Below are 576,716 nucleotides of genomic sequence, written 5' to 3'. Positions count from 1 at the left end.
CTGCAAATCGTGCAGTGGGGAGCCACGTTGGAGACAGAAAGGAAGGTCTGGGATAGAGCCAGGCCCTCTATAGAGGGATCCAGAGGTCCGGCTAGTGGCCAGGCAGGACTGAGCAGGCATGGGGGATCCGGAGCCTTTTCCCAAGGTGGAACAATGGAGCTGAGACAGACCCGGGAGGAGCGGCCAGCAGAACTGCAGGCAGAACAAACCAGTGTTAGAAACATGAAAAAAAAAAAACCAGAAGAATGTATCAAAAACATGCAACCATGGCCTAACCACTGACAGGGGAAGAGAGAGAGAAAAGAGAGAGAAGCATAGATAGAAGGAGGGAGAGAAGGAGAAGAAGAGAAGAAAACAGAAAGGGGGACCAGGCAGAGACCCTGACAGGAAGTTTCTCCCTTCCTCTCTCTCTGCAGATGGGTGTGAACGTGGTGTGTGACATTGTGGACAGGTGCTGCCAGTTGTTAATCATGGGCAGGTGAGTAACTGGTGACAGCTACTCTCTTTCACCACATAAGCCGGGCATAGTCACCACTCTTTGCCAGACCTTTGAACAACGCAGTCAGTGTTTGATCTCTGTTCAAGTCTAGCTCCCTGGTAATTTTGTTGTACTAACAGTATTCTCCTGTTTCGCAGTTCTGGATCCCACCTGCCTGCTGTTCCCTCTGCACTACCCGCAATCCGTTCTCCGTCATCTGGCTTGAATGAGCTCTGGATCTTCATTCATCCATTCCACCCGCTGCAGTACCTGTCTCGCTTCTGCCACCACTCCAGCCACATGCCACCTCTGCCACCTGGATTCACTCAACTTCTTCTCAGTCAGTAGCAGTTCCCTGCTCAATATCTGTACCCAGTCCTAGTGTATTCTTGAATATTTACCACTAGGTTAGTTTTCTGTCATGTTGCTGTGTTCATTATTATTGTAGGTAGTGTATTTCTGTGTAGTGTTCTCCAGCTGCTTTAGTTTTCCAGCCTTGTTTGTTCCTCATAATGGGTTTTCTTGTCATTCTAGTTGGGCCATTTTGACGTTTGGGTTCTTTGCATTCTGTAGCATTTCTCCGTAAAACTTTCCTGAATTTGATACTTTGCTTGGGTTAGTTTATTAGTTCTAGCTATTGTTTCAGTCTAGTAGTCTGGCATCTCTGCTGTGACCCTCCAATCCCCAGTTTTCAGGCGGTTTTCCCCTCCATCTGCATTTCCTGTCATCTATACATTCTGTAAAAGAAATCTTTTGTGTTTAAAATTCCTGTTGTCGTGTCTTTGTTGTCTGCACCTGAGTCTCTGTATCGTAATCGAAACACCTCCAGGGAGGAGGCTGCACTGAACGAGCTGCATGATATGATAAAAAAGCATGAGAACTCATATCCAGACAGTGCCTTTATCATTCTGGGAGATTTTAATCACTGTAATCTCAGAAGCATGCCAAAGATACATCAGTTTGTGAACTTTCCCACCATAGAATATAGGATACTGGACCACTGTTACAGCAACAGTAAGAATGCATATATAGCTATACCCAAACCACAGCTTGGAAAATCTAACCACCTAGCAGTACTGCTAAAGTCAACATACATCAAGAGGTTGAAGGCTAAAACAGTCACAGTCGGAACTAGAAAAGCACTCAGAGAGCGTAGTACTGCGCCAAGGCTGTTCAGTTGACATATCATTGCCGACGGATGAAATCTTTAATAAAAAATGACCTTGCGCTGAGCACAGGCATGTGTTATGCATGTGCATGTTATGTATGAATACCAAATTGCGTGTAAATTACTCTGATAAAAGTCTGTTGATCAGTTCATCACTTTTGGCAAACCTTTGTTTTGCTACTGTTAAAATAACTATTCCTTCCATGCTTTTATTTTGAAGACGTATTTTTAATGTTGCGGGCTTTTATTTTGTCACCATTCCAGCAGCACAGGAAGTGATTCTCTACGAAGCGGTTTCTTGACATGACGAAGACACTGCCGAAAAGTCAGAAAATTCAAATAAAGATGAAAGACAACGGTTCCAACTGTTGCTGTCTCGCAAAGGATGTGTCTAAACTTAGAAGCAGCTGCAATGGAGACAAGCTCTTACTGTGAAGAAATGAGTGAAGGACAGAAAGGTGAATTTGTGTTCAAAATAAGGCTGACGGCTGAACTTAACGTGTCTGGCTGGGGTTTGCTACATTGCCTGACCTAAATATGTAGCAGACGGCAGGAATTGATGGGACTCAGAAACAGCCCACAGTTTAATCATTTGTTCCTTGTATGTTTTCCAACTGATAAATCATAATCAATTTGTAGTAGGATCGCAATCATGTGATGGTCAGCAGGTAACTGACACAGTGTTCACATCCTGGTTACAGCGACGCCGTGCCGGCTGCTATATCTCCCAATGGGAAATCTTTAACAAAGCTGTAGATTCAGACTATAAGCCGCATCACTGCCAAAACTCAATCACTTGGTCCTTGTGTCATTTCTGACCTTCTCTGAAAATTTCATCCAAATCTGTTGCTCCGTTTTTCAGTAATGTTTCACACAGACAGACTGACAGACAGATTCACAGATTCACAGACAAACGTACGTCGATCGTTACTCCGCCCGTTCCTTGGCGGAGTAACTATTAACAGCTGGACTGACATGGCACTGGAAAACCTGCAGAGCTGTCTTGAGTCACATACATGGACATCTTCAAAGATGCCACTAAAAACATTGATGACTACACAGAGACTCGTGATTAGCTGGTGTACATCAATCTGTGTCCCCCTCCAGAACTGTACTACTAACTGTCTTCCCAAACCAATGACCCTGGTTTAATGCTGAGGTATGCATGAAAATTAGGAACAAATATGGGACCTTCAAGTTGGGTGACAGGGAGAAGTACAAACACACCTTATATGAGCTATGTAAGTCCATCAGGGCTGCCAAGAGAGCACACTCCCAAAGACTTGAGAACTAATACCTGGAGAACACACACAGTTATATGGCAGGGTACCTAGTCTGTCACAAAGGAAGCAGGAAGAGCACAGACATAGACATTGGTGACACCACACTACCTGATTGCCTCAACACTTTCTATGCCAGGTTTTCTCAAAACAACACAGACACTCCTACAAAAGACCCCAGTCCAGTGACCTCAAGGATGCTGCACTACAGGTGACACACTCACAGGTCCTTAAGGAGCTGAAGCAGGTGAATCCTCGGAAAGCAGCAGGTCCAGATGGCATTTCACTCAGACTCTTAAAGGTCTGAGCAGAACAATTAGCAAGTGTGGACCCTGACATCTTCAACCTGTCCCTAACACAAGCAGTGGTCCCCCGGATTTTCAAGTCCAGCATCATCATTCCAGGCCCCAAGAGACCAAATGCAACCACCTACAATGACTACAGACCAGTGGCACAAACAACAGTGGCCATGAAGTGCCTGGAAAAGTTAGTCCTGGCACACATCAGCAATGTGATCCCCGACACCTTTGACCCCCACAGTTGCCTACCATCCTAACAGATCAGTGAATGATGCGGTGGCCCTGGCCCTCCACCACACTTTACAACACCTGGACTGCAGCGGAAAATACACCAGGATGCTCTTTCTGGACTATAGTTCTGCATTTAACCCTTTAGGCGCCACAGTTTTTTCAATAAAATATTCAGTTTTGATATCACTTTTTCAAAAGGTTGTAACTTGAAAATGATTAGAGATAAAGGTATACTGTAAATGAGTAAAATCATCAGTATGATCCAAAGTTTGTGATAGGAGTAAATTCACTCATCTAATTTGCATATTATGATGTCACCAGGCAGTGGACATATGGATTACATAACTTTTACAGATGTTTATCAACCAAGATGGCATTGCTTGGCTCAGAATTTGTCAGATTCCTGTCTCCACGATACCCAACAGGCTCATCTAAAAGTCTGATCCACTTGTGATACTGTTCCTCATCTCTCAAACAAACCCAGCCATCATGATCGTCATTTACGGTGGGGCCATGAACGCCACTGCGGCCTCTGCCGCTATTATCAATGCATTTTCTCCCGCGTCTGCCACTATTTCCATGGTTTTTTGCATCCCCGCTACCCACCTCACCATTAGCGGTGTTTTGACCACCCCTGCTACAACCACCACGTCCCCTCCTGCCACCCTGGACACGGTGAAGCAAAGCATCGGCTCCAGAATGTGCTGCTTGTGGACTGTCATAGCGCACGGACTCACTGCCGTTACGCACAGAAGCAGCATCACTTTCTGTCTCACTGGACAACTGAACATCTTAATCAGAGGGTGAATATTCCTCTTCAGAATCTGAGTCAGCCATTACTTGATGAAGTACTTTGTCAACGGTGAACAGACCTCTCAGCATGGTGAGTTTTCTCTCGCTGTCATGCGCTCTGCTGCGCTCCGACTGCGACCCTCGTCTCCTCGACCGGGAGGCGGTTTTCAAACTCTATAAACTCCAAAACTTTGAATGAAAACACGCCCACAAATTATGCTCAGATTGAAGTTCCAGATGCCTGCCATCTCCTGGTGTAAAGCAGTAACTACATGAGGCACCATATTTGCAGCTATGGCTTGTTATGTTCAGCAATGTTGCTTGTCGCAATATTGCGACTTTGGCGCTTAAAGGGTTAATACCAACCGCCCAAGAAAGCTGATTGTGAAGCTGAGCAACCTTGGTATCCCGACTGCCGCCTGCAGCTGGATCCGGAACTTTCTTGTTGACGGTCCACAGGTAGCGTGGATAGGAGGAAAGGTCTTGGCTGAGCTCATAGTCAGTACAGGGTCACTGCAGGACTGCTACCTCAGCCCAAAACTGGAGAGCATCCTCACCACCAGCATCACTGTCTGGTATGGAAACACCACCAACGCCAGAGGAAGGCTCTCCAGAGGGTTGTTAAGCCAGGAGTCAGGGCTGACCTTCATTCCATGGACCAATAACACACTGAAAAATGCAAGAAAAAAAGCCAACAACATAATCAAAGACACACATCACCCAGCTCACTCTCTTCTCCAACACAAACACTCTGTTTACAACTTAAGGAAAAAGAGAACAGACAGCCTCCTCAACCACAGAACACATTTCCACTACAGCTTCTTCCCTGCCACAGTCAGACTGATGGCAGATGCAAAATCAGCCACTGGACTCATACAAAAAAAAAAAAAAAAAGAAAGAAAACAATTCTCACAGATTCATGTGTACTGAAACGGACCCATGTGCAGTAAAACTCATAACTTATTTGTATATTAAAACTTATTTGTATATACAGTCAAGCCCAAAATTATTCATACTCCTAGCAAATTTTGACTTAAAGTTACTTTTATTCATCCAGCAAGTTTTTGGGTTTTTTTGGATTGGAAATGACACAGATGTTTCCCAAAAGATAATAAGATGGTGTACAAGACGGACCATTGTGGAAAAAATTATTTCTCAGCTTTTATTTAGATTTAAAGTAACTTTAAGTTAAAATTTGCTAGGGGTATGAATAATTTCGGGCTTGACTGTACATAGACTCCCTCTGCATAACAAATTCTTCAGTACCCAAACTGTGTGTTAGTGTATGCAATAAAGTTCTTGACTGGACTTGACTTGAAAAGATAAGTGTGATTTATTTCAGCCTGGTGGGGCTCCTGTGACTCCCTGTGATCTCTCTCACTTTGCTTCATGAGCCTCTCACAGCTTTCAAAATGAAAATCTTTGCTTATGTTGGAATATGTTTCAAAACCAGTGATATGACACCATTTTGTAGGTTACTGGCTAAATAAGGTAATCTCATTGAGTGCTTTTAAATCTAAACTGCAAATTCTTGAGGCTGTTTCCACAACATACACTTGTTTTTCATAACTTGCTTGCAATTTTTTTCTATTGTTTTGTTTGTATGTTTGTTTGTTTGTTTTTTGTATTCGTATTTTAACTATGTTTTAACTGTGTAATTTTATAACTGTGTGTTGTATTTGCTGCTGCCTATCTTGGCCAGGACTCCAGGGTTAAATAAAAATAAAAATAAAGTAAAATACAATTCCTGCTTTACAAAAATAGACTAAATGAGCTTTCAAGGTATAATTTAAATGTACTTATTGGTCATCAAAAACATTTAACATTAAAATCAAACAGCTACATTAACTTGTGTGCTTCGAGAAAACTGAAAGGACAACATCTAATCCTTTCATTTCTCTGCATACCTGGGTAATAAATTATGAATTCAACACATTTTCCATGTCTTTATTCATCTCCTTTTCAGTACTGAGCTAGAGAGAGATTTGAGAAACGTAGTTTAGTTGAATTAGAGCAATAGAGTTATTATTATTATTATTATTATTATTATTATTATTATTATTATTATTATTATTATTATTATTATTATTATTATTATTATTATTATTACATTTCCAGCAAAGTACATAGTTTTAGTTTATTTAGGAGCACTTTTTAGGGTCCGAGCACCTACCAGTGTGAGAACCCTATTAGAATCCAAGGAATTATTGTTTTTTGTCCAAAACAAAAGCATTTTTGAAGGCTTTAATATGCTCAAAAACTCAGGAAAGTTTGCCCACACATCAGAACTGGCAAAAAATTTTATATTTTATGGGAATTACGATTGTGTGTGTCCAATTGGCTCCACCATCTACCAGTTTTGGTAGGCATATGCAACACATCAGGCTGAACAAAAAAAAATCAGTGGCATCCATATCCCGAACCCAGCAGGAAGTCTGCAATTTTGCATTAACTTTGAGAATCTGATTGATTTTTGCTCATTTTTCTTTCATTAAGTGAGGGGTACCAACAATTTTGTCCACATGTGTACATATTTGCAGCCAGTCTGTGCTGTCATGATGGGGGATGGAGTCATGGTCTAAAGAACCTGGTTCCTGCCTGGGCTGAATGTGAGAAAACAACTCTTGAATTTAGCCCAGCATCAGATTGTGTTGGACTGTTATGTACGCTCACTGTAAGCTAATCGCAGTGTCTCTTTTAATAAACTAAAGAACAACATCAATATATTTTGGTGGTTTTAAACAGGCAGATTTCACCGTGTATTACTGTAACTTAGTGTGCAAATTCCTGCTTACCAGAAGACTGAAACTTGACTCAGAAAATGTGGTTTCTTTTTGGATTGAGTGAGACTGTGACTAGTACCAGCCTCAGCGCATTTGTTTTTACCTTTATTTCTGTGTAGGCTGCATGTATAGCACAGTGTTTTGTGTTTAGTGTGTTTGCCCCAACATCTTTGAATTGTGAGATGCAATGAGTATTACAGCAATGAGCAGTCACTTGCATAATGTTAGACTTGTACTAATTATTAAAATATCTATCATGTTAACCCTTTAACAGAACCTAATCCTCAATCATTAACACTACACTTATGTTTTCATGTGTTTTCCTCTCTTGCAAAGTTTTTGAGAGAAAATTACTGCTGCTTTAAGATGTATTTATTGAGTAAAAGATGCTTTCTGACATATAGCTTTGCCTTAATAAAATCCACATGCTGCTTATATTTCTGTATTACCTCCCTATGCTTTTATCTCAGCTTCCCTGGCAGCTGACTTCAACCAAGGCCCATCTCCCTTCTTCATAGCTTATATTTTTCCCTGACTTCCCACCGTGCTCTTTCAGATGGCAGAGGAAGCTGTCAGCTTCAAAAACATCCAGTCCGACCTGAAAACTCTAAAGCACTCCTTTCATTCGGCAGGATCCCTGCCCTCCCCTGCTCCAGCCTCCCCATCCTACCCATCACCAGTACTAACACTACCACGCCTCCCACCATTCCTGGCTCTCTCTGTGTCTAAAAGCCTCACTCTTCTATTCTGTTTGAGTTTGATTAGAATCACAAGCTGTCTGTGAAGTTCAAAGGTAAGACAAACAAACTTCATAACATTTTTTTTTTAGAAACAAAACCTCTCTGGAAATAATTGTGAATGCAGACCTTCAGTGCACCCCCTGCTTCTTCCTCAAACGCAGTGTACAAAATAGGGAGAAATACAGGCTATAATAGAAACAATAAATACATAATGAGGACAAGATGTTTGAAGTACCCTCTTCAGATCTTACTGCTTAATACATTCGTGAGTGTAGGTGTTGGTGCTGATGGTGTTGCTTCCCCCTCTCTTTGCTCTACCTCTTTTCTCCCCCAGAGCTGTCAGATTTACTTCCAATTAATGTATATCTGTTCCAGTCCACCAACTCAACACAAGCACTGCTACCGCTGCTCCCAGCTATACTTCTCAAACTTTGTGCTGTTGCTATGGTGTCTGTGTTCTTCGTGAGCAGGAGCTGATTGCCTGAATGTTGCTCAGCTCTCTGCTGGCAAATAAAGTCTTTTTCATTTCCAAAATGGGAAAAGTAAACAGTGCAGATCTAAATATTCAGAGTAGCTTTCATCTCATTAGTTTGTAAGTTTACTTAGGGTTGTGATTCTGCTCCTGTATAGGTGTATGGCTGCATACCTAAATTTATATACCATTTAAGTAGCTAGCTATACAAATACAGTAAAACATATTAAGTTAGCGGATGGAAGAAAATGCATGAAAGCAAACGAAAAGACTTAAGGCTCATATTTCAATCCTAACTATGAAATCTTTCTTAACCCTAGCTAAGAAATGTTAGTGTCTAATTTTAACCAAGCTTCTTACATGCAAAAGTGTCTAATAAACCATGATGTTCTCCTAAACCTAACCACATAATTTTTGTGCCAAAATCTAACCATATAGCAAGTGAAAATAGAAGGTCAATAACGACAAAAAATGAAGTTTAATTCTAAAACTGATCTAAAACTGGTACCACATCCATCACAGGATGCAAATCCCGATCGTCTAGTTGAATGTTAAGTTGTTCATTTGTGCTATCATCCATCCCCCCTAACTAATAATGTAGACTTTGTTGCTCTTTAAAGCTGGCCTCCTTTCTCACCACATCACAGGTCACAAATTATGTTAGAGTTTGGTATGTAGGACAGGATTGTCAGGGTTAACAAGCTTGTCCTACTACACCCACCAATGTTTCTCAGGTCAAAAACCCACGTATTGCTTAATTACTATTTACTTACAACAAGTGTATGAATTCAAGTATAATAATGAAGGCAACAGTTCACTCTGTTTCTCTAGCCCACAAACTGCCACTGGGAACCATTCTGAAACTCTATTCTCTGTCTCTTCTTTTTGGATTACGCTATGTATTAATGTTTTTGCTTTTATGGTACAACTTGTTATAACTGCCCCATCAGTTATTAAAGTTAACAAATTAATGTTTTATTTCTTTATTTTTAGGATCAAGTGTTTCTTATATGATCTCTTCATGCCACGAAAATTTGAGGCAAATCAGTGATGGTGGAATAGAAATTGTTCTATAAATTTGATGGTTTAAGATGGAATGACCATAATACTATCATAACAGAATCATCGCACTTTGTTGGGCCTGTATAGCAACATGACATAAAAACACTGCAGCTAAGCAAGACAGATGGCATACACGCTACTTCAGCCACAGACAGAGAAGCAGAATCAAGTGAAAAGAGATTGAAATTATACATTGTGAATCTGGCCACAGCCTTCTGTCTTAAAAAGAAAAGATCTACATGTTAACTTCAGTTTGAAGCCTGAAACTCAAACATATCTCATTCTCTTTCAGTGCTCTGGTGACTCTTGCCAACTGTCATAGTTAGAAATTTTCATTAGAACTTTAGAGAAATGTCAGTGTGTGTCCAGTGATGATGCCGAAATGTTGGCTTTAGAGGACTGGTAAGAAAAAAAGATTTAATCAACAGTCTGGATTGTGTTTCTATAAAGAGCCTAAATATATTTCTTTCTTCAAATGTAACAATGAATTTGACTTATATTCTCTTAATGTCTCTTAGATCTATTATTCTCTGTTGCTTTAGATATTTCTACACACTTGTCAGTTCAGTTAAACTGTAAAGCACATACAATTCTTAAAATTCTGAAAGCTTTTTAAAGAGGTTCTGCTGGTCAAACAACTGAGATACATGGTTTAAGAATCATGTTAATAGTAGCAAACATGATTCTTTTGTCAGAGATGCGGGGGGCAAATGAAGTCAAATCAACTTAGGTTACATACTTTCGACATTTAAAATGTCAAAAACCGTGATCAGGCTTCTGAATCAGTGCTCTAACTCAATGGTAATATACAGTACAGCACTAGCCCAAAGTTCAATCCCAATATGTTTCAAAATTCCAGGCTTTTTGAAGAATCAGAGTGATGGAGTGTTGTATCTGTCTGACTTCCATGGTCATAAAACTTACACCCAACTGACATAGTTTAGATGTTTAGATAGATGAGCTGGAATGAAGAGTGAAAGAAAATCTTAATGAATGGTTTTATAGATATTGATTAGATATACATTAATTTGACACAATGTTTTGTTTGACAGTGCAGAAAATACAAAAAAATGTTGTGACTGTGTCCAAAAAAATTGTACTTTGCGTGGCAGGGAATGTGACATCTGGTTGCGCTGTTGGATAATGTGATGAAATATATCTGTGAGATTATTTAGATCAGAGCAGACGAATGCATTCAAAGTAGAGTTGGCCAAGGCCATGAATCAAGACAAACAGGGTGATAAAGGACAGACAAAAACACAAAGGAAGAGCAAACATAAAGGAAACAAAAGTAAAACAACAATGACAATACAATACTACAAGATAAAAGCTTTTAGGCTATCAGTATGGACATATCATTCTCTTTAGATGCAAACATCCATGTGGTGTTTTAATAAAACAGCACTGTTTTGAAACTAATGCATTTGTTAACTTCAGTCTTGTAATGTAAATGTGATAAGTTTTCAGTCAGTCAGTCAGTTGCATCTGACGGTATTGGTGACATGAATAAAGTTCTTCATCCAGCTCCATCTGTCCAACATTGCAGTCAAAAGTTCTTTACCTTCCAGACCAGTGTCTTCTTCTAGTACCTTCCTCAATGCTGTGCAAAGCCTGCAAACCCTTTTGACAGCATCAGGTTTCCACAGCAGTACTCGACCAGCTGCTTTGCTGTGTCTCACCACATGTCAGGGCTAGTCTCGTCTAGTCTTGCCTAATGATAGTTGACAAGCGTGTATGTGGGCCATATAGCGATGTGTTGGTGAGATACGATTTCCAGGAGATGTTTTCTACCTTCCGTAGCATTCTGGTATAAGTACCATCAATTCTTTTTGAGAGAGTCTTCGTTAGTGACCAGGGGTCCATTTCACAAAGCAGGTTTAGTGAAAACTCTGAGTTTGTTAACCCTGAAATGAGGGAAACTCAGAGTTTTCCGTTTCAAAAAGGGATGTAACTCAAACCAGAGAAAGAGGGGTAACTCTAGCCTGTTTCACAGACAGAGGTAACTGAAGCTCTCTGTCAGTTACTGTAGTAACAGATTCTATGAACCTAACCTGGTCGGAACCAGGTTTATCTCAGTAAACCTCGAGTTTCTCTCTGTCTCTGCTCTCTTTCAGCCACACACTATTTGATTTCCTCATTCATTCATTCAGTCAGCAGGCGAGTTTTGGTGAAGCCTAGTTCTGCCGTCTGTCCAAATGTCATGTCCTTTCATTAATGATCCAGTGGATGAAGGAGCAACATTACTGCGAGGAGAATTAAATATTCGTCGGGAGATTATCAGACTGCACATAGATGTTCTTGCATTTCCGGACAATTATCTTTTTGAGTGGTACCGTTTCACGTCACAGTCCATAATCTACATACAACCTAATCCGTCCTTACATTTACAACATTACCAACCACAGTCATGCTCTCACATCCCAGCAGATATTGTGTGTTGTGCTGCGGTTCTTTGCAAATGGAAGTTTTTTTATATAATGTCGGAGATGCAGAGAACTTAAGTAATGCAACTGTATGCAGGACGGTCAGAAAAGTGTGTCTGGCTCTGAAACGGCTTTTACCATCTTTGTGGTTTTCCCTGGACATAAACCTGTCAGAGTCATCAAGGAGGAGTTCCACAGGATTGCAGGTGAATGATGTAGAGATCTGTTAAATTAATTTTAAATTATATTCTGTTATTGACATTGTGCTGCAACCTCAGACTGGGATTAGTAATTTTAGTAATTAATTAGTATTAATTAATTAATTAATTAGTAATTTTTTAAACTTTTTTTAATTAGTAAATTTAATTTAATTTAATTTAATTTATTTAATTTTCTTTTAGGATTTGCCAGGGAGTGCTTATATATTTCATCTTCAGCTGCTGCCACGTGCACTTCTCCCCCGCAGGATTGCACCTAAATGAAATAACTGAATAGGCTACTATTCAAACAGTTTTCCTGTAATATTATTGTGATTTAAACTTATGCACTGACCCAGGCAGCAATGTTCTCCCACACCGTCTCCTTCTCTGTTGCAGCTGCAGGTGTTGCACTTCTTTCTAAAAACGTGTTCAAACTCACCATATAAGCGCATTAAGATTTCCAATTCAAGTGGGGTGAAAAATGCAGCCCTCCGCTTCCCTGTTGCTATGGTGACTCATTGAATCGTGGCTCCATTGGTACTGGCTTTTTATAGTTGTGGTGCACACGTTTAACTCCAGGTGAAACTACTCTGAGTTGATTTAACCAACTCAAATCAGCTGTTCTGAACCGAAAACTCAGAGTTTCCTGTCTCAGAGTAGATCAACTCAGAGTTCAGGGTTACACTCAGAGTTTGTTGAACCTACTTTGTGAAACGGACCCCAGGAGTCAGATCCATAGAGTAAGATGGATTCCACTGATGCCTTGAATACTCTCATTTTGGTTGTTGCTTTAATTTTGTTTCTATATCTTGTGCTGTGTTGTGTAGCCTCCAAGATATAGGAAACCATCAACCTTTTCGATTTCAGACCGATCTACTGCAATGCAATGTCTCTTCAGATGTTGGATTAAGGTGCATGAATTTCATCTTTCCAGCATTCAGGAAGAGTCCAATCAGTCTTTATTCTCTCTCTACCCGATGCAGAAGGTCTTGTGCTTCACTGAGAGTGTTTTCCAGGAGTGCAATGTTATCTGCAAATCCAAGTTCTGAACGGACTTAAGTTTTAAAAAATGTATTAAAAAAATATCTCCTTCCATTGAAGCAACATTGCTACCAAATTTATATAGTCATTAATGTCATGGGCTTATAAAGCATTAAAAAATGCTGTACTTACTAATTGGTTTCATGCTTAACTCAGCCTTCACTGTAGTATCATCATCAGAAAATTTTACCTATTATTACTGGATTACACACAAATGTGTGCAGTCATAAAGCCAAATCTTTCATGTGCAGATTCAGAATATTTACTGCTTATTTATACTTTCTAGAGGATGACTCTTAGACACCCCATGAGCTTTTTTTCCACAGTCACCAAATATCAAACTCAGTCTATTTAATGCTATGACATGCACAAAGGAGGATATTGTTTTTTTATTTATTTCATTTTTTTATAGCTCAGCTGCTGTTGAGTATGTGTGAGTAAAATAAATCACCAGTCTATTGTTTGTTCTATTCAACAATTTACTATTGTGAATTATTATGAGCATTCTAGTCTTATTTAAATCAGTGGAATAGAATAAAGACTATATGTTGTTAAATATGTTATACAGCAAAACATTCCGAACAACATCAGGGGTTTTTCTTGAAGATATACTACTGGGGAACTGGACCTTTACCACATCGATAATAATGAGGTCCTCTAAGGATGGCAGGCGAATTTAAGAGTCTGTGGTTCAAGATTTGTTTGGATTATAAATGGCACTATTCATTTCAACTGTCACTAACAGAACTAGACTGTGGTTTATGTTGTTTGTAAATGATGTTAAATTAGGATTTTAATGCAAATTTCATTATAATCGTATATACAGTAAATACAAGTGCTCATCCCTGCACTTAAAAGGAAGGAGGATGGATTGTCAGGAAAATGGTTTTGTAATTGCTATTGGTTACAGTGGCTCTTTAAGTACAAAGGAGTCTTTGCAATCACATCTAAGCTAATACATCATTCATTTAAAATGCAAGAGCTTCATTTCAAAATTCTCCTAATATTCCTTTCAGCGCCTATTTTCTATCTCTTATAGTAAAGGGGGAGTGATTTGAATCAATTAAAATTCTAAAATGATAAATTTGATTTTCCTTGCTTATCATAATTAAACATCCCCTTTGTTGATACTGTCCTGCACTCACATTGTGTTAGTCAATTAGCAGTGTTTGGAATTATTATTGAACCCAAATTAATCTTGTGAGATTCCAGTGGATGGCTCAGGCTTTGTATGAAGTGCTCTGAAAGTATTTAATCCTGTTTAATGTAAGTCTCCATCTCCTCTGTGTGGGAGAACAAAAGCGAGTTAAACAGAGGCATGAAATGAAAGGAATTCAAATACATCTGTAGCATATAAATATTATTACCTGTGATGTTTCATTCAATTCAAAATGAAAAAAATACAAACTCAAACATCCATATGCAACATTGCCTCAAAAACTTGTGACAACACTAATTTAGAGGGGAGTTTGACACTTATAGCTAGCTGGGTGACATTATATTAAAACAAAAGTATATATTCTTTATGCATTTTTAAGATAACATTTTTCACAATAAACATCTACATACATACATACAGGGTTCCAGACTGATTTTTTCACCGGTAGCAGCAGTGCAACCAACTTTCTCATTTGGTCACGTTCCCCTCCTGGCCACTGGCAAAACACATTACAGAGGGTCCTCAACTTACGTTGGAGCTCCATTTCTACGGATCGATGTAAGTCAATTTTCGTCGTAAGTCTGAACTCCGGCAAAAACGTAAACAAAGCCATTAAGTGCATCATGTTATGGTAAAATGTAAGCAAAGCCGTTACGTGCATCACAATATCGATCAGTTCTTTGGAATAGTCATGAATACCAATGAGTTTCATGTATGTATAAGTTACTTTACAACAAGACAACAGAATACGTTGCACTGTTTTTACAACTTCAGCGTTTTATTATATCTAATTTCACTTCCATGGAGATGGCTTTCCTTTTCTTCGAAGCACTTACATCAGAAGAGTCTGACATATGCTTCGTAGCCATAATAAAGAGCAAAAAGTTAGCGAATGTAGTACTATCCAAGTTGGCGTACAACCTGTGAGTGTAAACAAAGCTGTCTTATAGCTTTGGCTAATAGCTTTAGCTTGCTGCGTGATGACGTATTCGCCCTCTCTGCTCGCCCACTAGTTCCATGTAACCAGTTCCGATGTAACGACAAAACGGTCAGGGGACGTCATAAACCGAGCACCCCCCGTACTTGTTGAAAATGTTCTTATCGATAGACACTACAATTTACCCTTGTTCCCTAAATGCCCCACATTGTAGGTTGTGATACCTGCTGCGTGGTGGCTGTGGTGCTCAGACAAATGTGTGACCAAAAAGTATTTTGAAAAGATTTAAACTAAGGTATTCTAATGCCAGATTTGTCCCAGATGAAACCAAATGATTTGTTTCTACTTGTGGTCTTTTCTATGAGTGCTCCACACTTAATGAGAAGACCACCTTTTTAAGTCTAAGTACACTGAAGTACTACTTTCCACCACTGTGGTGAACACAGTAGCTGTCTGTGCTGGTCAGAGCAACACAAATGCAGCTTAATGATCATGACGTGCTCGCACAATGCGACCATTTGAAATTTTAACTCGCACACTCAAAAAAAATATTACAAATGTGACCATGTAGGGTCGCAATCTGGAGCCCTGTCATAATACCCCATAACCGTCTGAGTGAACAGTAGTGTATATAATTAGAAATTGTCAGAAATCAGTGAGTAATATGAATAACTAGCAGTACCGCTCAGGAGGACGGCTCGAAGGCAGGTAGAACTGGCAGGACAGGAAGGCCAGGTGGGCGTTGTCTGAGGCGGAACACCTCAGGAAATGGGCAGGTTTGCAAAGGCAGAGCCCCTCTGGAGGTTGGGTAGGACTGATGATTCTGGTGCTGGGGGGACATCTGCAGGTTCTGACTCTGAGACTGGGGCAATGGCTGTAGACTCTGGAGCAGTCTCCTAACCAGGGGAAGTGCTAGCTGACTCTGGAATAGTCTAACCAGGGAAAATATCAGTTGACCATAGTAGAAGCCTGGACTTAGTGTTGGTTGACCCAGGTGCACACTCCAGAACAGATGAGACAGCAGGGACAGAACATTCAACGATTGGACTGGAGCAGTAGTGCCACTGGCGACCCTCGGAGACTCAGGGATTGGAACAGTTGAAGGTATTTTCAGGGACTTTTAAAGGGCGTTATCCTTCAGGAAAGTGGCTCGTGTAGTGTGAGCCTGCATGATGAACATAGACTGGAACCTTGCAATTTGGAGGCATGTTGACTCTGGAGGTGGCTGGAGATTGTCATGATGGTGACTGGGTGACTCACTGGGGACAGCAGAGGACTGATAGTGTGGGGACTGTCCCATCCAAGATCACTGTCTAGCAGATGACAGAGAGCTGGATGAAATGGAGATGGGAGGTGACTGAGAGCCTCTACTATGACAGGGACCTTGCCATTTTTGGGGGACTGGCTTTATGACTGGGTAGGTTCAAGGAGCAGAATGAGACTTCACACCTCGATGGCATGGCAGAGGTGTGAAAAACTAATTCACATCTGTTGATTATGTTCATTTTGTCACTTTCTTTTATTTGATTAGCAATTCTTTTCATCCGACAAAGTCAGAAAGGATGAGTGCTTTTACCTTGCTGACATGTTTTGACTACGTCTGCAGTCTTTCTCAGAGCATAATCTGATGTGTAAGGACATGCCCTTTTTTATCAGGTGACCGGCAGGCAGGGGGCTGGTCTGACAGATCTGTAGATCTGCAGATCTGAACTTTGTCGGATGAAAAGAATTGCTAATCAAGTCATTGGCATCTGGCCTGTCTGTCTAGCATTACTCAGGACACCCAATGGATGAAACGAGACACAAAAACCAAAAAGAAAAAAAAGAAGTGTCATGATTGATTGAGGGATCTGTTGCTATTGATCAACCCCTGGGCCATGAAATCCCCTCACCCACCCACTCCCCCACAGTCACACATAATAATAATAATAATGATTATAATGAAAACTATATATATATATATATATATATATATATATATATATATATATATATATATATATATATATATATATATATATATATATATATATATATATAGAGGGCTGCACAGTGGCGTAGTGGTTAGCACTTTCGCCTTGCAGAAAGAAGGTCCCTGGTTCGCGTCCCGGCTTTCCCGGGATCTTTCTGCATGGAGTTTGCATGTTCTCCCTGTGCATGCGTGGGTTCTCTCCGGGTACTCCGGCTTCCTCCCACAGTCCAAAAATATGCTGAGGTTAATTGATCATTCTAAATTGCCCGTAGGTGTGAATGTGAGAGTGCTTGTTTGTCTTTGTATGTGGCCCTGTGACAGACTGGCGACCTGTCTAGGGTGTCCCCTGCCTTCGCCCGAGTCAGCTGGGATAGACTCCAGCCCCCCCCCACGACCCTAGTGAGGATTAAGCGGTGTATAGATAATGGATGGATATATATATATATATATATATATATATATATATATATATATATATATATATATATATATATATATATATATATATATATAGTTTCAAGGTATCAAAAACAAATATTGGATATTCGGTATTGGATCGGGCTTAAAATGTCTCTTTGCTGCTACTGGGTCATATTTATTTGAGGTCATTCTATCAGACAGTTGAAGTTGTGTTCTTCACATCATCCTCCAACCTTGTCTGTAGGACAGCACACAGGTTGGCTAGCTCCTGGCTACAGACGGATGGAGGCTGCATTATCCACCCACACACCCTGTCAATGCTGCCATCCTCCTCATCTGACATCATGTCAGTGGTGATGTCCCTCCATAACTCCATTTCATCTGGAGCAAGTACTGTCTTCCTGGCATCCAGCAGCTGTGAACACAATCAGTACAGGAAATCAATACCACTCAATCAATACATTTACAAATGTAACAGAAAAATAATGTCATAGGAACCAGCAATACTATTCTAACCACATCTTATGTAAAACACACAAGGGTCAGTCCAGAATTAGAGGACATTTGGGCTTCAAAATTTTTGAAAAATAAACCTATTCTTTTACAATTTTCTGCAACATGTCAGTTTATGTATAACAGGTAAACTATCAAAGACTTGATTAGCTCAACTTACATATCAGTGGCACCATTTTTCTATCATGTTTAATTGTTGTTTGCTAACCCTACTCTAATCACAGTAACAGGGTTACTAATCCATGCTAATGTTAGCTTTTTCTCAGGAGTAGAAGCTAGATATTTAGCTAGCTGTTACTGCTGACAAAGAGGACAAACTTACTGATGAAAAAGTGAATAAAAAAGTAAAAATAAGTTGTTTCATCCTGACAATATGCATAACAGGGTTGCATGAGGTAGAGTGAGACATTCAAACAAGGCTGATAATGTTATGAAAATAAGAAAAATAGAAGAGAGGACATAGCTTTGATCTACCCATTCTTTAGAAAAACTGTTTGATGATGTTAATTCCAGCGTATGATTCACTGTTTATTCCTTCTTCTTCTTCTACCAGCTAAAAATGTTATGCTAACATGTTGTGGCACACTTTCCATGAATAATAATTATTAATTAAAATATTATGTTGATTAAAAAAAAATGTTCCCACAATTACAAGAGATATCAATGGAAAAAAAAATACGCAAAAAAGGAGATTTACAGTTTGGCCATTAGGGGGTGGGACAAGAGAAAAATGGCATTTTAGAGGGAACTCCAGACTTATTTGGTATTTTAAAAAATATGTTCAAACATTCTTTTTTTCTAGTTGTTTTAGATTTGGTCTCAGGCCAAAAAAATTACACAACAACTGCATGTTTTGGTATTTTGTCCATGCATTATTTGAAATTTAAGGGGTGGGATGTAAACTGTCCTTCAATTCTGGAATGACCCAGAATGTAATGAATCAAACTAATATCTCTTACTCTCTTCCTTCCCTGGTTTCAGAAGACTTCATGGCTTTCGCCTGATCTGCCACGCTGGGTGGGCTGTCGGGAAGTTCCTCAAATTATGTTTTACAGGTGGCTGAAAAACAGTTAAATGAAGACGTTATTAGCTTTTTTTTAAAAAAATTAATATTATTTCCTGCTACTTTCAGCTATTGTTAGCTTTTGTTGCTGTTGATGAAATCCGAAAATTTAGAACAATTTAAACAGGATAATTACATAGAAGGGCATCTGTCTCCACATCCTCCAAATCTGGACTTCCGCCAGAATTTTTTTACTAAATATGTAGTGACTGCCTCATTTCAAGGCGAGTCCAGTCTGTGAAAATAAATAAGAATTCATTTACTACTTACAGCAGAATAGCTGCAGAGTATTTTTTGAAGTCATTTAAAACAGTTTTAAAGTAGCAGACACAATTTGAATAAACAGTCTCACCTTTGTTCTGGTTCACGACGTTTCCTTCAGATTTATGAAGTCTACCAACTGTTTCCACAAAATAGAAAAGGCAAAAAATCACGTTTGTGAACAAACATGATATCACTGTTTAACGTTACCAATTCAGAGCAATATGCTATAACTGACTAAAAATATCCTACAAATGGAATACATTCTTATCACAGTTTTGGGACTGTGCTCTCATCTTTTCCACTGAATTCCGTTCCTGTTGGAGAAGCTGTTTAATTTGGCTTCCATGGTGGCCATCCTCTCCTGCAGCCTCTGCTCCCTCACCTCTGACACCAGTCCAGCTTCTGCTCCAGCTGTGCTTTCTGATCAAACTGATAACGCTCAGCAGTTTCTTCTCAGTGTCTGTTGTGGGACTGACTGGAACTAGTCGGTCATGTCCAGGCTGTTCCAGCTGAGGAGGTTGTGGTGAGTCAAACTTGAGATACCGGGCAGCCTTTGTAGAAACTCACGTAACAAAGACGATTTGTTCCTCTGTTCATGTATTGCATGGTTCTCACTGCACACAGCCACCAACTGACTGCACACATTTCTCAAAAACAGGACTCTGCTGTTTAAATTTTGGACACTATTCATGATTTGCACACAGTTTCCAAAACTCTTGCACTCTTTTTGCAAAAGACTGAACACGTTTTTTGCTCATTTGAACACATTTTCACTCATAGCACATATTTTTCAAAAAGTGAACACTAGGAAGCAGAACTGGGACACTGTTCCAACACTGCTGTCACAATTAAGACACAACAGGTCAGAAATGAAAACACTTTAACCAATGAACTGCACACTATAAAACCTGCTGGGAAGCAGAATTAGCTGTTCAGAATGGATGTCAGAGGAGCAAGAGGTCATGTTGGAAGAAGAGGATGTGGACGACCCAGATCATGGCCAGAACCAGAACCAGAACCTGGACCTGCCCATGCACCTGGTCCTGGACCACTTTACATGGTATGTAAATGTTGTTTGTCTCTTCAGTGACATGTCTATACTGGAACAATACAAGCAGTCAGAAATGTTCTGAGAATACTGTAAAAAATCTAATGCATAATTCTGGTTCACAAGTGCTGGTAAAATTACAGAAAGTCTACATGACTGACTTTTTCTGTTGTGGATGAGGCCAAGAGGAGGAGAAGAGGGAGAAACATCATTGAACAATGGGCTATAGTCAACGTTCCAGGTCAGTGTGGGGCAACGTAACCCTCTGTGCTGCAATAAGCAATCATGGAGTAATTGATCGTCATGCAGTTCTGGACCCATAGAACACCCAGCATTTGTTGACTTTCCTAGATGGACTTAGAGGGTCTACTGACACAGATACAGCAGGGCGTTTGGCAAGAATACATGGTTTTTGTTGTTGTCTGGGACAATATTAGTTTTCATAGAGGACTATTGATTCAGGAATGTTTCAATATGAACCCTCAAGTTATTGTGGTTTTTCTGCTGCCATATTCTCCCTTTCTGAATCCTATAGAAGAATTCTTCTCTACATGGAGGTGGAAGGTATAACATGAGCAGCAGCCATACTTTGGGAAAATCTCTATCAATCAGTGGTCTTGGCATGTGGTGATGTTTCTGTTGATGCATGTCAGGGCTGGATCAGACACACTAGGTCTTTCTTTCCAGAGAAAACATAGCTGGTGATGTTGATGAGGTCCTGTGGCCTGACCAGGCTGAAAGAATTGATGCAGACGTGGTGTAAATATTTGTAACCGAAACAAGGACTAGGCAGAAGCCAAGGCTTATTTTGCCTATCCTGTACAATCCATAATATCACCCAGCATATCAGTAATACAAGAAATAAAAGACAAAAAGAAAAAACAAAACAAGATTTTACTCTAAATTGTTCTTCTTAGTCATTTCACATATCAGTCATTTTACATTGTAATCCTTGATTATTTTGCCTTTCAATGCTTTTTTGAAACTAACCACAGATCTACACAGTTTCAACTCATCACTAAGTCCATTCCATAAAATAACCCCCAAATGTGAAACATCTGTATTTAACATTAGTTCTTATATGACCTCTTTCAAAGACACCCAGCCCTCTTAAATTATAATTTTTTTTCTTTTAATTTAAAAAAATTGTTGAATATAGGTGGGAAGACTTTTATTCTTTAGATGAATAGTATTTCTAATATTTTTAAATATACAATATCTAAAAATTTCAAGGTGCAAGACTCTATAAATAGTTTACTAGCAGTTTCACAGTAGGAAGCTTTATTTATTATTCTAATAACTCTTTTCTGGAGTTTAATTATAGGGTCTATATATGTTCTGTATGTATTTCCCCAAACCTCAACACAATATGTCATATATGGCATTAAGTGGGGAATGCAAAATACGCAGATCTTTCTTATTCAAAAAATCCCCAGTTTTGTAAATAATACCAATATTTTTAGATAATTTCTGTTTTTATATATATATATATATATATATATATATATATATATATATATATATATATATATATATATATATATATATATATATATATATATATATATATATATATATATATATATGGCTTCCAACTGAGTTTATAATCTAAAATTACTCCCAAGAATTTGGTTTCATGTACTCTTTCAATTTTAACTACATTTAGGATTAATTGAATTTCACAATTTGCCCTAACACCACCAAATACCATAAATTTGGTTTTATTTTCATTTAATGATAACTTATTGATATCAAACCATTCCTTTAATCTGATCAACTCCTTTTCTACTGTTATCAACAATTCTTTAATGTCCGGTCCTGAACTAAATAAATTTGTATCATGAGCAAATATAATAAATTTCAACTTATTAAGTACTGTACCTATATCATTCAAATAAAGTATAAATAGCTTAGGTCCTAATACTGAGCCCTGTGGAATGCCGCAGGTTACTTTTCTAAAATGTGACACAGTATTGTTAAATTTTACATACTAAAGCCTGTTATTTAAGTAACTTCTTATCCAGTTTAGTGTAACACCTCTTATACCATAACGCTCCAATTTCTGCAGAAGTAAGGAATGATTAATTGTGTCAAATGCTTTACGCAAGTCCACAAAAACTCCTACAGCGTATTGTTTCTTATCAATAGCTGTAGATATATTTTCTACTAATTCCATCACTGCTAAGGATGTTGATCGGTTACTCCTAAACCCATATTGATGGTCACTCAGTAACTCATATTTCTCCATGAAAGCATCCAGTCTATTTACAAACAGTTTCTCAAGTATTTTTGAAAACTGAGGCAGCAAAGACACGGGTCTGTAATTTGATAAAATGTGTTTATCACCATTTTTATAGATTGGTACCACCTTAGCCATTTTCATTCTATCAGGAAAAATACCTGTTTGGAAGGATTTGTTACATATATAAGTAAATGGTTTGAGTACACAGTCCATTACTTCCTTTATAAGTGACATAATAGAATTATCATCTGTAGATTTTTTACTCTTGAACTTCCGGACCACTTCTAATACATCACTTTCACAAACTCCACCAAGGAAAATTGAATGCTTAGTGCTGAGTGCAAACTCATAATTATGGTCTACATCGCTATTTTCCCTTGCTAAATTTGGGCCTACATTAACAAAAAAATCATTAAACTCATTAGCAATTTCCTTATTATTTTCAATCATTGAATTGTCATTATTTACAAAAAATGTTGGAAAATCATTTTGACTTAGATTTTTTATGATACTTTTGAGCACTCCCCAGGTCCCCTTAATATTATTTTTGTTGTAGCAGCAGTTGATCATAATAGTCTTTTTTGTGCAATCTCATAATAGATGTCAATTAGTTTTTATATTTTTTGTACCTCCTTATCCTTTGTTCTCTGTGTGATAAATTCCCTGTAGAGCTTACTTTTCTTTTTACAAGCTTTTTCCAACCCTTCTGTAAACTGTGGTTTTTCCCTTCTTTTTTGGATTTGGTCTATATTCTTTCAATGGGCAATGGTGGTCATAAAAAAACAAAAATGTATCTAAAAAAAGCTTCATATGATTGATTGGTATCTTCCACATAAACTTCTTGCAAGTCGTGATTTACAAGATCTGTCTTGAGTTGATTGCCTCTGGCGATTTTGTTCTAACTAAATTACTAGTTTGCGTACTTGTTCCTACTTTTACCTTTTTCTTCATTTTTAACACAGCAAAGACAGGCAGATGATCACTTACATCAGTCAGTATTAACCCACTAACTATTCTCACATCGATTACATTAGTAAAAATATTATCAATCAATGTTGCAGCATCTTTGGTTATTCTGCTCGGATTTACAATTAATGGATGGAAACTCAAACTAAACATAATATTACCAACTCTGCGGCTTTCATATTATCATTAGATTTTAATAAATCAATGTTGAAGTCACCACAAACCAAAATAGTCTTATCATTATGATCTTCATATAATTCATAAATCTTCCTTTTAAATTGATCAATACATGACCCTAGTGTTCTATAGATACAACTAATTAAAATGTTTTTGGATCGATCAACCTCAATTTCAATGGTTATACATTCCATCAAATTATCAATAACCATGGTCATACCCCTAATAACTTTACATTTAAAAGCAGACATCATGAACAGGGCCACGCCCCCAACCCTTTTATTGCCACTGTTTGGCCAATACGTTTCATATCCTTCTAATCCATCCTGTAGATCTTTTCCATCACTCAACCAAGTCGCTGAAATTGCTATTATAGTAAAACTTGTGTTGAAGCTGTTGAAGGTAATCTTTAATTTTGGTGAGATTACTGTAGAGACTCCTACTATTAAAATGAATCACTGAGAACCCCTCCATCTTCATAACGGAATTAAACTTATCTTCTGAATAATATTCACAGTTCATATCAATGTTTTGGTAGAAGTGGATCTCTGGATCAAAGTCCTTTTCTAACACACAAGGCCTGTGATTTTTAAAGCCAAAACACTTAAAATCAGTGTATTCACTCATTTTTTCCATATTTGTCCCTCACAAGCAATATTTGGCATATATCTATATTTCACAACAAAATAAATACCTGACCTCCCTCCATTATTCCACCTCTCCACCATATGATTCATCAGTTTCATTTGTATCGGTCCAGCTCTTTAATGTCTCTGACTACTATCACTCTAGCCTGTTCTGGTGTGCCATTTAGTCGTATCATTATTTTACAGTTCCTTGTCCAAGGGTCTTGTATCCGCTTTTCCTTTTTCAGGATTCTAGCTTGTCTTGCAATTTCACCATTTCTCTTAGTCAGATGCTCATTGACATATACGCCTGTGCCCTTCAGTTTTTTTGCCTGCTTTAACACCTCCTGTTTATGTTTTCTACTCACAAATTGCATGATGATGTTGGACCTGCTGGGCCTCTTGTCTTGTCTTTGGGGTATGGTGTAGCAAGCAGCTACATTTTGACTGTCTATAGGATTGTCTTTGCTCCTGAAGAAGTTAATGACTTGTAGCTCCAGTGTGCATAATTCATCTCTTGGTACATCCTCACCCTCCTTGTCCCCTGCAGTGGTCCATGCATAGGTACGGTGGGTAGTCTCAGGTCCAGATATCACCAGGTCATCCATCCTGCTATACTGCTCCAGGTCATCTACTCTTCTTTCAAGCGCTTCAATTTTCTTATCCTTTTCTTTGATCACAGCCTTCAGTTGTTTCACTTCTTCAATTAAGTGCATACTGTACTGTGTACAATACAGTGCTGTATTTTTTGTGTAGCATTATTTTTAGTTTGTGTTGTACAGTCAGGCACTGCAATAGCCCCCTCTGATTTATTTATGGGATGCATTTATGTTTAAGTTGTCATTTTTGAGGACTGTATCATTTTTTTACACTTCATGTGAAAACACAGTGAGAGAAGAGTGTTTTGTATTTAGCAGTGCAGTGTCCTACTTTTGCTTTGTGTCTCAATTTTGAAAACAAAGTTCAAATTTTGACAATAAAGCACACTTTTGACACAAGTGTGCAGTGCTTTGTGAATTGTAATCAAATAAAAAAAATAGTGTGTTGTGTGTTGGGAAATGGGTGCTGTTTTTCAGGAACAGTGTCTTATCAATAGAGAAAAACTGTAATCTACAATGTAGATAGGAACACAAATAAATATAAACCATTGAATGAGAAGGTGTATCCAGACTTTTGACTGGTAGTGTGGATGCAATGTTGACAATGCATCATCAGATGCACCCTGAAACTACAGTTAATCGTTTTGCCATTTTATGTAAACTTGTAACATATTTGAATGATGGATCTAGAGCAGAAAGGTCAACATATGTATATACTAGGTGGTGTGTTTTAAGGAACCCGTCCTTGAACCTCTGACAGAACCACGACCAGCCATTATAAAACACTTTATAGCTATTAATATGTCAAAGAGTACAACTTTTAGACATATAATTGTTGGAGATTCCTGGCTTCATCCCTGTCCAGACAGACATTTTTATGGAAAGTCAGAATTTTGGAACTTGAAGGGAACAGACACCTCATATCCACCATCATTTCTCCCTGTTGAGGGCATTGCTGGAAGATGTGTGGTGAACACATCCACTGTACAGTTAAGCAACAAAAGCGAAAAGGTGACTGCAGTCATGCTGCTCTGCATGTTTGAGATTTATGATATTGACAGTGTTGAAAAGTGCCTGTGACATGCTTTGATTTTACTTTTCTAAAAGTTGTATGAACTCTGATTAAAATAAGGTGGAAAATGTAGAATTTTATTTGGGTGTACTTGTTCTATAAAAAAAAAAAAAAAACAATGGTAGGGTCAAAAGTCAATTGGGTTTAATGGACAATAAAGGTCAGGCTATCAGGACAGAAGTTGTCATCATGTCTATAGCAGTGTATCGTCATTGTGTTTTGGTTGTTTTGTTTTCCTTGTTCCCCATTCATATTTTCATTACTGCCTTTCAGTGTGTGGCTGAGGGCATTGCTTGACTCACTGCAGCTGACTGAGCGCACCTGTAAATCATCTCACCTCATCAAGAACTCCAGAAAAAAAAAAATACTTCTCTTGCTTTCCAGTGACATTGTTCTGTGACTATGGTAAATCCACAGCGACTTTCCAGCCATCTTCAGTGAAACAAGCTGTGTAATCTCCACTCCGCTAATTTATGTTCTCATGTGTAGATCTTCCTGTGTGCCTCACGGCCAGCAGCTAATTCTGCTCACATGTGCTCCAGTCTTCTTGGTGTTCAGCCAACTTGCCACCTTCAGACACATCACCTCCTGCAGATCATCCACAGCTAGCCAGCCCTCAGCCACCTTTCTAAAGACTGTTTAATATATCCACCTTGTCTATCACATCTGTATTCTGCTTCCAAGTCAAAACAAGATCCTAAACTTAATAGTGAATATCAATATCGGTCACATATAGATGCAGAAAAGCAGTGAACCCAGGACAAAACCTTGTGTCATGGGCTGTGGCGAACCCAAGCAGAGCAGACAGACACACAGCAGGATCAGGTGAAACAGTCAAGATTTATTTAACACAAATTGCATCAAATAACAGGAGGAACTAAACGGGGATGGAAGAACTAACTAAGGGCTAAATAGCTAAGTAATTAAAGCCAAGAGTAAACTAAGCAGGAGTAGGAAGAATAAACTAACTAAAAACTCACTAATGGGCTGGGCAGGGGGTGGGCAGGCTCCTGGAGACCAGCGGTCCAGAGGCGCTCGCCGCTAGAGTTGACGAGCGGCGGAGAGCGGCTGTGGTGGTCCAGGGAAATGGCCAGCTGAGAGCCGATCCTCCAGGGAGCGAGAGGCAGGGGAACCTGAAGCAAGGCAGTGAGGACAGGGCAGGGGCAGGCAGGATCTGAGACACCTCTTCCAGAGGTGAGTGCAGGAATTTTCAGGCTGGCAGGAATGACCAGGCAGCCCCACGCAGTGCGACCAGTGGAAACTGCAGGGGCAGGAGAACTCCAGCAGAACGGTGCATGAGCCAAACACTAACAGCAGAAGCTGAGGCAACTGTCAAGCAGGGTGTGGAGCTGGCTTTAATTGTAGAGGATGAGGGACAGGTGTGCTGCTGCTGATGAAGCTGATGAGGCTGATTGGTTATTGCAGACAGCTGCCGCAGAGAGTGAGAGCAGAGGGGACCGAGAGAGAAGAAGAACTAAAAGGAGTGTAGAAAAGGATGAATAAAGAAAAGAGGGAGGGGAGGTGAGAAAGGGGGTAAGGTGGGAGCTGAAGCAGGGACTGGCGAGGGAGCCCTCACACCTGGTGTGGCATTACATATTGTAAATATATATATATATATATATACACACACACACACGTGGACAAAATAGTTGGTCCCCCTCGGTCAATGAAAGAAAAACCCACAATGGTCGCAGAAATAATTTGAATCCGACAAAAGTAATAATGAATAAAAATTCTATGAAAATTAACCAATGAAAATCATACATTGCTTTTGAACCGTGGTTCAACAGAATTATTTTAAAAAATAAACTCATGAAACAGGCCTGGACAAAAATGATGGTACCCCTAGAAAAGACTGAAAATAATGTGACCACAGGGACATGTTCAATCAAGGTGTGTCCTCTAATTAGCATCACAGGTGTCTACAAACTTGTAATCAGTCAGTCGGCCTATTTATAGGGTTACAGTAGTCACTGTGCTGTTTGGTGACATGGTGTGTACCACACTAAACATGGACCAGAGGAAGCCAAGGAGAGAGTTGTCTCAGGAGATTAGAAAGAAAATTATAGACCAGCATGTTAAAGGTAAAGGCTAGAAGACCATCTCCAAGCAGCTTGATGTTCCTGTGACTACAGTTGCACATATTATTCAGAAATTTAAGATCCATGGGACTGTAGCCAACCTCCCTGGACGTGGCCACAGGAGGAAAATTGATGACAAATGGAAGAGACGGATAATACGAATGGTAACAAAAGAGCCCAGAACAACCTCTAAAGACATTAAAGGTGAACTCCAAGGTCAAGGTACATCAGTGTCAGATCACACCATCCGTCATTGTTTGAGCCAAAGTGGACTTCATGGGAGACGAACAAGGAGGACACCATTGTTGAAAACAAATCCTAAAAAAGCCAGACTGGAATTTACCAAACTGCATGTTGACAAGCCACAAAGCTTCTGGGAGAATGTCCTATGGACAGACGAGACAAAACTGGAACTTTTTGACACATCAGCTCTATGTTCAAAGATGCAAAAATGAAGCATATCAAGAAAAGAACACTGTCCCTACTGTGGAACATGGAGGAGGTTCTGTTATGTTCTGGGGCTGCTTTGCTGCATCTGGTACAGGGTGTCTTGAATCTGTGCAGGTGCAATGAAATCTCATGACTATCAAGGTATTCTAGAGAGAAATATGCTGCCCAGTGTCAGAAAGCTTGGTCTCAGTCGCAGGTCATGGGTCTTGCAACAGGATAATGAGCCAAAACACACAGCTAGAAACAGCCAAGAATGGCTAAGAGGAAAACATTGGACTATTCTGAAGTGGCCTCTATGAGCCATGATCTAAATCCTATTGAACATCTGTGGAAGGAGCTGAAACATGGTGTCTGGAGAAGGAACCTTCAAACCTGAGACAACTGGAGCAGTCTGCTGATGAGGAGTGGACCAGAATACCTGCTGAGAGGTGCAGAAGTCTCACTGACAGTTACACAAATGGTTTGATTGCAGTGATTGCCTCAAAAGGTTGTGCAACAAAATATTAAGTTAAGGGTACCATCATTTTTGTCCAGGCCTGTTTCATGAGTTTATTTTTTAAAATGATTCTGTTAAACCACAGTTCAAAGCAATGTCTGATTTTCATTGGCTAATTTTCATAGAGTTTTTATTTATTATTACTTTTGTCAGATTCATTAACCGAGGGGTACCAACAATTTTGTCCATGTGTGTATATACACACACACACACACACACACACACACACACACACACACACACACACACACACACACACACACACACACACGTATGTATGTATGTATATATATATATATGTATTATATATATATATACATACATATATATATATATATATATACATACATACATACGTGTGTGTGTGTGTGTGTGTGTGTGTGTGTGTGTGTGTGTGTGTGTGTGTGTGTGTGTGTGTGTGTGTGTGTGTGTGTGTGTGGTTCTCTCCCTGTAGGTGGTGGAGTAATTGTGTCTGATAATCAGCCATTGGCCACACCTGGGCCAGGTGTGTGCCAGGGCCTTTATAAAGCCTTCCTGGTGATCATTCTCCTTCTCTCCCTCTCCTGAGATGGCCACTTGTTTTGCGTTGGTATGATTTGCTTTCTTGCACCGTTCAACACTGCATACACCATCCTTTCACACATGCACTCACCTACACTACTGACTTTACTGATGACCCACCACATGGTTAGTTTAAGTTAATCCTTTGATACTTAATAAAAGTTTGGCTACAATGGTTTTGTGTGCATCTCCCCTTTGTTTGTCATGGCTGTGCAGCCGGTTTATGACAATACACACACATAAGCCTCTGAGGAAACCTCTCCATATTTTCTAACTTACTTATTATTATTATTATTATTGTGCAGTATCATGACATTTTGAGGAAAATTTGAACTTTGTCTCAAAATCGTTTTACACATTGTCAAATTCATTTCAACTTGTACTGCTCCTTATGTGCACTACATTTGCACCGCATGTGCACCGCTTGCCCATTTACAAAGAGACAAATTACTACAGTTTACATGTAAACATGCACATATTAAAAGCTGCATTATTTGGTTTTAGGACAAAAATAATTAACCCTACCTATGACAAGATATTGTTGGGACTCACCCAAAATCAGTTAGACTATCTACAATAAATACAGTAGCTTTCCATGTGTGTGGTACCTGCTCACTCATAAAGGAAACACTGAATAATCCTAAAATAAAGTAATGATAATGTGCATTTAAATTTATTTGAGTTTTACACATCACTGTTTTAGTGTGTTGCGAGACTAAGATGCATGTTGCCACTGCTTCAGCGGTCCGTTTCACGAAGCAGGTTCAACAAACTCCGAGTTTAACCCTGAACTCTGAGTTGATCTACTCTGAGATAGAAAACTCTGAGTTTTCGGTTTCACAACGTCTGATTTGAGTTGGTTTAATCAACTCGGAGTAGTTTCAACCGGAGTTAAGCGCGTGCACCACAACTATAAAAAGCCAGCATCAAACTTAATGCAGTCATATGACGACTTTGAGCACGTTTTTAGAAAGAAGTGCAACACCACTGCAACTGCAAAAGAGAAGGAAACGGCGTGGGAGAACATTGCTGCCCGGGTCAATGCGTAAGTTTAAATGTAGTCCTTTGCAATCACAATAATATTACAGGGGAAAACAGTTTGAATGGTAGCCTATTAAGTTATTTCATTTAGGTGCAATCCCACGGGGGAGAAGCGCACGTGGCAGCAGCTTAAGATGAAATATAAAAACGTTGTTCAAACAGGTAAGACATCGGTATAATCTCATGGAGGTTCCTCATTTTGATCATGTTTTACATTGTGATGTAGCCTAAATATTAAGTTGCTGTTTGACTGTGCAGTTGTTTTATCCTACACATAGCCTAAATGTCTGCATCCATATCATGTTCTGTTAAACAATTAAGCCTATTTAAACTAACACAGACTTCTACTCAGCCAACAGAAAGAAAGCAGATGTCTGTAAAACGGGTGGTGGCCCAGCACTGCCACCTGTAACAGAGGCAGAGGAGCTGGTCCTAAGCCAGAATTTGGGAAGGCCAGTGGCTGAGGGAATCCCTGGAGGGAGCTCATCCTCTGAGACCACCCCCCAAGATACAATTGCTTGTATGTATGTGTGTGTATATATATATATATATACACACACACACACACACACACATATATATATAATTAATTTCGATTAATTAATTAATTACTGCAAATATAACGCGTTAAAAATTTTAATGCAATTAATTGCACCCTTCTCAGTTCCCTCATTTCTGGCACACCAGTAACTCTGATGAACACTCCAGCCCAGTAGGTGGCGGTAATGAACCTAAAGTCTGTTTGTAGCCATGAAGAAGAAGCACAGGAAGCACTGAGTGAAGTCAGGCTCTGGTGAACAGTGAAGGAAGACCAGATTGAGGTTGTTGGACAGAAAGTTTCCTTTTAAAAATCTTCCCGATGGCAGCTTGGATAAAAGCCTGGTTGTGTGCAAATTGTACAACAAAGAGTTTTCTGATCACTGCGTCACTTCAAGCTGACGGTATCACCTCAATGTAAAACATGTTGCTGTTAGCACCAGAGCTAACGTTAGCTACGAGTCATGCTAACAGCTAACGGTGTAGCCATCCCATAATAGACCACTTTTCTAGACAGTGCTTGAGTTTACAGAAAGTCCTAAAATGTTGAATAAAATCGCTATAATTGCACTTAGATTTGCAGTAATCTGTGAATGTAGCAGACAGATGAAAAATGCAGATAAATAGAAATGAAACATTTTTGTGGTTTAAGTTTTTACTCCGTCGAGGCTCTGCCTCCTTGGAGGAGGAATAACCTAAACAACAAAAATATCTCTTTTAATAACTTAATTATAAACTTTTTTTCATAAAAAAATTGCACAAATAAAAATTGATATTCCTGTAAAAAGAACAATCAAAATGACACCATTTATCAGACCCAGAAAAGATGAAAACAGAATGAATCTCTGGATTTTCAACTTTCTGAAGCTCCTTGAACTACTTATGCTGATTTTATGTGCCATACAGTGGAAAAAAACAACTAAATTCAGGCTTTAAGTCATCAAAATCACTTTTTTCTATATGTCCCATTTACCTTTTTTTAAAATACATTTTAAATTACAAACACGTATATGTCTATTCATTGATTCAACTGTCAACCACAATTTTATTTGAATTGAAAAACTTCACTTATTGTGTCAAATATTGCTATTTGACAAAAACGCAATTAACTGATTAAGTACAAAGCCTGTAATTAATTTGATTAATTTTTTAATCAAATTTAATTTTATATATATATATATATATATATATATATATATATATATATATATATATATATATGTAGCCCATGTACATGTGTATATGTAATTTTTTTAAAGCATATTCATACAAATATTTATTTCTCTTTTGGGTCTTTTTTCTTTTGGCCCAACAGATTCTGATGGTACTATCTGCCTGGTGGAGTCCCTTCACACCACAACAGACCTTGTAACTGTAAGTAGGCAATACTCCAAAGATTTTGCCAAATGGTAGTTTAAGTCCACTGAAACATATCACTAATCTAGGATGAAGAGGATGAAACTGTCTGCTGCCTTTACAGAGGGGGATCCAGAAAGGCATACAGAGGTATGTTACTGATAGTTCTCTTCCCATTCACATTTCTTAACATTCTGGTGGAACAGACTGACATTTAGCCTACACTGAAGTATTGCACATTCTCATCCTTTTTAACAGAGCATGGCTGGACAGCAGCAGGATGCTTCCTCAACTTCCACTGCACAGATTCACACAGTGAGATGGATTTTCAGTAAACACCAGAGGTTCAGTCTGTGGAACACGACAGCCGGCCGGGATGCCGGGGTACCAGGGGCACGAAGACTGAGTTGGGATGGCTGGCTCTGCATGGCCGGTGATGAGGGGGTTAGGGTTGGAGTGAGGGTTAGGGTTAGCCCCCCGGAGGGTGGGGAGGGGGCTTAATTGTGGGTGAGCAGGCTGCAAGGGAGAGCCGGTTCGAGCCCCCCCCCCCCCCCCCCCCCCCCCCCCGCGGGGCGGGGGGGGGGGGGGGGGGGGGGGGCAAACAACCCAAGACCCAAGACCAGCAACCCCCCAACCCTGGCCAACCGGCCGGCCTGCCATGAGCGGCGTTTTCCATGCTGCTGAGAGCCGGGCCAGCCCTGGCCGGGTGAAGCTGAAGCGTCGGTGTCCCTTTTTTTGTCTGTGCATCAAAGGGTTAAGTCCAAAAATACTGTAATTAGATGTACATGATTTATCTGGGTGCATTGCTGACAGATAGCTGATTAGAATGACACCAAATATGTGAATGGCAGACAAGCTACAATTATAATGTTGGTACCAGAACAAATGAAACAGAAGATAAAAGAAAAGGCAAGATACAAATTGACCATGATGAGGTTCTTGAAGTCAGAGTTCAATGGTTTCTTTAAATAAGTACATATAAAGAATAGTTAAATCCAGGGTTGTGGTGAAATAGTCTTTCTATGTTGTAATGTGAGTTTAGAGTTTGTAGCAGTGTCAGTGGAATGTCTTTGAAGTCCTTATCAAGATTTTGACCCCTGCTTTCTGAGTCAGTGTGTTGGTAGCCATTTGGTCCCTTGTAGGCCCCAATACACATTGTTTTATTGCTCTTGTCCTGGTCCACTGCTGTTGATGGCTGGTGGATCCGGCACCCTCATACAACCAATATACAAATAACTGTATTCTTGATAACAGCCTGCTTGCATGTGATTTGATTTTTTTAATAAAAATAAATTAATAATAATAATCATATAAATACCTGAAAATACTGAACCTCTTCTGGTTCAACTGGTTCAACTTCAGCAGCCTCTGTTTTGCTTTCCTTGATCCTTCAGATTCATTATTGTTTTCAGAATGTAATAATAAAGATGATAATGGTCGTACCCGAACTTTGTGTTGTGTCTTTCACTGCTGGTTAATGTGTGATTCAGACTTTAATCATGTCATCAGTACTATGCAGCATTCTTGGTTTGCAGGGTTATTGTGCAAATGTGTCTGCTGCCTCCACACTACGCCCTTAGACAGGCTGCATCAGAGCTGTAATTTTCTTTCTACCTCTCCCTCTCAGCCCTCTCCAGCACACAGCGGCTGAAAATTGCAGTTGGAACACAGTGATGTGATGTGACTACTGATGCCAAACAGTTTCCCTGAACCAGTACCGCCTGCCGTTTGTCTAAGATGGACACCATTCATCACTTTCATCTTCAGAAGGCTGCAGATAATGTATTCATGTTTACATTGAGCTTATGTGCAGTAGTCTAATATCAATAACTCACTAATACTTTAATTTTTTAGCATTAGTTTGATTGCTGGACATGAACATGTTGAGATGATGTGCAGAAGATACACTCAGTTTTCAGATTACAATACAATAGAGGTAGGTATGTACTTTGTTTGATAAAGACAATACAGTTTGACATAGTTCCAATATAGAGTTTACAACTGTTGTGCTGCACAGAGAGTTTTTTCACTGTTTCCAATTTGCAGCTCTCGTCCCAAGTCAGGCTTTTATATAGAGCGTCTAATTAAAGCATACAACTTATATTCTCATAAAATCAAAATACACAACAGACAAAAGAACAGTGAAATACTTGTGATGTTTCTCTCAAACACTGAGATCTTCAATACATTGTTAGGGTTTCAGTGAGGCTCAGATGTAGGAATGAGAAAGAGGATGAATGAGTTCACAACAGAGTTTTATTTACAGAATTTTCTGAATACAACAACAAAAACTAGACCGGAAGACTAACACCAGAAATGACGCAGAATACATGTGACCATGAATTTTACCGAACTCAAGAGATCCCCTAGAGGGCTGGCGGGGAACACAACTAACCCACTATAGGTAACACAGCTAACCCACTATAGGTAAAACCTAGGTAGGAAAGTGAAGAACCAGATAATCAAAAATACAACAAAGAAAACTAACGGCCAGGATCGAAAATACCAATCTGACTTAGCGATACCAGACTAAGACAGGTGACAAAGCTAAGCCGAAAAAACCCTTTAGCAAAATGCTATACACAATACTAAACCACAGAAATGGTTAAAAAAAAAAATTGGAAAACCCGGGAATTAACGTAGCGAATACTATATTCAACGACGAATTCAGACATAAAAATTTAGAAAGAACTAGAATTTCACTCGCTAGTCTGGAATGCTCATGCTGTGACTTAGCTGGAATGACACAGAGGTATTAGGGAAGGTGTGGGAGGAAACCAGGTGTACAGTCGGTCCAGGAGGGTGAAGCAGGAGGTGACACAGTGTGTGTGGCTGTTGTTCTGGAGGCTGCTGCCACAGGCTTGGGAGGCTGGGACAGGTGTTCAGAAGATGGAGGGACTGACCAGACAAGTTCCAGGGTGTGCAGATGGAGCAAACGTGGCTGCCAGAGCTTGTGGAGATCCAGGTGAGTCGGGAGCAGGCGGCACCGACAGGTGGATTCCGGACTAGGAGGAGACACAAAAAAAAACAAGTTACCAAGAGTTTCGGAATACGGAGGCTGGAGTGAACAGTGCAGAGACTGACTGTGGATCTTTCACGGTCCGGCACAGAATGATGAGTGGAGTCAGGTTATATTGTAGAAGAGGTGAGTCCTGATTGGCCAGCTCCACCTGCTCCCGCTTCTGGTAATGTTGATTTCTGTTGGCACCACCTGCCGCCACAGTCTCTGTGCCCAGCACACCTGAGAAACAGAAGGGGCGGGGGAAAAAGAGAAGCCTATCTGGAGCCTGCAGGAGCAGGCCTGACATGCATATATGAGTCTATACCAACATGGATGAACTAGATTCATGGAGACATTAAAACCATCCTGCAAAATCTCATGTATTCATCATTCATCAAAGGCTAACTTACTACTACTACTGCTATTTTTTTTTCAAGTTCCAAACAAAACAAGAGGGCACCAGTGATGTGGCAGCCTGTTATGGCAACTCTTTTTTTAAAATTCTATTCTTACTCATAAGTTTCTGTGATCCTAACCGTGACTCTGGCTACCCCAAGTATTCATTGTGAAAACCATGAATGACACATCATTGCTTTTTATTGGACTTTTTAATCATCCATTTATTTACTGCCCTGCTTTACTGTTCCATTTCTCTTTCTGTGAAGTCAGTGTAAATATCACAACAAATAGTGAACTTCTTTTAACTAGTGGTGGAGACATCTTTGGTGCAGAGTGGATTTCAGTGGCAAGAGTTACACATCTATCTTAAAGTGCTGACAAAAGAGGAAAGAAAGGGGTAAACTAGTAACCAAGCTAATTAAGAAAAGTCTTCATCAAGACTGTAGTTTAGGCGTACAGATGAGAAACAATTAACCACCTCTGTAGGTCACCTGCAATGCACCATAAGTGGGATTCATTCTCCTTTTTAGGGTCTTCCTGAGTAGAAAGTCATATCAAACACAGTGACCAATAGAAATATACTGATCACAAAAAACTAGGACAAAAGTATTAATAATCTTTCACTGTCTGTGATGCACCAAAACTATATTTGGGTTAGTCAAACTGTTTGTTATCCCATAGACTTGTTAACTGTTTTACAGGCAAAGCAGCAGCTGTGGGCATTACAGCTAAATCACACTGTTCACTGCAGTTATGGTTCTGTGACCTCTGACTGTGGGATGGAGGATTCACTGACACCAACAGATCGAACTGAGCCTGGCCACAGGAATATCTAATTATCAATATCTAATTGCCAGTTGCACTGCAAAGCTAAGTATGAAAGAAATAAAACAACATATTTTAACAAAAGACACTGTTATACATCACCAAATAAAAAAGGAATTAAAGCCCAAATCTCAAATAATTGTGAAAGCAAATAACGTTAAGTTGCTAATACATAATTGAAAAGAGGCTGTAATATAACCGTCTTATAATAACAGTTCTGTCATACTTACTTCACAAATGCAGTCTGTTTAGAAATGTTTTTCTTGTTTCCTTTTTGTTGTTTACTATGTAGAATGTTAGCATAAATATAGCCATTTTTGGAAATAAAGCACAAAGATTTCACTCCATCTAAAAAGAAGTGAAACTTTCAAATTAATGTTAATAAAACAAGCAAAATACATGTTTGCACTGTGTGGACATTGGTGTATAGTCCACCGTATTTCAGTTTTAAACAGCAGCCCCCTGCACACTGACCTGTATGTGAATCCCACGGGACTGTTGAGGTGGTGAGAGCTGTATTTTTCATGTGGTCTGTTGCTTACTAAGACTGTGTTAATATTGTATGGGCCCATGTGGGGATCTTAAAGTGCTCTCCAGCTGTCACTTAGAGCAAAACTACTTGGGCATTAAATCACTGTAGTGGACTCACCCTGGTCTCAGTTAAATGAAGTGAGTAGTACATGCTCTCAAACGTCCACACTTACACTTCAGTAAGTGCAAAGCTTCTTTTATATTACCCTAGAACTCTTCTAACTGGAGTATCTGTCCTGTTTGACAGCATAGAATATTTTCAATTGAAAGTACAGTTTCTGATGCTGTAAAATATAAGAACTAACATTTTTGGAAATGGCTGATTTTAGGCATTTATTGTTAGTGAATTTTACATGTATAGATTAATGCATTAACTCCAAAATGAAAACCCTTGATAAACACAAACACTATTCCACATCTTCATGTCTCTCTTATTTAAATAAGTCATCTTAACCCTCCTATTATCCTCAGATATTACTAACACATTTTACCTTTGGGGTCAAGCTGACCCCAGGGATATTTGCCTCCAGAAAATAATTTACATAAAATTGTTGACCAATTTTTTGTGTCAGGCACTTTGTTTATTTATTCAATACATAAATAACCCCTTGATAATGAAACTTATCAGTGAGTTGACCTGTCCTCTAGTGCCACCATAAGGTCAAACTTCTAAATTAGAATTGATGTATCTTGAAAAATTCACATACAAATCTTCTCAAATTTACTGACAATATTACTGACCAGAAGTATGAATCCTATTGGTTGTGGTGATGATATGACCATTCCTGTAGTACCTCCATCAGGTCAAACTTTCAATTTTAGAGTTTGTGTATCTTGAAAATCTTCCAGGCAATTTTTTTTTTCTAATTTGGGGTGTGCATCCATGACTCTTGGATTGTAAATAATAGGGTAAACACTGCACCCACTTGTCCCACACATCCCTTGTTGCTATTGCTGCAAGTTTGTCACGTTCTTTTTGGCCCTGCCTTGTCTGTTTGTCAGCAAAGCATATGACAGAGGAGAAAACTCGTAATGTCTCCAAAGACTTGGTGGCTGGAAATATTGCCCTTCCAGTCTCAGCATTTCAAAGGATTGCTGTTGCTTCACCTTTTGATTTGTAAACTCCTGTCAAAATGAGCAAGCCAATGTAGGCTTCCAAGTCAACTGCATCCAAGTCTTTCCAACTGTCCCCATACACGCACTTTCCCTCTAAATTTGTCATCCAAGTACAAAATTTTCAATCGATGGCGTTATGAGGAGCTCTAATGATGACTTGATGTCTTCAACATGGCTGATTGCATATCTGGGGGGCCAGGAACCATTTTGATAACATTAGTAATGCTTAGTCTGCACTGCTGTCGAAGTGGGGAAAGGAACCTTATTATTTTTCCATTTCTGGAGGGGATCGTGTCTACTGGTGGTTGAGAGACAACAGGAGGGGCAACACTTTTATTCTCATCAGATGAGAATGCCTCAAAATCAGGGTCCTTCTCAACACAATCGTCTGTCTCAGAAACATTCTCCTCCATGTCACTTTCACTGTCAAGGTGCTGTTCCAAAGCATTGACAGTAAACTTTTACCTACAGGACATTTTTGAGTAAGAGTGTGCAGATTGCAGTATACACAGAGCATAAAGAGGAATGATTTGGATTGAGGGCTGCCCTGCAAGCTTTTATATGTTTACTTCTCCCTTATTTTGCATGAACTACCAATGTCCTTGCAGGAATACTCCACCCTCCACAGCTCAGGAAATATCAGTTCAACTTTGGCAGGTGTGAATACAGTAGGTCACACATACACAGACACACCTTCATGCCTATGGTGTGGGAAAGCTTTCATAAGAATATTGTTTCACCCTCTCCCATGTCACGTTAGCACCAAAAATGGAAGATTACGGTCCCTCCACTCACTTCAACAACAAGGTAGATGTGCTGCTAAGAGTGTGTTTCACCAGACACACAGTCAGCCATGTTGAAGACATAAGGTCATTATTCGAGCTCTTCATATAACCATCAACAGAAAATATAGTACCTGAGTAGATCATTTTAGAGGGGAGACATGTGTAGTTGGAAAGACTTGAATGCGATCAACTCCAAGCCTACAATGGCTTCCTCATTTTGGCAGGAGTTCACAAGTCAAGTTGTTTCCCACATGCCCACACCACAAAAAGTATCAAAGCTTTTGTGGGAATAGTTGTTTTGCCAAACTCTGGTATCAGCTCTGTACCTGCAGGTGTGGGGATGTTAGGTCACACACACTCAGACAACTTTTACACAGCTTAAACAGCTTGGGGTCAAATTGACCCCTGAGGAACACCAATGCATGCAATATGTGTTCAGCACATTGAAAAAGAATCCTCATGATCATTTTATGCTTAATCAATTGTCCCCATCAAATTAAGAAAAATCATGAAATATGAAGCAAAAAAAGTCAACTATTATTTTTTGAATGATAAACATTGAATGGAGTCAAATTGACCCTAAGGACAATAGGAAGGTTAAATTACGGTGATCACTAAATTCCTATTGCAACACAAGATTCACACCTCCCATTTCTCAAACTTTATTATTACAAAACATACTGCAGGAGACCAAGCAAAGATTTAAAAAAAAAAGGAAAAAAGAATAAAGGTGACACAGTGGAAATGTCCAGATGTGTTTGTGGGATCCTACATGTAGAGTACACCCAGGGCACTTATGCATGTAGAGTAGGGATGGACTGAAGTGCATATGAACAGACCGTCATGCTAACAAAATTGTTCTTAGTGGCGCTAATAAGAAAAAATGATTCATATACAACAAGCTTGCTTTTGGAGAGAAAAAAAAAACTTGTGCCATTGACAAGCATAGTTACATAGTTTTCCTGAGCTTCACGATTTACAGACTAACAAGGAAGAACAGCTGAGTTTGCATCAAAAGTAATTAAAAATGAGAGCAAAACAGAAGATAGTGTACTAAAATATGACAAACTACATTTTAAAAATTATGTGTCCTTTATTTTTTAAAGAAAGACATTTCTCTCTTGCATTTAAGGTAAATACAATCTCTAGTCATTATGTCAAAATGTATTAAATGTTATGCTATATAGAGGAAGCTGACAACTATTTTCTGTCACTATGTACCTGAATGGTTGAAGTTTCATGTAGAAATCATGGCTTCCATTGAAGGGCATTACTACAGGCTTTGACTTTGCTAACACTGCAAATGTTGGCATTTTAAAACATACATCGACAGAAGGACATTATCAACATAGGTATTATAAACACTGCTTTTAGATTAATAAATACTATTGAGAGAATTTTACTTGTTGTCCCCAATTCATTTCACATCACCACACATGGATTTATTCTAAATTTCACAGTTGCCATCACACTTAAATGACTTGAGCTTTTAATAATTCTTGGCATTGATTGCTGAAGCAGCTTTGAATTATGGCTTAATGTTTTGAGGGAAAAACAAGTCATTTGCAAGGCTTATTGATGCCAGGAAAAGTCATTTCACCCAACAGGAAAAAGGAAGCATCTCTGACACATTAAGCAGCAACATACGTTTTCCACTGACTTATAATCCAATTAGCAGAGGAGCATTTATAGTGGATCTCCATATACAGATAAATACGTATAGTCAAGCCCGAAATTATTCATACCCCAAGCAAATCTTAACTTAAAATTACTTAAAATGTAAATAAAAGCAGAGAAATTATTTCTTCCACAATGATCCCTCTTGTACATCATCTTATTATCTTCGGGGAAACACCTGTGTCATTTCCAATCAAAAAAAAAAAAAAAAAACAACTTGCTGAATGAATAAAAGTAACTTTTAGTCAAAATTTGCCAGGGGTATGAATAATTTCGGGCTTGTTAAGCATATTTGATAAAATAGTGGCAAAGTCATGTTAAATAGCCTACGCAGGATGTCATGCTGAATGCGAGTGCCTGCGTGCACCGGGATATACACTATATTGCCAAAAGTATTCGCTCACCCATCCAAATAATCAGAATCAGGTGTTCCAATCACTTCCATGGCCACAAGTGTATAAAATCAAGCACCGAGGCATGCAGACTGCTTTTACAAACATTTGTGAAAGAATGGCTCGCTCTCAGGAGCTCAGTGAATTCCAGCGTGGAGCTGTGATAGGATGCCACCTGTGCAACAAATCCAGTCATGACATTTCCTCACTCCTAAATATTCCACAGTCAACTGTCAGCTGTATTATAAGAAAGTGGAAGTGTGTGGGAACGACAGCAACTCTGCCACCAAGTGGTAGGCCACATAAACTGATGGAGCGGGGTCAGTGGATGCTGAGGTGCATAGTGCATTTTGCACACAACCCTCAGCAAATGTACCTTCAAATCTAGACTTGTGGTCAAGTATACATCTTCTGAGGATCTTCGCTGCTTTAGCAATGATAAGTGCATCTGAAAGATATGTGGATTGAGCAAGCGCTTTGCCTACATCTTCCTGAAATGTAAGTATCACTTCTTTATGATCTTCGCCAGATCTGTGAGCCTCAAGTTCTGGAATTTCAGCCAATAGCTTTTCTTTCAGTCTAGTGGAATTCACATTTGGTGAGTCCACCCCCAGCTGTTCCAGACGCTTTTGGTACATGTGGCATATATCTGGCATGCGAAATGTGACTGGTCCTTCTGAACATAGGTTGCTTTCAACAAGGTATGCAACCAATTCTGAGATCACCATTGGATACACATCTGGTTGTGACTTAGTGTCACGTTTCTCAAGGTTCCTCTGGTGCGCCCTTTCCCTGTTGTAGAGAGCCTGAAGGCAAACATTGTGGTACTTGAACTCCTGTGCAATGACATCACCACCAGTCAATCTTGCAAGAAGCTTACCATCACCAAGCATCTCTGCAATGTCGCGCAGCCTCTTGTCTAGGCCCGTTGTACTGGCCTCTCTGAGGTCTGATGCAGGTGCCACTTTTTCACAGAAAATGCATGTCTGACTGTCATGACTTTTTCGCCGCAGTTTTGACTGACAAGCTCCAGTCTCAGTTTCATTGGTTTGACTACTGGAATGGCGCTTTTGTGCCCGTTGCAATTTAATGTTGTTGAACAACAAGCGACAGCTCACATGGTATTTTGCCATCTTTTTCCTGAGTGTGGCTTCTAGCCATCACCTTCATCCAGCCTCGTTGGATCTATTCTCAATGGCATGTCATTGATTTCACTGAACATGGGAATGTTCCTTGCCAGCATTTTGTATCCATCATGTTCTGGGGCATGATGACTCGGAGTGGATGTCAGGCCCTCACCTCTTTTGTCCTTCTGGCAAAGGCAACACAAGCTCCAATTTGTTTTCCGATTGGCAGATATCACATTTGCTTCTGCCATGATGTCTCTTGATTAAGTCCGAGGGGCTATCCTTTTACCACCCTAATCAAATTGTGCACACATTACTGTATGGGATTCAACTAGGTTCGGTTGCCCTACACCTAGCCCGATCATTCAGCCAGTGCCATTTAAGTCCCGTGTGATCTGTACACCATCTGGGTAAGTACATGAACATTTGGTGAGACATGCATAGCCCCCTTACCCTTGGCTCGGCTCTCCCGCACTGGCACATCCTGTCAATTCAGGTGCGACTCTCTAACAAGTATCTAATAACTAAAAAACTACAGTTTAGTAGCTACATGATATGGGGCTGTTAGAAAGCATTTGGGACACTAAACTATGCATATACTACTACAACTAGTCTAATACTGCAGTGTTAGTAAAGCTAGATCAGTTGACACTGAACCCCATGCCGAGTTACACAGCAGTGATTGACACCAGTGTGCCCTGGTTGTGTGCTGACAATCACTCTTTTGTTTTTTTTTTTTTAATTGCAATCACAGTCACAACTCTAGTTTATAAAAAACGGTTGAATGGGATCTGCACCACACCAGCCAAGATCCACATCCAGAAACGATTGCATGTGTGTGTTAAATATGCTCAATTTACAATGGATAAATCATAATTTTCAAGGAGTAGCAGCCATTTTGGGCACCACATTGAAGGCTAACCTTCTTAAATTTATATCAGAGACAACAAAATCTGTAAAATTAGCATATAAGAGCATAAACATGGTTCACTTGGAAAATTAAATTAAGAAAAGAGGGAAAATAACAAAAAATTGTCACATTCTGGCAGCCATCTTGGAAAATGGCGGCCATCTTGAATTTTTGGCGTGGCCAGGACCCTTTTCTAAAAGAGAGGACATTAAAGCATATTTGTGGAGAATTTCATGCTTGTGTCACCATTTGAAGGATTCTTATGAAATATGCAGTTAACCGCTGCACTATCTGTAGCGATTGACTCAGCAGAAAGTTGGCCACCTCTTGGCACTATGCACCTCAGCATCCACTGATCCCACTCCGTCAGTTTATGTGTCCTACCACTTGGTGGCTGAGTTGCTGTCGTTCCCACACACTTCCACTTTCTTATAATACAGCTGACAGTTGACTGTGGAATATTTAGGAGCCAGGAAATGTCACGACTGGATTTGTTGCACAGGTGGCATCCTATCACAGTTCCACGCTGGAATTCACTGAGCTCCTGAGAGCGAGCCATTCTTTCACAAATGTTTGTAAAAGCAATCTGCAGCCTAGGTGCTTAATTTTATACACCTGTGGCCATGGAAGTGATTGGAACACCTGATACTGATTATTTGGATGGGTGAGCGAATACTTTAGGCAATATAGTGTACCTCTGGAAACTGATGGCGTTTCTGCGCTTACTGCTGTATTGCCCAATGAGCAGAAATAGTATTGTTGCTGTAGAGTTGGGCCTGTTGATGACAGACTTTAAAAATCCCTTTGTGGAGACATATGTTGATTTGCAATCTGCAAAAAGCAGAGGAAGTGACTCATGATGAAGATTCTAGTTAAGGTTGTTGGCTTTGGGCAGCAACTAGCTGGTTCTTTTAACAAATGCCACTAACTCCCTGTTTAAGAGCTAAAGGCATCCCTAGTTCATCCTGAATTACTGCTTCAGGCTTCTGTGCAACCAACTCCAGATGTGATTGATTCTCTTTCCCGCAAGAACAGTTTTATCATGCTGATGAGTGTTTCATCCTAATGGAAAAACCATTAGGGTAAATATATGCAAATGAAGTTCTCCATTCTTTCAACTCTGTTTGTGGCCCAAGGCTTAGAGGAAAAGCTTTAATGTTTTCATGACAATTATTTTACAGAATCTCAGTTTTCAGTTCTCAAAGGTGCTACCAGCAAACACAGACTTTGAGAACGTACCTTTACTTTTCTCTTGATTCTTAATGAGATTATCTCAAGTCATTTGTTGCACAAAAACTATGCTATACATTACATCACATCACATATCCTATTTTCTCAATTTGGATGGGTATTTTATTGTAGAAATTAGCAAGCACCATCACATTTTAAATTGTAAAACTGAAACACCATAATTCACACTTTCTTGCAAAAATATATACTATACTGTTTTCACCGAAAAATATCTACTACTCATACTAGTTTACATTGCTACTTTCCGTTAGGTTGCTGACCTTTTTGATGTTTAAAAATTATTTACTATCCACCCTCTTAAAGATTCTTGTGTAAAAGTTAGATGAATAAAAAATCAATACCCAAGAATTTGTCATTATATTGAAATACCAAGACTTAATCTTGTTTAATCTTGTAAACTAGTTTTCTCTTGGTTCTTTTTTTCTTTAGGCTGAAGGGTGAATAATAAATATTGCAGCAGCACAAAGGTTCCAAAAATGATTTTGCAAGAACTCATTCTTCTTTTCTGTCCAAATGCAAATTCAGTGGATGTTTACAGTACAGTTTTTCTCAATTGATAAGACACTGTTCCTGAAAAAATAGCACACATTTCCCAACACACTGCACACTATTTTCTTTTTTGAACACAATTCACAAAGCACTGCACACTTGTGTCAAAAGTGCATTTTATTGTCAAAATTTGAACTTTGTTTTCAAAATTAAGACACACGAAGCAAAAGTAGGACACTGCACTGCTAAATACAACACACTCTTCTCACTGTGTTTTCACATGAAGCATAAAAAATGATACAGTCCTCAAAAATGAGAACTTAAACCCAAATGCATCCTATAAATGAATCAGACGGGGCCATTGCAGTGCCTGACTGTAAATTTCAAAATAAAAATAATGCTAGACAAAAAATACAGCACTGTATTGTACACAGTACAGTATGCAGATATTTACACCATGTCTGCATCAGTTCTTTCAGCCTGGTCAGACCACAGGACCTCATCAACATCACCAGCTATGTTTTCTCTGGAAAGAAAGACCTAGTGTGTCTGATCCAGCCTGACATGCATCAACAGAAACATCACCACATGCCAAGACCATTGATTGATAGAGATTTTCCCAAAGTATGGCTGCTGCTCATATACTTTCCACCTCCATGTAAAGAAGAATTCTTCTATAGGATTCAGAAAGGGAGAATATGGTGGCAGAAAAACCACAATAACTTGAGGGTTCATATCGAACCATTACCTAATCAATAGTCCTCTATGAAAACTAATATTGTCCCCGACAACAACAAAAACCATGTATTCTTGCCAAAAGCCCTGCTGCAGCTGTGTCAGTCGGTCCTCTAAGTCCATCTAGGAAAGTCAACAAATGCTGGGTGTTCTATGGGCCCAGAACTGCATGACGGTCAATTACTCCATGATTGCTTATTGCAGCACAGAGGGTTACGTTGCCCCACACTGACCTGGAACGTTGACTATAGCCCATTGTTCAATGATGTTTCTCCCTCTTCTCCTCCTCTTGGCCAGGTTGAAACCAGCCTCATCCACATATATGCATTCATGTGTATCATCAGAATCCAACTGAAAAACTCTCTGGAACAAACGCACACCAAACAGAGAAAAAGTCAATCATGTACACTTTCTGTAATTTTACCTGCACTTGTGAACCAGAATTATGCCTTCGATTTTTTCTACAGTATTCTCAGAACATTTCTGACTGCTTGTATTGTTCCAGTATAGACATGTCACTGAAGTGACAAACAACATTTACATACCATGTAAAGTGGTCCGGTATTGGTGCTGTATAGGTGCTCTGCACTAATACAGCAAAAAGAGGTGTAAGGTGCTCCTTCCATCCGATAACCTACAGTTCACCCTTGGGCAAGGTGTAGAACCTGTTTAGCCTCACGACCAGGGTTATGTGAAACCATGACTTGCAGGTGGATGGATGATTGTACAAGCGGATTCAGTTAAAGTGAATATATGGTTGTATAAACAACGCTGGGCAGAGGAATCCCTAGATCAATGGCCAGGGTTACAAGTCCAGTATGGACACGGCAGCTGAAGAAGACAACGGAAGACCACTTCAGTATTTATTCCTAGTACAATCATGAACTCCAGTCAGTGCTGGTTTAAGCTCAGAGATGTGAATGGAGCCTTCAAGGAAGGAGCCTCATCCGGTAGGGAATTCCATGTGCCACAGGTGAACCCCGATCTTAATCCAGCAACTGTAGGCAGACTGAAAGCAAGGAAGACGAAAATCGCAACCTGGAACATACGAACTCTTATGCAACCAGGGAAACTTGATAATATCAAGCAGGAAATGGGAAGACAAAATATCAATGTCTTAGGATTGTGCGAGATGAGATGGAAGGGAGCAGGCAAAATAATATAAGGCAAATACAAAATCATTTATTCAGGAGGAGAGGAACAGGAAAAAAGAGTGGGAATTACAGTGGGGATCGAAAGTTTGGGCACTCCGGGTAAAAATTTGTATTAATGTGCATAAAGAAGCAAAGGAAAGATGGAAAAATCTCCAAAAGGCATCAAATTACAGATAAGACATTCTTATGTCGAAAAAAGTTAGATTTTATTTCAATCATGTACACTTTCAAAATAACAGAAAACACAATAATGGCGTCTGCAAAAGTTTGGGCACCCTGCAGAGTTAATACCTTGTACTGCCCCCTTTAGAGAGTATCACAGCTTGTAAACGCTTTTTGTAGCCAGCTAAGAGTCTTTCAATTCTTGTTTGAGGTATCTTCGCCCATTCTTCCTTACAAAAGTCTTCAAGTTCTTTGAGATTTCTGGGTTATCTGTCACGCACTGCTCATTTAAAGTCTATCCATAGATTTTCAATTATGTTGAGGTCAGGAGATTGTGAAGGCCATGGCAAAACCTTCAATTTACGCCTCTTGATGTAATCCACCGTGGATTTTGAGGTGTGTTTAGGATCATTATCCATTTGTAGAAGCCATCCTGTCTTTAACTTCAGCTTTTTCACAGATGGCATCAAGTTAGCATCCAAAATTTCCTTAAATTTTATTGAATCCATTTTTCTTTCTACTCATGAAATGTTCCCTGTGCCACTGGCTGCAATACAACCCCAAAGCATGATTGATCCACCCCCATGCTTAACAGTTGGACAGAGGTTCTATTTATTAAATTCTGTGCCCTTTCTTCTCCAAACGTACCTTTGCTCATTCTGGCCTAAAAGTTCTATTTTAACCTCATCGGTCCACAGAACTTGTTTTCAAAATGCATCAGGCTTGTCTATATGTTCATTTGCAAACTTCAAACGCTGATTTTTGTGGTGAGGACGTAGAAGAGGTTTTCTTCTGATGACTCTTCCATGAAGACCATATTTGTACAAGTATCTCTTTCTAGTGGAATAGTGTACCACAACTCCAATGTCTGCCAGATCTTTCTGGAGGGATCATACAGTCAAACGTGGGTTTTGACTTGCTTTTCTCACAATCCTGTGAACTGTTCTGTCTGATATTTTTCTTGGTCTTCCAGCTCTTGCTTTAACTTCCACTGTTCCTGATGACTGCCATTTCTTAATTAAATTCCAAACAGAGGATATTGGCATCTGAAAATGCTTTGCTATCTTCTTATAGCCTTCTCCTGCTTTGTGAGCGTCAACTATTTTCAGTTTCAGTGTTCTAGACAACTGCTTAGAAGAACCCATGGTGCTGATTGTTGGGGCAAGGTCAGATGAATCTGGGCACTTAAAACCTTTGAGATTGACATCACCTGGTCTTTCCAGACGATGATTGTGAACAATCCATGACACTGTCAGGTCTCAGCTTTCCAAAGGGGGTGGTGCATGCTATAAATTCTGCAGGGTGCCCAAACTTTTGCAGACGCCATTATTGTGTTTTCTGTTATTTTGAAAGTGTAAATGATGGAAATAAAATCTAACTTTTTTTGACATATTATAAGAATGTATCATCTGTAATTTGATGCCTTTTGGAGATTTTTCCATCTTTCCTTTGCTTCTTTATGCACATTAATACAAATTTTTACCTGGGGTGCCCAAACTTTCGATCCCCACTGTATCCTAGATGAAGAACATGCAAAATCAATAGTAGGATATTGGACAATATCAGAGAGAATGTTACTACTGAAACTACACGTGAAACCATTTGATGTCAACATTATTCAAGTATAAGCACCAACAGTACAAAGCAGTAATGAAGATATCGATGGATTCTATAACGAACTGGAAACGACATTAGCACAATGCAAAGGAACAGAAAATACTATCATACAAGGGGATTTCAATGCTAAAGTTGGGAAGACAATGGAACCTAACAATATTGGGCAATGGACACTGGGAGACAGAAATGAGAGAGGTGAAAGATTAGCAGCCTGGGTAACAGAAAATGATTCCATAATTGGCAACCCAGTTTTCAAGCAGCACCCAAGAAGACTATGGACATGGAAAAGCCCTGGAGATAACATCAGAAATCAGATAGATTATGTACTCATAAAAAGAAGGTATAGGAATGCCCTTAAAATGTGCAAAACTTACCCTGGTGCAGATGCATACAGTGACCATGTGCCAATAATCAGTGCAGTTCACCTAAAACTTAAAAAGCTCAAAAAATCAAAAACACAATTAAAGTTAAATCTGAGGCTTCTAAAAACAAACAGTGACATCAAAAGTAAGTTCCAAGTTGAGGTAAAAAACCGATATGGACTACTGCAAAACATCAGCAATATGGAACAACAATGGGACAACCATTGCATAACAAGAAGATCAGGGATACAAAATAAAGATGTGTTCAATCAGGAATGTTTACATCAAGAGCAGAGTCAATGAACCATGTGACATGGAGAGTTAAATATACACCAGCTCGCTTCTAACCAGATAGCATAACAAAGGCTGCAGAGAAGGTCATCCCCATACAAAAGAGAACAGGAAAAAGGAAATGGATGACAGACGAAATCCTGAACCTCATGGAACAAAGAAGAGAAGTCAAAAATGATAAAGAAGCTTATGAACTACTAAATGCTCAGATTACAACAAAATGCAAAAGAAGCTAAAGAAAGGTGGCTAACAGAAAAATGTAGACTTATCGAAGAATTGCAGAGAAAAGACAACACCAAACGCATTCATGATGAAATCAAAGAGGTAACAAACAGAAAAAAGAGCAAGACAGCAACAGGCTGCATCAAAGGAAAGGATGGAGCTATAATCATAGATAGGAACCTGATAATGAGAAGATGGTCAGAATACATAAGAGAACTATATGAAGACAGAGAACTGGACAGCACTTTCCATGTCAACAGCAATCACGATGGCCCACCAATACTAAAAGCAGAAGTGGAACATGCTATGAAGAACATGCAGAAGGGAAAAGCTCCCGGACCAGATAACATACCAGTGGAAATGTACGAGGCACTTGAGGATTTTGGAATAGAGAAGTTAACAGCTCTTCTAAATATGATGTACAACAGCGGTAAACTTCCAAAAGACCTTGTGAAGTCAGTGTTCATCCCAATCCCAAAGACACCAGGAACAGCAGAATGTGGGCGGTTCAGAACAATCAGCCTCATGAGCCACCTCACAAAATTATTATTAAGAATCATAATGCTCAGAATAAGAAACAAAATTAAACCAGAAATTAGTGAAGAGCAATACGGATTTGTAGAAGGCAAAGGTACATCAAACGCAACATACATTTTAAGAACTATTATGAAACGGTCAATAGAAGTACAACAAGACTTATACATGTGTTTCATTGATTACACCAAAGCTTTCGACACAGTAAAACATCAAGCAGTAATCCAGATGCTAAAGGACATAAACATAGAGTGAAAGGATTTACAAATGATAAAAAAATCTCTATTGGCAACAAAATGCAGCAGTGAAATTAAACAATGAAATTGATAAAGAACAACCAATAAAACAAGGACTCAGACAGGGATGTGTGCTATCACCTGACTTGTTCTCCTTGTACAGTGAAAACATCATAAAGAAAATACAAGACTTATCAGGAGTAATCATTGGAGGTTATAACATAAATAACATACGATATGCAGATGACATAGCGCTGATAGCAAACAGTGCAGAAAACTTAAAAACCATAGTATCCATAATTAATACAGAGAGCCAAAAACTTAGTCTGTCTTTAAACAAAAAGAAAACAGAAGTAATGGTAATTTCAAAGAAAAATTTCATCCCAACCTGTAACATAGAATTAGACTACTAAATACTGAAGCAGATTCATCATTTTAAATATCTCGGTTCATGGATAACATCAGATGGAAGATGCAAAACAGTCAACAAATGTAGAGTAGCAATGGCAAGAACAGCATTTACAAAAATAAAAAATATCTGACAAATAAAAAAATAGCAATTAGCATCCATATGAGGACTCTCAACTGTAACATGCTACCAGTTCTGATGTACGGATGTGAATCTTGGAACTTAAATAATAAAATGTCGAACAAAATCACTGCAGCAGAGATGTGGTTTTACAGATGCATGCTGCTTATATCTTACATGGACAGAATAACTAACGGAGATGTTTTAAAAACACTAAATACAAATTATACACTACTGAACAAAATTAGGAAACAGCAAGCAAAATTTTTTGGACACATCTTAAGGAAGGAGACCCTGGAATGTATTGTCACAACTGGAAAAATGAATGGGAAGAGAGGACGAGGCAGACAGAGAATGAAAATGACAGATGGACTTACATCATGGCTACACATGGAAAAGGCAACAGTCACAATTCAGAGAGCAAAAGATCGGAGGAGCTGGAGAGAAATGATTGCCTACGCTGAATGGCATGGCACTTGATTGATTGACAGTGGTCCAAGACCAGGTGCATGGGCAGGTCCAGGTTCTGGTTCTGGCAATGGTCTGGGTCATCCACATCCTCTTCTTCCAACATGACCTCTTGCTTCTCTGACATCCATTCTGAACAGCTAATTCTGCTTTCCAGCAGGTTTTATAGTGTGCAGTTCATTGGCAAATGTGTTTTCAGTTTTGACCTGTTGTGTCTTAATTGTGACAGCAGTGTTGGAACAGTGTCCCAGTTCTGCTTCCTAGTGTTCATTTTTTGAAAAATGTGTACTATGAGTGAAAAAGGGTGTTCAAATGAGCAAAAAAAAATGCATTCAAGCTTTTGCAAAAAGAGTGCAAGAGTTTTGGAAACTGTGCAAACCATGAATAGTGTCCAAAATTTAAACAGCAGAGTCCTGTTTTTGAGAAATGTGTGCAGTCAGTTAGTGGCTGTGTGCAGTGAATGGAATTTAGTGTCTTATCAATTGAGAAAAACTGTAAAACAGCCATGACCCAAAACTAAGCAGTTTGTACTGGAGTTTTAGACATGTAATACTACAATATTTTTTTTTTTTTTTTTTTTTTTTGCTGTTTTTTGAGTGAGTCCTCATTTTGTTCATTTCATGTACACACAAGTAGGAGATACACTACTAAACATGGTGGTAATATTACAGGCTGGGCTTAGCCCCGCCCCCCTTTCGCCCGTTCCCCTGCCGGTGTGTCGCCAGTCTGTGGGGCTCTCTGCAGCTGCTGATCAGTGGATTGGTCGCAGCTGCGAGAGCCTCACACCTATAGCGCATCTCCATCTGCTACTATAAAGACCGGCTTCACACGGCAGGGGATGTGGGATCGAACTGCCTCAGTTGGTGAACAGGCACGAGACAGACGAGTCCTGCGAAGTCCTACAGGCGCCGGAGCAGCCTGTGTTCTTCTCCTGCCATCCTGAAGTGAAGGACGTGGACCCCTGCCGCCCTAATCGAGAAAGGGTGGACTGGCCAACGGACTGGCTGACAAGAGCCTCCCGGACTGTTGCCCTGGAGCCTGATTCCGTTCCCTCCGTTCAGCGAGTGAGTGCTGGCCATTGTAAATAAATTCTGTACAATAAATTCTGTTTGATCCGACTCCCTTTGTGTGAGCTTACTGGGGTTCCCCAAAATCAACTCATATCGTGACAGGTAACATGCTATGACCAGCAGTGATTGAGAAGACGATGAGGAAGCTTGCAAGCTAGCAAACATGGCCAATTTATAACTGTGTATTGAAGTAACAGATAAACATACCTTGAAATTTTATGTCCTTGACTTACTATATTTAGGCAGAATTTTGTCATGTTTCTCACAATACACAAACAGTATGGCCATTTTAAATTAGTGTGACATTTTCTCTGAAATATTTTATTGGTTGGTTTGGTCTAGAGTGTATTTTCACTTGCAAAGATAATACCAATTGTTCATAAAAACTTTTAAAGGAATATTTTACTTGTCACTTTGATCATGAAGGCAACACTACTCTAAAGAGTATACCAGGCTACAGTGAAATTTCAGAATTTATAGATAATTTCGCAAACAAGCAACAAGGATATGTCTGAAAATGTGTGCTATTTATCTGTCTTCATCTGTTAACACTTGACCAACAGTAAAGCATGCAACTCTGCATGCCGTTGACAGTGTTTCTGAAAATGGACCATTTCATCATCTCAATGTCAAGATGCATCAAATCTCTTTTCCAGTATGATGTCCTAATGAAGAAGAACAAACAAAAATACAACACATTCCTTATACGTGTGACTTTCAGCAACAGATAACCAACTCTGTCCTTAAAACCACACTTCATTGCCTCCTCCATTGGTTTGCTTTAGTCAGCACTATGCAATGACATTGAGTCATCCTGATTATTTATGGCACCGTGGGGCTGCAGTGTTCAGTGTATAAATATGTGGCCATTAAAAACATTTACATTTGTTCTACAAGTAAACAAAAGACCACACAATGTTTTTGACAATTACCACTGAGCATGGGGACTGAGCTGAATTGGTCACAGACTGTGATCAAAGACTCAGGCTGGAGTTGGGTGTTGTGATTGAGAGTGTGGGCTTGACAAATCTGCACTCAGCCACAATGTATTATAGTAGACAGCAAGGCCAACTGTGTGTATATGTAACCGAAATAAATGACTGTGCTCGCTGTTTTACATGCTCACACTCTTTACATGAATTACTGATGGAGAATATGGCAACTCAAACATGTAGAACCATGGTGGCTTAAGACTGCTTTGAAAAGATGAAATACTGCACTGTCCCCATGATAGAAACTGCATGAAAAAACAAACAAGTAAATTGTTGCAATAAAAGCCGTAAGACCTAATAAAAGCAGAAAAACATGCTAATTTTAATAACAACCTCTTTACATATTGTTTTCCTGAAGAAGGTTTTTCCCTGTAGTCAGTTCTTTACTATACAAATTGCTCTCTATTTTGCAACCTCCCATTGTCTTTCAGAATATCTTCTGGGGAATTTAATACTTGATTGCAGTATGTTGATAACCCCCCTCTCATGCAAAGGTTTTTGTAAAAAAAAATGCTAATGAACTCTTATCTTTAATGAATGAGGCCTGTCTGTTTGAGGGGCTTTAGTGCAGCTAATCATCATGCTGCATCGAGTCCAATTATTTTTGTATTTTTTCCAGTGATGAAGGATCTTCTGTTATCAGCCAAGCCTAGAAATCCATCCTTACCTGTTCTCTTAGATTTATATTTAATGCAGTAGCTCATTCCATTTAGCTTGACAGATAAAATAGGTAGTCAGCCGGGGCTTGGGATCTTTCTGCATGGAGTTTGCATGTTCTCACTGTGCTTGTGTGGGTTTTCTCCAGGTTCTCTGGCTTCCTCGAACAGTCCAAAAACATGCAGAGGTTTACTGGTGATTCTAATCTGTCCGTAGGTGTGAACGTGAGTGTGATTGTGTGTTTCTATGTGATAGACAGGCAACTGTCAAGGGTGTCCCCTGCCTTATGACATGTATATATATATATATATATATATATATATATATATATATATATATATATATATATATATATATATATATATATATATATATATATATATATATGTCATATACTGTAACAAGCATGTGTCCGGAGTGGAATAGCTGTGCATCGAGAGAGAAATGTTTAGCTCTCTGTCATCTGTCAAAGACAAATAGATGCATTCAGTATGAGGTCAGCTGCTGCTGTCCTGACAGGTGATTAATGTGAAAGCTGCTGAAGGGGATGATAAATCTACATATATGAGGTGTGGCTATAGTGTACATGTTGCTGCAAGTGGCTCCATCCCCATCACAGATGAGCTTCATAGCTAGTTAGATTCCCCAAGGACAGGACAAATGTTATGCTGATGACAGAGATGTGCCAGGCAGTGTGTATGTACAGTACAGTGTGCATGTATGTACAATAGGGGCTTGTGTTTGCCGTGTTGGATGCATTATCATGGGATAATGAAAAATAGAGGAGCACCTTGCATGTTCTAATGTGCACCTGTCTGCTGAGGGGCTGTTAGGGCTGCAGCTGATCCGTTAGTGAAATGAGTGAACAGCAGCAATAAGTGATCAGTCAGTGGTGATCAAGAAGGAGAATGCACTATGATGGGAGGCAAGCAGCACAGCCCAGGAACTCACCTGATATGCTTTTACACAATGAGAGAAAATTAAGATATGGGTGTGTTTTCTACTAGACCTCCAGTAATCAATATAGGTTATTTGATGTGTTCTAGTCTTGATGCATATTTTCCTTCAATACCAAACAGATGCATTCACCACTTTAATAAAGCTAAAGCAGTCATTTAGAACACATGCTTTGTGGGTTGTTCCTGCAAAATGATGATTGGGACACCACTTGTAACAGTAAAATTTAAGTCTGTCTGCACTGATTCTTTGCATTTGTTACATATTTCTTCACAAAGTCAATCTTGGGTGGCACGGTGCTGTGGTGGTTAGCAATGTCACTTCACAGTTAAAAAGGTTCCTGGTTCACTTCCTGGCCTGAGTTCTTTGAGTGGAGTTTGAATGTTCTTCCTGTGCCTGCTCCATTGCCTCCCCGAATTCCTTCCACATCCGAGTTTTTGCTCCTGCGACTGCCACAGCTGCTGCCCTTTTGGCCCACCGGTACCTGTCGACTGCTTCAGGAGACTCCTGGGCAAGCCAAGCCGGAAAGGCCTCGTTCTTCAGCCTGATGGCTTCCCTTACTGCTGGTGTCCACCAGCGGGTTCTTGAGTTGCCGCCGCGACAGGCACCAGTGACCTTCAGACCACAGCTCCTAATAGCTGCCTCTGCAATGGGGCTTTGAACATGGCCCACTCAGATTCCAGGTCCCCAACCTCCCCCGGGATGCAGGAGAAACTCTTCCGGAGGTGGGAATTGAAACACTCACGGACAGGCTCCCCTGCCAGACGTTCCCAGTTCACCCTCACTACACATTTGGGTTTGCCAGGTCTATCCGACAGCCTTCCCCACCATTGGATCCAACTCACCATCAGGTGGTGATCAGTTGACAGCTCTGCACCTCTTTTCACCCAAGTGTCCAAAACATACAGCCGCAGGTCTGATGATACAACTATGAAGTCGATCATCAATCTTTGACCTAAGGTGCTCTGGTACCAGGTACACTTATGAGCCACCTTATGCTCAAACATGGTGTTTGTTATGGCCAGTCCATGACTAGTACAGAGGTCCAATAACAGAACACCGGTCAGGTTCAGATCAGGCAGGCCGTTCCTCCCAATCAACCCCCTCCAGGTTTCTCTGTCATTGCCCACGTGAGCGTTGAAGTCCCCCAGGAGAACTATGGAGTCCCCAGGTGGTACCCCTTCCAGGACACCACCCAGAGACTCCAAGAATGCAAAGTACTCCGAACTGCTGTTCGGTGCATAAGCACAAACAGCAGTCAGAGGTTTCCCCTCTGCAACACGAAGTCGCAGAGAGGCGACCCTCTTGTTCTCCGGAGAGAGCTCCAACAAAGTGGCACTCAGCCGGGGGCTTGTGACTATCCCCACAACCGCCCGGCATCTCTCACCCTGAGCACCTCCAGAAAAGGAGAGAGTCCAACCCCTGTGCAGGATTCTGGTTCCAAAACCCTTGCTGTGCATGGAGACGAGCCAAACTGTATCTAGCCGGTATCACTCCACCTCCCACACCAGGTCGGGTTCCTTCCCCGCCAGTGAGGTGACGTTCCATGTCTCCGCGGCTAGTCTACGCCACCGGGAGGTGGTGCGCCTAGTCCTGCCTACTGCCTGGTTGGCATAGCACCCGACCCCGATTTCCTGCCCGGTGGGTAGTGGGCCCACCAGGCGGCGATCCCGTGTTACTTTTTCGGGCTGTGCCCACCCGAGCCCCACGGGGCCCCAAGGCTCGGCCACCAGGTGTTCTCTGATGAGCTCCCCCCTCAGACCTGGCTCCAGGGAGAGGCCCTGGTTTCCCTGGTCCGGGCGAGGTAGCGGCTTTCCTCTTGTGTGCTGTCATCAGGGTTTTCTGAATCACTCTTTGTCTGGTCCCTCCCCCAGGACCAATTTGCCTTGGGAGACCCTACCAGGGGCTGTTGCCCCGGACAACATAGCTCCCATGATCACAGGGACACTCAAACCTCTCCACCGCGATAAGGTTGCGATTCATCGGGGGAAGAAACAATAGTATTAAATTTAATCAAAAAGTGAAACTAGCACTTTGCTGACAGCAGTTTGGGGACAGATGTCAGGGGAATGCAGATGGACGGATGTGTGGCATGGCTTGCAGGAATCCAAGGATGGGTGTCTTTGGAGGTACAGCATCCACAGAGAGTGGGTATGATAAAACAGAGACCAGACAGAGGTAGGTATACTGTGTTCCAAAAGTTGGTTCTCCCCACTGAACAGCATGTTTGATTGTTTGTCATCAAAATGAGTTACACCCAGTCAGTCAGGTACCATTTGGTTGTTTGTCTGCTGTTACATTCCTGGAGGCCAGGGGCTGAGGGGGAGTAACTAATATAAAGAAAACCGGGTAAAGAGGCAGGAAAACTGATCATGTGGTGGAAAAATTATTTTATTTACAAAGAAAGGAAACCCAAAACCCAACACAAGCCACGTTTCTCAATTATGAAGCTGATCTGACCGTATCACAGTCCTTGAAGCACAACACTGCCAGGTTTAGGTAAAACACCAGTCACCAACACAGCACTCCAGCAGCTGGTCTGGCCCAAAGGTAATGCTGATCAGGGTGGCTTAGCTATAAACTTTCCCAGCTGATTGTCAAGGAGCCACAGGTGCACCTGGTCACTCCCGCTGGGTGTAATCCAAAAAAAAAAAAAAAAGAGAAAAGAGAAAACACAACCTACCTTACCTACACACACACCTTAGAACATAACATCTGCTCAAACTGTCAGGTCCCAGTACATAAATGTCTTGCTTGACCAAAATGCATTACACACAACCAAACTTTGGAAACGTTACCATGGCTAAGAGTAAGGGTGGAAAATTCCTGTTTCAGAGTCTGAGATTCGTGCACAGGCCATTGCTCTTTGAAATGAATGAGAAACTGGTCAACAGGTAACGCAAGCTCTTGGCAGAAGTATCCACTGGGTGCAGAAGTGGTGGCAAAAATACAACCAAGGAGGATCCTACAAGACTTGCCTCACTCAGGACGTCCATCTGGCCTAACCGCAAGAGCCAAGGATCTAAGGAGAAAGGCTGAGGGTCAAAGACACCAGTCATGCAGGTGACTCAGTCAGAGGCTGAAAAATATTGGAGAAGATGTTTCTACAAGCACTGTGCATCGTTATTTAACAGAAACATTGGGGCTAAAAGCTTACAAGAGGCAACATACCCCATGACTCACCAAACTGCAAAAGGAAAAGAAACCGGCTTTCGCAGAGAAGTACATAACTCTGACTCCAAAAGACTAGGAGAACTGGATTTTCTCTGAGGAAAGCCCTCTGTACTTATTTCTGACACCCAACAGTCCAAACTACCGTATCTATACAGATGATCGTAAAAAAATATCATCTTCTGAGCAAGTGAAATTCAGTACCCACAGTATGGTTTGGGGGGCTATGTCTACTTCAGGTCTCTCAGAACTGCACATTGTGCGTCAAGTTTCCACTGCTAATGCACAATATTCTACCAGCAACACTCTAGAAAAGCTACTACTTCCAGTTTTGGCCAGGAGGAAAAATCAGGGCCTGTGACTGAACAGAAAATGTTTACAGACTTTCCGAATTGGTATTTATGCAAGATGGCACCCCTGCTCTCACTGCCTGTATGACTCACCGATACTGTTCTGAGCCTGGCTTTCTGTGTAAGGAGCATTAGGGACCAAGCAGCAAAGCAGGGACACAAGAGAAAGGATCAAACTTTTAAGGCTTTATTTTGCCAAAGAAAATTGTCCATAGAAAAACCAGGATTGCAAAAGGTTGAAATACATCAGCAAAGAAAAAGTAGCAACAGAAATTCTAACTCTGGGCTCTTTAAATAAACTGAGGTCAAAAAAACAATAATATCAACATAAGTTTGAACTGAACAAACCTGACCTACTGAATGACACAAAAGAAGGGGTATGTACAACCCCTGGCAAAAAATTATGGAATCACCAGTCTTGGAGGATGTTCATTCAGTTGTTTAATTTTGTAGAAAAAAAGCAGATCACAGACATGCCACAAAACTAAAGTCATTTAAAACGGCAACTTTCTGGCTTTAAGAAACACTAAAGGAAATCAAGAAAAAAATTGTGGTAGTCAAAAACAATTGTTTTTGTAGATCAAGCAGAGGGGAAAAAATATGGAATCACTCAATTCTGAGGAAAAAAAATGGGATCATGAAAAACACAAACAAAAAACACTACAACACACCACTACTACTTTGTTGCACCACCTCTGGCTTTTCTAACAGCTTGCAGTCTCTGAGGCATGGACTTTATGAGTGACAAACAGGACTCTTCATCAATCTGGCTCCAACTTTCTCTGATTGCTGTTGCCAGATCAGCTTTGCAGGTTGGAGCCTTGTCATGCACCATTTTATTCAATTTCCACCACAGATTTTCAGTTGGATTGAGATATGGACTATCTGCAGGCCATTAAATTGACCTTATGTGTCTTTAAGGAAAATTTTCAGTTTTTGCTCTATGGCAAGATGCATTATCATCTTGAAAAATTATGTCATCATCCCCAAACATCCTTTCAATTGATGGAATAAGAAAAGTGTCCAAAATGTCAATGTAAACTTGTGCATTTATTGAAGATGTGATGACAGCCATCTCCCCAGTGCCTTCACCTGACATGCAGCCCCATATCATCAATGGCTGGAAATTTGTATGTTTTCTTCAGGCAGTCATCTTCATAAATCCCATTGGAATGGCACCAAACTAAAGTTCCAGCATCATCACCTTGCCCAGAGCAGATTCATCACTGAATACGACTTTCCTCCAGTCATCCACAGTCCACCATTACTTTTCCTTAGCCACTGTAACCTTGTTTTGTTCTGTTTGGGTATTAATGATGACTTTCGTTTAGCTTTTCTGTATTTAATCCCATTTCCTTTAAGTGATTTTTTACAGTTCGGTCACAGACATTACCTCCAGTTTCCGCCCATTTGTTCATTTGTTTTGCTGTGCATTTTCTGTTTTCAAGACATATTGCTTTAAGTTTTCTGTCTTAACGCTTTGATGTCTTCCTTGATCTACCTGTATGCTTGCCTTTTACAACCTTCCCATGTTGTTTGTACTTGGTCCAGATTTTAGACACAATTGACTGTTAACAACCAACATCTTTTGCAACATTCCGTGATGATTTACCTTCTTTAAGAAATTTCATAATCCCCAACTCTGGAGTGGCTGATTCTATGACTACTGAGGCTGGAAGTCAAAGACAAACTCGATTGCCTGCAGTTTGCATACAAAGAACACATTGGAGTGGATGATGCCATCCTCTTCATGCTTCACCATGCCCTGTCTCATCTGGAGGAACCTGGAGTTTATGTGAGAATCATGTTTGATTTTTCAAACGCATTCAACTCCATCCAACCCACCATACTCAAAGACAAGGTCATGGAGTTGTGAATGGATCCTTCCTGTGTTTCTTGGATCATAGATTACCTGACAGGAAAGCCACAGTTTGTCAGGCTGGGGAACTGTGTTTCTGGGACATTAATGAGCAGTACTGGGGCTCCACAAGGAACAGTCCTGGCTCCATTCCTGTTCACACTGTATACATCAGACTTCAAATACAGCACAAAACTTTAGAAGAAGCTAGCTGTCTTGAAAGCTAACTGTCAACTGTTAACTACCAGCTGCTAAATTACTGAAAAGGAGAAAAAGAACAGAATGAGGGAAGCAATGACGGTAAACTAAAATTTTTTTTTAAAAAAACAAAGAAAGAAAAAGCATTGACAGAAAATTCCTCAGGACTTTTTTGGAACATTTTAACTTCAAGAAACACTGGACTTTTAGTGTATCCATATAAAAGCATAGCCAAACAAAGTAAAAACACAGATTTTTTTCACAGTACAACAACCTAAATCATACCCACTACTGAGAACACATGAACAGTGAAGCTGGGAAACATTATGCTGCTCAAAGACCACCCTGAGATGCTCAGAGCAGACTTTAAAAGGCAAAGTGATGAAGTAGTAATAACAGACCAGCTGTTCTTCACATGCAAATTCCTAGTGCACTGAAAATAGTTCCCTCCAATTCCTCTGTCATGAACTTTTGGGTAGTGATGGGATTTATGGCTCTTTGAGGGAATCCGGATCTTGGCGATCCGTTCCTTTCAAAGAGCCGTTCAAAAGAATGGCTCTTTTGGCTCTTTTTAAATTCAGTCAGTTTTGAGAATCCAGCTTGGGGGCATCTCAGTTTATCCTGGAAATAATCACTGGGAGGAATGATGATTTGAGATTTGTAGTCAAATAATTAAAACTCTGAAATTACACACCAATATCTGAGTTTGAGTTTTCTGAAATATTGATTATTACCTCATTTGTCATGTGTGGACTATATTCCCTCTGCTTAGACAGTGACATCACTATTTTGGATTTAGGCTACCTTTAGTACAATGTGAGTGTGTGTATGTGTAAAGCTATGCTGACTTATGTTATTCATACAATACCTACTCACAAATAAACATTAAAAACAAAGCTGGCAGCAATGAATTTCTGTGCAAAACAGCTTTTAGTGCAAAAATGTAGAACAGTATCACAACAAAGAACATTTTGACAGAAAACAAAAAATCAGTCAGTATACTGTAAATAAAATTAGAATAAATAAAATGGAAATGTTTACATACAGTCAACTATTACTACTATTACTACTACTACTATTAACACTGTAAACTGCAAATAGGACATCAGCCCCTTCAAGTTTTAAATGACACAAAATGCTATGTAAATAAATACAAAGCAGTTCCTGACTTTATGGCTTTTTCTGCCTCTCTCTCTTGTCCTTGGGCAAATTTGCATTAAGGAAGACAAGAGCTCTGACCATTTTGGGTTTAAGGCGACTTCTCCTCTCTGAGATTATCTGGCCAGTTTTCGAGAATATTCTCTCAGAGGGAACTGATGTCGCCACAACACAAAGCTTCCTGGCCATCAGCTTGCTAAGCCTGGGGTAAACAGGGGCTCGACTCTCCCACCACTTGAGGGGATCCTCATGTGTTGGAAGAAGAGGCTCCTCCAGGTAGGCTCGCACCTCCATGACAGCATCGGCGGTGGGATTCCTGGCTTCCACTGTTCCAGCCACCTGCTCATAGGGGTGAGAGATATAACAATGGGAGATACCATTTTTGTGAGATTGTGATTAGATTAAATTAGATTCAACTATTGTCATTACAGAGTGTAAGAGAACAGAGTAATGAAATGCAGTTTAGCATTTAATTACAAGTGATAATAGTAGATTTGCATATGTACAGCATGTGCAGTACACAGATTAAATGTGATTTACAGCTAGTGGAAGTTTTAGACTGAGATATTAGACTGATTTCATTCTAGAGATTTTTAGAGAAGAAAATATGAATAATTGTTGCCACCCTTACTTCCTCATGGAAATAGCTCCAGACTATTGATCCAGCACCACTGCCTGCTCCTTCCGGTCCTTCCACAGCTGGTTGCTGCTGGATGGGTGTGCCACTGCTTATTCTTGCTGCTGCAGTTGACAGCCTTTGAAACGTCTCATCTGCTGTTCTGCCATCAGGGAAGGCCATCCTCTTAAAACGAGGGTCAAGTGCAGCAGTATCTGCTAGTATGTGGTTGGCATGAATCTTGTGGAATCGCGTTGACATACTTGCACACAGACTGTTGATCACACCTTGCGCTGCTACTGTTGTAGTGTTTCGCTGGAAATCACCAGTGGCTCTTTGAAGTCCCCTGGCCAGCACTATGACCTTCGAGGCTGTCAAGTAGCTAGTGAGAAAAAAAAAAAAATGTTAGAATTTTAAAACTGAAACAATGATAAATACTACAATGCATTAAACAGATATCTATTATCAAATATCCACAATTTATTATCAGTAAATTGGCATGAAGGCTACAGAAATCTACTGACAATGATATAGACTTCACTGTATTATACAGATATCTATTATGGTATAAAACATTCATAATTTATTATCAGGTAATATGCATGCATGCTAAAGAAATATACTGTAGAGCAGCTGAGCTAGTACATACCTTTCTGCACTGAGTTCCACAGTGACTTCCTCAAATGGTTGCAAGATTGTGCACAATTCTTGCACTGTGGTCCATTCCTCCTGGGACAGGTGGCGGACAGGTGCATTGGTGACGGCCAGGGTGGAGATTATGGCATTTTTACTGGCAATAAAGCTTTTCAACATGTAGTAGGTGGAATTCCATCTTGTAGGGCAATCCTGTTTGGGTCGGAGCTCCTCCATATTCATTTGTAGTTGAGTCTCCTTCAGTTTTTGTGCCCCCATAGTGCTTCTGTGAAAGTATTCCACTGCCTCTTTGACCTTATCAATGATGGGCTTTGGAGCTTTCAGGGCATCTCTGACCACCAGGTTAATGGTATGGGCCAGGCATGGTAGGTGCATCCATCCAATGGTTTGTATTGCCTTTGTAACAATTGACGCATTATCGGTTAGGCAGCACACTACTTTCGTGTCCACCCCCCACTCTGCTGCAACACTAAGTAGCTGTTGTGCAATGTTGTCTGCTGTGTGCCGCTCACTGAATTCAAAACAGTCCAGGACGCAGGAAGCCACACGGAAATCCTCAATAAAATGACAGGTTACAGACATATATGATTCTGTCGTTCTTGAAGTCCAACAGTCTGTGGTTAAACAGACAGCTGGTCCTTTTGACACCCTTCTCTTCAAAGATGCTGTCTCCGTCATACATATCTGTGACCTTCTTGACAAGTGTCTTCCTACTTGGAAGAATGTAGGAGGGGTTGAGCGCCTGTGAATATTTTTTGAATCCTGTGTCCTCCACTATTGAGAAAGGCTGGAAGTCAGTGGCTATCATCTTTGCCAGCTCTTCGTCTATCTTCTCCTGTCTTAATGGGGTCAAGACAGGAGGTAAATACTGACTGATGGATGTCTGCCTTTTTGGTCCTGCCTGGCTAGGCAATGTGGTGGGCCCAGTGGGGTCAGAGGCTGCTGTAGATGCAGATGTGGAGGCAGAGAAGGCAATGGACACATCAGTGTCACTGCTGTTGTCTGAGTCTGGCTCTGCTCTCAAACCTGTGACCTGCACTGTTGGGTGTTGAGTCTTCAAATGCCTGTGTAAATTATTTGTTGACCCAGACTTGAATGAAATGACTTTCTGACAAATGCTGCATTTAGCCTTACTGTTTTCTTCGCGAGAAAAGTGCCCCCAAATGCTGCTCCTTCTCCTCTGACTCATTTTCAGACATGTGTGTGTTTTCTTCGTTCGAACAACCGGCTACTACATTGGCACTGAGACGGAGAGGCACTCGTGCACGTGTGTTTGTTTTTTTAACCATGACAGCAGCGTGCACGAGTCATGGCTCCGCTCCTAACCAATGACAGAGGCACGCAGGGTTTTTTTTCCCCACTGCACTGGAGCACTCACGTGAAGAATGCGTGCACAACACTCCTGCGCGTGCGCCCCTTCCCTCAAGTGTTCTGTCTCTAGCGGAGGGGCAGGGAGCATAGACCCTATGCATAGACCGAAGGAGGAGTTAATTTGTGTGCGTCTGCTTTAAACACGCATAGGGAAAAAAGAACGACGGAAAGAACGGCTCTCCCCCAGCCGCGACTCGGCTCTGATCGTTCATGTTTATGAGCCGTTCAAAAGAATCGGCTCGTTCGCGAACGTCACAACTCTACTTTTGGGTGATAGTAACAACATCATCATCCACACTGGTACAAATAACAAGCACAAACAAATAACAAAAGGTGGTAGAGATCATCATTACAATGGTTCAAACAGCACACAAGGAGTTTCTTTGGGGTAACATCCCCATGCTCACACTGCTGCCACAGACTGACTTCCCCTGGTACCAGATTCACAATATAAACAGGATGATCAGAGTGCACAGAACTAGATAAAGTCAGCATTTCCAGAAGTCCCATTCTGAAATATTTACACCTCAGTGATCATGTCCACACACTGCTGGAACTTGACCGTGACAGCTTACCTTAATATAACTAAAATCATGACCTTCCAAAAGAAACCGAAATCTCAGGAAGCCAAATATCAATTCAAATTAGCCTTACATTGTGATTATGTAGAGTGCAGAATCAGCGCCTCAGGTAACTTTGGTCTGGTATTATATGCACTGAAACAAAAAGCATTTAGAGGGAATTTTCTAAATTTCACAGAATACAGACCAATTAGAATGTAGACTAAAATATTTTAGCAGGGATCATATCAGAGACATTCAGTAAAGAAGGACTTGATAAGCTGGAAGTTTCCTGTGAGTTGATGACATCCCTGCTACTCTACATACTATGTATATACATCTTAAACTCAAATAGTTTTAACCTTTACATATTTAATAGATGCAATGGATACGCTGCAAACAATAAGCATTCCCAAAATGACTTGGTTTTTAGATCTGAGGAAGGCTTTTGTCACCAATTATATTTACAATTAAGTATTTATATTCAAGCATTTTAAGTGAACCACATCAATGGATATCGCAATAACAGAATGCCTTTATTTTTTCTGTAATTTAAACACTAATCCAGCTGAGGCACATGATGCAGGTTTAAAAGATCATTAAGATAAGGGTAATAAATCAGGAATTCTATTGACAAACATTAAGTGTATATATTTTTTTAAAATGACAAATTCTTGTCAACCTAGTATGAGTGAGGAAAAAAGTTTGGAACAAACTGTAGCTATAACATAAGCACTAATATTTTTATCAAGCTTTTTAGCCTCATCAAATGATGCAGCCTCCAGCATTTATGTGGGTCAAAAGGCAAAAATAAGTGCTAGTAGGTGCTGTATCAAGTGTATATTTCAGAAATATAAACTTCAGATTACACTGGAACACAATGTAGAGATTATAAAGTTTTCAGAGTTTGTTTTATTATATCATTGGTAAAGAAACATTGTATTGGTCTCACTAACTGCTGAAGCTAGTTCTCCAATCAGCTAAATAGTCTCAATAATCCCACAGTGTAGAAGGTTCACAGGAATTTTATTGAAATGTTGTGAAACTGAAAACACAGAACAAACAGAATACCACTGTGAGCCACCAGCATTAAACCAAAGCCCAAAATTAGCCCAATAGCATGACGCTAACGGCGCTAGCTTAACCGCGTAATGATTAGCATCATAAAAATATGCATTTACACCACTACAGACAAAAAATATGCAATGGTTAAAGTCAGCATATATTGTAAGTCTAGTATACTCACAGACGTTACTTTAGCAAGAGGCAAATGGACGAACCCATGTAGGATAAGAAGCTAACAATAGCCAACAACAAACATCACGGACTTAGCGGACTTTATACTTCCGGTTCAAACAGGACAAAACAAGAAGTGACCCTACTAACTCGGATACCTGGAGCAAACATACTTGACCACAAGGTGGTGCTGTTGCAAAGGACAATAACCGAAACACAGTGTATTACACTGGGGGCATAACACTCCCCGCCTGGGGTCTTTCGAGAGCCCACATCCTTAACTACTAGCATCAGTCTTTGGAGACAGAAGCAGAACTACTTCTGTAACAGGACATGAGAATGTCTTTTTAGTGCCGTCCTTAATGACAGTTACTTCAATCTTTCGGACAAGTCTATCCCTTCCTGGTAATGTCTTTGTAACGACGGCCATAGGCCATTGGTTCCTTTGGACCTGATTGTCCTTCAAGAGAACAACATCTCCTTCTTGGATGTTTGATCTTTCCTCCTGCCATTTGTGCCGAGACTGCAGTGTTTTCAGGTACTCTCGCCTCCACCTGTTCCAAAAGGTGCCAGCGAGGCTTTGCACTTGTTTCCATTGTCCTTTCAAAAGATCTGCATCTCTAAAGCTGCCTGGTGGAGGAGGTGTGGGGTCAGTTTTAAGAGTCAAGAGCATCGATGGTGTCAAGATGAGAGGTGACTCTGGATCAGATGACACTGGTATGAGAGGCCTAGCGTTCATGACTGCTGCCACCTCAGCCATGAGAGTGACCAGAACCTCACGTGTCAGGTAGCATCCTTTCTGCTGGAGCAGCATACAGTCCAGAATGCGGCGTGCAATGCCAATCATAGGTTCCCACGCACCGCCCATGTGGGATGCGTGAGGGGGGTTGAATACCCAGGTACAACTCTGAGTGTAGAGATATTTTTCCACTTCTTTGAGATCTGTACTGTCCATCCCCAGTTCTTTCGAAGCACCGACAAAGTTTGTACCACAGTCTGATCTTATCCGTTTTGCTGGGCCCCTGGTGGTGAAAAACCTTCGTAAGGCATTGATGAAGCTGCTGGCGCTCATTGACTCGATGAGTTCAATATGGACTGCTCTTGAAGACATGCATGAGAACATCACAGCCCATCTTTTAGAATTGGTGTGTCCTCCTCTCGTGCACCGTGAGATGATGTCCCATGCCCCAAAGACGTCTACACCTACATAAGTGAAGGGAGGTGCTACTTGAAGCCTTTCACCCGGTAGGTCTGCCATCAGCTGGCGTTCAGTCTTTCCCCATAGCTTCCTACAGGTCACACAGTTGAAGAGCTGACTGCGGATACAGCGCTTTGCTCCGACAAGCCAATAACCAGCGGCTCGAATGGCCCCTTCAGTGAAATGTCTCCCCTGTTGTTTGACAGCTTCGTGATGCTGATGGATCAGCATCATTGCCAGATGATGTCGGCCAGGTATAATAATAGGATGAGTTTTGTTTGAACTCAGACTCGACTCTCCTATGCGACCTCCTACTCTCAATAGTCCATCAGAGTCTATCACAGGGTTCAGTTTCCACAGGCAGCTGGATGGTGAGATGTTTGATCCAGCAGCTATGCACTTGAGCTCTTCTGCATAGCGGTCGCTTTGGACGCTTTTCACAGTGCATGCTTTGGCCCTTGCCAACTCTTCGTCCGTAGGATAGCAGACGTGCCAACCATGACACTTACTGGGGACAGAGTGAGAGAATGAATGGGCTAAATGAATAAGACGTGCCACTGCTGTGACGAGAGAGCTGAAACTGGAGAAACGTTTGAAGCGTTGAGGGTGGACCCCACCTCTGGTGACTTGTGCGAGACTTGTTGTTACTTGTGGGCGTATTTCAGAGTCTGTAGTTGGACTAATGAGGTCATAGGTCTCTTGAGGCTCTGATGTGTGCAAAGATGCATCCTGAAGGAAGTTTGGTCCTGTGAGCCATCTTGAGCTGTGTTACGGCTGTGGCCGTAGTTTTGGTAATGTTGTGTTTGTGGTTCTGAAATGTTTTGTTGTCTGGGAGTGGGTTTCTGTGTTTGTTTGTAGATCTTTGTTTTGTCCTTGTGGTTTGTTTCGTCCTGTTGGTTGGTAGTGGGTGTTCTGTCTTTGTGGATCTTTGTGTGCAGGAGCTGATTGGTGGCAAGGCGGACCCAGCGCTGATTGGCTGGAACCTATTTTAAATCTTGGCGGCCGGCAGTGATGAGGGGAGCCTCTCTGACAGCAGCACCCTGTGGATTTTCCCAGACTCCAAACTTTGTGACTTGATACCCGTGTTTTCTGATTAGATTAAGATAGTGGGTTTTTTTTGTGTGTTAGACTTAGGTTTATTTTTGTAGAAGCTGTGGTTTTGTTGGGTAGGATCTTTTGTTTGAGTGCTATAATGCCTCTTTAGTTTGTATCCAATTGTTTTATTTGTTTTCTTTTTTTTTTGCTTGAATGAATAGCCCATGTGGTGGCCTCTTTTATTTTTGTAAATAGTGTAAATAAACCCTTTTGTAATTTTTCTACAAACTGTTCATTGTTTTTTTGGGGACTGGGAAAATATTCCACCTTATTTTTTTAATTTTTAAAACAAACATTATGCTACGCACCTTCCCCTAGACGGGTGCGTAACAGCTGCTTAGGAGAGCTGCTGGTATAAAACTCGATCCGATGTCAGCTGGATTCAGATCCGTATGGACGTATCTCCACTGGTTGGGACGTGATGATTGGTGGATGCATTGGATCCTATTGTGGACATAGATATAGAACCTTCTGGATTGGTTGTATATGTATTCTAGTACAACCTTGCTGTCCGTATAGTACTGAATGTCGTCAAACTTTACATCCATCTCACTGACTACCAGCTCAGCGATCTCTATGGCGAGTACGGCAGCACAGAGCTCCAGCCTAGGGATGGTTAAACTAGGCTGCGGGGCCAACTTTGCCTTTCCAAAGACAAACCCAACTTCAGTTTGTCCATTGTGGTTTGTCGCCCTTATGTAGGCCATGGCTGCAACGGCCTTCACTGATGCATCTGCGAACACACACAGTATCCTTTTTTGTGCACCTGCGGTGGAGAATGATGTGTATGGACGTGGTATCTGGATCCCTTGCAGGTCTCTAAGCGACTCTTTCCATCTGGTCCACTCAATTTCCATGTCTTTGGGAAGTGGCACATCCCAGTCCTCTGCTTGGAAGGTGAATTCTCTGAGAATAAGCCGGCCATGAGCAGAGACTGGTACGACAAACCCGAGAGGGTCATGAAGGCTGTTAACCGTTGACAAGACCCCTCTGCGTGTGAATGGCCTCCCATTGTTTGCAATCTAAAATGTGAAGGTAGCTGTATGAATGTTCCAAGACAGCCCGAGGCTATGTTGGAGAGGCAGGTCATCAGCAAAGGTCCAAATCCTCAATGTCTTTAGAGCGATCTTCGGGTGGAAACGCCTCGATAACCACGGGTCGGTTAGATGCAACCTTATGCAACCTGAGGTTGGATGCTGCAAGCATCTTCTGTGCTCGTTTAAGAACACTGATGGCTTATTCTTCTGTGTCAAAGGACTTCAATGCATCATCGATGTAGAACTCGCGCTCGACCAATGCCCTGGCGTCGCTGCCGTAATCTGCCTCAGCACTTTGAGCTGCTCTCCGTAGGCCATACATGGCCACAGCGGGAGAAGGACTGTTCCCAAAGAGGTGGACTCGCATCCTATATTCCACAATGTCGCAGGTAAGATCATTATTTCTGTACCACAGGAAGCCGAGGAAATCTCTGTGGTCCTCCTTCACCACAAAGCAGTGGAACATGTGTTCGATGTCAGCGGTGATGGCTACCTGTTCCTTTCTGAACCTCATCAACAAGCCTAGCAAACTGTTATTAAGGTCAGGGCCTTTTAGTAGAACGTCACTGAGGGACACACCTGCATGTGGTGCACTTGAGTCGAAGACCACACGTGTCTTGTCTGGCTTTCTGGGATGGTAGACTCCAAACAGGGGTAAGTACCAACACTCTTTTCCAGGCTGCAAAGGTGGTGCAACCTCCGCATGTCCTCGCTGGAGCATGTTCTTCATGAACTCAATGAAATGAGCCTTCATGTGGGGTCGTTTCTCCAGTGTGCGATGGAGCGAGATGAGACGGTCGTGTGCTTGTCTCCTGTTGTTAGGGAGCCGCTGCCTTGGAGAGGGGAAAGGTAAAGGTGCGACCCAGCTGCCAGTGTGGTCTTGGTGGACCTCTGCATCCATGATCTGGAGAAACTGTATGTCTTCCTTCAACGGTGCAAGTTTATGGTCATCTTTGGTTCAACTAAAGATAGTTCGACCCATGTTATCCCCAACTTGCGTCATGCAGGTGTGCGTGGAGATTACTGTTGAATATTGCTGGTGCTTGGGTGCCTGACTAAGCATTTCCTTCACCTTGATCTGACTGTTGCACGGCTGCAGATGACTTGTACGACCGTTCTCTAAGATGAATGTTTTCATGGGGGGATGTCGACATGTCTCCATCCCCACATCTTCAGACAGTTCCACAAGGTATGTAGAACAGTTGGGAGTTTCTTCTGATGCTGTTCCTGATCTCTACACCTTTCCTACTCAAATGGGGCTGAAGTCTTTGGAGCACTTGTCAAACCCAGAACTGATATCTGCCCAAAAGAAAGATCAGAATATTGGACCAGCTATGCAGGCAGTTCAACAGCAAACATGGCCTGAACACACTGACAACCATTCTGAACTCTCTCAACTGAAACGAGAAAAAGACAAACTGTTCATGAAGGAGGATTTGCTTCATCGTGTCAGTAAGCGACCGTCAGGTGAAGAGGTCACACATATAGTTTTGCCAAAAGAGTTTTGTGAAGGTGTGCTTAAGTCTTTGGACGATGACTTAGGACACCTTGGTATCGAAAGAACTACTGATCTGCTGAGAAGTAGATTCTTCTGGCCCAAAATGGCTAAAGATGCTGAGCAGCACATCAAGAACTGTGGAGAGTGCCTTGTGCGCAAGACACCAGGTCAGAGAGCAACTCCATTGCATCAGATCATGAGTAGTGGACCAATGGATCTCGTATGTATACATTTCCTGTCCATGGAACCAGACTCAAAGAGCATCAGCAATGTGTTAGTGGTGACTGATCATTTCACTCGCTATGCACAGGCTTTCCCTACAAAGAATCAGAAGGCTCAGACTGTTGTCAAGGTCCTGTTTGACAAGTTCTTTGTACACTATGGGTTGCCCACCAGAATCCATTCTGATCAGGGAAGGGATTTTGAGAGCAAATTGATCCGAGATCTTTTGAAGATGATGGGAGTCAAGAAGTCGACAACTCTGTATCATCCTCAGCTGGAAAGCTTCAATCGGACCTTGCTCTCTATGCTTTGAACCCTGAGTCAGGAAAATAAATGCCATTGGATACTTGGTTCATGCATACAACAGCACTAAGTGTGAGTCCACTGGGTACTGCCCTTACTTCCTTATGTTTGGAAGGGAAGCCCGACTCCCTGTTGATCTGTGCTTTGGAACGTCATCAGATGAAAAGACAGAAAACCATTCAAAGTATGCACAAAAGTTAAAAGAAAACCTTCAGAAAGCTTACCATCTGGCCTCTGAAGCAGCTAACAAGTCTCATCAAAAGAACAAGAGAGCATATGACAAGAGAATACGTTTCCAGTCCCTTGAAGTTGGTGACAGAGTGTTACTCAAGAATTGGGGATTGAAAGGCAAAAACAAGTTGCAAACTAAATGGAGTTCTGTTCCCTATGTTGCAGTTGGAAGAATGCCTAATCTACCTGTGTTCAAGGTCAGACAGGAAGATGGCAGAGGAGGCCTAAAAACCATTCACAGAAATCATATCTTGCCTATTGGAGAACTTGTGAGACTCCCAAAAGCTGAAATGGAGTGGGAACCACCCATAAGACCAAAGACAAGAACTGGAACATCCAAGGAGAAAGAGAAACCAAAGCTGCAGAGTCAAACAATCATACAAGAGGAGACGCAAGACTCTGCTTCGTCCTCTGATTTTGAGTTTTACAGACCAGCTAGGCTTAACTTCACCTAGTTGAAAGATCTTGTGTACAGAGATACTACAGGGCCTTCAGCTGTTGTACAAGAGGATGACACTATTTCACAGCAGTCAGACCAAAATCCTTAAGTGGATACTTCTGAAGAGGAACCTCTACATGAAGGAGATCAGGACACTGAACAAGAGTCTGCACCAGAATCTGAAAGTGAACCTGAACAAGACTCAGGACCAGATGAAAATCAAACTAGAGAGTCTCAGACACATTTAAAAGAGCCTGATACAGCTAGTGTTTCTGAGAGCAGATTTGAGACACGTCCCAAAAGAACAGTGAAACCAGTTGTTAGGTTAACCTATGATGAACCAGGAAAAGCCAAAGATCAACCTAACACTATTGTACATAGAGGCGTTGTCATAAAGATTAGAAAAGGCTAAAAAGCTAAAAGATACTTCAACACACTTCCCACTTCCTAAAATATTAGGCAGTCTGCTGAGGACATCAGACATTTAGGAGGGGGAGGGTGTAGCCCAGTGAAAAATATTAATAAATATTTTCTCATGCAAAATAGGTAAATAAATAAATAGAGAGTTAAAAAGTGTGTTAAAAAGTGATTAAATACATATTTTTGTTTTGATAAAACTGTGTGTATAAAAGTTCATAAGAATGTTTAAAATGGTTGAATGTATTTTATTTCATTTATTTTGGAAAAGGAAATGCTAGATCTTTCTAGAGAGATGTATGTGTTCACGAATGCGCTTTACTTTAGATTAATTGGTTCACGTGAAGGGCATGCAGTGAGGGCGTGTGCGTGTATAAGGTGTGTGTGTGTGCACATGTGGATGATAGACGAGAGAGAGGAGAGGAGTCTGCAGGAGTGGATCGTCTTAGCGGAGTCTTCCAGAAGTTTTGCACTAAAGTGTAGTAACATGAGTCTACAGATTATTAGTAATGTAATCTGCAAAAAATGGAACTTTTGTACAAAGTTTTGAGGTATAGAACTGTATTGACTGCTCTTTGGACAATTGAGTAGTGATTAACAGACACGGACGTTGCGCTGCAGTTAGCTAGTACAGCTTTTTCGAGTGGCTTCGTCTGGACTGTTTTGGGATTGTTTTCAGCCTGAAAACAAGAAGAAGCTACCAGATAGCGCTCTGAGTCGTCCTGGATGCTCAGAGTTCCTCTGGCAATGCTGGAGACCTGCTGGAGGTCACATCTTCACCTGCTTCCTTCTTCCTGGCTCCCCATCTGATTCTCTTTGGACCACACACTCATGCACATCTGGAAAGGTACAACCTGGATCTTTATTGTTTTCACTTGAGGAGAAGTGAGTACTGATTTCAATGAACTAAAGTGAAACAGGCCTGCAACGGTTCATTTTATTTCGGAGTTATTTATTTTGCCGGCTTAGTATAGAGTGTTGTGTTTATCGTTTAGAAGGTCAAAGTGTGAGGTAAATTGCATACATTTGAAAAGAAAATTGAAAGGAAATTTTTTTTTATTATTTTTATTAACATGAGGAATTATTTCGGTACTTTAATACAGTTTATGTGTGTTATTGTTGTTTATAAAGAACAGTTACAAGGTTTAAAAGTCCTTAGCTGTTTCTAGTGTTGCAAAGCAAAGCAGCAGCAGGACACCTTGGCACAGCCACTGTAGACTGCTGAGATATCCTATTGTCTTTAATAGAGCTTTGAAAGGTAATTTTGTTGCAAACATCTGATCAGTTTGTTACCCAAAACCTGATGCAGATATTCCATTTGGATGAAAGTTTCGGATTAGCTGTCTTCTCAAATGGTGTCCTGCCAAGTTTACAGCTATGGAAAAAAATATCCTTGGATTTTGTTTGTGCTGCTCTGGTATACCTCACACTGTTGTTGTGCTATTTGGAATCCTACAAAAAACAGGACTTGTTTAACATGAGCATGAAAATACTTGTATTTAGTTCAAAGCATGACTGATCCTAATTACAGCCTATGATCCAGTCAACTAGATGACAAATGTCATATTCAGTGGCAAATTATGTTGTCTGGCTGGGATTTTCAACGACGAGACCTTATTACTGTGTAATCAGCCAGTTACTAGACTGCTTGCTTCTTCTTTGTTTTTATTTTGTAATTTGTAGCATTTTGCCCACTCATATTGTTAGAAGTTTAATAGTGCAATGTGAAGAAGAAATCCCTAGCCACTATATGTCTCAATTTGATTCTGAAACAGGTGTGGTGGCATTGGAAGTCAAAAGTAAAGCAAAATAAAATAAATTAAGTTAAATCACCTAACTTGAGTTCAGATATCATTTTATATTCATTAAAGTATTAAGGGAACAAACACATTTTGGTGTCCTTTTTGTGAATTCTTGCAAGAATGTATAATATATTTTTTGAACGCATAAAATGAAGTTTTTGTACTATAATTTTGTAACCGAAATAAAACCATTCATTCATTCATTCATTCAAATAATGAATGGGACTCTGGTCTGGTCATGACATGGTCATGATCTAATGTGGATCAACTATTGACCCAATCTAGACTGAACCAATACCTGGATATCAATTGAAGATGGTCTGAATTGTGCTGCTAATGTTGACCTGCTTTAACTTTCAGAAAGGTAGGAACAATGACCATCCAGTTTGAATATGCTGGCAGTGTTTTGAGAGCTTACAGCCAGTATAACAAAGATGAAACAAGTGTGGTTGGGAGAAGGCACTGGGATGGTGGGGGCTGTAGCTAAAGTAGATTGACACAGCTTCTGGGCCAGAGATATAATTTCCTTCTCAGCAATGGTAACAGTGGATACATGCCAAAGCATGGGAAGACAGGCCTGATAATTATAAAACTGCTTGAATTTTAAAAGCTAGTTTAATCTACAGATCATACAAGGTAAATAATGGACAAATGTAGGACATTTGTTTGTTTTTTTTGTTACAGAGCGGGGGAGTTTGAACCCAAAGTGAGAGCACACAGAGCAGTCCTGAGGCAGATCACAATTAAACCAATTTAACCACTGCCAGAGCTCACAACAGGGAAGGGAGGGGAAAGGTAGGCTCCCGGGAATTGGCAGTTGGGGGGCACATGGTAGGGATACTCCGAATCCTCAAGGTGTCCCAAGCAGTCAGGGGGCGGCTCCAATGCACGCCAGGTTAACAGGTTCAAAAACAAAGTTCCACAGTCCCAGAGGCAGGCAGGCCAGGCAGACTGGGTGATTCTGGGGAACGGCCCAGGGCAAAGTCGGGCAGACGGGACCACTCTGGTGGTTGGGCAGGAGGCCGCCAGAGGCAGGACCATTCCGGCGATCAGGCAGGAGGCTGGTGGCGGAGGTGGGAACGCTTCAGGACTGGCGAGGCAGGGGTCATGCCATTTTTATTTATTTCACTTTTTTGTTTTGGATTTAGTCTACATTTGGCTGTTTTTACTAGAGTTCAGCAGTTAGCTTAAAATGAAAGAACACAAAGGATTCTTTAAGTGTCGATGTATTTCCTATTGAAGGTTAGGCAGTCCCATTACAATTGGTCAAAGTGAAGCAAGTCATAAAAATTTACCTAACTATGCAGCAGAGGTGGGTAGAGTATCCAAAAATTGTACTCAAGTAACAATAATGTTACTTCAAAATAATATCACTCAAATAGAAGTAAAAAGTAGTCATCAAAAAAATTACTCAAGTAAGAGTAAAAAAGTATTTGGTGAAAAGACTACTCTAGTACTGAGTAACTGTTTGATTGTAATGTCCAATTTATTTTTTTGAAATGATGTGATCAGACAGACAAAAAATGTAAAATAATGTGCAAATTCTGATATTTCCAAATGCTATAATAAAAAAAATAGCAAAAATAAATAACATCTTTACAAAATGACAAGGCAAAAGAAACAAATTTCCAAATCTTTTTTCACAACATGAAGCTTTTGAAACAGATACCTGCAGTAAGGTAACGTTTTTATGTTTGAACAGTACAAACTACTTCCAGTGACAAAATATACTGTATTTCACTTCCCTCCAAATGGCACAGGCTCAGTAGATAGAAAATAACATTTATATTTACACTTATAATGACAACTCGGGCTGGACCCGAATATCCGAATGTTCGGTGGTTGTGCCCCCGCCCCCCACTGTATCACACAGACCTACCAAGTCTGACGTCATGCTTCACTTCGCCCATGTTTGTAGCTGTCTTTGGCTTTTGTCTTCTAACAAAAGCCAAAGATGGAGATATTCATGCTAATGCTATGCTAATGTTGTCGGACTCCGAAGCAAGATCAAATTTCTCAAAAATGCCCCCATTTTTTCATTTAATGTCTGCTATGTGTGTAGAGTTTGTGCCGCTATGTCGCCACAGTTCGTATGTGGTCATGTGACCGCAGGGCGACGTCTGGTGAAACGGAGTCACGTGATTATTGTTGCTTCGTCTGATTGGTGAAACACAGTCATGTGGTAGATCCACTGGGGGCATCTCTCCTTCAAAATAAAGCCTATCTAATGTGGGAAATAAAAAAGTAACGAGTTGAGTGTAGTCCAGTGTAACGGAGTAAGACTAGCATTTGTTCTTCACACATCTACTCAAGTAAAAGTAAAAAGTATGGCAGAGTAAAACTACTCTGAAAAGTACTTTTTTTTCGAAAAGTTACTCAAGTAAATGTAATGGAGTACATTTAACTCGTTACTACCCACCTCTGCTTTGCAGGCAAATTTTTAGTCTGTTACTTCTGCTGGTTATTTTCAGGAATACTGTCATCTTCTCTCTCTGTGTGTACATAAAGATTATGGTGACAACTCTGTGTGCATTTACTTCAGCTCTGCCAACTAAATCCACTGATTATAATAATTATAATTAATGGATTTTTAAATTTTTTTTGCTTTAACAAGACTCTGACAGTGGTGAACAGAGGTCAAATAATGGAAGAATTTCATGTTTCCATAACAAAGAATTAATGAGATGATGAATGCAGATGTTTTCTGTTTTTTTTTTTGTTTTTTTTTGCTGCAATCAGAATTCCCACAATAATAACTGAGGCACAAAATTCTTAAAGTATTTAATTAAGAGTATTAGTGCACACTGTTATTTCTCTGTGCTGCAAATAGATGACAATACTCTAATACTGTTCACATGAGAAAAGGAAGTCATTGTTCATCCAGAAACAATCTGTTGCCTATAAGAGCCTGGCATCTGACTTGTGACCCATAAATACAAATGCTACATAATTGCATGATTTTTTTTTTCTCGCACAGCTGAGCCAAATAAATCAGCCTGTTTTCCATCTTCAAGGTTGTGCTCCCCTCTGGAAGAGGGGAAGTGAGTGCTAATGCAGCAGCGCTTCCACCATTAGATCTGTTCCCTCAAATGGCAGTAAAGATCATCTTTGCAGAGAATGCAAACGCTGGGCAAAAAGGTGGAGCCATCAATTTAATGACTGTGTTTAGAGGACAGTTAGTGAATATCAAGATGATGGTTGAAGCTACAGCTCTCCCTAACTGTGGGGTCGAGAGGCCTGCTGCTTGCTGGATGGGGATTAACTTAAATAGGATGCAATCAGCATTCTATCTTTTCTTTCTAGCACTTTATTCTAATTTCCTTTTTTTCACCCTCCTCCCAGCATCCTTCTTCTCATCATTTGATTCATTTAATCTTTTTTGCTTTATTTAACATTTTGACATATTCCTCTTTTTCTTCTTTTCTCCACTGTTCTCCCTCTCATTTCACTCTTTGTACCTCTATGCACTTGTGTTTGTGAAGCTCGTGTTGATGTTTTTGATATTGACTGACAGAGACAGAGTTAGAAAGTGAATTCTCAGAATAGCTTCTTCATGACCTCTGGAGTTGTGTTTGTGTACTTCTATGAATGTACAACACCACACATGATGTGTACAGGTGATGCAACCGGGCAACAGTTTAAAGGAACTTTCAGAATGAGCAGTGTGGGGGATTTCTGGGAACATTGTCATCTCCTGCCAAGTACTTAACCTTATTACTTTGCAGGGTTCATTAGTTTGGCTTACAGTCTGGCTTAAGCGCTAGCCAAACTGCAAGCCAAACCTCAACTATTTTCAGTGGATCAGGTACGGTATCCAGGGTTGGTTTTAGGCATAGATAAGCACAGCAGTCACCAAGCACCTCTCCAACTGAAAGGGTATTAAACATGAAGAGGTGAGACATTTAATCTACTATTGTAAATTAATATATATATTATTATATTGAATAGTGATAGGAGCACTCCCTGTGCAGTGTGAGTTCTCCAACTTCGTCCTAGAGTTCAAAAACATGCTCAGGTTCATTGGTGATTCTAAATTGTCCGTAGGTGTGGATGTGAGTGTGATTGTTTGTCTCTAAGTGTAGTCCTGTCTGACCTTCTCAACCTACCTCTGACACTGAGCTCATGACTATACAGTGGGTAAGGGTTGGATTGTAAACCAACTGATAAATCAAGAGCTTTGCACTTTGGTTCAAATCTCTTTTCACCACCTCAGTCTGGTACAATGCTTGCATTACTGCTGATGCTCCTTCAGTCTTCCTGTCCAACTTACTCTCCATTTTTCCACCACTCTTTACTCTCAATTCAAAAGAGAATCACATTTTTTTTATTGTTGATTTTTTTTTTTTTTTGGCTTCAGACTTGGAGGGGCTGATTATCACGAACACAATCTGCGACAAGGGACAACCCTGGCAGAGGGATGTATCAACTAGAAATGTAGTAGAAACAGGGTTTTTATGTGCATCTTCAAGCAAAATGCTGCTGAAGCATGCACTTCTTAGTACAAGAACAGAAAATTGTCAACAACAAGGGTAGCTGAAGCACACTGCTTAATTTTATTGTGCAAACAGACATGCTTTTCAAAACTGCTGTCTTCAACAGTCACCGGAAATGTATTTGACTTTGTGCCAAGAATACAAACACTGTTCTGGCTTTAGCTTTGGAATGCCCAGATTATTGATAGCACAGCCCCAGTACCCCATACTCCCGCAGTACCCCCAACAGATTTCCACGGCGGACACAGTCAAAGGTCTTCTGCTAATCCACAGAACCAAACCGAAATCACCTGAGGAGGCACATGAACAGGTGGGAGTGATCTCGTCAACTATCTTCTTCTCCATAGAAGCCAGCCTCAGATCACTACTCAACACCGGACCATCAAACAGCCTCAGTTAGTTTTGATCCTTGTTCAGTCTCGCTCCATTCTAAAAAGTGTTATACTCTGTCTTCTTGCCTTCCAGTTCGGGACTCCCTGCCTGCTCGTTGACCTGCACTCTCCCTCACCTGCACGGACTGCACTGACTCCTCCCTGGATCCTTCGCAGCACTCCCTTCTGAGTTTGGGCTGCTTCTTCCCTTCCATGCCAAGCTACGTCACATGCAGCACCTGCTTCTCCGCTATCAGCCTCCACGCCACATGCCACCTCAGCCTGCCACGTCCTACCCAGCTTCCTTTCCCAGTTAAGTTCCCCAATCGATCTCTGAGTCAGCTTCTATATAGTGTTAATCCTGTTTCGAGAGTAGTTTTGGGGTATTCCTTCCAGTCTCCAATCTTGGCCGCGTAACCAAAAATGTATTCTGATGAGTGACTGTTTCCAGTTTGTTCTTTTCTTTTTTGTACAAATTTGATCTCGCTTCCAAACTTTTGGCCTGGAGTGTGGCGCTTCCCCCAAGCCTTCAGACTCTGCACTCGCTGCTGAGGACATGCTGGTCTGGCTTCAGACCTCGTCTAAGTGCTGTTTCCACCTACCGCCAGCTGTCCCCCCTCCCCATCCCACTAGGTGAGCACAGCCTGACAAATTATCAATATTTTTCTTTTTAAATAATTTTTATTATAGCATATTGAATTAAAGTACTAGATGCCATTCATCTTGTGACCTGTAGTTTATCTACCCCACCAATCAATGTAAATAATTTTTGTTGTGCTTTTGTTATTTCCCGTTTTAATTATATTCTTTCAGAAATGCATTGTGGCTTTGTTAGAGCTGTATGTAGTTTTTGTTTATGCTACTTTTTTGTCAACAATACTGAACAGAATTTATCATGCCAACCAATTCTAGGTGTGGTCTTTGTGTTGTATCTCTGTGGACACTGTAGCACTATTGCAAAGTTGCATTTTCCAACATGCACATTTCAGCTACAGTGGAGCCACAGTGAATTTGTAAATAGGCTCCAATGTCATGAATCAAAATCTAGCTTTCAAGGATATTTCATTTTCAACCAACTGTGGCCCTTTAAAGTGCCACAGTTGGTTGAAGACTTTGGTATTTTAATTATTCTGGAGTGCAAGAGAGGCTTACTTATTGCTTTTACAACCTGCCTGATCCACCGTGTTAATTTTGAGGATTTTTCACTTGCAATCAAATACATCTATCACAACCAAAACTCTTCTAATTGGTATGGTATTATTTGACGCTTAACCCTTTAGGCGCCACAGTTTTTTCAATAAAATATTCAGTTTTGATATCACTTATTCAAAAGGTTGTAACTTGAAAATGATTAGAGATAAAGGCAAACTGTAAATGAATAAAATCATCAGTATGATCCAAAGTTTGTGATGGGAGTAAGTTCACTCATCTAATTTGCATATTATGACGTCACCAGGTGGCGGACATATGGATTACATAACTTTTACAGATGTTTATCGATGAAGATGGCATTGCTTGGCTCAGAATTTGTCAGATTCCTGTCTCCACGATACCCAGCAGGCTCATCTGAATGTCTGATCCACTTGTGATACTGTTCCTCATCTCTCAAGCAAACCCAGCCATCATCATCGTCATTTACGGCGGGGCCATGAATGCCACTGCGGCCTCCGCCGCTATTATCAGTGCATTTTCTCCCGCGTCTGCCGCTATTTCCGTGGTTTTTTGCATCCCCGCTACCCACCTCACTATTAGCAGTGTTTTGACCACCCCTGCTACACCCACCACGTCCCCCCCTGCCACCCTGTACATGGTGAAGCAAAGCATCAGCTCCAGTATGTGCTGCTTGTGGACTGTCATGGTGCACGGACTCACTGCCGTTACGCACAGATGCAGCGTTACTTTTTGTCTCACTGGACAACTGAACATCTTCATCAGAGGGTGAATATTCCTCTTCAGAATCTGAGTCAGCCATTACTTGATGAAGTACTTTGTCAACAGTGAACAAACCTCTCGGCATGGTGAGTTTTCTCTTGCTGTCTTGCGCTCTGTTGCGCTCCGACTGCAACCCTCGTCTCCTCGACCGGGAGGCGGTTTTTAAACTCTATAAACTCCAAAACTTTGAATGAAAACACGCACACAAATGATGCTCAGATTGAAGTTTCAGATGTCCGCCATCTCCTGGTGTAAAGTACTAACTACATGAGGCACCATATTTGCAGCTATAGCTTGTTATGTTCAGCAATGTTGCTTGTCGCAATATTGCGACTTTGGCACTTAAAGGGTTAAAAAACAAAACAATCATATTTTAAGCTCTTTGATTCCCAGACAGTCTTATCATTCTGTAAGACAGATTACAGAGTTATTACTATAGTGGATAGCAATTTGGCCCCAAATTACAGTTATTAAGTCTAAGATGAGCCTCTCCATCACAGATCTGACAAACTGCAGGAGAAGACCTAATGCTTGGTGTGATGCATTATGTACAGAGGAACAATATACATCAGAGGAACATGTTCTCAACATTGTTGCCACCTTACAATTATTGCTGTTATTGTGTCAACACATACTGTTATCAGTTTTGTCTGTACATATAAGCAAACAGCAGACCTTTGTTTGATCATAATTATCAACAATAATGTTAATCAGAAATAATTGGAAATTATGCACTGTCACAAATCAGTCACAAATCAAAATCTAGCTTTAATTCCTCAATTCTGTATCTTCCCTCACCACTATCCCCTTTAATGATTTTTCACAGTTTTTGTTAATTAGATAAAGTTTTATTTTGAATTATGATTGTTAGATAGTCGGTTTGGTTTAGTCTTCCCCTCTGTTCGGTTTTCCCTCTTCTGTATTGGTTTAGTTCTTGTTTTGTTTAATACAACCCTATTTTCTGTTTACCACCTCTCTGCCATTTTCGATGCCTGCACCTGGGTTCTCCGACTCCTCCTCATCACAGTTTTGTTCTTTTAAATTCAAAGATTTTGTTGTCAGTAACTAAGTAGTGCAAGCAATCAGTTTGTTCAAATGCACTTTAGTGTGTGCAGCAGTAAGTACATTGATTGTTTGTCTGTATTATGTGCAGTTGTTCATTAACATTATGTTCAGTACAAAACTGTACAAGGCCTATCCAAAGACTGTTTGCAAGGTCAATTGCTCACTATACATATTTTTAAAAAAAATAACTTTATTGTGACTCTTTCTGTGGCTTTATGTTTTTATCAGGAAAGTATTTGAATATACTGTGCCTTCCAGCTAAACTGTATAAGTGTGCTTGCTTGTCATTCTGTCGCTCAACTAAGCTTACAGAGCTTTAGAATAAAATGTTGTACTACATTTTTTTGAGTTACCAGAACATGATTCCAAATAAATGGTAAGTTCAAACGCTGAGATACCAGTGTTCACAACTTGTTTCTGCTGTGTCCTAAGTGGTCAAAACAATCAGGTTTAAGGATTTTAATTTTACTAACCTTTACCAATAGACCATTTCAACAGGAATTCTGACACATCAAGAAGTAATGATACGATTTGATGGGACTTGTGAGACAAATGAAAGATATGCTGAAATATACTACAAATCAGTGTTATGTTAATTGGGAGAGCAAAGGTTACATAGCATCAAGTCCAATCGAATCAAATGAGAAGGTTTAAAAAATTGTTTTCTAGACTTAAAACACAGCATATGTACAATACAACTTGAGATTCACGACATCCAGCAATGATGTTCATGATTCTGTCCTAGATTTTAATTTGCTGTGTACCTGCCTCAGCACTTGTTTTCCAGATTGCTTACCTCTCAGTTTTGTTTTCTGTTTGCTTAATATGTCAGCTGGCACCCTATCACTTTGGAAAGTAGTCCAAATCTGAAAAAAAGAGCTTTCCTTCAAGTTTTGAGCTGTGCTTCTCAACTGATATGAATAATACATCCAGAATTCATAATGTATGATCAAAGTTATGAGAGTTATCCTGCCCTGTCAGAGTTCCTTAATTTTATTTATCTTGTGGCATGAACATGCAACAAGCCTCTGCTTTATTTTAGTTTATATGCTTTACTGACTCAACCCCGAGGTCAAGAAATGACTTCAAAATTGCATCATTATATATGTTGCCTGCTTTATACATTGTAGAGCTACCAACTCCATTTTCACTGATACTTCAACCAGTCAGAAAGTTCTGTCTTTGCTTTGTTTTTTAGTTAGTTTAGTCTCTTTTCTAGAGTGAGGATGTGTTCAACATCATCTTTAAGCTAGTTGGAGTGTAAAATTGAGTTGAGACAACTTTTTGTGTGTGCTTTTTTTTTTGTTGCTGGATCACTGGAGCAGACACTGACCCCACCCCCTTATCCAGCACATCCCACAGGTGTGTGTGTGTGTGTGTGTGTGCGTGTGCGTGTGCGTGCGTGCGTGTGTGCGTGTGTGTGCGTGTGTGTGTGTGTGCGTGCGTGCGTGTGTGCGTGTGTGTGTGTGTGTGTGTGTGTGTCATACCTACGTTTTGCTATGGAATATACCAGTGAGGTGACAGTTATTTAGTGTGTATGTTAACCACTACTTTGACAGGACACTGACCATATTAACATGTTAATACATAGTGTCCGCTACACTTTCTATTTTTGTTATAGACTGTGCAAATTAATGACAAAGAGACAATGCCTGCAAGATGCATCAATGCCAACAATATTTCTTAATTAGGGCATTCATATATTATTGTGTAACACTAAGTGTTCCTTGCCACTCAAATAGCAGTCAATATGTAGCGAACTACCTGGCAGGTTAGGCCATTTCACCTGCCCATACTACTTGTTATTATGGTGTACATTATGCCTCAAGCAACTTCAAGGCACCATCATCTGATTTTACATTCTGCTGAGTCCAGTCAAAATTTGAGTGCAGATTCAGATATTCTTCTTACTTTACGAAACAGCAGACCTAAGCAGTAAATATTGACTTATTGTTATATATAAGGGTATATGACACATTTTGAAAGCAAAGCATTGCATTCTGTTCCTTTATGGGGTTTCACATCTCTGTTTTTTAATAAATTTTGAATTTTTCATTGTTTTCATCTTAACGCCACAAACACCACATTGTTCAATCCTCAACTTTGACAATACTTAATAATGTTAAGTATTGTTATGATCCTGCTCCAGCCCCTGCCCTTCATCCCCCTTCATCCCCCTTCTCCCTCTTTTTCCTTCTTTCTCCCTTGGTTCCTGATCTGTTTATCTGTTTTGACTTGTCTTTTTGGCTCCCTCTGTCTGTCACCTCTCTCTCCTGTCCTCTCTGTTTCACCTGCCTGCATTCTGCTACCTGCTGATTACTGCAATGAGAGTCAGCTGCAGTAATCAGCTCACTCAGGACACCTGTTCACAATTACCTCATGCAATATAAAGGTCAGTTCATTCAGTCACTCCTTGTTGGACCATAGACTCTGTTCCCCCCTTGGATTATGTTCTCCCCACCAAGCCCTGCTTACCCCCTGACTGCTTCAGCTCCATGGACTCTGCCTACCTATCCCCTGTAGCTTAGCTTCCCTGGTTTTGTACGTACTCTGTTTCGTTGCCTGCTTCAGTTTATCCCTGTTTGTTTTTTTTAGATTAGCTGTGGGTTTTTGTAGTTTTAATAGTGTGATTTATTTTAGTATAGATTTGGTTTAGTTTTCCCCTGTTTGGTTTTATTTTTCTGTATTGGTTTAGATCCGGGCTGCACAGTGGTGTAGTGGTTAGCACTTTCGCCTTGCAGCGAGAAGATCCCTGGTTCGCGTCCCGGCTTTCCCGGGATCTTTCTGCATGGAGTTTGCATGTTCTCTCTGTGCATGCGTGGGTTTTCTCCGGGTACTCCGGCTTCCTCCCACAGTCCAAAAATATGCTGAGGTTAATTGATTATTCTGAATTGCCCGTAGGTGTGAATGTGAGAGTGATTGTGTGTCTTTGTATGTAGCCCTGCGACAGACTGGCGACCTGTCTAGGGTGTCCCCTGCCTTCGCCCGAGTCAGCTGGGATAGGCTCCAGCCCCCCCCGCGACCCTAGTGAGGATTAAGCGGTGTATAGATAATGGATGGATGGATGGTTTAGATCCTGTTTTATTTAAATAAAAACTTATTTCCCTTTGACCACGCTCACCGTAACGTCAGACGTCAGCAGGGAGAAACATCCAAGAGCATGCCCTGAAATGGTGCGAGCGATGCATGAGTTAAGAATAAATATCATTACAGTAGATGTCTGTCTCACAATTCGGTGACTAAATTTAAGGAAATAATACCCTCTCTATTTAGTCCAGCACCACTTACTGATATAATGGAAGGGAAATATTATAATTTTACCCCCACAGAAGTGGATTATATTGTTAATAATGCTGCAGCCTCACTGCGTACAACACTTGATAGTGTTGCACCTGTAAAAAAGAAAGTTCTATCTCAGAGAGGACCTGCTCCTTGGTATAATTCCCAGCTGCGGACTTTAAAGCAGGCGTCTCGAAAGCTGGAAAGGAAGTGGTACTCCACTATCTTAGAGGAAGTTTATGTAGCTTGGAAAAAAAGTCTAGTAATTTATAAAAAAGCTCTTCGTAATGCCAGGACAACATATTATTCATCTTTAATAGAGGAAAACAAGAACAACCCCAGGTTTCTCTTCAGCACTGTAGCCAGGCTGACAAAGAGTCAGAGCTCTGTTGAAACTTGTATTCCTTTAGCTTTGAGCAGTAACAACTTCATGAGCTTCTTTACAAATAAAATTATTACGATTGGAGAAAAAATTAATCTGGCCCTTCCTACAAATGTCACAGATGTATCATCGAGTACAGATACTTTAGAATTGGCTGTAAGACCAGATGGATATTTAGAATTTTTCACCCCATACATCTCTCTGAACTCATTTCAATAGTTTCTACATCCAAACCATCAACATGTCTTTTAGATCCTATCCCAACTAGACTGTTCAAGGAGGCTTTACCTTTAATTAATTCCTCAATGTTAGATCTGATTAATCTCTCTCTAGTAACAGGTTATGTACCACAGGCTTTTAAGGTTGCTGTAATCAAACCTTTACTTAAAAAGCCCATTCTAGATCCAGATGTTTTAGCCAACTATAGACCAATTTCCAACCTCCCATTTCTCTCTAAAATTCTGGAAAGAACAGTTGCAAATCAATTATATGAACATTTACAAAGGAATAGCCTGTTTGAAGAGTTTCAGTCAGGCTTCAGAGTGCATCATAGCACAGAAACAGCTCTGGTGAAAGTTACTAATGACCTTCTCATAGCGTCAGATAATGGACTGGTCTCTATACTTATTTTATTGGACCTTAGTGCAGCATTCGATACAATCGACCACAAACTTTTATTACAGCGACTAGAACATTCTATTGGCATTAAAGGGACAGCACTGGACTGGTTTAAATCCTACTTATCAGACAGGTTCCAGTTTGTGCATGTCAACAATGACTCTTCTGAGCATACTAGGGTTAATCATGGAGTTCCTCAGGGTTCTGTCTTAGGACCAATACTGTTCACATTATACATGCTTCCCTTAGGCAACATTATTAGGAAGCACTGTATTAATTTCCATTGTTATGCTGACGACACTCAATTGTATTTATCTATGAAGCCAAATGAAACTAATCAGCTAGCTAGACTGCAAGATTGTCTTAAGGACATAAAGACCTGGATGACCTATAATTTCTTACTACTAAATTCAGACAAGACTGAAGTCATTGTATTTGGCCCCAAACATCTTAGAGAATTGCTTTCAAAGCATATAGTTACTCTGGATGGCATTACATTGGCCTCCAGTACTACTGTGAGGAACCTCGGTGTTATCTTTGACCAGGACATGTCCTTTAACTCGCACATAAAACAAATCTGTAGGACTTCCTTTTTCCACCTGAGAAATATTGTGAAAATCAGGAACATCCTGTCTCAGAGTGATGCAGAAAAACTAGTCCATGCATTTGTTACTTCTAGGCTTGACTACTGTAATTCCTTATTATCAGGTTGTCCCAATAGCTCTCTGAAACATCTACAGCTGATCCAAAACGCTGCAGCCAGAGTACTGACGGGAGTTAGCAAGAGAGATCATATTTCTCCTATATTGGTTTCTCTTCATTGGCTCCCTGTTAAATCTAGAATAGAATTCAAAATCCTTCTTCTGACATATAAAGCTCTTAACAACCAATCTCCATCATATCTTAAAGACCTGATAGTACCATATTACCCTAGCAGAACTCTTCGCTCTCAGACTGCAGGCTTACTTGTTGTTCCTAGAATCTCTAAAAGTAGAATGGGAGGCAGAGCCTTCAGTTATCAGGCGCCTCTCCTGTGGAACCAGCTCCCAGTTTGGGTTCGGGAGGCGGACACCCTCTCTATTTTTAAGACCAGGCTTAAAACCTTCCTTTTTGACAAAGCTTATAGTTAGGGCTGACTGGGTGACCCTGACGGGGTGAGCTGGTGTTTTCATTTGCACAACTGACTTCCCCTCTTGACGTCCCTTTAGTTTGCCCCTAGTTATGCTGCTATAGGCCTAGGCTGCTGGGGAACCTCTCTGGATGCACTGAGCCCTTCTCTAACTACCTATGTATTTACTATATATACCATTATTGCATTACATTCACTCTGTTTCTTTCTGTGTCCTTTCTCCGAGTGTCCCTGGTCCCACCCAGAGCTGGATGCTGGATGCTTCAGATGTGTGGCTGTGTTTTATGGTCCTTGTGTCCCACCCCCCCACCTCTCTATCTCTACCCCTCTATCTGTATCCCTCTATCTCTATCTCTACCCCTCTATCTCTACCTCTCTACCTCTTCTGTCCCTCTCAACCCGCCCGGCCAGCAGGCAGATGGGTTCCCCCACATTAGAGCCGGGTTCTGCTCGAGGTTTTTTTCCCTGTTAAAAGGGTGTTTTCCTTGCCACTGTCGCCTTTTGGCTTGCTCTGGGGGTCAGGCATATGGGTTCTGTAAAGCGTCTCGAGACAATTTGACTGTAATTGGCGCTATATAAATAAAATTGAATTGAATTGAATTGAATTGACCACCTGTCTACCACTATCTGTGCCTGCGCCTGGGTTCTCTGACCCCTCCCGTAACAAGTATTGTCTTGTTAAGTTTTTCCTCTTGAATATAGTTTACAGTATTACGAATGAGGTGTCTTGATGTCTTTGACTTGTTTTCATTTGTCCCACAAAGGCAGACTGAGCTTGGGAGGGGCTGTTTGTGTGATTTTACTGGCCTGATTTATTATTCGGGAGAATTTTGTTTTATGTTTGATGGTGAGGAAATTGAACCAGGTTGAGATGTTATAGGTGAGGATGGATTATGCTACAGTCATTCTAATGATCCCATGATTATTTTGCATGATGTGTAAAGTAACAAATCTCAGCATCTTAAGAATTCACATTTATCAATTTTCTTGACAGTTAGATGAAAGGATTGTTGTATATCTTGGTGTTACTACAATGTGATCTAGGGTGTAGTTAGCCTAGTGATGCGTAAAGACGAGAAGCAATGGGAAACACCCTAACCTGGCTGTATCCAAAGTAATGGAAAAAAATACAGCAACATCAGCAGCTCTGTGATGCTTTGAGCTGTATTCTAATGTTCACAATCTTTGTTTAACGAGTCACCATGCTATCACTGGCCAAACAGTACTCAATACAAAGTACAGTTTTGATGATATTTAGTTACAACAAGATACTGGACAAAATTGCATAGGAATTCAATCAATAAAGTTTATCTTATCGTAAGACAAGCCAAAATATCACCAGTGGCATTAGGATGGGTCATCTGGACACCACTGATATATGGGCACCAAAATTTCCATTCAATAACTTTTAGGATACTTTAGTTTGAACTATATATTGGACTGGACTCTTTTGTCATTCATGAACAAGATCCCAAGCAACAGTCAGCTCTTCAGTCATGCTTCTTCTGACGTTTTTTGGGGGGTTTCAAGTTCAAGCCACACTGTCATTTTAACTGCGTATCTTGGCTTGACCTTCCTTCATCTCCAAAGACCACCTGGTCCATTCACTGAAATGAAGTCAAACAAATTAAGCGGATAGTCCATGCTCATTATGTACTTCAAAGTAGATTTATGCCTAAGCCCTCACAAATCTCTAGTGCACCATATACAAACCAGAAAAATATCAGGCTGCTTTGCCTTCCGACCCTCAGTTTGCCACAGAGTCCAGTCAAGTCACAATCTGATCCGAATTCCTCTTCCACTTTGAGCAAGTCCTGACGGCATCCAGAATCCTTGCATGCTCTCTGGCCACTCCTTCTGTATTAATGCATCTTCCAGTTGAGGCGTTAGGGGCCACCTAATCAAGGCCATGGGCCACAAGTGTATCCACTTTTCACTTGCCCCAACCCTCGAGATGTACATTGCACCCACTCTTAATTTCTTTCTTATGGGAAACTTTTGCAGGTCTGCCAGCCCAGGAGCCACTGCAACTAAGCTTTTCTCCCATATCGCATCAGCTCATGTCAGTCACCCCCCACATAATGATCCTTTACGTCATACGATATTTTGTGGCCCCCTACTTGACATCAAAGTTTAGTGTTAGTGCAGCTAGCATGTTTTTCTCAAATGCACCTTTTTGCTGAGTCATTGCATGTGTCGCGCTTGCCCTGAGCTTTTTTTTTTTTTTTTTTTTTTTTTTATCATTTATGGGCTACTATAGCTCAGGCGTTTGTTGTCAAGTTAGCCAATGTGAATTAGCAATGTTAGTCACTTGAGTGAAACATGATTCTGGAGTGACACCAAGTGGAAGGAAAATATATCCTGTCATCCAGCCCCAGTCATGTCTTTCTCAAAACCTGCCGTGAAGGGAAAGGTTGGTGACAAGCACAGACAATTTCAGGAAAAGTGGGAGATGGGATTTTTTTTGTTGAGCCCAGGGGCGCCTTGGCATGTCTTATACGCACAGAGAAAGTTGCGGTGCACAAGGAATACAACATCAGACTTCATTACTTAACTAGACATGCTGAGGAGTATGCAAAATACCAGGGAGATGAGAGAGAGAGAACTGGGTTGCCAATCTTAAAACATGTCTACTGAGGTGACAAGATTTCTTCAAGATAGCAAGCAAAGAGAATCATGCAGCAGTCGAAGCCAGCTACGTGGTGAGATGATTGCTAAGACAGGAAAGCCATTCAAAGAAGGCGAGTTTGTCAAAAAGTGCATGTTACAGGCTGCAAGTATAGTCCGTCCAGAAAAGAAGGGTCAGTTTAGCAACATCAGCCTTTCAGCTAATGCAGTGGCAGAGCACACTTCTGACCTGTCAGGTAACAATCTCATTGCATGTGAAAGCCAAATGTTTCTGTACAAACTCAGTCGCTCTTGATGAGAAAAAGGAATCATTGACACTGTGCAGTTCGCAATGTGTGCACATGGTGTTGATGACAATTTTGAAGTGATGGAGGAGTTGCTCACAGTGATTCCTATGCATGGCCAGACCACGCTCAGGAGATATTCTGCCAGCTGTGTGATGTCACTGTGGATGCCGGTTTGCCATGGAAGAGGTTTGCTGGAATAGCAACCAACAGAGCACCATCAATGACAAGAAGGAGAAATGGACTGGTGGCATATGTTCAAAGAAAGCTGGAAGAGGAGGATATGGATGAGGCCATTGCTCTGCACTGCATTATCCATCAGCAGGCCCTTTGCAGCGTATGCCTGAAGTTTGACAATATGATGTCTCTCATTGTGAAATGCATCAACCATATCAGATCCAGACGCTTTTAGCATTGGAAGTTCTACACCTTTTTGGAGGAAATTGAGTCAACGTATGAGAATGTGCTCTACTTCACCGAGGTACATTGAAGAGTTTATTTATTTATTTATTTTTTTTAGTTGACAGCAGAAGTGAAAGCCTTCATGGAGAAGGATGGGATGGCTGTCCCTGTCCTAAGTGATCCCAAATGGCTCATGGACTTAGGTTTTCTTGCTGACATCACCCAGGAGCTGAATGTACTGAACAATAAGTTATAAGGCCAGGGGCAGCTTGTCAGTGCTGCCCATGACAGCGTGAGAGCATTCTCCACAAAACCTGTGTTATGGAAAGTCCAGCTTTCTCAGACAAATCTCTGCCATTTCCCAGCATGCAAGGTACTCATGGATGTGGGCACCCCATTCAGTGGTGAGAAGTATGCTGATGCCATTGTGAAGCTACAGGAGCAATTCGATCACAGGTTTGCAGACTTTAAGACACACAGAGCCACTTTTCAAGTTTTTTCTGAAGCTTTCTCCTTCAATGTGCAAGGTGCCCCTGCTGTGCTTCAAATGGAGCTCACTGACCTGCAATGCAATTCTGAACTCAAAGCCAAGTTCAGGAAGATGAGTGGAAAAGCAGACAAGCTTGGATAATTTTTGAGAGAATTCCTTCCCATCTTCCCTGAGTTTTCCAGGATGTTCAATGACCATGTGCCTTTTTGGGAGCACATATCTGTGTGAAAAGTTCTTCTCCACCACGAACTTCAATAAATCAAAGTACAGGTCCAAACTTACTGACGAGCATCTTCAAGCCATGCTAAGGGTATCAACTGCTTCCTCCCTCGAGTCAAATGTGGCTCAGCTGTGTGAGAGAAAGTGCAGTTAGGTCTCTGGCAGCAAGGAGTAGGCAAGGGAAGCCAATGCTCTGAAGAATTGTTCATGCTCTGAAGAAGTGTTCATGCTCTGAAGAACCGCTTATGTTCAGAAGAACCCATTCATGTTCAGAAGAAACATTCATGTTGAAGAACTGTTAATAATAAATAAAGATTGAGAAGATTGGATCAGTTGTTCTTTTTTTAAATACCTGAAACCCTTCTTTTGTGGAATACTTGATGCGGCACAGCCTCATCCAGACTGTACCTCCAGTTCCCCCCAGGTAAGATAAGATAAGATAAGATAAGATAAAGTTCTTTATTTCTCCCCACTCCAGGGGAAATTTACATTGTTACAGCAGCTTTATTTACAATATATACAAGGGTGGCAAAATTTTTTAACAGAAAAAATAAAAATAAAAATAAAGTTTAAAAGTGCAGAGATGTGCAGTGCAAGAATGTCAGTGCAAATTTTATGGTTTGGGGTGGTAATGATGTAGTCCAGTTTATGTTAACATCAGCCAGTGATGCTGATGTTGTAAAGTCTTATAGCAGATGGGATGAAGGACCTGCGATAGCGCTCTTTCTTGCAGGGTGGATGTCTCAGTCTGCTGCTGAAGGAGCTGCTTAAAGACCCCACAGTGTCATGCAGTGGGTGAGAGGGATTGTCCATGATGGATGTGAGCTTTGCCAACATCCTCCTCTCACCCACCTCCTCTATGGAGTCCAGGGAACAGTCCAGGACAGAACCAGCCCTCCTGACCAGTCTGTTTAGTCTCTTTCTGTCCCTTTCACTGCTCCCTGCTCCCCAGCAGACCACTGCATAGAAAATAGCAGACGCTACCACAGAGTCATAAAATGTCCTGAGCAGAGTCCTGCACACTCCAAAGGACCTCAGTCTCCTCAGCAGGTGGAGACGACTTTGGCCCTTCTTGTACAGGACCTCTGTATTGTGTGTCCAGTCCAGTTTATTATTGAGGTGAACACCCAGGTATTTGTATGTGTCCACCAATGTCAATGTCCAAACCCTGGATGTTCACCGGTGCAGTCTGGGGTGTCCTCCTCCTGCGGAAGTCCACGATCATCTCCTTCGTCTTACTGGCGTTGAGCTGCAGATGGTTTCGCTCACACCAGTCCACAAAGTCAGAGATGACCGTCCTGTACTCCCGCTCGTCCCCCTCAGATACACACCCAACAATGGCTGTATCATCGGAGAACTTCTGGAGGTGACAGCTCCCAGAGTTGTAGTGGAAGTCCGATGTGTACAGGGTGAAGAGAAAGGGGGAGAGCACTGTCCCCTGTGGGGCCCCCATGCTGCTGACTACCACATCAGACACACAGTCCTGAAGCCTCACGTACTGTGGTCTGTTGGTGAGGTAGTCGATGGTCCAAGCAGCCAGGTGACAGTCTACTCCCGCTCCTTCAAGCTTCACCCTAAGCAGAGAAGGCTGGATGGTGTTGAAAGCACTGGAGAAGTCAAAGAACATGACCCTCACAGTGCTGCTGGGTTTCTCCAGGTGAGTCAGTGATCTGTGCAGCAGGTAGACCACTGCATCATCCACTCCAATGTTCGGTTGGTAGGCGAACTGCAGTGGATCCAGATACTGGCTCACCTGGGGACGGAGGTTCTTGAGGACGATCCTCTCCATGGTCTTCATCAGGTGAGAAGTGAGGGCCACAGGTCTGAAGTGGTTAGGCTCCCTGGGGTTCCTGGTCTTAGAGACAGGAACCAGGCAGGAAGTCTTCCATAACAGAGGAACCCTCTCCAGACTCAGGCTCAGGTTAAAGATGTGCAGCAGCACCTGACAGAGCTGGTCTGCACAGTCTCTAAGGAGTCTGGAGCTGATTCCATCAGGACCTGCAGCTTTCCTGGTCTTGATCTTTTTAAGTTCACTTCTCACCTGATCAGCTGTTATGGAGAGGCAGGGGGAGGGTGGCAGGGGGAGGGGTGATGGTGGGGGGTGAGACGAGGAGGGGTGATGGGGCTGTATGCGGAGTCCGGAGGTGGTAGAAGACGGGGATGGGAGGAGGGGTGCTGTTGGTGGTGTTGGTGGTAGAGAGCTGAGGTGTGAAGAAGGAGCTGGCTGGTCGGTGCTTTGATGAGAGGGGGGAGGAGTGGGAGCAGAGTCGAATCTGTTAAAGAACAGATTCAGCTCATTGGTCCACTCCTGGTCTCCTGCTGCAGCTCCCCTCTCATGGCCTCTGCTGTAACCAGAGATGGATCTCAGGTCTCTCCAGACCTCCCTTGTATTATTGTCCTGCAGGTGAGATTCCATCTTGGTCCTGTAGCTGGCCTTGTCCGCCTTGATCTTCTTCTTTATCTCCTTCTGCACCCTCCTCAGCTCCTCTTTGTCCCCAGATCCAAAGACCCTCCTCTTCTCCTTCAGCAGGGCCTTCAGTTCCAGGGACACCCAGGGTTTGCTGTTAGAGAAACACCGTACTTTCCTGGTCGGTACGATGTTCTCTGCACAGAAGTTGATATAGTCCGTAACAGTGTCTGTCAGTGCATCAATGTCCTCCCCGTGTGGACCACACAGCACATCCCACTCTGTGGTCTCAAAGCAGTCCTGCAGCGCCTCAGTGGCCTCGTCAGACCACTTCTTCACATACCTGGTGGTGGGGGGTTGTTTCTTCACCATAGGTATGTAAATGGGCTGCAGTCTCACCAGGTTGTGATCTGAGTGGCCCAGCGGGGGGAGGGGTGAGGAGCTGTATGCATCCTTGATGTTTGCATACAGCAGGTCCAGGGTTTTACTGTCTCTGGTATGGCAGGTCACGTACTGGGTGAACGTGGGTTGAGTTTGAGACTCCTGCTTTACATCCAATAAACAATCAAGTCTCAAATCAATTACGTGGTCCTAACTAGTAAAATGGAGATATTTTTTTTTTAGCTGAGGTTCAGGAGCAGGACCATACTGGAATCACCCACCTTCCTGACGTACACCTATATATACCACTCTGCTCATCTTTCATTTTCGCTTCATGTGCCCCACTCACCCTCCCTATATTTCTGTCTCCTTTTCCCGGGGGTCCACTAGCCCAGGAGCCACTGCTGATGTCTAAGTTTTTCCCCCACACCACATCACCTCATCTCAGTCATCACCAATAATGATCCTTTGCATTCAATAAACAGTCAAGTTTCACATCAATTGTATGGTCCTAGCTAATGAAAAAAGACAAATTGCTAACCAGATTTCTGGTTTAAATACTGATTATTGTGACTGTGACAAAAATGTTGATTGTGTTGACAATGACATTTTTCAGTATGTCAGTAGTATATGGCAAAGGCCTGGAATTTCAAATCTCCCAAAATGCAATATTTTACAATTTTAATTCAGTTTTTGAATTCCATATATTTACTGAGGCCTGGAAAGATGTAAAAATATGTACTGTATCCAAATATGAACAAAATGAGATTAATTTGCTTCAGATAATATTTTTAAGTTGCAGTGTATAATTTTATTTTTTGATTAGTGCTTCCCAAATACACATGACTGCTACAAATATTACTCCTCCACTCCATAGGTCCCTGTACCATGGTCAGGCTGTATCTGTTTTTAAAACACAACACGTCACCATTATGAAGGCGGTGCTTTATTTGTTTTTGCTTGTTGTAAGACTGTCATTCAAGTTATGGTTAGAATTAATTTATTTTTAAATTTATTTTTTTTAAATCTTTCTGCGGGGAATCAGATTGAATTTTCACACTTGCATTGGTTTTTTAAGAGAATAAGGACACAAACAAAACTACAGTTTACACTTTGTTTCAATCATTCACATGACATGGTTCATACAGCTTTTATAAAAGTAAAATCAAAGCGCATCACAGACCCTATTCAACACTGTCAATATACTAAATCTCAAACACCATGCAGAGCGGCATGACTACAGTCACCTTTTCTATTATGTTGCTTAAGTGTACAGTTGTACAGTGGATGTGTTCACCACACATCTTCCAGCAATGCCCTCAACAGGGAGAAATGATGATGGATATGAGATGTCTGTTCCCTTCAATTCCAAATTTCTACTGACTTTCCATAAAAATCTCTGTCTGGATGGGGATGAAGCCAGAACACTCCTGCAATTACATGTGTAAATGTAGTACTCTTTGACATGACATAAATAGCTATGACCTGCTTTATAATGGCTGGTTGTGGTTCTGTCAGAGGGTCAAGGACGGGTTCCTTAAAACACACCATCTAGCATATACACATGCTGACCTTTCTGCTCTAGATATGTCATTCAGAAATGTTACAAGTTTGTATGAAATGGCAAAATGGTCAACTGTAGTTGCACAAGCAGGGTGCATCTAATGATACACTGTCATCACTGCATGCACACTACCAGTCAAAAGTTTGAACACACCTTCTCATTCGATGCTTTTTTTTTTTTGTATTATTTTCTACATTGTAGATTAATACTGAAAATGTTAGACACTGAAAATCTGAGAAAATTGGACAAGTATATATATATAAAAAAAACATGAAGAGGGAAAAACTTTAACTAAATAGTTCTTAAATATAGTGTTGGAATTAAAAATGTATTGTATGTCTCTTTTAAATGTTTATATGAGCTAAAATAAAGTTGTTATTGGCTTAACCTGGTTTGTTGACTGTTTTGAATGGATTTACGCAGTACGGGTCAAAATGACCCGCAACATAATCAATGTAATTTTTTTTCAACATAATTCGCAGGGTAAGCAGCTCCTTTAGCAGCAGACTGAGACAACCACACTGCAAGAAGAGGCGCTATTGCAGGTCATTCATTCCATCTGCTGTCAGACTTTAAAACATCAGCATCACTGGCTGATTTATTTTTCAAGCCACTTTATATTGTGTTGTTTACAGTGTGTCAATGCTGTGTTTATTCATTTTCATTTCTCATCCTTGTACATTTGTACATCTGTTTTATTATTATTTTATTATTATTACTATGCTTATTTGCTAAATATGCTTGCTGTAAAAATGAGAATTTCCCCTGGCGTAGGGAGCAATAATGGATTATCTTATCTTAACTAGCTTGTGGTTCTTCCAATTTCTAAAAACCTCAAGTCAAATTTTCAATTAGGAATTATTTATAGACAAAATATTCTCATTCTTAAAGGACATTTTAAATTGATACATATATTGTGACTGAATAACAGCAGGACGATGAAAATTATGACATTATGAGTTTGACTCAATGTTTGCACTGTACATGCTAAGATACTTTTTAGTGTATGAAAATGCAAAGAATGTAGTTTGAGAAAGAGTCTTGTTTTCAGTGCTTTTCAGAACTATAGAATATGTACCTTTATGAGTTTTCCAAGTAAAATACTGTGAATGGATGACGACATTGTCTCTTGTATGATTATTATTTAAAATATGTCAAATCATAGCATATTTTCTTGGATCATTACTATGTACATGAATGTGATGATAAAAAGGTTCCTGACAGCACTATACTTTTTGAAATTCTTCATCTAAAGAAAACACAATATGGTACCTAACTCACAAAAGATCTCTCTCCCTTGGGAACTCATAGGGACCCACAGCTGGATCTTAGACACTGTAATCTGGTGATGCTCCATTAGTCCTGCATGGATTTCCTTCTGTGTAATCTTGTCATGGCTTGCAAATTCTAGGTGGTTCTCCTTCAGTGTAATTTGGGATTATGCCTGTAATGGTCCAGTGGTGGGGATCAGAGGTGGATAAACGCCTGTGACTTTCATTTTTCACCACTCTCCCCTGAACTGCTCAGAACTGTGTTTACTGGACAAATGATCTGCAGTTTTGCCAGAAAAAGAAACACAACATTCAAGTCTCTTTTATTTTTCAACACTGGCTTTTCACCTAAATAGTACACAGAAGAAATGTATTGTCATTTGAATGAGCATCATATTCTGTATGGTGAGACTTTTTTATTTCTCTCTGTATGTGTTTCTTTAATGATGTTTGCTTTAGGTGTTCCATCCATGCCATTTTAAAAAAAAAAGTAATTAATAGGATTGAGGATACATTGTGAATTTTAACTATAATTTAAAACAGCATCGCAGATTCGCAGGATGCATTTCTGTTCCAGCACCTATAACTTCAGCTAAATTCCTCCTACTACAAACAGCAGAATCTAGACTCATCAGTGGGTTGACTTGAGCCTTTCTTAGGACATTAATAAATAAATAAATAAATAATTAAAATAAGTGTTTCTTTTTGCTACCCTAGACAAACAGATAAAATATACTTCATTTGAAAATGTAGTTGTCCGAAATGGATCAGCTATAGCCTCTTATATAGATCTTATATTATATTTTGATGTGAGCCCAGTCTCTTCATTAAACTAGCCCAGAATCAGTTTTCAAAGTCAGTTAGTGGTTAACACTTGTAAAAACCCAAAAGGTTTTAACAGTAACCCTCTTTAAATTAATCAAATAAATTAATTAATTGTCCAGAGAATTACTGGACCAGCTCTCCATCTAACAGGTCCGGTTCCTGCAGAACAGTGGGATTTCTCCCAGGTGGGACCTGAGGAACGTTTAAGCTGGTCAGAGTGAGGAAATTCGCCTAGCTTCTAACTGCCTCCATCCAGACGCCTATCCCACGTCCTCTGATAACTAATCTAACTGAGTAGCCCCTTTTGAGTGGTTAAATTAATTACCAGTCATGTCTGTTAACGGCAGCTTTCCTCTCATAGGTTTGACAGTTGCCAGGTTAAAGTTTAGAGGTTAGGAATAGAAAACCCCTGGGATAGGTTTAAAAAAGGCCACCCTTGGCCCCAACGATTAGTAACCTTACAAACCCTGTTTAGATGTAATGCACACATTAACCTGACTTTTTACAACCAGAGAAGATATTCTTAATTACTTAATCATTGTGACAGGGATAAACTGAATTTCCAATCTGTTAACGTTAATTGCAGGATATTTGTTTATTATAATTTCAGTAAGGGCGTAGCACTAGCTCGTAATCATCAGACAATCAATCCAACATTAATATTCTTCCAATTGCTTAACCTGACTCATAAGTGGAACTATGCTTTCATATAAGAGAAGTAATAATCATCCAGATTACATAATTTGGAGTTGGAGAGCAGTCGGCTTGGCCATCGCCGGCTGCTCACCTGAAGACCGACGAGCCTCCGAGGCTCACCGGCCCCAGGGGGAAGTGGAGGGGGTTCGGTCCAGATTTAGATCTGCTTGTATCCATTGTTGTTTGGGCCAGTAAAAACTTTGTTAATCCATTCTGGTGTTGTTCCTCAAGGAGAAAATAGAGTTCAGTAATGTTCCTTCAGTCAGCGTTATTTTTAGATCACAGTCTTTCGTAATCCTCAAACAGTGCAGAAAGAGCAGTTCTTTAGTCCATAATTCCAGTAGAACAGTTATTCCTTTGCAGATCATGCTGAATCCCCCGTCTGAGCTACGTGGTAAAATCCCCTTTGCTCAGAGCATTTCTGCCCTGGCTTCCAACGAGTGACCACCTCGCAACGACTCCCAACTTGCGTGTAATTTATAGCAAACTGAACCTTTTGCATATGCAATGACAGCAATGACAGCACACTTAATTAACATATGCAATGATCTCATACTAAATTAACTTGAGCAATGATGTCATTCTCCCCAGGCTCTCATCAATCATAAGACCTCTGCACGTTTGAGGAACTAAAACCATCTATTCTGGACTGTCTCGCCGCCGAAGTAAAACTATCTACCCCCCGATCTCTACTGTCTGCAGCTCAGAACAGGCCCCTGATCAGGAAATGGAGAAACAGATGTCAGCATCTAACTGTCTCTGACACCCCACTGTGCAATCTTTTGGACAATGTGTACAGACTTACAAAAATCCCCAAAATCTATTTCTAGTTTAATAACCTTTACCTTGAACACATGACCCTAGTTCACCTTAGCTCTTACTTTCTTATACCTCAGTTCAGGGTAAAAACCTCTTAGTTTAACAGTAATCAAAACTCTTAAAAGCATTTCCATTTCATAAAGCATCACTTCCTCATATTAGTCAGATCTATCAAAAACCCCTGGTAACCAAAAACATCACTGTTCACAGTGAGCTGCTGTTCTGACTTGGTTACTTCTTAAACAAAGATTATATAAAAGTAGGTATTTGAGTTAGCATAAACACATTCACTGGGTTATGGCATAATTTGATCATAAATCACAGGTTATAATATCACAATGTTCCCTTATTTAGCTGTTATTCTGCCAGTGTCTCACCCTTGTGGCTGATTCTGGGATCTCATACCTCCATGTATCTTGACACCCCCTTCTATGAGATCACAGTCAGCCCTCATAAATGACTGATTCTGGGATCCCATATCCCCGTGCTTCACAACACACTACAATCAGGCCTGACCTGCTGAAAAAGACAGTCAGACATAAATATTGTTTTTGAGATGAGACTCTTTGCTTCTATTGCATTCATCATGCCTTGACCATTGCTAAGACAGTGGCCTGTTGCGTTACTTTCAAGTATTACCATTCTATCTTGATCTAAAAATGTTTGCCAGTGTAACTCAATGCAGTCGATTACCACACCAGTCACACCGTGTACAGTGGTGGAAATAAGTTTTCAGACACCCTTTAAATTTGACACAATTTCAAATATTATCATGAAGTATTTGTGGAAGAGCCTTTTTTGTGTTTCAAAAGCTGTGACTGCATGCGACAGATACGAACAACTACAAATGATATTGTTTTGTTTACTGTTTACAAGAAAAACTGACAAAACTAAATTCTTGACAGTTTCATTATGTCAGTTCAGTTCTCAACATTGTTGGAATCAAAGTCAACAAATAACAGAGAATGTATTCAAAACTGAACAAAAAATAAATAAACCATCACATCATCAAATTAATATCTAGCAGTTCTGCCATTAGCACAAAGTAGATCTCTAATCCTGGATGTCAATATATACAGTACCAGTCAAAAGTTTGTACACACCTTCTCATTCAGTGGCTTTTAGTTATTAGAATTATGTTCTACATTGTAGATTAATATTGAAGACATCAAAACTATGAAAGAACACATATGGAATTATGTCGTACACAAAAAGTGTTAAACAAACCAGAAGATGTTTTATATTTTAGATTCTTTAAAGTAGCCCCCTTTTACTTTGATCAAAGATTTGCACACTCATGGCATTCTTTCAGTGAGCTTCATGAGGTAGTAGGAAAACAATAAAAAGAGAGATCCACTTGCTTTCTACTGATGCTAGACTCCCAACGATGAACCTTGAACCAACAGACCGTTTGACATGTTCAACTGACACAAGATAAAACATTTTGTTTCAAGCATATTCTGGCCTTTATTATCACAGTTGCTAAAACTAACTAATGTTTTCTAACCATGAGTTTAGATCTAACCCATTATTCATACATGCAGACTGACAAATTAGTGATGGTTGGCTAGCAACGGCAGCAGCAGCAGCAGCGGTCAAGAGACAGCTGGCGACGGTCTGCAGTTAAAGATGCCATTCTCTGATTAGCTGTGAGGTCAAATAATGGCATGCAGTAGTGTAGCAGTCAGACCATTCTCCCAATGGTTTTTACATATTTTTGCTCCCTTTTTTTGGCCATGAGCATTAAGATGTACAGTAGAGAGGAATTACTCCAGATTGGAATGCGTTATAGTGAGTCGAACTCCAACCGGAGTTTTAACCATACCATTCCACCGGAGATCGCATGACCATCAAGCAGCCCGTGGTTCACTATACCTGGGGCAAAGCAAATGAGGAGGCGGCGCAGGAAGCATGACTGCCAAGCTGGTGCCCATACCTGGCTACGGAAGAACCTGCACAGGCCAGCTTTCCCCAGCATCTTCCTCCCAAACACCAGGTCACTTAACAGCGAGCTAGATGAGCTATCGGTCACCATCGAGGCATAGAAAGCCATGCAGGATAGCTGCATCACCATCGTGACGGAGGCCTGGCTTCACTCAGGGGTAGCAGATGAAGTTATCATGCTAGCAGGCTGCACAGCACACCGAGCCAACTGGACGAGTGACTCGGGGAAAAGCAGAGGAGGACTGGTCATCTACTCAACAGCAGGTGGTGTACCAACACCACAGTGACTGAAAAACACTGTTCCCCTGATGCTGAGTTTAGAACACTCAGATGCTGTCCATTTTATTTGGCCTGAGAGCACAAGGTTGTCTTAGTAATGGCTGTGTACACACCACCAAGTGTTAACGCTAACGTAGCATTAAAGACACTGCTAGCAGCTGTTAGCAAACAACGATCTGCCTACCCGGATGGCATTTTCTTTGTGGCCGGAGACTTTAATCTCATTGACTTAAGAATTGTGCTCCCTAAATTTTACCAGCATGTTACATGTGCAACAAGAGGTTGTAACATGCTGGACAAGGTTTATAGCAACATCAAGGAAGCATATAAAGTCTACCCACACCCCCACCTCGGACAATCAGATCATCTGTCCCTGTTTCTCACCGCAGCATACAGATATCTCATACAAAGAACCATGTCTGAGATGAGACTCACATGGTTTTGGTCTGAAAATGCCATTGCACAGCTCCAGGACTGCTTTCATACAACAAACTGGAACATCTTTGCACAAGAGGATTTAACCGACTGTACATCCACTGCTCTGTTTTATATCAAAACGTGCGTGGATATGGAGAAGAAGGTCGGACATTATCGAAATAAATAGCAAAAAACAGTGAGGTGCAACAGCTGCCGAGGGATCGGGACTCTGATTTAAGGTCTGGAAATATGGAACTATACAGCTCAGCCAGATCCAACTTGAAAAAGGGCCTTAAGCGGTGAAAGCAGCATATGCAAGGGAGATTGAAGGCCACTTCATGGAGGGGAACCCCTGACGTGTTTGGCAGGGCATCCATGATCTTGTCAACATAAACAGCTCCAATGCTCCCACCACCAGCACCAGCATAAACCTAGCAGAGGAGCTAAACCAGTTCTTTACTAGGTTGGAAGTAAGTGAGGAGGAGGATGCCCCCCTACCAGCCGACAACCTGGGCCTAACTGTGAGCACAGAGGAGGTCAGGACAGTGCTGTGGAGTGTGAATCTGTCAAAGGCTGCTGGTCCTGACAGCATCCAGGGGAGGGTACTGAGAAGCTGTGCAGACAGTGGACATCTTGAGGTGTTTTCATGGTTGCCATGCTGGTGCAAAGGTGAAGGCTAGGAAATGGAGATATAAACCCTTTCTTCCATCAGTCATCTTTTGAAATGTCAACTTTCTGTCAAACAAAAGCGATGAGCTGGAGACATTGGTGAAGACTAACAAAACATACTGTGAATGCAGTCTCCTGTGTTTTACTGAAACCTGGTTGAATCAAAACAACCCAGACTCAACTGTGGATCTACCTGGCTTCACTCTCATAAGGTCAGACAGAGATGCTAAAGCTAGTGGAAAGAAGAAAGGAGGGGATCTGGCTTTATTTGTTAACCAGAGATGGTGTAACTCCTCACACATAACTGTTAAGGAGAAAATGTGTTGTCCACAATTGTGTTGTATTGAACTGTTGGCAGTTGCCCTTCGGCCATATTATGTTCCAAGGGAGTTCAGTCATATCATAACAATACTTGTATATATTCCACAAAAAGGCAACTGCCTTGGTTCCGCATGATCTTTTGCATGATACTGTTGCTAGGATAGAGACGCAACATCCTGAGGCACTTGTAACAATATCAGGAGATTTCAATCAAGTCAGCCTCTCCTCTCACCTGACTGGATTTACACAGTTTGTTAACTGCCCTACCAGAGAAAACAAAACCCTAGACCTGCTGTATGCTAATGTCAATGAAGGTTACAGAGTTACTGCCTTACCACCACTGAGCAGGTCAGATCATAACTTGGTTTATCTGCAGACCTGTTACAAACCTTGTGTGCTGAGAAAGCCTGCAACTAAAGTCAAAAGCAGAAGATGGATTTCTTCAGCTAGTGTAGTTTCTCAGACATCGAGGATGTGCAGATGCCAAAGAAAATGTCCGTCGACACTGACTTGCTTAATAATAATAACTTTATTGCAAAGAACACAGCATCTGATCAGGCACCATGGTCTGCCCGATGGAGAATTCAGAGCCAATATGAACCTCCCAGAATGACAATATCCACCCGGTTATATATGTTTGGCCACGTATGAAGTCATAACATATGGTTTCTGTTAAAGGCCAAGGTAGAAAACAAAGAGCCCCATCAATTAACCTCCTAGACATAGAGACCCCTATCTAAACACAGCACTGAGTTACTCCAATCAACCAAGAACAGGCAAAACACATTCCATTCCAATAAGTGACATGTCTCAGGTCAGATACTACACTGGTGAAGCTCTAAGGGACTGCTTTGAATCAACAGACTGCAATGTGCTGCTGGAAACAGATGAGGACAGTATGAACATTGACAGACAGGTTGATTGTTTTACTGAGTACATCAGCTTCTGTCGAGACATAGTCATACCTGCAAAGACTGTTCGCTGTTTCCCCAATAACAAACCCTGGATCACAAGCAACATAAAGGCAATCCTCAACCAGAAAAAGAAAGCTTTTGTCATGGACAGTGTTTGACCCCCCTTTCCTGTGGATGGCTCATCGGCTTCTTCCCCTCTCCCTCTGCTTGGCTGGTGATCAGCACAGAGGGAGAGCAGTTGTGGCAACCCACACCTGTGGTTAATCATTATCACCGTGGCTTTAAAAGCGAGCCCTACACTGCATGCACTGTGGGATTGTACTGTTTGCACTGTTTGCACGGAGTGAGTACTGTTCGCGCTGGGAGTACTGCAAGCGTTTTTTCAGACTGGTCTGCAGAGCTGCCTGTCGGGTCTCCAGCGAAACCTCCAGCCTCCAGACAGAGGTCCTAGACCCCCGCCTAAGTGGTGAATCCGCACGTAGCCTCCAGATAAAGGACGTGCCCCCCCAGACCGCACTGACCAGCGTTGTCCCTGACTGCCAAGCCTCAGAAGCCTGCCTTCCTCCCCCCCTTACCTACTTCAGTGAGTTTCTGGCCATAGTGGGTAATTATTGTTTCAAAATAAAGAAATCTGATTACACCCACCTGTCTACCACTCTGTGAATTCTCACTTGGGTTCTCAAGAATTCCACTCCCCATAACAGCTTTTAGAGACGGTGACAAAGAACGGCTCAAAGAAGTGCAACATGAGTTGAAGAGGAGACTGAAGATGGCAAAGCTAGAATACAAAAAGAAGATAGAGAGGAATTTTCAACACAGCAACATCCGTGATGTGTGGAGAGGAATCAGTACCATCTCTGTACATAACAATAAAAAGAAAAGGGAGCCAATAGTGGGTGATGTGGAAAGAGCTGATGAACTCAACCTGTTCTTCAACAGATTTGACACTGTGGACACACCTACTTCCACTGCTGCTCCTCCTTCTCCTTCTCCGTCTCCTACACGTCTCCACAGCTGCAGCCACTTCCCTTCTAGCACCTGTAACCTTCTCTGTCACAGAGACAGGGCTGATGTTGGAGCTTCAGAGACTTTGCTCTGGGAAGACAGCTGGCCCAGATGGTGTGTGTCCAAGGCTGCTTAAAGACTGTCCTGCACAACTGTGTCAACCTCTCCACAGGACCTTCAATCTGAGTCTACAGCTGGGGAGGGTGCCTGCTCTATGGAAAACACCCTGTATTGTACCGGTACCAAAAATCAAATGTCCAGCTGAACTAAATGACTACAGACCTATTGCCCTTACCTCACACATCATGAAAACTCTGGAGCAGCTGATTCTACACCTACTGAGGCTTGAGGTCAAAGACAAACTTGATTCCCTGCAGTTTGCATACAAAGAACACATTGGAGTGGATGATGCCATCCTCTTCATGCTTCACCGTGCCCTGTCTCATCTGGAGGAACCTGGAGTTTATGTGAGAATCATGTTCTTTGATTTTTCAAACTGATTCAACTCCATCCAACCCACCATACTCAAAGACAAGGTCACGGAGTTGTGAATGGATCCTTCCTGTGTTTCTTGGATCATAGATTACCTGACAGGAAAGCCACAGTTTGTCAGGCTGGGGAACTGTGTTTCTGGGACATTAATGAGCAGTACTGGGGCTCCACAAGGAACAGTCCTGACTCCATTCCTGTTCACACTGTATACATCAGACTTCAAATACAGCACTGAGTCCTGCCACATTCAGAAACACTCTGATGACACTGCCATCGAGGCATGTATCAAAAATGGACATGAAGCTGAATACAGGGATCTGATAAATGCCTTCAGTGACTGGAGTCACAAAAACTGCCTGCTACTCAACACCTCAAAGACAAAGGAAATGATCATAGATTTCTGCAGATCTAAACCCCCTCTTCAGCCAGTGAACACTTGTGGCATGGACATCAAGGTGGTGACATCGTATAAATATTTAGGTGTACACCTGGATAATAAGTTGGACTGGTCTAAAAACGTAGACTTCATCTACAAAAAGGGCCAGAACCACTTCTTTTGCCTCAGAAGACCCCGATCAATAGACATCTGCAGGAAGATGCTGCAGATGTTTTATCGGTCTGTGGTGGCAAGTGTTCTGTTTCATGCTGCAGTCTGCTGGGGAGGCAGTATAAAACACAAGGATGCCAGGTGTCTAAACAAACTGGTTAAAAAAGCTGGCTCTGTGGTTGGAATCAGATTGAACTCATTGGAGGATGAGGTGGAGAGACGGACACTGAGCAAGATGGAGGCCATTCTGAGAAACATGGATCATCCACTTCATATCTGCCTCAATGAGCAAAGAAACATCGGTGGTGGATGGTTCCTATACCTGCGCTGCAGGACAGAAAGATTTAGAAAATCTTTCTTGCCATCAGCAATTATACTATTTAATTTCAATTCAATTCAATTCAATTCAATTTTATTTATATAGCGCCAATTACAGTCAAATTGTCTCGAGACGCTTTACAGAACCCATATGCCTGACCCCCAGAGCAAGCCAAAAGGCGACAGTGGCAAGGAAAACACCCTTTTAACAGGGAAAAAAACCTCGAGCAGAACCCGGCTCTAATGTGGGGGGACCCATCTGCCTGCTGGCCGGGCGGGTTGAGAGGGACAGAAGAAGTAGAGAGGTAGAGATAGAGGGGTAGAGGTAGAGATAGAGGGATACAGATAGAGGGGTAGAGATAGAGAGGTGGGGGGGTGGGACACAAGGACCATAAAACACAGCCACACATCTGAAGCATCCAGCATCCAGCTCTGGGACCAGGGACACTCGGAGAAAGGACACAGAAAGAAACAGAGTGAATGTAATGCAATAATGGTATATATAGTAAATACATAGGTAGTTAGAGAAGGGCTCAGTGCATCAAGAGAGGTTCCCCAGCAGCCTAGGCCTATAGCAGCATAACTAGGGGCAAACTAAAGGGACGTCAAGAGGGGAAGTCAGTTGTGCAAATGAAAACACCAGCTCACCCCGTCAGGGTCACCCAGTCAGCCCTAACTATAAGCTTTGTCGAAAAGGAAGGTTTTAATTCAAAAGTAAACAGATGAGACCCCAGACAATTGAATTTCCCTTTGGGGATTAATAAAGTTATTGTATTGGATTGTATCGTATTGTATTATTTTTATTATAGATCACTTCTATGTGTAATAGATAAATTAACAATCTTCACTTATTTTAGCATCAGCTGGAAAGCAAAAACACACAATTTTTTTAAAAATTTAATTTTAAATAAATTCAGGCATCGAGGGGTTAATAGTGTGAATTGGTTTTCTTTGCCTCAACTTAGTTCAAAAGCAACACAACTAACATCCCATCTGAGTGCACGTGTGTGAAAATGTCAACACAATAATCGAGAGAGTGTTCTGTGACTGTGTTAGTGGAGATGTGTATGTGAGTGAGTGCTGTGTGTTCCTACTGTTCAACTTTTTTTCCAGTGGGGCAAACAAAGACAAGGAGGACATTTGATTTACTTTTCATGGTTTGACCACTTGTAGACTTGTATTTTTTAAATTGATTTATTTATTTTATTATATTTTTCCTGCTGTCAACTTTTGCCAAGAAGAGGACTGCTACACTATATTGCCAAAAATATTCGCTCACCCATCCAAATAATCAGAACCAGGTGTTCCAATCACTTCCATGGCCACAAGTGTATAAAATCAAGCACCGAGGCATGCAGACTGCTTTTACAAACATTTGTGAAAGAATGGCTCACTCTCAGGAGCTCAGTGAATTCCAGCGTGGAGCTGTGATAGGATGCCACCTGTGCAACAAATCCAGTCGTGACATTTCCTGGCTCCTAAATATTCCACAGTCAACTGTCAGCTGTATTATAAGAAAGTGGAAGTGTGTGGGAAAGACAGCAACTCTGCCACCAAGTGGTAGGACACGTAAACTGACAGAGCGGGATCAGTGGATGCTGAGGAGCATAGTGCCAAGAGGTGGCCAACTTTCTGCAGAGTCAATCGCTACAGACCTTCAAACTTCATGTGGCCTTCAGATTAGCTCCAGAACAGTGCTTCAGCAGAGAGCTTCATGGAATGGGTTTCCATGGCCGAGCAGCTGCATCCAAGTCATACATCACCAAGTGCAATGCAAAGCGTGGGATGCAGTGGTGTAAAGCAGCCACCACTGGACTCTAGAGCAGTGGAGACACCTTCTCTGGAGTGACCAATCATGCTTCTCCATCTGGCAATCTGATGGACCAGTCTGGGGTGGAGGTTGCCAGGAGAACCATACTTGTGGGACTGCATTGTACCAAGTGTAAAGTTTGGTGGAGGGGGGATTATGGTGTGGGCTTGTTTTTCAGGAGCTGGGCTTGGCCCCTTAGTTCCAGTGAAAGGAACTCTGAATGCTTCAGCATACCAAGACATTTTGGACAATTCCATGCTCCCAACTTTGTGGGAACAGTTTGGAGCTGGTCCTTCCTCTTCCAACATGACTGTGCACCAGTGCACAAAGCAAGGTCCATAAAGACATGGATGACAGAGTCTGGTGTGGATGAACTTGACTGGCCTGCACAGAATCCTGACCTCAACCCCATAGAACACCTTTGGGATGAATTAGAGCAGAGACTGAGAGCCAGACCTTCTGGTCCAACATCAGTGTGTGACCTCACAAATATGCTTCTGGAAGAATGGTCAAAAATTCCCATAAACACACTCCTAAACCTTGTGGACAGCCTTCCCAGAAGAGTTGAAGCTGTTATAGCTGCAAAGGGTGGACCGACATCATATTGAACCCTATGGATTAGGGATGGGATGTCACTTATGTTCATATGTGAGTCAAGGCAGGTGAGCCAATACTTTTGGCAATATAGTGTACAACTGAGCCTTGTATAGCAGCATGTGTGTGTGTGTACGACAAGTATAATATTTTATTTTTATTTTCTTTTAAGCTGAATCTCAATGCAAAAGCAAGCATAAGCTCTAGGGGAAACAGAAATGGATGGGGACTGCATATGTAGCTGGGCTGAACTTGAGATGCTGAATGCAGCATTAGTGAAATGAATAATTCAGCAGTTGGAATTGGGACGTGTTTCAGTAATGACCAATAGTATGTGTTCTACTCATTTATTTTAAAAGCTGTGATAGAGACCAAACAGTTATTTTTTCATGAAACACCTGACCTTCTGAAATATTTATGAGTTAGAAAGTCGTAATTTTTATTTTTTTTTAAAGTCTCTTGTGTGGGGTCTGTGGCCTAGAAAACTTTGATAACCAAAGACAGTAAATCACTTGAAATTTAGAGGTTATAGTAACAAAATTTTAAAAATAAAAATTCACCTTTGAATGATGCAAATGAGAGAAAAAGTCCTTCTGGTCAATGGAATATGAATAGGAAATTCAAAACCTCCTGTGTGTTTTGCGTGATGGAGCAGCCCTGTTCCCTCACCAACAGTCAAACCATAATATAGAGATCAGTAGGTATGTTAAAATGTAAACACCACAAATATGCACTAATAGAGCTTTAGTTCCAGGGTCACTCTGCTGTCAGACACACATGAAGCCAAAGTCTAAGGTCAGGCATATTAGCTGCAGTCCTGTCCAAACCACCAGGGCAGAACACAAAGTACAAATGTGTTTAATGTAATCTTGGGCTGGATCTCCCCCAGCCAGCTTTCTTTAGGGTCAGGGCAGAGAGGATGGATGATTGAATCAGATTGGTTGACATTGTGCTGAGTCATTGTGGTGAGCTTCTACCAGAATGCTTGACAGAGGTCAGGGATTGGTGATGCAGTGTCCTTGTCAAGTAGTTCAGTCTCTGCTGAGTGAGGTGATTTATTCACTGAACTTCTAACCATGTAACCATTTTTACAATACTGAAAACATGCTTTATGGCAGTGTGAGAAGAGAACTGAGCACACTTGTGCTTTAGGTTTTACAAAATGTACCAAAACAAATTCAACTAAAAACATCCCATAATGCTAGTGTGAGGTGAAAATACGCAGCCAAATTCCAGACAGGACTGAGGCAACTCACAGGACCACTTCTTTTTCTTTTAAAGCTGTTGTGGACAGTTCTTTTTAAGTTTAGTTCCATCCTCAGATTTTTTTTCTTGCATCAGTCTCCAAAATAAGTGAAATGAAACATATATAACACTGGAACGTAAATAACAATTTGCCAAACAGCTGTTAATAGACCCAATGCCTACTGGTATCCATTTTTTTTATGTTAATGACTTTGGTTACAGGTTAATTATTTAAATTTATAGACAACAAAGTGGAAGTGGCACCATGTTAAAGCAGTTAGCCCAATCAGCCTTTATTTCTGCATATACACTATATTTATATTCAGTACGGTGGTTGAACTCAGTACAGATGCTCCTCTGTGTGCTTCACGACCTTGCCAAATGTGATTTTATGAATGTCTTGCTTCCTTTCCATCCTCAAGATAACCCACACATGCGCTTTTAATGACTTTTTACAATTTACACTTTAAAACAATTGAATTCTGACTTTGTTCTTTGAATTCTGAGAATAAAGTTAGAATTCTCAAAGAATAGTCAGAATTCATTTTTTAATTCTATCTTTATTTCACTGTTTTCTTTCGGTCTTTCATTTGTACACTAACATTTAGTAAAGAGACAGAAAAAGTTGTGAATACTTTTTTATTTTTTTTAAACTTGTGCATCAACTTGAAAGGGTAAACTGTGTGCACTGAATTATATTTTCACAACAAATTCAAAATTAGTTAAGTGTTCTTTAATTCTTTTAAATACATCATTTTCCTTTTGAAACCATTTACACACAACGGTTCAGCACTGGACTCTTGCATTCTATCAGCAATAAGGGGTGTAGAATGATAAGCATCATCAACAAGCTTCCTTCCTACCTGTGTGTACAGTATGCATTTGCTGTAACCAGGATTATCACTACTCTCCTTCCATGTGAAGTAAAAATATCTTTCTTTAAATATGATTCCTATACATGATAAAAAATAGTTTATTTATCCCTCTTCCTCAAAACAACATATCACTAATGCTTTGTCAGAATGCAGTGCATCTCTTTTGGAGAGCAGAGTACTAGTTGGTGTGAACCTGCTCCATGGAGGATGGGTGCATCTTGCACTCTTAGGTATGTGTCTCTGTCGGCTCTGTCTAGTTTCTAGGAAAGTGTCCTTACTACAGCCTGGAGTACCACCCCTATGCCAAGGACGACACTCCTTATGGTGTGTTTTGTGTCGATAAAAATCATTACAAAATTTTGATTCTCTTCGTACAAAAACACTTTTTCATAGAAATTGCATTTGCACAAGTAAATGTGGATCTTTGCTGCCAAAAAAGAGGAAAAAAAAGCCACAGAAGTACAAAATGAAACTGGAGACTTGACACTGAGCAAAAAACAAACAGAAACAATAACTGTGTGTATCCATACAGAGTTGAAGTGAGGTGAATTCACTGCAGTTGTGAAAATCCAGTCCATAGATATATAAATAAAGAGTTTCATAAATAAAACAATAAATATTCTTGAATAAATAGAGTTTGTGTGTTGTGTGATTGCTGTGAAGTTATACTTGGTGAGCCATGCCCACATCATTCAAGTTCTTTCTTAGTGGCAGAGATGCTTTGAGACAGTGAGCAGATGCCTCCATTGTTTGTGATGTAAACGTGGCAGCTACTGCTCTCTGTGCTGCTGTCTATGCTGAATACTGTGTGTCCATGGCACCAAGAGACACTACAGAGAAGAAAACAATATGGGAATACATTTTACAGCTACAGAGTCATCTGAATGGCACAATTCTTCACCAGAAGAGAAAGGACAGATCAGCTTCAACTAATTAATCTGGTTATTTGCCGGTAATGTTTACAAAGCAAATTAGAAAAAGTTACAGAATGAGTTTTTTTGTTATCATATTGCTTATTCTATTTTAAACTACAAACCACTCTGTTAGCTGTATGATGAGATTACACTGGGTGGATGTGATGAACAGCAACCTATGTAACAGGATGGTAGGATCCTACAGATGTCTCAGTGAGCAATGATGGCAACCACTCACTGTCTGAAAGCACCGTGCCTCCTTAGAATCCTCTTTGAAACTTTTGGCTGATCTATGGACATTCACAGCACACTATTGTGCCTACTTCTGCTTTCCCTACTCGAACCATATAACTTTTAAAACTTGCCTCCACGCCTCTATTAAAGACTAATGGTGTTAGTACGCTGAAACACAAATAAAATATATCACTTATTGCCTGATGGATGATATACAGTGTTCTCATTTTTGATGTCAGTCAATATATGTGTCTAACTAATGCCTCTTTGTACATTTTGGGAGCACTGAGCTCACCATCATCTTCAGGGTGTGAGTTCAATTTCATCAAGTGCCCATGTGATCATTGTATTCACAACAATTGTAAATAAATAAAAAATCCTTTAATTTTCTCACTATTCATCCAGTTAGCATTGCTATGCTTGTACTCTCTGCCATGCTCTTGGTGCTTAACCATCCTGTTTTGAGCTGTGCAGTGAAAGATTGACTGAGCAAAAGCTACAGATGATAGGCCCACTTCTTTTGCCTTTTTTTTTTTTAAAGGGACCACTTTTGCCCCACTTCAGATTTATTTCCAGACAATCTTTCTTCAACACCTGGGTTCTGAAAACTCTGGCACCTGTAGTTCGCTGCCTCGCCAAGATGATAATGAGGTAACTCACAGAAATCTCACTCAGGTTCAAGTTATTTCCACAGGAAATATTGTTGAATCTCATATCTCAAGCTAATTATAAGGAAACATAAATGACAAGTCATCATTATACTGGTATACTACTAAGTAACTCTGCTCTATCTTCAAATGAACTCAACTGTCAACCATTACAACCCACTGTCCCCCACTCCCCTTACCATTTACCCACACCCTTTTCCCCAGTGTCTTTGCACACTACGTCAGTACAGGAAAGAGGGTGATAAAGGGATTGAGGTTCCCACTTTAGGCCATGGTCTCTTTCCCTGGCAGTCTTCGGTCGTTGAAGGTGTGCATGTTGATGACCTCCTCTGTTTTCACCATGACGGGTGGCTGGGGCTTGTGTTTGAGCCGTCTCTGGCACTTGAGGGAAACCCGCAGTTCGTTCACCATGGCACTGCAGAAAGACCTCTGTAGAGAGAAAGACAAAAAACAAGAAAAATAATTGGTTTCAGACCACGTCCCCTGTCTAAATGTTATGGCCAAGAAACAAGCCTATTCTCCCTGTCGGAAGTCCCTCAATTTAAGCCCCCCACCCAACCACCATCCCATCCAATGTTGGGAAAATGCTGATATATACAGTGTAGCAGGCTGGAAATAGAGTGTATGCTGAATGGGAACAAGGGAAGAAGTATGATGGAGGGAGGTGCAGGCCTATAGGTTGTGTGGTTAAATTAACCACACAGAATTACTCAGCACACTTTCAGACTACACTAGTGGTGGATTTGTGGCTATTGCTTTTCATGCATGGCATTCATGCATACAGTGTGTGATCATTGGCAAATTTTCTGTTTCCATGCTTGTAATTGTAATTTTGACAAGATTATCCATCTTTGATATCAATCTAAGATCTATCAATCTCTGGGTAATACATTTCAGCAATCATTTTTGTACTAAAATGTGTTTAAATAATAAGATATACTTTATCTATCCTGGAGGAAATTAGTTAATCTAAATAAAATATTGTATATTTGTGTATGCATCTTTTTTCAAACTTTCTTGTGTACTGCTATATTAGTCCTTACAAATGCTCAGTATCTGCTGAACATATTTATTTATCAGTGTGTGTGTGTGTGTGTGTGTGTGTGTGTGTGTGTGTGTGTGTGTGTGTGTGTGTCAGTCCTGTCCTTGAAATATTTTATAGCTATCTCCTCATTAAGGTCAGAGCTTTTGGCTCTGGTTTCTATCATTGTTACAATGATAAACAGGACAGTAATAATCATGTGGTTATGTTTGTGGAATGATTGTTTTTAAAGCTTTAATTAGTTTTGTTTTCTTTAAAGTTTATTTGATCTTAAAGGGGAATGAACAATATTCTGTTTTTCAAGTGATTTTTGGCTATCCTTTCACCCCATCCTCCTCTATCTATGGACATATTTCCTTTCTATGGCATGGCAATTAGTGGATTTTGTCCCTTAACAGATGCCAATAAACAGATGTTTTGGGGAATTTGCTGAAATAGCTACTTTTGATGTTCTTGGGAGGGCAGGTTAAAAAAATCAAGCATTATTAAAAGCGCACACAGATTCACATTTTCAGTGCTAGTAAATTGGTTTGTGACAAGCTAAATGACTAATGTCATTAAATGCACATTTCTCTGTATGATGTTTTGACTTTTTGCAATCCACAATACTAGCTACCCCGGCTTCTTCCCACAGTCCAAAAACATGCTGAGGTTAATTAATCATTCTAAATTGTCCATAGGTGTGAATGCAAGTGTGATTGTTTGTCTCTATATGTAGCCCTGCGACAAACTGGTGACCTGTCCAGGTGTCCCCTAACTTCACCTGAGTCAGCTGGATAGACTCCAGCCCCCCATGACCCTAATGAGGATTAAGCAGTGTATAGATGATGGATGGCTGTATTCAAATCCAATGTGAGCCATTATGAAGGTGAAGTGATCCTCAAAAAGATTGCTGTTATCTGTGACGTTAAGACAGTGGGGTTTAAATTCCATTCAAAGCATACTGAAGAAAATTTGAAGCAGATACATCCTATATAATAGATAGTATAATATTGTAAATTACAGTGTATGATTCTTTACAAAGTGTGATCAAAAATTAACAATAAAATAACCGAGCAAACCAAGTACACTGACATGCACAACACCTGCAAGAAGTAACTTTGTTGAGTCGGAATTTCTATGATGTCACACAATCAGCATCGGGACCCATGTTATATGGTTGTTCTGGGCTCTTCCACTGCTAACACCAGTCATTGTCCAAGACTGAACAACACATGTCAGGGCACAAATGCACCATAAGAATGTTCATTGTTTTCTTTGACATCCATTACATTGTGCACCACAAATTCCTCAAAGTTCTATTGTAATGACTTGAGGCATTTGAGAGAGAACATTAAACACAAACCACCTGAACTGAGAATCAATGTCAATTGGGTGCTATGTCATGATAATTTACCTGTTCACAGTTTGTTGAAAATGTTCAATTTTTTTTTGGCCAGACCAACACAATTGTTGCTCCCCACTCACCAGATTTGGTTCCCTGTGACTTCTTCCTTTTTCCCAAAATGAAATTCACATTGAAGGGTTGTTTTTTTCAACACTGCACATCATAGATGGTGCTTGACAAGCTTACAGAACGGGAATTCCAGCGAGCATGCAGACACAGTGACTATAGTGTATTGCTGCACAGGAAAAGTATCTTAAGGGGAAGGGTGGCAAAATTTAAAATTAGGTCCAGTTTTTAATTTTTCGAAGCACAAGCTTGGAACCTTTTGATCACACATCCGATTTTACTGACATATTTTTAAAATGAACTATACAAATCTTTCTGCTAAACGGTTTCTTTTAACTTATGTCCCTTAATATATTTTATATGTAATAAAAAACTCTGCTCTGTTATTTCTGAAGAATTGCTGTCTGGATTTTATCCATTTTCTCTGTTTATGAAGTGCTTTGTTCTTAAATCTATCAGAGGTCATATGTGGTGGAGGTAGGTAGTTGTACATACAAAGTACAGAACAACACAAATCTGGATTCATGTCCTGAGTTACATGTGTGGTTAGGCTGAAGCTGCAGAAACAGTTTTGGTAAGATTGGGGAAAGATCAGTGTTATGATTAAGCGCTGAAACGACACATCTTGTCCTGTGTCGCTGCTGACTCATCACATTTTTCTGAAGCAAGGGTTGAACTTCAAAAAAATATCAATCATGAGACATCATGGTAGGAGGTAAAGCACTAAACATAGACTTCATTGTCCAGCCAGTAGCATCTTGTTGCATGTTATTCTTCACCTCTTCTCTTTGTCATCATTCTACAGTAATCTAATGATAGCATAAAATGCCCCCCAAACTTATATTAAAAATGGTAATCGTGCTTACTTTTTCATTTGAAAACAAATAAATCACACTGTCATTGTTCTGCACGTGTATAAAAATTTTGAAGTTTTTGAATAAGCACTAAGTTTGTAGCAGTAGTAAATCTAAAAAAAAAATTTCAGAGGAAAGGATGTTACTTTTAAAGGCACTGCCACTGAGAAACCAAACATACCATCTGACAAGAACATTGTTCCACTAGCAACAAATTTCTTCCCTCTACAGTTTAGAAATGTTTCAGGTGTGTTTAAGGTTAGGCAGCTAAAACAGTTGATTGAGGTTGAGGATTATGGTACAGATGAAAAACAAAACAAACAAACAGCCAAAACAGTCTGGCTTGTTTGCATATCTGTAAACAAATAACAATCCTCTTGGGTGGAGCTAAGCCCAGGATATAGCGACCCTGCTCATCCAAAATAGTATCTGGGGAACTTTTTCTGGTGGAACATGCTTAGAAAGGAAATCTTTTTACACAACAAAGAGCAAACAAGCAAGAACATCCATGCTAGACAGCAAATTTCATTGTAAAATTTTGTTGTAAACGTATTCTTGCAGAATAAACCTGCAGATCTTTGCAATTGATCTCCATACACAATCATATTTTTTGATAATATCCACCATTTTCAGTGTGTACTTTGTTAGCTCAAATATTGTTGTCATTTTCAGAAATAATAGGCATTTACAAAACAGTAACATGCAGATGGCAGAAGGGATGAACAATGCTGCATGAAATACTTGGCCAATGGTGGGTTTATATCCACAATCTACAGTTGATGAATCAGACTATTAATTTGATGATCCCTCATCCACATGTTTAGCATCAGTCTGTTTACTTCGTTCAACAAGGAATTAAATCACAACACATCCATCCATTATCTATACACCGCTTAATCCTTATTAGGGTCGCGGGGGGGCTGGAGTCTATCCCAGCTGACTTGGGGTGAAGGCAGGGGACACCCTGGACAGGGGACGCCAGTCTGTCACAGGCCTACATATACAAAAAAAAAAACACTCACACTCGCATTCACAACTATGGGTAATTTAGAATAATCAAATAACCTCAGCATATTTTTGGACTGTGGGAAGAAGCTGGAGTACCTGGAGAAAACCCACACATGCACAGGGAGAACATGCAAACTCCATGCAGAAAGATCCTGGGAAAGCCGGGACGCGAACCAGGGATCTTCTAGCTGCAAGGCGAAAGTGCTAACCACTACACCACTGTGCAATGATGATCTATATAGCAACATTCACTCTCACATGTAAGTGTGAAGAGTGAATGTAAGTAAGTACGTAAGAGTCTATCTGGATTACTGAAGTACTGTATGCTACAGAATGGCAAATTGGAATATTGGAGAAATTCAGTCGTACATGTTTGAAACCAATTCTAATGGAGCCCCCAAGTTGATACAACTTGTTCTATAGATTTGTTACCAATGAAACTCTGATTGTCTGAAGCTGCATTTTTGAGACTGTCTTTTGTACACTGCAGTTTCAAGGTGGAAATGCTCAGCCATCCTGTTTGCTAACTGTTTATTTCACTTCTAATACACCATAAAGACATGTTAAAGTTTAAAAAAAAGTCTTAACTTTCATCGTAGGGGTCTTTATCAAAATGACAGTATTGGGTAAACATGTGGGATGGGATGTAGACTACAAGGTTTTGTATTAGTATGGCACGCTTTGAAATTTTGATGACATGCATTTTCACTACAGTTACAAAGCAGTTTACAGCTTAGCTGTAGTGCTGTGTTCCTTCATAGTAAAAGGGCCAACCCAGGTTTTCCTCAATGTGTTTAGCTCTTAGTACTTCTGAAGAATCTACCTGAATCTCATTGCTTCAAAATATACTTTAACTCCTGTTTGTACCTTCAGATAATAGCCTTAAAGGCCTTTCACACAGGACGCGTTATGTGCTGTGCCTGCCGCAGGGTTTTCAAAACTTCCAGCGAGGTAATGTCACCATCCTCTCAAGCAGGAAGCTTCCCATTTGTTGCAAACACCAAAAGCAAAGATCTATTTGTGCCATGCTAAGAAAAAAGTGTTAACACTAGCCTTAGTAGTACAAAGAAGGAGAAGTGTGTCATATTCTGTAAGATGATTACACACTCAACGGCCACTTTTTAGATACACCTATTCAATTTCTTGTTAACAAATAGTTAATCAGCCAATCACATGGCCGCAACTCACTACATGTAGACGTGGTCAAGACATCTTGCTGAAGTTTAAATTGAGCATCAGAATGTGGAAGAAAGAGGATTTAAGTGACTTTGAATGTGGCATGGTTGTTGGTGCCAGATGGGATGGTGTGAGTACTCCAGAAACTGCTGATGTACTGGGATTTTCACCACAACCACCTCTAGGTTTACAGAGAATAGTCTGAAAAATAGAAAATATCCAATAAAATGACTTGTTGATGTGAGAGGTCAGTGGTTGGAGATGATAAAAAGGCAACAGTAACTCAAATAACCACTCGTTGCAACAAAGGAATGCAGAATACCATCTCTGAACCCACCACATCCAACCTTGAAGAAGATGGGCTGCAGCAGCAGAAGACCACACTGGGTGCCACTCATGTCAGCTAAGAACAGGAAACTGAGACTACAATTCACACAGGCTCACCAAAAATGGACAATAGAAGATTGGAAAACCGTTGCTGGGTCTGATAAGTCTCTATTTCAGCTGCAACATTCTGATGGTCAGAATTTGGCGTAAACAACATAAAAGCATGGATCCATCCTGCCTTGTATCAACGGTTCAGGCTGCTGCTGGTGTAATGATGTGGGGGATATTTTCATGGCACACTTTGGCTCCTTTAGTACCAACTGAGCATCATTTAAACACCACAGCCTACCTGAAGTATTGCTGCTAACTATGTCCATCCCTTTATGACCACAGTGGACCACCATCTGATGCTACTTCCAGCAGGATAATGCTCCATGTCACAAAGCTCAAATCATCTCAAACTGGTTTCTAGAACATGACAATGAGTTCACTGTACTCCAGTGGCCTCCACAGTCACCAGATCTCAGTCCAATAGAATCTTTGGGATGTGGTGGAACGGAAGATTAGCCTCATGGATGTGCAGCCAATAAATCTGCAGCAACTGTGTGATGCTGTCATGTCATTATGGACCAAAATCCCTGAGGAATGTTTCCAACACCTCGTTGAAATAATGTCACAAACAATTAAAGCAGTTCTGAAGGCAAAAGGGGGTCCAACCTTTTACTAGCAAGGTGAATCTAATAAAGTGGTCAGTAAATGTATATTTGTGGTGTTGCTGTCCTGTTAACCATATATCTCTAAAAAATAAACTCTGTTAAAACAAACCTGGTATGCCAGCTTTGATGTTTTATATAATTCAGAGTACGCAGACACTCACCATACCAGTGTGGCTGTTCATGGAATGGCTTCCCTCAAGCTTCACCTGTACCAAAAATTGCAGTTGCTTTAAATTGTGTTTTGCAGCTTGCTAGTGATTTGTGATTTAGCAGCTTAGCAGATTTATGATAATAAGCAGAAACACTGTTGTTTGTGGCAGATTTTTACATAAACAAAATCTCAGAAACACAAACTGCTAGCTCACTCTCAGTCTCCCCAGGAAACCCAACAGGCATCTCCACATTGCGTAAACAATATCCATGAGCATGGTGAGTTTTACAAGCCCATAGAATATCATCACTTATTGATGCACATTGTATCTTGACAAACTGCAAGCCTGTGCTGCTGCATGCCCAATTAAACTGTGGCTTCTTCACATTCTCCCCTCTTTTCTTTAAAGGTACTGTGGCATCTGAGTATACCGTGCGAAATAAGACCAGATGCTGGGAGTAGAGCAGTCCAAGGGAAAGCCACTGAGTGTGTTCTCCAAGCTAACAAGAGTTTATTGTTTCAAACAAACTGTTTGGTTTTATTTGAAAGCTATCATTAGCACTATGGCCCATTATATGCATATCCTGGCAAGAAAACAAAGTGAAGGTATGCAAGGGCTTCTGGCTTTTACTGTAATTGCTCAAAGCTTAACACTAGTGTCCATACTTCATGGACTAGCCCTGAACAAAACTATCTGCAACTGGGTCCTTAATTTCCTGACTGACCGTACCCAGACGTCAGGCTGGGAAAATAAACATCCTTCACTTGTACTCTGAACACTGGAATGAAGACTTCACGAAGGAGACTTTAGCGAACTTCAAGAAGAAGAGAACAACCCTGCACAACTCAGTGTATATCAACAGTGAAACAGTGTAGAGTGTATTTGGTTTTAAATTCCTGTGAGTAAATATCACTGAAGACCTCTCCTGGGCCTCACACACTTTCAACATCAGTTGGAAGACACAACAATGTCACTTCTTCCTGAGGAATCTGAGGAGAGACAGTCTGCCACAGAGACTTGTGGTGTGGTGTGGAGAATATCATCATGTACTGCATCAGAGTTTGGTTTTCCAGCTGCACCCAGAAGGAGCAAAGGGCTCTGCAAAGACTAACAGAACAGCACAATGCATCATTGGGAACCAGCTCCTTGTAATTGGGGATATTTTCGAGAGGTCAGGGCTGAAAAACATTATCCGAGACTCCTCACGTTAGGGCTACCATCACTTCCAACTATTTCTGTCTGGTAGATGATACAGAACAATTAAACGACAAGAATGAAAAACAACTTCTTCCCACATGCTGCTATAGTAAAGAACATGACTTGACTCCTGCCCCCAGTCAATCTGGTAACTGTATGCTTTACAGTGCCCAACTGCTTTAAATATTGCTGTCTGATGCATTTACTTTTTTATAATTTTATTTTTAGATTATATTGTTATATTGCACTTTATTTATTTCCAATGCTTTGTCTTAAATTCTTTCTTTTCAAAAATGTCTTAAATGTTAAAAGAAGCACTATCCAAATTTCATTATATTGTGGTCTTACCTCAGAAAAGTGACAATAAAGCTAAAGCTACTACTACATTTAGATGCTTACTTAAAAGTCAGTTTTGCCTTTCCTATTAATCTTGCTTTATGACCATTGATAATGTCATTCATGGACAAAGTTATGTTGAAAGAAATGTCAGCAAAAAATTTAAATATTTTAGACAAATGATTTTGATTCAGAAAAACTAATATGGCATTTCAACACTAGGTAATCTATACCACTTTAACTGTGAAAAATTGAAAACAAAAAAGCATTTTAGGCCAGAATTTCACACTTAACTTTTTCACACAAATTGGCTGAACCATGCCGTTGGTTCTATATTTAGAGTTACACTTGTGACATCACCTGAACTTTAACCAAATGGAAAATAGCATACAATTTTGCATTACAACATTTCAGCTGTCTGAACTTTTTGCACTTAGGCTGAACAAAAACAAAACAAAAAACAATAACCATTGCTTAGGTTTGTTGATTAGCTTCACGAAGCTGCTGCTGTTATTGTTTGCATGCATCAAATAAAATTACAATAATGGTACAAAATACAAAATGAATACAAAAATCTAATAACAGACTAAAATAAAGCAACTACACAAATGCGTGACAACTATTGTATTCCATGACTTAACTTTATGACTTAACTGAAATGCAATAGGTTCAGTCAGTGTTGAACCATCACTCCAGGCTATAACTATACCATGAACACAAAAGAACACTCCAAGCAACTCCATTAATAGGTAACTGAAAAGCATGCATCAGGGGATAGATACAAGAACACTTCCAAGTCCCGAAAATCTCTTGTAGTACAGTTAAATCCATTATTACGAAATGGAAGAAATATGGCACATGGGTAAATCTGCCAAGAGCAGGCCAATATCAAAAACTCTGTGACCATGCAAGAAAGAAACTAGTCGGGAGGCCACCAAGCCAACTATGCATCCTCTAAAGTAGTAACAAGTTCAGCGGCCAAGATGGGAGAAACTGCACATACAACAAATGTTTGCTGGGCTTTTGGAAGAGCGGGAAACAGAAAGACACTGTTGAAAATGGCACATAATAAATGTCAACTAGAGTTGTTCAGAAGGCATGTGGAAAACTTTGAAGTCAACTGAAAGAAGATTTCTTTGCCAGATGAGACTAAAATTTAACTTTTTGGCCATTAGACTAGATACAGTTTTAGATGGACACCAGACACAAATCATCACTAAGACACTATCCCCACTGATGGATGGTGTTGGCAGCATGATGATGTAGGGATGCTTTTCGGTATCAGGCCCAGAGAGACGAGACTATGGTGTACATTTGGAAAACACTATAACAGTAACAATAGCACTGTTGTGAAATTGTGTATGTTGACTTGTTTTATTTATAATGTACAGTTTGGACACACTTTCTTATTTAACGGCTTTTCTTTATTTTGCATGACTATTTACTTTGTAGATTCTCACTGTAGGCATCAACACTATGAATGAACACATATGGAATAATGTAGTGAACAAAAAAGTGTGAAAAAGTCAAAACATGTTTTATATTATAGATTCTTCAAAATTGCCACCCTTTGCTTTGATTACTACTTTGCACACTCTTGACATTCTCTGGATGAGCTTCATGAGGTAGTCACCTGAAATGGTTTTCAGGACAAGGGCCATAAAACGCGCAATTTGATACATGCATGATAAGACAGATGATACATGCAAAGCAAACAGCTGCTAAGAAACCACTACTAAGGGAAAGCAACAAGCAGAAGAGATTTGTTTTGGCCAAGAAACACAAGGAATGGACAATAGACCAGTGGAAATCTGTGCTTTGGTCTGATGAGTCCAAATTTGACATTTTTTGGTTCCCCCCGCCGTGTCTTTGTGCGATACAGAAAAGGTGAAGGGAGGGTCTCTACATGCATGGTTCCCACTGAGAAGCATGGAGGAGGAGGTGTGATGGTGTGGGGGTGCTTTGCTTGTGACACTGTTGGGGATTTATTCAAAATTGAAGGCACACTGAACCAGCATGACTACCACAGTATCCTGCAGCAACATGCTATCCCATCCGGTTTGCATTTAGTTGAACCATCGTATATTATTCAACAGGACAATGACCCAAACACCGCCAGGCTGTGTAAGGGCTATCTGACCAAGAAAGAGAGCGATGGAGTGCTGCATCAGATGACCTGGCCTCCAAAGTCACCTGACCTAAACCCAGTCCAGATGGTTTGGGATGAGATAGACTGCAGAGTGAAAGCAAAAGGGCCAACAAGTTCTCAGAATCTCTGGGAACTCCTTCAAGACTGTTGGAAAACCATTTCAGGTGAATACCTCATGAAGCTCATCCAGAGAATGCCAAGAGTGTGCAAAGCAGTAATCAAAACAAAGGGTGGCTATTTGGAAGAATCTAAAATATAAAACATGTTTTGACTTATTTCACAATTTTATGTTTACTACATAATTCCATATGTGTTCATTCCTAGTTTTGATGCATTCAGTGAGAATCTATGATGTAAATAGTCATAAAAATAAAGGAAAAACATTAAATGAGAAGGTGTGTCCAAACTTTTGACTGGCAGTGTATATCAATAAATCATTGTTAATGCTACATTAACTTGACTGGTTATTTTTTTAAGCATTTCAAAGTTGACAGTTTACCTTTCTATTTATGTCTATTGTGCGATTGATTAGCAGTCTGTCCAGAGTGGAACCCACCTTTTACCCACTGTCAGCTGAAAAAACTCCACCCTCGTGCATGCCTCTAAGGATGACTAGGTATAGCTAATGTTAGAACACTGTAGAGTGGTGCAGTTTGAATGGACACAGAACAATAGCATTCATTTTACACCTGAATTAAATTTACCTATGTTTGGTGAAAGTGGTCTTGTTTTCACCCCATCACAGAGCAAAAAATATATATTTTGGTCAAATCTATGATGTGACCAAATATCTTAAAAAAAAAAAAAAACATTCAAGTGTAATGTCAGACATTGACATTACATGACATACAATGTCTGACACTATTAGTCAGACATTGACATTAGTCAATGTCTGACGTTACACTTGAATGGAATAGTGCCAGCTGTCTGATGTCAACATGTTAAGACACTAAACCTGATGCACAGTGTCACCACTTCACTATTTTGTTCCCGCTTTTCAGTTTTTGAAAATCATGGATTAATGGCAGAAACCAAGGCCCTTTACACAAACAAATGACTTGCTACTGGGTCAGAAAAATCAAAGAGTCAGAAAATCAAACAACAGGAAAGAAGCGATTCCTATTGTGTTCTGTTGTATTCTTCATGACATCTGGGGCTCTCACTTGACAGACTCTTCCCACTTTCACTAAGTTCATGCATTGCTCACATGACCCTGACATGCTATATGCTAATGTTATAGAGGCCTATAGCACCATTGCTCTCCATGTCCTGGGGACCATCAAGACTTTGAGAAAGTTATCTTAGGAGACACATGCTATGACTGGATCAAATTTCTCTCTAAAATTCTGGGAAGAACAGTTGCCAATCAATTATGTGAACATTTACAAAGGAATAGCTTGTTTGAAGAGTTTCAGTCAGGCTTCAGAGTGCATCATAGCACAGAAACAGCTCTGGTGAAAGTTACTAATGACCTTCTCATAGCGTCAGATAATGGACTGGTCTCTATACTTATTTTGTTGGACCTTAGTGCAGCATTCGATACAATCGACCACAAACTTTTATTACAACGACTAGAACATTGTATTGGTATTAAAGGGACAGCACTGGACTGGTTTAAATCCTACTTATCAGACAGGTTCCCGTTTGTGCATGTCAACAATGATTCTTCTGAGCATACTAGGGTTAATCATGGAGTTCCTCAGGGTTCTGTCTTAGGACCAATACTGTTCACATTATACATGCATCCCTTAGGCAATATTATTAGGAAGCACTGTATTAATTTCCATTGTTACGCTGATGACACTCAATTGTATTTATCTATGAAGCCAGATGAAACTAATCAGCTAGCTAGACTGCAAGATTGTCTTAAGGACATAAAGACCTGGATGACCTATAATTTCCTACAACTAAATTCAGACAAGACTGAAGTCATTGTATTTGGCCCCAAACATCTTAGAAAATTGCTTTCAAAGCATATAGTTACTCTGGATGGCATTACATTGGCCTCCAGTACTACTGTGAGGAACCTCGGTGTTATCTTTGACCAGGACATGTCCTTTAACTCACACATAAAACAAATCTGTAGGACTTCCTTTTTCCACCTAAGAAATATTGTAAAAATCAGGAACATCCTGTCTCAGAGTGATGCAGAAAAACTAGTCCATGCATTTGTTACTTCTAGGCTTGACTACTGTAATTCCTTATTATCAGGTTGTCCCAATAGCTCTCTGAAACATCTACAGCTGGTCCAAAATGCTGCAGCCAGAGTACTGATGGGAGTTAGCAAGAGAAATCATATTTCTCCTATACTGGTTTCTCTTCATTGGCTTCCTGTTAAATCTAGAATAGAATTCAAAATCCTTCTTCTGACATATAAAGCTCTTAACAACCAATCTCCATCATATCTTAAAGACCTGATAGTACCATATTATCCTAGCAGAACTCTTCACTCTCAGACTGCAGGCTTACTTGTTGTTCCTAGAATCTCTAAAAGTAGAATGTGAGGCAGAGCCTTCAGTTATCAGCTCCTCTCCTGTGGAACCAGCTCCCAGTTTGGGTTCGGGAGGCGGACATCCTCTCTATTTTTAAGACCAGGCTTAAAACCTTCCTTTTTGACAAAGCTTATAGTTAGGGCTGACTGGGAGACCCTGACGGGGTGAGCTGGTGTCTTCATTTGCACAACTGACTTCCCCTCTCGACGTCCCTTTAGTTCTGCCCCTAGTTATGCTGCTATAGGCCTAGACTGCTGGGGGACCTCTCTTGATGCACTGAGCCCTTTTCTATCTACCTTTGTATTTACTATATATACCATTATTGCATTACACTCACTCTGTTTCTCCCTGTGTCCTTTCTCCCAGTGTCCCTGATCCCAGAGCTGGATGCTTCAGACGTGTGGTTGTTCTCCCACCTCCAGCTGCCCATTTCCACCAATCTACTCTGCATCACCCTCACTATACTTGATTTGCTCATCTTCATATTTTTGAATTCACTACCAGCTATATATGTAGTATATTTAATGCCAGAGCTGTACACCATAGCAGTAAACTATAATCAGTTTCCATGTTAGTTGTACTTTGCATGTATCATCTGTCTTATCATGCATGTATTAAACTGTGTATTTTATGGTCCTTGTGTCCCCCCCACCTCTCTATCTCTACCTCTATCCCTCTACCTCTATCCCTCTATCTCTACCTCTCTACCTCTTCTGTCCCTCTCAACCCGCCCAGCCAGCAGCAGATGGGTCCCCCCACATCAGAGTCGGGTTCTGCTCGAGGTTTTTTTCCCTGTTAAAAGGGTGTTTTCCTTGCCACTGTCGCCTTTTGGCTTGCTCTGGGGGTCAGGCATATGGGTTCTGTAAAGCGTCTCGAGACAATTTGACTGTAATTGACGCTATATAAAAAAAAAATTGAATCATGCATGTATCAGATTGTGTGTTTTATGGTCCTTGTCCAGAATCATGTTCTTTGATTTCTCCACTACCTTTACCACCATTGAGTTTTCACTGCTGGAGAAGAGTATTATATGTCATGCAGTCTGGTGCTCCCCTGGTGTCTGGGTCATGGGCTCCCTTATCAGTTGCCTTCAGTATGTGCACCTTCAAGATGTGTCAGAGTACCAGTAGGTGGTCAGCAGCTTTGTGGACTGATGTGGGCTTAACTATGTGCAGAACAACATCTGAAAAATAAAAGAGCTAGTGATGGACTTCCAGGAGATTCAGGACTTCGGCTACTCTTCTTTTATTGGTGGAAAGATGATCGAAATGATACAAAAGTGCAAATACCTGGGAGTAAATTTGTATATGCAATTAGAGTAGACTAGACAGGAAGAGCCAGGGTTGACTATTTTTCCTGTAGAGGCTCGGGTCATTCAATATATATGAATAACCCCAGCCGATGTTGAGGATGCTGTACAGATCTGTGGTAACCAGCATTACTTTCAAAACTCAGGTTTGCTGAAGCAAAAAGTCTGAGGGTGGATGACACCAAAAGATTCAACAACCTTGAGGTATGGATCTGGACAATCTACATGCAGTACCAGAGAGGAGGAGGTTTTCACAATTCTAAATTTTGGATCTCTCACCCTCTGCAAAATGATGAAATACTTCATTGAACGTCACAGGAGGTAATTTTTTCATGTGAATATCCAGTGTTAATATCCCTCTTTCAGATTAATTGAATATTTTAAATTTAATTTGACTAAAAAATGTAAAAGTTAAAATAATTACATTTGACCAACTATAGCAAAAGAGTTCATCTGCAGGAATTATTAAAGCTTTTATTCCAATTCTCCTAAAGGTCCTCACCTGTGAGAGTGAACTTGTGAACTCCATTTAGCTTCAATGGAAGAGAAACAGAAGTGAAGCCGTGATGCACATGGAATGAGACATGGATGTGCTGTCATCCTCAGGTTACTCTGTTTTTGTGTTTTCTTAGAGGGTTCATCTCATTTGAAGGCTTCTCTGAGCTGTCATTCAAATTTGATGCACTGTAGTCTGCACTCCAGGACTGTGTTCTGATTGTCGTCTTTATGATTTTAATTAAATTCTTGGTGAGCATCTCCAGCTGTGCACACATCATTGCCTTGTTCAAATGAGTCTAAAGAATTCAACAACCAATAAACCCATGAGACATTTAGATTACACTAAAGGCCTTGTCCAAGTCAAACAAATATATCAATATTCCATTTCTCCAACACTCCTGTCATTACTTGATAACAGTGCACATTTTAAGACCTGATTATAATTTAGGTCTTTCACAAAAAAATAAAAAATGAAAAAAAAAACTGTATTAGTTTTTGGTCAAACCATTGGTTCTTGCTAGTCTTAGTCAACAAAAACTGACGACATTTTATATAACAGACTTACATGATTCAGTCTATAATTCTATAATCTAATTGGCTGATGGTGCTCCACTGACTATCTGTCGTTATCCGATTTTTATTTGGTCTCTATAAATGCTGATCTGAAGAGGCAATCGCATGACTTTTTTCATGTACAGGTAAGATGGTTTCGCTAGCTTCTCTGGTTTGGCATTTCTACCAGGTGCCTGAAAAAGGTAATACATTTGCAGTTTGCAAGGTGTGCTCAAAGGGAATCCGTCACCTTCAGGAAATTTGCCAAAAGATTTCAACACCATGAGCATCATCAGATATTTGAAGGTTAGTCAAAAGAAGAAATATAAGTTTTCAAAACTAGCTAGCACTGAAGCAGTGACAGAGAAACAGGGAAACCATTTTGTAACTCAACCCTGCTTTTTGGTTGGCTTTTTTTGGTACTTCCTGTGTACTTTATTGTCTGGATTCTAAATGTAGAGAAAAATTAAAGGCTAGCTGACTTAAGTCAATATTTTGAGTTTATCCTTTGGCTTTTTTGGCAAATCATTTATTATTGTAACTTGCTGTGTTGTGCATATTTAACTTTTATTCAAAATTGTAATGTATAAAATCTTATTTATTACATTACTTCATTTCACAGCAAAACAATATAATAAACTCTAAGCTGTTTCCAATAACAAAGTGAGGGTTGCTATAGTTTAAGTTGTGTCTCTACAAGGGACACGTGGAATATGCACATGTTGCCTGCAGGTAAATAGTTGTTGGTTAACAATATCTTTATGGCTCTTAATTTGAAATATTTAACATAAAGTTCTGTTAAGAGCTGTTAAAAAATAATGCTACATTATAAATAGAAGCTTTTAAATAGACCCTGTGATTGATGATTGGTATTGGCTAACTGCTTCCAGTGATCAGCCCCCACAATCCCAATGGGATCACTCTCAAAAATGTAATAGAGCTGATGCGGAGAATTTCCTGGGCATAGACACAATCACTGTGTTCCAAGGGGGCTTAAAACACATAAGAAGCCAATGTCTTTTTTACACACAGCTACTTTAGTGTGAACTAAGGTATGTCCCATTTCATCTTCTTCACAAGGATGCAAACTAAGATGGTGTGACCTTCACAGTACCAGCAAGTCAGGCTGAACCTGCACTTACCATGAAAAAGTGACGATACACAGGAGATTCACAAAAATTTAAGCCTATGTTTTGTTTTGCCTGCTGTTATCAACTCATAGGAGTTGAGGCTGTTGTTGAATAGATTACTTCTTTTGTGCCTTTTGTGCATTTTTTTTCTTTCTTTCATAGCGGTAGTATAGAGAGACATGACATGTGGGAAAGAAAGTAAGAGAATGGCTTGCAGACAACCAAGATGTATGACCCCAGAATCTTTTTGCTGTGAAGGAACAGTGTAAACCACTACACCACCACATTTGACTCAGGCAAACTGTATTTTAGGTAAATGGTAGTTGACACTCAGTGCACATTTCTCAAGAATAATGCTGCTTTTTGGAAGTACACCCCCACTGAATGATTTACACTTAGCACTCTAAATTCAGAGAAGTTAATCAAAGCCCATTCTGGACTAAAACTATCAAAAAAATTAAAACAGTCTAGAAAGGAAGGGGTGCACATTATTCTTTCTTCATAAAATGTTTTTTTTTTTTTTTTATACAAGTCCAAAAGCATTTAAATTTCAAAACTGAACTGTTGATTTGGTCTAATTTTCTTCAAGGAGAGCTTGGTCAGATTTCAAAGTTGTTTTTTTATGACTTAGTAAATAACAATGTTTTTGCCTTGTTTTTGTTGAGTTAAAAAACTTCAAGCTGCCATATAACTTAGACCACCTATCCAAATAGACTTTTCTTCTGAGTGTAGACGGTTTTTTTTTTATTCCTTTTTGTATACATCTGTGTGTGCAATAATATACATGCAAGTGTGTGTGTGAGTGCTGGGTTGATGAGATGGGTTCCTCACACACAGCTGGTGGTCCCTGCATCCCATGAGTCTGGTTAGTCTGCAGCAGCTTCAGCAGCAGGCAGGAAAAGAGGAAAAAGCAGCAGGAGAAGGAGGAGTGGTAGGAGGAGGAGCGGGAGAAGGAAACAGAGAAGCTGAGGGAGGGAGGAAGAGGACAGAAAAGAAAAGAGCAGGAGGCAGATGAGGAGGAGGAGGAGAGGGAGGAAGGGAACAACCATGGTAATCATGGAAATCTGACAGACTAAAATGGAGATGACAAAGAAATGCTCCACTGAGAGTCTATGAGGCATATGATTTAATGGAAAATTATGTGACCAAAATCATTTTATTGAAAGAATTGACTTTGATTAAAATAGCAGGAATAATAAATCTGAAATATATTTTTACACACACTAACATCTTTGTTGGGGGTAAAAATCTACCATACTGCCTCCTTTACCTGGACTGCACTCTTCTATTAAAGCAGTTATGAGAGCAAAGGTTAATATTTCCTCCTCACCAGAATTCATAGTCAAAACTTTAAAAAGGACACTGGGCACTTAGTCTTCACTAGACACCAACAGTCAGCTGAGGAGACTGATGCAGATTTCAGATGTCAAGGATGTATTAAAAGTAGCTTACCTAACACAAAGGCTACCAGGAGAAAGCTGAGGCTCAAGTTTAGCTCCTTAAAAGGTGGAAATGTACAAATTACAGGAACTCCAATGCTGCTTTAATACATTTCTTGTTTAGTTCAAACCTTCGAATACAGCAAATGAGATGACATAATTGTAGAATCAGTTGTTTTATAAAACACAAAGTCAGAGCAGTATGGATGACTAGCAGCTGAAAGACGAGATGACAAATTTAAAAAAGCTTGTCAACCAGTGTGAGTGAGGAGGATAGCCACAACCACAGCTGCTATTTTATATACACTTACATTTTCTGGGATGCGATGGCCTGGCAGCAGGATGACTGATCCCTTCAATGAGTAGCCTGGTAAGTCTGACAGCTTGGTTACACCCAGTCAAAAAGTATTATCTCAGCAACCTATTTCAGTGTCTCACTTTTAATCTTGCGACATCATTTCATTTGGAAGTTTAACTTTTGTCTCAGTTAAACTCCTTTGTTTGTTGCTAGTGAGATTCATTTTGGCTCTTTTATTAGGTTTATTTTTCATTAGGTAAATGCATATACTCTATGGCCTTGTGATGTTTGATTTAGGCATATTCTAAATGTCACATTACATTACATTACAGTAGATTACAGATGATACCAGTTGTACTGTACTCATAAAATATTTGGTTCAATCACCAAAAGCATCGAGGAACTGAGAAACACTGCAAAACATTTTGTCACTCACCTGCACCAAATAGCTGTTAAATAGTTCTTAAAGCTTCTTTGGGGTTGTTGGAAATGTTTTTTTTTTTTTTTTTTTTTTTGCTAATTGTCCAATTCTGATGGTAGCAGCTGTTTACCTTTACACTTTTGAGTATTGGCACTAAGCTAAGCAAGACAGTTCCAAAAGCTACTTTTGTACTGGGTACAAAGAAAGGAAACTGATCTATGTTCTTATTTGCCTGAGGGTGAACAGGCATATCTATCAAACCTTTGAAGAGTGCCTTTAAAAATGAACAAGCCATCATATAGCAGTGATGATGGAATGTATGAAAGGATGTAAAGAGCATACACACTAGAGACAATTTTTTTTGAAAAAAATCTTATTAGATCCATCCAAATGAATAGCCTATGGAGGTATGTCGTTTGTGAAGTTATCAAATGTTTATTAATATTTTTAAGAATTTTTTAACAAGTGGATATTTTCTTTTCACAATATTCCCATTTTGTGGTATTACAACATGTGTAGTAAATGCAGTAATCTCAAACACACACACACACACACACACACACACACACACACACACACACACACACACACACACACACACACACACATATATATATATATCCCATTATTACAGTTCCTCTGATATATAAGAGGGTGTATGGCTCATCTCATTATATAAATGACTAGCTGCTATTTTTGTACCTTTGTAATATTGCAGAACAGATGTAATTATAAAATGCAAATTGCAGGGTGTGCACTGTCAAGCATGTGAAACACAACAAAAAGGTGAGTAGCACCACATTTTTCAACTTGACACTTTCAGCATCATAGTAAGAAAACAAACCCATAATGTAAAGGTAGGTGGTATTCTACAATGTGAGAAGCTGGGAGCAATGAAACAAAATATATGGCTGATTTTCACAGTGAAGCAAAAGAGATGAATCATTGTCACAGATTAGCCTCTTAATAATTAACACTGGGCCTTTGGATTTTTTTTTAAATAAATAACTTTGACAAAAATAATCAAGCTGAGGTTAGGATTAGTCCAACATAGTGGCATTCAAATACCATCCTTTTTAAATATCTCATATTTCAATTTCATGACTGAAGTTCCTGCCTATTCACAATTAAAAAAGAACTGTTAGCAAATAAACTAAATGTTAGCTTTATTTCTTCAAAATTTATACTTTTATGTTTTATAAAAGATTTATAGGCTTCACCTTCTTGACGTTATCTTTAAATTTTTGTTAGTCATCAGCGTTACTTTTAGGCCTTCAAAGAAAGGTTGCATGTATTTAAAGTCAACAGTACAGTGTCCCTATTATTGTACCCAGCCATGGTGAAGCTGCTTAGTAATGGGTATTTGTGACTAACCTTAAGCATAGCTTAAACATTTGTCATATCCACAGTGTTTCTCTGCTATAACATCCTACGTCTATTTCTGCCTGGTTATATGGTGGCCCCTAAATGCACATACCCAAAGAAATAAAAAACAGACCTCTAAGTGAGAGAGGGGGCAGTTTCATATGAGCAAACAGTGCAATATCAACACATTCTTTTTCCAAATAGATCACAAGATATTAAGATAATTCCTTAGAGTTGGACTAGATACGGAATAGCTGGGAGGCTGTTTAACTCTTGGAAAGCCAATGGATTCCTGAAAATGTTAACTGTGAAGCTGTCTTGGCTATCACTTTATTTCTAGAAAAAAAATAAGACTCATATCATGATTAGATTTTTTTAAGCTGCTCTCTGATGAGTCACAGTTGCATACAAGGGAAGAAGAATTATATCTTTGAAAAACAGAAGAGTCTCCAAAATTTTGACTGTAGGCCACTTAATCAGAAATTAAATTTGTTTTTTTTTTTTAAAAAAAAGTCCATTTGTCATTTTCAGAGAAGAGCTTAAGTTTCCTTATGATGCCCTTCCTGTCTTTGAAGCTATTTAGTCAACAAATATATGATACAAGTATAATACAAGTATATGACCACATACTGCTTCAAAACAGCCTTGAAAAGCCAATTTTAGCTGAATCCTATTTCATTCTAGTCTAGTTATCCAATTTTATCTAAATACTAAATACATCACTATGTGCAGTCCAAAATAAACAAATGACAGTGTGTCAATTATTCTCATGTGCTCCAATCAAGGGCATGCCTATAAAGCAGTCTAGAACACATTGCAGTAGTGACATTTGTGCATGAATGAGAGCAATTCATTGTCAGTACAAGATTTAAAGTCAGGTGGTGTGTTGCAATTTGAATAGAAAAAATGTGAAAAAAAAATGTGTCAGATAAGTCCTCTGAAGGTCCTGTAAGGAGCCTGGTGGGTTTTTTCATCGTATCTGTCTTTCATTGTATCTGTCTGCTCGCTTTGGGCAGATAAATGTCCTTGTTTAGGGATTGATGTTGTGGTGGAGCAGTTCTTTTGTGAAGCTTACACTCACACCATGAATGTCTTATCCTCATGTGTATACTCCACCACAATCCACTGTATTCACTCATTACATTGTTAGATATGCAAGCTAATGAAAACTAGAAAAACAAACTGTAAATGTATCATTTGAATTCAAGTGTTACATACCGCACTATCTGACTAATCTACTAAGAGCAATTTGGGTGATTACTTGTCAGACAATTCAAATTTATATCTAAAGGTAAAAACATATAATGAGAATATGAATGCATCATCCCAGTAAGCATTTTGATTTGGAAAACTTATGCTAACTCAGTTGCCTGCACCAACCTTAGAAATTACCAACAGAAATATGCATATGAAAGTTGATGTTTGCTAAGATTCTTCCTGGTTACATTACCCCTTGAATCCAGATCTCTACATAGGGGAAACCAAACAGCTACTTAACAAGCGTATGGCTCAACACAGAAGAGCCAGTTCCTCAGGACAGGATTCAGCGGTCTTCCTTCACCTCAAGGAAGAGGGACACTGATTTCAGGACAACAATGTTCAGATTTTGGACAGGGAGGACAGATGGTTTGAGAGAGACGTGAAAGAAGCCATCCATGTCAAAGTGGAGAAGCCATCTCTGAACAGGAGGGGTGGTCTGTGACATCATCTTTCACCATTTTACAATCAGGTCCTTTCAAAACTCCCCAAAGGAACTACTCAGCAGAATGGCTCAGGTGAGGTGGCTCATGCTAACGACCACCATTAGCATACGAGGGCTCGGTGAAACTCGCATTTCAACGACCCCCTTTGTCACTCCCTGGCTCCCAACGACCATCGTTGAGGAGCCAGGTGGGCCTTGGCAATAATCGTCGGAATGTGAATAACACTGACCACACCTCACAGGGGTTATAAGCTGAGGCAACATCAACCACCACCAGAACTGAAGAAGCCTCTTGGATGAGAGGTGAAACGTCTTCAAGGAACCTTCTTAAAGTCCAGTTGGATTGATTTAAACAACTTTGGATTACCCCTTGAAAAAAACGTAATCTTACACATGCAAAAGTATGATATACTATACCCATGCACCTAACTGCCTTATTGTTAAGGGTATACTCTGCAGGTCCTGGACCACCGTTTAATGTATCCAGTTACCGTTATTGCCCTGGTTACATAACAACAGCAATAATGCAAAGCTAATATAATTAATTATATTAGCTAATATAAGCCTTATTACATGAGTTACATTATCCACACAACTTCAAACATGAACTGTGTCGCAGGTAATAAGGTAGCAAAATCATCTACACCTGGAGCACCATCCAATGTTCCTCTGGCTGACCTATTGACTGAGTACATCATCTTTGGTCTCTTACTTAAAAGTAGATGGAAATTATGAAGATTTTGATCACTACCATTGTTGTCTGTGGACAGGTTTGTAAAAATTGATTTAGAAAAATGACTGTATTAGCATAGCTTTGATTTCCATACACACATGCATGGACATGTTCAGAATGCATGTAATATACACTATATTGCCAAATGTATTCGCTCACCCATCCAGATAATCAGAACCAGGTGTTCCAATCACTTCCATGTCCACAGGTGTATAAAATCAAGCACCTAGGCATGCAGACTGCTTTTACAAACATTTGTGAAAGAATAGGTCGCTGTCAGGAGCTCAGTGAATTCCAGCATGGAACTGTGATAGGATGCCACCTGTGCAACAAATCCAGTCGTGACATTTCCTGGCTCCTAAATATTCCACAGTCAACTGTCAGCTGTATTATCAGAAAGTGGAAGTGTGTGGGAATGACAGCAACTCAGCCACCAAGTGGTAGGACACGTAAACTGACGGAGCGGGGTCAGTGGATGCTGAGGAGCATAGTGCCAAGAGGTGGCCAACTTTCTGCAGAGTCAATCACTACAGACCTTCAAACTTCATTGTGGCCTTCAGATTAGCTCCAGAACAGTGCTTCAGCAGAGAGCTTCATGGAATGGGTTTCCATGGCCCAGCAGCTGCATCCAAGCCATACATCACCAAGTGCAATGCAAAGCGTGGGATGCAGTGGTGTAAAGCAGCCACCACTGGACTCTAGAGCAGTGGAGACGCCTTCTCTGGAGTGACCAATCACGCTTCTCCATCTGGCAATCTGATGGACCAGTCTGGGTTTGGCGGTTGCCAGGAGAACCATACTTGTCGGACTGCATTGTGCCAAGTGTAAAGTTTGGTGGAGGGGGGATTATGGTGTGGGCTTGTTTTTCAGGAGCTGGGCTTGGACCCTTAGTTCCAGTGAAAGGAACTCTGAATGCTTCAGCATACCAAGACATTTTGGACAATTCCATGCTCCCAACTTTGTGGGAACAGTTTGGAGCTGGTCCTTCCTCTTCCAACATGACTGTGCACCAGTGCACAAAGCAAGGTCCATAAAGACATGGATGACAGAGTCTGGTGTGGATGAACTTGACTGGCCTGCACAGAGTCCTGACAATTAAAAATTTAAAATTTGTGGAAACACAGTGACAGCAGTACTTAGAAGGTATAGAACAAGCCACAGTACCACTATTTCAGATTTACAGTGGCCATTCTCCCAAAATGTCACTAGCAACAGTATGATATTTGTACAATCTGACCCTGAATAACTGATGCTCATCCACCACAATTGTTATAAATGGAAATCAAAATTTCTGCTACAGATCTGTCTGTGAGAAGGACATTGCCTAAAATCAGCCTTTATGGCTAGTGCCCAAGAAAATAGACCCTTGCTTCCTGACCCAGGAAGTCTGACCCATGAAAAGTTGGATCGCAGTAATGGAAAGTATACTTTAGTAGACTTTTGTTGCATTAACTTTCTTCTGTGGGGACTGTATAATTAATATCCTAAATCTAAACTGTTAATGTTTTAAAAATTTGACATAAGTGCAAACACTCAACTGTTCATATTACAAGTAATGCAAGTAAGGTGATACAATTTTAGATAATTTCATTGATTTTGTACATGGGTGTACTCACATCTGTTATGTACCATGTTAGTTCTATCATTTAACCACAAACTAAAATGTAAAAGAAGAAAAAAAAAGTCAGTTCCCTAATATTAACCAGTGGTTTTTTTTTTTAAATATAAAGCAAATTTAAATGTATGTTTATCTTTGCTACTTAACATGACCAAAACCGATTGAAATTAATTTTAAAGTCTGTCCATAGAATTTAAATGTCTTTCAGGCCTAATGTAAATAAAAAGAAGAAGAACAAAAGAGTGTAAAGGTTTTATGATTGTTTGGAGGGAGGATGATTTACTAATATAGCATTGTACGTTTCACTTCTGAAAAGCAGCTTTTTTCATAAGCTGATACTGAAGCTGGTCAGCTACTCAAAATTACCTTTTTAATGTGGCGTTTCATTTGCTTTCACCTGGAAAATGTTTGCACTAATAGAAATGCAAAATAAAAGTTGCCTTAATTATTTTTTTGTCAGAGGAGTTACTTGCATCCTAGTATCAGTAACTGTGTTGTCTATGGTTGTAGTAGAAAGCTGCCTAATGGCTATTGGCTAGTGTTTGCAGCAAGACTGCAGGTCATTGACAGTTTGGCCAGTAAACATTACTGTAAAGAAATAACATTATTAATGTGTGACCTTTACAGTATAAAGTATTATAGTTTCACAGCCTTGTGGTATGTATGTGTTTATGTTGTATACTGCATACATAGTTGTGCATTCATCGTGTGTTGCCATATTTGATGTCCTGAGTGAATTTGTTCAGCTAACTAACACAACAAGGGGTGTCTGACTCATCAATATGAGCTTACTGGGCTAAGCTAAAACATTGTATAATCAATACAATCAAACGCTGAAGGAAACTTATTGGGGATAAGTACTGTACAAGTCCACAAGCAGAATTTATGCTTCTGTCCTGCCATGAGAGCCTATTACTTATTCAGCAAAATAGTATGAGCAGAGAGCTCGCTTAAAAGATTAATGCCATCTCTGCTCATTGAAAGTACTGAGTAATTGTTCATTTGCTAATTGCCCTCAAAGACTTTGGAACATATTTTTAGCTCGATACATCAGCGTAATCAGTACACAGTTCTGACAGTGTGACCTACAAGACAACAGAAAAAGAGCCTTTGAAGATGTCTTGACTAAAATCTACATGAACAGATTCCACAAAGTGTGTGAAAAGTGGTAGTTCAATTATTATCTCAGTATGCAATATCGTAGTAAGAAAACATAAAATTCCGTTTCCATTTTTTTTCTTTTTCTCTAATTTATTTTTTAAACAAAAACATTACCTAAGAATTTACACTTTTGGCATTGTGTGTTTGTCTTTGCTGAAAAGACAGCAGCCTGTTTGTTGTGAACTGCTACAATAACAATGGTGATGAAAAACTGTATCTATGTCTTTCTTATGTATTTGCTATATATACATTTTCTTTTCTACACATCTTTTTTAACTAACTGGCTTCTACAATAAATCTCTCTCGAGTTACTGTCATAGTCATTATTAATTATTATCTATATTATTTGTCATTATTGATCCTGACCAACATGTTTTAGTGTCTGTCTTACAGCAGACTGCTATGTACAAAATAAATAAATAAAAATACTTTTCTTTTCTCTGCTAATTAAAACACAAATCTTACAAGTCCAAATGAGCATATTCTTCATTGTAGTTACATTTATGCCAAATAAAACATACTAATCTATATACAGATTTGTTTATGTCATAACACATCGATTTATCAAAACGCTCTTTCATACAGTTGAAACCTAATGTAGTAGTAGTAGCAGGAAAGCAGCTTAGATATTTTTAGGAATTGGTTAAGTGTGAATATTGACGTCTGTGTAGTTTCTCATTCATCCAGGTCATGGTTATCCAAAGCTGTTTAAATCAATCCAACTGGACTTCAAGAAGGTTCCTTGAAGACGTTTCACCTCTCATCCAAGAGGCTTCTTCAGTTCTGGTGGTGGTTGATGTTGCCTCAGCTTATAACCTCTGTGAGGTGTGGTCAGTGTTATTCACATTCTGACGACTATTGCCAAGGCCCACCTGGCTCCTCAACGATGGTCGTTGGGAGCCAGGGAGTGACAAAGGGGGTCGTTGAAATGCAAGGAACCTTCTTAAAGTCCAGTTGGATTGATTTAAACAATTTTGGATGTGAATATTGACTTTACCCCAGTTTCTATTTAACAGACATCTGCAATATTTTGTATACTATTCTACAACAATTTAGTAAATTGCTCCAGGTTTTCATTCATGACAGAGTTGGGCTTTAAGAAGTCATTACCAATACCATATACATTGGTATTTAGAGAAAGTGCATTATCGAGGAATTTCCCATTCCCAAACCTTTTTCAAGAGGACATGCTGGCATAAGGACTAGCATCACAAAGAAAAATATAAGAAAGGATTAATAATTATACTTTTCTTGTATTTCTCTTAAGCCAAAGCTAACTGCTATTTGAGAGGTACTGTCTCAATATTCCAAAATGAGCATTTACTGCCTTTATGCAACAGTTTTGGTAAAACAGAGGTTGTTGTTGTTTCCCATAGGAAACCATAACATGCAGATAGCGGAAGGAGAAAAAAGCCGGATGACATTAACGGCCAATGGCAGACCTGTAGCTTGTATCTGGGTCAGACTAAGCTGAAAGCAACAGCCGATGCAAAACTGCATCATCACCTATCAGTCTTATGTGATGCAATCTGGAAAAAAAAATATTGTCATAAACTGAGGAATTTAGGACAACATTTGTAATTTTAAGGGATGGTGCACTTTCTTGGAACACCAGTGTATCGATATGTCACTGTTGTGTGACTTATGTTTTATGTACTTTCTATCTGCATTTCACTGATGGTGCAGGCCTTCATATTAGCAACTAGTCAGTCCCAAAATGTTTGCTGGGAAGCTCCAGTGAAACAACACAGTCTTGCATCACTGCACTGTGCATAAGCTAAATGCACCAGATATGAACAGTGAGAATAGCTATAGCATAAACAGAAAGGGAGCTTGCAGAGTGGAAAGGAGCAGTGTGGAGGTGGGTGCTAGTGGATGTGGCTGTTAAAGATGTGGTTCATGCAGCAGAGCAAACCTTCGCAACACATATGCATGTGATCCAATTATGTTTTACTACTAGAACTCTAAATGTTTTATTAAGCTGCTCTTAGTGTTCCCATTCCTTCAGGACTGTCAGAAAAAAATAGCTTGGGGAAATTTTAGATTGTATTAGATTACAATAGAAAAATGGTTCTGGAGTTTTTCTTGAGGTCATTTGAGATGGTGGTTAAAGTCTAGCTTGGATCCATGGTGACAGCAGAATTCCTCACGTTTCTTATCTCGTTGTCGCCATTGGGCCTAAGTGAATAAATGCAAAGAAACCAACCCTTATCTTATTGTATATGATATATTGTCATTATAGTGTGAGTTTTTGCAAACTGACAGATAACTTCTTTAAAATTCTATACTTGAAATGATAAAATAGAAAATAAATATACTTAGCATATATTTTGTTTCATTTTAGCATAGATGTATTTGTTTTTGCCAAGAGACTGCTTTTAATGACACATGTGGTTATCGTAAGAAATTCTGCTATTGTTCTAAATAACGAAGCTAAGATGAATGTGAGAAGTATTACTTACCTTCTCAAGTTGTGCATTCTGTTTGGACTTGTAGAGGAACTCTCCCACTGCCACAAACACGGAGAGAACAAGTCCAGCTGCCAGGACGATGAAGATCCCTCCAATATTTTGCACTCCGAGGGCGCTGGCCTCCTTACTCTCCTCCTCTGGACAACCATTTCCTCTCCACCACTTCTCCTTCATCATGTGTAGCTTCCCTTCTTCCTGAAGCTGTAGGATGGCAATAGTGATCTTATCTCTGTATGGGGAGCCTAAAGGACCAAAATGCATGATGACTTAGTCAGTTCTTTCAGTTTTTCAACTAGTGGAGGACACAGATTTTCATCATTATAATAACAGGTATTTGAAGGCACAACGTCAGTGTGGTGCTCAGAAAACAGGTTGGGATGGACAATATATAAACCCTTTTTGTGTTTGTGTGTGTGTGCAGTTTCTGGCAGTCAATGAGTGTTTTACATAGAGTTGGCTTGTAGTGCTAGACTATATTTGTAACATTGTATTGTTGTATTGCATTGTATTGTGTTGAGTATATAACTATAATTTTGCACTTGACTATATTTGCGATGGAAATTAAGTATTCATCGCACTTTACATCTACTGGCACGAGTATTTCAAATAACACTAAGCATATTTTACATAGACCAACACAAATCACTTTTAAAGACTCTCTTTTCCATTTAGAAATCAATATATCTGTACTAACACTTAAATCTGGGACGACTTGGTTTGTATATTGTGCATCCATTATCTGTTTTAGTTGGTACACAGAGACACTTGTTTGTACAGAATGTGGATACTAGCTCAGTATGTCAAGTATTTTTGCTTTAAATCATGTAATACAACAACAACAACAACAACAACAAAAACCATTATTCTTTCTGACAAAATTTTATTGGACTTTAGATAAATTAATATTGATCATGCAGAGCAAGAAATGTAGCTCATACATTTTCAGTAGTGGGGACTTTGTTATCTTAGTTATCAACTTAAAACAATTGTGTCAACTCTTCCCTGACTAATTTTGTTTTTTACACATAGTAAAGAACTATTTCAGAAACAGCTCATGTAAAGGTGAAGAGCAACCATAAATACATCCTATGATTTACAGTTTATGGTTTAACATACCCAATTCTCTCAAAATTTCAGCTGAAAACATTTGCTCAACTAAATCCTGATTACTTAAGTAAGGTTCACCCAACATGAGAAACAAAATGTATTTTAATGATTTCACTGACAGATCGTCTCATCTAAAATTACAGATATATGGACATTTGTGTCTACCTTTTTCTATATATTTTCCAAACAGCTATGACTTTTATGACCTTGAAAAACAAAACACAAAACCCAGGTTGCTAGGAAAAAGGCAGAATTTATCTGGCATCTCTCTTTCAAAAACAAGACGGGGAACACAAGACTTTTTTTCAGTTGACTTGTTTTGAATTGTGGAATTCTGACCAGAAAGCCTAAGTCTACATTCCATACATCACCAAAGGAGTTTCTACAGACTAGAGCCCATTCCTGATTAGAGCATGGTGACCTAAAGGTCTTCAATCCCACTTATGAAACACATACAGCTGTCACATTACAAATAGCAGTGATCAGTTTTAACCGAAAAACACACAAGAAATTTGTTTCTTGGCACCTAAAAATGACTTGGTTAGGAGTATCATCTTTAGTATCATTAGGATCATGATTCAGTCATAATCCAGCTGTGCAATCCATTTCGATGTAAAGCAGCAAATTGCTGAGTATTTTAGGGTGAAGGTGAGTTTCAGAAATGAAGCTCAAGAATACTTGAAGTTGCAAAGCAAAAATAGCAGGTCAAATATTAACATGGTTTGGTGCAAAAATGCTGTCAATGGTAGAATGACCTGACAGTTGATGTATGCTGGTGTTTCAGCTGCGGACTTTTTTGTAAAGTAAACATAAATGAGCCTGTATGTAAAATAAGAGGCCTTTATTTACTCATTTATTCTTCATTCTCATATCCTTTGGTTATTGGTTAGTGTTGAACAAAACAAAACAAAAGGCAGAGATTATTACATCCCAATGCAATAGCAAAATTATACCAAATCCTTTAATATTACAGACAGTAGCTGGCAGCTGTGCCTTTACTAGCTTTGCTTCTTCACTTACCTGTGCTGTGACTGCCATATTTAATGTAAAATAGTGGATATTTTTGAGAAGACACCATAGAAATTGTTCATGCACAGGCTGTCACAGTGCTCTCATGTGCATAAATAATAATTCTAATAATAAAACGACCAACCGAATGAACTAAGCTATGTCTAAATAGAGCCCAGTGTTGATACTGATGCAAGTACTGTAAATGCCATTTCACAGATTAGCTCTTTTTGGATCCCCATAGCTGTTTTTCAGCCTGCTTTAAAGCTGCTCATACTGCCCAGATTACAAGACTTCCACAGCTGCCAAAAGTTTCTAAGTGGTATTTAGCTTTATTGGCCCATATTTGTCAGCATTCTCAACATTTCTGTGGATAGATATACATAGAATTTAAATTCATTTTAATTGTGAAGCTGTAGGACAGATTATAAAATCACCTACAGTAACAGGATTCTCTCTCTATGGGAGCATGACTGTACACAGAATATAGTTCCTAGATCTAAACAGAGCATGCCCTGGGCAAGAGAAACTAATTAGAAAAAAAGAAAATGTAATGCAAATGTTATGTCACCTTGATCTGTTTCAGTTCTAAAAAATAATATTTAAACTTAGACACAAAACAGTGCTTACATACTAAATGTAACATCTGGCTGCTTCACAAATACTACACAAAACAAATACTGACAGACGAAACCTCTTCGTAAGTCTGTGTTGTCTTCGACGGCATCTTAGATTTACTTTAACTGGACTGAGTCTAAAGAGTACGAATCATTAAAATTTTACCTTGGTTAATGGCCCAACTTTTTTTTTTTTTAAATAACTGATCATGTTTTGTGTGCTAAGTAGCAAATGTCAGCTTGCAAACATGCAAAACTTTGCTGGTGACTGTTAACTGCTAATAACATGCCAGTATTGTCATTGCAAGTTTTTTAAGTGTAACTTTAAACAAAAAATCTTATATGAAAGGTTTTTTTGAAACTTTGGTTTTTAGTTACTTTTGTCTTTTGTTTTATCTTGTTTTTATTAATTGTGATGAATCGATGTTTGCAGCTTTATTTAATTGGTGCTGCTCTTTTAAAATCCCTCTCCTATTGTCAGTGAAGATTCTGTATATTCCATTCTGCTTTCAAGCGTATTTAAATGTACGTTTACTGTTGTAAATTATTAATACTCATGGCTACATTTACCATTTCATTGTCCCCACTGGTTCAACAACGGCAAACTAATAAACCTAAAATACAGCTGTGGGGCTCATATATACATTCATTTTACCTGTATAGCTGCATAATTAAAACCAGTTGCCACAGTTAATCTGTGCTAATGTTTTCCATGCGAGCTGTTTCCTTGCCATAAAAAGTTAACATCCATCAAGCAACCACTGAAATGTTCCCTCCTGTATACATGTCTGATGATGTCTGTGCAGCAGCAAATGAGGTTGTGTTCTCCTCTATTTTCCAAGCAGCCCTGCGCTTCTCCTCTTACTCTAGCGAGGTGAAATCAGCACCTTCCCCAGCTCTCCTGATCAAAAACAGTCACACGTTGAGATCACTGATTAAACCTGAAGGGTGAAGCCTTGAAAAAATAAAAAGAATCCTGCCAGACACCCACTTTCCAAACCGTCCTGTGGTACACTGTAATACTGCAATCAGGATGTTAATGCTGCTTGAATTATTTAAAAAACTAATAACACTTATTATTGCAAACACTTAGAATGAGCACTCCCTTGAGCACAGAGGGAAAAACATGTTTAGATTAGAAAATATTATCAGTTCTCCAGCTGCAGTGGAGTAGAATCACTGTGACTAGTAGATAGTATGCAGAACTAGTTTAGCAACATTATTATGTTGTGGATTCAAAAGACCCTAAACAGTGACAATGATAAGCAGAGTAGAGCTGTGAGCTGTAGCACTCTGCCTCGTGGCAATGTGTCAGCCACAAGGCCATGCTCACACTTTTTAACATCTCTTCTGTCTTTCATCTATGCCCAAGGGTCTGCAGTATCTGATTCTTTATTTCAAAAGCAAGTAGCCAGCATGTTTCAAAACCATCTATCGCCATGGTAATGAAAAAAATGAATCATACTTTCGTCCTTTTTTATTCATAGCTGTCTACAGTGGATACCTTCCCTTCACTCTGGAGTGGAGACAAGAAGTCAACGTGTGTCAGATAAATCACTTGCTACTGAAAAGAAACAGGCATATTTGAAAGTGGGCCAGCTCTGCCCGATCAAAACAAACGGGAAGACCTCAGATGTGATATCATGGTCAGGGTGAACACAAGCACTGTGTCATACAGTCGAAACCTGCGAAGCACTGTGCCAGCTCATTCTTGGCACCTGTCGTAACCCAAATTCTCATAAGCATGAAATGTGTGGAGAATCTAAAGCCTTCTGATCCACTGAGTTGAAAATAGAGCAGCAGTGCTTACTTTGTCAGGGTTTTATATCAGAGTTGAAAATATACTGCACACCATCAGATCTGCCACCATTTTCAGAGGACCAGATGACATTGTGAGGTTGGCTTTGATAACTTCATACTGAACTCTACAACTCAGTCCTGCTCTTTTAACAACATCACTCCCTTCCTACAGAACTTCAGCAGTAGATTCAGTTGAAAGTCATTCACTTTAATCACAAAACTTTCCATAACAAGACCTCTCCCTACTTTCTCCATTACCAGACATCTTCCTTCTGACACCAACCTCCTAATCCCACATATGGGGTTACAGGGCTCTAAATACACCCATGATTGTACCAATCTGCCTATGTTCAGGATGGTACCAACAATTCAGTGTTTTTATTGTTTAATTAGGGCTGTCAAAATTAACGTGTTAATGCGGATTATTCCATCATCATGATTAATCTGATTAACAATTTTCATGCAATTAACCCATCTGCAACGCAGAATGACTCAAAATCTCTGAAGCTAAATTTTTATAATTAATAATTTTGTGGTGTCTTGATTTTAAATTTGTATTTTATGAAACATTTTAGGGACCTAAACTTAATATTTAAATTGGTCAGATAAATTTGTATTCTATATAATATTTTACATCAGTCAGGTAAATTTATACAATATAATTTGTAGGGTGTTATTTTCATTGCTTATTTTCAATATATGTGTATATTATACACATATACCACCACCGCATGTCTCCACCTTCACAGCAGAGTCTTGCACTGTGTTGGTTACTCGCGATTACTAAGATAAACTACAGATAACTATCTTGCTCAGTATCTACTCTTTGATACGTTGGGTTAATACGACATTAATTAGTCACAAGAGTGCGTCGCGTCAAGCGGCCAGGCACCAGGTCGAGAGTCAGAGGAGTTTCATCTTGGAAAATACGGCAGCGACTTACGGGAGAAAAGGTATTAGCTTAAGATAACTCATAATAGATTTTACAAGTTAAATGGACATTCACAAAATATTGATGGTCATTTAACGTTACGTAACATATCGGCAGCTTAAGTTAATCAGGCCGGGTGCCAACTCAGTGTTAATAACGTGAGTAAACTATTTGATAGCATTAAGCTAATATCTACACTCCATGATGTAAATACTGACTGTATTTTCAGATGACCTTGTTCAAATAGTTTTATTTATTTTATTTTTAATTTTTACATTCGGCTGTTAAAAAGCTATTTTCAACTCGCCATATATATATATATATATATATATATATATATATATATATATATATATATATATATATATATATATATATATATATATATATATATATATATATATATATATATTAGTAGTGGGACGTGATTAAAAATAATTAATTAATTACAGACTTTGTAATTAATTAATTGCATTTAATCATACTTTTGTCAAACAGCAATATTTGACACAATAAGTGAAGTTTTTCAATTCAAATAAAATTGTGGTTGACAGTTGAATCAATGAATAGACATATACGTGTTTATAATTTAAAATTTATAAAAAAAATTTAAAAATGGGACATGTAGAAAAAACTGATTTTGATGATTTAAAGCCTGAATTTAGTTGTTTTTTCCACTGTATGGCACATAGATTCAGCATAAGTAGTTAAAGGAGCTTCAGAAAGTTGAAAATCCACAGATTCATTCTGTTTTCATCGTTTGTGGGTCTGATAAATGGTGTCATTTTGATGGTTCTTTTTTTTTAGGAATAAAAATTTTTATTTGTGTAATTTTGTACAAACAAAAAGTTTATAATGAAGTTATTAAAAGACAGATATTTTTGTTGTTTAAATTATTACTCCTCCAAGGAGGCAGAGCCTCCACAGTGTGATAACTGAAACAATAAAATAGTTTCATTTCTATTTATCTGCATTTTTTATCTCTCTCCTACATTCACAGATTACTGCAAACTCAAAGTGCAATTATAGCGATTTTATTCAACATTTTAAGACTTTTTGTAAACTCAAGCACTGTCTTGAAAAGTGATCTATTATGGGATGGCTACACCGTTAGCATGACTGTCGTAGCTAACATTAGCTCTGGTGCTAACAGCAACATGTTTTACATTGAGGATATACCGTCAGCTTGAAGTGATGCAGTGATCAGAAAAGTCTTTGTTGTACAATTTGAAATTTGAAAATTTTCTGACCAGCAAGCTCAATCTCGTCTTCCTTCACTGTTCACCAGTGCGCTGACTTCACTCAGTGTTTCCTGTGCTTCTTCATCGCGGCTACAAACAGTCAAACAATAAATTTAACACGTAATTAATTAATCAAAATTAACGCGTTAAAGTCCCAGCCCTAATATATATAAAACACATTGTATATATATATATATATATATATATATATATATATATATATATATATATATATATATATATACATCCTTCTTTCTTGAATGTGTTTACTCATGCAAAATGAAATGCGATGTTACTGCAGCATGTTTCTTTTTCCTGTTTTGAAAGATTTTTGTTCTGGCATCACGTGAGCATTGCAGCAGTATTCAGGAACTTTGTGGAGATAAGCAGTGTTGTGCGAAACATTTTAGCAAAAACGTAAAGATGTGTATGATTCCGTTTATAAAAGAAATCATCCAATTTCACTTGAGCATGCATATCTATCATCACAATCTACTACTTTTAAGCAACCATCACAAGCACGATTATTTTTTTGTAATCCCCTCACTTGTGTTCCCAGTTTTTTTAGGTCTCCCTTATTTAAAACTGCACAGTCCTCGTGTTGACTGGTCCACCTCCTCCATACTAAGTAAAAATAACTGTATTTTCCACAGTATAGTGAAAAATAACAGTCAGATGAAAATCCTCAGGATTTCATTGAGAGCCCAAACCTAAATAAATTCAATCAGGAACACCACTTTTCTTTTTTAAAAAAAGCTTCTTTTTCCTGCCTTGGGCTCAGCTGGTCAGCTACCCTTTATTTTTAATGAACCAATATAATAGACTATGTAACTCTATGGCTAATTGTGTGGCCCTACTAACCCCAAACAGAGTGTAATGTTGTACAGTGGTCCCTTGCTGTATAGCGGTTCACATTTCGTGGTCTCACCGGATAGGAAATTTTTAAATTGCATTTGGTATCGCAGATGTTTCGCTATATCACGGAATTTTACGGTGTAGATATTTTTCTATATTTATTATTGTAGAGAGCTGCGTTGAATATCTTCTTTTTATGCACTATGCAACTGCCAGTGCCAGATGCTTTTATTTTGACACAGAGACATCAGCAATATTAAAAATGCGGCAGGAAGTCATCAAACACACTTCACACTCACGGTCATGATAACATAACACATAACCAAACTAACTAGGCTGACTAAACTACAAAAACACAATAAAACACAAACACTAATAACACTGTAACACTAACATAAACCACAATAATAACATTTCAACCCCCTACACGCTGAACTCCTATAGTGCATTGCAGCACCACAGTTCAGTCATAGCTACCAGCTCTGTCATCGCTGCCTTATTTTAATTATTTTTGCAGTAAAATAAGCATCTTTCTAGCCTAAAAAAATTTAAAACAATATAAAAAATATGTAAAAAAAATAATAATTAAAGTATATTAAAAGAATATATAATGTAAATAAAATGCATAGTGTACAGCACTGAGCTCTGATTGGCTCAGCGACCATAGCATCAGTCTCCTCTGTCTCCTGTCTATAGCAGCATTCAGCATCTGGCCTTGTCCGTTTCACACAGATGTCTGATCGCTGCGCATAGTGTTGCTCTGCAGTGATGTGTGTTGGGAGGGTTTATAAAACCTTGAAATATATATCAACAAGAAAAGCACTCAGAGAGTGCAGTACTCTGCCAAGACTGTTCATTCCCTGAAGTTGCGCTGAACACAGGCGTGTGTTATGCATGTGTACGTTATGTACGGATATCGACTCGCGTGACCTAAATATGTAGCAGGCGGCGGGAATTGATGGGAGTCAGAAACACCCCCACAGTTTAATCAATTGTTCCTTGTATCATTTCCGATAAGTCAGCAACGGTGGATTTGTAGTAGGATCACAATCATGTGATCGTCAGCAGGGAACTGGCAGCGTTCACTTGTTGCCATGGTTACAGTGACGCCGTACCGGCCGCTATATCTTGCAATGGGAAATCCTTAACAAATCTGTAGATCCAGATTATAAGCCACATGACAGCCAAAATCTAGTCACTTGGTCCTTGTGTAATTTCTGACCTTCCCTGAAAATTTCATCCAAACCCGTCAGTCTATTTTGAGTAATTTTGTAAAGGACAGACAGATTCACAGAGAAGCAAATGCTGATCGTCACATAAGTCCGCCGTGTTCCTTGGCAGTGTATGATTGTGTTCATTTGCATTTTAGTGCTGTCAAGCGATTAAATATTTTTAAAATCAGATTAATCACAGGGTTGCTGTGGATTAATTTAGATTAATCGTGTTTAAATATTTTTCCTTTTTAATCTATATTAATCGTATTTCATTTTGCATGAGGAAACAGATTCAAGAAAGAAGGGAATATATAAGCACTTTACATGTTTATTAAACACCTGTGCTCTGGTGAAAAGAAAACTCGTTCCTGCAGAGTGCACCTATTACTGTAAGTTGGTGACTGTGTGTGTGTGTGTGTGTGTGTGTGTGTGTGTGTGTGTGTGTGTGTGTGTGTGTGTGTGTGTGTGTGTGTGTGTGTGTGTGTGTGAGTGAGGGTGACGTAAGGAGGAGCGCTGCAGCTGTGTGTGTGTTGCAGAGAGGAGTGTGGAAGTGGAGACATACTGAGATGCACCTTGATGATACAACCAGTCATAGAGGGCAAGTGTGAGAAACCAGTGTACCCTGGATGAACTGTAAATGTAAGAAACCAGTGTTCCCTGGATGAACTGTAAATGTGGACAGTTGTTGCAGGTCCAATAAAGTGCCTCGTTCTCCCCCTTCAAAGTTTGTCCGGACTTATATCTGGCGGTTACCATTAACAAACCGCGCTAAGCTAAGCGGGCTAGCGCTACCCGAGGCTGCCCAACTGGTTTGGCGGCAGAATCAGGTCGGCAACACCTGCAACAATTCACTCAACCCATTACATATTTCGGTCACTCGGTATCTGTACTACATAATGTATGCATGCACAACACATACCTGCTCACGCAAGGTAATTTTGTATTTATTTAGTTAGTTTGTGGGTCCATCTACATATATTAAACAGCCAGATTCTATGTTGCCGTGATTTCTGAATACACAAATTGAGGGATGAACAGTCTTGGTGGAGCACTGCACTCTATGAGTGCTTTTCTTGTTTGTCTTTTTGTCCATCCTCCTCTCATTTGTTCCTCACCTATTTTCTGAACTCAGCTGCGATGTTTAGTGGCTGAAATGCAGAGACCAATTCACTGGCTGAGCAGCGTCACATGGGATGGCTGAACTCGTACCTAATTGGTCTGTGTGTTTCCTGAACTGATAAACTAATGCCGTAAACACTGGAAAAGCTGCGCCAGTGAAATAGAAGCGGCCCATCAAATTTAAAATACCCGAAATGCATTGCCAGAGTCTTTTCAGGGATTTTGAGTCATTCTGCACTGCAGATGTGTTAATTGTGTTAAAATTTTTAGTCTGATTAATTATGATGTTGGATTAATCCGCGTTAACGCGCTAATTTTGACATCCCTACTTTGTTTTGTTTATTATTTTGGTGTTTATTTATGTTGGGCCTTGGATCTTATTTTGTTGATTATTGGTCAGATATTTTATTGTTTTGTATTTGCTTATTGCCCTGCTTGGTGTCCCAGATGTTGATTCCGCATTCTTATTGTTTTTGGTACAGCTGATTTAATTGTGGAGAGTCGATAAGAGCGCAGTCCATGTTTGTTGTGCTGAGCCGTGAATAAAACCTGCAGAAAATTGCCCTATCCTGCTGGGGATGTTTAGCATGGAAACCCGCAAAAGATAGTAGCAAAAAAACGCAAGATAATGGCAACCCGCTTGACCCACAGCCCTGGAGACGGGTGAATCGACCAATATTTAATGGTTACATATGGTCGCTATTTCGCAGATTTCGTCTATCGCAGAAGGGTCTGGAACATAACCCCCACAATACACAAGGGACCACTGTATGTCTTCTCCTATTTGGTGCACCCTTTATCAAAGTATTCACATAATATTACTTGATCACCCATCCACCCACCACTGCACCCCACCCCCACTTCCCTTTGGTTTATATAAAATGGGTGTGGTTGCTAAGGCAGATAAAATAGATTTAAAATGCCAAGAGGAATGGGGATTTTTTTTATCTTACCTTTTTTTTGTTTTGTTCACCTTTAATCAAAGATGGCTTGATGCTACTCTCATATATCACACAACAACATGGAATTTCTCACAACTGAAATGCAATGACTGTTTCTTTCAGAAGTACACATAGTATATGCACTTTCTTATACAGTGCATATAAAAAGTATTCAGGACAGCCTGCTCCAGACAGATTTGCACATATGCCATATTTCTTCAATTTCATTTTTATTTATTTTGCGTTGGAAATACGCATCAAGAGGGTGCAGCGGTCACTGCTGGCTAAACCCAAGGACAGTACGGCCCCACCAAGAGCGATCATTGTGCACTTTTTGGATTACAAAGTCAAGGAATATGTGATACAGCAAACCTGGAAACAGAAGACTACATATGAGGGACAAACCATCTACTTTAATCAAGAATACACGATGGAGTTTAGACAGGAGAGGAAACAGATGAGGGATATCATCAAAAAACTGAAGAAGAAAAATGTGTAGGCACAGTCCCCATATCCAGCCCAGCTTAAAGTGTTTTTGGACTCTGGGACAAAGACATTTGCCACATTGATGGAAGTAGCACCTGTGTTAGAGGACATGGGGAAAATTGTGGACAAAGACAGGATGGAGAGGCTACAGAGAATGATGACAGAGCAGCTGGACCACGGAAACAGGACAGAGAGGGAGGAGGAGATGATGGACCCACGTCAGAGAAGAAGACATACATGCCCTCATGGGGTAAAATCAACACTCACTACCTCTACTGAAATCGTAAGAACAAAAAGTAAATACATATAAATACATAAATAAATAAAAATAAATTAAAGAAAGGTGAAATGTAAAAATGAATAGTTAAAAAAAGGGAATTATTTTCATAACTGCCTTCAGTACAAGACCCGGTGAACATGAGAGTAGCTAGTTTAGCCACTACTTGTTAAACCGACAGAAATATTGGTTTTATGAAGAGTGAATTTAAAACTTTGAGTTCTTAACAACCTTAGGTTGTGGTTGCACATAGTGCTTTTTCCCCACAGAGAAAACACCACAACTCTCTGATGATGGGACTTTTGGAAGACACGTGTTCATGTTCCTGTTTTACATTGGTTATGGTTCTGATGGAGATGTACCTTTTTGTTTTCTTCAGTATGCAAGTTCTTGTTTAATTTCTTACTTTTGTTTGAGATGTAGAGCTTATGGACCTTATTTGTAAATAATATGAACAAGCTTAATCTTGTGTCATACAATGTGCATGGTCTGAATCTTTCCATTAAAAGGAAGAACACACTGAACCAACTGAAAAAATTACAATGTTCAATAGCTTTACTACAAGAGACACATCTGACAGACAATGAACATAAAACATTGAAATAGGGTGAACCAGGTATTTTATGCCTCATATGGCAAAATGAGAGGGGTATCTATTTTAATTGGTAAGGGTACACCAATTAAGGTTGAAAAAGACATTAAGGATAACACTGAATTATACATAATGATTGTAGGATCTATAGGAGACATGACTGTTTCACAGTACTGAATGTATAAGAGACATTCTTTAAACAGATACTTAAAGTAATAACCAGTGAAGCAAAGGGGATGTTGTTGATGGGGGGGGGGGTGGGGGGGGGGGTGGGGGGGGGATTTTAATACAATACAAAATGGCAGATTAGACAGATTTCCCCCAGATCAAGGACCAAGCACAAAAAATTCTACAGTATTGAATAACATGACTAAAGAACTAGGTCTCACTGATCCATGGAGGGATAACAATGGGGGTGATCTGAAAAATGATTAATACTTTTAAATGACCCATCTCTATCAATACCAGCCCTATTGAAGAATCTTAGAGAATACAGAAAAATTTCAGGAAATTTGTCTAATGAAAACAAATCGATTGCTGTGACGATCTCAGGTAACTGTCCAGCAGAGTTAAAAGAAAAGGTTGGGTTTAAATGGACCGACAAAGGGCTTAGACATCTGGGTGTTATTATTAATTCGAATGTCTCACAGTTATATGTAGCAAATTATGGAAAACTGATAAAGGAAATTAAAAAAGATTTGGATAGATGAGCAATTTTACCCCTGACTCTCAGTTGGAGGGTAGAAACAATTAGAATGAATATTTTGCAGAGACTATTGTTTCTGTTTCAGTCACTTCCAGTTCTGATTTCTGGCTTCACCTTTAAAATGCTAGACAACAGTTTGTCAAAATTTCTGTGGCAGGACAGAAAAGCAAGAATTAAATATAAGACACTTTTAGCCCCCCTAAAAAAGGGAAGGCTAAATTTATCACATTTAAGGAAGTACTACTGGGCTGCTCAGCTTCGAGCTCTGATATTATGGATAATTAAAGACAAAGATGCAGCATGGGTGGAGATGGAGCAAAGGGCGTGCCCCACTGTGTCTCTGGAATCTCTACCATTTGTAACCTGGTTGGTGCAAAAGAAGCTTAAAATGAAAAATTACGTGATATTAGAAACAATGAAAATATGAATGACAATACAAAAGAAATTAAATATATCAAGTTCTGTAAGTAAAGCTACAAAAATAGCCAAAAACCCAGATTTTGTACTGGGGACTATGAATGCAAGATTTGAGAAATGGACTAACAAGAGGTTAATATATATAGCACAGATTTTTACAGGGTGAATTCTGAAATCATTTGAACAACTCAAACAAGAATTTAATCTACCAAATATTGACTTTTATAAATATTTGCAACTGAGACACTATCTCCAGAAACATAGTGAATGGCAAAAATAAGCAAAGACCCAACCAAGGTTGAAGAACTGCTCATGTCTTCTACAGAGGAAGAATCAAAAAAGGACTAATTTCAAAGATATATAAAGCAATAATAATATGAATCCAATGACAATAACATGGATGTTAAAAAAAAGATGGGAATTGGAAACAAACGTAATAATAACAGATGGTGAATGGGAGGAAACGTTCAGATCTGGAAATAAATTAACAAACAGTGAAAGTAAAAGTGAAGATGTGTTACTTTAACACCAGAGCTCTTTTTTATCTGTTTTTGTTTTTGTTTTGGTTAAAATGTATTTATTTTATTTATATAGGTTGCCTTACCCATACTAGTGAATGTTAGAGAGAAGTCAGAATTCAAGATTGTTGCTGATATCTGTGTAAAATATGTGATCTTGACTTCTGTTTGACTTGTACAGAAAGGAGATATTATATGTATTTATGATTGAAGGTAATGTGATTTGGAAGGAGTGGGTTATAACCTGGCAGTGTGATATTTGCACATCTTCATCTGTTGTATCTATGTGGAATAAATAAAAAGTTTTAAAAAATGAACAAGAAACTGGAGAAAACAAGGGTGGTCTACTAACTTTTTTCCATAACTGTATATGCTAAATGGCCTGGTTATACAGGAATATGGGCTACATGTGGTAAAGAGTATTCAAGGGCTAAGGTTAGTAATTTAAATACCTTGTTCTGACTGCATATGAATGGGTCACTAGGGAGTAATAATGCCAACACCCCTTCCTTCAGCATGGACAATCACTGTGATGCACAAGGTGCCATAGGTAAGCAGTCATTTACATAAAATATGACTACATTCTTCTACTGTTATATAAACAGTCACAGAAACAGTAAACTATATTCAATGCAGGTTACATACCACTATCAAGTATACAGTCACCCATAGGCAAATGCAGACATGCGCATACACACTTACACAAATACACATACACTGTGGCTTTAAAAGCAGCACATCAGTCAGGCAATGCAATCACACAATGCAAATATAGCCTACCTCCACTGTTTTCACGCACAGCTAAACAGTCACTCAAATTGCTTTCTGTGGCTGATCAGCACAGCATTCACAAACAGCAGCACATGACTGTGTCAAACAGTGACAGTCCCACAGGACACTCCCCTGTTTCATCTGGAGAATACAGTTACTGGATATCATTTATCCTCTATAGAGACAAATGTGAAGGGAAATAATCAAGATTTATGGAATAAAGCTACTGATACAGCTGCAGAGTTTTTTTTTTTCTCTCACTGCACTTGTAACAGGATTATGACAATTGTCTGCTGAGCCTTGTAATTGAACGTTGCATCTCCAGACGTGTGCCACAGTTTGTATTCAGGCCTTTATTGTTGTTACATCCCTGCTAAGCATTCCTCCACATGGTTTACCTTCAAGGATGGATTGCAGCATACAATCACAGAGTTTGCACCAATTTCGATTTGCAATAATAGAATAAAGTATAATACATTTTATAGATATATTCATGAGCTAAATTCATTATTTACATCAAGGCAGGATCGTAATTTAACTTCATGCTACTCCTACATTAGTCGTTTTGTTTGGAAACAGTATGACAAAATCATGACAATTGTATATGGTGAAAAACACACAAATAAAGTTTAGAATGGTTGTGATTGTGAAATGAAAAAGAATAATTTTCAGTATTCGGGTTTGGCAACAACACAACTTCTGTAAACTAAACTAAATCCATGTGAATATTGAATTAGTATTTTCACACCTCTACCTTTCACTGCAATATCACAGTGCTACATGTTTCCTTCACACAAAGGCTCTTTATTAAAACTTGATATTCACTCTAATTTTTATGGTATTGCCAGCGTTGCCATACAGTTGTAGTGCCCAGCAGGTCAGTGCAACATGAAAACATATGGAAAACCTAACACAAATAAAAAGAAAATAAATATGTTTAGTATTTTATGGGGATTTTCTGTCATGAAAACTAATATTCCACCCTTAATTAACATTAAATAACACAGCTTTTCTGCAGTAAGTGAAGTAAGTATAAATTCAGGTGTTGCATATTTAGCTTATACTGCATTCACTACATTGATGCTTTTAAGTACTCTTTGTAAGAACAATAAGCAATACACTGCTTATGCATTTTAAACACATGGTACATGCCTCAAAGCAAATACATAGCTAAGGACCAAATGGAAGCACAAGTCAAAGTGAAAGAGAAAAGAAGAAAACAGTTCTTTTCCTGCTGTTGCCGGATACTGTGCAACTCATGGTAATACATGCTACAGCTTGAATATTGAATTTCACTATGTACTAATAATGAGTAGCTCATGGCTTTTGAATACATATGAAGGTTCTATCACAAGTGAAACAGTTGATGTTTGGCCTCGGCAAAACATTGTATATCATTGTACATACATACCCATTGGAGTGCCAACACCGTAGGCTTTGGAATCAATGAGGCCTCCAATTTGTGTGAGGTTGCAGTTGCGCTGTGTGACAAACTCGATAGTGGTGGACTCCATGAGGAATGCGTAGTCTGATGTGAGCACACGGTGAATGCCTTCCTCAACATTCTTCACCATCACTGAGTGCCTCCGACTGCTCATGAATTCCCACATCTTGTCATATGTAGAGATCTTGGTTTTCTGTGTGGAAACATAAAATGGCATTGTGAGCAGGAAAATAAACCCTTATTTAGACACTGAACAATCAAAAATGAAATGATACCATTTACATTTATTCATTATAAAAGCTATAAATGTACTGTTGAATCTGAAGTTCATGATTGTAGATTAATTTAGAATTACATCGTTCTGAGCAAACTACAACAAACAATGACAGCTGTCCATATATGCAGCTCTATCGAGGCCCAGAAACGATCTTTTTTAATTCAATTCCTACCGATTTCATTTCATTGGGAAAACATATCACTTGCTTCAGCAGAACTTTTTGCAGCTCCAAGATCACTGTATGCTTTCTGTCTTCCTCAGTCAATATCACTTATAAAGATGATACAGACTGAAGCAGACAAGCATGTTAAATAGCAGCAGGGGTGTGAATTTGTAGGACCATAATGTACATCTCTGATGTCTATACTGCTGTTATCACCCATAGAGAGAAGCAGTGGTGGCATTGTCAGTAGTTGTGTGCTTCTCAACCTACACCTGTAATCACTGAGAAAAATCCAAGACCTCATTACTCTCCAGGGGGAACATTTGAGGGCATTTTTGAAGCCATTTGAAACCTAATTAAGTCACATCTTCAAGGTCCTGCCCGCCATTATTGTGTGTAATGACTTTCTGTAGCTGGTCGATATTTTAGATCAACTGGGTGATTTACAGAGTGCCTATCAGAATCTTTTGGAGTCACCCTTGACAAATCAGGCGATTGAGCATGCAAGCCTCTGACTGCTGATAAGGTGAGAGCAGTGGCTGTGAATACATGGACAGCCAGATAACCACCTACACTCTAAGCCAGGCAGAGAGCTGAGGTGGGATTCCCAGAGCCTCCACACAGAGACTGAAGGCTGATTACACTGAAAGCATGCAAGAGATCTTGAAAAACACAACCGGTACACACAATGAATGCCAAACCGAAATAATTTAAAAAAAAACAAAAAAAAACCCAAGTCCAAAATAATCCATCCATAGCCTTGCAGACTGTCACATCCTTTTAGTTTAGGAAAACTGAATCAGAATATCCTAGCATGTTCAATAATTAAAAACATCAGGTTCGAATGTTCTCTGCTGTCAGATCCTCTTAAGTCATCACCTGGTTCATAAAGTTTTCATCTGCCTGCCAGGGTTGAAAAATGTTGTTCCTTCTGCTGCAGATGCAAAAATCTGGCTAATCCTCTCATTAAATTGAAGTGCACGTAGATTAATAAATGCTTTCGAATACCCTTTAATATTTAGATCTATGCTGTCAATTTTATTGTACTTTTAGCATTTTGTTTTCTGTCCTTGAAACACAATCAGCGTTTAGGTTCATCTACAGATTCCACCACAAAAGTTGAATGGCTCCCAACTGTGTATTAGATGGCAGTGAGTGGTGTAGGGTGATAAGGACATGGAAGAAGCCAGCCAAAACCACTGTCAGCTTTTGTTTTTGGTTTGCTTTCAGGTTCATTTCAGGTGAATAATAACTTTTCTGTTTCAGACCCCAATGGCAACGTCAGGTGGTGTTGTTATACTAATGCAAGTCATTGTGTCTTTTGGCTTTACATCTTGTCTCAACAGCCAATATCATGTTCTTAACCATAGAAACAATGTATTCCTAATCTTAACCATTAAGTTTTACTTGTGTATGATTTAACCAACATAACTCACAGACATGGCAAATTAGAAAATGAAGTTAAGAGAATGACATTTCTAGCTCTACAGAAAAGCTAATTTTGCCAGCAAGTAGGATGACTTCTCGGTGTTTTATTTAATATTTAGTTGATTTGTTCCCCTGGCCATGGTAGAGATATGTAACCAGGGACATTTGTTTGTCTGTGTGTTTGTCAATCTGTCTGTCTGTTTGTCAACAAGACTACGTAAAAACTGCATTCTACTTACAAAAACATTAGAATTTTAGTGTGAATCCTGCCTTGGTGGGATGCTGTTTGGTGACACCATGTCAGCAAACAGCACAGTGACTACTGTAACCCTATAAATAGGCCGACTGACTGATTACAAGTTTGTAGACACCTGTGATGCTAATTAGAGGACACACCTTGATTGAACATGTCTCTATGGTCACATTATTTTCAGTCTTTTCTAGGGGTACCATCATTTATGTCCAGGCCTGTTTAATGAGTTTATTTTTAAAATAATTCTTTTGAACCACGGTTCAAAAGCAATGTCTGATTTTCATTTTTTAATTTTAATAGAATTTTTATTTATTTTTACTTTTGTCAGATTCAAATTATTTCTGTGACCATTGTGGGTTTTTCTTTCATTAACCGAGAGGTACAAACTATTTTGTCCCCATGTGTAGCTCTTCCCACCGATTATTGTTGTTTGAAATTGTCATTAACCCATCGTTACATATCAATGTAATGCAATAATTTCATAGATATTTGAAAATATATTATTATATATGATATGTAAATATATCTAGTGTACTAAAGAGCAGAACAATAGTTTGTTTCCAGGTGCATTCCAAAGCGAGACACAGAGAATCCAGACACCATGTCTCACAACTTTACATTTGGTGGGAGACCATTTGAGAAGACAGCTAACCCAAAACTCTCATCCAAATGGAACACCTAAGTCGGATGTTTACATCGAAATGACTACTCACAGTCATTTTTGAAACAGCATGAACCTGATAATAATCACAAAGTGTCAATTTTGAGTATAATCACATCTCTAGAGAGGAGATTGTATTCTTCACTGTGACCTCCTGACCTCCCTCTCTTCCTTACCCTCAGAGCTTTCAATACAAGGATGAACTGAACAGGTTTAAAACCTAAAATTAAGGAACTTGAACATCATCAGAGACATGATCCCAACATCTGGTCTTGATATCTGCAATACCAGGACATCAGGAAAGAGTAGAACAGAGAACACATCACATCTGGAGAGTTTGTAGGGGATGCACACACGAGACACAAATACCTCCCTTCTCTCTATCACTGCCATAAAATACACAGAGACTTTTATCCTGAGCATATACAATGCTAAAGTCTTCTTTTTCTCATTCTTGAATGTATATGCTTGTGATCTTCGTCAGAATATAAGTTTTCCCCAAGCATCCTGAAATTCCACAACTTGTATGCACATTTACACTATATCTCTATCTATATCTATATCTATATCCTGAGATAATATATATCTATATTATCTCAGGAACTATATGAGATAAGCATATCATGTCCGAATTAATTTTAATCATGTTTAGAGGTAATTTAGATCCGTAATTGTAGTAGATATTTAACAATTTGATTAGTAGTTTTAACAAATTAATTCAAATTAGGTTCAAAAGGTATATGGTCTGTGACCTCTCACAGACAATGAAGCTCAATACCATCCTTTGGGATGAACACATCCATGATGGTTCGATGTTGATTTCAATTTGGCTTCAAAGAACATCTGCTATAAAAGAAAGTCAATGGAATTCAGTGGGAGCTTTCTGTAAATTTGAACTCGTTTTTCTTTGTTTAACTTAATTTCAGCTTTTCAAAGGGTTCTTTGCTACTGAATTAGATTTTCTTTAGGGGTTTTTACCATGGTTTTCGGAGGTTTTGTTTTTCTTTGTTCTTCTTAAACTTGAGGCTTCTTCAGTTACCTTTTACAGTGCAATGATGCAAATGTTTTCTTTGTTACTATGAGCTTGGACTCTTAGTGTATTTACTTTGGCACAGTTTTAAACTATGCAAAGGTGCCATCCTGTGTCTGTGTTCCTGAACCAACTCAGTCTTCAGATCTTCACAGCAGCACATCCTGCTGTGGCTTTTCTCTCTCCACACTGGACCGTCAGTATGCAAGTATCATTTTCTTTCTGCTAAACAGGTGAATTCAAAGTCTACAACTGGCTTCTCAACTTCAGTGTACAATCATGGTTAATTGCTCAGCTTGTTTGCCTACATTTTTTTATTCACCGCCACCATCATTGTTTGTTATGTCATTATTGTTTTACTCTTTGTCTGTAGCAGTAGTTAATAAATGTTTTGTGATGACACCCAACCTTGCTTTCTCCTTTTACATCACCAATGCTAGCCTACAGCACATCTTGTCTGCTCGCAAGACGCAGTTGTCAAAAGACTGCTACAGATGGCAGCACAACCAAGTTCTGAGGAAGCTGGCAAACGAAGCAAAAACATGCAGGTGAGAAGCAAACAGCCACACCATCCTCAGTCAGACATGCTATTCTGTTTGCTTGGGCTTGAGAGAAAACCAACATCCCCCACCCAAAAGACACAACCAAACTCCTCTCATCTAGACTGGTGTGGAACCTGAGAGTTGATCTTGGGAGACAGCTGGAGTTCCCTCGAGAGAGACAGCGGGAACATCTCTCTGGCCTGACTTCTAATGTAGTCTGTAGCTGGTAGACAGTCCTGCTAGTTAAGCTTACTATCCTGTTGAAGGAAAGATTGAAGGCTGCCCATGAGGGGATCAGGCCAAATACTCTGACCGAGCTGTAGAGTGGAGGAAGGCTGGTAGGAGTCATTACATGCCAAGTGGAAATAGGGTGCATTGGCTCCTCAGTTTCTAGTCGACTCTACAAGATGGGATGTACACAAGCAGGAAATCAGAGAGGTGTCCAGGAGCTGGTTGAGGAGGTGGAAAAGGGTAGTTTCTGATTGCGGCTAAGCCAAAACCACAGGAGTTGGGGCCGAGCAACACCTATGGCATCAGCTGGAGATGGCAGGGAGTAATAATTGCCATTAGTCCACCACCAGGAGATGTACTGGGGTTATAGGAGTAAAACATTGGTGACAAGTGGTTCACAACTGATGCCCCAGCTATGCCCACAGAGGCAGGGCTGTGCAGAGACCTTTGGAGGGGCAGGTGCTCAAAATTCAAAGAGGCATATGGAGCACGAATTTGAAACACCATACAGAAACATACCTTACAATATAACTGGCTGAACTGTAGCAACCTATATTCATGGAGAATGTAACATGGAAGCAGTGGTGCAATGTTTAAGTCTCTGGGCTACGTATCAGAAGGTCAGTGGTTCAAACCCTGATGTGTCCACCATTGCTTTTAAATTTCATACCTTTTCAAGACATATACTGTATCGCTACAGATTTGCTCCATGGCGCTGATCCATAATCTGCCCTTTATTATTCATAGTGCTAATAATAAAGTTTTTTTTAAATGATACAGAAATCATGTATTTAAATGTATTCATGCTTTTATTCAGTTTGACTATCCACTTTGCACGAGACAGCAAAGGTATAAAAGTTGTATATTTTATATTTATGCATATTATGTTTAATTTATGTATACATACAAATGTTATAAACAAGCACTGATATGTTTAAATGACAGGTTGAGAAAACCACAATTCAAATTCTTCTAATTATTATTGTTATTGTATTTATACTGCTATAGTCCAAAATTATGTGAAAATGCATGTACATAGTTTCAGTGAAATAACATAACCTGTGCCTCATTGCCTCCAGAAACACACTGCAACTCACTGACAGTAAAATAATACATCTGTCTGATGCACTTTACCCATGACAAAAGAAACATACAGAAACAAAAAGAAGCCTGGCAGACTTTATCCTTTCAGCACACTGTGTGGTTAACTAGTGGCTCGAACTGATGACAGGTGTGTGTACAGAGTCAGACACACACACAGGATGCTCACTTCACGTCGTCAGTCATCTTGCAAAAATACACCGAGCACAAACAACTACCACTGCAAAACGTCTTCACCGGACCATCAGTTGTTGATGTCCTAGCAGCGCTAGCGCTGAGCTACAAGGCGTCTGCACACCTCAGAGTAGTGAGGGACGTCTATGTAGATCATGTGACCAACCGAGGGTAGATCTGAATTATTATTATTTTTATGCTGGGTTTTATTTATACACTATATTGCCAAAAGTATTTGTTCACCCATCCAAATAATCAGAACCAGGTGTTCCAATCACTTCCATGTCCACAGGTGTATAAAATCAAGCACCTAGGCATGGAGACTGCTTTTACAAACATTTGTGAAAGAATGACTCGCTCTCAGGAGCTCAGTGAATTCCAGCATGGAACTGTGATAGGATGCCACCTGTGCAACAAATCCAGTCGTGACATTTCCTGGCTCCTAAATATTCCACAGTCAACTGTCAGCTGTATTATAAGAAAGTGGAAGTGTGTGGGAACGACAGCAACTCTGCCACCAAGTGGTAGGACACGTAAACTGACGGATGCTGAGGAGCATAGTGCCAAGAGGTGGCCAACTTTCTGCAGAGTCAATCACTACAGACCTTCAAACTTCATGTGGCCTTCAGATTAGCTCCAGAACAGTGCTTCAGCGGAGTGCTTCATGGAATGGGTTTCCATGGCTGAGCAGCTGCATCCAAGCCATACATCACTAAGTGCAATGCAAAGCGTGGGATGCAGTGGTGTAAAGCAGCCACCACTGGACTCTAGAGCAGTGGAGACGCCTTCTCTGGAGTGACCAATCACGCTTCTCCATCTGGCAATCTGATGGACCAGTCTGGGTTTGGCGGGTGTCAGGAGAACCATACTTGTCGGACTGCATTGTGCCAAGTGTAAAGTTTGGTGGAGGGGGGATTATGGTGTGGGCTTGTTTTTCAGGAGCTGGGCTTGGCCCCTTAGTTCCAGTGAAAGGAACTCTGAATGCTTCAGCATACCAAGACATTTTGGACAATTACATGCTCCCAACTTTGTGGGAACAGTTTGGAGCTGGTCCTTCCTCTTCCAACATGACTGTGCACCAGTGCACAAAGCAAGGTCCATAAAGACATGGATGACAGAGTCTGATGTGGATGAACTTGACTGGCCTGCACAGAGTCCTGACCTCAACCCCATAGAACACCTTTGGGATGAATTAGAGCAGAGACTGAGAGCCAGACCTTCTGGTCCAACATCAGTGTGTGACCTCACAAATGCGCTTCTGGAAGAATGGTCAAAAATTCCCATAAACACACTCCTGAACCTTGTGGACAGCCTTCCCAGAAGAGTTGAAGCTGTTCTAGCTGCAAAGGGTGGACCAACGTCATATTGAACCCTATGGATTAGGAATGGGATGTCACTTATGTTCATATGCGAGTGAAGGCAGGTGAGCCAATACTGTTGGCAATATAGTGTATATTATTTTGGGCCTCAAATACTTTAACACACACACACACACACACACACACACACACACACACACACACACACACACACACAAATAAAAAAAACTAAATTAACTAAAATTAAATAAAATCCCCCAGGTGAAGGCCTAATGGAAACACAGCCTGCACACAAAGGCACTGCTAGAGGTGCAACAGGCAGTAATGCCCAGCAGGTAGACATTCAAACTGTACTCAAAGATGAATTCTCTGGCTGTACCCAGTGACTACTGTAAGAGCAATTTGGAAAGACTGGATGATCACAGGAAGTCTTCATCAGGAGTCAGAGGCTAGTCACTTAATCCACTAGTCCTGGAAGGGACACTCTTGACCCAGTGGCCCACCAAGAGGCAGGGTGGAATAAGGGGGAGATGCATTGAGGAGATGCATGTGCAGATAGAAGAAGGTGACCACTTACAAAGGGTTGCAGATCCACCAAGGAAAGAGCAAGTATGTAGACGAAAGCAGTAGCAACATTGCCTTGTAACACCAGGTCAGACAAGAAAAACCCAAAGCTGGGTGGCAAATCACATTGCTAAAAGATTCAATGTCACTGAAGGGCAGGCGGAGGTCACAGGATGGTCAACAGAGATTAATTACTCTGAGGGTGGCACCGAACCAGACATAATCAGAAAACCAACTGGCAATAATATTCAGGAACCAGGCTGGAAATCAGAACAAAAAGAACACAGGCTGAGGCAGTCGATCCAGTGGCCCAAAACAAAGGAGATGGCAGTTTGGGAGCAGCTGCATAATGCTGTGGGTACATGGATTGCCATTCTTTAGCAGAGGACAGCACATTGACAATTTATTTAATCAAATGAAACTTGTTACTCCCTGCTTCAAGGCAAAACAGTGTTTTAATAACACTTTGTTCAATGATTAATGCATTTTTTTCTGTAGTCTGAACACAATGTTGTGTTCAGTACTTAAGCACAGCAGCAGTCTAACATTCAGCTTGTTCACAAATTTGACGCTCTAGTGACCAAGTTTCCATTTTTCTGAAAGAAAGAAAAAAAATCTGTGGTCACAGGATCTATTTTACATGTCTGTCTTAGAATAAACCAAAAAGAAGTTTACTATTAGGCATGTATATGTTTTAATTCTCTATACACATATCAATATTGTAGATATCACAGTGTCTTGGTCAAGCATTTCTGCACATTTTACCTGAATAAAATGAAAGAGTATGCACACCATGGTTTAGCTTTGGGCATACAGTTTTTAGTGTGTGTATAAATGTGTGTGAGTGCAGCCTTGGTTGCTATCAGCAATACACAGTCTGTTGGTATTTGTCTAGAATTGGTGCTCATTACTTGCCGAAGTGTTTTGCATATTTTTCAAAGGGCCCTAATCAAAAGAATCCAGAAAGCTGAAGGTATGGCTCACAATTTTTGTCAGCCCAAACAGCTTTGCTTTTATGAAGTATTCTCTCACACCAGAACTTACACATACTGTTTAATATACACTGTTGACAGTAAACATGAGCGGCTCTAAAAGAAAAAAGAAAAAGTCAGAACTCATATTCACTTTTGTAGCTCTGTCAGCTCAATCTGCAAGAGAACTGACTGTAATGCCAGCTGATCAGACATTAGTATAGCACAGAAAAAGAAATCAGATTGACAGCTATTGTTTTCTTGTTTGTTTGTTTATATGTGGAATGAAACCTTAATTTAGAGAAAAACAAATAAAACAAATAAAATATGCAAAAAGTTAAATGACAGAGCTAATGAAACAAATGTCAAAGCCCACTTGGAAAAATCAGAAAAACATCCATCCATCCATCCATCCATCCATCCATCCATCCATCCATCCATCTATCTCCCCTATCAGGGGAAAGTGCTAACAACCATGCCACTGTGCAATCAGAAAAACAGGTGAGCACAAATCCCTGAAAATATTCTTTTAACCACATGACTGCTAAAATGAAACCACAATTCTATGAAATGCAGCAGTTTACTCAAGTCAAGAACAGTTGTTAAGGAGTGACATCACTCATTAAAGTGGGAGTGCCTCTCAAGCATGAGCATCCAATTGATGTCATGCAAAATTTCCACAGACCAACAAATCTTTAAAAAATCCAGGAAAAATAGGTTATTTATCCCTGTCATCTCAAGAGGGACATACTAATATTTTTATGAGTCAGAGTCCTTTTCAGTATGCCACGAATATTTACTATTGCCTTCTCAAAATGCATGTGACCATTACAAAAATGATTCATGCTGAAATGGGAATTCACAGTGGAGGAAATAACTTGACCAAATCCCAACTCAATTTAAATTCAATAGAATAAAATTGTTGTTGGACAAATATGCTTTATTAATATTATGCATGTATATAGTACACTGCTGAATTTAAACATGTAATTATGAACAGTTTGGATCATGCTACTCTGACCTGAAGGGAGATACCTATTTTTTCTCCTTCCACCACTTCCCTACAATGCCTCCCTCCTCTCTCAGGTATCAAGCACATAATCTGAATAGGCCTTATCTGCTTGATTTAATCACTGTGCAGAAGGTGTTATTCCCATCTGTTGTATGGCTAATGCAAAACAATTCAGGCTTGTATTGCCTGGGGACTTGGAGCTCTGTGCCACACTCATGTAAAGAGCTACTGTTTCTGTTGCAGACTCTGCCAGCCATCACCCCATTATACACACAAAGTGAAAAACCAGCACTGCCTTTAATAAGATGTGATTTCATTAGCTAACAAGCAAGACTCAGCAGCCGTGTGTTTGCTTAATAAATTATTCAGTGTTATTGTAGCAACAGTCCATAGGGAATGTCCCTGCTTGGAAGACATATCAATGCTTCAGAGATTTCCCTTCACAGACATTTACATTATTATCCACCATTAGACGTGTATTTTAGAATAGAAGACAATAATTACCCAAACAATAAGTGTTTTGTCATTCTTTTTCTTCAGCTTAAATAGTTATTGTGATGCATGCACACATCATCTGTGAGTGTGCTGCACTGAATTAACTAAGGCTGATGATAAGCCTGATCAAAACACTCCATCTATCATCACGGCCATGTCCTTTAAACACCTTGGATCAGATGTGTGAATACATTCACCTGGTGAAGGACAAATGTCCCCTGTGTTTCCCCATACTCATTAATACTAAAACATGGAGTAAGAGCAATAGACTACATGGTATAGAAAGAGGCAACCAGTACAGCTCACATCAAAATCCTGTATTGTCTGATGTCTAATATGGGTTTAAGTTCTTTTATTTAGCTTTGTAATACAACTTGTTTTTGGTATTTATGACCAAAGCACAAAGTTTGATTGACCATTACATGTACAATATTTTAAGATACAGAGAGGCTCTAATGTAGTATATATACAGTGGGGCAAAAAAAAAAAGGAGAAGGCCATATTGAAAATGTGTCATTAACTAATCCTAAAATTAGAGGATTCAGTAACATGAATCACATATAGAATCACAAGAAACTGAATCACATTTAGCATGTAAATTCTTTTGTACAAAAGGTCAGATTTTCTTAGGTTGAATCATTCTATTGAAGCAGCATTCAGAGGACACTGGTGAATTTAATTGACTCATCAGAGGCTTGTCCAAGTAAATCTCCTCAGTGTCACATCATGGCAAGACAGAAGATTTCTAAGGGGCCAGTGCATGGTCAGTATCAACTGTATCCAACAAAGGATCAGACAGCCCATATTTGACCACATCACCAGAAGATCGATAGGAGAAACTTTGTTGACAGAGAAATGGAAAAAACATCTCATAACATATACAGAATTTTCTAAATTCAGAACACAGAACTCCAGTTAGCAAAAATTCTGCCAAAGTAAGCCTGTCTATTTGTAGCCTCAGAGGAGGCATAGCATGACTAAAACACTTCTCTGGGGGAAAAACAAGAATGTGTCAAGACATACTGACATTTCACAGTGGATCAATGAAAAAGCCTTATTTAAGTGAACTTGTACCACATGTTGCTACAGCAGTACTTCTCGAGACACAAGGATTTAAGATCAAGAATGCAACATGCAGACTGCACCTCCCCTCCCATGGAGATAAAGGTCAAGAAACCCCAGAGGGATCTTAGTGACTTATCCTAGGTGTAGACGGGTAATGTGAGTGACAGGTTCTGAATGGAAACAAAATGCATCAAGATGTCCATAAATGATGCTCTAGAGACTACATAACAATGATTCATATTTTTTGGCTGCTAGGTTAAAGAGATATGCCAAAAAAGCAGAGGCCAAGAGGATAAACCCCCCTGATGAATCGCCACCTTATTGCGGTGGAGGGGTTTGAGTGTGCCTGTGATCCTGGGAGCTATGCTGTCTGGGGCAATAGCCCCTGGTAGGGTCTCCCAAGGCAAATTGGTTCTGGGGGAGGGACCAGACAAAGAACGATTCAGAAAACCCTGATGACAGCGAATAAAAGGACAGCCGCCACCTCGCCTGGATCAGGAAAACCGGGGCCTCTTCCTGGAGCCTGGCCTGGGGGTGGAACTTGCCAGAGAGCACCTGGTGGCTGAGCCTTGGGGCCCCGTGGGGCTTGGACTGGGAACAGCCCAAAAAAGTAATATGGCATCGCTAACCCTCACCTATGGTCATGAGCTCTGGGTAGTGACCGAAAGAACAAGATCACGGATACAAGTGACTGAAGTGAGCATGTTCTGCAGGGTGGCTGGGCTCAGCTTTAGAGTTAGGTTGAGAAGCTCGGACATTCGGAAGGAGCTCGGAGTTGAGCCGCTGCTCCTTTGCATTGAAAGGAGCCAGTTGAAATGGTTTGGACTGTCTGCTGTCTCCATGACCTGGCCCTGGACAAGTGGAAGAAAATGGATGCATGGATGGAAGAGGACAAATGTCCTGTTCTCTAAAGAGAGTCATGAGGTGTACTCCAGCTGCAAGCGAACAACAACAAAACAAGGGTACACCCATCCAGACCTGTGACTGAGTGAAACTGAAAAAGCATATGGGAGGAAGCAGCTGCACAAAACACCAATGTCAAGTGACTGGTGGACCTAGGACCACAGCAACCTACGAAACTAACAGTTCCCCATTATCACCTCAAACCACAAATTAATTAACTCTGACAATACAGATCGTGAAGTATCCACACAAGGGTATAACACTTTGTATAACACAAACCGAAAATCTGGCTTTCCACAGCATGGAAGAGCAACTCTGATAAACCCCACAACATTAGAGGCAGGAGTCTAGCAAGGCTGAATCCAAGGTGCAGACTGTGCAAAGATGCCCCTGAGACAGTCCATCACATAAAAGGAGGGTGTAAGATGCAAACTATGACAGCAGACTCTGAGAGGCATAATCAAATGGTTGGGATAGTGTACTGAAGCATCTGTGCCATATATAGTTATCAGGTCCTAATGGGACACACCACCGGAAGTAGTGAAGAACAGCATCACTAAGATCCTGTGGGATTCAGACTGACAAGCAGCTACTGGCCTACCAAACCAGACACAGAAGTGGTGGACAAGATGTAGAAGAAGGCAGATCTAATATACAATGCTGCCCCCCTACAGATGTCTTCTATTTTTAGATGTGTCAAAATAAAATGCTTCAGATCATCCAACTAATTTCAATATAAGACAAAGACAACCCAAGAAAAAACAAAATGCAGTTATTAAATGATGATTTCATTTATTTCACCCAGATTGCATCAACATCTCATCAAACAGGTCCCAGTAATTCAGTTAGCTTTATTGAGACTGTGTCTGTCCCCCGACCACCGAAATTCAATAAACAATTCAAAAATAAACAAAAGACATAGTAACCATAAAAATCTCATAAAAATTAATACCACTATTTCAACTGAGCGAAGAAACAGGACAATTAAATGTGGTCTGTTAAATATTAGATCTCTCTCGTCTAAATCTCTGTTAGTAAATGATTTGATAACTGATAACCAGATTGATTTGTTCTGTTTGACTGAAACCTGGTTGCAGCAGGAAGAATATGTTAGTCTAAATCAGTGTTTCTCAAATAGTGGGGCGCGCCCCTCTGGGGGGGCGCAGAGGCATGTCAAGGGGGCCACGGGAGACTGGGAGGAAAAGGTCCTTCAACACGGAACTAGTTAGCTGAACTATTGTTTTAACGTCGGCCTGTTTTTCGCGGCGTACAACAATACTGAAATTGTGCTGGCCCCATAGACTGTATATGCCATAGATAAAAATAATAATAATAATAATGATCTTCTGTATATATCTATGGTATATGCGCTGGCCGTTCAGACTCTGAAGTACAGACTCCTGAGAACAGGAGAACACATCGTTAATGTGCAGTCGGAACACCAGCGTACTCGATCACGTCACGTACTCAGCTCATCTCCTCCGATTACCAGCAATGTCAAACATACGGCCTGTGGGCCAAAACCGGCCCACCAGACGGTCCATTTCGGCCCGCGGGACGACTTTACAAATGATAAAAATTACAACAACATTAACTGTAAATTTGTAAAGCTGTAAATTTAAAATAATTTCAAGAACTTGACAAGTTGTTCTGATCATGAAGTAAAATACTAGATTGTTCAGTTGCAGATACCTGTGACTGAATGTTTTGTGTTTTTGTAGATAAACTGTTATCTGGCAGTTACAATGCATGTGTAAATGATGAATTGAGGCATAATAGGCTACTGTTGAAACTGAACTTGTTTTCCTTAAGAAATTTCAGGTTCATAATATTTTGTAAAAAGATAGTTCATTAAATGTGAATATTTTCAGAATGTACTTTTTTGAACTAAAACAAAGGGGAATAGTTGGAGTTGTGGTTATTTATAGGTTATTATGCTGTGATTTTACTGGTGGGGCCCACTGGAGATCAGATTGGATTTATGTGGTCCCTGGACTAAAATGAGTTTGACACCCCTGATCTTTACTGTGAAAAACAACAAAATGGAATCAGATAAAATAACACAGCCCTGAATATTCATGTTTTCAGTTTCATATATATATATATATATATATATATATATATATATATATATATATATATATATATATATATATATATATATATATATATATATATATATATATATATATATATATACACACATACACACACACACACACACACACACAAAGTTATTGAGGGGGCACGAAAGTTTTTTGTCCTCCAAAGGGGGGCCCGACAGAAAAAATTTGAGAACCACTGGTCTAAATGAATCAACTCCTACTAGTCATACTAACTGTCATGTTCCTCCAATCACAGGCCGAGGAGGAGGAGTGGCAGCAATTTACCTCTCTAGCTTAAAAATGAACCAGAGACCTAAACCTAGTTACAGTTCATTTGAAAATCTTACTCTCAGTCTCTCTCATCCAGATTTAAAAGCTCACAAACCAGTTTTATCTGTTGTTGTATATCGTCCTCCTGCTCCTTACTCTGAGTTTTTATCTCAATTCTCAGACTTTTTATCTGATTTAGTGCTCAGCTCAGATGGAGTGATTATTGTGGGTGACTTTAACATTGATATTGACGTGGACAGTGACAGCCTTACGACTGCTTTTAATTCAATATTAGACTCAATTGGGTTTTCTCAACATGTAAATAAACCAACTCATAGTTTTAATCACACCCTTGACCTCGTTCTGACTTATGGCATAGAAATCAAACAGTTAAAAGTATTTCCCCAGAACCCTCTTCTTTCTGACCATTTTATGATAACATTTCAATTTACAACAATAGATTGTATAGGAGTTAAGAATAAATATCATTACAGTAGATGTCTGTCTCACAATTCGGTGACTAAATTTAAGGAAATAATACCCTTTCTATTTAGTTCAGCACCACTTACTGATATAATGGAAGGGAAATATTATAATTTTACCCCCACAGAAGTGGATTATATTGTTAATAATGCTGCAGCCTCACTGCGTACAACACTTGATAGTGTTGCACCTGTAAAAAAGAAAGTTCTATCTCAGAGAGGACCTGCTCCTTGGTATAATTCCCAGATGCGGACTTTAAAGCAGGCGTCTCGAAAGCTGGAAAGGAAGTGGTACTCCACTAATTTAGAGGAAGTTTATGTAGCTTGGAAAAATAGTCTAGTAATTTATAAAAAAGCTCTTCGTAATGCCAGGACAACATATTATTCATCTTTAATAGAGGAAAACAAGAACAACCCCAGGTTTCTCTTCAGCACTGTAGCCAGGCTGACAAAGAGTCAGAGCTCTGTTAAACCTTGTATTCCTTTAGCTTTGAGCAGTAACAACTTCATGAGCTTCTTTACAAATAAAATTATTACGATTAGAGAAAAAATTAATCTGGCCCTTCCTGCAAATGTCACAGATGTATCATCGAGGACAGATACTTTAGAATTGGCTGTAAGACCAGATGGATATTTAGAATTTTTCACTCCCATACATCTCTCTGAACTCATTTCAATAGTTTCTACATCCAAACCATCAACATGTCTTTTAGATCCTATCCCAACTAGACTGTTCAAGGAGGCTTTACCTTTAATTAATTCCTCAGTGTTAGATCTGATTAATTTCTCTCCAGTAACAGGCTATGTACCACAGGCTTTTAAGGTTGCTGTAATCAAACCTTTACTTAAAAAGCCCACTCTAGATCCAGATGTTTTAGCCAACTATAGACCAATTTCCAACCTCCCATTTCTCTCCAAAATTGTGGAAAGAACAGTTGCAAATCTATTATGTGAACATTTACAAAGGAATAGCTTGTTTGAAGAGTTTCAGTCAGACTTCAGAGTGCATCATAGCACAGAAACAGCTCTGGTGAAAGTTACTAATGACCTTCTCATAGCGTCAGATAATGGACTGGTCTCTATACTTATTTTATTGGACCTTAGTGCAGCATTCGATACAATCGACCACAAACTTTTATTACAGCAACTAGAACATTGTATTGGCATTAAAGGGACAGCACTGGACTGGTTTAAATACTACTTATCAGACAGGTTCCAGTTTGTGCATGTCAACAATGACTCTTCTGAGCATACTAGGGTTAATCATGGAGTTCCTCAGGGTTCCGTCTTAGGACTGATACTGTTCACATTATACATGCTTCCCTTAGGCAATATTATTAGGAAGCACTGTATTAATTTCCATTGTTACACTGATGACACTCAATTGTATTTATCTATGAAGCCAGATGAAACTAATCTGCTAGCCAGACTGCAAGATTGTCTTAAGGACATAAAGACCTGGATGACCTATAATTTCTTACTACTAAATTCAGACAAGACTGAAGTCATTGTATTTGGCCCCAAACATCTTAGAAAATTGCTTTCAAAGCATATAGTTACTCTGGATGGCATTACATTGGCCTCCAGTACTACTGTGAGGAACCTCGGCGTTATCTTTGACCAGGACATGTCCTTTAACTCACACATAAAACAAATCTGTAGGACTTCCTTTTTCCACCTGAGAAATATTGTAAAAATCAGGAACCTCCTGTCTCAGAGTGATGCAGAAAAACTAGTCCATGCATTTGTTACTTCTAGGCTTGACTATTGTAATTCCTTATTATCAGGTTGTCCCAATAGCTCTCTCAGACATCTACAGCTGGTCCAAAATGCTGCAGCCAGAGTACTGACAGGAGTTAGCAAGAGAGATCATATTTCTCCTATATTGGTTTCTCTTCACTGGCTTCCTGTTAAATCTAGAATAGAATTCAAAATCCTTCTTCTGACATATAAAGCTCTTAACAACCAATCTCCATCATATCTTAAAGACCTGATAGTACCATATTATCCCAGCAGAACTGTTCGCTCTCAGACTGCAGGCTTACTTGTTGTTCCTAGAATCTCTAAAAGTAGAATGTGAGGCAGAGCCTTCAGTTATCAGGCGCCTCTCCTGTGGAACCAGCTCCCAGTTTGGGTTCGGGAGGCGGACACCCTCTCTAATTTTAAGACCAGGCTTAAAACCTTCCTTTTTGACAAATCTTATAGTTAGGGCTGACTTGGGTGACCCTGAGGGGTGAGCTGGTGTCTTCATTTACACAACTGACTTCCCCTCTCAACATCCTTTAGTCTGCCCCTAGTTATGCTGCTATAGGCCTAGGCTGCTGGGGGACCTCTCTGGATGCACTGAGCCCTTCTCTAACTACCTATGTATTTACTATATATACCATTATTGCACTACACTCACTCTGTTTCTCCCTGTGTCCTTTCTCTGAGTGTCCCTGGTCCCAGAGCTGGATGCTTCAGATCTGTGGTTGTTCTCCCACCAACTGGCCTAATCTCCATCTGTGGGATGCTGCTGCTGACCTTCCTCCAGTCCACTGCTTCCAGCTGCCCATTCCTATCAATCTACACTGCATTGCCCTCACTATACTTGATTTGCTCATCTACATATTTTTGAATTCACCACAAGCTATATACACTATATTGCCAAAAGTATTTGCTCACCTGCCTTGACTCACATATGAACGTAAATGACATCCCATTCCTAATCCATAGGGTTCAATATGACGTTGGTCCACCCTTTGCAGCTAGAACAGCTTCAACTCTTCTGGGAAGGCTGTCCACAAGGTTCAGGGGTGTGTTTATGGGAATTTTTGACCATTCTTCCAGAAGCGCATTTGTGAGGTCAGACACTGATGTTGGACCAGAAGGCCTGGCTCTCAGTCTCTGCTCTAATTCATCCCAAAGGTGTTCTATGGGGTTGAGGTCAGGACTCTGTGCAGACCAGTCAAGTTCATCCACACCAGACTCTGTCATCCATGTCTTTATGGACCTTGCTTTGTGCACTGGTGCGCAGTCATGTTGGAAGAGGAAGGGGCCAGCTCCAAACTGTTCCCACAAAGTTGGGAGCATGGAATTGTCCAAAATGTCTTGGTATGCTGAAGCATTCAGAGTTCCTTTCACTGGAACTAAGGGTCCAAGCCCAGCTCCTGAAAAACAAGCCCACACCATAATCCCCCCTCCACCAAACTTTACACTTGGCACAATGCAGTCCCACAAGTATGGTTCTCCTGGCAACCACCAAACCCAGACTGGTCCATCAGATTGCCAGATGGAGAAGCGTGATTGGTCACTCCAGAGAAGGCGTCTCCACTGCTCTAGAGTCCAGTGGTGGCTGCTTTACACCACTGCATCCCACGCTTTGCATTGCACTTGGTGATGTATGGCTTGGATGCAGCTGCTCGGTCATGGAAACCCATTCCATGAAGCTCTCTGCTGAAGCACTGTTCTGGAGCTAATCTGAAGGCCACATGAAGTTTGAAGGTCTGTAGAGATTGACTCTGCAGAAAGTTGGCGACCTCTTGGCACTATGCTCCTCAGCATCCACTGATCCCACTCCGTCAGTTTACGTGTCCTACCACTTGGTGGCAGAGTTGCTGTCGTTCCCACACACTTCCACTTTCTTATAATACAGCTGACAGTTGACTGTGGAATATTTAGGAGCGAGGAAATGTCACGACTGGATTTGTTGCACAGGTGGCATCCTATCACAGTTGCATGCTGGAATTCACTGAGCTCCTGAGAGCGAGCCATTCTTTCACAAATGTTTGTAAAAGCAGTCTGCATGCCTAGGTGCTTGATTTTATACACCTGTGGCCATGGAAGTGATTGGAACACCTGGTTCTGATTATTTGGATGGGTGAGCATATATTTTTGGCAATATAGTGTATGTAGTATATTTAATGCCAGAGCCGTACACCATAGCAGTAAATTATAATCTGTTTCCATGTTAGTTGTACTTTCCATGTATCATGTGTCTTATCATGCATGTATCAAACTGTGTGTTTTATAGTTCTTGTTCCCCCCACGTCTGAATGGCTCAGAAAGAACAAAATTAAGGCTTTCTACTGACCGAGTCAAAGTCTGGTCTTGAATCCAATTGAGATGCTATGGCAAGACCTTAGGAGCAGTTCGTGGTCATAAACCATCTAATGTGACTGAAATACAACTATTTTGCAGAGAACAGTTGGCCAACATTCCTCCATGGAGTTGTAAAAGACTGATCACAAGCTATCACAAATGTTTAACTGCAGTTGTTGCTGCCAAGAGTGGCCCTACCTGTTATTAAGTTTAGGGGGGCAATTAGTTTTTCACATGGGTGATATCCATCCACCCATTATCTATACACTGTTTAATCCTCTGTAGGGTCACAGGTTGGCTGGAGACTATCCCAGCCAACTCGGGGGGTAAAGGCAGGGGACACCCTGGACAGGTCTAGTCTATCAAAAGGTCACACAGAGAGAGATACGAGCACACTCACATTGGCACCTACGGACAATTTGGAATCACCAATTATCCTCAGCATGTCTTTGGACTGTGGGAGGAAGCTGGAGTACCCAAAGAAAACCCACAAATGCACAGGGGAACAGGGGTGATACAGAGTATTCAATAAATCTTTAATAAATTGCCATTTAAAAACAGCATTTTGTTTTTATGGGTCATTGCTGAGTAATATTAAATAAATACGAATATTAGTTTGATGATCTGGAACATTTAAGGTTGCAAAATATGCAACAATAGAAGACATCGGGAAAAGGACAAATATTTTTTCACAGCACTATATGTGGAAAGCAAAACCAGAAAGAAGAAGCATGAGAGGATCAAGAAGTACAATGGACTGAAGAACCAACTCAGTCAGATTTGGAAGGAGAAGTCCACAGTGAGTCCAGTGGTAATAGAAACATTAGGGGCTGTGACCCCCAACTAGGGAGTTTGCATGTTCTCCCTATGCATGGTGTTTTCTCTGGGTACTCCAGCTTCTTCCGACAGTCCAAAAACGTGAGGTTAATTGGTGATTTTAGGTTTTAGGTGTAGCACATCAATCAAATTACTTATTCTCCAGTCCAGGGAAAGGGTTGCTTTGACATACAATGCTTAAATGAATCTGTGTGACAGAAAATATTTGAATTTTAGATTCAATATTTTGCCACAGGAGTGGCATAGAAATGATACCACAATGATTAGATCACTGAATATATGGACAACTTTTGATATCGAGCCATAAAATATTTCTTCACAGTGCATATTTTAAACTGGTGCTGCACTTGTATATTAGATTTAGTGGGTAACATCATTGTGATTAAAAAATAGAGGAGAAGCTTCATAAATGTTGTCAAAGGGTGTAAAGCAAACAGTGAGTGAAAATAAAACTCAAATCTGAAAATAATGGTACCACACACAAACAAAAGACATCACCTTGGTGAAATATCCTGTTGCAAACTTATGCTTTCACTTAAGGCAGTCTTTGTGGTTCATTCAAATTGGATATGATTCCCACTACGTCATGGTCTTACATTCCGGGATGTTTTCCCCTCTTTCAAACCATAAATGAGAATGCAGTTCAGTTGTATAGGAACATAATTTCAGTGACACAGGGTTGTACACTTTGTATATACAGTGAGGGAAGTATTTGCTTGCTTGCATATTTCATAAATTTGGCAACATGCAAAAAAAATAACTGTCTATGAGTTTAATAGTAGGTTCATTTTAACTGTAAGAGACACAGTATTAATGAAAATTCAGAAAAACACATTTTCGGATACCTATAGACACCAGTTTTCCAGTTGATCAAGGGAAATAAGTATTTGAACCCCCCAACAAAATATGACATAGTACTTGTTGGAGTAACCCTTGTTCACAACCACAGACATCAGATATTTTTTGTAGTTGATCACCAGGTGTGCACATATCTCAGGAGGTATTTAAGACCACTCCTCTTTGCAGAGTCTCTCCAGATCCTTAATGTTCCAAGGCTGTTGCTTAGAAATGTGAAGCTTCAGCTCCCTCCATAGATTATCTATAGGATTAAATTCTGGAGACTGTCAAGACCCTGACCTTAATGTGCTTCGTCTTGAGGCACGTCTTAGTTGCCTTGACTTATCCTGCTGGAAGACCTACCGATCACTCATTTTAAGTGCTCTGGCTGACTGAAGGAGGCTCTTGCCTAAGGTTTCTCAGTAATGGCCACATTCATTGTTTCCTTGATGCGGTGCTGTCGTCTGGTACCTTTGGCAGAGAAACACCCCCAAACCATATTGTTTCCACTTCCGTGCTCGACTGTGAGGATGGGTGTTCTTAGTCAGCATTCTTCTCTCTCCAAGCATGGCAAGTCAATTGATGCCAGAGAGCTCCATTTTGGTCTCATCTTACCAAATCACATTCTCCTAAGCCTAATGAGTATCATTCAAATGCACATTGGTAAACGGCAGATGGGCCTGTACATGTGCCTTCTTGAGCAGGGGGATCTTTCTGCATTTTCTAAACTCTTGTGATACAATGTGTTACTAATTTTTTTTTTTTTTTTTTTTTTTTTTAGGTGACTGTTCCTCCTGTGTAGTTTTGGGATTATCCTCGATCTTTCTGATGATCACAAGGTGGGATCTTCTTGTTTTTTTTCTTTCTTCCATTTGCAAATGATTGCACCGACAGTTGTCACTCTCTTACTGAGTGCCTGCTGGTGCTCTTGTAGCCCTTTCCCACCTTAAGAAGCTCTACAATCTTGTCTCTTTGGAAAACTCTTGATTATTGATTCAAATATGCAGCAAGATTATGATTAAGATGTTATGTATATCTATGTAGAACCTAATGCTGCCTCTTTTAGAGAAAGAAGTCAAATGCCCTACAGCATTTACTCTACTCTTGCACATGATGGTGAAGTTGAAGATGCAAAATGTGATTCTTTGGACAGGTTTCTTTCACACGTACACAAAACAAGTTCCGATAATCAATTTCTGAAGCAGAATGGGCTCATTCACCAGTGGTTGTTCCACCTTTGCTGCTGGGGTTCCCCCCACAGATTTCTTCACTGTGGATGAGGTGAGGATGGAGCTGAGAAGAGTGCATCCTGGCAAGTGGGCAGATCCTGATGGAATACCACAGAGGCTTCTGAAGGAGAGTACTGTGGAGCTTGCAGTGCCTCTGCACACCCTCTTCAACCGGAGTCTCCATCTGGGGTCAAGGATTACAGACCAGTGGTCCTCATGTCTGTGATCATGAAGACCCTTGAGAGGCTCCTTCTCCGGCTCCTGGGACCACAATTGCAGAGAGCGCTGGATCCCTTACAGTTTGCCTATCAAGAGGGCATGGGTGTGGAGGATGCCATCTTGTACATGCTTCACCAGACCCTATCTTTTCTTGATGGTACTCGGGGGTATATGAGGCTGATGTTTTTTGATTTCTCAAGTGTTTTTAACACCATTCAGCCAATGATGTTGAGAGACAAACTTGAGGAACTGAGTGTGGAGCCTGCTTTCATGAAATGGATTACCAACTACTGGACAGAGAGGCCACAGTACGTAAAGCTGGAGAATATAGTCTCTGGAACTGTGGTGACCAGCATTGGAGCTTCTTCACCCTTTACACATCAGACTTGGCCTATCAGTCATCATCATGTCACATCCAGGAATACTCTGATGATACGGCTGTGGTGGCCTGTGTGAAGGGAGGGGATGAGGGCAAATACAGGAAGGGCATCTCGAACTTCACACACTGGAGCAGGTGCAATAAACTAATGCTAAACACGTCCAAAGTGAAGGAGACGATAGTGGACTTTGGCAGGCAGAAATCGCAGCACCTACCAGTTCGGATTGGCGGTGAGTGTATCGAGGTGGTCACTACCTACAAATATCTGGGTGTCCACCTGGATCACAAATTGGACTGGTCAGTGCATGCTAATGCAGCATACAAAAAGGGTCAGAGCAGACTCTACTTCCTCAGAAGACTGAAATCTTTTGATGTCTGTAATGAGATGCTGTACCTTTTTATCAATCGGTTGTGGCTACTGCTGTAGTTTTTGCTGTGGTGTGCTGGGGAAACTGCATGACAGTTAAAGAGGGGAATCGGCTGGACAAGCTGGTCTGGAAGTGTGTGTTGGTGATGGGGAGGGGGGTGGACTCTGTTGGAGAACTGGTGGAGAACAGAATGAGGAGTATGATGAAGTCCATCCTCAGTAACAGCAGGCATCCCCTGCATGAAACTGTGGCCGCTCAGCAAAACAGCCGCAGTGCACATCTCCTTTCTATGTGCTGCAGAACTGAGAGGTTCAGGAGGTCATTTGTATCGACTGCAATAAGACTGTACAACGGATCTTGCTAATGTGCACTTTATTACTATTGATAGTAGCTTTTAACCTGTTGTTTATCTTTTTTACTATTTATCTTTTTTCTGTGTATGGATGAGTCTGAATGTATGTTGCATACTGTAGGCTGCTGGATACCTGAATTTCCCCTCTGGGGATTAATAAAGTATTTTTATCTTATCTTATTTTATCTTATCTTATCTTATCTTTATCATATGTGTGCCTCTTGGACACATAACCAATTTGTGGGAGCCAAAATTCTTGCTGAGAGGAAGAGAATCTAATACTTATTTCTCTTGATCAACTTGAAATTAATTTTTAACCACAAGATCATGTCTTTTTCTGGATTTTTTCCATATATTTTTCATTGATATTCTGTCTCTTAAAGTTAAAATAAACTACTCTTAAAATTATAGCCTGCTCATTTTTTGTATGTGGCCAAAATCATGAAATACAGGGGATCAAATACTTATTTCCCTCACTGTATACCAGCTTTGAGAATAATGCACAAATGGCTAGAACTAACAGTGTCTGACCTGAATTTGTAAAAACTGGCTGCAGAGGGACCTCAGCATAGGTAGTATGATTAAGAAGCACATATGTTGCTTCTTACACCAAATGTTGTTTTCATTAATTTGTTTGGTAAAATGATAAAGAGACTGCACAACTATCACCACATAAGTTTCCTGATGAAGTGGTGTGAGTATGTTTCAGTGTGAAGACGAGACACAAAAACATATTAATCATAACTGTCTTCCTGTGTGTGAGCAGTACCTGTGAACGCATGTGTCTTATTGCACAGATGGACTAAAATGAGGTGTGAAGAAAAGATAAATCTCAAGTCTTTCCGAGTGCCATCCACTGACTGTAAGAGAAAAAAAGGACAACTAATGGAGGAAAATGTTCAAACTTGGCTGGTCTAACAGAATATCCTTGATATAGAGCACACATTCTATGAGATCCTACACAGATGGAATCATCAAGCAGAGCCTTGGCAGGGAAAGAATTCTTACTGCTGCATGCTTACAAACTATTTCACTGGCAAAATGGTAGAGCAGCATTTGATCATGGTGGCACAGTTGCTTAGTGATGAACAGTGTGACCTCACAGCAAGAAGATCTTGAGTTTGAACTTACTCTTTCTGCCCAGGATTTTCTTCTATGGAGTTTGCAGTGTCAAGGAACGCACGTTAGGTGAAGCAGAAATTGCCTGCTGTTTTAGTCAGTCCAGCGATCATTTAGTGACCATTCTAGTCATAAGTTGTGGATTCTAATGACCCAGAACATAATAAATGGCCATAGAAATAGCCAAGTGGTTAAACATCCTGTGGAAATCTATTTACGGGGTAAAAATTAAATACATAAAAATACATTTTATAAAGCCATCTTGGAAATATACATTTGAGCGCCATATGTTCCCAACTTCCTGAGTGAACAGCTTTCTTATGAAGTCATGTTTATGTGATCACAGGAAACAATTAGGAGTGCTAGTAGTAATAAACTACTTACAGATTACAGATCATTCTTGAAGATCCCCACCAGTGAAAAGCACAGTTTTTTTCTAGGCTAGAAGACACATCATGAGCAAACTAAGCAGTCAAGCTGAAAGCACCACTCACCAGACAAGCCAAGACTTTTCTAACTGAAAATGCATTGTGCAATGGTTGTCTCAACAACATGGATTGAGATTTCCAGGGTTTAATGCATATCAAATATGTCAACATGTGTGATGGGACTTTCCATATCATGATTCTTCCTTTGACTCACTTTGTGGGTCAAACGTGTGGTTGCGTTAGTCCGTTGATACAACTTGTCACTGTGTAATGCAAACTAGTTTTAGTGTTTGAAAAGAGCTGTAGGTGAAGTAGTGTGCTCCAGTCAGACAGAGTGGAGGAGTATTGAGTGGAGATGGAGGCAGGGACTTCATAGATCTGCACATTCCAAAGTTCCTTTAAACAGCTAATCAAACTCGATGGATTCAAGTGCTTTATAAGTTATCCACAATGTGAGCTATGAGAGATTTGATGTCCTCCATTTTTATGAATAGCATAGAATTACACTTAAGACATTAAGGCAGGAAGGGATTATTTTCAGACAAACATACACAGAGATGAGTTTTCAGGGTTTAAATCACGTCCAAGAGAGGGACTGAAAGGAAAGACTCAAATACCAGCTGATCAGAGTAGGCAACAGTTATTAAGCCACAGACATCCAGCAGCCCCAAAGTCCTGCAGCTTAAGTGTCAACTGATTTTTGATACAATCTATTTTTGTCTGAAATTGGCACCTTTTGTTATCAACTCAGCCAGGTGATTCATTATTACTCAATTCTACAGTCCTGTCTTGTAGAGGGACCTGGAATTTTTAAAAAAAAGAACTATACACTACTGTTCAAAAGTTTGGAGTCATTTAGAAATGTCCTTATTTTTGAAAGAAAAGCAGTTTTTTTCAATGAAGATAACATTAAATTAATCAGAAATCCAGTCTAGACATTGTTATTGTGGTAAAAGACTATTCTAGCTGGAAACGGCTGATTTTGAATGGAAGGTGCAGAGGAACATTTCCAGCAACCATCACACGTGTTCTAATGCTACATTATGTTAGCTAATGGTGTTGAAAGGCTCACTGATGATTAGAAAACCTTTGTGCAGTTATGTTAGCACATGAATAAAAGGGGGAGTTTTCATGGAAAACATGGAATTGTCTGGGTGACACCAAACTTTTGAGGGGTAGTCTCACTCTATCTATCTATCTATCTATCTATCTATCTATCTATCTATCTATCTATCTATCTATCTATCTATCTATCTATCTATCTATCTATCTATCTATCTATCTATCTATCTATCTATCTATCTATGACACCATTGTATAACTGACCGAATGACATAATTCTTATGATTCTGTTATTCTATCCATCCTACAAAGAGTCTTAAATGTCTTTGCTAAGCAAGGAAGATATTTAAGTAAGCATTCTGAGCATAATTGACCCATCATTTTAGGGTTAGGGTTAGGGTTATGTGCATGTGTGTGTGTGTGTGAGTGTGTATGTGTGTTTATATATGCATAGATATAAATATCTTTATATAGTCTTTTACATGTATATAATGGAGTTGTTTTTTATTTAGAATATTTTTTTTTTTGTTTTTGTTTTTATCAGTCGAGCTTTTTGCGTCAAAATTTCAGTCATAATATGCACCAACTAATGTAAGATCTGGTTGACAATAAAGTGGCTATTCTATTCTATGTTAAAATATAGTAACACCACTTTATAATACATAAAGTGTTACATTCATGATTTTATTGAAATAACCATACAAAAATATTAGCTAGAACCAAAAGTAAAAGTATTTAAAGTACTGAATGGCTCATTTCAGTATAATGGATTGTACTGGATTATAATTATCAATACCTTATCACTTTGAGATGGTAAAGTTGCTGTAGCAGTTTACCCTATTGATTAAAAAAAATCCTCTGTCACAATAAAAAAATATCCAAATACATGCACAGTTGTGAATACCCATGGGTGAGAGCAGCAGGACACTACAGGAGAAAGACCTGCAGTTGGTTTAATAAAAATCCAGCTTAAACTAACCTTAAAGAAGGTCATGGTGGATCCGTCCTCTACCACTCCATATTCTATCTTCGTCTGCTTGGCCAGATCGTCTGCAGAGTCGATGGGCGACTCCATCCTCTCGACAGTGAGGAAGGCCGCCAGGTTTGCCGTGTAGGAGGAGATGATGATGAGCGTGAAAAACCACCAGATTCCTCCTACAATTCTGGTGGAGAGGGCTTTCGGCATGAGCTCAGATCCTGAACGAGAGGAGCAGAAGATGGCGTGAGGACTGGAACAGGATTAGGCTGGAGTGGGGGCTGTACTGAGGCCAGGCCAGGCATTGCTGGGATGTGTTGCTCTGCATCTGTTGCCTTAATCACACATTCAGACAGTGGACACAGTGGCATGACTGATGTTTAGTCTTACACTGGTGAATCATGCTCCTCATATGCGCTCAACAGCCTGTCTCCCTTCACAGTATTGCCTGGAGAGATTTCCCCATCTATTCCCTTGAAATTCAACATGTGACTGAAAAAAATGACTTTAACTGGAGGAGGTCAGTCCAGCCAGTTATATGCTAGTAAAGCCATAAGCATTAGTGGTATTTAATTCCAAAACAAAACAAACTCTTTGGATGATGTTCATTTTGTCGTTGACTATCATAGGATAACGTTATTTCTTTTACACCGACAAATCCAAGATAAGATGGCTTTACCTTAGCTGACATGTTTCAACTGCAACTGCAGTCTAAGGTAAAACCATCTTATCTTGGATTTGTCGGTGTAAAAGAAATAACATTATCCTACAAAACAAACTCTTTTATCTGTACAGCCTGTGTCTGTTTTCTTATTTTAGCCTACTGATCAGCAGGTTAGGGGATCAAGGCCGAGCACCACCAAGTTGTCCTTGAGCAAGGCCTAACTATTTACTTTATAAAAGGTGCCAAAAGTCCAGCAGAAGTATAATAGCAACAGCTATGCAGCCGTGGTGTCTATGTGTGTGTCGGCAAGGTAGTAAAATCATTGCTTTACAGTGACAGATTGTCATTCAAGTTTTCTGCAGAATGCATGCAGCAGATGGAGGGTATGTCTGCATAAGAGTAGCAATGAAAGTAATGTAGGGATGTTTGTTGTCTGGGTGAGAGGAAGTGGGCCTGGGTTATATCAGGACCATTTTACTCGAGCAGCATAAGAAACTGAAAGTTCGGATTTTGTACATTCACGCAGAGGGAAAGCTGATACAGAGTCAGAGTTATAGGAGGTTAACAACTCTGTGCTCCACTCCCTTTGCAAGAGCCTCAATCTTCAGTCTCACTTCTCATCAAACTTTCTGTCTTTCTCACAGTCCCTTGAGTGAACTGTCTAGTAAAGTGGGAGCATGCCGGGGAAGACATGGCAGCCAGCTGCAGTGTGTGTCTGCTTCTACAGATACAGCAAAGGGCAAAGAATGGCACCCTGGAGCTGGCATATGCCTCCCAGAATTCTCCCCTTACTGTTTCACCCAAGAACACATGAAGGTTTTAGAACATTTTAATTGGTAAACTTACCTGTTAAGTTATAACCAAGATATTGTATGCACAATGGCTGTGTTGGCTGCCAAATGTAATAAAAAACTAAATGTGCAGATAACACAGATTATTTTGCCCTATATTATAGCGCAGTGCCAGGAAAGGTGAGGGAGAAGAGTTTGGAAATGACAAGCAGCATGTTATACATCATGAGTCAGAATGGATTCATTCCACTGCAGTGGGTTCTTTTATCCCCAATTCATGGTTCACCTGCTAAATCAGGTAAACTATCATGACACCTGGTATTCCAGTTTAGAAACTGATAGGACTAGTACAACACTGTATTTTACTCATTGCATACTGAAGTAATGAATAAAGATTCTAGATTTAGATAGAACTGTCACAGAAGAAGCCCTATATCACTCAACCCACAGTAGTTTATATTAATTTTATTCTTAGTATTTTTGAATCTTCATGCTGTGTCCACATGGTCAACTGCAACACATTACTAGACAAGGAAAAACTGTGTGAGTGATTCATGTACACTCCCAATCTGGTCAAGGATAAAGACTACTTTGCAAAAATGATATGGAGGTTCTGAAGGTCCATTCTATGACCTAAATGATCATATTACCTGAAATTATGAACTTGACCAGAAGGTGTACCATATGAATTGTGACATGCAGCAACAAGCAGATTTACATAACTGTATTGAAACCTGTGCTTGTGATGTGCTCCTGCTTTCAGCTGTCAGTCAGTGTAAAATGTTTCTCTTTACCTTTTTTTCAATTCTATTTGTTACACGCCATTCATAACCCACCACTGCATGGTAACATTTTATTCTACAAATGACTGTACAAGTTTGTTTGTTTATTTATGTGGATGGGACAGTGCATATCATTGAACATACAATCTCATTATAGTTTACACAAGGTTGTAGTAAATGCACTGGATTTAGCACAAGGCTAGTTTCCATCCGTTGTCCCACAAGTAGACTTGCTCTGCTAGTTTTGCCTGATATTTAAAGTCATACCAAATGTGTTGAAAAGTGTTAATTCTTTTAATTTTTAATTTATTTCTTCTTTTTTTTTTGCAGATACAGATCTTGCATTAACATCCCTTTTAACAGATAAACACCAATTTCACGATTGAAATGTAGAGGGCTTCCCTAAAGGCTAATCTTGTAATGGCTTCTCTTAAAGCTAGCAGGAAAACAGTGTGACTTTGGCTCAACCATTGCATCAAAATCACCCAGCATTCCCAGTAGTCATCCACTGTCCATTCCTCAAACCATAACCAAAAACAAAATCAAGGTAGCAAGCATTTAAAACAACAACAACAACAAAAAAAAAACATATTCACCAGTATGAATAACAACTGATTCTGCTTGCTCTGTGTAGGGTCCATGAGTAGCTATCAGATACAGGTTTAAAAGTTGAACATGGTACCAGCTGTGAGCTTCTTTTCTTATTTCCCCTCACAAATATGAACAGAAAACAAGGTGGGACCCACTCAGAGAGGCGAGTCAAACCCAAACAGAGCCTGGTTGGGGCTGACTGTCATGTACCCAAGGTAACGTCATGACCAAACAGCACATCCCACGGTTTTCTGGGGGGCGGGGCAGGCCACCTGGCAGGGGAGCCTCTCTACAGTGTAGACCAGCATGGTACCATACAGACACTGTGTTCATCCAGCCTAGTTTCACAGCCTTTGGCCCTCTGCCACATCTTCTCAACTGGTCACCCCTCCAAATGTGTTCCACTGGCCTTTCAAAGAATTATACAGTTCACTAGACTGTGTCTAGCAGCTACAATGGATTATTATGTTGATCAGGTCCTTCACAGTTAAAAGCATTTTTTAAATGCTCAATATGTTAATAATCCTTTTGTGATTTTGATGGGACAAGGTTTCAATTAAACCACTGTTTATGTTTTTATTTCCAAATAATTGACAGAAATTCGACTTGCGTCTTTCAAGTAAAATAAGTAAACTATGATTAGTAGCAATTTTGGGAATGTTAGTAAACATGCTATAGTAAGTCATAGCATGCAATCAGCCAGCAAGAGAAATTAGCTATTAAATGTTTGGAAAGTCTGAGATGTCCACACACACACACACACACACACACACACACACACACACACACACACACACGTATACGTATACGTATACGTATATATATATATATATATATATATATATATATATATATATATATATATATATATATATATATATATATATATATATATATATATGTATACGTATACGTATACATATATATGTATATGTATATGTGTATATATATATATATATATATATATATATATATATACATCCATAGACAGACAGACAGACAGACAGACAGATAGACAGATAGATAGACAGACAGATAGATAGATATACTTTAACATATTTGTGCCCATAGCTGTAGTGGGATCTAGTCATTTAGACTGCGTTTTTTTGGAGAGGTGCACATGCATTTTAGTGGAGCAGCAACAACAGTTTTAGGGAAATGCTGTCATTTGATAGAAAGAAATAATATTATAAGAATACTGGTCAATTTAAACAGAGCTGATGGTTTCCATTTATGCAAAATTCAGACAGTGTTGAGCAATTTAATTGATATACTTCATATGTTCATCTACACACTGCATCTTACTACCAGCTATACATGCAATATATTTAATACCAGAGCCTTACACCATAACAGTGAACTTATGAATCAGTTTCAATGTTGGCTTGTACTTTGTATGTATCATCTATGTTACTTATATCATGCATGCATCCCCATGTGAGACATTTTGAATTTTAATTGGCATTATATAAATCAAATGTAATTGAATTGAAATTGAATTTGCATTTATAAATCAGAATCAGGTCAATATTCTTGTCCTATATGGAATGCTATGCAATTGCTCTATTTTGAAATTGAAAATTGAAATTTTGTAAATTCAGGAAGATATTTTTCCACAGAAAAATATTTTACTGCTATACATTCAGTGTGCTAACTTTCAGTGAAATTAATTAGTTTGTGGTTCACAATAAAGCACTCAGTGAATTATATAATTTGAATTGATTACAGTTATTATATAGCTTCACTTTATCAGCACTATGAGCAGCACCATCTCTTTCACTGTACTGCAGTAAAGGCAGAAACAGATACCAAACCTGATCATACAAATCCAAAACCATCTGCATGACTTCATACCACTAAAGATAAAGGGGGTTTACTCGTCTTCCTTGTATTTTGTGTGAACTAACTGGTGAAAGGGGTTTTCTGTGTGCTCCATTCCACTGTTCTGATGCAAGACATACATATATACCACGCTTTCCAAGGCCTAGTCATTACTACCTGTTTCAGTATGTTGCATGGTGAACTGCTATGAAAGAACTGCTAAATAAAAATGCAATATGTCTCTTATTGTGACATGCACCATAAGGTCAAATGCTACAAAATTATTGAAAGGATGACATTTAATGTCTGCTAAAATGTCATCGTTATTCTCAGCCCAGGGATGCCAACTAGTTGAGAAGATATGGAATTGGTCTGGCAGAAGGAAACAAAACCAGCAGGCAGAGTAAGCTGCTGAGTTCACATTCTCATTCAGTCTCACCCACTTGATTCATCTCAGGTATTCTGGCTGGGTACACTTACCTGTTGAGATGGCTGTGAAAAGGTGGGGAAAGTAAGAGGGAGGGGAAGAATGGGGGGCATGAAGAAGAGAAACATGCAGGAGCACCATCCTCATTCACTGATCACTTCACTCAAATTCCAGTCAATCAATCCTGCTGGACTCTACCTGTGAAGCGTCTGCTTACATGCACAGAGGCCCCCATGCATGTTCACAGGCCTGATTAAATAGCAAAGTTGACCCCCAGCAAAAAAGTGGGACTTGTGCTAGAAAAAGAAGGGCACGCAGAGGCGTCTACCTTGCTGCATGAGAGCTCCAACTCCGAACCAGAAACTATTTAGCAGGGTGAAATTGTTTTCCACTACATCCGAGTCAGGGTTGCAAGGGTGGGGGTTATACCACTCGTAGGGGCTAAACCTGTGACAATTAACAAAGAACACACACACACACATACATATATGTTTACTGCAGTTGCATAATGACACAAGAATACACAATAAATTAGACCTAGTGTAGTTGTCCTGCCTGGGGAGACAAGAGAGAAAAAAAAACAAAGGTTAGGTAGTTGTCCAGAAACATTTTATGAGTCAATAAGCATTGCAATGCCTTTATGCTGTTAATTGGATTAGTAAATTAAAAGTTTATTGCATGAATTACTGTATTGCTGATTAAGATTTTTTTTTACTGAATTTTAAAAAAGGCTGCTCATCTGAATTTCTCTTGTGTGTTTTTTTTTTTTTTTCGATTTTAATAACATACAATGGTTAGGCAGTGGGTTGGAATTAACACCACTCATAATCCAAAAGTGGCTCCTCATGTGGGCGTGCTCATATCAAAGGCATTTCCCTCAGTAATTTAATCGATGGGTTCTGAAAATAACTCCATTGTCAGCCGAGAAAAGAACTAATAATCCTTATAATCTAGGAGGAGCATTAATATTCAGCAGATCAAACGGTTCATTCCCATCATGCCCACGCCAGCTCTGGTACTCCTTCTCACTCAACACACTCCTCAAGCAGAGAGATTTCTCATTTATTCATGTTAAGTAAAAGTGACATTACATTAGTAAAGGTTGATTGGTCTACAATTAAGCATCCTGACCTGATTTGATTTGTGCTGCCATAGATGGGGGAACAGGGCCCTATCTTGACTCAAGTTGTTTAACAGACACTAAGGTTTGATTTATCAAATTGCAATGCATAATGTAGACTTGTCTCAGTGTGGGCCTTTTTCCTGTGCTGAAAGTAAAAAATAATAACCTTAAGCAGATGGAGCATCTGCCTAAAAGTTAATGTAGATGAAACTACAGTGCTATGTGTCAAAATTTTAATCTTTTGTCCTCTAGGTAAAATACAATAGTACCTGGTTGTCTACTGTAATATAAGATTCTACCATAAACATGTAAGACTGCATTGATAAAATCAAAGCATCATAACGGTACCCCGTCACTGACTAATGGATTTTTCCATTATAATGTAGTTATTGGGGCATTCCTTTTCATCTGTACAACACACAGGAGGATACTGTGTCATATAGCTCATGAACCTCTGAATGTGCCCCTGATTTTTGCCTAAAGAGTATCCTTAGCCTTAAATCAATCCCACTGCTCACTCAATTTGTCCCACATTTGCTTGCTTGTCAGTTTGCAATGCCAAATTGAGTTCAGCTGAACTGTGACCTTGCTGTTGCATATGCAACTGTCTGACCCAAAGCCTTGTGCAAAGGTCTCCGAGTGTGTTTCCTCCAATCATGTCGTGAAAAGTCAATTACCGTTCATCATGAGCGTGGATGAGTGAAGTTGTCATCAGCTGGACTGCTGCTGCTGGTTGAGTTAGGGAATGCTACACTGGTGCCATTTACAGGAGACAACACAGCTTAACCCATTTTTCACTATAGCAGTGCTTGACCTGTTTGCTGTCATTTTGATCCAATTACACTGCCCTAACATTATCTCAGGTCATCTGTTCTAGAGAGACAGAAACTTTAAGCAAGGTCAGTACAAAGATAAGCATGAAAAGAAAAGACGGAAATTCTCCAGCAGCACTGAAACAAGGCTTTTATCTTTGTAGGGGGCAGTCATCCCACAGAAAACTCCAATAATGATTCACATGATAACGTCAATGTCAAGGGGAGATGATCAGAATGGTTCTGACATAGGATGGTAGACCTTATGTGTCTTTCAACACACCACTGTCCTCTGCTTAGAAAGCAGTCACCTACTAATTTCCAAACAATTTCCACAGTCAAAATTTAATGCAAGAAAAAAAATATTTGCTATATAGCAAAAAGCTGGAGGAATAAAAACATATACATCACACTTGAATGTGTTGAATTTATTTTTCTTTTCCTTTTTGCCCATGTAATTTGTAGCATAATGTTTATGCTATATTCATTTGCTCCCTGTCCCTTTACTTCTGTGTCCAGGAGACATGCTACACAAATTGAACTTGTCCTTTTGTCCAGTGCTTTCCAGTAACTTCACTAAGAGGAGTACTTCATTGTAAAAACTAGCTGTTGATGTGCAAAACAGGCATAATGCTCAGATGCAAGAATTGCCTTACTTAATGGCCAGGAAGACCTACAGTTTAGTTTCATAATTTTCAATAATGCCACCAGATGGCACTGCTCTTTTTGGGTACCCCCATGAGCAGCAGAGATATAGAGCAACAGCTTCTGGAAAGATCACGTTACAGAAAGCCATTTTGTTTTACCGTAGTGCTAATGTACATGATATACTAGCTGTTTCTTGAAGGTAAATGGTCTGTAACATGTATATTTTGGACTAAATGCCAAGTGACAATCTTTGGATAGTGTCAGATAATGCATTTTATGGGGGTTTTTTCCATATATTGACTATATTTAGTGAGTGCTGACATAAATGTTGAGAATTGTCTAAAGCAGTCTGCTGGAATGTAAACTGGCTTATTTTGTCACCTGACCTTTCAGAATAGTGGTTTGAAATGCCACTTCCATTATATTGATAGGTCTGGGCTGATGTACTATTGTGATATTTAATGGTATTATTAATCAGTTTGAGTGACATATCAGTGTCTTTGCTGTAGTCCTGGTGAGCTGGATCAGCAGGTTGTAACCTGGTAGGTATCAAACATAAGATATTACGCAATCATAATTATCCATATCTGAGATTAACGTATCTTTTGGATTGCATTTAATTGCACATTATATCTTAAGAACAAGTTATTTTAAAGATTAAATGTAATTACAGTTCTGAAATATTCTTATTCATAATAAGTTCTGTTTTTTAGAATCAGATTTTGTTAAAAAAAATAAAGTAAATAAACATAAATAAAATTATATATGCAGGAAAGTAATTGTGTGAGAGTCAGAGGAGAATCCCATGTGTTGGAGGTCATGCCTTTAATATGAGCACATACTAAACAAAAACGTTTGATTCAAAGACTGAGGACAGACACATTACACTTCTGAAGTGAGGAAAAGATGACATTGCACAGAGACAAATAGTTTTTGAAAAACAGGAAATTTCATATGCCAATATCACTTATTTAAAGTATTTAGAGAAAAATGACACTCTGTATAAATGTTTTCATCAATTATGTCACAGCGCTTTGCCTCTGCTCTTCGTTTATCTCAAGAAAATTTGCTTGAGGTGAAGGATGAAGGAATTTTGATTGTCCAAAATGTAGTAAAGTCATAATACACAGGCTTTAGCAGAATACTGTATGTTTCATCACCCGTACCAGAAGCTGCAGCAGTACTAATGTTATCATTTGGGATGACATAAAAGCAATAACAACCGGTAACACTGACAGCAGTAACTGAAGATACCAGGGCAGGTGGTAGTATAAAAGAGTTATCATTCAGCTGTGCATCCATGTGGAACAGGCCTATGGGCAGAAAAGAAACGCTTCTCTAATTCTTGTACTGTGTAAGTCAGTCCTAATATTCAGTCTCTGACAGTCTCACACTCATACAGTCAGTCACACAGTGCAGCATAAACACAAGCATACGTAGATAAAATGTGTAATGTGTACACACACACACACACACACACACACGTATATATATATATATATATATATATATATATATATATATATATATATACATATATATATGTATATATACATATATATATATATATATATACATACATATATATATGTATGTATATATATATATATATATATATATATATATATATATATATATATATATATATATATATGTATATATATATATATATATATATATATATATATATATATATATATATATATATATATATATATATATATATATATATATATATATATATAAATACAAAGCAAAACTAAACTGTAGGTCTTGCCAGTTAGATTCATCCTGTTAAGCCTGTCTGGTCTTACAAACTTTTGTGAAATGACTGTGAAATTTTAACATATAAATCACGTACGTAAGAAACACTTTTACCCACCATGAAAAGACACATTTTTTTTTTAATCAATCTAAAAGAAGTCTGGGTATGTAGAAAACAGCAGATTGTCACAATAAAACATTAATTAATTTGGTTTATGCAGACTAAAAATTATCTACTGACATCTACATTAAATTTTTAAAGGTCAACTATGACTGTGGTAGGTCAAGAGCAAATGCAGAAGTGATGTGATCAGTTTTCTAAACCAGTCAGGGTGGTAGACTTTCTAGCAATGATCAACCTCATGTTTGAAAGAAAACGATCAAGAAAGTCCACCTTTTAACAAGAGCGGTTATGGTTTCACAGCAAAATGAAGCACTCCCAATCTATCATCTTTCTCTGTCGTTAATCAAGAATCTATTAAACCCAATATCTGGTAAACTGAACTGGCCAAGTAGTTCCTTTGTGGCCAAAATAACCATCCTTTTTCCATAGCATTGAAGAAATATATATTTAACTTTGATGTGTAACCCTATTCCTGCCATAGGAACATTGGATCATGAAAAAATACTTATGTTGTTGATGGGAGACTTGGGAGGTAATAAGAGTACAATCAAATTCCCATCCTAGACTGGCAACCTGTGCAGGGTGTCCCCTGCCTTCACCCTCAATCAGCTGGAATAGGCTCCAGCACCGCTGCCACCCTGAGGATCAAACAGTGTATAGATAATGGATGGAAATTCCCATTCTAGCATACACAGCTTTCACATTTAGCTGACCCTATTATTATTACAGATTTTTCCTCACTCACTTGTGGTATCTGGCCATCAGTGTTTTTCTAGCATTTATTTTGGGACATCTCTCTCTAGACCATTCCAGATTCAGGAAGTATCCAAATCTAATAGGCTGTTCCAATAAAAATGTTGAAAGCAAAGCCTCTGGACTTAGAGTAGCTGAATGATTCATTTTGGTAAGATTCTTCCCACTTGCATAGATGTTGGTAGGATGCAGGGAATATGTTACCCTTCAGTATTTACAACAGGTGCATTTGTCCTGTCCTGTAGAAACATGATGACTTTTATTATGAAAAACCATTGTTACCTCACTGAAAAAAGGCATACATTGATTTAAATAATAATGTATAAAATATTAACATTTACCAAAATGCAAGAAAGGAAGTATTTAATACTTAAAATTTCTATCGGGGGGTGAACCCTCAGACACCACATTTAATGTGTTCTCCTTAATCTTATCTACCTCTATTCTGCTGGAGTAAAGTCCATATCTTAGACGCAGACAGCCTAGCCAGTTAAAGCTAAAACCTTTGCTTGCGTACTACAGGATGAGCGAGAAGACTTTTGACATCTACACTACTATGGTGGACGACCTAATGCCTGACAGTACATTATGAATGTATATTATGAACGTTTTTGTTGCATAATTCTGTCATGATGGAGGGATGTAATCTCTGCATTTTCTTTAGCAATATGAAATCTGTCTTTTGCATGTCTCATTTCATGAAATTTTGTGAGACAGTTATTTAATGCACTCAAAAACAGAGAAAAACATGCAACTGTAGCCCAGCATGCATTTGTGTATATCAGGAAAAAGAAGGAAGAAAGTGAGAGGGATTTTTCTAAACTTACCCAAACACTTAATTATTGTGATAATAGATACAGATAGGTGCATATTCTGAGCCAACTTAGATGACAGTTGCTGCTTTTTATTCCCTTGTGTGATCATATCGCCAGTAACATCGAAAAACATATGCGTTAACAGTAAAACTGCCAGGTCATGGCTGCAAGGGAGCCATTGGTGCCCAAAAGTTTTAGAGTTAACATTAACTTTTCTTTTGCTTTTTACTTCACTGTGCTTCAAACATCAGTCACTTGCAAGAGCAACTAGATCAAGAAAGTAAGCCTTCAAAAAGCATTGACCTAGTTTTACACTCTGGCAAATTTGTCCACGCAAAGACGCTAAAAGAAAAGAAAACCGGTACAAATGACCTACTATAGCAGTCTAGATGTTAGCTGCATCTCCAAACTAAACAGTCAAGCAGATGGATGCTAAAGCAAGTATACAGAATTGCTTGTATCCATTATATGTCCAACACGGAGCAATCTATGCAAGATTTTCATCCATCAAGTCTAGAGGTATTTCACATAAAATCTCAAAATAGAACAAAGATGATCTTTTTTCAGTTACGTAAAGCTCAGTTGCTGTATAATACCAATTCCTCCATTTTATCATGCTCTCTTTCTGTAGATGAGTACAATGCCCTAAACCCTCCCATGTGATTTTATCACCTATCATGACAAGATGTCTGAGACCACTCTATGGTCTGAAAAATACACTATGACATTTTTAGACATGTTCACCAAAAAGCATGTTTGGAGCAATCTATTTAACCTCTGCAGACAGCACTCCATCCTTGTGTTGGGTTTTCTCTGAACAAGTGCAATGCATTTTGAACTTGGGTAGTACCAAGTTCCTGCAGTTAGAGGCCTGAACTTTTAGGTTAAGGCTCCACTTATGAGATAATAATCACAGTAATATATATATATATATATATATATATATATATATATATATATATATATATATATATATATATATATATATATATATATATATATATCAGTTGGAAACTCTGGAACAAAACAAGTGGAATAAAAAGTGACAGACCATACTGAGCGATACTTATATTTGAAGCAAAGTGAAGGAAAAGACAGCAGTGAACTCTGAGACAGTGGGGACAGTGAGGGAAAGGTGGGAGAAGGGCAGCAGCCATTCACATTGAGCTTGACATATCCCACACACACTTATGCAGACATATATGAGCGCACAACCTTTCTGTCACTGTAAGGAACATACACACAACCCTAAAACAGCTGACAGACCTACAAAATCTCTATCTAAAGTCTGTGTTCCTGTGCATGTCTATATTTCCTCAGGGCTTTTCTTTGGGCCAGAAAGCCAGAAGTAGCCTAACAGCCATGCCAAGTGCTAATCTGAAACAAGGTATTGTACATGCAGAAATGAAATCTTTAAAAATGTCTAATGGTGGGATTAGGTAAGCCTTTATGTGATTCTGATTTGGTTAAACTGCATTACATTATGCGCTGCTAATGCTGCGTCGCTGCTCTGGTGCGTGTCCACTGTGTCAGTGCAGCCACTAAGTGGTACGCTTTTACTGTATATTTGTCAGAGTGCTCAGGATGTTGTAATTGTCAATATTCACCTGACAAGACTGAGAGATGGCAGCTAAGTATATATCTGTATGAAGCTGCATTCACTGGAAGCGGCATGTTACCTGGCTATGACAAACAGCACACAACTGACACCCAAGTAAGCCAGCAGAATATACATCCAGATATCAGGCGAGAGGGGGTTGAGGAAGGAGAAGACCCCAGGGTTGGTTCCGTTGGGCTTGCGGTACAGTATACTTATACCCAGTGTCATGAATGGCTTGGAAAAGTCGATAACCTTCTCGCGCACATATGTGATGGCGAGGGGAGCCACTGCCAGATCAGCTCTCTGTCAACAGTAAACATAAAAGGCAAGAGGGATAGGCTATAAGTTATGGGCACAGGAAACATTTAGAGGCAATCAAATTAAGAAAACAGGGTCTTTACACACTACAGAGTCTGTCCTAAGGCACTTAGCTAGAAATTTAAAGCCCTCTTTCTCTTTCAACTGATCAAATGCACTCCCACTATTAAATTCACTTTTTTCTCTCTGGACATCTTAGGTTTTGTAAGAGTTCAGGTTAATGTTTTGTTCAGGTGCTGCAGTGTGAATGGGTTTGCTTTTAAATGAATACTTACTGTGAATACATGTAGCTGATTGTGCCATACAGTGTTGTATTCAATGAACATTAACATGGTGTTTCCGACGTTTCCACAATTATATATAATATGGCATGCTTACATGTAAAATATGTGCTTTAAAGATACAGGGAAAGAATTTATCGAGTCTGCCGAGAAAAATCATGTTACCATATCTGGTCTGAGTGTAATAAATCTCAGGCTGCATTGTGACTATAAATGCTAAACATTCACAGCAAGGTCAAATGGTTCATTTCTCAAAGATACATCCTTTTTGTCTTACGAAGGTTGCCATATATCACTTGAGGAGGAATTGACTGAACTCACTGCTCACAGTGATAATACATGAAAAGTCTAGCTGATAACAGGCATATCTGAATCTAGCCAAACTACTCTAAAATAGTACAGGGTTTGTATTTTTATTCCACTTTGAACATTAGACAGACCAAACATAATTTTGCTAAATTCCTAAGACAAGACCTTTCCAACTTGTTTAGCTCAAACCAGCATTTCCTCCACAATCAAACTTCTCTCTGAGTCTGCACTCTGCAGTCTTCTGAGGCTCTGTCTACTGCAATCACCAAATGTTTAAGTCAAGCTCTGTGCAAAAAGTGGGGCAGGCCCACACTGAATACCATCTCGCAGGGGATTGGACCCTTCACCCATGAAAAGACCAGCCTATCTGTCACAACAGCCAATCTCTGCAGTGATCAAGAACAGAAGCAGAAGACAAGTGTGGAGGAGTTAAGGGAGACTTGACCCCTTGTGGATGTTGCTTCTAATGAGGTCACATATTGACTATTGAGCATGCAGCACCTGCTATTTCTCTGTCCGTGCAGTTTGTCCTAACTGGGACTTTGTTGGGTGTAATGATCTACACTGTGAGCAGATTGTGTGTGCTTGTGTGTGTGTTTTAATAAGCTCTGTGGGGGAAACAACTCACGACAGAATCTATACTCTCCTCGCATCACTGTACTCTCAAATTGTGCCAGTTGTTAACTCCTTATTTTCTTTCTTTTCTTCCCTTCCTGGTGTGTGTGTGCAATACTCCTCCACAATATATCTTATTCTTGGTTATTTCCAACCAAACATTTGGTTGGTTATAGATTTTGACATTTACCCTGATGTCTAAAAAAGTTATAAAACTATTACACCAGCATAAAATGAAAACAATAAACCAGAGAATTTTGCATATCTGGACAACTACATATCTGATATTAATAAAATCCAACAAGAGAGACACTTAAAGTGAATAATGTTCTTTTTAATCTCTATCTGCAACAATTATTACCATAAACTATATTTGAAAAATGTTCATCAGTCTAATGACTGCAGTGTATACTCTCATATTTTAAACTACCTCTGTTATCTTTTAAAGTTCCTTTTGCTGTGAAGCTTGTTTTCTGACCAATATATGACATTTAACAAATGACAGTTATCTAATATTTTGGTCATCACTGTTTAGTTGCTTAATGTATGGATTAGAATACATGGTCCAATTTCACTACTACAAAGAACTGTTCAGATGACAGAAAAAGACCTGTTGTTTCTTGTTTTTCATCTGTGGTATGACATTTTAGGTACTATTTATGAAGAAAGCGACCATCACTGAAGAAAATCTAATGCTTAATGCAGTTGTTGACCAATATCTGTTGTAATACACATCAAATTACATGCTTTTTATTAAACCCAAAACCATTCTCCCCAAAATTTTTGAATTTTTATTACTATGCTTTTTAATATCTTGTTCTTCCTCATGCTCCTGTAGATGTTCCTTCTTGATCTATCTACCAGTAATAATAGCATTCCACTGCCAAAATTATATGCTGTTTCAGAAAACAAAACACAAAAAATTCCAAATAAAACAAAACACCAGAACAGTTCCACTAACTGCTTTAACTTTGACCTACTGTGTGCATATACATGCTTCTACATCCATTGTGCATATAAAATGTGTAGAGTATGTAGTTCACTAAAAGTGACACTATTCTGTTTTTACTGTTATCATACAAACATATTTTCATTTATTTAAAACAGGAAATGATACAAATGAGTGCCATCTGACAGCACCTTAGACTCTCATTGTCAATTCCCATTTACAAATGAATGTTTTAAAATCTTTTGGTTTAGTTTATGGAAGTAGTTCTTATTATACTTATTTTAAATGTTTTGCAAGTGTGACTGCCTCTTTTCCCTTATGCACTGTGGGTGGCAGTGTGAATCGCCTGCACACTCCATACTGAAACTTTGAAATTATTATTATTATTATTATTATTTTTATTATCATTATTATTATGTCACTTTTCTACATGCAATAGCATAAGAGAACACTTGTTAACATTTGTGAAATGATAGGTTGGTCATGACAACATCTTAGGTATGCATACTTTATTTTATCGTGTCATATCGTCCTTTCACTTTTACCTCCAAATGAAGTGTTTTAGATAATAGTAGAGTCACTGAAAGTGCTCTATCAACAAAATGTATTAAAGTTGATCTTGTAGGTTCAAGTGCAGGTTTTGTTAGCTGAAATCACATTCACAGTTATTTAATTATGATGTAGAGACTCACGTGGTCCATTAGCTCCTTGACCATGCCATTCCACTGGCCTGTGTTCTCATCCTGAGAACCATATTTTCCATCTTCTACCAGGCGAACCTCATAAGTGAATCCCAGGATGTTGGCCAGCTCTCTCAGCAGATCTATGCAGTAGCCCTCAAAGCGTTCGTTCCCATACAGCGGTTTGTCAGACTTCTTGAACATCACATATGGCTCTTCCTGTTAGGTGAAATAGTGGAGGAGGGATGAGTCTCTGCAGCACTTGGCATTTTTTTTACCTACTGATAAGGCCTATCTGAGAGGATGTCTGATATGTGAGATAGGCTTTTGAGATGCACAAGTCCAAATACACACTGGCTCAGCTAGCGAAGCATGTTGAAAGCTGCTGTGTTTGTGTGTGTGTGTGTGTGTGTGTGTGTGTGTGTGTGTGTGTGTGTGTGTGTGTGTGTGTGTGTGTTGGCCAGCAGTCCCAGTTCTGTCTTGTGAGGTATGGCGGGTGCAAAGTGAGGCATGACCATAATACGAGATAATCCCCCATATCAATGACTCTGTGCTCCTCTCAGGCACAGCAGGCTGGATCTGAGCCCAGGCCCAGCTTTTAGGACACCACACGCTTTGTCAATAAGATAAGAGATGCTGATATAAGGACACAAAAAGAGAAAGCAAGAGCTGGTACATCCCCTCCGTTCACACAAACAGCTGGAGAAATTACTAATGTCTTTTTTCATACTGTTTCCTTTCTGCCTCCCGCCAACTGAGCATCTCCTCTGCCATATCCTTCTCCTCTCTCCCCCCACAATTCAGTCCGTTTCCTCCTCCGCCTGTTTCCTTCCCTTTCTACCTCTGCTCCGAGCACCATCTGTCTTTGTTAGCCTTAGATGCTTGTTCTTGCAGCTCGTCCCTCATTTCTACGATTCCCTTGTCTCTTTCAAACAAATAAATCCCAAAATATATCGCCAAGCAGGTGTTGTTTATCATATAACTATACCACAATTGAAATAAAGATACAAACAAAAATCATTAAAGATCACTAGCAGCTTTTACGCATTTCCCTGACTGGAACTTTCCATGGCAGTCTGAAAAAACAGGCAGTTTTTGAAGTATAGTATAAACATGCCCTGTCATAGTGATTGTAGACAGATGTTAAGCATAATGATTTCAGTGCACAGCATTGTGCTGAGACAAATTATGGTAGAATGATTTTTTTTTAATGGTTTGGCAGTTTTACTGAAATGTGTAATTACAAGCTGAATTCTAAATCATGTCTTGTTGAACCCTTGATCAAATTATCCTTATTTTACAACTGTGAAATTCATGTACAGTATCAAAATCCTGTGTAGAAGTTTTAGGAACCACAACAATGTACAGTGTTGATAAAAAGAAACCCCCCTCCTTGGAAGCCTTTTCAACACTGAAATATGGTCAAATTAACAAAGTAATATCAATTAATTAGAAATGCAAAACACAAAATAAATGATTGCATAAATCTGTGTTCCCTTTTACTCCTTTTTTTGTAAATTCTTGTCAAAAAAGACCATGTTTCAATGTTAAGAGCAAAAAGGGAAAATTTCCATGGGGGAGTGAATACTTTCAATAGGCACTGCAAGTCTTAGCGCTTGTCCTTCATCTTCCCTTGTGCTATTGGCTGATGAATCTGCAGCCAATCGTAATGCATCTGGACATGCATACAGGCTTTGGAACTGCATTTATTGGTGCCTGGTTCTGTGTTTCTGCCTCTTCACAGCCAGATTATTAATATAAGCTATTTGCTCAGGTCAGCTCACGTGAATTTGTTTCTCAGTTAAGGTAAAAAGAAAATTGTGATTTTGAGGTAATTGTGTAATTGTCTTAGGGTGTTATTTCTCCCACTTTTATATTTGAGCTACTACTATATTCTTGACATGGAGGCCTGTAGAGGAGAACTCCCATTACTGTTACAGTCCCTTTCTTTTGTTATTTTCTCTTCACAGGGACTTAGGTTAATGTAATCCTTCTTTTTGGGCAGTAATATATTTGTGATTTTATATATAAAAAAGGTCTCTCCCCTAAGCTACATCCAACGTTATTTATCTGGCATTGAATAGTTGGAATGCTGAGCAAATTGTTATCTTATATTTTTTTAAATTTTGTTTAATGTTACTCCCCTTACCCAAGGACCAACTTGGGGTCACAACATTCATTGTAATGCTGCAGAATAAAATTAGGAAGGATCAGACACTTCCTTGATGGCACTGTGCTATGAATCTAAAAAGAATTTAAACAGATAAATTGCCTAAACCTTTACATAACATGTAAGACATTGTCATATGTAAGTAATAATTTTATAATATTGTGAAATTATCAGTACATCAGAAAACACCCATGCCTAACCCGATTTTTTATATCAAATGCTTTTACTTTCACAGTACATAAAAGTTCCTCAAGTGAAAGCACACAGGAAATCATTGTTTTTCCTACTAGAAATATTATTGAAAAGCCTCTCAGTAAAACAAAATATGAAACTGGTCTTTTTACAGAAGACATTTTACATTCAATACGTGAAATATTTGAAAGAAAAACCTACACATATTGTAATGATTTATTGCATAGAAATTGTTATTTGGTTTAAAATAACATTGGCTGATTGGCTGATTAGCTATTTGTGTTAACAAGCAACTGAGCAGGTTTACCTAATAAAGTTGCCAGTGAGTGTCAGTTGGTCGGGTTTGTTATGTGTGCCAGGCATTTTCTAAGAAGAGTGAAATAAATTCATTTACCATCAGAGGTTTTAAAAACTGTTCCGTAAACAGAATCTGTAAAGCATTTCAGTGGCATTTATGACTAAAATAATGGTAAATTTGGTTGTGGAGTCCAACCAGCAACTAAGCAAGAGTGTTTCTTCTGATATCATCCAGGCTGAAATTGTTACTCCTGTCAGCTCTGTTGCCACCTAGTGGCAGATTCCCCCCCCCCCCCCTTTCTCTTTTTCCCTGGGTGGGTGGTCGCATGGTGTGTGGTATGAGACAGGTGCTGCCAATGGTTATCAGCAGAAGTGGTGGGTGAGCAAGTGGGAGTGACCATCTACCTACACTCTCTGACCATAAAAGACAAAAGCTGTCATCACTCATCGCCAGATCATTTAACTACCTAGTCAGTACTGACCCTAGTTCTCTCCAGCCCCTTTGTGCCATCATGTGACTCATTGATTCCCTTTTGTTCTCAGAATGGATTCCCACCTGCTCACCACTACACCCACATTCCTGCCCCACACCTGGTCTGCCTGGACCACCTCCCAAGACACACGGCGTTGGCTCCCACCAAGCTTCCTGGTTCCATCTGTGGACAGCTAAGTTCCCTGCTTGCCTCTGAGAGCCAGTAAATTAATGTATACATTTTCTAAGGTTGTGCTTCTTGTGTGCTATAGTTCAGCACGTAGCTTAGCCAGTAGCTTCCCAGCCACTGTGTGTTTCCTGGTTTTCAGTTACTAGTTAACTTTTGCCTTGTACCGAGGTGTCCGGCAGTCTACTCTAGCTCATCTACTGTTTTCTGATTTATTTATTTGCCGCGATGTTACTATGTTCTGAGACCTGTTAGTAGAATTCCTTGTTTTGTAAACTGAGTCTGGTTAATGTTTCCACCACCCTGCTAGGAGGCTGAGTTATTCCTGGTGATTCAATTTCCAATCTGCATGACCTGTAGCGAAGTCTCTTCCTATTGTAGTCTTTTGTATTTTATTGTAAATAAATTGTTTTTCAAACTCCTAACCCACCTGCCGTGTCTCCGTTATCCTGCTGTTGAGTCTCTGAGCCCTGGTACCCATAACAGAAATGTAAGTTGAATTCATTAAGTATGAATCAATATGACATAAGACATAACATCAAAACATCAGTGCAGTGTTGGAATCCACCATGTATCTGACCGTAGTTGCAGGAAGGTCTTGTACTTAAATATAGTCCAATGCAAATGTTTGGAAAGGTGTCCATCAGGATGCTTAACACCAAAGTATTTCACACATAGATGAAAAAAGACAGTTTTCCAAGGACACTGCACTGAAGATGATATTTAGAACATTTGCCCAACCAGACAAAGGACTGTATGTGGCCCTTGTTGAGACATTGTTCAAGTTTCAGAATAGTCCACTCTTTAAATCAGCTGTGGTTGGAAAAGCATATGCCATCATGGATTCTCTTTTAGACTACGAGATATTTTTGACTGTGTTGGTGTTCCTGTGCAGCTACACACTGACTTTGCTTTTGTCAAAGTAGCTTAGTCCATTGTGAAGGATCTCTTAGCTGTCCTTTGGATGGTCACAGAAATACACAAGAAACTAAAAAAACTATATCAAAGATGTTGACACTCTAAGATGATCTGTCAAAGTCATCATTGGAAATGTTGACTAGAAAATTCCTGGGTGTGTAAGGTTGGTGTTGCAGGTAGCTGTACTATTCTCCTGCAGTGACTAATAAAACATGCTTCTTTAGAAATGAAAGCATCTCTGCTCTTTGCTCTCTCTAAGACATTACACAGTATATTATCTGCAGCTCCAGCCATTAGCCTAAAGGTACTCCATTTGCACGGCAACATTACGCAAGTGATTTCCAAAGTAGATAAACTGTTGATAGGCCAAGATCTCAACAGTAATTACATCATGTTTTATAGTACATAATCCCTGAGAGAAACTGATGAGAAGCTGGATGAAAGTGTGCATCAATCAAATGTAACAAACCCAATTATTGTCAGCCCTCCCTTCTTTTCCTCGCTACTCACAGCCATCACACATCTCCCCATGACTCAATGCTGATATGGCAATTACAGCTGCGGAGAGTCTTTGCTAATAACTGCAATCCAATCACTTCACAGCATGCACGGAAGGAAAGAAGACCCACGATAAATAATGACAACCCGCAATTTACTTGATATTGTTATTTTTATGCTTGTCTCCTCAATAATAGGATCATACTGGCTTTAATTTAGCTTACTTCTACAAGTTTTCCCAAACCACAGAGCATGTGCCTACTGTTTGTAAGCTTAAAGACATGCATAATGCCAAACATACAAGCACATAGTATATGTAAGCAAGCAAACTGGGTTTGTGGTAGTTCATTTTTTTGATTATACCACATGTACAACTATGGCATATCTATTTATCTATAGAACAATGATACCATTACAGTGGTACAATGATAACATCCAAGAACTCGGTGTAGCTGAGGAAAAGAACATTGGAAACCAACTCCAAGACAACTGCACAAGTCATACACACCTCCAATCAATCAGACCATCACAAAGAGCGCCTATGGATACAAATTCAGAAGTGGAGCAAGCAAAAGCAACATCATGTCTATAGATGACGTCAAACTATATGCCAAGAGTGAAGCAGACATCAGCTCACTGATCCACCTCACCAGGATCTGTGTGTGGCCACATGGTAGCAAAGACAGCGAACGTGTAAAATGGGAGCTGTGATGAGAACACAAAGAGGTCAGCCACAGCATTGTGCCTCCACGGCATAACACAGGTGCTAAGAAGTCAGCTTGATGGGAGGAAAAATATCCAAGCCATCAATGTGTATAGTGTTGTGAAAAAAAATATTTGTCCCGCCTCTTCCTTTTGCATATTTGTGACACTTAAATGTTTCAGATCGTAAAATTTTTTTTATTGTGTGACAAAGATAACCCAAGAAAATACAAAATGTAGTTTTTAAGGATAATGTCATTTATTGAAGAAAAAATGCTGCCCACACCCAATTTGCCCAATGTTGAAAAGAAAGCACCCCCTTAGCTACCAATCTACCAAATGACCACATTCCTTTAGCAGTTGGGTTCAATTTCACCAGTCATATCCAACTATGATTATTCCCAGGCTTGCTGAACTTAAATATCACCTAAATAGAACATGTGTGGCATTTTGAAGTAGATAAAAGGTCTCAAAAAGCAATACATTATGCTATTTCATAAAGAGATTCAAGAACAGATCTGAAACAAAGCAATCAACATTTATATGGAAGGGTTTCAAAGCCATTGCTAAGGCTCTGGGACTCCAGAGAACCACAGTGAGAGACAATGTCCACAAATGGAGAAAACATGGAACAGTGGTGAACCTTTCCAAGAGTGGTCAACCAAACAAAATTTCATCCAGGAAGTCTCTAAAGTACCCTGGCGAACACTTAAAAAAAAAAAAAATCAACTCCTGGCCTCATTTGCCTCAGTTAAGGTCAGTATAAATGATTCCACAATAAGGAAGACAATGGGGAAAATGGCATCCTTTGGAGAGTTGCAAGGTGCAAAACCCTCCTAACCTTAAAGAACATAAAAGCTTGTCTGGCATTTACAAAAAAATATATAAAATAAAAAAATATGAAGATAAGCTCCAAGACTTTTGGGATAACATCCTGTGGACTGATGAGTCAAACGTGGAACTATTTGGAAAACATGGGTTGCATCTGTTTTAAAGCCAATACTGTGTAGTAGACTGAGGAGTCGGACATTCCAAGGCAACATATAGATAGTCCAGAGGCCCTTTCTCGAGCGATAAATTTGGAATTAAACCATTTCAGAAGATAGTTAATCCAAAACTCACATCCAAATGGAACATCCGCAGATTGGAAGTTTACCACTAAAGGACCACTAACAGCTCTCTTGGAGACAACATGATGCCTTCTACCTCCACCAGAATCTGATAAGGGTTATAAGTGTCAACTGTGAGGAAAGCAACACCTCTGAGAAGGGGAGATTGCATTCTTCTTGGTGAACTTCTGATCACCCTACCTAACACAGAGAACTTTCTACACAGGAATGAATTGAACAGTTAACATTAAGGAAATGCATCACCAGATGGATGATCTGGACTCAGTTTCTGATACCAGGGTGATCAGGACTAGTATGGAAGAAGAAAACATCAAATCTGAAGTGTTTAAGGAGTTCACACGAGACACCAACACCCCTCTTCTCTATATCACAGACCACAGCCATAAAGGCAGAGATAGACTTTTTACTTTAAGCATATATATTTTCTAGGTCTTATTTTTCTTATTATTGAATGTATATGCTTATATTTTTAGCTATGTTATAAATGTACTTTCATGTAGCCTAAAGTCTACAATTTATAGGTTTATTTTTCTTTTTACACCTTTTATTATTATTTCAGGAACACTATGAGATAAACATATTATGTTTGGTGTCATTCTAATCCCATATGTAGTGAGATTTTAGATCATTGGTAGTCAAAAATAGAAGAAATGAATTAAAAGCAAGCTCTAGAGGTGTCTGGTCTTTGACCTCTCCTGGACAGTGAAGCTCAACACCACCCCTTGGGAGGAACACATCTGTGATTGGTTAGATGCAGATTTGAATTTGGCTCCAAAATTTTCTGCATACAAGAAAGTCACTGGAATGCAATGATGACTCATCAGAAAAAAGAGGGTGTTTCTGAAGTGGATTAGGACTGAAAACGATGACTTTAACCAGTCTTAAAACTGGGTCCTCTTATGATAGCTTAAAGAAACAAATGGCTTAAACTAGGGCTTTGTTTTCCTGTTTCACTTAAAGTTGGATTTCTTAAGTTAACAGTAATGATACAACAGTGCAACTTTTATTTATTTATTTTTATTTTTTTGTATAACTAGGAGCGTTAGCTCTTTGTGTTTCTACTTCGGCACACTTTTGCAACGCAAACCTGCCAACATGTCTCCTTGTCTCAGCGTTCCTGAACCAACTCATCCAGCAGATCATCACTGCTCCACATCCTGCAGCGGCCTCTATTTCACTACTACAAACGATACGCAAGTATCACTTTCCTTCTGCTAAATGGGTGAATTTGTAATTTTCCGAATCCAGAGTGATTCTAAGTTCATCACCTTTCTACAGTTCATTAGTTTGTCTGCCTTTATTCATCCACTTATGCACTGTCTGTTGTTTTTACGTTATTGTTGTTTATTGTTTGTAGTATTAGTTCATAAATGTTTGTGTATAATTATCACCTGTTCTATCATGTATGTCTTTGTTTGGTTAACTGGAGGTCAGAGAAATCAGAGTTTACAATTTTTGATTATGAGACTGATCGATAAATATATTTTGGTGAATGAATGATTATTACACCTGAACTATTCCTGATTAAGGTCTCTTGGTGGCTTAGGTTAAATACCTAAGTGGTGCCCCTGATAAACGAGTGCAGTGTTAATCATTAAATGTAGTTTCTACAACTATGTGGTGCGACTGCATTAGGCTATAGATTTTTGTTACATATAATTATATTTCCATGTATAAGGCTATTTCCACTACATACAAATGTTATTACAACTGAATTCCACAAGTGTGATGATTTGGAGCTGCTTTGCTTCCACAGCACCTGAACGACTTGTCATAATTGATGGAGCCATGAATTCTGCTCTCTATCAGAAAATAATCCTAGATAATATCTGCCCATTAGTTCATGATGTAAAGCTCAAGCACAAACAATGACAATGACCCAGAGTAAGTCCTTCTCTGAATAGCTCAAAAAGAACAAACGTAAGGTGGCCGAGTCTAATTCCACAAATTAGTTTAGAAATATCTACATTCAGTAGTTTTTAGAGTAATGACTAGAATAAATTATTTAAAATAAATCTTACGTTCCATTGTTAAACACAAACAAAAATAGAACACTTAAAAATTAGCTGTGTATTTTTGAACACTCAAAAAAGACAGCATATGCTACTTGTAAATGTCTAAATTTAACATTTAATTCATTCAGAAATCTTGTAGATGAGATGATTTCCATGGAAGCAATAAAAAACCAGAGGCAATCTTGAGTATTAGTATAAGGTCAGTCAAAGCATGGTTGAATGGGTCAAGTCAGTGCATCTCTGCCAGCTTGTGCTGTTATTTGTTGCCACATTTCACTACAAATTTGCACATGAAAATTATAGTGTGTGAATCACATGATCTTTTGCTCACTTTAGTGGCTAACTCTGTTTACCAAGGCTGGAAATGTGCTTAGTTGCTTGATAACTGAAACATTTTTTTTTCCTGCTTTCCCATTCTGATTAGTAAAGATCAGTCTTTAAAATGACAAATGTGATTGGTGATGCTTATCATCTGTTGCTAATTACCACTAAATCCATGAATAACTTGATGACACGCCAAGATAAACCGGAGCTATTGTTACATTTGTCTCTCCCTGCAGTCTAGCCTGCTAAGGTGTGTTGATGGAGTAAAAGAAGAACCCCGTAACTCTGTTACTTTGTGATGTGCCGCTCAGTGTTTCTGTCTCTGAATGTGTCTTAAATGGTGAGACATTTTCTGAGTGACTGTGCCATGTTACTTTCAGGAATCACAATATTTCTGTTAAATTTCCTTCATTTGTCATGAATAAAAATAATCAATATTTAAATAAATATCAGATCATAATTACCTAATACTGAATGAATTGTAAGTGGCCATGTAAGCGAATAAAGACATCCTTAGAAAGAACTGAAGGTAAGTGAATAAGTATTTTTGCAAAGGTACATATTAGAAAATTTACTGCTTCTCAGAGTTCTGTCTATTGGTTATAATACCACTGGCAAGAGAAACAATGTGCCTGATAAATTGTTCGATACAAAGCAGAGCCGTAAACCTTGAAATCTTATTGGACAATCAGTACGTCAATTTTCCCTGCCTGAAATTACTTTGACCAAATAAGAGTCCTCTACAGTGGTGAAGTCAACTGGCAATTTGGGAGTGCAATGCTTTGGGGTACTCTACTTCAATTGAGTCGGAAAGCAGCATCACCACAAAGTGCTTGAAAAAGAAAGAGCAGCTCAGGCAAAGCACTGAAGGATTTTTCAAGAGGAAAAGCTTAAAAATAATGACATCTTTCGAGGGAGTCTGTTATGGCTGAGAGCCTTTCTAGTCTTCTATAATTGGTCCCACATAAAGCACCATTACAATTTGATTTGGCTATAAACAGACATTTAAAGCTGCTATGTTTAATTTGCACACCATTGGCCCAATTGGCAAGAAGCATCTCTTAGAATTTTGCAGACTTCTTTACTTAGAATTCATCGTAGACAATGTTAGATAATTGCACGAGCTGGGTTTATCTTTAGCAATTGGTCAATGCCCTAATGTTATCAAAAGACCTGACTCAGGTGATATGGACATATTGAGACGAGATGCATTTTGTTTCCTCCTGCATGTTCTCTGACTGTGTTCGGCATAACTGTTATGAATAAAACCAACCAACTTTGTCCAAGACTTTCAAATTCACTGCAAGTTACAATAATAAAACTTTGCTATTTTAAATGGCTTTTGGTTCACAGTAACATCACTACAATAACAGTTGCTTTATGTCACAACTGACTTGTGCACACAGCTAATCTCAGAAAAGGGGGCCTGATAACAAGATTATTGCATTTGGAGAGATCTGTTACTAGTGCATCTTGCAGTTTCTTTGTTTTGGTCTGGTAAAGGTAAACTGTGGTTCAGTCCTTGATTAATCTAATTGCAACAGGATAAACTACACTTTAGGTCCCCAACCCCTGCCATGGTTTCCCACGCTGTGTGCTTTATGTATGCACCAGTATCAGCCAACTATTACATGTTGTCAAGAGCCCCAGCAAATGAGCAACAACAACCAGCTTTTAATTCTGCCAGACTGGAGGTAATGAAGGGGATGATACTGCGTGTTGAATGTCTATTGTACAGTTATTCCAACAAGTGACACGTTGTAAACTGTAAGCAATGTTATTATTGTTCTTATTATTTAAAACCTTCTTTTTAATAAACGTATGATCTTTTTAACTGGTTAACTAGGAATTTTGAGTAACTGAAGTTGTATTTAGCACATTACTTGTGCTACATATTTATATTAGTGGTGGGACGCGCTAAAAAAATGTAATCTAATTAATCACAGGCTGTGTAATTAATTAATCACAATTAATTGCAGTTTTGTGAAATAGCAATATTTGACACAATAAGTGAAGTTTTTCAATTCAAATAAAATTGTGGTTGACAGTTGAATCAATAAATAGACATATACGTGTTTATAATTTAAAATTCATTTTAAGAAAGGAAAATGGGACATATAGAAAAAGTGATTTTGATGACTTAAAGCCTGAATTTAGTTGTTTTTTCCACTGTATGACACATAAAATCAGCATAAGTAGTTCAAGGAGCTTCAGAAAGTTGAAAATCCACAGATTCATTCTGTTTTCATCTTTTCTGGGTCTGATAAATGGTGGCATTTTGATGGTTCTTTTTATAGGAATATCAATTTTTATTTATGTAATTTTTTTTATAAACAAAGATTTTATAATTAAGTTATTAAAAGAGATATTTTTGTTGTTTAGGTTATTCCTCCTCCAAGGAGGCAGAGCCTCAACGGAGTAAAAACTTAAACCACAAAAATGTTTCATTTCTATTTATCTGCATTTTTCATCTGTCTACTACATTCACAGATGTTCTACTCAAGCGGACTCCACAGACAAGCTGCCAACATCAGGAGAGACCCCTCTCACCCTGGTCACCACCTGTTCACCTCCCTCCCCTCAGGCAGACTCAGAACCATCCATACTTGGTCAGACAGACTGAGGAACAGCTTCTTCTCCAGAGCTGTGAAGAGTCTAAAGTCATAATCCATTATAGCACACTTAAAAACATGCAATAATTGCTCAATGGATACTTTATAAATGCACCTTACTGTTCACCACATCTTTGCTGCTACTTGTACACATACTTCCATATTTATTTGATTTTATTTTTATACATATATAATCCTATATTCTGATTTCCAGTGACCACTGCAACATAGTGGTCACTGGAAATCACAATATTATAACTATAACTATATAATTAAGAGACTGCCAGCAGAATTTTGTTGTATTTTCATGTACATTAATAATGAAGGCATCTTATCTTAAAGTTAACCCAGCCACCATGATGCATTACCCATCCTCTAGCAGCCCTCCCTGTCTTGGACAGCCTACTGACTCTGAATAGAAAGTCCCAGACATGTAGCAAGCGTTCAATGTACCCAGAGGGCAATCCACTTATGTCAAAACTCATGCAAATATTCCATATACACTGGGGGACCTCATCTCATGCCGCCATCCCTGCTCAGGTAAGTTACTACCAAGGTGTTGTCTGACTACATGTAACACAGTTGTGGGGCAAAATGGTGCATCCTAGCCAGCTTGGATGTCCTTAAACACCAGACATGAGGTACATATCTTAGGTCCACTGCTTGGCCTTTTTGCAAGGTGTGGAGTTTGTGGACTTTATGAATTGCCTCCATCATTCTATCTGAACTACACAATGCAGAGGGCCCAAAGTAGGCCATGGGTTGGTGGCTGGAGCTATTGCAATAGGAAAGACAGGCCTTGTTTCAGACTGACATCGCCAAAGACTATGCGTCGTGCATTTTCTCTTTAGTTGACTTGCTTGTAGACATATTATACCACTCCAGAGAGTGATAGTAATTTGCCCTTCAGTTCAGCTAAGTGAAAATGGGAGATGGCAGCATCTGCACTCTGGGGTTTTGCAGGGGACTGCAGTGGGTGGTTTGTGAGTGCAAATTCTGTCTCCGGGTGCTGAGGCAAAGCCTTGACAGAGTTAACTAAAAGTTAGCAAAGCCTGTTTGAGGACAGAGCATGTACAAAAAATGATTCCAGCAAGAAATCAGAAAACAAACAAAACATAAAATACCAGTATGGTGGAGACGACCAAGGATCGATTCGACAAGGAATCAGAGACATTTGTAGTCTTCCCCTTCTGGTTGTCTGTCATGTTCAGGCCACTTGGAGGGTCCCAGGTACCAATCTGTGAAACAACATACATTAGTTTAATTGCTTGGTTGTGGCTCCAGAACAGATAAATACATATCTATATCTATATATCTCTATTTATAATCTATAAGATCTATATCTATAAACCTAATAACTGTTTGGGTCACTCTCAGCAACAACAACTCAAATCGAGCGTTTTCTAGAACTGCCAATGAGTCTTTCACATCTCTGTGAAGATGTTTTGGCCCACTGTTCTTTGCAGAATTGTTTTAATTCAGCAACACTGGAGAGTTTTTGAGCATGAATGGCCTTTTTAAGGTCATGCCACAGCATTTCAATCAGATTCATGTCCGGTCTTTGACTAGGCCATTACAAAACCTTCATTATGTATTTTTGAAGCCATTCAGAAGTCAACTTGCTGGTGTATTTTGGATCATTGTCCTGCTGCAGAACCCAAGTGCGTTTTAGCTTGAGGTCATGAACTGATGGCCCGAACATTCTCCTTCAGGATTTTCTGGTAGAGAGCAGAATTCATGGTTCCATCAATCACAGCAAGTCATCCAGGTCCTGAAGCAGCAAAGCAGCCCCAGACCATCAGACTACCACCACCATGTTTCACTGTTAGTATGATGTTCTTTTTCTGAAATGCTGTTACTTTTATGCCAGATGTAACGAGCCACACACCTCCAAAAAAGTTTGACTTTCACCTCATCAATCCATAGAATATTCTCCCAAAAGTCTTGGGGATCATTCAGATGTTTGTTTGCAAAAGTAAGATGAGTCTTTATGTTCTTTTTGGTCAGCAGTGGTTTTCGCCTTGGAACTCTGCCATGGATGGCATTTTTGCCCAGTCTCTTCCTTATTGTTGAGTCATGAACACTGACCTCAACCCCTTGATGCCTGAATTTATTTACAATAAAATTTAAAAAAGAACTTTTGCTTTCCGGCTGATGCTAAAAATAAGTGATTGTTAATTTGTCTATTACACATAGAACAGATACGTAATAATAACAACAGATATATAATGATTAGGTCCCACTCCGACTAGTCCTATAAGAAACTAGTGCTTGCAAAAGGTTCCAAGGTACATAGTGAATATGCACAAGCTGGCACTGGGGGAATGGATGAGCTAGCTCAGCTGCAGTGTGAATGAAAATGGTATGATGTGAATTTGTGACAATAGGTGTCAAGGGGTTAACTGAGGCAAGGGAGGTTCTTTAGATGTTGGTGACCTGGATGAATCGTTGCTGTGCTCTTGGGGTAATTTTGGTCGGCTGGCCACTCCTAGGAAGGTTCACCACTGTTTTATGTTTTCTCCATTTGTGGATAATGGCTCTCGCTGTGGTTCGCTGGACTGCTAAAGCTTTAGAAATGGTTGTGTAACCCTTTCCAGATTGACGGATGTCAATTACTTTATTTCTCATCTGTTCTTGAATTTTGTTGGATTGCATCATTTTGTTCCAAACATAAAAGTACTATAACATGACACAGGCTGTCACAGCAACTCAATGTGTGTGTTGTTATGTAGTGTTAGTGTGAAATTATTTCTGTGTGTATATATATATATATATATATATATATATATATATATATATATATATATATATATATATATATATATATATATATATATATAACCTACCTCTAATTTGCAGCAACAAGAAGTACAAGACAAGATATATTTAATAACTCATTTATAGATTGACTCTTTATTAAGTTATGTAATTTCCCAGAGGTTTAATGCTTTGTTGCATGTTTTTGTACATGAAAATTCCTCTCTGTTGTAAAGTTAAACAAATAGTAAAGGACAAAGCATTCTAAAACAGTAAAATGTTCTACCTGTAATTCATATCTTTGTTGTTCTAAGCATTAATGGACCAAAAAAGAAGCTATTTTATTCATTATATATTTGTAAAATTAATCAGTCGATTTATCAGTTACCAGACTTTTTTCTGCCAAATACTGGAATTGGCATCGGCCTCAAAAAATCCATATCAGTCAGGCCCTAGTAAACAGCACGTTGGCCCTCTCAGTAGGAAATACGAATACAAGAAAACCTCAAGAGGGAACAGCCGACCAACATACAGTAATATGCAGTTTGCAGGAACCAGTTTTCTTTTGACGCAAATATTGCCAGCTAAAAGTACCACATTAACAGGAAGCATGTGTAAGTCGGGGATTCTAACATGAACCTTTAAAGGTTTTTAAGTAACACCTTAAGTGTGTTAAAAGGGATTTAAGTGAGTTATACTCCTACTAGTCATACTAACTGTCATGTTCCTCGAATCACGGGCCAAGGAGGAGGAGTAACAGCAATTTACCTCTCTAGCTTAAAAATGAACCAGAGACCTAAACCTAGTTACAGTTCATTTGAAAATCTTACTCTCAGTCTCTCTCATCCAGATTTAAAAGCTCAGAAACCAGTTTTATTTGTTGTTGTATATCGTCCTCCTGCTCCTTACTCTGAGTTTTTATCTCAATTCTCAGACTTTTTATCTGATTTAGTGCTCAGCTCAGATAAAGTCATTATTGTGGGTGACTTCAACATTCATGCTGACGTGGACAGTGACAGCCTTACGACTGCTTTTAATTCAATATTAGACTCAATAGGGTTTTCTCAACATGTAAATAAACCAACTCATAGTTTTAATCATACCCTTGACCTCGTTCTGACTTATGGCATAGAAATCAAACAGTTAACAGTATTTCCCCGGAACCCTCTTCTTTCTGACCATTTTATGATAACATTTCAATTTACAACAATAGATTGTACAGGAGTTAAGAATAAATATCATTACAGTAGATGTCTGTCTCACAATTCGGTGACTAAATTTAAGGAAATAATACCCTCCCTATTTAGTCCAGCACCACTTACTGATATAATGGAAGGGAAGTATTATAATTTTACCCCCACAGAAGTGGATTATATTGTTAATAATGCTGCAGCCTCACTGCATACAACACTTGATAGTGTTGCACCTGTAAAAAAGAAAGTTCTATCTCAGAGAGGACCTGCTCCTTGGTATAATTCCCAGCTGCGGACTTTAAAGCAGGCGTCCCGAAAGCTGGAAAGGAAGTGGTATTCCACTAATTTAGAGGAAGTTTATGTAGCTTGGAAAAATAGTCTAGTAATTTATAAAAAAGCTCTTCATAATGCCAGGACAACATATTATTCATCTTTAATAGAGGAAAACAAGAACAACCCCAGGTTTCTCTTCAGCACTGTAGCCAGGCTGACAAAGAGTCAGAGCTCTGTTGAACCTTGTATTCCTTTAGCTTTGAGCAGTAACAACTTCATGAGCTTCTTTACAAATAAAATTATTACGATTAGAGAAAAAATTAATCTGGCCCTTCCTACAACTGTCACAGATGTATCATCGAGTACAGATACTTTAGAATTGGCTGTAAGACCTGGTGGATATTTAGAATTTTTCAGTCCCATACATCTCTCTGAACTAATTTCAATAATTTCAACATCCAAACCATCCACGTCTTTTAGATCCTATCCCAACTAGACTGTTCAAGGAGGCTTTACCTTTAATTAATTCCTCAATGTTAGATCTGATTAATCTCTCTCTAGTAACAGGTTATGTACCACAGGCTTTTAAGGTTGCTGTAATCAAACCTTTACTTAAAAAGCCCACTCTAGATCCAGATGTTTTAGCCAACTATGGACCAATTTCCAACCTCCCATTTCGCTCTAAAATTCTGGAAAGAACAGTTGCAAATCAATTGTGTGAACATTTACAAAGGAATAGCTTGTTTGAAGAGTTTCAGTCAGGCTTCAGAGTGCATCATAGCACAGAAACAGCTCTGGTGAAAGTTACTAATGACCTTCTCATAGCGTCAGATAATGGACTGGTCTCTATACTTATTTTGTTGGACCTTAGTGCAGCATTCGATACAATCGACCACAAACTTTTATTACAGCGACTAGAACATTCTATTGGCATTAAAGGGACAGCACTGGACTGGTTTAAATCCTACTTATCAGACAGGTTCCAGTTTGTGCATGTCAACAATGATTCTTCTGAGCATACTAGGGTTAATCATGGAGTTCCTCAGGGTTCTGTCTTAGGACCAATACTGTTCACATTATACATGCTTCTCTTAGGCAATATTATTAGGAAGCACTGTATTAATTTCCATTGTTACGCTGACGACACTCAATTGTATTTATCTATGAAGCCAGATGAAACTAATCAGCTAGCTAGACTGCAAGATTGTCTTAAGGACATAAAGACCTGGATGACCTATAATTTCCTACTACTAAATTCAGACAAGAGTGAAGTCATTGTATTTGGCCCCAAACATCTTAGAGAATTGCTTTCAAAGCATATAGTTACTCTGGATGGCATTACATTGGCCTCCAGTACTACTGTGAGGAACCTCGGAGTTATCTTTGACCAGGACATGTCCTTTAACTCGCACATAAAACAAATCTGTAGGACTTCCTTTTTCCACCTGAGAAATATTGTGAAAATCAGGAACATCCTGTCTCAGAGTGATGCAGAAAAACTAGTCCATGCATTTGTTACTTCTAGGCTTGACTACTGTAATTCCTTATTATCAGGTTGTCCCAATAGCTCTCTGAAACATCTACAGCTGATCCAAAACCCTGCAGCCAGAGTACTGATGGGTGTTAGCAAGAGAGATCATATTTCTCCTGTATTGGTTTCTCTTCATTGGCTTCCTGTTAAATCTAGAATTGAATTCAAAATCCTTCTTCTGACATATAAAGCTCTTAACAACCAATCTCCATCATATCTTAAAGACCTGATAGTACCATATTATCCTAGCAGAACTCTTCGCTCTCAGACTGCAGGCTTACTTGTTGTTCCTAGAATCTCTAAAAGTAGAATGGGAGGCAGAGCCTTCAGTTATCAGCTCCTCTCCTGTGGAACCAGCTCCCAGTTTGGGTTCTGGAGGCAGACACCCTCTCTATTTTTAAGACCAGGCTTAAAACCTTCCTTTTTGACAAAGCTTATAGTTAGGGCTGACTGGGGGACCCTGACAGGGTGAGCTGGTGTCTTCATTTGCACAACTGACTTCCCCTCTTGACGTCCTTTAGTTTTCCCCTAGTTATGCTGCTATAGGCCTAGGCTGCTGGGGAACCTCTCTGGATGCACTGAGCCCTTCTCTAACTACCTGTGTATTTACTATATATACCGTTACTGCATTACACTCACTCTGTTGCTGGATGCTTCAGATCTATGGTGGTTCTCCCACCAACTGGCCTAATCTCCATCTGTGGGATGCTGCTGCTGACCTTCCTCCAGACCACTGCCTCCAGCTGCCCATTTCCACCGATCTACTCTGCATTGCCCTTACTATACTTAATGTTCATCTAGATATTTTTGAATTTACCACCAGCTATATATGTAGTATATTTAATGTCAGAGCCATACACCATAGCAGTAAACTATAATCAGTTTCCATGTTAGCTGTACTTTGCATGTATCATCTGTCTTATCATGCATGTATCAAATTGTGTCTTTCATCGTCCTTGTCTCCTCCCCTCTCTTCCTCTACCTCCACCCCTCTACCTCTAACCCTCTAACTCTACCTCTCTACCTCTTTTGTCCCTCTCAACCCGTCCGGCCAGCAGGCAGATGGGTCCCCCCACATAAAGAGCCGAGTTCTGCTCGAGGTTTTTTTCCGTGTTAAAAGGGTGTTTTCCTTGCCACTGTTGCCTTAGGGCTGCTCTGGGGGTTCAGGCATATGGGTTCTGTAAAGCGTCTTGAGACAATTTGACTGTAATTGGCACTATATAAATAAAATTGAATTGAATTGAATTGAATTGAGTATTTCAAAAACTGTTGATCTTCTAGGATTTTCACGCACAACCATTTCTAGGCTTTATAGAGAGTGGTCCAAAAAAAGAGAAAATATCCACTGAGTGGCAGTTGTATGAATGAAAATGCCTTGTTGATGTGAGAGGTCAGAGGAGAATGGGCAGACTGGTTGAAGATGACAGAAAAGCAACATTAACTCAAATAACCACTTGTTCCAACCAAGGAATGCAGAATACCATCTCTGAATGCACAACACATCAAACTTTGAATGCTGCAGCAGCAGAAGACCACACCAGGTACCACTCCTGTCAGCTAAGAACAGGAAACTGAGGCTACAGTTCACACAGTTTCACTAAAATTGTATCAGAGAAGATTGGAAAACGTTGCCTGGTCTAATTAGTCTCGATATCAGCTGTGACATTCAGATGGTCAGAATTTGGTGTAAACAAGATTCAAGCATGGATCCATCCTGCCTTGTATCAACAGTTCAGGCTGCTGGTGGTGTAATGGTGTGGGGAATATTTTATCAATTAAGCATCATTTAAATGCCACAGCCTACCGAAGCCAAGTACTAACAATTTCTCTTTGAAACTTGCTCACTGTGAGAGAAAAAAGCTCAAAAAGCAGATGATAAAGGCAAAATGTACCTGTCGAGCATTTTGTTTCAGCTTGACATTTAAGAACCAACTTAACAAACTTTGATTAAAATGAAACATGCACCCATGCATGCAAGCACACACACGCAAACACGCACACATGCACATGGTGTGGCACTTTTCTTTTATACATGGACATGTTTGCATTCAACATCAATGCATTTTCAACCAACAAATCACCATTTTTGATACACCACTCTTTCACATGTAGTGAATAATGTGCAGCACTCTGACGACACAGTTGACAGCCATGTAAATCTTAAACACATAAAATCTAGAGTCCCACAGGGAGCCATGCTAGAGATGATCTCAGATCCAGAATAGCCTTGTGGCCTTTAGGAGGGTTGGTGAAGGAGAGCCCACTGAGGTGGTCTGAAATGAGAGGAGTATGATAGGGGAGTTGGGAAATAGACAGGTGCATTCTGAAGAAGCAAGGGTGATAAAGAGGATGGCAAAGCTATCAGTTTATGCTTAATGGCTTCTTTTGGCCTCTCTCAGCTCTCCCTAAGTCTTTACACCCAAGCCTCCCCAACAGCACCCCCACACTCCTTTCACCCCTTCCACCATGAGCATTACTAGACAGGGCCACAAACACTTCAATCCACACAAGTCACACACTCTTCAGGGCATCTCTCATGCCCTGTGCAAGGGCCTCAGATAGGCTTTGTAATTGCAAATCAACTCTTTAATTCAGACCTCATGAGGCTGGAGGGCTTCTGAAGGGGTTTTTATTAATGGAGTAAATTATTCATGGAGGTGCAGGCAAACACAGCAGAGGTCCAGGAGCTTCTGAGAGGTAAGCAGGATGCTGAAGTATAAAGTCTTTGCAGTTGTATGTGAGAATATTATTTATAGTTGCTGTGTTTCTTTCTTCTGATAATCACTTGAATCTAAAGTTGACTGCTGAGCACCAAAAAAGATGCCATTCTGAGAAAAATCAGACACCAATTTATATAAGTACAAACCCAAACTGAGATGTGTACAGTATGCAGTATATGAGTACACTTCATGTGCAATATTATACAATTGAATGTCAAGTAATTCAAAATTCTATCACCTTACACAGCAGTGTTTCTCAATTTTTTCTGCCAGGCCCCCCTTTGGAGGACAAGCTTGTTGTCCTCCAAAGGGGGACACAACATTTAGTCACAGGTATCTGGAACTGAACAATGTAGTAGTTTACTTTATGATCAAAACAACTTGTCAAGGTCTAGAAATTATTTAAAATTTACAGTTTTATAAATTTACAGTTAATGTCTTCTCTGTAATTTTTACCGTTTGTAAAGTTGTCCTGTGGGCCACATGTTTGACACCCCTGGTAGAAATAATCAGAGCAGATGAGACGAGGTGGTGACGTGACCAAGTACGCTGGTGTTCTAATTGCATATTAATGATGCGTTCTCCCATTCTCAAGAGTCCGTATTTGCCAAGTAAGCAAGTACGGACTTGCACAATGGCCAGTGCTGTTTGTGCGCCATGAAAAACAGGTTGACGTTAAAACAATAGTTCACCTAATTAGTTCAGATGATGTTTTTTTTTTTTGTTTTTTTGTTTTTTTAAACTTTTTCTTCTGTAAAAACTCTTATGTGCTTTGGATTGATGTTGCTGGAATACTGGAATATTCCTCTTTTGTCAAGTGTCTGCAGAGTAAGTCAATATTTGGTGTATTCACAGGCATAGTGCCCACTATTATTGTCATGCCCCAATGACTTCTGTCCTAATGCAGTGCCACATCCACCACTGTGGTGTCCTGTCACAACTATGGACTACATCACAGTGGTAGTCCTGACTAGGGTCATGCCAAACATGCTGTACCCCATCTGAGGCAAACAAGATGATCTTAGTTTCATCTGACCAAAGGATGTGCTCCCAGTGTTCATCAGGCATAGTTAATCTTACAATTATAGTATTATAAGTGCCATTTGAAGTACTTGTCCATCTGTTTTTCAAAGCAAGCTTGTGCAAGTAGCATCAAAAAAGCTTTGTCAGTCATGATGTGGTGCACTGTGACACTGAACTTTCTTGTATTTAGCTCTTATGTCACCTCTGATATATTATATATAAATACTTTTTTCCCTTTGCTGTTAGTGCGTGCAGCTTACTTGTCAGTATGTTACTTGAGCAAAAGAAGTCATTAAAAAAAAGTAAATTTGTCTCACTGTGTGTATTGAATCTATGATACCTTAATTGCAAAATAAAGAAAATAATAAAACAGAATTTGGTAAACATGCTTGGTTATCAATATTAAGGTCAGTGTGCACAGGCTTTTGTTTTGGTCGTTGTACAGACACGGCTGACGTTGAATAATTGTCAATTCTGCTTTAGTGGCAACACCATTTTAGTCCTCCTATCTCATCATTACATTATCTCAGATGTGTTCATGCTCGGTTGACTTATAAGTACGGAAACACACACTTATAACAATTAAGACACACAACCTTTTCAAGCCCCTCTTCTTTCAGACTGATGACATCAAGGTCAAAATCTGTTCTCAGGCCATTGGTCCGGTTGAAAGTGATTCTCCCAGTGAGACCATCCCAATGAGCCTAAAGAAAGAGGTACAGAAAGTCAAAATATCAGAGGAGACATTCAGCAAAAATCATCAAGGCTCATTTCCGCTTTCAAATGTGTTCTTATCAGTGTTCCAGGCAAAGCAGTCAGAAAGTGAGAAAACAGACTCTTTTGATTTCTCCCCTTTTTACGCAGTCTTTTTGTTTGTACAGTCTTCCCTCACATCAAGGTGCCTACTCAGACTCCGGGACCGCAATTGTAACAGTGGGGAGGCAATTACCCAATCTTTACAGATATTTAGGGGTGTGATAGAATACAATGGAGCATGAAAGTGGCTCAGAGTAAAGAAGGCTTTTGCTAAGGCACAGCAAATCATCACAGTACTACTCTGGCTGGAAGGGACTTCAGGGCCTATCTTTAGTTCGATGAGTGGGTGTCACAGATCTGGAAGTTATTCACTCAGCTACTCGAAAGCATTTGTCATACTGCCGTGACTCAGGGTCTGAGTACCCCTCCACTGATACTAGTGCTGTTCACAGATACAAAGATAAGTTACTTCAGTGGAGATTATTATGAATTACTTGTACTATGTGAGAATGAGATATGTGTTACTCCAACATGCAGATCAGGCCAAATAAAAAAAAAAAAACAACTTAAAATGCATTTGGACTGGACTATGTCTTCTTCTGTATTGAGAAGATGGCAGGTAATGGATTTTTTCCTTCTCCCTGATCCTTTTCAACTTGTGGAATATGTAGGTAGAGTCGGCAATACTAATCCAGTGGACATTCTAACAAATTCTGTCCATTGTATGTGAATGCATAAGAAAAAATGTGTTCATGCACTGCTCTGGCTCAACTAAATGTGGAAAAAAGCGAATCAGGGAAAGGGAGCAATGAGAGCAAGGGAAATGGCAAATCTGGTCAATTCTAACAAGCGAGCTAGCTACATATCAACAACATACAAATGCTTTGACACAAAGTATAAAAAGGGGAAACTTCATATTTTGTTGGGGGGACCAAATATAAGTCTATTTATATAAGTATAAATATAATTTTTATATATATAATTTTTATATATATATACATATATACATATATATATATATATATATATATATATATATATATATATATATATATATATATATATATATATATATATACACACACATCAGTGTTTCCTCTACATTCATTCAGCAGCGGCGGCCCGCCATTCCTCAATCCTAGCGTCTGCTCCTTCAAATTTCTTTCTTTTTTTTTGTTATTGTCGCAAATACACCGCATGTATGCACAGCAGAGTCTTGCACTGTGCCGGGTCCCCGCGCTTACTAAGGTAAACTACAGATAACTATCTTGCTCAGTATCTACTCTTTGATGTGTTGGGTTAATACAGTGGTTCTCAAATTTTTTCTGTCGGGCCCCCCTTTGGAGGACAAAAAACTTTCGTGCCCCCTCAATAACTTTGTGTGTGTGTGTGTGTGTGTATATATATATATATATATATATATATATATATATATATATATATATATATATATATATAAACTGTGAAAACATGAATATGCAGGGCTGTGTTATTTTATCTGATTCCATTTTGTTGTTTTTCACAGTAAAGATCAGGGGTGTCAAACTCATTTTAGTCCAGGGACCACATAAACCCAATCTGATCTCCAGTGGGCCCCCCCAGTAAAATCACAGCATAATAACCTATAAATAACCACAGCTCCAACTTTTCCCCTTTGTTTTAGTTCAAAAAAGTACATTCTGAAAATCCATCCATCCATCCATCCATCCATCCATCTTCTACCGCTGGTCCGGGTCGGGTCGCGGGGGCAGCAGCTTTAGGAGGGAAGCCCAGACCTCCCTCTCCCCGGCCACATCATCTAGCTCCTCCCGGGGGACCCCAAGGCGTTCCCAGGCCAACTGGGAGACATAGTCTCTCCAGCGTGTCCTGGGTCTCCTCCCAGTGGGACTTGCCCTAAACACCTCACCAGGGAGGCGTCCGGGGGGCATCCTAATTAGATGCCCGAGCCACCTCATCTGGCTCCTCTCTACGCGGAGGAGCAGCGGCTCTACTCTGAGATCCTCCCGGATGGCCGAGCTTCTCACCCTATCTCTAAGGGAGAGCCCAGCCACCCTGCGGAGGAAACTCATTTCAGCCGCTTGTACCCGCGATCTTGTTCTTTCGGTCACTACCCAAAGCTCGTGACCATAGGTGAGGGTAGGAACGTAGATCGACCGGTAAATTGAGAGCTTCGCCTTTCGGCTCAGCTCCCTCTTTACCACGACGGACCTGTACAGCGTCCGCATTACTGCGGAGGCCGTAGCAATCCGCCGGTCGATCTCTCGCTCCATCCTTCCCTCACTCGTGAACAAGACCCTGAGGTACTTAAACTCCTCCACTTGGGGCAGGACCTCATCCCTGACCCGGAGAGTGCACTCCACCCTTTTCCGGCTGAGGACCATGGACTCGGATTTGGAGGTGCTGATCCTCATCCCAACCGCTTCACACTCGGCTGCGAACCGATCCAGTGAGAGTTGGAGGTCCCGGCATGATGAAGCCAACAGGACCACATCATCCGCGAAAAGCAGTGACGGAATCCTGAGGTCACCAAACCGGACCCCCTCAACACCCTGGCTGCGCCTAGATATTCTGTCCATAAAAATTATGAACAGAATCGGTGACAAAGGGCAGCCCTGGCGGAGTCCAACTCTCACTGGAAACGAGTTCGACTTATTGCCAGAGATGCGGACCAAGCTCTGGCACCGGTCATACAGGGAACGGACAGCCTGTATTAGGTGGTCCGTTACCCCGTACTCCCGGAGCACTCCCCAGAGGGTTCCCCGAGGGACACGGTCGAAAGCCTTCTCCAGATCCACAAAACACATGTGGACTGGTTGGGCAAACTCCCATGCACCCTCAAGGACCCTGCTGAGGGTGTAGAGCTGGTCCACAGTTCCACGGCCGGGACGAAAACCACATTGCTCCTCCTGAATCCGAGGTTCGACTATCCGGCGGACCCTCCTCTCCAGTACCCCTGAATAGACCTTCCCGGGGAGGCTGAGGAGTGTGATCCCCCTATAGTTGGAACACACTCTCCGGTCCCCCTTTTTAAAAAGAGGGACCACCACCCCAGTCTGCCAATCCAGAGGCACTGCCCCCGATGTCCACGCGATGTTGCAGAGGCATGTCAACCAGGACAGCCCCACAACATCCAGGGCCTTGAGGAACTCCGGGCGGATCTCATCCACCCCTGGGGCCCTGCCACCAAGGAGCTTTTTAACTACCTCGGCGACTTCGACCCCAGAGATGGGAGGATCCACCCCCGAGACCCCAGGCCCCGCTTCTGAATCAGAAGGCGTGTCGGTGGGATTGAGGAGGTCTTCGAAGTACTCCCTCCACCGATTCACAACGTCCCGAGTTGAGGTCAGCAGTGCACCATCCCCACTATACACAGTGTTGACAGTGCACCGCTTTCCCCCCCTGAGAGAAACAACAGTAAGGAACTGTCCCCCCACCCGAAGGCGAAGGGAGGCCACCCTCTCGTCCACCGGGGTAAACTTCAACACACAGTCACCGAGCCGAGGCGCAATGAGTATTGACACCCCTGCTCGGCGCCTCTCACCATTGGCAACTCCAGAGTGGAAGAGAGTCCAACCCCTCTCGAGAGGGCTGGTTCCAGAGCCCCTGCTGTGTGTCGAGGTGAGGCCGACTATATCAAGTCGGAACTTCTCAGCCTCGCACACCAGCTCAGGCTCCTTCCCCGCCAGAGAGGTGACGTTCCACGTCCCTAGAGCCAGCTTGTGTAGCCGGGGGTCGGTACGCCAGGCTCCCCGCCCCTGGCCGCCACCCAACACACATGGCACCGGACCCCTATGGCCCCTCCTGCGGGTGGTGGGCCTGCTGGAGGGGGGTCCCACGTCTCTTCTTCGGGCTGTGCCCGGCCGGGCCCCGTGGGAAGAAGCCCGTCCACCAGACGCTCTCCATCGAGCCCCACCCCCGGGCCTGGCTCCAGGGGGGGACCCCGGTGACCCGCGTCCGGGCAAGGGACTCGTGGTTCCAAGATTCTTTGTCTTCATTGGGGTCTTCTGGGCTGCTGTTTGTCTGGTCCTTCACCCAGGACCTGTTTGTCATGGGTGACCCTACCAGGGGCATAAAGCCCCCGACAACATAGCTCCTGGGATCATTGGGACACGCAAACCCCTCCACCGCGATAAGGTCGCAGCCCATGGAGGGGCATTCTGAAAATATTCACATTTAATGAACTATCTTTTTTACAAAATATTATGAACCTGAAATTTCTTAAGGAAAACAAGTTCAGTTTCAACAGTAGCCTATTATGCCTCAGTTCATCATTTACACATGCATTGTAACTGCCAAATAACAGTTTATCTACAAAAACACAAAACATTCAGTCACAGGTATCTGCAACTGAACAATCTAGTATTTTAGTTTATGGTCAAAACAACTTGTCAAGTTGTAGAAATTATTTTAAATTTACAGCTTTACAAATTTACAGTTAATGTTGTTGTAATTTTTATCATTTGTAAAGTCGTCCCGCGGGCCGAAATGGACCGTCTGGTGGGCCGGTTTTGGCCCACAGGCCGTATGTTTGACATCGCTGGTAAAAATAATCGGAGGAGATGAGAGGAGTACGTGACGTGATCGAGTACGCTGGTGTTCCGACTGCACATTAACGATGCGTTCTCCCGTTCTCAGGAGTCTGTACTTCAGAGTCTGAACGGCCAGTGCATATACCATAGATATATACAGAAGATCATTATTATTATTATTATTTTTATCTATGGCATATACAGTCTATGGGGTCAGCACAATTTCAGTATTGTTGTACGCCGTGAAAAACAGGCCGACGTTAAAACAATAGTTCAGCTAATTAGTTCCGTGTTGAAGGACCTTTTCCTCCCAGTCGCCCGCGCCCCCCTTGACATGCCTCTGCGCCCCCCCAGGGGGGCGCGCCCCACTATTTGAGAAACACTGTGTTAATACAACATTGATGTTCGAGAGCGCCACCTTGAAAGTGACATCAAGTCAAGCATCCAGGCACCAGGTCAGAGAGTCAGAGGAGTGTCATCTTGGAAAATAGGGCTGCAACTTACCGGAAAAAAGTTATTAGCTTAAGATAACTCCTAATATATTTTACAAGTTAAATAGACATTCACAAAATATTGATGTCCAGCTAATGCTATGTAACATATCGGTAGCTTCAGTTAATTGGGTCCGGTGCCAACCGGAGTAGTGGTAGTGTCGCTAACATGAGTAAACTATTGACAGCATTAAGCTAATATCTACACGCCATGATGTAACGGCTAACTGCATTTTCAGATGAGCTTCTTTAAATATTTATTTTTATTTATTTTTTACATTCAGTCTTTAAAAAGCCATTTTCAACTGGCCATTCAATAAATACGTTGTACAAGTAAAATCTGCAGTCAAATGTCATTTGTTTATGCGTAATGGCTCCCCAGAGAGTCTGCCACCGCTGATGAAAAAAATCCTAGAGGAAACACTGCATATATATATATATATATATATATATATATATGTATATGTATATATATATATATATATATATATATATATATATATATATATATATATATATATATATATATATATATATATATGTATGGCCCTACTACTGTTCAAAAGTTTGGGGTCACTTGGAAATGTCCTTATTTTTGAAAGACAAGCAGTTCTTTTTTCAATGAAGTTAAAATTAAATGTATGATAAATCCAGTCTAAACATTGTTAATGTGGTAAATGACTATTCTAGCTGGAAACAGCTGATTTCAAATGGAATATCTACATAGGGGTACAGAGGAACATTTTTAGCAAAAATCACTCCTGTGTTCTAATGCTATATTGTGGTAGCTAATGGTGTTGAAAGGCTAATTTGTTGTAAATTGTTTAGTTTGAATGTTAAGATTCATGCATTTGTACTGTTAGAGGATTTATTCATTCATGTGTTGGATATAGTGAGAGAGAGATGATTTTATTTTGGTGAGTCAGGAGGTGCATATATTTCCTGAGCTTTTATTTTTTGATATGAACAGGAAGTAGCTAGGCCCGCGAAACGTACATGTTCCAAAGGTCATGTTAGTGTGTTCCTCTGTAAATTCAGCATTTGATGTTCAGTAAAATGAGCAGAGTTCTGAACAGAATCTCTCTGGATTCATTTAAGAAGCTTCCACTTTGCAATATTTTGGTGCCGAAACCCCGGAAAGTAAGACTTTGAACTGACGAAGTTGGAAGCTAACGGTGCTAAAGCTAATGCTAGCTACTGCGGAGAGACAATGGCTGAACGTTATGATTGGATGAGACGAAAGCGAAGGACTATCCGCACCTTGACCACCAAGCTAATGAGCCAAATTGAAGAGGAGGTGAGCAAGGATGAACTGATAAAATCTGCGAAATGCTGTCAGTATTAACAAGCAAACAAGAATGCTTAATGGATTTGGATAAAGGAATTGAGGATGAAATTCAAGTAGAGGACCTAGAAGAGGAGATTGCTAAGACTCAGGAATACCATGACCGTATTCTGACATGGAAAGCGCACGCCAAAAGGCTCATAGAGATGGCGTGGGACTCTGTGAGACCATGGGTGAGTGATACAGCTTCCATAAGATCCATGAATAGCCAGGCTGGTAAACTGCCCAAGCTAATGATCGAGAAATGCAGTGGAGAAATAAGTCGGTGGCAAGAATTGTGGTCACAATATAAAATGGCTATTCACAACAATGATGCTCTGAGTAAGAGCAAGTTTTCATATTTGAAGTCATATTTTAACTGGAGCTGCATCAAGATCTGTTGCAGGACTGACAATGACTGATGATAACTATGATACAATTGTAGGCCTACTTCAGAGCCGTTTTGGAAGAAAAGACATTGTCATCAGTGCACATATGTCCAAATTACTGAACCTGAGCCCTGTGAGAAAATCATCAGATGCTGTAGCTCTAAGAAATCTGCACGACAAATATGAAATACAAGTTCGCAGTCTTGAATCATTGGGGGTTCATAGTGACATATATGGATGCCTGCTGTGCCCAGTACTGCTTCAGCTCATACCAGAGGACATAGCTTTGGCATATACAAGAAAGTCAGACCCCATTGGTAAATGGAAGGTGCTTGAGCTCATCCAGTTCCTACAGAATGAGGTCCAAAGTAGAGAGAGAGAGCACTGCAACTTACAAGACCAGGTCAGACACAAAAGGGCCTTCCACCAAATAACAGAGTTAATAAACCAACACCTCTTTCCAAAAATAAACCACAGAAATGGAATGCTCTCAGCGACTACATTGCACACAGCAAGTATCAACCCCAAGACCTGTGTATATTGCAACAGTGAGAATCATCAACCAGAATCCTGTCCTAATAATTCTGTAGCTACCTGCAAAGACATACTGAGAAAGCAGGGAAAATGCTACGTGTGCCTTGGCCTAAAACACAAGGCAACATTCTGCAGAGTTAAAGGTGTTTCATGTGCATTGTGTGGGCAAAGACATCACCAGTCAGTGTGTGATAAAAATGAGGCTAAGACAAAAGTTGACAGTGGCAATACAGAGGCTGTTGTGTCTTCAGTGTCCAGCACAGTGAAACTGAAAGATACTGCTCTAAATACAGTTCTGCTTCAGACAGTGAAAGCATGGACAGAGAGCCCATCAGGCAGAAAAATAGTACGCTGTCTGTTGGATGGAGGCAGTCAAAGAAGTTTCATTCATTGGAGTGTTGTGAAAACATTGAGACCACCAGTGATAAGACGAGACATTGCATCTACACACCTTTGGATCCACTACTCCTGTAACGACGCAATGAAACATTGGGAAGGTGCTACTGCAGGATGTGTGGAACACCCAGCAATGGCATGAGATTGAAGCTGTGGAAACACCTTAAGTGTGCAGTGCAATGATAAAGGTACCTGGTGAACCCAACCAAGAGGAATTTAAGAGAAAAGGTCTGCAGCTTGCAGATTTTTCTTGTGCAGAAAATGATACTCCAGAACTGTCAGTGTTAATTGGAGCAGACTATTACTGTCAAGTAGTTTCTGGGAAGATCCAGAGGATCACAGAATCACTTGTGACTGTAGAAAGTATATTTGGATGGGCTTTACAGGGGCCAATTTCAACCTCCCGTGTAACAGATGCCGCTTGTATGCACACAAGTTTGGATGAAGACACGGATCTCAAAACAGCTTCATGCATTTGGAAAGTGGAGTCTTTGGGCATTGTGCAGGAGAAAATTCAGAGCCCAGAGGACACAGAGGCTTATCAGAACTTTGAACAGACTGTGAGATTCAAAGATGAGCGCTACCAAGTTGCTTTACCGTGGCGACCAGACAGACAAGACCTCTCCGACAACTTCAGGGTTGCGAAGAAATGATTTGAAACCCTCAAGAGGAGATTTATGATGGATGCAACTCTGTACACAAGATGCAATGATGTCATAGAAGATTACCTGCAACAAGGCATCTGTGAGGATGTGCCTGACAATGCTTCCATAATAGAACAGCAGGAGACTGTAAAGTATTATTTGCCACATCATGCTGTGCTTCGAGAAGACAAGGTAACAACCAAACTAAGAATTGTATTTGATGCATTATCACGTGAAGAAGGTTCCCCTTCACTGAATGACTGTTTACTGACAGGGCCTAACCTGAATCCAAATTTGCTGGATGTGCTAGTCAAATTTAGACTTAACCAGATAGCCTTCACAGCTGACATTACCAAGGCATTTCTGCAAATAGCCTTGGCAGACAAAGATAAAGATGCAGTGAGGTTCCTGTGGCTGCATGGACCCCCAACCAAACCAAAGTGAAAATGAGCTGCACATAATGAGAATGAATAGAACGGTGTTTGGAGCGTCACTGAGCCCATACCTGTTAGCTGCCGCCATAAGAAACCACATTAAGCAGTATCAATCTGAGCAGCCAAGGGCAGTGAAGGCACTAAAAGAGTCTCTCTATGTTGACTATTTTATCTGCAGCTCCCATGATGTTTATGAAGCCCTCACAGTCACTACCCCAGCAAAAGAAATTCTTTCCCATGCTGCCATGAACTTGTGTAAATGGGTGACAAATTCACCAGAGCTGAAAGAAAAGTGGGCACAAGTTGGAATGGAGCACAAAACAGAAACAGACACCTGTGGAAATGTGCTTAAGGTGTTGGGACTAGTGTGGAAATCAGAGAAGAACAATTTTGTGTTTGATCTGAAGGGTCTATTGCAGGGGTAGCGAACATGGTGCCCGCGGGCGCCTGGTTGCCCGCAGAGACCACGTGAGTTGCCCCACACATGTTCTAAAAATAACACTAGTCACCATGAAATTCCTTACAAAAATTATAGTTGCTGTTCTTTTTAAATCAAAAATACTTACATTAATGCAGATTTTAAATTACAATATTTATTATAATTTATTTAAAAAACAAAAATGTCTTTGGTGTAAATGAACTTTCACCTTGTCCGAGTCAGAGTTCACTGCGCATGTCAAACCACCAGGTCACTCTGCTGAAGCATCCGGGCGCAGACACTTTGGGAAGCTAGATGTGGTTTTTACCCCCAAAACATGACAGATAAGTGAAAGACAAAACACCATTTTCGCGATGACTGGGAGGAAGAGTTCTTTTTCGCGACAGTGAAAGATAAATGTATGTGTCCTATTTGCGGGGCGACTATTGCGTCGGCAAAGCGGCACAATGTGGAGAGACGCTACTTTAACCGCCACAAAGCTTCCATGCTAACTAGCCACCTGGTAGCGCACATAGACTGTATGCGCACTACGGACAGGAAAACCCGGGACTTATGGGCAGCTTTGACATCTACTACGCGGCGAAAAGTTTCTTCGTGGAGAAAAATGTACCATTAGAAAAGCTTGTTTTAGTTACGACGGACGGGGCTCCTCCATGACGGGTCGCCATGCAGGCTTCATTGTACGATGCAGAGGTGATCCAGACTTCCCAACATTCCTACATTACCACTGCAGCATTCACCAGCAGGCCAGATGTATGTACAAAAGTGGCCGGATCTGATCATGTGATGACTCGTGTCGTGAAGATCATAAATGGCTCCAAAGCCAAACAACCAGGACATTGAAGGTGCTGCTGGAGGAGCTGTCAGCTGAACATGGTGACCTGTTACTGCACACAGAAACCCCATGGATCAGCAGGGGAACAGTTTTGCAGCGTTTTTTGTCACTGTTGGCTGAAATCAAAGAGTTCATGCAATCCAAAGGGGAGGACATCTTGCTGCTTGAGGACACTGAGTGGATTCTTGCCCTTACATTTTTAACGGACATCACTGGGAAACTGAACCATCTGAACTGTGAGCTTCAAGGTAAAGGTAAGACATGATAAGCTCTGCAATGCCAGGCTTCCCACTAACACACATTTACAGGCAAAGAAAGAGGTAACATATGTTGTCATTCAAAACACCGTGCCATTGCACAAAAATGTGAAAAATAATTAGTTGAAAACATGTAAAGATTTGTTGTTATGATCTGTTAAAAATGTTGCAATGCTGGTGAAAAATGCTGGTGATTAGTACTAATGTGATAGGATTCATTTCAAAATGTGAAAGAGTTGATTTTTTTTCTTACATAACCTTTAATTTGTACAAACATGGGACAGAGTTCATGAATTGTTCAAAAATGTTACAAAGGTAGTGGTTTGCACAAATGAAGCATGATTTGATGACAGTTAATGATTTCCTAAAAATGTTAGAAGTGACAATTGGCACAGAAATCTAACTGGTGTGATTTTGTATAAAATGCTGCAATTACGCTGATTCATACAAAACTGCCAAGAAAGATATTTACCAAAGTTTCAGAGATGGGATACCTCTGACTTTTAAATATTGGAACAGATTCCCATATATATATGTGTGTGTGTGTGTGTGTGTTTTCTACCGTCATTGTTGTGGAAATCGTTGTTAATAATTATTGTAAGGAATAATTAACATAAATGTGATCAGACAGTCTTTTTACATATTATTTTCATTATTATTATTGTTTAAAGATGATGGCGCAAGTTTGCTATTGAGGAAGTTTGTATCAAACAAGGTGCCCTTCGTACTATTCAGTACCCTTGAAGTTGCTCTCAGGTTCAAAAAGGTTGGTGACCCCTGGTCTATTGGATATCCTAAAAGGCAAAGAAAACAGAAAGGGAAGTGTACTCAAGACTTCAGCACACATATTCAACCCCATCGGCTTCCTCACTCCATTTACTGTAAGAATTAAATGCTTATTTCAAGAACCGTGTGAGAGAGGAATTGGTTGGGATGAACAGTTATCTGCAGACTTGGCTGAAAGGTGGGATCAATAGTGTGCAGAACTCCCACAGCTCCATCTACTAGCCATTCCGAGATGGTATCAGATTGAAACTCAACCAAACTCAAAGACAAACAAGCTGCTCATATATTGTGAAGCAAGTGAAAAGGCATACAGTGCTGTTGCCTATCTACAAGAACAGAACAAAGACAGAGAACTTGTGACAAGTTTTGTAAAATCCAAATCGAAAGTAGCTCCCTTAAAAAAGATGACTTTGCCACGCTTAGAGCTCATGAGTGCACTGATTGGAGCATGGCTGGGAAATAACTGTCTTCAGCCACTGAGCATGGAGAGAAATCAACTGCAAATGTGGACAGACTCAACTATGGTTCTGCATTGGATCCACAGCAATGCACAAAGATGGAAGCCATTTGTGGCCAACAGAGTGATGGAGATACAAAGCCTCTCAAATCCTGAACTGTGGTCATGTTGTAGTGACAAAACAAATCCTGCTGATCTACCTTTGAATGAGTGTTGAGAACCTCATTCAAAGCCAGCTTTGGTGGAATGGGCCCCCTTCCCTGTCATTCACTGATGAAACAGAGTGCAGTGGTGAGGATTGTGTTGCACATGAGGTAAATGTTGAGCTCAGGTGCAATTCCAAGGTAGCAATACAATTTGCCAGCACAGATCAAAATGAAAGGCTATTAGATCTAGAGAAGTATAGTGGGCTAAAAACAGCACTTAGAGTAACTGCATGGGTAAAGAGGTTTATAACCAACACCCATTCAAGTCAAAAGATTCAGGGAGAGTTAACTTCTGAGGAGATTACAGCTGCCCAGGTGTATTGGGTGAAAGTGACTCAGGAGAACAGTTTCAGCCAAGAAATCAGTCAGCTGAAATCTGGACAAAACATTAACAGAGACTGCAAAATTAAAGACCTGAAACCATTTCTAGAAGGCTACAGAACTCGGATCTCAGTTTTAGGGAGCAGCACCCATGAGTGCTACCTACAAATCACACATACTGAATTATTGGTTCAGGATTGTCATGAGCGAGTAATGCATTCTGGAGTCAGAGACACATTTGTCGAAATGAGGGAAAGATGCTGGGCTTTAAAGGGGAAACAGCTGGTCAAGCGAGTGCTAACACACTGTTATATTTGTAAGAAGCTGAAAGTGAAACCAGCCCAGCAGATAACAGCTCCATTGCCCAGAGACAAAGTAGCAGAATCACCACCATTTGAAGTTTGTGGGGTAGATTTTGCAGGACCGTTGTATGTGAAGTCAAGTGGTCAGCCTAGGAAAGTTTACATTGCGCTCTTTACTTGTGCTGTAACTAGAGCAGTGCACTTAGAGTTAGTTTCTGATCAGACAACTGAAAGGTTTCTGTTAGTCTTAAAGAGATGTATTACAAGGCAAGGGCTATGTAAGATAATTTATTCAGACAAGGCCAAAACATTCAAAAGAGCAGACCAAGATTTAAGGGAACTTTGGCAGTCAATAAGAGGGTCAGAGTTAACAGAGTTTTTCACAGACAGGGGAATCCATTGGAAGTTTATTGCAGAGAGAGCTGCATGGTGGGGTGGATTCTGGGAAAGACTTGTAAGATCAGTGAAAACATGTTTGAAGGTCTTAGGGAGGACTTCCCTTGGTTTTGAGGGATTAGTTTACAGTGCTCACTGTGGTAGCAGCTGTATTAAATTCCAGACCCCTCCCTTAAGTAAATGATGATGTGTCAGATCCCCAGCAACCTACACCTTCCCATTTCCTGGTGGGAAAAAGACTCACTTCTCTGCCATCAAAGACTTTGTTTGCATCATCCCAGGCAACCAATGCAAGCATAGAGAACATGGGTAGGATGTGGAAGTATTGACAGAAACTTTTAACTTGTTTCTGGAACAGCTGGTGAAATGACTACTTAATTGACTTGAAATCTGCTCACAAGTGTGAGCTTCCTACACCCACCACACTGAAGGTGAGAGATGTTGTCCTGATGGGAAAAGACAATGCACCCAGACAGAGGTGGAAACGGATAAAAGAACTTTTCCCTGGAAGAGATGGACTTATTCGTTCTTGTACTGTTCGTACTTCCACGGGCAGTCTGTTGAGAAGACCTGTTCAGCTGATATATCCTTTAGAAATTGTTTAAAGTGATGTATTAAAATGTGATGAACAGCTGTTCATCAGGTGGGAGGATGTTGTGAATTGTTTAGTTTGAATGTTAAGATTCATGCATTTGTACTATTAGAGGATTTATTCATTCATATGTTTGATGTAGTGAGGGAGAGAGGATTTTATTTTGGTGAGTCAGGAGGTGCATAAATCTCCTGTGCTTTTATTTTTTGATGTAAACAGAAAGTAGTTAGTCCTGTGAAAGGTACATGTTCCAAAGGTCATGTTAGTGTGTTCCTCTGTAACTGCAGCATTTAATGTTCAGTAAAATGAGCAGAGTTCTGAATGGAGTCTCTCTGGATTCATTTAAGAAGCTTCCACTTTGCAATAAATTGATGATTATAAAACCCTTGTGCAATTATGTTAGCACATGAATAAAAATATGAGTTTTTATGTAAAACATGCAATTGCCTGGGTGACCCCAAACTTTTGAATGGTAGTCTGTGTGTGTGTGTGTGTGTGTGTGTGTGTGTGTGTGTGTGTGTGTGTGTGTGTGTGTGTGTGTGTGTGTGTGTGTGTGTGTGTGTGTGTGTGTGTGTGTGTGTGTGTGTGTACACTACCAGTCAAAAGTTTGGACATGCCTTCTCATTCATTGCTTTTTATTTATTTGTATTATTTTCTACACTGTAGATTAATACTGAAGATTAAAAATGTTAAGAAAAGTTAACACATTTACAACATAATTCCATATGTATTCTTTTATTGTTGTCGTCATTGTCTTCAGTATTAATCTACAATATATAAAATAATTAAATAAAAATAATTGAATGGGAAGGTGTCTCCAAACTTTTGACTGGTAGTGTATATATAACATTTTCATGATAATGAACAAAATCCAGAATCCAAAATTCTTGAGTAGATGGCCCTTAAACCACATTTCCACAATCATGCTAGTTTCAAATGGAACTCTTTTACATTTTAACCCTAAGATTCTCTGACTCACATTTGCTTTGTGGTAACTTTACTTTATCACACTCATTTGGGAACATTTAGCAAGTTCCAATAGCAGTAAATACTTTGCCTGGTTGGTGATTCAACCTGGACTGTCATCCCTCAGACAAAATGTGACTTTGTACATATTATATGAAAGCACAAATGAATGGATTTGGCAAAATTTGTTGTTGACATTTAAGGACATTCAAAAGTAAAAAAGCAGCCCCAGAACACGTAACTCCAAATATTCAATCAGTGTGTTCATCTTTGTATGTTGAGTTATGACTATTGCTGCCTCTTGGGCAGTTATCAGTGTATACATTTAGACTGTTAGTTTTGTCTTCAATAAAATCTATATGCTCTGTATCAACTTAATGTCATCACCACTTTATGTTGTGTAGTCAGTGTTTGTCTTTTTTGTGCATGACAGAAAAAAGGACCAAGCTTGAAAGCTGAATTTGGTCAGAAAACATTAAAAAAAATAGTGTCGACTTTTCGCTTGCTCTGGGGGTCAGGCATATGGGTTCTGTAAAGCGTCTTCAGACAATTTGACTGTAATTGGCACTATATAAATAAAATTGAATTGAATTGAATTGAATTAAGTTTGGTCCAGACTGGATCATGTACAGCTGAGATATAAATAATTGAATCTTCATGGCGAAACATCGAAATTCGCCGTGCCGCCACAGACATGCCCTTTGATGATGAGTCACCATTTTCTCAGGGGAATCATCATCAGTGTGTTCAGACTTATGTCACCACATTTGAAGTGAATATGATCAACTTGCTAAGAATGGTACGGAGCATTTTGATAACTTTTTTTCCGGAGCGAGTATTGCATATGCTTGCCCAATTTGAGGTCTGTCGGACTTACCCCCGATGAGTTATTAATCTCAAAAAATTTCACAGCTAATTCAAGATTGCCGACTTCCTGTTTTGTTTACAGTATGGCTGTGATTGACTTTTTTGTGTGTCCTGATGTGCTGCATATGCCTACCAAATATTGTAGCTGTAGATCAAACATCCTGCCAGTTGGCCTAATGACCACATTTTCAATTTTTCAGGGGGCGCTATGGAGCCATTTTGCCACACACATGCGCAACTCCCATAAAATATCAAATTTTTCACCAGTCCTGATGTGTGTGCAACGTTTCATGCGTTTTGGGGTATGATAAGGCCGCTAAAAATGCAATTCATTTCCCGGGAGAAGAGTGAAGAAGAAAAATTCCTTGCACTTCAATAGGGTCTTTGCACCATTGTTGCTCGGACCCTAATAATAAATAATAATAAACCATAGGGTTTCAATAATAATAAAAAATTCCTTGCACTTCAATAGGGTCTTCACACCATTCGGTGCTCGGACCCTAATAATAATAATAATAATAATAATAATAATAATAATAATAATAATAATAATAATAATAATAATAATAAATAATTCCTTGCATTTCAATAGGCTCTTCGCACCTTTGGTGCTCGGACCCTAATAACAAATAATTCCTTGCATTTCAATAGGCTCTTCGCACCATTCGGTGCTCGGACCCTAATAATAATAAACCCATGCATTTCAATAGGGTCTTCACACCATTCAGTGCTCGGACCGTAATAATTCCTTGCATTTCAATAGGGTCTTCGCACTTTTGGTGCTCGGACCCTCATAATAATAAATAATTCCTTGCATTTCAATAGGGTCTTAGCACCATTCGGTGCTCGGACCCTAATAAATAATGCCTTGCATTTCTTTTTTTTTTAAAGTTATTTTTTTTTGGCCTTTTTTCGGCTTTATTGGATAGGCGCAGTCAGAGAGAGACAGGAAACTGGGGAGAAGAGTCGAGGGAAGACATGCAGCAAAGGGCCGCGAGCAGGAATTGAACCCGGGCCAGCTGCGTCGGGGACCAGCCCCTGTACATGGGTCGCCCGCTTAACGCGTTGAGCTATACGGGCGTCCCGCCTTGCATTTCAATAGGGTCTTCGCACCTTTGGTGCTCAGACCCTAATAATTCCTTGCATTTTAAGAGGTTCTTCGCACTGTTGGTTCTCTGACCCTAATAATAAATAATTCCTTGCATTGCAATAGGGTCTTAATAGGGTCCTAATAATAATAATAATAATAATAATAATAAAAAGAATAATAATAATAATAATAATAATAATGATAAACCCAAGGGTTTCAATACAGTCTTTGTACCATTCGGTGCTCAGACCGTCAGAAATAATTCCATGCATTTCAATGGGGTCTTTGCACCTTTGGTGCTCGGACCCTAAATAATAATAATAATGATAAACCCAAGGGTTTCAATAGGGTCTTCGCACCATTTGGTGCTCAGACCCTAATAAACCCTAGGGTTTCAGTAGGGTCTTCGCACCTTTGGTGCTCGGACCCTAATTCCATGGGTTTCAATAGGTTCCTCGCACCACTTCGTGGTGCGAGGACACTAATAACAATAATAAAATAAAAATAAGATAAAAATAGTTACAAAAAAATTCTGTGTGCAAATGCTGGCAATATTGCAATACTGTCATGTGAACAGTCAAAGGATGTGTGCAAAATATTGCTATTTCTAGTTATTGCAGGTGAGCCAGTGATTTAGTAGCCTGATGGCCTGTGAATAGAAACTGTTTTCAGTCTGGTGGTCCTTGCGTTCACACTCATGTAACATCTGCCAAATGGCAGGAGTGTGAAAAGTGTGTGCTGTGGGTCGGTGTGGTCCTTGGCGATGCTGTGGGCTCTCTTTGTGACCAAGGTAATGTAAATGTCCTGTAGTGGGGGAAAGACTGCTCCATAGACGAACTATGCTGTCTTAATGACACACTGGAGAGCCTTCCAGTCCTTAGTGCTGCAGTTTCCATACCATACGGTGATGAAAGTGGTCAGAACACTCTCCACTGTGCATCTGTAAAAGTTGCTGGGGAGTTTGGAGGATAATCCAAATTTCCTCAGCTTCCTGAAGAACAGCCTATGTTGAGCCTTCTTGATAATCTGCTGTGTGTTGTGGGTCCAGGATAGGTCCTCACTGATGTGAGTGCTGAGGAGTTTGAAGGTCCTCACCCTCTCCACTTGAGTCCCGTTGATATGTAATGGGACATGTTGGTCTCTCGTTCTCCTCAGGTCGATAATCATCTCCTTCGTCTTCTCAGAGTTTAAAGATAGATTTTTATCCTCGCACCAGGACACCAGCTGAGCCACCTCTTCCCTGTAGGCTGCCTCCTCTCCACCAGTGATCAGCCCAATGACAGTTATATCGTCAGCAAATTTGATGATGGAGGTGTTGCTCTGGGAGGAGACCCAGTCGTACGTGAAGAGGGTGCACAGAAGTGGGCTGAGCACACAGCCTCGGGGGGTTTCTATGCTCATTATCTTTGTGCTCGATGTCCTGGTGCCAACTCTGACTGTCTGGGGTCTGTCTGTTAAAAATTCCAAGATCCAGTGGCAGAAGGAGGGGTGTTAGTCCGAGGGTGAGGAGCTTTTCAGCCAATCTGCTGGGGATGACAGTGTTGAATGTTGAGCTGTAATCTATAAACAGCATTCAAACATTTGTGTCCTTATTTTTGAGGTGTGAAAGGGCTGTGTGAATGACTGCATTGACGGTGTTGTCTGTGGACCTGTTCTGATGATAGGCAAATTGCAGGAGATCTAATGTGACTGGGATGGTTACTTTCATGTGGGACATGACTAACCTTTCAAAGCATTACATTACTATTGGAGTTACTGCAATGGAGCGATAGTCATTCAGGCAGGTTATGGCGCTTTTCTTGGTGACGGTCTTGAAGCATGAAGCACTGATGACTGGGAGAAAGACAGGTTGAATATTTCAGTAAACACCTCAGTCAGCTCTGAAGAACAGACCTTTAAAGCATGGCCAGGGATGTTGTCAGGGCCAGCTACTTTTCGAGGGTTAGTCCTTTTCAGAACCCTGCACACCTCAATTTAAGTCATGGTTAGTGAAGAGCTCTGTGCTGCCTTTGCTGGTAGAGTCCATCTAGTAGTTGGTGTTGAGGGTGTTGAAGTGAGCGTAGAACTCATCCAGCTCATCTGGAAGTGTGTTGTGGCTAGCTATGACCCTGCTGCTCCCCAGCTGGGTGTCAATGATGTGTTTCAGGCCTGCCACATGGATCGGGAATCTAAGTTGTTGTAGTATTCCTCCAGCTTCAGTCTGTACTGTCTCTTAGCTTCTCTGATGGACGTATGGAGGCCATATCTGGCCTTTTTGTAGCCCTCTACTTCACCAGAGGTAAAAGCAGCAGAGCGCGCATCTAGCTTGGAATGTACATCCCAGTTGAGCTATGGTTTCTGGTTTGGATATATTTGTAGCGCTTGGTGGGGACAGTATTGTCAATGCATGAGCTGATGTAGCCAGTGACTACTGATGCATATTCCTCTAAATCGACAAAACAGTCCTCTCTCAGAGCAGCAGTCTTAAACACAATCCAGTCTGTAGCCTCAACGCAGTCCTGAAGCACCAAATCAGTCTCTTTATTCCATACTTTCATAGTTTTACTTACTGGAGAGGCTTGTCTGAGGAGCTTCCTGTAGGCTGGATAGAGGAACGTGGAGATATGGTCCGATTGTCCAAAATGGGGGCGTTGCACAGCCTTGTATGTGTCCCTCACACTGCTATAGATGTGGTCCAGAATGTTGTAGTTCCTTGTCGGAAAGCTCACGTGTTGATGGAACTTTGGGAGCACAAGTCCTGAGGTTGCAGTGGTTAAAATCCCTGGCAACAACAAACACGGTATCCGGGTGTGCAGTCTGGTGTTTGCTAATGATGTTGTGCAGTAGTTCTAGTGCTGAACAGCACTGAAGAGCTAATACAGTGGACTGCACTTCAGCTAGCAAACTGATCTGAGAGGTCTACGATGGTATGTTGACCTCATTATTAAGATACTGTATTAAATTATTTGTATGTCCAGTTTTGGCTTCTAACAATAATGAAAACATGAAAATCAAGTTACAGCTATCATTGTGCTGCATTGCACTTCACAATGAAATCTCGTGTTGTTTGACCTGTTCAGTGATCATTGTGTGTTCCTGTGCCTCGGGCCCATGATCTGCAACCTGCCAGCCTCACTCAGCTCTTCTCTGCTACCAAGCCATCCCGATCTGCTCTCTACACCACGAGCACAATGCAACTGGCCAGCCACTGTCTGCTCTGTCCACCTCTCCCTGCCTTCCTCAGACTCAGCCTCTGGAAGCTACAACTCACAATACACAAGCATCAAACCCTCATTCCTGGCAATATTTCTGCTGTATCTTACATTTTACAGTAAATCTTGTTAAACACCTCTCTTCCACTGCTTCAAAATCCTGCTTTTGGGTCTACTCTGACTTTATTCCTAACAAAACTGAAATACTCAACAAGCACTATTTGGGAATGTGAGTTTGGATTACACCATTGTGAGATACGTCTTTAACCTTACTGATGTTGTCTTGTTGCAATATTAGTCCTGCTTAGTGCCAGAGAAACTGCAGACTGAGATATTTGGCAAATGTGCTTGGCTGAGATGCCAATGGTGCAAATCTACCTCTGTCGGATTTATAACTGAACACCTCGTCAAAATCCCACCTAGACATTCTTCCCAGATAGCTGATCCTGGTGCCATTTAGAGCTATTCCTGACAGGTGCTACAGCATAGTTAAATAGTCGTCGGCCATCTTCTGTTGCACAATACATGTGTGTGGACAGTTCAAGTTTATAAAGACAAGTTTTTTTCTATTTCTTTTCTTTTTTTCTAAATACAGAAGGTTAAAAATATATCAAAATCACGCTGACATGAGAAATTGTGTTAAATAATTACAATCTCAACACTGACTTCATCATGATTTCTTTTTTTTTTTTTGGCATATTTGAGCAGCCTTAGCATCCACTAAAAACTACTTCTATTAATTGTTGATATGATGTGTTAGTTTTCATGTTTAGAAATATTGCACTTTGGGATATATGAGTAAATTTATTGCAGTGGTTCAGCAAATTAACTGTTCCTACATGGACTGTTTAACTATAGTTGATTAAAATGGTATACTTAGACACTAGGTATACCTGGAGTTAATATAAATATACATTCCATTTCTTACATGATCTAGGAACATTAGCATGTGAAATCTTCTGTACAGTAAAATCATGTGGGAAAGAGCACTATAAGAATGTGTACAGTATCAGTTTGAATTGGAACAAGTGTTGCAATGACCATTCTACACTCCAGCCAATGATCTAAACAGTGTTATCTTCAAAATGTTTGCATCTTCTTGCGTCAATCTATAGACTTAGAGAGCTTAAAGTCAGAGGATGAGAATGGCGGTCAGTGGATGGAAAGAAAATGGAAACAACTGAGAAACTGAGAAGAGGACCAGGGAGCACATCCAAACCTTTGTGGTTCTTCTGAGTTTGTCAACCCTTAACCCACAATTAAATTCTTAGCAGGCTCTCCATGATCTCTAGGAATGAAATGGGACTGGAGAGCTAGAGACCCCTAAATATAGGTTGCCTAATCCCCAGCCTTTCCACAGACAAAAAGCTCTGGATTAACAATCCCAGCCACACAAATTTGTGGGGAACTGTTGGGCAACTAAAAAAAGAAAAAGAAAAAAGAGAGAGAGATGTTGTCATTTTGCTTGGGAATAGGTGATTAATGCTGAAATTCAGAGGGCAGGCTCAAGATGGCTGCCCTCCTCAGGGAAGTATGCATGTACACACACTGGAAAATTATTTCCATATAAATAAATACATAGATAGCTCATTCCTGTTTATTCATATTCACATTCTTCTTGACTACCTCAGCCTTATTTACATTTTGTCTACACTTGAGCATATGTTTTCTGTGTGAAGGTGCTGTGTATGTTGAGGAAGGACAGAATGGGGAGCAGGTAGACAAGTATCTACCTCTTTGATCAGGGCCATGAAGCGATTCCCGAAGCGCCAGGGTTTGTGTCTGTTGCACTGTAATGAGCTGACAGTGATCTGCTGAGACTGCTGCACAGCCACGGCCACCACGTGCACAGCATCATACATCAGTGCAGCGTCCGTCTGTAAACCAAGACAGAGGGGGAGAAATAGAGCGTCATTAACATGGAATACAGCACACAACAGATCACCAGGACCCAGGAGCATGGATCTATTCACAATCAGAGAAATATAAATATCATGATGGCTGGATCAAAGCTGTACATAAACCCTTAGATGTATGGAACTGCATCTTTCATGCTACTGAAATGGCTATGAATTTTTTATTGTATTAATGTCAATGTAATATGCTCTGATAAGAGATTTTATTGAAATTTTAAAAATTGCTTGCAGCAATAATAGTGATAATATTCAGAAGAATCAATAAAGGTATAAGTAGTATAAGAACAAATCCAACATATAAAATAAACTCACCTAAACAAAGTGAAACACTACAACAGTTGTAGGCTTATTTCAACAAGTACTGACAACTGTCAATAGATATTATTTTCAGGCTTCCAGTATGCAAAATGAAATGTCAATGAAACCTATAATAATAATAATGGATTAGATTTATATAGCGCTTTTCTATGAAGGCATACTCAGTGTGTACAATGGATCCATTATTCATTCACTTACACATTCTCACTCTGATGGTGGTAAACTACATTTGTAGCCACAGCTGCCCTGGGGCAGACTGATGGAAGCGTGGCTGCCAATCTGCGCCTACGGCTCCTCCGACCACCACCAACATTCATACGCATTCATACACCAGTGTGAGTAGAAGCACTGGAGGCAAGGTGGGTAAAGTGTCTTGCCCAAGGACACAACACCACATGACTAGGACAGAGCGGGAACCAAACCGTCGACCGTTTGATCATTGGACGACCTGCTCTACCACCTGAGCCACAGCCGCCCTAACCTATAGTCTTCTTCAGCACACAGCAGGTTGCCTGAGCATGGCAATATGTCACATCTACAGACAAAGAACTGGCAAAATACAAAGAATAAAGGTCCCTCTAATATATGAATGATACATTATTCTTTACTTGGATGCAGAATACTTGAAGCAGTTCTTTTAGGGAAATTTTTATGGATGTAGACAGCTGCCAAATTATTGTGTAATTCCTCATCCCCATGGTGGGAATGGTGTGAGTCTCCAAAAATTCAGTTAGACAGGCACCTCAGATATTATACCTTGACCTTGTACCTGCTGGAGCCACTCTCTTGGTTTGGGGGTCACAGCCCAAAATGCCTTTATTACCAGTGGAATCACCTTGGCCTTCATCTTCCATCTCTGTTCCAACTGTGAGTTCAGCATCTGGTACGTCAATCTTTGCATGCTCTTTCCTACTTAAGTTAGTGTCCGCTGGGATTGTCACGTCTACCACAAATGCCCTCTTGTTCTCTTTGTTAGCTGCCACTATGTTAGCTGCAGTTGTGCTTGTCAGTCTGAAACTTTAAGTCCTACAGAATCTTTGTTCCTGTTGATTTGTTGGTCTCAGCCACTTCTGGCACCTGGGGTCTTCTAGTCCGTACTTGGCACAGAAGTTTCTGCACATTATCCCAGCCACTTGAATGTGCCAGCTTGCATCTTGAATCTTGCCATTATGTGCTGGACAGTCTCAGGGTCCTCTTTGTACATCCTGCACTTGGAGTCATGTCTTCTATTGTACACCACTGTGTCTAAGGATCTGGTGCTCAGGGCTGGTTCTTGTGCTGCCACAATCAGAGCCTCTGTGCTGTCATTTCCAGGTACTAGTAGGATTTATTGATGTCAGTCACTACCTCAGTCTGCCGATGGTATATCCCATGGAGAAGTGTGGTTTTTCCATATCTCCTCTTCCTCCTGAGTACCTTTAGTCTTCTGCTGCCTGAGGCTCTCTCTGATATAGGGAAAATATATGCACAAATGGATTAATAAAGGCTTATGAAGAATTTTTACCCAGTCTAACTTTGCATTCGGCCAGTGAGATGATCAAGTAAGATTGTGGTAATAATACTCTATATGAACCTCTATTTGCTGGCCATAAAGAAACGTTTTGAAGTAAACAGGGAAATAATAGAAAGGGGAATGGTAATTATAAAAAGCTAGGGAGCTGCATCTATACAAGTTAGGGACCAAAATGTGAACAACAGTATAGTCAGGCCACTGAACTTAATTTTCTGTTTATGTATTGTTACAAAAATACAATTACTAACCACAACACAAGTATAACACATACTAGGACAAGACAACAGCATAAAACAAACAAAGTTGCAATGTGAATGAGGTTAACAGAAAGGAATGTTCTGAAATTAAATCAAAAATACATTGCACCTGAAAGCAGCTGCTAATTTGGTGGTAGGTTAATTTGGAATTTTGTGGGCATTCAATATGGCAATGAAAAAGAATTTAAAAGGTTGCACCAAGTTGAGCGTGCACTATGGTGCAGTGATACAGGGGGAAACGCTCCTTCATACAATTAGAGTGCAACAGTCTGTCACTGAAGGTGCTGCTTAAAGAGTTCATAGTCTGATGCAGAGTGTGAGAGGTGTTTCCTATGATAGCAGACAGTTAGGCCAGAGCCCTCCTCTCTCCCACCACCTCAACGGGGTCTAGGGGGCAGCCACAGACTGAGCAGGATCTTTTTATCAGTCTGTTGAGATGAAATGGAGACAGATGGTCTTCAGCTCAGGATTGACCTCAAAGCGATGTCTGTACCTTTCATCCACATATTCTGTATCTCCCTAAAGCTTCCGGAGCACACTGTTGCTGGTTTTGAAAATGGTTCATCTCTTTCCTAGCCTCATGGTGCCACCCATCTGCCAGGGGTTGTGTTCTGGCATATCAATCACCACAGGATGCTTTGATTCTGGGTCGAATTCTGTTGAATTGGCATCTGCCCAGCCAAGCACATTCCTGGCATATTCACATACAGCTAGCTGCATTCCAAGACAAACTCTGAGGAAGGTTTTTTTTTCTGTTTTCTGGCCCAGTTAATGGCATGAATCTTTCCTTGAGTTCCCCCCAACCACAGTGTCATAAAAGGTCCTCAGCAGTGTCCTGCTCACACCAAATGACGCTAGCCTCCTCAGCAGGTATAGACGACACTGACCCTTCTTATACAAAGAGACAGTGTTATCTGTCCAGTCCATTTTGTTATTTAGATGAACACCCTGGTACTTGGAGGTTCTCGCTCTCTCAATTTCAAGTCCCGGGATGTTCAGCGATGGAATGTATGATGGTTTCCTGTGGAAATTGATCACCATCTCGTTTGTCTTGCAGGTGTTCATTTGAAGGTGGTTCTGCTCACACCAGTCGACAAAGTCCATGCTGACCTTCCTATACACTTCCGGAGAAGACAACTGTCCGTGGAGTACTGGAAATCTGATGCAGAGGAAAGGTGAGAGTACTGTACCCTGGAGGCTCCTGTGCTGCAGACCACCACATCAGACACACAGTTCTGTAGCCTCACATACTGGGGTCTGTCAGTGAGTTAGTCCATGGTCCATGCAGCCAGCTGGTCACTGACCCCCGCTCTCTCCAGCTTCACCCTAAGCAGTGAAGGTTGAATTGTATCGAAGGCGCTGGAGAAGTCAAAGAATGTGATCCTCACGGTGTTTCCAGTGTCCTCCAGCTGAGACAGGGATTTCTGCAGCAGGTAGGTGATGGTGTCATCTGTCCCCATGTCAGGATGGTACACAAACTGCAGGGGATCGATGTTTGGGCTCACCAGGGGGTGAAGATGGTTCAGGATGATCCTCTCAAGTGCCTTTATCAGGTGAGAGGTTAGGGCCATGGATCTGAAATGGTTGGGCTCCTTGGGGCACAAGGTCTTTGGGACCGGGAGCACACAAGAAGTCTTCCACATGGCAGGAACCCCTAATTGTAGAGTCTCAGGATGTTGGGCTTTCCCTATACCAAAGGACCTCCAGGATTACTGTTACAAGTTAATTTGTTTCAATTATATGGGGCTAGCGAGGAGAACTGTGTCAACATCTGCAAGCAACTCTTCTGATGGGACTTTTTCAGTGAGCTAGGGTATTGTTATCTGAGGTCCACAATCCTCATAGCTGTAGGTGTTATGGCTTATAGTGGGGTGGAATCAGGTTTTTATTACTTCTCTCCTCATCTATTAGGGTCAGCTGTGTATCTAAACATACAGTCATGGAAAAAATGATTAGACCACCTTTGTTTTCTTCAATTTCTTGTTCATTTTAATGCCTGGTGCAAATAAAGGTACATTTGTTTGGACAAATATAACAACAAAAATCGTTCATAAGAGTTTTATAACAGAGCTGACATCAAGCCATTTTCCATGGTTTTCTTGATATTAACCAAAATCACCTAAGTTCTGACATCAATAGCTATGGCATTGTACTGCCAAAAACAGTGCTTTTTGGCATTCCATGTTTTCTTTTCTGTCTGTTTTAGTAACGATACACACAGGAGTTAGCACTTGATTGCATAACCATTGTTTTTGATGCCTGCAGCCACGTGTCTTGACATGCTCTCCACCAGCCTCTGACATTGTTCTGCTGTCACAGCAGCCCATTCCTGTTGCACAAATTCATACAAATACATTTGATGATTTTCCACAGGTTTTCAATTTAATTTAGATCTGGTGATTGAGCAGGCCAAGGCATGATTCCAATGTTCTGGTTCTCCATCCAGGCTTTAACTGATCTTGCCGTGTGGCAAGGGGCATTGCCTTGTTGGAAAAGTCCAATCATTGGAGGCAGGAAAGTCCTTTCTAACTGATGGAAGAAGATTGTTTTCAAAAGTAGCCCTGTCCATGACCTGGTTCATTTGCCCTTCACACAATTGCATTTGCCCTGCTCCACCCATGCTGAAACAACCCCAGATGGTCACTGATCCACCCCCATGTTTTACTGTAGAGGCAAGACAGTCTGGTTTGTAGGCTTCTCCAGGCTTCCTCCTAACCAGTAAGTTGGCTGGAGTGGGCATCAACTGAAAATTGGATTCATCACTGAAGAGAACCTTTATCCCAATCATCAGCAGTCCAATCCTTATGATCCCCAGCAAAGAGTAACCGGGCTTTCCTCTGCCTTTCATTGATGAAGGGCTTCTTTAGTGCCCTGTGTGACTTCAGACCAGCTTCAAGAAGTCGACTTCGAACTGTCCTTGCTGAACAAGTTACATTTCTTTTCCCAGGCTTCATCATTGTATTTGGCTCCAAACATCTTTCAAAGCATATAGTCACTCTGGATGGCATTACATTGGCCTCCGGTACTACTGTGAGGAATGTAAGAGTTATCTTTGACCAGGACATGTCCTTGAACTCGCACATAACACTAACCTGTAGGACTTTCTTTTTTGACCTGAGAAATGTTGGTAAAATCAGGAACATCCTGTCTCAGAGTGATGCAGAAAAACTAGTCCATGCATTTGTTACTTCCAGGCTTGACTATTGCAATTGCTTACTGTCAGGATGTCCCAATAGCTCTCTGAAACACCTACAGTTGATCCAAAATGCTGCAGTGAGAGTACTGACGGGTGTTAGGAAGAGAGATCATATTTCTCCTATACTGGTTTCTTTTCATTGGCTTCCTGTGAAATCTAGAATTGAATTCAAAATCCTTCTTCTGACATATAAAGCTCTTAACGACCAATCTCCATCATATCTTAAAGACCTTGTAGTACTATATCATCCCAGTAGAACTCTTCGCACTCAGACTGCAGGCTTACTTGTTGTTCCTAGAATCTCTAAAAGTAGAATGTGAGGCAGAGCCTTCAGTTATCAGGCACCTCTCCTGTGGAACCAGCTCCCAGTTTGGGTTTGGGAGGCGGACACCCTCTATATTTTTAAGACCAGGCTTAAAATCTTCCTTTTTGACAAAGCTTATAGTTACGGGTGACTCGAGTGACCCTGAGGGGGTCAGTTGGAGTTTGCATGTGGACAACTGACTTCTTCTTTGACGTCCCTTAGTTATGCCCCTAGTTATGCTGCCTAGACTGCTGGGGGACCTCTCTCTTGATGCACTGAGCCCTTCTCTCATTTACTTATGCATTTACTATGTATACCATTATTGCATTCAGTCTGTTTCCCTCTGTGTCCTTTCTCCGAGTGTTCCTGGATGCTTCTGATCTGTGGTTACTGTCCCACCAACTGGCTTCATTTTCATCATGTCCACTGTGGGATGCTGCTGCTGAGCTTCCTCCAGCCCACTGCTTCCAGCTGCCCATTTCCACCAATTTACTCTGCATCGCCCTTATGCAGAGTAGATTGGTGTCAAGAAGTCGATTTTGAACCGTCCTTGCCAAACAAGTCACATTTCTTGACAGTGTCCTCTCATTTTTAAGGTCGCTGAAGGTCTGATGACAATTCTTGACATGAGAACAGATGAGTGCACGGTCATCTCGTGGGTAGAAAGATATTTCCTGCTGTGACCAGCTAGCAATTTGGTAGTATCATGTTGGGCTTGTTTTTTCTTGGTGTTATGAACGGCTGTCTTGGAGATCTTCTCTTATTTCTGCTACCTGTCTCTCAAGCATGTCAATTTCCAGCAGTGCCAAGATGGCTGCCTTTGTGGCTTCACATAATTCTTTTATTTTAGGCATTATGTGAGAACAGACAACTCCTGAGTTCTGCTATGTGCTGAATGTAAGCAGGAAACCACTCTAGGCCTTTGCATGTGCAGTGCTGCTTATGACATGAAACGGCCTCTTATATACCCTGAGAATACAATTAAGCTAAAGCATGTAAAATAGGACATAAAGTGTTATGTGATCAGCTGCATTTTGTGTCATGTTCATTGTATTCTTCAGGTAATATATTTTTAGTTGTACGAGGCATTAAAATGAACAAAAAATTGAAGAAAACAAGGTTGGTCTAATATTTTTTTTCCATGACTGTATATTCCAACTAACTCTCGATTAAATGCAGTATGACTTAAAACATACACGCATACAATGCAAAGGGCGGTAGCCAACTGTTAAAATCCTTGAAAAAGCACATAATGCATGTTAAAATAGGTATACAGTGCATGGTAAAATTAGTGCACAACATAATGAGTGCAATAGTGGTCACGCAATGTTTTGTGTAATCACGTCTGTAATTGCTGATGCTGGTGTGTTTTCAGTCATGATACTGACTAAAGTTCTTTTGTTAGGATTAAAAAGAACATGTTGAAAGACACTGCTGAGACCACTAGATGAAAACACTATCCCCCCCAGTCGGTTAAAGTATGGTGTCACTAATCTTCTTATTTAATGTATTTACAATAGGCCATTGAAGTATAATAAATAAACAACAAAAGGCTCTCAGGCATGATATTTCCCAGACTGTTTGTATGGTGCAGGAATTTACTGCCTCTGTGTGTGTATCTGTATATATGTGTGTGTGTGTGTGTGTGTGTGTGTGTGTGTGTGTGTGTGTGTGTGTGTGTGTGTGTGTGTGTGTGTGTGTATATATGTATGTATTTTTACGCTTGACAGTTAACAGTCAGTCCAAACAGAGGAGTGTTGCTGAAGCTATCAAAGAAGTGCCAGTCATCCACGCTTGATGAAAGAAGGCTATAATTCTGCAGTTCCTCAAAAAAAAAAAAAAAAAATCAAATTAGTGTTTGTCTCGCTTGATTGAAAAGCAATCAAACAGCTCTCCAGAGTTGTTGCATGGAAATCGTGCCCTAGGGTGCTTGGAAAAGCATTGTCCTGCTGGAAAAAACCAGCTCCCAAACCCGTCATTTTTTCCCATTTCAGTCTTGATTGTATATTGGAAGGTTATGGCTTAAGATGCCTGTTTCGCAGCATAGGGTGTGCGTGTGTGTATGTCAAGCTCCATATGCATGGGAAATGTCAAAGACATTTCAAAGTCAATCACAGTCAATGAGCTTGCCTTCTAGAAATTCAAACTGGCTACAGTGTGTGCCCACAGGAGTGTAAGGTATGAATCATCTGCGTTAGAAGAAAGTGTTAAAGCAAAGAGAGAGTGAATACATTTCAGTGTGTCAACTGGAGGCTGATGAGTTTGTTTGAGTTTCTTAGTATGGTGCACTGGAACTGGTACACTGATTGTAGAATTGGTCATGTTGCATGCTGTCAAGCCTCTTTTGTGAAGTGAAACTGCTACTATTCATACAAGAGTAAACATTATTCACATAAAAACTGTGGAAACCCAGCCATTGCATATCTTGTGCATACTGTTATTGATACTTGGGGTGATACAAAGGGAAAGCTTACATTAGAAAATGTGCAAAATGAATAGGATTGAACTTCTGGAGCACAGGAATAGAATGGTTCAAGATGTTATATACGACATTCAGAATTACTGGGTGTTGCTAAATGCAAGCATATCAAACATACCTGTTTGGTATGATATGTTCAATGGAGGTTGACAAGGTTGTGTACACAAGAGCCAGTAAAAACAAAAAAAAGAAAAGAAAAACACTCACAGAGCGCAGTACTCCGCCAAAGCTGCTCAGTCTTTGTATCATTTCCAACGGATGAAATCTTAAAAAATGACCTTGCGCTGAGCACAGGTGTGTGTTGTGCATGTGTACGTTATGCACGGATACCGAATCACGTGACCTAAATACGTACTGGGTGACAGAAATTGATGGAACTTGCAAACCTCCCTACAATTTAATCAGTTGTTCCTAGCATCATTTCTGACAGATAAGTCTCGATAAGTCACAGCAGTGGATTTGTAGTAGGATGACAATCGTGATTGTCATCTGGCAGCTGATGTCGTGTTTGCTTGTTGTCATGGTTACAGTGACGCTGTGCCACTATCTCACTTCCAAGGTGCATATGGAAGTCCTTACCAAATCCATGGATCCAGACTATAAGCTGCATCACTGGCAAAATGTAATGAGGTGGTCCTTGTGTCATTTCTGACCTTTGCTGAAAATTTCATCCAAATCCGTCAGTCCATTTTTGAGTAATGTTGCGCACAGGCAAATTCACTGACAGAAGGAACAATGTACATTGTACGATCGTCTCATTTCATGACTGATGAAAACAGCCTGTGATACCAACATTTAAAAACTTTCTTCAGTCTCATACTGCTTTGAGTGTGAAGGAGTTGAATATGACTGCCAGCTTCAAGACAGGCAGTCTTTCTTTTACTGCTGAGGGCAACAGCTGCAGCTCCCTGATGTTTACACTGTCCTCTATTCTCTCTGTTATAAACCGCATTGGCCTGCAGGGACCCCATATTAATGATGTGACACTCTGTCAGTCAATCACAGAACTGATACTGCAAACAGGAGAAGTTCACAGAATTAAAACTGAATTCTTACCTACAGACCTGGGAGCTGACTGGCATGACTTCAGCTGACGATGATGTGTATTTTGGAGGAACTACTAAAAGGCTAAATTGTCAAAGAGATATTCCAGTTGAAGGATTTTGGTTGATGTAGTGTCAAAGTTCTAAAAAATATTTCATGAATTAAATATGTTGTTAATTAAAATGAGCAGGCAAATGTATTCAGTAGTATGCAGGAGTAAGTAAGGATGAGCGGAGGCTTGCTGGAGGAGTTCTGGCAGCAGAGGTTTGTGTGCCTGTCTGCTTTTCCCCAGTGCGAGCCTCACAAGTACCCGTCAGGCAGACTTGCAAATGATTTAGCAACACCGGCACTTCACTCTATAAACATCTCATTAAAATCAATTATGTCACTCCTGAATGAAATTAAAGCTAAATGCTTTAAAAGCTTCTTTTCCCTTGTGTCAGCCAATATGAGCATTACCCCTGATGCTGTCTATTTTTCCACCTCATTCTCTCTCTCTTTCTCTCACTCTCACACAGAGAGTGAGAGATTTAGTAAATCTCTAAGCTCAGATTGATTTCAACACTTTTAGGAATTGTTAAAATGCCCAGGCCTGACTTGGAGGCTGCAAAGCTGCCTCCCATCCCCAACCCACACCCATCCAAACCAACCAGCTCATCAACATTGCCATGGAAACAAAGTGGCAAGAAATAGCCTTTCACCAGACTGGGACCGGGGTTGTCATTTCCTGATGCTAGTTTACAGCATGATATTGTATCTAGCACAGAAGAGGATGACCTCACTTCAGAATTAGGGCACATGACTAGGTTCTGAAGGCTGATACAATATCCGTAATGTGAATTTTAAATTACCGTGCAATATATTTTTCAAAACTTGAAAATAAGCATTAAACAGAAACTATTTACAGCAGTATCAATAGATGCTTGTATTCACCAGTAATAGCATGTTTTTGTTGAACTCTTTTGTCATCTACATGGGACTTTTGCTGAAATAACGGCTTCCCACTGTGTTTGGGGTCTATAGATGACGGCATATACAATCAGAGCTCCTGCAAAAAATGCCAACAACTGCTTCAATTCAAAGTATTTTAATGATAAATTATAAAGATGTGGATGACCAAAAGTCTCTTTTTCCAGTCTCTCTGCATACTAAGCATCTGTTGTAAGCACCATCTGTTTTCCTGGCACATGCGCAGCCATCATGCTTGTAGTGCGGCCAGTCTACATGGTCACAGGATTAGGACAGCATGTGGACTTGGGTGGATGACAAAATTTATGCAAGGTGCACCCTTGTGGCCAATTCATGTGTACACATACACAGAATTTGCAACAAATGTCCATTCACAACCATGGACAGGTCTATCGGCACTACAATGCCATATTTTACAAAGAAGGGCAAATTAAAATTAAAGAAATACAAAGATTTTAAACACAATTTAAAAAATGAAAGCAACACTGCAGCCAAAGCAGGCGGGAAAGTAAGTAAAAGGCTGCAGGTCATTTGAACATCTAAGTTAAAAGGCTTATTAATATCTGTAACAAATTATTAGGACACAAGTAGATCTAAATATAATTACAAATGTATAGACTATAAATGTGATTGTTAGATGCAGTCTGTTTATCCCTCTACCCCTCTACCTCCACCCCTCTACCTCTATCCCTCTACCTCTACCCCTCTGCCTCTATCCCTCTACCCCTCTGCCTCTACCCCTCTACCTCTACCCCTCTGCCTCTACCCCTCTACCTCTACCCCTCTGCCTCTATCCCTCTACCTCTATCCCTCTACCCCTCTGCCTCTATCCCTCTACCTCTATCCCTCTATCTCTAACCTCTCTACCTCCACCTCTCTACCTCTACCTCTACCGCTGTACCTCTAACCCTCTACCTCTAACCCCTCTACCTCTAACCCTCTACCTCTAACCCCTCTACCTCTAACCCTCTACCTCTAACCCTCTACCTCTAACCCTCTACCTCTACCCCTCTGCCTCTATCCCTCTACCTCTAACCCTCTACCTCTATCCCTCTACCTCTAACCCTCTGCCTCTATCCCTCTACCTCTAACCCTCTACCTCTAACCCCTCTACCTCTAACCCTCTACCTCTAACCCTCTACCTCTAACCCCTCTACCTCTAACCCTCTACCTCTAACCCTCTACCTCTACCCCTCTGCCTCTATCCCTCTACCTCTAACCCTCTACCTCTATCCCTCTACCTCTAACCCTCTGCCTCTATCCCTCTACCTCTATCCCTCTATCTCTAACCTCTCTACCTCAACCTCTCTATCTCTCTACCTCTTCTGTCCCTCTCAACCCGCCCGGCCAGCAGCAGAACGGTCCCCCCACATAAAGAGCCGGGTTCTGCTGTTTTTCTGCATGAGGGTGGCATGATGATTCTGTGGTGATCACTGTTGCCTCACAGCTAGATGGTCCTCAGTTTGAAGCTTTGCCTGGGGTTTCCCTGTGTGGTGTTTGCATGTTTCCTCTTGGTGTACAGATTATGGATGGATGGATGGGTGGATGGACCAACAGGAATACACTAGGACACAGTAATAAGTGAATTCATGCTCATGTACTATCTAGCCTTTCTTAGCATTCCTCTATGCAGATTAGCGATGGATTTATTTTAAAGTTCCTCACAGCAAGCAGAACACAAGGCCAATAGCAAGCTTTGAGAGTCTAGGCTAATAATAGCAGGAAAAAAAGGGGGAAAGGGGATTGGTGAAGTGGCATTTTTATGGTTGATTCCTAAAGCAGTGAAGGATGGTGGCTGCAGCAACAGCTTTGCTAGCCACGCAGAAAGTGGCGGTCACGCTGCTCTGGCTCTTTTGATTGAAACATAAACACCTTGAGAGATGAAGCTGGGCTCGGGAGCAAGTCAGGGAAGGAACGAACTAGGAAGAGTGTGTGTGTGGGGAGAGTAGTAACTGATGACGACCAAAAGTAGCTTAGTATCTTCCCTCCCTCACTGCTACTTGAAGAGATTAAAAATTGAGCATGTTTTGGAATCTTTTGGAATGTCTCAGATGCTTTAGTCATGACTAGGTCATTCACTGCCATCAGCTATTTTTGCTATTCTCAGCACTGCAAACACAAACTGTACTGATATGTCATAAATTATTTTATCCAGAGCATTGTGGCACATTTTCTGATGTCAGGAGGGACAGTGGAACTAAAATTTTGCCAGCTACTTGCTAATATTGCTACTTAAATGCTGATTTACGGAACAACACACTGGGGCTGTAGATATTATCTGTCATTCCGCTGAAAATACTAAACACTAATAATCACACTGCATAGGCCAATGTATCAACTATATATTTTCTTTTTTGTGTTACATTAGCAACATGAGGCAAAGCAAATCAACCCTTCACCCAAGCAACAACAACGAAAAGTGTCCCATGCAAAAGTTAAAAAGCTCCAAAATGTTTGCAAGTTGCTGAAAATAACTACATGAAATGACTGTTTATAGTTTTTTTGGGGGGGGGAATAATAGTAGCGTGATGATGCTGTGTGAAGTATAGCTATGGTGTAAAGATTCATGGTTAAATAAATGAGAATACTGTTATTGTGAAACTTTGATTAAAACACCTACATGAGCCATAGATGCAATATGCACAAAAGTGGTGTAATGCTTTTAAAATTCAGCTGCAGGTCAGAGTTTAACGAGTGTTGGATGTTCCTGTTGGACTGAGTAATATACATTAGTACATTTTGTAAATCTACCACATACCTGACTTTTTGGTTATTTTTAGTTAAAAGCTTTGTTGACGTCACTTAGAAAATGTGCAGGGGCACCTGCCTTGTTTGCAGGTCAGCGCTGTGTTATTCTGTAGTGCATTTCTCTAGCACCATTTATCAAAAGTGTGTCCTGTGCTTTGATGTGATTGGAATGACTGAGTGGTAGTCCAGAGAAATGGATAACTAATATATATGTGAATTATAAAATGAGACAACGACACCATTTGCATTTGTGATTGGCGGTTCAGAACACATGAAAGTCAAACATCCTCATGAGATATGTTCAGTTTTTGACAGAGAAGGAAAAATCATTACAATTACGGTCTTCACTGGCGGAAAAATTTTAGGGAAATTAACATATTTTTCAGTGTGCATCTTACACTTGATGAACCCAGGCTCCGGCTAACAGTCTCTGTCTGTCTGCTCACATTCTAGCTGATTCAGGATTCAAGAGTTTTCATTTGTCACATACACATACAGTATGTGCAATGAAATGCAAAGTGACTGTTCCTCTAGGCTGTGTAATAACAATGACATTATAAAAGAACATTTTTTACAAACAACAAATTTAAAAAAAAGACACATCATAAATAATAGGGAGGTAGAACTGGTGAAAGTGAGTCTGTGTGTGTGTACACAGCAGGCACATCTGTCGTGCCACACTCACAACTCAATAATCTTTACATGTCTATTCATGGTGGTGTTCTTGTGAATTTACTTGCTGCCGTAAAGACTGCTAATGGCTAGCAAAAGACTTGCAAAAAACCCATTGTTTTATGCAGGTGAGAGGATGATGAAATGAGAGAAGAGAGGAAAAAAGTGAGATTTAGGACGTGATTGAGTTAAATAAATGAGCTGCGTATAGAGTTATTATTATGGGGAAACTGACATACAAAATCCAGTGTAATGAAGGGTAACGGTAATAGTCGTCGTTTTCAAATCTCTGCAGGCACTCACTTAAAATATTGTAAACATATTCTAGATTTTGAAGTAGATTTCACTAAAGAGGTGATTACAGCAGAGAAAAAAGCCACAGTCATGTAATTTCTCCTTGTCCTCTCTCATCAATGGCAATGCAGATGTTCACTCTATTTATAGCACATGGAGGTCATTTGCTTTTTAAGAAACTTGCCTTGCTCAGAGTTTATCCTTTTCCTTGTTTTTCCTTTTTTGAATACCATATTGATGATGGAATGTTTCTGTTTGTTTTGCTGAAAAATATACAATGAGCAACTACCACACACGTCACAATCGGCAGCACATCAGCAGTGTTTATCTGCAATACAGTTATTCGGTATAAGAATCTTCTGACGGTTCTTTCACTACTATTACGATTAAAGAAATAGTTCCACATTTTGTTTTCTTGCAGATAAAAAGATCAGCATTAATACCATTTAAGCCACTCACTATCATTTGGGTGCAATGAGGTTATGTCTATCTATTTATTCCTTTTTTAAAGCCAAAACCATTTACGTGGTGAATAGGCCGATTCCAGGCTTTTTATGAAAATGTTTACATTTGATTATTTTTAGGCTACTGAAATAGTAAAATAAAGGATTTAGTATTTGAAGTAACTGCTAGGTCGTCCATGTTGTTAATGATTTATGAAAGTCTGAATTAATTTAGAATTGATGATAAATGAATCCTAGTTTAAATAGTTAGGAACTTGACAGCTTAACACAATTGTTGAATTTGAACGTTGAAAATCTAGGTGGTGTTTGGATCTAACCCATAGTCAGTCTTTGTGGAACCCAATCCTGTTGGAGCTGAAAGTAGTAAAGACTAAAAAACGGGGGAGAAATAGTTACCGTGTCTCTGTGTAAAGTTTAAAAAATGACACTACCCTCCAATAAGAAGTACAGCATCAGCAGCTTCAGCAAGTGTAAGCAGCAAAGTCCACCAGCAGCTGAAGTAATTATGAGGGAATCAAAGGAAGAAGACAGGTAACTTGATGGGTGAAACAAAATATCATAATTTAATGTATTTCAAAAGATTTTTCTTTTTTCTTTCTAATTTGTCTGCACTTATTCTCATTGTTTAACTCCACAAAAGAGGTGTCAACATTATATGAGATTGATGCATATTTCAGTCTTGCAGCCAAATATTTTAATATTTAGTTTATGTGTGACCATCACCAGCCCTCCCTGAAAGCTAAGCAGACATTCTTTATTAGAAATCCCTATTATGAACCAGGGAGGGCAGTGCTACACCTCAGTGATGTGCAGGGAAACAAAGGCTGGACAGGACGAACAGGACGAACAGGGATAGAAACTAACAGGCGGTGCTATTGCAATTAAAGATTGTAAGGTGGTGTGTTATTCCCGACTACTAATTGCCTATGAATAAAACAAAACAAAACAAAACAAAAACAAAAGCAAAAAAAAGAGATTCAACAAATAAATAAATAAACAAACGGTATTGAACACCATAATTGTGGATGTCTTGACAGAATAGAATAGGCCAGAAGAGGATACTAGTGAAAGAGAGAATGAGTTTAGTGTAGAGACTCTGGAGAGATTCTCAGCACATTCTGGTGGGTCCCATCATTTGTGAACAAATGGACTCGGCAGTAGCTGGCGACACCTGATCAAACATGCAAGTGTGAAGGACCCCAAAGCCCAGAACAGCAATCACGGCAAGGCAGGGCCAAGCCAACAGGGCGCCCCTTCCCCCCAGGCTGCAGGAGCCCCAGGGCGGTGCCCCCAGAGAGCCACCGGGGCCACCGTGAACCACGCGGACCCAGAGAACAAGAGCTACCGACACCCCAAGCGTGCCAAGACCGACCCAGGTGGCCCGGGGCACGAGGACCCACCCACCACCCAAACCCCAACCCCGCCCACCCCAGCCCCCCACCAGAATCGCCCACCACCACCAGGAGAACCCTCCCAGGCCACAACCCCCAGGCCCCGGGGACCCCCCAGCCACAGCAACACGGATGATGGTCCACCCCCTCCGCCCCATAGCCATAAGGGGGCCGGGTCCCACCAGCGAGGCCATATTAGTGAAACCCCCCATGACCTCCCTGAGTGTGTAACCCTGAGTGTCATGTGGTGCAATAAAAGTGGGGAGGCTGGGCGAAGCGTCTAGGGGGCAGGCCAAAGGACCACAGAGGATGGCTACTCTGCAGCCTACCCTGACCCAAGTTCCCCGAGCCATCCCAGACCTACCCCCAAGCTGTGAGTGTTTGTGTTGCATTAAAAAAAAAGGAGAGTAGGGGAGGCAAGCAAGTGGGTGATGGGGAAGAGACAGGGCCATAAAGCCCTGCCATCCGCCCCACCACAGAGCCCATCATTCCCGCCCCCACGTGCTCTTGGGGCCCTAACTGTTGTGTCCCTGTATGTGCCTAAGAGTAGCTATATACAGTGAGGTGTTAAGTATGTGAAGTGCACAGTAAGAGGCAGTCTGGTGTGGATCCGGCCCATGAGGACAGAGCAGCGGGGGAGACAGGTAGTAAGACCACCGGTAGTGATGCAGAGGGCCCCCAGAGCCCGGAGGCAAGAGGCCAGGGAGGGTTCACACGAACCAACTGGCCCAGCCAGCACCACAACCCTTAGAAGCCGCAGCGCCAGAGCAGCGTCCCAGCAGACGCCACAGCCCCACCACGGGCCAGCCGCATGCAGCACCCTGCCCCGGAGAGGGGACCAGGCCGCACCACCAGGAAGCAAGGGCCACGAGCCTCCATGCCCACCCCAGAGCCGGCACATCCAGGATGCAGGGCGCCCACCCCGCAGCATCACCGAGACCCCACCCACCCCACTACACCCCAGGACAGCACCAGGCCCGGATAGAAGCCCCCAGCCAGCAGAAACTAATCTCCAGTGGCAGCACACAGGCAAGTACCAAGGCCTGTGCCCAGATGAGCCAGAGCCACCCCCTCAGAGAGACCACCAGGCCCCCATGCCAGACCCCCAGGCAGCGGAGGGCCCCAGGCCCCCCCAGGGGAGGGAGAGGGACGAAGAAGAGTGAGCAGGCAGGAGAGGAGGGAGGAGAAGGGAAGCGGAGCAGGAAGGGACAGGGGAGCGACCGGAAGGCCAACCCACCCCAAACCCCAGGGCCAGCCAGGGCGCCCCAGAAGAGACCAGCCGCCGCCACCCCCAAGGCCCCAGGAGAGTGCACAGACCCAGCAGACCCAGGGCTCAAAGGGAGAGACACCGGGGACACCCACCCCCAGGCAGAGGGGCCCGAGCCACGCCGGCCCCGCAGAGCCAGAGAGCGACCCCAGGAGCAATAGGGAAGGGACACCATTAGTGCATGCACACAGCCTTGAAGTCCATGGTGCCATCATTCTTTAAAAGGTAGAGGGTTAATAAGCTGAAATAAAGCAGAGGAAAGTCTGACCATATGCACAGACAGAATAAGAATCACATTTTAATGAGGGGAGTTGCATACGCCCACATACAAGCGGAAGCTATAGATTAATATTTATTGATTTGAAAAGATTTTTCAAAAGTGATTTTTATTCATGTTTTTAAAAGCACAGCTAGATTATATTGTTCTGTTGACAGGGCCATACAATTAGAAAGTGCATGTATGTGTTCCAGGACAGCATGGACAAAATATATATTTTGTTCATTACTTTGTTGCCTAAAGCTCAATAATAAAGCAAAAATGATCATCAAAAGACTTAGGTATTGCGTACCAAAGACATCCTCAGACTAGGTTCTAACTAGGTTTATTCTCTAATGCTGACATGGCGTTGTAGAGGTAGATCTATGTGATACTACTGTTTGAAAGGGTTCTTTTTATATTTTTTTTCCATTCATTTTTAAATATTGTGTTGCAGTGAACACTGTCGCCTCACAGCTAGCAGGTCCTGGGTTCTCTTCCCCTGATGGGGTCTTTCTGTGTGGAGTTTGCATGTTCTCCTGTGCCTGTGTGGGTTCTCACCACGTGCTGTCTCCCAAAGACATGCTGAGGTTAACTGGTGATTCTAAATTGTCTGTAGATGTGAATGTGAGTGTGCTTAGTTGCCTGTCTCTCTGTGTAGCCCTGCAATAGACTGTTACCTGTGCAGGGTGTCCTTTGCTTTCACCCTCAGTCAGCTGGGATAGACTCCAGCGCCCTGCAACCCTACAGAAGCAATGTGCAGGTAATGGATGGATGGATGATGGTTCCATAGTACAATGTTAGGCCCTATAATATAAAGATTTTGTATATCATTGCAAACTAGTGACTGTAATACGGTTGTAGTGTGCTGCAGTTGGTAGTGTATATACTGTATGTATGAGCAATCTTGACCTATATATCTTATTTATTTATTTGACATTTTTTCCTGGTTCTTGTTAACACCATAAGGCAAGGAAAAACAGCTTCACATCGTTTCTTTAACATCAGAAGCGACATTGGATGACACCGACAGTGAGAGAGAGAGAGAGAGAGAGAGAGAGAGAGAGAAGGAGCATGTCACTTATTCCCTCCATTAGCTTCATTAGTGCAGGAGGATGAGGCAGATTAAGACCGCAGCGGGTTGGATGATGATGCGATTTGGCAGGGTTATCTGTTATTTCAGGCCCGGCCATTTTGGCGCCTCTGTTTGGGCTGGGTTATAATGTGATGTGATGCCCAGGCCCTCTGGGGCCACACTGCTGTTGCTACCAGCCTCTCTGATGAAAATCTGTTCTCACCAGCCAGTCTCATTTTGGATGCCCTCACACTCCCTCCTCATTTCCATCCAGCTTTCACTTCTTATCCCACATCATGTGTTACCGCAGTGCCATGGAGTTAAAGACACCAATTCAGGGCAGACACTGTGTATGTCTACACCTGTATTCTATCCATTGTGCTGAAAAAGGGATATGCTGTAGGAAGTGAGAGGTAAGGATGGAAAAAGACTGCTACAAAAAAAATCAGCTTTCAACGTGTATCTCACAAAGAGGTACAGACCTATCAGCAACAGAATGCACATTATTATTAATTATCAAAAGGAAGGAATGCTACCTGCCAGTGTTACATGAATGATCATTAGCTTGCATGCGATATAATGCTGTTTTACTCAAATACTTTATGAAGCCTCAAATGCTATGGTATTTTCATCTGTTTTGCTTTAACACTTTTTAAGCTTTTTACCAACATGTTTATGAGCACATGATGGGTATTTGTTGTAAACAACAAGAATTCTACATATTCACAGCTAAAAGCACTCTTATGTTAAGCCAATTAACAGGTAAATCTCTTGAATATTACCAGATATATTTTATTAAAAACATATTGTTTGTGTGTAAGCATACACAAATGCATACATTGAAGACTTAGCATAGCAGCTTAGCATCCTTACATTGTTTTAAAATTAGATTTCAGACATCCACATGTAGCATCCACATAACTAACAAGTCAACACACTGCATTCCATTTTTCCGCCACCCATCTTACAGACACACTGTTTTAGGTAATCAGTTGAATTAAGCTGTCTATGCCAGCAATGAAACAGCTTGCAATTTATATGTGGCCTTAACATGTCTTTTAAGGCTAAAATGTTCTTCTGACTACAGATATACTGCAGTGATTATCTATTAGGGTCATGTGGCTGTCAAAACACATCCAGTGTAGACACTGATAGAAATTTGCTGTCTTTCCTACAAAACAGTGTTGACAAGATATTGACTTTTTTTATACTAGTTTTAAAGGAAAACATCAAATATTTTGAGTAACATGCTGTTAAAATAAGATATATCACTGAAATCAACTCTCACTCTGAAATTCTTTGTTAAGTCTAAACAGTCAACATATTAGTAGACTTAATTCACTACTCATAAAAAGCATAAACCCACCTTTGCACTGAGGGCCTAATTTCTGTTTTCATTGTATTATCATACCGAAGCACGCTACTCTGTTAGCCGAAGGCACTTTAATCCACTTCTCATGGCATCTTCACATGTGGTTGGGGATGTGAAAGCTGCAATGTTTTGCTACACTATATTGCCAAAAGTATTCGCTCACCTGCCTTCACTTGCATATGAACATAAGTGACATCCCATTCCTAATCCATAGGGTTCACTATGACGTGGGTCCACCCTTTGCAGCTATAACAGCTTCAACTCTTCTGGGAAGGCTGTCCACAAGGTTTAGGAGTGTGTTTATGGGAATTTCTGACCATTCTTCCAGAAGCTCATTTGTGAGGTCACACACTGATGTTGGACCAGAAGGTCTGGCTCTCAGTCTCTGTTCTAATTCATCCCAAAGGTGTTCTATCAGGTTGAGGTCAGGACTCTGTGCAGACCAGTCAAGCTCATCCACACTAGACTCTGTCATCCATGTCTTTATGGACCTTGCTTTGTGCACTGGTGCACAGTCATGTTGGAAGAGGAAGGACCAGCTCCAAACTGTTCCCACAAAGTTGGGAGCATGGAATTGTCCAAAATGTCTTGGTATGCTGAAGCATTCAGAGTTCCTTTCACTGGAACTAAGGGGCCAAGCCCAGCTCCTGAAAAACAAGCCCACACCATAATCCCCCCTCCACCAAACTTTACACTTGGCACAATGCAGTCCTACAAGTATGGTTCTCCTGGCAACCACCAAACCCAGACTGGTCCATCAGATTGCCAGATGGAGAAGCGTGATTGGTCACTCCAGAGAAGATGTCTCCACTGCTCTAGAGTCCAGTGGTGGCTGCTTTACACCACTGCATCCCACGCTTTGCATTGCACTTGGTGATGTATGGCTTGGATGCAGCTGCTCGGCCATGGAAACCCATTCCATGAAGCTCTCTGCTGAAGCACTGTTCTGGAGCTAATCTGAAGGCCACATGAAGTTTGAAGGTCTGTAGTGATTGACTCTGCAGAAAGTTGGCCACCTCTTTGCACTATGCTCCTCAGCATCCACTGAGCCCACTCCGTCAGTTTACGTGGCCCAAAAGTTGTTTGTAGATTTAAAATTTTAATTTGTAAACCTTGTTTGATTTGTCTTTTGTATTTATCAGTCCGATGGCGAGCTTGATGCATTGGAATTTCAGTCATAATGTGCACCAACTAGTGTATGTTCTGGTTGACAATAAAGTGGCTATTCTATTCTATTCTATTCTATTCTATTCTTCTCTTTTACCAGGTAATTTGTGCTGTTGCATGTCTTGGCCAGGGAACATTTGTAAAAAAAATTTTTCATCTCAGTGTTTTCCTGGTTAAATAAAGGGGGGAAATCCATTTCCTCTTGATTGAAACATGCCAAATCACTTTTCTCGCTTGCTTTCAACAGGGGAACGTTGCTAAAATGTTGATAAAATTTTTTTTCACTGAATTTCTCGAGCAACATTACAATAATTTTATTTCAGTGAACATAATGAAAATTAAGTGACAGAATGAAGTTGAACCTAAAAGTGAAATGTAATGCTGTAGTGTGCTGTAGTGGGACATTTTGTGGGACATTTTTAACATCTTGGTTAACAGATGTTGGTGAATCAATGCAGTTTGAGGACAAAAGAAAATATTTATATTCAGTTGTGGTGAGCTTTGCCTCACTGGTGGTACATTTAAGAATTTTACTGGTAGTAAATGATCTAACACAAACAGTGACTTTTGAAAGCTTCACATAAAAATGATGTATAGATGTAAAGCAACCGTTGTAAAGCACATATTAGTCAAAACTCTTACACTCTATGAACTTGCAAAGCAAGCATAAAACCTTTTAGATATAAAAGTGCAGACTGCGAGACAGGAGCAGCGTGGGCTGCCTCCAGGCTTTTGTTTATTTCTGCAACTCTGCCTGCGGGTAGAACTCCAGATGGGCCTTTCACAGAGATCTTTTTTCTTTTTTAAAAAATTGTCCCATGGCAACCGCTTTTCCCTTTTAACAATGGCACCATTTACCACTTTCTTCTTACAGTTAAAAACAAACTAACAAACATAGTCCTGTTAAATTAAAACAATTCTGCACTGAAGAGCTAAAATTTTGAGTCAAAGAAGAGCTGGAAGTAAGCATGGAAAAAGGAGGTTCCAGAGGGGGACAGTGCTTCACCCTTGATGTTGTAGAATTGTCACAATAATATGCCTCAATAGGAAGAGGAAATTGACTGTGTAAAACTGAATCATTACTATGGTTGACTTTCTTTTGAAATGACAATATGTGTCTCTGCACATTCCATCAGTGTACAAGCCCCTAAAATTATTGCAGGAAATGGGTCCTAAAGATGACTTCTGGCTGCCAATGAGAATGAGACAGAAGACACACAGCGCAGGGCTGAGTATGAGCATCATACTGGGATTGAAACAAAAGGCAAGAACTCAAGGGACCTAAGGAACAGTGGTGAAAATCCCAAACAAGATCATATCAGCTTCTTGTCTGAACACATTACTTTTGAGCATGGGGAATATCCATAGAGTCAGAAAATTGTCCTCAGGTCTGTCTAACAGGTTGAAATATAGTAAATGTATTCATCTCATCTCTAAAACGAGCAATCCTGTTTAGGTCCCACTAATGGGAACAAGTATTTTCCTTGAGACATTTTTTTTTTATGTCAGTATGGTGGTATTGAGTTAAGCAAAAACATATCTCAGTGTCAGGAAGAGGGGCACTGTGGCAACTCAGAGGTTAGGACCCTAACCCTAACCTACATGCAATCACAAACCTCACATTTGTAGTCCAATGCAGCAAGGAATGCATGAACTTGTATATAAGGGAGATTAAACAACAGCTCCACAAATGCATGGTTCTACATAAGAGAGACAGCTCCTCTAGAAAAGACTCAGCTGTCCACCTGCATCGGAAGAATAATGAACAAGCCGGTTTAAGAGACGAGTGAAGAAAATCATCTATGTTAAACTACAACACCCATCTCTAAAGAGAGGAGGGGGTCTATGACATCAATTATAAACCATCTATAAGGCATGCTAAGGCCTAACGGTCTTTAAAGTCTTGAGTCACACCTGACATGACAGTTTCATATCCTTAGTCCTTCTGTTTTGCAAACTTGAAGCTCCACAAACATTGTTGTTATTGCTGGGCTACTTTGTCTTATAGACATTAAGACAATGAGCCATGTTCGTGCTGGGCTGTTAATGGGCCATTAGTCATGGTAGCTGGGGGAGACTATATACACCTGAAATTCCCTATCAGTCATTCAGAACTGCCGTAGCCTTTCAAATGGAGACACTTTGTTGAACGTGTAACTAATCTATCTAAGCTTGTTTGCAGAGAAAAAAAAATTAATACCACCTTATAAGTTATGGAAATGTCTAGCTGCCTTAAGATTTAAAATTACGAATAATAGAGCTAAAAACTTTTTAAAAGACAGTCCAATTGATGAATAAGAATTTCCTTATGTAACGTCTGTTTCTACCATGCAGATGAATGAAGCATGTAAACAACGAAGTAAAACTACTCTCTCTTTTTCTCTCCCACACTGAACATCAAAGCATTCACACAAATGCTGTATATAAAAAAACAATATATGTATATATACACTGATCAGGCATAACATCATGACCGCCTGCCTAATATTGTGTTGGTCCCCTTTGTACTCTGACCCAGTTGTGCATGGACACAAGGCTTCTGGGGATGTCCTGTGGCACCGCAAAAAATAAATAAATAAATAAATTTAAAAAATATAGGAAAAGATATGCATTTTCAAAAAAGAAACATGCTGACCAGTCCAACCAAGGGCTGCATCGGTTTTTCCTCTATTTCCTGTCGCCTCTCCTGCATACAAAGAAGATGTCCCAAGTGTCCAAAGATTACAGCACAAAGAGCTAGTCATCTATACTGGGGATGCTTAAAGCTGACAAAAAACAGTCCAGAAATCCCACTCTGCAACAACATATTCCAGTTCCTCCTGGGGCATTCTGAGGTGAGTGTAAAACATCACCATGGTGCTTTTTGTTTGCTTTCTGGATCCTTAGGTGTTCCTTAGCTGAAAAACTAACTGTATATACAATCTCACCAGCATCTCCTGGACTAACTGAATTGAACGTGCCTTTAAAATCTCCAATATAACGTTATCAGTTCTGTCCAGGAATTCCTCTTGCAGCTCTGCAGTATACCTAGTCAAAGTCAGTAATTATTCTCTTCTGCTGAACTCATTCTGAGCCAAGCTCTACTTCCCTTTTCTGAGTCAGCTGATGAACTGCATCTCTGTGGGTTGTGGACATCATGTCTCCTGCTTTGGGATGCTCTGAAGATTTGTTTAGCAGTCTCTGCTACCATCAGATCCAGCTTGCCATCAGATGGTGTTTAGTTGGCAGCTCTTCTCCTGTTTGTCTCAGAAGTCCAGTGACAGAGACTAAGATTCAGACTTTACAAAATCAGTACAATAATGACACAATAACAAGCTGCACTTAGAGAACATATTTGAGCCCAGTTAAATGATTCAGCTGTAAGCCAATTAATGGACATTTCTAGTAGATAGTATAGTATATCTTCTTTGACTGCGTCTTCACCTCAGAGGAACAGATCTCTCATGCCTTAAATTCATTAGCAATGTCAAAGATTTTTAAAAATGATTCCTTTATTCAGCAGTCTTCATTCATTCCCTTCTGTAAGATTACTACAGCTGGCGATATTCCATTATTCTTTAATCTAGTTTTTGTAAAGCACACAGTGCAAATGGCCCACTATCCACTCCTCAAGCATTTTGTTTTTATTTGTTGTCAGTTTGAAACAAGCGGCTGATTAAACAGAAAGAATGATGCAAGTTTCAACACAGAAACTGGAGATTTCCTAGGGGTAGGGAGATGGAAGACTCCGCTGAGGGAGTATGTTGGGAAAATTGTGCTCTACGAATTTTCTGCAGGCGTATAGAGTCATGTGTTCCAGTGATCTGGGTCGCATTTGTGTGTGTGTGTGTGTGTGTGTGTGTGTGTGCGCGCGCACATACTTAGGCGCAAAATGAGTGTTTTCATAGAAAAAGAAGATATATATGTGCCATGTGCCAAGAAAAGAGCAAATTAAGGGAGATTTTTAGTGCAGGTGGGTATGTGGATGGCTGCCTGTGTGCTCTTGTGAAAATCTAACCAACCCAATTTTTCATTTGCAGTCCTTGAAATGGTGATTTCCTGAGAAGGCGTATCTGTGGGTGACATTAAGGAAGTGCTTTTCTTTCAATGTCAGCACAGCATTTCATCAGGATGAGCCTTTCTTTCAAAGTCAAAGCTGCATTTCATCACACTAACCGATATTCACTTCCTCAGCATGTAATTACAGAGCCTTTTAATTAGAAGTGTGCTGAATGATTGCTAGTTGTCCATCATGTCTGCAGTCCACCACCTCCATGCAGCCACACATAAACAGCACAGAGTTCAATAAACTTGTGTGACGAAGCAAGGAGGAAATGGAAAGACTTGCACAGATTGTAAGGTAAAGTATGACAACATTAAATATTTGTCTTCCTACAAGAAGCCTGCTCTCATGATATTATGTGTAATATCACACCACTGCTATGACATGATTGTGGTGTGATGTTCCACAATTGCTCCACAATTGCTGCCTGCAAAGCGGATATAGCTAACTTGACAATGATACAGTCTCACTGCAGTCTGAAACAGTCTGCCTTGTCTATCCAAATAGTGTAAGTTGCTGCCCTCAAAACAATGTCCATTATCTTTTCCATGCAGGCAGACTGCTGAGTCTTGCTCTGTAAAGCTATCTCTCCTGTGTTGTGCCATGTTAGCCATTTAGTACCCCCTATAAAAGCTCTATAGAAGGCACTGGACCACATTTACAACATTGCTAAGCTTGTATGTGGGTGTTTTATCCCAAGGGTCAACCAGTTATTGTCACAGATTGTTGCTAAGTCAAGAAAGCATTGGGATGTTGTTTTTGCAGGAAATTCTTCAAAGTTTCTCCGACACTCCTGGCAAATAGGGCCAACAATGTTGTTCTGCCCGTTTGTCTTTTATTCTCTGACTGATGTGCTGTTTTGTCTGTCTCCTTTTGCTGAATTCATGAAAATCCAATTGTGATAGCCACAGGTTTGACCGTGGCTGAGGCAGCTAATGCTCCTGTGGGTGCTGGGAGTCAAACTGCAGATATTGACTTCTACATAGGATGACCTCATAAAAGTACGAGTTCAAACATTATCACATCTTATATTCAGCTTTCTTAGCCTAACACATTTTTACAAGTTAAAGTTTAATCTTTTATCATGTGATCACACCAAACTTTCCACAAAACACGTCAACATATTATTGATGATTCAGCAGAAAGGACTCACCTGCAATCGCTACATAGACTGGCTGTTATGGCCCCTGCCAACCCCCCCCTCCATGCTGCAGGTGATCAGCATGGATGGAGAGCAGCTGCAGACCTGCAGCTTATCCCATCATCTGTTCAGCATTAAAACCCAGCTCTGCCCTACATGCATTGTTGGATCATACTGCCTGTTTGACTGCACTAAGCCGACAACAGTGCGACCCCTGAACCGCCAGAGCAGCCTGCCTTCCCCGCCAGGAGTCCTCTGAATAGAGAATCTGGACCCCCTCAGCAAGCCTCCAGATAGAGGACCTGTAAGCCGTCCTCCGGATAGAGGATGTGGACCCCCGGACTGCTCCGCTCCTCGAAGAGGACGCGGCATCGATCCAGGCCAATAGTTGCCATCAGCGACGGCATGTGCCACACCGACTGCAGGTCCCCGGGAGCCTGCCTTACCCCCTCCTTTCCCGTAGTGAGTTGTGGCATTAGTTAAATTGTTTAAATTTTATCATTTGTAAATAAAACCTGTTTGAATACAATCTGCCTCCCGCTGCTGCTCTGGGTGTTTTCACTCTTGGGTTCAAATTCCCCCCGTACCGTGACACCGGCAAAGCAATGTGAGAACTGTATCATCACTAATGACAACTTCATAAGTGTATTTGCATATTAGGATGTTGGGTTTAACTTGCCAAGTAAGCTGCAGAACACGGAGCCAAAAAAAATGCCAAGTTGCAAATCCCCAGCTCAGGGATATATAAGAACACATATTCTTGTGGCTGACCAATAAGATTTTGAGAATATGATGGCTCAGTTAAACAAACAGCACAGCCTAATCTTTGGGTTATCTTTTAAATTGACTGTAACAAAATGAAATACATTCTTAAGAAATGCTGTTAGCACATATTGCATGCATTATGGAGATCATTTTGATTTGTGTCCTCCACACGTAATGTGCTTCCCAGAGTGTGAGCTCATATTCCAAACTGCTGTGATGCTGTTCAGATGACTATAGCACCAGACTCCAAAGGAGAGGGAGCTCACAGCTTCTCCTAAATGAAGCCATTTACCAGAGCTGATGGAACAGCTTCTTTCTGTCACTGCAAACTAAGCAGAAGGCAGAGGGAGGGAGGGGAAGGCAGAGAGAAACAATCAGCCTAGGGATCCTTGGGATCATAAGTAATAATTTGAGTGAAATTAAGTGGCAGGTTTAACAAGCGGGGATAATTTCAATTTTCCATTCTTCCTGGGGGAAATAGTGCCTTTAATTGAGTTGAAACTTTTTCTATGCCAAACACTCCTAAAACTGGCCAAGACTGTCATTTTTGTCTGATTGCTAACACCTAGAATCAGTGTCTGTGCCCAACTATTTACTGCCATCTCTCCATCTGGACTGCTACAGACCTCAGTATTCTCTACTTTCCTCCTCTCACACACCTATTTGGTCAGGTCTGTAGCTACTTTTGAATATTAGTTCAGTCCCATTGTTAATGTTCTAAAAATAAAGACAAGAGTAAGATAAGATCAGATCTTTCTCATGATTGGGCTGAAGTGCTGATTTGCCATCCAGATAAAAACATATGACAGTTTGTTTAGTAAATATGTGTAAAAAAAAAAAAAAAAATAATGTAGACATTTGCAGTAAAGAAATTTTGTGACAATAAATGTCAGCTTTTGAGATATTTCACTAGACAAAGAAATATCATGAGATCCAGTTCCATTACCTAGGCACCATAATATTCTGTACAAAACATCGTGGTAAGCCATCCAACATGGGCTGTGATGTTCTATCTGAACCAGAGATGTGGACTGACTTACAGACATACATTGTCATCCCAAGTACTATGTTAACTTGCCAAAATTGTTGGTAACTCAGTAAATAAGACTGTGAAGTTACTCAATCTTATCTTAATAGTACCCAGAAATAACATCATCTCCTTTATATGATATTATTTCTGAATAACAGTAATATTTAATGACACAGATCACTCAAAAATATTTACTGACAGAACACAAGACCTTGTTGGTCTTATCTTTTACGGTTGGATTTAATACAGGTTTAGATTGCTATATATAGAACATTAAGAAACAATTAATTCTAGTCATGCTTTAACTGATTTTAGGTGGCACTTGTTACTAAATTCTGACTAGCCCAAAGTCACCTTGAGCACAGGAACAGGAATACAGAGAAAAGTCAGATCTCAGATCATCCCCTAATGACCGTTTGAGTGTAATCCAGTTTAAAAATATCTGCAGAGAGTTTGAGGCTGAACAGACACACAATTTCTTCTCACTATCTCTGTCCCTGTGATACTGTTTGTCTGTAATTCTCTCAGTAGAAGTGAGAGACTTACTTTGCTGTCTGATCATTTCCCCCACCAAAAAAAAAAAAAAAAAACATCTGTTGACAATACCTCCCATTGAGTCCATTACTGTACCTACAGAGATGGGTGTCGGTGGTAGATTGTTGTTACCCCCCCCACCCACCCACCCACCCACCCACACACACACACACACACACACACACACACACACACACACACACACACACACACACACACACACACACACACACACACACACACACACACACACACACACACACACACACACACACAACCCCACCTCCCACTCAGAATCCTGCAGGCCCTCTGTGGTGGGTTTATTGAGCAGTCCAGTAGGTGAACAATGGGAGGGATGTGTAGTGGTGTGGTGTGTGTGTGTGTGTGTGTGTGTGTGTGTGTGTGTGTGTGTATGTGTGTGTGTGTGTGTTGTTGTTGTTGTTGTTGTGTGTGGATGGTGATGGTTTGAGGCGTTGTTTTTGTGAAACAGAAGTGGCTCCGTCACAGTGCCAGGCAGGACCCAGGATAACGGCGAACCCAATGGAGTGTTAAATGGGAAATCATCTGTTTTCAGCCACAGATTTAATGTCATTGCTGCTCCCACTCTGCTACGCTCTGCTATTCCATTCACTGTTCTCTCCCCTCCTGAGTCTCTTTTCTTCTGTTCTTTTATTTTGTCCAAATTCCTCCCCTAACTCTTCATGCTAAGATTTCACACTCCCTTCTCTTTGTGGTCTTCTCACACCTATCTTTTTAGCATTTCTTTCCTCTTTCTCTTTTAACCATCCCTCTGTTATGTTTGATGCTTCAACATGGCCCCAGCAGGCCCTTGGGTTATCTCATTCACCGTGGGCAGTTTTCCGCTTCATGTTCACAATGGTCCATTTGGGTTTGCAATGTCAGTCCATGTGCCCCCACATTATCTCTTTCTGTAAAACGCTTGGCGTATCTCTCAGCAGGACATCGCCATTAGCAACTTGACAAAGATGACTGGAGAGAACATTCAAACCTAAGAAGCACCTCACCATCATTTCCACCACCTCTGCCACCATGCAGCCACCCTCCTCCATCTTCCTGCCCAGATTAACTCGTCCATTTATAGCCTCAGTTAATGGCTTAACTCATAAAGAAAGTCATCAAGCATTATGGCTTTAAAAGTGGCTTCAAAAGAGGGAAGACGGTGAGCTGATTGAAAAACATTCCAATCAGATTGTCTATTTCTTTTCTTTTTTTTAACACAATGCTGAATTAGGCAGATAGCTGTTAAGTCATACATTTTCTCCTGCTTGAATGAGTTGTTTTTACTTAGTCAGAGCTGGCAGCAGTATTTATCCTTTTGAAAGAGCTATGAAGGGAATTGAAGGCAAAGAATATCCTGTCACTAAAAAAGTGCTTTTCTTCTCATAAAGAAAAAAAAGACAAACACTTATATCCACTGTTACATGTAATACCGGACTCCAGGAGTAAATTTTTGGTTTTTAAAAGGAGCAGTTGTAGTTTTTCTCTCTTCATTTCAACTTCAGCGAATGACTTGGTTTCTCCGAATGCAGAAATGCATGGAAAGTAGCATCTGTGATATCAACAAAGAAAATGCCATTAACTTTAAATGTAAAACGTTCAGATTTCATAAATATTTTAGGATGCAGGGATATAATTATGCAACACTGACTCATGATAACTACAGTTTCTATCATGTTTTCATAATGGTCTCCTATTACAGGATTCTTCATTTCCAATACGGGATCTAAAATATCCCCAGATGGGATATCATTACACATTTCTGCGCCCAGGTGAAATTTACTGAAATTACATCATGCTTTTTTGTTTGTTTTATTCGTTGTTTGTTTTCCATATAGATTCCTCAGTTTAGCATCTTCTGTTATGCATGCACAGCACTGTAAGAATGTCTTTATAGATCCACATATGACGCCTTTCAGATCAGCCTGACACACCTTAAACTGCAGATGTTACAGATCTTATGTGACACATTTGCAGCTGTCAGAAGACTGGGATGTGAATCAAAAACTCTAAAACACCAGGGAGTAGACTCAGGTTGAGCAAAACCTCTCACTTATATGATGTTTTATATTCTTTTCAGATCATCACAATGTTGCAACTAGCCCATCTCCTTAGAACAAGGCAAATCGTCTGACCTTATTTCATGATACTACTCCAAACCTGAATTGAATATGACTGGAAATGGCTTTCACTGACACTTTTACAGAATTTCGCTAACCCCACATCAGTGTGAGTTGACAGTGTGTTTTGTAGATCTTTAATGCATACTTTGTAACAGTAAAGGGTAATAATATTATCAACTCAGTTAATACAGAATAATTTAAATTAACACGTGGGAATTTCAACTTAGATGTATGTGTTATGTCTCAAACCTTTGCTTACAAGATAATTCTATGTTTCTGAAATTATTCTGGGTTTAACAGGTTTCCTACCCCCTTCTCCCCTTCTGTTCACTTCTGAAGACTCACCAAGAATGAATTCCTGTAGTACAGTCAGAATCAATCAAGGCAGACTGAATAATTATTTAGAAGCTACATAACCGTTCTTCATTTGCTCAGTAGGACAGAATATGCAGAGTGCATTCAGTTGCTACTGCTTCTAAAGACCCCTCTGGTAAAAGTCAAGTTTTGAACCCTGCTTACATGCTCATATAATGTGTTTATATTCCAGAGGACACATCATCAGTGAAATAAGAACAGAACACCATGTCTGACCATTTTCACCTTGATACAAGTTATTTACTGATGACCCTCTAAAAACAGATTCAGAGCATCAGTGTTTCATTATATGTAACAAACTTAAGGAATCAGTCCTGCTAACTTGTATCGCTAAATGACTCCAATATTACAACTTGCCATTGTGTGGTGTACAGTAGTGCTACAGTGTTTCAGCACAGTCATTGGTGAGTTGGCATGCTGAACTCTAGCAAGCTGAGAAGGGGGTTGGAGAAAGAGGTGGAGGCTTCATGGACTGGCACATTTAAAGGGGGCAAAGGTGTAAAGTAACATCTAAGCCAGGGATTATTTTCACACACAAAACAATTAAATTTTTAATTTTGATACTCAGAGATGAGCTGTAAGGTGAGGAATGTTCTTGAAAATTACAGAATTTTCCAGCTCAATTTAAGATATGAATGGTTTCTTCATAACAAGCTCAAGTGAGTCCATAACTGACCGTCTGACACACACATTTTGTTGTTGTGTTAAGTCCATGTCTCAATACTTTGTGATGTCCCTGTCCTGCCTGCAGCATTCTCACTAATTCCTGATGAAGACATATTGTTTCCACATATTCCACACAGATAGTAAAGAAGACAAACTGTGATTATTTTCTGAATGATCTGAATAATCAAAGTCTTACTTAGGTGAAAGCTTTGAGTTTCTAAACATCTTTGAATGATTCAAAACGCAAAATGACCCCTTTCAGAGTATTGTTACTATTTTATTGCTAACATCATCACCCATACAAATACCAGAGAAAATGCAGCAGCGTAGTTAATTTTTTTTTATGCTTTTTTTTTTTTTTTAACTTTTTTGCCTTTATTATAATACACAGTGGAGAGATTGACAGGAAATGTGGAGAGAAGAGTGGAGGAAAGACATGCAGTAAATGGCCATGGGTCGGACACAAACCTATGACTGCTGCGTCTGGGACTATAGCAACTGTTACTAGGTCGCCCACTACACCTGTTGAGCTACAGGGGAGCCCAGCATAGTTAATTTTGATGCAATAAGATGGGTGTAGTACTTTAATGAAAGTCTGTGTTAATTTTATTTATGTACGGAGAAGTTTAAATAATTAAAACAGATCTGCTGGTCCTGATGGCATCCCTGGAGTCGTACTCGGGTCTGTGCTGGGTAGCAGACTGAGCCCGGTTGCACTCACTCTGATCATCAAGAAAGGGCTTCAAGAAGCTGGTCCTGGCTCAAAACTTGTCTGCTTCCCACACTGGACCCCTTCCAATTCACCTAGCACCAGAACAGTAGCAGGGAGATCGTCATCTCCATGGTGACTTCACTCGACTCTCTCCCACCTGGACAACAACAGCACCTGCGTGAGATTGCTGCTCATCGACTTCTGCTCAGCATTCAACACCATCACCGCTTCCAAACTAGTCACCAAACTCAGTGAGCTTGGCATTAACACCTCCCTCTCCTGCTGAGATTGGACTTCCTTACCAACAGACCCCAGTTTGTTAGGTTAGGAGATCACACCTCTTCAACACTAGCTCTGAACACTCATGTTCCACAGGGATGTGTCCTGAGACCTCTGTTCTATTCCCATGGCATGCAGTTCACCTACGACTGCATGCCTGTACATAGTTTGAACACTGTTATCAAGTTTGCAAATGACACATCAGTGGTGGACCTCATCAACAACAACGAGTCAGCCTACAGGGAAGAGGTCCAATATCTGTCAGAGCGATGTGCCAACAACAACCTCAACCTCAATACCACAAGACCAAGGAGCTCATTGTGGACTTCTGCAGGGCCAAAAGGCTATGAACACAACCACATCCATATCAATGCCAGGAGGTTAAGCATGTTCCAATTTTTACATTTCTGGGTGTCCATATCACTGTAGACCTCTCTGGGACCCTTAACACCTCAACCCTCATCAGGAAGGCTCACCAATGCCTCTTTTTCCAGAGAAGACTAAAGAAAATCAACTTGTTTAATATCCTGATGCACTTGTACTGATGCAGCATCAACAGCATGTACATTTATCTACCTTATACTTATAACTTGTGTTCAAATCACTCTGTTCATACTGTTCATTCTATTCATACTGTAATGCATTATGTATAGTCACATTGTGTATAATGCACTTTCCATTTCCTTGTCTTATGCTCTGTGCAATGACAATAAAGCTGAATCTAATCTAATGTAAACTAAACTAGTGTAAACTAATCTAATTCATATAATTATCATATGGATAAGAATATTAAAGTAAAAGGTTAAAATAATTGCTAACTATAGCTATCGAATAAATGCAGTGGACTTAGTATTGTATTTAAGTATAGTACTTAAATACATTCATACTTACTTCTCCATTACTTTATCATTACTATTTTATGTGTGTGCAGTTGTCTGATAGGAAAAAAAAATCCCAGAAGTGGGCTAGTACACACCAGTACACAGTAGCAGCGATTCTACTATCACTCTTCTATGTACTGTGACTTTTTCTTGCACACCAGCACTTCTCAAGAGCTACTGCTTCCCTTTCTGCCCTTTCCTTATCAGGGTCTCTGGATTCTTGATTTTTCACAATGGTCCTGAACAAAATACATTACCCAGGGGGTCTACATAACACTGTTCCAGTTCCCACCTATCTGTTTTCCTTTTTTCTGCTCATACTCTTTTATATATAGTCCATGGTTGGTGGGTTGGTGGACAAGGGATGAAAATCCCGAGATTTTTCCTGCAGAATCGAATAGGTCAGTAAACACATTGTGTAGGGCAAACAACAGTAACAAGTAACAACATACAATAGGTTGATTTGCCAGGTTGCAAAGCATCTCTCTCTAATCTGTCTGTCTCACTAACCTAACTGGGCAGTGCATCTCTCAGTCTGTCTGTGTCTTGCTTCCTTGCAGTGAAATACAACATTTATTATGTTTCATATAGACCAATGGTCAATGGTGTTTAGAAATTGCAGCAAACATATTAATATGCATGTATGCATCCATTTTGTGTGTGTGATGGCAGTGGTCAAATTTTTAAAACAACAAAGTAATTATCTAGCCTCACAAGGTTTAGTTACAGCTCTTGTATAATATTCTGAGGACTGGAATAATCACCTGGCATGTACAACCAAAGCTCAGGGTTATGTTTTTTTTCTTCTACATTTAGATATTCAAGACAGAAAAACAGATTTTTAGAAACCCACCAATCTAACTCTCGATGATTTTACTGTCACTGAACATGCATTCACTTTGACTTCACCACCATCACAGACGTCACCACAGCAACGGCTGCATCACTGGAGAGTTCCCCACTTAAATCAGCTGCAGTATTTTTCAAGAGCCAAGGCAGCAATGCACATGGCTGGATAAAAACGTAAATTAGAAGTGGTGATGGTAGACCATAATAACAGCTCTATTCTGGTTTAAAACTTCACTGTTACCTTATTTATTGTGCATCCAGCAGATAGATGGTCCTCAAGGTCCAGCTACACTTTTTGACTCCACAGATTGTGAAAGTGGCTATTTATCTGTTTAAACAGCCTCTGCAAATCTGTGACGGGGCCCTTTGATACGATTCTTTCACAGTAAAGGAGTGAAAAGCATAAAAATGGAACATATTAGGAGAATACCTTAGGTGCTTGTTGTCTTTCTGATTTTTAGGTAAGAAAGCTGCAGTCCTGGGCCTTTGGTTTGAGCTTCCTTTGTGTTAAATTATATCTAAACACCTTCAGGCCTGAGTCTGACTCACAATAGGGTTTGATCTGTCCCCTGATAATGTACAACAGTGGGTAATAATAAGAGTAGCCTTTGTGGGTACTGATGACTGAGTGGTGAGTATGTTGTTAACTGCATCAGAGTATGAGCTAAACTTTAGTTTTTCTTCTCTGATGTATTCAGAGACCGCATTTACTTGGCTTGTCCTATACACAATCTTCTCAGCAAGGAAAAAGAACAGGACAATTGCACTGGACTACATGACCAAAATACTATTTTGAGTGCAGTGCTAATTAAAGAGTTATCATACAAATGCCAGAAATAGAGTTCATGACTTTTAATTTCATGAATAATATTGGGACCTTGTATTAAGTGATAAAGACTGACTGAATGGTAAAATAAAAAAAATAGAACAATAAATAAATAAATACTAAAAGAAAGAGCATGACACATGTTGTAGCAAATAAATTATTTTTCACTTTAGATTGTCTTGATTGCAAAGTCAGGAAGTATATGTAGAAGGTGCAGTTTTATATGTGGTGAATCTTATAATCGCAGTCTCTCATTTTCACAAATGTGACACTGTAGTGTAACCATATTGTACTTTTGACATCAAAATTGTACAACAAAGCATGGTTGGCCTTAATCTAGTTTCCAAATCAGTTGCAATACACAGTAGATTTTAGTAGATTTAGAGTTCTGTATCACATAAAATAAAATATCATATATTTGATCCTACTATTCCTTCAGTTCTCCTCATTGCTGTAAACATGTAAAATAATCTACAAATAGTCTATAATGTATCCAGCTGCAATGTTCCAAACAACAGTAACAGTGTGTTGAGCATGTATTACACTTGTTTGCCTGCCCTACTGGATTACAGTTTGTGCAAAGATAACACTATAAAACCTGTCTGTACTGTGGAAGTGCACTACTGAAAGCGAAACAACAAAAAATGTTATATTTGATCTTGCTTAAAGCAACACAAATGAGTTTCAAGTCTTTAGGCAGAGCTTTGCTAATTAAAAAGACTCTTACTCTGTCAGGCATACTAATGCTCAGGCCTTGAAAGGACTGCAGACATAACTATGAGCAGAGCTCTGCCATATTGCTTTAGTAGCAGAATCCACTGTCCCGTGACTAAGACACACTGTCAGGAGGACTAATAGTCTTAACACTCAAGTGAATCTGATGAGTTTTTCCCAGCAAGCAGATAATGAACAGAGAAGGGAATTTGCTGTAAGGACCCTCAAAGCACTACTTTGTACTTCTGCAAACTTTTTCTCTGCTGGGGTGGGATTATGATGTTGACAGTGTGTGCATTGTACAATGAGAGCACTTTTGGATTGGCTATAGGCTTTAATGTGACAAACATATTCAAATCTCAACCACAGTGAAAGAATATACTGCAGTGAATGGAGACAATCATATACGCTTCCAACAGTGACCTATAGTAAGGGTTAACACGAGACCGCACGACAGTCATTCATCAATGTCCAAAGCTCCGCAGAAGTAAGACTACAGAATGAAAGTTAGGATCTAATGGGCATGAAAACACTTTGCATCTAATCATGAGATCCCATCAACAATTCATTGAGAATCTAAATGCAGCATGTGATATTTCATTTAATTTGGTCCATTCTTTTAAACATAGGTGAATAACTATTATTGCTCCAATACGACATTTCTACGACATAACGGACCATGAACCACGTACGCACAACAATGCAGGTAAAAGTGTAAACTCAGTTTGCAACCTTTAAATAGACCATACAAGAATCTCTACTCTTTGAGTGCAGAAATTACATTCACATCACCTTCCCAATCACTGTACTTCTACATGCCCCAAAAAAGGACTGCTGCAAAGTAATACTGCAGCTGCTTGTCATTGGCCAATCTACTTATGCAAACAGCAGTTTATCTCCCCATACGTGAGGGTACTTCAAAAAGTTTTCAGCCTCACCAGAAAACATCACAGGAGAAAGATTGTCTTCGTAGTACTTTTTACAAGTCGCTTTAACTTCAATTTCAATGCAATGTTCAAACTTCACTATGCCTTCTCAGAAGAAGGGCACATCTTGAGTCTCCAGATACTCCTCATCTGCATGAATTACTTCATCACCACTCCGAAAATAGCGACAATGCAAATGGAATTTCAGTTTGGGTAACAAATAGATGTCAGACGGTGCCAGGTTGGGTGAGTAAGGTGTATGGGGGCAACAGTTCAAAGCTACATTTGGCTGCTTCTGTCACTGCCATCTGTGTCGTGTGGATGAGCTCAACACAGGTTGACGCTTTCCCCTCCTTTTTTCTGTGATTGCTTTAAACATTTGAACTTTTGTTGACAGTGATATAAGTTTTTATAGCATACAGTCATAACCTGAAATGGGGTTGCACCCCTTGTTTCTGGGCGAGGCCAAGAACTTTGTGAAGTATCCTTGTAAGTTTTCACAATGAAATTAATTTATTGATGCCACAATGCTATTATATCCAGTGTTCTAAAGCTCGAAATAAAAAAATTTTCTTGCATTTTTTTTCTTGGATTGTCAACATGGATACAAGTACAGAGCAGCAACTCACAGACCAGCCAAAACAAGGAGCTGAACTGAATCCTTGTTTGAAAGCTCTCTAATTTGCAGCCCACTTCTGAACCCGTCATGCTGCTGTACAGACTGCAGATATAAATAACCAGATCACATCATTTGAATAAATGTATTTGCAGATAATTGCAGTAGTAGCTGCCTACTGCTTTGAACTGCTAAATGAAACACTGAGTTTGAGGTTGCCTGTAGCCAAATGTGGTGCATGAGCTGCAGTCATTACTGCCAACAGCTTTGTTTTCCTTTTATATAAAAGACTGTATATATATATATATATATATATATATATATATATATATATATATATATATATATATATATATATATATATATACATACATACATACATACATACATACATACATACATACATACATATATATATATATATATATATACACATGTTGTCATTGCTAATCCTGCTGTAGCTGAGTGGTGGGATTTTTGCAAGACTGCATTACCAACCACTGCTGATTTAATAGAACTTCTGGAGCCCAAAAGTTAGAGGCAATGGTTTTGGTATTTGACTGATTGCAAATTTGTTTGGTAATATGCACAATTAAAACACAAATAAAAACTAATGGGCCCTAAATTTTAAACTTTTACATCACTGTACTATATTTTTACTTTTAATCGAGTTGAAAACCTTTAATTTATCATTCGATACTTTCTAGTTCATGATCAAAGTAATATTGTCTTTAGTTTTGCTAATCACAATGAACTTACAGTGCTGTTTGGTGTTCTCTGTGTCTGTGTTTGTTACTTAATTTTATTTCATTCATTGGCAAAAGGAAAAAATATCAATACAACACAAAAACAAAAGTCTCCAAACCTCTGAATAAAAGTGAACAAAAAGTCAAATAAATTTATGTTTTCTGCCCCTTTACAACAAATAATCAGTTTACAATGAGCATTAAAAACAAACAACAACAAAACAAACCCAAAATGACTATAATGTACAGTCTATGTGTCTCTAGTCATAAAAATGTAACGACTTGAGAAGCAGACATGAACTAACCCTCTGGGGGTTTTTATTTACTCACTTTATAAAGCTTGACAGATAATTCCAATGTCATCTGTAATTGCTGAAGAACAAAAAAGTCTTGTGCTACAATACTTTTTCTCATGTGATATGACTTCGAAATTGGACATCATTGAATCAAATGGCAAACAGAATAATCAATAAACAGGAGAAAATAGTTGATGAAATGAACAGGCACAGCACAGAATATGCTATTATAAAAATTCATACTAGTTATTGAAGCCTTTTAACTAACTAACCAACCATAGATACACTTCCACTTGCAGAACCAGTATAAGAGATAATATTGCATCAGTGAATCTATATTGAAATGAATGGGAAGCTGTTTTACCACAACATAAGCAACTGTCCTTGATACACCTCCAGGACATATGAGATACATAAGTATATAGCTATAAATTTGATATCTCTCTTAACTTACTGAAATTACTCTGACAAAAATGGATTGGGTATAACTATTTAGAGGTAATGGCATCAAACTGAAGTATGGATGAAGAATTGGATGATAGTATTTCAGGGATGGCAACATTGTAAATTTCAATCCCCTCAAGTCATTGCAGTGAGATAAATGTCTCCCACAGTCTTCTGGATTAACAAAAACATCAGCAGACACCAAGTGGCTCTCTGGGTGAACTCAGTACTACCAGACTCACTCATCCTCATCCACACCAGTGCTGCCAAGTACCCCCAGCCTCTGTACTACTAATGCCAGCTGTTGGAATAATGTTCCAGCAACATGTCCCAGCCAAATTCTTTCCCCGGCATGTGGACAATACATACCAGAGCCAGGTCCTAGTCTGTGAGGCAGCGAGAAAGACAGAGAGATGGCTCGATGCGCAGAGAGAAGCAGATGGAATAAACTAAGCTGAGAGAAGCCTCATCTCAGAAGCAGATAAGGGCATGGTCCAATGGTGTCATCCCAGCACTCAGTGTGGGGCTCCAGCCAAAACATGGATTGACTAAATATTAGCCTCCCTTTGATGAAAATTCTATCCAATGACTTGAACTCTAGACAAAAGCTTTGGAAGCATTTCGAAGTTACAGAACTGACCTTGCAAAATGCAGCTCAAAAACTATATATCTTAGAAGACAGTGAGACAACAGAGACCCATGAGCATGAGTATGAAACAGCCAGGCCAGGCTGTTTATATTCAGCTGTGAGCTTTGACAGGCCCATAAGTCCCTGCTGCTCCAGACCTGAACTCTGCACAGGGTCAGCGCCCCCAACTCCACTCACCCACAGCACAACAACCTGCAGACCTTCAGATTCACTTGCCCAAAAATCAATCCAGGCCATGTTCTCCACCTCGTTCTATCACTCACTGAGGTCTTCATTGAGACGGCTGGCTAGAGACAAAAAATACAAAGAAACAAAAATAGATCCCTCCACCAGCCTTGTCCAGCGCGCGCGCGCACACACACACACACACACACACACACACACACACACACACACACACACACACACACACACACACACACACACACACACACACACACATACACGCTTTACAATCCAAGAGGGGGCCGTCGTGGTAAACTGGTAATAGTGGCCCAGTGTTTGCAGTTATTTTGCTGAAACAAAAATCATATACAAAATTTTCTTTTAAGGTCTTTTTTCAGAATATAACTAAAAATATGGATTTTTTTATTTTTAAAAAAAATAGCCATGAGGGGACCATCAGCCCTGCCTGACATCTACATATCAAAGAGTGGCCCTCCATAGCCTTCAGTGGAGCTGTAGGCGTTAACACAACAGTTCAGCCTGACCGACATCTACACATCAAAGAGGGGACTTCCATTGCAGGCTCTGGAGGGCCCCTCTTTCATACGTAGATGTCGGTCAGGGCTGCGATGGAACTGTCTGTGTTACACAAATGAATGAGTATTAAGTCTAAGTGTAACTTTAAAGTTATAAATGTTTAAACACATAAAAGTCATTTGACTTAATTGGTTTCTCTTACAAATCCCTGATTTGTTTGGCTTGGTTGCTTGGTTGCATGCACTAACATCATGCTCTTATCAAGAACTGTGACATCAGAAACAATTACTTAAATTTTTTATATGTGCGTCTCTATTCACATATATTCAGAAATACAGTTGAAATTTTTGTAAAGTAATATTTTTGAATGTTTGTCACATTTCCTGACAACAAACATATCTTTGTTTTTCATTTTATATTAGGGGTTCTCACATTTTGCTGTGCTAGTATGAAATAACTTTGAAATGAGATGTGTGAATTTCAAATTGGACCTTTGTATTGCCTCTTTATTATTTCACTCTTGAAGGTAAAACCTTTCATTTGAGGCTCGGATTTAAAAACTTCTGCAACTACAGTTTAATGTGGTCTAATGAACATCTTTTTAGCATCCATTTCAGAGTAAATAATTATTACAACAATGTCACAATAAAAGTTGTAAATGATTCTTTCTCTAATCAGGACTATATTGTAAATACTGAAACGATCTTCTATCCATGTATAAACACTGGGGTGTTAATGTCGCTCTGTGCTATCTAAAAGGGCCCTCGTGTCGTTATGGACTATCTAAAAGAGGACCCCTATCATTCTGTACCACCAAAGTGTGGACCTTATTCTCTGTCAGCCATAAAATCAATCAATTTTGTGAATAAGTTTCCACTTTAATTGAAAATAGATTAATTGAAGGAACTATGATATTATTTAGCATTACACTCACCTTCCTGCAGTAAGTAATATTTTTGAAAATAATTTTAAACATTGCATCTACCTGTAGATTGTGTTCAAAACAAACTGAATGAGGCTTATTTCATTTAAAGTGTTAAACAGAAAAAAGTAAAAAACTACAGTCTCGATGACTGGTGCAGAACAAATGCTGACAGTGACGCTACTATTGGCAGCAATGACAGTTTTGAGAGGTGGTGACCAAATCCTGTGCTGATGTGACTGAGATATTTGGTTGCACCGGTGCTACTATTCAGAAACTTACTTTGGAGCCCTGATCCCAGATGTGTGCACCTGAACATTCCTATAATATGTTTGCTTCTCTTCATCGTGAATGGTGAATTAGCACATACAGACCAGACCTCGACACATGAAGAGTGAAATATCAATTGAAGTGAACTTGGAATGGAATGACAATGACCTGGTTGACAGAGAATCTGCACACACGTGTACAATTCATCCAGCAGATTTACAAGCAGTGAAAAAGGGCCGCAATGGAATTGTGTGTGCCACACAAATGAATTGTTAGTAAGTCTAAGTGCAACTCTAAAGTTTTAAATGTTTAAACACCTCTCCTTTATACAAATATTGTGAAAATCATTTGACTTAATTAGTCTCTCTTACAAATCCCTGATTTGTTTGGCTTGGTTGCTTGGTTGCATGCACTAACATCATGCTCTTATCAAGAACTGTGACATCAGAAACAATTACTTAAATTTTTTATATGTGCGTCTCCATTCACATATATTCAGAAATACAGTTGAAATCTTTGTAAAGTAATATTTTTGAATGTTTGTCACACTTCCTGACAACAAACATGTCTTTGTTTTTCATTTTATATTAGGGGTTCTCACATTTTGCTGTACTAGTATGAAATAACTATGAAATGAGATAAGTGTGAATTTCAAATTGGACCTTTGTATTGCCTCTTTATTATTTCACTCTTGAAGGTAAAACCTTTCATTTGAGGCTCGGATTTAAAAACTTCTGCAACTACAGTTTAATGTGGTCTAATGAACATCTTTTTAGCATCCATTTCAGAGTAAATAATTATTACAACAATGTCACAATAAAAGTTGTAAATGATTCTTTCTCTAATCAGGACTATATTGTAAATACTGAAACGATCTTCTATCCATGTATAAACACTGGGGTGTTAATGTCGCTCTGTGCTATCTAAAAGGGCCCTCGTGTCGTTATGGACTATCTAAAAGAGGACCCCTATCATTCTGTACCACCAAAGTGTGGACCTTATTCTCTGTCAGCCATAAAATCAATCAATTTTGTGAATAAGGTTCCCCTTTAACTGAAAATAGATTAATTGAGGGAACTATGATATTATGTAGCATTACACTCACCTTCCTGCAGTAAGTAATATTTTTGAAAATAATTTTAAACATTGCATCTACCTGTAGATTGTGTTCAAAACAAACTGAATGAGGCTTATTTCATTTAAAGTGTTAAACAGATAAAGTAAAAAACTACATTCAATCACGATGACTGGTGCAGAATAAATGCTGACAGTGAGGCTACTATTGGCAGCAATGACATTTTTGGGAGGTGGTGACCAAATCCTGTGCTGATGTGACTGAGATATTTGGTTGCACCGGTGCTACTATTCAGAAACTTACTTACTTTGATACTAATGTTCATAATGTGGTAACAGACATTTTGGAATAAGTCAAAACATCACCTGTTTTTTAATGCCTTTTTGATTCAACAACTCCAGCTCTATACTAATATGCTTGTGTGGACAGAGGTAAAGCTGATGTTCCTGAAGGTTGATGCCCAACCCCCACACACAATTTACATTTCTATGTTGAGGTGCTACTGGAGACACTCTGCCATGGCAGAAGAGACAAACAGGTTTTTGCTGTAGCACAGCTCAACAGGCTGACTTACATTCAGATCAATGTACCTTGTAGTTATGCATGAATAAATTCTATCAGTTTCAGAAGTTTTATTCACTTTGCAAATCATGATAATCCAGGTATTCACAGAAAACTGAACCATTTAAGTCAAATAAATAAATAATTCTAGTTTCACTTAACAAATGTGCCAGAAATTTCATGTGTCAGTACAACCTCTTGTCATGTGTTGTTTTTTTGTGTTGTTTTGTTTTTAAAGCTAGAAGTATGAGTGTACTTTAAACACTTTAAAGTAGATTTTTCCTGTTTCTGAATATGTTGAGCCTGTCTTTTTCATTATAGCATGAACTGTCATTTGTTACCTTTAACAGCAGCGGAGAATTACATCAGCCTACTACCAGTGAAAAACTGCTCTGTCGCTGCAGGAGTTTTTAACTTCCAAAGGCATGGAAGGCCTCATGAAAATCATCAGCTAAAACACACCTTGACCCGTACTTCAGAATCCATTGCTGAGTGATAACTTACTGTAAGGCTCAGGTTAAACAAGCCAGATTCAGACTTCTCATCTGTTCTAGATAAATCTCTTTACAAGACACAGCAATGACAAAAAAAATCCCTACAAATGGTCCCATCATTCTTTAATTCACAAATCAAGTGTGGGTGTTTTTTGGTTTTAGTTTTATTCCTACTTTCTACAGAAATGCAGAGCAAGACATTCCTTTACAAAAACAAAGTGGATCAATATTTGTTGGACAACAACTTCTCTACAAAGCTAGATTCCTTTTCTGTCACAGCTCTGTTGTGTGTTGTCCAGTCCTTTTATATCTGCTGGACGAACTGAGCAGACATGTGTGTAGATTGTCCTTCAGTCAAGCCCCTGTGTTGCTAGCCCAATTCACATCAATTGAACTCTTCGTGTGTCTACGTCTGGTCTGGCTCCACTGATTCACCATTCATGGGCTGGTGGATCAAACAGGCTGCTGTGATATGGGATTATCAAACGAGCAGCTATTAACACCATGGGTGAAGTCAATGAGAGGAAATAGGCAGCTGTAACTGCAACTCCACATCGCTGTCTGTAAACAGTGGTATTTTTCCTCAAGCTGACATCAGCCATGATGCTAACAGCTATTATGCAACAGACAACCACTTGTCCACTCTGAGACAAGGTAAATGTGGCTTTACATATAATAATCCCAGGCAAGTCTCACATATGCAACCAAAATGGTTGCATATGTAGCTATTTTTCAAGAGTGTCTGAGTTAAAATTTCACGTTGTCAGCAGTGTTTAATGATCATCAGGCTGATTTGGAGACACTCCAGCCATCATGGGCAGCTACCTTGTTAGATATTGTAAGCACAGGTTGCAATTTTTCTTGCTCTTTGGCTCAGTCAGTCTCTCCCTGATGGACATGTAGAACAATCCATTTAGCTGTTGCTGTGTTCCAAAGATGAAATGACGTCTAGCAGATTATCCCAAAATAAATGAATAAATGTGGACAGAGACAGGTTTGACTCTGACACACATGATGATCAGAATGCAGGGGCAGCTAGGGAAAGATGATGGAGTCAGTTAAACAGAAAAAAACTAGAAAACTACATTCAATCACGATGACTGGTGCAGAACAAATGCTGACAGTGACGCTACTATTGGCAGCAATGACAGTTTTGGGAGGTGGTGACCAAATCCTGTGCTGATGTGACTGAGATATTTGGTTGCACTGGTGCTACTATTCAGAAACTTACTTTGGAGCCCTGATGCCAGATGTGCGCACCTGAACATTCCTATAATATGTTTGCTTCTCTTCATTGTGAATGGTGAATTAGCACATACAGACCAGACCTCGACACGTGAAGAGTGAAATATCAATTGAAGTGAACTTGGAATGGAATGACAATGACCTGGTTGACAGAGAATCTGCACACACGTGTACAATTCATCCAGCAGATTTACAAGCAATGAAAAAAAACCTTGCAAACAAAATTAAGACAGAAAGGAAATAATCATTTCAAATGAGTTGTTGTCCAACAAGTATTTAATGCTTTTTTCCTTTTGTAAGGACATTTTCTGCTATGTGTGTCTGCTAAAGGTAACAAATCATTTTTGAGATGCAAAAACCCTTGAAAATTCCCTACATTTAACTAATGTAGTACAACGAGATTGCATTGTTTGCTTCACAGATCAAAACCTCATGCTTTTCTTTACAATTTCGTACTGGTGGATCCTGATGGTGGTAAAAATATGAATGTGAGGATTTCCTTTCCGTCAGAGGTGCGATTTTGATACTAATGTTCATAATGTGGTAACAGACATTTTGGAATAAGTCAAAACGTCACCTGTTTTTTAATGCCTTTTTGATTACAACAACTCCAGCTCTATACTAATATGCTTGTGTGGACAGAGGTAAAGGTGATGTTCCTGAAGGTTGATGCCCAACCCCCACACACAATTTACATTTCTATGTTGAGGTGCTACTGGAGACACTCTGCCATGGCAAAGGAGACAAACAGGTTTTTGCTGTAGCACAGCTCAACAGGCTGACTTACATTCAGATCAATGTACCTTGTAGTTATGCATGAATAAATTCTATCAGTTTCAGAAGTTTTATTCACTTTGCAAATCGTGATAATCCAGGTATTCACAGAAAACTGAACCATTTAAGTCAAATAAATAAATAATTCTAGTTTCACTCAACAAATGTGCCAGAAATTTCATGTGTCAGTACAACCTCTTGTCATGTGTTGTTGTTTTTTTGTGTTGTTTTGTTTTTAAAGCTAGAAGTATGAGTGTACTTTAAACACTTTAAAGTAGATTTTTCCTGTTTCTGAATATGTTGAGCCTGTCTTTTTCATTATAGCATGAACTGTCATTTGTTACCTTTAACAGCAGCGGAGAATTACATCAGCCTACTACCAGTGAAAAACTGCTCTGTCGATGCAGGAGTTTTTAACTTCCAAAGGCATGGAAGGCCTCATGAAAATCATCAGCTAAAACACACCTTGACCCGTACTTCAGAATCCATTGCTGAGTGATAACTTACTGTAAGGCTCAGGTTAAACAAGCCAGATTCAGACTTCTCATCTGTTCTAGATAAATCTCTTTACAAGACACAGCAATGACAAAAAAAAATCCCTACAAATGGTCCCATCATTCCTTAATTCACAGATCAAGTGTGGGTGTTTTTTGGTTTTAGTTTTATTCCTACTTTCTACAGAAATGCAGAGCAAGACATTCCTTTACAAAAACAAAGTGGATCAATATTTGTTGGACAACAACTTCTCTACAAAGCTAGATTCCTTTTCTGTCACAGCTCTGTTGTGTGTTGTCCAGTCCTTTTACATCTGCTGGACGAACTGAGCAGACATGTGTGTAGATTGTCCTTCAGTCAAGCCCCTGTGTTGCTAGCCCAATTCACATCAATTGAACTCTTCGTGTGTCTACGTCTGGTCTGGCTCCACTGATTCACCATTCATGGGCTGGTGGATCAAACAGGCTGCTGTGATATGGGATTATCAAACGAGCAGCTATTAACACCATGGGTGAAGTCAATGAGAGGAAACAGGCAGCTGTAACTGCAACTCCACATCGCTGTCTGTAAACAGTGGTATTTTTCCTCAAGCTGACATCAGCCATGATGCTAACAGCTATTATGCAACAGACAACCACTTGTCCACTCTGAGACAAGGTAAATGTGGATTCTCCTTCATTGTTTTGCCTATCCAATTCACATCAACTGAAACCCTATAACCCTTCATGCATCTCCATCTGGTCTAGCTGCACTGATTCACCATTCAAATCATGGCGACTAACGATCTTTTTCCAAAGACCCAGTCACTGTTCAGATCACTGTGCAGGGTTATATATATATACTGGTCTCCTCACAGAAGTTTCAACTTGTCTTTTCTGTTTTGGGGAGCGACAGGTTTAAAGGACAGAAAGCATTTTCACGTGTTTTTACTTCATTGGAGAATCATCTACCTGAATATTTTATTTGTGCATCTTTCTATCAATATATAAAGATATAATAGTTGTATAGGTAAGTATATTGAAGAGGTACTGCCCTACCATCCTTCAAGTTTTTTTCTTCCTTCAAGCAAAGAAAATGTAAGGTAAGTTGCAGTTCTTTAATTTTCTAAAACCTCTATGTAAATGCTAACAATTTAAAAATGACTTTTTTTCCACTTACAATATAAACAAATTTATTTATTTAATGTAAGTTATTGTATTAATAAACCTAAATAGATGTTGTTTCAATGGTCTTCTTTTTTCAACATATGGAGTGTATTGCACATAAAATATTATTTCATATTTGACAGGAAAATGAGACCCAGAAGAGTTTGTCCTGAAAAGGAAGCTTTGCACTTCATTGCTTCTGGGCAAGATAAAGGCTTGTTTCAGAAAAAAATCATCAATCAGGAGAAAGGTATGGCTGCACATAAAATTCTGTTGTCAATATTGTATGTCTGTTGAAATTGTAATTAATATTCAGTTTAGCACCTAATGTATTTTAATGCAGGAAATTGTGTATTAGAATTATTTGTTCTAGTTATGAAAATGTACCTTCCCAATTTGCCATGTAAGCAGCCTTAAAGTAGTTTAGGCAGATGCAAAATGGGAATTTACTTATTTGCTTTCTTATTTGAAGTTAGATGGGAGGATCTGTTCCACTTAACAAAACACTTGAGAAACAGAATCCCATTATCCATCATGCTAAACTAAATGGGTGTTGTGTCTTATTTAATATTTATGTCTAAATATGTAGGTAGCATTGATATTCTCATAGAACTCACAGCAAGAAAAACCTGAGAAGTTTTGCTGCACTATTATGAAAATGCAGATACTGTAATTCTTCTGCCTCATAGTTAATCTAAATATTTACAGTGACAGGTTTCAAAGTATTGTTGACAGTGTCACTGCTGAGCTGTTTTCTGTTGGGTGTGCCTGGTATGCAGCAACACATGAGCATTTACGAAACTTATATCACACTATTAATGTATTCTTATTTATTTTCTATTAATCAGGTTATGGAGTGTTTGCCACTAAAAACATTGAGCAAGGAGAATTCCTGCTGGAGTATGTTGGAAGACACATCACTGGATCTGAAGGAGAGGCACTGAGCTGACGATGCAGCATTTCTGTACTTCTACTGTTTTCAGGGACAATCTTTCTGGTAAGATTAAATAAATGGATGGCCTAACTAAATAATTGCAGTATTTTGTTAAATGTTTTAAAACTGGAAAAAAATCTTTCATCATACAGTGTCGATGGCAGTAAAGACACAGCAAGACTTGGAAGATTCATAAATGATGATCACATCAAGCCAAACAGCAACATTAAAATAGTACGTATGTCTTTGAATTGTTTCCTCATAATACCTTTACTCATATCATTTGTGCAACCTCAGATAAATGTAACAGTATTTGATGTAATAGAAAATGTATTGTTTGTGTATGTGACCCAAAGATATTGGATGAGCAGAAAAGGCCGCATCTGTGTGCATTTTCAAAGTCAAATATCAGTGCAGGAGAAGAAATTGTGTATGACTGCAGAGACCCTGACTGCCCATGGAGACAGGTATTTCTATTCCTATATTTTTGCCATTCCATCATTTAATTGAGCATGTCTCTAATCCTCACCAAAAATCATTCTTCAAAATTCTGAAAAACATTGTCAGTGATATAGTAAAACATACTTTCAATCACTGACATCATCTTGTTGATGTAATTTGTTTCAGAAAACCATTACCTCCTCATGCAGGGAGCTCCAGGAAAAGGCGGTAAATCAAAGACCGTATGTTTCTTTTTTCTTTTTGCATGCTTTACAAAATTTTAAATGATGACAATGCCTAATGGTTGTTTTTCTGTATTTTCAAGGAATCCCGCTGGAAGAGTTCATTAGAAAACCTTGAATCTCAGCCTGGCGTTACGAAAATTGGGCAACTTGTTTTTAACACAGCAACAAAGGCTGCAAATGGATGCAATGCTGCTGAAATTTTCCCAGGAGGGCTACGAAGTTGCAGTGAAAAGAGTTGCAAAGCATATTTCTGAAAATGAGATTAAAATGGCACATGTCCTATGTTCAGAAAAGTTAAAACCAGAACATCTTTTACAACCAATTGCAGTGTTGGAAGATAGTTACTTTGCCTATTTTGTCTCCCCTCTTTGCGAATACAGTCTGGTGGAGGTAATTGAAAACAAGAACTTTCGTGAGAGAGAAAGTTTGACTGAGGCTCGAAGACTGGGGATCTGCCAGGAGCTACTGCAAGGACTACATTAAGTCCATTCACGCGGGATTTTGCACAGAGACCTGAAGCCTGAAAACATTTTGTTTGGTAAAAAAAATGAATAAATTGTTTAGTCATAGCCATAAATATCTGGTAGAATGTGTTTATTATCCAATTTTTCATTAGACATGATAGTAAAGATGATGTTATTTTGTGGATATTGCATTAAGCAGTACATGTCTAAGGATCATTTTCAATATTCTACAGATATCAGCAACAAACTGTTTATCGCAGATTTTGGAGCAAACAGAAAACTGGATTTGGCACAGCCAACGTTGCTGTCTCAAATGGCTGGATCTTTTTCTTGGTCAAGTTATGAGGATGTTGGAGGCATACAATACAAGTACAAGAAAGAGTCAGATATCCAGGTAAGTTCATGATGGAAATGAGATTGACATTCAACACAATGCTAACAGTGATTAGCCAGGGAGTGTCTGTGATGTAGTGATGGATTCATCTTCTCACACTGAAGATGATATATCTGTCATTGAAATGGTAATTATGGATTAATTTTTTTTGGCCAGGGCTGGTAAATATTGATTTTAACTATGTGCTAAAACTACAAAAAAATGTTGTGAGATAATTTATAGCATTCATTTTCTTACTCTTTTTTTTGTATTTCAGGAAATAGAACCACAGATCTCCCTTTCCCTTGATATGTCAGAGGAAGAAGATGATGATGATGATGAACCAACAGAAGTAGATGATGAAGTAACCAAGAAAGTCATCAGAAAAAAGCAGTTAAGACTGGGATGAAAAAGGATGAAAATGTCCTTGAATGCAGTTTGAAGGGTATCCAAGTGAAAATGTCCTCAAACACCGCACACAAACATGTCTACGACAAGAAAAATTACTGCTTCTATTGTCAGAAGCCTTTCGGAAAAGTTTCAAGACACCTGATGCGAAAACATCAAGATGAAGTTGACGTTGCAAAGGCACTTGCACACAAGCAAGGATCCACAATGCGCAGCCTTCTTCTGAGCAAAATATGGAATGAGGGAAACTACCGAAATAACTGTTCAGGCCTATCCTCTGGTTAAGGACAAATAGTACCAAAAAAACAAACAACCTACATGTCATCAGCAACAGACCATATACCATGCCAGTTTTGTTTGGCTATGGGGGGGGGGGGGGCTCTTTTTGTGAGATTATGAGTTTTTTTCTGTTATAAACTGTCTTGACAGTTTATTATGTAAAAAACCATTAGTTGTGCTTTTTACTGTTTTATATTTGTGACTGTAGGCAGGTGTTATTATGTGACAGCTATTGCTATTACAAGCAGTTAGGTAGAATACAAAACATTAGTGAAATGTAATGCTTTTCTTTTTCCTTAAAAAAATACTTATTCCATCTGCTTCTAAATAGCATTTAAATAGATAAAGTTTGAAAATGGTTGGAATATGCTCTGAAATTGAACCTTAGTATATTATGACAAAAATATTGAATCCAGTTATGTTTGAAGATACTGATTCTGTAAGTAACCCATCAAATATACCATCTCATCTCAAACTATGTTGAAGTTTACATTTTTGATTTCCCTCAAAAAACACCTCAGACTAATGTCAATCAGCCAACTTGCATTTACAGTCGAGAAAGGTTATAAAAACACCATCTTAGGACTTTGTAATGTCCAGGATTATTGAATTGAACATGACTCATCTCTTAGTTGAATCATTGATCAGGCATATATCCTCTTCTGTTCTTACACACACATGCAGGAGTGTGAACATCGCTCCATGCTATCTAAGAGGGAGTCTATGTCATTCTATGCCATCAAAGAGGGGACTCTTATCATTCAGTACCATCCAACAGTGGACTTTTTTTCCTTCTTCATTTAATTCTAACAGACATTTTCAAAAGGTTTTTATGCATTATTTATTTTTTTAATACTTATTGTGTATTGTAAAAAAACTAATTAATTTGCTGTCAGTATCCCCAATTGATTATTTCCGTTTATACGCAGTCGTGGCGAATGCCATGTACTAATATAAAAACACTGCAGCAGTTTCTAGCAATGATGTGATGCTACATGTAAGCTCTGTACCTTTACAACACTTAAGGTTACACATTAGCAGGAAATTAGGTTCAAGCTTTCTGTTCAGTCATGTTAAACTTTGTGTTTGTTAGTTATTATAATCTAATATATTAAATGTAGGGCTGCACAGTGGCGTAGTGGTTAGCACTTTCGCCTTGCAGCAAGAAGGTCCCTGGTTCGCGTCCCGGCTTTCCCGGGATCTTTCTGCATGGAGTTTGCATGTTCTCCCTGTGCATGCGTGGGTTCTCTCCGGGTACTCCGGCTTCCTCCCACAGTCCAAAAATATGCTGAGGTTAATTGATTACTCTAAATTGCCCGTAGGTGTGAATGTGAGAGTGCTTGTTTGTCTGTATATGTAGCCCTGCGACAGACTGGCAACCTGTCTAGGGTGTCCCCTGCCTTCGCCCGAGTCAGCTGGGATAGACTCCAGCCCCCCCCCGCGACCCTAGTGAGGATTAAGCGGTGTATAGATAATGGATGGATGGATATTAAATGTAAATCACAAATGTGTTGATAGTAATGCTATAACATTCATTTGTGATACCCTTAGGTTACTATTTTTACATTTCAAAAATTTCTTTCATACTCATCCATTCTGTAGTGTCCATGCCATGCCATGCCATGCCATGCCATGCTATCTAAGTGGGGCATCTGTGGTTAACTTTTTTCTCCACCATGCATCAACACATGCTTCTATTTACAGACAGAGGACAGAAGTACATTGTAAAATTTGTTAAAACCAGCAGTGAGTGATGCTAGATTCAAGCTTTGCACATTCACGGCACAAATTTGCATTTGTCTTCTTAGAAGAATTTTTATCACACCAGTAGAATGATAGCAGTTAAAATTCTCCCATTCTTTTAAGTTTTGATAATTATTTTTTATGTAATATATAATTTAGTTTATTATTTTTTTATCTGTGTCCATTGTGGAGTGTGAACATCGCTCCATGCTATCTAAGTGGGACCCGTGTCATTCTGTGCCATCAAACAGGGGACTTCTATCATTTTACAAAGTAGTAGTTTCCATCATATGCATCAACACACATTCTCAAACATACTGATTCAGGACACAAGTATATGGTCAAATGAACTTAAATTCTCTTCTTGGGAAAAATGATCAGAGTGTTTTAGGACTGAAAAATTTGAGATGTTTTATAAAAGTCTAACATCTGTATTTTAGTGGTTAATTCAAAATTTAAAGAAATTATCACAATCCTGGAAATTTTATGGTCAATATTGTCCTGGTTTTCTTTCACTACTTTTTTAAAAAAATTGTCTTTTTTCAGGTTTTTTTTGTGATAGTCCTTTATTTTAGTATAATTTAAAGTTTGAAGCTAGTTAAGACTTCTATTAAAGTTTAAATTTCCTTACAAAAAAGAATCAAATCATGTCTAATGAGACTGGTTCCTTCAGTAAGTAGTGCTGTAAAAAGTCTCCTTTTACAGCCTCAGAGCCTCTCTGGGGGGGGCAAGCCATTCATACAGCAGAGGAGTGTGTGAACGACGTGTGTGAATTGGTCGTTGAAATACCTGCTCCTGTCTACAGAGGTGCTGCTGAGTGCGCATATTTACACATACCTACCTGCTGGGCCCCACTTGGCAAAAATTATAAAACTTCACCAGAAGGTTTTAGACATGATTTTAGCATGATCTAAAGCATGTCCAAGTGGGGTCCGGAAAAAGGGCCACTGTTGGAAATGAGGGCCCCACTTTGTGAGTGTGTAATGACGCCAAGGCCACACTTACATAGTAGCACGAGTGCACACACACACACACACACACACACACACACACACACACACACACACACACACACACACACACACACACACACACACACACACACACACACAACATTCCGACCCCTCCAACCCCACCTAAACATTGCAGTCAAAAAAGTGCTACCACATATTTGACTGGTAAGTCTTCCGCACAGTTTCCTGATATAATGTATTTCTCATGTGAATTATTCTATCCTTGCCCACCATATGCCTGCTTGAGTGATTCTCAGATAATTCCTGTAATATGTCTGATGTCTATGTGACATTTTTTATAACTCTGTTTGGATCAGACTTTAAATGACATCTGTCAAAAAGGGAATCGCTTTCCATCACTGTTCCATTTAAATATACCCACAGGTATAGCATATTTATGGTAATATGAGAAGAGAAGTGTTTCAGCAGCGATGTTGCCCTTGAATACCAACGGTCTTTTGGAGCTGCAACAAACAAAAAGATGACCTTGATGACTGAAGGGTCAGTCTGTTTGCTCAGAAGAGGACAGACATTAACGTTAAGAGATAAATGCAGAAATTACAGTCATGGCCAAGTGTTTTTTGAACCTGTTTCGATTTTGCAGGGCACATAATGAATCAGACAGCATCTAAGGCAATTAACAAGGAGAGACATTATGATAATGAGAGCATGGAGCTTGTAAGGTCAGTCTCGTTGTGCATGTTAAGCCACGACTCAGGGCAGGGATTCTAAGCCACCTGATTAACTGAAGGCAGCATAAAGGAATGAGGTTCAGACTTAGTTTACCTGATTTGCCACACACAGACATATGTTGAAAAAAGAAAACAACTTCATGGGTCTCTTTAATCAGCTTCTTGATCTGATACAGTAACACAAGATTCAGAGCTTAGGGCTTCAGAAAGAAAACTGGAAATCGGTAGTCTGCTGTTTGTGCTAAAACCACAAGACTAAAGGCACCCTCAGGTTTCAGTGTTTCCAAAATGTCCAGCTATACCATACAGTGGTGAGTGACATAACCCATTAAGGCAGGTAATCAAAGTTGGGAGGCATCATTACCCAATAATTACAGGAACAGACATCAGAGGAAGAACTCTTCAGAGACATCTTACAGCCCTCTGTGTTGTCGGGTGGGCTGAGAATCTATCAGCTGCAAATTATTTTTTAAGGCAATTTTCCATGGTCAAAGTCATTTTGTTCTACTTATCAGATCAAAACTACTACTAAAACACAAGATACAGCAATGTCTTGCTACGCACTTAACTATTTCAGCAATTAATCACAAACTGGCTTAATACTTTACGCTATTATTAGGTTACTATGGTAACCCCAGTTTTCTTATATAGTTGCCACTGGCACACACTGGGATTTTTCAACAGATTTCTTCCACATTCCAATGTGGAAGAAATCCACATTGGAATGTGGTGAGATATCTTACAACCCTGTTTTTTGTTGTTGTTGTTGTTGTTGTTTTTTACCATAGTAACCTAATATTGTCTTTAAAACTCCACTCGTTATATCAGTATGGAATATACAGCCCACTACCAGGTTGCATACTCCAAAGTCCAAAGACTTCTTGACCTGGCCTATTTGAGACCACTTGCCCACTCCAAGGTCTGCTGCACACTTGTGTCCACATGAATGACTGAGTCTGCCAGTGAAGGCACGGTTACAACCAGAAGGTAAACTTTAATAAAACTGTGAGGGGTAGTCCAAGTAGCAGTTTCACAGAATTTTTTCAGAGAAACACACTTAAACAGAACCCATGAGGTAGCCAAACCACTAGTGAAATGTGCTTGCAAGTGTACCGTAGGCTACAGACCCTGGGATCACCGATATGCCATCAAGATAACCTCCACTGCCCAGCACGACAGCTGTCAGTTGAACAGAGGCATGACACGACACAATGAGCTGGATACTGTTACTAAACCCATTACTCCTGTTCAAAAAGATAAATAAAGCCTGTCTAGGACAGAGTGTATTCAGTTGTCTCTCATTTCCATCAGTGAACTGGCACATTCATACATAGGTTGAGCATGTAATTAACTTTGAATTTTTAAGAGGTCAAAGCCAGCAGCAGGATAGTTTTGAGCAAAAGCATCTTTAAGTCAGTGCACTCCAAGGGTACAAAACCATTCGTGAGAATGCCTAATACAGTGGACAAGTCCTAGGAGGAAACCAAAGGCGTAGAGAAAAGGCATAGCCAGGCTTCCTTTATGAACCTCCTAATCAGGGAATGCTGACCAGCTGGTGTGTTACCAAAGCTTACATGGCAGGTTGAAATGACTACCAAATACACCTTCACAGTGAAAAATGTCTTACTACCGTCAAATCCTGCAGAAAGCATAACACATCAGGAACAAAACACTGAAAATAAATTATGTTTTGTCTGCATAACATTTCTCCAACATGGCCCCCTTGTCATCATAAAGTGAACATGTGGATAGTATCTGGGCACTCTGAATGGCTTTACTCACTCTTAAGGGCAGGTCAGCTTCATTCAAATTCAGCTCCTTAGTGGCCCAGCTCTTTGTGAGGGTGAAAACTCTGTCCAGCCGAAACTAAATTCCTGCGCAACAGCAGCGGCCAAGGCTGGCTGTGGAGTAGACCTGCCTGCTCTGCCATTCATGGCCTGCTGGGGCCAGATTTGGGCTATTAAAATCAGAGTTAGGGGCTGCTCCCTCACCTCGCTTAGCATTGTTGTAGTGAGGCTGAGTGCGGAAACATATACAGCAAACTCTCCTAGTGGTGTGTCCTCATTTCTGAATGAAAAGAATAGAAGGTACTGTAGACAGGGATCTACAGATACTCAACCAAACCTCTCCCACACCTCATGGAGTCTCCACTCCCAGTAGAACAGATTTCCTCTGGGGAGCAAGTCAGTGCACATAATGACTGTGGTTACCTGTTGCTCCACATAATCATGATGTGGACCAATCTGTGTACTGTCGGAGAGTGAGCGCCTTCTTGTCAGTTATATATGAAAGCACCGTCATATTTTCTGCCTTGATTAAGACATGACAATTTTACATTAGTGGACAAGAAAGGCTTCAAAATAAGAGAAACTGCCAACATCTTATTTTATTTTATATGCTATTCTATTTGCTATTCTATTTCTGTTCTATTTGCTGTTACATTGTAAATTTGCCCACTGTGGGATCAATAAAGGTTTAATCTATCCATCTATCTATCTATCTATGCGCATAGCGGAGTCTTGGGGACCAGGTGCCCTCCCCTCAATCACAGCCCCTCAAACTGTCAGTGAAGCATCCAATGTCAAGGTCTTTTTGTCATTCCCACTGCTCCTAGTGAACACTTTCAGATCTGTCCAGTGACAGAGAGCCAGCAGATATTCTAGGAAAATCCACATTAAGCTGGAAGGACATCCAGTGCTGGAAATCCTGCATCCTCAGCAGATGTTTTCTGCCTCACACATTTGTTAACACAAGATTACAAAAAGAAAACTCTTTTGTTGAGATTGATGTTTTTGAAGGAGAATATTCTTAAACTTGTATCTTTGGCTTGAAGTAGTGAATGACTAGGTGGCTGAATTTGTTAGGCATCTCGTTTTATATGTAATAGGAAAGATGCATTGATTGGATGTTTTCAAGTTCAACAGTGTGTTGTGCATTTTGTAGTAACCACACAAGTGATGGAAAAATGCTAATTTGGCATGTGTAGTTTTCTGTCATTCTGAGAAACGACAGAAATTACAGAGGACCTCAGCTCTACCAGAACTTTTAACACTCTGGTTCCATTGTTACCATAGGGATGGTACAAGGCAAGGTGATGGTGCAATATCTCCACTCACTCTTGTGACAGAAAAGCTGAGAAAAAAAACTGAGTTTATTTCAAGGCCAAAATACACTAAATCATGAGTGAGAGAAAGAATCCTCTTGTTATGATGGATGCTGAAACTCAAGCAAGAGAGACTGCATAGCAACAATGCCTATGTGTCCAAAGCTGCAAACACTCTGAGACCTGCTGCCTACGAGGGATTTTGGGCTGCTTTGACACATTTGCTGAAGCCTAAATGGGAAGGTCTGATACTCCTAGGCTACACCTTAAAAGATGAACATGAGAAATTTTCTGTAAACTCGTTAAATCTTATTCAGATTATGTGTCAGCATTCTAAATTTGTATTTTTGGTGATGAGAACTGAAAAAATGTGAGTCTAGAATGGAGCACAATGCTCCTTCCTTTTTTGGAATAAGGAAATATTGCGAGTCGAAGGCAAGACTAATTTCTTCCTACAGCTCAATTGTCTCTTGAAGAAATTTTGCTCTGCAAAGTTTCTTCAGCTTTTCTGGTAGTCACTAAAAACACTGTGGAATTGAACATGGTGGCTTTGCAGCAAACTAGAGCCTGTCAACACCCTAGAGTAGAATATGCATGTGCACCATTCCTCCACTCTGACTGCAAAGGGTCCTAGGGGCTTGAAGCTCAAAGCTACGTTTTCTGATATCACTTTTTGTGACCACACTGCACCTCTGGCTTTAAGCATGACTGCAGAAGTGGTGATTTTTTTTTTTTTTCAAAAATCACATGAATTGATTAGATTTTTTTTTTAGATTAGATTAGGTTTTTTTTTTAATTCATCACATACACATACAGTATTGCAGTGAAATGCAGTGACTGTCCATCAGGCTTTATAAATACAAAATGGTTGTGTGCTTGGAACCACACACATCCTCCTCCCTCAGAACTGACATGATAGGCTGGTAATGGAATGTTAACAAATTTGGGAGCACTGAGGTAACCTTCTCCAGCGCTGTGAATGGGGCGAACATTGTGGGTTACTACGCAGCTCTGAGAGGGACTCAAAAGTGAATCCTCCTCTGTCTCTTCTTGGGTGGAGAAAGACCTGAGAAAGAGTACCGATGGCTCGGTGCTGGGATATCCATTAGTGCTGCCTGCTGAGTCTCTGAATAGCCAACTGTTGTAGAAATATGTGTGAGGGCAATAAAGCAATCAGAGCAAAACAACACTTACACATTTGGTTAATTGTTATCAGAGCAAATGCAGAGGAAATCCTTCTTTCAGCTAAAAAGGACAAAGCTCATACAAATAAATGTATTCAAGAGCTCTGACCAGAAGTTGTACCAGTTCATCAGTTTCTGCATGTAGCAGTTTAGGGAGTGTGCATCCACTTAGGCAGCATGAGCTGAGTAGATGGCTAGCAGGTACACACTGGCCTTCGAAAGGTTCTGTTCATGTTACAGCTTCTACTTGAGTAACACAATGTGAATTCAAAGTAGAGAAAATGTGCATCATCAGAAAAGCATGTTATCTCAATTATAGTGTCAGTGGGAAAATACAGTGAAAAGTTAAAGATCAAATCATGCAATGACAAATTCATTGCAACATCAATCAGCTCCTCTTCTCCGCTGGAGGGTGGGATGGGTGGCTAGACGTGGCAAAAAATTTCCTGCTCCATTTCTTCTGCCCTCGGCTTACTGGTGGGATGCTGGACGCTCAGACTCCTGGTTTTGCAGAAGGCAGGTCAAACGCTTCCCGGTTTTCTTCCTCAGGTCGCTATTATGCTGCATAGTGGTAGCAGCAGGTAGTTCCCTGGCCTGTGCTGGCTCGAATGGGGAGTCCATGATGGCCTGCTTATCTTGCTCAGCTGGAGAGACCGAACCACCACAATCTCTCCATTGCTATGGCTAGGCCTATGACACAACTGAGACACATGCAGGATGAGGTCGATAACAACACATATCTCATCTCAAATGGCTGGATTTGGGGCCCCCTTTCTAGCTTTCTAGTACACGACCCCTGTCTTTAAAAAGCTTATTTTTATAAGCTGTGAGGAGGCTCACCACATTCAGGTACTTCATAGAACTTAATCTTAATTTCTATAACACCTCCGGGTACATGGAGCTTGTAAAAGACTCCAGCTTACCTGGGAGGGATGGTCCTGAAGGCAGGGTAGAACAGTGGTTGAAGGGGTGTTGCTTTGCCCAGAATGACCCTTGACAGGAACTGTGTGGCAAAAGGTTTATCTCAATAGCACCCCATATCTTCAGTGCGGGACTGGAGTAAGCTTTTGAGGCAGACACTGCAGGCGATGCTGCAGGACTTGCACCAGCATTATGCAGCAGTGCTCGCACAAGTATCATTATAGGTGATTAGTCTGTATGCAGACAGACATGGTGGAAGTGAAGCGTCTGTGATTGGTCATGCCAAAAGATGCTTTTGATAGTGATATACCAAGTGAAGATTGAAAGAATACCACTAGAGCATAGATGGCTCATTGTTCATTCCTGCAGACTGACTGTTGCAGAAGTTTTTTTGTGCCTGTATCACTTCCTGTTTACTGCATACCACACAATTAAGCATGAAATGCACACTAGAAAGATCCCTCCAATGGGAAGAAAAATAACAATGTTTCTAACTGTAATACAATAACATCAGCAAGCAGCAAATGACTGAAGGTAATTGTAAATTCTTTGCAGCAGATTAACAGTTAACTTAACCACCCAACATCATGGTAACATACACTATATTGCCAAAAATATTCGCTCACCCATCCAAATAATCAGAACCAGGTGTTCCAATCACTTCCATGGCCACAGGTGTATAAAATCAAGCACCTAGGCTGCAGACTGCTTTTACACACATTTGTGAAAGAATGGCTCGTTGTCAGGAGCTCAGTGAATTCCAGCATGGAACTGTGATAGGATTCCACCTGTGCAACAAATCCAGTCGTGACATTTCCTGGCTCCTAAATATTCCACAGTCAACTGTCAGCTGTATTATCAGAAAGTGGAAGTGTGTGGGAACGACAGCAACTCAGCCACCAAGTGGTAGGACACGTAAACTGACAGAGCGGGGTCAGTGGATGCTGAGGAGCATAGTGCCAAGAGGTCGCCAACTTTCTGCAGAGTCAATCACTACAGACCTTCAAACTTCATGTGGCCTTCAGATTAGCTCCAGAACAGTGCTTCAGCAGAGAGTTTCATGGAATGGGTTTCCATGGCTGAGCAGCTGCATCCAAGCCACACATCACCAAGTGCAATGCAAAGCGTGGGATGCAGTGGTGTAAAGCAGCCACCACTGGACTCTAGAACAGTGGAGACGCCTTCTCTGGAGTGACCAATCACGCTTCTCCATCTGACAATCTGATGGACCAGTCTGGGTTTGGAGGTTGCCAGGAGAATCATACTTGTAGGACTGCATTGTGCCAAGTGTAAAGTTTGGTGGACGGGGGATTATGGTGTGGGCTTGTTTTTCAGGAGCTGGGCTTGGCCCCTTAGTTCCAGTGAAAGGAACTCTGAATGCTTCAGCATACCAAGACATTTTGGACAATTCCATGCTCCCAACTTTGTGGGAACAGTTTGGAGCTGGTCCTTCCTCTTCCAACATGACTGTGCACCAGTGCACAAAGCAAGGTCCATAAAGACATGGATGACAGAGTCTGGTGTGGATGAACTTGACTGGCCTGCACAGAGTCCTGACCTCAACCCCATAGAACACCTTTGGGATGAATTAGAGCAGAGACTGAGAGCCAGACCTTCTGGTCCAACATCAGTGTGTGACCTCACAAATGCGCTTCTGGAAGAATGGTCAAAAATTCCCATAAACACACTCCTGAAACTTGTGGACAGCCTTCCCAGAAGAGTTGAAGCTGTTATAGCTGCAAAGGGTGGACCAACGTCATATTGAACCCTATGGATTAGGAATGGGATGTCACTTACATTCATATGCGAGTGAAGGCAGGTGAGCGAATACTTTTGGCAATATAGTGTACATTCTTTCCAGTGAAGGATTAGTTTACAATACAGCTGAGAGTTATAATGCAAATGATGCAAAGGTCTGCACCATCAAGACAATTTTACAATTGGTCAGTAACAAAAATCAGTATTTCAGGTTTACTAATGTCAAACTGTATTAAGTCTAGCTAATAATCAAGACCTCAGTTCCAATGAAATTATTGTTTTTGGTCTTCAGTTTTGCTGAATAGCTGCAACTGAATCCTTAGAATAACACTCAGACTTTATAGCTAGTCAAGGCACCAGTATATAGGATTTAATGTCATTGAACAGAGATTGCTGACTGGAACCAGTTGAATAGCATTCATTACCCATCCCAAGCGTGTAGGAGTACTTATGATGGTCATGTTTTAATGTAGAATCACAAAAGACCCTCTCCAGAGCCAGTGTTTCCTTTGCTCTGTGGTTCCATCTAAACTCTTTCTGAGCTAACAAAAACAATACAATTTCTACTCTAATTCACATTTTTTGTGAAGTATTGTGCCAGTACAGTTTCACAGTTGCCAAGCATGCAATTTAAGGGAAGTAGTAGCTTGTAATTGTAGCTTGATTGCAGCAACTTCAGCTCTAAACTTATTCAAATTAATATTACTGTTTTAAGTCATGCTGTTGAAAATGCAATTACAACTACCAAGCATAAAACAAGGTTGAGCAGAGAATGATTGTGGGAAAGTGAAGCCTTTGGACTGCTCATTTAGTGCAATCAGTCATGATCCGCAGGTCTATAAGTTACAGCACATCAGCAGTTCACTGCTTAAGTACACAAATCCGTAAATACTGCACACAAATGAAGCCGTTAATCAAATGTTTATGGAGCCTTTCACTGTGTCAATATGCATTAGCTGCTGACTGATTGCCATTTCTCTAATTAATCAATCCCCACCTTCAAACTCGTATGCCATTAATTCACTGATGAGCAGGGTCACAGCACACTCATCACACACATAAATCTTTGCTTGTCACTGATCCAAAAATAACCACCCAGCTTGGCTCACCTGATAAGTCTCTATAGCACATTATAGACTGAAAGATGCAAATATAAAGACAAATACGAGGGGAAAGATCTTTTATTTATATTTGTTTCTCCTTCTTTGTGTAAATAAGACATCCAGTTGACTGTTGGACTGCATGTAGCAGCTTGTGCTGGAATCTAATAGCTGTAAGGGAACGCTGAGCTTTCTGTGTTTTGAAAATGTCCAGTTATTACACACACAGCCCATTTGAGGTCTCAAGTGGGAAACTATTGATTTAGCCACAAATCTGACAAAAAGGCTTAAACTGAGTAACGCCCACTCTCCAATATCAATCCACAAACATGACTCAGCAAGACCTTGCTCTTTTTTTTCAAAAAGGAACCTGCTTCTCCCCCGAGGCAAACTGCTGTTTTCAATCAGTAGCCAACATGTTGCTGCTGCCAGTGTTTTCCAACTGGAATTAGACCAAGTAGCTATACTGGCCTAACATTTAACACCTCAACAGGTGTTGTGGAAATTCAACACAAGGACTCTGATTTCACTTTTGCTTTCCCTTCACCCACTCCCTGTCCATTCTCTTTTTTATTCATTTCCCTTCACCTCATGTCTCTTCCCTCCTTTAGCACTCTCTTTTCCTTCCCATTCCTTGTCTCTGGTGGGTTGAGGTTTTTTGGCAGAGTTCCCAGATAAGAGAGTGGTATGAAAGCAGCATGAAGGAACCATTATTACAGGCAGTGTGCTCTGATCAGAGAAGTTTCAGATCATAGTGACAGAGGCTCTTCTTATCACATCCGGGAGTCATTTTGAACTCAGGGCACAAAGGTTTTGCATTTAACTCACTTAGGACTAGTGGGAAGTAACAGCAAGAGAAACCACTCCATATCCCCCCACACAAATCTATCATGTGCAGAACAATGTTTTATATTGTCAGTTATTTCATAACTGTAAAAACTAGCCTGTCAGCAGAGAAATAAAAATCGAGAAACCGTGGAAAACTGACAAGGCTTTTGGTAGATTTTGTCATTGGTCAACTGTGGTGAGAAATAAATGTCTCCTTAAGTACATTCAGCATTTCAGTGGGCACCTCTGGCTCTTTAAGTAAAGCTCCCATTTGTTTTTTTCTCACTGAATATGTTATGTGAGTCACATCTGGATAACTAATGTGGTTTGGATTTTGGAATGCAAATTTTGAACAGTATTTTAACAGCCATGATAAGAATCAATAACAAATTAGTAAAATTAATAAAACACAGTGGATATTTTTTTCATATGAAGATAAATGTAGTCCTAACCACCATTACTTAATGTTCCCTGCAAATATGGCTTGCATGAGGACCAAATAATACTCATACTTAATCTCCATGGTGGAGTTACTTAGTCACTACTTTAGCGGACACAGCTTGGTCTTTGAAATGCCAAGAGAAGAGGCCCAATCAGATAAGAAATCCTTTCCTTTAGGATGTTTATTTAGGATCCACATCAAACTGTGACTTTGGACATTACACAGGAAAAGAAACTTCTCTTTCCCAGGAAAGAGACTCCATTAGTGTCACAAGGTGAATTACGGCAGGACAGCTGTGATTTGCCTCACAATCCATAGTTTTCTGGAGAAAATTGGGTTACATTTATTTCTCTTTTGCAACAAAGTGTGAATCTCAGACCTCCTGCAGAGAGGGGGAAGCTTCACCCAGAACATTAACAACTGGAAAGAAACTATATTATATTTTTTTAATCAGCACCTTATTCATGTCTAACCCCCCTTTCTCTCAGGAATGCAAGCACCATCGTTTCCCCTGCAAAGATAAGACGGGTCATAAAACGTTGCCACATACCTGTGAAAGCCTGGTTTGAGATTGTCACGCTTTAAACTGAAACCTACATGGACTAAATAACTGCTTTCTGATATGTATTTTGTGTTTTCATGCCTACCAAAGTTACAGTAAGGAGTTCCTCTATCACATATCCAAAATTCACATCTGTAGGTGATATGGGGGCGAAGTCAAGATTTTAATGAAATAATCAATTTTTTTTCATGGACCCACAGTGGCACCCAGCGACGTCGGAGGACACGACGATGTTGGGACGAATTTCATAATAACCATTGTATTATCTCCAATTAAGAGTGTAAAATGAGAAATTGGTACCACTCATAACTGTACACATGAAATGTACACACGTGGACAAAATAGTTGGTCCCCCTCAGTTAATGAAAGAAAAACCCACAAGAAATAATTTGAATCTGACAAAAGTAATAATACATAAGAATTCTATGAAAATTAACCAATGAAAATCAGACATTGCTTTTGAACTGTGGTTTAACAGAATTATTTTAAAAAATAAACTCATGAAACAGGCCTGGACAAAAATGATGGTACCCCTAGAAAAGACTGAAAATAATGTGACCATAGGGGCATGTTCAATCAAGGTGTGTCCTCTAATTAGCATCACAGGTGTCTACAAACTTGTAATCAGTCAGTCGGCCTATTTATAGGGTTACAGTAGTCACTGTGCTGTTTGGTGACATGGTGTGTACCACACAAAACAGTGCTACCAAGTAGGAATGAGTTAACCTTTTTCGGTTCCTGATTTGGGGTTGATGTCATTAATAACTTGATAATTTAAATTTAGTCGCCCTTTAGCGTACCGATCGTAGTTCAAATTACCGGCTCAGTGTGTTAGATCGTCCGCTAACTATCCTCTTTCACCATAACTCTCCTCCTTAATATGTTAATCTGATTCTCACACACACAGACACACACACGCATTATATTTTTCACTGTATATAGCTCACCTGTATTGTCTTAGTGAATAGTTAATAAATATTTTCATTTAGACCAATTCACGGTCTCGGACATTCCTGTGTGTGGGAACTGAAGTCAATTTAATCAGAATTCTAGACTTTCAGATATCTGACTGATCAACTGTATTTAATCAGTCTCCTTGTAATTTTGCTTAAATGAATCATTTCCTCAGACAGACTGAGGTGGTGCCCTCTTTATTAACGAGTGCAAACGTAACTACTTCAGTGGTTACGCTACACTACAGTTAATGTTAGTCCAGCTGCTAGAAACAAGTAGTGTTGCACCATCTTTTCAGTAATAGAAATCTGTCAGTACTCATGCCTACTTTAAAAATGTGTTGCAGTTCATCACTTGATTTTTAATTTTTTTGAAAGCACGTAATCAAAGTCCTGCTTCCCCTGAACTTTAGCAGTGTCAGCAGCGATAGCTGCAGAGAAGACACGCTCAATTTATACAGTCCTTACAGGGGTCAGTAAACAAAACCTTAACTTCATCGTATCAAACACTATGAGCTGTAACATTTTGCTGAGAAATGCAGCTACAAAGCGTTTTAGATTCCCTACTGTTGCAATTCCTGCCTGTGACTGTCCTCTTCTGCTTGGCAATAGTGCCTAAGAAAAACTGATAACCAAATAACAAACTGGACACTACATCAGAGTTCATGGAAGAGTTCAGACAATAGCACAGAAGTTCCATATTGACAGAGAGTTGGAGAGATTCATTCATTCATTCACTACTCATTAATTAATTAATTTGATCTCAGACTCACGGTCATGAAGCCGTCCAGTAGACCAGAGTCAGGTTTTGGTGGAGCCTGCAGTCGCTCCATGGACCATTTCTCAATGATGGAGGCAACTTGGCTGTTCTCGGTGTTGAGAATCCTGAAGCCCGTCATGTTCACACCACTGTATCGGTAAGGCTCCACATCCAGTGCAAACAGGTCCTAAAAAGAATGAAAAAATACTAAACCTGGGAGGAACATACACTGACACATTAACAGTCTTACAGTGAAAAGAAAAATCCTACAAACCTATTCAGTCCTATGTATTGATTTGATTCTTATACAAGAAACACAATGATATGTCATTGGACTATTGGGCTTTTAATACATTTTCAAAGAGGAAGAGTTGCAACCCCCTACAACTTACAGTCATTGAGCTAATAGCTAAGTAACTTAGAATCTACTCTGTATCACAAGCAGATCTGTTGGAGTAAGATAGGGTCACAGTTGCCACCCCTAAAACAAGTTTTGCCACCTCACCTGTCACAGTCCAAGGATGACGCTCCCCATAGACTCTTTAATTCTGACTGAAGGCTTGCTAATATTGGTTAATATTGATTTGAAGTTGGTCATGCATGCTCAAACATCTTATTTGCAGTTAATAAGCCTGATGTACATGACATATTAAGTTTGTACATGTACATCTTACATTACATGACATGTCATGTTGCATGTACAGTGTAAGATGGCAAACATCCCACTTGTGGATCTATAACTGCACAAGTCATCAAATCCAGAAAAGAACCTATAATAGATGAGCTCAAATAAAAGAAACATTAAAATCATAAACTTATACAGGTAAAACATATACATCTGTCCATATACACATTCTTAATTTCAAGTCAGATAAAACAACAGATCAAAAATATCACAAAACAAATACAAAAAAATATCACACAGGACTGAGTTGAATAATAGTCCAAATTCAACACATTTTCTCACTAAGAGGCAGTTAAAAACAAATCAAATGAAAAAAAGCAAGCAAACTAACTGACACAATGTAGACTAGAAACCATGATGATGGAAGGGAGACATAAGAGAGACAGAAGGTCAAAACCAGAATTGATCCTTTCCCCAAAAAATAAGTGAACAGCCTTGCTATAGTGTGGAGGACACAATAGACTGACGTTGCCCAGCTGCCACTACCTGTCCTTGCAGGGGCAGCAGCTCTCTACTTTTTCTTCCCGTCCTAACAGCTTTCTCTATACCCACTTCTGGGTTTTTTTTTTTCAGACTAAATGTGTAGAGGGTTGTTAAAGTCCAGTAATATTAATACAGATGGACCATGGATGGACAGTGGTAAAGTTTTTTTGTTTATTTCTGATTCCCCAACCGGATCTTTGCTGCATGCCATGTCCCTGCTCCCCTGCACATTTCTGACCACAGTGAGTGTGTGAATGCTCGGCAGTAGTGTGAATGCACAGAAAACATAGATGCCTATTTACTATGTATGTATGGAATGGAGTATAGGAAGTAGTATAGCAGCAAAAGTTACATGTCTGTGGTGTCTTCAGTTGTCTGTGTGCAAAGCCATATCCATATGCACATCCATAATCATGTCTTGAGATTTTTTGGGCAATGTAGAACAACTGACACTACCAAAGACAAAACATGGGTACTGAATGACTTGATGATCATCAGAGCATAGTTCCAGCAAATTGACCTCCCTAAATGCACATAGTGTTATTTTTATTCAGTGCTTAAACAATCATTGAATAAATGTGAGATCCACATGGAAAATCTGTCATATTTTCATGTAAACATTGAAGTTCTGGCAAAAAATAAATAAATAAAAAAATTCTGATTCTGCTCTATGTCTAGGTCAGCAGTCACAATGAAGCAGACTGACCACGTTAACTCCTATATACAAAAGATCAGATTTCCTTGAGTTGTATACTTCCATTAAAGCAGTGTTCAGGTGGAACTAATAAACTCATCAAAGGCTAGTTTAAGCAAATCAAGCTGCATTGTTCACCTGTTATGAATATAGTAGTTCTGACATTTGCTGACAAAGTAGTAGTGTGAAAGTGTGGGAACATGGCTTCAGAACTAAATGAAAGTTTAAGAAATCCAATTGTTGTTCTAAACAAAGAGGAGCTTTCTCAGCAACAAATTATGTCTACACTAAATGTTTCTAAAGGAGCAGTGTGTTGCGCTCCAAAGCAATCTGTGGAAACTGGATCAGCCGCTAAGCTATGCTAACCACAGCTGTATTTAATGCAGCTCATATATATCTCCTTACATTACTTTAAAAAGATTTAATAAGCATATACTTGTTTAAATATTTCTTTTAAATATAACACTCCGCTCTATTTTATTGTCAGTCGATTTTCAAATTAGATAAACTGCAACATCATGTGACAGTTTCTTTTTATAGCACTTCTAGTGCAACATCATGTAATAGTATTTTTTCTTTTAAAGCTTTTCCAGTGTAACAACAAAATGTAACACTGTTTCTCCTACAGCTCTTCAATTTTCTCTCGATGCATTTTGAAGTGCAATAGCAATAACTTGCTGCTCTGTATAAATTAAGTACAATTTTACACAGTGTGTGTGTTCAACAATTGGGAACATTATCAATCATGCTATTTCTGTACATATCAATATTCATATCCATCATGCCATATCTGTACATGTAAAAGGCCCATAATCTTTATTCTGTCTTTATTTTTATCCTAATTGTACTTTTGTATGTCTTGATATATTGATATATTGCTACTGTAATACAAATTTCCCTGGTGAGGGATCAATAAAATTTATCTTATCGTATCTTATCATATCGTATTGTGTTGTATCTTATCTTATCAAACTGAAATCTACCGGATCGTATTAATATCTGAATGACAGCAGTGAGCCTGAACAAGTCTTTCACAAGGGAGATTATGAGGCCTGTGACTCATAAACTGATACACAGATCAAACGCTCCATACAGTTAAGAAAGTAAAGAAAAGTAAAGAAAAATCTGGCAGAAGAATGGCTGCCATATGTGGTCTCAGTATGGCTTAGTGTTCATTCTGCTGGGAGAATTAAGGCTGTCAGTACTGGACTCTCTGTGTGCCAAACACAACAGTGGGAAATGACAAGACATCCCTCTGGCTCGCCCTCTCTCATCCACGTTTTACATTTTACATTTCATCTCCCTGAAAACTACCAGAGGGATATTTAATTATCTTTCAGAAATCGTGCCATGCTAAATGGATGCAGAAAGACTACAGTTACTCTTCTTATTGAACTGAAAATGATCCCTTTTAGCAACTATGACATAAAGCATAGACAGCTGAAAAGCTAAAGAATTACATTTTCGATGGAGATTGACAAAAAAAGCAAAGGACAGGGGGAGGCAGAACAGACAGCGTGACAATGTTTTGATCCTGGACTACACAAACAGCCTCCTCAGAATGGGAGTACAATGGAGCTTTCATAACAGATTAACTTGAGTTAGATCTTCTACCTAAAACATGGACTGAGAACAAGTTCATATATGCACACTAGTGTGTGTACCTAAAAATATGTGCATGCACTTGTGGGTCTTGCATTTCATTATTTGAACAGTATAGGGGACTTTATCCTGAGACAACCAAAACAAAATGTCTTTTACACAGTCACATAGTGTCAGGGGAGATATTAATATTTTTGTGAAAAATAAATTGTGGCAATTTCTTCTGTCTCATCTCTTTTGGCTTCAGAAGAAATACTGATACATTCACTTTCATACCCATACCATTCACTTCGCTAGCAGTCTGTGGATGACACTCTTCTTTTTATAGATTTCACTATCTGGCTGTCATCATTAGGCCTTTCATACATGCAGTCCGTTCCATTCTGATTGTAAATGAACCTTTCAGTATCACGTCTGAATGCATCCTTGTCACCGTAAAAGTCATGGTGGCAATTTTACTATGTCACAACTACAGGGTGGGCCATAAGTTTCCATACATAGGAAAATGTATAATGTATATTTTTTATGTGTCAGGTACCCTAGAAGATGCATTTGATGCTATCTTTGGGGGCACTTGAATGCCATGGTGTAACAGGTGAAGATACGAGACATAAATCGTCTCAAGGAAGGTATCACCAACGCCATTACAAGCATACCTTCAACTATGCTAATGCAAGTTCATCAACGGTGGAAAACACGTATTAATATGTGCTTTTGAAACAATGGTAATCATATAGAGCACATTATATGAATAAAAACAGTTTTCCAACATAAAATGTTTATTTTTCCTATGTATGGAAACTTATGGCCCACCATGTAGTAACATTGCAACCTCATTTCTATCATTATCAACATGGTGCAAGCCTGAACTGCATCCAGTCACATTAATGGACAGGTGTGTACTTTGACTTGTGTAAGATGATTAAGGGAAGGCTTTTTCCCCATTTTAGCACCAATATGTCTTATTTTGCGTGGCTCTGGTGCCGCTTCTTCAGTCATGTTCCTGTCCCCATAGTGAATTAGCCATCTTTTGCTATGCATTTTACTGTTCCTCTCTCTGCACATATTACTCTGACAAGCAACATGCAGTTTTCCCTGTTTTGAGTGATCCCCCTATCAAACAAACCACCTCCTAAACCTTCTCAAGTCTCAGCCCACCATTGTCAAATAGAAACAGGTAGTCCGAAATTATTTCTTATTTCTGGCCCTGAGATGTTAGTTCCACCAACCACCATCCCCGACTCCTGCTCCCATCTCCTGCCCCATTGTTTGGCTGGAATGCCAGTTTCTGACAATTGTATCATTCACATAAAACTATTTCCTACTCTCATTCTGAAAAAGAGTTGGCAGTTTTACCAGCTTCTATCCTCCATGTCAAAAGTCTTCTCTTCTTATTTTGGGCACTGTGATGTTAATTTTTTAGTCATAACATCAACAATGTTTTGCTTACATTTGTGGCACAGGGATTTCAATGTCACTAGCCTCTACATTCCATTACAACAACGTCTTGCTTATATTTCAGACACCGCGATGCTAGATTCTCAGACAGTTTCAGTGCAGATACCAGCACATTTGCACCTTCTGCAACAGTGATCACTTTTGATCAACATCAACATCCCAGCACCAAAATACACACTCCGTAATCATCCAGCCCTTGAATTGTTCATTTTCACATCAAGGGCCTTCAAATGGTTTCTACCCAATAATCATCTCATTTCCCTCAGCAAGTTTAAGTGTGACATACTTCAGTCTGCAATTAAAGATCCAGAGGCTGCTGCCCAAAAATATGAAGAGACTGGCATGACCCCGACTCGCATTTCTAGAACCTGTATGCCAATTTCACTTGCCTCTATCCTTCACTTCAACAATAGCTGTCTTTCATTCTAGCAACGGAATGCCAATTTCACTAGCCCCTATACCCTTCATCATTCTGTAGCCTCCCCAGGCTTGAGGGATTCTATGGAAGAATGGAGTTCTATGGTTAATGATCGCATCAAGTGGAGAGCCCCGACTCTCACCATCTGTTGCAAGGTTGACATGAAAAGAAGAGAAAATCATGAAAGAAAGCATGTGAAGTGCCGTAATAGAAAGACATTTACAGTGGTATGTAAAAGTTTGGGCACCCCTGATAATTTTCAAGATTTTCCTTTATAAATCACTGATTGTTCGGATCAGCAATTTCAATTAAATATATCATATAGCAGACGAACACAGTGATATTTGACAAGTGAAATGAAGTTTATAGGATTTACAGAAAGTGTGCAATAATTATTTAAACAAAAGTAGGAAGGTGCATAAATTTGGGCACCCTTGTTGTTTTATTGATTTCAATACCTTTAGCACTAATTATTGGAACACAAAATTTGTTTGGTAAGCTCACTGACCCTTGACCTACATACACAGGTGAAGCCAATCATGAGAAAGGGTATTTAAGGTGGCCAATTGCAAGTTGTTCTCCTCTTTGCATCTTCTCTGAAGAGTGGCAGCATGGGAGCCTCAAAACAACTGTCAAATGACCTGAAAGCAAAGACTGTTCAACATCATGGTTTAGGGGAAGGATACAAAAAGCTAGCTCAGAGATTTCAGCTGTCAGTTTCCACTGTGAGGAACATAGTGAGGAAATGGAAGACCACAGGCACAGTTCTAGTTAAGACCTGGACTGGCAGCCAAGAAAAATCTCAGATAAGCAGAGGCGAAGGATGGTGAGAACAGTCAAACTCAACCCACAGACCAGCTCCAAAGACCTACAACATGATCTTGCTGCAGATGGTGTCACTGTGCATCGTTCTACTATTCAGCGAACTTTGCACAAGGGGATGCTGTATAGGAGAGTAATGCAGAAGAAGTCTTTAATGCACACATGCCACAAACAGAGTCGCTGGAGGTATGCTAAAGCACATTTGGACAAGCCAGCTTCATTTTGGAATAAGGTGCTGTGGACTGATGAAGTTAAAATTGAGTTATTTGGACATAAGGGGATGAAGCATGCATGGCGGATGAAGAACACAGCATTCCAAGACAAACACTTGCTACCCACAGTAAAATTTGGTGGTGGTTCCATCATGCTGTGGGGCTGTGTGGCCAGTGCAGGTACTGGCAATCTTGTTGAAGGTCGCATGGATTCCAGTCAGTATCAGCAGATTCTTGCAAACAATGTTCAAGAATCAGTGACAAAGTTGAAGTTGCGCCGGGCTGGATACTTCAATAAGACAACGACCCTAAACACTGCTCAAATTGTACTAAGGCATTCATGCAGAGGGACAGTACAACATTCTGGAATGGCCATCTCAGTCCCCAGACCTGAATATTATTGAAAATCTGTGGTGTGATTTAAAGCGGGCTGTCCATGCTTGGAAACCATCAAACCTGACTGAACTGGCGATGTTTTGTAAAGAACAATGGTCAAAAATACCTTCAACCAGAATCCAGACCCTCATTGGAAGCTATAGGAAGCGTTTAGAGGCTGTTATTTCTGCAAAAGGAGGATCTACTAAATATTGATGTAATTTTTCTGTTGGGGTGCCCAAATTTATGCACCTGCCTACTTTTGTTTAAATAATTATTGCACACTTTCTGTAAATCCTATAAACTTCATTTCACTTGTCAAATATCACTGTGTTCGTCTGCTATGTGATATATTTAACTGAAATTGCTGATCTGAATAACCAGTGATTTATAAAGGAAAATCTTGAAAATTATCAGGGGTGCCCAAACTTTCCCATACCATTGTATCAGCCTTTAAATCTCATGAACAATAAACTACTTGATTGTTTTACTGTGTTGTGCCTCTATTGGGCCAAAAGGTGTATATATATATACCCCTCATCAACAGTCTGCTGCTTACATTTCTGGTACTGGGATGCTGGTTTCTTTCCCTGCCCTCGGCATGTGAACTTTCCACCAAAATTTCTGGGACCAAGATGCCAGTTTCACTGACTCCTTCCCCAACCACAACAACCTTACTGCTCACACTTTGAGCAATTGCTTACTTGGACAAGCATGGAGATGCTAGTCTTCTACTATTCCACCACCTCAAGCAGCAATAACCTTTAATTTGGGCTGAATTACCAGTTTCATAGCCTATAAAAGGATATAAATGTTTCATTTCTCACTTGCTCAGAGTCACATCACCCACAAACTCAATTTTGGACACAACTGTACTGTGGAGTTTATCTAATGTAAATTCTACTTTGGCAGCAGTCCTTGTGATCTGAGTGCTGTCACCTTTCTCTACCATGACTAACTGTCCCACCCAATTGACTTTCAGCTCTACAGGGATGCTTGTAAAAATCATATATATCAGGACGTCTTGAATTTCAAATGGCTCCTAAAACTCTTAATAGTCTATAATGGAATCATTAAGACACATGTCTTTCGCACAAAAAAACAATCATGCATTATGTTCCTTTCAAACAAAGTAATGGAAAAAATTACGAGACCATCCTTGTTTTCTTCAATTTCTAGTTCATTTTAATGTCTGGTACCACTGAAGGTATATTACCTGAAGAATACAATGAACATGATGAAAAATGCAGCTGACACTTTGTCCTATTTGACATGCTTAGGCTGAATTGTATTCCCAGGGTATATAAAAGGCCATTTCATGTAATAAGCAGCACTGCACATGCTAAGGCCTAGAGTAGTTCCCTGCTGACATTCAAGGAATAGCCCAAACCAGAAGTTGTCAGCTCTCACATTATGCCTAAAACAAAGAATTACATGACGCCACAAAGGCAGCCATCTTGGCACTGCTGGAAATTGGCACAAGTGAGGGACTGGTAGCGAAAAAAAATTGAAGATCTCCAAGACAGCTGTTCATAACTTTGTTCGCCCTTCCTACAACTGTCACAGATGTATCATCGAGTTCAGTTGCTTTAGAATTGTCTGTAAGACCAGATGGACATTAGAATTGTTCACTCCTATACATCTCTCTGAACTCATTTCAATAGTTTCTTCATCGAAGCCATTGATATGTCTTTTAGACCCTATCCCAACTAGACTGTTCAAGGAGGCTGTACTTTTAATTAGTTATTCAATGTTAGATTTGATCAGTTTCTCTCTAGTAACAGGTTATGTACCACAGGCTTTAAAGGTTGCTGTAATCAGACCCTTACTAAAAAGCCTAGTCTTGATTCAGATGTTTTAGCCAACTATAGACCTATATCCAACCTCCCATTTCTCTCTAAACTTCTGGAGAGAATGGTTGCAAATCTATTATGTGAACATTTACAAAGGAATAGCTTGTTTGAAGAGTTTCAGTCAGGCTTCAGAGTGCATCATAGCACAGAAACAGCTCTGGTGAAAGTTACTAATGACCTTCTCATAGTGTCAGATAATGGACTGGTACTCTATACTTTTGTTGGATCTTAGTGCAGCATTTGACACCATCAACCATAAACTTTTATTACAGCGACCAGAAACATTCTATTGGCATTAAAGGGACAGTACTGGACTGGTTTAAATCCTATTTTTTTAGACAGGTTACATTTTGTGCATGTCAACAGTGAGCATACTAGGGTTAATCATGGAGTTCCTCAGGGTTCTGTCTTACAACTGATACTGTTCACATTATACATGCTTCCCTTAGGCAATATTATTAGGAAGCAGTGTATTAATTTCCATCGTTATGCTGACGACCCTCAGTTGCATTTATCTATGAAGTCAGATGAAACTAATCAGCTAGCCAGGCTGCAAGATTGTCTTGAGGACATAAAGACCTGGATGACCTGTAATTTCCTACTGCTAAATTCAAACAAGACTGAAGTCATTGTATTTGGCCCCAAACTTCTCAGAAACTCACTTTCAAAGCATGTAGTTATTCTGGACAGTGTTACCTTGGTCCCCAGTATTACTGTGAGGAATCTCGTTATCTTTGACCAGGACATGTCCTTTTAACTCGCGCATAAAACAAATCTGTAGAATTTCCTTTTTTTTCACCTGAGAAATATTGTAAAAATCAGGATCCTGATTTCAGAGTGATGCAGAAAAACTAATCCATGCATTTGTTACTTCCAGGCTTGACTATTGTAATTCCTTACTATCAGGATGTCCCAATAACTCTCTGAAACACCTGCAGTTGATCCAAAACACTGCAGCCAGAGTACTGACAGGAGTTAGCAAGAGAGATCATATTTCTCTTATATTGGCTTCTCTTCATTGGCTTCCTGTGAAATCTAGAATAGAATTCAAAATCCTTCTTCTGACACACAAAGCTCTTAACAACCAATCTCCATTGTATCTTAAAGACCTGATAGTACCATATTATCCTAGCAGAACTCTTCGCTCTCAGACTGCAGGCTTACTTGTTGCTCCCAGAATTTCTAAAAGTAGAATGGGGGGCAGAGCCTTCAGTTATCAGTCACCTCTCCTGTGGAACCAGCTCCCAGTTTGGTTCTGGGAGGCAGACACCCTCTCTATTTTTAAGACCACGCTGAAATCCTTCTTTTTTGGCAAATCTTATTGTTAGGGGTGACTGAGGGGGTCAGCTGAAGTCTGCATGTGCTCAACTGACTTCTTCTTCAATGTCCCTTAGTTATGCCCCCTAGTTACGCTGCTATAGGCCTAGGCTGCTGGGGGACCTCTCTTGATGCATTGATCCCTTCTCTAATTACCTGTGTATTTATTATATATACAGTTCTTGCATTGCATTCACTCTGTTTCTCTCTGTGTCCTTCTTCAGAGTGTCCATGGTCCCAGAGCTGGATGCTTCTCATCTATGGTTGCTGTCCCACCAACTGGCTTAGTCTCCATGATGTCCACTGTAGGATGCTGCTGCTGAGCTTCCTCCAGCCCACTGCTTCCAGCTGCCCATTTCCACCAATCTACTCTGCATCGCATCGCCCTCACTATACTTGATATGCTCATCTACACACTGTTTGAATTTTACTACCAGCTATATATGTGGTATATTTAATGCCAGAGCCTTACATCATAACACTCCAACACTCCAAGATGGCGCCGGTGAGTGCAGCCACTGTCGTACCTGCTCCAGCGCCACTACAACTTTTTTTTTTTTTTTTAATTGTTATTTAATGTTTAGCACAGCATTCATCATGTTGTGTCCTGGTCGTATCAAATACAACAGAGACACACTGGTGAATATTAGTTTATCACCATATTCGCGGACTTGAACTGCCGATGTGTCCTGGCCCAGCGAGATCCTGCTGGGCCCCTCCAACAACAACAAAGGACGCCGGCAGCAAAACAGGCCCCGGGGGAAACGAGTCGGCATTAGGAACAGGCTGAGGCTACGAGCACACCATTCTGCCACCACTACCGAGTATCCTGCTCGAAAACGTCCAATCCTTGGACAACAAGCTGGACGAGCTCAGAGCCAGGATACAGTACCAGAAGGACACAAGAAACTACAACATCATCTGCCTCACGGAGACATGGCTGACCCCCATGATCCCAGACCATGCCATTCAACCAGCGAAGTTCTTCACAGTTCATCGTTTGGACAGAACAACTGAGTTGGGAAAGTCTAAAGGTGGAGGGGTCTGTCTCATGACCAACAACAACTGGTGCAGAGATGTTTTTTATGTCTCAAAGTCCTACTCACCCAGCCTGGAACTTTTAACCCTCAACTGCCGGCCTTTCTACCTACCTCTGGACTTCACCTCCATTACTCAGTGCGATCTACATTCACCTGCAGGCGGACACAGATGCTGCATTAGCCGAGCTACATGAGACTAACTCCAGCTACCAGGCTAACCGCTGGGAAGCTGCCCTCATCGTGGCTGGGGATTTTAACAGTGCCAACCTGAGGAAGGTGAAGCCGGAACTACGCCAGCACATTACCTTCCCCACCAGACGAGACCAAACTTTGGACCACTGTTCTTCTCCCTTCAGAGACGGCTATGCAGCAAAGACTCAACCGCCATTCAGCAGGTCAGACCATGCCTCCGTTCTCCTTCTTCCAAGGTACAAGCAGTGGCTGAAGTGAACAGCCCCGGCAGAGAGAGAAGTGACGTGATGGTCTGACCAATCAGAGGCCGCCCTGCAGGACACCTTGGAGACAGCGGACTGGGAAATGTTTGAGCACAGCTCTGGTGATGACATCAGCATGTTTACGGGGATGGTTGCGGGATTTATTGGGAAACTAGTGGAGGACACTATCCCCAAAAGAACCATCAGGGAGTTTCCCAACCAGAAGCGGTGGATGAATAAAGGCTTCTGTGACGCTCTGAAGTCCCGCACTGCCACCTACAACACAGGACTCGCCACCGGAGACATGGGACTTTACCGGACCACGATGTACAGTGTCCACAGAGCCATGAGGGAGCTCAAACACGAGAAGAAGCTAGAGTCACAGCTGCAGCAGAGGAACATCAGGGGACTATGGCAGGGACTAAAAACTGTGACGGACTATAAAGCAACACCAATGCCCATGGTGAGTGCTGACATCTCTCTGGTCAACAAACGCAACAACTTTCATGCGTGCTTCAAGGCTCCCAGCAAAGAGGTGTACATGCTGCCCGGCGGTGAGGAGGAGACATACACCGTGACGGAGCATGACGTGAGGTTGATGTTTCAACGCGTGAATATCAAGAAGGCTGCAGGACCTGACGGTTATACAGGCCGTGTCCTGAAAGTCTGTGCCAACCAGCTTGCAGTGGTGTTCACAGAAATATTCAACCTCTTGTTCTCCCAGTGCATCATCCCCAGGTGCTGTAAGCAGTCTGTCATTATTCCGGTTCCCAAGAAAGTCAAGCCCAGCTGTCTGAATGACCAGTGACCATTGCCCTTACCTCTGTGGTGATGAAATGTTTTGAAAGACTGGTTCCACACTTCATCACCTCCTCCCTACCTGCCTCCCTAGAGCCCCTACAGTTGCATACCGGCCCAATAGATCCACAGAGGATGCCATCAACCATCTGCTACACACAGTCCTGGCCCACCTGGACACTAGGAAGGGGAATTATGCGTGAATGCTGTTCGTGAACTTCAGCATTCAACACCATAATTCCCTCCAGACTGGTCACTAAGCTGCAGGACCTTGGACTCACCTCCTCCCTGTGCAGGTGGGTCTACAGCTTTTTGACCACCAGACCACAGGTGGTTCGAGTGGGACAACACCTGTCCCACTCTGAACGCTCTGCTGTACTCACTGTACACTAATGACTAATGACACATCAGACTCTTAACATCATCATTAAGTTTGCTGACGACACAGCAGTGGTGGGTCTGATCTCCAACAACAATGAGGAGGACTATTTGATGGAGATCACCCATCTGGAGGACTGGTGCAGAGACAACAGCCTCCTCCTGAATGTCAGCAAGACCAAGGAGCTGATTGTGGACTACAGCAAGAAGCAGCAGAGGGCATACCATCCACTCAGGATCAGCGGGGCAAAGGTGGACAGAGTGGAGAGCTTCAAGTACCTAAGTGTTACCATCACGCAGGGCCTGATGTGGCCCTGTCACACCAACACTGGTGAAGTAAGCTCGACAGCATCTCTACCACCTCAGATGCCTAAGGGACTTCAAGCTCCCTCTCAAGTTGCTCATGAACTTCTGCACCTGCACCATTGAGAGTGTTTTGGCTGGGAGCATCACCACCTGGATGAGCAGCAGCACCCAGCAGTACATCTTGGCCCTGAGGAGGGTGGTCCGCTCAGCTGAGTGGACCATCAGAACCCAACTTGCAGGACATTTACAACAAACGCTGCAGGTTAAAGGCCAGGAAGATTGCGAGTGAGCCCACCCACCCCAGCCACAGACTGTTCTCTCTGCTAATATTACTTTTGTCAGATTCAAATTATTTCTGTGACCATTGTGGGTTTTTCTTTCATTAACCGAGTGGTACCAACAATTTTGTCCACGTGTGTGTGTGTGTGTGTGTGTACATACAGTGTTAGCTTGTACTTTGTATCATCTAGCTCATCATGCATATATCCAATTGTGTGTTATATGTTCCTTGTTCCCCACCCCTCCTCTTCTCCCATCCCTTCCCTTTCCCCCATCCTCTCTACCTCTTCTGTCCCTCTCAACCTGCCGGCCAGCAGACACATAGGTCCCCCCATATATAGAGCCAGGTTCTGCTCAAGGTTTCTTTCTATTCAAAGGGAATTTTTTCTTGCCACTGTCGCCTTAGGGCTTACTCTGGGGGTTCAGGCATACGGGTTCTGTAAAGTGTCTTGAGACAATTTGAACTGTAATTGGTGCTATATAAATAAAATTGAATTGAATTGATTTACACCAAGGAAAATGAAGTTGAACATGGTACTACCAAATTGCTAGCTGGTCACAGCAGGAAATGTCTTTCTACCTCACAAGATGACCGAGCACTCATCCGTTCCTGTCAGGAATCATCGTCAGGCCTCCAGGGACCTTAAAAACGAGTGGACACTGTCGAGAAATTTGACTTGTTCGGCAAGGATAGTTGGAAATCGACTTCTTGAAGCTGGTCTGAAGTCACACAGGGCACGGAGGAAGCCCTTCGTAAAAGAAAGACAGAGGAAAGCCTGGTTATTCATTGCTGGGGATCATAAGGATTGGACTGTTGATGATTGGGCTCAGGTTCTCTTCAGTGATGAATCCAATTTTCCATTGATGCCCACTCCAGCCAACTTACTGGTTCAGAGGAAGCGTGGAGAAGCCTACAAACCCGACTGTCTTGCCCTTACAGTAAAACTTAGGGGTGGATCAGTGATGATCTGGGGTCGTTTCGGTATGGGTGGAACAGGGTGAATGCAGTTGTGTGAAGCACTAATGAATCAAGTCGTGTACAGGGCTACTCTTGAAAACAGTCTTCTTCCATCAGCTGGAAAAGTCTTTCCTGCCTCCATGACTGGATTTTTCAACAAGGCAATGCCCCTTGCCACACGGCAAGGTCAGTTATAGCCTGGATGGAGAACCAGAACATTGGGACCATCCCTTGACCTGCTCAATCACCAGATCTAAATTCAATTGAAAACCTCCGGTCAAGCTTCAACCATGTCCCGAGGGAGGTGGGGGACATTGAGTCCGAGTGGACCATGTTCTGTGCCTCCATTGCTGAGGCGGCCGATCGTTGCTGTGGCCGTAAGGTGGTCGGTGCCTGTCGCGGCGGCAATCCCCGAACCCGTTGGTGGACACCGGCGGTAAGGGATGCCGTCAAGCTGAAGAAGGAGTCCTATCGGGCCTTTTTGGCCTGTGGGACTCCGGAGGCAGCTGACAGGTATCGGCTGGCCAAGCGGGCTGCAGCTGCGGCTGTTGCCGAGGCAAAAACTCGGGTATGGGAAGAGTTTGGCGAGGCCATGGAAAACGACTTCCGGACGGCTTCGAAGAGATTCTGGTCCACCATCCGGCGTCTCGGGGGGGAAAGCGGTGCACTGTCAACACTGTGTATAGTGGGGATGGTGCGCTGCTGACCTCAACTCGGGACGTTGTGAATCGGTGGGGGGAGTACTTCGAAGACCTCCTCAATCCCACCGACACGCCTTCTGATTCAGAAGCGGGGCCTGGGGTCTCGGGGGTAGATTCTCCCATCTCTGGGGTCGAAGTCGCCGAGGTAGTTAAAAAGCTCCTCGGTGGCAGGGCCCCGGGGGTGGATGAGATCCGCCCGGAGTTCCTCAAGGCCCTGGATGTTGTGGGGCTGTCCTGGTTGACACGCCTCTGCAACATCGCGTGGACATCGGGGGCAGTGCCTCTGGATTGGCAGACTGGGGTGGTGGTCCCTCTTTTTAAAAAGGGGGACCGGAGGGTGTGTTCCAACTATAGGGGGATCACACTCCTCAGCCTCCCCGGGAAGGTCTATTCAGGGGTACTGGAGAGGAGGGTCCGCCGGATAGTCGAACCTCGGATTCAGGAGGAGCAATGTGGTTTTCGTCCCGGCCGTGGAACTGTGGACCAGCTCTACACCCTCAGTAAGGTCCTTGAGGGTGCATGGGAGTTTGCCCAACCAGTCCACATGTGTTTTGTGGATCTGGAGAAGGCTTTCGACCGTGTCCCTCGGGGAACCCTCTGGGGAGTGCTCCGGGAGTACGGGGTAACGGACCACCTAATACAGGCTGTCCGTTCCCTGTATGACCGGTGCCAGAGCTTGGTCCGCATCTCTGGCAATAAGTCGAACTCGTTTCCAGTGAGAGTTGGACTCCGCCAGGGCTGCCCTTTGTCACCGATTCTGTTCATAATTTTTATGGACAGAATATCTAGGCGCAGCCAGGGTGTTGAGGGGGTCCGGTTTGGTGACCTCAGGATTCCGTCACTGCTTTTCGCGGATGATGTGGTCCTTTTGGCTTCATCATGCCAGGACCTCCAACTCTCACTGGATCGGTTCGCAGCCGAGTGTGAAGCGGTCGGGATGAGGATCAGCACCTCCAAATCCGAGTCCATGGTCCTCAGCCGGAAAAGGGTGGAGTGCACTCTCCGGGTCAGGGATGAGGTCCTGCCCCAAGTGGAGGAGTTTAAGTACCTCGGGGTCTTGTTCACGAGTGAGGGAAGGATGGAGCGAGAGATCGACCGGCGGATTGCCACGGCCTCCGCAGTAATGCGGACGCTGTACAGGTCCGTCGTGGTAAAGAGGGAGCTGAGCCGAAAGGCGAAGCTCTCAATTTACCGGTCGATCTACGTTCCTACCCTCACCTATGGTCACGAGCTTTGGGTAGTGACCGAAAGAACAAGATCGCGGGTACAAGCGGCTGAAATGAGTTTCCTCTGCAGGGTGGCTGGGCTCTCCCTTAGAGATAGGGTGAGAAGCTCGGCCATCCGGGAGGATCTCAGAGTAGAGCCGCTGCTCCTCCGCGTAGAGAGGAGCCAGATGAGGTGGCTCGGGCATCTAATTAGGATGCCCCCCGGACGCCTCCCTGGTGAGGTGTTTAGGGCACGTCCCACTGGGAGGAGGCCCCGGGGAAGACCCAGGACAGGCTGGAGAGACTATGTCTCCCAGCTGGCCTGGGAACGCCTTGGGGTCCCCCGGGAGGAGCTAGATGATGTGGCCGGGGAGAGGGAGGTCTGGCCTTCCCTCCTAAAGCTGCTGCCCCCGCGACCCGACCCGGATCAGCGGTAGAAGATGGATGGATGGATGGATGGATGGATGGATATATATATATATATATATATATATATATATATATATATATATATATATATATATATATATATATATATATATATACATACATATATATATATATATATATATACAGCAATGCTAATATTTGGATAAATGTCCCTTTTCCAGTTTCACCAAAACTGCGTGCTTTTGGTGGCCATCCACTGGCTTCTGGAAAGGTTCTGATTGCATCTTTGACTAGTCATTTTGACACAATTGGTGGATTTCAAGTAAATGACTTTCCCCTCTGACTAAAATAAAAACAAATAAAGGCTTCTTCTTCTCCAAAAGTGATAGGTCATGTGTCTTCGCAAACAAATTAACCTCACATCCATGCTGATTGGTGCAACGGTCAAGTTTCTGGACTACTGATCTGAAGGTCAGAGGTTCAAACCCTGATGCGACCACTGTTGCAGCCCTTGAGCAAGGCCCTTAACCCTTCCTGCTCCAGGGGCGCCATACCATGGCTGACCCTGCGCTTGCAATATGCGATTGGCATATGAGATTAATAAAGGTAGGAGGAAAAAAGCCAACCCTCACGATCTGCACATTCTTTCCATTCTTGAAGTCTGCCAACATGGGAGCTGCTGCTGTTCCTTAACAAGTCTTCCCCACACCACAGACCCTTACCTTACCTCTAATAAATCACACTTATATTTACACTCAATAAACAATCACATGCATTTCAATAGTAGTGTGGCCCTTGCCAGTGAAATGGAGGGGAATTGTTTTAGCTGAAAAACTTCAGGGGGAAAAAAAAAAAAAAAAGTGTGTTTCTGCTTCTAAACAAGCAGAAACACACCTGAACTGAAACACTCCCTTTCCTGTCCTACATCTATAAATGCCTGCTTGCCCTGTATACCGATTTCTTTTCATTTGCCTGCCCCACCTTGCCTCCTTCTTTTTCTGCCTCTCTTTTGTTTCTTTTCTCTTTCTTTTAGGTGGGGTCTGCAAGACCAGGAGCTGCAGCTGGTCGCCAATGAAGCTTTCCCCACACAGCAGCCACCCATCTTACCTCTAATCAGTATCACACTTACATTCTCACTTAACAAACAATTGTGCACATCCCATTGATGGTCTGGTTCTTAATAATGAGTTTATTAAATACCTGCAGCATCAGATAGCTGCAGAATCTACATAAGTGTCTCTAAAGCAAGACAGCTGTAAGCTTTTTGGCACACAAAATAACAGCACTGGTAACTTTGTTCCTTAATTCCTTGTGAATAGTAATTATCCCTTAAAATGGAGACAGGATCATGCTAGGTGGTAGTGGCAAGTCATGTTATGTACTTTTTTTGTTGCTTCCAGCTGGTGTTAAGAGTCTTTACTCTGAGTTTTATAAAATACCTGCAGCACCAGACAGAGGCAGGATTCACATGAATGCATCCAAAGCAACACCGTTGTACACATTTATGCATGAAACAACTGCAATAATTTCCTGACTTGGTTATAATTATAAATTAACCCTGACATGGAGACAGGATCGATCAGGATTTAAAAGTCACACTATTCTTTTACTGCTGGTTAAGTATTAGTGAGAATATTGTCACACATGGACAAAATTTTTAGTGTCTAGTAAATCATATATAAAGTTATTTACAGACTTGTTAAATATGCTTTTAGTTTAGCTTTAGTCTTTGGTATTGCATTGCTATTTATACATCACTTAGAGTCTTTTAATCTCAGCTAAATTACAAATATCACATGCATACACGCTCTGCAGTACTGTGGGGAGGTGTCTGAATTAAGTCATGAGGAACATTCATGGAAACCTATGAAATGGTGGAAAGGCTAGAAATTAAAATACTAAGGAAATAATATATGGCATAAACAAGCAAACAAAACCATTCACTGCTATTTTTCACTATTCTTAGCAAGAAATGTGGACGGCACAAATTTGATACCAAGTGGGACTGATTGCCCATTACCCCACTGCTATTTCATAAGGCTTATGCCAAGTACTGTTGTCACCATTTGCTCTTGGTTGGCAGAAATGTATATTTCTTTCACAATACACTGGTTATTTCAGAAGAAATTATTGTGGTGGCTCATCTTAACAGTGCAGTGCTTTCAAATGCTTCTCCACCTTCATCTATATCTGCCAAAATGAGTGGAGAGAGTGGAGCTACAATTATGCGTGTATGATCGACAGTGTCTCTTGGATAGTCATAAGAAAATGTTTGACTGCGAAGACCACTGCTCGACTGTGTTGAGCAAGTTTGGACTGCGATTCTGAGAGGAACCAGAGACCACCATGGCCCTGCCTAGAGCTGCGCTGGAGAAGGGATGCTGTACATTCTGCAACAAGATGCAAAAGTGGGGCAAGCAGAGAGAAGTGCAAGGAAGGCTAACTGCTAATCCAAATAGGCAGCAGTTCCTGCAGTCACTTTGGTAAACATTTGTCCTCTGGGCAGATGATGGATTACATCAAACTTTGGATAGTCACAAGGGTGAGAGAATACCGTGTGTTTGTTTTCATTGAGACTGACAGAAGCTTAACAGTCATTTCATGGACAATTAAGGCACGTCACTTGCGGCATGTTTTTTCAGAATATATCCGGCTACAAGTCCTTCTTCTGCAGAACAGGTTAAGATGAGCATCTTTAACACCTTGTTCAGCCAGGCAGTAGTGCCTCATACCTCAAAAGGGCTACCAGCATCCCTGTACCCAAGAAGTCAAACCCAGGCTGCATGAATGACTTCTGTTCTGTAGCTCTCGTCCCTATAGCGATGAAATGCCTCAAGTGACTTTTCTTGAAGAACATCAATACCCACCACCTTGTAAACTTAGATCCTCTACAGCAGTGGTTCCCAAGCTGTTTGGCTTGGAGCCCCCCCTATAAGCTGCTTCTCACCGCCCCTCAGATCTCTGGCGCTCCCCCTGGGGGGGCGTGGATCCCAGGTTGGGAACCACTGCTCTACAGTTTGCATACAGATGCCACTGTTCTACAGAGGACTACATTGCAACTCACTCGGTCACAGCTGGAGAGAAAGAAACCCCAATCCAGGTTCCTTTTCATCATGTTCAGCTCAGCTTTTAACACATTAATTCCACAGCAGCTGGCCAAAAAGCTCAGGTTGCTGGACATGAATGTTGGTCCCTGCAAAAGGGTCTTCAACTTCCTGACAGAGACAGCAGACAATCAGGGTCAGCATGGCATGTACCTGCCAGATGACCTGGACTCCCCCACCAACAGCACGACCATTGTCAAGAAAGGCCAATAGCAATTCCGAACACTGCAGACTCAGAAAGACAGGCCTCCCCAGCACACACTTTACCGCCTTCCACAGGGATACCCTTCAAAGCCTTCTTATCTACAACGTCACGTCCTGGTATGGCAACAACAGGGCACCTGATCATCAACAACCATATAGGGAAAACAGCCAGTAAGATAATTTTTGCCCTTCTCCCATTCTAGGTAGAGATTTTTCAAGCATGCTAGATTAGCAGAGCTTGCACAATAATCAAAGACCCTCACCATGCATTCTACTGTTTGTTTTCTCTCCTGCCTTTAGGTAGGAGGTACAGAAGCATCTCTGCCAGATCCAGCAGGCTGCCAAACAACTATTTCTTATCAGCCGTATCGATCATTAAGAGACTGTGCCTTGTCCTGTCCCACTAACATTCCCACAACACACCTGTGCAACCTCTAACCCCATACCAGCATGTTACCTGAAACAAACCAACCGCACAGCCCTACATGACCTTAATACACTGTGAATGATAGTATGCACTTTAATACTAATTTCACTGTGCAGCTTTTGAACCTATATTTCTTACATACATTTTCATAGTTATTTATTTATATTTGTTATTATTTTTATTTGCACTACACTCTGACTGGTAGAACACTAGTTGTTGTTGTTGTTGTTTGTTTTGTGTGCAATAACAATAAACAAGTCCTGAATCTTGAAAACTTGGTTAGTGGTGTACCAATATGTGAAGTGAGCCATTAAAAGCAAAAAGAGAACATGCAACACAGTATCAACATTTCAAAACATAAATATTATGCAAGACACTTCAATGCATTGTCCATCATGTGTGTCAAATCCACCTCTCTTTGCCTCCAAAGGACGCGAGAACAACTCAATTCAAATTTCCGACTCAAACTTTTATTTTCCTTTTAGTTGGTTGGTCAAGATATTGCAATAGGTTGTAAACCTTTAAAGACAGAAACAAAGTTTACACCATCAAACACAGAACCAAAAACTTGGCATATTAACCATTTAAATGAATCAATCACTTAAACCTTTTAAAGCAAATAATGAATAATCTAATTAAGTGTCAACATTTTAAGCCTTTTAAATTGCATAACATATAATTAACATGTTAGCAAAGTTTAGTAAAGTTTAACATTTAACAGAACATATATGTATTCTATCTTTTTACTTTAGTTAAATTCAAAATAAAATATCTTAATTCAACTCATTTGACATAAAATCAATGAAGTAAATGCTACAGCTTTCATTAACCAATCACACAGCAGTTAACATAAACTTGACCATATTAAGAAACATTTCAGAACACCAAGAAAGCAGATAAACCTTTCACCAACCATGAATCCATGAATGGACTTGGATCTCCTTTGTTCTTTCCTTGTGTCTCTCTCCTCTGAAGATTGTTTGAGCTTCCTCCAGTCCTTCCCAGGTGCTCTAAATCAGTGATGACTGATTAGGTGTCAAACACCAGGTGTCAAGCACCTCTTTGCTGCTGCTGGTGCATTCTGGGAAGTGTAGTATTTAGGTCCCATGTCCTGAGATTCAGCTCAACAATGTGAAAACCTCTATCAGGAAGGTGCTGCACCATTTTGGAAAATGGTCCAAAACAGAATGTGTTTTTTGTAATCTGGTACAGTATTTAAACAAATAAATGTACACTCTGTTTAAAACTTGTCAGTTTTTATTATAAGAGCTTTACTGAGCAAAATAGGAATCATGGAAGGGGTGTGACCACTTATGTTTGGTTACATCATTTTTTTCAGTTTTCATCCATCCATACAATGGTAGTTTTTTTTACTTTCTAAAATGCTTAAAAACTAATAAATACTTTGATCCAAATGCATAGTAATGATAATTCAGTGATGCAGAGAGCTCAATTACCCCCATTTACTGTTGTCCACTAATTATATAGTTGAAACCTTGATCTCTTGCTCTTGTCCACATGTCAAAGTTTTTAAAGCTCTTCACTACAGTGAACAACAAAAACATGTCTGTGTAGATTCTCAGTAATCCAGGTCAACGGTAGCTTCAGCAGGTCCTAGCTTCAGTAGAAAGTGACTGGACTCTTTTAGGTTGTTATAGACATTTCACCTAATCCAAACAAACAAAAACCCCCAGGCTTCCAACCTACCACACTGAAAATTTTAAGCTTTGCTGAGCGTTTGGTTTGTTTCAGTGAACTAAACATTTCAATGACAGTGCTCACCTTTCTGCATGCAAATGTTCCCCCAAAACATTTCCCCCATTGCTATTTTGAGTGGACACAGTGGCTGCATCCTTAGCTTAGCTCCACTCAATACGATTATGATCAGTTTGAAGAAGTACAATTAACCAGAGCATTTTTTCCCTGAACAAGCAGAACCAGAAGAAAAAAGATAAGAAGGAAACTGACAAAATAAACAAGACAGAAAAGAACAAGACAGAGGAAGATGAAGAGCAGACTAAGAGGAAAAAGAACACCGTAAAAGAAGAAGTGGAAAACTTTACAAGCAATGTTGCAAAACACTGTGATATTATTTGGCTTGGAAACCACATTAAATGGTATTCCATGTCATCATTCACACAAGTCTGCAAGGGTGCATGAGAACCATCCATGTGCAGCCCAACATTTGTGACCACATGGACTGTCTGTATGACAAGTGTGCCAGCTGTAAATGTGCCAGGAATGCAAGTGGTGCTTTAAACAAATGTTTGGTATGAGAAGAGACCATGATGACATTTTCCTGTCATCCACACTATTAAATACATCATTAAAAGAGTTGTAATTGAAGTAATCACTACTGGGCTTAGTGCAAGCTTTGATTGTTCATGCTTCCCACCAACAGAGCCAAAACACAGTAGGAAGTCCTAATTTCTACAGAAACCCTGTGCTATGTCTACCCACTGTGCTCCGTATAAACATCAGGAATAATCACTAATATGGTGCTACAGCCTAATCTGTAGGCAGCTGGCATTTTCTATTTCTGTTTTTCTGTTTTCAATATGAGGGAAAATTGGCTATAAAAGGGAAAAAGGAATGATAGCTGTTGACCAAATTTTGGGGCATGTAACAAATCTTCATATGGAATATGGAACTATGAGCACAAACTGATGACAAACCGACCACGCAGTACAGCCTCTTTCTCTGCTTACCAGTGTGGTGAAGATATAGTGATAATACTCTGTCATCATCCCCATGGCGAGAGCCTAAGACACAGAGTGACAGAAGGAGGCAGAGAGAGAGATTGGGAGAGAAGAGATTTATATATGAATTGGGTGGCACAATACAATGTTTATTCGGCACACAGCTACACACACATGCATTTGTGTGTTTATGTGACTGTTTCATTGGCTGTATGAGCGTGTAATGTGAAGAGGCATATATTCTGCCACACTGCTGCAGCCACAGGCTCAGAGATAAGAAACAACCACCAAGAAGACAAACAGCCACATAAAGCAAGTGCGAGACACAGCTCAATCTCATCATTTACAGGAAATACACACACAACCACACACACACACATATATCATAGAAAATCTGGTTATATATATTTCATGAATATATCATATAACGTTACATATTGTTGTGATTGACGGTTTGGAAGCTGCTGTTTATTTGAACTAACCAGTGCAAAATAAATCAAAACTAAAAATACCAGCCCAAGTCAAGTTCACCTTTCATTGATTCATTTTGAAAACAAATTGTCATCACTTTATCATTTTATCGTATTTGACATTTGCGTGGAATTTGGTCATAGTTCCATGATGAATTATTGACTTATGGCCAAAAAGATGCTTTATATGGTGACCTTTGATCACTGATTCTAATAGGTTCCACTTTGATTCCAAGAGAACATTTGTGCTACATGCAATAAAAATGTTCACAAAAATGAGCAAACATGAGGTCACAGTAACGGTGACCTATGACCACCAAAATATAAAGAGTTCATCCTTAAGCCCAAGTGAAAACTTCTGCCAAATTTGTTAAGACATTCAAAATACATTGTGTTAATGAGAAAGGGAGGGACAGACAGCCCAAAAGCATAATGCATCCAGCATTGGCTGTCACCACTGCAGAGGCATGGAAACCAGCATGTGCGATACTGTTGATCTGAATGAAATGTGTGAAAATACAAAAGTGGTATGTAATAGATCCCTCAAGCGTCTCTGTTCAGAACAGACTTTACAAGAAGAGGTGCAACATTTCACACTGACAGAGTAGTATTTAGAGCACAAATCACTAAATGTTATGTTTATGTTTTAGCATCGTTTCATCACATTACTGCATATGTCAGTGCAGCCAAGTAAGAAACATTGGGCAATGGAGAGCAAAAAGTAAGATGCTGAATACCACAACAATGATTTTTTTCCTTAGTAAGCGTTTTAAAAAATGGATTGTTCTCTTCACTTTGGAGTTGACTTGCTGCTCAAGACACATACGGACTGGATACACTGAAGTAGCCCTGGTAAGGTACCTGAATTCCCATTATGTCCAATACTGCCATTTCTTTCAGCATCTCACTTAAATACTTTTGTTTAGTTTTATTTAATAAAAAAAATGCCATATTCTGAAATCCTCAAAATGACCTATGGTAAGCACAAGAAGCTGACATAAGAGTTTGGAAATCAAAATAATTTCAGTCTGGAAACACCTGATTAAAGTCAAAGAGAACAAATCTGATCAGACTTTTGGTTATGTTTTTACTGATTTGTTTTATTTTGTTTTTATTTTGTCCTATGGACTATGGTACAAAAGACCAGATCTGTGTCTAGAAATGCACCCCTGAGAGGAGATTGTAAAGTACAATCAGTTTTTTACCCCCTGAGGGTAAAGGTAAGTAGGAACTTTCAATGAGCACTGTAGTGGTGTCTAAGACTCTGTAACTGACTAGTAACCTAAGCCAAGTATGGCAGTCCTGTTGAGCTTTGGATTTATATCTACCAAGGCTTTAAAAATAAGCATTCATTTTTAAAATTGACGTCTTTACCTAACCACGGTGTTAGATGGCATTTAGAACAGTTCTTTTGAGAATTTGTAGAATACTCAATACTGTGTATACAATTCAATTAAATTAAATTTAATTTATATAGCACCAATTACAATTCAAACTGTCTCAAGACGCTTTACAGAACCCATATGCCTGAACTTCCAGAGTAAGCCCTAAGGTGACAGTGGCAAGAAAAAAACTCCCTCTTAATGGGAAGAAACCTTGAGCAGAACTTGGCTCATATGGGTGGTCATTAGTTAGTATTGTTGGGAAAGGGAAATACTGCACTAGCTTCCTGTTTATCTTGTCTCCAAACAGCTTATTTCTGTGTCTGAAAACAGTTCAGAAACATTAGCCTGTCAGCTGCAGTGAATTCATTTGCTGACTAAGATATTTACATAATAATGTAAATGTAGCCTGTCAGCATCCCTTAATCCAAAATGAAAACTGTGATGATTTTACCACCCCGAGTAGAATCAGCTAGCTTTAGTATAGTGACACTGACCACTACTGACATTAAAAAATATGGTGATGAAAAACTCAGGGCTTCAGGGTCTTCTTAATTCAGTACAATCTATGAAGAACTTTGAAGAGTAACTAAAAATAAAAGAACTTAACCAATATCAATAGGACATCATATGCAGACAGTAGGCTAACATTATAGCATATTAGATTAGCATACACTAATCAGCCACAACATCAAAGCTAGGTGTGTAATATTATGTAGGTTTCCTTTCCACTACCAAATCTGCTCTTTTCATGACCTTTACAAGACCTCTTGTATCAGATGCTCAATCAAATTGAGATCTGGAGGAATTTGGGCAATTTGAAGGTCAGGTATCTGAACTCTGTTTCGTTCTCCAAAGCATTTCTTAAGCGTTTATGCAGTGTGGTGGGGAGTGTTACCCTGCTGGGAGTGGACACTGCCCTCAAGGAACATTTTTGCTATGAAGGGATGTACATGATCTGAAACAGTGTTTACATATGCAATACACATCAAAGTGACATCAACATGAATGCAAGGATTGAAATCTGGTTTCCCAGCAGAACATTGCCCAGAGCATCACACAATCTCCACCAGCTTGTCCTCTTTCCATGGTGCAGACAGTGCCATCTCATCCCCAGGTAAACAATGCACATGGACTTGGCTAGACAAATGGTGTGAAAGTCTAGAATTACCATCTTCTGGCTGTATGCCTTTTGCAACCAGTGAGATTGCAGTTTATATATCTTTGTTGAGGTCAGGGTGGCCTTTGACCTTTGACCTCCAAAGATAGAATCAGTTCATGTGCCTGATTTGATGAAACTCCCTTCTGGTCTTCCATAGATTTTGCATGCAGGAAATTGGGATTTATGGAGGAGTACAGGCAGATGTTTCCATCTAACCAAAAAACATAATGCCTCTGCTGTTGCTGGCGTGAAGGCAGAAAAATGTGACTCATAAGACCAGGCCACTTTCTTGCATTTGCACATGGTGAGGTTCTGATGCTAATATGGCCATTGTAACCGGTTTTGGCAGAAGATAGGGGTCAACATGTTCACTGTAACAAATCTGCAACTGCACGATTCTTTACACAACAAACTGTGAATCGCTCTGTGCGAAAACCTTTCATTCATTCATTCATTCATTCATTTATTCTTTATTTCATTCATTTGTAAAATAAAAAAATTTAATGTAAATACAAAGGTTCTCCAAACTAGAATGAAAGGGAGCAGAAAGAAGACGTCTCATTTTATCTTCCCCTTTATCCCCAAAAATCAATTTACAAAAAACATACTAAAATCATCATAGCCACTATTAAGTGAATTGGGATGGTGGACAATAGGAAATATAAGCCATATGGCACATTTCTCATCACAGGCAATGTGACATTACTGAACAATAAGATGAACGAACAATCAATCCAGATGTGGAATCAAGAGGGCTTCCATGAGTGTACTGTGTTTCACAGACACATGGCAAAAGGAATTACTCTGGATCCCAATTTTTAGATAGTCCAAACAGACAAGAATAAAAAAGTAGCAAGGAAATCGGTGGAGGGCATGTTGCTTTTATTAACAATAAATGCTGCAACCCTCATCAAGTTGCTGTAAATTAATGTTTGTACAATTCACATATTTAACTGTACATACCCAGGTCATTCTCACATCCCTCTACTAGCCTGGTAGCCATGTGTGATAGTATCCATTCTGTTACACGAGACTATGAACCCAGTGCTTCGTTGTGTACTTTTTTCTTTCTTATATTTCTTGTATTCTTGACCAACTTCCACAAATTTGAAAAACTGTTACAAAGCAATTTCCCCACATGCATTGGTAAACTTTTTTCTGATTCTGATTCTGTTTTGAGTAGTTTGTTCTGCAGTATTTCTCATTTGGGATCAGACTACATGACCAAGCCTTTTTTTCCCTCTTGGGCATCAGAGAGCTCTGGGCACCCATGACCCTGTCACAGGTTCATCATTTGTCTTTGCTTTAACCAGTTGTTGGTACTTATCACTGCGTACCAGGAGTGTACCACAAAACCCAGTTGTCTAGCCACCTCATTTTGGCCGTAGTCTTACCTTAAGACACCATGTGAGGAGACAGTGCAGAAAAAAATCTCAATACACTTGTATGCAACAAGTGAACTATTTACATTGGTACATGATTGGCCAGGCTTGAGTGACTGTTTACATTGATTTGCAAAACATATGACTGATCAATGATAAACAGGGATAAAATCTCTACATGATGCAAATATTAAATCTTTGATAAGTGGAAACCCAGATCATTGCTATTTTCTCAGCAGACCTAGGAAGACATCAAATTGTGAAGAAAAGGCCTGGCATGGTCTACCAGCACCAAGTCAAACCCAGCATCATCTTCCTGAAGGAGCGACTGGTTGCTAACTTTACGCAGTGAACGCTAGAAAATGTCAACCAAAATTACCCTGTGGCTGCTACAAACATGATGGTAACAAGCGAGGCCTCACAAGGCCCATGAAGTAGCAACACCACAAACTGAGTGTGTCTTAAACCCATATGAGACACAACACATATGACTGGTGAATTATAACAACTCTGATAGAATCACAGGTAAGGATATTAGGTCAGGGCAGAGGACTACATGTGGCCAGTCTGGCAAGAAGGTGTAGCAGTCACTGTGAACTTAGAATGCTTAGAAATTGCTTATGATTCCTGGAAGAGGTGATGGCTACCGGCAATGTGGTATTAAGGGATTTCAAATTAGTAAAGTAAAATGCATCTTCAACTGTATCCATATTCCACAGATGGACAGACAGATGAATAATTCCTTGGACTGCTTTATTACTGTACTATTACTGTAGTTTATTACAGTTCAAATCCACACCCTCCACCGGAACATAGATTCCCCTACCAGTCAGTCTAGACCCAGGCTCTCTGAACATTTTGCCACTTTATGATTCATCTGTTCCTAACTGTTGTTTGTTGTGCTGCCAGTTCTGTGCCCTGCCTTTTGCGTTGTTTTCTTCCTGCCTCCTTGTTAAAACAATGGACTCACTCCAGCTCAACATTCACAGACCTTCTGGAGCACCTCCATTACTAGATTACGTTTTGTCATATATGACCTTGGGCTCATTTTGCTTTACCACCCTCCAGCAATTTAGTCCAGGCAATTTATGGTTAGACCTAGGACAAATTACAAATGTTTTCACGTGTGCTTTTTTCTATTCTCTCTGTAAGTCAAATGAACATATTAAAAACATAGAAAAATATATTTGGTGGAACACAGTTAAATTCAGCATTGCATTTTGGATAGCAAAAAGGTTAGAAACACATTCATCCTTAGTAGGTAGATCGAATAATATTGTATTTAAAGTACTAACATCAATATCAAAATGCTTTAAAACACTGCTGGTGATAGTTCTTAATAAAAAAAACAAACAAACTCCTAGTTCAATAAATTCTCTCAAATATGGTGACTCAGCAGTTTTCATAGATACTTAAAAGTAGGTTTATATTGTGGCAGAATGCTTACCATCCATAATGTTTTATGTTTAACATCCCATACCCGTGAAGGAAAAATTACTCACTTTCTCATGACTGAGGTGTCCCCTCAGCTGTTAGTTTATGAAATCCCAAATGCCGGTGTGTCTGCCAACTGCAGTCACCCTAAATCAAGTGTAGGTACCAAGTCACCCCAAATTACTCTACAAGATGTCACCCTTGACTCATGATTCTCCTAAATTGAGGATACAAACCTGTTTATGGTTTCTCTGTCCCTAATACGACCCTGAGACAGACAGATGCTTGCTAAGATAACGTAGGGCTGAAAGACAACTGTTTGTAAGGAAAACAAGGTTATATTGTGGTATTCTTGGCCAGATGGAGCCTGAGTTAACAGTCCTGTCTTCATATTTGGAAGTGTAACATAAACATGGCATGCCTTCCAAACGATATAAGTACCCAAGGCTAGAGAGACTCTTTAGAACTGATGCTGCCAGTGCTCACATCACTGTTACTCACTGTATCCTTTCTCCTGAATTCAGTAAACCTTATACTCAACATAAGCCATCTGAGTCTCCAGAGTGTCTCTGAGTTTGACTCCTGATTTCCTCTCCTGACATCGCAGAATTCCCTAACAATACCCACCAACCAGATGGGTTTCTTTGGGTCTATTGGTCACTTGATGGGAGGATTTGTGCTACAGGAGCTCCTCGCAGTAGTCTATGCAGACAATACTATTGGACATGGCAAAGCAGTGTCTTAAGTTGTGAGAGGACATCTCCTCTCTGACGCAGCACTTAACTAGTGTTAATGTTGCAACCATGTGGGCTGCAAAGGCACTTACCACGGTTTTTCCACAAGGGGATTCACAACAAGACGTTCCACAACAAGACTCAGAGCAAGACAAGGCTCATGAAACACCAGCAGATGGTAGAGATCCCGCAGAAGACAGCTCCCTCACGTTTGGGGAAGAAGTGGGTAATGCTGATCTCCAGGAGTTACTCTCATGAAGAAGCTCTTCGATGGAGAGGCATCAGATATCGATGGTCAAAACATTGACTCACTGGCTGAAGTTGGTGAGAGGATCCAGCAAGAGAAGAATGCTCTTCAGAAGCTACAGCTTCAGTATATGGAGATGGTTGACATATTTCGACGATTTCTAAAGGCTTAACAGACAGGATATTGGGGTCTCCATCTACAGTGTTTGCATGATATGCAACCATATTTTGCAGCCTCTAGGCAAAACCTGTACCTGAAGAGTGTTCACATCTACCTGCAGAAGATGTCCAGACTGAAACATAAGAATCCAGAAGTGAACCAGCATTTCAGTGAGGGGTTGCATGTAGCTCGACGGTCAGACAGACCTTGGGCAGAATTGTTGACAGACCTTCTTATTGAACAGTGTCTGAAGCGCAGTATCACAATGACTGGAGGCTTGACACGTGGTGGCAGCTTGACAGAGACCCAGAGCCTTGTGTCTTGGCCCACCAGATGGTCCTTGATGGTGGAGCACTGCCTCTGATGACGGGGCTGTGATTGAATAAACAGACCATATACCAGTAGAGTATGGAAACTTTGTACTTTCCATGGACAGGCAATTCAATTTTCAATTTCAATTCAATTTTATTTATATAGCACCAATTATAGTCAAATTGTCTCTAGATGCTTTACAGAACCCATATTCCTGACTCCCAGAGCAAGCCAAAAGGCAACAGTGGCAAGGAAAACACCCTTTTAACAGGGAAAAAACCTCGAGCAGAACCCGGCTCTTTATGTGGGGGGACCCATCTGCCTGCTGGCCGGGTGGGTTGAGAGGGACAGAAGAGGTAGAGAGGTAGAGATAGAGGGATAGAGGTAGAGGGGAAGAGGGGGAGGTAGAGGGGTAGAGGTAGACGGTTAGAGGTAGAGAGGTGGTGGGGGTGGACAAGGACCATAAAACACACAATTTGATACATGCATGATAAGACAGATGATATATGCAACCTGTATATATGTTCTATTTGAAGTATGTAGTACATATATCCGGAGCATAATTACTTGGCAACCCTTTTGCATGTACTAGATGTGCAGATGGACTATCACTGATGTCTGGTATTTGGTATCAATGTAAACAGGACATCCAGAGGTTTGCAATGAGGAGTCATTTGCATTTATATGTTGAGTAGATCAAAAGTTACACAATGTCTCCCCTACCCCATTGTGGTGATTGTAAAATTCAAGGTTGCTGTCATTTATATGATTGCACTTGGTGGCAAAATTGGACCTCTTCCACCAAATATATTTTTCTATATTGTTAGTATGTTATTTCCACACACTTTAGAAACCAAATAAAGCAGGAATAAAAACATTTGAAATTTGTCCTACCTTGAACTGCTTTTGGTCATAGACTGCTTGGACTAATTGTAATGAGGCTTTAGCCTACTTGCTCTTCAGTTGTTTGCCAGCTGTCCTGTACTCTACTGATCGAGTTACTTAGAAGAAGAAGGGGGCTCATATGAAGTCAGACTGCTCTAGGCCTATAGGGAAGGGCAGGATGACCTGTGTTGACTTGAAAATCCTCATTTTCATTTTGTAGCTTCCACCATTCTCCCAATTCCACCCTTGGGCATTTCATAAAAGAGGGCCTCTTACCCACTTCAGTCTCAAAAATGACCAACAGCATCTTTGCTACGTGCAAACATTATGAAACAGTTTTTTTATGAAACAGGATCACTGAAGTGTCTAACCACCTTGGTTTTGTACTTGACTCAAGGCAGAAAGATAAACTTGGCTGGGCTGAAGTAAAGTTTTCTCACTCAGTGTTTGTCAATTTAGAATACCTGCTCAACACGTGTCTCATTGAACAGTATGCTGGTATAGAGAATCACAGCCACTGTAGGAAGAAGAGATGAAGGAAGACAAGAAGAGGGCTTTACAACTGGCCTGGAACAGATTATTTTCTTCCTGCTTTTAGACAACTTAAAATGTCTGCACTCAGCAAAAGTCCACTCCCACCCCCTTAAAAAAAACAAAAAAAAATGCTAGTCTAGAATCACCACTGTTCTTAGTGGGAAGAGATGAAGGAAAAATAGAGCAAGGAAAACAGCAATCCAATGAGGCTGCCTGTAGACAGACAACCATATACTACTGTAAAACAGCTGTAACCCAAATATACGTACAGACACTTATCTTTAAAGATGACAACACGGATCATCACACACTGCACCCTGACTCAGGTGTCACAACGGAGTGGAAAACTACTCTTGATACAAAAGAGAACATCTGGCTCTCTGCTCTGTGTATTATAATACTAGTCAAATGCAAATCAGAGTCGTGTGTGTGTGTGTGTGTGTGTGTGTGTGTGTGTGTGTGTGTGTGTGTGTGTGTGTGTGTGTGTGTGTGTGTGTGTGTGTGTGAGACCAATAGCAACAGGTCTATCAAACAATCATGACAGTTTTTTTGTTCCCATGTCTTGTGTCTTGTTTCATCCAGTGGGTGTCTTGAGTAACGCTAGACAGGCAGGCCAGATGCTAATTAGTTTTTCACACCTCTTCCATGCCTGAGCAGTGAAGTCTCATGACCACCCTTACCCCACACACACCCATCCCCCAACCCCACAAACAGGATCCGTTTCCGGCAAACCTGGAGTTCACAGCTTATGAACTGCCGATAACTGCCAGGAACTTGGTAGGTTTTTGGCAATTCACAGGGCCTGATTTTTCATGCAGTGACAGTGAACCATGGGATGGTAGTGTTATGGTTTGGGACTGCTTTGCTTATACAGGACCTAGACCACTTGTCATAACTGATGGAGCCATGAATTCTGCTCTTTATCAGAAAACCCTCCTGGAGAATATCTGTCATAGACTGTATAATAAAGATGGATGCAGCAACTGGCTCAATAAATGAAGCCTACTCAAAAGTGTTAAAAACTTGCAATTTCACACCATCCATCAGGGGATGGCTCCAAAAAGCTCTGGCTCCATAGACCCCAATTCTACACGGGAAAAACTAAAATTTGATAGACTGCTTTTCTATGGCTCAGGATTTTTTTTTTTTGTTTGTTTTCATGGTCAAAACAAGAGATCAGGTGGCCAATCTTAAAATAAATCAATATAGAATTTTTAATACAGCGTTAAAATTTTTCAAAGTCAGGGGGCATGATTGACAGTCTGGTCTGGAATGATTGACAGGTCATCTGGATGAGGTAGCCTCGACACTCATTCACCATAAACTCTGTTCTCCTTGTTTGGATAAATTCTGATATAATAACTGTTAACTTATGTATCATTGGAGCAGCAGAACATTTTCCCCAGACAGTTTTCCTTTCTGTTGGCTTGTTTTAACCAGTTTTCTACCTTTGGGTGATTCTACCAGCAGACACTGAAAGGACTCTGATAGGTTGGTTAAGTAAATGTTTATTTTCTTATTGGTGCCGGTTTTACTGCACTTCATATGCATCTTTAGTGTCAGATATAATGTGTGTCATGCACTCCAGATGTTGGTGGAGATCATTTCTGTGTGTGTTGACCAGAGAAGAGAGTTAGCATCCAGTGAATATAAGCTTTAATGTGAATTAGTGATGCTAACCGAGCTAGCTGCTCAGTCGTAGCCTGATTAAAGTTAATGTAGCATTAAGCTAAGAATGTCTGTGTTGTGTTTCATTTAAACAGCTGAAGTGTGTTGTGTTACTGTAATGTCTTACATTTAGTTAAAAGAAAAAAGTCAGTGGAGACGCTGAATCACATTAATGTAATGTTAAGAAAACCAAAATGTGATTAAAACAGTAACGCTAAGGTTCTGTGTTGTCAGTCCTGAATATCTGCTGAGTCTCTGAAGTTAAACTGGAGAAAACAGTAAATCTACTCTCAAATAGTCAATGTGCTGCTGTACAGCTAGATGTTTAATGACTGATTCACATGTTATAGTGCTTCTTACTGCAGTGTGGATTAGAAAAATAGCCTCCCAGAATATGACCAAAGTAATGATGAACACTACAGTTATTACAATTAAATTACAGCACAGATAAGCTGAACAATAAAATCCTCTCCCCTAAAGCTAGAGTAACGACAGGCCTTTCTGTCTTTTAGTGTTTGTAAAACTATATGACATAGGAAATCTGTCCAGGGTTACTATAAAAATGAACCTCTACTGTTGATGCTGATACTGTGACATCTGTCTTCATCTCAGGTGTCTCATGTTCACTGTGAGGATCTTCTGAGTGAAGCCAACAGAAGGAAAACCTCATCTGATTGTGAAGAAGGAGACTGAATGGACAACATCCTCGGTGAACCACTTCCTGTTTAACTTTCACTTCCAGAAGGACAGACCAACTGTTTCAGCAGTTTATTATTCTCTATTCTTAGTATTCATGGGTTCCATTTATCATCTTAACTTCATCTCTGCTGTTGTAGCAGAAATACAATATAAAAAGTATGTGTTATTTATAGTAGATATGCAGCATTAAAACATCATCACATTCAGGGCAGGAGCTTCATTATTTCCTTTATTGCACATTTAAAAACTACATTGTTTAACAATTAACAATTAAAGATGTGTAAACACATGAAATAAATGGATGAAATAAATAATGTGTTGCTGACTGAAGTGTAAATACTGAACAGTCACAAGACAAGTTGTACTATGAAGAGAGGAGCTGAATCTACAGCATTATTGTTGTTACTGGATGGATGAGGAGGACATCAGTGCTGCTCTTCCTCACAGTGATGAAGGAGAAAAGATTCTTCACTCAGACAACCACAGCATGATGTTCATGTTCTCTGGAGCTCTCAGTCCATCAGAGCAGATGTTCCCAATGATCCAGACCAAGGCTGGAAGGAAAAGACACTAACAGTGAGGAAAAGATCTACAAGGTTCTTTTGTTGCTGGAACATTAAATATGAGAGTGAATACATCAGGATATGAATGGAACACAATAGATTATGTTTTTTGTCCTATTTAAAAAAAAATCTTTTGGAAATGTCTATTTTCCTGGTTGAGGCCAAATAATATTTTACTGTCGATGGACAATAAAATTCATTATCTTTTTATTCTAATGTATCATTAGCATTAACATGAGCTCCACACAGTTATCTGACTTTACAGTGTTGTAGAGAAAAAAAAACTGCTGTTCTGTTTTACATTAAATAGCAGCAGAAAGTACCACTCTGTGGTCCAGTGTGATGGTGGGTAGACCTCAGTAAAGTTATTGTTTCTGAAAGAAACTTTTCAACAGATGTTTTTCTCAGTGAAATGAACAGAAACTGTCTGAACCAAAAAAACAGAGATATTAACTCAGAACTGAACTGTTCTTCATAAATTGTACTGACAGATTAACTTTCATCAGTAACAGAGTTCTGTGGAGGAACGTAACGTAGATTAATTCATATCTATTGATCATTAAGGAACTGCACATTGAGACAGCAGTTATCGATCTGTTATGACTGATCAGCTGTGACCTGCAGGACACTTAGCTACAGCATACAGTTAACTGATTTATGACACTGGCAAACCTGATTTAGCCTCAGTGTTAAGATTAAGTCAGGAAACGTAACCTGAGATTTACAGAACAACTTTAAAACATGATGTTAGAACATACTTACATCAGAGATTACAGTGTGATGCTAACTTAAAGAAACTTCAGCAACAATAGATTAGGTCACTGCTTTATATGTAATATTGTCCAGATATGGAGAAGAGTACAGCAAGTTACAAAGACGACTTTAACACATACCTGTACAGTTTATCTTCACTTTTGAAAGCTAACGTTGTTCGCAGCAGCATCGGTAAACAGCAGCAGCCGGTAAATGTGGGTGGGACAGAGAGTCCTTGGCTCTCAGTCATTCTGACCAATCACTGCTCTCCGGCTCCGCCCTCTGAGAATCTTTTTTTCGTCTCTGGCTCCAAAAATCCAAGATAGCAACCAAGAAGTAGCAAAATCCTGGCATTGTTTTCTCAGTGCAGAAATCAACAGATGACATCATGGTAGCTACATCCGCCTTTATTATACAGTCTATGATATCTGTCCCTCAGTTCATGATGTGAAGCATCAATGTGTCATGCTGCATGACCCAAAGTACATACAAGTCCCCCTCTGAATGACCCCAAAATAATTAAAGTTTTCAAGTGGCCAAGTCACAGTCTGGCCTTGAATCCAATTCAGATGCTGTGGCAAGACCTAACAAGGGCAATTCCTGCTCAAAACCATCTAATATGGCAAAAAAAAAAAAAAAGGAAAAAGAACTATTCTGCAGAGAAGAGTGGGCCATGCCCATGGAAAAGACAGACACAAGCTATTGCAAATGTTTAACTGCAGCTGTTACTGTCAAGTGTGGCCCATTATTATTATTATTATTATTATTATTATTATTATTATTATTATTATTATTATTATTATTATTATTATTATTATTATTATGTGTCACTGGTATTTCATGGTGGAGAAGAAGGATTCCAGGTCATTGTCACTAGTAAACACATTGTTTCCTTAGAAAAATGTGATGACTGAGTTGTAATTTAGACATAACTGATCTGAAGTCTAAAATTGTCAACTATGTTTACTGTTTTTAATGGCAAAATACTATTAGCAACTGCAGTTATTCCAGTCATCAATTATAGTTTTTATACTAGTTTGGGTAACTGCAAATTTGACAAGACACCCATCAACAAACCTGTTTGTGTTTTGAGCAACTAACAAGGGAAAACTTACAGAGATAATATGGGATATTCTATTGGGTAGAAGGTGTAACTTGAAACTGGTAACAGTGAATGTGAGCAACAGTTTAAAGCACCACAGTGAAGTGTGCTTTGGCAGGGAACAACATTAAGAAGCTATCTTTCATTCACACTTTTGCAACTGTCTCTTACTGCTTTCTCACTTTGAGGATTTGATGATCTACCTCAGCAAGTACACAAGTGTATCCAGCAACATCTACAAATATGTACAGTGGGTACAGAAAGTATTCAGACCCCCTCAAACTTTTCAATCTTTATTATATTGCAGCCAATCGCTAAAATCATTTAAGTTCATTTTTCCTCATTGATGTACACATAGCACCCCATATTGACAGACAAACACAGAATTGTTGACATTTTTGCAGATTTATTAAAATAGAAAAACTGAAATATCACATGGCCAAAAGTGTTCAGACCCTTTGTTCAGTATTGAGTAGAAGCACCCTTTTGAACTAATACAGCCATGAGTCTTGTTGCGAATGATGCAACAAGTTTTTCACACCTGGATTTGGGGGATACTCTGCCAAGGTTGGATGGTAAATGTTGGTGGACAGCCATTTTCAGGTCTCTCCAGAGATGCTCAATCGGGTTTCAGACAGGGCTCTGGCTGGGCCATTCAAGAACTGTCTAAAAGCCACTCCTTTGTTTTTTGCTTTGGTCATTGTCTTGAACCTTTGGCCCACTCTGAGATCCTGAGCACTCTGGAAAAGGTTTTTGTCCAGGATATTTCTATACTTGGCTGCATTCATCTTTACTTCTATTGCAACCAGTCGTCCTGTCCCTGCAGCTGAAAAACACCCTCAAAGCATGATGATGCACCACCATGCTTCACTATTGGGTTGGTATTGTCACTGTCACAGCCAGAGGCTGTGATTAAGTGGCAGTGCTCTCTCCTCCTCCGGCCTGTTTTTTTTCTCTCTCTCTAGGTGTGTGGCTGTGGTGGGCAGCAGGTGTGGCTGATTACCAATCAGCTGATTGGGTGCAGGTGGGAGTTGCTCATCAGGCTGCTGGGCTCACTATAAAGAGCGACTCATCTTCTCAGTTGGTGCTGGACTGTCTCCTAACTCACAGTTAGTGTTGCTATCAGATCTGTCTGAGCCACTGCATTTCCCAGCTCTGCATCTAACCCTGTTTTCTCTGTGCAGTATTGACTCCTGCCTGCTTCTGTTACCATCTCTTCTGGTTGGAAAGCCACCTGGCAGAGGCTTCCAGACTCTACAAGGACTGGGGATTTCTCCAAGAAGTCTCGCTAAGCTAAGGAGGACTCTGGCTGCTGCCACACCATTCAGGAATGCCATTCCACTGGGAGCTGGAACCCCCGTCGCAGTCAACTTACCTACATGCCTAAAATACCAAATGCTGGCTGCTGAACACCTTGGACAGGAATCCTGGGTTCTAACCCCATACCAGAGAGAGAGACTGTTCAGTTAAGTTCTTGTTCCAAGCAGCATCAGACAATAGAGCATTGTTGTTTTGTTTAATTGGTGTTCCTGCTAGTGCAGTGGGATTCAGGGATAGAGTTTGGGTACTTTGTGTGGAAAGTAGTAGTTTTTGTTTTGTAGTTTACCTGCTCAGAGGAATTAAACGTGGGTTTACTGTTCTGTATATAGTCTTTACACCCTCCTCTGAGAAGTATTGTTTTGTTACGCTGACTGCGTATTATAAGTGACTTCTGTTTCCGGTTTAGAGTTCCATTTGTAGTTTTTGGTTTTGCCCTTTGTGCAAATAAATCTTGTTTCATTTAAGTCACTCGTCTGCTGTCTCATTTCCCTGCTCTTGGGCCTCTGCACCCGCCGTAACAGGTATTGTGCAGGTGATGAGCAGTGCCTGGTTTTCTCCACACATGCCGCTTAAAATTAAGGCCAAAAGTTCTATCTTGGTCTCATCAGAACAGAGAATCTTATTTCTCACATTATAGGAGTCCTTCATGTGGTTTTTGGCAAACCAGCAATGTGGGCTTTCATGTGTCTTGCACTGAGGAGAGGCTTCCATTGGGCCACTCTGCCATAAAGCCCCAACTGGTGGAGGGCTGCAGAGATGGTTGACTTTCTAGAACTTTCTCTCATCTCCCCACTGCATCTGTGGAGCTCAGCCATAGTGATCTTTGGGTTCTTCTTTACTTCTCTCACCAAGGCTCTTCTCCCTGATTGCTCAGTTTGGCTGAATGACCAGCTCCAGGAAGAGTTCTGGTTTTCTCAAACAATGTCTATTTAAGGATTTTGGAAGCCACTGTGCTCTTAGTAACCTATTAGGTGTGTGCCTCTTAATCAAGTCCAGTCAATATAATTAAGCACAGCTGGACTCCAATGAAGGTGTAGAACCATCTCAAGGATGATCAGAAGAAATGGCCAGCACCTGAGTTAAATACACTATATTGCCAAAAGTATTCGCTCACCCATCCAAATAATCAGAATCAGGTGTTCCAATCACTTCCATGGCCACAGGTATATAAAATCAAGCACCTAGGCATGCAGACTGCTTTTACAAACATTTGTGAAAGAATGGCTCACTCTCAGGAGCTCAGTGAATTCCAGCATGGAACTGTGATAGGATGCCACCTGTGCAACAAATCCAGTCGTGACATTTCCTCGCTCCTAAATATTCCACAGTCAACTGTCAGCTGTATTATAAGAAAGTGGAAGTGTGTGGGAATGACAGCAACTCATCCACCAAGTGGTAGGCCACGTAAACTGATGGAGTGGGGTCAGCAGATGCTGAGGCGCATAGTGCCAAGAGGTGGCCAACTTTCTGCAGTCAATCGCTACAGACCTTCAAACTTCATGTGGCCTTCAGATTAGCTCCAGAACAGTGCTTCAGCAGAGAGCTTCATGGAATGGGTTTCCATGGCCGAGCAGCTGCATCCAAGCCATACATCACCAAGTGCAATGCAAAGCGTGGGATGCAGTGGTGTAAAGCAGCCACCATTGGACTCTAGAGCAGTGGAGACGCCTTCTCTGGAGTGACAAATCACGCTTCTCTATCTGGCAATCTGATTGACGAGTCTGGGTTTGGCGGTTGCCAGGAGAACCATACTTGTCGGACTGCATTGTGCCAAGTGTAAAGTTTGGTGGAGGGGGGATTATGGTGTGGGCTTGTTTTTCAGGAGCTGGGCTTGGCCCCTTAGTTCCAGTGAAAGGAACTCTGAATGCTTCAGCATACCAAGACATTTTGGACAATTCCATGCTCCCAACTTTGTGGGAACAGTTTGGAGCTGGTCCTTCCTCTTCCAACATGACTGTGCACCAGTGCACAAAGCAAGGTCCATAAAGACATGGATGACAGAGTCTGGTGTGGATGAACTTGACTGGCCTGCACAGAGTCCTGACCTCAACCCCATAGAACACCTTTGGGATGAATTAGAGCAGAGACTGAGAGCCAGGCCTTCTGGTCCAACATCAGTGTGTGACCTCACAAATGTGCTTCTGGAAGAATGGTCAAAAATTCCCATAAACACACTCCTAAACCTTGTGGACATCCTTCCCAGAAGAGTTGAAGCTGTTATAGCTGCAAAGGGTGGACCGACGTCATATTGAACCCTATGGATTAGGAATGGGATGTCACTTACGTTCATATGCGAGTGAAGGCAGGTGAGCGAATACTTTTGGCAATATAGTGTATATGAATGTCAGGGTCTGAATACTTATGGCCATGTGATACTTCAGTTTTTCTTTGTAAATAATTCTGCAAAAATGTCAACAATTCTGTGTTTTTCTGTCAATATGGGATGCTGTGTGTGCACTAATGACGAAAAAATGAACTGAAATCATTTTAGCAAATGGCTGCAATATAACAAAGATTGAAAAATTTAAGGGGATCTGAATACTTTCCATACCCACTGTATACACACCTGCTTCAGGATCCCAGCAGCCATTTCGTGGCCACAGTCAAAGATGATGTGAAACTCCTTGCCCCTTTTCATCTCCTTTAACAGGGGTTTGGCATCCTTGGTTTCTGCAGGCAGCTGCCGGATCTTTAAACGGATGTTGTACCGGGATGGTGCCTTTATAAGTTCTTGCAATCGAATCAGACCTGTGGGAAAAACCACAAAGAAAACAATTAGATTTTCAGGATTTCAGGAAGAGTCATTATTATTTGAAGAATTTGTCCAAGTGCAACTGGTGCAGTCCGAATTCCGTGAGCGCAATCAATTTCCTCAAAGGAGGTTTCAAATATATGTATCTCTCCACAGTAATTAAGGAATCAACGATTCCTGTATCTTTTGGCAGTGGTGGTTATAATTAGAATCAGGGTAAGAAATAATTAAGTGGTGGGGCTATACTTCTGTCATCGGTTCATTTCTAATGAAATCCATTCCTCTAAAATGTTTTCCCTTGCCCTCTTCTACTATTTACAATACCAAACACAATATGTTTTTTCAGTGTTTTTCTATTTCCTCTTTCCTCTTGTCTCTCGATCCTTTTTGTCCTTTGTCCTTCACAATTCATCTGAACAGTCTTTCAGCCTCCATTGCTGCAAAATCAGTTGACTATGATCCAGCTGTACAAACATTCTTATAAACACCACAGAACAAAGACACATATCAATATTGCATGTGACATTCATCATAGATAATGCTGATTCTGTGCTCACTATTGATTCATTTCTTTCTTTATCAGCTGTTCATTGTTGTGTATAGGATATGTTTGAAGTCAACCTTGTTGGGGAAATTGATTGGGACTTCAACTGAAGCATAAACATCTTAATTTTCATCTTCTACTGTGTTATTCAATAAGCATTTCTCCACTGATCAATCATATTTGTGTTGCAAAAGAAGAATACCAGAAATAGCAGCAGCACTAAACATTTGTTTTAATTAACATGGATTATGTGGCCTGAAAATCCATGTTAGTCATGGATTTTTAGAAGAAATACACTGTACATACAACAGCATATATTGTTTGGCAAAAATGACCATTAAAAGTTGTTACGTCTTAGAAATTAGAACAAGAAAATTAAAGGTGGTAATTGGGCCAACAAATTAAACTTGTCTCTTGTTTAATGGATTGTGAATCTTGATCCCAATCTGTGATTCATGAGAAAGTGAGAAAATTCTGTTAACCTGAGAACTTTAGTTGGGCAATGCAAAAAGAAAGAAAAAAAATGTATTTTAACAATTTATTGCCTTGCTTTTTTTGGTTTTGTTTCGAAAAGGATGGTGGGAAAAGGAAGAAGAAATGCTGGAGAGACAGTGAGGAATGACACACAGCAAACTGTCCTCAACTTGGATTCACAGTGGAAATCCTCAGCTCGGGGCATGTGTCTAAGTGGTATGTACCTCTAACCACTGGTCAGCCTTGAGAAGACCATTTCCAATCAATGTTTTGTTTTTCATTGCAAAATGTCAGTTACATTCATCAAGTAAATTAACGGGTAAGCTTTCCATATAGAGACAGTCCTAAACCAAGACAGGCTCTTAAACTGGGTTAATGCAGATTTGCTTTCTCAGCCATTATGTGAAATAATCCTTCCTTAAAATAGCCCTGAATGTACTGAGCTGAATTCTTGAAGGAAAATTATAGCTACTCCAGGACTAAACTGAGCCTTGAATTAAACTGCTTGGGGGGCAGGAGGGTTACATTTTGTTGTTGTTGGTCAAAAAAGACATATGAATGGCTTACTTACTGCGTAATTAGTGAGTACCAAGAGTCAAGAGACAAGTTCTTGTCAACAGAGGTGACCTATTTTGATTAAATTACGCTGAAAAATTGTTGCCACATTTCACTGAGAAACTGACCATTTATGTGGTGTCTCTGAATCAATGTAAAGTGATCCACAGATTATGTAGGGCCTTTGTCATATAACGAAGACATTACATAAACATTCTTGATGCGTATTCCAAGATAACTACGAGGCCCAATCCATGAATATGGACATTTCTCAAGAGTCATAGGGTCCATACAAGGAGTCCATATTCTCCTATAATATCCTTCTACTACAGATGCTGAGAAACACAGGAACCAAAAGAACTAGTTTTTAATAAATGTCCAAGGTGTAAAGCTGAAAAGTAAAACTCATGTTTGCATATTTTCCTTAACTCTATATTCCACTGTCATTTCTAAACAGGAATTGATAATGAGATATAGTTAGGCAACAGTGAGTATGATCAGAATTTTCCTTGCATCATACTTGCACCTAACAACAGCTTAGCAAAGATGCTAGAGCACATGTTCAGTGTTTGGAATAGTAATTTTTGGCACTTTCAGAAAATTCTTTGGTTCAAACCAAAATGATGCTGTAAAAGAGCATATCTAAAACAGTAAAGATGCCCAGATCCTACTATAGAAGAGGCTGGCAATTCAGGTGTGCCACCTTTTACAACAGACGTCAGAGAATGTCTTTCATGCAGAGATGTTTTTGCATTTTGCCACTGTAAGAAAATATTGTTCACATTATACATGTCATTCTTCTGCTTGGATGTGATACATTGTCACATGTAATGAGTAGCTATTTAAAGAAAGTGTATATTTTGCCTGTATGTAACAGAAACAATCATAGCATCCAACATGAATTAATAAAACTATATTTAAGTCACAGATTAATGAGTTCTTGTTGCATCTCTCTCTTCTTCATTTTTATGTCCAATTCTATTTGCAGTACATTCACTGTCATTTCATGCTCCTCCTTAACTCAGGGAGGCTTTAGGGATAGTGAGTTTTTTGTTCTGGTGACCAGTGTTGGCAGAGAAAGTCACACGTTTTTCGAGGACAAACCACCTAGTTAGATGTACTCAAATGAATGCAGGTTAAAAGAGAAGATGTTTCACTTAGATGACATGGAGGACGTGAAAAAGCAAAGTGAAATGTACTCACTGTAGTTGTATAATTGTTCATCTGAAATGTGTCAACATTATATTTGTAGGCCTTCCACTCGTCTTAAGCCCTCTCTCTTTAGTATTGAATAACTACTGCAGTTTCAATTCAGTGATATCCCAACACTGGAAGGTAATAAAGCTGATTATTTTTATGTTAAATAGTTGTGCTGTTCATGTACAGTCATGAACAAAATTCAATTCAATTCAATTCAATTTTATTTATATAGCGCCGATTACAGTCAAATTCTCTCGAGACGCTTTAAAGAACCCATATGCCTGACCCCCAGAGCAAGCCAAAAGGTGACAGTGGCAGGAAAACACCCTTTTAACAGGGAAAAAACCTCGAGCAGAACCCGGCTCTTTATGTGGGGGGACCCATCTGTCTGCTGGCCGGACGGGTTGAGAGGGACAGAAGAGGTAGAGAGGTAGAGATAGAGGGTTAGAGGTAGAGGGTTACAGTTGGTGGGAGAACAACCACACATCTGAAGCATCCAGCTCTGGGATCAGGGACACTCGGAGAAAGGACACAGGGAGAAACAGAGTGAGTGTAATGCAATAATGGTATATATAGTAAATACATAGGTAGTTAGAGAAGGGCTCAGTGCATCCAGAGAGGTTCCCCAGCAGCCTAGGCCTATAGCAGCATAACTAGGGGCAAACTAAAGGGACGTCAAGAGGGGAAGTCAGTTTTGCAAATGAAAACACCAGCTCACCCCGTCAGGGTCCCCCAGTCAGCCCTAACTATAAACTTTGTCAAAAAGGAAGGTTTTAATCCTGGTCTTAAAAATAGAGAGGGTGTCTGCCTCCCGAACCCAAACTGGGAGCTGGTTCCACAGGAGAGGAGCTGATAACTGAAGGCTCTGCCTCACATTCTACTTTTAGAGATTCTAGGAACAACAAGTAAGCCTGCAGTCTGAGAGTGAAGAGTTCTGCTAGGATAATATGGTACTATCAGGTCTTTAGATATGATGGAGATTGGTTGTTAAGAGCTTTATATGTCAGAAGAAGGATTTTGAATTCTATTCTAGATTTAACAGGAAGTCAATGAAGAGAAACCAGTAAAGGAGAAATAAGATCTCTCTTGCTAACTCCCGTCAGTACTCTGGCTGCAGCGTTTTTGATCAGCTGTAGATGTTTCAGAAAGCTATTGGGACAACCTGATAATAAGGAATTACAGTAGTCAAGCCTAGAAGTAACAAATGCATGGACTAGTTTTTCTGCATCACTCTGAGACAGGATGTTCCTGATTTTCACAATATTTCTCAGGTGGAAAAAGGAAGTCCTACAGATTTGTTTAATGTGTGAATTAAAGGACATGTCCTGGTCAAAGATAACGCTGAGGTTCCTCACAGTAGTACTGGAGGCCAATGTAATGCCATCCAGAGTAACTATATGCTTTGAAAGCAATTTTCTAAGATATTTGGGGCCAAATACAATGACTTCAGTCTTGTCTGAATTTAGTAGTAAGAAATTGTAGGTCATCCAGGTCTTTATGTCCTTAAGACAATCTTGCAGTCTGGCTAGCTGATTAGTTTCATCTGGCTTCATAGATAAATACAAGTGAGTGTCCTCAGCATAAAAATGGAAATTAATACAGTGCTTCCTAATAATATTGCCTAAGGGAAGCATGTATAATGTGAACAGTATTGGTCCTAAGACAGAACCCTGAGGAACTCCATGATTAACCCTAGTATGCTCAGAAGAATCATTGTTGACATGCACAAACTGGACCCTGTCTGATAAGTAGGATTTAAACCAGTCCAGTGCTGTCCCTTTAATGCCAATACAATGTTCTAGTCATTGTAATAAAAGTTTGTGGTCGATTGTATCGAATGCTGCACTAAGGTCCAATAAAATAAGTATAGAGACCAGTCCATTATCTGACACTATGAGAAGGTCATTAGTAACTTTCACCAGAGCTGTTTCTGTGCTATGATGCACTCTGAAGCCTGACTGAAACTCTTCAAACAAGCTATTCCTTTGCAAATGTTCACAGAATTGATTTGCAACTGTTCTTTCCAGAATTTTAGAGAGAAATGGGAGGTTGGAAATTGGTTTATAGTTGGCTAAAACATCTGGATCGAGAGTGGGCTTTTTAAGTAAAAGTTTGATTACAGCAACCTTAAAAGCCTGTGGTACATAACCTGTTACTAGAGAGAAATTAATCAGATCTAACATTGAGGAATTCATTAAAGGTAAAGCCTCCTTGAACAGTCTAGTTGGGATAGGATCTAAAAGACATGTCAGTGGTTTGGATGTAGAAACTATTGAAATTAGTTCAGAGAGATGTATAGGAGTGAAAAATTCTAAATATCCATCTGGTCTTACAGCCAATTCTAAAGCATCTGTACTTGATGATACATCTGTGACATTTGCAGGAAGGGCCAGATTATTTTTTTCTCTAATCGTAATAATTTTATTTGTAAAGAAGCTCATGAAGTCGTTACTGCTCAAAGCTAAAGGAATACAAGGTTCAACAGAGCTCTGACTCTTTGTCAGCCTGGCTACAGTGCTGAAGTGAAACCTGGGGTTGTTCTTGTTTTCCTCTATTAAAGATGAATAATATGTTGTCCTGGCATTACGAAGAGCTTTTTTATAAATTACTAGACTATTTTTCCAAGCTACATAAACTTCTTCTAAATTAGTGGAATACCACTTCCTTTCCAGCTTTCGGGACGCCTGCGTTAAAGTCCACAGCTGGGAATTATACCAAGGAGTAGGTCCTCTCTGAGATAGAACTTTCTTTTTTACAGGTGCAACACTATCAAGTGTTGTACGCAGTGAGGCTGCAGCATTATTAACAATATAATCCACTTCTGTGGGGGTAAAATTATAATATTTCCCTTCCATTTTATCAGTAAGTGGTGCTGGACTAAATAGAGAGGGTATTATTTCCTTAAATTTAGTCACTGACTTGTCAGACAGACATCTACTGTAATGATATTGATTCTTAACGCCTATACAATCTATTGTTGTAAATTGAAATGTTATCATAAAATGGTCAGAAAGAAGAGGGTTCCGGGGAAATACTGTTAACTGTTTGATTTCTATGCCATAAGTCAGAATGAGGTCAAGGGTATGATTAAAACTATGAGTTGGTTTATTTACATGTTGAGAAAACCCTATTGAGTCTAATATTGAATTAAAAGCAGTCGTAAGGCTGTCACTGTCCACGTCACCATGAGTGTTAAAGTCACCCACAATAATGACTTTATCTGAGCTGAGCACTAAATCAGATAAAAAGTCTGAGAATTGAGATAAAAACTCAGAGTAAGGAGCAGGAGGACGATATACAACAACAAATAAAACTGGTTTCTGAGCTTTTAAATCTGGATGAGAGAGACTGAGAGTAAGATTTTCAAATGAACTGTAACTAGGTTTAGGTCTCTGGTTCATTTTTAAGCTAGAGAGGTAAATTGCTGCCACTCCTCCTCCTCGGCCTGTGATTGGAGGAACATGACAGTTAGTATGACTAGTAGGAGTTGATTCATTTAGACTAACATATTCTTCCTGCTGCAACCAGGTTTCAGTCAAACAGAACAAATCAATCTGGTTATCAGTTATCAAATCATTTACTAACAGAGATTTAGACGAGAGAGATCTAATATTTAACAGACCACATTTAATTGTCCTGTTTCTCTGCTCAGTTGAAATAGTGGTATTAATTTTTATTAGATTTTTATGGTTACTATGTCTTTTGTTTATATTTGAATTGTTTAATTTATTGAATTTTGGTGGTCGGGGGACAGACACAGTCTCAATAAAGCTAACTGAATTCCTGGAGGGTGACAGCTCAACAAAACAAAAGTTTTCATACTCTTGTAAAGACCATGCCAGTCTTGTCTTTTCAGTTACTCCTATAACTCTGAATTTTCTAGAATCAAACCACCACCACCAACATGCGTCGTTGTCAAAAAAAAATAATTTATTTTGGTTCATTCATAAATTTATTATAGGCTTTCTGGAAATATGGATAAGTGTGCTGGATCAAATATATACACATAGTATATTGAATTATTGGTTTTTGTGATGTAGAAAGCTGTTAATCAAATTTCCTCAGTAGCAGGGCCTCTGAAATTCTTGTGAGTGATTAGGATTGACTGCAGCTGGTGACTTTGAGAGAATTTAATTAGGGCCCAAGAATTACCAAATAGCAGTCCCCAAAGGTGTCAGTGCCCACAGTGAAATGTTTGGCTTTCATGCAAAAACAGCGCTTTAAAGCTCAACTGAAGTTTGCTGCTGATCACACATGGACAAAGAAAAGGCCTTCTGGAATAAAATTCTGTGGTCAGATGAAGCAGAAATTGAGCAATTTGGCAATAATGGCCAGAAAAATGTTTGAAGGAGAAAAGGTGGGTGGGACCCTGAACCCCAAGAACAGCACATCTACTGTCAAAGCATGATGGTGGTAGTATGATGCTCCTGGGCTGTTTTGGTGCCAGTGGAATTAATGCTTTACATAAAATAAATTGAATAATGAAGAAGGAAAAGGACGTTAAACTAAATCTCTGTATGTATATTTTGACCCAGCAGAATTTCTCATATTTTCAGAAAAAAATTAAAAAATCTATTAAGTTTTTTTATTTGGTGTTTTTTGTGACAAGAATGTATAGGTTTCAATGATTCCAGACTGCCATGATACATATGGTCCTTTCAAGTATATGGAAAGTTTTGTTGACGACTGTAGATGTGTGTTTATCTGCATGAAATTTATTACAAACTGAATTCCAAGCTTTTTTTTGCATTTGATTCCTCTGTTGGAATGTCCTGGTAAATCTTAAATGATAGGGTGCCTTTAAACTATTTGCTTTAAAAGAATTTCTTTGTGTTCAACAAAGTCAACACAATATATAATAATAATCCTCTTACTACTGAAATTAATATTTTTAGAATTTGGTTTTCTACTACATAACAAGCCTTTGTTCTTGATTAAGAGGATCTGTTTTTTTTTTTTTAGCCAAAATGTGTAGTCAGGTTTTACTGTGACAAGCTTTTTAAAAAAAAAAAAAAAAAAAATATATATATATATATATATATATATATATATATATATATATATATATATATATATATATATATATATATAGGGCTGGCAGAGGCACAGTCGATATGATATTCGCTGTAAGACAGCTTCAAGAAAAATGTCAAGAACAGCATCAGAATCTCTACACCATCTTTGTAGATTTGACAAAAGCGTTTGATACCGTCAGTCGAGAGGGGTTGTGGAAAATCTTGGCTAAGTATGGCTGCCCTCCAACTTTTATCACCATGATACGCCAGTTCCATGATGGCATGTTGGCTCATGTGCTCGATGATGGTCAAACCTCAAATCAATTTCTTGTCAGCAATGGAGTAAAACAAGGATGTGTCTTGGCTCCGACACTGTTTTCCATTATGTTCTCAGCCATGCTCTCTGATGTATTCATTGATGTAGGTCTTGGTCTCGAAATTCGGTACAGAACTGATGGCAAACTCTTCAATCCAAGACGCCTGAAAGCATCAACCAAAGTACACCTAACAAAGATAGTTAATCTTCTCTTTGCTGACGACTGTGCCCTAATTGCTGCTACTGAAGGGCAACTACAGCAAACTATGGACAAATTCTCAGGGGCATGTGACAACTTTGGTCTTTCCATCAGTACCAAGAAGACGGAAGTGTTGCACCAACCTGCACCTGGTACAACATATATAGAGCCTAACATCATGGTCAAGGGTGCCAAACTGCAGTCCGTTGACAGCTTCACATACCTTGGTAGCACAGTATCTCGCTGCGTCCATATAGATGATGAAGTCAACAATCGTATTGCAAAAGCCAGTGCAGCTTTTGGCAGGCTTAGACATACTGTATGGGAAAGACAAGGTATAACTCTAGCAACCAAGCTTAAAGTCTATAAAGCGGTTGTCCTCACCACTCTCCTGTATGCATGTGAAACCTGGACAGTTTACAGCAGACATGCACGCAAATTACAGCACTTCCATACAACAAGACGTAAAATTCTAAAAATCAAGTGGCAAGAGAAAGTTCCCGACACAGAGGTCCTAAAGAGAGCTGACTTACCATCCATCCATACTCTTCTACAGAAAAGCCAACTTTGCTGGGCCGGTCACTTGCACAGAATGCCCGACTACAGAATTCCAAAACAGCTCTTCTATTGTGAGCTCTCATTAGGCAAGAGAACTGTAGGAGGTCAGAAAAAGAGATATAAGGATGTCCTCAAATCCTCTCTCAAGGCTTTGAACATCAGTTGGGAAAGCTGGGAATCTCAAGCCAGCGATCGATCCAATTGGCGCTGCATGATCAACCTTGGTGCCAAAAACTCAGAACAAGCAAGAACACTTGCTGCTCAGGAGAAGCGAGTCATCAGGAAAGCCAGGTTAGCCAGTACTTTAACCACAACAGAGAGCGACTTCAAGTGCCATCATTGTGGTCGCTACTCCCGTGCCCAGATTGGACACACCGAAACCAATCAACATCATAGTGGGAAATCATGGTCCTCATCGTTCCGATGGACGAACAACAACATATATATATATATATGTATATATGTATGTGTATATATATGTATATGTATATATATATATATATATATATATATATATATATATATATATATATATATATATATATATATATATATATATATATATATATATATTGCTTTAGGATTTATCTTTACTTCAGTATACTGCACTACATTAATTAGAAAACAAGTTTTCTATGCAAAATATAGTGTGTAAATCCCACTCACAGATAACAGCAGTGTCTTTTACATAGACATTCAGCATCTTACTTTTGAAAAGCACGAGAAGAGTAAAAAAAAAATGCACATGAAACAGTCTCTAATATACATGAAAGGGGCAGCTAGGATCCCTTGCCCTCTTGAACAACACACTGGAATGCACTTTGTAGGACTTAGCTAAGGTTAAAAGGCATTAAATAAATGTGGACCATTTACTTTTTAAAAAGTAGAGAAATCATCATTCACAATTTTTCAACTTTTCAGATGCTAGTAACCATATATAAAGGTCTACATAACCATATAATGGTTCTACTGATGTCTCTCAAAAATATTGTGGAAAAACTTTAATATTTTCCATCAGTTACTGCAGAAAGTCCAATTTTTATCTTCTAAAGTCATTACACAAACAGTTAAATATTTCAAGTATTTTTTCCTGTTTAATTTTTAGAATTTTGTCATACAGCTCAAAATATATCTAAAAAAACACATCTCAAAATATTGTCATATTTGTTGCTGAGTTTGAGTAAATTATTATTCAAGCAGTATAAATGTGTATTGCTCTATGTATTGCGTGGTCTACTTCAGTGCACGCAACCACAATCATGGTAAGGACCGCTGACCCTCCACAAGGCGGGTAGACAGTAATGTTGGAAGAACAGAAAAAGTGTGGCAGGATGAAGTGTCAAGCAACACAGCCTTGAGAAGACTGTCAAGAAAAGTTGATTCAAGAACTTGGGAGAGCATTTAATCCCACTGGCAACAATTGTTGCCGCTCATTTTTCTGTTAATTTTTATTCTCTAAAAGTGTTGTTTTGGCTTTGGACAGCTAATGCAAGTTTTATAATCAAAGAATAGGTTGTCTCCTCTAAATTGCATCAATGTCATGTAACTAGTGTGAATGGTCACATGACTAGGCCTCTTTACTTCCTGCCTGCACCGATGGAAGGAGATGTCTGCCTCAAACTTGTACAAGATGAATTTATTTAAATACCTTAATCAACAGATATAACTGAGATATTTTGTACATACATTTTAAAAGGGTCTACTATTGATATATAATAAGAATTTTATGCCTGCATGCATCTTTTGATCATAAGAAGAGTAAACATAAGCAAGGCAACATTTGTTGCTGCTAGCATAATCCATAGTCATAGTGTTGTGCTACGTATCAAAAGCTTTGTCTGTTTATCCTATTTAGCTTATGCTTTTTTTCTAAACAGCTTAAAACTGTCAGAGGTTTTGAATCATCTAGGCTTAAAAGAGCCCCGAACTGATATGTGCTACATCACAGTCATTCCTACAGTATTAAAAGATGCAGTTAAAATTGACTGATAGTGACCACTCAGATAGAGAGTAGCAGGTACTGAGGTGAAACAGGCCATTTGTCTGCTAGACTCCTGAATGGTGAAGCAGAGGTGACCAATCTGAAGGATGATGAAGATGTTCACCTGATAAGTCTAGACCAACACAATAACTACCCTTTAAAATAAGCAAAATAGGAACAGGCTTTTTAAAATATCCCGATGACCAGCTGCATCCAATAAACCAGATTTTGTGACCTATGGAGGAACTGCAGCAGACTGCATGAAACAAACTAAAGCAGACCCTGTTGATCTGTTCCTGCTGATGTATCCTCTAACTCTAAGGATGCTCACAAGATGATGCCATACACAAAACAGCAATCAGTTGCATGACAGCATTATGTACACTCATCTTCTGGCCATGATGTTAGTGGTCAGTAAACAGTCAATCTAAGCTACTGCCACAATGTGGATTTATTTTATTTTTGTAAACTATGGTCATTTCTTATTTTGTAAGATCAAACACTATTAGCTCTACAGTTATTTAACTGTTTTATGAGACTATGAAATGCAGTATTTGCAATGTTGTCAATTTTAGTTCTCTTCAGTATGCATTAGCATGGTATCTTTATGTATCTCATAAAGTTGTGAACACATTTATAACCATGCCTAGTTATAATATACTACACTTATTAGTGCTATTTTTACTTTTTAAAAAATGTGTAAATAGGTCAAACTGAAGAATTTGTATAAATTTCGACTATGCGGTTTCCCACCGGCAACAATTGTTGTCGAGTATAAAACCTACGTTTTCACTAACAAAACCAACATGAAATGAAAAAATGCATACATATTATGTGTTAGGGAGGTCTAAGGAGTAAAATCCATGCACTTATTTTGCAGGGAAAAATTTGGGATTAAACAGGTTAATAAGGAGTGGACTGAGGCTGGTGTCAGTGTATCAAGAGCCACTAAGCACAGACATCTTCAGGAAAGGGGCTACAACTCTTGCATTGCTATTATCAAACTCTAACCTGGGCTAAGGACAAAAATAACTGCACTGTTGCTCAGTGGCCTAGAATATTTTTTTCAGAGAGAAAAAGAGGACTTTGGAGTCTGGAGGAGAGGGAAGAGGCAAATAATCTAAGGTGTCTGAAGTCCACTTTGAAGTTTCTGCATTCGGTGACGATTTGGGTGCCAAGTCACTTGTTGGCATTGGTCAACTGGGTTTTACTGAGTCCAGAATCAGCACAGCCATCTACCAGGAGATTTTAGAGCACTTTGCACTTCTGTCTGCAGACAAACATTAGTGAGGTTCTGATTTTCTCTTCCAGCAGGACTCACAGTATCAAAACTACTACCAAATGGAGCAATGATAGATCATGATTTTCCTGTGCTTGATTGGCCAGTCAATCTGTGAGCTATTGTCAAAAGGACCCGAGCTTCAGTAACACTTAATCAATGTCACGGGCTGATCACCTCCATGACACGCTGCATTGATGCATTAATTTGTGGTGAAGCAGCCCCAACCAAGTATTGACTGTATGAATAAACATATTTTTCAGAAGTTTGACTTTTTTTGTATGGTCAATCCTTTTTTTTTTTTTTTTTTTAAATCATATTCTAATAATGTGAAATACTGGATTTCTGAATTTCATAAGCTATAAGACATAAACAGCAAAATTATAACAAAAAGAGCCTTGAGGTAGAAAAATATAATGAATATAGAATACATCAAACTTTACCATTTTGAATTAAATTACAACAAAAATAACTTTTTCACAATATTCTGTTTGAGATGCACTAGTAAATGCTTTAGATCAAAAAAACTGTCTATATATGTAGTATCTATAGACCTGTTAGAAAACAACAGTAACAACTGGAATATTGTTATGTAATTTACACATTTACTATGGTACTGAGAAAGGTAATTGTTTTGGTTTCCCCTGATTTATGACATTTATACATGTATCTTTCTTTTTCAGCTTTACATCGCCTCATTTATTATTCAGTTTTTTAAAAACTCTTATTCACATTGAAATTTGTAATACTTTGAACTAAATTTAAGAAACAGGTGTTGAAATTCCAAGTGAGAGAATGAAGTGGTTATTAAAAACAGTGCAAAGCACACATATTTTGCTGTTTGACTAATTTAAAAACAAAAACTTCTCACTATTAATTAAGCAAACTATTTATTTATCATACACTGACTAGAGCAGATGTTATTTTATTTACAAGCCCAGTATTGGTTTAAACATCCACAAACAGACACATTGGTTGAAACTAGCGCAGCAGTCTCCTCTGTCTCTGCATAGAGCCCACCGTCCCCAGCTGTTTGGCCTGTGGCATTATTTGTTTACTTCCTGCTTCCAGATGAGTGCATTGCACTGTGGGACACCAGCCTGCAGTCTACTGGAGCTGCAGCAGCCAGTCGCTGGTTTTCATTAGATCAAACACTATGTTGCACACTGATGATGATATCTCCAGAGTGTTTACCTGTGAGACAATGGCGGTGTTCTAGTTTACCATCACATGACAACATCACTTCTTAGCTGTGGTTCACAACATCTCAGCTGGCCACAGAAACACCACTGTGTATAATGCAAACAGGCCATATTATAGAGGTGTGCTGCTGAATCATACAACTCCCTGGAGCCATGGCTGTGGGAGAACTAGCTGTGCACAAATATCTCTATATATGTGTAAAAACCAGAGTCAATTACTAAGGACTAAGAAAAGATGAACAGTGTGATAAACAATATGTGTACAGTGACAAGGGAACTGAGACTGAGTATAAATTTATCACTCTTTCATTTGAAAAGGTCAGTTCATGGTTATGCAGAGTGTAGTTTAAAAAAAAAAACTGTAGTCCCCTAACCACTTGCTATGTTTACTTTTTTAAAATTTTCCCTCCAATTAACAGTTTTCAGCCAGCAAATTGTGACTCGGACCCTTCTTTTGTGCTGCACAAATATCTTTCACATTCTCTTTGAGTGAAGGGCCAAGAGTGGACTTGGGCCACATGAATTTGATGACTGCAGTCTAACTAAAATTATCAGAAATATTTAATTTAAATAACTCTGGTTGACACTTGAACTTGAGCCTTTTGAGAATCTGCAACAAAGGCCTGGCACAGGTTTGCTCTTAAATCACACAAAATCCGCAAATTCTAACTGGTCACGTCTGATTTATTTTATGAGACACATGGACAGACGCATCGACAGATGGACCCATGCTGATCCATTTAGTCCCTCCCATGATTTTCACAAATTCATGAAGTTCTATGTGTAAAGGTCCTCCAGTGTGATTGCTACTTGGTGGGAGCTACAATGATCAGTCAAATTTGGAGAATATACAGATTATTCATTATTCATATGTATATAAATGCATGATAGAGCAAAACTGTGTGTTTATGTTTTAAATTTGACCTGAGTCCAATCTCATGTGAGCCCTTGATGTTGCGTGAGCTGTCCGAGGAGAAAAACAGCTTCTGCTGCTGGAGCTGCAATCTCTGTTTTACGGTTAGTTAGTTAGCATCGATAAAAGCAGCCTGAGACATCCGACTGCTGCACTTGCTCATCATAAACACATGTCAGAGCACCTCTCTAGTTCTCCTTCTCACTACTAAGATGTCTCTCCTTCCATTCTGCATGGCTGAATCCTCCTTCATACCTTTTCAAAATCTGCAGACACAGCTGACAGAGAATCTACTGGGGGAAAATTCTGGAGTGGGAGAAAAGAGGAGTGTCAGCATTGATCAGTATTGACAGTGTTTAATGTGCGGTGACTACTCTAGGATCCATATTTAACTCTGTATGAATATTTTATTCTCTCTAAGCATTTATTATGGGGCCATCTGGGAGGCTCGCGAGCGTAAAACAGATCGGTCTGCCTGTGACAAATATCCGTACAAGGAAACAGCCGCTCAAGTGTTCCTTTTCCAAGTCCTTTTCTAGTGCATTGCCATGGACAAGGAAGAAGCCCTTTTATTGGGCTGCTCAATCATCATTGGCCATCTAGACGTTAAAGTGATTCCCCCAGACAGCCGATCCGCAGCCCTGCATGGTGGGAGTAATGGCTGATGAGTCACTGAGCTGTTTGACTCTCAGGGTCAAGGTTAATTTGACCCTCACCACATCGGCTGGCTTGTTAATGTTCAATTAAATGCATGGAAGACATTGGAGAAAGATTAAAGCAGGCCTACGGTCAGAGGCTTTAACAGTTACTCAAGAATGTGGAGGCAGAGCATGCATGCTACTGTTCCTTCACTATAAATAATCCTTTGGTTGTAAATGTGGGCCAGTCACAATGGTTAAAGTTTTGTTATGATCAGATTCGTCATATATATCATACAACCAAGCTCTAAATCATTTGTCCTGAAAAGAGCCCATTTCCTGAACTGCCATTGTATTTTTGAACAATTAAATCTACCCTTCACACAGATATTTATGTCACATTATACAGTGGGTATAAAAAATAGTGCCACAGAATTAGTTCAACTTAATTAACTTGACAATAAAATCAAATACCTTATGTAACTATATGTAATCTTAACATAGATCAAATGCAAATGAACAGAGGTATGACATAAAAAACTGGGCTAACAGCAGAAAATCTCTCTCACACATATTTTATATTAACTATGTCGGCAGATTAGCACTTGTATCTGTTTAGTAGTCTTGTTCATGCACTGTTTATGCTAAGTTTAAGAAATTGTTGCCATTTATAGATCTTCATTGTGGCACAGCATAGCACGTATGGAGAAAAGAAGACATTTACACAAAAACCCTTTTTCCGTTGAGTATTCAGTAATGTCAGTTAGTTAAAATACAAAAGCAGTTGCTCTCAGTTGGAGTTTAAGTCACACAATTAGTGAAATGCAGACTATCTGAGTGGAGTCAATGTGTGTCAAGTAACTGTAGTACAAAGACATCTGTATCTTAAAGGTCCTGTTCTTGTTGAATCAGTACCCCCGGCTATAACTACATCATGAAGACAAAAGAACACCCCAAGCAAGTTGAAGGACAATGAAAAGCATAATTCAGAGGATAGGTCAAGAAAATTTTCAAGTCACTGAATATCTGTTGTATTATAGTTAAATATATGATTATGAAATGGAAGGAATATGGTACATACAGGCTGTTCTGTAAGAATGAGCAACCATGCAGAAAATGAGACTAGTGAGACAAACCATTATGACACCCATGATTTCTCTGAAGGAGTTACAAACTTCAGGAGCTGAGATGGAGACACTGCTCAGGCAGCAACTGTTACCAGTCAAAGATTCATGGGAAAGTCCACACCTTCATCCATCAAGCAGCAACTGCTCCCAGTTGGATTTCTGGCAGAGAACCATTGCCTCATCACAAATCAACCACCCCCACCACGAAGCATGGGGACAACATCATGATCTTGTAAAGGTAGACAGGAAAATAAATGAAACAAAATACAGGGAAATTCTGGAGGACAACTTCATGCAGTCTGCAACTGTTGACTTCAGAGAAGATTTGGTTTCCAGCAAGACAATGACCCGAAATATACAGCCAAAACACACAATGGCTGAGTCAGAGCCCCGACCTTCATCCAATGAAGAATTTGGGACTGGATTTGAAAACAGCTGTTCACTCACAATCTCTGTGTAACCTGACAGAGCTTGAGCAGTTTTGGAAAGAAGAATCAAAGATATATCACAATTCAAAATCATAAAGCTCACAGCTCATTACACATTAAAACAAGATGGGAAGCAGAGGACAACCTTACTCTTACAACAGAGGACTGGGAAAGAATTTGTAGACGACAGTGGTGTGTTACAAGTGCTGCTTCTTGGAGGGAGTTTTGTTGGAAAAATGTGACTCATTATTTTTGTACCCCAGCTCAAAAATCTAAATATTCAGACCAAACCAGTTGTTGGAGGTTGTGTGGACAAAACATGGCAAACCATTTTCATATCTTTTGGGGTAGCTCCATTCTGGATAGAAATACATGAGGTCCTGGAGGCAGTCTTTAAGGAAAAAATAAACCTAGATTTTAAATCAATGTATTTTGGAGATTTGGAAAATACGAAGTTTCTAAATTGCCCGTAGGTGTGAATGCGAGTGTGATTGTTTGTCTGTATATGTGGCCCTGCGATGGACTGGCGACCTGTCCAGGGTGTCCCCTGCCTTCCCCTCAAGTCAGCTGGGATAGACTCCAGCACCCCCGCAACCCTAATGAGGATCAAGCGGTGTGTAGATGATGGATGGATGATGGATGGATGGAAAATACAAAGTTTAGGAAGGTGGACTCTTTGTTATGATCCTGCTCTAGCCACTGCCCTTCTTTCTCCTTTTTTCTTCCTTCTCCCTTCTTCTTCCTGTCTTTGTCATCTGTCTCTTGTATTTTTCTCCTTCATTCTCCCTCTTGGTCTCATTCTTCCCCCTGTTCTCTTTGTATCTGTCTATCTGTTTTGATCTGTCTCCCTTTGGCTCCTTCTGTTTGTGTCTGTTGGTCTCTGTGTCTGTCTGTCTGCCTTCCTTGTCTCACTCACCTGCCTGCACTTTGCTGATTGCTGTAATGCACATCAGCTGCAGTAATCAGTTCACTCCGTTCACCTGTTCTCCACTTCACCTCCACCTATTTAAGCTCTGTGCTTTCATTCACTCTCCACTGGATCATAACGACTCACATTCCGTCACAGACTCTGTTTCCCCCTCTTGGATTTAGTTCTCCACACCAAGCCCTGTGAACCCCTCATCTGCTTCAGCCCCTTGGACTCTCCTGCTTCCCCCCATCCTGGTTTTTCCCCACTTGGACCCTCTTTTGCTTTGACTTGTTCGTGGATCTTTCCCAGCCTTCTGTCTGCCAGTTTTGTTCCCCCACTAACTTCTGGATTCCCCGAGCCCGCCTGCTTTGCTCCCTTAGTTCTGTTTCCCCTGATTTTGTAAGTACATTGTTTTGTTGTCTGGTTTAGTTTATCCCTGTTTGGTTTTTTGTAGTTGAGCTGTGGGGTTTTTGTAGGTCTAATTTGTAGTTCATTGTAGTCTTAGATTTGGTTTAGTTTATCTCCTGGTTTGTTTTCCCCTTTCTGTATTGGTTTAATTAGTTTTGTGTACTACTAAGTATTACTCAAAAATGGCTGAGGAAGGAAGGACTCACGATTAATGAGTGGACTGATGTGGTTCACAAGATCTCTATAATGGAAAGAATAACAAACAAATTAAAATTACAAATGGATTTACTTGAAGAATGTTGCTCAAAATGGTTAATTATATAACACCACTGAGACCAGATTTTGTGTGAAAGCCGTGTTTGTATTTTTTTGGGTTTTTTTGTTTTTAATACCCACTGTATGTTATTATTTTTGTTGTTAAAAAGAACAATAAAATGTTAATAATGAAAAGAAGAGTTGGATAAAATTGCAGTGTCCAGGTGTGAATGGTTGAGCCATCTACACAGGCTCAATACTGTACTTGTAGCCAAAGATGCATCTACTAAACACTGATTTGAAAGGAGTGATTACTTACTCACTCACTCTACTTTTTATATTTTTGAGCAGTTTACATTACTTTGTAGAAATCTGTTTTCACTTTGTCATGACAGAATATTTTAGTAAATTGTCAAATAAAAACAAATTCAATTTACCATAATTCAATGTTAAAAAGCAATAAGTGGGGAAACCTTCAAAGATGGGCACTGTATTGAAAGGCAGTAAGTAAAACATGACAAATACGTTCCTATGAAATTGTAAAATAATCAGTTCATCCCGAGGCTCTAGTCCATTTTTGTGGAAGTTTCCACTTTGAAAAACATCCCTAACTCAGTAGCAGCTCGTCATTTGTGAGGCCAACGTGAGGAAAATTTTGAAATACAGTAATCTGTTATGGGATGCTACAGAGACTCAGTTGCAGGCAAGGAAACGTGGCAGAACGAGCTTACAGTTATCGTGTTTATTTACAATAATGATTTACAAGAAGCTTAATGCTGAAAATGCAAAAATCATCAAACTACGTCTACGCTACAGTAGCTCAACGGGAGGCAGGGAACTTAGCTGTTCATGGACGGGGAGCTGACGGAGGGCTGAAGCGGCGGCGTGAAGGCAGGGAGAGTAGTCTGGAGCAGACAGGAGCTGCAGCGATGGCGTGCTGTGGTTGTATGGTGAGGCAGACGGAGAAACAGGGATTCCTGGGGAGGCTGAGCTGGAAGGCGAGCAGGTGGGAGTCCGAGACTGATTGTTGACAATCCAGCAAAGTGTAGTGGCAACGTCCGGTCTTTATGGAAGAATGGTGTAGATTGAGAGACACTCCCCCCTGCTTGCTACTGATTGTGATTGACATCACTTGTCCACATACTACACGCCACCACGGAGAAGAATCTGCTCCTACTTGGCAGCTGAGGTTGAGGGTGTGACAGTACCCCTCCCCTTACGTGCCCCTCCTGGGGCACGCACAGGAAGTCCAGGATGCAGTCTATGGAACTCTCGAATAAGAGAAGGGTCGAGGATCTGTCGGAGGGGAACCCAACTGCGTTCTTCGGGCCCATAACCCTCCCAGTCCACCAAATACTGTAGTCCTCTTCCCCTACGTCTGACATCCAACAGTCGCCTGACTGTATAAGCAGGCGCATCGTCCACCATCCTGGGTGGTGGAGGGGGACGGACCGGGGGGGCCAGAGGACTATCTCTGACGGGCTTCAACTGGGACACATGGAAGGTAGAATGGATCTTCATTGATGCTGGGAGCCTAAGACGCACAGCACAGGGATTAATTATGCGTTCCACTGTGAATGGGCCCACAAACCTTGGAGCCAGTTTCCTGGACTCAACTCTAAGTGGCAGGTCTTTACCACGGAGCCAAACTCTCTGGCCTGGGGCATACACTGGGGCTGGCCTACGGTGACGGTTGGCCTGCTGCTCCATCCTCTGAGAGGCTCTAACTAGCACCACCCGTACCCTTCTCCAGGTCTCTTTACATCTCCTCATGAAGGCCTCAACAGAGGGAATGGCTATCTCCTGTTCCAGAGGTGGGAATAAGGGAGGCTGGTATCCCAAGGAACACTTGAAAGGGGAGAGACCAGAAGAGGCATTAGAGAGAGAATTGTGCGTGTACTCTACCCAGGGTAGTCGGCTGCTCCAGGAAGCAGAGTTCTCAGACACCACAGAACGAAGAAAGGTCTCCATGGACTGGTTGGTTCTCTCAGTCTGGCCGTTGGACTGCGGATGAAAACCAGAAGTTAAACTAACAGTGGCTCCTAGGGCAGTACAAAAAGTGTGCCATACCTCAGAGGTAAACTGGGGGCCGCGGTCTGAAACAATGTCAGAGGGAATCCCATGAAGCCAAAACACATGCTGAACCAGGGCTTCAGCAGTTTCTTTGGCCGTAGGTAGCTTAGGCAGGGCTATGAAGTGGGCTGCTTTGGAAAACTGGTCTACTACTGTGAGAATAGTGGTGTGGCCCTGGGAGGCTGGAAGACCAGTTACAAAATCTACTGCTATATGTGACCAGGGGTGGTTAGGGATGGGCAGGGGCTGTAGTAAGCCAGCACTAGGCTGGTTAGATGTCTTGTTGCGTGCACATATTGAACACGCAGCCACGAATTCCCTGGCGTCAGCCTCCATGGATGGCCACCAAAATCTCCCACGGATGATCTCTAGAGTTCGGTTAACTCCGGGATGGCAGGCGACCCGGGAGGTATGGGCCCACTGGAGGACAGAAGAACGAACAGGGTTAGTACAAATAAGCGATCAAGTGGGCCTGAACCTGGATCTGAATGTCTCTCCAGCACTCTCCGAACCTGCCCCTCAATCTCCCAAGTGAGGGTGGCGATCACAACATCCTTGGCAAGGATAGGCTCAGGATCACTGGGGACCTCAGAGGTGGAGAACTGTCGGGACAGAGCATCTGCTTTGATATTTCGGGACCCAGGACGGTAAGTGAGGACAAAGTTGAACCTGCTGAAGGATAACATCCACCGGGCCTGCCAAGAATTTAGACGTTTAGCTGTTCTGATGTATTCTAAGTTATTGTGGTCGGTCCAAACGATAAATGGTTGCTCCGAACCCTCCAACCAGTGTCTCCATTCCTCTAGAGCCATCTTTACCGCCAGCAGTTCACGATTTCCGATGTCATAGTTGCATTCTGCCACAGACAGATGACGGGAGAAAAAGGCACAGGGGTGCAACTTCTGGTCTGATGGGGAGCGCTGGGAGAGTACTGCTCCCACTCCTGTGTCAGAAGCATCTACTTCTACAATGAACTGGAGGTTAGGGTCGGGCTGAATCAAGACGGGGGCTGAGACAAAGCGCTGTTTAAGGTCCTGGAATGCTCCTTCTGATTCTGGGGTCCATAGATAGGGTTTGGAGGTGGAGGTGAGTGAGGTAAGAGGGGCTGCCACTTTGCTGTAGTCTCTGATGAAACGGTGGTAGAAGTTAGAAAACCCCAAAAAACGTTGAAGCTGCTTCCTTCCCTCCGGCCGCGGCCACTCCCTCACGGCCTTCAGTTTCTCCAGGTCTATCTTAACCTCCCCAGGCGATATAATATACCCCAGAAACATCACCGTAGATGTATGAAATTCACACTTCTCAGCCTTGACATATAGCTGGTTCTTAAGGAGGCATTCGAGGACTTGGCGAACATGCTGGACGTGCTCAGTGGGGTTTCTGGTATAGGTTAGGATATCATCCAAGTACACAAATACATAGCGGTTAACCATGTCTCTTAGGACATCATTGATGAGGTGCTGGAAAACTGCGGGGGCATTCGTAAGGCCAAAGGGCATGACCCGGTATTCAAAATGCCCTAGTGGTGTATTAAAAGCAGTCTTCCATTCATCTCCCTTACGGATCCGAATGAGATGGTATGCATTCCGCAAGTCCAACTTTGTGAAAATTGTGGCCCCATGCAGTGGTGTGAAGGCAGAATTAATGAGAGGCAGGGTAAGTATTCTTGACAGTGATGTCATTCAACCCCGGAAGTCTATACAGGGCCTCAGCGTCTTATCTTTTTTATTTACAAAGAAAAATCAAGCTCCAACAGGGGATGAGGAGGGGCGGATAATACCAGCGGCTAGCGAGTCTGTGATGTACATTTCCGTGGCTTGGTGTTCGGGCTTGGAAAGGTTATACAGTCGACTGTTTGGAAGTGTGGACCCAGGAATAAGCTCAATGGCACAGTCGTAGGGGCGGTGTGGAGGAAGAGAAAGTGCCTGCTCTTTACGGAAGACTGGAGCTAGGTCGTGGTATTTTGGAGGCACTGCATCCAGGTAAATGGGCTTAGTAGCCAGGGTTGGGACCGGGGTGGCGGTCATCAGGGCAGATTGAAGGCAGTTCTGGGAACACAGGGGGCTCCAGGAAATTACTAGTTCGGTCTGCCAATCAATCTGGGGATTGTGTTTGCATAACCAGGGGTGACCAAGGACCAGCGGAGGGCAGGAGTGGTCTAACAAACAGAAGGAGATCTCCTCCCGATGGTTGCCAGCTGTAATCAGGGAGATTGGCACAGTCCTGCGAAAAACCCGGGCTAAACGTAGGCCATTCAAAGCCCGGGCCTCCAGGGGCTGGTCCAAGGGTTCAGTGGGAATGTTGAGTTGTCGGGCAATCTGACTGTCCAAAAAGCTCTCCTCAGCTCCGGAATCAATAAGGGCCTGCAGCGGCAGAGTCTGGGACTGCCAACAGAGGGTCACCGCCAGCTGCAAACGATGTGGGGAAGCGGTTGAAGTTCGGCTCACCTGGAGTTCCCCGGTGCCAGGTGAGCCAGGCCTTTTGCTGGTCTAAGAGGGCATGTAGCGATGTAGTGGCCCTGCTTTCCACAGTAGAGACACAGGTTGGCCTCCCTGCGATGCTGTTTCTCCTGTGGGGTGAGTTGTGCCCGTCCCAACTGCATGGGTTCTGGTTCCATACCAGATGTGGGGGTAGGAATCTCCCTTATAGATGCAACAGGCCTGGGGGGTCCGGTGTAGGTCCGCTGTGCCCATCCCAGCTGCATGGGCTCTGGTTCCATCCTGGATGTGGGGGCAGAGAACTCCCTTGTAGGTCCAATGGGCCTGGAGTGTCCAGCATAGGACGAGCAGGTGGGAGTCCGAGAATGATTGTTGACGATCCAGCAAAGTGTAGTGGCAACGTCCGGTCTTTATGGAAGAATGGTGTAGATTGAGAGACACTCCCCCCTGCTTGCTACTGATTGTGATTGACATCACCTGTCCACATACTACACGCCACCAGGGAGAAGAATCTGCTCCTACTTGGCAGCTGAGGTTGAGGTTGTGACAGTAATCTACCTTGTCTTCCCAAGTGGCAATAAAAAGAAGCTCCAGCAAAAATTTGCAAATTGCTTTTAATGTGTAAATACTAACCAATCAAAACTTTGTTTTGAGGACTGTCTTTGGACTGGGCATGCTCTGCATTATTGGATTGAAATATTGGATAGAAGTCCATTATTAGAAAGCAAACATAATTTATTTATCTATGTATAATACATCAGAGACTGATATATTGTGGATTCTTTACTTTTTCTTATCCTACCCTCTGTTCAAATGTGTTGTAAGTGTGCTAAAATAACCAAGTCCTCAGGATGAAAATAGGGTGGAAATAGAATATTTGTGTGTCATTAAACACAACAACCGCAGGCTGTCATGTAATTGGCTGTTTCACTCACAAATCTGTAGTCTTCCTTCACTTGTTTGGGTCTCCTGTCAGTGAACCTCTAAACCAAGCCCACACTATTAGCTCGGATTTCATATCTAATTAAAAAATTAATTACAATTTATTTACATGATTTAGGTTTGATTGCATTACTGTCAAATGTAAGGATACAATACTTGCTTACTATTAAATGTCAGTATATTAAACTTGCGTTTGATAGTAATGCACGTGTCAGTAGTTTTAAGTTAAATCGCTTTACATTATCAAGTCTGACCACTTCAATCCATTTAGCTATCATTTTACAAAGCATGATGAGTAAAAGAAGACTGTCCAGTTACCATACAGTGTTTACCGCCCACCATTTCATCACTGCTGTCAGTCAGGTATTGCGATTTTGCCGTGGGTACAAACCGTGTGAACTCTAAAGGAACAAACTTTCTTGGTCGTGGGAGTTGGATGCCACCTCACATTGAACGCTGGACTAGGACCATGCTCTGACCTCACTATCATGCTTCTATCAAAGGGAAAGGAGGTTGACATCAGACAGACTGCTGTTCTTACCGCGGCCTACTGCATCAGGTGAGTGCCATTAAGCTAACATGAGCGACAATATTGTTTTTGGAGATGTCCATTTTTTATCCATTAGAGGGGTTGTCACAGGGCAGTGAAAGATGTTGGGGTTTTTTTTGCTTGTTTTACTTTATTTATTTTTCTCTGTTATACCAGTGAAATGGTGCATATGACATAGTAACCATTACAGCATTATATCTCCAGGTGTTTCAAACATCTTTGCTCTTTGCTATAACATTGCATTCATTCGACTATCAGAAGAAAATATTAGTTGTACACAGCCTTAACATTATATAGCTTAAGAGCCTAAAAATACAGAAAATACAGGAAACTGTACAGTGTGACAAACTAGCTTTATTGAAGTTTCTGGTCAGTTTAGTTTTATTGTTGCAGTACACATGAAAAGATGATTTGCGCATGTATTTCCGACCATCAGTTGAGTCGACAAAGGTTACGCCAGTTTTGCTTGCTTCTTTTCCTCTGAACATTCAGAGAGAAATTGCTCAGAACAGAAGAAGCCAGGGCTAGTTCTTGATGCGTCATCTGTGAGTGTAGATGGAATCAAGTATCATCTAGGCATGATTCTCTCTTCTGGCTCATGCTCAGGTCTCCCTGAATTTGCTCAGATTGAAAAGATTGTTACAGTTAACACAGAAATTTTGTTTGTCACAAAATGACAGCATTGGTACACTGAGCATTTGAGATCTTACCAACTGCTCTATTATAGTGTCCCTTCTGTGTCTATGTTTAAGATGTCAAAGTTGAATGATGTCCTACCATTATCTGCCTATTGAGTACAAGGTGAACTCATGGTAACAGTGGGGCAGTGGTGGCACAATGGGAGCAGTGGTTGTGCAACGGTTAAGTCTGGACTACCGATCAGAAGGTCAGTGGTTCAAACCCTGATGCAGCCACTGTTGGGCTCTTGACCAAGGCCCTTAACCCTTCCTGCTCCAGGGGCTCTGTACTATGGCTGACCTTGCGCTCTGACCCCGATGGGGATAAGCGGAAAGCAACATTTCACAGTGCTATAATGTTTTTGTGACAAATAAAGGCAAATTATTATAAATTATTAGAACAATAAGGCGTTATTTGCTAATTATCTATATTTTTTTTCCCTCAGATGACTGTGCAACAGAAGCTGATGATGAGGTTTGTTGTCACTGAGGTAGATATCAGAAGATGACAATGACAACCTGACACTGTTCAAGATTTGATTGGCTGGCTCCAAAGCTCACTCCAAGCAAACTACAGCTTCACCTTGCAGTACCAAGATCCTGATTTTAACAATGAGCTGTGTAATCTGACAGAGCTCTCGGAGATCCCAGACAAGCCAACAATCAAAATCATCCCTACGGTTACACTTGTACCTGTCACTTCACCAACTAAAGCATGTGGTGTACTAGACACTGCTCCATCCGAAACATGTAGTGACACAAGCAGCATTGCAGACACAGAAATCCTCTCCAAATCCTCACTGGATAGAAGTTTGCAGTGGCCAGAAGAATTTGAAATTCCCAAGTTTTCTGTGGATGTTGAGTACAGACTCTGACAAGGGAACCTCCTGTATCTCAGGGATGGAGCATATCTCCAAGTGACAAAAGAGCTGAAACATATCCTCGAGAAACTGGCTGAGGTGATCTATACATATGATGCATACCCATCATTTGAAGCTGCTGCAAAAGCTTTAGTGCAAACCCACCCATGTCTCAAAGAAGCAGGCTCATCCTCTGGCTGGGAAGGATGGAAGAATAGTCTGAAATTCAAGATGGGTAACTACAGAAACAAAATGCACCTTCTTGGTCGGCGTGAAGTCACTGTCAGTGGTGGTAGACAGATGGTGGACCTCCCCACAAAGGCATCAAAAAGCCAAGGAAAGGGAAGAACAATTTCCTACCTGAAAATCCAGAGGGGATGTATGACCACAGCCTGGAAACACTGCATCAGGTTGTTGCCAATGAAATGATGAAGACGAAGCATAATGGATCACTCATTAAGAAAGAGATGGACAAGACGTTTGCTCTTCTGAGAAAAGAAGATGCTGAAGACAAGTTTGAGATCAACCAGATGGTACATCGAGGGCCAGTTCTTTTCACAAAAAGCCAGGTTTGTATGTTTATTCTGAGTAATAACAAAGAGGACTATGTCTCAGAATCAGCTTTAGCTCTCAACAACCAGGATGTATGCTGATACCCACCATCATTTGTTCGGGAGGGGGACAAGCCGAGGGTTAGCCCCTCAAACCCTGATCTGACCCCACTGAATGCAGCCAGGGACTGGCAGATGCAAGTCAACCTAGATCAGAGGCTCATTTTCTCTTTGAAGATCACAACAACTGCCCTGCGACCAGACCTCATCCTGTGGTCGAATTCCTGCCAGCTCGCCTACATAATAGACCTGACAGTTCCCTGTAAGGATGCCATCGAAGAAGCATATGAGTGTAAGAAGCTGAGCTACTCCAATCTAGCAGCTGAGGCAGAGGACGGAGGCTGGAAGATAGGGGTGTGCCGGGTGAAGGTGGGATGTAGGGGTTTTGTAGCCAGCACAACAGTAAAACTCCTTAGGGAGGTTGGAGTCAGGGGACAGGCTCACAGAAAAGTCATCAAAGAGCTGGCCAGCACCGCCAAGAGGATGAGCCATTGGCTGTGGCTGAAGAGGATCGACACCACCTTGGCTGCTAAGGTGAACAGCTAACTCCGGGACACACACCCAGGCTTGATCAGTCTGTGGTAGGCCTGCCTCAGCAGAGGGTGTATTGTGATAATTAGCTAAAACACCTTTTGATGCTGGGGTACACAACCGATGATGTGTCCCGCTGGTAAAGCCTTAAAGCAGCCAGCAAGAACTCCCCAATTAGAAGTGGTTGAAATGCCAGGGATTGCAACATCTAGTCCTTTCAACGAACCAATGGCCAAGTAAGTACACAACATACAAGGAATTTGGTTTCAGCTGTTGGTGTCACCCTTGGAATATGGAAGAGAATAATAAAAAATAAAGAAAGTATAGAAAGAAGAACAGGGAGGAAAAAATAGTCGTAATAAAATTAAATATAACACAATATATACAGAAATTCACAGCTAGAAAGGATTATATAAACACAGTAATGCAAAAATTATAATTGCTATAAACCCAGTAGTGCAAATGATAATTGCATGATGCAGTGCAAAAGGCAGAGAATGCTGTTCATGGTGTAAAAAAAATACTGTACACGTCCATTGGAATACTGACTATTGTACAGGTGTGTAGGAATGGCTCAGCTGTTTATCAGGGTGGTGGCAGTGGGGAAGAAGCTGTTCTTGTGTTATTTTTTTCTCATGCATTTTTAACCACGTGATTTTATTAATAGTGCTGCAAGAAGAACACGGAGGCATCTTGTAAAATCAGATGCTAAAGCAAGCACATGCTGTTGAAATAAAAAAGGTTCTTATTAGTGCTCAGGATAATTTATGTTTGACAGTTTGACCATGAACTTGTAGATGGTTTGCTCTTTTATGTTTCAGGTTAATTGTGAGTTCAACAGAGTGGTGGGAAAAAATCTCAAAGACAACTTCTTTCATGCTCTTGACAGTTTCTCTCCAAGTCTAATGGACCTCTTTGGAAGAAAGAAAGACGTCACCAGACAATTTCTGTCTGCTTTCCTCTTCTTTGTATTTCATTTTCTCCTTTTCCCACTATTCTCTCTGCTTTGCACTGTTGTTTTGTCTCTCCCTTTGTGTTCTTAACCCTTCAGTTCTCTCCTGTCATGTCATCTCCTTTTGTCTGCTCCTGTACTTTCCAGTAAATTTGCAATAAAGTCAATGTTTAGAGTTTGTGGAATGTTTTTGAGAAATAATTAAGTCCACTATATTCCAGACCACTGAGCAAACAGACATCAGGTGCCTTTGTCTTTGGGGACTACCAGTCATCTTAGGGGATGAACCTTCTACTTTCTTCAAGTTTTGCACTGTAAGTATCCTCAAGGAGGATGGCACACCCATGCATGTTGTGCTTAAATTTTTGTGAGCAGTGTACTTGTAATGTGCAGATCCAGTTATGGCAGCTGATGAAAAGCCAATATCGTTCTTTTATTTATTATTTTTGGTGCAGTTTGTGTTGTATGATGCTTTTCCTTATAAATACTGGAAGTTACTTTTTGGTGGGCAACATGGAATTATCTCTCAATCTCTGTTTTTTTTCTCTATTAGGATGTGACCAACAAGGATGTGTACAGTAAAACTCCACTGGGAATCCTCTGTGTCACTGAAGAAAAACCTCAGCTCAGCCCACCCAGTGTGGTGATCATCTTGGAGAGGAATGCGGTAATGGATGAACCAGTCAGCCTACCTGAGGCCTTTTGTGTCCTTTTCAGACTCATTTTATGCCCTACACCTGGACTACCTTAAGTACATGAAACACACTTTCCACTTTGTTGAGCAGGTAATGTTAAAGCTGGGTAGAGGTGAGCTGGCACCCTAAATACAGACTTTGAAAAATCAACTTGCAGCATGAAACAGAGTCTGAAACGTAAGCTACTGTCACGGTAGGGGGATGAACCCAAAGTGAGAGACACATAGAATAGGTGGCAGGCAGACTGTATTCAAACGGGTTTATTTACAACAATACTAAAATAAACCAAACAATTTAACTAACGGCCAGAACTCACTACAGGTGAGGGAGGGGGGAAGGCAGGTTCCTGAGGATCGGCAGTCGGGGGAGCTCGGCGGCCAGGGATGATGCCGAGTCCTCTTCGGGGAACGGGGGCCAGGTCGACCATAGCAGTCTGGGGGTCCACACCCCCTATCTGGGGGATGTCATCCAAGGTCCTCCATCTGGAGCCTCCTTGGAAGGGGGTGTCCAGGTCCTCTAACCGGAGGATACCTGGGGGTAAAGGCAGGCTGCGCCGGCAGTTCAAAGGGTGGACTTACACCATTGTCAGAATGCACTGAACAGGCAGGATGATCCGACACTCAGTGGAGTGCAGAGCCAGTTTATATAGTAGACGTGATGATGAGATGATCTGCAGGTGTTGTTGTCCAGCAGCTGCTCTCCCTCTGCACTGCTGGTGATCAGGGCAGAGGGAGAGGGGATATGTAAACAGGCAGAGGAAGGGGGGCTCCAGGCAGGGGCTGTGACAGCTTCTGCTCCATATAGCAAGTATTTTATTACATTTTTGGAAACGTTTGCACTGTTTTTACCTTTTAAGCTCATTGGCTGTAGCATCAGAAGGGGAGCGTTCAAGGTATTGAATGTAATAATATTCCTATGCTTTGCTGTCAGCCTGTTTCTGACAAATGTGACTTTATAATGTAAAAGACTATTACATTTTTCTGTTTCAAAAAACAACTCTGACTTATGTTGAAAATTTTGAAAGAAAAAATTGAGAAAGCACACTCTTTACTTGAAAAGTATATTTACAGAAAAATCTGAAATCTATCTATCTACATTTGCAGGAAAAAAAATTCTGACAAAAAGTTGAATCTGATAACAGCATTATGCAGACGAAAATTCATCAGTGTTACATAAACTGTAAAGGTTTGTTTTGATTGTGAGATGTTGACCGTTTACATTCTTAAAGGCCAATACATGCACTGACTTTGATATTTCAAGTGAAAAAAAAAATTCTCAGGTAAATTTGTGGCCAATTGTGTTTAGCCTCAGTTTTATGAAGAGTTTTAAAGAAGTTGATTTGCATTCATATTAATAAAAGGAAAAACTATATGGTTGTGTTTTGATTTTTTATTTCTTTTTTTCCCCCAATTTCGTAGTTGAGAGAATCATAAATATAAATATTTAATGACTTTTAACTTCAAATATTAAGTTTAATAATTGGGCAAGGCAATTAATATTACTTAAGATTTAAGTTAAATCAAGTGCAGTGTACTTCAAATAACAATTCCATCCCTTGAAGCATTTAAGTTGAATTCACTCAAGTTTTCATTATGCACTACTTATTTTTTTTTTTAAAGGCAACCAATTTTCTCAATTTTTTTTTAGCAGATTCAACTTATTTGGGCTTATAGTGCAGCAGTAAAGCAGGAATTGCTTGCTAAGGTTATTTTCTCAGATTTTAGAAAGGTCCTTGATTGGAAGGTATGAACTGACTATTGGCCTAGTCTCTTCCTAGAATCTCTAAAAGTAGAATGGGAGGCAGAGCCTTCAGTTATCAGCTCCTCTCCTGTGAAACCAGCTCCCAGTTTGGGTTCGGGAGGCGGACACCCTCTCTATTTTTAAGACCAGGCTTAAAGCCTTCCTTGTTGACAAAGCTTATAGTTAGGGCTGACTGGGGGACCCTGAAGGGGTCAGCTGGTGTCTTCATTTGTACAACTGACTTCCCCTTTGTCCCTTAGTTCTGCCCCTAGTTCTGCTGCTATAGGCCTAGGCTGCTGGGGAACCTCTCTGGATGCACTGAGCCCTTCTCTAACTACCTATGTATTTACTATATATACCATTATTGTATTACACTAACTCTGTTTCTCCCTGTGTTCTTTCTCCGAGTGTCCCTGGTCCCAGAGCTGGATGCTTCAGATCTGTGGTTGTTCTCCCACCAACTGGCCTAATCTCCATCTGTGGGATGCTGCTGCTGACCTTCCTCCAGTCCACTGCTTCCAGCTGCCCATTTCCACCAATCTACTCTGCATCGCCCTCACTATACTTGATTTGCTCATCTATTATCATATTTTTGAATTTACCACCAGCTATATATGTAGTATATTTAATGCCAGAGCTGTACAGCATAGCAGTAAACTATAATCAGTTTCCATGTTAGTTGTACTTTGCATGTATCATCTGTCTTATCATGCATGTATCAAATTGTGTGTTTTATGTTTCTTGTCCCCCCCCACCCCACTCTCTACCTCTATCCCTCTACCCCTCTATCCCTCTACCACTTCTGTCCCTCTCAACCTGCCCGGCCAGCAGCAGATGGGTCCCCCGACATAAAACGCCGGGTTCTGCTTGAGGTTTTTTTCCCTGTTAAAAGGGTGTTTTCCTTGCCACTGTCACCTTTTGGCTTGCTCTGGGGTTCAGGCATATGGGTTCTGTAAAGCATCTCGAGACAATCTGACTGTATTTGGCGTTATATAAATTAAATTGAATTGAATTGAAATTGAAGAAAAGCACTCAGAGAGCAATACTCCGCCAAGATTGTTCATTCTCTGACCTTGCGCTGAACACAGACATGTGTTACGCATGTGTGCGTGAATCGCCTGACCTAAATATGTAGTGGGCGGCGGGAATTGATGGGACTCAGAAACACCCCCACCATTTAATCAATCGTTTCTTGTATCAATTTCGATAAGTCGGCAACGGTGGATTTGTAGTAGGATCACATGATCGTCAGTGGGGAACTGACGCAGCGTTCACGTGTTGTGATGGTTACAGTGACGTTGTGCAGGCCGCCATATTTTGCAATGGGAAATTTTTTACAAATCCGTGGATCCAGACAATAAGCTGCATCACTGCCAAAAATCTAACCACTTGGTCCTTGTGTCATTTCTGACCTTCCCTGAAATTTCCATCCAAATCCGTTGGTCCATTTTTTAGTAATGTTGCACAGGACAGACAGATTCACAGAGAAATGTAGCTGATCATCACATAACTTCACTGCATTCTTTGGCGGAGTAACAATAAAATAAATATTGTAGCATCGGATTTGTGTATGATTGTGTTCATTTGCATTTACTTTATTTTCTTTATTCTTTTGGTGTTTATTTATGTTGTGCCTTATTTGGTCAGATATTTTATTGTTTTGTGTTTGCTTATTGAACTGCTCGGTGTCCCAGATGTTGGTTCCGCATTCCTATTGTTTTTGGTACAGCTGATGTAATTGTGGTACAGTGGGACAGCTGGTAAGAGCAGTCTGTGTTTGTTGTGCTGAGCAGTGAATAAAACCTGCAGAAAACTGTCCAGTTATGCTGGGGATGTTTAGCATGGAAGACAGCAAAAGACATGAGCATAAAAACGCAAAATAATTGTTACCAGCCTGACATACAGCCTTGGAAACGGGTGAGTCGACAAATATTTAAGGGTTACAATATGGTTGCTACTTCGCGGATTTTCGTCAATCGCGCGAGGGTCTGGAACGTAACCCCCACGATGGAAGAGGGACCACTGTATGTATTTGAATTCAAGTGTTCATGGTATTCAGAGAGAGGACAATGTTGATAGGAACAGGACTGATGCCTGGAAGTGACATGGCAAGGGAAGGCTTAATGTAAGGCCTTCTGTAGTTGGAGCAGGATTAGGTGTTTTGATTTTGACATGGTATTTCCTAGAAGGGCAGGATTTAGTGCCAGCGGACCATGATGCTTAAGATGGCAGAAACCCCACTGTCGACTTATGCACAAGGGTTGGTCCATTTTAGCAGTAAGAATGCAGAATGACTCTGAGGACAGATCAGAATCCTCTGACATAATCAAAGGCAGAAGGTTAGTGCAAATGCTGTGATAAATAAGCAACTTAGCTTACAACTGCATATTGTTTAATTATTACTACTAACGTCTGTCTTCAAGAATTCTTGCCTCACCGCCTCCCTGTGACAGCCTGTACTAGGCTAGGCTAACTTTCTGGAGTCTATGGAGTGCTGCTTTAAAGTAAGAGACTGCTTATGAAAGGAGACTGTTTATGCATGGAGTGAGTCCAGAGACCCCCCTAAGATGTTCAGAGGTGCAGGAATCCTGATTAAATGAGTTCTCCCCCCTGTCCATCTGTGTTAGCAATCTCACCAGCACCAAGGTTACACAATGGCGGAGGCTAATGATAGCGTCAACTAACCGACAACCAGCCTTCGTCTTGTGACACCTGTCTGACTCTCAGCTCTTATGAGTTCCTGGTACTTGTCACAAAGCCCAGCCAAACTGTGTACTCTTTTAAAAAACTCTTTTTAAGACTGATGATGGATCGTTGGACTATGTTTTTAATGTGGCTAGTGTTTTACTTAGCCTGGGATTTCGGAGGCACTCTCCTGTCTCCCAACTGTTTGTCTCAACCCTAGTACAGCAGGGAGCTGCTGTTGCAGTGGAATACGTTCGACCGACCAGCCGATCTGAACCTTTACATCTGGAAGGGCTTCTGAGAAGATCCACTTCTCAAGGACCCCTGGGTGGTCGATACTGAAAGGTACGGAAAAGAAGAAGAAGAGGCGCCGCTCGTTAAAAACTAAAAAGTCAGCTGCTCTCACGCATGGTCAATCCTTGGTTTTGTGGCTAGAGTTTGGTTGGGTTATATTAGGGTCAGTGTGTTGTTCGCTGGTCTTAATAAAACCCTGTTTAAGTGGATCTGTCTCTGCCTGCTGTGTGTGTGCCTGCAATCTGGGTTCAGACCCCTCTGGTCCATGACATCTACAGTCAAGCCTGAAATTATTCATACCTCTAGCAAATTTTGACTTAAAGTTACTTTTATTCATCCAGCAAGCTTTCCAGATATGAACGTAGGATAAGGATGTATCACTACCAGAAGTAGCTCTACTGAGAAAATGTAGGCAGACTCTGAAGAAGGTGCTCATTTTTTGTTTTCTACTAAGCAGGCATTATGTTAGATGGTGTTACAGATAAGTAATGGAAATAAGAGCACTGCATACAACTGAGGTGTTTGATAAGGAGCAGTGTTTTCTCTGGAAGACAATAACCTCTTTTTGTAGACCTTTTACACGCACGCACACACACACACACACACACACACACACACACACACACACACACACACACACACACACACACACACACACACACACACACACACACACACACAAATGGAAGGGAAAACTTCAAAAAGTAGACGCAGGTAATGATAGGGTGAATTTGTTGTTTGTTGTCTTTCTTTCACTTTTGTATTTATCTGCTGGTTTGGAAATAACTGGATTTAAAGGAAATGTGTCCACGTACTATATCCATCTCCTTCAGAATTCATTACAAAATCACTCTCCTCACCCATCAGTGCATTCATGGCAATGCTCTTGACTATCTAAAAGAACTCCTCTGCCACTAAACATCCACACGAAACCTCTGCATCAATAATTGTTACCTCCTCTGCCTGCCCAGAACCAAGATCCGGACCGTGGGAGACAGCCTTCAACTCAGCCGTCTGAGCTCCCTCCCCGACCACCTGAGAGCTTCACAGAGAGTGGATGTTCTGAAAAATGTCCTAAAGGCCTTTCTCTTTGACAAAGCTTTTAATTAAACATGTCCCTGAAATTTCTATTTTTTTTCCTGTTTTGTTTTTATCCTTTTATATTTTTAATGTGGCACTCTGAGATTTTGCTGAAATGAAAACTGCATTACAAATAAAAAATATTATTATTATTATTATTATTATTATTATTATTATTATTATTATTATTATTATTATTATTATTATATTCCAGTCTCCACATATTTTCTTTTTCGAGTTTTTCCCAAACTGAACCATTCTCTAATTGGAAACACACTATATTGTTTGGTTAAAGACAAATGGTGGTGTGAAATCTATAATGTGAACAGCAGAAAGAACCACTTTTTCCCAAGACTGTGTTTTATTGTATAGTAGTGTGTTGTCCCTTATGACCTAATCAAACTTTGCTGCAGCAGCAGCTGTAATAGCAGCAGCAGCAGCAACGTTCCACGTAGTTGTATGGATGTTATGGCTGGCTGGGAGAGCTAAAACACATGCTGCTGCCATCTCAGTTTTGCTATTATAAAGTTGAGCTGTTAGAGGAGTCCCATTATGGTTATTGATTTGCTTGTTTGCTCCCTGCTTGCGGAAAAATAACACATAGAGAGAGATCATTTTCTACCCCCTTTATATCCCATTTGCAAAAAGTGACATGGTTGAGAACAGCAAATACGGGTTCAAGGGAAGAAGCTGTGAGAATCTGCTGAATAGAAACATCCTGCTATACTTACTTTGAGTTGTAAAAGAAAAATTCTTAGCAACGCAACAAGAATACATGTAAATTCTGGTCCTGTAAGAACCTCCTCAAGAACTGCATTAAGATCTGATTTCTGTTTGTCCTCAATGTCCACCACTGATGCTATCTGCCCTCCCTATCAAGTCACCTGTGTATATGGTGACACTGACAAGGTAAAGTTGTTTGGATGTTGAGCCAGGATCTCATTTCCAATCACCAAGACAGAAAATCAATCCATTATTAACCCCTTAGTGAACTATCTCTGTCCACTTTACAACTTAATTAACAAAGGTGGTGGGAAAAACGACAATCAATTCCTCTCTTAAGACCTGCAGTCCCACCCCTCAACCCGCTCTATATGCACATGCTTACACATACATTACACATCCATATTCTTTTTGAGTTTAGTTTTCAGGATTCTCTTGAGAAATTTGGGTTCTGACGCAAATTCACCTGCTGGCAGGTGAGCAATATTAAAGTGACAACTCAAGCAACATTTATTATTGGACACAAATTTCTTGCTAAATCTGACTTTTTTTAGCCAGTTGCTTTCACCTTGAACATCTATATGTTTTTCTTAATGCTCACAAGCTCAAATATTATTAGGTATAGATGTGTTGTGGGAATCCCTAAAAAATATCTGTGTTCTGGATCAAATATTTTACTAAATTGCAATTAGGCACCATAGTGCTAACAGGTGTTGGTTTTTGTCTAATATCTCTGAAAAAGCCGATGTGGCTGGAAAAGCAGGTCCAAATTTGTTGGACTGTAACTTTCACATGGGTAGCCTTAAAATACGTAAAAGGAATTATAGTATGCTATCTTGTGCATGGAGATTCAAGTCCGAAAGACACAATGTGTTTTTCATTATTCATGTGTGTTGTGGTAACTCATGTTACACATTTTAATTAGCCATTAATCCTTCTATATCTGTACTCACACTGTGCTCCAGCTGTACATTTGATCCTGTGCATACTGAGTGTGTATGCAGAAACTTAATGGTTTCTTCTTCCTTAAATGGATTATCAGAAGATCTGGTGCCTTGCAATGCAATACTGTGTTTAACTAGGGTGGCAGAATGGGTTTGCCCCATAGATGTATTAACGTTTGTCCACTGACAAGTCCAGTAAAGTTCTGTTTAAACAAGATGCCAGCATGTTTGACAAAAAGAAAAAGAGAAATAACTTTACTTTTACTCATTGTGCTACATTGTACACCCAATGCACTCTCTGGAAACTGAAACTGCTTGAACTGCAAGACTGCTGAACAAAATTTCTGGCATTCCAGATATCCAATCAATTATTTGAAAGCCGGATCGTAGATCATTTAGGAGTTAATCAGGAGTAGCAACCCTCTTAAAACTGTAAGTGAAACAACAGTTGAGCTGCCAGATTTTGGTCATTTTCCAGTGTCAACCAGGGGTGACCAAACTGCAGCACTAAGGACAGGAAGGCTCTCCAGTGTGTCATTAAGACAGCACAGTTCATCTGTGGAGCAGTCTTCCCCCAACTACAGGACATTTACATCACCTGGGTCACAAAGAGAGCCCACAGCATCACCAAGGACCACACCCACCCACAGCACACACTTTTCACACTCCTGCCGTCTGGCAGACGCTACATGAGTGCTAAAGCAAGGACCACCAGACTAAAAAACAGTTTCTATTCACAGGCCATCAGGCTACTAAATCACTGACTCATTAGCAATATCTATAAATAGCAATATTTTGTACATATCTGATGCCTTTGCACATATTCCTCGCCTGTTTACATATGACAGCATTGCACAAGATGCCAACATTTGCACAGAGAATTTATTTGTAACTATTTTTGTCTTATTTTATTTTTATTCTTTCAATTTAATTTTATTTCTTTTCATTTCATATTATTTTGTTTGTTATTTCAGTTGTGTGAAGGGAACTCATGAAATAAGAATTTAATTACTCAGGCTAACCACTGTGTTTCTGCTGTGTGTATGACAATACAGTTCTTGAATCTTGAATTCCACACATTCGTCTGTCTGGCTTTTATGATTATCTTGGGCAGAACTTCCATTCCCTGTACCAGCTGACTTACTACTATTAACCTGTCCAATGTGGAAACCCTTTAATTCAGAGATGCCTCGTTCATTTAGGCCTGGCTTAGTCTGCAGAGATTTAGGCTTGGAAAAACGTCACTTCATCTGTTGCGAAAACTAACAGGAAAAATTGAAAAAAAAATTAAGAAGACCAGAAAAAAGCAATCTGGAGTTACAAAGTAAAGGTATTTTGGGATTTTAAGTGTCCAAAGTAAAAGTAATCACGATGCAAGAAGCCCTCCTTCAAATAGCTGGGTAGTTCACTCTCAAACAAAATCTATCATATTTGATAAGATCATTATTTGTTTTCAAGGCTGTAGCTACTATTGTGAATACTACGGTCATAATCATGTTAGCAAAGTGACAGGGGTTTGTGATATAAATGACAGCTTCATTGTATTGAAGTATCCCAATAACGACTTTGTGACAAAGACCCAGCAAGAACAATACCAGTATACTGAATTCTGGCCTTTTATTATTGTTATTATTATTATTATTATTATTATTATTATTATTATTATTATTATTATTATTATTATTATTATTATTATTATTATTAATAAATACACCTGTGATTATCCTACTGTGAAATGTCAAAATATCTGAAGTTAAAAAATAGCTAATAGTATTCTTGTCAGTCAAAGACGGTACACTCTTTGAGCCTTGAGCTACACAAGCACTTGAGCGATTGAGTTACAATCTCTCTACCCTTGATCAGATGTACTTAGTTACGTTTCACCACTCTCATCATAGTACTATATCTATGTGAGTGACTCAAGTCAAGTGGTCGACTGCTTGTTTGTAATCTACATTTAGCATATGACACCACAGAGCAGGGCTTATGTGGCCTGGATGTTAAACACAATGAACGACTGCTCCAGTACTGGGATCCAGGCCAAACTGGTCCCAGTGTGTCTGTTGGATGGAGCTCTGGGAGGCCTGGCAGCCTGTTTTCAGGCTGGCACACACTCTGACCTCTGGTATATGATACATGTACCCAGCCTGCTGGCTTATCTGACAGCCACTGACCTGAACTGTAACAACAGCAAGGTTTGAGCAAGGTGTCGCTCCCTGAGTAACAAGAAGGTCTTCTGCTGTCTCATAATTTTTAATTTCACAATCTGCAAATGGTGGAATATTCAGTTGTTGAGGGGCAAAAGTTAATACTGCTAATCCACATTACTGCAGGTTATAGTTCAAATAATTTGTATTTAATTTAATATTATTTTTTATTAATTTAAAAACCACAAAAAGACAATAGCACACGAAGAAAGGACACAATGTTTGCCAATTTTATAAATGAATATTTATGTCAATATCTATAGATATCACAAAAACTATTGAATGTATTGGATCAACATTTCGTCCTTTAATTTAATTAAGGTCAGGATAAAGCCTATGGATTTTGGTGATAGTTTTCCCTTGGTGCCACCATGAAGTTGACTTTAGAAGTTTTAATTCAACTGTCTTGACACATGCTGAATGGATTGACATGAATTTATTCCCAAAAAGGACAATTATTAACAATTTGGTGCTTGTCTTGCATGTACTGAACCCGGACCCTAGTAAGGTCATGTCATCATTAGGTCAACAATATTATTTTGTACACTGTACTACTTTTTATATGGCCAAATGTCTGAAAAAACAAACAAAAAACAATCCCATTAACTTCAGTGGTACATTTGGAAATGTTAACTAGTGTGCTAGCACACTATCATAAACAAAACTAAGAAAAGGAACAGTAAGCAGAAAACACACAAAAAAAAATGCATGAAGATTTGTGCAAGAATGAAAAATTGCCCTCTTAGTAACTACTGAACAATTGGTATGAAACACAAAAAGCAGAGGAACTATCAGCAAAGGTAGATGAAGTGTTTGTGGTCTTACCAGTGCTGTCATCATAAACCACAGTGACCGTCTTCCACTTGAAGAAGTGGACCAGGTCCAGGATGGCCCGGCTCAGGGAGGAGAAGTCTGGATAGAGGCTTACGTAGAACACATCTCTGTTGTCTGATACCTGGTGCTTCCATTTGGTCTGGATGTGTGGGACCCCCAGGGCATTGCAAATGGACTGGACCGCATTGGCAGAGGAACTGTGTGAGGGACCGAATATAGCTGCCACCCCAAGAGAAAGCTGGTCACAAGCTAGAGAGGGGAAAAATTTGACGAGTTAACATCCTTCCATCGCAATCCTGTCTATCAAAAAGTAATGTTCCTATGCAGCTAAATTACATTCTCAGTTATGTTTTCAGGGAAACATATTGTATTCCAGTAAGGTAACTGAATGACATTGTAAACTCAAAGAAGAGCAAAAAAGTCTGTATGAGGATGTTGTTTTTGGAAGTGGTGGTGGCATACGTATTTCACTGAGCTATTTTTAGCTGAAGTTTCATATTCAGTAACTGTTTAGGTTTAGGCCACAAAAATACTTGATTAAATTGAGGGAAATATCATGATTTATTGTAAAATATAACACTTTTTAAAAAAAGTTTCCCTCCATTTTCTGGGTTTCCAAATTGACAAGACCCACCCCATATCAAGTGATAGCTGCAAAACTATACAATTATTTCCAAAGACATTTTGTGTAGAAATGTATATGTGACACAAGCAAAGGTAACCTGAGAGAAAATGTTATTACCCTCACAACGAAAATGAAAATGCAGTTTAGTTGTATAGGAACATAATTCTTTGAAGAAAAGACTACCTACTGGGATGTAATGTGTTCATAACGACCTGTGTTTCATCCTCAACTACTGGTTGAGGCTCTGATCCAAGTAGAGTGAGTCAAAAGTGTAAGAAACTGCAGAAGACTAATAAAAGTAGGTAAAACCTGCACAGTTTTTTGATTTTGGCAATAAAGGTATTTAGTGTATGTAGTTGCCTCTTAATAGTTAGTATGGCTGTAAAACTGTATGGTAATTGAATCTGCTAGACTTACCATTACAACACTAAATGTGGATTCATCTGCCACTGAAATACACAAATACTCATGCATGCATCTTCTCCTGTTTGCATTTGCTGATATCAGAATAGTTTAGTGAGGAAATTGCTTAACCCTTTTAATGATAAATTGTATATTTGTGAACTACTTTTCAAGACCTGTAACCTCACAAGAATCAATGGTAATGTTGTCAGAATGTACTGAGAGATGGACAAACGGAATAAAACCAGCCTTATCTGTTTAATGGAAAAGCCTACTTCATATTAAAGGTCTTTAAGAGTATATTAGCCCAGATTGACAGACAAAACAAATAAATGCAAAATGGTATTTTTCTGAGAAAAATACTGTGTTGAGTTTTATTGGCTCTTTCCTGTTTCAGCATTACAATGCCCTTTGCATTAAGCCCTCTTCTTTAAAAAAATGTTTCTCCAGTTTGGTGCAGAAGAACTGGGCTGCATCAAGTCCTGACTTTGACCCCATCCAACACCACTGAAATGAAAAGGAATCACTATGTTCTTTTCACTGGGAATGTGAGCAAATCTCTGAGCATGGGTATATTTCTTTTGGAATAAAATGTCTGTGTATTTCTGACCATTTAGTTTGTAAAGATGCATACCTCATATATTTTTATATTGTATGCTATTGAAATATCAACTGATATCAATTACACAAACTGAAGTGTGTTACATTTCCAAAAACTAAAGCTAAGGCCATGTTTGAGAACAGTTTGAGCTTGCTCTCATTAAATTGCATTTGGATGACACATCATACACGTACAAACAACTGCGTATCTTTGTATTAGCTTGACTGTGCACTCTAATTACCTTATTTGATATAAGGGAGTTGGGTAAATCACTAAGACAGGATATAATGGCCCGTAATTGATAAGAGACTTGAACTGTCAGCCTGATGCACACACAAAATAGATTATAACACTTTATTGGCTGTCTCGAGGGTCCAAACAGGTCTTTGAATTACTGCTGCTGAGTCATTACCTGGAACCAATCAATTCTCTCTGTTTACATTTGAAGTGTTCAGCCATTTCTCCCTTGCCTGATTATAATTGTCACAATCTAAGCCACACTGTAGATCACAAGCCTGGGGACTTGATTTACAATGCAAAACAGCCACGGCATACCACGTGTGCATCTGTGCACACTTACATCCATGTACACACACATTATATATATATATATATATATATATATATATATATATATATATATATATATATATATATATATATATATATATATATGTGTGTGTGTGTGTGTACAGAAAGAAGAAAGAATTTAGAAATCAAAATGTATTCTCATCTTTTGACGGATCAAAGTACCACCTTTGGCAGACAAGACAGCTGAACACACTCGTGGCATTCTTTCCACAATGGAATTCAAGTATTCTTCAGAAAGTTCTTCCCATTCAGTTGCAGAAGTTCCCATAAACGTGTGGCACTTGTAGGTTGCTTTGCTTTGACTCTTCTATCCAGTTCAACCGAAACCAGCTCCATGGGGTTTAAGTCTGGAGACTGTGCTGCCACTCCATGTTTTCAAGCTTACCATCTTGTTGTTTTTTCCTCAGGTAGTTCTGGCAGAGCTTGGACTTATGTTTTGGGTCATTTTCTTGCTATAGGATGAACCCCTGACCAACTAGGAACATACCAGAGGGTACTGCATGGTGCTGCAGATGGTTCAGGGTTCCTCTCACTCTGTGCAAGTCCCTGACCCTGGATCCACCAAAACAGCCCCAGACCATCACGCTTCCTCCTCCATGTTTGACAGTTGATGGCACACACTGAGGAACCATCCTTTCTCCTACTCGACAACATACAAAAATCCTGCATGATGAACCAAAGATTTCTAATTTTTACTAACTTTTCCATTGTTGATTGCCTTTTCCTCTCCATTTTATAACAACACATTACTTTCTGCAGTACAATACTGTTCAAATAATGCTGTCAAGGGTTTGGTGCCATGGTGTGTTCCAACACTATTTTTATGCAGACAGACGGGATTGTAAGTAATCAAGAAAAGTTGGGACACCTGTAGGATTTGGCAGCACCAACTTTCAAGGCTTGATCAACCTCCATTGCTGCAGAAAAGCTTTAAGTTATTAACCCATTTCTTGTTCCCTGAAAAAGGCCTTTTTTTATAATTCTGAAATGCACATTATTTTCCCCATTTTGGGTAACCTTACCTTTTTTAGAAAACCTCTGGCAGTTCACCAGTTACCTTTGTACCATTTCAAGTTATTCATTGGACTTGAACTACTTGAATTTCAATGAAAAACAAGAAAAATCGGGACATTCTATTTAGAAGATGCACCTTTGGCCAGAGTGACAGGTGGATAGGTGGACAATGCAATTTTACCTCATTCCTCTTTGCTAAATTGCTTCATAGAGTCTGGGCTCTGACTTGGCCACTCCACAACATTAGCATTGTTATAAAACCACTTCTGTGTAATTTTGGCTTTATGCTGTCTTACTAGTAAACAAACATTCTTCCAAGTTGCAGTTCTCTTACGGGCTGCATCAGGTTTACCTCCAGGATTTCCTCATGTTTTGCTGCATTCATTTTACCCTCTACCTTTACAAATGCCAGGGCCTGCTGTTGAGACACTTCACAGTGGGAATGATGTGCTTGAGATGATGTGTGGTAATTGTGTCTGCCAAGCACAGTGACTACTACAATGACCAAAAAGGTCAATTTGGGTAATTTTTAGTTGACTACAGAATGTCCCACAAACATTTTGGTGAACACTATAATTTACAGTTAATATGAACTTCTTTCAACATTGGCTTTCTCTTTGCTAGTCACCCATAAAGTTTAGACTGATGAAGAACAGGCAACTGTTGAAGTTTGTAACTCCTTCACAGGAGTCATAGGTGTCTTGACGGCCTTCCTGATTGGTCTTTATCTTGTATGGGCACTGAGTTTTTGAGGACAGCCTGTTCTTGGCAGTTTTACACATGTAGCATATTCCTTTAATTTCTTAATGTTTGATTTAACCATAGTCTACAGGATATCCAGTTCACCTTTTCACAGAGTTGCATGGAGTGCAGTTCATTGTGTACTTATAACCAGGAGTTGCGATTCACTTGAGACTGGGCTTTCCAGATGCAGGTGTCTTTATACTGCTATCACCTAAAGTACATTCACTGGACTGAGATGATCTCCAATTCACTAATTGTGAGACATGTAGCACCCATTAGCTGCACCCGTGTTGAGCTACATGAGTCATTTTAAAGGAGGCAAATACTTATGAAATTACTTATTTTACATTTTAAAATGTTTAACATTTTTTCTCCTTCACCCCCCTTGGAAGCCAAGAGCATTCAGACACTTGAAACAGATCTTCCAAAAAACACTTCAATACCTTTTCTGGAGGCTTCAAAGCTGTCATAGATGTTTATCCTTTGGATGTCGTAGGTCAGTGTGGTGTTTGGCAGTAGGGTTCTGTTCCTGTTGATTGTGTTTAAAGCAAATTTAAAGGCTAGTTCCTCAGCACCAGATGGGCCACTTTCAATGGACTCAAATATCCCCCCTGTCAAAGAAGGAGACACATGTGATTAGCAACTGTAAGGGGTTAAATTAAAAAGATGCAATAGTGATAACTACATGGGGCATTCGATTATACTAGCAATTAAAGATAGAAGAAGTACCCCCAGCAAACTGGTGGTATCAGAAAATGACTTCTAACCTAAAACATTATATAATCAGTAAGAAAGAAAAGAAAATACATTTTAAATATAAACCATTAGTTACTGCTGTTCAAAAAAATTATTCTTCACCCAAAATCAGAGCATATAACTTAATTTTTCATTGTAGTCGCTACATCATTATAAAAAAAGAGCCTTCTAGAAATGTTTTTTCTCACAATGTGGCCTCCATTAATCATCAAACTATGAACAGAACACAGATGTTTCCTGAATCTTTACTTACCCATGACTAAAATTACCTATCCAGCAAATTAGACAGCTAATAAAATATGGAGCTACTAAAATTTACTCCTCAAGTCAACGCAAATGAATAAACTTTTTTAGCAGAAGCTAAATATTACCCTCTAGCTCCAACACATTCTACTTGAGACACAACTGAAATAAATGTTCCCTTCAAGTCCTTGTAAACACACTAACTACCCAAAATGTCAAGGGCAAGTTGCTACTGGACAGAAACTTGTTATTGTAATATTGTTTGGATGTAATCTGTGATCACCTACAAGTAATGTCATGATTGCAATATTAAACAGGACAGGCCATTACTGTAATGCCTTATATATCAGTTTATCCTGTTACTGCTAGAAAGAAGTGCTATAATATAGGAAGTTATACAGCAATATTCAGCTCCTCTTCTTCGGCTAACTTAAAGACATTCCCTTAGGAAGATGTACCATCACTTATTGATATCTTGATTGTCATTCATGTGTCCTCTCTACCTTTTTTTCTGAGTGCTTCATCTTATATCATAAGTCATGTTTACTGGTTTTGGAGGTAGAAAGGACTTGCTTTCTAATCAATAATTATAGTGGTATTAAAATCTACTGAACCTTTTGCTCCAGTAATTAAGCACCCCTAGTACTGTAGACCCTGAATTAGTAGTACTGTGAAAGTCAGGACTGACAATGGGTCAGCTTAGTTGATTCTTAATTTAGAAATAATATAAATAGTTTGGGGAGCCTTGGTAATCAGCAGACCTGTGATGTAAGGAAGATTCTGGCTCAATTTGTATATTTACACACTGTAATGTTTTCTTTAAATTGATTTCCTCATTTCCCTTTGCTCAGTGTCTATTGTACTGACTATACTGTGAAATGTTTGCAAAGTCAGGGTTAAGGTCAATTTTAGTAGCACAGTTTACTTTTTTTCACATAGTATACATTTTCTGGAAATTTCTTTTTTGCTTGTATATGTGAAAAAAAACAAATACATTTACAATACAGAGCAAGCATTTTAAGCATGTTAGATGTTTAGATCTTAAGTTATAAAGTGCACGTATATTACATGATTTCTGAACATGATAATGGATCTATATCTTTGAAGAACACCATATACTGATAACGCTGTGAAGAGAATGTGCTGCTTTCAGGATGTCTTCACTTTAAAGTATGTCTATACTCTGGTTCAAAAGGCATAAGGATTGGACAATTACTACCAAAATGTTTTGAAACAGTACTAGATTGCTTTTTATGCTTTTTTGTGTGCAGGCTTTCATAAACGACTCATTAATAAATAGTTGAAATTCATAATTCAGTTGTTCACATTTGTTCTGAATATTCAACCAGAGTAATCCAGGCATCCAACCCATTTTCTAACAGTGAACATTTTCTATGAAGAAAACAAAAGAAAGAGAAAAACAAATCATAACTAAGAAAGCTTTTAATATCTTGTACTGTCGAGAATGACTTATTATTCTCATGACAGCGAAAGCAACTTGATCCAAGGAATATTTAAAACCTAGAATGCTTCCAGTATGAAGCCCTGGAAAACACTTTTCTTCAGAGAGCCAGTGAAGTGTTTTTAAAAGTGTGGGCCTTTACAGCTACAGCCCTCTAGTGAATACTTCTGACAGGCAGCAGATGAATGGACTAAGAGGAAGCTTAGAGAGTTGGGGGGAGGGCAGGTTCTGTGATCATTTTACTGTGATTGGCCAGTGAATCAATCAATCAAGCCCCTGGGAAGCAGTGCAGAGGAATAGTGAGAGAATGAAGTGTTTTGTTTAGGTTAGCCCTATGGTCAGGCCCTGCTTACTCAATATCAGTCAAAGGTAACTCGGAGTCTTTGCTTTATTTACTCCAACTAAAACCACTCTGCAGGACTTTCCAGTGTGGATGGAATCTGTACAGACACTGGCACGAGTACTGCAGGTCACTCTTGTCACTGGCGATTATGACTCTGATCAGTGCTTCCTAGACTGATTTCACCAGGGAAATCTTTAATAGTGCTCTTTATCCAGGTAGTTATTTTGTTTTTATGTTGGTGGGTAAAGAAATATCTAAACAGAAAGAATTCTGACAGCAGCTGAACCGGAGAGAAGTTTCTACTTTCATTAGTATTCGTCTCATGGGAGAGCCCTATTTTGCATGCCATAATGAGTTTGAAGGAATTAATAAGCATCAGTTAAGCGGGATGTACTATAATTGGAAAGCTGAGCATTTAGAATGGCTGCATTCACACATGACACACATTTCCCACTAAGAATATATAAAATTCTACAGAAAGGGATCTTGCTAGTTCATTTTGAGATGAATCACTCCAGAAAGGTAAATCTTTGTTAGAGAGGTGACTGTCTAAGTAGGGACGTCTGAACAGAAATAGACAAACGAGAACAATTTCCACTTGTCTGTGTGGGACACCAAGATATGGAAGTGAAGTAGAATAAGTGAGAGGAATATAGACAGAAAGAGAAATAAAATGCTCCATTGAGGACATTATGTTGCTATCATCTTACTGAGAGTTCATCTGAGTTTATAATTAGTGTTTAGATCCAAAATTATTATATTCCAGACTTTAATGTAGAAATTCAATTTCATACTTCTTTCTCAGAATACAAGTTCATTAATTTGCTGGAGGAAAAGGTCATATCTGCTGCTCTGCTGGTAGTACAATTGACTTGAAAAGTCCTTGCCACTAAACAGGCAGTCATCACAATTACAATAAATATGAAAATAAATTAGTGATGTTGAGTCTGGTATTTTCCATATGTCATTGGCATATTTGTTATTTTACATCTAAGACTACATAAAATAGCAAATTGAGAAGAAAAAAAAAACACATGCATTGAAAGGACCCCCCACAAAAAAGCCTCCTTAATTCCAACCAGGCTTGATCCCTTAGGATCAGAAATATGATGTTTCATCAGTAATAATCTGTTAATCCCAATAGTCAACATGAATAAAGTTCCACCAATATCTTAAAGTTGCACTTAAGAGGCGTTATACCCAAGCTGTGGTTAAAGCTAAATAGACCTTCTCAAAAATCACTATGAAGAACATTCCCAAGTAACTTTGGCTGTTTAAAAACAAACGAGGCACATTAATATGCTGTAATCAACACAATGGCATGAATGTTCAAAATGCTTACTGCTTAAATAATAATACACAGTTGAGCAGATATGAATGTCAATTTCCTGTGACGAAGAAAATAGCACAGTTTTTGCTACTAGTGTCATGTGTCACCCCCTTCATTCCATTTCCCACGGTTATTCACAAATCTTTTATCTTTGCTATTCGTTACTGTCTGCACCACCGGCATGCAAGGTGCCAGGCAGGCACCTTGCATGGTAGCTCTGTCAGCCTTGTATGAATGTGTAAGTGAATGGGTGAATGAAAGCACTAAGGTAATAAGGTGCTATATAAGTACAGACCATTTACCATTCATCAAAGTACCACAAAGATTGACAGGTATTGGGTGGCTTAAAGACACAATAGACACTGCTGACACTAATCCATTAAGTCCCTGTCCTACTGGTATAGACATATGTCCTGTAAGCACAAAGCAATGTCTTCATCAGGCTATCTATCAACCCCTTTTCCCACCTCCTTCCATAAGTTATAAATTATTATTTATGATGCTGGCGGAAGCATTGAATTTAGTGTAATCAATAAAATGCTACAGAAGAGTGCGCCTGCCAGGCATAGTATTGTCAGGTCATTAGTATTTACTAAATTAAAGTTTTGGACCAACTAGCCAGAATTCTCTTTCCACTGTGGAAAATGAAGGTAATGCACACAAATTGCACCTAATTTCTGTGCAATAGTACAAGTAGATGGTAACAGGGGAGTGGATTTCACTCCTACCCAATCCCATTCCAAAAAATACTCCCATCCTCAATCCCTCAATATCAAGACAAAGTAAGAAAATAAAAATTAAAAAAAACCTAACAAAAAATACAATTCCTGACCTGCAGTGATTTTGATATGTTTTTGGTGCATTGTTCTATCTGTTTACTCTGTGTTTTTGCCAGAGCATTGACAGTGGCAAGAGTACAGGTTCAGCTGTGCTAATATTAGCTTTAGGTATAACAAGCAACTTGCCAGTAGACTAGATGAAAGAGAAAAACTAAGAGAAAAGACAACAGAATGACTAGCATTTTTCTCATTTTTATTATGATACTCATCCTGCACACCTTTTTTTCCTGTCCTGTCCCAGTCACGTGATGAATAGTGACAATTATCCCCCATCTATGGCAATCCCACAGAAATTCCCTTAGATGCAGGAAACTATTGGTTTTCTGGCTTCTTTGTTGTGGAACAAATTTGAAAAAAACATTTTTATCCTCCTCAATGAGTGTCATCATTACTTTTGTATACCTTTTTTTCTATAGAGATACATGCTTTGCTATTTTAAAATCTTTTTAACTTCAGTGTTGGATATTATTTTGTAACAGAAAAAAGCTACTTTTGATGAAAATGGTGATTCAGGCAGTAATTTGGTATCAGTAATGTACTTCTACTTGTATTTGAATGGGAAAAAGCTATGTTGAGCTAAGAAAGAGATAGACTCAGAGGTTCAGCAGAGTTCAAAGACAGCCTTACATCAAATGATCATCTAAATATCATACATTTTCCTGTTTCAAATTGATTTTTATCACAAGAGCAATGATAGATTTCCATAGTTTAACAAATCTGCCATTAAAAGAAAAACAAATTATTTCATGCAGGAATCTTTCTCAAACTGAATCACTGCTGGCACCTTGATCAATACTTTGTATGTCACAATGAATTGCAACCACATTTCCTTGGTGATTTCAAAGACACGGTAACAAACAAATGAACAACATATGTTTGCTGTGACTGGTTCACTGCCTTGAGAGTGTGAAATAATGAGATGACTTCTAGTGCTCCTCTGAAGCCCTTGAGTGAGATCATGAGCAACATATCACCCTGATTCTTCTCTATGAAGTGAACAAAGGCCATAGCTAGTCTTCACTGGGTTGTAACTCAGGGCCCTACAAGGCTATGAGCTGGTCTTTCCCACGTTCTCTCTGGCAGATCCTTCATACGCTAGAGATCATCCATCTCAATTTTCCTTCTCAAAAAAACAGACATGGATTAATAGTAAACCCTGCTTCTGCCCATCTTTTCTGTTGAGTGAAGATTATTTATGAGGGAAACTATGCTTGGTTCTCCCAGCAACTCCACCCACCATCAGCACCCTAGTCCCTGTCTGTTGTTGACAGCTTGGTGGTGATCAGTGTCAGAATATCAGTGCTGCAGAACAGGAAGTGTAGCATGACGAGCTCCAAGAGCATGTTCCATCTTTATCACAGCTGAGGCTCTGCTGCAGTAGACAGTGTTTTGGGGGGGGAGGAGCAGGCTCCGAGGACAGGAAGAGGCCAGATGGAGGCGATAAGAAAAACATGCAAAGGCAATGGGGATGTATGAACGCAAAATAAATGAATAACGATAGGAATAATTGAGGACAAAGGCTCAGTGGTTTTCATGAGAAAATGGTTCACAATAGTATAACATTTTAAGCATAGGTTTCCAATGCGCTTTACAATGTGTTTCTCATTTACACACACAGACACCAGTGATGTCAGAATCTCTGTGTGCTCGTGTGTGTGTGTGTGTGTGTGTGTGTGTGTGTGTATGTGTGTGTGCGTGTGTGTGTTTGTTGTTGTTTTAAATGGATGCATGTTGCAGGACTTGTAAATTCGTCATCTGTAGGTAGTTAATTAAAATTCTCCAGCAGGAGTGGCATATGAAAGCAAGCATACAAAGAGGAAGTCACAAATACACCGTATGGCTATTGATGAAATAGCGCAGACCATATAGCATCTGGAGGAGGCAGTTGATGAATGGTGCAGAGATAGCATTCACGTTTTTATTACCCAACTGCACAAGCAAAGTGGATATTGAAAAAAATATTTTAAAAACTGCTTTCATGACCTACTCGGTGAAAAATGTTCTATATGTTTTGACTACTTTTCTTGCCAAGTTATCACAAAGCTTTTTTTTCTTTTTTTTTGCTTTTCACGTGTCATTTAATGCCATATTATCTCAATGAACACAAATCTAATTTTAGCACTAACTTTAGCTATTTTGCTTAAAATGTACAGAGCTTTACCGTGGGGCAATGCACCTTAATAAGCCACAAATATGTTGGGCAAAATACATCAATTTAAACTGAAACGTTAGGATATAAGGAGTATTCTTTGACAATAATGTGTCTCATTAATTAAGTCCTGCACACTGAAATCTTTAAATCATGATGATAGTCATTCTTAAATCTGAGTCATCATCCTGTAACTGGAGGATGAATTAGTCAGGAGTAAATATGCCTTATATCTTTCAGTAGTTTATTGAACATTTAAATATATTAACTGGGGAACTTAATAATGCAATATTGTGACTCGTTTAGTCTGTATCCTGTCTCTCTCACAAGAGCCTGCACATGATTTGTGCAGGCTCTTGTGAATTAGTTTCTCAGAGCGATGTCATTATTATTCAATGGTCTGTTTGTGCTGAGCAGTTTGTACCTTTTTCATACAAGATCAACAGCAGAATGCTTTCAATACTTCAGGGAGCTGTCTGCAGCAGTTGAGGGAGGGTTTGAAGGAAAAGACTGAAGAAGCTTTCACACAGTGAACCACTTGAGAATTGCAACTAGGTTGCTGTATTTATTCTATCATGGGTCCTTTGTTCAGCTCTGTCTCGTCTTTCCTTTACCTTCTTCCTCTACTTGTTTCTCTTTCCCATTTTTTTCTGTCATTTTCTTGTGACACCCTATGAGTGCAGATTGCTGCAGCAGATATAAGGGTGTAATGTGTAATTTTCCTCTCTTTTTCATAATAGAAAATCTTAGGAGTGTTCTGCTCGGCACTTTCACAAATGTCAGTGCTTCGCAGCCATTGTCAAGCATTTGCAGAGACACAAAATGTCAGCCTCTTTCTTCAGTCACAGCCTTTGTGAACTGCTCACATCTGGAAATGTCAATGAGCAAACCACAATGGGAGGGAGCAGATTCTTGGAAGCAGAAAGAACAGCACACTCCAATCAACTATTAAGATCTACTGTAGAGTCTTGGTCACCCAGTACAAAAAAAAAAAAAAACCTCTTCCACTGTGCTGCCACAGACCTGTGACCCATACCAGCATTCATAAAAGCTGAAAGTCACACACACTTTATGTCATATATCTACGTTTGTGAAAATAGATAAGGTAAAGCATTAAAGCTTACACATGTTATGATTTATGCTGCATTTACATAGATATGAGGAAAAAAAAGTCATCGCACTGATGACCGCTCACCCACTAAAAAGGCTAGGTAAGTCAGAATATTTACTTTACATGCAGTAATGCTTTGGTTTTAATTCTTACCTCACTAAATAAAGTAATGCTTGTGCTGCAGGTAGCAGCACTAGTTTGGCAGTCTTTGATCAGGATTAATATCTTGACAAATATGCCTTTCTGGAAAGGAATGTTATCGTGAGTTGCTTGAATGTAATCCAGACTAGCATTAATTGTTAATGATGTTAATCTAGAATTACACTACATTACATTGGATTCTTTCACACAATAAGGAAGGTGTTGGAGGACAGGCTGAGAACATAGATTTACTCTGTACTCCATATGTACAGCAAGCTAATCTCCAGTGTGCTGAGGTGGGCAGTCAGTCACTCCAGAATGTGGTGGCTACCCTCATTAATCTTCAAGAAGATACAGTTTGCTAACTGCACTGGGAGTAAATCCTATTATTTCTCCGCTTTCTGTCACTACATCTGTGGATCTATTTGCTTAACAATATTAACAAGCTCTGCAGCTTAACTTGCCCTCTTTGGACCAATACTCTGAACAGCATGTTTTCTCCCTCTCTTTTTAATGAGTAGCTTTGGTTTTGAACCTAGCAGAGGCTTATTGATTTTCTGTAACCAGACAAGTGTGTGATATTATCTCAAATAAAGGGGAAAAATGAGGGAGATGAGGGGTCAGGGGTACATTCCTCCAGAGGCGATTTTCTCCGAGTGCACTAGCATGATGCTCCTTGACCTCTTCACTGTGATGTAATCCCAGCCCATTTAAGGGATCAGCCAGGGCTCTGATGAGATATGAAGCAGTCTCAACAGAGTCATTGATTTAGCAAAGAGGGAAATTCAGCCAGTGATTGTATATGGGCACAAACACAACCCTTCTTCACTGTCAATGATTCAGATTAATTAAGGTATACACTTCCTGATGAGTTGTCTATAAACTCTGCCAGCCGTAATGGGATCAATAGTGGATCTTTAAATCCCTGAGTAGAGGTTCCTCAAGTCACTCAGGAGTCTTGGATCTTACGTGCCCCATCTTTCCTCCCTTGTATGTCCACCTCACATCTTTGCACTGTCCAGCAAATAATTAGACAGCAGGTTTTTTAATTGAAACCTTTCCACCCTGAAGTCCAAGTTGGTTCATTTTGGCCTTAAGTTGCAGAGCTGTTCCAAAATAAATTTCAGGATGTTTCTTTGGGTGGACAATTTTTTAAAAAAAGCCTTGGATATAAAGGTTAAGCTGCCGGTACCCAGTAGTTTGATCCAGTAATCTCATGACCATCAAAGAAGTTGTGTTTATAAATACTCTCATAAATGTAATGAAACAAATTGTCAAGTAAGCTCTATTTTGGAAAAATTAAGTTAAAGTTGAATAACGATTATTAATAAGTTAAATAAAGCTTACAAACACAATGCATACGTATGTATGCAACCTTAGCAACTTACTATTATCATGTTGCAAACAGCTGCCTATCTATATATTCTGCAAAACAAGAAACTTCAAGAGCATTCATTTGGAACTGTGTTTTTGTCCACTTCATCTCCACCAACTCCAGAGAAAAACACCTATCTCCTCAGTTGATAAATGCTCATCTAAGTGGACCAACTAGTGTCCAGCTGTGTCTATCGGCAATTTGATGCTGAGAAGATAGCACAGCAGGTTTAAAACTTCTGCTGCTGCTGAAAACAAGACTCAAGAGAACACTGAACTACAACAGCAAAGTTGTGGGATGCAGCCAATACAATCATGTTGGATTAAATCAAAAGAATGCATGATAAAACTTTACCGATTTGTTATTACAAATAAACATTGATACTTTACAAATTAGATTATTGTTAATAAAAAATAACAACAATACAGATTTAACCACTTTTAGTCTGAATCATAACTTTTGCATCAGAGAAACATCATTATCCATCAGAAAGAAATAAAATTTTGCCTTTCATGTCTCTTAGAAATAGTAATAATAAAAAAGGTCCCAGTGTGATTGGAGTGTTCAATATCACTACATTCATTTACAGATAATTTCAAAGAAGAGAAACAGAGAAGTGAACTATTTCACTTTCATATGATAGATGTAGATCTCTAAATCTTTGCAATAACCCAGTGGCTGAGCTGTAGGAGGAAACTGGACATGAAGAAAAACAACAAGTGGCAAAGTGGGAAAAGCCAAATGAAGCTCTATCCTTTAATCATCCATAGAGTTATTCTACACACATTTATTATCATGTTCTAGATACATTTTCCAGTGAATGACCAAGACCTATTTATTATTAGAAATATTTTTTAAAGTGGGAAGTAGTAAAATTAAACCTGGTATCTCCAGCATGACTTTTCATTTTTGTGTTTCTTCTGTGAATCATAGAGGGTTAAAAATGGTTGGACACGTACACAACATGCTTTGCAGATAATGAAAAAACAAAAAAAAGGGAACAAATCAAACGTAATGAAATTCTATTTACTGCAAGGGAAAAACAGCACTGTCAAGTGTGCTCTGAATTAGAATGTCAAAAAAAGATCATTCAGACAGTGTGATAACGCAGAGAATTGGGCGTCTGTTAAACAAATCTCCTTACATCTGCATTGTTCATCTAGAACTGCCCTCGGGGTCAAACTTTAAGTACATTCAGTGAGAGCTGTTTGTGTGAGCAGAAGTTGGATGTGCACATGTGCACAATTAAAGATGAGTTATTTCACTGGTATAGCTATTCCCTTTCACACAAATGGTTTATCAAGTAAATGTGCTGACATATTTAACCTGTTGGTGTCCTGTTTAAACAACTACTCAAGGCAAAATGGATATCTTACTTGGTCAGGGGTCCATTTCACAAAGCAGGTTCAGTGAAAACTCTGAGTTTGTTAACCCTGAAATGAGGGAAACTCATAGTTTTCCATTTCAAAAAGGGAGGTAACTCAAACCAGAGAAAGAGAGGCAAGTCAAGCCTGTTTCACAGAGAGAGGTAACTTAAGCTCTCAGTCAGTTACCGTAGTAACAGAGTCTATGAATCTAACCTGGTCGGGACCAGGTTTTCTCAGTAAACCTCGAGTTTCTCTCTGTCTCCGCCCTCTTTCAGTCACACACTATTGTCCCTGATCCCAGAGCTGGATGCTTCAGATCTGTGGTTGTTCTCCCACCAACTGGCCTAATCTCCATCTGTGGGATGCTGCTGCTGACCTTCCTCCAGCCCACTGCTTCCAGCTGCCCATTTCCACCAGTCTACTCTGCATTGCTCTTACTATACTTGATATGCTCATCTACATATTTTTGAATTTACCACCAGCTATATATGTAGTATATTTAATGCCAGAGCTGTACACCATAACAGTAAACTATAATTAGTTTCCATGTTAGTTGTACTTTGCATGTATCATCTGTCTTATCATGCATGTATCAAATTGTGTGTTTTATGGTCCTTGATCCCCCCCCTCTCTACCTCTATCCCTCTATCTCTACCTCTCCACCTCTTCTGTCCCTCTCAACCCGTCCGGCCAGCAGGCAGATGGGTCCCCCACATTAGAGCCGGGTTCTGCTCGAAGTTTTTTTCCCTGTTAAAAGGATGTTTTCCTGCCACTGTCTCCTTTTGGCTTGCTCTGGGGGTCAGGCATATGGGTTCTCTAAAGCGTCTCGAGACAATTTAACTGTGATTGGCACTATATAAATATAATTGAATTGAAAAAATTGAATTATTTGATTCTTCATTCATTCATTCAGTCAGCAGGTGAGTTTTGGTGAAGCCTAGTTCTGCCGTCTGTCCAAATGTCATGTCCTTTCATTAACGATCCAGTGGATGAAGGAGCAGCATTACTGTACGGAGAATTAAATATTCGTAGGGAGATTGTTATCAGACCGCACATAGATGTTCTTGCATTTCCAGACAATTATCTTTTTGAGCGGTACTGTTTCACATCACAGTCCATAATCTACATCCAACCTAATCCGTCCTTACATTTACAACATTACCAACCACAGTCATGCTCTCACATCCCAGCAGATATTGTGTGTTGCACTGCGGTTCTTTGCAAATGGAAGTTTTTTTATATAATGTCGGAGATGCAGAGAGCTTAAGTAATGCAACTGTATGCAGGACGGTCAGAAAAGTGTGTCTGGCTCTGAAACGGCTTTTACCATCTTTGTGGTTTTCCCTGGACATAAACCTGTCAGAGTCATCAAGGAGGAGTTCCACAGGATTGCAGGTGAATGATGTAGAGATCTGTTAAATTCATTTTAAATTATATTCTGTTAATGACATTGTGCTGCAACCTCAGACTGGGATTAGTAATTTTAATTTCTTTTAGGATTTCCCAGGGAGTGATTTTATATTTCATCTTAAGCTGCTTACACCTAAATAACATAACTTAATAGGCCACCATTCAAACAGTTTTCCTGTAATATTATTGTGATTTAAACTTATGCATTGACCCAGGCAGCAATGTTCTCCCACACCGTCTCCTTCTCTGTTGCAGCTGCAGGTGTTGCACTTCTTTCTAAAAATGTGTTCAAACTCGCCATATGAGCGCATTAAGATTTCCAATTCAAGTGCGGTAAAAAATGCAGCCCTCTGCTTCCCTGTTGCTATGGTGACTCATTGAATCGTGGCTCCATTGATACTGGCTTTTTATAGTTGTGGTGCACACGTTTAACTCCAGGTGAAACTACTCCAAGTTGATAAAACCAATGCAGATCAGCTGTTCTGGAACCGGAAACTCAGAGTTTCCTGTCTCAGAGTAGATCAACTCAGAGTTCAGGATTACACTCAGAGTTTGTTGAACCTGCTTTGTGAAATGGACCCCAGATCTACATTAAGACTACAACCTGAACAAAACAACACAAAGGCTTCAGCAGGGACACATTTACACTCTATGAGATACTTAGCATATAATCTTATTGCAACTGGTCAGGAGCACTGAAATACATTGTAATGATATGAGAATTTCTAATTCATGAGGTAGTTACTTTAACTACCTATGCAATACTGTAAATGAGCCAGTCTTAAGTTGCGGTATTAGTCAGGTCCAGCTATAAAACTGGTTTCAAAGTTTCTAGCAGTGCAGTTGTGTGTCATTGTGGCTATATTTGATTGAAATGCATAATGGTGTATAGATTGTTGTGTCGTATTTTTATTGTTTATCTATTCATCATTGTCATCATTAATTTATCTATCCTCGTTATACAAATTCCATCGCCATTTCTTCAGCTTTTGTTATCATGGTACCGTGTGACTGTGAAAGTTGTTTCAGAGTCAATTCTGGGACTTATTGAAAGTTTATTAAGACACCCTAATTTTCCAATTCTCTGTCTAAGGTAGAGGGCATGCTGATTGCTTTGTCTCCCAGATCCCACCAGGTTCTCTAGGAATCTGGGAGACAGATCTAATGGCTGATGGATGGATGATAGATGCAGTGGAACAATCTGCCTCGTCCCTTTAATGATCTTGTTCCATTTGATCCACCTTGCAGAACTGTGCAGGGACCCAGACTAAACCCTTCCATTATTGCAATCTGTGTACTCTGTGAGCTACTCAGTCTTTAAAAAGGCACACAGGTTTTTGAGTCAGTCTTGTTTTTGCTAACATTTTTCAAGATGATGTATTATTGCTTTAGCAAAAAACCTTCTATGGCATACCCACAAAAATGCAATTTCTCAATCTCCCATTTACACACACTTAAGGTTTGCCCAAGGACACTTACATATTATAAGGTTGGGTTTATGTATGCAAACAGCATGATTGGAGTTACTGTTAGACAACATTGAGCACTGGTCAGAAGTGGAAAACAAAAAGTGTCACTTTTGTTGACCTACTTTTAATATTGTGTTAACCAAATATTACACTAAACCTTGTTTCTTAAAAGGTTTTGTTGTACTAATAACAATTTCATGCTCCACCATGCTCAGTAGGGTAAGTCTAGGGTTTGCTGATCACCTTTCATCGAAATATCAATCTTGAAACAACAAGAGCAATATGCAAATCTTTATAGTGACCCATAGATGCTTCAAAAGGATTTGAAAGCCAGCTGCAGTGAATCCACAATGGAGTTATCATCAGGAAAAAGTTAGACAGAAGTCTGTGAAAGAAAAGTCCAGAGTCCAAAAAATTACTGTGAAGAGTATCTTATCCTGATGTGATTTAATATATATATATATTTAAAGAATAGACATTTCAGCAGGAAACTTTTTTGCTAACCTTTATATGATATTTGGTCTTTTATTTTTTAGTTTTTGTAGTCCACATCTTTCATCCTGACTTACTCAAGTTTCCATTTTTAACTTCATCTTCATTGTTTTTGCTTCCAGCCTCAAACTCTAATTTCTGGATTAGTTTTTATAGTCCTTTGATCAATTCAATTACCATTTGCAGGTTATGTGATATAGTCCAGGAGCCCAGATAGCCTACCATGTACCCCCACCACAACAAAATGCCACCTAACTTTTTTTTTAACCTTTACGATGTCCCAAATGAGACTTTGAGTGGTAACAGTAAAATAACTCATTCCTACTATAATTTTTTATGCTATTTTTACTTTACCCCAAAATGTGATTTTTTTCCACTAATTTTTCAGTTCTTTTTGACTGAAAATTGACATAGTCGGGGCGGCTGTGGCTCAGGTGGTAGAGCGGGTCGTCCAATGATCGAAGGGTCGGCGTTTTGATTCCTGCTCTGTCCTAGTCATGTGCTGTTGTGCCCTTGGGCAAGACACTTTACCCACCTGGCCTCCACTGCTGCTACTCACACTGGTGTATGAATGCGACTGCTGGTGGTGGTTGGAGGGGCCGTAGGCGCAGATTGTCAGCCACGCTTCCATCAGTCTGCCCCAGGGCAGCTGTGGCTACAAATGTAGTTTACCACCGATGAGTGAGAATGTGTGAGTGAATGAATAATGGATTCATTGTGAAGCGCTTTGAGTGCCTTGAAAAGCACTATATAAATCTAATCCATTATTATTATTATTATTATTATTATTATTATTATTATTATTATTATTATTATTATTATTATTATTATTATTATTGTAGCCATTTCATTCATGGCAATCACAACATGTTATATATCATATAAAAGCCTGGAATCTGTAGTTTACAAATACAATCATATTCTTGTATCTTCATTACAATAGAAATGACATATGATACAATGACAACATGCCTAGGAGTTAACTTTTTCACAGAAATTTTTAATATTAGCAACTCAAATTTTATTTATATATATACATATATATATATATATATATATATATATATATATATATATATATATATATATATATATATATATATATATATATATATATATATATGTATATATATATATACACACATATATATATATATATATATATATATATATGTCAACTTTTTTTATTGATATATAGTATATTCCTGATAGAATGTATTCTATATTGTGTATCTGCACTATAATATCATGCATTGCAATGTTTGGTTGTTTATAAGTATTCACTTACTGCATGATCTATGGATTCATTTTTGATCACTTTTCATTCCGTTTGTTGTTCTTGTTACTTTAAGCCTTTATGTTCTGGCTCAGTTAAGGATGTCTTAAAGGTTTTTCAGTAAATGATGAGGGTCCATCATGGGTAAAACCAGCAGATTTCACAAATTTTCAGATTTTACCCCAGGAGTGGCAGATACAATCTATATAGCAACATAAATAATCTTTGTTTGAGCATTAACATTTTTTGACCGTATCAAATTTTTTGGTAAGTTATATTTCAACTTTACATTTCAATTTCTGTTTTAAATCCACAACTGAATTTATTGTTCATTAGTTAAGTGCTAGCAACACGTAATCTGGTATTTACAGATGTAGCAATAATATAGTTCCGTGTTAATGTTTTTCTTCATTATGTTTTCAGACACCAATAGAGTTGCGTAGGCTGATAGTAGAGCAGATAACTGCAAATTTGAGGAGAATTGTTCCTTTCCTTAAACAACCACCAAAATTGACACACGTACTCCTTGGGGATTGCTCTTTTGATAAAACCCATTAGCCACCTAAAAATTCAAGATGGTGTCCATTTTTCAAGATGGCCACCATTGAATATACAGAAATATTGCTTTTCACAATAAAATTGCAGAAACTTGTCCTATTTGAATGATCTTGGTGTCAAATCATACATTTTTGACTAGGTAGAATCCGAATTTGGAACGATGTACTTACTCACTGCCTCCCTGGTACCACACTATCAGTCCCAGAATCCTAATATTCTGCTAAATTAGAGGTTCATGTTACGTCTGACTCGGCTAAAATGCGCAGTAGTGTATATCATAGTGTTAGAGGTTTAATATGTGTAGCATCTTCCTGTACAAGGCTTCCAAACTGGACATGACACAATGTGGTGGGAGATGTTGACAGACTTGCAGTGGAAGGTGTAGAGTAGTGGCTCAACAGAGCAGATGTCAACGAACAACCAGAGCATGCAATCTGCACAAGAGTCTCAAGGCAGCCCACATAGACTAGAAAGAGACAGATGAACAACCCGAAGAGGTGCCTAGCTTCAAAGCTTGGTGTGAGCATCGCAAACTGCACAGTCCCCAGTTTCATTTCTGGTATATGGTGCTGCCAATGGAACTGGTGATCCTCTTGTTGATCCGATCATTCAGGGAAGCCAACTTCTTCCTGTACTGTCAGTCATTGGCTGACACTGTACTTATTTGCCAACAACAATGTAAACTATGCATGGTGGCTTCCGATCCACTACAGAGACATGGTGACCCTTGAACAGAAACATCCTCAGCTGGCTTAGGAGTTCCAGAGTGGAAACTTTGTTATACACAAATCGAGCTGACAGTTCTCAGTAATGGCTATTGACCAAGCTTACAAACAGACCAACGCTGTCAACAAGGCAGACAGGGGTGTGACCGTGCATGAGGAGATGTGCAGAGAAGTCAAGTAGGACTTTGTTGACTGGTGCCTGCAGAACTGCTTTCAGATCAATGTGGTGAAAACCAAGGAAGTGGTGGTGGATTTTTTATTTTTTATTTTATTTTAGTGCAGTTTGCCCTGATTTTTCTTGTGTTTTTGAGTCTGCTGTCCACATCAGTGATAGCAGACCCAGCGAGCAGTGGTGAACCCATTGTTTACTCTAGAGTCAGCTGTTAGCCCTTCGTAGCACTGCGAGGTTTGCTGGAGCAGACAGGAGTGGACTCCCACCTCACAATGCGGCTGCTGGATTACTTGACCAACTGGCCACAGTTTGTGAGGGCAGGGGACTGTGTGTCCCACACTGTGGTCTGCAGTACGGGGCCCCACAGGGGACTGTCCTTGCCCCCTTTCTTTTCAGTCTCTACACTGCAGACTTTTCTCATCACACCACTAACTGCCATCTTCAGAACTTCTCTGACGACTCCGCCATCGTCGGCCTCATCACGGACGGAGATGAGGAGGACTACAGAGAACTTAACCGGGACTTTGTGGACTGGTTCCTGCTGAACTGCCTCCAGATCAGTGCGGTGAAAACCAAGGAACTGGTGATGGACTTTAAGCAGGAACAGACACACTTCTCCTTCACCAGTGAACATCCAGGGAACAGACATTGTGATTGTGGACTCTTACAGGTACCTGGGTGTTCACTTAAACAACAAACTGGACTGGACTACAAACTCCAACGCACTTTATAAGAAAGGTCAGAGCAGACTCCACCTGCTCAGGAAACTGAGGTCCTTCGGGGTGCAGGGAGCACTTCTGAGGACCTTTTATGATTCTGTGGGGACATCAGCTATCATGTATGGAGTGGTCTGCTGTAGCAGCAGCATCACGTCTGCTGACAGGAAGAGACTAAACAAACTAGTAAAGAAAGCCAGTTCTGTCCTGGGCTGCCCCCTGGATCCTGTGGAGGTGGTAGGAGACAGGAGGATGATGACAAAGCTGTTGTCTATCATGGAGGTAACCTCCCACCCCCTGCAGGAAACAGTAACATCACTGGGAGGTTCTTCAGTGACAGACTGCTTCACCCACAGTGTCTAAAGGACAGATACTGCAGGTCCTTCCTTCCTGCTGCAGTCAGACTTTACAATCAACCTGCTCCCAGTAGTTCAGTTCACCCACTAACTAACTGCAATAAATGTAAATAAGGACAGTTTCACAGATTTTTTTCTGAAAAAATTTATATTCATATTTCTTCTATGAGGACAAAGTACTTATTCATATCGGTGCAATGTGTGCGTTGTGTGCTGCTCTTTCTCTTTTTACTGTTTCTGCTGCTGTAACACCGATTTCCCCGCTTCAGGATCAATAAAGGTTTAATCTATCTGTCTATCTATCTATCTATCTATCTATCTATCTATCTATCTATCTATCTATCTATCTATCTATCTATCTATCTATCTATCTATCTATCTATCTATCTATCTATCTATCTATCTATCTCTGTCTGTCTGTCTGTCCATCCATTCACCCATGCATCCATCTAACCATGCATCTATCTATGCATCTGTCTATGCATCTATCTATGCATCTATGTACGCATCTATCTATTAATGCATCTATGCATCTATCTATGCATCTATCTACGCATCTATCTATTAATGCATCTATGCATCTATCTATGCATCTGTCTATGCATCTATCTACGCATCTATCTATTAATGCATCTATGCATCTATCTATGCATCTATCTATGCCTCTATCTACGCATCTATCTATCTATGCATCTATGCATCTATCTATGCATCTATCTACGCATCTATCCATGCATCTATCTACGCATCTATCTATCTATCTATGCATCTATCTATGGATCTATCTACGGATCTATCTATTAATGCATCTATCTATGCATCTATCTATCTATGCATCTATCTATGTATCTATGCACCTATCTATGCATCTATGCATCTATCGATGCATCTATCAACGCATCTATCTATTAATGCATCTATGCATCTATCTATGCATCTATCTATGCATCTATGCTTCTATCTGTGCATCTATGCATCTATGTATGCACCTATACATCTATCTATGCATCTATCTATGCATCCATCCATCCATCCATCCATCCATCGACATGACTGAAGACCCATCAGCACTGAGAAGATGGATGATAGCTAGTCCTGAACTCAGCCACTTGGTTGCGTAGTATGAAGCAGCATGTGGGACCAAAGAGGGTACTGAACACACCAGCCACTATGAGGAGACAGAACGAGCACAAAGAGTGGCCCTTGACAAATTAGAAAGCTAACAGAAGCCATGAAAGATAGGTGCAAACCTTTCCAGGAGGACAGTCGGGACCCGCTTTCACTTGATACAAAGGATATTGCTCACACACTGCCACCAAGCTGACTGGCACATACCTTGAGAAAGGCAAGGTCTGTTTCCAAGAGTTTATGAAGGGACTGGAAGGGGAAGAAGAATCCACCATCTATGAACCAGTCAAGAAGAACAGGGTTGATTTTTTCCAACAGGTACCAGCGTCTGTTGACTCTTCAAAGCAAAAAGTGCTGAAGGAAGACTGTCAACTTTTCTCCAAGCTGTTCATATCATGTCAGAACAGAGAGTGTGACTTGAAGGAGTTCTTCAGTCATGAGAACAGTCACATCCTGCTGCCCTCAGTGATAGTGGAAAGCTCCACACCTGTCAGAAATCCCACCTCACTACCATTCTTGAGAGCCAAGTTACAACCCCTGAGGCAGAGCCAGACACCGACACCATCATCACTGATGATTTGTGATGAGGCCTCCGATGTCTTCAGCAAACTCAGCCAGTACCCACCTGTAGTGGACGATGAATGACAAATCCAGCACAGCTGAAGGTGTCAGTGATGCGAAGTTGGACATGTTTGCTTGGAAGCAGAGGCATTCCTCCAACCTGAGCAGTGCTGAAGCAGCATGTGAAGCATGCTGCCTACCAGGCAGGCTGCATCTGGAGTCAGTCAACAGTACATCAACCACAAACACAGACTCCTGCCACGAAAGTAGATCTGTGGCAGATCGTTTGGACAGAGCTCCCACCCATTGCAGAGAGTTGCCAGCAGCTGACCAAGTGTGGATGCAAGTCTGAATGCTGTGGTCGATGCAAATGCTACTGCTTTGGTCTGACCTGCACGACACTGTGCAGTTGCAGATGTGAGGTTTAGAAACGTAGTATACTCATCCAGGCAGCAAGATAACAAATGACAAACAAGTAATGGCCTACTGCCTACATGTACATCCAATAATATATGAGACTGATGGTGCCTATGATATGGGCACTTTTTACCGTAATTATGATTCCAGGATTGACATTATGTTACCAGGAAGGCAGTGAGTAGGTACATGGTTCCAAATTCAGATTCTGCATTGTCAAAAATGTATGATTTGACACCAAGATCATACAAATAGGACAAGTTTCTGCAATTTTATTGTGAAAAGCAATATTTCTGTATATTCAACTGCGGCCATCTTGAAAAATGGCCGCCATCTTGAATTTTTAGGTGGCTAATGGGTTTTATCAAAAGAGCAATCCTCATGGAGTACGTGTGTCAATTTTGGTGGTTGTTTAAGGAAAGGAACAATTCTCCTCAAATTTGCAGTTATCTGCTCTACTATCAGCCTACGCAACTCTATTGGTGTCTGAAAACATATTAAAGAAAAACATTAATACGGAACTATATTATTGCTACATCTGTAAATACCAGATTACGTGTTGCTAGCACTTAACTAATGAACAATAAATTCAATTGTGGATTTAAAACAGAAACTGAAATGTAAAGTTGAAATATAACTTACCAAAAAATTTGATACGGTCAAAAAATGTTAATGCTCAAACAAAGATTATTTATGTTGCTATATAGATTGTATCTGCCACTCCTGGGGTAAAATCTGAAAATTTGTGAAATCTGCTGGTTTTACCCATGATGGACCCTCATCATTTACTGAAAAACCTTTAAGACATCCTTAACTGAGCCAGAACATAAAGGCTTAAAGTAACAAGAACAACAAATGGAATGAAAAGTGATCAAAAATGAATCCATCGATCATGCAGTAAGTGAATACTTATAAACAACCAAACATTGCAATGCATGATATTATAGTGCAGATACACAATATAGAATACGTTCTATCAGGAATATAATATATATCAATAAAAAAGTTGACATATATATATATATATATATATATATATATATATATATATATATATATATATATATATATATATATACAAATAAAATTTGAGTTGCTAATATTAAAAATTTCCGTGAAAAAGTTAACTCTGAGGCATGCTGTCATTTTATCATATGTCATCTCTATTGTAATGAAAATACAAGAACAATATGATTATATTTCTAAACTAGAGATTCCAGGCTTTTATATGATATATAACATGTTGTGATTGCCATGAGTGAAATGGCTATAATAGCTATGTCAATGTTCAGTAAAAAAAGAACCGAAAAATTAGTGGAAAAAAATCACATTTTGGGGTAAAGTAAAAATAGCGTAAAAAATTATAGTGGAAATGAGTTATTTTACTGTTAGCACTCAAAGTGTCATTTAGGACATCACAAAGGTTATCTTATTTTATTTTATTTTATTTTACCTTCTCTTTATATCCTACCCTAATATTCTGTGTTGTCTTAGTGTTTACCCCTTTGTTGAAAATGCATGCTACTGTATCAACTGAATTTCCCTCTGGGGACTAATAAAGTCAGTCTAAGTCTCCTGAAGCTTTGTTCTTATATAACTGCCTGTTTACTTATCTGGGGTCAAGTTGCAGAGGCAGCAGGTGAAGTAGGTCATTCCAGATACCCCTCTCCCCAGCCACACTTTCCAGTTCGTCCTAAGGGATCCCAAGTGGTTCCTAGGTCAGACAAGATATATAATCCCTTCACCAGGTCCTGAAAAATTCCAAAAGAAGTCTCCCAGGGCCATCCTAATCAGATAACTGAACAACCTCAACCAGCTCCTTTTGATGCAAAGGAGCAGAATCTCTACTCCAGATGTCCAAGTTCCTCACCCTATCTGTAAGGCTGAGAAAACTCAATTCAGCTGCTTGTACCAGTGATCTCATTCTTTTGGTCACTACTCAGAGCTCATGACCAGAGGTAAGGGTTGGAATTTGGTTTGGTGCACAAATCGTGAGTTTCGCTCAACTGGTTGAGCTGCGGACCCATAAACAGGACCTATAGTCCCTGATGCAGCAGCCATGGGTTCGACTGTGACCCACGGCTGCATGTCTTTCCCCCACTCTTCTCCCCATGTTTCCTGTCCCCCTCTCTCCACTGAATTCTATAATAAAGGCCCAAAAAAATCGTGAGTTTTGCCTTGCGGCTCAGCTACCTCTTCATCACAACGGTTTGGTACAACGTCTGCAATGCTGCTGCTGTGTCAAGCTGCCTGTCCATCTCACGCTCCAGTTTCCAGTCACACATGAACAAGATCTTGAGATACTGTAACTCCTTTGCTTTGGGCAATAACACCACCTCAACCTGGTGGGAGCAATCCACCATTCTCTGGCAGGAAGCCAAAACTACATTCGCATTTCATATCCTCTACATGTTGCAGAGCAGCAGGCTTGGTAAACAGCTTATTTGTGACTGCACATAATAGAATCTACAGGTGAATAGTTTCAGTCCTGTGGCCATGTCATTATTCACGTTAACCGCTATGATCACTGCCCCCATTCTTTCACATTGTCTGTTTTTCTTTTCCTCTTTCTTTTTTTTTAACCTCTTATCCTCCTTTGGGAGTTGGTGGGTGGCTGCGGTGTGTGTGGAAATAAAAGGCAAGCATGTCTGCAGGTATGAGCCATGAGATCCATTATGTCTGACTAATACATTAAGAGACATTTCAAACTGAATCACAATGGGTGGAGAACAGCTCTCCCTCTGGGCAGACTGAGGCATCTGTTATGACAAGCAAACCAAATCTCAGCTTTCCCTGGATGAATTAGGAGTCACTTCCAGTCACACATATACACACTTCACCAACATCTTCTCCATCTCTGACACTTTCCTCCCTGCTTGTTCCTCTTCCCTCGACACATCGACCTCTTTACTCCTCTTTCTCCATTCCCACAATCTACCATTCTCTGTCACTGTCACCCTCCATCTTTCATGTCCCCTTCACACCTCCAAAATACCATTCTAGAGAGAGGAAAAAGAGAAAAATTCAGGGGAGTAGAGGGGATATTATGCGTTTGTGTGTGTGTGTGTGTGTGTGTGTGTGTGTGTGTGTGTGTGTGTGTGTGGTGTGTGTGTGTGTGTGTGTGTGTGTGTGTGTGTGTGTGTGTGTGTGTGTGTCGGCGCAAAAGAAAGAAAGAGTTAAATAGTTGGAGTGAGAGTGCCTGGGGCAGAAATGTTGAGATAATGGTTTCATTTGGAGAGATTGTGATGAGGCCCTTGAAGGGAAAATCCCCTTGGATGGTGGGATGAGTTACCTCTCTCTTTTCATCTCTCTGCTGCTGGATCATGCTGTCCTTAAAGCCATGGGAACATTGGACCCTCTGCCTTTAACTAACCCTGACAATCACAGCTATGGGGAGAGAAAAGCTGTCCTACACAGCCTTGTGCCTGCAGGCTCCTTTAAAACATAAAAGACACTCACACAGACACGCAATTCAGGCACACATATAGAAGCACACAAAAGGCATAAAAGCCCCTGAAATGAGGCCATGAGAAATGAAAATTCAATCAGCAATCAAAGGTAATATTTTTTATGTAAAGCCAAAGCATTAAGAGCACTGATGTCCAAGCTGGAGTCATGTTTAAACAGTGAGAGGGAACATGGGCTTTTCTATTAGCTGCTCCTGACTGGATATCCAAAAAGGCAGAGAAATAAGTAGAGACAGAAATGCTTTATAAATATTCATAAAGGCTTTTAAAAGCGGGTAATCATTTTCCCTTTTATGCATAATGTAGCTTATTTATTTCAAACATTAGCATGCATTTGAAGGAAATTGTTCTCCATTTGAGGGAACTTGTATCTCTGGCTGCAGTTAGCTGGAACACGGAGCCAGCTGCCACGCAACTGAGGAATATGTGCAGTATGTGTGTTGATAACTGTGTATGTGGTTCACTGGCTTTTTGGTGTGATGCTCATGTTTAGCTGTTTGAAGTTGTTTATTTCTAGGAGCAAGTAATGATGATGGTGGTGGTTTCAGGACGATTTACTAATCACATTAAGTTGCTAATTCACCAGGACAAGGCTATACTAAGAACTATCACAACAACAATTTGTGTGGAAATGGACTCAATATTTTCTTCACGTTTACCTGAGAATCACATAAACAGTTGAAAATGCTCTAAAACAACATTTAAACCATAAAGGATACAACACCCTCCCCTGAAATCCACACATTTAGTTCTTTTGGCACTTTCAGTGAATGTGAGCATTTTCACAGAAGAAAATCATTGCCATATTAAATTGTGAATTATTTGAACAAATCAGAGTCTCTTGCTTGGCAGTAACATAACACATCCACACACATATTAGCATGCAGAATGGTGTAAATAGCTGTTTTCTTCTTGTCCAATAATATTGCAACATTATCTTCCCATAAGAGCATAATAGTATTCTTATAACAGTAAGCCACAACATTGAAAGCACCTGCCTAATCTTGTGTAGATCCTCCCTGTGCTGCCGAAACAGCTCCGATCCATCAGAACATAGAAACATGACCACTGGGGTAAGAACTGGACTTTCTCAGCAGAATGTTGCATTGTAACATGATGATCAATGTTATCACTTCACCAATGATCAATGCGTATTTAATAAACAAAAAGAAATAATGTCAAGTCAGAAGTATTGATGTTTAAATACATAAATTAAAGACCATACTGTAGTGACAATGATTGCTTCAACAATTTGACAACACAGATGTAGCACTTAGAAAGATAGGCTGAGATTGGTGAGATGCTGTGAGATTGATGAAATTCAACATGGCGGCTCCCAGCTGCTAGACTAGAACTAAACAAATCGCCATTTCCTCGACTTATTTATATAAAAAAAAACCAACCTAACTAAGCTCAAGATCGGACACGGTAGTGCTCACAGTGGAGGACCTTGAGAACTTTATTGACGACTACTTCGTCCGGTGCACCATGGAAGACGCCAACCCGAGCAAGAGGAAGAAGGCAGACTCCTCGACAGACACACAAGACTTGGAGGTCACGGATATCCAGGCAAGTGTTCTCGAGTCTGTTAATAAAAAGCTTGATATCCTTTGTTTGCTTAACCAGGAGATAAAGGATCTGAAAGCAAGCCTGGAGTTCACCCACCAGCAGATAGAGGACCTGCAGAGGGACAACACCGAACTCCGGTCCACGCTGACAGCGGTCACTTCAGAGGTGAATACACTTAAAAAAGAAAACAAAACCCTGAGGGAGACCGTCCTGGACATCCAGTCGAGGAGCATGCGGGACAACCTGATCTTTTCTGGTATCCCTGAGTCCACACCGGATAACCCAGAGACCCTGGTTAAAAACTTTATGGTGTCGGCACTTAAAATCCCTGCGGAAACTGTTAAAAACATCACTTTCCACCGCGTCCACTGGCTCGGACCCCGAGGAGGAAACCGACACCGTCCTATCATTGCAAAGTTCGAGCACTTCCAGCAGAAAGTGCTCATAAGAAGCAAAGGATGGGAGCTGAAAGGGACGTCGTTCGGGATGAACGACCAGTTTCCCAGGGAAATCAACGAGAGGCGCAAAGTATTATACCCCATCATGAAAGAACACAGACAGAAAGGTAAACGGACTGCACTGGTTGTGGACAAACTGTACATAGATGGGCAGCTATTTCAGGAACCCTCCATTACCCCCTGGCTCTTCTTAAAAAAAAAAAAAAAAAACTGGCTTAAACGTTTAATATATCACTTAGTCATTTATGCTACAAAATGTAATCAAAAAAAAAATCTCACAGATGTAAATGTCTCACTCTCCTAATCTACACTCCCCACTGGAGAACCCCCTCCTTCTTCTACTTTTCTCTCTCTCCCTCTCTATATGTCTCCCTTTAGCCCTCTCACCCTCTCACACACTCACCCCCCCCACTCTCACTCACACTCTATGTACCCCCCATGTTTATTGTGCTTGTATGTTTTATAATGTGTTTGTTGATAGTTTTTCAGGCAATGATGTGCTATTATATAATGTATATATAGATCCTGACCTGCTGTATACATCTCTCTCCAACACTCACAGCTCACAGACAGCAACAGACAGCTCACAAGGACACACACAGATGTTATATTATATTGCTACATACTCAGTGACAGAACATCTTCTCTCTCTATGTTCAAGTTTAATATCGTAGCCTGGAATGTTCATGGCATACGCTCACAAACAAAAAGAGTTAAAATCATGGACTATGTCTCTAAATTAAAAGCAGATATTTTGCTTCTCCAAGAAACGCATTTATTACAATTGGAAGAAAAATGTTTATCAGACTCGAATTATAGTATTATCTTTTCATCTTGTTATAACAGCAGACAAAGAGGGGTCTCCATTCTAGTCCATAAGAGAGTACATTCACTTTAAACAGTACAGTAACGGACTCAGAGGGCAGGTATATTATTATCCAGGCAACAATCTTTAATAAATTATATTCTATTGCAAACCTCTATGCTCCGAATAATGAAGATCCAGCCTTCTTTCACACTGTTTTCTCTCACTTAGCAGACTTATCTGCTAACTCAGCAACTATTATCGGTGGTGACTTCAACAGAAAGAGGGACTATACCAGGGGTGGGCAAACTTTTTGGTTCAGGGGCCACATTGAGTTTTGAAATTCGACAGATGGGACAGCATCAGATAGATGGAAATTGTGCAAACTAATATGCATTACATGTTAAAGACATCACTGACAAAGTAAAGAATATTCACATTCAGTTTCAGTGGGAACAGTGTTGTTGGTCACCCTTTTTTTTCCTCCCAAACTTAACCAGCGGACATGAGAGTGATAAAGCAAGTTCTGGTGATCAGCATCAGTTTCCTCAAGAAACTTAATGAACTGACGATGCTGAAGCCCTCTCGCTCGTATAAAGTTAATGAGTTTTACGACTGGCTTCACGAAATGATCAAGATGCAAAACAGACTTACAGAGCGCTTCCTGATGCAGTGGAGGAAAATCACATCCAGCTCAGGGTTTTCCTCCTTCACCTTATCCTGGATTCTTTTCAGCAGCCCGATGTTTTTTCCTGTCAAGTTTGGCGATCCATCCTTGGTGACATTGGCGAGTTTACACCAAGGCAGCTTCAGCCTCTCGATGACCCCAGACACCCTGTTGTACAAGTCCTCTGCTCCTGTTTTCCCCTTCATGGATTCCATGGTCAAAAATTCCTCCATTGTCTCAAAATTGTCATTAATCCCTCTAATAAAAATTAAAAGCTGAGCAGTGTCTTTTATGCCATTACTTTCATCTAGTGCTAATGAATATAACTTGAAGGACTTCGCTTTTTTGTTCAGTGAGCTGGCTAAATCTTCACAGATTAGCTCAACACGGCGAGTAACTCTCCTGTGTGATAAACTAATTTTTTCAAATTTGTTTCTGCTCTCTGGACACAGGAGATCTGCTGTCTCTACCATGCATTCTTTCAAAAGCTCCCCTTCGGAGAGGGCTATTTCTTTTGCCTTTGCTATTTTGAATGCTAGCAAATAACTTGCCTTCGTGCTTGACTCTTGAATCGTAGGTTGTCAAAAAAAAGTATTTTGCTGAGTCTGTAAACTGGCTGCCAACCTCTGAGCCGTAGCTGTCTGTTCTTGTGCTGACTGGTTGCTAGCAGTTAGCATGCTTCGCGGAAGTGTCGGCTGATATTGTGTTCTTTAAAAACCGCAATGGTTTCATTGCAAATAAGACATACAGCCTTTGAACGGACTTTAGCGAAAAAATATTTAGTAGTCCACTCCTTCTGAAACACTGGACACTCAGTGTCGACTTTTCTTTTCTTTGATCCACTCCTTGTTACAGCAGCTCATTGCAGTTGCAAAGTGGAAGAAGAGAGAATAAACCAACAAAGGTCACTTGTGTCTGGAGTGCGCCATCTAGTGGGGTCAACAGAAACGCCGGGTTCTGCAGGAGAAGGCCAAATGAATGTGGTCTTTACTGTACTTTCGTCAATTCTAATATTGACCAAATTATTTCGCAGGCCGGATTGAAAAGCCCAAAGGGCCGTATGTGGCCCGGGGGCCGTAATTTGCCCATGCCTGGACTATACTGTACTTTTTTATCTCCGGTGCACCAAACATTTTCAAAAATTGACTTTTTCCTCTCAAATAACTCCATCGCACATAAAGTTACCACTAAAATCCACCCAATCATTATCAGCGACCACGCACCAATATCTCTCAGCCTGCAAACAGATTCCATCCCTAAACCTCCTCAGACTTGGCGCCTCAACATCTCACTACTCAAAGACCCAGAATTTGATTGGATAATAAGGAGTGAGTGGGCAGACTTTCTAACAAACAATGAATCTAATGATTTATCTTCATCTTTACTTTGGGAAACTGGAAAGGCCGTAATCAGAGGTAAAATAATATCGTACTCCTCGTACAAGAAAAAAAAAAAAGGATCAACAAACAGAGAAAGAAATTGAAGAAAAAATTAAACAACTTACAGAGAATTATGCAATAAATCACAGTGATCAATTATGGTCTGAACTACAAAATATAAAACTACACCTCGATAATATCCTATTCAAGAAAACAGAGTTTTTATTACAACAAGTAAGATATAATGATTTTGAACACAACAATAAATCAGGAAAATTTCTGGCGAACCAACTCCAGCGCAATAAAGAAAAATCCTTCATAACAGCAATTCAGGATCCCTCAGGAAAATATACTCAGTCACCTCAGGAAATCAACCAGACCTTCTATAATTATTACCGGAGTTTATACTCAGCAACAGTTAACCCAAACATAGAAGATATTCATAATTTTCTCGACAATCTAAACTTGCCTGAACTAACGTCAAATTACAGAGACATATTAGATGCTCCATTGACTATGAAAGAATTACAATGTGCATTAGACAGTATGCCAGCAGGCAAGGCACCTGGTCCTGATGGTTTCCCTGCTGAATTTCTTAAACATTTTTGGTCAATGTTAGCATCCCTTTTCTTAAGGACAGTGACAGAGATTAAAAATAATGGTTATATCAGCCCGCACATGAATACAGCTGCAATTAAATTATTATTGAAACCAGACAAAGATCCTACACTTCCCTCTAGCTATCGACCTCTGTCACTAATCAACACCGACATCAAAATTATCTCAAAAGCTCTCGCCTCTAGGCTGGAGAAAATCATCCCATCAATAATTCACAGCGATCAAACAAGATTCATAAATGGCCGACACTCCACCAACAATATCAGAAGACTTTTAAATCTAATCTGTTTGACGCAGCACCACAACAAAGAAGCTATTGTTATGTCACTGGACGCAGAAAAAGCCTTTGACAAAGTTAATTGGTCCGTTCTCTTCGCTGTGCTCCACAAATTTGGCTTCGGAGAATCGTTTATCCAGTGGGTATCAGCTCTGTACAACTCACCCAAGACTACAGTCACCACTAATGGGATCACTTCACAAAGCTTCAGTCTGCAAAGGGGAACGAGACAGGGATGCCCACTCTCTCCCTTATTGTTTGCGATCTTTATCGAACCACTAGCAACAGCGGTACGTCAGAACACCGATATCAAAGGTATCTGCGCTCTGGAGTCTGAACATAAAATTAACCTATACGCAGATGACATTTTACTTTATCTACAAGAACCCAAAACTTCAGTAAAGGAAGTATTTAACCTCATCACAACCTTCTCGCGTCTTTCAGACTAGTCTTTCAGACCAGTTGCTGGAGTCATCAACTGGTCAAAATCAATTATATTACCTTTAACAGAAAACTCGTGGAATCCCGCAGTCCAAAACTTGCATTATTCTTTTCCTACTGGCAACATCAGATATCTGGGCATAAATATTTCCTCCAAATTCTCAGAACTAGTTCACCTGAACTTCACCCCACTTTTGGACAAAGTCTGTGATGATCTGAGGTGTTGGAACAACCTCCCCATCTCCCTTCTGGGATGAATACATACAGTCAAAATGAAAATTTTACCTAAAATCAATTATCTCTTCTTCATGATCTCTTCTTCATTTGTCGGGGCGCATTGAGGGGTGTGGGGGCCTTGGGTGTGCTGTGCTCACCTGGGGCCTGGTGTGGGGGGGTATGCGGGGTGCCTCCCCGTCGGCAGTGCTGGGCCCCACCTCACTGTCCATTTTTGCCCTCTGGACTCACATCCTGTTGGCGGCCTGCTTTCTGCTGGGCTGGTTGCCATCCCTTCAGTGGGGTGCTCGGCCCCTGTGTCTGGCTTCCTGGCTGCATGGGGCCGTCGGCCCCCTTGGGGGTGGGAGTGTGGGTGGGGGGTGGGCAGGCGGGGGGGTGGGTTGTAGTGGGGGCTGGGGCAGGCGGGGTTGGGGCTTGGGTGGCGGGTGGGTCCTCGTGCCCCGGGCCACCTGGGTTGATCTTGGCATGCTGGGGGTGTCGGTAGCTGCTCCCTCTTGTTCTCTGGGTCCGTGTGGTTCACGGTGGCTCTCTGGGGGCGCCACCCTGTGGCTCCTACGGCCCAGGGGGGAAGGGGCGCCCTGTTGGTTTGCCCCTGCCTTGCCGTGATTGCTGTTCTGGGCTTCAGGGTCCTTCACATTTGCATGTTTGATCAGGTCTTGCCAGCTCCTGTCGAGTCCCACTGACAGCGAATGATGAGACCCACCAGAATGTGCTGAGACTCTCTCCAGAGTCTCTACACTAAAGTCATTCTCTCTTTTACTAGTATCCTCTTCTGGCCTATTCTATTCTGTCAAGACATCCACACTTACGGTGTTCAATACCGTTTATTTATTTATTCATTGGATCTCTTGTTTTGTTGTTGTTTTGTTTTATTGATGGGCAGTTAGTAGTCGGGAATAACACACCACCTCACACTCTTTAATTGTAATAGCCTGTTAGTTTCTATCCCTGTTCGTCCTGTTCGTCCTGTCCAGTCTTTGTTTCCCCCACACATCACTGAGGTGTAGCACTGCCCTCCCTGGCTCATAATAGGGAATTCTAATAAAGAATGTCTGCTTAGCTTTCAGGGAGGGCTGGTGATGGTCACACACATGCACTAAATATTAAAATATTTGGCTGCAAGACTAAAATATGCATCAATCCCATAAAATGTTGACACCCCTTTTGTGGAGTTAAACAGTGAGAATAAATGCAGACAAATTAGGAAAAAGAAGAATAGAAAGATAGGCTGCAAATACCTAAAACACAACCAAAGAAAGAAACAAAATGCCAAATATCTTTAAATGGTAGGGAAGAATGAGCAAAGATGCTCACTTCATTTATCGCAAAATATTACAACAACAAGCTTTGAAAACCATTTCTATATTTAAAAATTCTGTCTGTGTTGTCAGACTGGTGATTTCATTTATTTGTTTAATTATTTGTTTGCTTGTGTTTTGTGTATTTGTGTGTGTTTTCTGAAACTATAGTACCATTGTATGATATAATACATTTTACATAATCACACTTTGGTCCTCATCTCACGGAAAGAACAGCTGTGGTCAGTGCACAAACTAAATTGTATTCTCTCAGTACAAAAGCATTATACAAATTAAGTATAGCACAAAATTATGGTAATGTTCAAGAAACTCAAAGCACCCTCAGTCCTAATGCCAAAGCTCCAAACTTTGTACACCCATGATCCACCATAACCGCTTCCTGTGACTATTGTGTGCTTCACAAATAATGTGCTGACACTAAGACAAAACTTGTCATTACTACTTGCCAATTAACATTTTTGATAGCCAGTCAGTACACAGTATTGTTATAGCAGTGGGAATAAGGGGCCACTGGGGAATTTATTTTGCTAATTAACAAGGTAAAGAGTTTATTCTGCATGGATTAAAACACACACATACACAGACACACACACACACACACACACACACAGACACACACACACACACAAACAAACAGATCCTAAATGTTTTGACCCTCTACAAAAAACATCAGGCCGATAACTTCAATGGCTACAACAAATAATGGACAAATCAGACATACTCACGATAGGTACTGTGAGTGAAGTGAGTGGTTACAAGTAGCATCAGCCTCAGGAGTGACTGTTCAAAGACTGCAGGGTGCTAATATTGGACATGAAACAAGTCTTCACACTGATGTAAATATTACTGTTACTAAAGATTATGCTCAGTAAACATAACACATTGATATTTGTGTGATGTCAGTGTGAATACTGAACATTGCAAAGCATTCATTTAAAATTAAATTTAGTAAAAGTAATAGCAGATAGCTAGCAGCAAAATGCAAGTGCTTTATTTACCACATTGTGGTAATATTATATTCTATATTATTTCTAATGCAATAATGTGAAATTAGAATTTTAACATTGTCAAAGCAGACAATTATGAAAGCTCTATTTATTGTTTGTTGTGTTATTCATGTAGTAATAATGCATCATTTTTGACAAACTTGATGTTGCATTTCAGTCTCATCCAAAATATTAAATGACTGTAATCTGTCACAGAAAATGTATTGTTGTCTACAGTTAATCAGGAATGACTTAACATATTCTGGAAGGAACATCACATTTAAAGGTCTGTTCAACTCTGTGTTGTAGTGTGACTTTGTCAACATTTGGAGCAATCTGTGACTTATACAATGAATATATACACCCATCATCCACAATATTATGACTACTGACAGGTGAAGTGAATAACACTGATCATCTTGTTAAAATGCAATGTTCTGCTGGGGAACCTTGAGTCCTGACATTCATGTGTGTGTTTGACACAGAGGTGGGTAGTAATGAGTTACATTTACTTCATTACATTTACTTGAGTAACTTTTTGGAAAAAATGTACATCTGAGAGTAGTTTTACTCTGCCATACTTGTTACTTTTACTTGAGTAGATTTGTGAAGAAGAAATGCTACTCTTACTCCGTTACACTGGACTACACTCGACTCATTACTTTTTTATTTACCACATTAGATATGCTTTAATTTGCCGGAGAGATGCCCCCAGTGGATCTACCACATGACTGTGTTTCACCAATCAGACGAAGCAACAATAATCACGTGACTCCGTTTCACCAGACGTCGCCCTGCAGTCACATGACCACATACGAACTGTGGCGGCATGGCGGCACAAACTCTACACACATAGCAGACAAGGAATGAAAAAATGGGGGCATTTTCGAGAAATTTGATCTTGCTTCGGAGTCCGACTACATTAGCATAGCATCAGCATGAATATCTCCGTCTTCGGCTTTTGTCTTCTGTTTACTAACACAGGCGAAGTGAAGCGTGACGTCAGGCTTGGTAGGTCCACGTGATACAGTGGGGGTTGGGGGGCTGGGGGAGGTCCGAATATTCCAATCTCTAAATTAATATTCGGATACCACCACAACCACTGAATATTCGGATATTGGGGTCCAGCCCTAGTTGTAATGTTATTTTCTATCTACTGAGCCTGTGCCATTTGGAGGGAAGTGAAATACAGTATATCTTGCCACTGGAAGTAGTTTGTACTGTTCAAACATAAAAACGTTACCTTACTGCAGGTATTTCTTTCAAAAGCTTTATGTTGTGAAAAACTGAGATTTGGAAATTTGTGTTTCTTATGCCTTAATTTGTCATTTTGTAAAGATGTTATTTATTTTTTGCTATTTTTTTTATTTTATTATTTGGAAATATCAGAATTTGCACATTATTTTACATTTTTGTCTGTCTGATCACAAAATTTCTAAAAAATAAATTGGACATTACAATCAAACAGTTACTCCGTACTTGAGTAGTCTTTTCACTAAATACTTTTTTACTCTTACTTGAGTAATTTTTTGGATGACTACTTTTCACTTCTACTTGAGTGATATTATTTTGAAGTAACATTATTGTTACTTGAGTACAATTTTTGGCTAGTAAGTAACCAGTTGAGTGTAGCCCAGTGTAACGGAGTAACAGTAGTGTTTCTTCTTCACTAATCTACTCAAGTAAAAGTAAAAAGTATGGCAGAGTAAAACTACTTTCAAAAGTACATTTTTTTCAAAAAGTTACTCAAGTAAATGTAACGGAGCAAATGTAACTCGTTATTACCTACCTCTGCCCATGAACTAGTAAGGTTCAATCCAGAAGGGATTCCATGGTGCACCAACATGTTGTGGTAGACCTTCTTCTTCTTCATGATATCATTGTTTTGAACTAATTTGTCCATGCCATTTCCACAAATGGAACCCCATACCATAATGGAATCTCCACCATGTTTCACTGTGGGTTCAATGCATCAAGCATCAAAATGTTCTCCAGCTTTTCTACAGACATAAACACAACAATGCTGACCAAGGAGTTCAAACTGGGACTTGTCTGTCCAGAGTACCTTCTTCCAGTCATCTACAGTCCAGTGTTTGTGCAAATTTTAGCCATTTTTTGGATGTTTGCAGGCCTCAATAATGGCTTCTTAGCAGCTATCCTTCCCTTTAAGCCTTGTTCCTTCAGTTGTCTGCTTATGGTCATTCTGGAGACTTTTTCAGGAGCCTGACATCTGCTTCAGTTAACTTTCATTTTCAGCCTCTTCCTTAGCATGTACCAGTCTGCAATTGAGTCCAAGACAGACTTGACCACACTGTGAGAACACTTTGTCTTGCCCTAATTGTCTCAAAGACCATACAGCATCATGAAGTGTTTTCAGAATTCAGATTCTGTCTCTCAGTGAGTTCCCTACGCTTCACAGGAGTGAAGAATTTCAAACGAAATTCATGTTTTTATACCTAAATTTATATATATAATATATATAGTATTTTTTTCTGTTTCTTTTTAAGTAGTAAATTAGAAAATTCATGGACAACAACAAGAATTATATTTTAGCATTAAAGATGTCATTTTTATGAAAGATCTTGCACAACTGGTGGATTAACCATTCCCGAAACATAATGTTTTGGTAATCAGCAATACTGTTAATTTAGGACAGCAGTGGTAGCAAACACCTGGTGGTGGTTAAATAAACTTGTTAAGTACTGTATATATATATTCAAAGGCCTAGAGTGGTTTCCTGCTTACATTCAAGTCATAGCACAACTCAGAAGTTGTCAGCTCTCACATAAAGCCAAAAACAAAAGAATAATTTGAAGCCACAAAGGCAGCCATCTTGGCACTGCTGAAAATTGACATGAGTGAGAGACAGATAGCCAAGAAATTGAAGATCTCCAAGACAGCCGTTCATTACACCAAGAAAAACAAGCCCACAACATGTGACTACCAAACTGCTAGCTGGTCAAAGCAGGAAACGTCTTTCTACCCACGAGATGACCGTGCACTCATCAGTTTCTGTGTCACAGTCACAGCCAGAGGCTGTGATTAAGTGGCAGTGCTCTCTCCTCCTCCGGCCTGTTTTTTTTCTCTCTCTCTAGGTGTGTGGCTGTGGTGGGCAGCAGGTGTGGCTGATTACCAATCAGCTGATCGGGTGCAGGTGAGAGTCGCTCATCAGACTGCTGGGCTCACTATAAAGAGCGACTCGTCTTGTCAGTTGGTGCTGGACTGTCTCCTAACTAACAGTTAGTGTTGCAACTAGATCTGTCTGAGCCACTGCGTTTCCTAGTTCTGCATCTAACCCTGTTCACTCTGTGCAGTATTGACTCCTGCCTGCTTCTGTTTACTGTCTCTTCTGATTGGAAAGCCACCTGGCTGAGGCTTCCTGGCTCAATGAGGACTGGGGCTTTCTCCAAGGAGTCTCAAAAGCTAAGGAGGACTTTGGCTGCTACCGCGCCACTACAGGAACTCCATTCCGCTGGGAGCTGGAACCACCGTCGCAGTCCACTTACCTGCAATGCCTAGGATTCCAACTGTTGGCTGCCGAACACCTGAGACAAGATTCCTTAGTTCCAACTCCATATCAAAGCTGTTCAGTTAAGTTCTCATTCGAGCAGCATCAGAGAATAGAGCATTGTTTTTATGTATAGTTGTTGTTCCTGCTAGTATAGTGGGATTCTGGGATTTGAGTTTGGGTCATTAGTATGGACTAGGATTTAGTAGTTTAAATTTTGTAGTTTTCCTGCTTGGAGGTACCAAACGTGGGTTAACTATTTAATACTGTATATAGTGTTTACGCCTTCCCTCTAGGAAGTCTTGTTCCGTTACACTGACTGCGTATTGAGTAATCTCCATTTCCGGTAATAGAGTTCCGGTTGTATTTGTTTTGTTTTGCCATTGTACAATAAACTCTTGTTTAAATTGAGTCACTCATGTGCTGTCTCATTTCCCTGCTCTTGGGCCTCTGTACCCGCCGTAACACAAGAATCGGCATCAGACCTCCAGTGACCCTAAAAATAAGTGGGCACTGTGGAGAAATGTGACTTGTTTGGCAAAGACCGTTCAAAACCGACTTCTTGAAGCTGGTCTGATGTCACACAGGACATGGAAGGAGCCTTTCATCAACAAAAGGCAGAGGAAAGCCCGGTTACTCTTTGCTTTGGATCACAGGGATTGGACTGTTGATGATTGGGCTAAGGTTCTCTTCAGTGATGAATCCAATTTTCAGTTGATGCCCACTCCAGCCAACTTACTGGTTAGGAGGAAGCCTGGAGAAGCCTACAAACCAGACTGTCTTGCCTCTACAGTAAAACATGGGGGTGGGTCAGTGATGATCTGGGGTCGTTTCAAAATGGGTGGAACAGGGCAAATGAACCAGGTCATCTACCAGGTTACTCTTGAAAACAGTCTTTTTCCATCGGTGGAAAATTCTTTCTTGCCTCCAATGACAGGATTTTCCAACAAGACAATACCCCTTACTACACGGCAAGATCAGTTATAGCCTGGATGGAGAACCAGAACATTGGAACCATGCCTTGGCCTGGTCAGTCACCAGATCTAAATCCAATTGAAAACTTGTGGAAGATCATCAAACGAAACATGAAGAACCACAAGCCTTCCAAAAAAAGCAAATTTGTTTGAATGTGGGTAACAGGAATGGGCTGCTGTGACAGCAGAACAATGTCAAACTGATGGAGAGCAGCCAAGACGCATGGCTGCAGTCATCAGAAACAATGGTTATGAATCAGTACTAACTCCTTTGTGTATCGTTACTAAAACAGACAGAAAAGAAAACATGGAATGCCAAAAAGCACTGTTTGTGGCAGTAGAATTCCATAGCTATTAATGTAAGAACTATAGCAATTTTGGTTATCAAGAAAACCATGGAAACGGCTAGATGTCAGCTCTTAAATTAAACTCTTATGAGCTATTTTTGTGATCATATTTGTTCAAACAAATGTACCTTTAGTGGTACCAGGCATTAAAATGAACAAAAAATTGAAGAAAACAAAGGTGGTCTAATAATTTTTTTACATGACTGTATATAGCACAGTTCAAAAGTTTGGGGTCAGGCAGGCAATTTCATATTCTCCATGGAAACACCCTTTTATTCCATGTGCTAACATAATTGCATAAGGATTTTCTAGTCATCAATTAGCCTTTCAACACAATTAGCTAACACAATGTACCATTAGAACACAGGAGTGATGGTTGCTGGAAATATGCCTCTATACTTAACAATGTCTAGACTGTATTACTGATGTTATCTTCACTGAAAACTGCTTTTCTTTCAAAAATAAGTACATTTCTAAATGACGCCAAACTTTTGAATAGTAGTGTGTGTATATATATATATATATATACACACACTATATATATATATATATATATATATATATATATATATATATATATATATATATATATATATATATATATATACATATATATATATATATATATATATATTTACACCTTAGTTTCACCTGACAAGATGGGCACAGAAACTGTATCCCCTCCTCAAAGAAGTCGCAATAAAATAGTCTTGATGATATGTGATGATCCTCCCACACAATGCAGTTCAACACTAAGCCTGATCGTGGCACAGACCCAAAACCAGTTTTGCTTCCCACATAAGCCACCAACAACACCTGCCGGGGTCCAACGCAGCATTCCCACGCACACTTCTCACTAACACTGTCACTGCTTGCCATTACACCCCCGCATAAACCCACCACGCTTCAACCATCTACATTTGTTTTACACACACACGCAAATGCAGCAGGGCATGTACAGAAACACACAGACTCATTCTAAATCGCCAAATTAACATTTTCATTGCACACACACACCCTTCCCAAATGTAACATGAGTAAACTACAGCAACACACAACAGGGTGAAAATATTTTATTGCTAGAGGTGGGAATAAAGTGGAAATACTTCTCACTTTCTCTGTGAGCAGTAAACACCTCAAGTGGCTGAGTGTGAGAACAATGCAGCATGAAAATCTACAGGTAGCTTAATCAGAGCCAAGCAAGCCTGTAGGCAGACCATAGAGGGGCCCCTTGTGAACAGGTATGGACACAGGGGATTGCTAGGTGAGAGGGAGAAGCATTTCAGCAACAGAAAAAGATAGAGAGCATTGGGTGAAGGCCACCAGCCGAAGAGAGGCCCCACACAAAGAAAGCAGCCAGCAGCTAATCAACCTTGTCCGTCATGTACTAACAGCACAGTGATCTCTCTTTCACATTCCCACAACATATCCAACCATCCCCAAAAAGATGCCATGTGATGTTTATTGACCAAGATCTCTTAATTATGGAATTATTGAACTAATGTGTCCGAAACAAAGGTCATAGTAAAGATGTAAATGCAAAAATTTGTAGGGAGGAGGTCAGGCTGGATGGAGGCTTCAACAAACCAGGTGACTTCAACAATGTGGTCAAATACAATTTCTATACAAACTTTCTCAAGAAAAATTGCAACTTTGAAGAAAATACAGCATATTTTTGACCATGATTTTATATGGAATAACAACCACTAATAAATTTACTATGGATAAATAAGGTGCTAGTTTTTTCCAAAGCTGTGACATAAGGTCTAAAGAACTCAAGGCCAACACAAACATTACACGCCTATTAGAGAATGTTAATTGGGATTGATTACAATGAACGCTTTATCAAAAACTATGATTCTAATAAAAAAATAAAGCTGTTCTCAGAGAAAAGGCCTCCTTTGCCAGCATGCTTACTGGTCTAACATTGGCCATGTCTTAGTTGGAACATCAAATAAACTAATCAAATCATCTTTGTTGATTTCATTTTATTATATTAAAAAGAATGAGAAAGATCTTATTTCTCTTAGTACTGTATCCTTTGACCTCATCAAAGTGTCGACAGAAAAGAAGCGCAAGCAGCCATTTTGGTGACAAAGACCTCCCAAGAGAACTGTCTAAGACATATGTAGGACAAAGGAGAGATTATAAATAGATGAGGTAAAAATAATCGACAAAGAATTGTGTGCCACAGTGCAGACAAGACTGCTTCTCTTTGTTCTTGTTGAGTTAAACAGTCCCTTTAGCAGTGAAGCAGGCATGTGCTTTGCCTTTCTGATAAAACACAATGGAGGGAAGGGGACGAAAGCAAAAAGCATGCGATGAAGAAGGAGGGTGGCAGGAGGGGAATGATGAAGGTTGAGTGAACAATGTAATCGTCTTCATTACTTAATATCAAAGAAAACATCCTCATCTAAGTGATTTTCACCTCCTGGGGTTTGTGTAAGACTGAGGTTTCAGCAATGTGCACACTCGTCTCCTGTCCGCTTGCTAAATCAGAAATGGGTGTGACACAAAGAAACACAAAACAAAACAACAGAAGATAATTGGACAAGGTTTAGTTTTGTAATGTCCTGAAAAATCTAAACACACCATGCATTCATTGAGGTACTTTCGAGAAATCTACTATAACTTTAGTGGAAGTGAAACAAGCATCATCCCTTTGCAGGCATGTTTGTGCCAAATTCTTAAAGAATTAGCCCAGTGTTAGTATACTACAGCTACATGTTGTCAGCAGTTGATGTGTGATTTGCCTGTGTTCAGCCTTTCTGGTGGAAAAACATCAATCAAACATGTAGCATAAACCTTGAAAATCAATACATGTTAAATCTAAATCTCTCTGAACTGACTAAGATCAAAAGTTTCTCTCAAACGTAATATTGCAAGTCAACATCTAAATCAATCAGCTGAGCCAGACATTTCCCATCAACGCATTGCAGTCGCTGGAGAACAACTGTGGTATCTTGATTTCATGATATTAGCATTGCTTATGTTGACACGACGTCAGAGCCAGGTAGGACCAAATCGGACAGAAATGTATGCATTGAGTGTGATTGAATCTGTGCAGGTCTGGCTCATCTTGACTGAACCTATTGAGTTTATAGAAGGTTTGGGCAGGGAGTACTAATTTGAAAAGACTGTGGCATTTGAACCACATTATAGAATTTGTTATTTTTTTTCAAGAGCATGTATATTTGCATTCCTCCTTGCCTTCCTTTTTGTGTTCTCCCTCTTTTACCTTTGGCTGAGGACATGGCTTGGCTTCGATAAGGCAAACCTGCAGCTCATTCCAGATCATCAACTGCTCCATAGAACCCTGGGCTTTCCTCCACTCTGGTGCTAGATCCTTCAACACCTTTGACACAGCAACAGTGTTCTCCTGTGTAGATCTTCCTGTGTATGTGCCCTGCCGCTAACTCACGTCACCTGTGCTCTAGTGATCTATGTGCTCAGCCTTCAGCTCTACCTCAGCAACTTCATGCCATTCTCTAGGCATCCACCACCACACCACCAAGACAGCCAGCCCTCAGCCTACACTACCCTTTTTGAAAGTTTTGTTACAATAAATCTCCCTTTTAACCATAGCATACATGCATGTAAACCTATTTTCTTTTGCTAGTTTTAATTTGAAATAACTTGTATGGTGTGTTGCTTGTTTTATCTTGACCAGCATTTTGCTTTTTTCTTTTTGTTGTTTGTAATGATGAAGCATGGTAGTTTTGTTGTTGCTGCTGCTGCATGTGTATTGATGAATGCATTTCCTTGAATTATAGTAGTTGTTAGTTTGCTATTCTTAGCATAGCGTGGGTCTTTGTTGCGATCTAATATTTGTATGGATTGTGGGCATAATCTGAAGGAATGCTGTAACTCACACCAGCTGATTGGTGTGAGTTAACCTCTGAGTATATTTTCTATGGCAAGGTATACTTGTAAGGCTTGTAAGGCATGTAACAACCTGGTGAAATCACAGATTATTACTTATTTCATTTTAATTTTTAGTTCAGTACCCACACACCAATTGTTTATGTTTTACTAAATAAATAAAAGGACAATTTTTTTGTAAAATTGAACTGTGTTCCCATTCATCACAACAGTGGACTTTGACATTCTGTACTGCAGAACCTATAGTTTTGAAGCACAGTGGACTATTTAATGTAAACCAAAGTTATTGTTATTAGTCGTGTCACTCTAAAAAATAAAGAGTCCCACAAAATAAAAGGCCCTCTCTATGTGTATCCTGTACTCTGAGCACTGCAAGTTGTGGGTTTAATTTCACAGACTACTGTTGAATCCAGGAAGGATCCATGCTACTTTCTTCAGCACCACCAGTGAACATTATTGAGTAAAATGAATTATTTGGTAAACTCTGTCAAAGGCTTGAGATGATGTGCAAGATTTTCTACTGATCAATACTTTGAGTAGTTATCTATAGTCCATATTTACCCTGATGGGAAAACACGCACTGGGAAAAGACAACTTCGTTCATTGGGTTTGTTATTTGAGGAAATATAAGCAGAGGAACTAAATGCATGGAAAAAAATTTACTTTAGGAAAATAACTAAAATCAGGATATCTGGGATTCATAGAAAAATATTGGGGGTATAAGGATATGTGGGCATATATAATTGTATATGTATAGGTGTACTTCCATCTCCTCTTGTTCTTGATGCTAAACACACCCAGAGGCACACCCTATATTCCATCTCGTCTCAAAAACAGACTATGCAAAAAATCTGGACTAAAATCCCTGCAAGAAACACAGGGAGAAATTTTCCTTTGCATTCTGAACACATGTTTATACTGCACGATAAATTCACAAAAAGAAGCTTATGGTGGTAGTCAGTACGCTCATATCACATACATTATATTGCCAAAAGTATTTGCTCACCCATCCAGATAATCAGAATCAGGTGTTCCGATCACTTCCATGGCCACAGGTGTATAAAATCAAGCACCTAGGCATGCAGACTGCTTTTACAAACATTTGTGAAAGAATGGCTCGCTCTCAGGAGCTCAGTGAATTCCAGCATGGAACTGTGATAGGATGCCACCTGTGCAACAAATCCAGTCCTGATATTTCCTCACTCCTAAATATTCCACAGTCAACTGTCAGCTGTATTATAAGAAAGTGGAAGTGTGTGGGAAAGACAGCAACTCAGCCACCAAGTGGTAGGACACGTAAACTGACAGAGTGGGATCAGTGGATGCTGAGGAGCATAGTGCCAAGAGGTGGCCAACTTTCTGCAGAGTCAATCACTACAGACCTTCAAACTTCATGTGGCCTTCAGATTAGCTCCAGAACAGTGCTTCAGCAGAGTGCTTCATGGAATGGGTTTCCATGGCTGAGCAGCTGCATCCAAGCCATACATCACCAAGTGCAATGCAAAGCGTCAGATGCAGTGGTGTAAAGCAACCACCACTGGACTCTAGAGCAGTGGAGACGCCTTCTCTGGAGTGACCAATCGTGCTTCTCCATCTGGCAATCTGATGGACCAGTCTGGGTTTGGCGGTTGCCAGGAGAACCATACTTGTCAGACTGCATTGTGCCAAGTGTAAAGTTTGGTGGAGGGGGGATTATGGTGTGGGCTTGTTTTTCAGGAGCTGGGCTTGGACCCTTAGTTCCAGTGAAAGGAACTCTGAATGCTTCAGCATACCAAGACATTTTGGACAATTCCATGCTCCCAACTTTGTGGGAACAGTTTGGAGCTGGTCCCTTCCTCTTCCAACATGACTGTGCACCAGTGCACAAAGCAAGGTCCATAAAGACATGGATGACAGAGTCTGGTGTGGATGAACTTGACTGGCCTGCACAGAGTCCTGACCTCAACCCCATAGAACACCTTTGGGATGAATTAGAGCAGAGACTGAGAGCCAGACCTTCTGGTCCAACATCAGTGTGTGACCTCACAAATGCGCTTCTGGAAGAATGGTCAAAAATTCCCATAAACACACTCCTAAACCTTGTGGACAGCCTTCCCAGAAGAGTTGAAGCTGTTATAGCTGCAAAGGGTGGACCGACGTCATATTGAACCCTATGGATTAGGAATGGGATGTCACTTACATTCATATGTGAGTCAAGGCAGGTGAGCGAATACTTTTGGCAATATAGTGTATAACATATGTTGTCACCAATAAAAAAAAAAAAGGAAAGAAAAGATCCAAATTTCAATATCCTCCAAAATATTATATTATTCATATACATACTGCATGCACTGTAAGTTGTAAATCAAAATCAAATGAATATTGCCCTATACTATCTTTGCATTTTGTACTGACAATCAGAGCCTATCCACCCATCCCTTCAGCCTACTTCTTGCATCACACAGACTGCAGGTTAATGAGGTCTGAGGTCTGAATGAGGGTCTGAACATGTTCTCCAATTACCTCCTTTTACTCTGCTCCACTCTAATACAATGGGTTGGGATCATCGAGAGATCTGTCACCCTAATAATTACTCATCATCCTAATTACGTTCCCCTAACACACAGACATATGCTTCCTTGCCTGCCAGGTTTTCAAAAAATAGTTAGTAGTGAACTCCCCATTAGCTAAGAAAAAGAAACTGCAATGAAAACGAGATGTATTCTACCTAGTGGCTTGATGTGTCCGTCACATTTAATAGCACAGATGATTCCAGAGATGCAATTGACTGCATAGTCTTTGCAACTTACAATGCCAACTCAAGCTACCTGGAAAGCAGTGAGCAGTTGTAGATTCCAGTGTTGATCTGAATTGCAAAGATACAACAAAGATAGAGCCTTGCATTGCTTTATATGCAGGAAATGCAACAAAAAAAAACTCTTTTTTTGCAATTTTATTTCCTATATTGAGGGAATAGATTATAGAGAACGCAATTTTGGTGTGCATTGGTTTCAGGTCATCATAAGACATAATGATTTATCGAATATCCAAAATGTTGATGTATACTGAAAATGACACATAGAATAGCATTTATTCCAAAAGTGACAGTGTTGACCTTGTTGTCAACATGTTTTACATTTTATCCATCCATCCTTACATTAACCCGAACAAAGATCTTTGCCTGAACCTAATAGGTGTTAGTGATGTTCGATAGTCACAGATGAGTGTAATGTCCAGGTCCCTACATACAGTGAGGGAAATAAATATTTGATCCTCAGCATATTTCATGATTTTGGCAACATAGAAAAAAAATCTGTCTATAATTTTAATAGTAGGTTTATTGTAACTCTAAGAGACAGAATATCACCAACAAATCCAGAAAAACACATTATCTAACAGTTATGAATTAATTTCCAGTTTATCAAGGGAAATAAATATTTGATCCCCCAGCAAAACATTGACATAGTACTTGGTAAACCTTGCACCACAACCAGAGATGGCAGATGTTTTTTGCAAAGTCCATCCAGATCTTTAAAGTTCTGAGGTTCTTGCTTAGAAACATGAGGCTTCACTGTCAAGGCCTCTCCCTGACCTCAGTGTGCTTCTTCTTGAGCCACTCCTTTGTTGCCTTGGCCTTACACTGTGGGTTATTATCTTGCTGGAAGACCCACTCATGACTAATTTTAAGTGCTCTGGCTGAGGGAAGGAGGCTCTTCCTCAAGATTTCTTGGTACATAGGCCATTCATTGTTCCGTTGATGCAGTGCAGTCATGCTGAGAAACAGCAACAAACCATGTTTCCACCTCCATGTCTAACTTTGGGGATGGTGTTCTTGGGGTCTTGGTCAGCATTGTTCTCTCTCCACACATGGTAAGTTGAATTGATGTCAAACAGCTCGTTCAAATGCTCACTGGCAAACTTAACACAGGCTTGTACATGTGCCTTCTTCAGCAATGGGACTTTGAGGGCACTGCAGGAGTTCGAACAATTACAACACAGTGTGTTACCAATGGCTTTCTTGGTGACTGTAGTCCTAGCAGCCTTGAGATCATTAACAAGTTCTTCCTATGTAGTTCTGGGAATATCCTTGACCATTCTGATGATCATAGATACTGCGCACGGCAAAATCTTGCTTGGAGAAAGGGCAGAATGAGCTAATATGTGTGCCTCTTGGCCACCTAACCAATCTCTGGGAGTCAGAATTCTTGCTGACAGGGAAGAGATCAAATACTTTTTTCCCCTTGGTTAACTGGGAATTCATTTCTAACTGTTGAAATGATGTGTGTTTCTGGATTTGTCTGGTTTAAAGTCTGTCTCTTACAGTTAAAATAAACCTGCTTTTAAAATCATAGATCACTCTTTTTTTTGTATGTGGCCAAAATGATGAAATATGCAGGAGATCAAAAGCGTATTTTCCTCACTATATGTTTGGCAAAGCAATAAACTTGAGTAAAGCACAAATTCACTAAAAAGGTAAAAAGAAAAGAAAAAAAACCGTAGGCCCCAGAAAACTCAAAGTTCTGTAATGTGAGCACTTGTTCGGCTTCTGCTTCTAATCTCCAATTCTAATAGCTCCCTCTCATTACTATGGTAGACTTTTACTCAAGCTCTTATTTATGGAACACCAAATCCTTCACAATTTGTCTTTCCTCATTCATGGTATTATACAAACAATGGATCACTCCTGTGGCCATATTGTAACAGCCAGCCAGATATGTCAGCTTTTTAAAAATAAATTTATACAGTGAATAAAGACAGGCAAGTTGTGAACCTTTTAGTGTTCTGCTGTATTCACCATGTCACCAACTCAACACAGCAACACCAGTAAACTTGATTCCCTTCTGTGCTTTGCCTGCATAAAGAGTATGTAACAGGTTTTCCTGTCAAGGACTGAGGCACAAAGTGTGGGGTCGAGGGCTGAATTCATCTTTAGCAACGGCAGTGGAGACTGAACCATCTCAAAAAGATGGAACTGGAAATACACTGTAGAGTAAATTTGGTTCAGTCATTTAAGGCTGGGATAATGGGATAGAGGAAGTGGGCATACATTCTCACAGGTTAGAACTGAAGTCATTTTCAGGTTATTTTAAAAGTTTAGTTTTACAAGTTGCTGTGATTTGCAATCCGGATTTGTTCACAGGTGAGGAAGTTAAGGAGAGACAAACAACCACCATGCTTGATTGCTATAGGCCAAGGACTCACAGTAAACCATTTGAGTTACTCATGGTGTAGGAACACCGTCTCCTTTTGGGGACAGCAAAACAAGTCTTATGTATTCCATTCAGTTTTTTAAAGATGACTTGGCATAGATTTGGGTAAGGCCTAGGTTTAACCAAGGGTTCTTATGGTTGAGGTTAGGCAGCTCTGCATTTGGTGCCATTTCAATGACTGTGAGATAGAGAAAAAGGACAAAATGCGGCACGACATTTATAAGGAATGCTCCCTGGCATCTGCATTTTCAGTTGTTTTTTAAGTGCATATTTGATTAGTTCCCTCATGGACAGGTCCTCGATGAACTTGAGTTGCCTTTTTCAAGTGAATGCTTGAATGAATGTACATTAACAATACCAACTTCATTGGAACACATAAACACTTCACTCTTAATACACATACATTTATATCCAAATGCTAAAAGGGTATTTCATGGCCATTAAGATCACAGCTAATTTAAATCACAAATTGCTAGAAAATGCAAAGCATGGCTTGGCAAAACCCAGATGCTTTCCACTCTGTGGGTACCGGTGTTGTAAAAACAGGTGATTCAGCCGAGCACTGCACTAATCTGAATAAGTGCCACTTAATGCTGAATGGTGGTGTTATATAAGGCTTCAAACATCCAGAGCCTTCCAACCCACAAGACCACAAACAGCACTTCATTATGGAGCTGTTCTGAAATCCCGGAAACTACAGCAGGATAACCAAAAACTACTTTGGTGTTAGCAGCAACACTGTATTTTGTGTCACTTTATGCAAAAACACCATTGTACACTGTAATACAACTATACTGACCATAGCCCCATTCTAATAATCTCCCTAGTTACCAGTTTTGCAATCGATGTTGGTATCCTAGGTATCCTATACTGGGAGCAAAGCTGTGCATAGTACATTTCATTCTAACTGATTAATTTTTGAAATATGTTGGCTACAGAGATATTTTAAATAGATGGAGGGAAACACAAAACATTTTGGGTAGAGGATTTACTGAATTATAAAGGACATCACCACACCAAAACAGTGTTAGGTCTGAAAACAGATGTAAATTAGCTAAAAATGAAAATAAAAATAACAAAACTAAAATTGAGTACATTGCTATCCACAGTGCTATGCCAAGTTTGACTTCAATTCAATTCAATTCAATTTTATTTATATAGTGCCAATTACAGTCAAATTGTCTCGAGACGCTTTACAGAACCCATATGCCTGAACCCCCAGAGCAAGCCAAAAGGCAACAGTGGCAAGTAAAACACTCTTTTAACAGGGAAAAACATGTATTAAAAGTGACAAATAAAACATTCAACAAAGAAAAACATTCCAATTCAAGGTTCTATATAGAGCTATTGAACCTGAATGTTTTACATGAGGTTCGCTTTCAATTTAAATTGGGTGCAGTTGTGTTTCTCAGTGGGAGATCAGACATTCCTTGGTAGTTAGTAGAGGACTGCCAAGTGGCTACTCGCAGTTGCAAGACTATGGTAGTAAATGAGCTGCTCCATAGATACTAGCACTTGCTCTGTTTGGAAATGAGATATTAGTAGTGTCTGACAGACTGCTATATTATTTTGTGGTAGAAGAGTGGTTTTGTGGTTACAATGAGTCTTCAGATTCAGGATTCAGTCTAGTATTGTATCTGTCTTAGCTAGGGTCTATGTGATGAGGAGTGAGCCAGTTGGGGCTCATTATATGCTGTTAAATCAGAGTCTTGTCATGACTGAACTGTGCAGTGTATAGAACTAGACACAGTCTGTTTTTTAATGCTTTTAATGGGCCTCCTCCACACCTCTCATAATGTGCAGCCAGGCATAGACAGGATGCTCCATAAAGTCCACTGGACAGGAAGAGGACTCACTGGCTAAAAGAAGACAAACCCTGCAGGTCCTCAATCAATACAGCTGGCATCAATATTCACCACCTCACTGCTCCAATACCAGCCTCCTGTTAACTAACAGTTGCAACTCCAACTGCTCTCTCTCTCTCTCTCTCTCTCTCTCTCTCTCTCTGTGTGTGTGTGTGTGTGTGTGTGTGTGTGTGTGTGTGTGTGTGTGTGTGTGTGTGTGTGTGTGTGTGTGTGTGTGTGTGTGTGTGTGTGTGTGTGTGTGTGTGTGTGTGTGTGTGTGTGTGTGTGTGTGTGTGTGTGTGTGTGTGTGTGTGTATGTGCAGCCATGCTTGAGTAGGAAGACCAAAATAGAGCAGGGTAGAATTTACACTCAATATTGTATTGATTTCATTTTTGCTCATTTCTCATGTCTGCAGCAAGTTTAATTGGATCCACCATAACAACATACCAAAGATGAAGACAGTGTGGACAGGAACAAAATCTAAAACTACCCATCAAGTAACTACTCCCTCATAAAAATTACTGACATGGTTCATTTTTCCCGATTGTCTTTGTGATTTGTAATTCTCAAAATATGCAGTGGGTAATCAATTCCTAGAGGTGGATTCATTGTAACAATCTTTCAGGTTTGCCTTCCTTTCCTTAAATTTGTTGACATCTCTAAAATCAATTTTGGTATAACTCTGGCAGTATTCAAGATAATAATGTTTTTATGACTTTATTTACTTTTTAAAATATTTGTCTCCAAACAAAACAAAAAATCCTTTCATATGTACTCTGAGTACTGAGTTCTTCCAGATGAGAGTGAATAACCTATTGCTATTTTGAAATTCTCATGTACAGTAACACAGCTTTATTTAAAAAATAAAAATAGACTCTTGGTAACCAAACAGTGTTACAGTTTTTGTGTTTCTTTGCAATATTTACTGGGGAATTTTCTTTTTGACCTAGCTTAAGGATAGTGATGTCAGTCAAAGTAAGACATTTTTAGAACTAATGTTCAGAATTCAGCCAAGAAGAGTGGCTCAGAATGTTTTTATTTAAATTCATCATTATTTAATTGGACTTCACAAGTCTAGGAATTAGTAGAATGATCCAGTGTCCCATAATAATATAAATCACTGCTTCGTGTGACATTTTAACATAACTATGTTCAAATTAAGGCCTGATATCGGTCCAAAGTCATAGCTGTAAAGCAAAAATAGAAACAGTAAATCATAGACATGGGAATAGGGCACAGGAAGACCAGAAAACCAAAAATAATAATAATAACAAAGGCCAAATGGTGAGGAATAAACAGAATGACAGCCGCTAAGATAATCTGCAAAACAAGTTTTCACCTATAACACAGAGAACAGGGAATGGCTGTGTAGTGTTTCCATTTCTTTTCCTCATTGTCAGAGTTAGCAATGTTAGCAGGTAACAGATGGCAGCCTGATTGCAGCATGAGCTCTCAGATGATTTTTCATTACCTTTAAACAAGTGTGAGGCAAATGTCCTGCAGCCAGTGCTATGCAAATAAGACTCCCTGCTGAATCCAAGGCCTCCAGCTCCAACATATGGACACACAGGCTCCTCACATCATTATGACAAAATCAGGAAGTACTTTGTGCCCCTTAGCCAAATCTGTGAGGATATGCACTTCCTTTTCACAACTTTCACAACTGCCACCCTCACAAGTCCACATTATAATTCTCTGTCTGTATACTTCTACTCAAATGCAAAGGGACAAGTCAGATGATCTATTGGTTGGGCAGTCTAACATGCTGGTTCAAAACAAGATATCTGGACAACTAAAAGCTGGTTTGCTATGAATATTTATGGTCCCCAGAGAATGATTGCTAATTTTTTTGCTGACCATTTAACCGTCCTTCTACTGCTGCAGGAAGTCTTCTTCACAAGAAAAATCAAAATCTATGTGGAAAACTTTACGAAGCCCATTTATGCTCCCCAGTTAATTAAGCCTTTTGAATTTAATGAGCCTGTCTTACAAGTGAAGCTGAGCCCACTGACAAGGTTCTAAACCTTCTTCCACAGAAAATGGGCTATGTAATGGGCTATATTGAAATGAAAGAGGGACATTATTTGTTTTCTAACTTGCTTCCTCATTATTTATTTCTTCCATGACAGGTAAGGTTTCTTTATCCAGTTCTTGCTATATATTAGGGCTGGGACTGTAACGTGTTAATTTCAATTAATTAATTACAGAATAAATAACGCGTTACATAAATTAACGCATTTAATCGCACCTTTCTCAGTTCCCTAATTTGTGGCACACCGGTAACACTGATGAACACTCCAGCCCAGTAGGTGGCGGTAATGAACCTAAAGTCTGTCTGCAGCATACAGTCTATGGTCTGCAGTGAGGAAGATACACAGCACAAGGAAGTTTGCTGAACAGTGAAGGAAGATGAGACTAATTGTGCTTGCTGGGAGTAGAGTTTTCTTTAAAAAATCTTCCTGATGGCAGCTTGGATAAAAGCCTGGTTGTGTGCAAATTGTGCAGCAAAGAGTTTTCTGATCACCTCAATGTAAAACATGTTGCTGTTAGCATCAGCGCTAACAGCTACGACTGACCTGTTAACAGCTCACTGTTTAGCCATCCCATAATAGGCCACTTTAGAAGACACTGAAAGTGCTTTAGTTTACAAAAAGTTGTAAAATGTTGAATATAATCGCTATAATTGCATTTTGAGTTTGCAGTACTCTGTGAATGTAGCAGACAGATGAAAAATGCAGATAAATAGAAATGAAACAAACATTTTAGTTTAAGTTATTATACTGCCAAGGAGGCAGAGCCTTGGCAGAGTAATAACTTAAGCCACAAAAATATTCACTTTTTTTCTATATGTCCAATTTTAAAATTGTATGTATTTTATAAATTTTAAATCATGCACACGTATGTCTATTCATTTATTCAACTGTCAACCAAAATTTATTTGAATTGAAAATAATTACTTATTGTGTCAAATATTGCTGTTTGGGACGCAATTTAAAAGATTTATCTAATTACAGACTTTGTAATTAATTAATCGCAATAATCGCATTGTCAAATAGTAATATTTGACACAAATATTGCTATTTGCTAATAAAATTTTAAAATGGGACACAGAAAAAAGTGATTTTGATGATTTAAGGCCTGGATTTTGTTTGGTTTTTAGGAATATACATTTTTATTTATAAACAAAAATATGTTTTCATATATTAAAAGTTTGTAAGTAAGTTATTAAAAGACAGACATTTTTGTGGTTTATAAGTTGTTACTCTGTCGAGGCTCCACCTCTTTGGCAGTGTAATAACTTGAACCTAAAAATGTTTGTTTCATTTCTATTTATCAGCATTTTTCATTACTGCAAACTAAAGATGCAATTAAAGTGATTATATTCAACATTTTAAGACTTCTTAGCTCTAGTGCTAACATAAACACCTTTAAAGGTTCACGTTAGGATCCCTGACTAACACATGCTTCACGTTAATGTGGTACTTTAAGCTGGAAGTGCTTCGGTGAAAAGAAAACTCCTTCCTGCAGAGTGTGCATTTTACTGTATGTCGATCGGCTGTTCTGTCTTGAGGTTTTTTTGTATTCATATTTCCAACTGAGAGGGCAAACGTGCTGTTTAATAGGGCCTGACTGACATGGATTTTTTGAGGCCGATTAGAATATTTGGCAGAAAAAAATTCTGATAACTGATTAATTGGCCTATTAATTTAAAAAATATATAATGAATAAAATAACTTCCTTTTTGGTCCCTTAACGCATACAACAAAGATATGAATTACAGGCAGAACATTTTACTGTTTTCCAATACCTTTAGTATTTGTTTAACTTTACAACAGAGAGGAATTTTCAAGTACAAAAACATGCAACAAAGCATTAAACCTATGGGAAATTATATAAATATGTTAAAGAGTCAATCTAATACATCTTGTCATCTTGTCTTGTACTTCTTGTTGCTGCAGATTAGAGGCAGGTTTTTTTATATATATATATATATATATATATATATATATATATATATATATATATATATATATATATATATATATATATATATATATATATATACATATATATATACATATATATATATATATATATATATATATATATATATATATATATATATATATATACATATATATATACATATATATATATATATATATATATATATATATATATATGCTGTATATAAGCAACACAAAGAGTGACGTTACTGGTAAAACATTATTTCTGCAGCCCTCTGATGCCCTTTAATGTTAAATCACATTTTCTCGACTCCATTATTTTCTTTGCCATGAAGTCAGGACTCATATGAACCAAAACAAAAACCAGAGATGCCTTTCTGAGATGTAAAACATGTAATCTCTGACAGAGTTGCATTTTAAATATATAATAGTCACAATAGTCTGACACTAATGTTCCTCCATAACAACACACAGTGAGTTACTCTTACAGCCTGGGTCACATTCTAGTATTTTCTGACAAAGTAAAACTAAGAGTGACATCATTGACGGTTGCTAAAAACAGACATTAATGTTAATCACTTTAACTTTTTTTCTTAACTAAAACGAGAGACATGTTGAGTCATTGTTAATTTCACAACGTTTGTTATAAACTTACCTGTCAGCTCAACCCACTCCTGTAATGTTGCCTGGCTGTAGCTTACTGCTGTACGTTACTGAGAAGACAGCGGTAAGGACTGAGGACTGAATGGAGTCAGATTAATGACACCATGTATTGGACAAACAGCGGAGGGACATCATTCTGTGCGATTCCGACACTTAAGAGCATTTACTATTTTATGAGAAATCAAGAATATATTGGAATTTAATTGTCAAAAGTCCGGCTGATGATGATTATTTCGACAAGGGCTATAATTGGCCGATTTAATCGGCCGGTCGATGAATCAGTCAGGCCCTAATGTTTACCGTCTTCCATGTGGAGTTGGTTGGTTCTGCCACTACCGGATCAACTGCCCATTTGCGCATGCGCAACGGCAAGTCTACTAGGACAAAATTATTTCCCAGAGACATTTCTGGAATTTTGAGTCATTTTGCGCAACAGATGCGTTAATTGCTTTAAAATTCTTAACAAGATTAATCATGATGATGGATTAATCCACGTTAACGCCTTAATTTTGCCTTAATTTTATTAGGACTTTTATTAACAAGGGTTTTCTAATCATCAAATAGCCTTTGAACACGATTAACCAACTAACACAATGCAGCATTAGAACAAAGGAGTGACGGCTGATATATATATATATATATATATATATATATATATATATATATATATATATATATATATATATATAGGTTCTGTCACATGCTCCTTGTTAGTTTAGGTAGGGGTGCTGCAGCCTTTGTATGTTTGAGTTACGTGAGTTGTGTACATTAGTTTCCCCGTTATACTTTTTCTTTTTATTTGGTTCAACAACTGTCAGGACAGTTCGCTTTTGGTTATGTTTGGTTCTTTTAGTTCTGTAGCACCCGCTTTTTTTTCTCTTTTGCATTTAACTCCCCCATCGTTTGTTACCTTCATGTACACTTTTTGCTTTTCAAAATAAATCACAGCCCGTCACCCTATAATTCGGTTCCTGTTGGTTCTTTCCTTCTTTTCTCTCTCTCTTTTGTTTACCACCTGACTACCCTAGACAGTCGGGTTGTAACATTTCATCTTTTCTGGGTCTGATAAATGGTGTCATTTTGATGGTTTTTATAGGAATATCAATTTTTATTTATGTAATTTTTTTATAAACAAAAAGTTTATAATTAAGTTATTAAAAGAGATATTTTTGTTGTTTAGGTTATTCCTCCTCCAAGGAGGCAGAGCCTCGACAGAGTAAAAACTTAAACCACAAAAATGTTTCATTTCTATTTATCTGCATTTTTCATCTGTCTGCTACATTCACAGATTACTGCAAATCTAAGTGCAATTATAGCGATTTTATTCAACATTTTAAGAGTTTCTGTAAACTCAAGCACTGTCTAGAAAAGTGGTCTATTATGGGATGACTCGTAGCTAACGTTAGCTCTGGTGCTAACAGCAATATGTTTTACATTGAGGTGATACCGTCGGCTTGAAGTGATGCAGTGATCAGAAAACTCTTTGTTGTTAAATTTACACACAACCAGGCTTTTATCCAAGCTGCCATCGGGAAGATTTTTAAAAGAAAACTTTCTGTCCAACAAGCTCAATCTCATCTTCCTTCACTGTTCACCAGTGCCTGACTTCACTCAGTGCTTCCTGTGCTTCTTCTTCATGGCTACAAACAGACTTTAGGTTCATTACCGCCACCTACTGGGCTGGAGTGTTCATCAGAGTTACCGGTGTGACAGAAATGAGGGAACTGAGGAGGGTGCAGTTAATTGCGTTATTTTTAATGCGTTATTTTCGCTGTAATTAATTAGTTTATCGTGTTGAAAGGCTAATTGATGATTAGCAAACCTTTGTTAATAAAAGTGTGAGTTTTCATGGAAACATGGAAACCATGAAATTGCCTGGGTGACCCCAAACTTTTGAACAGTAGTGTATATATAATCAACCATATATAAAAATATTGATATCACTGTTGAGATCAACCTTAAAAAGTGTAAGTCTCCATTCTGTCTTTCCTCTCATGGTTAAAGTCAGTAAAAGCATCCTTATTTCAGGGCCTCCTCTCCATATAGAAGACAGACTGATCATGGTAGTTATGTGAGCACTGGAACAGTCTTTTTGGATGCTGTGAGGAAGAACAAGAAGATAGGCATTATAAAGTAATGATGGTCACTGAATGGTAGGAGAAAGGGATGATAAGATAAAATTTTTCTTTTTGCCTTCCTTCTTGATCCTTTCCTTCTCAGTGTCTCTGTCATTTTTCTCACTCTGTCTGGATTATAGACACCAAGCTTTTTGAGTTAGACTTTATCTCTCAGTTTGCACAGCAGTTACAAGGCAAAGAAGCAGATCAGAGTCTACCACCCCAAAACTTCTTCACCCACACACCCACCCCCTGATTTTTTTTTCGCACTACTGTAAGTGTACAGACATTATCTCAGTTAGAAGGCTCTGGGTCAACTGCTAATTTCTGCACTGGAGCTTTTAATGTTTGCTGCCATCCATGGAGAGAGAGAAAAAGGGATTGGTGATAATTAGACTGGAGGAGGAAAGGCATTTTAACGGAACACGTAATGGTTTTTATGGAAGAGGTGAGTGAGAAAAAATTGTAGGGAGAATATACAGGTGCCAAATATGGAAACTGCAGCAGCCTTGCTATAATAAAGCCTGAACTGTCCAGAAATAACAAAATTAGCAGCAGGGTATTCAACAGCCCCATACTGTCTTTGTTCAAGCGGAATCTGTAGCTAAGGCATAAACATAAAAGTGAATGTGGGACAATTTCTTTACTCCTTTACTCTATTTTAACTTGGGCCACTGACAAAATAATCTTAAGATATGTATGTATATATATATATATATATATATATATATATATATATATATATATATATACACATATATATACATATATATGTATATATATATATATATATATATATATATATATATATATATATATATATATATATATATATATGTATATATAAAGTCGCCACCTGGATTTAACTAAGCAAATAGGGAAGTGATGGATGCATTTCAGTTTGCAACAACTGATTTCACCTTACATGATGCAGTGAGGAGCTTCTCATTTCTTAAACAACCATGTGGGAAGACATATCCTGTGGTCATGGAAAGGTGTTACTCTGTCTCAGAGGGGTCACATTATTGGCCTGCATCAAACAAAGAAAACAACAAAAGTGATTTCTGAAACTACTATAATCAGGGCAAACCCTAACCCTAACCTGGAAGGATAGTGTTGAACCATCATCTTTGAGGAACAAATGTGCTCGGTCATGTGGTCTGATGAGTCCATACTCCCAGGCTGTAGGGGACCAGAAGTGGGTCAATGATTTAAACCTATTCTTCAATAGGTTTGATCAGGCTCCTGCCCTCCCCCCCACCCAGCCACCCCTGCTGCAACCCCTGTCCTCTTTACCCCCAAGACACTGCCCCTTCCTCACCCACACCTCTCCTTTGACAGCCTTCAGTACACAACCACCCCCCACTGCGTCTCCTGCCAAATGTCCATCCACACCATCAAACACCCAGCCCCCCTCCTCCAGCCTTTCCCTCACATCAACCCAGGTGAGGAACGAGCTCAGGAGGATGAAGAAAGCTGCAGGTCTGGACAGCATCAGCTCCAGGTTCCTCAGTCCTGCGCAGACCGGCTGTGCAGGACAGCTGAGGACATGTTCAGCATGAGCCTGAAGCTGGGGAGAGTACCACAGCTATGGTACCAGTGCCCAAAACATCACACCTCAAGACCTGAGCAGCTACAGGCCAGTGGCACTCACGTCTCAGTGGCTCTAAAGAGGTTAGTCCTTGCCCATCTCCGTTCACTAGTGAGCTCATTGATGGAGGCTGGTAGGTGATGTCTAAATTTTTGGCTGGGTAGTGTGTGTGTGTGTGTGTGTGTGTGTGTGTGTGTGTGTGTGTGTGTGTGTGTGTGTGTGTGTGTGTGTGTGTGTGTATGTATATATATATATACATATATATATATATATATATATATATATATAAATATATATATATATATATATATATATATATATATATATATATATATATATATATTAGGGCTGGGACTTTAACGCATTAATTTTGATTAATTAATTACAGGAGAAATAACGCGTTAAATGAATTAATGCAATTAATCGCACCTTCCCTAATATGTGGCACTCACAGTGATGAACATTCCAGCCCAATAGGTGGCGGTAATGAACTTAGTCTGTCTGCAGCATACAGTCTATGGTCTGCAGTGAAGAAGATACACAGGAGTGATGTCAGCACACATGAGGTTTGGTGACCAGTGAAGGAAGATGAGAGTCATTGTGCTTGTTGAGCAGAAAGTTTTCTTTTAAAAATCTTCCCGATGTCACCTTGGATAAAAGCGTGGTTGTTTGAAAATTGTGCAGCAAAGAGTTTTCTGGTCACCGCAGAACTTCAAGCCAACGGTATCACTTCAATGTAAAACATGTTGCTGTTAGCATCAGAGCTAACGTTAGCTACGACAGTCCTGCTAATGGCTAACAGCTAACAGTGTAGCCATCCCATAATAGACCACTTTAGAAGACTCTAAAAGTGCTTGAGTTTACAAAAAGTCGTACAATGTTGAATATAATTGCTATAATTGCATTTTGAGTTTGCAGTAATCTGTAAATGTAGTAGACAGATGAAAAATGCAGATAAATAGAAATGAAACTAACATTTTTGTGGTTTAAGTTATTAAACCACTGCCAAAGAGGTGGAGCCTCGACAGAGTAATAAGTTAAACCACAAAAATATCTGTCTTTTAATAACTTAATTATAAACTTTTAGTTTATGAAAAAATATTTTTGGTCATAAATAAAAATTACATTTCTAAAAAAAAAAAAAAAAACGATCAAAATGACACATTTATCAGACCCGGAAACTATGAAAACAGAATGAATCTGTGGATTTTCAACTTTCTGAAGGTCCTTGAACTACTTACGATTTTGTTATAGCCATACAGTGGAAAAAAACAAACTAAATCCAGGCTTAAATCATCGAAATCACTTTTTTTCTATATGTCCCATTTAAAAGTTGTATTAATTTTATAAATTTTAAATTATAAACAGGTATATGTCTATTCATTGATTCAACTGTCAACCAAAATTTGTTTGAAAATAATTATATTGTGTCAAATATTGCGGTTTGACAAAAAATGTGATTAACTGCAATTAATTAATTACAAAGCCTGTAATTAATTAGATGATTTATTTAATCAGATCCCACCACTAATATATATATATATATCCATCCATCCATCCATTATCTATACACCGCTTAATCCTCACTAGGGTTGCGGGGGGGGGGGGGGGGGGGGGGCTGGAGCCTATCCCAGCTGACTCGGGCGAAGGCAGGGGACACCCTAGACAGGTCGCCAGTCTGTCGCAGGGCTACATACAAAGACAAACAAGCATTCTCACATTCACACCTACAGGCAATTTAGAATGATCAATTAACCTCAGCATGTTTTTGGACTGTGGGAGGAAGCCGGAGTACCCGGAGAAAACCCACGCATGCACAGGGAGAACATGCAAACTCCATGCAGAAAGATCCCGGGAAAGCCGGGACGCGAACCAGGGACCTTCTTGCTGCAAGGCGAAAGTGCTAACCACTACGCCACTGTGCAGCCCATATATATATATATATATATATATATATATATATATATATATATATATATAAATGCTGTCAAACTATTACAATTACAGGTTTAATCAGATTAATCACAGGGTTGCTGTGGATTAATTTCGATTAATCTTGGCTACATACCATGCATTTTTTATCTATATTAATCGCATTTCATTTTGCATGAAGAAACAGATTCAAGACAGAAGGGAATATATCTGCACTTAACATGTTCATTTAACACGTGCTTCGGTGAAAAAAAAACTCTTTCCTACAGAGTGTGTCTATTACTGTAAGTTGGTGGGCTGTTCCATCTTTGGGTTTTTTTTGTATTCAAAAAGAGTGCCAGCATGCTGTTTAGCGCAGAGGTATTCAAGTATAATTCAAAGAGGTCCAGTCAGAGAGAATGTATTAAAGCAAAGGTCCAGAAAATCTTAATGTCTAACTTGAATTAGTGTGATATATGTTGATGTAACCTGGTAATTTTATTAGCGTCTGCATGGAATCAATAATTGACTGTCAAATCAAATAAATTCAGTACGGTTCAGAAACATTTTGACAATATTTATTAATAAATAACTTAATATCACTGTACATCTGAAAATAAAGTGAAAAATAATGACTGAACGACCTGAACCAACTTATATACATCTTTAACAATACCTCCATCTCAAAAAATTTAAGCAGTTGAACACTTTTATATTTTTTTCTGTCTTATATCACTCCCCTTATATTCTTGCTGCTTAATGGGAGAACTGAGCTGCCAGTATTCTGAATCGTGGTCTGAATGGTGTCAGGGTCGTTCTCAAACACATTTGGAGCTCATTGGTGACTTCACTTATTGTGTCAAATACTGCTATTTGACAGAACTGCAATTAATTGAAATTAATTAATTACAAAGCCTGTAATTAATTCGATTAAATTTTTTAATCGCGTCCCACCACTAGTATACAGTGGCATGAAAAAGTATCTGAACCCTTTGGAATTTCTCACATTTCTGCATAAAATCACCATCAAATGTGATCTGATCTTTGTCAAAATCACACAAATGAAAAAAACAGTGTCTGCTTTAACTAAAACCAACCAAATATTTATAGGTTTTCGTAATTTTAATGAGGATAACATGCAAACAATGACAGAAGGGGGAGGAATAGGTAACTGAACCTTCGTATTTAATATCTGGTTGCCCCCCCCTTTGGCAGCAATAACTTCAACCAGACGTTTCCTGTAGTTGCAGATCAGTCTGGCACATCGATCAGGATCAATCTTGGACCATTCCTCTTTACAAAACTGCTGCAGTTCAGTCAGATTCCTGGGATGTCTGGCATGAATCACTCTCTTGAGGTCATGCCACAGCATCTCAGTGGGGTTCAAGTCAGGACTTTTGACTTGGCCACTCCAGAACGTGTATTTTGTTCTTCTGAAACCATTCTGAAGTTGATTTACTTCTGAGTTTTGGATCATTGTCCTGTTGCAGCATCCATCCTCTTTTTTTTGAGCAGTGTATTGTTGGACCACCCTTGTTTTCTTCAATTTGTTGTTCATTTCAATGCCTGGTACCACTAAAAGTATATTACTTGCTGAAGAATACAATGAACATGACAAAAAAAATGCAGCTGATTACACATAACACTTTATGTCCTATGTGACATCCATCCGTTATCTATACACCGCTTAATCCTCAGTAGGGTTGCAAGGGGGCTGGAGTCTATCTCAGCTGACTCAGATGAAGTCAGGGGACACGCTGGACAGGTTGCCAGTCATTCACACCTATGGGCAATTTAGAATAATCAATTAACCTCAGCACATTTTTGGACTGTGAGGGGAAGCCGGAGTACCCAGAGAAATACCACGCATGCACAGGGAGAACATGCAAACTCCATGCTGAAAGATTCCAGGCAGGCCGGGACACGAACCAGAGATCTTCTCGCTGCAAGGCAAAACCGCTAACCACTACGCCACTGTGCAGCCCCCTATTTGACATGCTTAAGCTTAACTGAATTCCCAGGGTATAGGAGAGACCATTTCATGTCATCAGCAGCACTGCATATGCAAAGGCCTAGAGTAGTTTTCCTGCTAACATTCAAGTCACAGCACACAACGCAGGAGTTGTCAGCTCTCACATAATGCCCCCAAAAAAAGAATTATGTGAAGCCACAAAGGCAGCCATCTTGGCACTGCTGGAAATTGACATGAGTGAGAGACAGGTAGCCAAAAAAACTGAAGCTCTCCAAGACAGCTGTTCATTACACCAAGAAAAAAACAAGCCCAACATGGGACTACCGAATTGCTAGCAGGAAATGTCTTTGTACCCCATGAGATGATCATGCAGTCATCCATTGCTTTGTCAGGAATTGTCATCAGAACTCCAGGGACCTTAAAAATGAGTGGGCACTGTCAAGAAATGTGAGTTGTTCAGCAAGGAGAGTTCGAAACCAATTTCTTAAAGCTGGTTTGAAGTCACACAATGCACGGAAGAGGCCCTTCATCAACGAAAGGCAGAGGAAAGCCTGGTTACTCTTTGCTGGGATCACAAGTATTGGACTGTTGATGATTGAGCTGAGGTTCTCTTCAGTGATGAATCCAATTTCCAGTTGATGCCCACTCCAGCCAACTTACTGGTTAGAAAGAAGCCTGGAGAAGCCTACAAACCAGACTGTCTTGCCCCTACAAGTAAAGCATGGGAGTGAATCAGTGACCATCTGGGGTAGTTTCAGTCTGGGTGGAACAGGGCAAATGAACCAGGTCATGTTTGGGGCTACTCTTGAAAACAGTCTTCTTCCATCAGCTGGAAAATGCTTTCCTGCCTCCAATGATTGGATTTTTCAACAAGACAATACCCACCACACGGCAAGGTCAGTTAAAGCCTGGATGGAGAACCAGAACATTGGAACCATGCCTCAAACACCTGATCTAAATCCAATTGCCTAAAAGCTGTTTTTGGAAATACAATGCCATAGCTATTGATGGAAGAACTGAAGTGATTTTGGTTATTATCAAGAAAACCATGGAAAATATCTAGATATCAGCTCTGAAATTCAAGTCTGATGAGTTATTTTTGATGTTATCATTATATTTGTCCAAACAAATGTACCTTTAGTTGTACCAGGCATTAAAATGAATAAGAAGTTGAAGAAAACAAAGGTGGTTTAATAATTTTTTCCATTACTGTATATAGCACGAATTACATTATTTAACCATACTGTATAACCTACACTTCTAACTTGTAGAGTATGTTCAGGGTTTGGTCTACTTATTATTGTGTCACTTTCACCACATTTATATATTTAATTTTAAAAAGTCAGTATGTAGATTTTCACAGCATCTGGTTGTGAAACTGAATATTACATTGGATGGCTGCCTCTGTAGATGGACCCACTTCTATGTATACATATAGTGCAAACTCTAATTTCAGGAAAATGCAACATTTTTCTTTTATTTTTATGTGATTATACTGGAACTTGTTCATAAATATTAGTCTCTATTCAATTTCTGTCAACACTGTCAGTTCTTCGTCAACACCGTCAGATGTAGGTTTTCTTAATTTTTGAAATAAAATGTTTATTCTTTCTTCAGTTTATGTTGTTAGTGTAATAAAGGACCATCTGATCTACATCCTCATGTGTCTTAATTATTTAAGGAATTGTTTTTTATAATATTAAAATTAAAAATGGAGTTTGAAAATGAAGATATCTAGAAATCTGACTTTTCAGAATAGTGTGAAATCAGAACTTAAGTTTACATTATGTATTTTATTACATATCAGAGTAACTAAACCCTATTACAATTATATTATAATTCTGAACTTTAGATTTTTATTGGACTGGAAAAATTTAAATTGTGCACTTCTTAGTGTGTCTGATGGAGTTGACACAAATCAAGTTGTAAAGAGAAACATGTTCATTTTTCAAAAAAATGTTTTAATGTAGAACCTGTTCCTTTACATGGTAAAATAGCTAAGACATTTCTTTACGGAAATATATAACTGTAAATAGTATAGTGTGTATTTTAAAAAAATATATTTTTAAAACCTGTTTTGTCCCAACTCTGAAGAATCAGTGTGTTATCATTATATTTGTCCAAACAAATGTACCTTTAGTTGAACCAGGCATTAAAAGGAACAAGAAATTGATGAAAACAAGGGTGGTCTAATAATTTTTCCATGACTGTATATATTAATTTGAAATTAAAAAATTAAAACTCTAAAGACAAATTATACTATATATTATATTTATTTGATCTGATGGCAGGCTGCACAGCGACTCGTGTTTAGCACTGTTGCTTTGCAACTAGAAATTCCCTGGTTTGTGTCCCGGCCTGGGCCTGGGATCTTTCTGCATGGAGTTTGCACGTTCTCATTGTGCATGCGAGGATTTTTACCGAGTACTTCGACTTCCTCCAACAGTCCAAAAACATGCTGAGGTTAATTGGTTATTCTAAAAAGTCTGTAGGTGTGAATTTGAGTGTGCTTGTATGTCTGTATATTTAGCCCTGTGATAGACTGGTGACCTGTCCAGGTGTCCCCTGCCTTCGCCCTCAGTCAGCTGGGATAGACTCCAGCCCCCTGCAACCCTACTGAGGATTAAGCATTGTATAGATAATGGATGGATGGATGATCTGATGACTTACATTAAAATCACCAAAAAGGAACTTTTTTCTGATATCATCCATTTGCTATTGGGAAATAAATGTATTTGGTTAACCCCTTGATGACGATCATCACAAATTTGCATCATACTACTTTCGTTCAGACTCCAGCCAAGATTGCATATCCATTGCTACAATGCCAGTTTGTGCATATTCAATATGTACCTTGAAACATTTTGCAAGCACTAGTTTCTGTTAGGTCTCGTCAAAGTGGGACCTAATTATTATATATCTGTTATTATTATTATATATCTGTCCTATGTGTAATAGACAAATTAACAATCTCCACTTAATTTAGCATCAGTTGGAAAGCAAAAACCCAAATAATCTTTTTTGATATAATTGTAAATAAATTCAGGCATCAAGGGGTTCAGAGTTGCAGTTGCAGAGAAGGATGCAAATAACAGGTTCATGTACAAAAGTCACATCCTTTGTAAAGATGCATCCACCAGTTAACGGTTATTATTTTTATGGTCACAAGTTTCAGTTAATGACACATTTTTCATTTCATTTTTCTCATGAGGACAGTCCATGGATCAAGCACTAAAAATGGTACTGTAGTCACTAAGTTAACAACTGAGATCTGGAAGTGTACTAACATCGCTAGAAAGCTGCTGCAAGAATCAGAAGCAGTCAGACAATCAGGGAGATTGAAAACAAACCCAAGGTTAGGAATAAGATTGGAAAGAAAAACCTGTCGAATCCTAAGGCCAGTAACCTCCTAAATCAATCAAATAAATTAATTAACTATCAGAGGATTACTGGACCAGCTCTCCATCTAACGGGTCCGGTTCCCGTAGCCCATATGGGTCAACCCAGATGAGATCTGAGGAACGTTTAAGCTGGTAAGCGAGAAAATTCGCCTAGCTTCTAACTGCCTCCATCCAGACGCCTATCCTGCTTCCTCTGATAACTAACTCAACTGAGTAGCCACTTTCGAATGGTCAAATTAATTACCAGTCACGTCTGTTAACGGCAGCTTTTCTCTCATCGGATTCTGCACTTGGTAAGTTGCTAGGTTTAAATTTAGAGGTTAAGGAATGGATAACCCCAAGGATAAGTTTAAAAAAGGCCACCCCCGGCCCCAACGACTAGGTAATCTGAAAGAACCAGTTTTAGATGTAATGCACACAATAACCTGACTTTTTACAAACTGAGAAGATATATGTGATTAAAAAGGAAATAGTAAAATTATTACCCATACTGTGTGCTGAAGCATCCATCACAGTAAACTGACTCAATTACTTTGAAAAACCATACTGCAACTGTTTTTACATGGTAATCCTGTGCGATATGTGATTCTTGACAATATTTTAGGCAAGCTCATGCTCAACTTTCCCTCTAAATCATGTGGTTTAGATAATTTGATGGTTAGTATATAGCCTACTTGATCATCTGACAAATCATTTGTCACTATGATCCCAGATCTTACTAACTACTCTGGTGAGTGCAATCAGTTCAGTGTAACAAACCTAGAAAAATAAGATTCAAATTGGAATAAACCAGTACTGTATTTTAAACTTGTGGGTTTTTTTGTTTGCAATTAATTATCACTGTTAACATTCAGTTAACCTTGCTTTTGTAGCATTTATGATAATAACTCTTTGCTTCCAATGTGTTTTGCCTAGATGCACCTTTGCTTAATCATCGACTCTGTCACAGACATTGAAAGGTTTCGAAGACATCAAAGCTCTGCTCTTCCTCTGGTTTGAAAAGATCAGTAAGGTAAAACTTTTAAAAACATTCTTTAGGAAGGCTTGATTTTTCCTTCAAACCTAACATTCTAAAATTAATCTCAGCTGGTTTGCTGACTTAAACCAAATGATGTTTGCTCATATTAAAATATCTATGCACAAGTTAGATACCTCTTTTCTAATGGTTTGTGATGCATCAAGTGCAAACGACTTTTATCATTTCAACTACAACTGGTTGAGAAAATAGAGCATGCAGAGATTAAAAAGAGAAGGAGAGGGAGCTGGAGGCGCTTGAAGCTAAGCCTTAAGGCCACAATCAGGATGAAAACTCCAGCTATGTCTGCAAACGTGTGCAGAAAGTCTCACCTCTGCATCTCCTCACAAATCGATCAGTCCCTTGCATTTATGGTACTTCTTTGTCAAATCCAGGTTTTCACCCTGAAATGAAATCTGCTGGCAGAGAACAAACAGGCAACAAGGAGGGAATGTCACACTAATGTTGCCACTGGTGACCGCCTCCTCTGTCGCAACTGTTTAAGGGTCAACAGAGGCCAGCTATAACTCCATTAGACAGAGAAATGGATGGCTTTGTATCTGCAGCCTGACACCTGCGCATCATGTATTGTCAAAGTGGCCCAGGAGGCAGAGGTGAGGGGTGTAGACAAGAAGGAAAGGACTGGAGAGGAAGGGAAGGGAAAGACGCTGAATATGGCCTAATATAATGATACAAAATAACCTCAAGGACAAATGAGAAAAGTGCAAGAAAAGGGAAAAAATAAGGATGGAGAATCTCCCAAAGGTTTTAAGGCTGAAAAATAGTGAGAGGTAACAGTTTTTTAGTATTTACAAATACACTACGGTTCAAAAGTTTGGGGTCGCTTAGAAATGTCCTTATTTTGGAAAGAGAAGCTTTTTTCAATAAAGATAACATTAAATTAGTCAGAAATACAGTCTAGACAGTGTTAATGTGGTAAATGACCAAAGACAGATTGGAAACTCTAAAGCCTCTAAAATCTAAAACCTGATTGTTGACTTTTAGAGATCTGCAATACACTTATTTATCAGTTTGAATTATGTTTTAACATTTGTTTTTTTACTTGTTCCTGAAACTGTCTAACATCACCAAGCAGCTAAAAAATGAAACTAAAACTGTCTAAGAGCCTTAAGCCTTGTGTCAGATTACCGAATTCACTATCCACATCACCATGAGGATTCTTCTTGTGAGAAATATAAACAGTTGAACACACTTACTGCATAGCCTTCTATATGATAAGAGAGTCACCCTATTTATCACTTTGAATATAACTTTGTTTTTCTACTGGCTCTCAGATCATTTAACACCACCTGGGTTGCAACTGAAGCAATAAAACTGTAGCATATTTAAGCAAAATATGTATTTAATAGAACAAACAGTTGTAACTGTAATCAGATCTACTTGTGCCACAACGATTTGGTAGTGATATCGATAAGCCTGTTAACAATAACATAGTCTGAAGCCTTTTGGCGCTCTTCCTTCTGCTTTAGCTGCTGCAGCTGTGTTACTTTTAGCCTGTATTATGTGTTTAAAATTGTCACATCTCTCTAATATTATAGTGTAGTGTTGATAAGCAGCTTTGTAAGACCACTTATCCCAACTGTGGTTGCTATCTGAAGTGAAGCCAGATGACAAAAGGATACTCTAGATATATTGAACTTGCTTCTTCGAACTGGCCCCTGCTGTGTTTTTAAAGTCAGAATAATATTGAGCTTTCAGAGCATCACTGTCAACAATATTAAAAGCAGGCTTTTTTGTAAATCTGGCAATTACAGAGCAAAGTCATGTCAATGATAGCTGAACTCGGGGAATGCATGCTTTTATCTGATTCAACACTCAATCAGAGTGCCTCACTGTGTGCCTCAGCCACTTTAGTGATGCTAGATAACCTTGAACCGATCTCTGGCCATTGTGGCTATGACGTCTCCTTCAGATGCCTGAACATTATACTGAGTTACCAAAGCAACACCATGTAATACATATTTCAATCCCTTCAGTTTTCACGGGCCTTTGTCAGCAACCGATCTTAATTTCTTACTACTGACTATTATTTGAGTCTCACCTCTAAATCATTATTACTAAATGTTTATTTAATAAACTGTGCAAAAAGCATTGAACACCCACTGCATCATCAGTTTGAGTGTACCATCAGACAACATAGCATTCACAGCGATAATCGGCTCTACTCAGCTGAACTTCGATTCAGTACTGTGTCTTTCCAGACAGAAAGAGACACAAAAAACCTTCTTCAGACAATCACTGATCCTGGAAATAACACTGTTTTATTTTTTGTTCTTCTTTCTTTTGTCGCCAGCTACAAAAATCGAATAGGAGTAATTTGATTTAGCCATGGGCATTTGCCATCGATTGTCTGGCCTGCTCGACACGCCAGTCAAGTGTTTGTCTAAACAGTGAGAGAGAGAGAGAGAGAGAAAGAGAGAGAGAGAGAGAGAGATGATGGAGACAAAGTGAAGATTAGCTCTCAATCACACATGTGCTCCCCCCCCCATTGCCCTAAAGCAATGTGGTGACATCAACATGCCACATCCAAGAGGAAGCTAAGTTCAATATAAAATGGTCCGTACATGATATTTTTACACAATAATAAAAAGAATAAAATCCTTGGAAACCCAATACCAATGGTTTCACCTTAGATTTACTTAATATATTGCTTACAATTATTACAAAGTTCTCATAAATTCTGAGGGAAAGCATTGTTTAAAACCCCATATTTGTCATTGTTAGGTTCATCAATTATGAACCTGACATTCCGCCACCGTGCATGGATCAGGGAAACCGGGGCCTCTCCCTGGAGCCAGATCTGGGGAGAGGGCTCGCCAGAGAGCACCTGATGGCCGAGCCTTGGGGCCCTGTGGGGCTCGGTCGGGCACAGCCCGAAAAAGTAACATGGGGTCGCCACCCGGTGGGCCCACCACTCACTGGGCAGGAAATTGGGGTCGAGTGCTATGCCCACCATGGAGTAGGCAGGAGCGGACATCTAGGCACACCGCCCCCTGGTGACGTAGACTAGCTCTGGGGATGTGGAACGTCACCTCACTGGCGGCTAAGGAACCTGAGCTGGTGCAGGAGGTGTAGCAATACCAGCTAGATATAGTTGGGCTCACCTCCACACACAGGAAGGGTTTAAGAACCAAAATCCTGGAGAGGGGTTGGACTCTCTCCTTTTCCGGAGTTGCCCAGGGTGAGAGGTGCCGGGCGGTTGTGGGGATAGTCACAAGCCCCCGGCTGAGTGCCACTTTGTTGGAGTTCTCCCCGGAGAACAAGAGGGTCGCCTCTCTGCGACTTCGTGTTGCAGGGGAAAACTCTGACTGTTGTCTGTGCTTATGCATTGAACAGCAGTTCAGAGTATTTGGCCTTCTTGGAGTCTCTGGGTGGTGTCCTGAAGGGGTACTGCCTGGGGACTCCATAGTTCTCATGGGGGACTTCAATGCTCACATGGGCGACCATGGAGAAACCTGGAGGAGGGTGATTGGGAGGAATGGCCTGCCCGATCTGAAACCGAGTGGTGTTTTGTTATTAGACTTCTGTGCTAGTCATAGATTGTCCATAACAAACATCATGTTCAAGCATAAGGTTGCTCATAAGTGTACTTGGTAACAGAGTACCTTAGGTCAAAGGTCGATGACCGACTTCATAGTCATATCGTCAGACCTGTGGCCATATGTTTTGGACACTCGGGTGAAGAGAAGTGCAGAGCTGTCAACTGATCACCACCTGGTGGTGAGTTGGATCCGATGGCGAGGAAGACTGCTGGACAGACCTGGTAAACCCAGCGTGTAGTGAGGGTGAACTGGGAATGTCAGGCAGAGGACCCTTTTTTTTTCAATTCCCACCTCCAGAAGAGTTTCTCCTGCATCCTGGGGGAGGTTAGGGACATGGAGTCTGAGTGGGCCATGTTCAAAGCCTCCGTTGCTGAGGCAGCTGTTAGGAGCTGTGGCCTGAAGGTCACTGGTGCCTGTCGCAGTGACAATCCAAAAACCTGCTGGTGGACACCAGTGGTTAGGGAAGTCATCAGGCTGAAAAAGGGCCTGGCTGGCTCAGGGGTTGCCTGAAGCAGCTGACAGGTACTGGTTGGCTAAAAGGCGGCAGCTGTGTCAGTTGTGGAAGCTAAAACTTGGGTGTGGGAGGAGTTCAGGGAGGCTATGGAGAAGGACTTTCGGTTGGCCTCGAGGAGGTTCTGGTAAACCGTTGGATGCCTCAGGAAAGGGAGGCAGGGCTTTGCTCAGGCTGTGTAGAGTCGGAGTGGAGAACTGTTGACCCGTACTGGGGACATCGTCGAGTGGTGGAAAGAGCACTCTGAGGAACTCCTGAATCCCATAAACACGTCTTCCATGGAGGGGGCAGAGCCTGAAGACTCGGGGGGGCTTTTCGTCCATATCCGTGGCAGAGGTCGCAGAGGTAGTTAAGAAGCCCCTCGATGGCAAGGCGCCAGGTGTGGATGAGATTCAGATGGCGGATGCTGAAGGCTCTGGACATTGTTGGACTGTCGAGGCTAACACGTTTCTACAATGTCGCGTGGGCATTGGGTATGTTGCCTGTGGAGTGGCAGACCGGGGTGGTGGTTCCCATTTTTAAAAAGGGGGACCGGTGAGTGTGTTCCAGCTACCGAAGTATCACACTTCTCAGCCTCCCTTGGAAAGTTTACTCTAGAGTGCTGGAAGGGAGGGAGGCTCCGACCAACTGTTGAACTTTGGATTCAGGAGGAGCAGATTCCATCCCAGTCGTGGAACAGTGGACCAGCTCTTTACTCTTGCGGAGCTGCTGGGGGGTCATGGGAGTTCAACCTGCCAGTCTACCTGTGCTTTGTGGATCTGGAGAAGGCCTAGTAGTGGGGGGTACTACAGGAGTATGGGGGTACTGGGCTCATTGATACGAGCCATTTGGTCCCTATACAACCAAAGTGAGAGCTGTGTCTGCATACTCAGCACAAAGTCAGACTCGTTTATAATGGTGTTGGACTCCGCCGGGGCTGCCTCTTGTCTCTGATCCCGTTTGTAGTGTTCATGGACACTGGAGTGGTTTGCAGTGTGAGGCGGCGGCAAATGGCAAATATGATACCATCCCAAGATGGTTTCTAGTTCTTTCTTTTATATAATTTATTTTTTATTGGTATCCAGAGCTTTACAGAGCACACTCCAACCATGTCACAAGTGTAAATACACAAGTCACGAGGGTATTCTTGAAGGAATAGAATTAAGCAGACTGAGGAAAAGAAAAAAAACCAACAAACCCCCCCCAAAAAACACCAACAAAAAAAAGAAACAAAAGTAAAGACATTTCAGAAAGTAATAAGCGTAAATGATAACAGAAATATCCCACTAAAGTTTTCCTCCTTGTTATCACTTGTTGTCTTTCATATGCAAAATCAGAAGTAGAAGGAGAGAAAGGAAAATACTTAAGTATGTGTTAACTTGTGTATTATCCTTCATTAAAGATTCTGTCTGATACCAACAGAACTACATATATATCATAGAACTGGGAGGAAAGTAGATATTTGAGTTAAAAACATATCTATCATATAAATTCTGCTCTTCTGGGAGCTATATATACAGTCCACTTAAACGATATACTGGCAAACACGTCTTGACGGAGTTTGAGATAATATGTCAATCTTTCCATTTTGCATATGTTAAAAATAATGTCAATCCAATCATCAACCAAGGGAGCCTGTTGTTGCAGCGTTTTGTGGGTTATGGCCTTCTTACTTGCTGCCAGCAAGATGGACACAACTTTCCTATCCTTAGCACCTATCTCTTGTGGAAGGTTACCCAAATATAGAATATCGAATCTAAGGGTGCTTTCACACCTACGTCTTTTAGTCCGCAACACCTCCAAGTACGGTTCGTTTGGGCTGATGTGAAAGCATACCAGATTTTTCTGGTTCGGACTAACGAACCGCACCGAGACCACTTTCGGGAGGTGGTCTCGGTCCGCTTCTATGTGAACTCCAGTTCGGTTCGCTCCTGGTGAGAACACAAATCTGCCTCCATTCGGACCGGCTTGATGGCGCAGCAGACTTTTTGGTCTACGGGAGCTTCCGTAGCAACCTGCACAGGGAATTTTGGGAGGCGCAAAAAAACTCGCGCTAGCTAAACCACATTCTCCACACGAGTTTGATCGAGAGCCTCCGTTTACGATGAACAGGGGACAAACTTGGTCTAAAGAGGAGGTACAGTGCCTCATAGAAACACGAGTTGGTTCAGCTTTTGGAGCATCGCCCGCTTTCTCCGATAACGTCTTGCAATGCATCTTCTCCGTGCCAAAAACGACTGTATAATGTTCTCGTACCGAATGCGAGCTTCATGCTGAAACAACAGCAGTATTTGTGCTTGCTGCATAAAGCAATAACACGAATATATGGCAACAAGAATGAACAGGAGAGCATAGTTCATTGTTTACGAATAAACCGCAGTCCATGAAATAAACACAGCCTGTTGTTTTCTTCCGGGATTTTTCCCTCTTCAGATGCTGCGCCAATCAGCATACACCTACGTCATCGTAAACGCCTTGTTTTGTAAACAGCGCCGCCAAATGACTGGGGGGAGATATAACATTAATTGGAGTAGGTTCAACTGCGAAAACACTGGTGTGAATGCGAACCGAACCAGTTGAAAATAGCAACATTGTAACAACTTTTGGGTCCAAACGAACCACTCTAGCGGACTAACAGATGTGAAAGCACCCTAAAAGGGAAAGTGGTTTGAAGAACCTCCTGTATAATCTGGTAGACACTTTTCCAATAAGAGACCAGTGCTGGACAGGACCAAATTATGTGGTAGTGATTCGCATTATTGGTTTGGCACTGTCTCCAACATTTGGAATTAGTGGTGTAGTGTCGCTTTTGATGAGGGGTTATGAAGAAACGTACCAGATCCTTCCAGCAGAATTCCCTCCAGCTCATAGAACTAGTGGTTTTCCATTGTATTTGGCAAACTGCGTTCCAATCATCCAGAGAAATAGCCTCATTACTCTCATTAACCCATTTTTCTTTAATATACTTAGAGTCTTGTGATTTTCTTTGAGAGAAATAGTTGTAAAGCTTGGAAATGATTTTAGTGTTTTCGTCAGAGTTATGTGCAGATCCGAATATTTTCATGATTCCAGTCTCTAAATTGGCCTTATCTATGGCTTTCTTTAGTGTGTCAAAGCGATGTCTTATTTGGAGATATCTGTAAAAATCTTGGTGTTCAAGACCATATTCTTCCCTCATAGTTTGGAAGCTCTTCAGTGACCCCCTTTGTACTAAAAGTGCAGTAGGCAGCAACTCCATTCTCTGCCCATACCTTAAATCTTTCATCATTAAGGTTAGGGAGAAAATCACTGTCAAAAGCACACCATTTTAGTAGTTTGGCTATTTTTTTGTATTTGGCACATATTCTGAATTTACCTCCAAATTTGAAGAGATAGGCCAATGAATGGGTTAGCTTTATCTAAGAGGTATTTAGTTAGAGTCTCATCTGAAATAACTGCCTGAAGAGGGATTCTCGACATTGCCATTTCAAGGTTCTTCCATCTGGCACTATATCCAGGATTCATATCCAGGATATCCATAATTTCATTTTGTGGTAGTTCCTGATACAGTATTTGTCTCCAACACCACATTTGTCCTTGTGTGTGTGGAGACACACACACACACACACACACACACACACATGCATGCGTGCGCACACACACACGCACACACACACACACACACGCACATACACACAATATGAACACAACCCTGTGTTACATATTGTTGTAGCACAATGCTAACAGTCATTTACCAGTAAAACCCATGCACTGATCTATCAAGTGATGCAATTTTCTTTTCCCTGATTCAAAGAGAATGAGAACTGAGCAGCTGCTAAGAGCAGTGATATTTAGAGCCTACAAGTGGTCTGACTGAGTGATCTCTAAAAGGAGCAGTGCTAAATCATACTGCAGCAATAAATCAGTAGTACCAGATAATACTAATGAAAGCATCACAGTATCTACTTAAATGTGTCTTAGTAATAGACTGACAGCACACATACAGTATACAATAAAATAAAATCACAGACACTGACTGCCACTTCACAGAGGATCTGGAAGACATGAGAAGGTCATAGAATTTGTTGATTTCATCCTCCTCCCTCCCTTACTCTTAAAACTATCATTCTTTAACTGTGAGCCAGTGAGGGAAGGCCAGCCCTGAGCCCACTGCTGATATGTGACATCAAGGTGAACTCCTGCCTGCTCCACCAGGAATACCAGGCCTATTAAAAGAGAAAAGAGCCGAGGGCCAAATCGTCTGTTTCCTTTTTTAGCCCGTTGCCCTCCAGAGGTTTGGCTTTCAAAGGAAGAAGCAAGGAGAGAAAGAGAGACAGAACGGGAAAATAAGAAAGAAGAGACAGATTGATTTCTAAACTAAACTCCTTAGTCATTTTTACCCATTTAAGATGAGCCAAAATAAAATGTCAAAAGACTTCAAACCTGTGAATTTTACTTGTTGTTTTATTTTTTTAGGGGCAGTCAGCAGGCATCTACTCTCTCTTTTTATAGTAAAAATTATTTTCTTTGGCCATTGATTCTAATTCTTTCCTCTTCTCTACATGAAAGTCTATGTAAGTCAAAAGGGTCAGAGAAAATTAACTTATTGATAGCACGATCAGGAACCTGTTGGGGCTTTATCAAGGAACGTGCAGACAACTGCTTGAGATAATTTGCTTAGAAAATTTCACTAAGTGAATTATGAGACAAGCAGACACCATAACTGAGAATAATTTAGGATCTATCTTGTAGTTTTTCACTCTAATATTTTGATTAAGTGATGTATTTTATTTGATGGAAATTAAATGGTCACAAACCAACTGATGACACTAAGAATATGTATTCCCAAGGTCCTGACAGACTGGAACCCAGGCTGCTGTTCACTCTGACAAGTTTTTCAGAACAATAACTTTACTGATAGGACCATTCTAAATTTCAGTTCTGTCTGTTTATCCACTGATTTTTTTTTTTACTTTCTGGTAGTGTTACAAAAAAACTATTTGTTGAAGAGGACACAAAACAATTTTCAGTTTCAGCACATTCAAAAAGTTATTCACAGCTGACCACCAAGTTGATTTGCATGAAACAAACAAGTAGAAGGATACATCTCTGTGATGCCTGATGATCGCACACACTTTGCTGGCAGACATGTCCTGATAGTACCTATGTACCATGTACTGTGATTGATGTGTTGTACTTGGCCCTCAAGAAGTGCTGCTTACACCTTTCATCTTCTATTTAATCTTTTTCATCTGGGGAAAGTTACATTTTACTTTTAGATATCCAAACTACTGTGGGAATATATACTCATTAATGTTTGATAATGTTGGATGCTTACTGCTAAATTGCTTATAATAGTTAATCAGAAAGATGTATTTGCTAAACAGATATACAATGCTTATTATACTGAGTGATATTGAGTCATTTCTAACACAAAGTGCCCTTGACATTTTTTCAAACAGCAGTAGAAAAGTAGTTTTTGTTGCTGTGCAGAGTATCATTGTTATACAGGAAACAGAAGAAGAACCGAGACCATGGGAGCAAGTCAGCAGCATATCAGAGAAGGGGGGAACCGGAACTCGCCAAGCCGCCTGCGCATCAACGCTTAGATAGTCACACAATTCTGTTAGATTATAAAAACACTGGGTCAGGGAGAAATAGCCAGTCTGATTCTGCTTGAACTGACTGAACACTTGTTGTCTGTTAGGGAAAGGCATTCAGACTCAGAGCTCTGTATTGCACATTCAATCTTGGTGTAATAAAGACTCTTTTTAACCTGAATTGAATTCTCCTGACTACTCCATCAAAAGAACCAGAGGAAACAGCCTAACACATTGTTTTATTCTTTTATGATTAATTTCAGAATAGGCTGATTTCCAACACTACACAACCACATTTGTGTTTTACTGAGTTGAGGACTTGGAGTTTCCTTCTTGGGCCTGTAACTGAAGCTAGTGACATCCCCCCTGCTTCTCTGACCACTGTGTCATAATTTAGTTCCTGAACTATGTTTACATTCATCCGGCCTGTGTTGTTGTTCATTATTTCCCTCTGTCATGCATCACGAGGCTGTCTCACACTCACCGATATGGGACACCTGCCAACACTCTTGTCTCTCAGTGGACCCACAATACCTATTTGCACCTCTGATTGAGGTAGCAAGACCATGCATATCTCTCCCACTGTATCCTCAAGGCTGTTTTCAGATTGTCATTCACAAGCAGCCAGAGTCACTGTGTATCACCGCTCTCTGGCTTTAATTACCTTTTCTTGATGGAGCTGAGTGACTTGAGGCAGGTGATCAAGGGCAAAAGATCAAGATAACAGAGATTCTCCTGCTCGCCGACTTTGAATGAATAATTTAGTGTCCAATTGTCATCCATTTACCAAATGAATAGAATAAGATCCTATATGAAGTGACCTGAGTAGTACTTCACTGTCCAATCCATTAAAAGACATAGAGAAGAGGGCATAGGTCCATGTATCGAAGCTGTCAAAGGAAAGATAGTGAAACTAGATGTAGATGTAGATGTGGTTTTAGTTGCTATGACAATGACAAATTGCCCCCAGTGACCTCAATAGTAGATCTATTTGTTTAAACAAAAAAAGAGTGTAAAGTTTGAGTGAATGGATGTGTAGTAATGTTTGACTTTCATGCCATGCACCACTCTTGCTCTTCAACCACAACACTTTTTCCTGTTCTTACTCAAGCTTTAGTAGTTTAACCTTTGTGTCAGTGGATAATGAAGGCATAAATAATGAGAAAATGTTGGCACTGAACATCGAACGATAATCTTAGTTTCTCTGTCAAGTGTGATTAGAAAATGTTCCATGTGACTGTTAATATATTAATATGATACAATATTAAGTGCAAAATAATTCCAATCTTAAAAATTATATTAGTTGCTTGTTGTCTCTTATACTACATTAGTATTATCATCAATATAAAAGCATTCATTAAAAAAATCATAAAACCATCCAATAAAACCCATTAAACACTAGAATTATTTAATGTGTCCTGATTTTAGTACATAAATGACATTTGCATAAATTGTGGTGATGTTGGAGTGTCATGGCAGAAATCGAGAAAGATGAACAAAGTGACATGTTGTCTCCTGCAGCAACCTGCAGTTGTTGTACTGTTGTTAGCATCCCTAGCTTTTCAAGACAGACAGGGCTAAGGATTACAACCAGGACGCAGAAAACTACTCTCACAGCAAACAGGCACTGAATCATAGTGTAAAGGCCAATGGGTTTAGTCACAGACATATGTAAACGCTCACTCACCCATGCTCACACTCACACTGTTCGACAGAAAACAGATTCAAGTGCAAGAGATTTAAATAGTGACATAGATAAAAGAGACATACACACATAAGCACACATGTAAGCAAGAGAGGAACCCTCAGCCATAAGCAGCATTTTGTACATGCCCAGAAAATAAAATACTACAGAGTTTACACATTCAGCCTATCAAGAAAGCCAAATGGAAAGTTTATTCATGTATTTTATCTGAAGGTTGATGGAGTATTAGTACACCTCAGGAATGAAATCAGTTTATCAGTTTATGCTTTACACACACACACACACACACACACACACACACACACACACACACACACACACACACACACACACACTCCAAAACACTTCTTGAATGATGAATCAGGTCCTATATTTTACTGTGTCCTGCACCGAATCCTGTTTTATCGGCCCAGGTGGTTTTCTACTGAGTTCTGCCATATACTATACTGTATATAAATAGTTGTTCTCCCTCACGTTGTTGGAAGCATTATAGTGAAACATCTAGCCAAAGAAATCCATCCATTATCAATACATCACTTAATCCTCATGAGGGTCGTGGGGGCTGGAGTCTATCACAGCTGACTGAGGGTGAAGGCAGGAGACAGCGTGGACAGGTCACCAGTCTATCACAGGGCTGCCAAAGAACTCATTATTTGTTATTGTTTTTGTTATTTTTTTTAGGTTGTATTCTTAAGTCTCCAAGTAGTTCATTGATAATATGATATTAAAAGGAAGACTGAGAGAAGTATAGCATTTTATCGTTGGAACCTTTGCTGTAAGTGACACAAGTTAGCAATGCAGCCTAAATAAATGCAAATTATAAACAAGAGTAGAAAATGGCAAGTCATTAATGTGGTGTGTGCACGGACATAAATAATGAGAGATGGCTGGTTGGAGTGTTGTAACTTTACTGCACTTGTTGCTATGTGTCGTACAGGCAGACAGACTGGTCATCTCTGCCATTACACAGGCATTACTGAGGTACTGCTCTATGCACATGTGTACATACAGGTATGATGCATTCAGGGTCAGTACGACGGTCGGTAATAAATTTTTCTGTAAACATTACAATTAACAGTTTGTTAATTCATTTAGATTTTGAACAAAAGAATAAGTGACATGATTAATCATTTCATGATGTCTTGTTATTAATCCATTTAATATTAAGCATACAAAGACACAGCCCTATATGCAAAACATGTATAAAATACACTATATTGCCAAAAGTATTCGCTCACCCATCCAAATAATCAGAATCAGGTGTTCCCATCACTTCCATGGCCACAGGTGTATAAAATCAAGCACCTAGGCTGCAGACTGCTTTTACAAACATTTGTGAAAGAATGACTCGCTCTCAAGAGCTCAGTGAATTCCAGCGTGGAACTGTGATAGGATGCCACCTGTGCAACAAATCCAGTCGTGACATTTCCTGGCTCCTAAATATTCCACAGTCAACTGTCAGCTGTATTATAAGAAAGTGGAAGTGTGTGGGAACGACAGCAACTCAGCCACCAAGTGGTAGGCCACATAAACTGACGGAGCGGGGTCAGTGGATGCTGAGGAGCATAGTGCAAAAAGGTGGCCAACTTTCTGCAGAGTCAATCACTACAGACCTTCAAACTTCATGTGGCCTTCAGATTAGCTCCAGAACAGTGCTTCAGCAGAGAGCTTCATGGAATGGGTTTCCATGGCCCAGCAGCTGCATCCAAGCCATACATCACCAAGTGCAATGCAAAGTGTGGGATGCAGTGGCGTAAAGCAGCCACCACTGGACTCCAGAGCAGTGGAGACACCTTCTCTGGAGTGACCAATCGTGCTTCTCCATCTGGCAATCTGATGGACCAGTCTGGGAGAACCATACTTGTCGGACTGCATTGTGCCAAGTGTAAAGTTTGGTGGAGGGGGGATTATGGTGTGGGCTTGTTTTTCAGGAGCTGGACTTGGCCCCTTAGTTCCAGTGAAAGGAACTCTGAATGCTTCAGTATACCAAGACATTTTGGACAATTCCATGCTCCCAACTTTGTGGGAACAGTTTGGAGCTGGTCCTTCCTCTTCCAACATGACTGTGCACCAGTGCACAAAGCAAGGTCCATAAAGACATGGATGACAGAGTCTGGTGTGGATGAACTTGACTGGCCTGCACACAGTCCTGACCTCAACCTGATAGAACACCTTTGGGATGAATTAGAGCAGAGACTGAGAGCCAGACCTTCTGGTCCAACATCAGTGTGTGATCTCACAAATGCACTTCTGGAAGAATGGTCAAAAATTCCAATAAACACACTCCTAAACCTTGTGGACAGCCTTCCCAGAAGAGTTGAAGCTGTTCTAGCTGCAAAGGGTGGACCGACGTCATATTGAACCCTATGGATTAGGAATGGGATGTCACTTACGTTCATATGCAAGTCAAGGCAGGTGAGCCAATACTTTTGGCAATACAGTGTATATATCACAAATATCAACAAACACTGGTTAAATACTAAATAGACAAATTTACTATGGACTCATCATGCGTCGAAGTATTCTAGTGAACAAAGGTTTCCATGGAAGCTTGTAAAAGAGTCCATTAATTAGACTGCCAGTTTCAATCCATGTCCAGTTTTTTCAATTAAGGTAATTGTAACCCTCACAGGGAAATGGTCAGCTTGCTTGTTAAATTAGACCTTTTTCTATATACTTTACTGTTGAACAACCATTCCTGATTCAACTCATTGAACACATGCTTAAATTTCCCATTTCTACCATGAATACTCTATATATTCAGATGTTAACAAATATATCTGACTTAAAACAAGACTGGCAAGCATAGCTGACTTTAACATAGTTGTCTTAGCACATACACCCAAAATTAGTTGGCAAAATGAAAGAAAAAACAAAACAAAACAAAACAAAAAACAAGAGGCTGAATGAAAGTGAGAAACTGTGAGCAGATATGAAGCTTAGGTTGTTGTAATGCACTTCCAGTAGCACCTTCTCTTCACTTCTTTTTCACTTTCCCCAGAAAGTTATAAGAGTTAGGGAGCCTTTGAAGTGATGCTGGTGGAGGACTTGAGGAGACTTTCCCTAAAGATGGATGTACAGTGTGGCAGTCAACACAGGGAGAAGCACCCAGTATGTAAGGTGCAGGTGTGAATGAAGCTAATAAGATGCATGAATGTATATGAAAGACCAATACAGGCCAGTAGAGATGCATATGGATTTTCCCAAAAATTTCTTGCTCTTTGCTTGTGCTTAATTATTGTACAGTTCCTCCTGAACTGAAAGCCATCCTAATCTCTTTTCACCTCTTCCAACATGAGACCGAAAAGACATAGTTTCAAATGCTGGTGAAAACTATGGCAGGGGGTTGAAGGACCTTTTGTCCCTGGTGCTCTTGAGCAAGGTGCTTAACCCTTGCAGTGCAGTTCACATCGTGGTCATATCAGGTGGCTTCTTGGTGTGAATGTGTGTAGATTAGGTCTTGCACAAGGTTTTTCCAGCTAGCATGGATAAATAGATGAAAGCAATGAAGTAAGCTGTAAAAAAGCTGTAAAATTAGTTTGACTGGCAGTTTCCTCTTCTTCTCAGACATGAGTGACATATGAAACTGTCCTTCTTGTAATGGGTTGAATGCACTATACGGTTCATTTTAAATTTGAAAAGTTTTGCAAGGTTTTAAATAAATCTGATATGAGAAAAAGCCAGTGCAGATAGAGAGATATGGTTTATTTTACATTCACAAATCCAGTTTTGAATAGCTGTTCAGAAATCACAATCACACTGTGATGAAATAGTATAAAATTAACTTGGCTTTAGTTATAGATATGCTTAGTTGTTTAGTAAAAATTAGCTATTATTTTTCACTTAAGGACATTGCACTTAACAGAACAAGATTAGGTTTATTTGTATTGCACATTTTCATGGATTTTCCAAGGCAACATCATGAATTATCAGCAGTGTAGCAATAGTTTAAGTCAACCCCATCTCAGGGACATTATGTTTATATTAGACATCTAGTTTCCGGTCACTGTGGAGATTTCCCACATAACACCGAGACCAAGCTCAACAAAATTATTCCAGTGCTTAAACCAGACATGCTCTAGTTGCTACAAGCAAATATTTAATTGCACAGCTAGATATGCTGGCAGATAACAGGTAAGACTGTAACAGATATCTCTACTTAACAACTTGTCAGGTATGTTAATTAATAAGATCTTCTGTATATGTCAGAGGTGAAAGGGAAATGCACTGACTCATTTCTAGTGCAAAAACAACAAAAGCCTGCAAGAATGTTCCATCAAAACCTCTGATTGTGTTTCTCAGATGGTTAAAGACAACACTACTGATGCTAGTACTGTGAGTGTGACAGGTCATATTAGCATCAAAACTGACTCTGAAATTCTGAATTTGGAGTCACTCTGGATGCTGAAATCTGAAAACATGGGAATATGAAATTGACACCTAGGCAAATGACCACACAGCGATCTGCAGGTGAAGACCAAAGGATGGAACTGAAAGAACCGACAAGTGTCAAGAACTTGCAAGTGCAGCTGGTTATTAATATTACAGTTTACCTTAAGTTTATTTTTTCTTAAGCAAATTCATAATCTGGGTTCATGCTCTTTGTTACTTTATGTTTATTTTTGTGATATTTCCACATATCAACTATAGATTCACAACTTCCTCCCATTATGCAAAAAAAAAGAAGTCAAAATATCTAAGTGTGAGCAATAGTGAGCAAGACTTGGCCACATGGTAAATGGCAATTTCCAACACATTTTGGTTTCACTTGTTGGAAGCTATCACCATGCCATCTTTATACACAGTTTGTGATCTAAACAATTAACTTAATGAGTACAATTTTATATTGCTAAAAGGAGTGGGCCAGGTTTTGATGAACCTAAAGACTCCTGCAACAGCCATGAGTTGCATGTGCATTACAAAAAGCAGATATAAGACATAGTAGAAAGACATATATTAAATAATTAAATCAGAGTAAAGTGGCCCTGGCAAGCAGTCTCTGTGTCCCAACAGGCCTATGAGACGTAGTGTTTTGTTGACCAGCTCAGATGAACTAAGTGAGTGGTCCCTATCCCCACTGCCGTTTATAGTCATGTTTAATTCAAAGAAAACATCCTTTATTTATTTGCTCCCTCCACTCTAAAGTGTCTTCATATTTTCTGTAAATTTTTCCCAACTGAGTTTTGTCCCTTCTCCTCTTCACTTCTAGCTCTTCCACTCTCTCTCCCTAACACACACACAAAGATGCACAAACTATTTTCTTTGCACTTTCCCTTTAAGTAGAGATTGCTGTCTGAAAGCTATGAGGCCTGACCAAGATGTCTTGGGAAATCAAAGCAGCTCCCCACCCACTGCACAGATGCAACCTGCATGAAAGCACACACACATTGAGAAAACTCAAAACCAGATCAGGCAATCAGGAGTCACAGTGAGCTAAGGAGATATACAGATTTACAAAATGTGGAAGAATCAGAGTTCAAAAGGGGAAACCTGACAATAGCCTGGAAAGAGGCTAGAAAAATATACATAAGAAAAATTCCACATGCAAAGTTTCAAAGAGTGAAGATAACAAAATAGCATGCATACACACACACACACACACACACACACACACACACACACACACACACACACACACACACACACACACACACACACACACACACACACACACACACACACACACACTCTTCCTGTAGAAGTGCAGATAAAATACCCACCCACAACTAGAGATCCTGTTCGTTGTGATGTCGCAGCAGTTCCAAGAAATGCCAGAAGTGTTTCTTTATTCTCCAGTCAGCAGCATGTAAGACACTTCCTCAGAGAGAGCAACTTTCTCTGTTCATGTGTCTGAATGCTACACTAAGGGCACTCATTTGCTGAGTAATGGCACAAAACAGGACTGAACTGGCAGGTAATTGCGTTATGAATTTAGACGATAGCTGACTCATAATCAACTAAATAACTCAATGTGGGGCTACACTGATCAACCTCTCACTTACAAATACATTCCAATTCACAGTGCTGAAAGCAGCTACTGTTTGTTGTTCCCTTCTGTAAAGTACAATAATCAACATGAAACTCAAAGGACAAGACCCATTACAAGACAGCAACCAACGATACTTTAGTCTATCTCCAAATATTTTCTGGTGTCCAGACTGTGGCTCTCAGCTGGTTCCTAATAAAGATGTAAATCTTTAATAATTGCAAAATGATAGGATATTAGATGGAACAGCTGCCTAAGTTACAGCTTCCTGCATAAAAACGGAGGCTGACTCTAACACTTTTTGCCCTAGTGTGCCAACAAAATCTGTGACTAGATAAAATGCAGATTTACCACAGCATGTCCACTATCTGCTGCTGTTTACCTGCAGGTGAATAAAGATTCAACATGACCCCTGCCATATCAAATTGCTTCACTCTGTGAAAATCAAGTTTCCTCACCCTTGTTACTATGTAACAAAAGGGCATCAGCATAGCCAAATGGCTGGCAATGAAAATGACATAATCAGGAAGGCAATGTCACTTGCTATTAAGCTATTAGTTATTTACCATAGCAACATAAATCTGTTTCCACAGATAGTCAGCTATCTCAGACACAGTTACATTATGTGCAAATTTCCATGACATAGATGATTAAGTTTTAGTATAAAAACTTGATTTAAAGGTTAGGTTTAGATAAGGATTGGGTGAGGCAAGTAATAGTTATAGCTCACTTTCATGAAGAGACTGGTGGCAAATGAAAAGTCAACTTAGCCATTTGGCCATGCATGTTGCATGTAGATTCAGCAGCTTTAATGCTCCTCAGCAATGACTATACAAGTGAATGTAACTCTACTGGAGTTTTACTATGACAAAAGATATTTCCTTATTTGGTGTTTTGTTGATTGTGGTGGAGAGTGCATGGTGGTCCAAAACCATCTTTAGGTGCACAGTTCTTTTGAGATTTGGTGACAGTGGCCATAGCATATGATTCACGTCATTTTTATATTCTCTCATACCATACAGTTGACATGTTGTAATGATGGAAAGTAGCACACATATTATATGATGATAGAAATGCCTCATTATAGGATATAGATGACCAGCTTTGTATTGATTTCTTGTGAAGTTTTCCTTCAAGTTATATATCATGCTGGCAAAATGTACTTAAAGTTGCCATGGAGAGTTTTCTTGTAAAAAAATAAATAAATAAATAAAAATTCTGTTTACATTTATACAGTCAATTTTCAGCCCATCACCATGTACACCCATATTTACCATAAGTTTTTTTCTTCACTTCCTTTGTTGACAATATGCTGTGTTTCTTGCCACATGACTGCCATCCATAGAACAAACATTACATCTAATGGAATAATCTTAAAGCCGTGGTTGGAATGTGTATTGTATTACCTGCATGTGCATGAGGACCCCTTTGTGTAAGTATTGCCCAGTGCGTAAACTTGAATTACCACCTCACAGTTGCATGCCTCCACCAAACCTTACAAGTCTGAGTATACAGCATGTCTGTCCAGAGTCATATAGAGAACACTCTGATGTGTGTAATTTCAATGAAAGAAACAAAAATCACAGTCAGATTATTTGTAAGTGTTCACATTGTTGGCCAGTAAAAAATAACTGCTTTAAATATGAAAACATAGTACAATGTGGACACTTTACACACATCTTCAATCCCGCAGCACAGAAAATCCATGCAATCATTCAGTTCCCAGCCAATTTTGAGATTTAAACACAATCTCCCCTTCTGTTCCTGAGCAATCAGGTTGAATAATAGCCAGAAAAAATATTTCTGTACAATGTAATGATGTGACAGCGAGGTTGACCTTTAATCTTTTGCATATAAAATGATGTCACAGCATGACGTTACCCTGTTCAACATTTGTGTTAATTTTTGTCATAACTGTCACGTGAATTATTGGGTTACGGCCAAAACACATTTTGTTTTTGTGATCTTGACCTTTGACCACCGGTGTCAAATCAGTTCATCTGTAATTTGAACAGTTTCCTATGGGATATCATTATCATTTGAATGGAATGGACAGCCATAAAACACAATGCCTCCAGCTACAACATTCTCTAGCAGAGAGGCCGAAAAACCGCTTTGCATTTCTGTACTACTGGAGGTCAAAAACTTCACAGGGAAAATATAAGTAAAATCAATTAAAGCGCTCATTGTGCTGTATTTACAGTACATTCCAAAAGTAATTTTGATCTTTGTTTTAATGTCTGTTAATGACTGAAATCTGCTGCTGCAGTGTATGTCTGAGATGAAAGCCTATCTAGTCACGTCTTGTGATGGCACATATAAAACAAGTAAAAAACAAGTAAAATAATCAAAAGGCCAAGAAAAATCAATCAGCAGTAGTTATAATAACATCTGTATCGAAAATCTAACAGTTTGACTTATAATAGAAGGAAGGTGGAGAAAGAGTCATTTATGGATATTAAACTCCACCCAGTGTCCTGACTGTTCAAGCTTTATGGTAATTAAAACAACATAAAAGCATTAAAACAACTCCATGCAAATATCTAGGTTTCCAAATTTTGTAACCCAATTTTGTTCTTGTAACCTAGATATGATACTGAGAGAGAAATCCAATGAGAATACAAAATGCTAACCCTAACCCTGAGCCCGGCACCGTGACAGTATGTTAGGGCTACTTTGGCTGGAGGGCAAAGGCACCAGGGTCAACAGATCTGTAACTATGTTAATGCATTTATCCAACAACACAACATCGTCTTTGCTGTGCACAGCCTCCAGCGAATGACAATGGAAGCTTCAGTGTCAGATTATGATGACAAAGAAACATTCAAATTCTCACGCAAATGTATTGCTGTTGTATACTGAGCAAGGCCTGTCAGTGAGTGAAAGGCATTATTAGACTGATTATCCATCCATCCATTATCTATACACTGCTTAATCCTCATTAGGGTTGCTGGGGGGCTGGAGTCTATCCTGAAGGCAGGGGACAGTCTGGACAGGTCGCCAGTCTGTCACAGGGCTACATACAGAGACAAACAATCACACTCACATTCACACCTACAGACAATTTGGAATAATCAATTAACCTCAGCATGTTTTTGGACTGTGGGAGGAAGTTGGAGTACCCGGAAAAAACCCATGCATGCACAGGGAGAACATGCAAACTCCATGCAGAAAGATCCCGGGAAAGCCGGGACGTGAACCAGGGATCTTCTAGCTGCAAGACAAAAGGGCAAACCACTACACCACTGTGCAGCTCTAGACTGATATGCATCGCTAAATATTTTGAGTTGTATATAAGACAAGTTTGGAGTTAACATGCTGCAGGCTGACCTAAAACCCTTCATTTTTCAGTTTTGGGATGGTCTCTGTAATCTTCACGAAACTTCCATTCGTAAACATTGCATGCTCCAGCACACTCGTGCTGCTGACTTATCAGACTAACTACTCTATTGGGGTGGAAAGCTGAGAAAGAACAAGACCGTTGTACAATCAGCAAACAAACTGCTGAAATGCTTGGAGACAAAGCAACATGCTGTCACAATATAGATGGCACTTCAATCTAAATACAAGCTAGTGAAAAAACCTCCCTGGCACCAAGGATATTATTGACATATAATCCCAGCCCCTAGGAGAGGGGGTTGGGTTTATATGCCAGTAATGTCCTCCGTGCCATTCTCCATCCACAAGCCAAATGAAATGGTTTGAAATTATGACATTTAGGGAACTGGATTTATGGCATATCAGCAGAAATTCAACCGATAGACAGATAAGAGTTGTGTAGTGCAGAAATGGGTCTGTGCTGGTATTTGTCCCTGTAGCACAGCATTCTGCTATCGATTTTCCTGGAGGATTATTATTCCAGTTTCTTCAGTGACTCAAGGCAGGATATGGGCTGGAGTCTACCTTCCCCTCAGCAAGATCATTCTAATTCATAACCTCTTCCAAATGAATTATTGACTTGGTGAGGCTTCTCTGCCATTCTCAATCAGAGGCTTTTACTTACAATATATACAGCTCTGGTCTCCAAACACCTGTCTCACAAGCAGTAGGAGGAATGATAGAGACATCTGGACAGCTCAGAAGGAAAGCGATTGCTTTCAGGTGATAAAATACCCTTCTAGCAGCCGTGCTATAGATTCTAGATTTTGCTTCATGCACAGTTGGTTTGCAGGTAACCAGAAGTATAATTAACAAATTAGCCACTGAGAATTATATTTTCAGTCTACTGTAAATTCAGGAATTGGTGTAGTATAAGCAGCAACTGCTGTACCAGCTGTCTGTTCAAGTTCACAAGGAAAACTGTAAGATTTTTGATCAATACAGAGATGAGAATATACAGGTTAGATTATGGTGCTGGACTAGTTTTTAAAAAATCTAAAATTCTGTTTGTCTAATTTTTTTATTTTGATGGGGTTTTTGTTTTTGTTTTTGTTTTTGTTTTTTTAACAGTGATCCTGTACAACTTTTTTGGTAAATGATAACTGAATACAAGCTGACCACACTCGGCCACATAGGAGCACTAGAGGAATCAAATTTTAGAACTTAACCTCTAGGGAGTAATCAAGTCAAGGGAGAACTGAAAACAAATAAAGGATGTACCTCAAGGCAGTTCATCTTTATTTTGAGTTATTGAAGATCACATATGAAAAGATACACTCATCATCATATAAAACTCACTAGGAATCAAAGCCCAAAGTTTAATCTCTTCATTTTTTTTTACTTTGCTTCTCTAACAGACACATTGATGGCACTGTAAGTTTTTAACAACCTGCCAGCTTGTTTTGGATTGTTTTTGTCCAAATGGTCCACAGTTTTTATTTCAAACTTAGTTTTAAATTTTGCTGAGAAGAAATGTCTAACTGTTGTGCAAATAATGACTTGGCTATCTAGGAAGGAAAAAAGGCAGTATGATGACACTGTTGTATTGTGCACAATGTTTGCACAATGGACGAGAATTGTGTGTTTGTGATTTGGATCCTTCGAGCAGCAAATGGTGGTTTTATTAAACTTAACGATGCAGTTGTAGTCACCTCAACCTGGTCGACTAATCAGTCTGTGCAGTTCCTGTTAACTGCTTTTGGGGCTCACTAACAAACAATACACTTTGTCTTTTGTTGTATGCTTACAGGAACAACCAAGAGAAATTACAGTGGCAGAGGTTACACAAAAACCTCTCTGAATATGGGAAACATATTTTAATATTACCTATGTTAATTACGAACAGTCATAATACTTCAGATCAGAATAAGCAGAGGTGAGTCTAAAGCAGAAAAAAGGGAGCATTGGAGAAATGTAATGTATTTCAGCAACTGCCCTCAAGGGCACAAAGTCATCATTGAGCCAGGATGTAGCTTTTAGTACACATTGACTGAGGTGTAGGACAAACCACAAGGATACAGCAGTCAGAGGACAGTGTGTCATGTGAAGTCCTAGCTCACATTACTGTCAGAGTGATCCAGGGAATGGATCTGGTCACTTACATCTCCACATTGTTCCAATACAGCAGGAACAGAGCGTCTCTGTCAGTGTTAGTCCACACGTTAGGTCACCTCCAGCTCAGCTCCAGTCACTATCTCAGCAAATTCTAGCCACATATATGCCTCATTTGTCCAAGCCAACTGAAGCAGATATTTTCTGTTTTAAGCAAAGGGGGGATGCAGAGAAGCAGCTTTTAAAATCATCTTTCATGTGGTATATTAACCATGTTCATGCATGGCAGTATCATGAGCTTGGAAGGGACATGGCATCCATCCTCCTGCATCTTTGAGCCGGAAGAGACAGAGCATCGAAAGCCAGCCATATGAGACACACTCCGAAGGGGCTTAATGCCTCACCACCGCTCACCAGCTCCTGCTTTATTGTTCCCTAAAATTGTGAAGTGATATTTATATACCTTTTCCATGTAGCTTATTTTGTAAGCCAGAGATAGTTTTAAATTTCTATAAACTAGCTATGAGTGAAATATGAATATTTTAAGCAGCTTAACATTGATTTAAATACATTTACCAGCAGTCTGTTGGCTTTGGGCCAAGACACAGTGTAACGCTCACAAAGCTGCCGCTGCTAAACTCAATTTAAGAAAGCTGATAATTCAGGCTGACACTGTTGAGGCAAATAAAGTCATTAAACTAAAATATTTTATTTTCTCTTGCTTTGTAAAACTGCTAAGGAGAATAACACAGATATGAGAAGACATGGAGAAGCAAATAGGAAATTAGGTAATACAACAACAACCAGCTCAGTGTAGTGAGTCATTTCCTGTTCTACAGTGTGTATATTTAGGAACATTTTGAATATTAGTGGTACTGAGTACTAACATAGAAATTACAAAATTGACAGTGCTCCAGACATTCTTGTCAAGCATAGACTAACCGCTGTTGTAAGCAAGCATAAACAAGCCTATTTGGAAACCTGTTCAATGTACTTTAGTCTGTGATGTTGTGCTTTATCCAAATTTGTATAGCTTTTGTCAGGAATTTTACAAAGGTAATTTTGAAAAACCAGCCACATGTTAAAATACAGTTTTTAAAAGACGTTGCCATTAAATCATATTTGTATCTATGTCCAAGGTTCAGGTGCCATTATCACAAACTTTAGGCTTGTGATAATTAAAACAGGGGCAAAATTTTAGTTGTTCCCAAAGTCACGCCATTATCTTTTTCTTACCTAAAATAACTGCTTATAAACTTGAAAATCCCACACCTTTATTCAATCATGTCACATTGATCTGTTGGGTTTTCTTGTGATGAAGACCATATGGTCACTACCAAAAAAGCAAGTAAATGGACCTAAAGATGTCGCCACTATTTACAAGGTTTAGAAATAATTTTCATGGTTAAGCACTTCAAGGTTCAAAAATGATCTATGCAATGGGCAAATTAGTACAATAGCCAGCTACATTGAAAATCACTAGTGTATTTGGGCTACGCACTCACTGACTTGTCACTGTTAGTTCCCACTACTTACCTGCCAGTCTGACACAACTGCATGCAAACCACTTTGATTGGATTGCCTGTAGGTGAGGATAGACTATTAATGACTTCTATGAGTTCATGTTCTTCTGTACCGTCTCCTTAATCTGTCTAGGCACTGCTTTTTGGAAGGTATTCCACAAATAAACTGAAAGCACATACATCAATCCGTATGCCAGACGATGTTCCCTAGAACTGTCTGTTTATGAGAACGCAAAGCTAAACTGTTATAATTAGGTTGAACCCCTACTGCTAGTGACAAGAGAATAGCAGGAGTTGTCTTTATTTTACCCATCACAAATAGTAGGGAGGAAAGAACCAATGAGGGCACTCAACCTTATAAAACATGAGCACTGCTCTTTACATCTGTATAAATAAGCCCAGTAAAAGTGGACTCCTCAGTGGGAAATCATCAAAAACTAGGAAGAACAAATTTAACGTGTGCTCTGCTGGTAAGAGCATAAAAAGAGTCATTGACACATCTTATGCTTGAGTTACCCTCAATGAAGGATGATACAATGAGTGTTGCCAACTTGTTTCCGTGTCAGCAAACACGCCTACTGACTGAAATCAGGTTCCCAAGGACTTTATAATGAGCAATATACAGTCATTCTGTATTCCACTCGGTGAACAAATTAAAGCATTGGTCTATATGTCCAAAATGTTGGTCAGATGGGTAAAAATATAAAAATAATAGCAACTACAGGCCATACTCACTGATATTTGTAGTGTGGATTTGCTGTGTATGGATCTCTTTTTTTGTTCTCTGATTGACAACTGATAGCTAAGACAAAAATCACGAACCTATTCATCACTTTATCCAATATTTTCATGTTGTCCAGAGTAATCTCATCTTCTACGAGCTAAGAACCTTGGTTTAGCATAACTTTAATTTCATTTTCATAGCTCTATAAATCTATTCCAAACAATTCATGACAACATTGTATTCACTAAATTAATAGAAAAAGGCTCAAAAAGTACAACCCCCCCCCACACACACACACACACAAAAAACCCAAAACAAAACATGATTTGTCAGACTGCCAGGTATTGCATGTTGAAGAGAAAATTAAGTAAATTCTATAGCTCTGACCGCACAGAAGACATTTCAAACATTTAAAAAAAAAAATTTATTGTCTGTCCGATGTGCACCTGATAGAAAAAGTACAGTCCTTGTGCTATACACTCACAAGCACAACCAAAAACTGTTTTTTTTTTTTCTGCACTTGCATCTTCAAGTAGTCGTGAAAGATAGTATATTCTCACGGATATCTTTTTTGACATGTTTGGACAAGCAAACATTTGGTCATAATAATGATAGTTTTGAACACAACGAACTAACTTTAGTTTTCCCTGTGACGTGAGAGGTCATAAATGTTTTTTAAGTTAAAATAAAAGACTACAAATAGTTCATTTTAAATGTCTTTTCTATACCACTAGGAGGATCAAATGTTTTCTTGTTGAAATACATTTAAAAGGCCACCAGTTCCCATGGAATGTATTTATTTTTGATGATCATAACTAGTGTTTGTGTACAGGACATGAGTAATATGCTGCTATACCTCCCATGTAGACAAAGTGTAAGACTAGTTGGATTATGTTCATTTTGTCATTTCTTATTATAAAATTGTGTTACTTTTAAACCGACAACTCAATAAGGAAAGTATGTTTTTTTTTTTATCAGTTTATCACACGTCAGACGACGCTCTGAGGAAGACTGCAGATGCAGTCAAAAGATGTCAGCAAGGTAAAACCATACTTTCCTTATTGAGTTGTCAGTTTAAAAGTAACACAATTTTAAAGTATAAGACTGTTACCCCTACTTTTCTTCAGAAAAATCGTTCAGTTTACAGACCAGTTTTTTAATGTTTTACTGTAATTATACAGAGATGATTATCAACACAAGAGTGATTCCTTTTAGTTTTATCTCTCACTAAAGACGTTAAAAAATCTGAGGAGAATTTTGGTCTGTTTTCAAACCATCTGATTATCTAATTGCTTCACTGCTTATCTTTTCCCTCAGTTTGGTGGCTTTACTATTTATCTGTTGGACACATGTTGTGGTCCTGCTTTCCAGTCCTACAGTATACATTTATAGTATCACAGTCAACAGTATAAATTATACTCGACTGGCTGTGGAGGCTTGCCCAAAGTGTCCTTCATTCTCCTAAGCAACCCACATTTATATGATAGTGTTCTAATTACATGCCTCTACCAATATTTTCTTCTGAACATTTCTAACTGTGTGTCAGAGTAGCAGTATATTCTCACTTGCATGCTAAATCTAAACTTATGTGTTTGTTTGGTACAGAGTAGGTTCATTTTATTTATTTATTTGGCTTTTCAGATGAATGCTGTCTGCCTTTGGGGCTGAGTATGGGTTTACAGCAGGTTCGACACTTGGCTAGCACTGCATGACATTCATGCTAGCTGAGTGTTTCAACATCAAATAAGACAGGATGTCCAGCGATTGTCAGGTCGACACCACAAGGTGAAGAGGGCAAAGTTCGTATGACCCCTAGAGCATTATGCCAGATTGAAATAAACTGGACTTATCCGTCAAGGCATGAGTAGAAAAAACTACACACACCACTATGTTGTATCATTTTTGACTGGTCCCAGTGTCCTGGCCAGTGACCTTGGGGAAAACACCAAATCCAAGTTGCTACAGATGGCAGGCAAACACTTCGCATGGCAGCTCTTTTGCTATTGCTGTGTGTGTGTGTGTGTGTGTGTGTGTGTGTGTGTGTGTGTGTGTGTGTGTGTAGGTGTGTGTGAATGGGTGAAAGAGGGACACACTGTAAAGCATTATGTAAAAGGTTAAAAAGATGCTATATGAGTGCAGACTATTTACTGTTTAACATTGTCAGAAAGCAGTCATTGCCTCTGTCTCATACTGCCTGCTAGAAACTGGGTGACAGAAATGAATATGCATGTTTTAAAAATAAATGAACCTATGTTATTTTTGAGTGAAAGACATCTCCTATAAAGCATTCACAGGTGAAAGAAGTGCTGATGGCAGTATCTACACTACACTGCAGAGAGGCATAATGAACACAAAGGCACTTGAATGAGAGCAGCAGTGAATTCTAGTCTAAATTTATAAAAGCCCTGTGCTCAGCATTATTGGTTTTGTATAGGTGCACATTCTCTCATATTCTAGAAAGGGAAGCAAATGTTTGTCCGACCTTAAATCTGTCATGTTACACAGAGAACGGACTACAAAATGGAAAGAGAGCTCAATACACATTTCAGCCATAGTTGGGACTTTTGACATTGATAGCAATTAAAACAGGATAAACTTAATTTCATTGTAAAAGCTTAAATGTCTCTCATTAATCTTCAGTGGCCCAAGGCTATATATTTGGTTGTGTCCTGGTCTCACAATGATAACGCAAGGTTCAAATACCTCCCGGTGTTTCTAATATCAAAAAAGAGAAAGGGGCATATAATTGATTTACTCTTTTAATGGTATTTTTCCTTTAAAAATATCCTCCTTAACCTGGTTCCATCAAATCAGATTAGTTTCGTGTGATTGAGATAAAATGTAGTTCAACCAACATGTTTCTAATTAAAATGGTAGCTTCAATGCTAACTCCACATAACCTTGACTTCTAACACTTCTGTTAATTCAGCTTGCTAATTCAAGCAGGGAAGATGTAGAGCTGGTAAACAAATTACCGGAAAATCTGTCATTTGAGCATGCAGATCTGACTGTCGTCTGTATCAAGTATGCTCTGAATGGAGCTTGATGTTCAGCCAGATCACTGGAGTAGTTTCAATATGATTGGATATTGTAAGATCATGAACAAAGACAATGAGGTGTTCTTTCAAAAATATGACGGCTCTCACTTTTACTGTATGAATCATGAATGCTGCTGATAATTTTTCTGTTCACAAACTCAGTCTCCATCTCTTCTGCATCCATCTTAAAGAAAAAATTCAGCATCTGGGTCAAAAAAAGGTTTTGGGGAAGCTGTTCAGTTATGAAGATGCTTTTTCTACCACTCTGCAAGCCCCCACAAGCTTGGTAGCTTCACAGCTTTACAAGCCAATAAGAATTTGATCCAAATGCTACGTATCACCTTGAATCAAAAGAGGTGCTCAAACTTTCTGTTATCCTGCCCATTACTGCTGCTACTTGCCAGAGGCCTCTACTACAAAGCAAGTTCAACATACCCAGGGTATCTTTTCGTTATATAGCTTCACTTAACCTAACAAACGCAGCTGGATTAAGCAGTCTTGTGAAGTTGGTTATAACCTCAGTAAGTAAGTTTTCTGAACCTGGCTGTGAGCACATTCACATGAAAGAGATGGCCTTGGCAACAAACAATGATTCACACATGTGGAAAGCTCTACTGGCACCAGAGTGACATATTTTACAAACGAAGGGTAAATGATAATATTAAAGAAAGACAAAGATAAAAGTAACACTGCTGCAACAGCCAGAAAGATGGTAAAAAAAAAAAAAAAAGACTGCAGAATGTGTGATTGTTAATAGGCCAATCAACATTACTACCAAATTATTGGGGCACAAGTGGATCTGACTATAATTATAACTGTAAATTCTATTAAGTGAATGTGTTGCTTAAATATATCCTTTTCATACGTAGGCAAAGACAGTTTTCAGCCTTATTCTTTTAGATGCAACACTGGTGGTTGTAAACAGACTAGTGAGCAAGTAAAACATGAACAAAAAAACATAATTCAAAGCATTAAGTAGAATGAATCTCATATCATATCGAAGGCTAAATGTAAGTGTGTACAATTTTTTCTCACAAGAAAACAAGCTATAAACCGATGTGAGGAATGTTTAAATTTAAGAAGAAGGTTAAAAACTGTACAACTGCTGCAGCCAAAGTCAGGAAAGGAAGTGGGCATAAAATCTGAAGACTATGAGAATGTTTAGTATCATTGTCCATTTATGTATAAATTGTTTAGATGTAGGTTTCTTATTCGAGATTCAGTTTAATTATCATCAGGCATCACAAGATTGTATAATGAAAACACAGATGCTGATCTTTTGACGCTACGCACAAAAAAGATAAAACATTTAATGAAAAATTAACCAAGTCATAAAATCCTTGTCATGGTGATGTGGAGTATAATTTCAATAATCTCACATCGTTCTTATAGTGTATAAGACAGTTTTAGTCTTATTCTTTTGGCTATAAACCTGGTCATATTAAACAGTCATGGGAAAAAGTAAAAATCAAATATAAAACTTAATTCAAACCAATATTGCTTGTTGCAAATCTTTATGGTCAACAAGTCCAAGGTTTGGTGTTTTAACAAGCTTCTGTTTTAGGATGATCTCGCTCTACAAAGACACGCAAAACAATGAAATGGTTCCAAAATAGCTTGTGGTTCCAAAATCTCTTTATTTCACCTCTCACTATCTGCACACTGAGCCCCACAGAATGCCATGTTCCAAGAAAACTGATTGGTCAGTAGGAAGTGTTTACTATGTGTTAATCTGGTGTTTCTAACAAAACCTGCTCTAGAGCAGATTAGGTGGTCCACATAAGGTATATATTTTTATGTATATTTTATTTATTTTTAACAAGGGACAGTCCTTTTTAATGGACATTTACTATACGGTCACTATAAAGGTTCTGTTTTGTCAGGTTTTCATCATGGCCTCCACTAAATCTTTAACATTATGCGGGGGGATTCATATTATAACTACACTGAAACTGATGTAGACCTTTCTGACTGGACTGCAATTCATAATCCATTACCTTTTTCCCCCATCATGACTATTGATTGTGTTCAAGATTTTATCGCTTCACTGGCAGTCATGCTTTAGCTGACTTGGAAAAAAATGTTCTTCAATACACACAAGGGAAGTACAGTCTTCAACAACTCCAGTCCAAAAACATATTTTAGTCAGCATCACACTCCCATGGTGGTGGGATCTACATGCTTACATCTAGTTGCCGATAGTCCACTGCCTAAGAAGTATATACTCAGAAGTGTATATTTTTAGTACTACATAATTGGTTTATTGATTATTGATTTTTCAACTGATGCTGCATTAATGTAATTTTGGAGGAAGTCTGCTGACTTGGAAATGCAATTCATGTCATCATTCTTGTGGAAATACAAGGATACATTTCCGTGTTACCTCTTATGTAACATCACAAATATCAGAAATGTCACCAAACAGGTAGTAAATATATCAGTCTACCGTACAGCAGCACTTCTGGCCAACAGAAGCCAGAGACATAAAGAAAGAGATGCAGTTTTAAAGTACAGACATATAACAAAAATAAATGTCAAGAGATGACCCCTTAACCCCTACAGTGAGGGGATCCACTGGCTCTGTTATGCTGTGGGGGACATTGTGCTGACATGGTTTGGATCCACTATATCCTGTGTAAATGAAGGCCTTACTGCAATACAAAGATGTTCTGAGTGGTCATCTTTATCCTATGATTCCAATAGGTATGAGGGGTCACTGAGTTGACTATTGAGTATGAAAATCATTTAAATTATATGCTATGGCCTTGGAATTAAGTTTTAGACAACATTTAGAGGGTAGATCTTTTGGAACGATGGTATTTCATCCCTTCAGCAGAGTTTAGAGATGTGTAGAATCAGTGTCAAAGTATATTGAAGGTGTTCTGGCAGCACCTTGTGATCCACCACTTTACCTGTACTCAATGTTGGTTTTCCTGTTGTAATTTTATTTGACTTCTTTTAATCTGACATTGGTATTTCTGTTGAGATTCTTTGGGGTTTTATTTTTTTTAAACAAGTTTTGTTTGGGCTGCACAGTGGCTTGGTGGTTAGCACTTTCACCTTGCAGCTAGAAGATCTGCATGGAGTTTGCATGTTCTCCCTGTGTGTGCATGGGTTTTCTACAGGTACTCCGGCTTCCTCCCACACTCCAGAAACATTTTAAAGTTGTCTAAATTGTACGTAGGTGTGAATGTGAGTGTTATTGTCTCTGTGTGTAGCCATGTGATAGACTGGTGACCTGTCCAGAGTGTCCCCTACCTTCACCCTAAGTCAGCTGGGATGGACTCCAGCTCCCCTCCCCTCCCCCATGACCCTAATGAGGATTAAGTGGTGTATAGATGGATGGACGGATGGATGGATGGATGGACAAGTTTAGTTTGAAACATATCAAAATAAGACAAAGCCCATCACCACACCCTTGACACTGTATTACTTAAAATGAGAACATTTTTGTCTTTCTTTGCAGTTTGTTTTGGTTCTTAGAAGAAGGTCATGACTCAGGTTTTTGGCAAATGTACAGCAGGTTCCATTGTGAAAAGACTGTTCAGATGGAAAAAAATAGGATTATCTTCTTCTTTAACACTATTAATCAAACTCAACTGTCAGGATCAGACATCTGGACAATCCAATATCGCTTAAAATGCAATTGCTATGCTGTTTGTGGTCATACATGGTTTGTATAAGGACTATGACATTCAGCTTCACCTGTGAGCTCCTGTACGTGCTCTTTGAATGAAAGCTGTTGTTCTCAGACCCCTTTTTCTCACTTTGTATCGTTTTTGTCTGTGGATAAACACAATTTACTTTTCAAACAAACTTCCTCTCCTACTATCTGTCACTGTCAGACTGGCAGATTTAGTATTTTTGCTGTAAACCAAACAGCATAGTTGGACTACAACTTTCTCTTGGTCAGAATATTTGACTTTGAGGCATAAGCAAGCATTATTCAGAGGGAGAAGGCAGAAATGGCTGATTTATTTGGGACAGTTTATACTTGTGCATTTATGCACATTTGTGCATTTGGTATAGGCCTATACAGCTGTAAAGAGTCATGTGTTAATAATAACCAGTAAAATGTCCAAGTTTTCTCTCAAAAACTCCAACTACAGCTACACTTGCAAACTACAAAACAATGAGAATTGAGCTTGCTCATTGAATGCTCTGACTACCACCTCCCATTCCACACCTAATGCTCTTCTCTCACTCTTTATATGTACTGGAACAACTTCATGTTTCTCTGCAATTCTCCTTATTTCCCAGTTACGAGTGAGGTGCAGGCCAGACCCCTGGAGGAAAATGCCACTTTTGTGTTTGCTATTGACAGGCAGGTTTCTCAGGGAGAGACTTCTTTCTAGAAGTGGAATTTTTTTAGTTTCAAGTAGCTGCATTTAGCTTGTCTACCCCAGTAGAAAGTGACCTTCATACTAATGCCAACTGTGGCAGCCATCGCCAAGGCATCTAATTCAATCTCCACTCTGCAGAGATCACAGAGACATTAAGTGCCTGTTTGAGTTGAAGCATTTACAGATACACAAATGCTGCTTAAAATTGCTTCTTTTGGATGTGAGGAACGTCATGGGCTTTCATGAATCGGAATTTCTGATGAGAAATTCTGTATTCTAATCCATGACTCTCCATGGGTGACTGTTAAACCACTTCCTTGTCCTAACCTTACCTGCATGCAGTACAACTCCTCAAAAATGCCAGGACATTTCAGAAAACCCAGCAAGCTGAAGTCATGGCTACAGAGCTGGTAGGTCACATGTCACAGTGATTCAGTCTCTGGCTGCTTCCAGCTGATCTCTATCAAGCTTTATCTTTGATGGGCCATGGGGAAATTCAGTTATGTGGTTTCTACTATCAGTGGTTGTCAGCATGTCAGCCTGTGTTTTCAACAGACACAAACACTTCTTCTAAACTCTTACCCTGCTCCGATGTCTTTGTTCTCAACTCAGCTGGTTGTTAAAAAGTAATCTTAACCATATAAAGCTCACTTTCCAAATTATTTTGAGAATTCACTGGAGTGTTTACCATAAAGGCTTTTGTTATCATGGGAGCTGGTCAGATTGATTATAACAGCTGTGGCATTCTTGCTCTGAACTGCTTTTTTTCTTGTGACTGAATTTCTAAATGGAAATCCAGCTCAGTTATTCATCACTCTTAAATGAGGTGAATCATTTGCAAGCTGCTATTTTGAAGAATGACTACTACAAATGAATGGTCAAACACATCCGCATACTTGATGATGGGATTACTGCATTAATAGCAGGCTCTTTAATGCTATTCCTCAGAGTCAAAACTGCTCTGTGATAACAGGAAAACCCACTTGTAAAGTAAAATGCATTTGGCAGAGTAAAAGAATCCCAGCCTAGCAGCAGAAACGCTAAGTGTAGGATGTGTTGAAACTAATCCGATGTGACTTTTTATTCATATTAGGTTTTGCTGTGGAAATGAATAGCTTCCCTGCATCAAGTTTTCACCTGGCTCACTAGTGCTGGCAAGAAATTTCAAAATTTTAAGATAATATAAAGTGTTTATTTTTAACACTCAGTCTGGATTGTGCGTTTCAAAAATAGTCACACACACACACAAACTAGTTTGTCTAAACTGCTGACCTGCAGCAAGCAAAAATGCTATGACATAAAAAATATTAAACCAATTCTACACATGAACTTCAGAGTGCAAACTAGCATATATCTTTTGTGGCTCATGTCTCAAAAAACAGGACTGATGATGTCACCAGGTGATGTGCCCTCACATAGACAGGAGGGACTTGAGAATTCAAAAACATAAAGGCTGAGTGGGCTGTATAGCTCCAACATGATTGAAGATGAAATGAATGTCATTTCTGAGCTGCACTCAGCACTATGAAAAGTAGCAGGACTGTTAAGGATTGTGTGTGTGCGTGTGTGTGCGTGCGTGCGTGCGTGCGTGCGTGCGTGCGTGCGTGCGTGCGTGCGTGCGTGCGTGCGTGCGTGCGTGCGTGTGTGTGTGTGAGGGTTCACGGATGCCTGCAGAACATATTTGCCAACATACGAGTAGCTGGTAGCTAAAAAAATGCAATCACCAGGTATGTTGTCCGACAGAGTCAGGTTGTAATTGTTCAGCTTCAGCCTTCTGATGATACTACTGCTTATTAATCAAAGAATATTAAAGGACTGTGATTATATAATTGGAAGTAAGGGGCACGGGGAATGATTCCAAGCTGGGAGGCTCTCACCATAACATAAAGAGACAACAAGGAAGCCAACAGTTCACAGGATTTCATCTATCTGTCAACACTTCTTTAACACACATGCAAATCCAATACAGCTATTCAAAAGATCTGTCCACATTTTGTGACTTTCAAAGCAATTTGGAAGTGTACAATATGGATTTATTTGCTGAGGATTATGTTTTGTTTTCTATTATCTTCCAGAACTAAAACAACTGACTTATTCAACAAAAAAATGCATCTGTCCCTGGCAATATATCTGCGTTTGCTCGATAGTACACATATGCTTGTACTTGTGTGACTGCGTTATCATTTTTTAAAAAATGTACATGGCTAATAGAATAAATTAAATCAAATGCTTTATGTTGATCATTTAGTTTCTGAAGCATTTTTGCTCATTTCTGGCATCCTTGTCTCTGGTTGTTGACACACTGTGTAAATAAAATCAGTTGCTTTAACCTCATGCCAACTGCTGAATCCAGCATCAGATTAAACAATGAGTTATTCAAGGCCAGTAGGCCTTATGTTATTTATAAAATAATATGAGACTACAACATTTCCATTTGATGAAAGATGTGTGGACATGGGGTAAAAATATTTCCTGTGTAGGCATCATATAGTGGCAATGTGCTGAAATAGCATATTTGTTTTAATGTAATTTTGCTCTTTTAATTTTTAAAGTGGCTTAATGTACATATTTTGGCTCAAAAGGTTATTCAAACATTTGTCTTACAGCAAAATAAAACATTTATCATGTGTTTAAACTGTAGCATACTGTAAAAAGGATGCGTTGAATATTTAGCAAAACATAAAGTTATTGTAATAAAAAAATGACTGTCTCTTTTTTCTAATACACATATACACACATGCGACAAGCAAATATAAATATACTCATGAATATAGGAAATAACACCTGAAATCACTACATCTCACACACAAGTGGGGGGCATAAACATAACATTCCTAGGCCACACTGCGAACACAAATAGGCATGTGGTGTGAGAAAAAAAATTATCTGTAAATATCAAATGTTTAAATTTGAAACTTTAGAAACAGCAACAGGTTACATACTGCCCACTCTTTCTCCTTGTGAGCTAGATATTCGTATGTCTCTTGGGCAGTTTTGTACTGAGTGCTATTGCTCCTAAAGTCTTGTTACACTGAAAATGATTCTGAAACAGCAACTCCAGTTACTTCTCACAAGTGGTGGAAAGGCGGAGGGGGAGGGAGTTTCCAACAGGTCATGATGAAAGCAACATTCTTTATGTGGACAAAAGCACCAGTGAAACTTTTAGAGCAACAATAGAGGAGAAAAGAGAAGAAGCTCACCAAATCTCAGGACGTGTGGCATCCCATGAGAGTATCCCACACAGGGTAATAGCAGCAGAAGCCTGACGATGCACCTGAATCTCGCCTTAAATATCTGCAGGGAGGTAATCTTCATGGTGCTTGTGTGGTGCGCACGTTTTTTGTTTTTTTTTTATTATTCCCTGAATCGGTATATTCCCCAGATTTTTTTCTTTACCCCCTTTAACGTGAATTCAGGCAGCTGGAAGATCACGGCATGATCATCACCGGCGGGCTGAGAAACGATTTTCCCACATCCATTTGGCAAAAGAATCACTGCGTGTCCAGCTCACTGCGCCAAGAAGAAACAGCCCTCGGACTCAGCTGAGGAAGATGATGGTTGAGGTGGTGGTGGTGGTGGTGGTGGTGGTGGGGCATCCATGTTAGGCAGGGCAGGGCTTGAAGAAATCCATTTACTGGAAGACAAAGGCAGAGATTGAAGGGGGTGAGAGAGGGGGAGATCCAGCGCGACCAAGTCAGAGTGAGAGTGAGTAAAGCGGCGGTCTGAGCAGCCTCGTCAGCCCGAGCTCCTCTTGCTGCACTGCCGTACAGCATCTGACGTCGAGCCAGCGCTAGTAGTGGAAAGCGCTGTGGATGGATCGGGCATGTTTCTCGGCTAGTGCTGGTCACACTTCGCCCTTTGATCTCTGCACCCCTGCCGAAACTGTCATGCCTCCCCCACCCCTTCCATTGCTTCCCTCTCTTTCCCTGATGTCGTGTCCCCGCTCTCTGGTTTTCTCTCAGATTTCTCTTTGGTTCGGTTCAGTCGCCGTTGCTGGCAGCGGAGCGCAGCCGTATAAAAGCCAATCTATGAATTTGAAATGATCGCCTCTGTTTGATCGCAGTCATTCAAGCTTGGACTCGTGAGTGCACCGTGAAGCAAACCTGTCACTGTACACTCAATATGATGAATAGCCTCTGCTCACCCCCGTTCAATTTCAGCACACATGTTCTGTCTTTGGAATATTACTTTTCTTTTTCTACTATTCCTCAGACTGTACAGCTTATTAAATAGTTTTTAAAATCCACATTAAATTGTATTTCAACGCGTCTTCTGACTTCGAGAAATGCCATTGCGGCCCATTGCGGCTTTTTTTTTATGACCAGTGAATTACTGACAGTGTTTACAAACACTGAAAGGGGAAGACGTTGATGTGTGAAATTCAGTATTTCCCAAAGGCTCGACACTGACCTTTAATCGGGCATTTACAAAATAAACTTACTTAACTGTTAAAAGAAAACGGGTTAGTTTGAATAAAATCCTGGGCATAACAAAACTATTTGTTTCCGTATTATTCCCGTAGTCTGTTAATGTTTATAGAGAGTTCAGTCAAATTCTAATCAGTTTAGTTGTAATCTAATGCATAATTCCTAAATGTTTTAGGTTCCTTTTTCTACACATCTGACAGGATTACGTATGTTGCTTGGAAATGTGGCATAGAGCAAAAAAGAGCTGGTCTCTAGTGTAATAAATTAAAATGATCATTTATGGAAAACCATAAACTATGATGAATTATACTGTCTTAATTCACTTGTTTTCTGTAATATTACATTTAAAACAGCCTCTTGACAAGTAGCCTGCACCACATTTAGGCCACGGCTGAAAGAATTTGCTCAAGTCTGCCGGAGGAGTTTTCAGCACCACGGACAACGGATCTGTTTCACTTTTTTTTTTTGTTTGCTTCTTGGTGTTTTTGTTTGTTTTGCATTGCGGATGTTTCAGAACCTGGAGAGCGACTGCGTTTTAAATATGTGCTCCGTGTGGACAAAGCCTCTGCAGCGAATCCGTGGCATAACATGTGTTTCTATTTATTTCTGCCAACATCCTCTGCTCGTTTGCCACCTTAATTAAAAGCCATTTATTAAATGAAAAAAGAGACATTTGGGGAGCTGTGGCTCTATCTGTAAGAGGTGCATATAAAAAATAATCTAGATGAGTATATGCATTGGTACTTACTGTATTTTCATAAAAATCTGACAGCCTTGCGCACTCCAAAGCCCCTTCCTGGGCAGTACCCCCTGCTTCTTAAAATTACGGCTTTGTGTTAATGTTAGTTATTATCAGAACTTCAGTGAAGCTACTCGGCCGATATCCTGATTGGACACGGAAAGACAAGAAAATATTTTTCCCTCTAGTTCATTTGTCCTATATTAGTTCAGGGAACCTACTGACGTCTAAAATTTGAGAATATTAAGGAAAAGGAAGCATTGTAAAAAGTGAGAAATCAACTTAACTCTATGGCGTGCCATTTGTGGATTTTACCGCAGTAGCCTTCATAAAATGTTTTACTATGTTAACTTCAACATTTTTATGAGGCTTTTATCTTTTATTCCCCACATGTATCCTGTGCATACCACTTACATAGTATTTAATTACAGATTTTCAAAAATATTGATTTCCAAAAATATTGGGCTCAGAGTGTATCATCATCATATGGATTGGATCCAAACGGAACACCCCGCCGTTAAAACCGGGGAGCCCCTCTGCCTGGCAACATTGCCTGCTGACAAAGTTGATTTAAAGCTAATGTGCTCAGCAACGGTGGGATTTAAATGCGCGACTCGTCTCCGACTGTTTCTATCCAGCTCTGACAGCCAGAGACGTTGTCTATGGATCATTTAGAAAGCGACACAAGGGAGGCATTTAGCGACAACTATAATGTCTGATAACCCCACAACAGTGGAGACATCAGGCCGAAGAGGAGCGGGAGGAGGAGGAACCCGAAAAGGTGACAAGCTTCCTCAGACAGAGCTCGGGCAAAGACACGGGAGGTCACGTCTTTCCGGGGCTTATTGCGCAAAAGTCAGAGCCTATTTGTGAAACATTTGAACTGTTCTTTGCGCTCTGAGTGGTCAGATTAAAAGCGACTTTGCCCCGATAAACTGCAGAGACGAACTTGCCGGTGTTTTGTTGGCGTTTTACCGGTTCGGAAACGAAATGAAAAGCTTCTTTTGAGGTCTCACCTGTTCTCAAAGATATGAATTGTTCCTGAAAAGGTGCGAAGTGTAGGATAAAAATAAATGGACCATCACTTTAAACATGTAAATAAATTGTAAGTTAGGAAAAAAGATGGGCTTACCTTAGATAGAGCTGGGGCATGAAACAGTCACCAGAACCGCACAAAGAAGTTGACTTGTTTCTATGTAGGAGCCGTTATGCTTCCCCGGTATTGCGTCTGGTAACGCGGCACTCCGGCCGCAGGGGAGACACGCCTCCTGTCGGACGACAGAACGCACTGCTTAAAGCAACAGGGGGCACCGAGCACCGGACCACGGGGGACTCACCGACACCACACAGGCTCTGCAACTTCCCCTGGCGAAGACTTGTGTGTCAGGTCGGGGCTCAGGCACAGTAGCCTATAGCCTATAATCCGTGTGTGTGTGTGTGTGTGTGTGTGTGTGTGTGTGTGTGTGTGTGTGTGTGTGTGTGTGTGTGTGTGTGTGTGTGTGTGTGTGTGTGTGTGCGTGCGTGCGTGCGTGCGTGCGTGCGTGCGTGTGTGTTGGCAAAACTGACAGGAATCTAAATAAAAGCAGGTTATTGTGGGATATACAATGACTGATTTAATTTGACAGATTCAATGTAAGCAGGATGCACTTTAATCAGACTGTGACAAGTCAAATAACCCTTTAAGTGGAGTTTCAAGAAGGAATGTGCTGTCAGTGTAGGCTCACTTCCAAATGATATTTAATGTTCAGATTGCAGCAGATCCCACTGTTTGGAGTTTAGTGGATTACCTCAAGCTTGGTCAGATGGCTCCTTTTTCTTCAAATGAGTCACTATAGGATGAAGTTGATATTGTCTTCCATGAAAAGCTGCTTGAACATTCAAAAACAATTTATGGAGTGTGAAATTAATTATATTTTGTCAAAAGAGTCAATGCAAAGAATAGATTTCCATTATCCAAACTGCAGATTGTTGATCGTTCAAAACACAGTAGCAATGATAACAGAGCCCACTGCTTGGGGTGTAGTATATTAACCAAAATTAACTTTTGTACATCCATAAATTCCACTCTAAGTACTAAACATTGAAGGCCTTGAAAAATCCACATATTTTGCTTGTCTAATGTTGAAACACTCTTAGAGTGTTATATTCAGAACAGTTTGTGGAAATTAAACAATGCAAGAACGCTCTTTAAAATAATTAACATCTTGGAAATTTTCCATGACTGTTGCATTTCCCATATCGTCCGTGTACATCATGAGATGAAACAAACTTCACTGGAGAAACAGTGTTGCTGTTTAAAATGATTATTTGATGACCTATATCAAATATCTACTCAGTCACTCATCCTGCCCCACAGGAGTGAATTACTGGAAAAAGCACGCAAGTTATTTAGCATGTTTCAACAACACAGTGAGAAGAGAGCAAGATGTGACTTGTTTACCAGATTATTTATCTTTTGCCAAAAGATCAGAAGCAAAGAGAAATGGAAAAGCATTCCAGCTTGTTATCCGTTCTACACACTCTGAGCAGACGATAGCATTATGGTGCTTCATTATAATTAATAAAACAGTATTTCACTGCTTAAGTTGATAGGAAGCCTTTTTAAACCCTATTTTTCCATCAATCACTCATATTTAGCATTGTAAGAATGTTACAGTCATATTAGGAACAAAAACTATATATAAATAAAGATTATGAACAGAGAGTGAATGCGAAGGTTTAGGTCCAAAGTGTGGTGTTGCAGTTCTCCCTGGAACTCTACCAGAACTTGTGGGCAACATTGTGAGAACGTGTATTACATACGCTTTTTAATGACTTTCTCAAACTCACCCTGGAAAGCTTTTTTTTTTTTTTTTTAAGAAACTTTCATAAACTTTATTCATTAACTTCTTCTCTGTGTCCCCATCCTCTCTTTTATTTTATCATGTCTTCATAAACACAACTTTGTGAAAGGTGCTATATAAATAAGTTATTATTATACTGTTATATATAGTAATGTAATAGTATATTAAAATACTATTATCAGTAACAATATATATATATATAATATTAGTCATTCTTGAGGAATTACCTGTTGATTAGATAATTAGTCATTTTTGATCATTTTGACTTTCTGAGATTCTGCTGAAACATGTAAACTGGCATCAGAACTAAATGTACACATGTATACAACCTTGGTTCCACAGTGGTTAACACTGTGCCTCACAGCTAGAAGACAGATCCCCAGTTCACGTCCTGGCCTGTTAATGTAGCATATTTTAATCTAGCGTTTTTTAATAGAAAGTAGTTCACTATTTCATTCTGCCCATAAAATTTTAGTAATTACTTCCGACATTAAAACAAGCTTATTTTATTCAGTTAGATGTAGCTTAAAGGATGTACTTGTTTGCGCATGCTCATTTCCATGCCTCCATTTGCACCTGCTCATTAATGACCCGCCAGTTTGGATCAGACGCTGCTAGCCGTGCTGCAAGCTATTTCCTTCCACACTTCTACCGTGTCGATCCTTCTACATCCTCACTAAGTTGTCCAGGGCTGTTGAATTCAGTTGGTAAGTACTTCACAACCTTTGATGTGTGTTACTTAATTAGTTGAGATGATTCGTTAGTTACAGTTCTGAAATATGTTCTGAAATGGGCAGTTTTATTTTAGCTAGCCACATGTAGGCTATACACATGTACATTGGCAAAGTTAACATCAGGCCAGTAAACATGTTGCAGAAATATTATTAGTCACTCAGTTTGTTTTGCGCTATGGGAATTATAAGTGAAGGGGTGAAAGGGAAAGCTATGTGACAGAGCAAAACAAATTTCTGATAGCATCAGAAAATGCATATTCCTATTGAAATTCTATTTTCAATTTGAGCTGTTTATTGATGGATTGTGTATTAATTCATTCGTGCATTATTCTTGGGGTCAGCAGGGTTACTTTGGAAATGTAATCCAATTACGACAATATTAAAGTAATGTAACTTGATTACTTTCCATTATGTTTTTATTCTTCAAAACCAAATATTTAATCAAAGACCAAAAAAAATCTATAAGATGGCTTACTTTTGTATACCAAAGGCTAATTCCACTGCCTGTAGAATGTTTAGAAAGAAATGTATTGAAAAAACAACTTTTTTCTTCTGAATGCTTCTCCAGATGAGACCATAATGCTACCAAAAACAATACTCCAAATGTATTTTGACACAAACAATATTTATTAGACAATAATTAATACATTTTATTCTAAAAATGCAGGTCCATGAAATGTGGCTTGTCAAAATGAAACGCCACAGTATACACATTCATTTGCTCCATCTGGTCATGTTGGGTGTAATATGAAACTAGAGAGACTCAAAGCACAGCCTGTGCTCACCACTCAAGTCAGCCTTCAAGAAAACAGGAAACAAAACTCTACATTTTGCCATCAAATTGTCAAAATTTGTCTCAATATTCCATCAATTCTGAAAACAACTGTAACCTACAAGAAGTAATTTTGTTTGGAATCCTAACTTTTATTAAATGTATTTGTAATATCATCTTTTTATTTTTGTAACTGTAACGTATTAGTTACTTGTATGTATCCTGATTACATAATACTGTTACAGGTAATCCAATTACTCCCAAACTCTGTTTATCAAATGCCTGTTTTAATCGCACAATTGCTGATTAACTGGTGAATTGGTTTATCACTTTTTTCATGACACCTGAGGTATTGCTTTTTTTTCATGAGGGTCCCCATGGTCAGCAGCATACAATAATACATGGACCCCAAGCTTTTGTGGGTAGTTTTTAAAAATACCTTCTCTTTATGACAGTTACTTTGCATCAGTATGTGTTGATAGCCATACTCCTAACTCTGCTGAGAAAACCACTAAGGTTTCAACATTGATTTCAAAGTTCATGGACCTGTGATGATGGTAAAAACAGTAATGTTTGATTATTATTTTCTTGTCCACTTTTCTTTTGGCTCCGAGTTAATGTGGCTCTGTAAAGACTGTGGTGCTGAGATGTTTAAGCGATCAGAAATTCGTAAACATTACAGATTAAATCATAGTCATTTGGGGCATGGCCATTGTATTAAGTGTGTGTATACAAATTGTTCATGCATTTTCAAAACTTGGAATTCACTTTTGACACACTTATCCAGGAATCATTGTAATGCTTTAAAGCACTCTGACAAATTTACTTTTTCCTGTCAGTTATGTGGTTTTAATGAACTTGGAACAGAGCATGATTATTTTGCAAATATAACCCAGCATTGGAAAACTACGAGACAGTTATTTGTATGTTCAAAGGTTGTGATTGCAAATCCAGTGTTTACAGTACATTCAAGTCACACAGAAGTCGTAAGCACAGCTTACATTCAGTGGTAGATTTTAAAGATGAAGTACCGTATTTTCTGCACTATAAGGCACACTTAAAAGCCTTTAATTTTCTCAAAAACCGACAGTGCGCCTTTTAACCCGGTGCGCCTTATGTGTGCACTGAGTTCCACCTAACCCGCTCTGCTTGATTGACTGTCGGACCATTTCCCACTGACATAGGGACATAATACGTACACTACATATGCTGGCAGCGATAAACCAATTACAGAACGTTACGTAAAGGTACGTACAGTACCTACGCTTACCTCCGGCACGCCTCCGGTAGGTAGGTAAACTGTACTACAGGTATGCTGCAAAACAACATTTGTTTGGCTAAGGACCCCCAAAAATGGCATCAGCAAAGAGACATGCTTACGAGGCCCAATTCAAACTACAGGCTATCAGTTACGTGGTTGTAAATGGGAATAGAGCAGCTGCAAGAGAATTCAAAATCAATGAATCTATGGTTCGGAAGTGGAAGAAGCAGGAGAATGAATTGCGCCAAGTTCAGAAGACAAAACAGAGTTTCTGCGACTCCATGCGTGTCCATATCACCGCTACTGTGAAAAACCAAGTGAAGCAAATGAATTCGGAGCTTGCCATCATTCCGGGAGGATTAACAAAAGAACTCCAACCGCTGGACATTAGTGTAAACAGGGCATTCAAAGTGAAGTTGCGAGTGTCGTGGGAGCGATGGATGAGAGACGGCGAACACACCTTTAGTAAGACTGGGAGGCAGCACCGGGCGAGTTACGCCACCACATGTGAATGGATTGCGGATGCCTGGGCTAAGGTATCTGCTTTGACTGTCGTCCGAGCTTTCGCGAAAGCCGGCATCATTGCTGAACAGCCACCCGGCAATGAGACTGACTCCGACAATGACGAGAGAGAACCTGGCATGTTTGATGGCGAAATTGCCCAGCTGTTCAATTCAGATACAGAAGATGAGGACTTGGATTTGTGACAAAAGATTGATCAAAAAATAATATGAGTGTATTTTTAAATACGTAATAGAATAAAGTTCAACCAAACTCACTGTTTTGCTTCCGTTACTTTGTTTTAGCATGCGCCTTATAATACGGTGCGCCTTATGTATGGCTTAAGTACAGAAATAGGCCCCGTAATTGAGATTGCGCCTTATAATACGGTGCGTCTTATGGTGCGGAATATACGGTAGTCAAAGTGCTGTAGCTGAAACAGCAGAGCCTGGTGTTCAAGACAATGAGGAATTCAGTGATAGCAGTCAGTCTGATGATATAAGTACAACAAAGGATCAGAAAGATATAGTAGAACAAAAACTTGCAGTAGTGTTATTAAAACTTGAAAATATTTTTCATGTGCCAAGTGCTGCAATTGATGAATTGCTGGAAGAACTGCAGTATTTGTTGAGCACAGCATGTTTGCATAGTACAACAAATGTAATACAAGACACACCAAATAGTTATAGTCTGCAAGCTGACCAACCGGTTATTAAAGAACTTGCGTCTGCTTTTTGTTCATCTAATCCTGTGTATCAGTCAGTTAGTAAAGGCTGCTCTTTGGCAACATCCTTCAAGTACAAAAAATACTACAAAGACAAATTTAAAGTTGTGGAAACCATAGAATATATATTGGATGATAAAGGCAAAAGAACACTACAATATATTCCAGTATTAAAGTTTTTGCAGCAGCTTTTCAGTAACTGTCACACTCATAACAAAGTGTTAGATAATAGTCAATCAGTTGGGGCAGGAGCAGAAGTGATATACAGGTCATTTAGAGATGGTTCATTTTTCAAGGGAAACTGTTTTTTTATCAGGTGGTGAGGTGCGAGTGTTATTGAATATATATGTGGATGATTTTGAGATTTGCAATCCACTTGGCATTTCTAGTTAAAAATATGATCTTTGCTGTTTATTGGACTCTCAGCAATTTACCACCTGGATGCCATTCCTTGTTGTCTTCCATTTAAAAGAAATGAAATCATCAGATTTGCTGAGCATTTGAGTTATGTCCAACCTCAAAAATCTCCCTCATTCACCTTTGTGCCCTTGTAGACCAGTACCCTCTGGCAGATTACAGTATCAGAGGCCAGCAAATGGTGACACTCAAAAGATTCATACACATACAAGGTTAGCTCATAGTACTTTCACCTGTGCTCATGTGCTTGTAATCATTATTTAAAATTTCATTCATATTTTCTTCTTTGATAACTAAATTGAAGAATGGAAGTCATTGTGGAAGAGAATGGCTTCAGAAAACTTGATCTCCATTCAGGAAAGCCAAAGACTTTGATGGACTTGCACAGTGCAATTCACGATGCATTCGGAATTTGAATGCATCGGATGCATTCGGAATTCGAAAGAGACTTTCACATTCAGTTCATGGATCCTGACTTCAATAATGAGTTTATGAACATTACATCAGTCCACGACATTCAACACAGAAGTACAATTAAGTTTGTGTACATTCTAAATGCTGGGAGTATGAGTCCATGTTCTTCAAGGCTGAATACTCCAAGCACTCCTGGGTCTTCTGGAAGTCCAGACAACATTCAGTCATCTCACAACGTATCCTCATTGTCCTCATCTGACACAGACGCCACCAGCATTCTGTCACATTCAGACAACAAGCTAAGAACACGTGCGTGGCCACGTGAATTCACTATTCCTCTCTTTCCATACCATGTAGAGGTGCACCTTAAGTCTGGAAATGAGGCCTTCAGAGAAACTGGCACTACAATGAAGATTACTCCAGGGCTGAAATCTGACATACTTGAGAGGCTGGCAGAAGAGATTTTCCAGTTTACGGCACATCCACAAAATCACCACATGGATGACGTAGCAGAGGCCTTGTCAAAAAAATGTTCTGTTTGCGAGACACATCTGCCACTGGCTACTATGGGTGAATAATTAGCCTGAAATATAAAATGGCAGATTACAGGATAAAGATAGGGCTGCACAGTGGCATAGTGGTTAGCACTACACCACCGTGTTTAGTGTTGTTTTAGTCAGAATAATTCATGACTATTTGTCTAGTTTTAGTCAATGAAAATTGTATTTTAGTCTTTTTTTAGTCATGCAATTTGATTTAACCCAGTCAATTTAGTCTCGACAAAACCAAAGTTTTCTGTTAGTCAAACCTATTTCACAATTCAAACAAAGTTATCTCATTATCCTTATAGACTCAAGAATATATTCATTCCAGACATGGAAGATGCTCTGATTTGAATTTCAAATTTATTTTAGAACCCAGAGAACACAGGATTCAACCAAACATGTTAGTACATACTAGGGCTGTCAAAATTAACACATTAACGCTGATTAATCTATCACCGTAATTGATCAGATTGAAACTTCTAACATGATTAACATATCTGCAGCGTGAAATGACTCAAAATCCCTGAAAGGACTCTGGCAACGCATTTCGGGTATTTTAAATTTGATGGGTCGCTTCTATTTTACCGGCGCAGCTTTTCCAGTATTTAAAGCATTGGTTTATCAGCTCAGGAAACACACAGACCAATTAGGTATGAGTTCAGCCATCCCACATGACGCTACTCAGCCAATGTATTGGTCTCTGCATTCCAGTCGTTAAACCTCAGAGCTGAGTTCAGAAAACAGGTGAGGTTCAGACGAGAGGAGGACGGACAAAAAGATAAACAAGAAAAGCACTCATAGAGTGCAGTGCTCCGCTAAGACTGTTCATTCCTCAATTTGTGTATTCAGAAATCACGGCAACATAGAGTCTGGCCATTTAATATAGATCAACCCACAAACTAACTAAACTAACTCACTTGCGTGAGCACAGGCATGTATTGTGCATGTGTATGTTATGTAGTACAGACACCGAATTGCGTGACCGAAGTATGTAACGGGTCGGGTGAACTGATGCAGGAAACTGAAACGGTGCTCACTTTTTGTCGTGGTTATGGCCACGCCATCCCGGCCGCTATATCTCGCGATGGAAAATCCTTAACAAATCCGTGGATCCAGACTATAAGCTGCATCGCTGCCAAAATCTAATGAGGTCCAAATCCTTTTGTCTGTTTTTGAGTAATGCTGCACACAGACAGACAGATTCACAGACAAACGTACGCCGATCGTCACATAACTCCTCCGTTCCTTGGCAGAGTAATAAACAAATCGACACCAAGAGGAAAGTCACCCTGCACATGTTGACTATGTTTGGCTGAACATACAGCTGTAAGCCAGCTTCTCAACTATGAATATAATCCAAGCTAAATATGGTTCCAGACTCACCAGTGAGCTCCAAATGTGTCTGAGAAAAACCCTGACACCGTTCAGACCACGATTCAGAATACTGGCAGCTCAGTTCTCCCATTAAGCAGCAGGAATATAAGGGGAGTGATATAAGACAGAAAAAAAATGTAAAAGTGTTCAACTGTTCAAATTTTTTGAGATTTAGGTATTGTTTAAGATTTATGTAACCTAAGTTGGTTCAGGTTGTTCAGTCATTATTTTTCACTTTATTTTCAGATGTACAGTTATATCAAAAGTTATTTATTAATAAATGCTGTCAAAATGTTTTTTTTAACCCGAACTGAATTTATTTGATTTGACGGTCAGTCATTGATTACATGCAGACACTAATAAAACTACTAGGTTACATCAACATAAATCACACTAATTCAAGTTAGACATTACGATTTTCTGGACCTTTGCTTTAATACATTTTCTCTGACTGGACCTCTTGACTGGAATTTTAGTTGAATACACCTGCGCTAAACAGCACGTTGGCTCTCTTTTTGAATTTAAAAAAAAACCCAAAGATGGACCAGTCCACCAACATACAGTAATATGAACACTCTATATGTTTAATAAACATGTTAAGTGTATATATATTCCCTTCTTTCTTGAATCTGTTTGCTCACACAAAATGAAATGCAATTAATATAGATTAAAAATGAATTATATGTAATCATGATTAATCACAATTAATCCACAACGGCATTGATTAATCTGATTTAACATTTTAATCTTTGACAGCACTAGTACATACACATTAAAATAAAATAAATAAATAAAATAGCATTCAGAGGTAGTTGTAAAAGTGCCACATGCCAGAGAGAATTGTATTCATTCAATTTAACATAAAAAACAGAAACCATATGCTTGAGTGTTAGAGCTACAATAAAATATAAATAATAATAAAAGTGCAAATGAAATGTATGTGCCTGTGACTTTAGTTATCAGTTCGGTAATCAGTTATGTCATGTATTGTCATGTAAAACCTGAAAGAATGAGGCAGTTTGAAATTTGATACATCAATAAAGTTGAGTTATATTAAATTATCTTTAACAAATGCTAAGAAAAAATAGTTATTCACTGTCATCAAGATACAGTGGAACCATTTTGAACAGACTACAATATAAAGCCTAAGCTACATTTGTCAGTTGTGGTCCTCTACAAAAATAACTTATATTTGTGTCACCCCCCACTTTTTGTCAGAGGTCATTATACCCCTACCACACACAAATCCTTAATAATGATAGCATGTAAGCCAATGTAAACCAGGTTACTTTCAGTAGTATAGCGTATAGAAGATTCAGATGCTCCTGACCACAGCACCTGCATGCTACAGAGAGAGCCATCTAGTCTCATCTTTACCTTTTCCTCTGATAAGCCCCTTGGTGAGTTAGGCAACTCAAGCCTATATGATAATTGGTCTCATAAACTTTTTCAGGACTGTGACTTAAAATGCATTTTATGTTAGTGTTATCATAGGTCACACTAAATTCAAAGTGCTCCCACACATCAGACCAATACAATACCATAGGCACATCCTCTCTGTCTTCTCTGCTCGCCATGTCTGCAACCCACACGCCTCCACAAGTGTCTTGCTACAGTCCTGCATGCATATGATCAGAACTTTCCCCCCTTCAAAGAAAAAAAAGACAATGAAATATTGTAAAAATCAGGAACATCCTGTCTCAGAGTGATGCAGAAAAACTAGTCCATGCATTTGTTACTTCTAGGCTTGACTACTGTAATTCCTTATTATCAGGTTGTCCCAATAGCTCTCTGAAACATCTACAGCTGATCCAAAATGCTGCAGACAGAGTACAGATGGGAGTTAGCAAGAGAGATCCTATTTCTCCTATACTGGTTTCTCTTCATTGGCTTCCTGTTAAATCTAGAATAGAATTCAAAATCCTTCTTCTGACATATAAAGCTCTTAACAACCAATCTCCATCATATCTTAAAGACCTGATAGTACCATATTATCCTAGCAGAACTCTTCGCTCTCAGACTGCAGGCTTACTTGTTGTTCCTAGAATCTCTAAAAGTAGAATGGGAGGCAGAGCCTTCAGTTATCAGCTCCTTTCCTGTGGAACCAGCTCCCAGTTTGGGTTCGGGAGGCGGACACCCTCTCTATTTTTAAGACCAGGCTTAAAACCTTCCTTTTTGACAAAGCTTATAGTTAGGGCTGACTGGGGGACCCTGACGGGGTGAGCTGGTGTTTTCATTTGCAAAACTGACTTCCCCTCTTGACGTCCCTTTAGTTTGCCCCTAGTTATGCTGCTATAGGCCTAGGCTGCTGGGGAACCTCTCTGGATGCACTGAGCCCTTCTCTAACTACCTATGTATTTACTATATATACCATTATTGCATCATACTCACTCTGTTTCTCCCTGTGTCCTTTCTCCGAGTGTCCCTGATCCCAGAGCTGGATGCTTCAGATCTGTGGTTGTTCTCCCACCAACTGGCCTAATCTCCATCTGTGGGATGCTGCTGCTGACCTTCCTCCAGCCCACTGCTTCCAGCTGCCCATTCCTATCAATCTACACTGCATTGCTCTTACTATACTTGATATGCTCATCTACATATTTTTGAATTTTACCACCAGCTGTATATGTAGTATATTTAATGCCAGAGCCGTACACTGTAGCAGTAAACTATAATCAATTTCCATGTCAGTTGTACTTTGCATGTATCAAATTGTGTGTTTTATGGTCCCTGCACCCCCCCCCCAACTCTCTACCTCTACCCCTCTACCTCTAACCCTTTACCTCTACCTCCACCTCTCTACCTCTTTTTGTTTACCAGAGGGTTGTTAATTCAATTATTGTTGTTATTTAGGGGTTTAGAAATCTTGTCATTGTCACTCAGTGGAATCTCTTTACACAGGCTACAAGTGATGTTCATCTGAATAGGGCAGCAGTCCTCAAGGCACTTTGACTCTACCTTGGTGAGGATGACAGACATCTTATCTACGAGTACATGGTAAGTCATTGTAATCACTTTTTTTCAGCCAGGCGTCCTTTAGGATGACAAGACACTGGTTTCTGTCATGTCTGGCAGAAGGTTCTTGCGTGTAAAATGATACACTGCTGTGACAGTGCAATATATAAAAGTTAGGAAGTGAGAATGTTTCTTATGGTGTGTTATCTCTCTACATTGACTACTTGGTTAGTGTGCAGTCATGAAAAAAAATCAATGACTTACTATAAAATTTGAGCAAGGAAACACTTGATCCTATTTGAAACGCTGCATTTTATTTATAAATTAATAAAGGCATACATAAAAATAAAACTAGAGCTAGCTTCTCGGGTTTTGGGTATGGGATCAAAAGTGTATTAATTGAGTCATAAAAATTAAATTTTAGGACATTCAGGTGTTTTCCTTTTTTTCTTATTCACTTTTTCAATGTACAGGACATTGAGGGAAATGACATCCAGAGAGACATGCAGGTGGCCACCATGGGCATTTATGTGATCAACAAGGAGGGTGGAGAGAGTGGACAATATGATGACATTGGAATTTTTGTTGATGGGGTGATAATCCTGGATAACATTGGATCTGCAGCCCAAGCTTGCACAGTGATGTGTGGAGTAATTTATGCACTGAACCTGGCCTACCCAAAGGAGCTGAGATGCTACTACGAATTCATTCAAAAAGTGCTCATGTGTCTGGATGGGGAAAAGCTCTCCCCCAAAGTCCATGGGTTGCAGAACAAAATCAGTGTTGGACTGTAAGAATGCTTCAGCCACACTTGCAAAGACAAAGCTGTTTTTTGTCTTTGTTTATTTGAAGTGATGTCAAATGCTGAAACGAGCACGAGGGGAGTATTTGACAGACATAGTTGAGTACAACACACTAAATTTACTTATAACCAGCCCCCTGATGGGGCAGCAACAAAGAATCACCACTCCTGTTGTTTATTCTCCTCTTCCAGGCCAACACCCTAATATTTCCCAAGTCATATTTGCTTGCATGCAAAGTATTTTATTTTGATCAACATTTATTTTATTTTTTTTGGAAGTGTCGGCAGTGTATTGCATCAGGGCCAGGAGACCTGTGTTTTTTGTTTTCCTTCCTGTGAACCATTCTGCTGTGGTTTGTTTTGAGTTTTTCTGTAATGAATGGTGCTGGTGTATGGCTTATGTTTTTTGTTATTGATGGGTTTGCTAGGGATGGTACAGACAGATAAAAAAGGATAACCATAATTACATTACAGCTGCACCTAATCCGCTAATCAGCAGCTGCAGAGAGCTTCACAGACCGGCGACACACCAGCAGGGGAACGGATGGCTTGAAGGGGGCGGGGCTTGGCTAGACCCATGACAATTGATGGTGAATTACTAAAAACTAAATACATTTCATTAGATTGAACTCAATCATTTAATTAGACTGAATTTAATAGTTTTTTTTAGTAATCAAGCAGTTTAATTGATTTGAATGAGCTCAAAAAAATCAATGATAGCAAGCACAATTTACTCAAGTACATTTAAAATGGGCTTAGTTGAAATTACTAAGGAAATGTGACTTCAGTTTACTCATAGTGGTTGAGGAAAAATTACTTAACAAAATCTATTTAATTTTATTCAAAAAATATTAGTTCTGTCAACAAATTTTTTTCAATTTGAGTTTAAATACTTTTATTTCGTGCAACCACTTGACATAATAAAATTGAGTAAATTAAGCCAAAACATTTTTTCAGTGTGGGATCTTTCTGTGTGGAGTTGGCATGCTGTTCTCGTGCAGCATAATCCGGCTTCTTCCCACAGTCCAAAAACATGCTGAGGTTAACTGATAATTCTAAATTGTCCATAGGTGTGAATGTGAGTGTGATTGTTTGTCTCTGTGTAGTATTGTGATAGACTGGTGACCTGTCCAGGATGTCCCCTGCCTTCACCCCAAGCCAGCTGGGATAGACTCCAGCCCCCTGGTGACCATAATGAGAATTAAGTGATGTATGGATAGTGGATGGATGGATACAACCTGTTAGTGTGAAACATCTGTTTGTCCATTAGGGGGGAATTCCAGTCTAAATTTAAAGTGGACTTATTTTGTTGGAAAGATATGTTATTAAGTATTATACATTATTAACTAATGCATTCCCATGTGGGAGTTTTTTGGTCTCAAAATACAAGATATACTCTTTTCTCCCTCTGTTTTCCAACTGAAAGATTTTCCAAGCTGATAAAATATATTTTACATAAATTGGAAAAAAGGGGGGAAATGTGTATCTTTTTTTTTTCCTTTTTAATGAATGACTGTGGGAAAAATGTGTAAAGAAAATCAAATGTCATGACAGGATTTCTGTTGTGATTTTATTTCAGTGTATTCAAGCACTCTTGGTTGCCAGAGGCAGACACCAAAATGAAGGCAAAAATGCTATCACAAGTTGGAAAACAATGTTTGATACGGATTTCTTTTCTTAAACATCTGTGGAAAACTTTGCCTTTTGGATGAGAGAAATTCCTCCCCTTCAATTTGTGTTTCAAGACCTCTGACTCCCAGTGAGCTAATAGTGGTGTGACTGTAACTGTGGAATACAGTGGTGGAAAGAAGTTTTTGGACACCCCATGCATTCATGAAATATTGACTTAAGAATCTCTCTTTGGTCTTCAAGTACAATTTCTTTTAGTACGATCACAGCCAAAATACTAAACAAATCCTAAAAAAGACATTAAAAAAAATAAAATCAATTTGTTCCATGAAAATGCTTAAGAAATTTTGAGTGTTGGGTCATTTTGGTTACCATTGATCCACTAATTAAGCCCCTGACCAATGAGAGGCAGAGGTTAGTCTGGCGTCATTGGGCCCAAGCACACAAGAGGTGGACAGCCAGGAACTGGAAGAAGATTCTGTGGTCAGATGAGTTCAATTTCCAGCTTTATGTTCGTCCTGCTAATGTGAAGGGTACGCAGAAGGCCAGATGAAGCATTATTTCCAGCATGTACAGTACCTACTGTCAAGCATGGCGGAGGCAGTATCATGGTTTGGGGATGCATGAGTGCTGCTGGTGTTGGTCATCTCACTGTTGGTGATGGTACACTGAACTCTGCCAAGTATTGTACCATTCTCCAAACCCACATCCTCCCTTCTGCATGTGCTCTGTTCCATCAAGGTCAAAACAGGATGTTTCAGCAAGATATTGTCCCTTGCCACACATCTAGGGCCAGTAGGACTTGGCTGCAGGAACACAGTATCCAGGTCTCAGAATGGCCAGCTCAATCCCCGGACATGAGCCCCATTGAAAATTTGGGCTGGATTATCAAAAGATCTGTTTCAAAGTGTAAACCAAAGAATTTAGCAGACAGTGTGAAAGACTCATGGGGAACATGCCAGCCAGGATTAGAACTCTACTGCTGCTAATGGCAGGACTACTAAATATTACTTTGATTTTTTGGTTTGTTAATTTTTTGTTCAGTTTTGAACACATTCTCTGTTATTTGTTGACTTTGATACCGACAATTTTGAGAACTGAACTGACATATTGAAACTGTCAAGAATTTAATTTTGTTAGTTTTTCTTGTAAACAATAAAGAAAAAAATCTCATTGTATTTGTTTGTGTCCGTTTATTGCAGCCGCACCTTTTGAAACACAAAAATGATTTTTCCACAAATACTAAATGATAATATTTGAGATTGTGTAAGATTTTAAGGGTGTCCAAAAACTTATTTCCACCACTGTATAACAAAAAAACAACAAAAACACAAAAAAAGAGAAAAGGGTGGAAAATATATCTTTAAATGAAGACATAATCTTATGTCACATTTCATAATAATCGACGAAGTTGACTAGACATACATTTGCTACAAGCAGTAAGTCTAGGCTTTTGTAAATCAGAAGGACAATGCCTCTGATGAAAATGAATCTTACCTTTGTATCACTTGTCAAAGTTTGTTTGGCTGCCTCATTGTTGCCCCATATAGCTATTTAGGGAAAACATCCAGCATAAATGTGGTTTTGACCAATATTGAGCTACAGAGTGCAGTAATATGCTTATCGTGACAAAAGTAGGATTTTCCATTTTTAAGATGTCAAACAGTAATAATAATAATAATAATACCTTTAATTTATAATGCACTTTACATATAAAATCTCAAAGTGCTACAATGCATTTAAAAGAAACACTTTAGAAATGGTAAATATGTTAGAGCTTAAATAAGAATGTCTTCAGCCCTTTCTTAAATGACTCCAGGGACTGTGGGGCCCTCAGGGGTGGTGGTAATGTGTTCCACAGTTCAGGAGCAGCTGTCTGGAACGCTCTGTCGCCCATTGTTCTCAGGTTGGATCTTGGAGTGCACAGAAGGTTGGTATTAGTGGATCGAAGTTGTCTGGAGATGGTGCGAAGGGTTAGGAGTTCTGAAAGGTAGTCCGGCGCATGTCCATGTATACACTGGTAGGCAAGCAGACAGATTTTGTACTGGATGCGTTTTGCGATTGGAAGCCAGTGGAGGTTACGGAGGACAGGTGTGATGTGAGCGTGTTTGGGCGTCCTTGTCAGGATCCTAGCGGCGGTGTTTTGCACGTGTTGAAGCTTTAGGAGGCTTTTTGCTGGGATCCCGACGAGGAGGGCATTGCAGTAGTCCAGCCTGGAGGAGACAAAGGCATGAACCAGCTTCTCAGCATCGGAGGGGGAGAGAGTGGGACGAAGTTTTGAGATGTTTTTTAGATGAAAAAATTAGATTTTACAGAGATTTTGTATGTGGTGTTCAAATGACAAATGTGGGTCAAAGATGACTCCCAAATTTCTTACAGAGGAAGAGAGAGGAATGGAGAAATCAGAGAGTGAGATAGCAGAGATGGGAGAGGATTTGAGCTGGTGAGGGGTCCCTATGAGAATGGCTTCAGTCTTAGAAGCATTCAGTTGAAGGAAGTTTTCTGCTAACCATGCCTTTGTCTCCTCCAGGCAGGCTATCAGGGCTGATGGTGCTGAAGTGGAAGTGGGGTCAGAGTGCAGGTAGAGCTGAGTATCATCGGCATAGCAGTGAAAGGACATTCCATGCTTGCCGATGATGTGGCCCAGGGGGAGCATGTAGATGTTGAAGAGGATGGGGCCAAGGACAGACCCCTGGGGGACCCCCCCACAGGTGACAAAGTGGGGTCTTGACTTGGCATCCTCCAGGACCACATACTCAGTTCTACCTGCCAGGAATGATTTGAACCAGTCTAGCACAGTACTGGACAGACCAATATTGTATTGTAGTCGGTGGAGAAGGATGTTGTGATCAACTGTATCAAAGGCAGCTGTTAAGTCCAGGAGGATGAGAAGTGATGGAGAGCCCTGGTCAGAGGCCACCAAAAGGTCATTGGTGACCCTGACCAGGGCTGTCTCTGTACTGTGAGCTAAACGGAAACCAGACTGGAATTTCTCGTATAGTGAGTATGTGGATAAATGATCGTGGAGCTGGCCAGCTACAACCTTCTCCAGAACCTTCGAAAGGAATGGAAGGTTTGAGATAGGTCTGTAGCTGGCCAGGTCTTGAGGATTAAGGTTGTGTTTTTTGAGATGTGGTTTTATCTGCGCTGTTTTGAGAGTGGATGGAACATGACCAGAGCAGAGTGAACAGTTTATAATTGTGGTAATGAGGGGGCTGAGAGCTGAAGTGTTGCATTTTATCAGAAAAGAAGGGAGTGGGTCTAGTAATTTTGGTTACACACGTAAAAATTCTTTAATGATGAGAACTAGTCAGTATCTTTAATGAGGCAGCCTATAATGAAGCACCTTGAACTTATTTTGCATTCATGCAATGTTAATTACCCAAATTCATAACTTTGCATGACCCTATGATTACAGGTTACTCAGCTTTGGGCTGATGACTCACTGCCCTAATGCCACCCTTCCTTTTTTCAACAGGCTTCTGCAGAGATACCCGAGTACCCCCATACACACCCATCAGCCAGTGCATTAAAACTATATGCCTGTCATTGTGTGGGCACCCCTTGTGCCACCGACAGCTTTGCCCTGCTAATGCATGGACTCTGCAAGACCACTGAAGGTGCTCTGTCCTATCAAGTACCTAGACATTAGCAGCAGTTTTTTTCCACCCTGGAAATTGTTAAGTAGGATCTCCATGATCTGAAATATTTTTCAACCCATCCCACAGATGGTTGATTGGACTGAGATCTGGGGATTTTGGAGGCCCTTCCACACTTTAAACTTTTTGCTTTGTTTCTCAAAAAACATGAATGCTACGATCCAAGGTTTCCTTTCAGAACATTGCCCAGAACATCACACTGCCTCTGCCGGTTTGCCTTTGTTGTGCACCCGTGTAGCATAATCCATCCATCCATCCATCCATCCATCCATCTTCTACCGCTGGTCCGGGTCGGATCGCGGGGGCAGCAGCTTTAGGGGGGAAGGCCATACCTCCCTCTCCCCGGCCACATCATCTAGCTCCTCCCGGGGGACCCCAAGGCGTTCCCAGGCCAGCTGAGAGACATAGTCTCTCCAGCGTGTCCTGGGTCTTCCCCGGGGTCTCCTCCCGGTGGGACATGCCCTAAACACCTCACCGGGGAGGCGTCCGGGGGGCATCCTAATTAAATGCCCGAGCCACCTCATCTGGCTCTTCTCTACGCGGAGGAGCAGCGGCTCTACTCTGAGATCCTCCCGGATGGCCGAGCTTCTCACCCTATCTCTAAGGGAGAGCCCAGCCACCCTGCGGAGGAAACTCATTTCAGCCGCTTGTACCCGCGATCTTGTTCTTTCGGTCAATACCCATAGCTTGTGACCATAGGTGAGGGTAGGAACATAGATCGACTGGTAAATTGAGAGCTTCGCCTTTCGGCTCAGCTCCCTCTTTACCACGATGGACCTGTACAGCGCCCGCATTACTGCAGACGCTGTAGCCATCCGCCGGTCGATCTCTCGCTCCAACCTTCCCTCACTCGTGAACAAGACCCCGAGGTACTTAAACTCCTCCACTTGGGGCAGGACCTCATCCCTGACCCGGAGAGTGCACTCCACCCTTTTCCGGCTGAGGACCATGGACTCAGATTTGGAGGTGCTGATCCTCATCCCAACCGCTTCACACTCGGCTGCGAACCGATCCAGTGAGAGTTGGAGGTCCTGGCATGATGAAGCCAACAGGACTACATCATCCGTGAAAAGCAGTGACGGAATCCTGAGGTCACCAAACCGGACTCCCTCAACACTCTGGCTGCGCCTAGATATTCTGTCCATAAAAATTATGAACAGAATCGGTGACAAAGGGCAGCCCAACTCTCACTGGAAATGAGTTCAACTTATTGCCGGAGATGCGGACCAAGCTCTGGCACCGGTCATACAGGGAACGGACAGCCTGTATTAGGTGGTCCGTTACCACGTACTCCCGGAGCACTCTTCAGAGGATTCCCCGAGGGACACGGTCGAAAGCCTTCTCCAGATCCACAAAACACATGTGGACTGGTTGGGCAAACTCCCATGCACCCTCAAGGACCCTGCTGAGGGTGTAGAGCTGGTCCACAGTTCCACGGCCGGGACGAAAACCACATTGCTCCTCCTGAATCCGAGGTTCGACTATCCGGCGGACCCTCCTCTCCAGTACCCCTGAATAGACCTTCCCGGGGAGGCTGAGGAGTGTGATCCCCCTATAGTTGGAACACACCCTCCGGTCCCCCTTTCTGAAAAAAGGGACCACCACCCCGGTCTGCCAATCCAGAGGCACTGCCCCCGATGTCCACATGATGTTGCAGAGACGTGTCAACCAGGACAGCCCCACAACATCCAGGGCCTTGAGGAACTCCGGGCGGATCTCATCCACCCCCGGGGCCTTGCCACCGAGGAGCTTTTTAACTACCTCGGCGACTTCGACCCCAGAGATGGGAGAATCTATGCCCGAGACCCCAGGCCCCGCTTCTGAATCAGAAGACGTGTCGGTGAGATTGAGGAGGTCTTCGAAGTATTCCTTCCACCGATTCACAACGTCCCGAGTTGAGGTCAGCAGTGCATCATCCCTACTATACACAGTGTTGACAGTGCACCGCTTTCCCCCCCTGAGACGCCGGATGGTGGACCAAAATCTCTTCGAAGCCGTCCGGAAGTCGTTTTCCATGGCCTCGCCAAACTCCTCCCATACCCGAGTTTTTACCTCGGCGACAGCCGCAGCCGCAGCCCGCTTGGCCAGCCGATACCTGTCAGCTGCCTCCAGAGTCCCACAGGCCACAAAGGCCCGGTAGGACTCCTTCTTCAGCTTGACGGCATCCCTTACCGCCGGTGGCCACCAACGGATTCGGGGATTGCCGCCGCGACAGGCACCGACCACCTTACGGCCACAGCAACGATCGGCCGCCTCAGCAATGGAGGCACGGAACATGGTCCACTCGGACTCAATGTCCCCCACCTCCCTCGGGACATGGTTGAAGTTTGACCGGAGGTGGGAGTTGAAACTCCTTCTGACAGGGGACTCCGCCAGACGTTCCCAGCACACCCTCACGATCCGTTTGGGTCTGCCAGGTCTGACTGGCATCCTCCCCCACCATCGGAGACAACTCACCACCAGGTGGTGATCGGTTGACAGCTCCGCCCCTCTCTTCACCCGAGTGTCCAGGACATGCGGCCGCAAGTCCGACGATACATAGCATAATATTTGTTTTTTTTAAAAAAGTTTTTCCTAGTCCCCAAACTACCAGTCAGAATCTAAGAAGTTTACCAAAGTTTATTTACAATGTTTTTTTAATTAAACGGGTCACTCAATAAGCGATACATTCAAACAAAAGACTGGATTCAAAGTAAGGAGGCGATCTAGCACTCAAACGTAAAACTTATCCAACAAAAACACAACTACTAGAAAAGGGCTAACTAAGACTACAAAACAAAATCAAAGCTATGGCTAAACTATACCACTGAAACACAAGTAACAACGAATCTTTTGGAGTCTGGGACCAAACAAAAGGTGCTGCTGTCAGTGAGGCTCTCTGTCAACTGCAGGCCACCGTATTTTAAAGATATGGAGAGTCAACCAGCGCTGCATCCGACTTGCTGCCATCTTGCCGGCCAATTACGCAGCACCTCCTGGACGACAAAGATCCACGCACATGACAGACCACACACAAACTCATAAGATGAATAGATGACTGTCACACAAAACAAGACAACGATCCACACAACAACAGAGCACTCACTCCCAGACAAAAGAATAATACCAAAAAAAACAGAACACAGCAATACAATACTCAACACAATATAGCCACAGCCATAACAGCCTTCTTCTCCTAATGCTTCCCTTCACTCTCTCGTTCTCCTGTAAAACAATGCACAAACACCTGGCCCTCAAGATGAAAAATTTGATTCATCACACCATATTACCATTTCCCATTGCTTCACACACTATGAAGAAAATATGGTTTCCACTACCACGTATACCCAACAAGACCTGTGGTTTTGAAGATGCTCTGACCAGTAGTTAAGTTGTTACAATTTGGAGCTTGTCAAAGTCTCTCCGATTCTTACACTTGCCCATTTCCTTTCTTCCAACCCATTAACTTCAAGAATTGTTCACTTGTTGACAGTTTGTTCACAGTTAATCTGTAGTCTAAAGTAAGCACCTGTGTGTAGGATCACCTACTTGGACTACGGACTTTGAACAGTTTTCAAGCTGTGAACTCGGAAAATTTGGAGAGGCCACGCAGTTTCTGCTGCGGCCTGCAGCTGAGATGGCAGCAGAGCTCCCTTCCCACACAGACATGCGCAGGGAGAGATGGAGGCAGTGTGACAGAAAGTGTAAGTGGGGCTGCAGGGCTGGGCTGACAGCTAAGCTGAGAGTGAACCCATTAAAAACTCCACTCCCATCTGTTTTACTGTCTAACGTATGCTCCCTGCTGAACAAACTGGACTATCTCAAGCTGGATCTAACAACAAAATGGCAGATAAGAGTCCTGTATCCTTATTCTGACAGAATCGTGGCTGAACCCGGCTGTACCTGATGACACCATTAGCCTGCAGGGGTGTAAAAAAGATGGCGGCGCGTGCGGATGCAATGGCCCAGTGCTCTCCACTATTTAGGAATTTTCTTGTTTTGTTGTTTGTCCTGAATTTTCTTTTTCATCACGGATTCACTGTCGCTCATGTATAGTACAGCAGAGCTGAGCTGTTCATGGTTTTGGACAACATAAACCGCTGCTCGTTTGCAAACAGTAGTTGGGACTCTATTCCACCAGAGATCCGGATGACTGAGGACTCCACCATGCTTTTCACCATCCCCCCGCTGAAGTGGTGCAGGCGGCGGAGGCATCGCAAACAAAAGAGAGGGAAAAAAGTGGGGCTAAGGGCTAAGCTACATGCTAACCCCCACAAATTGACCATTCCAAGTCATTTTCTTGCCAACTCCCGGTCACTCAACAACAAAATGGATGAGCTACGACTGCAGATTACGTCACACTGTTTGGACTACTGTGTGATGGTAATAACAGAGACTTGGCTGGACTCTCTCACCCCAGATGCCACGATTGAGCTAGCAGGCCACGCTAACTTCAGAGCGGACAGAGCAATGGAGTCCGGTAAGAGACGCGGTGCAGGACTTTGTGTTTATGTGAACAACAACTGGTGCACTAACACCACAGTCAAAGACATTCACTGCTGTCCAGACGTAGAGTACCTGATGGTACAGTGTAGACCTTTTTATTTACCAAGAGAGCTCACATCAGTCATCATAGCCACAGTTTATGTGCCGCAGCAAGCTAATGCTAAGGTTGCTGTGGATACGCTACAACGTTCCATAAACCAGCAGCTATTGGCACACCCGGACTGTGTTATGATTGCGGCAGGAGACTTTAATCATGCCAACCTGAAGACAGTACTGCCAAGATTCTTTAAAAATGTGAGTTTTCCAACGAGGGAAAGTAAGATCCTGGACTAGGTCTACACAAACATTCCAGATGCCTACAAAGCCATCCCCCTGCCACATCTTGGACTCTCAGATCATCTCTCTCTGTCCTTGATTCCTGCTTATAAACCGAAGATCTGCAGTCAAAAACCATCAACAAAAACAATTCATGTATGGACTGAAGAAGCCACCTCAGCCCTGCAGGATTGATTTGAGACCACAGACTGGGGGATATTTGCAGAAGGGGCAGACCTGGAGAGTCACACATCTGCTCTACTCTCCTACATCAACTTCTGCTCTGAGAGTGTAACATCAACAAGGACTGTTTAAAGTGTTCCCCAACCGAAAGCCATGGTTTAACAGCAAGGTACATCCCCTGCTCAGAGCGCGGGATGCTGCTTTCAAATCAGGAGATCAACAGGCCTATAAAGAGGCACAGCGGTCCCTGCAGAAAGACATCAAAACAGCCAACGGTAAATACGAACAGCGCATTGAGGAACACTTTGACAAAAACAACACCTGGAACATGTGCCAGGGGGTCAAGAGACTCATAGGCTATAAGGATGGTCACACGATGTCACTCCACAGACAGCACTCTACCAGACACTCTGAACCAGTTCTTCGCTCGTTTTGACCAAAGCAATGGACAGGCCCACTCCTTCGCTGCTCGTCCAGAGACGGACGACACCCCCATCCAGCTGCAGCAGCATCGGGTCAGAGCCACCCTGAGCAGAGTCAACACGAGAAAAGCACCTGGTCCAGATGGTGTCACAGGAAGAGTGCTCAAGTCATCTGCTAAACAGCTGGCAGAGGTTTTCACCACCATCTTTAACCTCTCGCTATTACAGTCTACAGTCCCCACCTGCCTTAAGACAGCAACCATTGTCCCTGTGCTGAAGAAGAGCAGAGTGAGCTGCCTGAATGACTATCGCCCTGTTGCTCTAACCCCCATCATAACCAAATGCTTTGAAAGACTCATATCTTCCCATATTAAGACTGCTATTCCTGCTGACCTCGATCCACATCAGTTTGCATACAGGGCAAACAGGTCAACGGAAGACACCATCATCACATCTCTCCACACAGTCCTCACACACCTGGAAGGGAGCAACACCTATGTGAGGATGCTGTTTGTGGATTTCAGCTCCGCCTTCAATACGGTTCTCCCTCACAAACTGGTTGTGAAGTTGAACAACCTTTGGCTCGGCAGCTCACTGTGCTCCTGGATATTGGACTTCCTCAGCAACAGACCCCAGAACGGCAGGATCAGAGACCACATCTCCTCCACTCTCATCCTGAACACCGGTACTCCTCAGGGATGCGTCCTCAGTCCCCTGCTCTACTCTCTATTTACACACGACTGCTCTCCTGTTCACTCCAGCAACTCCATCGTTAAGTTCGCTGATGACACCACCATCATAGGACTGATTAGAGACAACGATGAATCGGCCTACAGGGAAGTGATCCGGCATCTGCGACGATGGTGTCACCACAACAACCTGAACCTCAACACTGGAAAGACCAAGGAGATGGTCTTGGACTTTAGAAGATCCAAGCGAACTGAGCACTCCAGTTAGAAACTTAGAGAGGTAGAGAGGGTGGAGAGGGTGGAGAGCTTCAGGTTCCTCGGGGTCCACATCTCTGCGGACTTCACACGGTCCACCCACATCTCACACCAGGTGGGGAGGGCCCAACAGAGACTGTACTTCCTCAGGAAGCTGCGTCAGGCTCATCTCCCCCAAAAGCTGCTCATAAACTTCTATCGCTCCACCACTGAGAACATACTGACCTACTGCTGTACAGTGTGGTTCACCTGCTGCACTGCAGAGGACAGGAAGGACCTGCAACGGGTGGTGAGAGCAGCAGAACGGGTGATTGGGACCACACTACCTCACCTCAGAGACGTTTACACCAGCAGACTTCAGAGGAAAGCTAGGAGAATCACCAGAGACCCCTCACACCCAGGACACTCTCTGTTCTCCCCTCAGGTAGACGTTACAGGACACTTAGAGTCAAAACCAACAGACTCAAAAGCAGCTTTTATCCCCAAGCTGTCAAATGTCTGCTCCCTCCCCCCTGAACGACAATACCACGTACCTGCAAGTGCAATATTTATGAGTCAGTGCAATTTATACCATGTGCAATTTTGCTCTCTTATGTTGTATATATATTTTTAAGGTGTTTTGCTCTTATGTTGTATATGTTTTTGTAAGGTGTGTCATATAGACTATTTTTGATGTTGCTATTTGGAGAGCGCTAAACCAATTTTCATTGTTCTCTGTAACAGTAACAATAAAGATCTATTCTATTCCATTCTAACTCTATTCTGGCTGGATAGGAGCCACGCCCTCAGTGGAAAAGCCCTTGTAGGTGGTGTAGTAATTTACATCAATGGAAAATACTCAAATAACACAGTAGTGGGCTCTAGTCAGTGTTCTACTGACATAGATCTCCTTGCTGTGAAAAGATCCAGACCACAGTCAGTGAAAGTGAGAAACATCATCTCCAGCTCTATCTCTTTCTCCATCAGATCCTCACAGAGATGTGTTCTGAGCCCACTGCTGTTCACGGTGCTGACGCATGACTGCTGCTCTGCATCCGCCTCAAATCACATCATTAAGTATGTGGATGACATAGCAGTGGTGGATCTCATTCAGGACAACAGTGATCTGTCCTACAGAGAAGAAGTGAAGCGAAGTGGTGGACTGGTGCTCTGTGAACAATCTGATCCTGAATGTCGAGACGACCAAGGAGTTGATCATCGATTTCAGGAGGAAGCAGCCCAGTCATTCACCTCTCATCATTGACAAATAAAGCTGTGGAGGTGGTCTGCAGCACCAAATTTCTGGGGGTGCACATCACGGACAGTCTGGACTGGTCATTGCACCCATCACCTCTAGTTAAATGGGCTCAGCAATGTCTGCACTTCCTGCGACGGATGAAGAGAGCACAGCTGTCCCCTCCCATCCTGACCACCTTCTACAGAGGCACCATAGAGAGCTGCTGACCAGCTGCATCTGCATCTGGTTTGGCAGCTCCAGGGCCTCGGACAGGAAGTTGCTGCAGAGGGTGGTGAGGATGGCAGAGAAGATCATCAGGACCTCTCTTCCATCCATCCAGGATGTTGCACACAAGCACTGTTTCAGCAGAGCCTGCAACATCATCAAAGACTTCTCACACCCCCACCATAGACTGTTCTCCCTGCTCCCCTCTGGGAGGAGGTTCTGCAGCATCAGAACGAGAAGAACCAGGTTCTTCAGCAGTTTCATATGGAAAGCTGTCAGACTCCTGAATTCACAATAATCCTTCTGGCCAGGGGCATCCATGGTGTGGATGTGTATGTGTGCACGTGTATGTGTATATCAATCAGTCAGTCAATCAAACTTTATTTATATGGCACTTCTCATACAACTAAAATGAAACACAAAGTGCTTTACAACAGTGGAAAAACATTACAGAAGAACAGAGAAAACCCATCCCTCCCACCCTCCATATATATATATATATATATATATATATATATATATATATATATATATATATATATATATATATATATACAAAACCTAAAGTCCTCGGTCCAACATATGAGGTGTAACGTTGTCCGAGCGTTTTCTACTCGTTCTGTATAAATAACTGCTTCTTAAAAAGGGAACAACACTCCAACCTGGCAACCGCTATGACCTGTACAGCCTTCAGTTTGCCTGGTTGATTAGACAGTATAGAAACCATTTTACTAACGCTGAGCACACATCCTGTCTTCCATTAACTGAAGCACAACACTTAATTACTCTCACACTAGATTATTCCTCCACTAACGGGATCTTTCTGTTGCTTTTTCGACTTGAGTGCAATAACAGCGATTTGTGTGGTTGTTAGTGCTGGCGCTTTGTAAAGGGATTCAGACTTACACTGTAAGTCTGAAGTGGAATTTAAGATGTTTGTATTGAGTTTTTTTACCCATCCTTCGCTGGATTTCATTTGTTAGAAAGGGATCAGGGCCGTCATTGTTGAATATGCCTTTGCTGTATTTGTTGTTTTACCTGCAGCATACAGTCTATGGTCTGCAGCCATGAAGAAGATACACAGCGCATGAGGTGGTTTGGTGAACAGTGAGAACACATTGAGCTTGTTGGGAGAAAAGTTTTGTTTTAAAATCTTCCTGATGGCAGCTTGGATAAAAGTGTGGTTGTGTGCAAATTGTGCAACAAAGAATTTTCTGATCACTGCATATCATGAAGCTGACGGTATCTCCTCAATGTAAAACATGCTGCTGTTCTCATCAGAGCTAACGTTAGCTACAACAGCCCTGCTAATGGCTAAAGGTGTAGTCATCCCATAATTGACCATTTTAGAAGACGCTGAAAGTGCTTGAGTTGAGTTTGCAGTAATCTGTGAATGTAGCAGACAGATGAAAAATGCAGATAAATAGAAATGAAACAAACATTTTTGTGGTTTAAGTTATTACACTGTCAAAGAGGCGGAGCCTTGGCAAAATAATAAACCACAATAATGTCTGTCTTTTAATAACTTTATTTTAAACTTTTAGTTTATGAAAAAATATTTTTGTTTATAAAAAAGATATTCCTAAAAAAATGGCCCATCAAAATGACACCATTTATGAGACCCAGAAACTATGAAAACAGAATGAATCTGTGGATTTTTAACTTTTTGAAGGTCCTTGAACTACTTATGCTGATGTTATGTGCCATACAGTGGAAAAACCGAACTAAATTCAGGCCTTAAATCATCAAAATCCCTTTTTTTTTCTGTATGTCCCATTTTAAAATTGTATTAATTTTATAAATTTTAAATTATAATCACCTATATATCTATTCATTGATTCAACTGTCAACCAAAATTTATTTGAATTGAAATTATTTACTTATGGTGTCAAATATTGCTATTTGACAAAAATGCGATTAATTGATTAATTAGCTACAAAAATTGTAATTAATTAGATTAATTATTGACTATATATGTGTGTGTGTGCGCGCATTTTTGTACGTGTGTATATATATATAAATATATATATATATATATATTTATATATATATATATATATATAAATATATATATATATATATATATATATATATATATATATATATATATATATTGTTTTTACATATTTATGTTGGAATTGCTTTTATTTCAAAAACATTTTTTTTACCATCAGATGGCAAGCTTTTGCATCAAAATTTCATTCCTAAATTTCTATTCTATTCTATTCCATTCTATTCTATTCTATTCTATTCTATTCTATTCTATTCTATTCTATTCTATTCTTTTCTTGTTGCCATTGTATTGAGATAATTCATTTTATTCACTTCACTTGTCAGTGGTATACTATTGTTGTAGTAGACTGATGTACATAAAAGTAACAGGTTTAAGAACAAAAAAGGCTGCATATTAATTTTGTACACTTACGACAATTACTTCTCTGGCCGCACTCAGATCATTCAGCTGAAATCCTTTAAATCCATTCCTTCCTCCATCACTACAGGTGTGCCCCAGGGCTCTGTCCTGGGCCCCTCCTCTTCACTTCCTGCCTCCTTCCCCTCGACAATATCTTTCGCAAATGTAACATTCATTTCCACTGCTATTCAGATGACACCCAGCTCTACCTCACCAGTAAACCTTCGTCCACTCCCCAACCCACATCCCTCACTGATGCATTGCTGAAGTAAAAATCTGGTTCACCCTAAACTTCCTTAAATTAAACAGTAATAAAATTGAGGTTCTCCTCATTGGCACCAAGTCCACTTTAACCAAAACCAACAGCTTTTCTCTCAACACTGATAACTCCTCCGTTTCACCCTCCCTCCAGTTTAAGAGTCTGGGTGTCATCCTTGACAGCACTATGTTTTCAATCTCACACCAATAACATCACCCAGTCTGCCTATTTCCACCTACAAAACATCAATCGCATCCGCCCCTCCCTCGCCCCCCACACTGCCGCCATCCTTGTCCACAGCCTCGTCACTTCCTCTCTGGACTACTGCAACTCTCTCATCTTTGGCCTCCCTCACAAACCCCTCCATAAACTTCACCTGGGCCAGAATTCAGGGGCCAGTATCATTATCTGACCCCCCTCCATCCACCACATCACTCCTGTCCTCCAACAGCTCCACTGGCTACCAGTTCATTTCCGCATTCAATTCAAAGTCCTCCTGTTAACATTCATAACATTCATTTTCTTTATTTTCATGACTGTTTACATTGTAGATTAGATCTGAATTCATCAAAACTATGAATGAACACATAAGGAATTATGTAGTATACAAAAAAGTGTGAAATAAGTCAAAACAGGTTTTATATTTTTGAGTCTTCAAAATAGACATCCTTTGCTTTAGTTAATGCCTGCAGACTCTTGGCATTCTCTGGATGAACTTCATGAGGTAGTCACCTGAAATGGTTTTCAAACAGTCTTGAAGGAGTTCCCAGAGATTCTGAGAACTTGTTGGCCCTTTTGCTTTCACTCTGCAGTCTATCTCATCCCAAACCATCTGGATTGGGTTTAGGTCAGGTGACTGTGGAGGCCAGGTCATCTGATGCAGCACTCCATCGCTCTCTTTCTTGGTCAGATAGCCCTTACACAGCCTGGAGGTGTTTGGGTCATTGTCTTGTTGAATAATATACGATGGTTCAACTAAATGCAAACTGGATGGGATAGCATGTTGCTGCAGGATACTGTGGTAGTCATGCTGGTTCAGTGTGCCTTCAATTTTGAATATATCCTCAACAGTGTCACCAGCAAAGCACCCCCACACCATCACACCTCCTCCTCCATGCTTCTCAGTGGGAACCATGCACGTAGAGACCCTCCCTTCACCTTTTCTCCTTCACACAAAGATATGGCAGGTGTAACCAAAAATCTCAAATTTGGACTCATCAGACCAAAGCACAAATTTCCACTGGTCTATTGTCCATTCCTCGTGTTTCTTGGCCAAAATAAATCTCTTCTGCTTGTTGCTTTTCCTTACTAGTGGTTTCCTAGCAGCTATTTGATTATATCAGCCTGATTGGCACAGTCTCCTCTGAATAGTTGATGTAGAGATGTGTCTGCTACTAGAACTCTGCGTGGCATTTATCTGGGCTCTAATCTGAGGTGTTGGTAACCTGCCACTTCTGAGGCTGGTGACTCGGATGAACTTATCCTCAGCAGCAGAGGTGACTCTTGGTCTTCCTTTCATCAGGCTGTCCTCATGTGAGCCAGTTTCGTCGTAGCACTTGATGGTTTTTGCAACTGCACTTGGGGATACATCCAAACTTTTTCAGACTGACTGACCTTCAGTTCTTAAAGTAATGATGGATTTTTGTTTCTCTTTACTTAGCTGATTGGTTCTTGCTATAATACGGATTCCAACAGTTGTCAAATAGGGCTGTCAACTGTGTACCAACTTGACTTCTGCAGAACACAACTGATGGTCCCAACCCCATTAAGAAGGCAAGAAGTTCCACAAATTAACCTTGACAAGGCACACCTGTGAAGTGAAAACCATTTCAGGTGACTACATCATTTAGCTCATCCAGAGAATGTCAACAGTGTACAAAGCAGTAATCAAAGCGAAGGGTGGCTACTTGGAATAATCTAGAATATAAAACACTTTTGCCTTAATTCACATTTTTGTTTATTAAATAATGCCATATATGTTTATTCATAGTTTTGATGTTGTCAGTGAGAATCTACAATGTGGAATAAAAAGCCATTAAATGAGAAGGTGTGGCCAAACTTTTGACTGGTAGTGTATGTATATATCTGTACGGTGTCCTTGAGTGCTGAGAAAGGCACCTTGAAATTATATTTCTTATTACTGTTAACTGGGGGAAAGTTCTTTGTAAATCCATATAAATCAGATGTATGCAAAATGCAACAATAACAAATAGGTGATCCTAAACTAGGTTATTACAGAAGCAAATAACAATATCTTGACATGACGTAAGATAATGTCAGTCAATTCTGAAAAATCTTGATTCATCTGAATATGTGTGGAAACAGATGAAAGTATTTGCCTTGCTCTGCAAAAGCACTTTTCTTCAGATTAAATTTCTGAATAATTGACTTGTTAGGATACAAGGTCTTTATTTTTTTAGTTGATTTCCTTCAACAAAGTTTCAGCATGCGGCCAGTCAAAATGCAGGATCAGAAATAAGGCCATCAGACAGAATAACTGCAGCAAGATATACAATTTAGTGGTGGAGGAGCTCATCCCTGCAGTGAGGGAGGCCTGATCTGAGGTCACAGTTTGGAGTTGAAATGAAAAGGCGCTTTGATTGCTCCCCTCCCATCCTGCCTCCCACAGTGTGCAGCATGAAAAGTTGAATTGTGGGGGCCACAAGTAAATAGTCAATGACAGCTCTGTGATTCAACAACCTCTACTGCTCTCACCCATTGGACTTATAAGTGTTATGGGGGGAGCTGGAGAACCCAAGTGCAGATACAGAAAGTGGCAAACAGGCAGGACATGAAAAAAGGATTTTATTTAACAAACAAGAACTCAACCAAATACATAGAATGGGGAACTAAACTGAGGTGAAAAACTAAACCAAACTACTCAAAAACTCTACAAACATAAACTACGAATTCAAACATGGAAATTTACGAAACTACAACTGAATTAACAAAACTGAGCTAAGAAGGACTACGCACAAGAAGGGGGAAACTGAAAACTGAGGGGAAAGGCAGGCTTGGGGAATCCACAATCTAACAGGAGACAAGACAGGAACAACAGACTGGAGACAGAAACTGGGCTGGCGAGAATCCGACAGAAGAACTGAGTCCATGTGGGAAAATCCAGGGGGGGAAATCTGAGTCCAAGTGGGGAGGTGCAGTCTGGAGGGAAGCAGGGAGTGAACAACTGAACTGGGTTTATATAATGAGCAGGTGAGGTTGTGGGCAGGTGAACTGAGTGACTAATTGCTGCAGCTGACGCATATTACTGCAATCAGATTGCAGCCAGGAAATGCAGAGAGAAGAGAGAGAGAGGGGGATGAAAGAAACAGGAGGAAGAGAGAGATGACAGACAGAGGGAGCCAAAGGGACAGACAGGTCAAAAAAAAAGAAAAGAAAGAAGGGAAAACAGGGAGAAGGAGGGGAAGAACAGGCTGGAGTAGGGATCACAACAATAAGGCTGCTGGAACCTCAAGATAAGTTAAAATAAGATAAGATGAGATGACATTACATAACATTACATAACATAACATTACATAACAACATAACATAACATAAGATTACATAAGACAAGACAAGACAAAACAAGATGAGACTGTGGGATAAGAGAGTGTTGATTTACAATATTGTATAACTTTATCACGTGTGGGACTATTATTGTTCCATTTTTACTCACTGTTTACTTAGATTTCCCACCCCATAAAAAAATAAAATTGGAAAAGAAGAGCAATAGTCAAGCTATGTTGATGACAAAGAAATCGAAATATTTGTGATGCAACACCAGCAATAAAAAAAAAAGATTTACTAAAAAATGAATGCAATTTAGCTGTATAGTAATGTAATTTTTAGAAGACAAGGCTCAGTGAAGATGCTTTAACTATGAATGGTCAGCTCATACAATCATCAAGTGAGAAGCTGAATCACTGAAAAATGTGGGTGAATTTTAGAATATATTAATATTGTTTGAAAATGTTTGCCTCAATGACAACAGCACTGGAGCTGAATTGAACATGTTTTTTCAAAACTGATAATCTGCATTATCCCAGCACAATGTGACAATGTTCCAAAAAGCTTGTTGTGATGTCAGGAGTGTTTGGTTTCCTTAGTCTTCAAGTAACCAATGAATTGCCAGCGATTCATATTCCCCCTCAACTGTCATTACATCCTAATGCAAATTTTAATAATGCTAAACTGACTGAGGGGGCAATATTACACTACATCACTTTTATTCTTAACACCTTTTAAAAACCAGCAACTGAAATGAAAGCACAGAGAACTCTATTGTGAAAGATGTTTCTCCATAGGGTCTGATCATTTAGTAAGGAGGAAATTAGTTTTTAGAAACTCTAAAGCCATAACCACAACTGTAATGACAACGTACTCTTAAAACTTTCCAATCTGCTTTTTACTGCATAGTCTACTGTAGGATTTATTATTATGTTTGTAAGGGTTAAATAGTTTCTCCACCAATTATAACTGTAAGATTATTATTAAGGTTTCTCCACCAATGTACACTATATTGCCGAAAGTATTCGCTCACCCATCCAAATAATCAGAACCAGGTGTTCCAATCACTTCCATGGCCACAGGTGTATAAAATCAAGCACCTAGGCATGCAGACTGCTTTTACAAACATTTGTGAAAGAATGGCTCACTCTCAGGAGCTCAGTGAATTCCAGCGTGGAACTGTGATAGGATGCCACCTGTGCAACAAATCCAGTCATGACATTTCCTCGCTCCTCAATATTCCACAGTCAACTGTCAGCTGTATTATAAGAAAGTGGAAGTGTGTGGGAAAGACAGCAACTCTGCCACCAAGTGGTAGGACACGTAAACTGACGGAGCGGGATCAGCGGATGCTGAGGAGCATAGTGCCAAGAGGTGGCCAACTTTCTGCAGTCAATCGCTACAGACCTTCAAACTTCATGTGGCCTTCAGATTAGCTCCAGAACAGTGCTTCAGCAGAGAGCTTCATGGAATGGGTTTCCATGGCTGAGCAGCTGCATCCAAGCCATACATCACCAAGTGCAATGCAAAGCGTGGGATGCAGTGGTGTAAAGCAGCCACCACTGGACTCTAGAGCAGTGGAGACGCCTTCTCTGGAGTGACCAATCGTGCTTCTCCATCTGGCAATCTGATGGACCAGTCTGGGTTTGGAGGTTGCCAGGAGAACCATACTTGTCGGACTGCATTGTGCCAAGTGTAAAGTTTGGTGGAGGGGGGATTATGGTGTGGGCTTGTTTTTCAGGAGCTGGGCTTGGCCCCTTAGTTCCAGTGAAAGGCACTCTGAATGCTTTAGCATACCAAGACATTTTGGACAATTCCATGCTCCCAACTTTGTGGGAACAGTTTGGAGCTGGCCCCTTCCTCTTCCAACATGACTGTGCACCAGTGCACAAAGCAAGGTCCATAAAGGCATGGATGACAGAGTCTGGGGTGGATGAACTTGACTGGCCTGCACAGAGTCCTGACCTCAACCTGATAGAACACCTTTGGGATGAATTAGAGCGGAGACTGAGAGCCAGGCCTTCTGGTCCAACATCAGTGTGTGACCTCACAATTGTGCTTCTGGAAGAATGGTCAAAAATTCCCATAAACACACTCCTAAACCTTGTGGACAGCCTTCCCAGAAGAGTTGAAGCTGTTATAGCTGCAAAGGGTGGACCGACGCCATATTGAACCCTATGGATTAGGAATGGGATGTCACGTTCATATGCAAGTCAAGGCAGGTGAGCGAATACTTTTGACAATATAGTGTATATGCTTTGAAAGCAATTTTCTAAGATGTTTGGAGCCAAATACAATGACTTCAGTCTTGTCTGAATTTAGCAGTAGGAAATTATAGGTCATCCAGGTTTTTATGTCCTTAAGACAATCTTACAGTCTAGCTTGCTGATTAGTTTTATCTGGCTTCATAGATAAATACAATTGAGTGTCGTCAGCATAACAATGGAAATTAATACAGTGCTTCCTAATAATATTGCCTAAAGGAAGCATGTATAATGTGAACAGTATTGGTCCTAAGACAGAACCCTGAGGAACTCCAAGATTAACTCTAGTATGCTCAGAAGAGTCATTGTTGACATGCACAAACTGGAACCTGTCTGATAAGTAGGATTTAAACCAGTCCAGTGCTGTCCCTTTAATGCCAATACAATGTTCTAGTCGTAAAAAAAGTTTGTGGTCGATTGTATCGAATGCCGCACTAAGGTCCAATAAAATAAGTATACAGACCAGTCCATTATCTGACGCTATGAGAAGGTCATTAATAACTTTCACCAGAGCTGTTTCTGTGCTATGATGCACTCTGAAGCCTGACTGAAACTCTTCAAACAAGCTATTCCTTTGTAAATGTTCACATAATTGATTTGCAACTGTTCTTTCCAGAATTTTAGAGAGAAATGGGAGGTTAGAAATCGGTCTGTAGTTGGCTAAAACATCTGGATCTAGAGTGGGCTTTTTAAGTAAAGGTTTGATTACAGCAACCTTAAAAGCCTATGGTACATAACCTGTTACTAGAGAGAAATTAATCAGATCTAACACTGAGGAATTAATTAAAAGTAAAGCCTCCTTGAACAGTCTAGTTGGAATAGCATCTAAAATACACGTCGATGGTTTGGATGTAGAAACTATTGAAATTAGTTCAGAGAGATGTATGGGAGTGAAAAATTCTAAATATCCATCTGGTCTTACAGCCAATTCTAAAGCATCTGTACTCGATGATACATCTGTGACATTTGTAGGAAGGGCCAGATTAATTTTTCTCCAGATGGCATGTTTTAGCTCCTTCCACAGATGTTCAATAGGATTTAGATCAGGGCTCATAGAGGCCACTTCAGAATAGTCCAATGTTTTCCCCTTAGCCATTCTTGGCTGTTTCTAGCTGTGTGTTTTGGGTCATTATCCTGTTGCAAGACCCATGACCTGCGACTGAGACCAAGCTTTCTGACATTGGACAGCACATTTCTCTCTAGAATACCTTGACAGTCATGAGATTTCATTGCACCTGCACAGATTCAAGACACCCTGTACCAGATGCAGCAAAGCAGCCCCAGAACATAACAGAACCTCCTCCATGTTTCACAGTAGGGATAGTGTTCTTTTCTTGATATGCTTCATTTTTGCATCTGTGAACATAGAGCTGATGTGCCTTGCCAAAAAGTTCCAGTTTTGTCTCGTCTGTCCATAGGACATTCTCCCAGAAGCTTTGTGGCTTGTCAACATGCAGTTTGGCAAATTCCAATCTCACGTTTTTAGGATTTGTTTTCAACAATGGTGTCCTCCTTGGTCGTCTCCCATGAAGTCCACTTTGGTTCAAACAACGACGGATGGTGTGATCTGACACTGATGTACCTTGACCTTGGAGTTCACCTTTAATGTCTTTAGAGCTTGTTCTGGGCTCTTTTGTTACCATTCCTATTATCCGTCTCTTCCATTTGTCATCGATTTTCCTCCTGTGGCCACATCCAGGGAGGTTGGCTACAGTCCCATGGATCTTAAATTTCTGAATAATATGTGCAACTGTAGTCACAGGAACATTAAGCTGCTTGGAGATGGTCTTCTAGCCTTTACCTTTAACATGCTGGTCTATAATTTTCTTTCTAATCTCCTGAGACAACTCTCTCCTTGGCTTCCTCTGGTCCATGTTTAGTGTGGTACACACTATGTCACCAAACAGCACAGTGACTACTGTAACCCTATAAATAGGCCGACTGACTGATTACAAGTTTGTAGACACCTGTGATGCTAATTAGAAGACACACCTTGATTGAACATGTCCCTATGGTCACATTATTTTCAGTCTTTTCTAGGGGTACCATCATTATTGTCCAGGCCTGTTTCATGAGTTTATTTTTTAAATAATTCTGTTGAACCACAGTTCAAAAGCAATGTCTGATTTTCATTTGTTAATTTTCATAGAATTTTAATTTATTATTACTTTTGTCAGATTCAAATTACTTCTGTGACCATTGTGAGTTTTTCTTTTATTAACCGAGGGGTACCAACAATTTTGTCCACGTGTGTATGAGATACCTGAGATGAAGACGGACGTCACAGTATCACCATCAACAGCAGAGGTTCATTTTAAAGCATACCTGGAAAGATTTCCTGCTTCATATATAGTTTTTCAAGCACTGAAAGACAGAAAGTCACTTTAGCTTTAGAGGAGAGGATTTTATTCTGCTTTACTGCAATTTAAATAATAACTGTATAACTGTAATTAATAACTGTAGTGTTCATCATCACTTTGGTCATATTCTAGGAATTTATTTTTTCAGTCTATACTGCAGTAATATGTACTACAACATGTGAACCAGTCATTAAACATCTAGCTGTACAGCAGCACGTTGGCTATTAGAGAGTAGATTGATTGTTTTCTCCAGTGTAACTTCAGAGACTCAGCAGATATTCAGGACTACTGACAACACAGAACCTTAACATTACTGTTTTCATCACATTTTGGTTTTTTAAACATTACATTAATGTGATTTAGTGTCTCCACTGAGTTTTTTTTAACTATATGTACAACATTACACTAACACAACACATTTCAGCTGTTTAAATAAAACACAACACAAATATCCTTAGCCTAAAGCTGCTACATTAACTTTAATCAGGCTACAACTGAGCAGCTTGCTTGGTTAGCATCACTAATTCACATTAAAATATATCTCAACAAGAAAAGCACTCAGAGAGTGCAGTACTCTGCCAAAACTGTTCATTCCCTGATCTTGTGTTATGCATGTGTACGTTATGTACGGATTTTGAATTGCCTGACCTAAATATGTAGCGAGTGGCGGGAATTGATAGGACTCAGAAACACCCCCACAATTTAATCAGTTGTTCCTTGTGTCATTTCCATAAGTCGGAAATTGTGGATTTATAGTAGGATCACAATCATGTGATTGTCAGCAGGGAAATGACACAGCGTTCACTTGTTGTCATGGTTACTGTAGCGGACATGGCTTGGCTTTTCTTTTTGGAATGCCAGGGAGAGGCCAAACCAGATAACAAATCCTTTTGGCTTAGGTTGTGGACCAAGAGCCACATAAAGCTGTCACCTTGGAAAGATACACAGGACGGAAACCTTCTAGTTCCCAGGAAAGACATTCCATTAAGTGTCAGAGGTGAATTACAGTAGGACAGTCCTCTGGAGCAAACCTGCAATATTTGTTTTTTTTTTATGCCTAAGTGTGAATCCCAGACCTCCTGCGGAGGGATGACGCTTCCTACAGGACATTAACATCTTGGAGGAACACAGCTTAAAAGACACAGAAACTCTCCTGCTCATGCAAAACTTTTGCCACATACCTGAGAAGAGCCTGGTTTGAGACTCACATTTCTTTTACACTGAAACAGACATGGACTCAAAGCTGTTTTCTGACATCTGTTTTATGTTTTCATGCATACCAAAATCACAGTAAGGAGTTCCTTTATCACATATCAAAAATTCACATCTGTAGGTGATATGGGGACAAAGTTAAGGTTTTATTGAAATAATCCTATTTCTTGCATGGACCTACAGTGCCATCTACTGACATCGGATTTTGTCCCGACGATGTCAGGACAAAATCCATAATAACCATTGTATCATCATCGATTAAGAGTGCAAAATGTGAAGTTGGTATCATTCATAACCACACACATGAAATGTAGCACATATCCTCACAATAACATATATTTTTATAATCTAAACCAAGTTTGATATATAGTTTGTATGTGTAAGGTAACTCACTTATTTGTTAAAATGTATAATCTTGATTTTTGCTTATGTTCTGATGGATCATGGTGAGAAACGGACAGATCGTGTTTGTGCGTATAATATCATATGTTTTAATGTGGTTTAACAAATGCCGTTATCCCTCCATCTGAGAACAAAGAGAGATTAATCAGATTACCAAAAGTCATGGGAAATTTCTTTCCATACGCAGAGCTATCTTCCACGATGTAAACCCAACACTGCTTCTCTTCTCTTCTCTTCTCTTCTCTTCTCTTCTCTTCTCTTCTCTTCTCTTCTCTTCTCTTCTCTTCTCTTCTCTTCTCTTCTCTTCTCTTCTCTTCTCTTCTCTTCTCAACTTCCTCTCATCCTGAACGCTTCTTTTATGCAGCCGCTGTGACACTCCGTTCTTTTCTTGTCTAGACACATATTTTTCTTTAACTTTCTCATCCTCTGAAGTTTTACTTTGTCTCGGTGTTCTTTTCTCTAGCTCATTTTTGTCACCCTTTTATTTTTGCGACATTATTAGTCACTGGTCACCTTCATTACAAGCCTGGGCTTATATGTTTTAACCTGCTTTTCAATAAGAAATTATAGAAATCATTTTTTTCCTTTTTCTAAGTTTCACTGCATCTCCGCTCTTTCCACCATCTTTTGCATTACTTGGCTAACGCCAACTGAAAACAGAACGAGAGCCACCGTTAAACAAGTTATTTTTCATTAACCCTGAAAGACTGTGCACAGGGCGTACTGAACACCGGTGACCTGATGCTCTTCACCTGCGTGCCTACACCAGACGTCTGCTGGCAGACCTCCGACTGCGCTGAGAGTTCAGACGGCAGAACTCGTTGCCTAGCGACCACAAGACACTGTGAGACAGAGAGCTTGAGCTCCCCATGAGGATGTTTCCAGCCTCCCACTGGGTTCAAGCCAAAACGGAGGGTCCAACCTGCACAGCGCTACACAATAGTAGGAACGAGCTAACTTCTATCTGTTCCTGATTTGGGTTGATGTCATTAATAACTTGATGATTTAAATTTATTCACTCTTTAGCGTATTGATCATAACCCAGATTACAGATCCGTTGTGTTAGATTGTCGGCTAACTGTCCTCTTTCACCATAACCCGGTTCCTTGAACCTGTAAATCATTCAACACACACACACACACACACACACATACGCACGTATGTGCGCGTACACACACACATTATATCTCTCGCTGTACATAGCTCACCTGTATTGTCTTAGTAGAATAGTTAATAAATGTTTTTCATTTAGACCAATTCACGGTCTCGTGCATTTCTTTGTGTGGAACTGAGGTCAATTTAATCAGAATTCTAGACTTTCAGATATTAGACTGATCAACTTCATTTTAATCAAAGTCTCCTTGAGATTTTGTTTAAATTAATAATTTCCTCAGACAAACTGAGGATGGTGCCCCTTTATTAACGAGTGCAAACGTAACTACTTTAGTGGTTACGCTACAGTTACAGTGATGCTGTGCCAGCCGCTATATCTTGCAATGGGAAATCCTTAACAAATCCGTGGATCCAGACAATAAGCCACATCACTGCTGAAATCTAATCACTTGGTCCTTGTGTCATTTCTGACCTTCCCTGAAAATTTCATCCAAATCTGTTTGTCCGTTTTTGAGTAACGTTGCACAGGAGAGACAGACAAAGTACGCCAATCGTCACATAACTCTGCCACGTTCCTTGGTGGCGTATGATTGTGTTCATTTGCATTAACTTTATTTTTTTTTATTATTTAGGTATTTATTTATGTTGTGCCTTGGATCTTATTTCCTTGATTATTTGAAGCAATATATGCTTTGATGATCATGTATGCTCAATTCGATTGGAAGTTATGGAGTTTGGAGACTGGGTAAATGCCTGAAGCTCTTTTTTGTGTTCCTCAAGCTGTTCTGGAGCAGTTTTTTTAAGGTGCTGGGCTACATTGTGCAGGGAATGGCATTGCCATTGGAGTGTGTTGCTTCACTGGTGGGGTGTGCTTAGTCTGAAACAATGTTACATTTCATTGTGACAGTGCCCTTTAATGGTCAAAATTATGATGGGAGCAAAGGAAGAAGCCATGTGACATAGTCACAAAGGTTTAAAGTCTAAATAGTTTGGAGTTCAGGTTAAGTGAATGGGTTCACTGTCATGGTCTCCGCCTCCCCTACTTAGAGGCAGCTTCTACTCCTATCCAGTTTCCCCATTCCCTACAGCTGTATTGAGTGGCATGTGATTACTACGTGAGCCTAATCACCTGAATCAGTACACCTGCAGCAGGGAGCACCTCCACCTGATCACTATCATCCTCCTCCATGAAACTGGGCTCAGATCATTACTCCTCGCCAGACTGTTGCTAAGTATACTTGTTAGTTAACTTAGGCCAGTATACAGCTTCAGTTTTAACATTCCGCTTAAGTAATTTTCTTCTCTTCTCCTCAGAACTTCAAACCACTCTCTACCTGTTCCTGCCGACACCATGGATCTTCCAAGCCCACTGGAATCTGGCTCTCCATTCTCCACCCTCCACGCCTCACCTCCATGCCACCAACCTCTACCGTTCACATTTGTCCGACCCTTTCTCAGGCAGGCTGCCCTCAATTATGTTGAGAACAGAGGTTTCAGATTAGGTTTGTATGCAGTTGAATTTTGTTTACTTTGAGCTGTTCTGGTGTTATGTGTAAGTGTAGCTTGTTGTGAGCTTGTAACTTTGCTCATCCCTTTATTGGCGTTCCGTGAGTTCAGTTTCATAGTACTTTCGGTTTACTCTTCACCATATTGCCGTTTCGTATCTGAGTAAATATTCATAGTTCTTCTGGTTACTCTTCACCGTGTTGGCATTCTGTGTCAAAGTTAAAATTGATCGTATTATTCTGTTATTTATTGCTGTATAGGCATTTTGTGGCTGAATTAATTCTAATAGTTATATTCTTTTGTTCACCACTGTATTAGCATTCTGTGTCTGAGTTTATATTAACAGTAATATTCTGTAGCTCTTTGCCATGTTTGGTAATTTACAGCTGCCTTAGCAGTATCTTAGTTTATGCATTCAATGAGTTTGTATTTCTTATGACAGCCTCTGCTCTTCAGCTTTCCTAGCTCAGTTGTACCTAGCCCTGGTTAGCTTCTCTTCCCCTGTCTGTTCCTCTGTTATCTTGTCCATATTGAGTTTTGTTTTTTTAGGTTTTCGGTCCTGTTCATTTTCCATGGCTGTAGTCCTGTTCCTAGTTTCCCTTTAGCTTGTTTTATCCACTCTGCCCTCTAGTTTTCAGTTATAGTTCTACCCTTACCTTAGTTCATTCACCTTCCCCCCTCTCCCTGCAGGTTGTTTTTGTGACACTATTACACATCTAGGGTGGCTAAGAACATGGCACCACAGTTTGGGTCACATGTTGAATACATCATTTCTTCAAACACTTTTATAATATAATAACAAACACACACACACATATATCTAATAATATTTAAATGATATGCATAATGTTATTATAATATTCCTCAGTGCATGTCTTGTCTTTCACACAACCCACTGGACACAGTCTCATTTACTGTAAGTTCCTGGAACCCTTAGGTGCTTTGGTTCTTTCATCATCTTATACCCTCCTGCAGGCAATCCATCTGAGACTGAATAGCTCTTTAGCTCTTCCCTTCATCACTCCTTTAAAGCCCAACAAACACAAATCGTGTGAGGAAAAAAAAAAAGCCAAAATGCAAAACACAGACCTTGTAACACATATGGAACACAAGGAAGGAGTCAGGCTGAAACACACAAGGTAGGTAAACAGGAGGGCAGCAAACAGGATGAACTGACAGAAGACAGGGGAAGATGCAGGACTGAATATACACAGACAACTGATTATGGAGACAAGACACAGGTGAAACATGAGGATCGGGTAAAACTGATTAGGGCAATCAAAAGAGAAGGGAGTCCAACAAATGAAGACAAATGAAAGAAGTAAAACTACAAGAAACACAGACGGACAGGGATTATTACAAAATAAACCAGAAAATAATTGAACCAAACTCAAGACCAAGACATCTCCTATCTTGTCCACACTCCATGTTGCCTCCTGTAGTCTACCATAGAGTGACACTTGGCCAACCCTACCCTCAGTGCAGTAATCACTAACCACAGTGTCATGATCATTGTTAATGCATGGTTATTGTGTAAAGTATGTCTGTTTTGCAATCAATATTTTTGTGAGAGCTTTACAGTTAAAGTTGTTTTGATTCTGACCAACCTTGAGATTTTTAGATCCATTAGCTTTTGGAAATCATGACACTTCTTTCTTTTTCACCTGCCTGTGACCAGGTCAAGTCAGTCAAGAAAACTAAATGACCTTGTATCCTCAGTGGTAACAGTGCTAATCTCTAAGTCCAAAAAACAAAGACATAAAACAAAAATATGTATCTTGACTGCATATGATTTGATATATGCTCTGAATTGCAATAGTATTCTTTTGCTGCACATCTTCTTTTAAATTATTGGATTAAAGACACAAAAACAAATTCATCTGTATTCAGTTGGCTAAACAAATAGAAACAAAGACACCTAAAATCATGTTGATTGACCTTTGAAAATGGAAGAAAAAATAATAAGCTTCCATGCTAAATTAAGATATTTTGTTGGCCCGTCCATCAAACACCCAACCTGCAAGTGACATGATTAGTATAGGAGACTCATCTTCAGGGCATCATTCCATCACACCTACCTTGCTTGAGCTCATACTGCACTGCAAATGATACAGTAAGGCATTAACAATGAGCTCTTTTTGCCCTTTTAAAAAAAATACTGCATTTATGCACCACAGCTCCATCTCAAACTCTTGAAACTAAAAACCCTTGTTTGTAACTTCTTTACATGACTTTTTTTTCTTAAAACATCAGTTACTGGCACCAATAATAAACTGAAAATAACGTCAACATTTTTGTCTTAATGAACTATGGGCCCGATCACTTAAATGGAAACTGCTTTTAAGAGGAATCGCTTTTAGAAGGACCAGTGTGGACAAGGTGAAAAAATTTAACTCCTAGCACCCTTTTAGTGTTTATATAAGCATTTGGGTATTTTTTATAGACATGTTTAGGGGTTTGTAAGCAAAAATAATTTACCTTCTGGATTTTGTCTTTGTCATTTCAGTAACTTCATGTTACTTAACGCCAACTCTCATTTTTACTCTTACGTTTTTCTTTTTAAATTGCATTATGACTGAGACAATTTGCTGTTTTTCTTTTACTTTAATTCTGCACAGAATAGTCCTTGCGACACAAAATGTTCTACTTTCAAGGGGACATTTTTGTGATTTTATTATAACTCCACAGACAACTAAAACCCTTCACAGTCCATTACAGTAAATCCACAGATTATCAAAGAATCAAAACTATCTGCGAGGCTCTGAATAGAGGACTTGGCAGTGAGTTTGCAGTGACATTGAGAATCCCTTTTGACAAGAAAGACACAGTTGTTTACCTCAGTATTGGGCCTGATTTGTATGGTCACTGAGTATTTGTTTTCTCAGTGATGGGTATATAAAAGCCCATTGTTGGGGACAGTATAGTGTCGTTGCAAGCAGAGTATCATCAAGAGTTTACTGTTAGATGTCAGAATAGTCACCAGGGAGAGATCTGAATCCAAGGACATGAGTGTATGTTTTGTTGTGTGAAACAAACTAGATTTGCACACTTCACATAATGAACAGGATGGGGAGCAATTAAAATTATTGCTGAAATATTCTTAGGAGACCTCATTTCACCATGGCATCAGTCTCAGAGTTCATTGATGTGAAAAGGAAAACAAGCATGACAGAGTCCAGTGAAAATATTGCCTCTTTTATATCTACATCCATATTGAATGATGCACTAGCAGAATCGTGGGCTACATTAGTTTTTCAAATTTTCCTACAGCGGAATTATCTTGCTATGCTTGCTGATAATGGTTCACTGCACTTTACCTGAGAAAACACTAAAGGCCTGTAATTACCTCACACATCCATTTAGTCAATCACTAAATGTAACAGACATGTCTGACAGTAAAACAAAACAAAACAAAACAAAACAAACAAAAAAAAAAAACAAAAACTAAAGCAGACACAATGATTCAAAATTACACTGATGAGCTGAAGTAATATTTTGTTTTTTTGTATTGTCATTTTTATGTAGACATGAAAACAAAATAGCATTACTCTAAAAACCCAGGCTAAACTGTGTGAAAAAGGCAAATGTACAACATAACAATATATTATTTATGAAAGGGTCAATACATAGATAACAAAAATTATACTAACACATTTAAAAAATGTCCATAGTTCATTAATAGTGAGTTCAAAGTTCATGGGAAAGTGGGCATTTCAAAGAAGAACAAAGAAGCAAATAATGTCTGTCTTGTAATCAAAGATATGCATATTTGGAAGTGTGTTCATTTTAGTGAGACAAAACTTCTTAGAGGGCTGCACAGTGGCTCGGTGGTTAGCACTGTCACCTCAAACCTAGAAGATCCCCAGTTTGCATCTCGGCCTGGGCCTGGGATCTTTCTGTGCAGAGCAGCAAGTTGTTCCTGTGCATGCGTGGGTTTTTACTGGGTACTCTGGCTTCTTCCCACAGTTCAAAGACATGCTGAGGTTAACTGGTGATTCTAAATTGTCTGTAGGTGTGAATGTGAGTGTGCTTATTTGTCTGTATGTGTAGCCCTGTGATAGGCTGGCAACCCATCCAGGATGTCCCCTGTCTTCACCCTCAGTCAGCTGGGATAGACTCCAGCCCTTAAACAGTGTATAGATAATGGATTCATGGATGGAAAACTTCTTATAGGCAGGTTCACAATGGAGATGTTTTTGGAAGCTTTCTGAATGTTGCTTGCCCATGTCCCAGAAAAAATAAGTAATCACTTTATCAAAGATATCAATGCACATTGATTCCAGGAAACTTGCACATGTTACACATAACCAGAGAACATCCCTCTGCTGCATTGTTTGTACACTTGGAGTCCATTTTTTGCTTACTGGCTTAGCAACCACAAAGATGTCCCATTGCTGATGTGTTGTGAATTTATGGACCATTTCTATCATAACTGATCAACACTCCTAGTGTAACTGTCACTGCAGAAAGGGCTTCCTTCCTGCACGGTGGCCTCTTAGCCCATGGCTGTGTAAAACACACTTGACTGTGGACACTAAACCCTGTGTTCCAGAAGTTTCTAATTCACTGCAGACCAACTGTCTCTTAGCAGCAGGTGATAATTTGCATTTTCTTCCTATACGACTGTGCCATGCAGTTTGCATGGATGATTTTGGGTCAACTTCCTGACTTGTTCAAGTCAATGATTTGCTTTGTCAGATCTGTACTGAGCTCCTCAGATAATCCCATTGTAGCATTTGTGGCTGAGACTAATGAGAGTATCAGATGGGCCCTATTTAAATTGACTCAAAGAAGTGAGCACCTGTAGTCAATTACAATCTCTCATAAGAACTTAAGATACTATGCCAATAAGAAAATTTGATTAACATAGCCTTCTACATCACCAAAACTGATAATTGAAGTTGCTGTAAGTACGTTTTTGACCCATATTTAATTCCATGGTAGCAACATTTTTAAGTAATTTTCTTGGTTTTGAGTGGAGCAACTGCATCAAGCTCTGTTTTCATTTTATGGTTTAAATTATTAGCGAAGTCTTCACAGGATGACGGTGAGATGTTATTTTTGCAGGCTGCAATATGTGATGTGAGAGCTGAAGTGGTTTATGAGCTACTCAAATTTTAAGCAGTGCTTGGTAAATATGTGGAGATGTGAAAGTACGTGTGGATTAAACTCCACCCACAAACTCTCTTTTTTAATTCTTTAAACACCTGCTTCACTTTTAGTGTGAACAACCTAATGGAAGACATGAATGTCTTTGAGGAGAGACTGTAAAAAATTGTGTGCTATTATTCTTATACGTCACACGCAAGGCTTTGAGACTACAAAGGCTTAGAAAACACAAAGAATTCATGGAGCGAGCTTGGAGAGGCAGAGGTATGTAACCAAGAGGAGAAGATGACAGCAGGTCATTGAAAACTGGAATAAACACTTTTATTTTAGACAGGTTTGGATCACACGTTACAACAAACTAAGTTTGCTTGAAAGATATTAAGGCAGCTGCTCCACACTAATCTATCACAGGTACAACAGCTTCATGTTGTACTTGTAAGACCTGTAAAAACATCATTTTTCCACACCAAAGGAGAAATTTGAGCATCTTTGACTTTCACCATTTCTTTTCATGTGCAACCATTTGCCTTGCAGTAATGTAGACATTCACTCAGTTGATATTCTGTAAAAGATACGTGTTTTAAATATTTGTCAGTGATGTCCCAGAGCTCCTAAGCTGGGGCTGTACAAAAAAAAAATCACAACAATACAAAAAAATTCATATTGCATTGATATGAATTATGGTTAAGTTTAATTTTATTGTAATTCTACAGTAGAAGTGTCATCTAGTCAGCCTCAAATGATTGCTTTATACATATTGGGTGAAAACATGTAAGGCATAATTACAATACTTTTGCATCCTGTAAAATTTCTCTTGTCACCTGTAAAAAGGGCATTGACTCGACCAATTACAACCTGTAAACAGTATGACACTGAAAGCAAAACTCCTGTGAGTCAACGCTGCTGGTTGCCAAGAAATAGTGTCAGCACAAAACCATGTACATACATTTCAGTTTGATACAAAATGTTAATTACTGAGGTTACAGATACAGTGTCATGGTTCTATTATTTCTGTTTGGCATTCCATGTGCTTCTCCTTCTACCCTTTGTTTCTTGTTTGCCCCGGTCTGTCCTCTCTTTGTGTCTGTGCCTGGGTGTGGCCACCTGTTATTCTTTGTGGGCACATCATAGTTCACAGTCACCTGACACTTGTGACAATCACCAGCCATAATCATCCGATACAGTGCTTTAACAGAACCTGTTAAAATGTGAAACAGCATCTGTGTAATGCATTTTGGTCCAGAAAAATCATTAGCCAGATGCTGACCTGGAGCCATACTTCTTTACAAGGCTTTTTACAACCAAGGGCCCCTCCATGGACAGACAGAACTACTACACTCACACCTGGACAGCTGTCAGAAAAGGGCCTATCAAGTAGCCCAACTCAAAAACCAAGTTGCTTTTCTAACTATACAACTCTGTTAGTTCTTTTCCGACAGCTCCAGCTGATTGCTCCAACTCCTCCTGCAATCTCAGGCACAGATTTTTACTGGCTCAACTCTTGGCCCTTTCCTGGAAGCTGGAAAAGTGCAGAGGTTTCCTCCTTCAGTGTTTCTTAATGTTTAATCAGCATCAATTTCTGTGTCCTTCAGATAAGTTCAAAGTATGCTATGTTAATGGGGTTATTAAATGACTGGGCTTTGGCTTGGGCTGAGGCACAGAATGTCAGCTTTTGTGAATGGATTAAATGATCAATTGAAGGATGAGTTAAGTGATCAGTTGAAGCTTGAGCTAGTCTTTTGATCTTCTATAGGTCTTATAAACTAAGTCAGAAAATTTGTTTCTCTTCCAAAAATATCCTAATAAACACTAAATCTAAGAAACTGTATCACTGAAATCTAATTTCATTGGTCTAACTGAAACAAAGTAATCGAGCTCTCTGCAGTCAGATAAGCTTCCCAACTCCATGAAAAAACACCCTACCTTCCATGTCTTGATGAGCTCAAACCAATATTTTCAGGTCTTTCCAGTCCTTAGAAAACCTGTTACCCATAAGACAAAGCTGTAATTTTCAAACTCCGGGGAGAAGAGACTATTGCCCCTGTTTTCTGTCTTAATGCTAAGCTAATGAATTGTAGTGAATGCACAGACATGGCATACAGGCATATTTCCCAAATTGCTGACCTGCTTCTGTGACCAAGTGGTTTAGTTTCACAGGGTTATTGTGTTGGTTATCAGAATAATGTCTTTGGAAAAAGTAAAATTCATGAAGCCCAATTTGATGAAGAGTGACTATGGACAACGATAAATCACTCTAATGTACACTCAAATGTGACTTTGGCATTAACTCAAGAGAGAATTAACTCTGGTGGACTGGTGTGGAACTATTATATTTCTACAGAACTTCCATATGTCAAATTTCTAAAGCAAATATAATAATACGAATAGAGGGCTGTGGACCAAATCTGTGTGCAGTGGAATATATTAAAAATGCCCCCTTTAAAGTCTGACACTTAGTGACTTTTGCATGCGAGGTTGTCAGCTAGCACTGCACTGCACTAGAGATGAGAGCAGTGACATGTCTGAATTAGAGATGGGCTAAAAATGCAGACAATAAGAGCACTTAGCTTGCTAATTACTAGGTATGATAGCATAGTTGGAATTGTTTTAACATCGTCAGTCTGTCAGTCTGTGTATGTGTGTGTGTCTTTATGTTAAAATGCCATCCTGTTGTTGATTGGTATTTTCTACCCATGCAATGCTGTAGTAATGAATACCCTGTACACATAGGACAGAGCATCAGCATGACGATGAATGTAGCCATGGGTATGATCCCATCACAATATGGTGTCCTGTTCCTCTCTGTAAATACAACATTAACATGAAACAGCATCATTTTTCTTCCACTACAGCTGACTTACAACAAAAATGTACAATAGATCTGAAAACAGAATCAAACAGTTTTATATAAGTCACAGTTTATATGAGTGTTTTTTAATAATTTTAGCTTGAATTGCTTCAGTTGTTTACTATCAAATGCGTATTACTGTCATTTTCATTTATTTGTTTTTTTTGTATGTCTCAGCAAAATTCTGGTCCAGGTTCGGTACTGCCAACGGCAGAAGTATGTGAAGGTGGATGATGTCGATGGGCAGTTGGATTTCATGCGGTTCCATGAAAAAGGTTTGTTTTTAAAATTTGGACTGAAGAGGGAATGAATTTTGTGTAGGGGATTTTATCCAAGTCTGTTTAATCATACAGTGGTGGATTAGTTTATTAAATGTGAAATCATTTGTGAAGTAAGAACAGTGCTGGCTTAAAAGGTGCTCTCAGATGTATCTTACCTTTTCCAGTCATCGAGAGATTTTGCTTGCCACCTGATGCAAAAGTAGTGTACAAAGATGCGACAGGGACAGAAGTTGATGAAGACGTTTTCAGTGACCTTGTCAGCCAAGGCAGTGTGGTTCTAACAGTTTTCTGAAATGATGGTGAGAAATGTAAAGGGGTCAATGACACGAGGCAATCCAATGTCAAATGGTGTAACCTGTATTCTTTTTTTCTCAAATCTATTAGTCTACAGAATAATACATTTGGAGTATAATGTGGAATTAATGTACTTCACTTTTGCAATGCAACAACAATGCAAAACCCTTAGCCACATCACCCTTTCTACACCACACAGAACAAAGTTGTTTTTTTTCCTTCTAGAGTTTTCCGTTTGCTCCTTGTCCTCTCCATCTGAGTGGTCTGACTCGAGCTTCAGTGCAAGTGCATCAACTATACTTCTAGATGAGGTCCCTAGGAAGAAATCAAGAATTGAAGGCACAATTAATGCAGCATCTGCTAAAAAGGTTGCAACAAAGCTCAGCTCTCACAGATTTCTTTAAATGTCAGCAATTGTTATTCTGTTGTTTATCACAATTTTTTGGCTTCTTTCTTTTTTTTCCTTAAGTTGATCGAAGCTGTCCTTGGAACCAGTTCAGGTGGTGAAGAGGTCCTCAAAGAATATCACACAACACAAACTCTTACAGATGCTACCAGAAGAAAACTGGTTAATATAATAGTGGCCCACATGATTGATAAACACGGGTAAATGTGTTGTATTTGTGTACACTCTTTCAAAAAAAAAAAGAAAAACAAGTAACTCCTTAGCCATTACATAAAAAATGCCAATTTAATCTCTCTTCTCAGGCACCTCCCCACCGAAGCTATTAGAGAAGAGTACGCTCTTGGGATAGTGACAGTGTTCCCATCCCTCAAAGACCCACACTCCAAGAAAGGCTACGTATGTATAGTCATCATTGTACTCTTTGTTGACATAATTTTTATGTTTTGGGTTGTTGGGTTTGGGGGACATTTGAATTCTGAGATTTCTTATGAGTGACAACACATTAATTGTGAATGTATTTCCATTTTAGGAACACTTCTATGATGCTGCAAGCAGCACAGGATACATTTCTTAGCGTCTGAAGACAATCCAGAGAAAGATTCGACGAGGATCTGCACCTCCAAATAGCTGCACTGGCTTTTCTCGAGGAGGAGGTAACACAACTGCAAACTGGTCACCTTTTGGCTACAGTCACCTTTTTTATGTCAACCAGTGTAGTAGAAGTGAATGAAGAGGGTTTTAGTTTTATATGTTGTCACCTTTTTCACTACTCTAGAGTTTGTAGGTCTGACGTAAGGAAGTAACTGTCCACAAACTAGATGTGTATGTTCTCGTTAACATTTTCTTGTACCTACTGTAATTATATTATTCTGTTTGCATTTACCTATCTGATCTGCAACTAGGGCTTATTTTCTTTAAAGTGTGTGTTGGGTTCTTTTCTTCAGGGGGCCCTAATTTCCAAAGATCCATTGTTGTTGAGAAGCAGCTTGACGGAGATGCTTGCCAGGAGGCCATCTCTTTGCTCAACCATACAACAGACACTTCCATAATTCTCCAAAAGATGAGAGAGACCTTTCAGTATCGTCAGAACCTTATCAATGACCCTGACAAAAGTCTTGATATCCTGTCCATCTTCCCAAGATTCATGGATACAAAAGGATTGGTAAGTATGCAGTGGTATGTTGAGAAAGACTTGAAATTTTGTGCTGAATGTGGTAGTAGTGTATTTTCTTTCTCATAGGTCAATTAAGACTTCACTCTCCTGTTTGATGATGAGGTATCCACCAGGCTGCTTCAGAAATGGGATCCGGTCTTCAGGTGTAACGTCATTAAAGAGGCCAAGCAGCTCACCTCAACACCAGAGCTGCGTCAGTTGGTGCAGTCAGCAGAGATTCCACCAGGAAGTGATGAGGCAACAAGTGAGTTTTGCTCTATAGAATTTGCTATAAGCAGTTACAGTCCAAGACCAATTGATTTTTTTTAACTTAATTTTTTTTGTTCTGTGTAAATCAAATTATTTTTTTATGAATAAGAAAAAAAAGTGAATGACTTACAAGATCATTGAAGTATACTGCCTACTAGTTAGTGTGAATGCTTAAGGTCAGTCGTTAGTTGATAATTAATAGTAAAATCTAAACCATTAAAATCACCATGGCAACACTTGAGGGCAGGTGTTTTAAATCAGATTATTAGGGGCATATATTAGTCTCTCAGCTATTGCTTCACCACCAACTTCCTTTAGCTGTTAGTTTACAATTTATTGCAGCACATTTCAACTCTAAACATGTGATTTTCAAAATTTTCTTCAGCCGTTTCAACATTGTAACTGCTTTTAGCCCTTTACAAACCATTCCTTTTACAGCTTTATGTTTTTAATCATTGCTGCAGCAGTGGTGTTCAGCCTTCAGCATTCACATGCTTTCTACAGGAAAATGCTCTTTATTCTAATCTCATTTTCATTGAAAATCTCAAAGAATTCAAAGAATACATTTCTAAGTATTTGCAGTTACTTCATTCTTGTCTGTTCTTTGTCCATAGCTTATGATAAAGAGATGGCCTCCCTTTTGTTGCTGTTATATCTCCTTCCGCCACCCCCAGGGGGACCGAAGTCTCCAAAAATCAGCGCCTCTGATGCAGTTGAGAAACTTGTCTTTCACAAGGTAATTTAATATTTATTAGTTTTTATCATGTGTAAAAGTGGCAAAGAGGTGGATGAAACAAATTGTTGGTGAGTTTACTTAAACAGAGGATGTTTGTATTCATTTCTGTAATGCTATTTTCTCTGACTTACTCCTGTGTCTAATGTCGTGTAAACCTCAGTCTTGCTGTAGTTTGGAAGACCATCTTCGGAATCACCAGGGCCAGTAGCCATATCTCCTAGCTGTTGGTCGCCAGAAGAGGAACATCGACAGCTTCTACATCTCCATGGACAAGCGTCTCATCCCTTGCCAGGCAAACCGCTCCCTTGGGGCATTTGATGAGCTTTTTAAAGCTCGTTTTGTGTTCAATGTGTCTTATGATGGGGCATTTGTAAATTTCTGCACCTTTCTGCAGACAACAGTTTTATTGATATGGGAAAAATGAAGGAGTCACCAAGAGTTCGAGACATGAGAGCCAAACTCCTTAACCAGGAAATACTTGTCACAACCCTGAGTTAAAGGCAAGGCAATCTCTTGAAGGCATTGTGAGCAAAATGCCGACATGTTTTTTGTGTAAGAAAGTTTATCCCAGCAGTCAGCAGTTAATTTCACATTTAAGAGGTGAACATGATTATTATCCTGGGCCTAAGTATAAGTTGTTTTGTTGTCAACCAAGCTGCAGGCTTCAGTTTCAAACTTATGCGGGGTTTAGGAAGCACCTCAATATCTTTCACAGCAATGCTGAGCAAATTGCTCAAACTTCAGCTGTTGCTTGTTTCTCTAGTGATCCAGTTTCACATGCTTTGGAGCAATGGTTCCCAACCTGGGGTCCGCCAGATCCAAATGAATGCATCTTTTCATGCGTATTTGATAATAATTGTGTATTCACCTTCACTTGTTTTTTCCTCCAGAAAGAGTTATTGGTGGGTAGGTGAAAGTTTATTTTCAGGTCCTTTGAAGAAACTCCTGAGATGTCTAGTTATGTTGTCTTTTACAGTTCTAATTAAGGTTAATTAAGCTCCATTAGTTCAGTTAACTATGGTAATATCCTTTCCTTTTCTAGGATTAACTTTGAATGAACTTGAATGATGCTTTCATTTTATATGATGCTGGTATATGGAAGAAATGACTCCTATCTGTATTTTATGTTTTTGTCTCATTATGACCCTGTACCGTTCTCAGAAAATTACCTTTGAATCTGGAAAAAGCTCCCGCACAGCACAACGGGACAGAATTGATTAAAAATGTAATTAGAATAAAAACTGCAAAAGCATTTGAAAATTCAACTTAATAATGGAAATAGTCTTTGTAATAGTGTTTTTGGCACATGATCAATTCTGGCAGTAGTCTGTTATAATTGGGTTACATTTTGAACTTTTCATCACAATTCTGGCTGTTTTGACACCATAGCTATTTTGTATGTTTAAGTGTAAATTACAGTATGCTGTATCACACTGACCAAAAATCACAAGATATGGTTAGTCTTTGGTTCTTATCTTCAATAGAATTTTACTTTGAATCTGTTTGTAAAACTTTCACTGTTCTGTTGTTCCGTCCTACTTATAGAATATCTTGTTACCATAGCAACGAAATCTCTCTCAGTCTTAAGTTTGTTATAGTATTGTTCTGTGCTGTAAAGTTATTAATACAGATGATGACGTGTATGATGTTTTTTCGTAATGAGGAAAAATCCTATCAAATTCTGTCCTGTCATGTTGTTAGGACTTTTGGCTCAGACCCCATGCATTTCATTGTGGGGCATGTCCATTAAATGAGTGATAACATATATTAAGCTGTGAGTCTGCAAGGGCTATCATATCAAAATGCAAACTAGAGACATATAGCAAGTTAAAAATACCAAAAAGAATTGGTCACCTCGAGTGGTACGGATACATGAAATTTTGGGTCCTGGCCCAAGGACTAATGTCCCTCCTTGCAAATGAGTTAAGTACGCTTCTAACGAGAAAAACAGAAAAGTCCTGTATCACAGTGATTATGGAGTGGGATTTTTCTTTGGCACTTTCATTATACACTTAGATGGAACCATTTGTGTATAGTACAGTCATTTTACAGATAGCCGAATGGACATAATAGTGTATTAAAATATGCTAGAAAAAAATCTAAATTAATTTAAGCCCTGTTCCTTGTTTTGTTTGCAGCCTGCATGAGGCCGTACACGACGATGGAGAACTGGAAACCAGTAGAAGAGGCCAAGCTTAAAAAGGCATGCATAAATAAATTGCCCCCTTGTTCACTACTCCTATTTTTTTTACCATTGTTTGACATGTTTTTAAACCAGTGGTTCTCAACTGGTGGGTCAAGACCCAAATGTGTGTTGCAGGGCCATTTTCAGTGGGTTGTAAATTCAATAATCTTGTAAATTTTGTACCTTTTTTCAAAGTTAAAACTTGTTTTTATAACCGTCTTTTTCAAAAATTGTGACTTTTTCCTATAAAAATTGTGACTTTTGTGATTACTATCATTGTTACAGTTCACTGTTCATTGTGTTACATTAAATAAATGGGGCTGCAGTTTGCTCTCAGTTGGTTCTTATTTCTTTCATTTTAATGTCAATTTTGTTTTACCTTTGTCCCAAAGTCATTCTCACATTATCTGTTTTTCTAAAGATGCAATGATGAGATCTCATCTATGACTTACATTTCTCCTACAAGTCTTAAAAAAACTTGGTCTCACATTATCTAATTTTTGCTCCTAAAGGGGGTTTAGGAGCAATAATTGAGATTCAGATGATCTTAAGAAGAAAGGCAATTGAGATCTCTCTTACAACTCCATAGTGCTCCTCCTGGCCTTGTAGGAGCAATAAGCAAGACATGAATGAGATCATAAAGATACAATGATGAGATCTCATCTATGACTTACATTTCTCCTACAAGTCTCAAAAACTCAGTCTCACATTATCTCAATTTTGCTCCTAAGGGGGTTTTAGGAGCAATAAATCAGATTGAGGTGATCTCAAAAAGATCTTCGAGATCTCCTTGCTGTCTTGAGAGTTCAAGAAAAGACTTGAACAAAAAAGTTTTCCTCTGGGAGCCTACTGACATGGGTGCAGCAGGGCGCCTGGCAAGAAGACAGTTTTTGTTGTTGTCTGGGACAATGTTATGAACCCTCAAGTTATTGTGGTTTTTCTGCTGCCATATTCTCCCTTTCTGAATCCTGTAGAAGAATTCTTCTCTACATGGAGGTGGAAGGTATATGAGCAGCAGCCATACTTTGGGAAAATCTCTTGCAGTCAGTGGTCTTGGCATGTGGTGATGTTTCTGTTGATGCATGTCAGGGCTGGATCAGACACTAAGCCCTTGTCCACACGTAGCCGGGTATCTCACAAAACAAAGATATTTTTCTACGATTCGGCCTATCATCCACACGAAAATGCAGATTTACATCATCAAAAACGATTCTTTTTAAAAACTCCGACCAAAGTGAGGATTTGCGAATTCTCCGTTTTATGCGTCTGCACGTGGACATCAGTAACCGGGGTTTTGCGTTTCGAAACGTCACCGCCTGCGACAAAATATGTTCTTACGTCACATATGCGACCTGTGTTTACATTCGGTAACAGTATGGATGCTCTCACAAGGTTTTGGGCGCTGTTTCTTGTACAGGCGCTTTTTACTTGCTTGTTTTTACAAGCCCAGATACTGCTCCACATTCAACAACACAGGCGAAGGACGACGTTAAGGACGGTTATTCTCCACCACCTTGCTAGGATTTGGGGAACTACTGCCACCTAAAGGTCCAGCATGCTTTTGAATGTGCTTAAAAACACACTTATGCGGTTAGGTGTGAATGGAGTTTTTTTCTAAAAACGAGGTGGTGTGTACGTAAGTTTTTTTCTAGACGGAGGGGGCAGGATATTCAGTTTTACAAAAACCCTGCTACGTGTGGACAAGGCCTAAGTCTTTCCACGTTGCCTGGCCAGAGAAAACATAGCTTTTGATGTTGATCAGTTCATAGACACAGCGGCTTTTGTTCTCACAAAAATTCATTGTGTTTCTTGGCCAAAACAAATCTCTTCTGCTTGTTGCTTTTCCTTAGTAGTGGTTTCTTAGCAGCTATTTCACCATAGAGGCATGATTTATGCAGTCTTCTCTGAACAGTTGATGTAGAGATGTGTCTGCTACTAGAACTCTGTGTGGCGTTTATCTGGGCGCTAATCTGAGGTGTTGGTAAACTGCCATTTCTGAGGCTGGTGACTCGGATGAACTTCTCCTCAGAAGCAGAGGTGACTCTTGGTCTTCCTTTCCTCGGGTGGTCCTCATGTGAGCCAGTTTTGTCATAGCACTTGATGGTTTTTGCAACTGTACTTGGGGATACATTCAAAATTCTTGCAATTTTCAGGAATGACTGACCTTCAGTTCTTAAAATAATGATAGACCGTCATTTCTCTTTACTTAGCTGATTGGTTCTTGTCATAATATGGATTCTAACAGTTGTCAAATAGGGTTGTCAACTGTGTACCAACATGACTTCTGCATAACACAACTGATGGTCCAACCCCAGTAAGAAGGCAAGAAATTCCACAAATTAATCTTGACAAGGCACACCTATGAAGTGAAAACCATTCCAGGATGCCAAGAGTGTCCAAAGCAGTAATCAAAGCAAAGGGTGGCCATTTTGAATAGTCTAAAATATAAAACATGTTTTGACTTATTTCACAGTGTTTTGTTTACTGCATAATTCCATATGTGTTCATTGATAGTTTTGATGCCTTCAGTGAGAATCTACAATGTAAATAGTCATGCAAAATAAAGAAAACCATTAAATGAGAAGGTGTGTCCAAACTTTTGACTGGTAGGGTACATATATATTTTTTTGAATAAATAAGTAACTAAGTAAATAAATAAAGAAATAACAGACTGCACAGAACCAACAACACATTGTTTGTTACAGTGGGGGAAGCAGGAGAACCCAAGCGCAGACACACAGAACTGGCTGACAGGTGAATAACAGATTTATTTAAACAACAACTGAACCAATACATTAATGGGGAACTGAGCTGGGGGGAACAGAACTTAACCAACTACTAAAACTCTAATTCTACAAATACAAAAAAACGGAAGTTTACAAAACTGAACTGAATTACAAAACTAAACTGGGTAGGGATACTCACGACATGGGGAAACTGAGAACCAAGGGAGAAAACAGGCTGGGGAAAATCCATGAACAGGTTGGAGCAAAATGGAGTCCAAGAAGGGGAAAACCAGGAGGGGGGAGAGCAACAGAGTCCATGGGGCTAAAGCAGTCCGGAGGTGGCAGGCTTGGTGGGGGGAAACAGAATCGAAGTAAGGATGTGAATCTATGATCCGGCAGGGAGTGAATGAACGGGCAGAGCTTAAATAGGTGGAGGTGAGGTGGAGAACAGGTGAATGGTGTGAACTGATTGCTGCAGCTGAAACTCATTGCAGCAATCAGCAAGACAGAGTGCAGGCAGGTGAAGCAGGTGAAGCAGGAGGGAGAGAGACAGGGAGAGAGAGAGAGACATGAGGGAGAGGTGACAGACAGAGGGAGCCAGAGAGAGACAGGTCAAAACAAACAGATGAGGAACAATGGGAGAAAAGAGAAAAGGAGGAAGAAGGGCAGAGGCTGGAGCAGGATCATAACATTGTTGGTCTTTGGCTGTCCTTGCTGTGATGTTTATGCCCCTACATCTCTCATGAGTCACTTGTCATTTACAGTCCATAACTGGGACACGCTTTGCTTTGTTGTGTTTTTCAAGCATTTGAATTTTAGTGTGAAGTGAGATACTGTGAAACTGATTCTTCTTTGCACTGACAAGTGCCAAAACCAAAGAAGATGAAAAAACTGGAAATGGTTCTGGTTTTGTGCCATTTCTTTGAACATAGACAGATAAACACTTCTCTCCTTGGATGTTCTACAACTACATTGTGACTGAGCCAGAGTTATTATGGATGTTTGGATTGATGGATGGCAAAATATTGCATTTGTACTTGAATGCTTAAGAGAAACTTTTTTTAAAAGAACGGCCAAAATCCAGCAGAATTCTGTTTTTAAATACGTATAATTTTAGTGCTGCAAGCATCATAGTAATTTTGAAATTTTTGCCATTGTTGCCAAAGCACGTCAAGGTTTTGCACCAACAAGTTTGTCTGGCATGGGTGTATTGCATGAACCAGTGTCACCCACTAGGTCCTCTTGCATGAATCTTTTAGTTGCTTCATGCTGCAGAAATAATCTACAGCTCGAAGTGCAGATACTATATATAACCTTATATATTCTATACATATCTATAGCTTATATGTTAATATTCTATTATCTGCTTGTCAACAATCTATAAAGCACTTTGAATTACAAAAATTTGTATGACAGGTGCTAAACAAATAAAGTTTGATTGAAGCAATGTTTTGACTCTTAGGCTTTGTCTGAAATTATTCACTATTATGATCTGTCATTCTGAGAAAAATTCTGTGTGTGTATATGAATGAATGAAATTTCATTGTATATGAAAATGTGCAATGACCAATAAAGATTGATATCCATAATATAGCACATCAGAAATTCCACAGTGAAATAGAAAAAGTACTTTCAGCCAACACTACCTCAAAATAAACTTTATTTTATTGATGAGAAAATGACCATTCTGTACCCAGTAATAAAAATGATGGCGATTACTAAATGTTCAAATCCAAATGTGCTGCTTACTTCTGAGGAAGCTCTTCATTGCCTGTTATATGGGTTGTAGTGAATATGTAAGCAAGTAAGTCCAACTGAGTTGAGAAACTTCTTTTGCACAGTCAGCCTGGTATAATAGAAACTTAATCTTAAAAAGATCAAGGATTTGTTAACCACATAATTTACACTAGTTTTGCATTCAGTAAGACATAAAATTGAAAAATTCCAATTCCTTTTGCAGACCTTGACAAATGCAAAGGGCACATCAGGACCAGACATCAAGTTAGGTGTGAAGCATAACAAAAGAGCTTTTGCCTAAACCTAACCACACATTTGGGAACACACGCATTCTTTGTAGCTACCCATTTATTTTACAATATTTAACCAGTTATGTTAACAGTAGGGCACAGTGGTGTAGTGGTTAGCACTTTTGCCTTGCAGCTAGAAGATCCCTGGTTTGCGTCCCGGCTTTCCCGGGATCTTTCTGCATGGAGTTTGCATGTTCTCCCTGTGCATGTGTGGGTTTTCTCAGGATACTCCGGCTTCCTCCCACAGTCCAAAAACATGCTGAGGTTAATTGATTATTCTAAATTGACCGTAGGTGTGAGTGCGAGTGTGATTGTTCATCTGTATATGTTGCCCTGCGACAGACTGGCGACCTGTCCAGGGTGTCCCCTGCTTTCTGGGATAGACTCCAGCAACCCCCGCAATCCTAATGAGGATTGAGCAGTGTATAGAGGATGGATGTTAAGAGTAGTTTTTTTTTCTTTTTAACCCTCATAAGTACACCAGTATACCTTGTCATATTTTTTTATTTGCAAGTTAAATTTTGCAGTCCTTTTAGGTAGTTGTCACCCACCTCGCTGCCATCACATACACCAAAGCTCATTTGATTCCAACCAGGTTTGTGGCGTATATATAAAAAAATCTTTTGGGGTCCATGCCAGACCCCAGCTGGACTGTCCATCCATCCATTATCTATACACTGCTTAATCTTCATTAGGGTTGCTGGGAGGGCTGGAGTCTATCCTAGCTGACTCAGGCGAAGGCAGGGGACACCCTAGACAGGTCGCCAGTCTATCACAGGCCTACATATACAGATAAACAATCACTCTCACATTCACACCTACGGGCAACTTAGAATAATCAAATAACCTCAGCATATTTTTGGACTGTGAGAGGAAACCAGAGTGCACAGAGAAAATCCACTCATGCACAGGAAGAACATGCAAACTCCATGCAGAAAGATCCTAGGAATGCCAGGACGTGAACCGAGGATCTTCTAACTGCAAAGCGAAAGTGCTAACCACTACACCACTGTGCAGCCTCCGGCCAGACTGTGTATCTTTTATTTATGTATGTCTGTGTTAAGTTGCTCTTGTGATGACTGCTTCAGTTGCATTATGTTTCATTTCAATTCAGGAGTTCTTAGACTAATATTTTAAGCAATACATGTCAGTAATCATTAATAGTAATCATCTGAACTATGGCAAGACAGGCAACATACACTGCAGCCCAGGCCCTTCACATGATCATAGAAAGTGACTGAACCATCAGGTTCTGAACCCTCTCATATTGAAGATGATGATGGCTATATGGCTGGACCCGATGAAGCTTCAGAAACCGAAGACCATGAGTCTGATCTCAAATCAGATATGGATGACTCAGCTCAACATTCGCCAGCACACAGCTGAGAGAGCACCAGCTCTTAAAAGGCAATGCTACCTCTGCCCAAGTGAGGCCAACCGGAATATCCACAAACCTGCACCATGTGTGCCAATAATGTCTGCAAGGTGCATTCCATCCACAGTGTTGTGTGTGATGAATGCATATAATTGTGCAGAAGAATGAAAGTGTCACATACATTAAGGTAAAACGTTATGGGTTTTTTAAATTTGACATTGTTTTGTGAACTGATGATTTAAGTGTCTTCCGTTGGACCCATTTTTCTACCATAAACGTCATTCTACTATCACAGAGTTTGCTTAGACCCCAGTGGCAAAGAGAATATTATATCACTGCATTAATTACTGTCTTGTTTAAATCATAATTGTAAAATTCTTTGCTGTCTGGAAAACAGTGTCAATGCTGATGGTGTGACACTACACTAAAACAAAGAGATGGGTGTCTGCAATAAACAACATACAGCCTACAAGGGCAATATATTTGCCAAAACTCTACTCACCTGCACATTTGTTGTGGTGTTGACAGGAGGTTCTGCTAGCATCACTTGGCTTTACTGGCACTTCTTTGTATAGAATAGTCAATGGCTAAATATCACCCCCCCTCATTGTAAAAACAGTAATGTGATTAGTAGATAGCTATGTGAATTTTTGCACCTAGCCATGCCAAAATATGCAAATAAGATGTATGCGGGTGAGAGGATTGGCAGAAATATCTTTGAATCACAACACAAGTCTTGCTTGTAAAACAAGCCTATGTGCATCTGGGAATATGTGAATTTACTCCTCTTTCCAAGGACAAACAGTGCAGAAAAGGTCTGTCTCTGCAGAATCCGAAACACATACAAACTAAGATCCAAAAACATGTGATTGAGAAAATGTCCACTTAACACCAGTTTAGTACTGAAAACTAGAAATGTGACACTGTGCACAGAAATGCCCTGTTTTCATTTCATACCTTTCCCTTTTCTGCATTCAAGAGGAAACAGGACATGTATCTAAAAAAAAACAAACCCCTCAAAAATTAATTTCAGTTCAACAACATCTCCCTGGCATTATATTACATCAAATTAGTTGGGTCAGCTTTCAGCACACAAGCATTAGTTGAGAATATTACACATTAGAGGAAGGTAGTGGTGTACAAAGAACTTCTGAAATTGAAGATCCAGTTATGCATTATAAAAGCACATAATCTGCATGACAGTGATGATTAGTTGCATGTGCAATATTTTAGACACACATTTATCATTTATCATTGTGTCAGATATAGAGATGCTAATTTTAGGCATTTTCATGCTTTTACCGTTTAGCACTGAACATACAGAGCACCTAAAGCCCACACTGGTGTAACCTTAATCAGACTCAGCAGCTTTAGTGTAAACATCCTGGCATTTGTCGAGCACAATGTTCATTCATGTTTCATAGCGAGGTGTAGCAGTCCACATAGGTTGGTATCAAGGAGCGCAAAGAGGTCACACAACCTGCAAGGGATGCCTTGCTCCATCTCTCTCTGATTACCAATTCCTGCTGTGCTCTCCAGTGAAGGTTCAAGCCGAACAGTCGGTTCCATCTTAATGAGACAGAGGGCTACTGCTGTGCATCTGACTGTCTCGGCCCCCTCCCTGGTCCCTGCATCTGACCCCACCTGACCTCCCATGACCTCCTCTTCCCTTCTTCTCTCCATCTTTATTTCTGCCTTTCCCTGTTCTGCACTCTGCTCTGCTGTCCTGTTTCTCTCTCTTGCTCGCCACTGTGCTGCTTTGCAGCGGCTGCAACTAATCAGTCTCCAACCTCATCAGCAGAACTCCGGGCAGCTGTGGCGCAGCACACCTGACACATCTCCTCCTCCATAAAAGCCGGCTCCTCACTTCACTCCCTGCCAGATTGTAGCTTCAGCTTCTAACAGTTAGTTTGGTTCCTGCACTTTTGCTCCTGTTGCTTCTCGTGCGCCTTGACTAGCGTTTTTTCTCTCTTGCAGTCACCCGCTGCCACACTGGCCGGTGCTGCATCCTAGCCCTGCATCTGGACTCCCAGCCTTGCCCTGGATTCCCCCTGGCCCCCCTCTCCGGATTTCCCTCCCAAGCTCTAACCTCCTGCCACCTCTCGGACTCTCCCTGCCTGTCTCTGGATCCCCACCCCCGCCCATTCATCAGACCACCACAGCCGCTCTCCGCTGCCCACCGACACCACTGCTGCGTCGCTGGGCCGTTGGTCTCCGGGAGTCTGTCCACCCCTTGTCCAGTCCCGTTAGTGAGTCTTAGTTAGTTTATCCTCTTTAGTTTATTTCTGGCTTTTGTTGATAGTAATTCTGCCCCTTAGTTAGACTCTCCATCCTCATTAGTTCCTTCTGTTATCTTAACTTTTGTTTTAATAAATTCATTGATTGTTTAATCTGATCCTGCCGTGGTCTGTGTATTCTCTGCTTGGGTTGACCAGCCCCCGTGACACTGATGTCAGCTTTCTTAATACCAGAGCAGATCAACCACACAGCCTTCGCTTTGTTCACAAATGACAATACCAAGCAGCCATGGGATGATATGCAACAGAGAGGGAACAGAGAGAGGAAAAATAATAGAGGAGAGGTGCAAAACGTTGAATGAAGAAAGATGGAAGGAATCAAAAGAAGGTGCTGTTACCAGCATTACCTGTCTTCATTTGCCCTCTTTCTCTTTCCTCTCATTTGTGAGGATTCAAAGGGTTCTTTTACAGATTACCTGACACACACACACACTAACACACACACATATATATATTTCTGAATATATGGAATGAAAGTCTGAATATATATAAATATATAATGAAAGACCAGCGATCCTGATCCTGGTAAGTTTTTGCTGTTAGCTTACTATGAATACGCTAGAAACAACAGTCCCGCATTTATATTATAAACGTTATGCCAGTTAATGTGGTCTGGGCACAGTATCAGTGATCAGAGAGAGTCACACTACTACAAGCAACCATGTTCAGTACCGCTCAACCGAAGAAGACATGCATTCACTGTTTAATCGTGGACCCAGTGCAATAAACCCTACAGGTCAGGTAGCAGCAGGCCATCAAGCTAGCATACCTGTCACTACACATGAGAGCCCAAGAGCTGCTCTGATCTACAATCTGTGTCCATTCATTCGAAACTACTCAAGACCAAAAAGGTAAGACAAGGATGAAATGCCGTGGTGAACGTTGTTATTTATCATGACCCAACTATTTAAAAACATGAAGATATCAGAAAGAAGTTTAATGTGTTAGGCTCACATTATGGTCACTATGCGCAATAGACGACAGTAATCCTATTAAATAAATGTAAATATGTTGTGTAAAGACTTACGTGTCATAAGCTCCATCTATCTACTATTGCTTTAGGACAAAACATCAATCAGCTGTTATGATTATTCTTTGGAATAAAAAGAGATGTTAGTGTTATCTTAAATTATTATCCTGTTGTCATTTTGGGACTTATGAAGCTCTTTAGGCTGTATTTAAACCAATGTTTACATTATGATTTTGCATCTTTACTACATTCTCTTGTATTAATCAGATGGTATAGTTTCCTGTTATTCTTGTTATGCAGAAAAATGAAGATACAGTACATACAGTGGGTACGGAAAGTATTCAGACCCCTTTAAATTTTTCACTCATTGTTTCATTGCAGCCATTTGCTAAAATCAAAAAAGTTCATTTTATTTCTCATTAATGTACACTCAGCCCCCTATCTTGACAGAAAAAAACAGAAATATAGAAATTTTTGCAAATTTATTAAAAAAGAAAAACTGAAATATCACAAGGTCATAAATATTCAGACCCTTTGCTCAGTATTGAGTAGAAGCACCCTTTTGAGCTAGTACAGCCATGAGTCTTCTTGGGAATGATGCAACAAGTTTTTCACACCTGGATTTGGGGATCCTCTGCCATTCTTCCTTGCAGATCCTCTCCAGTTCTGTCAGGTTGGATGGTGAATGTTGGTGGACAGCCATTTTCAGATCTCTCCAGAGATGCTCAATTGGGTTTAGGTCAGGGCTCTGGCTGGGCCAGCCAAGAATGGTCACAGAGTTGTTCCGAAGCCACTCCTTTGTTATTTTAGCTGTGTGCTTAGGGTCATTGTCTTGTTGGAAGGTGAACCTTCGGCCCAGTCTGAGGTCCAGAGCACTCTGGAAGAGGTTTTCTTCCAGGATATCTCTGTACTTGACCGCATTCATCTTTCCTTCAATTGCAACCAGTCGTCCTGTCCCTGCAGCTGAAAAACACCCCCATAGCATGATGCTGCCACCACCATGTTTCACTGTTGGGATGGTATTGGGCAGGTGATGAGCAGTGCCTGGTTTTCTCCACACATACCGCTTAGAATTAACGCCAAAAAGTTCAATCTTGGTCTCATCAGACCAGAGAATCTTATTTCTCATAGTCTGGGAGTCCTTCATGTGTTTTTTGGCAAACTCTATGCGGGCTTTCATATGTCTTGCACTGAGGAGAGGCTTCCGTCGGGCCACTCTGCCATAAAGGCCTGACTGGTGGAGGGCTGCAGTGATAGTTGACTTTGTGGAACTTTCTCCCATCTCCCTGCTGCATCTCTGGAGCTCAGCCACGGTGATCTTTGGGTTCTTCTTTACCTCTCTCACCAAGGCTCTTCTCCCACGATTGCTCAGTTTGGCTGGACGGCCAGGTCTAGGAAGAGTTCTGGTCGTCCCAAACTTCTTCCATTTAAGGATTATGGAGGCCACTGTGCTCTTAGGAACCTTGAATGCTGCAGAAATTCTTTTGTAACCTTGGCCAGATCTGTGCCTTGCCACAATTCTGTCTCTGAGCTCCTTGGGCAGTTCCTTCGACCTCATGATTCTCATTTGTTCTGACATGCACTGTGAGCTGTAAGGTCTTATATAGACAGGTGTGTGCCTTTCCTAATCAAGTTCAATCAGTTTAATTAAACACAGCTGGACTCCAATGAAGAAGTAGAACCATCTCAAGGAGGATCAGAAGAAATGGACCGCAGGTGAGTTAAATATGAGTGTCACAGTAAAGGGTCTGAATACTTATGACTGTGTGATATTTCAGTTTTTCTTTTTTAATAAATTTGCAAAAATTTCTACATTTCTGTTTTTTTTCTGTCAAGATAGGGTGCTGAGTGTACATTAATGAGAAATAAAATGAACTTTTTTGATTTTAGCAAATGGCTGCAATGAAACAAAGAGTGAAAAATTTAAAGGTGTCTGAATACTTTCCGTACCCACTGTATCAACATATCAAGCAAATGCGTTGAATGCTGACATAATATAAAAACGTTTTATAAAAGTTTGTTAGATTGTTTTATTGTTAGTATATTGCAATGAATCCATAAAGTTTGTTGTATTTATTTGCTTTAATTGACAGCTACTTTCTGATGACGACAGAAGCCATACAAACAGCTATGCAGACATTCCGAACACTGACAAATGTGGTAAATACTGTATTATGCTCCTACAAAGAATCACAGAAATATGTTCATCTTGTGTTTTTGTGTTTACACAATTTTATGGAGTCATTCTACTATTCATTTTACAATTGTTTTCATATTTTGTACAAAAAATATATGTGCATAATATATGTGGATCAGGTAATAGCTCATCCAGCACACCCTACAGGTTTGTCTTTAAATGCAGTTATTTTTTTTCACATTCTTCAGGCTATATAAAACTGGGCTTTATTTACTATATAATTTTGTATTACATTAGTCTATCTTGATACTAGATGATTATGTCCTTAATTTTGAAAATAATGCGCTGGTTATTCATGACCTCTGGAGTTACTAAACATGAAAGAAGTTCTTAATGGTAATAGAGCTATGTCAGGATTGTATATTTGTACATTAACTCTTTACATTAACTCTATAAAATGTTTGTCATTTATTACAGTACATACCTTGGCCTGTTTGGGGAAGAATACCTCTCTGATGATCCCGATCTCCAGGAAGCCATTTCAAGGTCTTTAGATTACAGTACAAGTGAGAGGTCAGTAGAAGATTTGTTAGGCCTGTCTCTGCAGGCCCTGGCTAGTGCCCCTCCTCCCCTTGTGTGTGTGTGTGTGTGTGCGTGTGTGTGTGTGTTTCCTTTTTAGGAATGCTTGTTGTGGAGGAGGTTGCGACAGGTGTGGAAGAACTCCTTCTGGGTAATCAGCGGAAGTGGGAGCAGATGTGCGGAGCAAATCAGCCGCTTCCCCCCTCACTACTTAACCAGGCTCCACTCTTCTGTCGACGCCGGATCGTAAAAGCTGCTCGTCAGTACGGACTCACTTCTTCATGTTACCGTTACCTTAGTACGCCAAGTAATTTGCTCTGCTCTGCTCCTAGTCAGGACTGCCTTCCGGTGGAGATCACCCGACCCCCCCTGGATGTGGACTCACCTGGTTCATCTTCTACCTTCACCTCAGCCATCCTTCGCCCAGTTCCGGCTTGGCCCTCACCAGTCGTCTTCCGCAGCAGAGGCACCCTCGGACCGCCTTCGAGCCTCAGCCCCCTGCTTCTCACTGCCAGCTGTAGCACCGGTCCGAGCAGGCTCCGTTTTGAGTTCTTGGTAGTTGGTACTGTTATTGAGTACTTTGCAGCAGGTTTTTGTTTATTCTAGCACATAGTCGTAGTCGTTGTAATAGTGATTTACGGAGGATACAGACCCATGGTTGTAGATGAATGTGTTATTTGGTTCGTAGAATTTTTAATCTAAGCATCTAAAGCGTAGGTGGCGTCTTCGACCCACTCTTTCCCTAGCACTCGAGTAAATGTCAAAGTTTTGCGTCATAGTAATACTGTAGAGATCTTCTGTGGTTTTTGTAGCATTGTTCTCTAGCCCTTATAGTTCCGCGATAGTTTTTGTTTTCTACTAGTCACTAGAGGCGCTAGTAAGTTAGCGTATTAGATGTTTTTGTAGTTCTGACGATTTCCGTTTTTTCATGGACACCGGGATTTGTAGTTTTGCACCTACTACAGTTTGTCAATAAAAGTTCGTTTTCGGCAACATCTGAACTCCTTCTCCTTCCTGCATCTGAGTCTCAAGAGAAAAAGCCTAACAGAACGATCCGGCCAAATATGAGCTCAGCAGGAAATGAGATGGAGATCGGTGGAGCTGCGGGAGTAACGATGCAGAAGGCTGTGGCTAGCCAGGCTACAACGTTAGATCAGCATAGTGACAGGCTACAGAATTTGTCCTCTAGCCACACCGCGATGTTTAATCAGTTGTCCACTCTCACTACGAGAGTCAATCAGATTGCGGCACGTTCTCCCGCACCCGCTCAGGTGATTAACCCTGTTAGTCCCGCTACTCCGGTAAAAGAACCACACGTTCCGGTCCCAGAACGTTATTGTGGGGATTTTGGCTCTTGTCAGGCCTTTTTAACACAAGTATCTCTGGTTTTGGGTTTGCAGCCCCACTCTTATCCCACCGATCAAGCTAAAATAGCGTTTTTAGTGAGCTTGTTATCTGGGAATGCTCGTGACTGGGGCACAGCTATCTGGCAACAGCAGGGTCCTCTTTGCCATTCGTATGCTGCCTTCGTGGAGGAGATGAAAAGAAATTTTGACCATCCTGTCCGTGGAAGAGACGCCTCCGCCAGGCTAATGAACATTCAACAAGGAACCCGAAGCGTGGCTGAATATGCGCTTGAGTTTCGAACCCTGGCGGCGGAGGCTGGTTGGAACGAGGTGGCGTTAAAAGGATCTTTTTATCATGGACTCAATGAGATTTTAAAAGATGAGTTAGCCCTGAGGGAGGAGCCCTCCTCCTTACAGCAATGGATTTCGTGCGCTATAACTTTAGATAACCGACTGAGGGAGAGGCGGCGGGAGAGGAGAGCTCGTTCGTCAGCTGAATCAACAAAACCCCGGTTTCCTGCTCGAAGGCCCCCTCCATCTCCCCTACCCACTGATCCGGAGCCCATGCAGTTGGGCCGCGCTAAGCTCTCTCCCGAGGAAAGACAACGCCGGCGGAATGCTAGACTTTGTTTGTACTGCGGGGAACCAGATCACTTCGTGGCGGATTGCCCTCGGCTGCCGTTAAAAGGGCAGGCTCCCCAGGAAAGAGGGAGATTCTGGTGAGCCGCACGTCAACTTCTCCCAAACCCCGTTTGCAGCTACAGGCTACTCTCTGCTGGGAGTACAAATCCCTGACGATCCCAGCCCTAGTGGACTCCGGAGCGGAGGAGTGTTTGATGGACTACAGTTTGGTAAGGCAGCTAAACATTCCCACTATACCTTTAGGTCAGGCCCTTGTGGCACGTTCACTTAATGGACTCTGTTTAGCCAGAGTAACTAAGAAGACTGTTCCTTTAGACATTGTTATAGCTGGTAATCACAGAGAGAAACTAGCCTTTTGTGTAATGGACCACTCCGACCCTCCGCTAGTTCTGGGATATCCTTGGCTTCAGCAGCACAATCCCCAATTAAACTGGCAGTTAGGTGAGATTATGACTTGGAGCCCTTTTTGTCATCAGAATTGTCTGTTATCAGCGCTATCTCCCCCAAGTTCCAACACCCAAGTACCTCCCGAACCGATAAATTTGGACTCTGTACCAGCTCAATACCACGATTTAGCTCAAGTGTTTAGCAAGTCTCGTGCCCTGTCCTTGCCCCCCCATAGGCCGTATGATTGCGCCATCGAACTGTTAAAGGATGCAACATTGCCCACTAGTAGGTTATACAACCTCTCAAAACCAGAGCAAATGGCCATGGAGATATATATACGGGAGTCCCTGGCCGCTGGGATTATCCGTCCTTCCTCGTCTCCGGTAGCGGCGGGGTTTTTCTTCGTGGACAAGAAGGATAAGTCCCTTCGTCCCTGTATTGATTTCTGTGGATTAAATGCTATTACAGTGAAAAATTCCTACCCTCTGCCTTTGATAAACTCTGCTTTCACCCCCCTACAAGGAGCCACCATCTTTACCAAACTGGACTTAAGAAACGCCTACCACCTGATACGGGTTCGGAAGGGGGATGAATGGAAAACGGCCTTTAACACACCCTTGGGACATTTTGAGTACCTTGTAATGCCTTTTGGACTCACCAATGCTCCGGCAGTGTTCCAGAATTTAATCAATGATGTTTTAAGAGACATGATTAACCGTTTTGTGTTTGTTTATCTAGACGACATCCTCATCTATTCGCGCAACCTGGAAGAACATGTGGCACATGTACGACAGGTACTGGAAAGACTTTTAAAGAATCAACTATTTGTCAAAGTGGAAAAATGTGAGTTCCACGCCTCCACAGTTTCATTCCTAGGTTACGTGATATCACCTGGGGAGATCAAGATGGACCCGGGCAAGCTCTCCGCAGTCCAAGACTGGCCTGTTCCTACAAATCGAAAGCAACTTCAGCGTTTCCTAGGCTTTGCTAACTTTTATCGTCGTTTTATTAGAGACTATAGTAGGGTAGCTGCACCCCTTACAGCCTTGACCTCTACTGCCAAGGCTTTTCTTTGGTCTGAAGCGGCAGAACTAGCCTTTCAGGACCTAAAGCATCGCTTTACCACAGCCCCCATCCTAATCCAGCCCGACCCCTCCTTACAGTTTATAGTAGAGGTGGATGCCTCAGACACAGGAGTGGGAGCTGTCCTCTCGCAGCGTTCTCCTAGGGACCAAAAGTTACACCCCTGTGCCTTCTTCTCTCGTCGTCTAACACCATCTGAACGTAACTATGACATCGGTAACAGGGAATTGCTGGCTGTTAAACTAGCTTTAGAAGAATGGCGTCATTGGCTGGAGGGAACAGAGCAGCCATTTGTAGTATGGACTGACCACAAGAATTTAGAGTATGTGAAATCAGCTAAACGTTTAAACTCACGACAGGCTCGGTGGACTCTGTTTTTTGGACGTTTTAATTTTACTCTGTCGTATCGTCCAGGTTCTCGTAACGTCAAACCAGACGCTTTGTCCCGACAGTTCACTGTTTTGGATGAGTCCAAAGCTCCTGAGCCAATTCTCCCCCCTTCCTGTTTGGTGGCCACCCTGACTTGGCAAGTGGAGGCCACAGTCCGCGAGGCCCAACAACTCCAGCCAGATCCAGGTAATGGTCCCGCTAATCGCTTATTTGTTCCCGAAGCAGTTCGTTCACAGGTGCTGCAGTGGGGCCATTCATCGAAGGTCACCTGCCATCCAGGAGTTAGTCGGACACTAGAGGTCATTCGTGGAAGATTCTGGTGGCCCACCATGGAGGCAGACACTAAGGAGTTTGTGAGCGCCTGTACCATCTGCGCCCGGAATAAGACCTCCACTCAACCCAGCTCTGGTTTACTCCAGCCCCTACCAGTTCCAAGACGCCCCTGGTCCCACATCGCCGTGGATTTCGTGACTGGCCTTCCTTGCTCTCAAGGTAATACAGTTATTTTGACTATTGTTGACCGCTTCTCCAAAGCAGCTCATTTCGTGCCTCTACCCAAGTTACCCACCGCTAAAGAGACTGCAGTAGCCATGATCCACCATGTGTTTCGCCTACATGGAATTCCCGCTGATATTGTGTCCGACCGAGGACCCCAGTTCACGTCTGAGGTATGGAGAGTTTTCTGCACGGCACTAGGAGCCACCGTTAGCCTCACCTCTGGGTTTCACCCTCAGTCAAATGGACAAACAGAACGCACCAATCAATCATTAGAGACTTTTTTACGTTGCATGGTGTCAGAAAATCAGACTTCCTGGAGTGAGAAACTCCCTTGGATAGAATATGCTCACAATGCTTTGTCTAATGCTTCCTCTGGCCTGTCCCCCTTTCAGTGTTCGTTGGGCTACCAGCCCCCTCTGTTCCCCTCACAGGAACAAGAAATAAATATACCTACAGTCCAGGCCTTGATCAGACGATGCCGAAGCACTTGGAGGAAGGCTCGGAGGGCGCTTCTTCGTGCTGCTCAAAGGATGTCAATCCAAGCAAATCGTCACCGAAGATCTGCTCCGGATTACCAACCTGGTCAACGGGTTTGGCTCCGGGCCAAGGACCTCCCCCTCCGGGTGGAGTCCAAGAAGTTAGCTCCTCGGTTTGTGGGACCATATGAGGTGGATCGCGTGGTTGGCCCCAGTGCAGTACGTTTACGTTTACCCCCTTCGATGAAGATCCATCCAACCTTTCACGTGTCACAAGTCAAACCGGTTGTGAACAGTGCTCTGGCCCCCCCGGTCCGTCCCCCTCCACCTCCCAGGGTCATTGACAACGCGCCTGCATATACGGTCAGGCGGCTCATGGACGTTCGCCGTCGTGGGAGGGGCCTTCAGTTTCTTGTCGATTGGGAGGGTTATGGGCCTGAAGAGAGGAGTTGGGTACCCCGTCGCTTGATCATGGACCCTTCCTTAATCTCTGATTTTTATCGTCTTCATCCGAACCACCCTATTCGGGCACCTGGAGGTGCCCGTCGGAGGGGGGGTACTGTTAGGCCTGTCTCTGCAGGCCCTGGCTAGTGCCCCTCCTCCCCTTGTGTGTGTGTGTGTGTGTGCGTGTGTGTGTGTGTTTCCTTTTTAGGAATGCTTGTTGTGGAGGAGGCTGCGACAGGTGTGGAAGAACTCCTTCTGGGTAATCAGCGGAAGTGGGAGCAGATGTGCGGAGCAAATCAGCCGCTTCCCCCCTCACTACTTAACCAGGCTCCACTCTTCTGTCGACGCCGGATCGTAAAAGCTGCTCGTCAGTACGGACTCACTTCTTCATGTTACCGTTACCTTAGTACGCCAAGTAATTTGCTCTGCTCTGCTCCTAGTCAGGACTGCCTTCCGGTGGAGATCACCCGACCCCCCCTGGATGTGGACTCACCTGGTTCATCTTCTACCTTCACCTCAGCCATCCTTCGCCCAGTTCCGGCTTGGCCCTCACCAGTCGTCTTCCGCAGCAGAGGCACCCTCGGACCGCCTTCGAGCCTCAGCCCCCTGCTTCTCACTGCCAGCTGTAGCACCGGTCCGAGCAGGCTCCGTTTTGAGTTCTTGGTAGTTGGTACTGTTATTGAGTACTTTGCAGCAGGTTTTTGTTTATTCTAGCACATAGTCGTAGTCGTTGTAATAGTGATTTACGGAGGATACAGACCCATGGTTGTAGATGAATGTGTTATTTGGTTCGTAGAATTTTTAATCTAAGCATCTAAAGCGTAGGTGGCGTCTTCGACCCACTCTTTCCCTAGCACTCGAGTAAATGTCAAAGTTTTGCGTCATAGTAATACTGTAGAGATCTTCTGTGGTTTTTGTAGCATTGTTCTCTAGCCCTTATAGTTCCGCGATAGTTTTTGTTTTCTACTAGTCACTAGAGGCGCTAGTAAGTTAGCGTATTAGATGTTTTTGTAGTTCTGACGATTTCCGTTTTTTCATGGACACCGGGATTTGTAGTTTTGCACCTACTACAGTTTGTCAATAAAAGTTCGTTTTCGGCAACATCTGAACTCCTTCTCCTTCCTGCATCTGAGTCTCAAGAGAAAAAGCCTAACAAGATTAGCCTCTAGGAGATTGCCTGTATTTTATGGAGGCTATGTTGTCAAATTAAAGTTTTGTAAAGTGGTTCTTTATCTGCCTACACAAACACTATGAAGATAGTATTGTGTATCTCAGTAGGAGGTATTATTTAAAATGAAGCACAGATACAAAGCTCCAAACATCCACATGCCTGTCTTTTCACACCATATATATTCCAAATACAACCTCTGTCTAAATGGTTTACTTTTCCACCTCTCCCTGACATGACAATATACTGCTTTGGGATGCTGCAAGCTGTTTCAAACTCTTTCTCACCTCTACATCTACCTGTAAGTGTTAGCTACTCATAAATCCCTTTAACATCATATAAGTGATGAACCTAGGCTCCATGACTGAAAAATTACACCAATATGAAATTTCAGTTTACCAGCATTCTATATAATTGCCAGCAGAGGAATATTTCTTTACTTGTCATAAAAGTCAGATTTTACAGAAGTGCATGGGAAACTTTTATGTATCTATTTTTTGATGTAACCTTTATTTACCCAGGATAGACTCATTGAGATTTGGAATCTCTTTTTCGAGAGTGTCCTGGTCAAGACAGGCTGTTATTTGTCTGGAAAGAAGTAAACCAGGGTATACCATTGGTTGATAAACAGGTTGTTACAACGTAAGTGTGCAGTGACTGTCAGTGTGTTTGCTAATTTGTTTGTTTCAGTGATTTAAAGATGACTTTGGAGACGCTAATGGAGAAGATTGCTTCTCGAGTGAATGATGACAACACTGTACGCATCAATATTATGAGAAGGAATGTGTGGGATGGAGCATCCAGAGCCATGGGCAGATCCAATTTTTCACCGGAAAAGAAGATAGATGTCAAGTTTACTGATGACTATGGAACATCTGAGGGTGCTGTGGACAATGGAGGACCTACGCGGGAGTTCTTCCGACTCTGCCTACATGAAATAAAAGACAAAATTGGCATCTTTGAGGGTCTATCCAATGCCAAAGTTCTCACATGCAATTCGAAAGGTACTCATGGTTGAAGTGCTTCATATTTCTGTTGCTGTTGCCTCTTTATTATTTTTAGATCAATACATTGTAACTGAAAAAAATATGCTGAAATCTAAACATTTTTCAATATTGTCTCTGCAAAACATGAAAGTCGTAATGCATGTAAAAAGCTGAGTTTGGTAGTTACGTTGCTATGTAACATTGACCTGTCATGTTTCATTTCATTTGGAAATAGCAATGAAAGAAAATGGATACTTCTATGCTGGCCAGATAATGGCAATGGCAATTGCCCATGGGGGACAGAGTCCATGTTTTCTGTCTGAGGTCTTGTACGAGTGTCTGCCAAAGGGTCCAGATAACGTAAAGGTCAAAACTGATGATATTACGGACGAAGAAACAAGGTCACAGGTACAGAGGGTGAGTTTGTTTTCATCTGAATTATCTCATTTAGAAACTTGGATTTCACTTTCAATGCACTTAGGAAGATTTGGAGCACAAAGCGCCTTGATGTACAGCACAGGTTTCTTTCCTATTTTCCACCTGATGCAGCTTATGTTGTTAAAGAAGCAAATGAACTTCCCTCCCTTAGTGTCTGTGGGTGTGTGTGTCTTAAAATGAGAAGTCAGATGCATTCCTATCTTGAGGATGCAGGAAACAACTGCACCTTAGACCATATTAGTCCAGTGTCAAAGTCTGTGGTACAGTGAGTTTATGATATTTAGAGACAATGGAATGCCAGTGCCATTCTATTGTGGCATTGGCAGGATGGACATACACTGTTTCACAAACACAAGCTACACACCTTCTCCACAGTTTAGTATCAGTGCTTTTGGTGATATGTTCAGATGCACTCTTTAGTGAGAGAGAGGGATGAAAGATGTAAAGCTTTTGTTTGTTTGTTTCCAAGCTCTCCTCTGTGTGCTCTCTCCAATACATGTTCTGTCTAATACAGTACATGCAGAAGCGCACACACACACACACACTGACAGGCTTTCATGCAATAGGGAGTTGAACGGTTTGTATGCATAACTAAGATGACACCAACAATCAGAATGGATACTAGCGAGACTGGCGATTTTTTTTTTTTTTTTTTTTTTTTTTTTTGTTACTGTCAGTGTAATCTCAAATTACATACATATATCCATTACCCACGAGTTAGAGAATATATTTTAGGATTCCAGCAGAAAACATAGTAACAGAGTAAATAAATGTTTACAGCTTCCATTTCTGATGTTGAGCTGACATTTATATGTACTGTATATCCTCCATTAACATATTTCATACAGAGTTTTGATCACAAATTAACTGAAACTTGAATTTTTTTTTCAGGATGACTGTTTGAAGTGTTTAATGAATGGGATGGATAAATTATAGCCTCAAAATATTTTCTGAATTTTTAGATCTTACAAGCTGAAACCGAATCACAGCTCCAAGATGCAGTTACACATTCAGCGAATCTGATTAGTATGGCTGGTCACATTGTTCGTATAACACTGGAAAACAAACAAGAGACGACTTTGGACTTGGCTCACTGGTACATCCTCCAACGGACTCGTGCACCTTTTGAAAGGTAGGTGTATGTCTTAGCACATACCTGAGCAGAAAGCAACAAAGGCTAGGTTAATGGTGGTAAAATTGTGTATAAACAAACAAACAAACAAAACAAAAAGATAAGGAAACAAAGCTGGTGCAAGGATTGCATTTAAAATGCTGATTATATAGAAGATGATATTTTGTTTGTTTTAATATCATTACAAGTGAATCAGGGGGTTTGTTCTGGAATTGTGAAATCTCTATAAATTAAACAAAAGGGGATAAAATGTTTTCTTTTCTACTAGGTTCAGAGATGGCTTAACAGCTCTAGGTGTCCTAGAGGCTGTCCAAAGATACCCTGTACAGATGAAGCGCCTTTTCGTCAATGGTGAAAAGGCTTTAACAGCGAATGATATGGAGAGTCTCTTTCAGATCATTCACTCCAAAAGAGGAAGTAACGCATTCCAGGAAGAGTGCCGGACCATGACTTTTTGGCAAGACTATCTTCAGGATACTGAATGTAAGCTTTGCTTAACAAATAGTTTTTGAGCTGCATCATGGAGGTACAAGAGCAATAATTGGAATTACTTCATAACAGTATATTTACAATAATAGGAAGGTTATGTCATCAGCTGTGTCTGTTAGCTTGTTAGCAGGATTACACAAAAAGCACATATTTTAATGAAACTTGGTAGAAGGATGGGGTATGGGCCCAGAAGACATTATTGAATCAAATTTTAGATTTCAGTGCAGATCCAAGATTTTTTTTTTTTATCATATTCGTTAACCATAGGAAATCGTGTGGTTTCATATTTTTCATATTCTTACTGGATATAATGGTCTTGATCATTCAGAAGTCTAGTATATATCTGAGTGTGTACAGTTTAGAGTAGATCTAATTGAATATCAAAGTCTAACCCACTTGAATCTGTTTTGTTGGAGAGTATTCTTTTTCCCATTGCTACATGCTAACAACTAAAGCTATAAATCTGAAACTATCACTATTGTGTTGCTGAGATGTTCAGGATTCTGGATGGCATCATCAGTTCATCATCATCAACAGTTGCATATTGCGTGGTTGTTGAAGGATATCCAAATAAATATGACAGATTTTGGTGTAGATCCAAATCTGTTAGAGGAGTTCACCTCCAAGGCTTGGTGGAGGCCTGCACTCTGCTGATTGACATTAGGGTGCATCGTTTGCCCCATGAAATTTTTAAACTTGTCCGATTGTCCTGTACCATGTATCATTTTGTTCCTTTTGAAAAACTATACATCTGACTGAAATTTGGGTTAGATAGGACATTTGCTATGTGGGCATTAGGAGGCTTGAAAATGTCAATATTTTGTGTTAACGGAGGGTTTAATGCGCAAAAACTGCTGCGCATTAAGTGCATTAATTACAACTAAAGATATAACAACTGAGAGTTAACTTGAAGCCAGACATATTTATCTAATCAAAAAATACATTTAAAATGAGAAAACCAAAACAACAACAACAATGTACTTGGTTTTAGGATGCCACTCAATTTGCTGTTTTTTTACATTTAATGCTTGCTTAGTGCTTATTTGCGTAACTTTGGATTTTCTTTTCTGTTTTGATCTACAGTCAGTAATAAGTCCTGGTAGAATTTTTCAGATCTGGCAGCTTGCAGGAAATCCTGGCCAATCTTCACACCTCGTTCTGCAGCATCGTTTGTGACTGTAATACTTGAAACGGCTGAGAGGCATTCTTGATACAGTTCATTCTGAGTCCACTTACAGACTGGGGCTTCCAAAAATGGGATGGGATCCTGTTTGATCTTTGAAAATAAAAACCAAGAGTCTGAACTTATTAGGCTATGCAGAGTAGTTTCATGTGTCACTTTGGGGAACTGTGGCTTCCCAAAGCCGGCACCGCTTCTTTGGTACAGTTCTTCCTCATTGCTTGAAGCAGGCTTGGCAGCAAGAAGACACTGAGCCATGCATTGCTTCTCTTCTGGGCTCACGTGAGTGCTGAAGAGGGACAACGGCACCATCTCTGCTGTGAGGTACCACAAGTGGCACTGAAAAGCATTCAATGCACTCTTGGCTACAGTCTTATCTCCAGCTTCATACTTGATGAGAGCATGGCAGAGGGTCAGGTCATTGTGTGGGGCATCAAATGTAGAGGACGCGTTGATCCACCATTTGAAATAGATCAATGCCACAAAGTTGCAAAACTGTTTTATTTTCGGAATCTGTGCCTTGGTTGTGACAGTGCCTGGTGGTAGACATTGGATTGCCTTTTCGAGCAAGCACATTTTCAAACAATACAACATCTTGCTCATCCATCTTGCTCGGTGGATAGCTCCAGGATGGTTCAGTGCAGTGGACTTGGCAGTTTCTTGACTGTTACATTGACTGAAATAGCCAGCATTAAGACTACCTAAAGCAAAACAATTTTGTGTCAGCTAGTAGCAAGATCATGAACACTGGTAAGGGAAATACATGCTTATTTGAAGCTACTTGGCTCAAACTATAGCTATGATCTAAAGCTTTGTTCACAGTACAATCTAAAGAACAAAAAGTATTTAACTTACTTCTTAGGATGATGCCAAAACTAAGTTTTTTTTCAAGTGAAAATGGAGAAAAAAAATCATGGAAATTTACCAACAAAGTAGAAACATAGATATTGGATAATAAAATGTGGCTGTGTTTTTGACTTCACTGAGCACAATTATGGTCTTTATGAGTGCATTATGGTCAATCAAGGGTTCAACAGTATGCACTAAAAAAATGCAAAATAAATGCGAAAATAGCGTAAAATTGGTATTTTCGGGCTCGGCAATGCCCACATAGGAATTGTCACAGAAAATTAAAACTTTGCCATGTTAAATAGTTTATCAAAAGGAACATTTTGGTGACTGGTATGAGTTAAGATTCTAACATAGGGGCAAATGATGCACCCTAATTGACATTCTAGTTTATTCTAGTATATATGATATTATTATAGGTATCTATTGATATTGAAGATACATTCATTACATGCACTTCTAGAAAGCATCTTAACCTACCACCTTATTTTGTGTTTGTAGAGCACAAATAATAGCTTACTTTTGCATCCATCAGACATGGATTTATTTTATTCTTTAATACGTACTTTTGCTGACAAGTGCTTTTTTGTATTCACCAAATTGTTAGCATTGTCAGTAGCATTAAGAAACTTCTTCAAATTACAGTGTCATCTCAATAAATGAAAAATAGTGCAGGTTTAAGGAAATTTGGAGAGGCAGTATAGTTTACCTTTCCAACAACACTTTTTGTGTTCACTGGTATAATTAATTAATATTTTAAAATAGCAATTGATAAAGGTAAACTTAAAATAATTGAAGTTAAACTAAGTGACTTTTTCTCTTTTTATATTTGACAATTGAAAAAGGTGTCTCTCTGGAAGATATTCTGGTTTTCTTTACCGGATGTGACAGCATTCCAGCTCTGGGTTTCTCTCCAAAGCCAAGCCTTGAGTTCATTAACCATTCCCGATTTCCAGTGGCCAATACATGTGACAACATTCTTCGCATTCCATTACATGCATCATACACTGCTTTCAAACATGACATGGATTTTGCCATATGCAATTCACCAGGATTTGGAAGAGCATGAGAGGTACTGTTAAGGTTTGTAGAGGTCGAGTTATGATGAGGATTTTTTGTTTTTTAAATTTTTTTATGTCCTATTCATGTTAATACCCTCACATATTAATGCTGCATTTTGTGCAATAGAGACTTAAATGTTATCAGCTGTAAATTCAAGATGGATGAAGCCACTTTCACATCACGCATTGGTCAGTAAAGTGAGGAAACGAGATATCTCACACTGAGAAACTAAGAAGCACAGCACACTCATGCTTTATCTCCTTCCTGATTCTTAACTGGACCATAATTTCAAAAATGGGTATGATGTTGGATTTAATAAGCCTAGAAAACTGATTACTGTTTACTGTACAGCCATTAGAGAGAATACAGGTTGAATTGATACACAGCCTTCCCTGTTTAGATCTGGAAGCTTCATCCATCTTAAATGTTCAGTATCTCTAGAAATGTGCATTTAACCATTCATAGCTGTTTGTTGCATTTTAAGGTTTTCAGGCATTCATAACTTTAAAATTTGAATGTTGAGATTCCTTTTTGGAAATCAATGCATAGGAGGCAATTTTTGCCATTGTTTGGTATGACTTGCATATTTGAAATAAATTATTTGGATGTGCACAAAACCGATATTGTCCTCATAAGGGTTAGAAATGTTAAAAGAAAATACACTGGTGCAGCACCAGATATGCTTTTGGATAGATTATTCTCTTCTGTTTTTCTGAAATTGTACATGAACAATTGTCCTGCAATGTTAAAAGTGACTTATTTTCCCAACAAAGGCCTTGTCTCTATAAGTTCATCTGGATTGCTCCAACATGTCACTTAAACATCCATCCATCCATCATCTATACACCGCTTAATCCTCACTAGGGTCGCGGGGGGGACTGGAGTCTATCCCAGCTGACTCAGGTGAAGGTAGGGGACACCCTAGACAGGTCACCAGTCTGTCACAGGGCTACATACAGAGACAAACAAGCACTCACACATTCACACCTATGGGCAATTTAGAATGATCAATTAACCTCAGCATATTTTTGGACTGTGGGAGGAAGCCGGAGTACCTGGAGAAAACCCACGCATGCACAGGGAGAACATGCAAACTCCATGCAGAAAGATCCCGGGAAAGCCGGGACATGAACCAGGGATCTTCTCGCTGCAAGGCGAAAGTGCTAACCACTATGCCACTATGCAGCCCTCACTTAAACATAGCAATAATATTTGGAGAAAGTTCTTGATGTTGGAAAACAACTGTACACATCATAATAAACAGGTTGTTCAAACATAGTGAGTTTCTGCTGAAGGGAAGATTGATTGTAGTGAAGCAGTGTTGTCCAATCCTGTTGTTTCTTGATAAGTAGTGGTATGGGTTTCTAACAATTAAAGCATTCCATGTTCCTACTCTGTATGTGTTGGCCTTGGGTCTTGTTGGTGTATATTTGGGTCAAATACATGCATTTAAGATGTCACATTTCTCTAGAAGAATGTTGACAAACTGACAAAAAATATATTTTATTTGAAAATGTCAACATTATAAGGTTCATTTTCACTCAAAGGGATGAATTAGTACATTATGTAATGAAACTGCAGTGCACATTTTTGCAGTAATGCTACTTTACAGGAATGACTAAGAACTTCTTGTGTAGATGTCAGATGAAGGGAGTAAACAGCATATTGAAGAAACACTCATTGACAATTTTAACTGCAGCTATTTTACAGTAAGTGATGCCATTAACAATTTAATGAGAACAGGATTAGATTTTGTTATAAAAACAATAATTACACATGTTCAGGTCAAGATCTGCTAGAGCCAAGAGTTACAGCTTTGTCCACATGGGAGCTTTAAATGAACTGGCATACAATAAACTAGTCTCTTCCAATTGAATCCTGTAGAAAATAGCACTGGGTTCTGGGATTTTTGCAACATTAGGACAGTGCTCTGTCACCACCTCTATATTATGAACTCCGACAACATCACTTAGACTAACTATTCATTTGAAGCAGGTGACATGTTGTCAAAAAAAGTTCTAGCCCATGATTTCCATCATCATTCAAAGGATCAATGTGCCCCAACTCAGCATTCCGTTGGTACTGATGATACGATTGTTGTTGTTGTTGCCTATGCACATGTATTGAGTGTTTGATCTTCATGAAGCCAAAGCATTCCACCTGTCCATAGTTGTAGTGGTGAGTTACTTTCCATTGTTCTTAAGCTATGGTGGTTCCACTGGCCAACAAATTCATCTACAGATCTATTTATTCTTGGGAGGTAAACATGGTGAAGGGCCCTAATGTGAACTGGGTCAGTGCTATCCAGCACTGCAACATTTTCCATAAAAATGAAGAGGTCTTTAAAGTATGCTGACACTACCCTATTCAGTTCCCCCCATAATCTCTCAATTCTTTGATTGTGAACACTACGTCCAACCATAAAACTTCCTCTGTTTGCCCCTCTATTCTTGATCATAAATCTTGCAATATCAACATTCTCCCTACCAGCATCACCCCTGACATGATGTGGGAGTCCAAATAGATCAACTGCACCCTGGAAAAGTTGCAAGGCAGTTGATGCTCTGTTGCCTGTGCAACATCTCTGGTAGGTAATACAGCGACTATAGCCATCAATTCCTCCATGAAATATGAATCCCCATGGCTTTAGTTTGTGGTTTGTGTCAACATGCCTGGAAAAAGAAGAGATTTATTATTATTATTGTTGTTATTTGGGTGTAGGTTAAAAAAGAAAACATACTTTACTTTGTTGGCATACAAGAAGCCCTGTTCTTACATTTAAACAAAATCCTTGTTTTGATTTGATCACAAAAATGTTATGTTTGGTCATTCAGCTTATAGAAGCCTGCAAAAGAATGACAAAACAAATAAAGAAACAGAAAAATATTTACATTCATCTAACATGGTTTTGGTTTTCTTAAGTCATCAAAACTGCCCTTACAACATGTTCAATCTAACAGCTATGGAACAATGATTTTAATAAATTTAGTTTAATGATAATTTTAAAAAGAACACAGACCATACTTGGTTTGGGACAGAGATATTGTAGACCTTCCGTTGAATTGCTCTTCATCCTCTTAAGGCTCTTCCCACTGGATCAGCTATTCTCAGACGTTCTCTCACACTCTCCATCGCTGAACTCTGATCCCTCTGCCTCTCAAACTGCCAGTAACATATGTCTCTCCTGAGCCGGGGGTTTGACTCAGTACCTCAGCAATAATATGATCAAGATCATCGTTTGAAATGTTGGTAAAATTGCCATAGTTGTCAAGGGCCCGGGGGGGGGTGAACCCAGAGTGCAGGCACACAGGAGGCAGACAGATGTTCTTAACTGAAGGTGTGCTGTGGTGTCTGGCACCAAGATGTTAGCAGCAGATCCTTTAAGTCCTGTAAGTTGCAAGGTGTAGCCTCTTAACTCTTTCAGCAATATGAGAAACAGTAGCTTGTCTGTTGGATCCGATCACACAGCCAGCCTTCACTCACCACATGCATCAGTGAGCCTTGGCTGCCCATGACCCTGTCACCAGTTACCGCTGTTCCTTCCTTGGACCACTTTTGATAGATACTGACCACTGCAGAAGGGGAACACTCTACAAGAGCTGCAGTGTATTATAAAAGATACACAGATTTAGACAAATAATATTCAAAGCCCTGTGACCCATTGAAACTTTGAATGAATTTACAAAGTTTCTACTGTAAAATCTGCCAGAGCTA

At 40.1% G+C, this 576,716-nt stretch overlaps 2 protein-coding genes and 2 long non-coding RNA genes across 5 annotated transcripts; 2 read left to right on the top strand and 2 right to left on the bottom strand.

Moving 5' to 3' along the window:
- Positions 1-61,703: 61,703 nt before the first annotated feature.
- LOC129349603 (E3 SUMO-protein ligase ZBED1-like) lies at positions 61,704-62,749 on the bottom strand. Its single transcript, XM_055013370.1, has 2 exons — positions 62,405-62,749; positions 61,704-62,112 (listed from the first exon to the last, which is right to left on the bottom strand). The coding sequence occupies exons 1-2, from the start codon at positions 62,648-62,650 to the stop codon at positions 61,786-61,788; spliced, it is 573 nt and encodes a 190-aa protein (XP_054869345.1). The 5' UTR covers positions 62,651-62,749; the 3' UTR covers positions 61,704-61,785.
- Positions 62,750-110,875: 48,126 nt separating this feature from the next.
- Positions 110,876-494,959, bottom strand: grik2 (glutamate receptor, ionotropic, kainate 2). 2 transcript variants are annotated; one of them, XM_055013796.1, is made up of 18 exons: positions 494,722-494,959; positions 491,624-492,057; positions 391,487-391,654; positions 387,058-387,315; positions 348,046-348,227; positions 330,683-330,736; positions 307,845-308,018; positions 242,345-242,488; positions 221,006-221,113; positions 212,037-212,150; positions 199,408-199,614; positions 196,323-196,546; positions 188,933-189,051; positions 183,532-183,749; positions 156,564-156,789; positions 140,544-140,794; positions 140,232-140,259; positions 110,876-113,382 (listed from the first exon to the last, which is right to left on the bottom strand). In XM_055013796.1, exons 2-18 carry the CDS (start codon positions 491,736-491,738, stop codon positions 113,129-113,131), a joined length of 2,844 nt encoding a protein of 947 aa, XP_054869771.1. In that variant the 5' UTR covers positions 491,739-492,057; positions 494,722-494,959; the 3' UTR covers positions 110,876-113,128. The 2 variants fall into 2 exon arrangements, with proteins under 2 accessions (XP_054869771.1, XP_054869772.1); XM_055013797.1 differs by lacking the exon at positions 140,232-140,259 and having other exon boundaries at positions 494,722-494,957.
- On the top strand, positions 282,343-295,588 carry LOC111571537 (uncharacterized). Its single transcript, XR_002746391.3, has 8 exons — positions 282,343-289,878; positions 290,477-290,625; positions 290,715-290,796; positions 290,919-291,029; positions 291,190-291,245; positions 291,329-291,786; positions 291,946-292,106; positions 292,363-295,588. It is a non-coding gene; the product is annotated as an uncharacterized LOC111571537 (long non-coding RNA).
- Positions 494,960-543,800: 48,841 nt separating the features above from the next.
- Positions 543,801-545,128, top strand: LOC118469437 (uncharacterized). The gene is made up of 4 exons (XR_008602839.1): positions 543,801-543,939; positions 544,041-544,373; positions 544,507-544,630; positions 544,922-545,128. It is a non-coding gene; the product is annotated as an uncharacterized LOC118469437 (long non-coding RNA).
- The last annotated feature ends 31,588 nt before the right edge of the window (positions 545,129-576,716 follow it).

The sequence above is a fragment of the Amphiprion ocellaris genome, chromosome 9, assembly GCF_022539595.1.
Source record: "Amphiprion ocellaris isolate individual 3 ecotype Okinawa chromosome 9, ASM2253959v1, whole genome shotgun sequence".
In the NCBI taxonomy this organism is placed as follows: domain Eukaryota; kingdom Metazoa; phylum Chordata; class Actinopteri; family Pomacentridae; genus Amphiprion; species Amphiprion ocellaris.
This window is presented reverse-complemented; position numbering and strand designations above follow the sequence as displayed.

Bases quoted from the DNA above. Each gene is read 5' to 3' on its own strand.
- LOC129349603 (XM_055013370.1), bottom strand. From the start codon at position 62,650: ATGTCAACGCGATTCCACAAGATTCATGCCAACCACATACTAGCAGAT. The intron at 62,113-62,404 runs GTAAGGGTGGCA...CCCTATGAGCAG, and splicing joins GGAGCTATTTCCATGAGGAA to GTGGCTGGAACAGTGGAAGC.
- grik2 (XM_055013796.1), bottom strand. From the start codon at position 491,738: ATGAAGATTACCTCCCTGCAGATATTTAAGGCGAGATTCAGGTGCATC. The intron at 348,228-387,057 runs GTAAGACCACAA...TTTTTCCCACAG, and splicing joins GGTTTATGATGACAGCACTG to GTCTGATTCGATTGCAAGAA. The intron at 330,737-348,045 runs GTGTGTATACAG...TCTGTGTCTTAG, and splicing joins CTGCTGGGATCCTGAAGCAG to GCTCTCGCCATGGGGATGAT.